Consider the following 460,328-nt stretch of genomic DNA (forward strand, 5'->3'; position numbering starts at 1 on the left):
TGCTGATTCAGAGAATCAGCGATTCAGCTACAGACAGTTTTAAATATTTTTCTATATACCTCGAGGTACCAGAGCGGCTTGTGAACGCTGCGATGCTGGGGCAGAAGGAGCACCCCACAGGAGTGGGGGGGGGGGCCTCCACCATGAACCCGGAAGTGGACTGGAAGTGCTTCTGGTCCACTTGCGGGTCCACCCCACCCCAAATTCCCGTGGGATGCTCCATCCACCCCACCATCTCAGCGTTTATGAGCCACCGGGTACCTTGTGGTATGTAGAAAAAAAAAAACATATGAAGCTATGTCTATGGCCGAATCATCAAATCTCTCCAAATCGATTCGGAGGCTTCCAATTCAATTTGGAGAGTTTAATGGGTCTCCTGATTCAATTCAGATTTAGAGATTTGGCCACCAAATCGGGCCAAATCTCCTCCAAATTGAATCAGCAACCAAAGCTTCGTACAGCCCTGGTATTTCTATTGTGAATAGCAATCATATTGATTTGGAAGGACTTCTTTGAGGTGACTTTGCTGGATTTTCACATGGTTCCTTGTTGGAGTCTTCTCAGGAGTCTTGTCTGCTTTCTTAAAGAAAGTGTCCAAGGAAGTTCGGACAGATGTACTCCAGGGAGATGGGTGACGCAGTGAACTCGTTCACTGGCGTGGCGTCGGATCAAGTGTTGTAAAGTCAAAGCCAACGTCAGAAAGTTGAAACGGTGTTAGTTTATAAACCTTGAAACGTTGTAAATTGAGGACTGCCTGTATATGAAATAGGGTTACTATAACCCTGAAAAAGCTAGTACACAGGCAAGTTTTAATGAAACCATAATTGCAAGCTTTTGGGCACAAACACCCTTCTCCAGGCATCGGAGAAAAGATTGTAAAAGTCTTCCTGGATAGAAATGAAAGTTCATATTTCACAGGAGGGGTGAAGGTGTAGTAAATCTCCTGTTTGAAACAATTTGTTTTAGATGCAGATTAGGCTCAGAGAAAAGTTGGAGTAGTTTAGTTACCTCAAAGTGGTTTGGTGATAAGCAGGATGTAGTCATATTCCCTTAAAACAACCTGGATACCTGACCCCAAGGCAGAAAGCAACTGGGGAATGGCTGCTTGCTGGAGAGAAGGAGCCCCCTTTCCTCTCAGGGGACCCAAACCACTGCCCCCTGCACAGTGATTCTTGCTCCCGGTGGCATCTGCACTCGCTTCCCAAGATAAAGAACAAGGGCTGCAGGGGAGGAGCACTGGGGCTGGGAAGCTCTGCCCTGCACTGTCTTTAGGTTCGTGGCAGCAGCAGAATTGCTTTGTTACTTTTCCAGGGTCAAAAGAAAAAGGGGGGAGACTGGCATTTCCTGTCTGCTTCCATGAGCTGAAGAAAAAAAAAAAAAAAAAAAGCTGAGAACCACCGTCCTGCATTTTTGCCTTGCGGCAATAACAGACTGCGACGGGCAAAACAAGTGCTCTGCTCCCAGCTTAAGATCTCACGGAGGCCTGAGGACACCAGGCAAGGACAGGTCAAAGGCGGACATTAAGAAAAGGGAGCTGGCTGATGACCAGCTGCAGTGGCTCCTCAGCCTCAACCAAGTAACAGCCCAGTTCAAGGAAAAGCATTTTGTGCTCCAAGCACAGAAGGGAAAATTGGAGGAAGGAAAAGGAGAGAAATCCTAGCTGACAGCCTACATTCTCCTGCAAAAAGACCTGCAGCTTCTGCAGCTGGGTTTATGGCTCAAGGATTGGACTCTTAAATCACCTTAAGACCCGTCACTGAGTTGTGGTAGAGATCATCCTCAAATCAGGAGGATTACCCATGAACAGACTTCGGGAGAATGGGGAAGGGGAGCAAGTTTCCACCCAAGGAAAAGCAGGCTTCTCACAGTACTTGTCAGCATCACACCAAACACTAGGCTTTTGCAAGTGCATTTTGTAAGGAGGCAGAAAAAGCCCCACCCCACAGCTGAAAAGCTCAGCATAGATGTACTTCTGAAGGTCTAGACATCCTACTTCCCTCTTAGATGGGGATTTTTACCTGCCTAAATAAAGCACAAGTGTTACAATTCAGGGTTGTTGGCAGGGTTTTGATACTGGCAGGAAAGTAATAATGAGAATTACAGGAGACTGTCACCATTCGCAGGGGGATATGTTCTAGAGATCCCATCCATGAATACTGCACGGCATTCATGAACATTGTGTTCATGAACGGAGCGTGCCCCCAGCAGCTGGGGGGGCAGGGCTGCGCTGGCGGGAGCCCAGCAGTGGCAAGCGCAGAGCTCCCACAGATGCCGCCAGCGTTGTAATGAAGTGTCATCGCACTGCACCGCGAATACTCGAAACCACGAATGCCAAATCTGTAAATAGCAAGGGTTTCCTATAAAAGTTACCTTTAATCACACAAGCTTGCTGAGGTAGGTGTGATACTAATTTTTGACTTTGCACAGCATGACATCCTATTTAAAACTAGCAGTGTGATGGACATAAGTAAATGGATTTTACCTGATCTCTCAAAAAAATGAATAGGTAATCACCACCAAGTGGGGTACTGTAGTGCACCTTACTTGTCAGGATCTGTATTGAGCCAATACAGTTCAACATTTTAATGAAGGACCTGAAAGTAAATATAACATTTGCTGATAACACAAAGATTGGTAGAATGGCAAGCACTCAAGAGGATGGGCAGTCAGGAAGCTCATTCATTTGAATGCATATGCAGGTAACACTAAGGAACAAAGAATGAAGGTCATGCCTACAGAAGAGAGATCCTTGTCAGGATAGTTTGCTATTCTACAGGTATGGCCTGCACTCTTTAGGAGTCAGACTAAAGAAACAATTGAAGGTGAACCCTCAAGCCCTTTGCTGTGACAAAAAAGGCCAATATGTTTCTTGGATGAGTAAGCAGGAAGATAGGGAGGTAATTTCTCACTCTTCTACAGCTCTGATGGGAACGATAGAATAGTGTGCATCTGCCAGGTAGTAACATTGTAGGAGGTGCAGAAAAAAGTCACAGAACTAATTTGAGGTGGAGAAAATGCCTTCAAGTGAAAGACAGCTCAATTCATTTAGCATCTGAAAAGATGGAAGAAGAGGTGTTTTTTTTCACACAATACAGATGCCTTGGGGGAGGGAAGGGGGAAGAACAGGTTCTGAAGGTCTCTAAACTAGCAAAGGGGCTTACCAAGAAAATGGCCAGAAGATATGCATCAAATTAGAAATAAGACACAAATTTCTAACAATGGAGTGATTAATCATCCAATCAAGATTGGATGCAGTTCTGGAAGATAAACTTCAGTCAAATTAAGTTATTGAGGGATAATGGTAAAATGTAAAGGCATGTAATTACCAAATGAGCCAACAATCCCTTTCAGCCATATGATCTAAGAATTTGTACAATAAGATATTGAGTATGGTTTCTCCCAAAAAATTAGGTTCAAATCTGGATAATTTCCATAACAGCTTAGTCCCTATAGACAGAGGGATAGCTAGAAACTTTTAAAAAGATCAACATGCATGACGAATAGGTCCAAGGAGGTGATACTTCCCCTCTATCGGGCGCTGGTCAGACCGCAGTTGGAGTACTGCATGCAATTCTGGGCGCCACACTTCAAGAAGGATGCAGATAACCTGGAGAGGGTCCAGAGAAGGGCAACTCGTATGGTCAAGGGCCTGCAGACCAAGCCCTATGAGGAGAGACTAGAGAAACTGGACCTTTTCAGCCTCCGCAAGAGAAGGTTGAGAGGCGACCTTGTGGCTGCCTATAAGTTCATCACGGGGGCACAGAAGGGTATTGGTGAGTATTTATTCACCAAGGCACCCCCGGGGGTTACAAGAAACAATGGCCACAAGCTAGCAGAGAGCAGATTTAGATTGGACATTAGGAAGAACTTCTTCACAGTTCGAGTGGCCAAGGTCTGGAACGGGCTCCCAAGGGAGGTGGTGCTCTCCCCTACCCTGGGGGTCTTCAAGAGGAGGTTAGATGAGTATCTAGCTGGGGTCATCTAGACCCAGCACTCTTTCCTGCTTATGCAGGCAGTCGGACTCGATGATCTATTGAGGTCCCTTCCGACCCTAACATCTATGAATCTATAAACATAACACAAAAAGATCAACTTAGCCGGGAAGAGAGATGTAATGCATTTTCAGTTATTTAATATGTTACAACCATGGATCCCTATGTATTTCATGAACCTTTGGAAGGACAATATCACCGATATTCAGTTAATGTGAAATAAATTATCATCTCAATCAGGTAGTCCACAGCACAGATACAGAGAAGGGAAACTGAGGCCAGGGATACCAGGTCAAACTCTAATGAAGAGCTATATCACCATGGAGAAAATTTACCTGAGAAGAAATATTTTTTGCTGTTGGAATCTGAACCTCTGGTTCCAGGGAACATAAACTTTATGAACGCAAGATCAGCAGGCCCCTCTTAAAGGCTCAAACTGGAGTAGGAGCAAGTCCACAACAAAGCTTGTAGAGTCCAGTGAAACCTTAAAGATAATCATTTCGTCATAGAAAAGTAGGGCGTCCAGAGGTCATCTAGCTCAGCCCTCTACCCAAAGCAGAACCACCACTATCCCAGCCACCACAGAAAAGTTTCTGTCTAGCCTATTTCTAAAATTACACAATCAACCCAGCTTCATAACTACAGCTACTTCTTGCTTAACGTCGTAGTTATGTTCTTGAAAAATGCGACAAAGTGAAACGATGTTAAGCAAATCCAATTACGTCACAGTAGTTACCTACTAGCAGGCGGCAGCCAAATGTTATAACTGAACATTGCATGACTTTAAACAAGCACGTTCTCTAATAGATCAGCGATGTAAGAACGAAACAACATTAACCAGGACGACATTAAGTGAGGAGTACTTGTTCATGGCACGTTGCCCAGAGACACTAAAAGCACCCTGATTTGCCAAAGGTAAAGCAGGGAAGTGAGCGCTATCAGCATGCACTTGAGATCCAGCGGAAAGAGCCATGCCCCCTGCTATGGAGGAACACAAAATCCCCGCCATCCTTACCAATTTGACTAGGAGGTAAAATTACTTCCTGATCCCAAATGCGATGATCAGTCTGATCTTGAACAGAGGAGCAAACCCTCTAAGCCAGGAATTTCTGGGTTGTAGTCCCAACAGAGCACTGGCACACCCCAGGCAAAATCCCCAGCCTTGGCAGCAGTCAATACCCAATACTTGTGAGGAAGACAACCCTTCCTCCTCCCCTTCACCCCCACCCACCACCACCACCTGTACTAACATGAAGCGGGGTGGGCAATTCCTTCCCACCCAATGTGGCAACCAGCAAAGACCAGAAGCATAGGGGAAAAAAGAGACACCCTCCTTTCTATTCTGCAACCTGGAGACAGCAAACGTAACTCCACACACATTACATCCTTTAGTGCTCCCTTCAGAACTCCCCTCCACAAACTTATCCTAGATGCTTTAATCCTCTTACATAGCTTAACCAGTTGCGGAGCTCTGCTTCATTCTCCTGGTGCTGAGCACGGTCATCTCTGACATCCACCTGCTCTGGACAAAGCAGAACCTTTTAAACTTACAATAAAAAGCACAGTCTTAAAATTATAGTTTCCAATTTACAGGTGAAAAGGGGCTTTTCAAGATAATTTGATTTCAGGATATAAGCGGTGAATCTTCACATGCACAGAAATAATGACTGTGGAAGTATTTCATTCACAGCAGATAAACCTAAAAATAGTTTGACTTGTGACATTGAAGTTCTTAGAACAAGTGATTTGAAATAGCACATTTTGTTACACTTTGACCACTCTATGGTGTAATATGTGCCGGCTAAACACTCTTGGCCTCTCTGCCCTGAGTTTTACTTGGTCATCTGATATACGATTGCCTAATTCTGATGAATGTTATTTTTTCTTTACTTTTGGAATAAAGGCAAATCCTCAAGGAATGCTGGGTTTATAGCTTTTTGAGTACATCACAGAGGAATTTTTCAGTTCAAAAAGCTGCTGGAAGCACTGAATTTTTGTGGCTGATATCTTTTATTGGACCAACTGTATTGTTGGGTCAAATGCAATGCGTTCTTCTTCAGGTCTGTGGAAAAAGGTGGCACAGAAAGATTAAAAACACTGCTTGCAGGGCTCTTACAATTGGAGAAGTCAGAAATTCCCAGGGAGAGCAGACAGGAAAAACCCCAGAATAAAGGATAGTTTGATTAGTGGAAGATGAAGTTTCAAAAGGAAAGGGTCATTATCACTTGCAGAGCTAGATTAACACAGGCAAATTAGGCACATGCCTAGGGCCCAAAGTGAAGAAAGGGAACAATGGGACTTATTTTACATATTATAGAGTGAAAAAAAAGTAATATAAATATACAGTAGGGGCCCAAGAATTTGTTGCCTAGGGCCCACTAAAGGGTTAATCCAGCCCTGATCACCTGCAGTGTGAAAAAAGATGATTTGGACTCAGGTAGATTATAATATGCCTGAAAATCAATATCCGGTTTCAGACAGACAACAGTGTTACCGTATTTCCAGTTTCAAGAGAACATCTTTCTGGGGCGGGGGGAAGGAAGGGGGCGAAGGGTGGGTAATATGATTGGGGGGGGCAGTGATATGCCCATGCCCTGCACCTGCCCCTCAGTCCCAAGCCAGCCTCCCCAGACGATGCTGTTGCCTCATTCCTGACCCACAGCACTCCCCTTCCCAGACCATGCTGGTACACCTCACTCCCGACCTGCAGCCCCCTGGCCCTGCCTCTGCCCCTGCGCTCCTGACCCAGTCCCCTGCACCCCCTCACTCCCAAACCACAGCCCCGAGCCCTGCCAGTGTCCTTCACTCCTGACCCGCAGCACCTGCCCACCCCCCACCCTGACTCTACTCCTCACTCTTGGCCTGCAGCCCCCGCCAGCCCTGCTGGCACCCCTCACTCCCGACCCACAACTCCCTGCCCCCCAAGCCCTGCTATCCACGCAGCTCCCTGCTACCCCGAATAACCCCTCCACCCCCTTCCCCCGCTAGAGGGCAGGAACCTCCTCCACCCCGCTGCAGCCAGTGCCAGCAGGCACCCACCCCCTCACATGCCCACCCCCTCCCCCACACCCCTCTGGACAATCCCCAAGCCCTGGCCCTCCAACCCCCGACGGACTTACCTGCCTACAGCTGCTGGGACACGTGTGCAGATGGACCGGATGCCCCTGCCTCCAATCGCCCTTCCATGCCCCCCCTACCCCCCACACCAACCCCAAGCAGCTCCTTGCTGGGGCATGGCAGAAAGTGCCAGGAAAACCTTCAATGCTGAGGGAAGGCAGAGCAAAATCCTGGACATTTGTTGATATTTTAAAAAAATTCACGTGGACGGAGCTAGGAGGACCAAGGAAGAAGAGGACATGTCCGGGAAAACCCAGATGTATGGTGAAACCCTACATAACACTTGAACCCTTCCAAGAATGTCACTGATTGGGAACCAGTTCACAAATTGTCCCAGTTTAGAGGTGTCTACATGTATATTGCCAAGTATACTAAGAATATTTACCTTTTAGGCATTATAGGGCACATCTACACAATCACCATACGGCAACCTTGCTATGGTGCCGTGCTTTAGTACTTCCTTTTGTTGTCAAGCTGTCACCAGGGGGCCAGTACTGAATACCCAACCCACTGCATTTCAAGAGATCACTTAGTCCAACCTTAAATCAAATGTGTAAGCTTAGTGTTATTAGCACCATGATCTAGCCAACTGAGCTAAAAAAGGCAGCTGTGCTTCCCAGTGGCAAGTGTCTGTTTCCTCAATATTCCCTGAGCAGAGAAGGAAGACCCTCAATTGGCAAATGCCAAGGAAGAGGATGATGAAGACGTGAATTGCTCCAGTGACATCAATTGCCTGAAACTGCAATTTTCTGATCCCCTTTTCATGAACATTGAAGTCAATAAAGACTATTACCAGTTTTCTGAAATGTGTGATGATACCTTGACTGAAGGCATCTGTGTGGGAGGAGCTGCTTAGACCCCTGCTTCTGGGTTCCTGAGAACTGGGTGGTTGGGGGAGGAGGGGTACAGTCTTTTACTTTAAATATACCATATATTTCATGTTTTCAAGAACACTGAGTTTTCTGTGCAATTATCCTTGTCTTTTAATAAGCCATGTGTTAGTGTAAAATTAAATAAAATAAGGGGTCCTTCAGTTAACAAGGTTGTTTTTTTTTTCCCTAATCAAAATGCATTTTATTCTTTCAATATCAAAATAGTTTGCTTCAAGAGTAAAGTTTACAAATGTTAAAAGTAAATATTTTACTACACATAAGCTTTATTTTTTAAATGTAGTACTAAACTACTGCCTGTTTGGAAATGAATACTTAAAAAGCTAGGGTCAGCATAAACATTTGAAACAGCTATTACATAAGACCATGTTTTCCATTCTTTTGATTTATTCACAATTGTATAATTGTCCATGTTAAAAAATGATTCAAGTTCTAGAATGGGCTAGTTAAGAAAAAAACATGTATAAATGCTTTCTAGCATTTTGTCTACCCTTATATTAACTATGCAGAGATGGAAAAGTGTGCCTGTAGGCTGCATATTTAATAGAGGCCAAACATGCAGGTAATCAGAATAGTAATAAAAGGACAAGGAGGTAGTATTTGATCTGCACCTTAAACAGAATAGAGCACAAAGTTTTATCTAAACTCAAACTAGGGGCCCAGTCCTAAATAAGACATTTGCAATATAACACTTTCCATCTGTTGTTTTATAAAGATTTTCTTTCCCAAAAAATGATTTCATCGATACTTTGAGTAGTTTAAAGCTTTTGTTTACTTGAATTCCAGTTGTTTTTAAAAATATTCATACTAACTGGATAGAACAACAAAAAATTTTTATGAATGCTTGGCTTTCCAAATATTTGGCAAAAACTCCTCATATTCATTTTTAAGGATTAAAATCCTAAAATTTCAAATAGGTTTGCATTTCAATGTGCATATATTTATACTCAATTCACAGTTGGTCTTTAATGAAACAGTTCTCTCTAAAAACCTATGTATTCACTAAGGACTATATCCCGCTTGAGTGAGAAAAGGAACTTGAGTCTAACAAGGCTTTTCAGTCACAGCAAACTATTTACCCAAACACAATATATTTATGCTCATGCCCATTCAAAAATATATTTCCATACAATACTGCTATGCCCTAGTATGTGCATCCTCACATCACTACCCATTTCTACTTTGCTGGAATGTAAAGAGTTTATTTTCACTAACAAAATAAAGTATATGAAAAGTATATGTTTAGTTCAAATAGATCCCCATAAACATGTACCAGATTCAGGGTCACACCTAGGAAACTTACATTAGCTACAAAAAGAGTTCTGCTGAATAGAGCATTTACCAAAGTGAATGTTTTTACTTAAACTCTAGAAAAGCATGCTATGATGTTGCTGCTACGTATGAAAAATTAAGTGCAAACCATAACTGTAGAGATTTGCCTACTGCCTACAGAAAAACAGATAAATTATGCTGGTGCCATACAATTACACAATGATTTCAGCAATCAATAAAAGTTTCCATCAATACAGAAACGCAGTCTAAAGCAAGAAGCTGAGGTAAGCATTTAGGGCCCTGATCTGACAAAACGGTGGAACGTATGTTTGACTTAAAAGCAGTTAATTAGCTTTTAAATTTGATAAGATTATTAAGATATTGAAAGCAACCCATGTTTCAGTGCTTCCTTCTTTGGCTTAATGGCTTAGATGTTTGTACATAGATAGCATTCTAATATACAGATAAGTGTTAAAGCATGAAAGCCTGAGGTTCATACCACAAGGGAGACCAGGTATTTTACCACAACTTCTAAGTCTCATTTTTCGATTTGAGATACTTAACAAATATCTTCCTAAAGAGTTCTTCTAAAAAAAACCCTACACCCCAAACTTACAACATTTAGTGATATTTAGCTAAATACCACCTGTACACCCTATCCCACATCCCTTAAGGTTCACAGGAGCAAATCTCCCTGGCAGTAGGCATTCTCTAATACCTCCTTTCACTATATTTAGAAGAGATCTTTCAGAAAAGATTAAAAAAAAAAATCAACATTTTCATGAGATTTTGAACATTAACATTTTCTCTTGACTTACAAAAATTTCCAGCTGCCTTCAGAGCAGCAGACTTTCAACTCACTTCTATAAAATGGCAGGTTAAATATTGAACATACTTTACTTCATATTTTACAACTATGAAAGAGTTAAACATATCTAAAGAGTCATACCAGTATTGCTGCTGAAAAGACAGCTTGCCTTTCACTTAAGAAGTTAAGGGGAAGTTCAAAACTAATGATTTCTCTTTCATATCCCTACCCTGTTTGCCTCTGCACAAACCACCTCTTAAGGCTGCTGCTATCTCTATCTCCCATTATTTTCCCTGCTGTAATAGTCAGAGATTTTTGTTTTTGAGGTCAGTAATTTGGTTGTTGGAGCTTAGATGCCTCATTGCAATAAACCTGTTGACCACTTCTATTGCTTTGAATAATCAACATCCCCAGCAATATTCTAAGTATATCTAGACTAGCATTTTTAACTTTACTTAGAGAGAAAATTAGCTCCAATAAAAAATAATAAAAGCCCCTCTAAGTCTAGACAAACCTGAACAGAACCAGAACTAGCTCCAATAGCATTACTTATTAGATTTAAAACTAGTAATATTTTCTGATTTAACAGCAAAAAGCAATCTGCTTCCCTCTGCATAAAGTGTGAAATAAAAGTTATGTTAAATCAAGAGACATACATAAATCTTTACTCGATATGAAAAATAATGCACACACAAAGCTTTAATATAGCTGTATCTTTTCACTAATGCACAGTATTTGAATGTAGTTATAAAACATGGAAATTGAAAGAATCTTATCTGAAATAGAAAAATATTTGAACCACAGAGGAAAGCTTATACTACTTCAGCCAAGCTAGATTACTACATTGCTATGCTAACAACAGTGGAAAAAAATAGAACTGTATTAAATATTTGTTTTACTCTATAATTTTTTTCTCCCCGCACATGCATGCAGCATATTCTTCTGGTCATATAACATCACACACATTGTAGCTTGGTCTTCGGCACAGATATAACTATGTCTTTGCATAGGTTGAATTACTTTTCAAGTATTTGAAATATCTTGCTCTTGCAACAGTTTACAATAGAGAAAAAACAGCTGTTTGATTGCTGTTTTTGGCTGCAGTAACATGATTTTTTGAGAGAGAGAGAAAATAACATTACTTTGGAGAGAAAGTTTTTTAAAGACTGGAAAGGGTCAGTTCTCCAGTAGAAATGCTGACAGTTAAAAGAGGTTTTTTGTTTGTTTTAAACATACCCTCTATTCTGATTGCTGCCTTTTTGCAACTGTCTTCCACAACCAGTAATCTTTTCAGGCAAAATTCATACTTTAATATTTTTTCCTTCAATAATACTGTAACTGCAGAGATACCAAATTGCTTGCATAGGTAGAGCTGAGGCTTTTTTTTTTTTTTTTTAATAAGTTGACTATTGGTACTCAAGTTTGATGCACAGTGATTTCACACTAGTGGAAGGTGCTAAAAAACATTTCTTATAGAAAATGTTTACCAAGTTAGAAGTAAATGTTTTAAGTTCACACCAAGTGTATGTGACCTCCAGGTGGTGGTCACATACACTTAACATCTCACTGTTCCACATAATCAGCTAAGGTTTTTTCTCTACCCAAAAGGTAGATCTGAAAAATCAGGATATGCCAGTTTTTAAATTAATATATATGCACACTACTGCGCACTCAGTTATGTACAAGTATTTGGTCCGAGTGTTTGGTACTTGAATTTAAAAACATGCAATATTTCAATAAGGAAGTTTTGAGCATTTCTATACCAGTGTCACCAACAGAATAATTGGTGTCTTTATTTGTTATAATTAGTGTTATCAACGTGCACCAATTTACAAACATTTAGCTTCACAAACAGTGGTAGTAAGACAAAATATCTGAATTGTTTGCATAACAGGTGAGGGTTAGGAAAAGGACAAGACCATTTTTAAAGGCATTAGAATGGAAAAAAAAAAGAATTGAGAGTTAAGAGCACACATGGGGGGAAGGTAATTAGGTAAAAAGTGTGAACTAGGATAAAAATTTTCAGGTTTGGTTTGGGTAACAGATGCTTGGTCTGTTTGGCATTTACTAGTTGGAAACATGAATTGGGTCCTCCAAACCTAAGAACCTCATCTAAACTTTTCATAAATTGGCAACAAGAATTTTGATTTATAGCCATAAAAAGAAATCATTAATCATTTCCATAGTACAGCACTTAGGTTTCCCTTGGAATATAGCCAGGTACTGAGCTGGATTGTATCTGCTCAGTTTAGATGAGACCATAAATGGAGGTAGTATAGCTGAACATTGAGCTTGGCAACCTATTTCAAACTAACCAGGGCCAGGCTATAATGGTCATAATGAGGACGGCAGACCTTTGGGGAAAAGGTTGATAAATCAGTAAGTCAGTAGTAACAAGCCGGTGCAATACTTGGGTGGCACACCTGCCAAAAAGTTTTGACCCCCAACATTGTAGCTATTGTTGGTATTTACAGGGGTTTTAATCTAGGTGCCAGACAAGTACTTTGACTGCTGATTTTTAGCATTAACAATCCTATACGACCTTTATAAAATTTGGCCATCTGAGAGTTAGGATCCTGAACTCAATTTCCTACTCTGTCAGACTTGTACTGTGACCATGGTTAGACAATTTCTCTGCTCCTACATGGGGAAAGTAGCTTCTCACTTCCTTAGATCACTATTGTGAAGATTAATACTTCTAAGACCAAGATGCTTAGATACTACCGTCTTCCCCAGGCAAGAAGATAACACAACCAGGGAAGGAGGGTCATGTTATCTCTAAATCTAGGAATGGCCAACCTGCAGCACAGGCAGCCTTTGTGTGTGTGACACATGGCAAATTGAGCCAGGAGCAGAAAGCAGATCAGTTAGGGGGAAGGGAATCAGACTGGCACTTGGGGAGGGTGTGGGGTGGATTGGTGACATGCCTGCTAAAAAACTGTTGATCCCCACTGCCATAGCCATTGTCAATACTTACAGGGGTTTTAATCCATGTCCTAGGCAAGTCTGAATTTGGATAATTACCACTACATATAACATTCCTTTATATATAAAGTTTCTTTTATAGTTTCAGTTGAATATTCCTTTATCTGACTCTCATGTGGTATTGCCACTTTTAACAAGAGAAATGGCTGTATTTTAGCAATAGGAATCACATTTTCATCTACAGTTTGTAAAGCACTTGCATATAATTTAGTCAAACACACACATACAAACGCACTCTTTCAAACCAATCATTTCAGAGACAGTGTGCTTATTGTGCTATGGTTGAAGTACAGGCTGTTTCAAACTTTTTTAAAGCTAGCAGAACTGACTGACCTAGAAAAGCTAGATAAATGAAAAGATTTTTGCTCTCTTCCTGCAAAAGGCATTCATGTTCCATAACGGAAGTTGGCAGTGAAGACCCAAATTGCTAAAATAAAGAAGAATATTATTGTGCAGTTATTATTGTGTTCAACATGGAAGAATTAAGCAAACGATGCAATCAATATACCATTCCAAAGAAATCATTTTTACTCATTACACTGAAATTTATGCTGCTCTGAAAGAGAACGTGATACAAAACAAAAAGGCAGCAACATTAAGATATCCAATTTATTGACAATTAAACCGATTTATTGACAAATTAAATGTGACATATTTACAGGAAACAGCACTGGTTCTAAAATAATTTAACAATTCCATAGATTTATAAAAGCACTGATAAATAGGAGACCCTGACAATTACCAACAACAAATATTTTCCTATGCTACTGAACTACAAAGGTAGCTCTATGTTTTCTATAGTTCCATCATGGAGCTGTTTTACCTCCACCCCATATGTAAGATTTCCAATACTAAAATATAGTAAAATGAACATGCAGTGTGAAAGCTGTACCAGAGCAAATGATTTTAGATGTTAGAATTACAGTAAAAATATTGCAATGCAAAGTGTCTTCCACACAGTTCAACTTGTCAAAAATAAGCTTTTAAAGAGCCATTGTCTTATATTGATACAAGATAAAATCTATAATACGAGTCGAGACTTGTACAATAAATTTCAATTCTGTGCTAGTTTTCACATATACTTAGAGAGACAAATGAAGAGTGTAATTTACAAATACCATCGTCTCAAAACAGCATTTAGCTTATGGATAAAAAACTGAAGGTGCATATTTAATTAATGGTTTTCAAACTCACTCATAGCTGATTCTTGCATTAAATCAACTTCTCTACTCTCAAATCAGTAGGTTCATAAAATAAAGCCATCTGAGTCTTTCAGTTAAGAAGTCAGTTTGGAAGCTGGAGAGATGGTTGCGACTTTGTGATATGTAACTTAAGTTCCAGAAGACAAACAGTATGGAAAAACTAGAAAATCTGAATCACAATAAGCAGCATCATGAGAAATACGTAGGGTTTTTGGTCGAAGCAAACATTTTCAAAACTTAACTATGGAATAATACATGTTTAATCTACTCAAATATTTGAAATGTAAAGCTTCTGAGATTTTTCACTTGTATCACTGAAGCCCCATAACACAGTCATGTATAACAAATATTCAGTTTTTAAAAAAAACACATATTGCACAGCTAGTAGATGCAACACCAATATGCTGGTATCCCTAGCATGAGAATTTTTATTTTAAATAGTTGTTTTGAACTATGCTACTCAAAAGAATTTCAACCCAAGGTTCAAAATCATTAGAGTAAGGTCTGTGTATACACCTAACCTCAAACATTTAACAATGAAGAGAAAACAAACAAAAAAACCACAGGCACTTTAGATTATTAGTGCACCAAAAGTTACAGGCCACAATTGCATGACTATGAACAGTTCAGTACCAATTATGACAAACTAAATAAGGTCTTCCACCAATTGAAATACAGAAGCAAGAACTGTTCACAGATCGCTGATAAGAAAACCAAATCTCAAATAAGTAAATCTTAAACAATAACTTTAGACATTTAATAAAACAACTGCTGCAAAGTCTAATGTAATACAATATAAAACCTGTTTAATTCAAAGGTCTAAGATGCAATAGTCTGATTTCCCTTCTCCCCCTCCAAAATACCATTTCAGGTGGTCCATTAAAATCCAAATGTGCAAAAAATAGCAACCCACCTTTAGGAGTGCATCAAAAATAGGCTTACTATTCAAAATAGTATTCTAATGCAAATTTTACAGCACCATATATTTGGAATTCTAAGGGAGTTCAGAATTCTTAGTTTGATAATATTTCTATAGATACTGCTGATCTTGTAAGAACAAAAACTTTTTTGAACTTACCCCAAAATCTGAAAAAGTCAGACCAACCTTTTCTAAACAGCAGGGCAACAATTCTCACATATGTCTAAAATCTTAATCTAGTTTATAACAAAGTTAAATAATCATATTTGTTGGCAATACATTTTCCACAGCATAGCATTAAAATATTTAATGCAGTTTTGGGTTTGCCAATTTGAGGAGGAAGAGTGCTGGTACCTGGTTTACTGGCAGCAGTACATTTTTGAATCACATATTTTTGGCCCCTCCCTAGTAAGTGATAAACCATCAGGCTTTGAGAAGAAGCATAAAGGTCCATTTCTAACCCTCATTTAAAAGGCAGTATATAATCATTTAAACATATATATAATTATACGTGTGAGTGTCCACACACACACACATATGCAAAACAATCAGTGTTCCATTCTCTTTGTTCGTTCTTCTTATAATCTTCTTTGGCTAAAAGTCTGAGCAAGGGAATTATAAGGACCAAGCAAATGGATCATTCTCCAAACACTTCCATTATTACACATCACTGACTGGAAGGTTTGCATCATCCAGATCCACTGGGCCAGGATCCTGTTCCTGAGTGCCATTTTTACTTTGAGGTTCTAATAGGCCCTGCACAGTCACTCTGGAAGCTGGTTCTCTTGTAGGGACAGTCTGGACCTTGTAGTTCCCTGGCTTGGTCTTGGTAAAAGATTCGTGAAATCCTCGCTTCTCCAAGACAGAGTGTTTGGAGTTAAGGTTGGAGACCAGACTGTTGTTGCGAGAGGCTGTGGAATGTGAGGCGGCTGCTGTGGTGTTGGCAGAACAGACAGCGCAGCCGTATTCTGAAGAAGAGTCGGGATGCTCCTGTAAAGGAGGAGTGTTTGTCAGAGTCATTAATGCGTTAGTAACAACTTCAGACTTTGCTCTCTGAAAACAAAGGGAAAAAGAACCCCATGAAGCAAAGCATCAGCCACAGCAGCAGGAGGCAGGTGCTTTCCAAAGGCAATGCACTTTTAAATGTGAGCTTACAGCCGTATGTGATAGCAAACCTCCATTTTAAGAGAAGAAACCAAATTTAATTTCTGAAGTCAAGTTTGGTACCTCTTTACATTTTGTAACAAGAATATGGAAAAGCAATCAGATTGGTTTTGCTAACATGTTTAAATGACAAACTGGCTGAAGATGTGAGCTTCAATATTTATTGGGAATGGTGTCTTAAGATGGAAAAATTAATTGCAAGAGGAAAATGTATTCAAACATGTTTTCATGAAAATGTGTGTTTCCATTCAAAATGCTAAAACAGAATGGAACACTCATCCACTGCTCGTACTGAGAATACCCTGCTGAATCAAGTTAAAGCAGGTTACAGTTCTGCTCACTAGCTACTGATCTTTTTCCTCTTTTTGCTCCATTGTACGCTCTTAACCATAAAGCAAAATATTCTGAATAACCCACTACTGTTAAAAGCTAATGAAGCCTCTTTTGGCAAGTTACTTGCTGAAATCTGGAAAAAAATTCTTAAAAAAAATAAATGTTTTAGAATCTAGATATACAGCCTAAATTATTCTTTTTAGAAAAATGTAATAGCAATATTTAAAGAAATTAAGTATGCAATTCCCTCTAAAAACTGACAGGCAAGGCATTTTCAAATAAGGGTTTATTATTTGTACTTCCATTCTGCTGACTCTTTCCAAAATTGTCGTTCGAAGGTAATGAGATAATATATCATCTTTAATAACTTGTAGCCAAAAGGTAACCAAACTATGCTTGTAAATACTTTGACTATGATGCATCATGCCATTTTAAGATATTTACTTCCAGACACCACTATACGATGTCTGTCAAAGAGGCAAACATCCTATATGAGGCATAAAAATATTTTCATATCAACTGTACAATTTAAACTGAGGTATTGACATTTTAAATTTCTAGGTACACTTTTGCAAGTTCATGTTTCCAAATCATCAATATTGCCAATACATTAGAGCAGTAGTAAATACTTGTACTTTAAAAGCTATTGTGCTTTTGTGCATACAACAGTTATTACCATCTGTATTAATAATTTCATCTTGCTCAGCCTTCCATTTTGTTTTTGGCAGCAATTCGAGGAATAATTTTGTAGGCTTTTTATGTTTAATAGTTGGCTTGCCACACCACTTTTCCTTCTTTAAATGAGAAAGCAGCTTTGCTGTGTGGCTCAGTGGTTTATTTAGTATTACTATCTATTTTCATTAATAATTTTATTGAAAGAAACTAAAAACCTGAATTTAAAATAAACCTCTGTGGTCAAAACAATGAATAAGTGCATCAAAATTTTTAATAAGATATTTACTAAATCACATCTAAAAATGATCAGATTCTGCTACCCGAAACTGGCTATAAGTTCATAGTTAACACATTATGCTCTTTTACTATTTATAGTGTATATAGTTTTGAATAGGATACTGATTGCAAGTTAACCCTTCTACATTTTCACTAATCATTTCATGCATTTGATCTTAAAAGCCATGCAAATCAGGCTACAATATTATCCTTCCCAATATTATTGTAGTTATAGTGTGCATGTGTGCACGCACGTATCTGAGCAATATTTCAGGGTAGCTGTTACTTTTAATGTTGCTTTTGCAAGGTTTGGAAGGATGTACAGTAAAATGGAAATATGAACTCTCATGCAAATTCAAATAACATTTTAATATTTTCCTTTTTACACAGTGTTTTATTTAAATTTCATCTATGTAAAATTTATATTTTAAAACTGAGGAAGCAACAGTCTTGAGTGCAAGCACAAGTCTGACATTTCCAAGTCAATTTGATTTTTTAAGTAAAGAGGAAGTAAGTGCAAATCTAATAAGTGGCGTGAAGTAGTGAGTTAGTTTTTAATAATGGTAATGATGGAACTGCAAAAGGCAGTGAGATTAACTCTTAGTTTTACATAGTGCAAATTAGTGCTTTAAATTCTAGCCCTCTCTTAAGAAGGCAAGTTTACATGAGAGCCCACATACGTGCTGCATTCACCAGTTCTTGATGTATACCTCTGTATACAAGGATTCGACAGCCTTCTGGCCTGCCGCATCTGGAACACAGTGCAAAGCTAAGATTAGAGTAACCTACACTTGGGGAAAGAGGGGAAAAAAGAGAATGTGTTGCCAAAAGTCATTGCAAGATCGCTCAGTTAGCCCCACCACAAAGCATACACAGACAAGATAAGATGACTCTTTTCTATACATTCATCTCCCCCAGAAAACATTTTTATAACTGAGTATATTTTAAAAGGTGGCAGGGTTTTTTTATATATGTAAAAAGGAAAGAGCTATTAAATTACTAGCCAGGGTAAAAAATGTATAAGTCAATCAACAGCAAATTGTATTAGCACATCATCTATATAACAGCATTTTTAATAGCCAGATTTCAGTTCCTTGATTTCCAGTGTATTATGTATGGGAGCAATATATTCATCTTATTACAAAATTTTCCAGAGCCAAAAGATGAAAGCCATATCTTACAGCATCTGAAATGTAAAGCATCCCATGATAAATCTGGACTTAAGTGACACTATCTAATTGTCAGCATAAATTACAATAAATATGTGAAAATACTGAATAGTGTTGAATTTAGAATTAGATTTATGAACACTGTCAAGCATAGGCTCCACAAACACCAAGATTTACATCGGTTGCAGAGACTCAGTTCAGTAATGCTAGATGGTGTTCACATTAGGCCTCCCGCAGCCAAACTTCTCATTTGCATGAGTTCGCAATTCCAGAATCATCTACATTAAAATTGAGATGCCTACCTACTAACATGACAAATGGCCATGGCTGATCCTGAAGATGTGGAAGCTTAGGTCAAAATATTTGAAAATCAATATATTGGCATCGGATTGCAAAAATTAATAATTAAAAGTATCACATGAATTAGAAAGATTCTACTTAAATCCTAAAACTAGTAAGTTTAGTGAAAAGAGCTCATACTGAATTGACAGGAGAGTCCTCATATATGGCACTTGTACCATCTACCTGTTTAAGACAATACAGTGCACACAAAGCTACATACAAACTACAATAAGGTACGTAATTCAATTAGAAATGAAAATGTTTATGTAAATCCAATTTCTAGCAAAGTTCATGCAGATATGTTACTATAAAACTGGGGGAGGTAGATGAAAAGAAAACAATAGAACTTCAGGTACAAGATTGACCACCACCTAAAAGGAGCGTTAGCTAAGGCTCATAAAAACATACAGAAGCTGCTGATCTTCCAGGTCCCCGCTGTGCTACTATGGCACCAGATATTGCTTTTATCCAGCTGTGCATATCCTCTGGACTGTCTGCCTAAATTCAAAGACAAATCAAAATTGTTAGCCCTTCATATCATAGAGCTGTTTAAACTTGGTGAAAATGCTTGCAATTGAGAATAAAACAAATTAGCTATAGATGAAGCACTTCAAACGCCTTGGCAAGATAGACACATACATTCTTTGAAGTCCTCCAAAAACAGCTGGCACACACTGAAAATAACCCCAAAAGAAACAAACTTTATAAGTGCTTCAACAATGAAGTGCTTCCTATATATGCACAAGATTTACAAAGTACAACAGGGGACCCCAGGGTCCTCCAGTATCCCACAGTGCTTTGGTCCCTTCCCCATCTTTCTTCAGCTTCCACTTTGTCACCGAACTGAATTCCCATGGAAAGAGTATTGGGATTTGATACTTCCCACCTATTACCCTGATACAAATCACCTCTCCTCAGCCAAACTAGCAGCAAGAGAAATATTCCTCTGCAGGCCCAAAAGACAACTAGCCCAATCCCAAAGGGGCAGAGGGAGTTGCTACTACAAATGAGAGGATTCAGGCTAGAAGGGAGGGAGCTTCTGAATCCTCTCCTGGGGCTACCTGAACTGCACTGGCCAGACCACCAGATCAATTCAGATGATGCCCCTTTCCAAGTATCCTCCCCCAAAAATGCTGAGAAGGAAGGATATTGCTAAAGACAACACTATCCTTTTTCCTCGCTAATGCAAATTATACCTCCTCCCAATGCTTCTGGGGTTGCAAAGTGGTCAGTGAAATGGATATCAACAAAGGTCAGGGAAACAAGCATTCTTCCCTTCTCTCTCAGTAAACTCTTCTAAACTCATGCTGATATCAGACTAATTTCATAACCATCAGAGATGATCAGACAAATGGTACTCCATTCCTCCATGAGACAATGTTGATTATGATGGAAGTACCCACAAACATCACATATAAGACTCCCCTGCCCCAGTGAGTTTTAAATAAGCTCAGACTTTCAGCCCAAGGGAAGTAGGAATGAATAGAAGGGTATGCAGGAATCTTACACTAACCGGTTACTACCGGTAACGATAGTACATAATATTCATGTAAAAGATCCAGAAACAGGTTTTCAGTGCATACACAGATTGTTTCAGAGAAGAACAGTGGAAGAACCCTGGTCATAACCTAATGCATATTAATCAAAGATAGAGTCAACTTGAAAATTATTAGTATTTTCCACCTAACTGGTATACAAAAAATAAGAGGAAATGTATTCTTCATCATCATAAAATAACTGAGCCACTTTTTCTGTTGTGAAACTGCAAAGAAAATGTAGACATTTGATATTTTTGGTAGTTTATCTAAAATACATTTTTAACACCAAAACCCAACTACAGTAGTCTCATTAGCTCAACGTCAGATAGTTCAAAGTATCAGATTCTTCTAAACTATTGTCACTCGCCAGCTGAAAAAAACAGATTTTTGCAGGCTTTACAATTTGGATAATTCAAAATGCAGCTACTTTGAAATCTGAAACTGTTTTCTGGTCCCTTGGACCAGGAAAATATGTTATCTATCATTAAACGGCTGCAGCATGTGGTCAGCCACAGAAACCAGCTATGAAGTTGACTGAATGCAGGCTGCACTGAAGATGCCCACAAAACACTTGGTACAAAGCTAACACCCACATAGGGCAAAGATGCTGGTGGAACCTACAACAAGTCTGGGTTAGTACAGTCCACTTGAATCAGAGAGAGTAGCCATTGCATTCAGTCCTCCTCAGCACCAATTTGTTTATTCAAGTCATAGTGAACCACTATGTCAAATACATTTAATCTTCCTCTTCATTCCCACAGCTGAGCAGTGCCTTTCTTTCTCATTTCCAATGTTTCCTCACCAGCCTTAAATGTCTGGCAAACATCGCCAAATGTCTATGAAAATGAGAATCTCTGTTGCATCTGCACTTGGCCCATCACGTGTGATCCATGTAGCCCTGCCCTCCTTGTGGTGGAGATGGACCAGCCAGCCCCATGACTCATCTGCATATACATTTATGGAGGGTCCCAGGACTCGTGACAAGAACACCCCATTCCAGTCATCAGTGGAGAGCTAATTACCATGCAAGTCTTTTGGGAGGGGGAGAGGGGATATTTGAAGTACACACAAACTGAGTAGCGCTGGGCTGAGGGATCATCATGGATTGAAACGTTGTTGACCCGGATGTATAATGATAATAATAATTAACAATGTACCTGTGCTGAAACTGCCAGCATTTTGCAAAAAAATAAAAAGCATCGATTGTGGGTGAACTAAGTTTGTGGACACCAATGTGCAAATCAGCGCATACACATTTATTTCTAACCCGTTTATTTTGAAGTCAGTGGCATTTTGGTCCTCTGCATTTTGAATTAATGAAGCTGAACTGTACTGTTTTCTTTCCTTTAGAATTATGTAATTTTTTCTGCATGCATATTGCCTGAATCTAATTCAACAACCACAAATTAAAATATGGGACACAAGAAGAATTGTTTATAATAAGAACTATATTGTTAACCAGTTGTTCACAATAGGACAAATCATTGTTTTTCAAACTCCACTGCTTCACATTATTGGGGTAATACAAATACAATACTTTTTCTTGTTTCTGTGCTTCTGCTTTCTATCACTTGCTTTTAGGCACAAAAATTAGTTGGTGTTTCTGATAGAACAGAAATGAACAGTTTTATCAATCTGTACCAACAGGTTCTCAAAGCAGTTATCTGCTGCCAGCAGCAGTTTATATAGAAGGGTGCAGCTCATCCAGAAGAGACCATTCCTTTTAGCAGATCCTCTGTTAGACTCCCAATTAGGAGGGTTTGGGGGGTTGGGGTAGAGGGGGAGAGTTTAATAAAAACTGTATGTACATTTCCACTCTTAAATGCTTTGAGTATGATCTTTATATTTGATTTGTTATGCATTAATGGCCGAAAGTTTGTTTACTTGTTTTTTGGGGGGCTTTTTCCAAATCTTAACACTTCCACTCCTCAACTGACCTCCATCAAATGGCATATATCTGGCATGTATCACATCACCATTTATCAAAACTTCCTTTCAAATGAGTATTTTCTACATTAGGATGATAATTTGGTATACCTTCTTTATAAGTGTGCTAATGAACTCATGATGTGCTTTAAAAAGCTCCAGTATGTTATCATCCCATGAAATGATTATTTAAACCTACTATCTTAAAAAAACAAATCAGCTGTACAATGATTTTCGTTAGTAATTAACATTAATAAAACATTAATTAGGTACGATACCAAATTAAGTGGGCAGGCAACCCAGAATGACTCTCAATTAGATGACTTTAGTTAAGGAAATCATATTTGTCAAAAAGAATCAGAGCAGCCACCAAAATGCTTTATTTGGGCTTTTTTTTACACTAAGAAATTGCCAGGGATCATCCCAATAGTGTAAACTCTCAATAATTTTGACATAATAATGAGTCTGGGGGAAAATGTGTAACTCTGATTTCACCTCCCCCTCCCACTCCATTCCCCCTTCTATCTCAAATTTAAATTCCTCATCTGGATAGATCCATAGACCAGAATATTCTAGCCAATATCTCTTCATTCAAGCTACCTGGCAGATTTTAACTCTCACACTTACACAGAAAAAGAATTTTGGTACATTTTGTTAGGTTAAAAAATAAGTAAAATATCCATAATTTTCAAAATCATCATGGTAAGAATGTGAGAGTATTTTCAGCATGTACTTGTATATGTATATACAGTGGAGTCGCATCTTACGTGGGGGTTAGGTTCTGAAGTCAGCGCATAAGGCAAAAATCGGTGACTATACGCGGGGTGGGAGGGGGGTGGGGCTTGAGTTTGCATGTGGCACTGTGCTTAGAGCTGTGCAGCCAGTGGCAGCGGCGCAGTGTGGGGTGGTGGTGGGGATGGCTGCGTGCCGCCCGGCTACCACCACACTGCCGCTGCCACTGCCCGGCGGCCGGCTATACAGCTCCGGGCACAGCTCCATGGCGACAGCGGGAGGTTTTGGAAGCAGTGGCTGTCACCGTCATAATGGGCCTCCAGGTAAGTGGCAGCGCCACATGCAAACTCAAGCCCCGCCCCCTCCCACGCCGCGTATAGTTGAATTTGAGTAAGTTAAATTCGCGTATGATGCGACTGACCTGTACTATTAATTTGCAAGGACACAGAAAGAATCACTAACACATTTTGTTACCAAAGCATCAAGTAAACTAACAGAGTACACAAAGACATATTTAAAAAAGAAATAGGTCCTAACCCTAAGAATTACTATAGCTAGACTGTAACAGCTATTGTGAATGAACAAAGGCTACCAATTTAAATTGTTGACCATTCAGCTCAAAGTCTTCATACTTTAAATTCACAAGTGACTAAATAGAAATATAATTTATGAAAAGTCAAATATATTGAACTAATAAAGAATTCAGATCATTTATGTCAACTGATAAGTCACAATTTTATAAACATCAAGGTTATTCAATTTTTGCTATCATTCTGAAATTTCTTACATGTATTTTAGAAGAAAACTGAAAAGAAAGGCTAAATTAAAACATGACAAAAACAACTATTGTAGGCTCTGATACACTATCATATTTCACAAGGAATGTATGCTAAAAAGGGAAGACTGGAGTTTTTTCAAGAAAACTGTGGGGTATTTAAACAAGTTTTTAATCAGCAAAAATGTTCTTACTTAAATTTTCTTGCAGAAAGGTTTGGTTTTATCCAGAGAAAAAGATTACCTGCACATAAAACGTTCGAGAAGCTGTTACAATTTCAAAGAGATTGTCTCTCATCATTATATCACTGCAAAAGAAAACAAAACAACACAACACATCTAAAGATATCTAAAGCAAGTTATTTTTCCCTCTGCTCTATAAAAATAGAACAAAAAGTATGCATGGGAAAATATTTAAGATTTCTATGTAAAAGATGATCATCTGAAAATGCTTAAAAGAGGTTTCAGTGAACATGGTATTATGAACCCAAACTGCACAAACAAATACTTTTTCTCACTTAGATGGTAATTCACTACTCGAAAACTTCACGTTTACATTTTTAAACTTTCAGCGAGTTGCAATCTTTAGCAGCCAGCTGCACACCAGCTATCATAGCTTGTGCAATGCAAATGAAGTTATTTTTTTCTCAAATTTTTATTTGAATTCAACCTCAAGATGTACAGAACAGTAAATTTCCCTGTAATAACTGTAGTTCAAAATGTGGTCGGCATGGAATCCACTGTTTAGTGTGCATGGACTACATGAAGACAAAAGCAGTCTTTTGAACAGCAGAAATATCAGTAATCTACATGCACCCTGTCTTCCCCATGCTTTCATGCAAGGGCATAAAGGACAGACCAGTATCAACTTAATTTTATTGCTATTTAAAGCACATCCTGATAATGATTTCAAGAGTAGGGAAAAGGAATGTTGCCCAAATCTATAGTTAGACATCTGTGGTCCTAAAGACACAGAGCACTGATCAAGTCTCACTGACTTCAGCAGAAGCTACCTGTACCCAACATTGTGTATCCTGATATAAAAAAAAATGCACTCTAAAATCTTGGTTTCAAATTGTTAATACAGTACTTTCTCTCGTCAATTTGTACCACACAATTCTTTCTAGTCTAGCGTACTAGAAATCTGAGAATTAACCCCACAAAATGAGCTTTTAGATAAAATTCAATGCATCAGTTCACATGCTTGGTTTAGTGATGTTTAGAGAGGATGTCTTAAGGACAAAATATTTGTGATACTGTATTAAAAAAATAGCACAATATTATAAACCCACTTAACTGAACTATATAATATGTTTATACCAATAAAGAATTCACCGATTTAATACATCACAGGAAATTTCCTACCAGTACTTTAAAAGTCACCTCAGTTAGCAAGATTTCACATGATGGGCATGGGAAGGAACTTCTCTCTTATTAAACTGGACAGCATTAACCTACATTAAGGAATTGCAGCATAATTACACAGAAGTAGTGGGATTGCTGTAGATGTGATGATCCAAGAAATGTTCTGATAAATCTTTATCAGTTCCTTGATAAATCTGCTGTTTGAATGCACATTAAAAGAAAACATAAGCCATGTCTGCCTCTCCTCCAGACCTAAAGAAGGGCAGCGTGTGCTCCAAAGCTTGTCAAAATTCTCTCCCAGCTATACAGCTGGCCCACTAAAAGGTATCACAAAAAAAAAAGTTGCCTAGTCACAGAGAGTGCACTTAAATTTACTTTCTTACTTAAGTCATTTCACATCATCATTTTCAGACTCTTAGGGCACCTCTATGTGCTCTGGGATGGGGAAGGGGGGTAATTAGAGCAGCTCTCAGGAGCCACTCTAATTAAAACACCTGCAACCTCTCGTGTATTCCGTGTCCTGTGTTTCAAAATGGCAGTGGGGCAAGCTTTAGTTCGACAAGCTTTAGTTAAAAAATGCCCCTGCCTGCAGCCATTTTCAAACATGGGGACACTGAATACACGAGGCACTGCAGCATACTGGAGTGTTGATTAAAATGCTAGAGCAGACTTGATTAATTGAGGCTGCTCTGGTACACTCTAAATCAGAATGCATTGGAGCACGTGTAAAAGTGCCTTTAATTTTACTCTGAAAACTCTTAGTAAGCTTATTTCTAAGTAGGCATCCAAAAAAGGTCATCAATACTTGACATAAACATGAGTAAAAAAAATAAATGACCAAGAAAGCATCTCTGCTTAAGCAGATCATTCTTCTAAAGTACCAAGTAGCGTACTACTTAACACCTTTTCTCTAATAGACTAAGCATGCTTTACAAAAAAGGTGTTATTTTCATTTTTGCATTTAGGAACTATTAAGAATCCAGACCTCCTGACTGGTTCAAATCACCACAAAAATACTGTTCATCTCTAGACAGACTAATAGTCACATATATCTCAAACCTGACTATTGGCTTTTCCTACACCATCGCCATAATAAGGCACCATGAATTACATTTTAAAATATTTTGCGCAAAGGTTTACTTTTCCTGACCTTTGTTTACATTCCTGGACTTTATGGACCTCTTTAAGTGGTATAAGCCGGAGAGGTTCTTTTTCCTGCAACAAAGGAAAAGGACTTGAGTAAATCATTATTTTAATGACTAGAAAAAAAGAATATTCTGCAGCACTGCTCTTGTATATCAATTCTGACATCAAAATGCTATTATTTATGTAACAGGATTTTGATGTCAGGACTGATATGCAATAGCAAGGCTGCAAAAGTGATACTTTCAAGGCAGCCAGTTATGTTACAGATGACACAGTCAAGAGCACCAAGCTCACCACAAACTTCTAAGGACATGAACTTGTTTTGTTAATGAAGCGAATGACCTAAAACTTATGTACCTAGGCATGACACTGTGAACAGGATAAGGCTCAGAGGAACCCAATGCTTCAAATCTTTTATCAATTCACTCTTCAAAAAGAGACAAAGTGACTATAAACAAATTAGAATGCTCCAAATTAGGTTCTCCTGTGAAACATTAAACCAAAGTAAGGAAGACCTCATCTCTTAAACAACAAAACAAACAAATACACACACCAAACTCATCAAAAAGACCAAAAGGTAGCAAGTGTCCAATGGTCAAAAATTATTGCTGGCATAAATGGGAACAAAAACAAAGCTATATGCATAAACCATGAATAAATCTGGCCCTCCAAATACAACTTCTCTGGATATATAGTAACCAGAATTGTCACTAGACAAACATTTAAAATGCAATGCCATAATAGAAACATACACTTGTTAATACCCTTGTTAATTGAATGGCAAGACACTAATATAATTAACAATACATTCATGTTAATTGCATGCTACATTCTGTAACAAGGAGATACTTAAAAGACATTGGTGGAACTCTAGACTTTGACAAAGCATAAAAGTATTCTTTAGTATCTAAGAAAAGTTGATCACTGCATCCTTTTACAGTGGCAGAACCAAGACAAAAGATGCTAAAGTTTTAAATCATGTTTAAACATGAAAATATTAAAATAAAAAAATAAACTGAAGAATTAAGTAATGTAAATTCAGCTCAGTTTGTTACACTTTTGGCAAAGAAGGAAAAGTAATGTCATATATCTCCCTATTTCCTGAACAATATGAAAACAAAACACTGGTCTTTCAATTACCAGTTTGATGTGCCACCCTGTGGCTGCTGTAGGGAACAGTAATAATGTATCCATGTTTACCCCCAAATTTCTCTTTTCCCTTACCAGAAAATAGAGTATTTTAATCTGCTTGCAACCTGGCGGTAGAAACAGATTCATTATTTACTGGGAACTGGAAAATGCCTTGGCCTTAAGATCCTTCCAGCTGAGGTAATTTCCACAACCAGAATTATCCAACTCTACTTTCTCCAAAATACAGGTAATACAATGTATAATGTAAGAGAACGGTTTCCTCCTCCAACATAGCACAGTTAAAGCTACTTAACTACAACAAACTCAATTTCTATCCCTATTCTAGATGACCCATTTGTCTCCATGAAGGGTCAAAGCTGCCTAACAACGTGAAGTAAGAACATTTTAAGGTAGCATGGATACATTTCCTATTCTTCTTTTTGCTAATTTCAATAGACACTTCACATTTGAAACTTCATAACAGTGAGAAGTACAATCATTCTCCAACTGGAGGATGCTGTATTCTCTGACTGCCATTCAGAAAATATGCAACTGAACCTTGACGTTTCCCAACAGACAAGAGAAGATGAGAGGAAAACAAAAGATATATGAAATACTGGACACAACTGTTATGAATTTTAGATCATGAAAGTATGCCTGTGTATTAAATAAGAATTCTCTGTTTGGCTTCAATTTGGGAAAAAAACAAAACCAATGGAGCAATAGTCTCCATCAACTGTGAGCCTTTTTGAAATGAGGCCTTGTAGTGTTTGGTCTTAGCTAAGGCCTGTATGTAACTCCCCATCACAAATGTCTATTTATTCTGAATCCAATATACTCCAGCAATCATGTCACTGTGTTTGCTTTAGCTTTTCCCTCATTCCTAAACCGATCAGAAAAGTGGCTCAAGAAGAAATAAGCAAATTTTCTTCTCTTAAAGCCAATATTGTTGCTATCACAAGACTGCAAGACCCTGTAACAAGACCCGGAAATACATGCAGTATCAAATGGTAATAATTTGGGAGTTGTGAAAATGAAAAAGGCTGCAAGACATCTGCAGAACATAACATTTTTCTGAGGATGGTAAGGGCATGCTTTCAAAACATCCCTCTTTTGAAAACTCAGATGTTTTAAGAGAGGGCCCTGCTGTTTATACCCAATTCTGCAGCTACCAACAAGGATGAGGAATGAGCAAGCCATAATACTCTGCTCTGAAGTGGATGATGAATGATTTAATTCATGCCATGGCCTTTTCATGAGCTGCTGTAACTGAAAATAGGACAAAAAAGTCATAATTCTTGCAGAACTCCACATGGCACCTCCTCTGGAAAGTGTCCAGTGACCTCATTTGACCAAAGCTATATTCCCATTTGTTCTAAAATTGAAATAGCTTGATGCCAATCTGAATCCAGCTCCAGACAGGACTGGCCGATGTTCTGACAGAACTGATGTAACAAGGGAGGGTAGCTACTGACCCTGCACTTGTCCCAGTTACCACTTGAAAAGTATTTTCGCCTGCTGTACTTCACAGATTGCTTCAACTTGCTACACGACCTGTATTGCTTTCATTAGTGTCTGGCAGGGATTAAGATTTTAATTTCAACTTGTCTTGCTCTGAATACCCTCACCTTTCCATAGAGCTTTCTACTGTATCAGTAAAACAGCTAGAAACTGATCCAAGTGTCTGCTCCAAAGAACCAGAGCTTCATACACCTGCATGAAAGATTTGAATCTCAATTGCCCTTCTTCTTCTTTCCTAAAGAAGAAAAGATTCAGTTCTTTTCCAGGGAGAAGCAAGGAAAGAAGAATGTCAGATACTAAATGAGAAGGGCCACACCTGCAATATGGGCCATCCCTGTTAACATTGTTTGTGTAAACTAACAGAGGGTGTTTAGAATGCAAGACTGCTCAAATATAAATGTGAAAGTTAACTGAGGAAAAACTAATGAGGCTAGGCCTATTCAGTTTAGAAGAAATGCTTGAGGGGGTACATGGTAGGGGTTTACAAAATACTAAATGGTGAAGAGAAAGTAAATAGGGATTTGTTATTTACTAATGTCTCAATACAAGAACTAAGGGTCACAAAAATGAAACGAGTAGGTAGTAAGTTTAAAACTAACAAAAGGAAGTTCTTTTTCACATGGTGCAAAATTAAAATGTGGAACTCACTGAAACCAGATGTTGTGGAAGTTGACAGTTTAGCCACACTCATAAAAAGGGACTGGAAAAATCCTTGGAAGACATGGATATCGGTAGCTATTGAATATGGGAGTTAAAGATCCAGATTCTGAACCAGAACTTCCTAGACCTTAAATGCTGGAGGCTACAAGGGGAAGAGGAACAGTGGAAAACACCCTGGTCTCGCACAGTTCATTCTCCCTTTCAGCATCCACTCTGCCACTGTGCGACACGAGATACAAGATGGACCTATGTTCTAACCCACTAAATGGCAGTTCTTATGTTCTATATTTTCAAATGATGCCACCTAACAGCTGCCATGAGAAAAAGAAGAGGACTGAGGCTTGGCTGCCTTGGAAGGTCTGTACAAGTGAAAACACATCTCTTTCAAGAAAAGAAAAAAAAAGGTTCCTCAAAATTATCAAACATCTAATCCAGTGGTTTTCAACCTTTTGAGACTCAAGGTACCAGTTCATCACTTCTATAAATTGAGCAGCACCCAATTCCAGAAACTAATTTATTACCTCCTTGAGCCGGACTCTACCCTTCTAGGAAACATTTGGTCAATGAATCAATTACACTAACAATGACCAAAAAGTTGTTTAGCTTAAGAAACTAATTCGCTATTAGCATGACAAAAAAAACTGACACTCTTGCAATCCCCTCACCCCCCTCCAATACTAACTGATTTCATTGTTTGAATGGGAACAGGATAGCTTTATTTACCAAAAGTATGTTGCTACACAGGGAAGCTTAAAAATGAGATACTTCAATATCAACTCTCCTTAAGACAATTTTCATGAAATTCACACATAAGCCTGAAAAGCACAAATGACTGACTAAAATGAATGACAATGGTGGGGTATGTTTATAAATTCATTCTTTTTCACTGAAAATCAAATTTTCACAATGACACACTAGTCTCCAAGGCAGCAGATTCCTTGGTCAGAGGATCACAAAAGCAGCAAAGGGCATTTACATCCTCAAAGAGAGAGTTCAACCCCAAATAGGCTTTTGAAATTTACTTCTATACATTTTGAAAGCAATGTAACATTTTGAAACATACCAATTCAGATTTGAAATAACGAATTGCATTTTCATCTAATTGAAAGTACCTCCTCTTCCAGTTCTTCATCTATTAAAGAAAGAAAAAGAAATATTAAGACTTAGACCAACTGCTTGATCTTCCTTCAGGAATTAGAGAAGTTGAAACATTTGCATTTGGTAATTTTTATTTTTATTTTTTTTGCAATTTCTACTAGTGTTCCTGGGTTCTTTAGTTAGCCTGATATACCCCATCTCTCCCTATAGAAAAGCATCTTACACTTCCTTAAACTTGCTTTTAAACTACATATGCTCCACTCCACTCTGAAAGATACCCAACTCTGCTTTCTTCCCACCTTCTTATGCAAAAGAACTAATCCAATTCTTTTGGGGCCAGTTAGTCAATTTTTGGGGGTCTAGCTCCTGAAAACTTGGTTCTACAATCTATTCAGATTAAGATTTTTGAAGCTCCTGGACAGATGTAATCAATTTTAGATTTCAGCTGGTGAAGTGTGAATATGTTTTGTACTGAATGTTTTACTCCTTTGACTCTTTTAGGTAAAACTCTACTTCCTGGGTACAGAGGAATGACACTGGGGCTATATTCCGTTAGAAAGAAACCTGGGGCTGACAGCTCTGAAAATGATGAGTACCAACTAAATAAAATATGCCGCCTGAGAGGAACTATTCTTAAACTGGATCAGACTTCAGAAAGAAAGGATCCTGAGAGATCTCCTCCTCAAGCAGAAGGTCTTTCCAAAGATTGCAACTAAGAGGAGAAACAGCTGAAAGAATTAGATTTGCAAGAGCAGAGTAGAACTCAGAGAAAAACTGAATTACTGTATCAAGCTAAGAAGCCAGAGTAGTAATTTAATAAGTTTTGGGAAGGGAGAAGAAGCAGGAGGAAAAAAAAAACCAGAGGGAGGTGGTAGGAACATAGAACCTAGCATTAAAGTTCTCCTTTTTTCCATCCCTTCTCTTACTGCCCGCCCAACTTAGCTCTTTCTGCCTAGCTTTACTACTTCTCCTCCAAATGCATATCTTTCCTTGTTGGCACCATCTGTTTAAAGGAACGCACTGTTGTTTGCTTTCAGAGAAATCCCATGGACCTTTTATTTTCACCCTTTGCCTCTGCCGAATCTAGGACAGTAGGTGAAAAATGTCATTAGCTACTAAGATTATCCCCTTCAAAGCTGTCAATCCTCCCTCACCCCCTCCACCATTTTTTTTGCAAAAAAAGATTGAGTACCAAATGTTTAAATGTTTTCTACTCAGTCTCAAATAGTACATATACATTACTGCATGGGAACTTCATATTTTATTTTAAAAAGGATAGTTGGTGTTAAAAATCATGGTAAATGTATTTAAGATGGAAGTTAGTGGTGACTGAGAGAAAACATGTTTTCTGTAACTGCATCAGTATTAAAGCAGGATGGAAGCTAATTTAGAAACCAACACGGGGACAATTACACAAGCCTCTTCAGAGACACAACTGTATGGAAACAGGACTAAAATGCTTACTATTTGTGCTATACACACCATAGAAAACTTTGGCCACTGTACTCCTCAATCCAAGGAGGTCATACTGTAGCCTTCACTTTCCAGAAGATTGAATTTAGATGTCACCACCACCATTCATGATTCACTTTTGATCATCTCTGTCCCAGGCAAGTGAAGGCTAAGATTTCTCTTAAATCCCTTTATGAAGAATCATAAATTCTTATGCCAGCCTTTAAATGCATTTTAAATATATAATTAAATCTAGAATTAATTCCATAAGTAAATAACCATGGAATCTTAATATTGTCTCTTGTTCATATACATCTTATTATACAATCTTAAAAAATGTCACGATTCATATTTTCCAGATGTTGCACACTTTTTTTAATGCTTTAAGTATACTGTGTCCAGTATTTTATTAATAATTTAACTCTTCCACTTTGTCAGACTTATTAAGTAGCATATTCTCATAACGTACTTCAATAATTTTGCCAGTAATATTGCACAATAAGAATATTTGAAGCTTAAATTCATGTAGCCCATATACCAGATACATACAATTACTTTACGCTATATACTACCGAATGTGTGCACTTTACTACCTTTAAAATGCATAGGCATGCAACTAAATCAAGACTATACCCTTATCCAGGGTACGCACTTATCTAACCTTAATGTAAAAATTGAACTATAGCACTATTGACAATACAACATTAGCAGCCCTAAAACTGACCAGTTTTATTTTAATATATTTTAATAGTCATTACTATTAAAAGCCATGAAAAGAAAGGGAGATTTGAGCTTGGTAGTTTCACAGCTGCTATTAATTTCAAGATTTCCAATAGCTGCTCTTTGACAACTTCTAGTTCAGGGGTGTGCAAAATACAGCCCACAGGCTGGATCTGGCCCACCAAGGGATTTTATCCAGCCTGTAGCAGGTACCTCAGCCCCGCCTGGCCCAGGCACAGGGCGCAGCCCAGGCCACACACATGTAGCTGGTCCTGCTGCCCCAGGGTGCTCAGCAGGGCTGGGGCAGAGCAGCAGCTAGACCTGCTTCACCAGCAGCCCCCACAGCAGCAGGTCCTTCCAGCTGTGGCTGCCAATCTCTACCACTGCCACTGGACCCAGACCCACTGCCCAGGCACTCCAGCCTACCTGTCCCACACCCATCGCCAGGGGTGCTGGATGCAGCAGGCAGGCATGGTCTCCAAGAAGAGAGGCCGGGGACTCGCACGGGCATGACATGCTCAAGCAGGCAGATGGGATGGGTATGCAGGTGAGCGGGGAGCAATATCTGCAAGCAGGACACGTGGGGCTGGGGCCAGGACCAGCATCAGGATCATGGGGCGCTGACAGCACAGGGCTGGAGCCCGGAGCAGAGCCATAATCTGCTACCTATGTGTCCCTGCGACAAGCGCCAGTTCTGCAGGCAGAGAGGCGTGCTGACTGGCTCTGCCATGGGCCCTGTGTTGTCACCACCCTGCAACTGTGATCCCAGTTCCAATCCCAGCCTCAGCCCCACCCACCAGTCCCTCTCCTGGATGCTGCTCCCCACCCAAAGCCCCATCCCATCCCATCCACTCGGCAGAATGCACCCTGCCCATGCAGGTCCTGGCCCCATCTTCATGGAGACCCCCGAATCGCCAGTTGGTGACAGCACAGGGCTGTGCTCCAAGTCAGAGCCACTTAAAGAGTTTTGGTGAGCTGCTGCAGGCCACCAGGGGGTGCTGGCCCTAAGTGGCCCTCCTGTACAAATATTTGCTGACCCTTGTAGCTACTCTTTCACTCTCACACTGTGCAGTTAGAGCAGAATTAATTACAAAGTAGAGTGTGGGTTAAAGTACAATTAGTTACAAAGTGGAGTGTAGAGCAGAAAGATGCAATGCAGTCAAGCAGTGTTTAACAGGAATTTGTTAGAATGTAAGCAGTGGGCAACAAGTTGGAATTGGCAACTTTTCATGCAGTTAATTATATGTATCCTGGATAAATGCATAAGTAGAGTACAAAGTGTACAAGTACAGCTTAGGGCATACTACTCATCTTATGTAGTAGATACACAGTATACATTAAATCATATCAACCTCCAAGGTGCACTGAAGCTGACTGAACATTATGCCATTTTCTTCCTGCTTACAAAACAGTATAATGGAAAGACTACTCTAAAGCATGCACAAGAGTAAATTTTGCAGATGCACCTATAACTGACATGTCCCACTGTTTAAAAGGACATGACTGTTTAGCATTTTTCTATGGCATTTCATAGGTATCTTTTTAAAATAAAAATCTGGACTACAACAAGAAGGAGTTTCACACTTCCCAAAAAAATATCTGCAGATTTCCAAGGCCAAAAACAGCACGTGTAAATTATTTAAGCTTGAATAATTTGGCCAGATAATGGTGGAACACCTAACATTTTAGATATTTCACAGAAGACAAATCTAACAAGTACCTTAAATGTTGCACAATTTTTCTTCAGCTCCTTAAAATGAATTAAAACTCCCTCACTACCTCAATGCCTTGTAAAACATGCAGGTGTTGAGCAATTGGTTCAGCACAGATATTTTTAGCACACCCTTCTCTAAGAAGTTATCCATACATGCTTCCTAAAAAATGTATTAAGGGGTATTCTGTTGAAGCTTCATCTAAAAACCATCTGCAGCAATGTTTTCATCTCCAAAATGTCGCCAATTTTATTAGTGTTAAAAACCCTGCAGAAATACCAAAGTAAAATGCAGAAGACTGGCGATACAGAGATCAGACATATACTACAGGAGGATAATCTATGAAATAACATTCTAGTTTTACTTATGCTCAATATTTTAATACAGTACCATTTAGTAAAACTGTTGCTTGGTTAGCATCTATTTGGTAATTGAATTTACAATTTCAGGATGTGTTCTGGACAAAGGAAATTAATAGTTCTACAATTAATTACCACTGCTCCTTGTTTAACACAGTAGCCAGCTTTGATAACAGCATTATCTGAGGGATGCTTAGCAGTAAAGTAAGGAAGGTGGCTTTGAGATCGTTTCAAGTAGTTCCTGTCACCTCCTTCACCACAGTCATTTAGTTCTTCTTTCTGAAAGGAAGCGGAAAAAAGTTCAGGATATTCACGTTTCTCTAAAGCCTGAAAGATGATGATTTAGTAATACAAGAACACAAAATAAAAGTATATGCACTTTCCTAAATGTCATCTCCTACCCACAAATCCTATCTTTGGCTTGGTTAGAAGGATCAAATACTTGACACTGAAAATAACACTGGTATGACAACCATATACAAAACTTCCTGCCAAGTCATAAGCACTGCTCAAAAGCACGCAGTCGAAACAGACTGTGAACCCATTAAGGTAGAACTACTAAAACAAAAAAATAGACAAGTAAAACTGCAACACACTGAAGGCTTCAGAAACAAAATCATTGCTGCTTTTTTAAAAAAGTGCATATATGCTATGACCTTTAGAGATGGTACACTATGCAGCCAAAGTTAAAATACTACAAACTATTATCTGCTCCTTCTAAGCGCTTGGGGTTGGTGGAGGGGGTGGGAGAAAACACACTGGGGAAGTAGTTGGAAGTAGGTAAACACAGAAGACAGTGTTTCAAGATCAGGAGAATTACTGTAAACATATGCCAAGATAACCTAATCAGTACAGATTTCCCTCGATTTAAGCAGGTTCTTCATAAGCGAATTCACTCTTACGTGATGAGCATATTTAGACCCATAATTCATTATATGCAAGGTAAATTCACACTAATGAGATCAGTATAGATGCCCCCCCCCCCCCCCCCCCCCCCGCCCAAGCAGCTACGGCTGTGGGGGGAGGAGAAAGAGCCATGGCCCCACTTAGCCCAGCCCCGGCTGCAGTGACCCCGGGAGTGGCTGGCGCCAGATGCCTGCACCTGCTGGGCGGCACTGTGCTTCCCTGTCCCCCCCTCGCGCCTGGGCTCTGCTTGTCCATACTCACCTCTGCTCCTAGACTACACCATGTCCTGGGGCAGGCAGCTGGTGTCAACTGCTCCCAGGGCAGCTCCAGCATAGGCTGAGGTGAGTATGGACAAGTGGAGACCCAAGCGCGGCACTCACTCCAGCCCCGGAAGCAGCCAACACCAGCTGCCTGTAGCAGCTGGGCTGCACTGTATCCCGAACCCCCCAGGACTCTGCCGGTCCCCGCTCACCCCAGCCTATGCTAGAGAGACCCCGGGAGTGGCCGACTCCAGCTGCCTGTATCAGCAGGGTGCACTGTGCCCTGGTGCAGGCAGCAGGTGTCAGCTGCTCCCAGAACCGCTCCAGCATGGGCCGGGGTGAGTGTGGACAAGCAAAGCCCCAGGTGGCGCAGGGTGCGGCACTCACCCTGGTCTTTGGAGCAGCTGACACCAGCTACCTGTAGCACCTCACGCCACCCGGGGGTTCCGCTTGTCTGCACTCACCGCACCCCATGCTGGAGCGGCCGCAGGAACAGCTGACACCAGCTTCCTGCACCACGGCACAGTGCAGCCCAGCTGCTACAGGCAGCTGGAGTCAGCCACTCCCGGGGCCACTGCATGTGGGGCTGGGGTGAGTGCCGCTCTGTTCCCTCTGCTTTGCTGCCTTGTGCAGCCCTGGGAGCAGCACTCTTCCCCCCACCCCTTCCCTAGTCCCAGTCTCACTCCCTCACCATGGGAACCTATCCCTATTTGTTACATTGTAAAGTGGGTTCGCTTTATGCAAATTCAATTTATGTGCCGTTCTCTGGAAATGCGTGTACTGCATAAAATTGAGGGAAACCTGTACTGAGTTATTTTTAATACCAGTTCTAGCACATCTTATATAAAATCTCAGACAGGTAAGGAAGATAGTGGGTGTTTTTCCTTATTATATTTTGTAGTAAAAACAAAACAAAACAAAAAAATCTTTTGAACTTCAATCATCAACTACCTCAGAAAAGCTTAAGCAGGCAGAAATCAACATTTAACTTGTATAACATAGCTGCAATGTATTATAACAACTGAATGTCCTTTTACTAAGTATACAATATTAAAAAACAGCAATATTAAAAACCCAGCTTATGAAATTAAATACAATGAGTCCTCTGAATAAGTATGGGGATGGACAAGTTGGCATTCTGACAGCTAAAACATGCCACAAATCACTTCTAATTACTTTTTAAATGGTATTTATTCAATAATTAGTACCTGTGTAGGGGTAATAATAGGAACACCACCAACAATTTCTGTTCTATAAGACACTTGCTTCTTTCCAGCTGGACTTTCAATTTGGCGATTTGGGTTATCAGACTGACACAGTGAATCAGACTGCTTTGGTACCTGAAAAGTTAGATGTGATGAATAGATTGGAAAGTTCTATGCAAGTCTGTCAGTTCTTAATAAAAAAGGTGAAGTTTCTAAGAATCCTCAATAATTACTCAAATATTCACAATTTATATCCCCCTAGGACCTCAAAAACTGGCTTCTAATGTAAAGAATTAATAATAATTTAACAAACCACTGGTTATATATTAGCTTTTTTCAAAAACTAAAAATATCTGGTTAAAGTACTCGACTCTGACTTGAGAACTGGTTTCCATTCACATCTGCCGCAAGCTTCCCGCCTCATCTTTGGCACACCAGTTTCTCTGTGACCCTTTTTCCCATGTAAAATAGTTTTCTTTTTCTTTCTTTCTTTTTTCACATATTTTAGTCACAAAGCTCTTTGGTAGCAAGGAATCTACAGGTCTCTAGAGTAAATGGGGTCACAAACTCAAGGGTATGATATAGACACCTGACAAAATAGTCAACACCTGACACCTGCTGCTTGGTAAAAATGTTGTCACTTTTGACAAGAAATGAAGTTTGGAGTATGTACTATAGGATAATCACAATTAAAACCACCTATATCCAAATAAACACAAATAGCTGTTCAAAATTTCTCTACAGAATGATAGCACACAGGGTTGCAATCTTTTTTTGGACCAGCTGCATCGTTGGGATGGGATTAAAGTTAGGCAAGTTTTTGAATGCAAGGCTTTCTTCATCAGGTCTGAGGTCTCTTCCCTTAGACTTGATGAAGAATGTTTTGCATTCAAAAACTTGCCTAACTTTAATCCCAACCATGCAGCTGGTCTGATAAAAGCTATCACCCACAAAAATCCTCGCTTCTTGGATCATTCCTGGACTGTCATGTCTATATAACCACTGCAAAGCTACCAAAACATAGAGGGTTTTAAATCAGTGCAAACTCTCCTCTGCTAAAAAGTGCAATGGTAAATGTTCATTAAATTGGGGTATTTTAGGTAATACAAAGTCATCTCACATTCTGTTACTTAATATAATACCCGAGCTACTATTCTGCTGCAGTTTCAGGGGTTTGAGGAACTGTAAGCAACTTATGCTAGTTACTGGATATTGTATTACACTGAGTAAAGAAATTAATGGACAATGGTTAACCCTATAGGAAAAACCAGCATGATTTTTCCTTTTCCCCCTCCTTCAGTAAAATGTCGTGTGTGAGCTACACGGAAAGAACACAAGATTCTACTGAATAACCGTACTTACCGTTTCATATGCTCAGAGTGCTGCTGAAGCAGATCACTTTACCATAACACCACCAAAGAAAAAAAATGGGAGTTCTAATATTTTTCAAATTAATCTGTAAGTGCTGAGTGGAATAACTAAGGAATAACTTTTAAGTGTGTAAAACAAACTCAACATTGTAGAAATAGGTAGCAACATTCTTGTGAGAATATAGTAAATCTTATTACTATAACATAAATAGTAAGCATTTTAGTCCTGCTTCTATACAATTGTCTCTCTGAAGAGACTTGTGAAACTGTGTTTAATACAGATGCAGTACAGAAAACATGTTTTCTGTCAGTCACTACTAACCTCCATTAAGGGTACTCAAATACTACTTCTCATATAGGACAGGTATTTAAAAGCAGTTAATGTTGTAAATGAAGCTACGTCTGGAAATGGTCATGTCTATATTAACTTAATGTGAGTTTAATTAATTTAAAAAAATCTTTATATAAAAGGGACTGGGTGCCCCAGTAGACACTGATGCTCAGAATCAGGATCTTCAGAACCTACGCTCAAACTAGAGAAAAGTCCTGAGTTCCAGGCCTGTTCCAAGAAATTATTTTAAAAAGCTTTATCTAAGCAGAGATTGAAACCAATCGTGTTCCTTAACTACTGCATTACAAGTCCCACTCACTCTTGAACCTATGGTGTTCCCTAACCAATAGTCATGCTCACCATTTCTCTCTCAGGTCCATTTAATATTTAACTGTTCCAAGGAGCATGCTAGCATTTACTACGAAAATATCTGAATCATCCCAAAAGACCTTCCCACCTCTATTCCAATTCAACGTATCTAGGATAAAACTTCATGATTTACTTCAATTAAAGGCAAATACAAATAGGACACCATTATAAGGCCTGCTTGTCCTTAAGTAGCAAATCTGAAAATTGAATAAAGGCAGTCCTTCCAAAAGTAGGAAGCCAATAACTCCAGATCATAATGGTAAGATGTTTAGGAACTGTACTAACTATTCTCCTAAATAAACCAGAACACAGAACAAGGGTCAGAACACTTATTTTTTTGGAAAGGCAGAAAGTCTAAAAAATCAATCAATCAATCAATCAATCAATCAATCAATCAATCAATCAAAGGATTGATCTAAAAATGTGGCCAGTGTGGGAGCAGCTTCCTTCATGTTCTTTTGTGCAGAAAGTATCTTCCTTAATCTAAGGGCAGACTCAATTATGACAACTTCTGCTTATAAGCACAATGGGAAAAGCAACTCCTCCTTCCAAGCAACTCCTCCTTCCAAGTGGCTTTGATGTTTGGGTACCAAAAATAGTCTATCAAAATAGAATTTAAATTACTAAGAACTATATGGCAAAATATTGGCCCAGCTGTTTGAATGCAGAAAGTACAGTTGAGCTAATCACTGGATCAGTATTAATTCTTCCGATAGCTGTACTTCTAAATCATACTATACGACACAAACAACAAGAAAGCAATCCAGTTTGCCATTGAAGATTACTACTTGAAATCAGAAGGACTCATCTGAGGTTTAACAGTGCTATAAAATGAGGATTAAATACGAAGTAATTATGCCATATAATGCAAAGATTATAATCTAATCTTTGTATTAAAGACTGGCTGTGAAGATTAGTCAAAGCTTTTACAGTGCTAGATAAACTGGATTCTATACCATTAACAACATTCAAACTCACATATTTTGGAGTTTAGTATCATTAAAAGAAAACAGCATATTTAGTTGTCTTTAATTTAATAACAACATTGAGCCTGTTTAATCTTAGCTTTTTCCCTTTGGCTCTTCTAGTGCTGCTATTTTGTTTGTATTTGGGAAATCAACACATGAAAATGCCATGGAGCAAGTCAAACATTTCCCTAGAGACTTCAATGGAAAATATTTTGGGATATATGGCATTACATATGTACCATACCTGCTCATATAATCCAGGCCCTTTGTTTCAGACATATGCTCTGCTGTTGTGAAATATTAATGGATCTTTTCAGCTACGGACAGTGAGATGCCAGCTCTTATCAAACTCCTCTCTCCAGCTCCCAACAAAAAGGGGTACTTTATGTAAAACAGCAGGTAATAAATACATCCTCAGTGCTCCTAGTCTAGGTTTCATGAACAAAAGAGTTTAAAGCAGTCTGCAGAACTAATGAGCTCAGACTCAAAATACTGCAGATGGTTCACACTGCCTCCAATGGAAAGTGTGCAACTAAAATTTTGTCATTTGGCAAATAATAAAAAGTTATTTAAGTCACATGAAAAGAACTAAGGACAGAAAAAGTGAATGTATATAAAAGCACTATGCCATGTTTTTCTTTAAAGAGGTCAATTCTGCTCATTGCTCCCCTCTACAACCTCTCAATAGTCAGAATAATGTCTTTGCTTGTACCGTCACAGCATTTTCTACAGCAGGGGTGCTCAGCCCACAGAGTCATATGATGTAGCTTAGAGGACTTCCCAGAGGCCTGGAAATTTGGTAGTGAGGGAGTTGCGGCATTTTACGCTGCCACTTTTCCCCTGCCACAAAACTTCCAAGCCCCACAGCCTGATCTGGTGTGCAAGGCTGGAGCTGGGGGTCCAATCTGGTGTGCATGCTGTCAGACCCAGTGTCACAGGCCCAATCCTGCTCACACGTGGCTAGGGCCTGAGCTGGCACATGAGGCTGGGACCAAGCTCCAGCTCTGGGGTGCACCAGATTTGGCCTATGGGCTAAATCCAGCCTGTGGACAGATCTTGCGCCATTTCTAACCATCTGGGTGGAAAGGCTGGGAGGTAATGTTCTACATAATCCAACCTTGCCAGTTTATTCTTTATTTATTCTATAACTCTTTTGATTTGTTGACATTTCTCTCCATATAAATTTATTTGCAGAGTCTAAACAATGAGGTAGTCCAACTACACCTGGAAATCTCACATCAAGGTAAAATATAGAGATGTAAATTACAAAACTGTAGCAGGAGTACAAACATATGCAGTCTTCACGTTCCTAATCAACCCATTATGTTTCTTCCCTAAACTGCCAGAAATAAAAAAACAAAATTCATGAAGCAATCAGACGTAACACGTGGGGGTTTTCTGTTGTGCAGTCACACCTTGTTCTGATACAATATAGAAATGTAATTTACCTTACAAGAGAACAACTTATTTGTTGAAGTAACTTTTCATTGCATGTTTTTATGAAATGGCACAGAATGCCTTAAAAATATATCTGAAGATAAACACCTTTAAAATATATCACTATTTAGTCCCTCAAAATAGTAATGAAGTAATGAACAAATTCAGAACTGTTAAAGTTATATGTAAAAAATGTTTATACGAACAAGTCATGCAAGACACCAAATTCTTTCAAATTATCAAAATAAAGCAATAATACATATACTGTTACACGACACAACTTCTGCACCTGGAAGATTAACCTGGCTTGGTCAGCTTTTTCTGTTTGTGTGGGTCCTATCAATTAGGCAAGAGAAACAAGTAAAAAAAAAAAAAGAAAACGTGACTGTAAAAACAAAAGTGGGGCACAAAAGCAAATGTAAATACTGAGGCTGAGTAACTTTCAATTTGAATTGAATTCATTTTCAATGTCTAAATTTTTTTCCCCTCAAAATGTGGAAAACACAAAACTACTTACTGTGATTTTGGTAGCTTTGTTCAGAATATTTACCCATTCTACCAGGTCTTGTTGATCATTGGCTTGTAGAAAATATTTTCTCATCCCTGCATTCATTACTGTTAAGATATTAAAAAGCAATTACATTTTACTGAATTAACAACTGAAATCAGGACAGTTACATTTTCACCTTCACCAGAGGACTTCACCACCCTATTCATCTTTGTTATAAAACACATCCCATAAGGAATGCAGGTTAATCTTATTTCAACTATAACTTCTGCCAATTAATACAATTTAACTAGATTTTTTGTTAAGTTACTTAATAAGAATTGCTGCAAGAAGTGTAGATTGACAAAATGTTTATTACTTCTTCATCTTCTTAAGCAGTCTCTTCTACGATTCCTTAGTCTAAATTTTACTTGATAGCAAACTTTGATGTTTCCTGCAATTTGGCTGTATCCCTTTCTCTTCTAACCAAACCCTGCTACCATTAATTATGCTATCGACCTTGACCAAGTTGTTTAGCATTGGTAAAGCATTTTTTTTTTTAAAACCTTCCTAAGTGTATGGTCAGACAAAGTCAGTTACCCACCAGGGATTTACTGCGGATCAGGCCATGATGGAGTAAGTAGCGCGTGCTCTTGCTCCCACAATAAATGAAAACTGCTCCACAGCAGTTTCTCTCTCATCTATCACTAAAGGTGCACCAATATATGGGTGCCATATTGGATCGGCACCTATAAGAGGAAAATTAAGATTATCGGCTTTTTTTGGCCGGTGTAGCCAATGATGTCACCGATAAATATAATGCGCCTTCTGGCCAGGGCCCCTGGACACCGCGTGCATGCGCGCAACCACACGCATGCATATGGATAGGAATACAAGCAGGCAGCATGGACAACAGAGCCCTGCAGATAAGTTTGTAGAGGGAAAGGGGGTTGGGGGGGGCCAGATCAGGGCCCCCATGGTGAGAGGTGGAGTGGGGCAAGGGCTGGCAGCGCTACTCAGCCAGGATAGTGGATAGGATCAGGGGCTGGGGCAGGGAGCAGGACAGAGCCACAGGTGACTCGTCCAGAGGGCATTTGGGGGAGGGAGACAGCTCCCCGCCATTGCGCACAGCACGTGGGGGAAACATGGGGGGAAACATATGCCCCCCCAGATTTGTGCGCAGGGCAGATGCAGGCTGCCTGCTGTGGGCTTGAGACTCTCTACTCTGCTGCCTGTCAGCTACATACCCCCTGCCCACCCTGCAGCAGTGGGGGTGGCGAGTTGCGCCTCCTGCTGCTGGGCGGGCAGGAGGCATATGGCCGACACAGAGCCCCCATGGCAAAAGCAGCAGGGCAGAGAGCCCCAAGTCCACAGTGGGCAGGCTGCACTCACCCGTGCTGCACTCTGGTTAAAAGCATCCCAGCACTTGAAAATGGTGGCGACAACATTTGAACTAAAGCTCATTCAACGAACTTTACTCCAAGCACCCCCACTGCCATTTTTAGGCACCAGGACGCTGATCCCCTGGATGAGCCACCCACAGCTCTGTCTCACCCCCTGCCCCAGATCCCATTCACTGCTCTGGCTGGGCAGCGACCCCAGCCCCACTCCCTCCCTCACCGTGGGGACCTTGATCTCCCTTCCCCATGCCGCTTCTCCTCCACAGACTTCCCTGCAGGGAGCTGCTCTCCACACTGTCCAGCCGCATTCCTGTAAATTGGTTATCAGATTGGCATCGGCCAATCTGGCTGATTAATAATCAGCTATTGGTGTCAGCCCAGAAAATCTTTATTGGCACACCTCTATGTACCACAAAATAAGAGTGCACACAAGAGTGATGCACCTTTTACCTCATGGTAACTATTTCATCTGCCTATACCATAAATAAAGGCCATAGTAGAAGAGCTCACAGCATGGCCCGTCAGTTTCTAACAAATCTGCAAATTCTGCTAAATACCTTGTCACAAAGACATGAAAAAGGAAGGCAAGGAAGGGACTATACATAACAATTCCAGCTACCCACTGGGGCCACAGTATGCAGACAGAAATTACAGTAGCCCTGAATGGCACTTAGGAGTAAGGCTGCTCTAATTTGCACAGCTGATTCAAAAGGGCTCTCCTGCAGCCTCAAGGATTCCAGGAGCCATCTTTTCCCTCCCATCTCTTCAGGTGCTGCACTGTGCACAGCTCATTCAGACATTTAGATTAAAGACCAACGCTATTATAATCCTTAGAAAAGAAAAGCAATATTTGTCAGTTTTCAATTTTTGATTTCTTGCAGTAATTTTATAGGATTCTGACATAGCAGTTCTAGCAATAAAGAGCTAGTGAGAACAAACACAACAGGCGTTTTCAGTAAGAGGATGTTTACTATATTACGTTGCTTTTGTCCAGAATTATCATAATCTAAAATCATATGATAACAGGAGATGCCTCTATCCTCATACACAGGACAGGTCCAAGTGAATTGCATCAGCTGCAAACTGTACCCAGCATATAGCATGCTGAGGAAAAAAACCCAGCAACAGAGAACCTATTCTGGCAAAAAGCAAAACGGGTAGCTGTTTACAGACAGCAAAATCATTAATCCCAGTCTTTGCCAAGGATTTTTAGAATCCAAATTGCTCATCATGATTCTAGATTATGATAAAATGTCAGGCAAATGAGAAAAGAAAAAGGAAAACAAACATGTGCTCTTGGGAAAAAAAAAGAAATCAGAGCATTATTTTCTTATGTTAAAGAAATAAAAACGCCAGTAAACAAAGTCAGATTAACAAAACTTTTTCCTGAGCATAGGACACAAATTAAAAAAAAAAATCAAACTATTTTCACCTCATTTTTAATAATCATATGATCACCATAAAATATCCACATACTCTTGTCTAAAATAAAGAATGCAATAGTTAAATTACTTGTGTTCATAGCCGACATGTAACAGGCATCTTGAAAACAAGCATCACTAATTTGATTACTTACTGATTCAAAAAAGCCCACCAGAAACAGCTGTTGCCTGGTCACTATCTCTCTAGATTGCAATTTTAAAAAGCTATTCAAAACCATTAGGACGAATCAACATTTTCCCCTTGTATAAGGAAGGAAGCAGACTATAAATAAACTCTTTAAAAAAACCTCACACTACCGGTGTTATCTAATAATAGAACTGCAGAAAATATCCTGGCTTCAAATTGTAAAAAGAGCAATTTGACAGGTGTGCAATACACTAGAACTTACCAAAACAGAATTCTGCCTTTGGCCTTAGCTTAGTTGCATCGCTAACCTAATGAGAAAATTAAAATTTATAATGAATAGTATATGTGGCATTACATTATATAAGGTATATGACAGATACTGTTATATACACATTCAGTTTAAAATGTATATTTCGTCATTACAAATTAACATAAAACGTTTGTTTCCGTTCCTAAAGTTTAAGGATCCATCACCTTTGTAAGTGACAGTTGCTCCTCATAAGTAGCTGAGGACCTGTAAATCACTATTCAAATAAAGTTGAGGAAACTATTTTCATCTCTGTATCCCACAGCCCTCAATATGCAATAACAGAGCAGTTAAAGAATCTTGCTATGGCTCCAGAGTATGAACCTCATGCTGGACTTGTGCCAATGACCACCCCAAGTCAACCCAGCTACAAAATGCATACCTGGTCATTCAAGCTGGAGAGTCAAAGGCAGCTATATCATATACTTGCCACATCACTCTTATGTGCCACTGACTATGGTAAAAGGCATGCCTTAGCCCATCAGGCTAGTGTGGTTATCTGGGTTCAGCAGGCCTTTGACCTTTTGGTTTTAGGGTTTTATACTAGCATTCATCCATAGAACTTAAGCAAATTAAATTTATGTTCAAATGAAATAATGAAGTTATCAGTCCATAACAGGGTGCCCAAGTGACTGAAGGGTGCAGGCTATAGAGAGATGGCTATAAAGCTGTAAGGTCACTAACTGGTTCCCCATTAGGGAAGGGGAGCAAGTGACTGGAAGAAATGAAGCCAGGCAGGATATAAACAAGAGTTCCTAGGTTGAAGAGTAAACTTGCCCATGCTAAGCTCGGGGAAGGAGTTCTGCAGGGCTAGAGAGACATCAGCAAGAAGATAAATTGTTTAGATTTTGGTTTTCTGGGTGTGTTTGCAACACGACATGGGAGTGGCTACTGGACAGAAGGGAGACCACTGTAGCCATGTGGGGTAAGTGCTAAGAATCTGTTTAACTGGCTGAGAGTAAGAGACAACAGGCCGGCGAGCGAGAGACCCAGGTGCAAGGGTGGCGATTGAAAGTCTTAATTGTTATTTGGGGGGACCAACGACTTACTGAGCCCTTACTGAGGACTACCTGACTTATGGAGAAATGTGCAGAGGCCCTCTGAGGAGAGATGCCCTGCTCAGCTCAGATTAAAAGATGAGCCAGAGCATGGTGGCCTGATAAGTAGCTCTGAATGAGGCACCTCAAGGCTCACTCTGGTATTGAGGACTGCCCCCCTAATTCATAGTAGTTTACCATTGAGGTGTGGCAGGTGAGGACAGGGCAGTACCCTGGTGGGAGCTGGAGTGAAAGACTGGCTCAGTGTGGCCATCAGGGGGTACCACAGCCACCTTCAGAGGAATGCTTGAAAGAGTCTTAAACATTTCCCTTTTTAGTCAGAAAATACTGTTGAATTGTGTTACATTTTTAAATAATTTTATTAAACCTTCCACCTTTTTCACTACAGTCTTTACTTAACCAGAAATCAGATTTGTAGATGTTTACAGATTTTAGGCTTCAACTTTCTAGAGAGAGGGCTGCATGATCTAGGGCAAGTTAAACAAGTCGGAGAATTGAACAAAGATAGCTGTCCATATCACACCGCTGAAAATGATCCACTAACAATGCCACGCAGAATTTATCAGAATAAAATGACTTGAGAATGGGAGGCAGGTGGCAGTTCACAAAGGCTAGGGACAGAAGTCTCACAAACTGGTTTAAGTGATCGGAAACTGGTTTAAACCTGTTACAGAAGAGAAATTCAATGTGCATAAACTGCTTTCAAAATGACCAGAACCAATTTAAGATGAACCTGGTTGGATATAGTATCAGATTTAACTGATTTAGGTCACAACCAGCTTACGGAAATTCTGTCCCAGATCCCTTCCTGGTTCAAGTTAACTCACAGTCCTCCAGCATCCCAGAATGCTTTGCAGCCCTGGGCTACACTGCTTGCTCCAGTGAAGCAGGGACTGCCTTGTCCCTCTGTTTCTTAGCCTGTGTCCATCAGCCCATAGGGATTTGGGGGGGGGGGGGGGGGCCAAGGGAAGAGACCCCCCCCTAGGAGCCGTAGCTAGGGTCTACACAGCACATGGAAGGAGGAAAGGCCCCTGGGGTGAGGGCTTTTCAGATCCCCTCCCAGTTGCTGATTGCTTCAGTGGCTGCCACAGAAGGGAAGGAGTCGTCCTCCCGGGCAGGTGCCTGCCCATGCAGCCCAGCATGGGATCACTGAGGAGCCCCTGCCTTGGAGGGCTTCCCCCCAGCCCAGAGTCCCCCAGCCTGGGGCAGCCCCAGGGAGCTGAGGGGAATTTTTCCCCTCCCAAACTCCACAGTTGCTTACATCAGCCCCTGAGAGTCTCAGGCAGCTTGAGTGAGTGCAGGGGAAGTCTGCTCCTCCCAGATGGTTTTGCCTTAGTTTCTGAGTCTGAGGCAAAACTAATACAGGGAAGCAAAGGAATTTCCCTCCACTCCCTGGGCTATCCCTGAGACTCCAGCAGTAAAGCAAATGGGTGGGGTTGGGAAGTATTCCCCACAGCTCCTAGGGCTGCCTGGGACTGGGTGGGGGGAAGCAGCCCCAAGGTGCAGGCTCCCCGGTGCCCCCATGCTGGGCTGCAGGGGCAGGCACCTGGCCAGGACTCCTCCCTGGCTCCTGCGGCAGTGGCTGAAGCAGTCAGCAGCTGGGAAGGGAAAAGCAGGAAGAATTCCCCTTGGTTCCTCAGGGCTGCCTGGGCTGGGAAACCTCCCCAAGGTGGGCCAGCACCTGGACAGAGGGCTCCTTAACCCCCTGTGGGGGGACAGCAGGGGTTTGGGGACACTGGGCTGGGCTAACAACGGCCAGCAGGCTGGGAGATGTGCTGTAGCACTCCACCCCCTCCCCCCCCCCACCTACTAGCCTGAGTCAGCGCAGGCCTCCCCCTGCCTTTACCACCTGAAAACTGAATGTCAGTTCAGTTGATGAATTGGTTCAACCTACACAGCTTACAGGAAGCTGCCTAGCTGAACTCATTCAGCCTTAGACTTTTTGACTGTCTGTACTTAGCCAAAGAAAATAAGTATAGTATTTATGGTGTACGAGAATGATGTATGATGATACGGTTATTTCATTTTCCATTTCCTCCTTCCATCTTCTCTTTTAATATCCAGTAATAAACTTCAATCTTGATTCCCTCCCTTCTGCTTCATTTATTATTAGAGTTCTTTGTTTTCAAATAGTTCCTAAAAAGCTTCTTGCTTCAACCTTCTCAAGATCATATGACTGAAACTACCACATCCAATGAGCATGCCTTCCTTTGTAAATGTTTTCAGTTTTCCCCAATGATACGTAGGCTATAAATTAAAGTCTGCACCTCTACAATATTAATACCATACCAAGCACATGCAGAGTTGGAATCTCATTTTCTGAAGCTAACTCAGTGTAAAAATAAAAGGAAAACCTAAATAGATTTCTAATGTTCACACCGCTTTGGGTGGCTCTAAAATGTTCAGTGTTTCTGAGAAGAAAATATAGGATTTTTCAAAAAATGTTATTAGAGATAGAAAGTTAAAAGTTAAAGCAATCTGATAAGTCATCATTGCTAGGAAGCTCAACTATCAAGAATTTTAAACTTAAAATATTTCCCCATACTACTTGCACCATTTCTATTCCCACTGACATACCTTTGAAATGTAGGTAAGTTTAAGGGCTCCAACAGGCGGAGATCCAGCAGGAAGGTTCTAAAAACAAGGCATATTACATAGGTCACCCTCCAATTTGTATACTTTACAAGCATCAAAAGCAGAGCAGCTAATACATTTATTATTATTATTATTATTTTTACAAACAAAAGAATTCTACATGCTTTCATCTACAATAAAGCAGTCAACATAATGGACAGTATAACAGGATCGAAGCTACTTGGTCTCATTTACTTAGCAAACATCTGGTAGTCAACTAAAAACTAACTCTTGGCAACAATGCTGGTATTAATTGTTTTGCAGGTTCATATATTGCACTGTAGGAAAAAAAAATTATTGCAGGTTTGCATTCAGGAAATCCTCCTAGAAGAACATGTTTTCCTTTGCAGATGTTGAGTCAAGGTGATGGCTTCTTATATAGACATTCATTCATTAACAGTTCCTCTGGTACTTCCAAGACTGCCTCTTATGCACTATAATTTTTTAATTTTTTAAAAATATACTATTTAAGTACAGTAAAAGCCCCGATATCCGGCATAAGTGGGAAATGGGGGGGGGGGGTGCCAGTAATGTAAAAATGCCAGTTCCCTGAGGGCACAGGGTTTCCGACCGGACACGGAGCAGGATGGGGGGGATGGTGGCAGCTGCACACGGAGCAGCAACAGCACAGCATGGTGGGTGATGGTGGCCATGTGTGAGCTTTCCCCCCTCTGCTCCCCCCGCATCCGGCCAGCCAAAAATTCACATTACTAGTGTGTCGGTTAGTAAAATCCCAGATAACAGAGATTTTACTGTATATTGAAAGAAAGTCACTTATAACAATCTTAGATGTAGTCAGGAGGCAAAGTGGATTGCTTTCCAAGTTATGAAAGTTCTTCACCAGCAGTGTTAAGCCTACAAGCCTGTTACAATCCAAACTAAAGTTACCTGGATCTAGAAAGAGCAACAAGTGCAGCAAACTGATCTACTAACTGGCCCACAATATTTACATGTATTTGTGCTACTCTTCATATCAAGTTAAATTTAAGAGCAACTGTAATGTAAGAGAATTAAACGGTTGTGCACTGTTCATTGCAGCGGTTAGTAAAATTTGCCCCCTTTCTATTGAATTAAGGTGTTACATGTAAAAAGGTCTTTCTTGGTTTTGTCACAGCTTTACACCATTTCCTTAATCTATAACAGAACATAGAAATAGTACATGAACCAGAAAAGTGTGGAGTAACGGGAGAGCCCCCACAAGAGAGGTCATGACCCAGGGAAAAAGTGGCATGAAGTCACATGTATTACATTTTTAGCTATATTATGCTCTCCGCCCTCATTTGTATTTATTCTCTCCTTCCTCAACAATTTATGTTCTTTTCTAAATTATATCCCCGCTCTTCCATATCCTCAAGGTCAATTTCAATCACAGCAATCAATTAGTCCGATTCTGACATAAGCTATATACAGGTTGCTGAACCAGGATAGGTTCACCTGCACTGCCTCTACCTCCCTCCCTGGATATAGACTGGGATGACTCCCATGTTGTGCGGGGCAAGGGATCCTGCACAGTGCTAAGGCTTCCTTGTGGCTCCATCTGTTCCCTGTGCCCCAGGCACAAGTGCAGCTATGCTAGCTCTGGTCCTTGCCCTCCACTCGCCAAGCAGGCTGCAGCATCTGCCACTTCTCAGCAGCTGCCAACTGCTCATCGACAGCCTCCTCCCTTCCCAACAAGCTGACAGTAATTAAGTTCCCCTTAGGGTGGGCCGACTCAAGAAGCAGCCTTCTCTTGCCCTCTGGTTGGAGAGCTTGCCTGGGTAGCTCTCCAGCTGGGGAGATGGCATGCCTGTATGCCCCAAGTCCTGATCTGTTTTTCCAGTGCTGAGAATTTCATAGAAGTTAGCAGAACTGGAAACGAATGCCTGTCTATACCCAGAGATCAGGAATGCCCACATAAGAAACACCACGCCCTCCAGCAACTGCTGGGACTCCTATTACATGCTGTTTCTGGAACTTCTTCCTTTCATCACTAGATAAATAAAAAGAGTTTCTTTTCCATTTCATTGTGCGAGCCAAGAGGCAGCAACAGCCTCTTCCCCTTTCTCATTGCAGAGCCTCCTCTTGCCTGTTCAGGAGTTGGTGACGCATGTTATCTTACCCTCTTCCCTGCAACTACAAGAAGTTGTTTCTGCTGGGCTAGTCTCTTTTCTAACTTGCAAATCCTTTCCCCTGGTAGAGATCCTGTCTTTTCTGTCTGTTGAACCAGCAACATAAAAATCAACCTTATTTGTGTGATAAGACTAATCAGTTTTTTACTAATTTCCAGCTCAAAAAAACCCCAAACACAGTAGCAAAGACATTAAAGATGTCTTCAGGCAATGGAAGTTGACGACACACCTGTTCATACTCTGGTCATATTTGGAAGGTTGTCTCTAACTGTAAAAGACTAGAAGGTGTACTTTTGTTTTCATGTTAAAAAAAATAAAAAATAAAAAAAATTAATTGTGTAGCATGTAAGCTATTGAATGATATCCTAACGTGCACTACTATTATTTATATTTTGGAATAACAAACATTAGGTGAAGCTAAATACATACTTGGGAACATCAATTTCTGCTTTATTTCAAGCAGCAAATGCAGTCTTGGCAAAGCAGCTCCATAGCCACACTGCAACCAAAGAGGCAGAAGAAAAACCAGAATAATTTGGTTTTACTGAAAACGCCTTCATTTTGGTGTGAACACTTTTATTAAAATATACGAATGTCTGAGGTAAAACTGCAAAATATGCAAACAGTATGCGGTCTTAAGAACTCAAACTGTATAAAGAATTCCACTTTTGACAATATTTCTTTAGGTTTCTCGTTCATGTGGCTGGGATATATATACACACAATAAAGAAGCTGCTCTGCTCCCCTTAACATAGACATCTGAAATAGCTCCGCTTATTTCCAAAAATTATTTCCCATTTCCTCCCCTACACATTTAAAGCTGGGGTAGACAGGCATCTTGACTGGCCTATGCTGCATTTCTTTTTCATCCCTGTTCTTCGAGATCATGAATTCCACAGTATTTCAAATGTGGTCTTACTAATGCTTGGCAGGGTAGCCAAAGAACTTTTAAGGCATAAATTAGTTCAGCTGATTTACATTCCAAGCCTTCACTTTCTAAATAGCCTATACTTTTAAAAATGCTTCTTCCTCCATATCCTAGAAATAATGTTGATACAACATAATGAGTGAACAGCTTTAAAACAGTAACTCTCCTCAGCATTACAAATTTATAAGTATTCCAGGTTCACGTGATGGATGAAGCATGTACCTTAAACACAACCACAGTCTAGTTTGGGCATTCAGTGGCTGATGCTGCTGTAAAGCAGCTACTGTTGAATGAACAAAATAGGTGGAGACAGGAAAACAATACAGTTTCACAAACGATTAAACATGAAATAGCAGGCCTGCACAGTGAAGCCAGACTCAAGGATATCACTAACTTAAATTCAAAGAAAGCAAAGGCTGCAGCTTGGTTTCTAGAGACAACTGTTAGTATGTTAGCTAAGACCCTTCCAGAAGCAGGAGGAAAAAAAATCAAATATCGACTTCAATATTACTATGTCAGCTTCCTTTAATACCATTAACATCAGGTACCATCACTTTTGCATGGGTAACCACCAGCATAGTCTTCTATGTCTACTTATGTCATAGTTCTACGTCTACTTCTCCTTGATGCTCTCAGAAAGTTGTGTTGGCTAACTGCTTCCTTTTATTGAACAGTCTTTTACAGGGCTCTGCAGCAGTCAATCTTGCCATTATACTTATTTAACATGCTGGTGAGATTAGCAGAAAAGAGAATGGGTATCATGAACTGGAGCAATTTCAGTAAAGTTGATGATTCAGCTAGAATAGTTAATTGGGTTTCTCAGAAACTGGGGAAAACTAAAACATGTCTGGATTGTTGTGGTTAATAAACTCATGTTTCTGGCTGGGTAGCAAAAGCAATGCAAAATTATGGCAGGTGGGCAATTATTTGGGCCAGCCATCTACATAAAGAGTTTTGGTGAGCTGCTGCAGGCCGGGTTAGCACCCCCCGCACCCCAACACAACAGCTCACCAAAACTCCCTAAGCAGCCCCATCCCATCTGCCTAACCATGCACCCTGCCAGCATGGTCCTGGCTAATCTCCATGGAGACCCCAGGATCGCAGGGTGGTGACAGTGCAAAGCCACAATCCACTCTCTGCAAGCCCCTGTCTGCAGAACTCGCACTCATCGCAGGGGCATGCGGGCAGTGGATCACGACTCTGCTCCACACTTGGCCAGGATAGGGCCAGGGCTGGGATCCAGGGGAGTGGCATCCAGGAGCAGGACAAGTGGGGCCAGGGATCACAGGGTCCCCCCACCCCCATGCTGTCACCACTGTATGACCCCATAAACTAGATAAAATCCCTTGGAGGGCCACATCCAGCCCATGGCTGTATTTTGCCCAACCTTGAATTATGGCATAGCAGCCCCTTTGGCTAAGTATGTGCACACAATCTATAGGATGGCTGAACTCCCAGGAATTAGAAATGCTGAGAATGAAGAACTTGTTGCAGCCTTCTCCATAGGGCCATACCACTTCTCACTCTGACACTGCCAATAACTCTTGTCAGTGAAAGCGCCTGATAAAAAAGGCAGCTGAGTGAAGAGCCAATTATTTTTCCCTGTATTTGAATTGTTGCCAGGCAGCACACACAGTGAATTTTTTTTTAAAGTGTTGTCAGAGATTGCTTCTGGAGAGTTTGTCAAATATGACCTTAATTTGGAAAGGTTGCTCTTACATAGTCATTCCTCCAGTTATAAAGTATATGTAATTATGAGAATTGGTTCTGAAAGCTATATACCACTACAAAAAAAAACCAAGTCATTTATTTCTGACTAACTGATTTGCAGAACAGACCTTAAAACATCATTCAGTTAGATCAGATTAATAATTTTCCATTCCTCACATATGCCAAGTTGCTTTTAAGCACAGTCATTTCAAACCTCAAGACTTGGAGCCAGGAACCGCACTTACCTATAGCAGCTTCAGATGAACCAATTTTAAAATATAACAGAATTTCAGCAGAGACAAGCAAGAGAGTATTTACAGTACGTAAGGTTTTGAACCATCGAAAATTATTTTTGTTCATGTTTTGGAAAGTTAATGTCTAATAATAGTTCCCTCCAGCTACAATTTTAACATCTAACCTTAAGTTCTGGTGTGAGAACGAATGAACGAACTTTACTCCGCACAAGAAAAGCCACCACACTTAAGAACTGACAATAGCATGTGGCTAGAATTACCTTTAGGTGGAAACAAGCTAAAAAACCACAAGCAGAGAGTAACTCCATGTGGATCGATGTCAAAATGGCAGGAGATTTGAAGTAGATTCTCTAGGGTCTGTCCAATGCCATATAACATTTTTCTTCATGATTAGGATAACAGGATAGAGAGCTTCCTGGACCATGTACGCAGAGACAAAAGGGAGGTGTCAAATTTACAAAAATCTTGCAAAGCCCACAGGAATGGTAGAGGAGCAAGGAATTCAGGGGCACAGCCTGCTGCCAAAATATGGGTCATGAAGCCTCACTCACAACTGGTGTGAGCAGCACAGGGCAAGCAGCCACTCTGGTTATCCCAGCAACTACACTCACCTTGCCACCACTATTGCATCTAGATCTGACCCAATGGGTATGGCAAGTTTGATACCCCTTCTTCAGAGGATAGGAGTAGAATTCTAAAAGATCGTAATAGACTTTCAAATGAGGCGAGAGACAACAAAATGAAATTCAACAAGGACAGTTAAGGTGCTACACCGGGAGGGGGGCAGCAAGAGAAAGAGAAAGGGAGATGATCTGCTAAGCAACAGCATTGCAGAGCAGGATCTGGGGGTTCTGGTGGGTCACAGATTCATAGGCTGCGTCCAGACGAGTGCGGACATTTGGTTCCTCAGGGACAAGCAGCTGCATCATGAGATCTCCGTGAATTTTCAAAGTTCGACTGTCAACTTTAAATGCTAACAAAACTATTTAAGCTGTGAAATATGAGTTATGATTTTCCCTTCACACAAATGGTTTTACATGGTAGCATAATCAAGAAAACAGGATCCAAATGATTTAACTACATATTAATAGTTTACTCAAAAGCTTTTCCTTCAAGCTTCTGATTCTATAACATTCCTATTGTATCTGTAGAAGTGTTTTAGCATATCTCCTATAGGACAAAGTATATTTCACTTCTTTAAACAACAATTTTATCCCAGCTGTCTTACCTGTGGATTATCCATGTACCATACCAGACTGTCCTCTGTTGTGTCCAGTATGAAGTACCTCCGTAGAAACTTCCCACTATTTTCATTTTCTTCGATGTCTAGGAAACCACAAATGCGATTCTGACGATCCACATAAGGCATTTCTGACCCTGAACATTACACTGCGGAACAAAAATAACGATCAATCAAGAAGTTTGCTTTTACGGATTTGAAGACTGTTCTGTGTCTACACATCTTGAATGCAGCCTCTACTAGCCGAATTTTCAGTTAAAAAAATTTTTTTTTTAAATTCCATGCAGCAACAAGTCAAAGTGAGCGCAAGTATTTTTCCCCACCATAGGAGTAAACTTTTACATTCGTCTTTGAAACAAGAGTTATTTTGTCCCTTAAGTTTTTGTGTGCCACGAGAAAACAATGGCATACATGTTATATACATGCAGAACTGTAAGGCTGCTAAGCTTTCAGAAAAATCAGCAAAAAATAATCAGACTCTCTTTCACATAAGCATAACCAGGTTCAGATGTTAGATTTACATTTCTTCCTTTTAATGATTGATTTTTTGTGGTTAAGAACAGATCTGTCAGCAGTCCTGCTGTCTGACACTGCTTTTCATGCTCTGCCTTAGCAGAGGAAACTCAGCCGAGAGGCTCTTGCACAACCTTTTATATGACTTCTGTTGCAAAGTGAACATCAAGCTCGACCACAACAAAATCTGAACTCTCTTTTGCCCATGCTGGTTGCTAAGTAGGTGGATAAGAGCAAAACTCCATATATAGCAGCAAGCAGTTGCACACCCCACTCTACAGAACCAACTAAAATCTTTGCATTGATCTGTGATGCCACCGTTCACGTCTTAGACATCAGCTCTGAACCTCTGTACTGCTGATCACTTATTTCCATTATGCCTTCTCCATCTTTGACTGTTCCAGCTTGTACAGGCCACTACACGATCTGCTTGCTTTTACCTTCATAAGCTAGGAAAATCACAGGCTCTTGAGTACCAGGTTCAAGTCTCCATCCTGAGGGACTAGTAGGCTACAATCCAACAAAACCCAATATTTAAAGCACGTGTATTGAAGCTGCTCTGATGTCAATCTTTACTAAAGCAGGTCAGAAACCATTTGTGTGATGCTTCTGTACTCTGTTAGAATACATCTGAAAGTGCCTGTTCCAATTAACTTCTCAAGTGCACAATTCAGTTCAGGCACGTGATGCTACTTTGCACCATGAGAGTTTTCAACATCCTCTACTAAGTAGAACAGTGACATTTTCTTTTAAAGTTTATTCAAATACGACTGTCTCCCTTCCCCAACTGCTTCTTTCCTTGCCCAAAATAAATAATTTTCCATAATTTTATCATCTTTTAGGATACTCTATATGCTTATGTTTCATGGCGTGATATGAAATATTTACATGTCACGTTTCTGAATTGTTTACTACTACTAGTCCCTGTATGTCTGGGGTGGGCAATAATTTCAGGCGGAGGGCAACTTACTGAGTTTTGACAAGCTGCCAAGGGCCACATGGGTAGCCCCGCCCTTGACAAGTGCCCTGCCCCCGGTCACCATCTTGGGACCAGGAATCCCGCCCCCTAACCCCTGACCTCGGCCACCACAAGCCCCTCCCCTTGCCCCCAGAAATACTCCTTTCAGCAAGGGGTTTTGCCATCTCAGAACCAGAAAAATACTAAATTATATTAAAAAAAGTGAACATCTAAAACATTCATTAATTTGATTTCAAAAAATATTTTGCCCTGGTTTACCTGTGTTAGTGTAGTGTACACTGAGGTGATTGCACAATAGCTTAAAATGAATCTTACACTTGTATATTGTGGGGGGATGGATATAGGTTTGTTCAGGGCTGTGGGTGTGTGGGAGGAAAGAGCATGTGGGTGTGTGGGGTTTGTGGGAGGCTGTGTGGGGGGAGGGTAGCAGGGATCCATGTATATGGTGGGGTGTGCACATGGGACACCCTACAAACACACACGTAGCCCCTGCCCATGGGCGCGCACACGCACGCAGCCCCTGCCCCCACACACACACGCACCCCATGCCCCCCCACACACACACGCACACACACACACGCAGCCCCTGGCCCCCCCCACACACGCACACGCAGCCCCTGCCCCCCCCCACACACAAACACACGCAGCCCCTGCCCCCACACACACACGCAGCCCCTGCCCCCACACACACACGCACGCACACACAGCCCCTGCCCCCACACACGCACGCAGCCCCTGCCCCCCCACACACGCACGCAGCCCCTGCCCCCCCACACACGCACGCAGCCGCACACACGCAGCCCCTGCCCACACACGCACACACGCAGCCCCTGCCCACACACACAGCCCCTGCCCACACACACGCACGCAGCCCCTGCCCACGCACACGCACGCAGCCCCTGCCCACGCACACGCACGCAGCCCCTGCCCCTGCCCACGCACGCAGCCCCTGCCCACGCACGCAGCCCCTGCCCACGCACGCACCCCCTGCCCACGCACACACACCCCCTGCCCACGCACACACACCCCCTGCCCACGCACACACACCCCCTGCCCACGCACACACACCCCCTGCCCACACACACACACATGCACGCAGCCCCTGCCCCCCCACACCCACACGCAGCCCCTGCCCCCCCACACCCACACGCAGCCCCTGCCCCCCCACACCCACGCAAGCCCACGCAGCCCCTGCCCCACCACACCGCCCCAGCCCCTGCCCCCCCCACACCCATGCACATACCTCCTGCCCCTGCCTGCGCGCACACCCCCATAATGGCACTGACCCGTGCTTCATTGTTGGACCATGCAGCCAAGAGCCATGTGGTGCTGGAGCAGGGCAGGAACAGGAAGCAGGGAAATAGCTGGGAGAGAGCAGGGCTGGGTTCCTGCCTCCTTCTGCTGACCCCCCCCCCCTCCGGGTCCTACTGCCCCTGGCTCCTGTCGTCTTTTATCTGCTCCTGGCTGCCTGTCAATATTTCCTACATTTTTTAGGGGTCCCACAGGCCAAATAGAATGGCCTGGCAGGCCCTATTTTGCCTGCCCCTGCTTTATGTCTCAAAGTCCTGGGGATCACCAGGTTAGTTTAATGTTTGCCCAACATTTTTATTCACTTTGAGAAAACAATAATTAAATCATTTTGATAATCACAATCCCAATAGGGAGGGGAGGGGCAAGGCAAAAATTATGTACCAGCAATACTTAACCTTCATTAATTGTCTCTATCTTCCTTATGTTTCTCATAAGTCTTTAGCTGACAAAAACTTGGAACAATCTGAGACATAATGGTAATTGGCTGCTTTATAAAGGACAACATTGCTGGCAGTGAAACATTTCTTAATAAGTTAAATTGCAAAGTTGCGGCATGGTAGGTGCTTCTTTCTTGGTGAGAGCTTGGAATATTTCCAATGTAGCCCCAGGAACACTCCAAGGAGTTTAAACTCAATCTAGTAAGCAGGCTGCCTTTCCCCCAAAAAGTAAATTATTTTCTGCCTTTTAAAAAAGTAACTGGCAATGTTGCAAAAATTTTGAAAACCTCAAGTTACATCTTCAAGCAAACACTAGAATTTCCCAAGAAAACGTAATTGTTTGAAATGTATACACTCATGTACATGTGATGGAGAGAAAGAGTGATATATTACAGGCAATATGACTAGTAGTAGACCAGATGTATAATTCTTTAGACACTATTACTTAATAACTACTATTAACAGTATATATAAATTCTTACCCAATAGAAACATCTTCCCATTCCAAAGATATCTGTAATTAATGCCAGAATCAAGGGTTAATTATGCCTCTAATTTGGCAACACTCAGTACCAGAGCTATTCTCATTCAAATAAAGCAGCAGCAAGGTTTATGGGTACTCTCCTAAATTGTACCATTGATGCCCTCTAAGAAGTCACAGGCCACCTGTGGATACAATTACAGCTTAACTGTTTGACACAACTAGAGAGAGAGCAAGCAAATGTAATGACTATAAAAAAAGTCAAATATTGCTGGCTGGTTTCCTGTTTAAGCAGGTTGAAGCTGCATTCTCTGCACACTGAAGAAAGTGAAACAAGGAAAACTAGTCATTTTTGTTCTCAGCAAGATATAAAATGACATTTAAGAGCTACTGTATAAAGCAGCTGAGTATTCAGAAGGTGTTCTTTTTAAAAGAACAAATTCAAAATGAAATGGAAAAGTGCTTTTTCAAGATTTTAAATGGATTTTTCCCCAGAAGTTCCTTAACCTTAAAGCAACATAAAGAAAACCAAACATGTAAACATACGATCACAATCAAGAAACTAGAAAGGATTTCATTTAAAAACAACAAACAAACAAACAACACAACTACACAGAAGTCAAGTTTTTAAACAGTAACGGGATGTTTTACCTAAAAATCTGTCTCTAAAGCAAGCCAAGTATAGGAACAGTTCAAATCTGTGCAGAAGTTTTATATAAATTTGGCAGTGAATGTATTAAATAAGACAAAGATATTTAATAATGAGTAGATTTCTAGCTTTGAAATGTCACCATCTAGTTACTGGCTTGCAAAACTGAATTACAACTGTTCTTCAGCTTTTTCAATCACAGACAGAGGAATTAGCTTAAAACATTTTTCTTCAGTTTTATTTCAAAGTTAAGAACTGTGTTAATAATCTACACCACAACTGACACTTTCTAAAGAAATCCAAAGAACATAGAAGTGCTCTTAAGCTTAGGTTAATAAACTGAAAAGTACACAAGCTTAAATTTGATTTGAATCCGGGGCGGGGGGAGGGACCATGATGGGAGACCTATTCAATTTAAAAACACCTCTACAATATCATGCTAGAGAAACAACCAATTGTAGGTTTTGCTGAAATAAATTTCGATTAATTCTGTTCTATATGCTCTATTCTACTTGTTCAAGTAAATTCTACTATTAATTCAAGGTGGCATTAAACAGAGGTTGTTACCATCAGTGTAAGTTTAGTTAACTAACGTGAAATGATTTAGTGGCTTCATTTCAGTTGCTAGAGCCAAATGACAACACCACAAAACCCTCACTCTTGCAGTCCTACAAAGAGATGCAACAGATACTCAGCTACCATATTACCGCAATGGGGATTCTTTCAAGACTGCTGGACATGAAAGTGCAGCAACTCCTATATGACTTCCACAGCCTTGGAACCAAGCTTCCAACACAACAATCCTTCAGCTGCTGTGCTAAGGAAATGTAAAAATGCTGTTACAGAAAATGCCTATTATTTTTCACTGGTATAACAATATATAATAAATTTGCTAATGTGCAACAGATTTAACACAAGGCCTTATATATATCTATAAGCCTGTACTGCAGTCACTTAAGTAATTCTGAATCTCAGCCTTTGTGATTAAAGACCCCAATCCAGCAAAATGCTTTAATTTTGGGCTTAATTAAGAATAAATATTCCAAATTTAATTTTTTTACTGGAGCATACCAAATCCCTAGAGTAGAATATTAACTTCTTCACATACCTTTAAATCCCATGCAATTAATCTAAGAAGTAAAAATAAGTCTGAGAAGTCATATTCCCTTCCAGTATCTCCCATTACAACAAACAACATCTATTAAGTCTAGCATTACTAACATGAACCCAAAGTTTGACAGAAAACGTAGGAGATGGGAAAAGATGCCTTAAGCCTTATAACAGACTGGTCGGGTAACATTCTTCATATCTGTTTATATGGCAGAGGGCTGTCCCAGAGCACGCCCCTTTGCGGCAAAGCATTCCCTCAGTCCTTGTAACTGTGTCAGATCAAAGTGTTTAGAACAAAATCCTTTTTTATGAGGTTTTATTTACTAAATATTTTCCAAAATGCAAGCCCTTACACCCAATGCATCCCCTCACACCCAACCCTTCTCCTTTATTAAGGAGACCCATAGCTACACCGTCCTAGGACCCTGCTATAATCCAAACTGGCTTCCCCTCCTTACTTCAGGAGTCTCAACAACCTCTTGGCGGTGCCTACCTGCCAGCTAATCCTGGCAAGCTGCAGACCTTAACGAGCTCTTCCCATTTGATCCTTTTCATCTAGGTCCTTCCCCTTTGGGCTTGGCAAAGCACAGACAGATGGTGAACCGTCTTCCTTCTAGTGAGTCTCATTAGGAAAAAAAGAGAGAGACTGCATCCTGCTTGCTCCCTTTCCAAAAATTCAACATTAGGCAGGGAGTTGGGAGCTCTGGTCTAACCTAGACTACCAGGCTGCAGGTACTGAGCCCATAAAGAAAAAAAATAAAATGTCTTCTCCACAAACACAATTAGCCCCAAGATACACTGGCTATCTTTCCAGTATGTTTCTCCTATTCCCATACCAGGAGTGACCAAACTGGCACATATGCCACAAGTGGCCCAGGCAGCCTGCAAGGCATGAAGCAGACCAAGGAGGAGGCGGGCAGTACAGTGGAAGATGGAGCAGGAACCAAAGCAAAGCAGCACATTGAGCAGGGAGTACAAGGAAGGGAGCAGAAAGAAAAGCAACCAACTCAGCAGAGCAAGTGACAGGGAGAAGGTACAGAGCTAATTTGTGGCACACCAGCCTAAAAACACTGGTCCCCTTGCAGCCCTATGCCCTCTTGCACACCAGAATTCCTGAATGCTTTAGGAGCCAAGCTATGAAACAGGGGTTGGTTGGCCCTCTAGGCCGTGCATAGACAAAACAAGGGGCGGGTGTGCATGACACTTTAGAGTGGGCTAAGTGCTTTTGCACTGCTTTAATGGTGTCGGTGTTTGCACGCCTCGGCAGCGTATTGTGCATTAATTCCAGCTGCTGTAGGAAATTCAGCGGGGTAATGCCCCTTAAAATGACTTGGGGTGCAACAAACTAAAATTCCTTTGAGGAGTTCTAGTTTACTGCCCCTACAGCCGTGGAGCGAAGCACTGGGCTCCGTGCAGCTCTGTGGCTCTGCAGGAAGCCCTGCAGCCGCCTGGGAAGGCAGGCTCCGCCCAAGAAAAGTGGTGAGCCTGATTTCCCCGCCCGGAGCCTGCCTGCCTGAGCTGCATAGGAGCCCAGTGCTTCCCTCCACGGCTGTGGTGCCCCCCGGGACTGCCGGAGTCAGGTGCAGCCGGGGGGGGCCTGCCGCTCCTGTAGGGGGAAGCACCAGCCCCCCGCAGCACAGGAACCGCTTCGCCTGCCAGCAGCTTGCCCTCCTTTCCCTGCTGCCAGAGAGGCAGGTAAGTCAGCAGCATGTGTGCACGACACAGGGGTTTAATCAGCTCTAAATAGAACAAGTGTTTTTAAAAACCCACCACTTCAATTTAGGACCCTCCTTTTGTCTACATACACCCCCTGGTTTCCATATCCCCCTTGATGGTTTACCATATTTACTTGATTAGAGGATGAGGTATTTCCCCCCTCATTTAAACATTGGGGGGAAGCCCCATACCTTACAATCAAACATGAGGCAGCGGGCAGGGTGGGGGGAAAAGCAATACAGGTTTGCAGCTCGAGTTAGAGCCCGAATTGGAAACACAGCTGCCACTTACCCCACCCTGCCTCCAAACCCTACTACTAGGGTGGAATAGGGGAAGGGGAAATTGAGGCAACCTGAGGCTTCGGTGGGGCAGGAACAGGCACAATGAGGGGTGGGAGAGGACAGGCAGAAGGGGAAAAGCTTCCTGTTTCACTGCTTGCCCAATTACTACCCCCCCACCTTCCCTACTACATGACCCCTATACTACCTCCCTGACTCTCTGTCCCCTACCACCTACCTTATTACTACCCCCCTTATCACCTCTCCCCACCACCACCTGCAGTTGCGGGGGGATGAATTTTATATGATCCTCCAATACAGGTTTCCCTCGCTTTATGCTGTACGTGCTTTCCTGGAAAACAGCACATAACCTGAATTTGCATAAAAGGAACCTACTTTACAATGTCACAAATAGGGATACGTCCCAAGACCTCAACTGTACTGACCCCCAGACCCATTTCTACCACTTTTACAAGATAATTTTGGTACTCGCCAACAGCAGACAGTACACACAAGAACAGGGCACTATCATAGTGGGGATGGCAACTACAGAAACACATGTTGCAAACAACGAGCGAGGAACACAGATCCACACAGGAGACTATATTTTGGTGCACGTCACTCCCACACTGCACTGCACAAAGCAGCTGACTGCAGGCTTCCACCACACCAATGACATAAAAGTGAATTTACCTTGTATATAGCAATTTTTGTTATAAAAAGGGTCATCGCATACTAGTGAATACGCACATACAGAACCCGCATAAAGTGAGGGAAACCTGTAATTAGATCCCATACATGAAAAATTATAATAAATGTATAACTCTTTTGTGTGTAATTATTGGGGGGTCATCTTACACTCAGGGTTGTCTTGTAGTCGAGTAAATACAGTATATCAGGGGCGAAGATAAGGTCAAAACCGCAACAAGTTGTGACCTTTGGTTTACAAAGGGGTTTGTTATTTATGTATTCATGTGCACAAAAGAACCTACACCTTTCCTGACCCATTACAGAATACAAACTACCATATTAATTCCTGTATTAAGTCTCAACTCCTGTTCTTTTGTTTTTTTGTTTCAAATCGGGCTGTTTCTGTCCAATCTCCAACACTTCCCATAAAAGACTGCTAAAAAACACAGGCATGAGATACCGTCTCATAACAATTTCATAAAATGGCTTGTCATTTGCCAGCTAAGACTGCAATCCTGCACCTAAAACAATGGGGCACAGACTTCTAAACTTACACGAGGTCCATTAAAAGTCAATGGAACTCTATATGGGAGCAAGGATCAGTTCATGCAGTTCTCAGTACAAGATCAGAACATAAATTATTGCTAAACTACCACTGTTAATGTAAGTGCGCTCAAGTAGCTCTCCAACATGCTAAGGTTACCATTCTTTGCCATCGCCAGCAAACTTTTGGTTTTATTTTACCTTCTCTATATTTGTTCCCTCAAATCTTTCTTTATTCATGTGTAATTTAATGTACTATTTTCTATTCTTGTTATTTGTGTCAGGCTATTATTACTTCCACTTCCTGCAGTACTTTAATATGCCAGCATTTAAACCCTAGATGTAACATAACTCTCCAAAAGACCTTTTCTTAAGAAATAGCCAAGAGTACAAGAAGAGAAATGGCTAGTAGGTAAGTACTGTATAAGACAGGGGCAAGCAAAATATGGCCCACGGGCCAGATCCAGCCTGCCAGACATCATTTGACCTGTGGGTGCCCCCCAACTAACTGTACCCTGCCTAGCCCATATGCCTCGCTCCCATCTTTGTGGGCGGAAGGGCCCGGCCAAATCAGCATGCAGCTTCCGGGTGAGGCTGCTGCTGCAGATGCCAGAGGACCTGCTCAGCTTCTCCAGTGTCCCAGTCACTCCAGGCACCAGGTAGGGAAGTGGCGGGGCAAAAGCATGGAGCTAGGGTTGGCGGCAGTGCAGAGCTTGGATGGGGGAATGTGGGTACCCCTACACACTCCCCCACAACGGCACACAACCCCTGCCACCAGTGGCGGCAGCAGCAGGTCACAGGTGCTTGGGTGCTCGTACCCAACGCAGGCACTGCCGCCCAGAGGTGCACAGCTCCAGCCAGCGCTGCACATGGTGACAAGGAGAGCAGCCCAGCTGGACAACCTCTATCGGGCATGGCTCCACGCGGCATATGTGCAGCTCCTGGCACTTGTGCACCACTGGGGAAAGCCCTGCGCAATGGAGCCGGCTGCTGTGTAGGTCATGGGACACCACCAGGAAGCAACAGGCAGGGGTCCCCTCCACTTCTGGCGGAGTCCAGGACCTGCACAGCAGGGAGTGGCAAAAGCAGCTGGCTCCATTACGCAGGATTTCCCTGGTGGCTTGCAAATGCCAGGAACCTCACATGTTCCGCATGGAGCCCCACGCAATAGAGGTAGGCCAGCAAGGTTGCACTCCTTGCTGCCACATGCAGCACCAGCTGCAACTGCATGCCGCCAGGCAGCAGCACCTGCATGGGACATGAGCACCCCAAACGCCCACTGCTGCCAATGGTGGGGGCTGTGCACCATGGGGGGCACCCACACCCCTCCTAACTCTCTACACCAACAACCTGCCCCAACAATCCCCCACAACATAGCCTACTGCCCTCTCTACACAGCCACACTCGCTCACAACTGCCCCCCACATACACACACCCCACCCCCAACCACACTCCACACACACAATATACAAGAGGAAAACTTTATTTTTGAGTTGTTATGCAATTACTTCTATATACAGTACACAAACAAATCATGACAAAAATACTTTTTGTAATAAAATTAAAACGTGTTGTAGTAGGTGTTTGACTTTTAGGATACGATTTGGACTTTTTCTGGTTCCAAGATGGCAACCCTCCCCTCTGAACAGAATTATTTGCAGGGGCAAGGGGAGGGGCTTCCAGTGGCAAAGTTCAGGGGTTGGGGTGGGACTTCTGGTCCCAAGATGGCAACCAGGGGGCAGGGCACTTGTCGGCTACAAGGATAGCCCGGCCCCTTGACAACAGCTCAGCAAAACTCATTAAGCAGCCCTCCAGCAGAAATAAATGCCTGCCCTTGGTATAAGATGTCCTGGAATATTAAAAGGATCGTATTTTAAAACCTCAACTTCATGCATCCAATACTCCATATCAACCATATTCAGTAAGAGGTGTTGAATTGAATATCCTCATTAAAAAAGTGTCCATAAATCCAGTTATCCTTGAGAAACTGGATGTTACTTACTGCAGAAATAAAGAAGTCTCATGAATTTCTGCCTTTAAAAGCCATGATTAGGAACTTGAAAATGTAATACATCAAAGCACACAAGTCCTCTACTAGACACTGAAGGATCAGAGAGAAGAAAGGAAGATATTCTGCTTCTTAACTTCTGACTATATGCACTGACAGTTTTGAATACAACGTGCTAAGCCCTCCAACTAGAAGAGCTGAGAGCACTGGATATATGCAACTATTCCAGCTCATACGCTGCACCAAATACCTCCCTAGCTACTGTTAGAGTTTCTCCCACTTCTACTCATACAGGCCACTTGGACTCCAAGGCCACATCCACATGTGCATGGACATTTGGTTCCCTGGGGACAGCTAGCAGCAGCTCACCTTGTGCCACTGCAAGTTGTCCCTGGGGAATGCCTGTGCCACGTGCCCCCTGGTGTTACTCCGGTTGGGGTAAGGGAGGCTGGGGCCGGCACTGGGCTGGCCCTACCAGCCTTACCTAGCGGCCTCCTGGGACTGCAGTAGCAGCGATCCTGCTACACACAGTGTGGCCAGCAGCTGGAACATGGCTCCCAGCCAGCCAGGCTCCAGTTTTGAGTGGTACACGCTACCCCCACATGTGCCACTCCACTTTCTTTTCCTGTAGGGTTTTGTTTTTTGACCCCTGGATATGCAGGGGCCAAAAAAACAAACAACCCCCACACTGCTCCCTTGCAGCACAGAGAACAACTGAACATGCAGTAAGTGGCACCACAGACATGTCTCCAGCACCACATACAGCACAGCTGCATTTGTCTGGACGTAGCCCAAATGGTCAGTACCAAGAGAATTTTTTCCAGTACAAACAATAAAAAGTCAACACATTTCTATGAGAGAAGAGGCTCCCCGCTTCCTCCTCCATTCTGGCTGCTGCCACAATCACTGCTGCCTGCCTGGGTGGGCATCTGGACCCACCATGTGCTCTGGGTCAGAACCTGCACAGCAGGTACAGGCACAACAGCAGGTAGAGGGGTCAGGCCACTTGACTCTACCTCCTGTTCCCCTACCACTATTTCCCAACTGCAGCAGCGTTGGGGAGGGACAAAGGACAAATTTAAGACAATCCTCCAATAATTTGATTCTATGCATGGAAAATTCTAATAAATGTATCATTTTTTCCAGGTAAAGAATCTAATTATGAGGCAGAGAGAAGGTCATCTTTAATTCAGAGTTGTCTCAGGTATGAATAAATATGATATATAAATATAAGAACCCAGGCCTCCAAGAACAGAAAAAGTTCAGTGCCACTAGCATTACTTGCTCGAATCGTACTTTAACCCTAATTCTTTGACAAGAATGCTGAGAGGGTGAAGCACCTCCAGTAATAATGTTAAGCACCTGTTTTTGCTTCAAATCAGCTCACAGTACAGAAACAGTACTTCCTGTACTGATGAATTAAATCCTTATGGGGAGAGGGAAAGAGGGCTCTAAACTGAAATTATTCTATCCCTCCTATGCTTCCCAAATATATCTGACCTGCCTATACTTCCTGGCAGAAGTTTTCTGAAGGATACTAAAGAGAGCATTTTCTTTCCTTTTCAATAAGCTCCAAAGAGTCAAACAGTTCCTACTTCTCCTATACAACACTGATTTTCCAAGCCTTGCAGAATTCAATGTTATCTTTAGGATTCATGTATAATTAGTCTATTGCAATACAAGATAAGGTATACCACCACCAATAATGTGAACTGCACCAATTTATGTGCATCTTCATTCAGCATAAACTGTGCAAGGACTTTGCTTTGTGATCTCAGTTTGTGACAAACAGAAGGTAGATTAAAATTTCTTAGGAGTGATACTAGCTGGGAAAAAGGGTGCATTCAGAGGACTAGCACACGTTTGATTAAACACTACTATTAGACTCTCTAAGTTCCTGAAGCCTTTATGATCTTACCAATGACTCTGGATATTCAGTTTGCAAGAATATTCCATGTATTCCTTACAGGTGCCAATTTTGTCACTGCACATGCATTTAATCAGTTTCAGATTAGATTATTATAATTTTATCTAGACCTAGATAGGAATTCCAGAAAGAAACTACAGCTGGCACATAAAGGAATAGTTCCCATCATAAGTGAGATGCTTCTTAAGCTATTTTGGTTTTTCATGTAATATTTTGTGTTTTTACTGCTAATGTACAATTCCCTTATTGAAACAGGCAGGTGCTAGCTCAAAATTTACCTCTCATTCAGTAACTAACCAACAGCATTTATGAATATCTGGTTCACTTAAGAAAATTCAGTCCTATTCATCTGTATTTAGAGAAAAATTCTTTACAATAGGAAGCCAAACCCATCAGATTTTCCCTTCATATTAATTTAGAATACCTGGTCTACTCACCTCTTTATCATTGCCTTGACTCTTTGAAAAACACAAACAACAATGCCTCATCCACGAAGGCAGAGGCCAACAGCTAACCTAAGCAGAAGAATAATTTGGCTAGCCCATATAAGAAACACTAAATGTAAATTAAGTCACAGACACAAATGCAGCTCCCCAGACTAACTCATGGCGCTTTACAGAAAGTGTCACGAGCTAGACCGAACCTCCTGACCCAACAGATGTTTGTTGTCACATTGGGAATTGACCTCCACTTTGGAGCCAATTCTGGGAGACAGGCTGCATCTCATTTCCCCTAGCTCCACCTCTACCCTCTCCCAGTCCCGTTGTCTCTAAGGATGGGAGGGGGAGAAGGCAGGGGAGGGAGGTCTGGTCTAGAATTTCTCCAGCCTATGCGGGAGTGTGGAGAGTGGATTGGAGCCCCCCTACTTTGGGGGGCTCCAATCCACCCACCCCACCCTCCAGTGCTGGCTGGGCAACTCCCAAAACAAGCTCCCTCTGCTCCCTTCCTCCCCTCCCATTCTGAAAACATCACTGGGAACAGTGCTGAGGTGCATCAGCTGAGCCCTACACCTGGTGCACACAGACAAGTTAATGAAGGCGCTCTGCTTTGGAGAACATTCATCTGAACCCTCATGTAATGAGGATTCAGAATATCACAGGATCAGGCCCTTTTAAAGTGCAAAGAGGGATATTTGGAAGATAAAATAAGGGAGAACAGAAAAGAAGAGTAGAAATATGTGCCAGGGTATTTTGAAAGCTTCTAAAGTTCTATAGTTAGAACAGAGTTTGGAAGTTGTATTATTAATCAGTGTTGGAGAGAAGCTAACAAGAACATAAACTAATGTCTCAGAAGTCAAGAGTTTATAACAGGGAACAAATGAAATTAGTGACAATAAAGAGGAAGAAATAAAATGGAAGGAAGGATAAGGAACAAACGGGATGAAGCAAGCAAGCACAGATTTAAAATTAATGGGGAAAAAATGAAATATATTAATTTTAAAATTAAAGTTTTGTAAATTAAAAAGATTATACTAAAATTCATGCTTCCTAACAGTTGTAATGCCTCTAGCGGTAACATTCTAATTTTTAAATTTTAGAGAAGTGCTAGATGCAAAATCCAAGATACTGAAGAACTAAGGCACTGATATTATAAATACTTAAACAACTATATCACTTAATTCATTGATGTCAATGGGACTATTAACATGCTTAACGTTAAGTACACGCATATGCATATTTAAGTGCATGCCTCTATGACTGAAAAAGGCTATGCATTTATCCAAACTTGACGTAAGCTATGCCTGTTAAGCACATGGCATTGACCATACTGGTGTATTAGTAGCTTCTGAAAATAAAACTTCATGTCATAAGCACCCAACCCAGCCAAGCTAAGCTCCAATGGTCTAGTCTGACACCAACACCAGGGATAACCAATTTGCAGCACATGAGCCACAAGCTGTGCTGAGAAGCTGCCTGTGCCACCTGTCAGACAGGGAGGGTACAGGCAGCGCAGTCGCAGACAGGGCAGGGAGCAGAAAGCAGAGCAGCAGATGACACAGGGAAAGAAGACTGAAGTGGAATTCAAGAGCCGGGGGGGAAGAAAGTGGGGTAGGGCTAATGTGTGGTATGCCTGCCAAAAAGGTTGGTCAAGCCAAGTTAGCCTTTTCCTAGGACATATCTTAACCCACCTCTAGTTTCAAATATGAGCTTTAATTTCTACCCAGGAGAACTTTTACAGTCTTTTCTCCACTGCCTGATGAAGGGTGTTTGTGCCTGAAGGCTTGCAATTAAAGAATTTTTTTTTGCCAAAATCTTGTTGGCCTAATAAAAGATCTCATCTCTACTATGAGTCCTGCCTTTAATACAGATGAGACACAAATTAATTTAAGAACGCTCCAGCTGGGACAGAACCTCAGCTGTTCCAACAGAACATGGGTCTCCTCCAAGCTCTGGCTGCCTTGTCAAATCATGTTGCTATCACCTCAGATACCCTCAAATACCAAAGCACTGAGAAACAAACAGAACCTGCATTAATACAGCTTTAAGTCTTGGGTGAGTAATAAACAGGACTGGCTCCCTCATGTTATTTGGATCAGTCCACACTTAATTAGCATATGCCAGTCCCTTTTTAACATGCTGGAGAAAAGGTATCCCACTTCCCTTAAATCAAAACCATATTTTCAAACTACACTCTTGTGAACATGTTTTCAGCTTCACTCTTGTTTTCACCTCCCATAAATTCACAAGTCAATTTCCTTCTCTTAGGTGTCAATGAGAAAAGCAACATTTTGTGTAAAGTAAAAAGACAGAAACACTCAGAAGATAATACATATATTTTGTTTAGTCCAGTGGTGCTCAACCGACAGCCCACAGGCCAGACCTGGCCCCAGCACGGGGGCTCAGCAGCAAACAGCTCCATCTGGCATGTGCCCTTCCCTGGCCTAATCCATGCCACTCTTCCTCTCTCCCAACAATCCCTCCTTCTGACATTGGCAGCCACCCCTCCCATCTTTCTCTCTCCTACCAGATGGGAGTGGTGGCCCGCAGTGCAGACAGTCACCCAGCCCACCACTCTAAAACGCTGAGCTCCCCTAGACTAGTCTGATACCGCACTGATTAGATAAATACATAGTCTATTACAAGGTGTAAACAGACTATGACGGCAAAGTGATCCGTGTTTAAATTGAATTAGCTTGAAAAAGTCCTAAAAGAACAAGTAGGGTAAATTTTTTTGGTCCTATTCAAAGGAGACCTCACAGGCCAATAAGTAGAAGCATTGTTTAACAAACATAACAGCTCATACATGTCCCTATTACAATCTGGGATGGTGCTACAAAATGCAGTATTGAAAGGCAAAGGTTAGATTTACACTGGATAAAAAAAAAAAAAAAAAATTAATGTATCAATTGGAAGCAGAGAGAAAATTCAGTTTACTGTAAATCTCATAGAACTGCTAAGCAATGCACCCAACTATCCTTAAAACTATACTTTAAATCATCATTGTTCATTCCTAGAACAAATATGACAAGTAACAGTTTAGCATATAATGCTGGAACATTTTGTCACTTATCTGAAATCTTAAGACAAGTTACTATCACATTTTCTTGAAGACTTAAGCATACAGTGTGGGTATTTGAAACCTATCCTACATAGGCATGGCCAGCCCAGGCCAATGATTCTCAAACTTTTTAGACTCAAGCCACCTCACAAAAAAAATGCCAGCTTTCAAATCTTCATTTGTTTTTTGACTACATAAGAATTGCTGTATTATTTTAGCTGGCGTACTGCATCCAGTTTTGGGCTGCACAATTCAAAAAGGATGTGGAGAAGCTTGAGAGAGTCCAGAGAACAGCCATGCGCATGATCAGAGGTCAGGAAAACAGACCTTACAATGACAGGCTGAGAGCTATGGGGCTCTTTAGCCTAGAAAAGCGCAGGCCCAGGGGTGATCTGATGGCCACCTACAAGTTTACCAGGGGTGACCCACCAGTATCTGGGGGAATATTTGTTCACCAGAGCGCCCCAAGGGATGACGAGGTTGAACCGTTATAAACTACAGCAAGACCGTTTCAGGCTGGACATAAGGAAGAACTTCTTTACTGTCCGTCTGAGACCCCAAGGTCTGGAATAGCCTGCCACTGGAGGTGGTTCAAGCACCTACACTGAACTTCTTCAAGAAAAAAATTGGGTGCTTATCTTGCTGGGATCCTATGACCCCAACTGACTTCCTGCCCTTTGGGCAGGGGGCTGGACTCGATGATCTTCCGAGGTCCCTTCCAGCCCTAACGTCTATGAAATCTGTTAAATCTATTTTCCTGATGCAAAGAGTTGAGAAAGACCACAGCAGGAGATGCAGAAGTTCATTACTACTGTGCAGTAGTTTTGTGTAGCACAAAGCCTGATGCGATGCTACTGCTCAGTAGTAACGAGCTACTGCACAGTCAGCATCACCTAAAAGCTGTTCAGCAAACCGTTAACTTCTGTTTCTGCACAGTCAGCGTCTCATGTAGACATGGCCACATGTTCCTATTTGAAATCTCTGGGTTAATCTTGTGAATCAGGTTTGCATACTGAACAGTACTAACATTGTGTGGCACCCTACAGCACCCTTGAAAGGATCTCAAGGCACCCCAGGCCACCTCTGGTTGAGAATCAGTGGCTTGGCAGCAAAGTATGTGTATATTTGGTAATCAAATGCAACTTAAATTTCAGTTCAGTCAAAAGAATGAATTATTGATTCTCAAAGTGATTTGTAAAGTCCCTAGACCATGCTTTTAGTGCATGTTAAAAGCAATACTTCTTTACATTCACATAGCACTATTTTTGAACGAGTCCAAAATATTTTAGATGCTTTATTACTTCAGCTACCTGAAAAATTTAGACTATTCCCCACGTACTCAGAAGTGGATGTGAACATTTCTAAAAGATTACATATACACCCCATCACTTTTTTTTAGAAGAGAATGGCAATTCTACTACAGAGGATCAAAAAGTTGACATTTGGTGCTTTCTTTTTCCCTATCGTTTGAATCTTCATTCAACTCTTTCCCGATCACCACCACCCTCCCTCCAGCTCTTGTGCTTTTCCCCGCTCCGCTGTCCCACCAACTGTAACGGCACCTGTGCAGTGTCCCTTACCTCTCAGTCTGTATGGCCTGCAGCTCCCTCTCACAATTCAGTGTGCTTATATTGCTCCCATCACCATTTGATCATCTCAAAATTGATGAATTAATCATCAGTGCTCTGCCATATTCTCCCAGTTCCAGACTAGCAAATGAAATCACTGAATCACCTTTGTTCTCCATGTAAACTCTCAAACTATTCCAGTTTTTTTTTCAATCAAGTTTACTTCCACCCTGAAAACTGCTTAAATCGTTAAACACCATAAATGAACACCTGGCTGGGAATTCCCATGTCAAATAACATCTTTTAAAAAGGGCCGCATTATACAGCTTAAATCCATACTCTCTCCATGACTAGAGAACACCTACATGTTCAAGGTGCTTCTGCAACTCCCTTGAGGAAGAAAACAGTGCTTAGTGTTAAGACAATGAACCAAATTTCCTTACTTTAAAAGTAATAAAGGTCCTGTTGCTTTACCTTGCACTAACAGGAAGGTCTAACTTGTAAAATAGAGCAGTATATCAGTTACTATTTAAACATTTACAGAAACAGGTAGTTTTCACCATATATCAAGAGTTTCTTAAGTCTATAAAATATTTTTTTTAAGTTCTTCAAGGCCCTAATTTTAGAGATCTGTCTAAAACTCAGAAAAATTGTTTGAAGTATCCCCTTTCCTATTCCTCTTGTAGCAGTTCTTTCCAAAACAAACAAAAAAAGGGCATCACTTATAAAAACTAATTTGATGAAGAAACATACAGAAATGTTTACTCAGCACTTCAGTTTACATATGAAATAAACTTTTAAAGTTTACAATTATAACATGAACATTTTAGAATTCTACAGCTGTCACTAGGAATCTGATATATTTTAAAACTAAATTCTGCCAATTTTGAAAGGAATGATACCCACATCTATTTCCAGAGATGCTATGTCAGAAATTAATGCAACAAAAAAGCCCACATATGCACATTAAAGTACAGAATACTGTTAGCATCCTTGGAACCAAATAACTACATTTTAACTATTTACTCCATTTTGTACAATAATCATATCTTAACTGGGACACATCTGAACTACTATATCCATGGCACTAAAGAGCCTGAATTATGCTGTGTATTCTCATGCATCTGTAAAATATCTAAGTACAAGTAATTATTTGGCTCCAAATCTGCTGAAACCTTTTTTTTTTTTAATATTATGCTAATTATTCATCATACAAACAGTTTTACAGAAAAGACACACTGTCTTGTATCACAAGCCACTATTAAAGTCAAACACTGACAATCAGAGCATTATTTTGACAGACTGTTGGAATCAGAAAGAGTACACACTTCCACAGGCTCAGAAGTCTCCCTGTTTGAAAAGTTTCCTTGTTTTAAGATTTACTGACCTTTCGAAAAGCTCCTACTTTGTTTTATTTTGAAGAAATTGTGTTTACTATTTCATACATTATAAGTTTTGCAAACCAAGGCTCCAACAACATGCAATAATGCTTTAGAGATATCCATGGAATGTTTAGAATATATACATTTAGGTGTCAAATTTCAATATGCCTCTACTACTGGTTATTGCCAAACTTCACATATGTAATAACCTTCTGCATGTTTAGGCAATGTCCTAAATTTGCATGAATCTTTGTTATATGAGCAATCTATAAAAACCTGCCCTGTCCCCGTCCCCCCCCCCCCCCCCTTTATTATTCTGGTTGATATAGGCTTTCCTTTTGAACTAAGGGAAACCATAGCCTTTACCCTTTACTTGAGCATTTCCCACATAATTTTCCATCTTCTTTTCAATCTCTATTTCTCCAATTAATTGTTAAGCCTGGCAGTTAAAAAGAAAAACAAACAAACAAAAACACTCCCTATCAAACTTTCCCCCCCCATGGCTTGATAGGGACATCAAAACTTTCCTTTTATTACACAAAGAAAAACCTACAATAAAGCTTATTTGTCATCCAAAATGCCTTTATTTGATAAAGCAGCAATTTTTTCCCCATGTTAAACATTTTTATCTATGGCATCAGATATACTTGTTAATCCACTGCTACATACCCACCTACATACCATTAGGTCTTATTAATTTGTAACTTCCCCTTCTTCACAGAATTTATGCTGATAATTGTGAACTGGAGATAACACCACAACTGCAACAGAATAAAATCCTAATTTATAACAGGAAACAACGTTTTAATAGTACAATTATTCTTCACAAATGATGTCACCGAGTAAAAAATTTCCTTATTCAAACATCCCTATGCTTGCAAAACAATACAGCAATCTTCAACAACTGCAAGTGAATTACAAGTGGTCCATAAACAGTTTTGCTTAATCCCACACAACCTCCTAATGCCAGGTCAACCGTTAGTTCAATACTGATAGACATGGTATAGTAACTGCACAAAGTGAAGACTCAGTGCATGATCTCAATCTGTTTCTCAGAGGACTCTTCCCCCAAGCAAATTGCTCACACACCTAGATGCTGCTAAGAAGTATATACCTTTTTTTGGTTGTTAGTCACTGTCCATTTTTAAACTAGTATTGGTACAGTGATATAACACTGGAGGAGTTTAAGAAAAAGTTTATATTTTCCAATTTTAGGACTCTGACAAGCATTTCACATACTTGTATATTCCAAGTCAGTTTTTTCATGGTACATGAATCTCTCTCAACAGGGGAGCAAGATGTTTCCAAAAACTGGAAATGGTTTGGTTGCAGAGCCATAAGAATTGGCACACATACACAGAAGCAGGTGGAATGAGCACCTACAGCTATTTTGAAGTCCGTTCTTTTAAAATAACTAGATTTTAGGAATATTTCCTTAGAATTTGCCCTGTGTGACAGACTCATAAGAACAGTGGTAGAGTTGAAAGAAAAATCCCTAAACCTTGTTTAACATTTTCTCTAGAGACAGTTAAAAACATTTCAAAACAATGGAGCAGGGGTAGGGGATGTTATGAAGTAGGGAAAATCAACTGAGAAACACAGTAATAAGCTTTCAACTCGTAACTGCTGTAGAATATCTTAGGTGTTGTGTGGTAGTTTAAGAAAAGCACCTAAGACCAATTTTATCTTTAGTCCTACAATGATTTGAAGCTTTGTGCTTCATCACGGTAAAGCACAGCTTAAGCCTATAAAAGGGAAGGAGATAAATCCAGCAGTTTCATGTTTTGTGACTTAATGGTACAAACATATTCCTGTCACCTGTGTGGCCAAATCTGTATGTACAAATCTGACTGTTTTCTAACATAACATACTTCATTATGAGGAGAACGAGAGAAAGAACAGAAATGTCTCTCTCCAATTAAAAAGACGTTTAAGGTGAGCTCTGTCAATCTATAGAAAAATATAACAACTGGACACATAAATTGTTACCATTACACATGTATGGTCCTGTAGGTCTTCATATGCAACAGAACTATTGCAACTTTGACACCATTTTATTTAAAATGAAAGATACAGCATCTGAGTTGTAACTTTTATTGCTACAGACCATGGGGACTAACAGATGAGGTGGGTTCTGGAGCAGCACATTCCCCTCCCATTTTAAATCGGTTAAAAAAAGTTATATCTATCTACCGTCTGATAAATTAAAAATTATTCTAAGGCAAGCAAAGGCTATTGGAAATGGCTACATTTTCATAAAGGACTCACACCTGTAAAGCTCTAAACCAGAGGTTCCCAACCCCCCGGGCTACGGCCCGGTACTGGGGTGCAAAGGGTTGGCTGCCGGACCGAAAGTCCAGAAGTCTTAGGACTGGCACACTTAGGGCCGGCAGCCAACCCTTTTTTATACGAAGTCCGAGATATACCAAGTATAAAAGAGGATTGGCTGCCAGTCCGCAGTATGCCGGTCACTTTTGGTCTGCAGTATGCTGGTCCGCAGTTGGCCAGTTCCAGTCTGCTGGTCCACTGTCTAAAAAGGTTGGGAACCACTTCTCTAAATAATCAAAAGTTGCCAACATGAGTAGTTCTCCTCTCAAGTGTAGGTTTGGATAAGCAACAGAGTCATCCTCACAATACTGTTGTCAAAACCTAATAAAGCCAGTAACTCCTGAAGCCCCCAGCTCACTTGGAACTGAAAAGCATCTGTTAAATAAATGGCTTTATACTAACCACAACGATTAAGAACAACTTCATGTATAAAACAAGTGACAACCACAGCTTTTCTCTACCACTACCTCGACCTCAGCAGAACCACCCCTTTCAATTCAATCGTAAAACCAGAGACGCCGGGCTGGGAGGGAGCTCCAGACATCTTCTAGCCCAGTGGCTCTCAACCTTTTTTGTACCAGGACCCATTGCTAAACATCGTTAGAAACGTGCCTCCCACCCCCAGGCCTCCAGCGCGTGTGGTGAGGGAGAGGAGTAAGGGCGCGGGGAGCCCCAAGCACCCCTCGCCAGCCTGCAAAGGAAAACCCAGTTCCCCACCTTTTTCACCTTAAAAGTTTTGAGGTTTCAAAGTTTTTTAAAGTTTGTCCACAACCCTTTCATATATTCTTGTAAAGTTTGACTTCTTAAAGTTCACATATATTCTTGTGAAGTTTGACTTCTTAAAGTTTATCCACAACCCTTTCGCATCTTCTTGTAAAGTTTGACTTGCAAAATGTGTCCGCAACCCTTTCATATATTCTTGCGACCCACTTTCGGGTCCCAGCTCACAGGTGGAGAAACACCGTTACGCCCAACCCCCCGCTCCCTCCCTATCCAAACCCTCCCCAACCAACGGGGACCGAGCCCGCCAACCCCGACCTAGCACCCCGGCACAGCTCACGCGGGGGCACCCCTCAGCGCCCCGCTTTTGGGAAGGACCAAGAGATGCGTATGTGCCACTGCCAAGGGCTCGGCGCCTGCGACGTCGAAATGCGATGCACGCCCCAGAGGGGGGACAGTCGGTCTCATAGAAGCGATGGGATTTCCCCCAAGAGCCTGGCCCGCCCACGCCCCAGACCCACATGGCTACAACCTGCCCCCCTCCATTTGGGGAATCTGCCCCCCCGGAGGGCGGTGGGGCCCGCCCGAGGCACGTGCCCGGGAGCAGAGGGGCAGGTGACCCAGGCCAGCCCCGGAGGCCCCCGCGCCGCGGCCCGGTACTCACTGCAGCGCAGCCCGCGCCGGCCCCACCGCCGCCCCCGCGCGCTCGCGGCTCCGGCTCCGGCTCCGGCTCGCTCCTCTGTCGCTTTTTAAAAACAAACTTTATTCGTCTCCCCGGCAGCGACACAAACACTGCAAGCCGTGCGCATGCGCCGCCAGCCCGCAGGCGCCGCGCGCTGAAAGGCTGAGTAGGCCTCGAGTCGCAAGGCACGCTGGGAGCTGTAGTCCGGAGGGAGGGGGGGGGCTGGCGCGGGGCATGCTGGGACTGGTAGTGCTTGGGTGGGGATGAGGCTGTGCAGGGAGCAGTGTGTGCCTTGCCTGCCTTGCCGGGGTTGCAAAGCGCATGGTCCGTAAGAGGTGTGACAGACCAGCATATGGGGGTACATGCGATCTCTTATTAGGCAGCTCAAATAGTTGGGGGGGGGGGGAGAAATATTTACAACTATTTGAGTTGTCTAATAAAAGAGCGGATATACAAAAAATAAACTTGTCAGCCTACGTCCTTCAACTAACGACTTATAGCGGTGGGGCTTTTTGTTTAATTCAGCGCCGTACCTCGACTGCTGGCAGCCCTGGGCGAACTTTTAGTACTTGGAGTTAATGATAATCGTCATTAAAAACTGACCATTTTCAGGCCCCCCTTGGTTTGCCCGTGTGGGTGTCCGGCCCTGATTTAACTGGGAATATTTGAGAGTCTGAAGTCAAGCAGAAGGCAGAGGTAGATCTGCCCCTTACAGACTAACTCAAGCAGGTGGATAGGTATAGAGATAGATACATATGCATATATATAGTACCTGGAGATCCTGTCTCGTGCTCGGAGCGGGCTCCGGCTCCTGAAAGCTGTAGATATCTCTAATTCAGTTAGTCTAAAAGATGCAGATCCACTAGGGTGGCCATTCGTCTGTTTTTATGGAGGACAGTGCAGTTTTCTGGTCCTCTGTCCTCTAGTGATATGAAACTGGATGCCACGATGCCCTCTGTTTTTCAGTGCTCAGCACCCCCACCCCACTGCTGACACTGCTGCGGCCACCTACGACAGCTCCCTGCTCAGCCTGCCACTGACACCACTGCGGCTGCCAGCGGGAGCTCCCCGCTCCCCGCTGTCATGCCACCACCACCACTGCCTGTGGGAGCTTGCCGTGACCCCCAGTCTTGGGGGGCACACAACGTTCATGGTGGTGGGGACAGCTGCAAAACTGCAAATGTCCTCTATTCTTGAAGTACCTTGATGGCCGCCCTAAGATCCACCCTGGCTTCTGAAAATATCGGAGCCCTTATTGTTCCCATTGTCAAGTAGTTTCCTAAAATTTTAAGATTCACATGACTGGATTTTCAAATCCTGCCTCTGCACACGTGAGGTCTAGACACTGACACTTGTGAAAATTAAACCTGAACTGAATGGCAGAAGCCAGGGCTTTAAAATCAATTGAGTTGATAACAGAGGGTGGCATTTAGCCTTCCTCATTCCTGTTATTTTAATGAACATATACATTAAACAGATATATAGTAAATGACAGTACCTAATCCAAAGACTTTACAATTTAAAAAACAGCAATAGTGCTAATTTGCTAGATTTCTTCTTGCCTCACAACATCAATTCATGTGGAGAGAGAAAATTAATACTTCCCTGGGATGTGATCTTACCACCAGCAAAATATACTTCTCATAGTATAGCCGGCACCAATCATAGCTTACCTGATGACACTAAGAAAACTTTCTATTTTTAACTTTCATGTTCTTTACTTGAAGCATAACCACCCTTGCAACACCTAGGTGAAGCACAAAAAGTGCAAAAAAGTGGTAGCACACAAATGATAAGCATCTGCTTTTTATTTTGTAGCCACAGATGCATGATGCTGATTAGAGTAAACAAAAGGTTATGTGCCCACCCCTTGAAAGGATGTGGTAACAACTTGCTCTCATGCTTATAATGCCAGACTATATTATTGGCCCCATTTTCCAGATGTAGAACTGGACCAAGAACTGAGAGAGAAAATTTTCAGGGAGTTGGTGTTACAAGGAAAAGTCAGAGTCATTTCAAGAATCAAAATTAGAATCCAGGCTTTCAGGACTTTAGCCAGGGTACCATACTTATGTCCTCATTTCTGGCAGTCCTTTAGTAAATGGTCCATTGTCTTGGATTCACAAAATAAAATAATTGAAACTTGTTACTTTTTCTTCAGAATACATTATATTTCAGCAGGATTTAGTGATCCCATTTTACAAAACCATAATATACCATTTTCTGCAAAATGAAACAAATTCAACAAAAATATGGAGTGCATTGTATGAAAGTTTTGGTTCTAATCTGGTAAATAGACTCCATGTCTGCCAACCCAGATGCCTTTATGGGCCACACTGGCTTTTGTTGCTTCAAAACTGGTTCCAAATGGGCAGCTGTAAAGTAGGACATAGTATAAACATCCATACAAATATATTTTATTTTAATAATGGCAGTGCTATTTTTTTGCATTGACAACAAACATGAAGTTTTTTTAATGTCACTGATTGAGGAGCTCTCATTTCTCAGATGTATAGGGAGGGGTCAGTAATTAAGGAATGATCAGCTCAAACAAGTGAAAATACAGAGACACTCTTTTTATGTTTCCCTCTGGGATGCTTAAGTCTCATCTGACATTACCTCAAAGCCTTTGGAAGCCATTTGACATCAGTGGTCTGAATGGCCAACAGTAATGATTTTTAACTAGTTTTAATGATCAACTCATCTTCTAAGGACATACATTTCTGCTGAAATATTGCATGTTTTTCCAAGTAGTAAAAATGAAAAGCTTTTTCAAAGCTTAAAGCAGTGACATCTCTAAAAATATAATTAATTTTAACTCAGTCCCATCATGTAAATACATCTTTGTTCTAGGCCAGCATTTAATAATCGTACTTCATAGTGAAACAAAAGCCACAATCAGAGTACAACAATGAAAGCTGAAGTCAGCTATGAACAATGCTTTACAATTCCCATGGAAACTTTTTCCTATTAAATCCTTGATAGTCACATAAGCAGCAGCTGTGTAAGCCAGAAGCTTTTCAAACTGTACTCTATTCACAACCATTCATACATTTTTTAATTCTTTTTAGTTAATAGTTTCTCTACTAAAATTAATATAAGACAATTAACAGTGGAGAAGCAGGAAAAAACAGAGACCATGATTTACCATTATTTGTGGGTAGAGAATTGCAGTGGGAGGATTGGTCATGAAGGAATGCAGGACATAGCCCTCAGATGTACTTTGCACAGCATGTGGTGGGGGGGCTAGGGGGCTGGAAAAAAAGTGCGTGAGTACCAGAAGATTCTCCCTATGCCTGAAGAAGGGTGTTTGTGCCCGAAAGCTTGCAAAGAACAATTCCCCTATTTCATTGGTCTAATAAAAGATATCACATCTACCCAAAGAACCTTGTCTGCCTACGACCATCTCCCCATTTTTTTTTCATAATGCACATATATCAGGGGGCAGCCCTACCATTATGGCAGTCCCTATATTTAAGGTGCTTGCCTTAGTAACCTAAATAACATCATTTTACAATATGGTACAGGCAAGGATTTTTGTGGCTGCTATCTTTTAACATCCTTTTACAATAACTGTTTTGTATATAGGGTTTTTAAAAGGAAAAAGTTAAAAACATGCTCTGAAATACAAAACTCTAAACCCCTCATATTGCGCATCCTCAGTACAGCCTCAATTCCAAGCCATCCACACTACAGCACGGCAGGAGGTCTAGGGCTCAGTACATTTGCTGGGACAGGGGACTGAGTGGAAGGAGCTGCTGGGGTCTATGCTTGCATCTAGGAATAGGATAGAGAAGGGTCCAGGCGAGCTAACTGAACAAAACTTTGAGAAACTTGGATCCAGTATTATGAGATCATAAATGGCTTAAGAAAAATTAAATTTTATGGAGAGGTGGTAACAAGGCCCATATTTAGGATGCCCAATTTTCCACTATATAAGATTTCATTTTTCCCCCCCAAAAGTTGATACCTCTGAATTTGGATTTTTGCATATCTAAAACTCAAGTCCATAGTATCGAAAGAAGGGCATATGAAACAATGAACATTTTTTGAAATTGAGGGCCTGGCTGTCTTATGCTCAAACTGAAAACCAGGGAAGTAGAAACCACTCAATTCCCTTTAAACCTGGGTCCAATATATGATTACTACTTACTTTTATTTGGGATTTGGCCTACTCCATGTATCCACATGGTGCCTGCTCCTCTGTGGTGCAGAGCTCCAAAACTCCCACAGATTTTAATTGGAGTGTGTAGTACTGAGCCCAGGCTCACAGTATTTAATGAGTCCTTTTAACATTGTTCTCTTTTCTTCCCCATTGTTTGTAAGAGATAAGAAGAGATCAAGAAGAACAAAAGTAAAGGTTTTCTTCCCCCACAAATTACACACAGAGCAGGTGGGCGCAATAGGATTTCTCTGCAGTGAACCATTAAAATATCAATCCTGGCTTTCAAAGACCACCCTCTGTGTACAGAAACTTAAATATAGTAATCTCTCACCCCTCTATTTAATGCAAAAATTCTTTTCAATAACAGACTGTTGACTGTTCCAGTGCTATGGCATTATACTATATGCTTCAGGTACACAGACTATTAAGTTTGATCTCACTGAAATCTTTTGACCTAGAGGCCATTCATCATTTTAATCATTCTTCCCTATATAACATGTTAATCAGCAAGCAAAAGAAAAAGAAAAAGAAAATCTTAGTTTCAAGGTAAACAGGTAACAACTTTTTTTTTTTTTTTTTGTATATTGAAAAGTATCTCTCATCTGTGCATATTTTCCCATCCTTGTCCCCACCCATATCATGTATACATGCCAAAACTATATATATAGGAAGCACACAACCTATTTTTCTAGCTAAATCTCTATCATTTTCCATCTTTGTGTCTCCCCAAAATTTTCTGCAGGCAAATTCTTCTCTGTCTTGTGCCCCATGCAATGCCATTTATTTCAGCAGAGAATCTGGCTAAACGCCCAGAGTGTTCCAGTGGAATTAAGAGAAGCATTTATTTTCTCTCCAACTGTCCCTATTTATAGTTTTCAAAAGCTGGCAGGTATACCTCATATTCATGAAAAAATGTCAAGAGACCCCTCTTTTTATCATCCTTTATTTAGAAAATTCCTCATGAGTCTCATCAATGGAACAGGGAAGGAAGTTTGGGCACATATTTCTTAAACTAAAACCAATACTTATTAATAATCATTCATAACAATCATTGTACAACGACTGTCAAGCCAATTTACATTGACTGATACATAGTTGACTAACGAATGAATGTTAACAGCACTTCCTCAATCTTTTGTTACTTCTTTCCTTTTTTAGGTTTTTATTTTGTACTTTGTACTTCTTCAGTGTTGATTTCCCATTGTTGAGGATCATCTATTATTTTTAAAACTGTAACAGAAAGAATAGGAAGAAACTATGACTACAGTTTTTGCTTAGCAGAGTGTTTGTTTGACTTGGGAGGAGAACTGCCCTGTAAAAGCAAGTAAAGTTTTGCCCATCCTATTATTTTAAACAATTACACATCCTTGAATCATTCCCTCATAGTTATGTCAGCACTTACTACATCAGCAATTACTTGTGGAGGAATACTTTCTTTATCACAATCCTGTGGGCAGGGAAGGACAAAGTGCTTTAAGCAAAGGGCCGTATTCTGACTTTTGAAGTTTAATTCAGATACTAGACTTAGATGAGGATATATTGCTCATGTCCAGGCCCATGCCATTTTCTTGCTATTGTAAACATAAAGATCTGCTTAGTTGTTATCTTTGTGCTTTCTACTTTTTCACAAGGATATTGCAAAGGCGAGCAAAGAACTGTAACTATTGCTTAAAAAGTTTTATTCTAATTCATGTCAGTGTAATTTACTTGACTTCAATAACATGCAGCTGTTTTAGAAATGAGATCAAAATGAGACTCTACAAGTGAGACCTTCACAGCTCCTCCAACCCTGTTATACCACATAAAAGGACAGTTTGAAAGTATTCTAAAAGTACCAAAAGAAATGCTCTGGTGCCACAACTGCAGAAGACATCCTTCCAACCCCAGCAAGGTTGTTTTATTCATGCTAGAAACGATTTCAAGCCCAGGATCAAGCATACAAAGGGGGATTCACAGAGACCAGGGGTGGGCAAAATGCGGCCCAGGGGCTGGATGTGGCCCGCCAGGCCATTCTATCCGGCCCATGGGGCCCCTAAAAAATTTAGAAAATTAATATTAACCTGCCCTGGGCTGCCTGTCATGCGGCCCTTGATGGCTTGCCAAAACTCAGTAAACGGACCTCTGCCCAAAATAATTGCCCACCCCTGACATAGACCTTGGTCTAACTGTGAGTTCTGTGCCGCACTTCTGAAATTCTGTGCTTTGCCTCTATGTCTAACAAGTTAATTTACCACCCTATTACTGTAATTTCATGTTGGTTTTATTTCAGTTATCCATAAAGCCACAAACACGTCACTTTTGTGGTAAATCCCATTCTGTATTACAGCATGCTTCTTAAGTAAATTTAAGAATTATACCAAAAAAGTATAAAAACATCTTTTAAAACAAAGGCACCCACCACTAATTTCACTAGGAGTAACCCATTTTAATACACATCCTGTATTTGGGAAATGAAGTATGATGAAAAGAAATCCACAAATATCATGATTTTTTTAACTATTCTTACTTTATTTTCATGAGAGATGGGCAATTTTCTCCAGCTGAGGAAGTTCAGCAACTTTGCATATTCACTGAGATAAAGAACTATGAACAAAATATCACTTCATTGCTATAAAGAAATTATTCTGTGCCAGACAAAACGTTATTGTTAAAACTAACTTTTAGATTATAGTAGAAAAAAGGGAAGAGGCAGGCTAGTGAATTACTTAGCGTGCAAAATTCATACATTACAATCCTTTGATTGTCCAATCCTGCAAACCCTGGGCCTATACAACAAGGTGTTTAAGTATATGTGTTGCTGTAAGCACAAGTCACTGAAGTCAATAGGATTACTTTCATAGTGATTAAGATTAGAAGGGATCAGTACATTTTGTGACATCCTGTATATCACAGGCAGCTGCATTTCAGCACAAAGACTTTAGACTAAAGCTTCTCTGTTTTTAGGTTGCACCACCAGAGACCAACGTGCTACTGATACCCAAGGCCTCTATGATGGCAGAGACATTTCCAAATGATCCCAGAAGTTGAGTTGTACCCCACACTGAAGTGATAGGTGAAAACTATTCCCAGGCTCCAGGCCAATTTGACCTAAAGGAAAATCCCTTCCAAACCTCAAATCCATTGATCAGTATGACCTTGAGCACATGAGCGAGATATACCAGCCAGTCAAGCATCTAAGAAGGAGGGTTGTCTCTATCATCACAGAGCACCAGGCCAAGTTATTCAGTGTTATGTTTCTAATGCAAAAGAGGAAGTAAAAATAAGTAATCCCAGTATGAAAAAAATGTCTCCCTGACCTTTCAGGAAACTGCCTGAAACCTGAAGGACAAAAAGAATCATAATTACGTTAAGGCAGAGCAGTGAGCGTTATGAACATGTTGAGAGTAATAAGAATACAAATGAAAATAAGATACTCCCTATTGTCTTTTACATGTGTAAGGGCAAACACATAGTGATCAATCTACCTTTCAACCTTCTCTTTGATCAGCTAAATAAGTTTAAGTTTCTCAAGTCTCACCACCCCAAGTACCTGTTATGACCTTCCTTTGAACTCTATTTGGTATTTTCATACCTGTATTGTAATGTAGACACCTAAAATAGTCATAATATTCTGGTAGAGGTCTTATCAATACTGTGAAGAACCAAGATTACTTCACTGTTACTATGTTATTTAGCCAAAATTACATTAGTTGTTTTGGCCACACCATTGGATTGAGAGCTCAGATTCAGCTGATTTTCTACAACAACCCTTTAGACCGTCTGTCTCTCTGCATTCTTTGTTTCCAAGTGTATTACGTTGCATTTGGCTATATTAAAACTATACTTTGTTGGACTGCAGTAATTTAACTGAGCAATTCAGATCACTCTTTAACAGTAACTTTCCCTACTCATTATTTTCTGCCCACCAATCTCTGTCTCTTCTGCAGATTGTATCAGGAGATCTTATTCATTGTCTACATTCTTTGTGGAAATATCATATAGTTTTTTTACTAAGACAACCCCTGGAGAAACCTTACTAGACACAAGTGCATTCACTAATGTTTTCTTATTAAACATTATATTTTAATCCATCTAATATGTGCCCTGTTTATTTGATATAATATTGGGATTTTTAATCAAGGAGTTGTATGATACTTGGTCAAATGCTTTAGAGCAGGGGTTCTTAACTCCAAGCCTGCAGGCCAGATCTAGCTAACTTGCAATGCTGTGATATCGGGCCTGCTGGGCTCCCCACAAGTCTGGAAATTTGGTGGCAGGGGAACAATACCACCACTCCCCTGCTGCCAAATTTTCAGACCAACGGGAAGCCCAATTCCAGCACGCAGGGCTAGGCAAAGGCAATACCGGGCCCAGGACACAATCTTGGTGTTGGGGGTTGGGAAGGGCTGACGCTGGGATCATGAGACTCACTCTCAATGCAAGGGGGGCTAGAGGGAGCAATGTGAGGACCACAGGATCCAATCCCAGTATATGTGGGGGTGGGAGGGACACCACTGGGCCCCCAGGGCCTAATCCTGGTTTGTGGGACGGAAAGGGGACAGTGTTGGACCCCAGAGCTCAGTCTAGCCCACAGACCAACCCCATACCACTCATCTGGCCCGCAGGGCCAAATAGTTGAACACTACTGCTGTAGAGAAACCCAAGTGTTCTGCATTAACTCAATAACTTCTCTGAACTAGACATGATATCCTATCAAAATTGACAATGGTAGGAAGGTAGTAAGACCTACCTTCCACCACACCATGATGACTGGGGTTAATAATATTTTTAACATCTACTTTTCCATTGTTAGAGTAATGAACTAAACATTCAGTTATCTGTTACCGACATCAAGCTAACCAGTCCATAGTCCCCAAGTTACCTGTTTTACTCTTTTTTAAATACAGGAGCTCCATTGGCTGCCTTCCAATCCTTTGGCATTTCCTTTGTTTTCAAAGATCTGATAAATATTACCATTAGTGGTTTAGAGAGAGTTCCTGAGCAGGTTCCATTCTTTGCTGCAAGATATTCAGCCCGTTGATATGCAAATGTTTAATTTTAGATGCTGCCTCCCACCCTGTGTTGTTACAGATGGTAAACTTCTAAGCCATAACATTATCAGATGGATACATCCTTCTGCTTTGTTCCAGATAAACATGCTTGCTTTATCTACATTTCTATTTCCTTTATTTTTCCTAAAATATTTGCATCTAGCAGTGAATCTAGATCCAACTGCTCTGTTCTGTTCTGATGGCATATTCAACATGAACAAAATCAATGTAGCTGGATCATTATCACTAATGCATTGTCAACTGCTGTTTCTTACATCAGTGATTAATTAATCTTCCATTATGCATCCAAATGCATAAATGGCAGAGGACTGTCTATGTTAAATTACCATTCATTATTTTTTTAAACTCTAAGAAAAGTTTGTTATTGGCCAAATAAGATGCTCGAGTAAGCAACAGTAAGAGAGGGGTTTTTTTTCTTACACATTACAAACTTTGTTCTATTCAAGTCTCTCTCCTCCACTTTCCCAGACACAACTTTCTCCCTAGAAGACGTTTTGAGTGTCTGTTCTTTGAATCTGTTTCCGTTTACGTCTAGTCCTAAAGAACCATTTTTTCAGTTGTTTTCTTCAGGCCTTAATTTTAAAAGTCAGATGACTGAGTTAGTGACTGTCCTTTTTCTAAGAATTTAAATAGTTGTTTATTAAGGTTATTTTCCAAATTCTTATGTCCACTTAAATTAAGCCAAGTAATATCTGGGGTTTTCTTCAGTAGCTACTAAACTCTACATTTCTAGTTCTCTTCCAGTATTATTTAAATACAGTGGTTATCAGTATAAAAGAAAAAAGAAGTTCCTTATTTTTCTAAGAATCATTAAATTAACAGATACAAAAATTATTTTAAAGGACTTTGGATATGTGAAATAATATCTGCTCAGTTGTGAACTTCCACCCTATTTCTACTGTTTCAAAGATGACGATTTATTTTCTTTCACTGAAACATCTATTTTTCTGAAATATTACAGCTTGCCCCAAGGGCTTTCAGGTGGTTGTTAATTATTGTTGCAGCCACAACGAGGGTTTTTTCTCATTTTTTTTTTTTCTTAAAGGGCTGGAGCTGGGGTGGGCAGGGCTGCCACGGGGGGGCTGGGACAGTGGGGGAGGGTCAGGGGGCTTGTGCAGAGACCCCCACGCAGTGTGGGGCAGTACGGGGGCAGCAGGGATTGCCCCCCGCATGGCAGCACCCAGTGAGCCGGGGCTTTTTTTCCCCAAGTGCCAGGAGCTGGGGCGGGTAGGGCAGCCATTGCCAGGCTGGGAGAGCAGGCAGGGGATGGGCCTGGGTGATTCAGAGATTTAGAGATTCGGCACCAGCCAATTCTCTGAATCAGATTCGGCCAAATCAATTCGGAACAGTGGTTTGAATCACCAAATCGAATCACTGCCCCCCAAATCAGCCGAATCCGAACCCAAAGCGAATAGTATCCACTTCACACAGGCCTATTATCCTGTTCTTGTTTAGGGGAGAATGTTTTTAACAGAGCATGGTGCACTTACATTTTGAGCATGTAAACTGTAGTGTGGCCTAGCATTTAGTATGACAGGGGGTGGAAGTTCAGGAAAGATTCTGCACAAAATTAAGAGACTTTCATCCTGATTAGTCCTTGCTTCAACTCCCCTGAAAGTCAGAGTCAGTCTTTCATGGGAGTTGGATCAGGTACACAGGCTTTATTTACACTGGCATCCTTTAGTAAAGGACATATTTAAATACAGTTCACAAAAGAGCTGCTAGATTGATTTCCCTCAATGGTACGGATATGGATTTTGTAGGCATAGTCATTTTTCTGGAGTAACTTGGGTGTAAAGTTCTTTTTCTGAATTAAAATTTTTGAACCCTGAGAAATTTGTTAACTTTTATAGCCATGGATTAACATATGTTTATTTTGTACAACAACTTGCTAGGGTACATTATGTAAATGAGCTTTCTTATTTCCTGTTAAGAGGCAGCAAGCAGGAAGGAACAGCCAATGTTAATGTACATTGTAAAACAGAAAAAAGCATAGCGTGGTGTTAGCTGAAGAGTAATATTTTAACATACTTGTTAAATATATTTTTACATTAGCAAATTACACAGCTGCACACTGATTAAAAATAGCAGTTCTTGGACCCATATTTCAGAAGTAAAAATATCAAATCTGGTGTCCTTTGTAATACATTTTAAAGCCTCTTGAGAGAACGTAAAGTCCTTGAATATTTAGCTTTGTCAAGTAGAGTTGAAAACCTTTCTGTAAATAGTGACAAACCCAAACCACACATATAAATTGGTCCCATTAATACTCATGTAATGTGTGGAGGAAGTTAGCTGCTGGAAAGAAAATTGTGTTGTTTGTGGGTTTGGTAGAGGTGCTGTAGTCAACATTCAGCAACAGATTAGACTTTATTAATAAGCAAACTAAAGGCAAGGGTTGTAACTGGGAGACTATTATACAACTGCTGGGAGCTTCCTCTCCTGACCAACTGCCCCCAACCAACCAACACGATTACATGCTAAAAGCTTCTTAACGATGCAGCTTCCTAGCTAAACTTACACATTCTAAAAGTTTTTGGGGACAGTGTAAGCATATGTTCTGCTGTAACTAGCACCATGACTGAAAAAGACTTGGGGGGGTCACGATTGACCACAAGATGAATATGAGCCACCAATGTGATGCCACAGCTGGCAAAGCAAATAAAACTGTGGCTTGCATATACCAATGCATTTCAAGCAAGACCCAAGATGCCATCTTCCTGCTTTACTGGGCCTTGGTGAGACTGCAGCTGGAGTACTGCATCCAATTCTGGGCTCCACACTTTAGAAAGGATGAGGATAAGCTTGAGAGAGTCCAGAGGAAAGCCACATACATGATCAGAGGTCAGGAGAGCAGGCCTTATGAGGAGAGGCTGAGGTATGGGACTCTTCAGTCTGGAGAAGTGTAGGCTCAGGGGGGACTTAGTGACAGTCTATAAGTACATAAGGGGTGTGCATCAAGATCTGGGAGAACGTCTGTTCACCAGGGCACCCCAAGGGAAGACAAGGTTTAATGGTCACAAACTGCTGGAAGACTGTTTTAGATTGAACATGGGAAAAAACTTCTTTACTTTCTGCGTCTCCAGAGTCTGGAATAGATTCCCCCCACAAGTGGTGCAAGCACCTACTCTGGACACGTTCAAGAAGCATTTGGATGATTACTTTGCTGGAGTTATCTGACCCCAGCTGACTTCCTGCCCTTTGGGCAGGGGGCTGGACTAGATGATCTTGCGAGGTCCTTTCCAGCCCTAATGTCTACAAAATCTATGAAATACTCCCTTATGCTTTTATCTGTCTTTTCAGTGATGTGGAAGTAATGTCTAATGAAATTTGAATGTATTTCTATATTTACTTTGCTCACATATACAGTATATATGTGAATTACTTCTATAAGGCTTTTCCCCCACTTATTCCTAATTTTTTTATCTTTGTGATATCCTTCTCATAGTGCAGATAGTATTAATTAATTTCTCAGTGTCTTCTCCAAAACCCCACAACTTTACTTTTTAAGTTTGTAAAACTCAGCAAAAACTCTTTGGTTATGAGGCCTCAGAACCCTAATTCTGGTTTTTTGTTGTTTTTTTTTTTCCTTAGACAGTTAAGGGCTCCCCTTTGAATCCTACTTACAGATCCTTTTTTCTTAAGATTCCAGATTATTTTCTGTCTAGGAGAGCTGGCTCCCCTCAGACCCCATTGATGCTGTACCGTATGCTAGAGCAGTTGCTCTCCATACAAGACAATCACAGCTGGGCCTGTCTCAGTGTCTCTGGGCGCACCTACATGTGCAAATTCTGCTGGATGGCTTTACTCCACAGTAAATTACTGTGGAGTAGATCCACCTTGGGCAGGTGTCTACATGTGCAGGCATTTGGGAGCAGATTTGCTGGAGACAGCTGCACCTACCCTGCTCTGCCCCCCCTGCCTCACCCCCCTCCCCTCTGCAGGAGCCAAGGGGAGCTCCAGGCTCCCACTTCATGCTAGCCCAGGATCTGGCAGGGAGCACGGGGCCAGCAGACAGTTGTCTCCTGGCAGGAGCTGGGAAATTTCTCCCTGCCCCTGGAAGCTGCCTGTTGCTGGGGTGGGCTCCAATGGCAGAAGCTGGGCTGGGACAATGTGCCTCTGCCATGGCAGCAAGGAGCGTTCAGCCTTGGGTCCCTGATTGGGGGCAAGAGGTTTGGAAAGAGCTTCAGGGTAGAGGCACGTCCTAGCCCGTGCCCCGATCTGCTGATGGGGCAGCTAGCAGTAAGCAGGACTGGGACACTTCCCAGCCAGCCCTGGGTTGCACAGGGCAGTCTGCACATGCAGCCCAGAGCTGGTTGGAAACCGTCCCATTTTGACCAGTTCCAAGCCAGCTCCAGGCAGCACATGCAGACTGGACAGTTTCCAGCCAGCCCTGGGCTGTACAGGGAAGTCCGCACGTGTAGCCTAGAGCTGTCTGGGAACCGTCTCATTTCAGACAGTTTGCAGCCAGCTCCTGGCTACATGTGCAGACTTCCCCGTGCAGCCTGGGGCTAGCCAGGAACTGTCCCAGTCTGGGGCAGGCCCCAGACCTGCAGCTCTTTCCCAACCCCATGCTCCACTCAGGGGATCGAGGCACAGTGCTGGGAAAGAGCTGTGGCGGGAGGTGCAGGTCCCAGCCTCCTGCCCCGATCCACTGGTGGGCACCTAGCAGGTAGCAAATTAACTGTGGAGTTAGAGCAAATTACTACACATGTAGATGGTGATGCTTACTGTGCAGTAATTTACTGTACTGCACAGTAAAGCCTCTCATGGAGACGTGCCCTCTGAGGAATGTCCTGCCTGAGTCTCATATTATACTCACTACTTGTTAAAACCCCACTGCCTTCAATAAGGATACTCATGATTTATACTGGATTAAGTGAAATTAGAATTAGCCCTAAATAATAAAAAGTGAGCATGGGAATACATACAGAGCTCCAGTACCAGACCATATATCCAGTTCAGTACTTACTGCTTTTTCCACTGGAAATTTTTAATGACTGGTTTGGTCCAAGGCTTCACACTGGGAGACAGTTAATAATACCGTCTAAAATAAAGAACATTCTACGGCTGAAGATACTTTTTTGGGCCAGAGCTCTGCTGGAGTTATTTCTGATTCACACCATTGTATTTGAGATTAGGATCAGCCCTCAAATGAAAATAACATCTCCCATTTGAAATATTATACCATCTAAGCCAGCAGGTTTTATTGACATGATATTTTAAACATCATCATTCTGTCCTTGCTGGGAGTCTATCTGTCACTAAGTTGGTGTAATTAAACTAGCTGTAGCTACAGTAAGAAAGAAGACAAAGTCTTTAGAGCCTCACCTGTATTAGGGAAGTCACCTATTCCTGAAAATATTCGTTTAGAGGTACCCCAAACTTATAACTGTTGATGCAGGCAATAATAAATAGTTACTCTCACAAGCCTTATCACAATCAAGGAATTTACCCTTTAATGGCAATGGGTGCAGCTGAACTTATGATGAAAACTGTTTAGCTGTAAATGTTTCCAGGACCAAATTGTGTTCATCATTATTTCAGAAAATGTGCTTGGGTGTTTCTGGTTTTATCAGCACTATTTTTGCCCACATCATTTTCCATTCTTGCTTAAAACCCCTGCTGGTTACAGTAGTACTGACAGCAGTTGCATAGGCAATGGGCTGCTTGTAAGAACTACTAAATATCAAAATCTACTCTAGCCAATGGCAGTATTAGCTTCTGTTTTAAGTGCAGTCTCTCACAAAGTCACCCCAGCTCAAAACCTATTTTAGTAATTTATCTTGTGCTAAACACTACTTGTCTCCTCAAAGCAGTCCCACTAAATTCTCTTCTTTGCTAACCTGCTTAGGACCAGATTTTGCAACTTCCCCAGAGCAGCTTTTATTTGAACAAGGGGTAAAAAATATTATTAACCAGTCTATGTTTCCCCTTATACTTTACCACCATTGCTTACTTTTTGTAGACCCATTCTAAGTTAGGAATGCACAACCCAAACTTATTGAGGGCCACTTGCAAGGGATACTTCCTAACAGAGGGCTGCCACTTGTGGGATCCGCTCTGATGAAAGCCCTCACTGTGTTTGCAAGTAGGAAAGTAGACCACACATACAGATTAACAGCTTGTATCACTGGAGAGCATGGGATTTATTGTTTTGCTTTTCAATTTTTTTTCTTTTAATAAAGTGGTTTAATAAAGAATTATGGCAAGTCATTGATACCGCCCTGGCAGCCCACATATGAATCATGAATACTCCACAGGTTGTGGAGTATTTCCCTTGATATGATTAAACCTCTTGAGGATTAACTCACTTGCTTTAGTGATTTTTTTTCTTTGCTACCTTTTCTTTCTGCTAGCACTGTGGCCAATATAGCCATGGGCAAGGGAGGTCAATTCCACTCTAACTTGTGTGTCATCAACACTGATATCTAAGCTCTGAAGGTAGAAATTTTGTTTTACTTCCAAGTAATGAATCATGACTACAAAAGGCCACAGATTAATTTTCATATCCCAGATTAAATGGATAGATGGCACATAGGGAAATAAAAATCTTTTACTGTAAAAAGACATGAGCTGATCTGGAATTAAATAGAGCATTAATCTGTAATCTCTCTGTGTCATTTTTTTAGTCATTTTCCAGACTGTAGCTGTACTTTCAGAAGTTCACTGCACTATGGTCTTCAATAATCTGACAAAAATAAAGCACCAGAAAACTGATTATGGCCCTGATTTGCAGCTGAAGATACAGTTCACAATTAGTTTCCTCGTGTTGATGCAGGAAGTCTGTGTACTTCTTAAGTAAATTAGGAGCCACCAAACCAAAACTCAGTTACAAAGAGCTACATTCTACTGGCTGCAACGCTACCGAAAAGAAATGTATTCCGTGAACATGCCACAACATATCGTTGCAATTGTTCTTAGAAAAAATAGTGGTGTTGAAATTTGGGGTCCTAACTGCCAATAGCAAACACAGAATATAACTTGATAAGACACTTACACCAGGAAAATTATTTTCTTGCTCTACATGTCTTGATAACACTAGCTGTTATCAGGAATGTCTTTTGTGGGAACTAAATCTTACCAATGCCACACATGATTTAGAGCTGGTGTCGGCAATATTTTAGGAGTGGTGGGCCCAATAAGTGCAGCTTATTCTGAAGGTGGGCTGCTGCTCTGACCCAACCACTGCTTAAAAGGCTTTTTTTCAAACACATTACTTAGATTTTTCATAGATTTTCCAGGGCAAAAGGGCAACTTCATTATTTCCATACGGGTCCAGTTTTGTAAGAGACACACCTGGCTCTGAGTTCAATATAAAGTTTATTTAAGTTTTTTTCCCTTCCCTTCAGTGGCCATTGATTCAGATTCTAATTTCACTGCTTAGCAGGTCATACTACTTCCAAAAGTTATAATGAATTTAACTGTACAGTTTTGTAATTGAGAGTAGTTCTGATATGGATAGCGAAGGAATGACTAATTTTACTGATCCTATTTTTGTCTTGACTGTGAGAAAATAGACGTGAGTCATGCTTTCAGTCATGGTTTGGCTGTCTCACCACACTGCCCCACAAAATTTAATAGTATTAGGTAGTGGCATGGTCCAGCTCTCTGACCAAGAATGACCTCAATGCTTTGAAAAACCCCAAACCTCCCTAAACATTAAACAGCATAAGCATGAAGAAACAGCAGGAGTGAATTAAGCTTAGCATGTGATGAGGCAGACAGGCTTACTGCAGTAAGGCAGACAGACAAGAGTATAAAATATATAGGTGGAGGGTGGGGGAGAAGTCGTATTTCCTATTTATGAGGATTGTTCTTGCTAAGAAGTGCTGACATTTTTGGATGTTAGCCTAAGTCTTTTAATTACTTGTATTTTATAAATGAATTATTAACCACTAAAAATAACTGAGGGACATTTGACTCATAAATGTATAAATAATAAAAGTGTAAATAATATCACTACTCTGCTGTATACCTGTCTTCTCCTTTGAAATGGGGTCTTTATTGTTGCTTTATAGCTCTAGGCTACTAGACAAATGGAAAGATTTTGTTTGGTTTTACTATACATGTGCTATTGGTTTTATCGATACCTCACTTACAAATGGAAGAGAAGGAAAAGGAATAAAAGTAGAAAATAGTACTGAATGAGAAGGATTGAACATTTTCTAAATTTGAATTATTTCCTTCACATTATAATCTAAGGCCCTTTAACCAGGGTTAGCTGGTAGATAATTAACTCTGATTGTCAATGTGTGTTGATATGTCTGCACATATCCTGCCATCTGAGGTATCTCTGTACTTAAATGTTATCAAACTCCTTATTCCTCCTTCTTCTGAGGCCTAGGAGCCCAGTTTGGGGCCAAGAGTACTTGGTTCTTGGCATTTACTAATCAAGAACCCTATGATTTCTAAGCAATTAAATATTAGAATTAAAGGACAAACAGATTACAATCATGATATTTTACTCCATAATAAGGGATCAATTACATAAGGCTTTATTAGGAGAGGCTGAGAGCCATGGGACTTTTCAGCCTGGAGAAATGAAGGCTCAGGGGTGACTTGGTGGCAGCCTGTAAGGACACAAGGGGTGTGCATCAGGAACTGGGAGTATGTATATTCACCTGGGCACCTCAGGGGAAGACAATGCCTAATGGTCACAAACTGCTGGAAGACCATTTTAAACTGGACATAAGGAAAAACTTCTTTACTGTCCAAGTCCGCAAAGTCTGGAATAGACTTCCCCCAGAAGTGGTGCAAGCACCTACTCTAGATACCTTTAAGAAAAGCCTGGATGCTTATCTTGATGTGCAGGGGGCAGGACCCGATGATCTCACGAGGTCCCTTCCAGCCCTTATATTCTATGAAATCTATAAGGGAAAAGCCACAAACAAAGGACCAAATGGAAAAGGTGGAAACCGTGGGTAACCATGGGTAACAAGTGAGTAACCAACCAGTCCCAATACAATAATTAAACACTCAATACCCACAAAATAAAACTTCTTAAAAATTACGTCCAGAGACTGCCCGTTGGCTTTAGCTTGGTGATGAAGTTGGAGCTCATAGAAAAGGCATGATGATACTGGGAATTTGTTAGCTCTCCTGTAGCGGTGGAGTAGCCTCCAGTCTTGGGTGTCCCCTGGGTCTCTGTGAAGAGGAGGCCCTAGCAAGTATAGCAAAATGCTGAGGGCTTGGACATTGTGGAGCCAAGAGCACTGGGTTGGTCTCTGATCCTCTGGCCAAGAAAGCCAGATCAGTGTGTCCTTTTACTACAAGGAGCAAATCTGGGGTTGGGTCTACTTTGGCTCCTGTCACTCAATCCCTGGTTACCTCTCATGTATCAGGGAGGTCAATTTAGCTTTTGCCTGTTAGTATCGCTGGAAGACAAAGACATGGGTTTAGCTATCGAGAGTCAGTTCACATGTGATCCCAGCCATGTGCATGCTACCCATGCTATGTAGTTGGTTTCCCAGCTTGCCAGTTAGGTTGCCGTTTCTATTTCTCATAGACAGAAAAGAGCAGGTAGTCCCTTCAGTTTCAATTGCATAGGCTGGGTCTCTATACTGTTGCTATCTGTATGAGCTCTCTGTTCCTATAGGAAATGTACCGACTTCCCTGTCTTTTCTAAACAAAAGAATATTACTTTTGCCTATTTCCTAGTTCATTAAAAGCAACCTTTTTAAACATTTGAGACTACGTTCATAAATGCATTATTCTGGCTTCACAAATGCAGAATAAGATACTAAATAATAAATGGAGCCTGCTGTCATTTGGCTCACAGAAGGTTTGCCGCCATAAGAATTGCAAGATTGATTCTGTTAGAGCATATGGACTCAGGCACCATCTTAAGCAGGAAGGGTTTATTGGATAAAACAGGTACAGCTGCAAACTCAACAATCAGGCTTCCCACACAGCTTGAGTCCTAGGTTTGTCTGCACTGCCTGCACAGAACCACTCCCTCATATAGCATATGGGGATGCGCAGTAGCTGAACAATGTGCCAGAGATAAACATTATTACAAGGACTCTGAGATGTTGTGTGTCAACTGAGAGAGATTTTGCAAAACTTCAGAGCAGTGATTGTCACCCAGGTTGCTGTGGTACCACAGGGTGCTGTGTGATACTTTGAGGGGTGCCAGCTCCAAGAGCACGGGAAGAGCAGGGAATGAGCTGTGCTGAAAAGTGAGCCTTTGTGCCAACCACCTCATGCTCTGAGCAGTGCTCCTTGCCATGGGCAAGCAGATGGGCAGCCGTGGGGCTGCACTTTTTCAGCCCAACTCCTTCCCCAGCTTGTCCCATGCTCCCAGAGCTGGGGAACGGTCAAGCATTCATGTCCCCAAAGGAGAAGCTGCAGCAGCCGGGGTGGCACTCACCCCCTCAGGTACAGACTGGGGGCAGGGAGGAGGCAGAACATAGGAAGAGCAGGGCATTGAAAGGTCCTGGCCCTGCCACCCTCATTTAGCACCAGCCTCTGCACCAGTGGCCATGGTCACTCCCTCCTAACTCCTGCTGGGACACCTGCCTTCTTCAGCTCTCCAGTCTGTCACATCATCAGCCCATGCTGTGCTCTCAGGGGTGCCCTGCCTGCCACTGCCTACCCTGCCACTTCCTGACATCCTTTCAAAGGTGCCAAGAGGTGCAAAGTAAGCACTGTAAGAAATAAACTAGTCTTTAAATGGGGTGGCACTATATTCTGAAAAGTTATCAAGAGCTGACTTGAGTCTCAGAAGAACCAAATAAGGTTATACTGCAAATAAGGTCATGCTGGCAGTGACAGGTCAGCAGAAGGCAGTTTAGTGAACTGGCTGCTGTCCTTTGCTCCCTCCTATAAAGGAAGTTGAATCACCATCAGGGGAGGCTCTGTGGCATTTGGAGACAGTCGATGACCAGTAAGCTGTAGTGGGCTGTTTGGGAAAGCGACCCACCAAGTATAAGAGCCCGAAGGTCTTTAACAGTCAAAGCCTCATCTCAGCCATAGCGCCCCTACCGCTCTACCAAGAGACTGGAACACACTGCACATAGCAGATGGTAGCTGGGACAGGTCAATTTAGCTTTTACCATGGAAAAGATATGCTAATCATCTCCTTTGGGTATCGAGATACAGTAAATGCATAGGCACTGTGGTGGTTAGATCATTTGTGCATAAAGCACACCAAGTCATGAAGCAATCACAGTAGATGCAGATGTACAAGTGCTTAGGCCTTTGCATATGCTTTGTTGTATGCAGTTTTTGAAAATACGCAGTTTCTGAAGCTTACCTTATTGTATATCATGGCTTAAAATGAAAAAGAAAAGCATTTAAAGGAAACCTGACAGGGCTATAAGGTTATCACTATTAATCATAAATATTTTCATGTGCCATGAGATAAAAAAGTGTGGCTTTCCAAAAAAGAGCTAACAAGTTATAAGCGACTGAAGTTATACATGGACTGGAAGCTATTTGGCATACCTAAGGGTGATAAAACAAGAGTGCCAATTAAGCAGTCATTATATTGAGTGAACTATGTAGTAGGGCTGTGCGACTCTTCGGGTGGTGATTTGATTCAGAGGAGATTCGGCCCGATTCAGGGGCTGAATCTCTGAATCCGAATGGAATCAGGGGACCAATTTAAAGGTCAAATCAATCCAAAGCTCTCTGAATCTTCGGAAAAAGATTTGGAGAGCTTTGGTGATTTGAGCAGTCCCCAGTGGGTGCAGCAAGGAGCTGCAGCCACTCCGAGCTGGTAAGTACTAGGGACAGGGTGGGGGAGGGGACCATGGGGGGGCCCCTGCCAGCCCACCTGACCCCCACCTGCTCCCCCAGTGCTCCCCCAGTGCCCTACCCACCCCAGCTCTGTACTTAAAAAAAAAAAAAGCCCCAGTGCTCACTGGGTGCTACTGGGCCCGGGGGGGGGGGTCGATCCTGCTGCCCCCCCACTGCCCCATGCTGCATGGGGGACTCTGCCCAATCCTCCCAACACCCCTTGCTCCCCTAGCCCCCTCCCTGGGCCAGCTCTGGCCCTTTAAAAAAAAAACAAGAAAAGCCCCAGGACTCTCTGCTCCTGATGCGGCCTCGAGGCTTCAGGCAGCTCGTGCGGAGCCCCCCAAGTGACAGGCGACAATGGGGGGCAAGGGGGATTTCCCCCTGCTGGCAGAAGTGGTGAGTTTGGGTTTTTTTTTGTTTTTTAGGTTTTTTTCTTAAAGATCTGCAGCTGGCCTGGGCAGGGCAACTGTGGTGGGGGGTGGGGGAGCAGGGGGAGATCGGGGGACTCATGCAGAGCCCCCCATGCAACATGGGGTAGTGGGGAGCAGCAGGGATCGCCCTGCTCCTGGCAGCACCCACTGAGTCGGGGCTTTTTTTTAACAAGTGCTGGGAGCTGTGGCAGGTGGGGCACCAATTGCCAGGCTGGGAGAGGGACAGGGGATGGGCCTGGCTGATTTGGAAATTCAGAGATTCAGCAGCAGCCGAATCTCCAAATCAAATTCAGTCAAATTGATTTAGGACAGTGATTTGAATCACTGAATCGAATCATTGTCTCTCGTATCAGCCGAATCCAAAGCGAAAACTAGCCGCTTTGCACACGCCTACTATGTAGGTTGGTTAGGAACAACAGGTAAGAGGCCAAGATAGTCTTGGCTGTCAAAAGCATCAGAAATGCACAGAAAACCTGTTGAGGGTTAGGAAAGTTGGGGAGGGAAGAAGAAAGAACTAAGACTGGAGTAGTGAGAAGAAAAGGGGGCAAAACGGAGTCAGGTAAGCCAATGGATGTGGAAAAGGTCAAAAAAGAAGGGAGATTAGTAGAAAAGTAGCCAGAGATACACAGGATCAAAAGGGAAAAGGTAAGGTATCATTTTGGAAATATGATGCTAAAATTGCCCCTTTTAAATAAATGGTAGATTAAAGCACAACCATTTCAATCCAAAAATGATGTCCCTCTCACACAAATATTTCCAACAAGGGTGGGCAAGGATAAAAAAACAACCGTGGCTGGTATTTCTGCTGCATGATTCAACTTTATTTTCCTTCATTTGACAGAGTTTATGACCTTGATATTTTTCCACTAGCCTTTGAAAAGGCCCGGCTTGGGTGTCCGACTGTTTGTTTGTTTACCACTGCAGAAATATCTCCAACATCTGTCTGCATTCTCCCACTTATTACATCATATTTCTTGCCATTTCCCATACTCCCCTACTAACTCTTACCACAAGTTTAGTTGTTTTTGCTGGAACACACTGAATCTTAACTCAGTCTTTTAAACATTACAACAAATATAAATAGTTTTCATTAACCTTTACATACAAATTTGCAAATTTTATGGGACAAAATTGAGATTGGCATGATAGTAAATCATCTGGGGAGATAATTAATGATGAAGGAATTCTATCGCAATGGGAGATGATCACTTCCATTTCTAAAAATTATCCTTACAAAATCATCAACTACACTGATGTAGCCAAGAGCATGAAACCATCCTTTTACCGCCCCTTAAACACAGACAAACTTTGCCCCCAACACAAGCTAAAGCAGTGGGAAGACTGCTCTAACTTACAGAGCTAAAAGGGACTGTACAGGGTGGAGCACTTTGCATATTAGCCCTTGAAGTGCTTCCCTAATGCTGCTAGCATGTCTCCTGCATCAAGGAAAGCAGAACTCCCAGCTGACCAAACAGGGCAGAACTAAGGTTCCTTCACATCATTTTTGCAAACGGAGTAAATTTGGAGAGTTTCAGCCTTGTAATCTTTCAAGCGTAGAGTTTTTGTAAAGACAGCATTGTCTAGAGCTGGACTCCTCTGAAATGTGCTTTCCATTTTAATGCTACTTTAATGACAATTTTTAATTAGGAATATGGGACAAAAAATACATGTGAACTCAGTGATATAAAGAGATGTGGATCTTCTTTCCTTAAATGCTTCTTCATTTTTAGTTTAGCTTATTAGGCAACAGTGCTCTTTAGGAAGAAGAAAATAAAGAATGAACTGTGGATAAAATAATGCTTATAATGGAGGAAAGCGACTGAAAAGCAAAATGCTTGGCTGAAATTTTATTTCACAATAAAATTTGATAACTCAGCAAGGGTTCATTGCATGGTTCTTAGGAAAAGTTTAGACTTAAACACTCAGCCATCTGTTAAGTAGAAACAGTTTATGAAAATTATTGCAAAATATTTTGCCTGTATTAAAAGTTGTTACAGAATTCTTGATTTTGTGTTGGAACAAAATATGCACAGGACTCTCTGCGTTTTGTGTCGAGAAGTAGAAAATAAACTTCATGCTGCAGGACTGTGCAAATCCTCCTAATGAGAATGTTTTTCTGACCCTGTAATTACAAGAAAATTGCATTTGATGTGCTGAAAACTTTGAGGGCAAATGTAGTTACAAGAATGCAAGTCTGATTGGAATTACAAATGAAGGGACTCACTCAGAAATAAAACACAGTGACCTATTCATAGCTGTTATGAGAAGCCAAGAACTTTGCAGATGCCAGTGGGTCATACTTTATAAAGAGAAAGAATGGGGAGAATGTGTGAGAGAATCAATGAAACGCCTCACAGAAATATATTTTGTCACAATTTAGCAATATTTTCCTCCAGTGGGATGGTTGCAATTTAATTAGTATACAGTTTGAAGTGTTGAAATAAACATTTCTAGTGGTCCTATCTGACAACCTGGACACACGGGAACTTGGGGTGATGTTTCTTGATGTCCCAGACAAAACTTTCTTGACTAAATATTAGGGCTGTGCGAAATTTTGGCTGCTGTTTTGTTTCATTTCAGATTCAGCCGTGTCAATGGTTGAAACACTGAATCTGAAATGAAACATGGGGCTCTGAAACATCTCCGAAACAAAATGGGCCATTCAAAACGTTTTGGAAATTTTCTGGAATGATTTGGATGTTTCTGAAACGTTTTGGAGGGGGCTTGCAGGGAAACAAAAATGGGGGGTGGGGTGGGGTGGGGGAGGACTGCTCTAATACTGACATCTGTAGCTGGCCAGTGACAATGAACTGTTCCTGAGGTCCCTTCCAATCCCAGTGCTCTGGGGGAGGGACAGAGAAGCACCATAAAAAAGGCTGTGAACTGCTCTCTGTCATTTTCAGCTATATCTGTGAGTGTCTGGAGCAGTGGCAAACAGCAGTATCTGTAAGCTTGGCTTGCAGCTTGGTAATGCCTTGCTACCAAATTGTAGCCATTACCATTAATCCGTTCCTATTTACCATTGCCTGCCCTTTCCCCAAAATCCTGTTATTTGTTGTTCTAATTTTCCCCCCTCCCCCCACCAAAACAAAAAGAAAGCAGTGCTTTGCTTGGAAAGCACTCAATAGACATATACATTTATTACACACGCACTCACACAGATGCACATTTTTTTCCAGCACAAGAAATATGAAGCGTGCTGGAAAGGCAGGTGCCAGGTCTCCTGGCCAGGGAGGGAGAAGGGGCAGTTCCTCCCCCAAAACTTAGTCGCAGCCTCTTCCCTAGCATTAGCAGGCATGAGGCTTCTTCTGGTGCTAGTGGCAGCAAGGAGATGGGACTAGTGCCTGCATCTTCACCCCCTCTAATAATACCAGCCGTAATAATAATCCCCAGCACCACCAGCATGATGACAGTCTCCTCCACCCCCATTTCAGTTCCCAGCCGGAGCCTTCTGGTGCCAGAGGAGGAGCTGGATCTGGAGGTAGGGGACCTGAGCGCTCTAGCAAAAGAAATTCTGAGGACTGAGGAGGAATCTGTGTTTGTGCTCCATGTCACAACCCAGTGATTTTGGTGCCTCGGCATGGTGGAATTTTCCCGCCACATGAGAGTCTTTTGCAAAGTAAAGGTTTTCTGTTGCAGCAGAAAACCCCCGGTGCAAGAGGGTTCCCGCCATTCGAATGCAAATTTGTGTCCCGCTATTGGCCAGCTCTAAATTATTCCTACGTGGTGGCTAGTAATTGGCTTGCTAGCCATTTAAAAATTCGCGCGACTTCCGCCCAAGTCGGAGAACTTTGAGCACGCTGCAGAGTGCTTCTAAAAGAGATCTGAATTGCGGCTGAGCTGATCGATAGACTGATCACCTACCGATTCTTCTCCCCATCACCGAGCGCAATCCCAGACGTACCCTATTACCGCCGGCTTGATTTGTAGACAGATGAGCTAGCCTGAGCCTTATTAGGTGGAACAACTGACATAGTTGTTCAGACGACTGGACCGTCTTCGTCGCAACCACCAGCGACATAAGTAAAGTTTTACAACCATAAAGCTTTCTTGGCCTCTCTATTCACCAGCCTGCCCGACGAACGAGCAATTATTAGATCACCTCGAGTCGGCTCTGGCCGTCCGAGACATGGTGACGAGGATGGGATCTAAGGGCACGGTGATAGAGAAGAACCTAATCGGGTGCTGCCCCTGGTGCACCGGGACCTGCCACGTAGAGAATGCCAATGATCTATGGGCACATATCGCTTACCACCAGGCGGTAGAAGGGGATGAAAGAAATATTGATAGTTACTTCTCCGTAAAGAGAGAAGAAGCCGTAGTGAAGGAATGGAGAACTAAGCTATCCCTTGGGGAGTTTGGATGTATAATGGAGAGTGACCGGGTCTATTATCGACCCCTGGAGGAAACCTCAACCATATCCTTAGCTGGGGTGAAAGCGCCGAAGGCAGAGAAGCTGACCCACGCTCAAGAGTTCGCTCAATGCATTTGATACTTAAGGGAAGGGGAGGAACCCACCCCCATGGACTGGTTCAACTGTCCGGATTTGGTGCCTGAGTCGCGGGGCCATGAGCTCCTCGTTCAGCTCCGGGAGGATTTGGAAACTAAGGGCCGTCATGTGCCGAGATGGGGTCTAACTAAATGGAAGAAGGGAAAAATGATGAATGTGCTGTTCCGACCAGTAGCGGGTCTACTAAGGGAATACGCAAATTTAGAGGCACAGATGCATACGGCGGGTAAGGAGTCGCTGGAGCGGACAGCAAAAGGCTCCGGAGCGGCGCTTCTCAGAAGCACCGGCTGCATGATGCCACTGGCAGAAAATGGAGCTGAAAGAAGCGCGAGCCATCCGGGAAACCTGGAAAGGAGGGGCGGAGTTTCAGAAGACCTGGCGGGGATCCGCCTAGCGCCTCCGCTCCCTGAGGTGACGTCATTCCCAACGGCCCTGCCTCCTTGCCACGGGGAGGGGGAAATGGGAGGAGGGATGTACCCAACACTCCCAGATGAAGAATTTAACTCTTCCTCTACCGCAGCTCACCCGATAGCTGTGATGAAGCATATTGCAGATGGAGATGGTGCTACGCGTACCACTGTTATCTCACACACACGCACCCGACCAGAAATTCAAGAACTTTGCAAGGAATCTAAAATAAAACCAGAAGAAACCTTGGCCATGTGTTTAGGACAATTAATAGTGGAATTTGGATCTGAAACCTTAGACAAAGAAGAAGCGAGTGCCTTGACCCGACAAGTGGCATGGAACGGAGGACGTGCTACTGACTTGAATGTGGTCACAGATAGTGCCCACTGGCCCATCCCGCTCCCAGCGCTCGTAGTGGGACAGGTAACCCACAAATTTCACACCTGGCACGAAGGTCGTCCACAGAAGGCCACTGTGGAGCAACTCCTCCTAGCTATAGTTGGGGTGTCATATCTCTCATGGAGCCTGAGAACAAATCCAATGGGACTAACAGCCGTGCAACACAAAGAGAGATGGGCTCATCGCCACCTATCGGACCCCGGGGCAATTCCAACGCCCTTGGAAGCTATAGATGCCTGTGTGGAAGTATACGGAGGAACAAATGCTGTCACACTCTGACTCTTTTTGAACCCAATGGCAGGTCAACCAGTGGGAAATCTCCTAGGCCATCTCCCACGTCTACAAGCACTTATGAAGCAAGGTGAAGAAGCTCCTGATAATATAAGGGACCGACCTTCAGCATACCCAGCTGAAACACTGAGACCCAGATGCCAAGAGCCATGGTGGTCACCTCCAAGAACCCCGAAGGAAAGAACTACAAAAGAAAGGAACATGTTTGGTTTTCTTCTCTCCCGCTCCAGACTTACAAAGACTCAGTTACGAATTTTGGGAGAAAGAGGCCAGTCTCGTCTGGCCGAAGCATTGGGATTCAGATTCGAGGACCCATCAAAAAACGAGTAATGGCTGTCGGCTCCGCCGGCGGCCTTCTCCAGTTCAAACCTGACCCTACTGATTCTCAGCCATACGCCGAACTCACTGTTTACAACCCTACCAATCTGGATGACCAACAACAAGCATTCTTCCTTCTCGATACTGGAGCTCAAACCAATGTGATTACCTGAATGATACCTCATCAAAAGACCACCAAAACGATCAAGGTACAAGGGCTTAACGCTATCGCCATCGCAACGAAGGTCAAATTTTGGGTCCAAGGCCACCGATACCCCCTAGAGGCTGTTCTAGGGGGCATCAACATTTTAGGGATCCCGGGGATAAGGGCACTTGACCTTAAAGAACAAGTGCTACAGGCATCACCCATTATTATCCCAGAACAGGACTGGCATCGACCAATGCTTTGTAACACCTCCACCTGGCGATATCGACCGATCCCAACTAAGGGTCCTCTAAAACAGTCCCTCACTGACCTCCTGCAGCGGCTCGAGTGATGAGGCTGTATTAAGACTGTAACAGCCAGCACCTACCTATCGTCAGGATGGGGGGGTAGCGAAACCTGGAAAACCTAATGAAGCCCAGTTGGTTGTAGACTATAGAGAAGTCAGCAAAAGGTGTCAGGTACTTCAGCAACCTAATCCTTCTACTTTGCCATAATGTATGTTTGAGATGGCCCAATTTCAACAAAGTAAGTGGGTCGAAGTCACATTGGATCTAAAAAATATGTTCTTTTCCATCCCGATAACTGACCCGGAGAGAATACTAAATATGTGTATTGATGGCATTATGTACAGGTGGACAGTCTGTCCACAAGGATATCGTAACACTCCATCACTAGCCACTGGTGCCATGAATAACACCCTAAAGAATTTTAAAGCTTCATACTCTCTACCCCCAGAGAAGGAATTAAAAATTTGGAGTTACGTCGATGATATCGCCATCATGGGTTGCGATAGTTCCGTAGTTACTAGTACAGTCAATCAACTAGTCGCTCACCTTCAGAGTGAGGGATGGACGATCAACGAGGAAAAGTCGTGTTTACATCCTGTAGATGACATTACTTTCCTTGGTACTCGATACATCGGTTCCATTCGCCACGGAATTTCGCATGAGGGTCCTAACATCGATCCATTAAAAACATTCTTCCCTACTACTAAGAGGTACTTTCAACAGCTTTTGGGTCATTTGAATTGGTATCGGCATTATATTGGACCTAGTGATTTGGCACTCCTCACCAAATTGCAGCAACAGATCTGTAATAAATCCCGAAAGTCCACACCTTGGACAAAAGGAGATCAGAGGAACCTGCTTCGCCTGCTAGCCACGGTTAAAGATACACAACTCCATGCCATCGATTTGGGTGAGTCACTAACCGTAACCCTCGGGTTCACCACCAACCACGTGTGGGCTGTCGCACATAACCCTCATGATGAGCTAGTATATACAGCCCATAAAACGCTTCAAGTGGCACAACATTGGTATGGAGCTGTAGGAAAGATCCTCCTAGCTGAACAACTGGTGGAACCTTTAGCAAGGGGGCATGGGACGTTACACACTCCCGGTGCCACATTGTTACCCTTGCTGGTTGTGGAGTTGACCCACATTTTCAGGGGGAGTCTAAGACCTGGAATACGCTAGTGCTTACCCATCATTACAACTGGCATTGTTGGAGGTTGGAAGACACGGTACCTGATCCAAGCCCAGAAGATGAGGAGAAGGTCCCTACATTGTATGGAACTTCTGCCCCGGCGTGGATGGCCTCAGATGGAACCTCCCGACATGGCGGAGGCGATGGGTATTATTGCAAAGCTTGTAATGATAGGGAAATATTTCAAGCTGACCCAGATGATAATTCGGCCCAAAAATGTGAATTGTTAGGATTCCTCAAGGTACTAGAACATTGTTTGACACATCATAACGATACACTCCCCGTTCCAATTATCGCAATCGATTCACAATACATTTATAAAATTCTTACGGGCACAGCTTTTCCCTCGGAAAATTTGAATGATTGGCAAGACATCTGGAAAACGTTAACTAAATTTGTGCGCCTCCCGTTGATTAGGCACACTAAGTCCCATCATCCGGATACTGATCCAGTACATGAAGTAATTGATAAGATCTTAGAAGATCCAATCCGGACCGACATAGTCTTGCCTGTCACATCTACCTCTGGTCCTGAAGTAAATCCATTCCTCGCGTGGCTTCATGAAAATTGGGGTCACCCGGGACCACAAGCTTGCCATCAACGTTGGTGCCGAACCCTTACGGAGCCGGCTTCATACGGAGCTCGGTGTGATTGGGAAAAGGTAGCTCAGGCTTGTGAGATATGTGCTAAAGAAAAGTGCCATAGAACTAAGCACCAACTCGGAGCTTTCGATTCTTCACAGTTTCAGGCAGGAAAAGTTTGGCAGGTAGATCTGCTAGGACCCCTCCCAGGGTCTAAGCCACCAAATAAAGGATTAGTTGTTGTTGACTTGGGAACAAGACAGTTACAGGTTATCCCCCTACGGAAAAGCAATGCCACTGCTGTCATTTCTGCTTTGACTGCTGTATTTGCTACCTGGCAATCCCCTCATGAGATTCAGTCTGATGGGGGACCGCCGTTTAACTCAAACGCTCTGGACAAATTTGCTCGTCTTCATAATGTAGTCTGACATCTTCATTTGCCGTACCACCCGCAGTCCAATGGTGTTGTGGAAAGACACATAGGCCTGTACAAAGAACAACTTCGCTTCAGGGGAGGAGGGACGTTTAAAAACTGGACTAAATTTAATCATGATGTCCTTATTTCACTAAACACTGCTAAACCGTTATGGGACGAAGCTAATGTCCAGAAACCTCCACCTTGGGAACCCAAGTTCCAGCCAGATGAGTTAGTGTGGATCTCAATACCGCACCCTCATCAATCTCATCCACAAGATCATAAAGGAACAGTTCAATGATCGGGACAATATCCTAATACCTATTCTGTCCAATTAGAAGAGAAGCCCGATCGTCCTCCTATTATCGTTCATCACAACTGGATGACACGCCGTTCCAACGTTCCCCCAGTATCCTTACAGTAAATCCAATTATGAGTCTTTTGTCTTGTGTTGTTGTTTTCTTTCTTCACAGGACTAACCCCAGAAAAGCAATAATCCACAACTACCCGATTGTGAGATTCATCGAGCACCAGACTGCAGTTCGTTCGAATCAATAGAGTGATGGTTGTGAAGGAGACGCTGAGACGGCGAACGTCTATCCGCTCAGGACTTGCTATAACACTATTTTCTCATTTTATTAAGCATTTTATTGACATTGTCTGTTAATAGGAGAGGACGGACTGACTACCAGATGAAGGAAGTCCCAAGCAGATGTTCTCCAATCAGACGATGATCAACAGTTGTTATATGTTCAAAGTTGTTGTAATTTGTAACTTGTTGAAAAGACCGGTCTATCGAGTTGTTTGTTTATATATATATATATATATATATATATATATATATATATATATTATTGGTTGTTAAAGCTTTGCCAGGTCAGTGAGTCCCAAAACAAAGATGCCGTATGATGTGCTCATGTGTCTAAAATTCCAGTTGTGCTGTTGGCAAAGGGGCATGTCACAACCCAGTGATTTTGGTGCCTCGGCACGGTGGAATTTTCCCGCCACATGAGAGCCTCTTGCAAAGTAAAGGTTTTCTGTTGCAGCAGAAAACCCCTGGTGCAAGAGAGTTCCCGCCATTCAAATGCAAATTTGTGTCCCGCTATTGGCCAGCTCTAAATTATTCCTACGTGGCAGCTAGTATTTGGCTTGCTAGCCGTTTAAAAATTCGCGTGACTTCCGCCCAAGTCGGAGAACTTTGAGCACGCTGCAGAGTGCTTCTAAAAGAGATCTGACTTGCGGCTGAGCTGATCTATAGACTGATCACCTATCGATTCTTCTCCCCATCACCGAGCGCAATCCCAGACGTACCCTATTCCCGCCGGCTTGATTTGTAGACGGATGAGCTAGCCTGAGCCTTATCAGGTGGAACAACTGACATAGTTGTTCAGACGACCGGACCGTCTTCGTCGCAACCACCAGCGACATAAGTAAAGTTTTACAACCATAAAGCTTTCTCGGCCTCTCTATTCACCAGCCCACCCGACAAACGAGCAATTATTAGATCACCTTGAGTCGGCTCTGGCCGTCCGAGACACTCCACTCCTCTCCAAGTTCCCCTAAAGCCAGGTCTCCTTCCCTGGAAGGCAGTTCAGAGGAGGTTGAGGTAGAGGTTGTGAGGCAAGTGGCTCAGCTAAGTCTGCTCTTCCTGTTGCTGTGCCTCTGCCTGCTGAGGAGGGGTATCAGGCAGGATCTGTACCTGTACCCCAGAAGCAAGGGGGTAGTGTAGTGTGAGATCATTTTGAGGTGGCAGATAATCCCAGGTATGCTATCTGCCTGCACTGCAGATGTAAGACCAGCCACGGCAAGGAGGAGAAACACTACAGTGCCACAAGGATGTTGATGCATCTCCGCAGGCACCACCCCCTTGGCCCTTGCTCCTCCTCAGCCTGGCACCAGTGAGAGTATGCCCAAAAAGAAGTCCCCCTCTTGCTCCAAAGCCCCCATCCCCCCAAAGCAGAGGCAGGCCACCCTGGATCAGTGGGGGAAAGGCAAAGACAAAGGGGGGTGCATTCCCCAGGTGAGTGAGATCACTCAGAGCATCAGGGAGATGCTTGCTCTGGATGGCAAGCCCTTCTCCTTAGTTGAGTGGCCAGGATTCAGGCAGCAAATGGCGCTTGTGGCCCCATCCCACCAAGTGCCCGCATGCACCACCTTCAGCAGGACATCCACTGTGTGGCACACAAGTTCCACCTCATAATCAGGGATGCCTTGGAGGGGGACAGGGCTTCTGGTGATGGTGCTGTCACAACTGGCCAACTCATTTCGAAGTGCAGGAAGGTGGTGAGCTTCCTCTGCCACAGCATGAAGTGGGTCAAGTTGCTGCAGGAAAAACAGGCAGAGCTGAGTGTCCCACAGCACAAAATCATGCAGGATGTGGAGACTCAGTGGACCTCCGCATGCCTGATGCTGGAAAGGCTGGTGAAGCAACAGAAGGCCATCCATGAAATGGCCTTGCTCAGGGAGAATGGGATCAGCAACCTGCTTACCAAAACAGAGTGGGATACCATCTCCCAGATCTTAGTGGTCCTCAAGCCTTCCTTGAGGCCACTGAGAGTCAGCGCTGGCAATGCCTTCCTTAGCCAGGTGATCCCCCCAAGCACTCACTTGAGAACCAAATGGAGAAGTTCCAGGGGATTGATATTCCTGGCTGGGGCACACCGCTTTCACCAGAGGTGCAGGCACTGGTGAAACAGCTGAGGGAAGGCATCAAGAAATGGTTGGAGCCATTGCAGTCCAGTATGGTCCACATGCTAGCAGCCATGTGTGACCTGAGCGTGAAGAGGCGTGTGTGCACCAGCAAAACCCTGAATCATTGGGCAGAGGTGCTGGTAACCATAGTAAAGCAAAACCCAACTCATAGGGGATGGGGGCTTTGGAGCAAGAGGCTTGAGTTGGGTTTTGCTCCAAAGGCTGACCCAAATCAGGGATCCAAATAACAGTTTTATTAAATGAACACTGTACTGTACAGCTTGGTTCCTACACACACTCACACAATAGCAGCAGGAGAAAAAGACTCAGCGGAAGAGTTGGAATCCAAATAGGGAAGAGAAACAGAGTCCAAATCCTTGGTTGAAGAGAGGGTGGGGGGTGATAGCTACTTATCCAGACTGGAAGGGGGTCTTTGTCCAGCAGATGTTGTCCAGAGGGGTCGCCGGTAGGGCCTCTGGGTGGATAGGTGGTGTGACATGGTGCTGGTCCAGATGGAAAGGGCGTCCCAAGGAGTCAGTCTTCACTACCCCTTTTTATGGGGCAGACTAACTCTGATCTCCTATGGGGAGGGCCTGTCCAGGCAATGTCAGCCCTGTTCCAGATGTTCATACTGAGCATGTGCAGCCTTGGCACAATGGTGGGTTGCCTCATCTTTTGTTTCTTGAATGAGGAGGACGGTTCCAAGGGCTGGGTCATTGGTCCAGGTATTGGTTTTGATGGTGGGGTGATTTAGTAGGGGGTCCTGCTATCATTGTGTTTCACTTATCCATTCACTCGTTTGTTTCAGGCATTCAAAGAAAACCAATTTACATGGGAGAGGTTACAGAATTGCAAGATACTTACACAACAGGACATGGGGACAAGATGGGAATGGATACTTGACATCACTTTACAGACACAGGCCTAAACTATACAATATTTATATGAAACAAAAAAACACCAATGCACAAATGATAAGAATACAATATAAAAACAGTAAAAATCAATACCAGAACACTATTCACAATATATAAAAAAGGGGCTTATTACAATAATAGTATACAAGAACTTAGCTTACCTAGTACTACTTGTAATTACTTATAAGGGATAGAAAGGGCAGAGAGATAGTCAGAAATGGTTGGGGAAGGGGAGGGAATGTATTGAAAAAAAAAAGAAACAAAGCCAAAACCAAAAACGGGGTTTTGCTACACCAGGGCCAGGAAGCCTGATGGGACTGACACAAGGATATGCGCAGGAAACTGGTTTGTAAATTCCCTTTGAGGATCAGACCTGAGAGACTGAAGACAGAATGGTTCTCTTGTGAGAAATGTGCCCCCACAGGTAGTGGGTACTCTTGTCTTGTCTTGGATGGATTCTGGTGTGCAGTTTGTGGGGGTACTGGAGAAAATGTTGGCAGGTTTTGCATTTCTTGTCATAGCATCATCTGGATCCCTTCGGTGCGTTTTGGGCTGTAGGGAGTTGGCTTCTGGTGATGAAGTTAGCGAGGTTCAGTGCTTCTTTGAATTTACAAACGACAAACCACTTTTCACAGACAGGCCTATGAGTTTAATTCATCAACCTCCCAGGGCGCCAGACTACCATGCGTATGTGGAATCAGAAAAAAATAAATGCCTTAAACTTTGATCATTTGAGTTATAAGATGACATAACCACTTTGTGGAGAATTGCTGGCTCTGTACAGTAGAACAGATAAGAGAAAGTGTTTGTCCTTTGTAACTCCTCTGCAACTGCTTCGCTCACCTCAGCCTTGAAGATAGCAAAAAGTATATACAACTCTGATTTCCAGGTGCAGGCAGGGAGTGTTATTTCTCCCTTGTCTCCTCCATAATTCTCATCCTGATAACAGTAAAGAAGTAACAAAGTAATGTTTATAGCTGCTTTTCTAGCTAATTTCACTATATGATCACGTGAGTTGTAAGCGACTGTTAAAAAGTATATAAGCCTCCTGATTTTGCTCTTGGGGGGGAACCCCTTCCAAGTGCTTGGGAAATCCATGTCACTTTGGAATCCCCCCTACAGCTGTAGTTTCTTTTGAATAAAAGCTTCTGCTGACCTGACCCAAAAGTATGCTGCGTGTGTTTCCATGACACGTAGACCCTGAGATGGTGCAGAGTCACTTGGAGGAACTGGATGCGTTTCACTCGGCAGGCCTGGATGAGCTCCATCCAAGGGTACTGAAGGCACTGGCTGATGTCATTGCGCAGCCACTGGTGGGAATATTGGAACACTCATGGTGCACGGGCCAGGTCCTGGAGGACTGGAAAAGGGCCAATGTGGGCCCCGTTTTCAAGAAGGGAAGGAAGGAGGACCCCGGTCAGCCTCACCTCCATCCTTGGCAAAGTCTTTGAAAAAATGATCAAGGCTCACATTTGCGAGAGCCCGGCAGGAAAAATTATGCTGAGGGGAAACCAGCACGGGTTCGTAGCAGGTAGATCATGCCTGACTAATCTAGTCTCTTTTTATGACTGGGTTACAAAACGCCTGGACACAGGAGTAGGGGTTGATGTCATATACTTAGACTTCAGGAAGGCTTTCGATACAGTATCCCACACCATACTGGTGAACAAGTTAAGAGGCTGTGACTTGGACGACTACACAGTCTGGTGGGTGGCGAATTGGCTAGAGGGTCACACCCAGAGAGTCGTAGCGGATGGGTCGGTTTCGACCTGGAAGGGTGTGGGCAGTGGGGTCCCGCAGGGCTCAGTCCTAGGACCGAAACTCTTCAATGTCTTCATCAGCGACTTGGACGAGGGAATGAAGTGTACTCTGTCCAAGTTTGCAGATGACACAAAACTGTGGGGAGAAGTGGACACGCCGGAGGGCAGAGAACAACTACAAGCAGACCTGGACAGGTTGGACAAATGGGCAGAAAACAACAGAATGCAATTCAACAAGGGGAAATTCAAAGTGCTGCACCTAGAGAGGAAAAATGTCCAGCATACCTACTGCCTAGGAAATGACCTGCTTGGTGGCACGGAAGTGGAAAGGGATCTTGGAGTCCTAGTAGACTCCAAGATGAACATGAGTCGTCAGTGTGACGAAGCCATCAGAAAAGCCAATGGCACTTTATCATGCATTAGCAGATGCATGACAAACAGATCCAAGGAGGTGATACTTCCCCTCTATCGGGCGCTGGTCAGACCGCAGTTGGAATACTGTGTGCAGTTTTGGGTGCCGCACTTCAAGAGGGATGTAGATTACCTGGAGAGGGTCCAGAGAAGGGCCACTCGTATGGTTAAGGGCTTGCAGGCCAAGCCCTATGAGGAGAGACTGGGGCACCTGGACCTCTTCAGCCTCCACAAGAGAAGGTTGAGAGGCGACCTTGTGGCTGCCTATAAATTCATCACGGGGGCACAGAAGGGAATGGGTGAGTTTTTGTTCACCAAGGCGCCCCCGGGGGTTACAAGAAATAATGGCCACAAGCTAGCAGAGAGCAGATTTAGATTGGACATTAGGAAGAACTTCTTCATAGTTAGAGTGGCCAAGGTCTGGAACGGGCTCCCAAGGGAGGTGGTGCTCTCCCCTACCCTGGGGGTCTTCAAGAGGAGGTTAGATGAGCATCTAGCTGGGGTCATCTAGACCCAGCACTCTTTCCTGCCTATGCAGGGGGTCGGACTGGATGATCTATTGAGGTCCCTTCCAACCCTAACATCTGTGAATCTAGATACAGAGACTCATGAACTCAATATAGAGATTGGATTTAGGACACACTACAACCTACTGGACATCTGACTCCCTAGGTAGCAGCAGGTACCTCTCCACTTTTACCTGCTACATTCCTTCCCCCCCCCAAGCCTGTCTTTCACCCCTTGACACCTCCATTTACATTTTCAAAGGCTGGGTTCCTTGTCTGCATTGCATGCCAGCCTCTGGCTTCTTTACTATTCCTTCCATCCAGGAGGAGCACACACACACATGAACTAGATGCTTCCTCATCCTGACAAAGGGTTTTTAAATCCGAAAGTTTGCAAAGAAGAATTTCTCCAACTATTCAGTTGGTCTAATAAAAGATATCAACTTGACCCAAAGAACCTTGTCTGGGCTACGTTCTTAGACTAACACAGCTACAACACACAAGACACAAGTTTTGCTTTTAGCAGTTTGAGGTGCAGTTGCACAGAAACCCCTACACCACTCTGCCCAAAACCTGAGTGGTGTAGGGGCCGTGTGCCGGCCTCTCTCATGCCCACCCAAGGGGCTATGCATGTGGCAGGACAGGTGCTAATGAGGGCAGCCATTTAATGCCCCGGTCTCAGGAGCTGAAGGCAGCAAATTAGTTTCTCACCAACCAGCAGGGAAAGAACATCTCTCTGTTGAGCTCCTGTGCCAGGAAGAACTTGGAGGTATAAAAGCTGGGGCTATATGGGGAGGAAGAGACCCCACATCATCCTAGGCTCGACCTAAAACTGCACCCTGCCATGGTCAGGAGGCCTGGTGGGACTGCCGGTGGCACATCAGCCCCATGAAATGCCAGGATGGTGAACCTTCCTGGTGAAAGGTGGGTAGGAGCAGGAGGCACCTGATAACCTCCAGCCACTGCACAGTCCTGGCTGGGGAAAGCCCAGACCTGTAAGATCTTTGAGAGGCCTGAGGATTATTGGTTGCAGTGGAGTTGGAAGGGTGAGGGCTACCATCCCTGCAATTTTCACCCTGCTGCGCCTTCACACACACAAAGTCACATGTCACAAGTTTTGCTTGCCAGCAGTTTGAGGTGCAGTTTCCCAGAAACCCCTGCACCTATCTCCTTGAATCTTGGCAAACTTCAGGGCCTCAGAAGGGGATAGAATCACTGCAAGTTTCATCCAAATCAGGTAAGAAATGACAAGGTTATAGGCAGTTTTGTAATTCCCCATTATGGCCTATGACCGAAACACGGCCGAATTTCCGCAACAGCTCTGAAACAGTTTCAGCTGAAACGAAATAGGACAGCAATTCAGAACACCAAAATGAATCACTGTCCCTCTGAAACACTGAATCCGAAACAAAACAAAAACACAGCCATTTTGGACAGCCTTACAAAACAACGAAATGAAACGCTGTCCCTCCGAAATGCTGAACCTGAAACCAAAACAAACTGCAGGCGTTTTGCACAGCCCTGCTAAATATGGGGTTCTATGCAGATCTGCATGTGGTGGGGCTTTCACACCAAGGGCAAAATCCTGATATTACAGTAGTCGGTAGAAAAATCCCAGTGACTTCAGTAGGACTAGGTTTTCAACCCAGGTGCTTCTTATTTTGTCCATTCTGAATGGAGCTAAAGACATCTTATTTGCAGACAGCAAATGCTGCTGTAAACTATGTAATAGTGTGCAAAGTACAAAACTTTTTTTTTTTTTTTTTTTTTTTTTTTTTTTACCAAGGATAAAAAGGCATTGGAGGGTAGAAATAAGTAAGTTCCACTACTGACTTAGCTCAGCCCCATTTATGGCTTTGGGGGCAGGGAGGGGGGTCTTTTTTTTATTCTTTTGGGGAGGTTGCAGCCCACTTGGAAAATATTATTCAATTACCTTAAACTAGAAAACATTCCATGGAGTTATGGGAAATGCCAGGTCTGAACTCCCTCAAACTTTCTGTGAGATCTAGATCTGGGTTTGTAATCTGAGTCCATATCTAATAAAAAGGAAATTGACAATTTGCAGCAATATGGGTAATGGAAACAGGCTGTTGGTTGAATTAATTTCTGAAGTGAGCATGACTCGAGGAAAGGTTGCAGTTGTTTATTTTCATGCTATGACAAATGTGGTTAGTTGGCTAAGCAGAATGCACCTTTTACATATGACATTCTACTAGATGATCATATCAGGTACTGGAATCAGGTCTTCAAGCAACAAAACCCTAGTATACTTTTAGTGAATTAAGACGATGGAAAAAGAAGAGCATATGTCACGTAGATGGGAATTGATGGTATCCATACTTTGAGGACCTACACACAAAACAAGAGTTAGCATCAGGATATTTATCAAATTGATCATTAGCGAGTTAAATACAAAACAAATCATTATTTAATGTTTGGTTTAGCTATAACATTGCAAAAGCAGTTTCTTGAAATAAATGGAGGGCCAGTTTCCCTTTAAATGAAAAGAAGTGGTAACTCTGGGCATTGATGCCTTTTGAGGAGGGAGTGAGAGCTATACCTGGTCTTGGGTGACTACTGAATAGAATGAAAAAAAACTTTTGGATTCTGAATAAGCCAGAAGTCATGATAGGGACACCTGCAGATGAACCACAGAATTCTGAAGTGGCTTTTTTCCTGAAGAGAGGTCTTGATATTTAACGGCCGTGTGTTTTCCCAGGAATTTGTAATTTGCTCCTTTTATCCAGATAAATTAGAGTTTAGAGGATTAGAGTACAAGACTAGGAATCAGGGGAACCGCATAATGCTGAGCACTTCTGTGAAATGCTAGATGTGCTCCATGGTCATCTTCATTAACTTTAGATAAAGACTGTTCAGCTGGCCAAGGGGATTGTTAGAAATAGTGGTACTGATAAACAAAATATATGCTTTCAGGAAGATTACATTTATATCATTACACTGTGATTTTGTTCCTACTACAGAACCACTTTGAAGCTTCAAGTCAGTTAATTGTAATACACAGATTGCTTAGGATAAAAGTAAGTGATGCAACAAAATACATATACCATAAAAGAAAATTGCTAGCAGTCTGAATGAGATAGCTGTTTATACTAACTGCTACTTACTGGTAGTGACTTTTAAGACATTCATATTCATACTACGTTGCAAATGTCTATCCATGCAAGGTATGTGCTACCTAAAACACAATGTTTGTTGTCCCTGTTTACTAATACATAAACAGAATATTTTCTAAATACTTACCTGGCTTTTGCAGGATGGTTTTGTAACTCCAAATTTTTGGGTAAGTTTATCAGTACTGAATTCCCTCCATTTCCCATTGATCAGGTAGTGTGCTTTTATTTCATATATAACTTCACGATCTTGTCTCAGGCTTACACAGTTACATTCAGCAGCAAGAAAAGATAAAACTGGGTCTGTGTGTTTTACTCTCTGGAAAGACATTGCAGATATTTCAGTAACGGGCAGTGTATAATGTGGCAGTGATATTTGCTTATAAAAGAAAAAAAAACCAAAGTATACAACCATGCTAGCTGACCTAAATAACAGCTGACCGAGGATTGCTTGAATTAGAGCCCTCCAAGAACATCTGTCTCTAGGAATACTATGGAATTTCATCACTGACTCAACAGGTTGTATGCTGTTGCCCAGTTCTGTACTGCACTGGTGACTGTGTCCATACTTATAGTAAACAAGATGAAATGCTTCGGGTGCTATACTCTAGGGCTGTGTGAAGCTTCGGGTGGCAATTCAAATCGGAGGAGATTCAGCTCGATTCGGTGGCCGAATCTCTGAATCTAAATTGGTTCCCTGCTTCAATTCAAAGGTCCAAAACTATTCAAATCTCTCTGACTCTTCAGCAAAGATTTGGAGAGCTTTGATGATTCGGGCAATCCCTGGTGGCTGCGGCAGGGAGCAGCAGCTGACTCCAGATGGTAAGTACTAGGGGTGGGGGGACCCCTGCTAGGCCCCCAGCCCTCCCACTCTCCCAGCCTCCCCCCCCCCCCCCACCATGGCTCCCACCTGCCCCAGTTCCCAGTACTTTAAAAAAAAAAGCTCCAGCTCACTGGGTGCTGGCAGGTCAGGTGGCAATCCCTACTGCCCCCCACTGTCCCATGCATGGCGGTGGTCTCTGCATGAGCCCCCCTGGCCCCCTCACTCCCCTGGACCCCCCACAGGTGTCCTGCCTGGGCCAACTCTGGCCCTTTATGAAAACAAACAAAAAAATTGAGAAAAGCCCTGGGACTCACCACTCTGAGTCTGGGCTTTGTTTAAAAACAACCCCCCCACCAACCAACCAAACAAAAAAAAACGAGCCAAGAGCTGGGCTGGGAGAGCAGGCAGGGGATGAGCCTGGCTGATTCAGAGATTCAGCAGCAGCTCAATCTCCGAATCAGATTTCAGCCAAATCGAATCAGGACATTGATTTGAATCACCAAATCAAATCACTGTCCCCTGAATTGGCCGAATCTGAACACTAGCCACTTTGCACAGGCCTACTATACTGTTGTCCAGTTGTAAGATCAAGGCAAGTGCCCTGAATAGTCATTAACATTCTTATAGCACTTGGCAAAAGTGGCACTCTCATGCCAAATATTGGGTAATTGCATTTTTCCTGCCTAAAAATTATCTTGTAATTTCAAATGGAAGCAGTTCAAGAGATCTTATCCTGAGTTTTGGCATCCTTTAGGACTGTTGTGAGCTATTAAACAGTTAAACATGTTTCAATGATAAGTGTATATAGAGGCCCTATACATTTGCAGGCCCTCTGTTTAAACTAGGATTCAGACATTTTATATCACTGGGAGGTTGATCTGAGTAAGGGGATGCAGGATTAGTTAAACATTTCTAAAGTACTTGGTAAGTCTTCTGAATGAAAGACACTGGATTCAAGATTCAGAGTTACACAAGTGTGTGGGACTTCATTGATGTTGGTTTTTATATGAGGGATAAATCTGGTTGTAGAAATGTAAGTAATTAAATGTCCATGTAAAAAAAGAAAATACATTTGGTCTAGATTCTGTACAGTAACTTTGACCTTTTGTGTTACTTTGGTGGCACACAAACATTTTTCAGCATACCTCCTTAATTACTAATCTTGGGCTAGACTCTGAAAGCATGAAACTCCCAGGCTAAGTACAGGCAGTCAAAAAGCCCAAAGCTGAATCAATTCAATCTTTGCAGCTTAATCTAAACTGTTTAAATTGAACTAAGAAGCAAGTGAACAGACATTCACTTTTAATTTTGGAAATGCAGCCACATGCCTGCAGTGGCTCAGGCCAGAAGCTGGAGGGTGCTAGAGCATGCCTCCCAGCCTGCTGGCTACTGCTGAAGGGAGGGAAGCAGGGAGAGAAGCCCTCTGAGGCTTTTCCTCCTCACCCCACTCAAGCAGAGGAGGGGTGCGGCCAGGCCCCGGCTGGCCCTCTGAGTATGATATGGGGGTGTTTAAATCCCCACCCTGACCCACCCCCAGTCAGGGTCTGCCTGGCAGGGGCAAAGCAGCCCCTGTCAGGCTTTTCCCCACTGAAGCAGAGAGCAGGGGGCTGGCATGCCAAGGCAGATGGGGAAGGGAATGGGTTTATCCCCCTCCCTGGCCCACACAGGACCCCAGTTGGGGTCTGCAGGGGGTGGGGGGAGTTTAAACACCCCTCCACCTCATCATGCCATGCCCCTCTCCCCCCCACTGTCCATGTGAGTGGGGAGCAGGGGTTGTTTCACCTGATAAGCCTGGCAGGGGTTGTTTCACCTCCACCAGGCAGACCCCAACTGGGGCACCATGCAGGCCAGGGAGGGGGTTTAAACCCCCCTCCCCCTTCTCAGCGTGCTGGCTTGGGCCAGGACCTGGCCATTCCCCCTCACTCTGTTCTAGTGGAGAAAAAGCCTGTGAGGGGCTGCTTCCCCCTCACCAGGCAGACCCTAGCTGGGGTCTGGACCTGGGTTTCTCCCCCACCCCCTTCTCAGCCAGCTAGAGCAGTGGTAGCACTCCAGCTAGGGAGCAGAGGGGTGGGGCTACTCCTGTTCCGCTGGAGCAGACAGCACAGCCCAAGGCTGCAAAGCATCCTGGGATGCTGGAGGACTAAGTTAACTTGGACCAAGAAGGGTTCTAGGACAGAAGTTCCATAAACTGATTTGACATAAATCAGTCCAGTCTGATACCACATCCAAACAGGTTTATCTTAAACCAGTTTCAGCCATTTTGAAAGTGGTTTCAGTGCACTGAACTTTTGCCGTGTTACAGATTTGAACTGGTTTCTGATCACTTAAACTAATTTATGTGTAACTTCTGTCCCTAGCCCTGATGACTGCTGGGAATTTTGACTGCAGGATTACTGTCTGTAAGTATTAGAAGCAATGGAAAGCTCATCATGCAGTAAACTTGCAAGATTAGGCCACATGTACTGTGACCACTGTATTTACAGCCATCACCAAACTTAGTAACAACTTGAACAGGAACATTGTTGTTGACCACTGTAAGTTAGCTAAACAAATGAAGCCATTTAAAGCAAATGGAAGCTAATAACAAAGTCACAGGATTCAGAAACAGAAATGAGTACTATGCAATAGCTCACAAAGAAAAGTTACTATCAAAAAAGTATTAGAGACTCTTTACAGGAAGAAGAACAATTGAAGAAGTGATAACAATATCTACCACAATATCATTTTATTACTGATGCTAGGGAGCTTTTAAAGAACGCTTACCTACTTGTAACAAGAAAAAGAAGTAGAAGCCATATCAAGTACTGGATCATGCCAATTCTTCTTTGCCCTATTGCTGATCCAGTACAAAGAATATGTAAGAAGATATATTTTCACAAAAAGGAGTCACCAGTGCATATCTACTGATATTTAGACACTCAGGAACCTATTATTCTCAAAACTGGCAAAGCAAATCATAAACAGATAGTCTGTTTATAGATTTTCCAGTATTTCCTGATTACCAGCTGTTTAAATTACCAAGAAAACACCCTTCCTCCTGGTATTTTAGTACTGCCAGTTCTGTAACTAAAATCATGGTATGTTTTGTACATGTGAAGAATCATTTTGCAGCCAGAAGGAAGGGAACACATGAAGACATTTGTACTGCATCATACCCTTGCATAACCCCACAGTACAACTGTCTACCTTTATTCTCAACCTCAAATTATAAAGGCAAGGTCATTTCATAAACAGAATTTACATAATGCAAATGATGTTTCTGTCTTACTTTAATGTAAAAACTGTACATTGAAGCTTCATGTTTGACTGCTTTTATCTCAAAGAAGAATCCATAAATGGAAATTATTTCCTCATGATATCTTGGCTCCTAAAGGGCAATTAAAATAGAAAAACACTTTATCCAGACTAATCTCAAAAATATGTAGACAAATATCACAAAGAAGCCAATAATAGGAAAGCTATGATTCATTACATTAGTCACATAGAAGAAAAAAAATAGACCCCCCCCCCCCAAATTATCTTTAAACTGATAGAAAAGTATAAGGAATTTATTAAACATTTACATTATAACTATATTACATGTCCTTATTTGTTAAGTTGAAACCATACTGTGCAAGGTCCCCAGGTATTGTAAGAGCAAGTTTCCTAAAGTCTGGGGGAAATTTTAAGTATGTGGGATCCTCTCTTGAAGCTCGTGGTTTGTAACCAATTGTTCTCTGCTTCTACAATCTTACTAAATTCAAAAGTGTTTCAGCTATATTTAGCAATTAGGATGGAGAAGTATCAGAGATTAGCATGGGGTGGTCAGAAGGCCTTGAATTGTGACAGACTAAAAGCAATTAATCCAGTGTTAGAAGTACCCATCCATCAGCAAAAGGCCAGCACAAGGCCTTTTAAATCTTAAACCTTCAGGATTTGATTTAAGTTAATTCGTAGTCAATTGAGACAGTGAATTCAGTCTTGTAGACATCTGGACTACTTGGAACTGGACTCAAAGTGTCATACATTAGAGAGAGGGTCATCATCATATTATGTAGATACTGTCAATTCATATAAAGCTTTATTCAGTGTCTATTGAAGTCAACTGGGAAGTTCAGCTCATGTTGGTTGCAATGGGCAAGGTCACACCCATACGCTTCTGAACATTCATTTTTGGTCACTGCCAATCCAGACTGGATTTGGGCTAATGACTTGTAAATAAAACAGTTCCCATTACTACTCTGATATAACCCTGTCTATACTTTGCCACTACCACATTACCCTCTACTCTTCAGGATCCAGCAATGTACTGAAAAAATTGAGATTTTGAATTCTAGCAGGTCTACTCTATCTCATACTTAGAAAATGCTTTTAATTGTCCTAATGAATGTAGCTAGTCATACTTCACTTGTTTTGCTATTAGGAGCTACAGGTCTGAGATCCTAGCAAGCAGCTGTCATTTTGTACAGTAAAAAGTATGTAATTCACAATTTTCCAGGAATGTGCACATTACACACAACATACTGGTATCCACAGAGAAACAGAATAAAATCTAGATATTTAATTATTTATTTATTTGTTTACATACCTGTTTAAGTACCAGACCAAATCTCACAGCTTGTGTGGAAAAATCTTTCTGGAATGGCATGTCACCACCACTTTCCAGCTGAAAGGAAAATAAAGTATGCCAATATTTATGAAGTCTATGGATTAGAAAATTCTTTAAAATAAATATAAAGCTAGGTACATCTTTTCTGCTGTTTTCACAGTGAGGCAATCTACTTAGCAACAGATTTAGCACTTGGCGAACATGTCTACATGGAGACACTAACTGCTCAGTAGCCTAATAATTGTGCAATAAGAGTCACTAAAAACCCATGCACCGGCGCTACTGCCAGTAGCATGAGTTAGTACTTAACGTAATGAGTAGTAACTATGGTGCATTAATGAATATGTAGACGCACTGGGTTAGAATCTTTCCCCATACTATGAATCAGTGAAGCAATTAATGACAAGGCCCATTTCTCTTAAGCTTTGCACCTTGTGTGGTATTTTACACCTCTGCAAAGCAACTGTGAGTGGGTTGGAAAATGACATCAAATCATAATGGCAGCATTAAACACTTTCTATTGGTTGATCATGCCACAGAAGGTATAAGGCAATGGAGAATAAGGACTTTTGCAGGTAGAAGGATAGTTTTTCCAAACCATAGAGCATTTATGCTGTAGAAAGTTAGGGTGAGAGAGTCTTGATTCACTTTTCTATTTCATGATAATTTCATTGTTTGTTTTTTTTCCACAGCAGCACTGAGTTCCATACACGATATATCCTCATCAGAAACTCTCTGAGATCCACAGTGCTACGTGACTGCAACTGCAACAAAGCTCTTGAGGGAGATGCAGCAGGGGATCAACATGCAATGGAAGTGCATCCTTTGTAATGGTTCAAGTTATATGCTGTTCCTCTTTTTCCTTCCCCATTTTGGAAGGTTTCTTGATTTTAATGGGAGCTGTATCTACTTACACAAAATCTGAATTTCACTCCACCTGTGAAAAGCATACTAATAGCAAAACAATAGAAGTATCCATTAAATTGTTAAAGGTAATAGCATCTCTCCAAAAGAGTAGTTGGGGGTGTGTGTGTGTGTATATATATATATATGGAAGGTCAAATCACAGTTCTTCATAAAACTTACAGAAGAATGAAGAAATCATGGCTAGACAGTCAATGACATGTAGCACTCATCTATATAATCCAGATTATTTTTCTCATTCCTCATTTCTCTTTCCCTTTACATCAACATACCATACTCTCCTCTATCATACCTTCAGCTCAAAGGCAAAGTTTGACAAAGCAATTTCAAGTAGGAGAAATTCAAGGAAATGAGACTACAAGCTTTTTCAAGGCAGAGGTATTCACCTACTCCCTGTTGTACAAGTTTCTGTACACAGTGCATGCATCTACATGAGATGACTACACAGTAGCTGAAAAATACTGTGCAGTAGCACATCATAGCATGGATAGTGCTAATATGCTACTGCACAGTATTATTAGGCTACTGTGCAGTAGCATCACCTAAAAGACATTTGCCGGCATTACTGCACAGTAATTCCAGTTACTGAACACTTTAGAACAAGTACTAAATAACTGAGCAGTAACAACTGCGCAGTAGCATCTTGTATAGACATGCCCAGTGAGGACCAAATCCTGATTGGACCCATGAAAAGCTACCTCAAAACAAAATACAAGTAAAAATAAAATAATCTGAACTACAACAGCTAAGTATATACTACATATTTCCCATTTTTCAAGTGTATAAAAGTATACCAACTCACTGCATGGTAATGGTTGGACAGGATCTGTGTCAGCCATGGCAGTGGGAAGAAGTTAATCTTCTGTAAATCCTTTAGATGCTTACCTTAGTGGACGGAGATGCAAGGAGAGAAGATGTTCAATTAATAAAGTTGTAATAGTAAAAGGAAGTAAAACAGGTCTATTACTGACAACACGCATGCGTAGACCAAAAAAGACATTGCAGTGCATCAGTACCTCAGACATTCGGCCATCTGTGAAACCCAAGCCTGGAATTTCTCACACCAAAAATCACAAGCCCCTGTCACTTCAGAAGCAGATGACACCAAGCTGGGGGGAGTAGTAGATGCACTGGAGGGTAGGCCTAGGATTGGGCCAAAATGAATCTCATGAGATTCAACAAGGACTAGTGCAAAGTCCCTCACTTAGGACGGAAGAATCCCATGCACCAGTGCAGGCTGGGGGCTGACTGGCTAAGCAGCAGCTCTGCAGAAGAGGACCTGGGGGGTTACAGTAAACAATAAGCTACATATGAATCAACATTGTGCCCTTGTTGCCAAGAAAGCCAGCAGCATACTGGGCTGCATTGGTAGGTGTGTTGCCAGCAGGTTAAGGGAAGCTATTATTCCCCCCTATTCAGCATTGGTGAGGCTACATTTGGAGTACTGTGTTCAGTTTTGGGTCCCCCACTATGGAAAGGGTGTGGACAAACTGGAGAGGGTCCAGCAGACAGCAACACAAATGGTGAAGGGGATGGGGGACATGACTTATGAGAAGAGGCTGAGGGAACTGAGCTTATTTAGTCCAGAGAAGGGAAGACTGAGAGGAGATTTGATAGCAGCCTTCATTCAGCTACCTGAAGTGGAGTTTGAAAGAGGATGGAGGTAGATTGTTCTCAGTGCATAATAAGAAGCAACAGTCTCAGGTTGCAGCAAGGAAAGTTTAGGTTAGATATTAGGAATCATTTTCTCACTAGGTGGGTAGTAAAACACTGGAGCAGGTTACTCAGAGAAGTTGTGGACTCTTTGTCCTTGGAGGGTTTCAAAACCCGGTCAGCCAAAGCTTTGTCTAGATTGATCTAGTTGGGGATGGTCCTGTTTTGAGCAGGGGGTTGGACTAGATGACCTCCTGAGGTCCCTTCCAACCCTAATTTTCTATGATTCTATAATTCAGCTGAAGGAATAACTTAGCTATAATTAGAAGGCTTTCATGTTTTATGAGGTAGCCCCCAGAAGGTGTGCTGATTCAGCATCAGCACTGACTCAGGTGATCATTCACGAACGAGTAAGATCGTCTTCAAAGGATCTTAATAGTGAGTCCACAGGTGGCTCCATAGCCCAATTCTAGATCCACGTGTCTTGTCACAGTGAGGACAGGTGTTTCCAGGAGGGATGGGCACTGTGTTGCTGCATTGGATGTTCTTTTTGTCTGTTCCTCTTTTCCTCTTCTGCCTGTCAATGAGCTGTTTCAAAGTATTAAGGTCCCTTCCAAAGAGCCTTCCTCCATTTTGGTTGGTCCTGAGCAAGGGTCTCCCAAATGTTGATGTCAATGTTACGCCTCTTAACATTTGCTTTCAGGGTGTCTTTGAAGTGCTTTCTTTGCCCTCTGCTAACCTTCTTTCAGCAGTGAGAAAAAGATTCTCTTTGGAAGGCGGGAGTCAGGCATGTGAACGACATGACCTGTCCAGTGAAGTTGGTTTTAGATGATCATGGCCTCAATGCTGTTGGAATTTGCTCTGGCTAAGACGCTGATGTTTGTGCATCTATCCTCCCAGCTAATCCAAAGGATCTTGCAAAGGCACTGTTGGTGGTACTTTTCCAAGCTCTTTAAATGCCTTCTGTATGTGGTTCAAGTTTCAAAGCCATACAGCAGAGTTGGAATGACAATGGCTCGATAAACCAAGAGCTTCATTTCAGCAAAGATGTCATGATTTAAGAAGACACTTACTCAGGCATCCAAAGGCTGCGCTCGCACGTTTCAGGCAGTGTTGTATTTCCACGTCACTGTCTGCCTTTGATGAAAGATGGCTTCCAAGAGTAAGAGAGCCTTCTTAAATCATATATCTTGGATTCAGCATTACACTTCATTCAAGTATGGAAGTTATGACATTGTCATGGGTTTTGCTCCGGATTCTGAAAATATCCATGGAAGGATGCTTTGTAAGGAGTATCTATGGCAGGGTATCTAGGAATAGTCATAGGGGCCAGGGGCAAGATTGACACATCATTTTGCATTCTGTCTCTGGCATTCATTGTCATCCAAATGTGCAGTTATTGTTCCTATTTCTATTTCTGTACATTTATTCCTCCTAGGGCGCTATGTGCACATGCATGTGAAAGCTCTGAAATAAGGACATATTATTACTGGTTTTAATAGCAGGGCATAGCTACACCTGTTTTGGAAATATTCATGAACTGAAGTAGAATGTGGGTCTATTTTGCATTGTTGGATCTATAACTGGTTTTACAGGAAGAATACTGATGGGAATGCACATTTCAAGGATATCAAAAATTAACTAGGGATAGATATTGATTCTAACTCTGACAAGTGAGCCAGACTGTCAAAAATACACTTTAAGGTATTCCTATATATTTTGTGTGTAAACAAAAGAAATATATGCCTCTGTAAACCAGGTAGATGAAGAGTTGACCAATATAGGACTTTTATACATACAGAATTGTTAGTGTGATTTCAAATGCATGTTTGAAAAATGTTAGACAGGGTTTCTTCAGACACAAACACACCTTTAACTTACTTGAAGTGATTCCGTGTAAACGAAGGGATTGAAAAATAGCTATGTATCGCTGTCCTATATCCCTTTCCAAGAAGGAACATCTCTTGGGTAAACTAAAAACAAAACAAAATAGCAGAAAACTTTACTTAACCTCAAGCTGATTCCCTATCTATGCTCTAAATATAGCTGTTTAAATTTTTTGTTTTTGTGAATGCACCTCTTTACATATTAATTTTCAAATAGAATATTGGACACATTAATAAAGCCACTTTTACTGCCTGAAGATTTAAAAGTTCCAACTTTTTCCCCAGTCCTCTCATTAACTTTTAATGTAAAATTCCTAGTGACCTTTTTTCCAAAGTTGCACTTGTGCACTGGTGGCTGGATTTGAATACTGCCACCAAATTCTACATGTTCAAACAAAGTCTAAACTGGCCATGTACTAAACTAGTTTCATAACAGCTCGCTTCAGATGACTATTGCCTTTCAAAAAGAGGTGAAAACATCATGCAGTGTCTCAGCATTTGGAAAGTGTAACTTACTCAAGGAAGATCAAAGCAAGGGCTAGCTCAAGACACCAATATTATTTTTTTCATGAGTCAAGAGCTGTAATCCAAACAAGATTACTCAACCCATATCAAACTCCTGTTGACACATTAAGCATTTTCAGGTCAAGCCACTGTTGCCAGCCTCCCTGTCAAACAAACCTAACAAACAGTTTGGACAGTTTTAAAAACTTCCTTTTCTCTTTCCTTGTTTTCTTATCCCTTAATTCTATAGCTCTTTTTAACATAATGAGGTCAGATGTGCAGAGCTTAGCAAGCGAGGAATATTATATTTAAAATCTCTCAAAATGACCCAAAATATCTTTCAAGGCTGAAGACTATTAGGCCACATCCAGACAAGTGTGGCTGTGGGGTATGTGGTGCCGCAAACACATCTGCGGTGCCACATGCCACACATTCAGGTGTTCTCTGTGCTGCAGTGGAGCAGAGGGAAAAAAAGTGGAGCAGCGCATGCACGGTCAGCGCGCACTGCTCAAAAGTGGAGCCTGCCCAGTCAGAGCACAAAGTTTGCTGCTGCTAGTTGTCCTATGGGAGCCAAACGTCCACACCATTTGTGAACATGGACTTATAGTTTAAAGGTTGATGCAGGTCTCCTGGTTCAGATACCATTCCAAAACTTCCCTTTATTTCTCTTCCCTTAATCTTTTTCTTGCTAAGCTAAATTCATTTAATCTTCTTTCATAAAGCAAGATCTAGGGGTGCACCGATAGAGATTTTTTGGGCTGATACTGATCGCCAGTTTTTAGCAAGGCATATCAGTCGATACCAATCCAATTCCAATATGCAGCTGAGCAGCGTGGAGAGCCGTGTCCAAGGGAAGGGGCAAGGGGGGAGGGTAGATCCGGTGAGGGAGGAAGTGGGGCTGGGGCTGGGGCTGGGGCAGGGGTAGGGGCAGGTGCTGCACAGCTGGGGTGGAGTGTGGGATGGAGCTGGGGAGGCATGGGGAGGAGAGTGCAGCTCCCGCTGCTGTCTGCACCCCAGGAGGGCATGGCGGGGTGCGTGTCCTAGATGTGAATGCAGGGTGAGGGGGGGCTCCTGCTGCAGGCTGGGGCCAGGAGTGGTGCCAAGCTCTTCCCAGTGGGGAGGGGTTGGGCTGGGGCTATGATTGGGGCAGGTAGTGGTAGCACTGGGAGGGGATTACAGGGGGGCTGCAGCCACCCCAAAAGGCACCATTGCCTCCCCAATGCCCCACTCCCAGCACCACCATTGCTCGCCTCGAACATAGGCTGGCCCAGCCCCCAACCAGGAAGAGTCCAGTGCACCCCCCCAGCAGCAGCCCACCCTCACCCCACACAGATACAGAGGCACACACCACTCATGCCCTCCTGAGGTGCATGCAGCAGTAGGAGCTGGCCTCCCTGTGCCCCTTGGATGAGCCGTTCATGGCTCCATCCCATGCCCCACCCCAGCTATGCAGCGCCTGCCTCTGTCCCAGCCCCAGCTCCACTCCCTCCCTCACTGCTGGGGCCTCATCTGCCCCATGCCCCTTTCCTCACAACAGATTTACCAGCCAGACCCGGCTGCCTGCATGCTGCACTGTGGCTGCGCGCATGCACGGGGCATTTATCGGCCACATTAATCACCCACATTAGCCAACTCCCCCCCCCCCCCCACACCAAAAACCAAAAAAAGCCGATTGCCAATTGCTGATATGGGACCAATGCATTGGTGCATCTCTAGCAAGATCTCCATTCCTTCAGCCATTTTAGTGGTCCTTCATTGTATCTGTTCCAGTTTAAGTTCATGTTTTTTGAACATCGGTGACCAGAAATACAGTGCTCTAAACACAATTTTCTCAATTACTTGTACAATGGTATCAGTACTTCCTTGTCTCTATATCTGCTTTGAACACTCTAAACATGCATTAACCTTTCCCTTAGCAACTCACTGTTAACATCTGATTCAACTTTCTTCCTCAACATCTAGAATCTATGTCTTCATTAATGCCTTCCCAGAAGGAAACTCTTGTTATTCCCAAAGCTTAATAATAATTTATGAGGGGGACTTTTGCATTAAATAAAATTTTATTGGAAACCCTACAATAAATGTAAAGAAAGTGTCAAATGTTCTGGGTCCATTGTAACTACTATAATAATGGACAGTTTTACTATCCTCTTTCATACTTTTTTAGTTAGTTCTAGGACATGGTGTCACGGGATGGGGTCCTGAAGGATAGCTATGATCTCCCCAAGGCCCCTTTACCATGCCAAGTTGGCCAAATGGACACCCTCTATTCTCACCCGCCACATCTTTGATATAATGATTAATAGGGAAGATGCCTTTAAGTCCTCTTGGACATGGTCTTGATTGATTCTCTGGATCCCCCTGGGTTTGCGGACCTCTGGTGTATCCCGCTTCAAAACAGATGTCACAATGGGTGCTTTGGGGCACCCTAGCCTTATGGGCTATGCATGGCTCCAACCACCCCTTTACCATGCCCCAAGCCTCACAGATGGTACCAACGTTGTCCGGTCTAGGCCTTGTTGTAATTTGGCCCCCTTGTTCTCCCTGGGCTCTCCGCAGCCCTTTCTCGCTCTGCGCCTCACAGGCGCTGGGGTCTGTGCACCCCAAATGCCATGCCTCTCTGTCACCGGGGTCCCCATGCTACCGTGGGCCCCCAGTGAGGCCTCCTCCTCCCCCAAATAGCCTCACCCAAACCACCAGTCTTATACAACAGCAAACAAAACACAAGCCCCTGGGCTATAACATAAATTCAAGTCACGTGGCTATAACATCATTCAAGCCACATCGGGGGAGCTCTGTCCCTCAACAGTATCAGAAGCTGTACCTGCAGTCAGGCCTCTCCCCTTTGCTTGCACCAGGAGAACTCCTTCCCCCTTGGCTGCTGGCAGGGAACTGTCTTCCTAGCCTCAGCCCTAGGGTTTATATATGAGCCAGGCCCTGCCCCTTCCGGTCAGGTGACTGCTGGCAGGTGTGGGCCACCAGCTTGCTCTGGCTGTCCTGGTAAACAGCAGCTGGGGCTCCCAACTCACTGTTAGGGCTCTTCCCCTAGCAGTTTCAGCTCTTTAAAGGAGCAGGGCACCGTAGTGTCCTGCGACACATGGGACCAAATCTTGCCCTTCTTTTAAGGAAGGCCATTGTAGAGTTTTTCATTAAGTGAGGCCTTGTGGGGTTGAAGCCATGGAAGAATTTGGGTTAAGATGATTGCTGCTCTCGTATCCACTTGTTTTTCTCTTTATCTATGGCATTACAAAGCAGGAATTATTACAAGCATGGATAGAATGCACAGCTGGTCACTAATGGTAAGTTGCATGGTAAATAATTTTAAAAAGTAATTTTGGGAAGAAAAAAAAAGTAATTTTTGTGTTACTTTTTGAGATTTCTTAGCCAGCAACACAGATTGAGACCTGAAAGTTGATTTGTAACACTTTTGCCTATTTTTAGTCGGTGCAGGCTGCTTCAAAGGTATCCAGTAACTCCTAACTAGCTATAATGCTTAATTAGTGACTTGGTTTATTTAACAAGTAATAGGAAATGAATACTCCAGGACAAATACTGTGCCAAGGAGGAAAAGTAGTCATAGTGACAGTAGACTAAACAGAACTGTCAAAGAACTGGCTACCTATCCAGAGGACTTAGATGGTACTTTAAAACTGAAATTGCATTTCTCTCTATATTTTACAACTAGTCGTTAAGGGAAAGCAAATCAAGGGTGGGGCAGCGGATGTGGACTTGTGTTTGATTTCTGATGTACCTGGCCATTTGTTTTCAAGCAAAGCTTCCCATACATTGCTCTCAGATTATGTATTTTTCAAGCAGCCCCAGTGTCAACACTGCCATGAAAACACGTGCAGATCTGCAGGTCAATGTTTGCAACCGCAACTCATAAAGGAAGCTATGAAGTGAAATATTAGTGGCTTGTCGCTCAGAGTTACTGTGCACTCAAAACTGCCATTTACTTCAACCCAGTCAGTATGACTCCATAAAGAGGTCTTTACAAATTAGAAATGTATTTCTTGCCACTCAGGCCTGAAGATGGTAAGAACACATAATCATCCCTTCCCCCACGCCCACACTTAGCAAACAGCCACCCAGTACTAATGACTGGGCCTCCCACATTAGTGTATCACAGCTCAAAGAATGTTAAAGGAACTTAGAAGTTGTTTTGTCCATAGGCAACAGTTATGGACCACTTCATTTTTAAAAGAGGAAACAGCTATGAGTTTCAGTTACAGGATAGCATGTGAGCAGTATCTACCTTGGTAAGAAAAGGATTTTGCAAACAGACAATTCACATATGCATTAGAAGCAACTGCCTGGGCTGCAATTGCTCCCTTCTAGGCTAAGCAAGAGATGGTGTTTGATAACCGTTCTTCCTCTTTTTGCTATGGCATATTTTCAGACTTGCCTGTTTTCTCTGTACTTTCTCATGCATCACATTTAATAAGGATATAAGCCAGACTGAAAAATGCAGCCTTTTCAAAATTCTTAGCAAGTCTCAAGTTAATAAACGTAAAATGACCTAACCAAAATAAAATAAAATAAAATAATAAATGGGTTAAATCTTGAATTTAGTCTAAACACTTCTTGAAATCTGTTCATCTAACAGAGGAAGAAACTGAGGCACAGAGCAATTAGCTAATATATCCAAGGGTACACAATGAGTCAGAGTTAAAACTGACTAGTACCCAAGGTTCCCCTTGCAATATGACCTCCTTCAATTGCTGTAGCAACAGAAATGGCCTGGCAAACTCTGTATTCAAATTGTGCAGAATAGCTGCAGGCTGTCTTACAAGGTCATTGGGCCTGTCAAAGCAGGGTTCATAGCTGATTTGTATTTCCCTGTGTCAAAATAACTTCCTTGGTCAAAATACTTTCTGGGTTTGTGCCTGGTTTCACCCCCATTACCTTGGTCAAAAGACTTTTCTCTTTGATTTGTATTTCCCTGTGTTTGCAAAGTGCTTTGCAATGCTGGCGAAAGGTGTTACATACTTTCAGATATAATTTGTATTATTTATAAAATTAGGTCTGAATGAATCATGAGAAGAATGAACATTGTGGTGACTTGTAAAATTAATTCATTTTTCAGTGTTCCAGCACTCCTATTCATTAGCTTTCTAGGAACATTCATGAAAGCCAAGATATTTTCTAAAAATACTAAATTTGTTCTATGATTAAGTTAAATTAGTTTCAGGCAGAAGTAGCACATTAAATTTTAACATAGTGATGAGGAGCCCTTACTGAGATCGTGGCCCATTGGCTTTAAGCATTGTAATAAAACCAGGTTCTTCCACAAATAATTTGTAATTTAGATAGATAAGACAGACACTGAGTAACTGAGGGCATTTATACATGTGCTCCAGGAGTGGGAGGGGGGGTAAGCTTTAATTAGAGCAGGTCTGAGAGCCGCTCTAATTAAAGCACCCAGAGCATCATGTGTATCAGTGTCCCTGCACTAAAAAAATGGTGATGGGGGCACTTGAACTAAAGCGCATTCAACAAGCTTTAATTCAAGCACCCCCACTGCCATTTTTTAGTGCAGGGATGCTGATACATGTAATGCTGGAGTTGGCTGGAGGACAGCAGTTACCACGCTCCAGCAGACTTGGTTGAGTCTGTTCCAATGTGCTGTAATGTGCACATTACATGTGTATGGGCACCCAGAAAGATTATCTGTACTCTTGCCATGTTACTGAGGCAGGAGACCGCACCCAAGATCACGCAGGGATTGAACACACCCTCATGCCTTAACTATAGGATGAAGCTTCCTCAAACAACTCTTTAGTGATCAGACACAAAGGAAATTATACACAAAAAGCTGCATTCAAAGAACATTATTTACAGTTGCAGCATCAGCTACACATATATCAGGAAATGCCACAATTAAGATTGGCTGTCCAGCCTGAAATCAGTCCCCTTGTGTATATACATTACAACACAGCATTTCTACGATCACAGACTATCGTTTCCTCCAAGAGATTCAACGAACAGGTTCAGGGTCATGTGATAGTGAATCAGGGTTGTGTAGTAAAGGATAACAGGTTGTCTGTCAGACCTCTCCTCACATGTCGCATGACTTGAGAAGGATATAGTAGCAAGACAGGAAGAGTGGCTAGTTTTGAGAAGAAGGTAGCGGAGTGCTAGAGAACTAAACTCTAACTCTGCTCCTGCTTTAGAGTTCCGGAGCTTAATACACATGACAGTGAGTCATTTTAATTAAAGTGGCTGTCCAGGGACAGCTGTAACTAAGACACCCCCACCCCCTCCACCTTCAAGCATGTGTATAGGCAGCCAAAGACTATATCATAATGCATATGCACAAGCAAGACAGACAAGTTTTATGCTGTCATTTCCTAATGTTTGAGTGGTTGACTTTGCAATCTTAATAATTCTCTTTTATTGTAGCCTTGTTTAGGTTGTAATATAGTACATAGTGGCTGTATCTACATGTGCGCTTTACTGCAGAGTAGACTAATTAGCTTCAGAGTAAAGCATCATTGTCTACACGTGCAACAGTATTGGTCTGCAGTAAAGTAATTAATACCACTGTAAGATAGCACTGTCAGGGACAGTACTATCTAATGGTGGAGCAATTAACTGTGATTAAATGTACGTGTAGACACTGACTACAGAGGTAAGTTGTGCCCAGTCAGCCAGAGGCCAGACTCCTGCCTGTTGCCTAGCCACATGGCTTTGCATTTTCAGCACCCTTGTGCCACAGTCAACTCTTCTGCCACCAGATGCTGCCACCCGTAGCCTGGGCCAGAGTAGGGCAGGGGCAGCTTGGTTTAAACTGCTCTACCCCGGCTGCTGTCCCAGGTGCATGTGTAGATGCTGCACCTGGGAGTAGTTTACTCCTGCTCAAACTGCTCTGGAGTTTATTGCTTCAAATTAATTGCACATGTAGATGCAACCACTGCCCCATATGGCATTTATAGCACATTCAATTATTAGCAACATCTGGCCTGAACCTTAAATATAAAAATTCTGCATTTTTCTCAGCATTGCTTAGAGTGGCAATATGCTTTTCTACATATTGCTAATGCTCAGAAAAGGAAGACAAAAGTAATTGGCTTGTTCAGAAATGAGACGGAGAAGCCATAAATATTTAATTTCCTGTAAATAGTTTGCACAAGCTATATACATTGTTACTCCTACACCATGGCTTTAATTAGTTTCTAATTTTGTAACAAATTCTTAGCCCATCTGAAATATCTGCTGCAAAAATCAAGAGACTGAAAACAGGCTTGTTTTTCAATTAGTGAAGTTATCTTAGAGTTGATCATCAGACTGACTGAGCTCATAGCAGTTTCTTGGACTAGTGAGCAAAGGTGACCTAAAACCTTCTCTGAATAGTAGTAATACAACCTAGTCTAACGGCCCTGGTAATAGTCTCTGTGTATCTTGTGCTCTAATGACCAACCCTGAAATATGAGGTTTGTGTGTGTCACTGGTTGTTCCCTGCAAAGGGAACACAAAGTAAGGGAGTAGCAACTGGGATCTGAGGGGTCAGGGAGAAGACTGCTCAACTACTGGAACACGTAACAATTAGTAACTGCTTCCTTTCTAATGGGGAATCTGTGTATGTGTGAATGACCACTGGATCAGCCTTGGAAAGGAAACAGAGACATGGCAGTCTGTAACACTGTACAAAATTTCCCCCTCTTGACTCCCTTCTCCCCACCCCCAACCGCCACGGGCAATACCCTCCAAAAAAAATTTAAAGATGACATTGGTACAAGTTATCTCAGTAGTACAAGTCAGATTTTGCATATCTCCATATTACAGAAGGAAAAATAAAACTGCCCCAAAGCCTCACAAGAAAACATGACTGAATAGTGCAAATTTTCAACACAAAGTACTCAACTTCAACATATTGTACTGAACCCTACAACCCCAGGAACTGGCACAGGGAGCCAGCAAGGGAAGTTCCCACTTTTATATGGGTGATGCTAGGGATTAGGATCACAAGCAAATGGGTTAAGGAGAGGGGGGCAGACACAAGTAAATAAACATTAACCTTAAGGTACATATGCTTAGGATCTCGGTAACAGAGAGTAAACAGTGACATAAATCAGCGCATGTAGGCACACCCAAAGGTGCATTAGCCATTTTTAAGGTGCATTAAGGTTGCAGGTCTACATGTGCGCACTCTTAATGCACCTTAAAAATGGCAATTTGAGGCTATTCGCCCCTAAATTGGATAGCTGCAATAGCAATAGTAGGTATCCAATTTAGGCACGAATAGCTAAACCGCCTTAATGCATGTGTAGACGAACCTTAGACTAACACACGTGTAGACTACCTTTAGTCCCAAATCGGTTGGCACACCGTGTTAATGAAGCATGTGACCTTGAAGATGTGTGCCTAAATCAACTTAATGTGCATTAGGCAAATGCACATTAAGTTTAGATGCACAAAAAAGCATGTATAGACATGTCCACTGTGTTGAAATCACTCAAGAACAAGTAACTAGTAGAAAACACTAAAACTGCAATATATACATTTGACAACCGTAAACCTTCCCACAACTTCAGAGGGCTCCAAACCAGTCCCTGGTCCCATAAAATGCTTAACTGCCATTTATCTGGGCTCCACAACTGAGTGCCACTGCTGCTGCTACTCTGTCCTAGCTCTGCTGCTTCTTCTGAGTCTCAGCCATGCATCTCCCTCATTGCTGCAGTGACCCATGCTCTGATGCTGCTCCTTCCACTTCCTCCTGCCCCCTGCCATCTTTTGGGAGCTGTAGTGTACATTACGGTTCATCCCTCCACTCCCATGGAAGCTTCTGGGAGTTCCAGTTCACACTACAGTCCTTTTCTCCATTCCTCTTGAAGCCACTGGGCATCGTGGTTCACATTACAACATTACAGGACATGACATTCAATATCACAGTACATTATTATATTCCAATTTAGTCTTAACATCTGCTCACGGAAATAGGGTCTGTTTTTGACCACTGCTCGCATTGTGAAATGATGGAGATCTGAGAATATTTTGGAGTTGGGAGATTTGTCATTGCCTAAAATGAAAGCCAGGCTGGATCCACAGCACTTGATTTCCCACAGCACTACCCTCCATTTTACTAGTGATGTACATGTCCAGTTAGTGGAAGATGGACATTAAAACCTTCCTTGCACTGCGCACCTCTGAAGTGATTTTCTCCTTGTTCAAAGCACTTGCAGCCAAGACACAAATTCCCAAAGAAGCATGGCTGAACTAAAACAGGGCATTATTAGATACTGTTCTTTTATTAATTGCACATAGTATATTGCCAACCCTGAACTTTCAAAAATCAAGAGTCGTGCTCCAAAAAGCCATGGGACTGACTTAAAAATGAGGAGATTCAACACAAATAGTTCTCAAGTTCTTTTTATATGTCCTCCAATCTTTGAGCCTCAGGGAATTACTTGCGTCAGGTTTTAGCCTTTTCTCTGCAAACGTCAGGGCTAGAAACCTAGCCCCCCCACCCCGCCTTTTTTTTAAAGGGAGATTCTCAGGGAATCCTGTGCCTCCAGGAGGTGGAGCTTTGACTAAATCAATCAATAAATAAAATAACACAACACCAAATCCTGTGAGAATTGGTAGAGTTGGTGACATTGCTTGCATGCTATTAAGCTCCATTCTGCAGTGTCTGGGTGTCAAGTGGGAAAAGGACACAGATAGCTTCTTCCTTCCCTTTGTCGACTTGTGCAGCAACGCAGCAAGATAGGCTTTCTGGCACCTTCTCGGACATCATAACATGGCCATAAGATTGTTTGTACCAGAAATGCCAACTCTAATTTTAAAATATATATTGAAACCCACTTCAAGGTGAGAAGATGTTCTGGATGGAGAACATGGTTAGAAATTTTGCTTTACTTAAGAGGAAGACTTTTTAATAAGACCTTTTTTTTACTAAGGGTTTTTTTTTCCTTTTAATATATTGTTTCATTGAATTTAATTCTAGGAAATTAAATAGGATGATTACCTGTCTGAGGTCTTGTGAACCCAGCATTCATTCCTGCCTGTGGCAGGGGGTCAGGCTAGATGATCTGTTCAGGTCCCTCCTGACCCTAGCTACTATGAAACTATGAAACTCTTTTTCATGAGGTGACTGCAGCCATGAAAGAGACTTCCTGGTCTCAGATGTGCTGTGCTTCCTATAGTAAAATATATATATATATTTTTTCCCTGAAGCATCTGGCAGGGAGGCATCACAGAGCTCAAGAGCTGTCTGCAGTTAGTCTGGGTCTAAATGAATAAATCACAAAAAATGGGAAAAACTATCCATCATTTTCTACTTCATTTTTATTGGCAACAATACAAGAATAAGTTCTATCCTAACAAATTCGCTGGCAGCATATGTTTCAAAATGACCTAAAAATGTCTAAATCTGATTTTTGAAAGTGACTTTCAAATCGTGGAGGCAATAATCAGGGATTTAGTCTGATCTCATTTCTGCTGCTGTAAATCAAGAACTGATCCATTGATTTTATTGATTTAGACCAGAGCTATATGAGATTGTTATTTCTGTTCCCCACTCCCCTCCACTGAACCTGCTCCACGCACATCAGCACATTGGGCTACAATGTCAGATGGTTTAAATCTGCACTGAATTGAACAAAGTTTTGCTGATTTACCTCAGACATGGTTCTAGCTAGAGTCAAAGATGCTATATGGTAGCAAGTTTTTCAGTGTGATTTTTAAATTCCCTCTTTGCAATAACTATCAAATGGAGGCCTGAATTTCAAGTCAGCCTTTCATTTTGCCTCTGTCTCCAATTAAAGCCCATGTTCGTGGACTAAATTATCTGCCTAAATGATGATCTTTGGATATCAATCTTCTCAGCCAAATGTGTGACCAAGAGATAGCAAAGGGTCATCCTTTTCTCTAAACTGATTGCACTCGTGATCCGGCAGTTACCAGAATGGGAAGCCAGAGATACATATTGGGTCCTGTATTTTACTATACTAATTTGGTCTGCTTGGAGCACAGTATTTAAAAGAGCTGTAAATATGATAGCCCTGATTCTGCAAAGAGATGCTTGGGGTCAGAACTTGGTGGCCTCGTGGAGTCTCCACTAACTTCACTGACATCCTATTTACTGGACTGGGGTATATATAAAAATATGAAGGTAACAGTGCATGGAAGATCTATATCCACTAGTATTACTGGAGGGGAAGCAACCAGGGTGGAGCTACCCGGTTATGCTTCTGTCCATACCTGTCACCAACAAAGGAAAAGTATAATAAGCCACCTTCCAATTATTACTATAATTACTCTTTTGAAAACCTAGTCATTGAATCCTGTTCTGCCCCCAGTTATTCCTATTCTTGGTTGTGGGCTTCTACTTGTTTTTCCTTGTTGAACCTGAGGCTTTGGCTCCTCTTGTTGTAATAGCATGTTAGTTGCCAGGCTCTTGACTCATGTGATCTCCCTGATATCTGGAACTCTCTTTAAATTAGTATTTGGGTTCCTTATCCTAATGCCCAGTCCAACTGTGCACATTTTTTGCTTTTACAGCCCAAATAAACAGTCAAAAATGCTTTGGATCTCACTATGTTTATGCCACATCATATTAGCATAAAAGAATGTAAAGGCTTAAACAGTGCTATAAGACTGGGTGATTTAAAGCAGTATCTGCTCTTCCGAGGAGACTTTAAATCAACCCTGATGTATTTTTGGAATGAAAGTAGTCATACATATAAGGCTGCTAAAATGTAAACTCTATGTCAGAAGTAAAAGATGCATCTCTCTATATATTCATGTACATGATCTAATAAAGGAAACTGTTTATGAAAAGCGATGTATTTAGCATTCTGAGTCATGTTTAATATGCTTTTCTTACACAAAACACATCTCAGGTCAAACTAGTAAATAATGAATCGCCCACAAAATTCAGCTCATTTCCTATCTCTTGGTGCAAAAAAATGTTGATTCCAGGCATGGGAGTGTAACTTTGAGCCAAACAGTAATTTCTTTATAGTGTGCATGACTCATAGGAAAGAATGTCTCATGAGGATAGAAATACGAAAAAAAATCCCTAAGAACATTGGCTTTAAAGAGACATACAAGTAGATTCTGCCCTTTACCAATCACCTTTGCACCAGGCCCTCCAGCCTAGAAATGGGATAATGCCTCTTTAACTGCTTCCCATGTAATTTCTGATGCAAGAGGCATCATAAAACTGGGCCTGGGCACAGAAGAGGCAGAGTGTATGGACAGAGTGCACTGTGCTCAAGGACCAGGACAAGCCGTGCAGCTGGAGAATCACAGAGAAATCTGGCTGGAAGGGACCTTGAGGACGTCAACCCCCTGCCCAATGTAGCATCATCCCTATCCAACCCTTTCCATACAAATCCATTGTCTAACTTCTTACCAAAACTACACAGTCAACCCTGACACGATACAAGACATAACACCCTAACTTGCCACAGGTAAAGTAGGAGGACTGGTGGCCAATGTCCTGTGGCTGCAAATGTTGATGATATATGCTCAAGAAATCCCAGGAAGAGGACCACGCTCCCCACCACAAAGGAAAACAAAAACCGCCACAGTCCGTACCAATCTGGCCATGTGGTATAATTCCATCCTAACTCTAAATATAGCAAGTGGGTCTGACCCTGAGCAGGGGGGCAAGTCCCTTTAGCCAGGTGTTTAAGTCCCAGCGGGCACACTGGCACACCCTAGTCAAACTCCCCAACTTTGCCTACAGGAAGGCTAACAAAAACCTGACACACATAATAGTGGGGAGGGGGAAAAATTCCCTTCTCAGTCCCACACGGCAACCAGAAACTCAGGAAAACCCCATACTTATGCCTAGATCACTTCTGGCCAGTGGCTGTCCAACCTCTTCTTGAACCCCTCCAGTGATAGAAAGTCCACAATTTCCCTAGGCAGTTTACTTCACTGCTTCACTGGTCTAACAGTGAATTTTTTTTTTTTTTTCTGATATCCAAACTAAACCGACTTTGCTGCAACTTGAAGTCACCGGTCTCTGTCCTGCTTTCTGCAGCAAGAGAGAAAAAGTGCCAGCCTCTTATTTATGGCAGCTCTTCAAGTATTTGAAGACTAGTATCATGTCTCCTCTGAAGCACCTTTTCTGCAAGCTGAACATGCTTATTTTCTTCAAGTCAGAATTTGGGAGGCACAAAGGTGGCTCAAAGCTAGTTTTTCACCCAACACAGGAAAGTAGTGGCCTAGGTGCTTCATTTTGTCTGCCAGGGAAGCATATTTACTCCAGCTGCCTTTCCTATAAATTAATCCTTCCCTCCCAGGAAGGACTCCTACAGAAAAGTATGGCAATACCTATATTGGTATACTGGATAGGCACAGATCAAGGAAGCAGGAGATTCAGTCTATTTCTGGTTTTGCCCATGACTTGAGGAGATTCTTCCTCTTTTTTACTGTTTTCCAATTTGTGAAATGGGAATAATGCTACTTAACCTCATGCCTTAAGTGTTTTGAGATCTATAGATGAAAAATGCTAGCAATTCATATTAATCAATCATTCTCATTACTGTTGCCTGCCCCTGCTTGAGAATGAATCCTCTCTGGGAAAAAGCTGCTCCTGCCAGTATACTAATGCCAGCAGGGGTGAACTGAACATAGATCCATCAAATATGTATCATCAAAATGCCAAATCTCAAACTGTAGAAATAAACAGGGTTTCAATTTAGCTTCCAATTTACCACCTCCCTCATTTTTCAAGTCACCATTAGAAGATTTTTTTCAACCAATTTAGTATGTTTGTAGTCTGTAATACTGGTAATTGTACCATTAGAGCTTATAAGCTACAATTGCAGGTGGATGCCAAAATTACATTATAAAGAACATACAAACCTGGACATTAGAAATACAACATAAATAAAAGGGGTAGTTTCTTTCTACATGGCAACTGTAGACAATTGCATTTTATAATGAATATGATGTAGAGAAAGGACATCTGAAGTGCCAGTTAATTACCGTTAACATACACAATCACAGTATTACTATTTTCTGAATATGATAACACGTTGTTACTGTTGCTAGTATTTAATACTTTACTCCCACTCCACATGTGGCTTAAATTGGATTGTGATTAATTCTGGACCGTGAGCTAACTTGTTTGTTAACATGCATCGCACAGGTACATCAGAAATGCAATGCTAAATGAACTACATGCATGTATTACACTTCCCGTATGAAGAAAACCAAGTTCCATGATTCATTCCCCCAAATTCGAAAATATGCATTTTGCAATGGATTCTTATTTAAGGACTAATTCAAAAGGTATAGGAAATGATACAATGATACTTTACAAAGTCAAGTTTGTGCTTAATAATAAAGTTGATTGAGTTATATATCCACTGTATTACCTGCTAAAGTACATCAAGACTTTTTCATGTGATGGAATTATCTGAACCTTTGGGTTTAGCTGTAGGAAGACCCAAAAGAGGGTAGTTTTCAGTAGGCTGAATTCACTGAATGTAAATAACCTGCCAGGGAGAAAGAATTGATGAACAAGATTGGCATCATCTATTGTATTATTATGTAATGAAAAGAGCAAATACAAAAGATCACTTGGGACCATTAATTCAGGGGCATCAGGAGTGAAATTTTAGATTAGGCATGTGAAGGTATTTGGAAAATGGTAACACTGTGCATCTAAATTCAACTTTACAATATAAATTAGACAAACATCGATATGCTGCAGTGCCTGGTAATAATCCATTATAATAATTGTCGAAGGTAAAGGGAAAACTTTTGTAATTCAGTTATATTGGATGAAATTCAACTAAGTGCAGTGAGCGCATTATGCTATAGCTTTCAGTGGTCTTTCACATCGTGTCTGCTGCTGCTGTTGTAGTCATCAGCAGTCCCTTCATATAAGAATGACAGTCATCCAGCACCAGTGGGGAATACATCCCAGGTCATGGTGAAGGATGGTGATAGTGCTAGGCTGAATGAGTAGCAATAATGCTCTCAAGCAAGTGAGTCCCAGGACTACCCTGGCTATTTCAACCTGTCAAACTTGCTTATTTTTCCTAAACTAAAGACTAAATCCTATTTCCCCTTCATATGCCTATTTGGCACTGACATAACCACGTAATTGTAGGTTTTGGCAGTACACACAGCCTGGGATTCTATTTCCATCTGTGGCAGAACAGGCCTGCCATGAGCCCATGCCTGGGGAAAGCAACACAGAAACCTCTATCCTGCACCCTGCTCCCCATGGGGCAGAAAATATCCCTGTGCTGTTCATTTGTTTTACCCAATGAATATTGCAGTGGGTCAAGCTTCAAGGGGAAGGCTAGGGAGAGTCCTTTGGACAATGCCTAGCACATGGCCTGCTGGTTAGAGCACTAAGAAGCAGGAGATGCAGGTTCAAACGCTCTGGAAACCCTGGTCTCCTGCTCCCTTGATAACTGCCCTGGGTAAAAGGTTAAAAGTCTCACAACCTGCTCCTCTTCCTCCAGTGTCTAACAGTAGAAGGACAGCATGGGCCAAGCATAGCTACAATGAATCCTAAACTGCGTAAGAGCCCCAAACTGCAGTGTCACAGCTACATAAATGACACTTAGGCTCATTAACCTAAGAACAGATTTTGCCCCAAGCCTCACAGCACAATCACCCTTCTGAAGTTGAGTTAGTCAGACTCAGTGCAACAGAATTAGATCACAGTCTGTGCACAATGATACTAAACCATGGAGTAAGGTATTTTTGAAGGGAGAGTGAAATTCTTTGCTGATCTTGGTACTTCCAGTTGCTCTCTCTTTATTGTAATTCTAGAAATAAATCACCCAAGAGCATATATAAGCACAAAATCCCTGAGTCTATGTACAAGGCTCTCCCCACTCTATTCTGCACTGGTGAGACAACATCTGCAGTACAGTGTCCAGTTTTGGGTCCCCTACTACAGAAAGGACATGGACACATTGAAGAGTCCAGCGAAGGAAAACAAAAATGGGTAGAGGGCTGGGACACATGGCTTATGAGTAGGGATCTACCTAAACCCCGACAGAAGTACACCGCAGAGTGGCTTCTTTAATCTTGTTCTTTTCACCACGTGCCGCCCCCCCCCCCCCCCCCGGCACTGATTGATGGAAGGACCCCAGTGGCCCCACTGCTTGCTGCTCACTCCTGATCAGCCAGGAGGCAAAAACCACAGTTTTAAATATGCCACTTGCCACTGATTGGCAGAGGGGCCCAGTGGTCCTGCCACTTGCCACTGATCAGCCAGGAGGCAGCAGGGGAGGGGCAGGAGGCTAAAAGTACATGTTTAAAGGAGCCACTGCACAGCACTTGTCTAGCACAATTTTGGTAGATCCCTACTTAGGAGGAGAGGCTGAGGGAACTGGGCTTACATAGACTGGAGAAAGAAGATTGATGGGGGATTTAATAATAACCTGAAGGGTGGTTACATAAAGGATGGAGCTAGACTGTTTTCATCCGAGCGGTAGCAGGTGACAGGACAAGGAGCAATGGTCTCAAGTTGCAGCAAAGGATGTTTAGGTTAGCTATTAGGAGCATTTGTCTCACTAGGAGGGTAGTAAAACACTGGATCTGGCTACCCAGAGAGGCTTTGGATTCTGTATCCTTAGAGACTTTTAAGACCCGGATAGACAAAATCTTGGCTGGGATGATCTCGTTGGGGATGGTCCTGCTTTGAGCAGGGGGTTGGACTAGATGACCTCCTGAGGCATGGGCAACCAGTGCCTCCTGAGTTAGGGGGGGCACTTGCTCCCCCAGCAGCCAGTCAGTGACCGGGGGGGGGGCAGTCCATTCTGCGGCCAATCACACTGACCCAGAAGTGCCAGTGCTGTGCCCAGAAGTGCCAGGGGTGCTTGTCCTGGTGCCCCCACTCCCTGGCCAGTGCTCTCAGGGGGGGCACCAGCACTCCCGCCTCCCTCCTGCCTGTCACCTAAGTGGGGAATGCTGACTGTCAGGGGGTTTACCAGCACTGTCAGGGGGTGCACCGGAACCCCCTACACATCGCCACTGCCCTGAGGTCCCTTCCAACCCTAATTTTATTTGCTTCTATGATCTCATTGACATCACCCCATTAAAATCATAAATACAACTACATTTTATTAACGATATCCTTACACCTCCTGGAATAGCATTACCTTCCTTCATGTATTACATCATATTTTCCTCCATGTTAAGCAATACAGTTTTATGTTATACATGCATTGCCTTAGCATTAGGGAGAGGCAGGGCGCGGTGGCATGGAATTTAGGCGTTGGAAGGGTAAAAGAAATAGGTTGGATTTGTGAGGAGTCATAGCATGGGAACCACACACCAACTTGCCTGTTGGGCAGGAGTATATCAGATAAGGGTGAGGAAAATTGGCAGCTTAGAAGGAGGTGCAGAGAATAAGCTGTGGTTGTGGTATAAAGTGGCACTAGATATGTGTGGAAATAGAGGAGAGGCCCCTGCAACTTAAATAAAGACCTGCATATTGTAGGAAGAAAGGCCCAGGTCTCTGTATTCAATACACTGCACAAACAGATAGCCAGAATCTACAGTGTTCAAATACATGGTTGAGAAGATAAAGTAAAAAGGAAAGTTTTAAGTTAGGGTGAAATGGCAATCTGTGGCCTTCTTCTGGACCATAAGGGAGCTAAATGTATGCCAGTGTAAAAGAATGGGTTATTCAATAACGTGAGCGAAGAAACTCCATGATGACAGGTAGGTGCAGATGGCATGTGGAACTAAGAGAAAGGAAGGTCCTAGGCAGTCCTGAACTTCTAGCGGAAGATACTTTAATACAGGATCAATCAGTTTAAGGAAAAGTATAGCTTTAAAATGTGGGAACTGAAATGGCGACACTATTAGTAAAAAAAAAAAGTTCAAATGTCTTTGTGCTACTGCTAAAACCCAGATGGGGTTGATGCAAATTCCTGTCTTCAGTAGGAAGAAGATTGATATGACTGGTATCTAAGATCATCTAGGACCTTACAGGTCAAAATATTTCTTGGTTAAAATATGCAGGAAGAACAGGTTAGACTGTGGTGAGAACTATTTTGAATGTAACAGTGCTTGACACTATCAAAAGATCATGAATACAGAGACTAGAGTACAACACAAAATCTATTGGCTAAAAGTCCCAGTAACAATATAAGAATAGTTCTAGGACCCTGATCAGAAAAATTATCAGGATACTATTAGATTATAAAGAATTAAAGAAAATGAAAATATAGTGGCAGCACAACAGTGATGTTCTTCACTAGTCTAATACTAGGCACTTGAATTAGCATGCACATAAAGGAGACAATTTATTAATTAGTACCATAATACATTGCCTTTAAAAGCAGCTAGTTTCAGAGCTTAGAAAGGAAAATAAAAATTTCAACCTTAGGTCATAAGAGTTGCATGGAGTTGAGTACAGTTAAGTTTGCAGAAATGCAATTAGGTTTAACATATTAATAGATGGCTGCTACTCAAAGAATAGTATGGGGCAAACCATTTTAAAAGGCCACATTTCAAAACCAAGGAGCACTTAGTTGCATATTGAAGGGCCTTGAATCATTTTTAAAACTAGGAGCAGAGAAATGTCGCACAGCTTCAAACAGAATCAGGGGCATACAAATCAGCTGTCATTGGAAAAGACATATTTTCAAAAGTGGGTCTCTCTCGCAAACAATGCAAATAGACTTGAATACAGACCAGATAAAGCACATATTTGAAACAAAAAGGGCATTTCTAATAGCCAAATTATAAAAACCAAGCTACTTTAAAATTAATTTAAATGTCCTAGAAGTACTGAATGCAATGGGTGTTAGTCCTGTGCTTTCATTAGCTACGTAAGCAATAATCTCATTAGTCTCATTATCTAGTATGCATATTATTGTAAATCTAGAGGCTCCAAGCAATATCAGGGTGCCTCTGGGCTAAGCATTGTACACACAGTTAAGAAGAGATAAATATATATTGAAGAGCTTATTCTCTAAATAGAGAAGACATACAGGCAGATAGTGGGAGGGAAAGAGGAACACAAAGAAGCAAAATTAATTTGATGAAATCATGCAAAAAGGTGAATGGTAGAACTAGAAATACAGCCCACCTCTGATCTTTGGTTCAGAATCCTATCCATTAAGCCAAGCTCCCTCTGGTTTTACAGCATGACTCAGTACATAATGAAGACGCAAGCTATAACTATTAGCAAAGGCTAACAAAGTTTAACCTATCTCAGGCTGAAACGATGGAGTATTCACAGCTTGAGAAACTCCAGTGCTGTAACCCCCTAGGGCTCCAGTAAGGAAGCAAAAGGGAATAAATTGTGAGGGAGTCACTTTTCGGAGCTGGTAGACCTGTGTTACAAGGCACACCATCTGTTGGATTAACTGGGGTATTCTGAAAAATATATGTTACAGAGAAAAAACAGTTCAGTTGTAATGGGTAGAAAGAAAAAAAGACAACTTTTTCCATCGATCTGTGCTGTTGAAGGAGTCCGACTGCCAGGGTGCTATGAAACGCCAGTTCTGAGACAGCATAGACATATACTGGTTCCTTCTTTCCATTGGTTCCTTTCAATCCTAAAATTCTAGGAAATGCCAATTGTATTGTAATGAAAATGTATTATAGTGTGGATAATGTGCATTTACACTGCCACTGCTGAGCCCAGAGCTGTCATCAAGAAGCATGCACCTTCACTCACTCCCCAAAGGCATGGTCCCAAGTACTTGCCTCAGCTCTAGTCACAGGCAAATGTACTGGCATGCGTGCAAGGCTCTTCTAAGATGGCTACGTTGCTTCAGTTCCAGGGTTTGGCAGAAACACCGACTGGATGCAAGGCATGACTCTCAGTGGCGCTCTGGGGTTTAGCATGCAGGACAAGCAAGTAGAGGATATTAGGCCTGTGTGAAGTGGCTAGTATTTACTTTGGATTTGGTCGATTCAGGGGATAGTGATTCGATTCGGTGATTTGAATCACTGTCCTGAATTGATTCGGCTGAATCTGATTCGGAGATTTGGCTGCTGCTAAACTGGCCGAATCCCTGAATCAGACAGGACCCATCCCCTGCCTGCTCTCCTAGCCCTGTCAATGGCTGCCCCGTCCGCCCCAGGTCTCGGGTCTTTAAACAAGCAAACAAAAAAGCCCCCACTCATCCACTGCTGCCAGGCGGAGGGAGGAGGGGGCCGATCTCCGCTGCCCCCCACCGCTACCCCATGCGGTGTGGGGGGCTCTGTCATGAGTTCCCCTCCCCCCCCTCCCCCTTGGCTGCCCTGCCCGGCCCAGCTCCCAGTTCTTTGTGGGGGAAAAAAAAAAGCCCTGAACTCACCAGCTTCTGCCAGGTGTGGGGGGGGTGATCCCCACTGCCCCGCACTGTGTGGGGGGCTCTGCCATGAGCCCTCAGAAGCCCCAACAGCAGCTGCAGCAGACCCACATTCACTGGCTTTTTTTCCCTTTCTTTTTAAAGAGCCGGGATGCTGGGGCCAGGAGGTTCAGCCATGGGGGGTGGAGGGCTGGGAGAGCAGGTGGAGGTTGGGGGGCACTCAGGGGGGCTCGGAGAGCAGGTAGGGGATGGGGCCTGGCAAGGTCCCCCCATGGTCCTCTCCTCCCTTCTCTACTCCCCCCCGCACTCTATTTACTGTCCTGGAGTCCTGGTCCAGCTCCCTGCAGTAACGACCAGGGACTGCCCGTATCTCCGAAGCTCTCCAAATCTTTTCCAAATCGATTCAGAGAGCTTTGAATTGATCTGGACCTTTTTATTTATCTCCTGATTTGATTCAGATTTGGAGATTCGGCTGCCAAATTGAACCGAATCTCCTCCGAATTGAATCAGCACCCAAAGCTTCGCACACCCTACAGGATATGCCTTACTGCAATGGTTCTGGGTTTGTTGTAGACAAGCCCTATGCACCAAGAACTTGGCTCTTATCCTCTGCCTTCACATAGGTTTCCCAAACATCATGGAACCACATTTTCAGATTCAAACCAGGGACTTGGTGGTAGAAAGCCCTCCATCATATTTACCCTCAGCTGGGTAGTCTATTGCAATGAAAAGAAAATGGTACTATTTGCTCATTTTTAACTGTCAGCCTATTGAATGCAAGTCCTCACTTCTATTAACAACAGCACTTACCAGATGGGATTTTGCTTAAGAAACAGAGCATTTACCACAGGGAAAATGTGCCCATTTATGTCAGACAGAGTTCTTAGGAGCAAAGTGTTTAGCAGGCCAGGCTATTAATTTATTTTAACCTACTTACCAGTCTACAAGTTGTTTTTAAAATGAAACTAATAGCAATTTGACCACAGGTTTTCAGTTTTATAGCTGTCATAATTTTTTTTAGACAAACACCCTGTTCTTGGGGTTCTGCTATGTGACGACACAGTATTTCCAGCCATGTCAGAATGTTTTTAAATCTTTGGGGAAAGTCTTAGTTATCTCTTAAAAATAGATTCTTTTTATGTCTCTGCCTCAGGAAGCTGAAGAGTGACATGTGAATCACAGCTGTATTCAAACAGCCGCTCCTGTCTTCTGGGTTTCTGGAACTACATAAATAGGGGAGAATTCTTAGTCACTTCCCTTTGAGTTACGGTGCTCAGTTCCGGAAGATAGGACCATAATATGCAACTCTCACCTCCTTCACCTATATGCCCTGAACCACTACCACAATCCTGTCTGCGAGCCCCAAAGTATGGGCAAAGTGGGGCTGGTTAGGAGAGAGTGAAGGAGAGAGATTTTTCTGGCATTCACTTGAATAAGCCTGTTGGATTCTCAGAAGCCACTGTGAATGCAATACAAGATCGAAAAATAGGAGAACAGCTCCCTTGTGATATCATGCATATTGTATGACAGAGAGAGGTGGTTAGCCCTGCTAGTCTGTATGACTCATGATGTAGGACATGATAAGTTAAACATCAGGTCCTTCTCTTCATTACACTAGTGTAAATCACTAGTAAACTTGTTGAAATCAAGATTCAGCTTCAACTGCTCTATGCACTCATATAGAGGAAGAGGGCAAAACCTGATAGAAGTGGACTATTCAAAGGACTTATTCCTATGCAGCAAACAGATTTCCTAGAGAGGAGTACAGACAAGGTTAAAAACCAATGCTCTGTCCTTATCCTCCTTGTCCTGCACTGGTGCATAGTGCACTCTATGAAACCCCACCCAGTTAAAGCTGAGCTGCTGCAGGAAATTACAACTATGGAAGCACAATCTTCTCCCTTGCTCTGGTCTGGCACAGCAGTGTACAGATAACCCAGTCTAACTTATCAAAATCACTGCAAGAGGAATCTGAATTAGGATCCAGGAAAATGCTTTATACAACCATCCTATAGCTTGTAGGGAGAGGAATTCCAGAGGGATGTTTTAGATAAGGATGGTGCTGGCTTGAGCAACTGGTTGCACTAGATTACCTCCTGAGGTCCTTCCATTTGTCACATGATTATATGATTGTATAAAATAGGCACCTTTTCTACTTTAACTTTGGGGAATAAACTATAAAATAGACACCAGGTCCACAAAATGCAATTAACTTCAGAACTAATGATTTATCTACTACTGATGTAATACTTTCAACCTTTTTTTCTAAAACCTGAAAACCTGTAAGAACAACATGACAAGGTAGCTATAGAAGTCAGGACTTCTGTGCAGCTGGTGAACTAGCTCCAGACTCTGCATTTTATATATGAGTAGGGACCTACTGGCGGAAGTAGGGTGTGTGGCGGCTCCTTTAATCTTGCATGTTCCCCCGCGCGCACCTCGTCCCTCCCTCACTGCTGATTAGCAGAGGACCCCGCTGCTCCCTCCTGATCAGCAGGAAAGCTAAAACCATGGTTTTAAACATGACGCCTGTTTTGCCACCCCATCAGTCATCAGCAAACAGCAGAGCCATCCAGGGACCCCCAACCAGCAGTGAGAGGCAAAAATGGTGCTATATTTAAAGCCACAGTTTTTGCCTCCCCACTGATCAGGAGCGAGACACAAGCCGAACTCCTCCGACAATCAGCAGGGGGGGGTGCCCAGCAGAACCTACAAGATGAAAAGAGCCACAGTGCACCCCACTTCTGCCATGAATTTGGTAGGTCCCTGTGGATAGAGAGATCAGGCAAGTGTGTAGGTTAGCTACGGCACAACTGGATGGCTCCAAGTCAAGTGAAGTTGTGTAGATGGTTCTCAATCATGTGGGTGCAACCCCATAACTGTACATGATATGAAGCAATTTAGCAATATTAAGTTTTATGATCTCATTTTTATTATACGGTTGGCCTTCTTCCTTTTGTTCATTGTGCTCACTTGAGGGGGCCTCAACTGTGATTAAACTGTACACTTATCAGACCCACATGTCTCCTGTATATATATGTGGCACACTACACAATGAAAACTCAGGCACAGTCCAAAAGGGTCCATAGTACACTTAAAGGTGGTGTCATGGGGTGGTTGTGAGGAAAACAGAAAAGTCATGTACCCAGCAGGCACAGCATTCTGACCTGGGAGATTTCAGCACTTTATGCAGTAGCTCTTGTGGCAGATTCTTTAGATGGATCTCAAAACCAAGGTGAGAAACCAGGTTCAACTCTAGCCATCTTTCACAGTCTGTTTTCAGGAGTTCCTGCTTGTACTAATTAAAGAAATAGCAGAAGAGTTAAGCACATGCAAAGAAATGTATAAACCCTGGGTACCACCTAGTGGTAGAAGCTGACAGTATTCAAGCTTGTGTATAGAGCTCCAGCCAAAGGAATAAAATAAAATAAAATACTTCCTGTTTCACTAGAAGGTGAAATTCGAAATGAAAAATGCTTCCTATTTCACTAGAAGGTGCAAATATAAAGAATAGAAGCTATAAGCATACAACTGATTAATGTTGTTGTATTTTACTTCACCAGATTATTCCAATCAGGAAGAACTGGAGTTTCAAAACAAGAGGGAAAGTGCTTTATAAAGCTGAACACTGAAGTAAAAAACATCATTATAGTTCCACTTTGCTGTTCAATAGAATTCAAAAAATAATCTACCCAATCTTTTAATTTGCATTAGGCAACACAGACGCATGCTGACTGTAGCAAAATAATTAGCATAAATGAAAGAAATACCCATTACAATATAACAAACCAGTTGCTGCCCATGAAATAATTTTCTAAGAGCTATCTAAAAACTTTAGGCCAGTCTAAACCTTCTTTAAACAGGTCTTGGCTCTCAGTCCTCTGAACTAAAATTCAGCTTGAAACAATACTGTTAAAGCCTCAATAGGATTTGTACCTTACCTTGCAAGCGGCACAGTAATAACTACAGACGTTGGCTGATGAAATACCATTCTTCATTATGGATACACACCTACCACAGAAAGAAATACCTTGTTTTAAAAGAAAAATGTAGACTATTAAAGTGATCTAGAGGAAAAGTTTCCCGTTATTACTGACTGCACCACTGTCATTCTGTGATAATAGGAAACTAATTTCATTTACATGATAAACATATAGACATAATTTAAAATAGGCAAGACATTACACAAGATGTAGGCATACAGAAGGTTTCAGTATTGGGGATAACGAGAAAGGAGAAGATTTTGCTGATCCTGAAAGGAAGAAATAACAACACTCAAGAAGTAACTAGATAGGGAAGGGTTGTATTACAGGAAGGATTTTGAGTCATCAGTGGTTACATAGAAGGACACAAAAAGAAAAGAGTTCATAAGAAAAGGGAAAGAAATGTGGAAGAAACAAGCAGGAGATTTAATACAGGGAGTACATGTAAAATATTGTAAAATCCCATGGTGAAAGATATCATAATTACTGACATTTTTATGTCCAAAAGGTAGTTTTACTTTCATACTACTAAGTCTAGATACCACTGAAGTCACTTTAAAACATGAATAAATGAATTTCAGTGTCACCCTGGTTTACTCTGTGGAAAAACTGCTGCATGTATTTGCTTTATTCTGATAACCCAAATCACTTGATTCGGTTGGATCAGTGAGCCTATGTCTTTGTGCGCATGCACTGTTTTCTTTGGAGAAATAACATAATCTTATTTTTACTTGTGACTATTAACCACAGCATGAAAGTTTCCAGTATCACCTTTAATGAGCTTTCCCTTTTTCTTTGGAGAACTTCTGGCATCTCCCTGTAAAGTGTTGCCTTTAGCCCAGATGGCTCAGCTATTTTAAGGCAAATACAAAGATGTAGAAGAAAGCTGTTAATTATTTTAAGAATTACATTTTACTAGTGAGAATTAGGTTTACCTGTTCATAGCTCCTGAAGTCAACTACTCTTTGGCAAAAATGTCTCACACTCTGACAACTCATAAAAAAATATTTAATTTTAAAATATAAGTAATATTTTCCAGTAAAATAACAAACCAAGATGATTCATGGCATAGCTGTTGACAGATCAATGTGTGTCTCCTTGTGTTTCCGTAAGGTGACAGAGCCACATATTTTTGCCATTTTCTCACCCTAAGAGCACTCGAGGCAAGGCTTTTGTGCCAAAAGACACAGAAACACAGCCCTGGAGAAGTAAAATAAACCATGTGCAGCATCTGGGCTACAGACAGTTCAAAACACTATTTTGCCATCAGGCTTCTGGCAACTGCCAGTAGTAAACCTCAGTTTTATAGCCTGCAGGGACAGAAGTGCTAGTGCAAAGCAGTGAGCATTTAAATGTATGCCTTCAGGCAAATAAATAAGCAAATGAATAACAAACATGTGTGTGTGGCAGGAACTAATTTTGGGTCTATCTGTATCATGAGCAGAAAAACCAGGTTAGCTTGCCATTGTGCTCCTATTGCTAACTTGGAGCCGGCATGATTACCAAGTAGTGGGCGGACAGAAGAACAATGACTGCATGACCTGTGACACAGACTAATCTCCAGAGGCAGTACAATTTTTTTAATGGTTCTAACGCTACTTCAGCCACACAGAAGAAACCTTTCCTGCATCAGATGACCTGACAATCTAATACGTTTATATTCTTGAATATGATCACATTACTTGCAAATAACAGAATGACGACACTTTGAAAATCCAAAGTTTTATCAGAATTGTGGAACTGGGTGAAAGCCATGAGCCGCACCCAGAGGCTGCATCCAGATGTGCGCAGATGTTTGCTTCCCTGAGGACAAGTAGCAGCAGCACAAGGTGCGTAGGCATTCCCAGGGGAAGGTGTGCTGCTGCTACTTGTCCCCAGGGAACGCCCATGCCATGCACGCTCTGGCATACAGCAGGTTAGGTTACCCTGTGGGCAGGTAGGGGAGGTGGGACCCAGCAACTGTGCTGGCCCCAGCAGCTATACCTGGGGTCCTGGGAGTCTTGGGGAGTTGCAACTGTGGCACTCCTGTAGCAGGGTCCCTGGCCAGCAGCCGGAGTGTGGCTCTAGCTGGCCAGGCTCTGGTTTTGGGTGGCATGCACTGCCACCACTTAGGCCACCCTGCTTTTTTCAGCATGGGTTTTTTTGACCCCAGTATCCTGGGGTAGCAATGCAGGGGACACCTGCATGTGCAGGGTGTGGGGCTGCAGACGGGTCTGCAGTGCCACATACTGCATGTCCACGCTCGTCTGGACATCGCCAGGGTGTGCTGTGTCTTTTCAATGAAACTTTCCACAGTCTTTGCATTGTTAAATCTTTCTCTGTGCCAATTGATACAGCTCCTATACTTGCTATATCTACTGGATACAAAAACTCATGAATTCAATATAGACATTGGATTTATGACACATTACAACCTGCCTGACATCTGATCCACCAGGTACCTGCCAGACCTGACCTCTTATACTTTTCTTTCCCCCCCCCCCCTTCCTCCCCTCCTTTTCTGCCCTTTGTTTTCCTAATTTCCAGCTATTTACTTTTTCACAGACAGCTTCTTTTCTACCTTGCAAATCTACTACTGTAGAGTCCCTCTTACTCACCTTTGGCTTTTCTTCCCCCTCTTTTTCTCCCCCTCCCTTCCCTGCTCTACCTTTTCCTAATTTCCACCTATTTACGTCTCACTGGCATCCTGTCACACTTTTAGCTTCTTTCATTCCTTAGAGCAGAGCTTTCCAAACTGTGTGCCGCGACACATTAGTGTGTCGGCGGCAGTGTGTAGGTGTGTCGCGCAAAATGCAGAAAATTTTGCGGAAGGGCACCGCGGAGCTCCCTTACTCGCGTCTGCTTCCCTTGGCCCCTCCCCCGGAACTGAATTACTGTGTCGCGAAATGATGCATGTCTAAAAAGCATGTCACCAACATGAAAAGTTTGGAAAGCTCTGCCTTAGAGTCTCAGAACAGCAGAAACTTCTCATGCCGGAAGAAGGGTGATTGTGCCTGAAAGCTTGCAAAAAACGTTTTTCCAACTACTCAGCTGGTCTAATAAAAGATATCGCATCTACCCAAAGAACCTTTCCTGTCACAGCTCCTATAAAAACATTTAAAAAAGATGCCAGGGATAGTCTTTGTTAATAAATTTTCATACTGGTCAAAAATCTGTAACTTTCTATAAAAAGGCTATTATCTTTATGTTAGTCCTATGTAAAGTTCTGAGAAGGAGACACTGATAGGTTATTTTTCATGCTTGCTATTCATTTTGTATAGCATTCTTATTACTATGCTAAGTTTGGATGATTTAATGATGCAGAGTCCACACCGTTACCCTGATATCAACAACTGAACTGTTTAATTGGAACTAAGCAGCATTTGAAGGATCCTGAGCAATGAAAGAATGGCACAACAGTTGTTGCCTGTCACAGCGGTCGATAGGTGTAAATTGGTCTTTGCTGGTATAATTGCCTGCTGTGTTATTCTTTGTATGCTGCTTCCCAACTATAAATGAAATTATTGTACCTGTCTGCAGGAAGATGAGGGTTAATTGATTGCTTTGTGCACTATGCAATTTCAAAAGCTAGCACAAAGTAATTGCATGGTATATTCCCATGAGTCTTTGCTAATCGATGGGGTTACCTTAAGATAACTAGCACATATCTGATCCACTGATATGTGCCAATTGCAGTTACAGTAGGAGGATTTTTGTTGCGTTCTACTGTTAAGCACGACACAATTGTAACTCTCACAGGTTATTCCAATATAACTGTGCAACTGAAATCACTTTTCAGGCAGTGCTTCCCTCTAGCACCGATTATGATCTGTTAAGTTTACCTTAACATCAAGAACCAACATAAATTGCATTTGCAGTGCGGTACAGCATCAGCAGCTGGCAAATAAAACACTGTATTTCTTCTTGATGCTCTGACATACTGCTGCTCTAATTCTAAAAAGGACTAGATTTTACTCACTTGCACCTTTGAAACGATTACATGTTGCATAAGGTGCTAGGAAGTACCACAGCAATAGCTAATGTAATCAGCAAGCATTATACTTAAATACCTGCTTGGAGGTATAGGAGTTTAGTACACAATCCTCTAATGGAAAGCATTTTACATTAGTAGCTATACTCCCTTGTTTTAATACAAAAGCTATAGGTATAGGTGAATGAATGATCATGGAAAAACAAACAAAAAAAATAGAAGGAAGCCTAACGTTATTTGATATTTGAGGGAGTTTTACTTCTTTATATAAGTGCAAAAGAGAAGAGATGCAAGGCAAGGGCAATGAATTTCTGTGAGAGTTGGGCGTTGTTAGGTTTGGGGAGAAGTATTTAGGACACAACAGGTATATCTGCACCTCAGTGGCACAGCACAGTCTCATTGCTGTCTCCAACCACCCACTCCTGCTCTACACACATTGACCTGGAAACAAGGCAATGGGGTTGCGTGGGGGCACTCAAGATCAAGCATGTAGCATGCTCAGGAGCACTGCCTCACTGCCAGGGGTCACGCAGACCAAGTGGGAGTGGGTAGGTGGGCATGATATGCAGTAGAGTCAACTCTTATAAAAAACCATGAGACTCCTGATTTCCAAGTCAAATTAACTTTGACTCGTGATCTGATAGAGAGATCAAATCTTGGGATATTTTTTCTTCTGGTGCACGTAGAAAGCTGTGAACTACCTGTACTGATATTACTGAGAAAAATCCAGTCACCCTATCTAATAGGGCTGTGCAAAGCTTCATTCCGTGATTCAATTCGGCAGAGATTCGACTCGATTCGGTGGCCAAATCTCTGAATCTGAATCGAATTGGAGGACCCTTGAATGTCTCCAAATCGAATTGGAACCCTCCAAATCAATTCGCAGAGATTTGTAAAGATTCAGCGATTTGGACATAGACACAGTTTTAAATGTTTTTTCTACATACCTTTAGATACCATTGTGAGTGCTGCAATGCTGGGGTGCATGGAGTGTCCCTCAGAAGTGTGTGTGTGTGTGTGGGGGGGGGGGGTTCCCCAGCATGCTCGACAGCAGACCCAGAGGTAGACCAGAAGCACTTCTGGTCCACTTCCAGTATTTCTGGTCCACTTCTGGGTTCACTGCCAAGCATTTGGAGCCCCCCGGCACTCCTGCTGGACGCTCCATCCACCCCAGCATCGCAGCATTCACAAGCTGTGCTGGTACCTCAAGGTATGTAGAAAAAATATTTAAAGTGTGTCTATGTCCAAATCGCTGATTCTCTGAATCTGCAGATTCGGATTTGGCCAAATCAATCAGGGACAGTGATTGGAATCAATGAATCAAATCACTGTCCCTGATTCAGGTCAAATCTAATTCTGAATCAAATAGGGCCCACTTTGCACACCCCTACTATCCATGCACAAGGCTTCTCAACAGAATTAGCATCCCTGTTCCACACCAAATCTATCACAAATATCCTATCATGTCTGAAAGAAGTGGACACTTATTTTCTCTTTATATCCTTCCTATATAAAATATATATATTTAACCTGGGGTCCCTCTTCTGCTCCTAAGATTCAGCTAGCTGCTGATGCAGATTTTGTATACCTTAATACTCTGATAGCAAGGCTCCTTAAAATATACACCTTCTAGGTGTAGTTTTATAAGGAATCCACATGTGGAGACAACAGACACAATACTCATACACTATGTTACCTGCAAAACCAGGAACAGGATCCTGGTCTTTCATATTCAAAAACACATGTCTCTCCCACTTCACATAGAGGGAAAAAAAGCCCTGCAGTGACAGGAGAAGCAGACCCAGCACCATCAGGAAGGAAAAGTCCACTTACTTCTGGAAAAGGCTAGGGAACTGCAGCACTGACGCAGCTGCCAGGACTGCCAAAACATCAGCTTCTTCGACTTCTGGTTCTGTATTGTATAAATTCTTGAGTGCTATAGCAAAGCCTTCCCAATGCATACAAAAGAAAAAATAAAGAGCTTCAGCATTAGGTTTCCCCCCCTTCAACTGGGGATAGACTTTGCATAGAGCAAATTAAGCTTCCCCTTTTCTGTTTGGTAAATTATTCACTGGTTAAAAAAAGTGCTGGTGCAGCAGGGCCTTGCTATTAGCATCATGCTTGCCTAAGTTATGAGAGAGTAACCCAAGCCTTATATACAGGGCCCCAGAATTGTTAGTAGCAAAATGATACCATCTGAATGATACATCCTCCCAGAAATCCCTGTCTCAAGAAAAATAAAGATGTTGAAAAAAAGCCTTCTGAATTTTTCAGTTAATAGCTATCAGAAGCCACCCCCACCCCCTTTCCGAGGTAGTCTATGTTCTTGCTCCACAATGGTATGCAACACGCGTATGAAATCTAGGCCACAAACTAAGCACAGAACTGCACCTGGTGATAAAATTCACTCCTGCGCAGTGGATCAGCACAAGGCCTCTGCTCTCCTTTAATAAGATTAAATGATATTTTGTCTATCACACTAGCATGAGACTTGGGAACTACTTTGTGGAGCCTACTGGACTGAAAGAAGAAAGTGAAATCTTAAATGTACCCCTTTCACAGGTGGCTTCATTTCTGATGGAGAGGGAAGCAAGAAGATTCCAAAATAAGCTGAATCTCCTGGATTAGGCCAAAGGGGAACAGTCTTGGAATACCGAATATATGAAGCCATAAAACGGCACTACATAAGTATTTGGAGGACTGGGAGAGAGGTAGACTACTGCCCTGCATACCCCTGGGCCCTTTAAGAACATTTTGGTCTGCCAGTTGAAACCCCATTCTGATTTCTGCTTCACTTGCATTTGGGACCTAATCAAAGCACCAAACTTCAGTATCACTTGTAAGCCATACTATTGAGAAACCCCACTAAAAATAAGCAAATATAACAAGAATGCCAAGCGCTTATTTTATTCTGGCATTTCGGAACTGTCAGAAGAGAAAACAAGTGTATTTTCCCCCTAGAGCTGTGACAGTTAAATTACTGCAAGGATGTTGCTGACCTAATGACATGCCCACTATGTCTTTGGGTGATAGTCATGATTTAATAGATAGTTTGATATATCTACATTACCGATTCTAGTGATTTCTGGGTCTTGGATGTCCATTGAAATAGTGACTGCTCTCAATTTTGTGTTTTCTTTAGCATAATCTTTACTTTTCTGGGCAGCCAGACTAGACTGATTATTGTATTTGTTTCCTGCCAAGAAACAAGTTTGATATATATGAACATTTGCATGGTATTTATATGGCATCATAATCACCATAAATATTTTAAAATACTTTGCTCCACAACTCACTTTGGCATGCAATAATTCAGGCTTAAAGAAACATGCAGTGCACAAAAAACAGACATTTTTTCCAGCAACAGAATTGCCAACCTTTTCTGGCACACATAACAAACAGAGAAGCTAATAGACCACGGAAACCTAGCCACTTTCTCACTGAGCATTAGTCCCTCCAAAATTAGGTTGTGGGCATTGGTCAGGGTTTCCATTGACTTCCTTGAGCATGGAGTTAGGCTCTATAGTCTTATTGCAATAAAAAATAGACAAAGGAAAAGTCCTCGGTAGTCTATATCCATTTCTTTTTCTCCTGCTGAAATAGTAACCCAGAATTCAGGAGCTTCCAGAAGTCACAAGAACTCCATGTGATGCATAGTGTTGATCAATGAGAAGTAGACACTGTGATCAAGAGAGCCCAACCTTAATTCTAAGGAATGCAATCTTGATTTCTATTTATCTTCTCCTTTCCCAGAAAACAAGAAAAGGCGTCCCTATATTTCCATTAGATACTGCTTAGAATACCTTGTATGCTTTCCAAATCACTTGGGTTACTTGACTTGACTGCTGTAATTAAAAGCTGTGACAGTGTCTTGGATTTAAATAGATAGATACGATGAAGATCCCACAAGAAGCCCAAGCATTTTAAGGACACATCTAAAAAGACAGAATTCCTTGTTAATCAAAACATACGTACTAAAATGCAGCGAATAAAACTGAAGATAGTTACCACATTCAGAATGCAGAGAAATCCCAGGGAGAATTTTCTCTTCAGCTCATTATTTCCGTGGCAGTATCTGAGATGACTCACCTGGATCCATGTCTTCACTCAGCTTCTGTGTGTGGGAAAAGATGACTTCTTTTGTATCAGGTAGGTGGGTTTGTAACCTTCAAGAAGAGAAAAGGAGGCAAAACTTTAACCAAAAGTTAAGTCCACTTCTACTGGTTCTAACATGTGTTCCTTTTTAAACTAGGATAAAAAATGCAAGCATTTTTTCTATTACCTATCCAGCTTGCTGCCCTTTTGAACCTGTTGTGATAAGTGTGTCTTACAGAGTTGTGTCTGAACTTTCAGATTTGCTGCCAGGTCCTCTGATTCATCAAACAGAGATACAGGTGTATCAGCTGAAGAATTAGAGAGAGCATATATTAGTGACTAAGTGGAGATATAAATGTAAGCTAAATTTCAGGCTGGAAAACTTGAAACAGTGGGTTGTGGATTCTGTTTAGAAAAAAGAAGGTATTTTTTCCATAAAGAATAAAAACTGGATTGATTACATTTACTTAACACAATACCCAAGTGTTGAGTTCTTGACTGAGAATTAGATGGCTTACAATTTTTGCTTCATTTGCAGAAAAAAAGACACTTTAAAATCTTAGGAAGAATTAAAACACAGCAAAAATAATTAACACCTATCCCAAATTAAGCATCTGATGAACACCTATCCCAAATTAAGCAAGGCAAGGCATTGTTAAGACACAAAAAAGCACTAGAAGTTGAGATTCACGGATTCAGCTCCTCACCACAGACTTTGAGGATGACTGTAGACAATTACTAGGGTCAGGCAAAGCGTTCATGTCCTTTCTTTATATTAGCTACATACATAAATCCTTTTGGCTTTCCCACATAGGTGCCTAAATCCATCCTTGCCTCTAATGGAAAAATAAACCCAATGCTATACTTGACTAATGTATAACTGTACAATACAGTTGGAGGAAAAAAGTTGAAAAGTCTGTAAAGGTAATATACGTCTACTTTGGACAAGTTAAAAGCTCATTCTCAATTACCCTCAGCCACATGAGCTGCCTCTCTCTGTCCTTTCTACATTATTGTACTGCAGCAGTATTTGGGAACCTCAAAAGAGGAGACAAGCAGCGTGCAGACTGATTGCCAGAAGAATAAAAGAGAATGGAGTCATGTAGGACTCTAACGTGCTGCTTTTCTCTTCCTATTGTACTTGGCTTTTACTATGGCCATACAGAAAGCAGGGAGAGGAAGGCCTGCTGGTGGGTTTCCTGCACTTGGAGGAGTTGAGAAAACACTGCAAGGAAAATAGGCCAGGAAAGTTCAGGAGAGAGCCAGAGTAGGACTGAAGTCTGAGAGCAAAAAGATAAATGAACAGGTTGGATGAAGGGCCAGCCCAAATAGCACCACAGACATCCACGTGCCTCAAGGTTGTTCCCATGTCCTAGCTCCTATATGCTTACAGGAGCAGTATCTGAATTTTTGTGTCTCATTGCCAGTATAATCATATTAAAACATTCAAACATTATGAGTCAATCCCAAAATATTGGCTCCAAAACATGAGATTAAAAGAAAAATAATAATCACTTTTTCTTTGCCATCTGTTTTTTTGAGCCTGTATGGGACTCTCAGGACACATTTTCAAACTTGTCTCAGCAACCTCGAGGGCTAGACACTTACTGTAGTTTTTGAACTGGATAAACCGTCCAGGACGTTAAGTTAAACATCACGTACCACAGGACTCAAAATAACATCATGAGACTTGGCAACACCATTGTAAATTGGGGAAATAAGCAAGTCATCTGCCTTTAGCAGAAGAGCCCTTGCAGAGGTTGCAAGGAAAAGGCCAATCACCTGATACCACATAGAGATCATGCCTTGCAGATCCACTCCAGATCAGCAAAGAAGGAAAATGGAGATTGTGCAGGCTCCATGAATCTAGCCCAGGAATATAGTGTCTTCTATTTGTCCCTTGAATAGCAAAACCAAAACTAGAGGAGGGATTTGGTTACTGCAGTTTTCCACAAGAAGTAAGAAGGGCTGTGATACCCTGGGATGAGATGTGATCTCGAGAGAGAGATTTCAAATTGATTTTCCATAAACATCAAGTTTTGGGAGCTCTTATCCAAATTAACTCTAAAGTCAGATAATGCCTTGATATTTTTGTGCAATGAGGATAATTTCTGGAAAAAAGCATAATGTTCTGTTTTACAGCTGAATACTGAATCCACACCCATCCAATGTTCAGAGGCATTCAGTACTGCTTTAAGACCTATGTCTACTTAAAATGCGGACATTACATTTCCCCCCCATTTTCCTACCTGTCATCATCCTTCTGAGGGTCTCATTGAGGCCGGCTCTATAAGCCTTATTGGCCTGTGCAGTTCCTAAGAGATCACAACTTAAGTCACAAGGAAACTGCCAGCGATTGTTCAAACCAGCCTGTATACGGAAGCAGCGTTGTCTCAAGGGCCAGGCAGCCTTAAACAAATATATGGACAGATCCTTGTCAGACATGTGCATAAGCAGGGGGCTTCCACCCCTCAAGATCGACTTGTAAGAATTATTAAGCTAAATCTACAAAATATACAACAGTTATAACTTCTCAGAGATAGGGTAAAACCAGGATACAGCAAAAACCCTTCCCTGACCTGGATTCTGGGAAGACATGCTAGAACTCACTAACACACCAGACTTCATTCAACCATCCTGCCTTCTCTGTGGCCATTCTGCACCTGTACACTGAAGAGACATCTATACTACCTCCAACCATTTGTAAGGAGTGGTGCCATTAAACATGCCCTGTCCACAAACTGCCAGCCATCTCCACCAAATAGCAAAACAAGGTAGCTGCCATTAAAGTGGGGCTGGGCGCATGCCTCCAGCAAGCACACCCAAGCCTGAGAAGCTGAGGATAGAGCTGAGCATGTCCTAGGCACATTAAAACGTAACTACATTTTATTGGCATTTGTCCTGTGTGGAGTGAAAGCAAATTGACCTTGCATATTTTCAGGGTGGTGCTCCTCAGCACAGCTGAGGGCAACGTAGACATACTCTAAAAAGACGCTGATATTAGAAAGAAGATGCATTGATTGGGTTTGAAAGGAGAATTAAATCCTTTGTATGATCACACACATTAGAGGTCTCAAACTCATCTGGCTCTGTGGGTTGGATGACTGTTGCAGAACTAGTCCACAGGCCATATCAGGCCCACAAATCTCCCTCCACACCCGTGTGCTGGATCCAGTGCATGTGGCACCCACCCGAGTGATTGCGCTGTGCAGTGCAGCTCAGGACCTGGCCCAAGTGAACACCATGGGTGGCGCAGCCCAGGACCCAGCCTCAGTGAGAGCCTCATGGAGAGCAGGGCCGGTCAGGTACAATGTGCGAGTCAATGGGGCCAGACGAGGGATCAGATTATGGGGATCCAGCCCGTGGGCCATGTGTATAAACGTTTATACAGGAATTCTTCCAAGATAATTTTCAGTGTTTCATCTATTTCTTATATACATATGGAAGTAACATTGTCTCTATTTTATTTACTTACTATATTTTACTTCTATTGTCATCATTCAGTAGGCTGATAAAGTATTTTGTATATCAGTGGTTGGGGTGAAAGTCTGTACTTTTGGGCATGTTTATCCAGTACCTGGGCAAATATGTAGTTAAGTGAAATAAGGGACCGGAGTAAAAGGGGAGAGATGCCAGATGGTGAAGTAGACAGTGCAATGAACTTAATCACTAGTATCTCCAAAGGCTGATGTCCAGTGAAGATGGCCAACAGGTCCAAAGGATTCATGTTTACCTTTGGAAACTGGCTAAGAAACCCTAAAAATGTCTGGTGGGCCATATTAGTCTAGAGCAGGGGCAGGCAATTATTTTGAGCAGAGGGCCACTTACTGAGTTTTGGCAAGCCATCGAGGGCCGCTTGATAAGCAGTCAGGGGAAGATAAATATTTTCTAAATTTTTTTAGGGGCCCTGCGGGCCAGATAGAATGGGCTGGCGGGCCACGTCCAACCCCCGGGCTGCATTTTGCCCACCCCTGGTCTAGAAAAAGAGAGGGTGGAGTTCCCTAGAGCTTTACAGATTGAGCTTTCAGAGTAAAAGGTGAGAGGATTCAAAGGTAGGCTGGATTTATGCGTGGGCCAAAATGAGCCAACACTGAATATTGGTTACTTTGCTTGAAGTCACTAAATGCTGCACTGAACACAAGTAATTGGATTGTATTTGGGGAAAATAGGGTGCTTATTCCTTCCTACAGAACAAAAAGGCTAAATAAGGGTGTAGCCTTCGGCCTTTAAACTCAACCCTGTCTCTTTCATTTTCCTTTGTATCCTGAACCTTGTGAACCTTATGATAACTTTGTAGCACCCCAAAACTGGACCCTACTGCCGCCAACTGTCATGATTTGCAATGGATGCGGCTTGAAGCACAACTGCTGTATTTCTTGGATGATTTGTACTCTATGGAACCTGAGACTTCTCAAGAGCCTGCCTGCATAAACATTAGATAAAATATACATATGGGGAATGATTTTTATCATTAGTACTTAACTACCAGCATGCAATGGGAGGATAAACTGTAATCTCCAGTTCAAAGAATCAATAATTTGGGAATAATGGTTTAGAGATTCTAATGTTAATAAGTCATTAACTCCATGGGCAGTAAGACATAAGGGTCTATCTGAAGCTGCTGTACCTACCGTGGATATTTTCTTCTCACTTGGTGAAAGTGCTCCAAGAGCTGCAAAAGGAGCTGTGAGTAAATAGCTGAGGGGTAAAGGAACAGAGTCAAATTGTCAAGAAAATACACTCTTTACCAAGGTTATGTGCATGTAGGTAGAGCAAAACAAGACAATTTTAGCACATATAGTGTTACTCAGATCTGTCTAATGAACAGGGATCAGATTCTAACGATTCTAACTCTAGTTAAATCAATAGGAATGGTAATTGCACGGACAATTCTGAAAACAATCTGACACAATTTTTCAGTTAAAACTAGGGATGGTGGGGGCTTGGTATCTTTGTAAGCTGGGTCCTACCCGTCTCTCACCGAAGCACCATGCATTTGCAAGCACCTCTGAAAATTAAGTCTTTGCTTTGTACCTAGTTCTCCATATCTCTACAAGGATAATACTTGCTACCTCGCAGGAGTGTTCTCAAGGAGACTCCAAAATGGAACAAAGACGAAGCAGTATGTAAAAGGGCAAAAGGATATTTTTCTAAGTTATGACTGGAGCGGTTTTATAGTGCTGTAGAACTCAATTAAAGGGAAAAAACAAAGAATACTCCTGCATGGTAGGAAGCAGTGTCTATCACTAGACATTCAGTAGGAAATCTCCCTGTTCCTTTCAAATACAACTGAAAACCTTAACTTGTACTTACAAGTTTTTTGATTTACCATCAGAAGTAGGCATTTGGGGAACAAAAGTTGTCAGCTGTGCTAAATCTAGTGATTTCTGATCATCCGTAAAATTAGCAGTGCTCCGTAGATTTGCCATGATGAGTAACACTAATAATAGTACACTTCCTTAAGCAGTGCAGTGCCAGCTGGGGCGTCGCTAACTGACTGCAGAAAGCTCCCAGTCGCTTTTTCTCCTCATTCCTCTGCCTTGCTTTAATTGTAGAAAACCTGCTGCCTCACGTTTCCATGGGCGACAGGAAGCAGTCTCTATGGCAACACAAGAGACCATTCTGATGTTCATCAGTGGTCCATCTAGAAGCAGAATCTACAAATTCTACCCATTGTGGCATCATGACGTTCTTGAAGAAATTATATATAAAACATTCTGCACTGACAGTACTAGAAATGCTGTATTTTGATGATAATTCTTGATTAACAATCAATTTTGGGGATGTCAGTTATCTAGTTCTTAAATAATTCAGCATACATTTTATTTCTATTGGATAGTGCTAAATTATTAATCTGAATGTTTTATCATACTAATCTAGTTGTATGACTGCAAAAGTCTAAGTACATTCCATCTACACACTTACCTTTATTGGCCAAACCGTCTATCCTCAGAGAAGAACATCAGGTTGGTTTAACAAAACCTGTTCTCTGTAAAATCATATTGACTGGTATTAATTGTGGTCAGATCCAATCATGCCATATGGATTAAAACTCCTATCCACTTCTTTGTTTTTCATGGGATTGATACCAAACTGACTGACCTAGTTCCTTATACTGGCCTTTCAGCAGAACTGTTCTAGCTATACTGTATGTAAACACTGTTGTTGCTAACATATTTAACACGGTTACTCTAAGTAGAATGCATAGTAATACAATACTTCCCAAGTGTACTATAGATTTTTTTCCTCTAGCTGACCTAAAATACTGATATTTTTACAAAATGATTCATACACCAGTGTTCTGGATCATCGCTGGGCAAGTGCATGTGTTTGCAATGTGGTTAAAATTCATTTGTGCCCAAAAGCTTGCAATTAAAGATTTATTTATTTTTTGCAAAAATCTAGTTGGTTTAATAAAAGATATCACTTCTACCATGAGTTCTGATTCCTTTGTAATGCGGTATCTTTAGATAGGCTGGAGGGTCCTGGAGACTGAGCCCAGGACTGCTAATTCAAAAAATAAAACTTGACTATGTAAGCTAAAAGATTCACCATTAGTTCATACCAACTATCACAATTTTATCTAGCCCAACCACGCACAGAAAGTTTGAGCTACGCTAGCAAAGAAACAGCCCTACAACTGAATTTTTATGTTAATTATGGCACTACAAACAAGGTACACTAGGTACAAGTTTTTATTTCATTTGCTTCTGTACAGTGGTGTGAAACTAAAGCACCACGCACAATTTTTTATATAGAAGTTTGACTGTCCAAAAGAAACAATTTCCAAATCTTTGACTTAAAATGCACAACCCTTTTTTAAAGTAACCCCTTTATTCTAGATTGTAAAAATTCCAAGCTGCTGCAGTCTCTGTCAGCTCCCTATCAAGAACTAGAGATTAATCATGCTTTGGGTCACAGCAAAATTTACAAATGGAGTAAAGCTATGGACAAAGTCAAATACATATTTAAAAGGGGCACTTGTCCCATAAATTAGGGGACATTTTAAAGCTTTAACTAAACCAATAAATATTTTTAGAAACTTGTAATCATTTCATTTATATGGCAAATAAACAGTCTTTCTGCTTTGAATGGAGATTTATTTTACATAGCTTTTATACGTATTTTTTTTTATGTTTTCTGCCTGTTCCTTAACACTCCCAACCTTCAATTATTGTTTATATCTAACCCCTTTTAAATACCTCTTAAAAGTTCTCTCATTTATCTATCAATGATCAATGTGTTGATAATCTGTCAATTATGATAATTACACACAATTTTTAATATTTCTAATTAAGAAGTATGAACTGTTGTGTGTAGATAGAGGAAAGTATCAGGGACGACGCATAGGGGGTGCGCACAGGTGCACACGCACCCCCTGTGTGTGTTGGTGCACCCCCTGCAAAAAGACACTGCTGACACTGTAGGTGCCACCTGCAGGTGGTCACTGCTCGCCACCCCGCCGCCAACACAGCCGACCCAGTGCCTGCAGTGACTGCGGGTGGTCGCTGACCCGTGGTTGGAGCTCACCATCCCCTCCCCTGCTCCCCCACTGCCAACAGTGCCGGCGGCATCTGTGGGAGCTCCCTGCTCACCACCGCACTGCCACTGTGCCCCCCAGCCACTGGGGGCATGTGCCATTCATGGAAAGTTTGATGCTTTAATACTGATTGGTAGTAGTGGATGAAGTTTTAGGTTGATCTACAGGCCATCTCCAATGGCTAGATTCTAGAGCCAGGTGTTGGATAAATAGTTTTACCTTCATCCTATACTGGGCAACATTTAAACAATAAACACCACCATATATATATGTATACACACACATATATATACACACATATATACATATATATACACATACACACACACGCGCGCGCGCATGTGTGTGTGTGTCTAGCTTTTTACTTAATATAGTAAAATAAAACCTTGCCCATTAAGCAGTGTTGTTAGTAAAAAGTCCCTCAAGAAGACAGTGCAAGATGTGACTGGGAATCCCAATTCAGATGCAGTTTTGGTAACAGATACATTATCAGATTCTTCACGTTTTATTTTCTCATTAAGAAAACATACAGAATGTATCATATATTACATCACTACGTATGTGTCTCCAAAGGTACAATTATTCCATAGTTTAGCACAATGTAACAATTAGTCTGTGGAATCCAATGAATTACTGTGTTGCAATGACTTCCACAGAATTCCTGAAAAACCCATATTGAAGTGCCAGTGAAAAATGAATTTGAAGACAGTTGCATTTGCCAAATGAATTCCATAAACATGATGACTATACTTTTTTCTCAGCTGAATACACAAAGTTACACATCTTGAATCAAAAGTGAAAAGTATCCCTGGGCATGTTCCCACGAGTGGTAATATGCATTCCTCGAGGACAACTAGCAGGGAATGCCCCTGCATGCACACTCTGGCACACAGCAAGTTACCCCACGTGGGGTAGGGGAGGCTGGGTGATTTGGGGGCACAGAGCCTGGCCAGCAGCCGAAGTGTGGCTCTGGTTTCAGGCAGTGCATGCTGCAGCTATCTGCACCACACCACTTTTTTCTGACACAGGTTTTTTTGACGCTGTGATTTCCCATTGCCAAAAAAACCCACTTCACTGTAAATCAGCTGTGTAGCTAACACCTGCATGTGAGGTGGGTATGGTTTGAGATGCCACCAATGGGTCTGCGGCACCACAAGTTATATGTGTGCGCTTGTCTGGACACGTCCCTTGAGTTCAAGTATGCCTATTGGACTCCAAGCCAAAATTAAGCCCTGTGACCTGCATTATACAGAAGGATCAGATTAGATAATCAAAGTCTCTTTTGGTCATTAGCATCTATGAAAATTAAGCCCCTACCTAAGTAGACTAATAATAAGATATGATGCTTATATGCTACTTCCGTATAAATAATCAACAGGAGTTGTGGACAGTCAGTCGCACATCTAAAATTAGTCTTAGGACCCCACATTTGAAAGTATTGGTGTGATGGGTGATAATTAATATAATCAGAAATATTTTTGGAACCTAATCATGTTTCCAGTTGAATCAGTGGCAAAACTCCCATTAGCTTCAATGGAAGCAAGATTGAAAAGCTATTAATCTCTTCCTGGGCTCTACGAAAGGTAACACTTGGGTTAACTGTACTATGAAAATATTAGTACTAATTGTGGACCATATTGTAGAAATATTATATTGCAGAAATACATGACTGATGGATATAATTTATGAGATGCTGGGCTAGTACTGCTTCTGAGAGGAACTAGCCAGAGATGCCAACTGCTAGAAGTAGCTGCAACAACAGCCACATCAACCATTTAGGCACCTTTTGTTGTTTTGCAAGCACTTCATCTTCCTGGTGTTGATTAGCTGTTTGCTCCAAACCCCCCTTCTCTTTTTTTCCTAGTTAGCATATCACTTTCTAATTAAACTTACCCTTCCACCAACAATAGTGAAAGTAACACGCCAGTGTTCCCTCTCCTTTCTCTCACCCTGTGTTAATTTGTCTATTCAGGCCATCAAATCTTTAGGGTACAGATTGCCTAATACTCCGTGTTTATTGAGCGCCCAGAACAATGAGACTCCCCACCTCCCAACCCCTTTCTTTGTTGCTTGTAATGAACAATAATACTACCCAATATGTATATAGTGCCTTTCATCTTGAAAGATACCAAAGTGCTTTTTCTTTTACTGTACAACTTTAAACTAACATGTACATTATTAAAGACCAGTTCCTGCTCCTATTGAAGACCAATGCAAAAAACAACCACATATACGTACAGGTTTACTTGACCCACTACCAAAACACATAATTTAGGACAGAAAAGAAAGAATATTATATCTGGTTGAGACAGCAGAGGGAATATAGCTAGGCCAAATGTCAACACTCAACTGGAAATTATGTCTACAACACAGGGATTAACTCTCTTATTCTTCAAATGTGTTGTAGAGAGAGAAAGCAAGCTGATCTTTTGGACGGAAGCCTACTGGTTGAAAACTATTTTGCAGATGAATCTTTTTTTTGCAAAGTTCTCACATTATTGGTCAACAGCAGAATGGAAAAGATCTGCAAAAATATCTATCACAGTATTTTTCCATATATTTTTCCCCCAAGACCTTGTCTTGAACAATTAATATTAATTATAATCTCTCCTCACTTCACATTTTCCATTTCTGGCAGGATTGTGAGTACTCTTTGAAGGCCTGTTAGACTAAATCATGGTTTATTGGAATTTTCTACAATTTCTGTTTGAATATTTTAGCTTGTTTCTGAGTCCACTTATACCATCACTAAGAAAAAAATCTGGAAATTTTTTATCCTTTACCATATTATAAGGCTGCTACTTGCAGCCAAGTTTTCTTTTTTTTCAGTGATAAATATTCTGCAATAATATGGAAGTTCCATTGGAATATTAAATAAGATCACTACTGGGTTTTTAGTGTGTGTAGGGGCCAAGTGACAATAATCCACGTATAAGTCACAATGACTTGGTCTATACTAGGTACCCTGGCCAGCAAAATGATGCATTTGCTACATTCAAAACTGCTCTTTGGCAGCAGAACCTCTTCTTTCTATAGGCAAAGTAACATTGCCTCTCCCATTGAAAGAAGGTTTCTGCCAATCCCCTCCATCCCAGAGTAGGTGTGGGCCACTGGAAAAGGTGATTATCAGAGCTCTGTGGATCCAGAAGAAGCCACGTGGAACCACCAGAAGTTGCATGAGGATGCAAGAAGTCTGGCAGCTTCTCTCAGGTGGCACAAAACCATTCCACCCCAATAAAGCCACTGCATTTTATCTAAGACTGTAATTTCCCTTTCAACCTTCAGCTTTTTGTGCCAGACATACCCACTTTTCTCAGCTCTCTTCAACTTCTGCTGATTGATGCGTAATATGCAAGTAACATTTTTAGAATTTCTTTATCATTTTATTCTAAAAAGGCAGTCTTGTAGCTTTGGGGTACTAATTTTTCATTTCACTTCAAGTTAAACAGCAGGTGCCACAGCATCGCGGAGACCAAGAGAGGTAAGTAGCTTGCAGAGATGGTGCTTCTTGAACCCAGGCTTTTTGCATTGCAGTTGTCTGAATAACAGCAATGAACACTCATCCCTGGTACTTTGGATCCTTCCCTCCTTGCCTGGTCACAGAATGATTTGAACGAACAGGACTTCATAACACCATCTGGAACAGATCCACATTTAATGCAAAAGAAACCAAAATGTTCAAGGTTTACGTAATTGTTTCAAGATCTTATTAATGTGAAATCTCAGCATCCAGGGATCAGATATAACACGAGAAACCTTTACAACATCTATAATCATAATAAGGTGTTGCTTATCTGCATACATACCCCAAACACAATGATTTGTTAATGCTTTTCCTCCGTAAACCACAGTTAGAGTAACTTGGCTTTAAAAATACAATATTAAGTAATGTTTGACTAATATTTAAAATCAGCCATTTATCAAGTCCACTATAGTGTAGAGAGTGAACCTGACCAGCTGCATTAATAATACGAACTAAAGAGCTTACTTGTAGGACTATTTATGTCAGATTTCTACTAATCCAAAAATAGAGTTAAGGTGTCTTAAGAGTACTTTAAAAAATGACAGAATATATTTAACTACAGATTTGCTTCCTCATCTAACCAATCTCTTCTCCTAAAAACACTGATTCTTTTAAGAATATTTAATTCTGCTGGCAGAAGTTAACAAATATGACATGTTTTGTTACAGTTTTGTAGCTACTTACTTCCTTGCCCTCTGATGAGGGAACACGCATCTGATTGTCCTGGACATCGCTGAGTTCCTTGTCTGTTACACTCTTCTTCACTTGACCCTACACAAGTATAACATTGCAGTGCTTCACCTGTCATTAAGAAAAATCATTTTATGCAGATGTTGCTGAGAGCTTATAAAAATATGTTAGAAGCAACTACACATTTATCACTGTTTTCTTTCTGTTTGAAGTAAGTAAAAAGAGGCTAGTGACTTACAAAATGCCTAAGAAATCTACAGGTTTTGCAAAATTCAATCAAAAATTTTTTTTTCTCCTTTGAGATTGCCATTGAAAGCAAAAAGTTAGCTGTTCCTTGGACTTCAGGTTTTTTCACATAATAAATATTTAAGATTGCTAAATGCATTGCAATTGGAACCACACCTTCTTGGAACATTTAAGAAATAGATTCTACTAAAAAATTAAAAATATCACGTGCCTTTTACCCCTCATCATGTCTTTCAGTTTGCAATGCTAGGAATATAATACATACAGCAGACTTGTGAGGACTTATATTTTACCAGGATACTGAGATTAATTTCTCCCTGAAAGCCTCCATTCAGGTAGAGTGTTGTGACAGTGTTGTTGGGCCAAACTTTAGGTATTGGCTTTAATTCCTGAACTCCCTTCGCTTAAACTTTAGTTACAGTCTCATCCTCCTTTTGCCAGTGCTGAGCAATAGTAAAAAACTGCACGGTAGTTTTAAATGTAAGTGTGAATTTGCTAAAAAATTAAACAATGCAACTGAAACTTGCAAAGCCCAAAAGGTACAGCTGATAGCCACAGGGGAAAGTGCATTAAAATCTTAGTATTGTATGATACATGTCTTAGACAAGATATTTCTCTATTATCTACATTAACAAACTGATCCTATAACACAAAAACGGGGCAAAAGGTAACACTGGAAAAAGAGGCTGTGTTTTTGCATGGCATCTAAACTAGGAATCCATTAAAAAAGAGTCAATTGAAATCACTTACTTTTGATTACAAAAAGCGAGCTGAGAAAAACCAGACTGAAGACTGTCCTCATCATGGAGATTCGAGTGATGTACCATTAGACGGAGAAGCAGTTTGTTTATCATTAAAGCCCTAATGCTTATCTTATGTATGTAATCCTGCACAGAGGATGACTTAGAGGATGAAGAGGTGTACAAGAATGCTACTTATCTAGCTTATTCTGATTATACTCCTAACCAGATGTTCTTCATCCACGTGTGGGCAAATTCTTAAAGTAATAGCAATGTGTCTGTCTACCATGAATATACCTATATACCTTCTTCAGTGCTTCGCTGAAAGACAAGAATGGTAATGGAAGAATGCACCTGGCTGAACAGCAAGAATGCACCTGGAAAGATGAAGTCCATGCTTAAGCACCCAGTGGATCCACCCCTACAGATATTGAAGTGCATAAGACATTTTAATCTTTTGAGCAGTTCCAGGAAATACCATGACACTGCTCATGTGTATAAAGTTACTTGGGTGAATAAGTTACTTAAGTAGAATTTGTGCCTCCACTTACAGTGTGTCTGGCATTGCATGCGGAAAAAGCAAGTAAAATAAAGCCATGCTTCTTTCCAATTTTCAACGAAAAATTTTATTTACAATAGAGAATTTTATTTAAGAGACATGCAGTTTTCATTTTTTTATTTTTTCATTTTATTTTACAAATCAGCAAATGCAGATCAAGTTTACACTCCTTAAGGCAAGAGTCCCCATGCAAGTAATACATGTTTATATTAACTCCAAAAGACATCCAACATGGGAACTCATGTACAAAGGGAAGGCTAGGTTCAGCAATTTGTCATTTATTAGAGAACTTGACAATCTCCCTGATACAGGAACTTTGAGATCAACTTGCTATGAATTATACTATGAAAATGCAAACAATAGCAAGAAATTTTGATAGTCATCTTAGTACTGCATACAATTAAATCAACTTTATTTAGAAAGAAAATACAGTAGTGCATACGAAAAAGTGAAAATATAACCTGTCCCCATAAATGTAGGACATCAGTGTGCCAATGGTCATATTGCACTCAAAATTGAAGTCCAGAAATTTGGTTAAAAGTTAGCTTTTCCCCATTTTGGCAATCAGTTCATCACAAATCTTTGTTAATTCTTCTATCTCTTTATTCTAAAAAACAAACAGACAAACAAAATTAACAGCAAAAAACACTATCTTTTAAAACTAAACATTAATCCTTCTCTTTCTTTTACTTGATCTTACAGGGAGGAAAGTAGTATTTTTACTACTGAGAACAAAAAACCTGATCTCAAATACTGAACTCTAGCATGTACGAAATACAGTATATTCCAACAATGTCCTTTATCTCCATACAGAACCTTTGCCTACTTTAATATGGCTAAATATGGCAATCCCCACTAGTAGTTTAAAATAATGATTTGGAAAATATTTAATATTGTATTGGTCTTTATTACATGACTTTTGTCTCCTTTTCTAAAGGTTTAAATCTTATGGGATTTCAGGTCTGTTTTGGACAAATGGCAAATTACAGCGAGTATAAGGGGGGCAGGGACTTACCATAGAGCAGACAAATACCTGCGTGCCTGGTCTTACTTCGCAATCTTCTTCTCATGTCTCTACACCACAACCAGTAAATACTAAAGCAGGGCAGCTTGCCACTGAATGAAATAGGGTTACAAGCCAGTTTAGCCTTTGCTTACTGAGGGATGAGTGGGGAGATGGAAATTTATTATGGACCAGCTGCTCTGTGCTATGTCCCAGCCCCTTTTAATCACTGTAAATTGCTTGTTTGTCCATACCTCAAGTACAAAACACTGGAAGTGAGCAGTTATAGTCAAGAGACCATGAGATATACATGGGTTCTAAGATCCACTGCTGTCTTACACTGCCCATATTTGTAGTTGATCATTGTAGGTCTATAAATTTAAGCTGATTACACCAATTAAGAGGTTAAAATTATAGCTAAAATTAAGAACCAACATGACCTGCTCAGAGTAAAGTAACGGTCTTAATCCTTTCACAACTAGCAGGAAGCTTTGACTGAATTAGGACTTCTACACAGGTCCCTACATTTGTGGAAAATGTGCTTATAAGAAACTCTAACAGATACAAATTGGTGCAAGTCCATAATACGAAACCAACATGTTAAAAAAAATCTGCAGAATCTCTTGCACTAAAAAGTAGGAATGGCTTAAGCACAGACTAAAGAAGTATGTGCAATTTGTAACTTACTGTACAACACAATGCTTTGCATAATGAAACGTGTTTACTACAATGTTCTCTCTCCAATTCAGTCTGAATCTTAACATTATCATCAGACAGGCAGTCAGCGGTTCTAGATTTGTTCGTACAATTAACTGCATAACCCCTAGAGGTGTCCGAAGCTTTGTTCGCCGATTCAATTCAGAGAAAATTCAGCCTGATTCAGAGGCCGAATCATCAAATCTGAATTGAATTGGGAGACCCATAAAAACCTCCGAATTGATTCGAAGCATCTGAATCAATATGGAAAAGATTCGGAAAAAGATTGGAAGATTCGGCAGTTTCAGAAGACAGTTTTGCAGGGAAAGAGAAACTGAGAAGGGGGTGTGGGGGGAAGACTGACATCTGTAGCTGGCCAGTGACTGTCATCTTTCCCTCAGTTCCCTTCCAATCACAGCGCTCTGGGGGAGGGATGTAGAAACAACATACTTTACTTCATCCACCTCCAACATACAAAACCTCATGGACTCAATATAGACATTGGATTTATGACGCACTATAACCTGCCTGACATGGGATGCCCCAGGTACCTCTCCACTTTTACCTGCTACATCCCCCTCCTCCCCAGCCTGTCTCTCACCCCACGATGCCTCAATTTACATTTTCACTGACTGGCTTTCTTGCCTGCACTGCATGCCAGCCTCTGGTTTCTTTACTATTTCTTCCATCCAGGAACAGCACACACACCAACTGCAGGTGCTTCCTCAGCCTGACAAAGGGTTTTTCAACCCAAAAGCCTGCTAAGATATAGCTCTCCAACTATTCAATTAGTTTAATAAAAGATATCAGATTGATCCGAAGCACCTTGTCTACCTATGTCCTTAGACCAACACGGCTACAACCTACAGCCCTTAACACACACACAACATGAGTTTTCCTACCAGAAACTTGAGGTGCACTTTCCCAGAAACCCCTGCACCTATCTCCTTGAAACTTGGCAGGCCTCATGCCATCAGAAGGGGCTACCATCTCTGCTGTTTTATCCCACTTTGCCTTAACACTCACACATGACATGAGTTTTGCTTTCAGCAGTTTGAGGTGCAGTTTCCCAGAAACCCCTGCACCTATCTCCTTGAATCTTGGTAGACCTCATGTCCTCAGAAGGGGCTACCATCTCTGCTGTTTTCATCCAAATCCACCAGAAAATGACAAAGTTATAGGTATTTCAGTGATTCTCCATTATAGTCTATGGCCGAATCACCGAATCTCTCCGAATCAGCGTCGAATCTTTCGAAGCTGATTCAGCCGAATTGATTCAGGACAGCAACCCAAATCTCTGAATCGAATCACTGTTCTCCAAATTGGCCGAATCCAAATTGAATTGTATACATCCCTATTTGCACAGGCCTAATAACCACCACCCGTCATTACTGGCGATGGCACACCACATCACTGTAATAATTAGCTTTAAGGCAGAGACATTAAATTACCTTTTGTTCCAGTGTTCTTTCCAATGCATCCACTTTCAGCTGTTCTTTGCGGAGACTGGCCTGATATGCTGCTTGTTCTTGCTGAGCTTTGCCCCTGACTTGTGCGATTTCAGCATTGGCTCTACAAAAATATAAATTCCTCTGGTTTATTTTAAAACATGTAAAAGTGAGGATGGAGGCTACCTACAGATCGGATATGACAGATGAGCATGGACAGAAAGGCTGCTCAGCATGGGTTTGAATGTGCCTATGCAACCTTAACTTGAGAGCTGCTACCCACTAAGAAGAAAAAACCTTTCGCTACTTCAACCCTCGCTTGAACACGGTTGTTACAAATATTTTCATAAACTATGTTACACACCAGCAACTGTGCTAGTACCACAGAACTTATTGAACATTTCCTAAGCCTTTAACCATGATGAATTCTGGTGTCTGGATTAGACTGACCCTGGGAGAGGAGTTGAGAAATGAACTGAAAAATGTGTTTCATTACAAACACTGGTCAGTGTTGACATTACGGAGATATTAATTACCTGAGGCAATTATTATAAGAGATTTACAGTGGGCTCTAGAAATGCTAACTTGAGCTTCAGAGCCTAGTGAAGAAAACCAGATCCAGTGCCTGGCTTACTGAGTGAAGTTTATAAAACTAAAAGACTTTCTGCAGCTGCCTTGAAAAGCACATTAATTCAAAAAGTCTCTTGGTATGGTCCATTCCAGAAAGGACCATTTATCAAGCGGTATTCTCACATTCTCTGTGCTCTCTTAGTACAAGTTTGGTGATTAGCATTCAACTGTGGTCATTGGTTTCATCCTTTCTTCCCCCACAGAAAAAGCCTAGTATCAGGTCATTTATTTAACCTCCCACTCTTCCTCACGACAGATTAGCATGTACTTGATATGATATGATATAATATACCCACCAAAAAGTGCCAAAAATCATAAGTTGCTAGCCCTACCTATAGTAAAAAGCACACACACAGCAATTACCTGTCCAGTTTTTCCTCAGCATGGACTTTGAGTGCTTGGTACCTCTGCTCCTCTTTCTTTACTCTTGATAAATACTCCTGCGCACATTTCTTCAACACTTCTTCATTCTTAAATGGGAAGATTAAAGGGTGTCAACAGCAAGTCTGTTGCTTGCGCTGCTCAAGTGATTTTAGCTGCTGTAAGAATATTTTAGCGCGCATGCGCGTACACACACACACACTTGTATGAGCCCAAAGCTTACAATACACTTATTATGTTGTATTTGAGTGTGTATCTATATTACAGGAGGGGACTCCACTGTGCTAGCTATACCATGGAGAAAATTAACAAAAAAATAAAATAACGGTCCTTAACCAGAAAAAACAAAGTCTAAATCCTGGTGAGGCAACCAGCATATAAGTCAGTGGTTGTCAACTGGGGGTACACATACCCCTAGGGGTACTTAAAAGGGTTGCAGGGGGTACACTGGGGGTCACTGTGGGCTGGGGCGAGCTGCTCTGGATGAGCTGCTCACAGCTCCATCCCACGCCCCACTCCACCCTGCCTCAGCAGTGCCTGCCCCTGCCCCACTCCCCGCGAGGCCTCAATACGCCCCCCTCCCCCTTAAAAACAAGAAAAAAATATAAAGGGGTACATGAACTGAAACTCTGAGACAGAAGGGGAACACTTGTTAAAAAAAAGGTTGAAAACCCCTGATATAAGCTATTGCTTGGAAGGTGCTAGAGAATTCAAATAATCTTTCACAATATTTTCTGCAACTTCAGCATGGCATATATGCCAGCAAATTTGTTTTCTACAACATTTTGGTACTTCTGAAGCTATTTTCAGATAATCAAGAACAAATGAGTGTGTGAACAAGTACAAATACACTATGTGCACCCTGTGCAATTACAACTGAACCTTGACAAGTGGACTCATGATTGAAAGCAACAAGAGAGTCAAAAATGGAACAACACTGTTATATGGCTACCTAAGGATTTGTTTTGTTTGTTGTTTTCAGAAAAACAGAGTTTAATATCCTACATTTTTTTACTTTGAAGACACACCCTGACTTACTTTCCGAAATCCTTCCAGAACTTCTTTCATTTTTTCATATCTCCTAAAAAGGTCTGCAAGTGATTTCTCCACAGAGTTCAGGTCTGCCAAAGCTTGTTCCTTCTCCACTATTAGCTGCTGGACAGTATGATGGGAGACAGATTTCTCTCTCTGTTCATCCTCTGTATAAAAAAAAAGCAATTGACAGAAGGGGTTATACGTGTTTTTACAATGCTATGCTGTTTATACAAGTAGCTAAATGGTTCTTTAGACCTAGAAAAGATATGATACAGAGGCATAATCCTTTGTTTGATAACATGTGTCTAGTTGTCTTGCCTCTTATTTTCTAACACATGGAAACCAAATTTAAAAACATCTTCATATCGATGATTTATAGCACTCTGAACTCAGTTGTTTATTCTGAAGAAACAGAGGTTGGATTTTTCTCTTTCTTCAAAGAAGAACTAAGTGAAAAGCTACTAGGTATCTGTGCTGCTGATGCCAGCCATTATCATTTGTGATGCTCACCACCTGATTCTGGATAACACTGGTTCATCCAGTGCAAATTGGGGGCCTCATTTAATTCAATCCAAGTATTGCTCATGCAGAATTAGGACCTTAGATTGTACAAAGCTGGCTCACAAGTTTCATTGTTGGGCAATATCAGTCAGGAAACTTGGCACCAGATTTAAATTCAGGTGTATTATAAATATATGAGCAAAGTAAAACTAAACTTTTTGAGCTTTTCATCTCTCAAATTAAAAGAGGAAACCAGGCAAAAGTAGACATGTGTTGGCATTAGTATTCCTATACTCAAGGTGATCACTGGCCAAGACACAAATTGGCATCTCTTTGCAGCTACAGAAAGGAAGTGCTAATATTCTGCTTAATAAAATGCTTTATTTTTCATACCAATGAAATATGATTCTCATGATCCATGTTTTATAGACCATTTTGAATGAAGTTGAAATGAAAACATAACAGTAAGGTGAGACAGTTTTATTACATCCATGATGAGGTAAAAGGTTCTCCTGAACAAAGAACAGGCAACATTTTAAAGCCTGAGCCTGTCCATTTAGGTCTACTACATTCTGACATATGGCAGAGGTCAGTTTTCCATCTCAAAAGAAGCCTTAGCTTGAAATAAACATTTAAAATTCAGCTCAGCTCAGACATGGAACTTTCTAATATGGCACCGTCAAATATAAAAGATTTGCTTCTTTGGGGTATTCAGAGGTTTGTACTGCCTTTTCTGTTAGCCAACATAGCAGAGTGTCAACTGCACTTCTATGTTGCACCTCAACTTGGATGTACTGAGTAACATGTTGCAAACCCATGGAGGTCAACAGAGTTACCCAGGTATTGCCTGATCTGCAGATACTTTATGAGTAATAATGTATGACATGGAAAGAACCCAGGGTAGATTTAACTTTGCAAATTTAAGTTAATTGCAACATTTCTTTATTTGTGAACTGAACACATTTGATAAAGAAAAACAGGTGAATGCCATGCCAGTTTTCAGAGTAGAATTTCCTTTTAATAATGTTTTGGAAATCAATATTAGGATGATTCGCTGTGGTCTTTTCAACTGTGATCTCAAAAACATATGCTGTGTACCCACTGTGACTAGTAAATACAGGAGGAGAATGTGCTATCCTTCATTTGTTTTCCTCTCAGAAGACTTCTTCAGTCTCACCACAAGGTTAGTTTTTATGCATCTTGAGGACAACCTGGTTCTCAAAACACATCAAAACTAAGTTGATCTAATAAAAGATATCAGATTCACCCAAAGATCCTTGTCTGCCTATGTCTTTAGACCAACACAGCTGCAACCTACACCCTTGAGGACAATCTATAATTTAAGGGCTGGATGCACAAGCTCATACTCCCCAAAATGATCCCACTTCATTGTGAGGGTCCATGTGCGTGGAACCACATATGATCAGGTGCTAGTGACAGATCAAGGAAATGAAATGTTGCCTCCTTTAAGACAATTAAACTAAGTCCTGTTATATTTGAGTGATTTCCTTCTCATCTGTTTCTACGGCAGTTGAGCCTGTGAATAATTCACCACAGCCCCTTCAAATCCCTATAGAAAACTCCTTTCCCGTCTCTTCCTTGTTCCCTGACAGCTTTCCCTCTGTCAGGAAAGGCTCAACCAGCTCCTGCCAATTATAAGTAACATTGTTTCTTCAGGTGACCAGATGGGATTAGAAAAGTGCACATCAGGTGTTCAATTCTTCTGACCCATGTGTTAAATGCTATCCCTGCCAAGTCTTTGACCTGTCATCTGGCCAGAGAGTGAGCTTCAAACCCAACCTTAGTCCCCAAGGAGAAAGGAAATATTTAGGTGAAACGAGGTAAAAGGAATAAAATGAAAGGAATGGAAATCTAGCATGCATAGGAAAAACATATTGTAAAGAGTTATATCTATCGAACTAAAGAATAGCATCACAAGAAATGGCAGACACTTCACTGCCTGGAGCATTTAGATCTAGCCCGAACAAAGAGTGGATGAACACAATGGAAAACCTGCCATCATTGTGAGTGGGACTGGCAGATTTGAGAGATGTATTCTTCAATTTAGCTGCAAAGATATCACTGCTCAACAGAACAATATTGTCAACAAGACTGCTGGTCAAATCCTATTTAAGGAATTAGAAATGCATACATTTTATATAAGCTTATATGATTCTTTAATTGCCTTAATGAAGAGGCTTCTATGTCTCTTGAGAACACTTCTCACAATTTAAAAATAATAATTCAAACAAAAGTAAAATTCCTAGATATATTTTTAACGAACAAAGAATTAGAGATATTTGTTCAAGAGTAGCAATAAAAGGATGTTATTCAATAGCTTTTAAACCTGTTTTCAGTATCTGTTAGGAAGATTTATATCATTTAATAATGGGGATGCAGCAAATACAAAGTATAAAAGCAACAAAAATGCAAAATGCAGGTGTCAAAGATGGTGAAAAGCATTACTTACCAGGCTTGCCTGTTTGTTTGTTTTGCAAGCAAATAGCAAGAAGCAACAAAAATGGAAGCAAAATAGAAAATCAGGGAATTTGTTAGGAAAGCAGAAAAAAAGTAATGCAACAACCTTAAATGCAGAAAGCACACACTTCTTTTGTTTTCATAGTGAGAGTTTAACAATATCCTCAAACTTAGAAATATATGGAGACATTTTTGAAGGAAAAAAATAAAAAAAAGACACTTCAAAATCAATGATAAAAATTAAACACAAAATGGATACATACAGAAAAAATACGGACAATTATGCCACTTTGGAAAGAGAAAGATGACAGGCAAAATGCATCCCTATGCAAAAGAGAGCATGATGTTTTAGGCCTCATGTTCCTGTTTCAGTCCTAAATGGAACTCATTTGGTGCAGAGCGGTAAATGCCGACATGAGCCCAGCACAGTGAAAACAACAGCCGGGTGAGCTTTCTCACCTCGTTCTGTTGATGCACCCCATTTTGGAGTTAAACACTCATTCCTACGTGGAAAAATTGTGCAACAGGACTTTCTTTTTTAGGGTAAAACATGCAATAGAGAGGTGAAAGCAAACACGAAAGGACAGAATGAGAAAGGAAACACATGAGGACAACAGTCAGAAAGTACTTGAAAAGGCACCAGTTAGCAGCTACTTAGTGACTACTGTTATCCAGATAGTACAGATCTACAGACCTCTACATGGAACTGTGTATGAGTTATGTAAGTAGAACAAAATTTAGCTTTCTAGGTATGGACTATCAGTACTGACTTGCTCCTGCTCCCATCAAAAGCAATGGCACTCTCTGGGTTTTATGTAAATATACATATGCATGACAATCTAGAAAACCTGTTTGAGGACTTACGGACCTAAATGAATATACCTTTGAAAGGGATTAGTGAAAGAGGGTCAAGACTAATGAAATCCTTTCTAGTACATGGCTTTATAAAGAGCAAAGAATGTAGTCATACATACAACAATTCAAGTATGTATTTTCCTGTTGAAGTACATTATTTTCCTCATTTTATTTTATTAGCAAGGAGCATTGTGTGCAAAAATATATATATATAATAATTGTTTTTTCATGTATTTGTGCAGAGGGTATAGCCAATCACCTTCTTCTACATGCCAGATAATCCTGTTCTCTATTTAGTTACATGAAATCTCTTTTCTCCATAGGAAAGTGTGTGGCAACAGAGAGAGCAACCTTCAAATCGGGCTTCTACATTAATGATGAAACCCTGTGTTAAAAGCATAATCAGATATCTCGCTGCAGAATTTAATGCCATGCTAGTCAATAACATTTGATGAAAAATAGAAAATTACATTATGTAGAACTCTCTCTAAAACCTGCTATAATTTCTTTTAAAAATATAATTTAAACCGATTCAGGAAGAGTCATTTACTACTGTGAAAGCAAAGCATAAGGATCTTCCTTTTTGTTCTGTGAACAGGAATATTAATTATTCTTGATTTGTCTGAAAAGATGTTAAGGAGAACAGCTGCATAACTTGAGAATTTACTCCATAGGGACATTCTTTCACATGATGGCATCAGTTTCAATTCATCCAACGCCTCATCAGATAAAACTGTGATACTGTATATTGCTGAATGAAGATCAGACACCATGATTACGGGGCTCGCAACATCCAGGATATACAATAAGCAGGGGCCAGTTCTGAGAAGCCTTTTGGACAACTTTTTATTGAAGTTACAGTCATGAAATTAGCTTTATAAATTAGTTAATAAATAAATGCATGCCTTCAAACTGAGACTAATAGCATGGTCAGATAACCTGAAATATTGGCTGCAATTTAAAATAAGCCACCTGTACAATAACTCATTTGCTGTTACCTCAAGAGCTCCTTTTCTTTGTGTTGCATTACAACAATGTGGCATTGCTACACTGAAACCAAAGGAGAAATAAATAGGTTCCTCAACCAGCAGAAAATAAAAGCATCCTAGGCAGATGAATGACTGAATTTGAAATAACAGCAGTTGAAAAAAATAACTTTAGGTGGAGGTTGAAAGCAGGTTCAGTCACTGGGACACAACACAAGAAATGAGTACATGCTCTCTGTCTCTGACTATGCACCGCAAAACCCCAAGATGCCATTTTGTCTGTGTTACTGAAAACACTGGGGACAGAAAAAGCAAACTCATTTTTGGCATGTACCAATCCCAGACATGAAACAGAGAAAAGAGACCAGCCAAGTAACATTTGGAGGACTCGAGGCTTGAACCTCCACTGCACTGAACCAGCTTTCTGTTGGGTGGCAGAGACACCCTAGTGTGGATCTAATGTAAAAAACTGGAGCGCTCAGCAGACAGGGTGTTCTGGTCATGCTCTTATGAAGCGTGAATTATAAATGCGACACAGATCCTGCCAAAGGCAATCAAATGCAATAGGTATCCAAAACCCTCAAATTCCAAGGGGAATAGCAATTAGCGTACTCATATTTGAAACAGTTTAAGGCCTTATTTTGGGGTTGATTTCTGTTCTTCATTCATAATTCAGTTCAGTTAATCTGCAGGGTTGGGAACATTGTTTCTAGGGTTCTCTTGATTTGTATGAAAGCACACTGGGATCTGACAGATTATTGTGGGAAAAGCAGAACGGCAGAACCTGTCCAAAAAACAGTCAGTCTACTTGTTTTTGCCTTTGGCACACACCTACTTATTTGAACATGACTCTAGTCTTATTGAAATCAGGTTCTAAGTCACTAGCTTGTTCTTTCTGCAGCATCTGCCTATAAATCCATGAATCTAGGCAATTCATGCTGGCAGTATCAACACTATAAAATAACACTCTAAGAATATAGATATTCATGTAGAAAAAACTAAAAGTAATCAAAACATTTGTCATCATGCACTTACAATATAGAAATGATGGATGCCAATTTAAACAGGAAACACAATACATTCACACATGTCGTCAATGATCACATACTAACAGATGCAGTGAAAACTTTCCTAATTATAAATTTACGTTAAGACAGATTCACATACACACCAGATACCTTGTATTTTCTATGACCACTCTCTGCTAGAAATGATGCTACATTGTAAAGAACAGTTGCAAACACCCCGAAAACATCGCAATGCGACCATCCTCCCCACTGTCTGATGAAGTCATTCGTTTGAACTGGCCTCCCTTCTGAATCTTGTATTCCAAAAGAAATAGACATAAATTCATCTCCTATCAGCCTTATATTTTTTTAATGTCTTTTTTATGGGCATCTCAGAGCAGTTGGTAGGGAGATAAACACATACAACCATCTTTTTAATAAAATAATTACACCCTGGAAAGTGGTTACCATGACATGCTTGCACTTGGTGCTCAACTTGCCTTGAATTGAATTATGTCCTACACTTCTCATCAGCCCCTGGCTCTAATTAGTTCATTGCCCTGAATGTCATAATTTAGTTTCTGGTCCCTGAGAGAGAGTCCCAAGTGAATAATGCTAGGGAACATACCACTAGTGTGCTATGATAAGAAAGCAAGAATCCCAAGACAAGAAAGATGATGAGATTCTCCAAGGATGGCTTTTAAAAATAGTAAGCATTTGAAGTTTGACATTTTTCTGTTTCTGCAAAAATTTTGCAAATAACGTTTTATTTTCTAGATGATATGCACACCAAGATATTTTTCTGGCAATTCTAGGGCCAGATCCTGTGATTATCTAAGAACCAAGGAATCCACTGATTTTAATCAGCTATTGAAGGGGGTTGGCTTTTTCCAGCCACTGAATTGGGTTGGAGTTAATCTGGAATTCTGTTGGAATAAAAATAATTCAGAAAGAGGGCCTCTGTTTCTGGGAAGAAACATGAGTGGGCAGGGGTGGACCTAGAGCCGGTGAAGTGGCACAGACCCACCCTCCTTCAATTGATACTGCTGCAAAAGTAACAGCTGGAGACTTCTTTTTTTTAAGTCCATAAATCAGGTAAGAATTCCACCCCCTCCCTCTACTCTGTGCTCAGCAGCCTGAGGGGGAAGGAGGGCTCCAGATGGGCTCTGAAGCTGGGCTCAGCCAGGACCAGCAGTGGCAGGCAGATTCCTCCTCTCTGTCTGGTCACCCCAGCTGTGTCCTAGCAGCCTGGGAGCAGGCTCAGGGGATGAGAATCTGCCTGCTGCTGCCATCACTGTCAATGCCACTGCCACTTCTGTCTCTGGCAAAGCCTGGATCCATGTGCGGCCCAGGTGGAGCAGCTCTGGAGTCTCCCTCCCCACAGATCATCCAGGAACAGTGGCTGTAGTGAGCAGAGGAAAGTGAGAATGGGAGGGGAGGGGACATGCCGCTGTGCATGAACAGGAAGGGAGGGAAGAGAGTAAGTAGTCTTACCTTATTGAGGGACTTAAAAAAAGACCCCAGCTGCAACTGTCATGGGGCAGTCTGCTGGGGTGGGAGGGCAGGCTGGTAGCAGGGGTGAAGCCACCCCTGCAACTAGTTGCTGTTAGCACACACTCCCCTTTACAAAATCCTGGATCTACCCACGTGTGTGGATACTGGACGTCAGGATGGCAGCTGTGTATGTGAAAATAACTGAAATGACCCAAATTCCTTTCTGCAGAATATATTCATGGATCTTGGCCAACATATTTTTACATCCTAGAGATGTATAAGCAACAGAAGAAAGACGTGCCTCAAGTGCTTCAGAACGGAGGACTTGTTTTTCAGCATAAACTGGCAGCACATAATTCCAACCTCAGATTATGTCCGGTTCTCATGAAATTCAAAAACATTCAACAGATATGCCTAAGGTCAGAATTATGGCCATGGAAATAACCACATTTCTATGCTCTCTTCACAAAATCAGAGCACAGAATAGCATCTTCCAAAGCAGTAACACCTACCTATCATCTGAGCAATCGTCTTCTCATATTCTGAAACTATTTTCCTATAAAAGAAATGAAAAGAAAATCTGTATATACCAATGATGGCAAATCTTACAGTTGCTAATGGCCTACTTGGAAAATAGGCTATTAAATAACTGCACTGTATTATGCAAAATTCAATACAAGTCTATTCCCCACTTTTATACAGTCTGTATAATCTCTTGGCTTTTTTGTTTGATGCTATTGCAAAATGGACAATATGAAGAAAAATAAAGCAACCAATTCAGTAAAACTGAAAAAGTCAAGGTGTTTATCTTTCCCTCCCCCTAAATTCCCCATTTGAATGTAATAGGAAGCCAGGACAAATTCACTTTATCAACACCAGCTTTTATTCAAAATTTCCCCCCAAATACTTCAACCATTAATTAGATTCAGGGTCATATATATATTTTAGATCTGAAACCATGAAGAGTTAATTTGCAACATATTTGTTTCTCCCCCTCCCTCTCCCCCCGATCTTCCATGGCCTGGACCCTCTTTATTTCTTGTGTTTGTTTTAAAATTTGTACTCCAGGAAATTTAGGTTTATTAGGGAAAAATGAGAGGACCTTGGGTGACTGTCATTTGAAAAAATACCTGGCTAATCCTATGCACTTCAAATATGCAGTAAGGATCGATCAGCAATTAAGAGAATGAGATAAAAACAGTTAATTATACAGCACAGAATCCACTCATTCCCTATTTTAGTGAAACTGCTATGGAACTAAGGCAGCTAAATGATAATTTTATTAAAATGCCCCTATTTTATTTCATATATTTACATCATGCTTTATATTTTCCTCCTGGAAAGAGGTTAGCTAAAATAAGCAGATTAAGAGTGATTTAGGAAGCTGAGCTGCTCCTCTGCAGAGCCAAATCAAGCTAATGAAATGAGACTAGCTTTATCTGTGCTTTTAATGAGCCACACATGACTGTCTACAAAAATAAAATCACCACAACCTTCGTTCCCTTTTGGTCCACATTCAAAATATTCCTTCGACATTTTTTTACTTATATTCTTTAGTCTTTGTTTAATGTGATTGCTACATTTATGCTGCAAATGGGTTAGGTGACTTGCAGAAAGAGAGATCCAGTGTCAAAATCTGATAGTAAATGAAACCTAAATTAAAGCTGACTCCAGAAATGCATTAGAAGTCCAGCCTTCAGAAAGAAAAAGTCTTTTCTGCCCATTACTGAATGCATTTGTCCTAGTCCTGCAAGGGCCAAGCTCTGAGAAGCACAAATCTTATATGCACATGTAATCCTGCTGACCTCAGGGAGACTCCTGGGAGAAGTAACAATCTGCGCTTTTGTGGAGGTCTTTGTAGCACTGGACCACAGAATGCAAGGTCACATGCTGTGCTATTTGTCAAAAAGTAGGGCAGAGCTGCAGCAGGACGAACAGGACTTAGCAGCATGTAGAAGCACTTTGGAGACTTGCTCAGAGTTCCTGAGACTTCTCTTGACACTCTCAGTACTTGAGTTTCAGTTTTAAAAAAGCAATTTAAATTCAAACCCAAAAGTAGCTGTAAGGATTTTCCCTTGAAAGGAAGAACTCAATGGATATTCAAAGAGCCCCATGATTTCTACAATAGGAAAATTAAAAAAAAAAATGTAGGCCTTGTCTCCACAGGGAAGATACAACATGTTAGACAGCAGTCTGAGGACGTTAAACTTAATGTTAAACTCTGTATTGTAACAGTGTAAATTCTCAGTCCACATTAGCCCATAGAAGTTTAATGTGGAAAGACATACCACCACCCAGTTCACTTTCTTGACAATGGAGAAGTGCTTACTACAAAAAAAAAAATGTTCTACTATTTCGCTCAGTCATAAAGTGGTTGGCTCAGTTTAGATTAAAAAGTTCAGGTGAACTTTGAGAGAGACACTCAGGTTTCACTGTCAAAAAGATTTCCTTTACATTCAGCCTAATTTTTTTTCCTTCCATTTGACTTTTACACTTATAATAATACCTGCATGTAAGCATACTCAGGCATTTCCCTTCCTTCTTGGTGTGTACACCCTTCAAAACATCATCAAAAACTCTTTTTATTAAATCAGATTTAGCCAAACTTTGTTGGCCTTTATATTTTTTCTTAACAGGCCAGTTTCTCCATTCTCTGCTCATTTTGCATCGCTCACTTCTGAATTCCTCCCATCCCGCTCTGCATGTGAGTGAATGCTGTAGTCGATGTGTAGTTGCCAAGGTCCATAGAACAGACTATAGCAAGGCCTGACAACATTTTTGGGCAGAGCACCAAAAATACCCACAACCTCAACTTGGAAGATGTTGGCATGCCAGGGGTGAACAGAGGGGAGCCTCAATGGGGTTGATCCTTTCTATGGCAGTGCAGCCCCACCCCGAGGTGCGCATGCCAAACAAAATGCCTTTGCTTGCCATGCTCTGGCACCCATGTACTACACCTGTGTACCCTACCCCTGTACTACAGCTTCCCCCGGTGACAATTCATCTTTATGTACACAGCCTAAAGTTACGTTGCTTTTTTGTGTACTACAAAGTAATGTTTGCTTGCTAGAATTCTCATCTACTGTCCCAAGACTGTTCCAGCATTTAATTTCACAAGAGTGTATTTCTCCCACTGAATAGATGCCTTTTGGACAATTTATTTCAGGATGTATTCACTAAGACTTTTCAAACTAACAACTGGGATATATTCTATTCAGTTTTCTAATCTTCCCCTGTTCCTTAGCTTATTTCTGACCTGTTTAAGGCAGCTCCCCCCAATTTTGTGTCATTCTTCTTTTCCCCACATTAAAGTGTTAAAGAAAATTACTCTCAAAACTTAATTAATGCAAAACTCCCTTAGACCTCCCTATCTGAACTCTCTCTCATCACTCTCAATTGAGGGCCACAATTCTCCTTCATATCAACAAGAGTTACACACATCAACATTTGACAGAACCCTAGATTTGGCTTTACCGTGCGTGGTTAAACAATGCATTTGCAAGAAAAGATATTGAAAAAAGTAGCCAAAGCTTTAAAACCTCAGAACTGATGCTAAGAATTTGCTCCTTAGGGAAGCCACGGATTAACAATGGCCCAAAATACTTTTCTTTCATTTACCGGATAAAAATTAAAATATACTGGGAAAAAAGTAAAACCTTGAAGCCCTTACAGAAAGTCTGCTACTGGTCTCTTTTCTGGGTAGTCTTGTTCTCAAATTTAGTTTGGTGCAGAGACCATCTTATGCAGTGATACCAATAATGGGAAAAACAAAGTCATTATTTATACAGAATAGCATAAAGATAAAAATTTCAGTAAACTACCAAGGAAATCTTTTGACTAGTACATCTAATGTAACAGCATGGTGAAGCTACAGTTTACTATTACCCTTTGAAATTATAGCAATAATCCTAGAAAATAACACCAAGGCAGAATTTGGCCTCTTACACAGCTATTTCAAATCATTTCAGCTTTAACAACCTGTGCTGGGTGAATATTACCAACAACTTTGCTACTAAGACACCTGAATACTTAAAATGAATCTCTTTTGCCAGTACTACTCATGCTCTCTCTTTGAATATTCACGTGACTGAGGTTTACCAGACCAAATACGTAGGAAAACTGAATTTTAAATTGACACATGTGATTTACCTAGTTAACAACAGGTAACCAGCACAGTTTGTTGGGAAACTTGTCACCCATAGAGGGTCTACACGAAATACTGTATTATTAAGCCCCACTATTCTGCCTACTTAAAGGACTTAACTCAGGGGTGGGCAATTATTTCAGCTGAAGGGCTGCTTAATGAGTTTTGGTGAGGCAACGAGGGCCACAAGGGTAGCCACACCCCTTAAAAGGTGTCCCGCCCCTTGGTCACCTCGTGTGACCAGAAGCCCTACCCCCTAGCCCCTGACCTTTGCCACTGGAAGTCTCTCCCCTGGCCCAGGAAGCACTCCTTTTGGGGGACTGCTTGTATATTGTCTGGAGGGGTAGGGGGTGTGGGTATGCTACGGGTGTATGCAGGTGTGGTTGAGGCCTGGAGTGTGTGGAACTGCTGGGTGCATGTGTGGGTATGCTGGGGGTGGGGTGTGTGTGGGGTGTGGGTGCAGTGCAGGTGGGGTGTGTCAGTGTGTGTGTGGAGGGGTGTATGCATGGAATGTATGTGTGGATATGTGTGGTGGGGTTGTGGGGTGTATGGGACTGTTGGATGTGTGTGTAGATATGGTTGGGGGTGGGGTATGTGGGGCCGTGTGGGGGTGTGGATGAGACTGTGGTGTGTGGGTATGGTGAGAGGGTGGGGTGTGTGAGGGGATGTGGGTGCATGTGTGGGGAGGTGTGTGTGGAACATGGGTATGTGTGTTAGTATGAGATGTGTGTGGGGAGTGTGGCTATGGTTAAGGTGTGAGGTGTGTGGCTATGGTGGGGGATGGTGTGTGTGTGCGCGTGTGTATGGAGTGCGGGTGGGTTGGGTGTGCGCATGGGGGGCTTCCCAGCTGCCTGCTCTTTCAATGTGGCTCAGCCTAGCCAAGCCCCTCTGCAGGCGGGCTGAGGGGAGGGAAAGGGGGATCAGCACTGCCTGCCTGGCTTGCAGCACACTGCAAAGGCAGGGAAAGCAGCTGCTGTTGGCGGGCAGCAAGAGAAGCCGCTAGGAGAGAGAAGTGGGGGACAGGGCGCTGAGCCTGGCATCGCTGGCTCTCTTGGTCTCTGTCCCATACCTGCCTGGTGGGACTGCAACGGCGCCTGCGCTGGCTCCTGCTGCTTCCACCCCACATGCCTGCCCCAAGCTCACACTGGCTCCTGCTGCTGCTCCCACCCTACCTGCCTGATGGGGTTAAACCAAGCCTATGCTCGCTCCTGCTGCTGCTGCTGCTCCCACCTCACCTGCCTGCCCCATGCCTGCCCAGCAGGGCTTTGTAAGCAGCCAAGCTCCTTCATCCCCTCCATCCACATGCTTCCCTGCCCAGCCATGCAAGCTGCAGGCAGAGCTCACCCCGCTCCCCTCAATGCTGTAACTTCCCCTCCTTACCTGCTGCCCAGAGCACTGCAGCAGGGACAGAAGGAGGAGTTGCTGGAGGCTGGGGGAGCTCAGCAGTTCCCTGGCCAGCGGCAGCAGCAGTCCTACCTAGAAGCTGTACCTGCTAGCCAGGGCTGGTGCCCTCCAGCACAGGGAGGCTGAGAGTGCAGCGCGTACTGCCCCAAGCAGGAGCAGGCAGAACTTGGCCCCATGCAGAGTGCAGGAGGGGCACCCACTGGCTGGGCACGATACAATTAATTGGTGGGTGCCTGCCTGCAGGCCAGATTCAATCAGATGATGGGCTGCATCTGGCCCATGGGCCATATTTTGCCCACCCTTGACCAAACTAGTGCAGGTGTCTCCTCAGGACTACCTCAAGAGAGAGAAATTGCCAATTGTGTATGGAAAAGAGTAAGTGAAAATGGGAGAGGAGCAATCTAAAGAGTAGTTACAAAAAGTACTAACATAATAAGTATGGGCAAATTTATCTCAATATGCTTGTGTGAAAAGAGATCTGATTAATTTAATCAGTGACTCAGCTGTGTTAGCAACTCACCTCATTTCCATCACTTCCCTTCTGCTTTCTTCATATTTCTCTTTCCACTCAGACACTTCTCTTTCTTTGGCCACAATCTGATACAAAGGAGGAAACAACTGATAAGGGAAGTTATTTATTAAAACAGATACTTGGCTTGACAGATTAACTGAATTCTGCTTTTTAATGAACATACAGAGCAGAGCCTAGAGAAAGGCCCGGGCTTCTGATTTCAGATCTAGATCTGGATACAATGTGAACATCCCCAGAAAACTGTTCTGTTTCAGCTAACTATAAGGTCTCAGTTAGGAAGTTGAAGTGAGGAACCAGATCAAGCTTCCCCAATCTCTTTTGAGGGCAGTAGGGTTATGTTTAACTGATTACAGATAATCTAGTCCATGATAAATGCAGTACTACTGTTCTTGATTCAACTAGATGTCAAATCATGAAACCTGAGGAAGGCTTTCAGGATTTCTCCTCTAAGAGGCCCTTGTCATGCTTTGCAAACCTGTCAAACCCAAGTGATCAAAGAATAGGATAAACCTTAACTTTTGTTCCTCCTTCCCCATGCATTTAATGATATATAGGATGCCCAGGCAGTTTCTAAATGACTAACGCTAGATTGTACAAACTCTTTAGGAAGGGATGTGTTTTTCAAGTACTCGGGAAAGCAACTTGTAGACACCATAAATTAAATAAAAACAGACTCCTTATGTAAAATGATAAACTAGTATTCCATAGCTTAAGATACATAAACTGCTGATACATAACCTATACTCCATACAAAGAATTAATATTATTAGTGATGCTATTGCCTGCTTGGCAGTAGCATCACTAATAATCACTGCACGTGGCTAGCATAAAAAATAAAAATTTCCACATATGGGGATTGGCTCTCATTTCCATTAAGTAAGATTGGCTCTCATTTCTGTTAAGTAAACAGAATCTATCCCCTCTTTTTATCCTTTTCATACTCCCAAAGCCCTGAATGGTATGGCCATAGTGTAAAGGATATTTAGACCCACAAAGTACATCTCTATCAGGGAAATGCCTTTTGAGAAAACAAGAAAGAAACAAACCAACAGAAGACATGTTTCTTCTTCCCACACCCCATAAGGAAGTTACCTCCTCTCTGGCAAGTCGTAGTGCAGAATCTACATCTTGTTGTGGGTAGCGCAGGTTTGTGGTGTTTTCTGCATCTGAGGTGCTAATCCGGGAGTACAACGCACTTTTAGAGATGGGAATGTCTGCTGGGATACTAGGCTCTCTCTGTTTGGTTTATAAATACACAGAAATTAACCATTAAATATGCGCTTTGCTAATAGGTCAAGTGAACTTAAAACTTAGGAAGGTGAGGGGGGCAATGGGTCCTGATTCATCGCTAGGGTTCCTTAGCACTATGTTAATACAAGTAATAATTGTTTTAAAGGAGAAAAGGAGTAATGAGAAAATGTGAACTTAGAGTAAATGGAATATATCAGTGTCAATCTACAGGGAGCAGTAAAGATAATGCAATGAAACCTAAAATATTTAGACTAAGTGTGAGAGTTGTTTTGAGAAAGGTTAATGCCAGAAAAGGTAAAATAGCTAGGACAAGAGCCCTTGTGCAGAGAATACAGGAACAAAATGGATGTGGGGAACCATTACGTGAGAAAATAATTCTTTTCTCATGTATTCTATGACTGTCATAGCAATGTAATGTTGGTGTTAAAGGATTGCAGATTAAAAGCAATCTGGTAGAACCCACTAAGGCACAGGTGGTCCTGAAGAGGGAGACCAAGTGACTCATTCAAGATAATACAGACTGCCAGTAGCAGAGCCGGGAACTGAACTTGCATCTCCCCAGTTCCTGCTTAGTATCTTTCCCCCTGAGCCATCCAACCTCCCTAAAGGATCCTGTTTCATTAAAAAAAAATAAGAAATATGATATGACACTGCAGCTGCCTTAGCTTGGCTGGTCAGTATCCTGTCTCCAACATAAATTATATTCCACAGAAAGAGTAAAGAAGTCATATTGTTAGTGATACTACTGCCTGCCTGTATACAAATTGTGATTAGAAGCTAAGTGCAATTTATGTGTAAAAGTCCAATTTTAATCATGTTTCTCGTATAAATAGTCTAGATCAAATGAATGGCCCAAAAGCATAGATGAAACAAGAAATGAGGAAAATGGAAATACATTCAAGAACAAACTGTGAAAATCATGCTTTATCTTGTAAATAATATGTAATAGGCATAATCAATTCAAGTTCAATGTCTGACATGTAGAAGGAGTACAGGAGGATGCTAAATAATGAATGACCTTTTAAAAGAAAAATAGGTGAGGACTGAAAATTGTACAAGAGACAAATAACAGCAATTCTTTCATGCAGGTAAGAAGAAGACTGTGAAACGGACAGTATGATGCATCTTTAATAGCTCTGTTGTATTTTCAGGTCTTTTATGGAGCCGGGGGAGAAAAGGGAAATTGGGTTCAATTGGCCTGGGGACCCATCCCTCTAGCATCTGAGCACCGTGCAAACATTGATGGTTTTATCCTTACAACAGCTCAGTGAGGTAGGCAAGTAGTATCCTTCAGTTTATGGATAGGAAACTGAGAAACTTGGATGTTAAGGGCTTGGTTGTTCACTGCCTTGTATTTGTGCAATTATTTACAGCAGTACAAAACAAGTGCAAAAGTAGTATAAACTACCATTTTTATCCAGTAGCATTTCATGCAGTTGATGTTAGTGTAAATGACTGTGCAAGGTGTAGAGCAACAAAGAACAAGACCCTACATGACTTGCCTAATGTAATATAGGCAGTCTCTGAATATATGGGGGGGCTGAACCTGGGTCTTCTGAATCCTAGTTCAGAGCTTTAACCAAAACGTAAAACGCACGTTGATGAGAGGCTTCTAGAAAGTCCAGAAAACTAAAAATCTGCAAGTTCCAACAGATCTCCAATACAGAGTTGAAAATGATTTCATTTTGTTCAGCTCTAGTCCAGTGACTATATGGATTTAAATGCCATTTAGGCACTATTAAAAATAATCTTTATTGGAATGGATGGGATCTGGAGTGAAGGAGACGTCAGCAAAATATACAGAATTCTCGAGAAAAAATGACTGATATTAGTAAGGGTTCCTGTCCACTGTTGTATACAATACCGGGGAATGTAAACTGTTAAAAAAGGTCTCAAGTATCAAGGGACTTCAGGCAAATATTTTACTCATGGTAAATAAAGGACGAATCGTGACAACAGAAGCCGTGTATTTTACAAGTATGCAGCCAAACAGATCAGAAAGATTTCCTTGGACAGAACTTAAAATGATTGTGATGTAATTTGTGATTGCCAATTAATAGTACATATAGGAGTGCCTAACCAGCTTTTGGATTTTTTTACTTGAATTTATCTGCTTTCTGTGTCATCAGTCCATATTCAGAAGTGAGTGTCTTGTTAATTCACTCCAAAAAAGCAGCATTCCTCATGCTCTTTGGTTTACTAGCATCACTTTTACATCAAGAATGAGTTTAGATTGCTGTGTTCAAAGCAATTTACAAAGAAATGGTCATTCTACTAAGGTGAGTTGTCCCAATTAAATGGCTTACTGAAATAAAATAAGTAGGTGTTGGCCTATTAACTAATCCCTCAAAAACAGCTATTTGAGGTACCAAGTGTTATCCTCATTTTAACCAACAGGGAATCAGAGTGGTGAAATGACTTGCCCAAAAATGAAATAGTGATTCCATAGCAAAGATAAAGGTAGAAATCATGACCTTCTGACTCACTGCCTTATTCTCATGCCCTCTAATTTGCTGACCTGGCAGTGCACCTTAATTAGCTTCGAAATTTATAGAACTATCTCCATATATATTTATATTGAAAAAAATAAAAGCAAAATTTGTTCCTAAATATACTAAAAACTTTTAAACATTTTTCATGTATTTTAATATCATGACATGCTGCTTATTTTCCTTTATTTATATAAATTTAGGCACATCTGTGGCATTTATTGGTTGTTTTCTGTTTAGTACACCCAAGAGAATAGTTCATAGCTAACAATGAGCTCCATTTTTCCCTACCTTTTTGTTCACAAATTATTCTGAAGCAGAACGCAATTTTCTTGTAGTCATTATTCTAAATGTTTACTGTGCCAATCAGCAGTTCTTGTGTGGTACCTCATCGGATGCCAGGAGTTGAAATTTAAACTGTGAAGCAAGGTTTGTTTGCATACAAGTCACACATTTCTCTTTCTTGTTCTGGCTGGATGAATGTAACTCCTTATTTTCACATTTTTGCTGTGCATGCTAGGGGTGTGTGAAACAGGCTGTATTCAATTTGGATTCAGCCCAAATCGGGGACAGTGATTTGATTTGTTGATTTGGATCACTGTCCATGATTTGATTTGGCCTAATCCAAATCTGAAGATTCGATGCTGATTTGGAGAATCAATGATTCGTACATAGACACAGCTTTAAATGTTTTTTCTACATACCTCAAGGTACCAGGCCTGGCTTGTGAATGGTGCGTTGCTGGGGCGGGTAGAGCATCCCGCAGGAGCATGGGGGAAGCCCTCCGCATGCTCAGCAGTGAACCTGGAAGTGGACCAGAAATACTTCTGGTTCACTTCTGGGTCCGCTGCTGAGCGCACTGGGGACACCCTCCCCCGAACACTCCTGTGGGACGCTCCATTCGCCCCAGCATCTCAGCATTTATGAGCCGCGTGGTACCTTAAGGTATGTAGAAAAAACATTTAAAGCTGTGTCTATGTTCAAATCGTTGAATCGATTCAGAGGGTTCCAATTCAATTCAGAGAGATTGGAGGGGCTCCAGATTTGATTCAGATTTGGAGATTCGCCCAGTGAATCGGGCCGAATCTCCGCTGACCAAAGCTTCGCACAGCCCTAGTGCAAACCCCTACCAATGAACTTCAAGTATTCACTCTCCCAGCAAACATTCCTACCAGTTGTTTGCTAGAACATTTATTGAAAGCAAAAGCAAAAATGGATACAAACAGAAACAAAGATTTTAATTATCTGAACAAGCATCTGAATAATTTTCTGTACAGCTCTTCTGAGCACAGTGTATTCAGGTATTTCAGACATACACCAACACTAACCAATTGTGCAGGAAAGCTAGTGGATGCACTTTAAGGTAGAGAGAGCATACAGCAAACTGGTTAGCTAAGTGATCATGGCAGGCATAGGGATGCCTTGGAAAGGGAAAAAAAATCACTAAAACTAAAAACTACGATAGGAAAAGAATGAGAAACTACAGCACCAACAATTCCAGCAACTGAACACTGTTTTTCTTTGCTGAAAAGCAGTATTTCATATGGTTATGTCCACCTTGGTATTTTAAGCTCTTGATGCACTTGATGGCTATGTCAAAAAGAGAAAACAACATCAAATTACTCAGACTTCTGATGATCATTTCCTGCTACAGTCTCGGACATCTAACATGTCATTGCCTTGTGTGAAGGGATTATCATTTCTTTTTCTCTCCCCATGGCCACTCAGTATTAGTCAAAAGAAATCAACCGGCAAGGCAGGAAGTTTCCTGAAGAGTAGGTGGAAAGTTAAGGACTTGGGCTATACCTGAACTACAGCAAAGCAATGCATCTCAAACCACCACAGTAACATCACAATTAAAGGACAGCAATGATGAGGAATACAAGATATTTTACAAATAGCTCACTTGTGCTTCAAAACAAGCATGCTGGAAGAAATACAGAATATTTTTCAAGGTTTTCTGATACTAGAGCAGTTCAGATCAAGCAGAATGCTGGCCCTAAGCTGTGTTTGTTCCAACTACCATAATTATTAAGTTATTCGTGCAACAGAATATACTTACAGAGCATTTCTTTTAGGCCAAGAAATTCCCTGTCAGCCTCATCTGTTGTATGCAGCATTTCAAATTCTGATTAATTTTCACATGTCACTATTTAATCCCTATTGATAAACCACTTAAAACCAGCCTCTCTATATAAATAAAAACAGCCTCTCTATATAAATAGGGTAATGAGATACCGGTATATATCCATTAATGGCTGCTCTATATGACAAATCATAGAAATTCTGTCCTCAGATCCCTACTGCATACCTGTTTGCTATCTTTGCACGCAAAGCTCTCATCAAAACACATTTTAGATGTTAAAACATTTTCTGACACACACTTGAACTCTATCTCACCCCACATATGTCACTGCCTGGTGCAATTCATAATCCCCAAACTGCATTCTGGAATAGAAATTTTAATCTATGCTCTGTGCTGCATTTTTATCCATATTGGACTATACAGTGAAATAGTCTATGAGGCAACCAGCAGAAAATTCAAATACCTTCTTTATGTTCAATAATTTAGTCTCTCTGACTCTCATTTTGAAGTGTAATGATTAGAATAAAGGTAGCAGCAGCAGCAGAGGGCTTTGTAACTATAAAGCACAGCATTACATCACTTACAACTGCAAAGTGCAGCTGAGTATGTAATGTTCACATTCAAGGACCTGCTCTTTTCTTCATCATGCATACACATGCAGATTTCACTAGCATCAACAGCACACACCAAAGGAAGAACATCTTCGCAAGCACTGATGGTAGGGGTGAGATCCTCACCTGCTCTTGTACGAGCATCATCATTTTCCTCTAAGATGATTATTAACAAAGTGGAATCTTTTCATCCATTGTTCTCAATCAGTATTTCATGGGAAGAAAGTGGTGGAGGAAGGCATTTATCATTCTTACTCTGTCCTAATGTCAGATTTTGTGCTGAAGAAGCTATCACAACACACTAAGTATGGCAGTATGTATAGTGTCACTTAGGACCAAATATTTTGTATTCAGCGTTTATCTGTATAGGTCTTAACAACAACGGTGTGTGAACCCAGCCATATGAGAACGTCACTGAGCAATATGCCTTGCCCACCTGCACCCACCTCATATATGAACAGGTTCGGAAGTCTGCTGAGTAAACAGGTCAGTGTTGCTTAGGCACAGTGTTGCATAGACACTGACTTTGGTTTTTGCCAGTGGGCACTTGCCGATGTAAAAAAATAAAATAAATTAATGCCTCCTCCCCAGCCCATGGCGATTTAAACTCGGTGCATTCCCGGGTTGAGCCCAGGAATCAGCTTGAGCTAAAAGCTTCAAAAAGCCCTGCTAAAGCTCCTCTTCTTTACAGACACTGCAAAGCCAGGTTAAAATAACGTGCTGCTGCTTCCAGTAAAGCGCAGTGGGGTTTTTTGTTTTGTTTTGATTTTAAAATCTGCGAGCAGCCTGTGGCCATGGCTTGTGGGTACTGAGCACCTGCTAATTTGTTTTGGTGGGTGCTAGAGCCCCAGAGCACCCATGGAGTCAGCACCTATGGCATATGCCGTGGTCCTGTGCTTGTGGTCTCTGCTTGGGAGAGCCTGAGACAGGTCTCAGGGCACGCAGTCTTTGTGTAGCCACACTGACCTGGCTACTCAGCAAATATGCAAACCTGGGCCACTACAGAGTAGGCATGTGTGGACAGAGCTTTTGTCTCAGTGGTGTGCCCAAGCTCACTCAGAAGATCATATAGATACATCCTAAAAGGTCAGGTAAGGCGAATTTAATAGCCCAACAATTTAGTAAGGGATTTGCAAAGCATCACACTTCATGCATTAAGTCTCTCCAGTAAAAGCGTATTGATTTGTTTAGGTAAATTTTTAACTTCAATAGTTGGGAACCAAACACAATCCTTCAAGGCACCTTTTCTGCAATGGGATTTTGAGCACACAAAACAATGGAAAATGAGATGACATGTAACCAATTCCAATTTAATAATCAAGTGTTACATCAAATCCACTGGATTTAACAATGATAACACCAGTGGATCCCTGCACTATCTTTTAGTACATATTTGAAAGTATATGATGTGCTTCAGTACATAATGTGCGATCAAGTAAAATACATTTCAGACACAAGTCCAGCTCACCTATTCAGAGTATATTAATTTATTTCAGATGGCCCAAAACTTCATAAATGTAAGGGTGAAGAGAGACAAAAAACAAAACAAAACAAAAATTCCTACTGTTTCTAGTTCAGTTCAGTATTATTGGAGAGGGAAAAATCATTTTATTTCTTCATCCAATTCAAAGACAAAAGAGAAATTAAGAGATAGAAAAAAGCAGTCATCAAAGCTGCCATCTCTTCTCCAGGCAGAAAGCATATTGGATACCAAACTCTATGCATCCTATTTCAAAAGCCCTCTGCAACTCAGATTTGCTGCGTCTCCCCAGAGCAACAGCTGGAAAATCCTCACTGTGGAAAAAACCCTTACGCTCAGAGTAACAGAGGAATCAAAGCAACTGCCCAGATAATGAAAAATATCTGAGAAAGGAGGAGGGGGAGGAAGGGGAGTAGGAACTTCTAAAGTGCTTTATGTTACATGGTATTGTTGTTTTTTTACCTGCTGTCTTATTTCTCATGGTCTTTTTATATAATTATGCTTTGTCAGTATTTGCCTTGGAATTTGAATAATTCTGTAAACAGAGAAACACTCACAAATATAAAACCTACTATGTTCAGAAATCTGTACCATAAATGCTCTTGGGAGTCAGCCAGTTAGGTGAGAGCTTTTCAAAAACAGTCTGATACACTCAATTAGTCAGGGTCCAATCCTGTGAACTCTGACATCCATTCGCAGTCCAGCAAGGCCCTTACGCTGCCTGCCTACCAGAAATATCATACTACATCTGTTCTGGAATGATTGTTTCCGATCCTCTGGGCCCTTATCTTGTAAGCCACTTTCATATAGTGTCCAAAAGGATGCAAAACACAGTAAGTGGTAGGGCTGTGCAAAGCTTTGTTAGTCAACTCGATTCAGAGGAGATTGGGCCCGATTTGGCAGCTGAATCTTCAAAATTGAATCAAATCAGGAGACCCATTAGAAGTTCTGAATCAAATCAACTTGGAGAGATTTGCGCAGATTTCGAGATTCAGCCATAGACTAAACAGGCAGCAGTCCTTGAGGATGCTGGACACAGCTGCCTCCAGCTGGTAAGTCTGTTGTGGTGGACGTGGGGGAAGGCAGATCAATGCCCCCACAGTGAGGGAGGGATTGGGGCTAGGACTGGGACAAGCTGCCCAATGGGGGCAGGGAGGCATAGGACTCGGGGAGAAGGGCTCCCGCCACTGCGTGCTGCCAGTCTGGGAGGGTATGGGAGTGGGTGCGTGCCCCCGGAAGTGTGCAGGGCAGGCTGGGCCGGGCTGCACTCCAGATGAGCAGCAGAAGGCGCTGGGAGCAGGGGCTCTGCCCTGCCACCACTGCTTTTCTAGCTGGGGTGGGGGGGCAGAGCGGGGTGTGCAATGCAAGTGCAGCTCGCTCCAGGCAGAAGGTGCTGGGAGCGGGGACTATGCCGTGGTCCTGTGCTGGGCAAGCAGCAGCAGGGCATGGCAGTGGGTGTGTGCACCGAAATTGGGGAGAGGCCGGTGGCAGGGGCTATGGGGAGTTTTAGGGTGGCTGCAGCCCCCCCCCCCCCCCATAGCCCCCGCTCCACTGTGCTCTGTGGAGCTGGCGGAGCCAGGGCTGTGCTCCAGGCTGTGGCTGGGGCTAGCCTCCCAGAGCGCAGCCCTGGCTCCACCCACCCTGAATGATCAGGGGGAACATGCCCACTCCCATGCCCCCCAAGACTGGCAGCACGCAGTGGTGGGAGCCCACCTCCCCAAGTCCAGTCCCCTTTTCTCCCCCAGCTTGGCAGCTTGTCCCAGCCTCAGCCCGAATCCCTCCCTCGTTGTGGGGGCATTGATCTGCCCCCCCACACCCCTTCCCTCTCCCCTCCACCCCCAACAGACTTACCAGCTGGAGGCAGCTGTGTCCAGAGTCCTCAAGGACTGCTGCCTGTATAGTCTATGGCTGTATCTCCAAATCGGTGCCGAATCGGCCAAATCAAATTGGGACAGTGATTCAAATCACCAAATCGAATTACTGCTCCTCTGAGTCTGCCAGATCCGAATCCAAATTGAATACTTGCCACTTCACACAGGCCTAGTAAGTGGCACTTTTCCAGTTTTAAATTTTCCTGGTTTTAATGCCTTAGAAAATAAATAAAACAATCTGACCAGTAAAACTATGGTATTCACTCAAAATGATTCTGTCCATGCTATGAATTCAGTATAAGACCTCAGCAAGGTAAAAAGTTAATTAGGGCAATAACAAGCCTGCGGATTTATAAATCACTGAACCTCACAGAAAGATTAGCACGTGCAGGGATTATTCTTAAATGTGGGTCACCACAACCTTATTGTAAGTATCTGCAAGTTACACACTTCCTTCTCTCTGTCTAGCCTCCCTTAGAGAAATCAGCTATTTTATTAGAATGTGGCCTGATGCATCTGATTTGCCAAGTGCAATATTTTTACTGCTCAAACTAGAAGCCAAAGTGAATAAAGATAGGCGTGGACGTTACAATGGGATCAGAAAAGTTATTATTGCTACCATACTCACAGGAACATGTGCTCTACTTATCTCAGGTCTGGCTTTCCCTCACCAGCAACATTTTTGCACTCAGAAGTGCACCTTGGGCACAAACTCACAGGAAGAGTCATACCTTTTAACTACTTGATTTGTACTTGCACACCGGTCAGCAGGAACGCAACTAAACAGTTCTGCACCTGCACATGTTCTGCTGACTCCAGAAGAAAGCACTGGTTTTGCATATATCTGGCCAAGAAGGGGTGCACCTCTTTGAAAGAGATGGGCCTGTTTCACTATGTCCCACCCTTTCCCCCAACACCACTTCAAACTGTTGCCCACATCTTTCATCCCTGTTTCTTTCCTTTACTCAGTAAAGGTGCTGGTTTCAACATCATACCTCTGCATTACCTCAACACCACAAAAGAATGGCTATTGCAGGCTCTATCAGCTTTCTGTGACCCGTTCAATCGCCACAACACAGCGGTCTGCTAGCAATTTGATCATTAAGTAAGCAGTGTTTATCCACTGGAAAGCTAACGCCACATTTCCTGTTAAATGCTCTTTTCTTCTAATGTTTTCACTTTAATTTTTTGTGTGTACCCAAGTAAGCTCTACCTGCATTGCCTACATATTTGGTAAAGGAAGACCAAGGGACCACTGTTGCTGCTGTTAAAGTCAGCAGTGATTACAGGTCAGACGTAGACCAAACATTGCCTCTCACAGAAGCCTCTGTCTCAGATGGACTAAATTCATGTTGTTCGTTAATGTTGCAGCTCAATTATTATAATCCCTTGATTAGCAGTAAATTCTGATTTTCATATAAAATCCAGCTGCCAGCAAAACAGGAGCTGATTTTGGTTATATTACTGGTATTACAGAGTCCTCCTTCTGTATGCACAGTTAAACACCATCATACCATATTAAAAAACAACCAATGCCCACCAACCAGGAAGGGTTCCAGCCAGCCACCATCTTCTGTATCTGGATTAAAGTCACTGCACTCCTCTGATGAATCCTATTATACTAATCCACTCTGATTCCATCAGTCATCGTAAGATACTCGGCATTAGTCACAAGGGTTCTCATCATGGGCTAATTAAACATTATCCATGTCCATTCAAACACTGAAGTTAACCAAGGACAAAAGTCCTTCACAATTTAACTGATGTCCATATCATTCAGCTGAAACATTGCATACGTCTATTATATACAGGGTCTTTCTAGCTACCAGGATTCCTGTGATTACCAGTAAGAACTGGAAATGTCACTTATTTCTTCTCTCCTCATGCCTATCTATCCCCTCCTGCTTTTTGCTATTTTTATATTATGGTATAGGCACCCCCTATGGAAATCTATTGGTGAATTTCTTAGTAAGGAGAAATTCTGGAGGTACTGCATCTTGTACTTTAATGGCAACTGTGCCTTGCTATTTTCTCATTTTTTCCCTGTCTACATCTGCCCTGGAAAAAACGCCTGTACTGATTAAAAAAAAAAACACAAAACTTTGAAAACACAAGTATTCATATACATGCAAATATACATCCCTTCAACCTAAGTTAGCATAGGATGTTTTCAACTTAATGCATCTCTTGTTTATCCCACCCCGGCATTTTGAGAGAGACATTTGGATAATAATAGTTATTTAACAAGACTCTAAGTAGTATCTACGTCTTCTACATTTCAGCTCCACTTGTCCTAGCCCATTGGTGAGTCTTATCTGCTACAAATTCTATAGTTCGGTGCTAGAAAAAAGGGGGCTGAAACATGATAAGTGGAAGCACTTCCATTTTCTGTGATCTTTTTCTCAGAACTACAGAATAGTAAGACTAAGACTGCAGATGCACAGCACAATTATTGAGTAACATACCCCTTTTATCTTGAAGTAAATTTATTCCATAATAAGAAGCAGACACAAGACCAGCTTTCCAAGGCCAGCTGCCCACAGTAGCTGTTATTATGGCACTTGGATGACAGTATAGCCAATTTGTAGTGAGCAAATGACCAACCTGGGATGAAATCAGAGCTGACCTTAGGGAAAATGGTGCCCTGGGTGAACTTGTATTTTGGCACCTCTTCCCTCCCTCCCAAGTTAGTGCTGCTGTTGCTGCAAGCAGAAGCAGTGAGGCAGGGGTATGGGATGCAGTCCAGCATGGAAGCAGAGTGCATGGTGTGTTTGAGTGCATGGCACGGTGTGCCGGGAAGGTGGGCAAGCAGAAGTCGGAGCCACCTCACACACACATGCCCAGCTTGGCTTCTCCTGAGCAGCGGCTGGAGGCAGGAGGTGGGCTGGGCTGGGCACCTCTCCCCCTGCCTGGGGTGGAGATTGGCCAGGGTAGGGCAAGGGGAGGGCAATGCTGTGAGCATGAACTGCTTACATGTGTTTGTGCATTTGGCACCCCCTGACCATGATGCCCTGGGCAGTTGCCCACTCTGCCCACCCCTCAGGCTGCCTCTGGATGAAACTGAATACACACATTATGCTCCAAGTAGTAACTTGTTTGTAAGATAAGGGCCAAAGTTATTACATATTTTTCAAGGGCTACCTTTACCCTGGATTTGACTGATAAACTCTGTAGTATGGCTATGTCACGTGTCCATTCTATGTTTGGTACATAGTGAAGTGATTAGGTAGCAAATGTATGCATGCTGCACATATTCACATTCTAACTCCCATCAGGAAAATGCCCGTACATCACTTAGAAACAAAAAACTGGAAGGGACCTCTGCCACCCTACCTTCCCGTCTGTTCATTCTGTTTCTAATAAAAAACACTGGGCCTGAACCCGATTCCACTGAAGTCAATCACGCCATTTCTGAATTGCTTCATTAAGAGCATGCCTGGATTCCTACAGTTAGAAACAATTCTATTTCCTCAAACAATGAAATATTTTATGCCATTTATTACACCTCAGGAAACAGCAATTTAATCATTCAAACAGCTGGAACATGGGCCATACTTTACCGAGATAAAATAAACTAATCAAACTTATTCTAATCAGCCATCAAATCATACAGAAGTTAAATTTTTAAAGTTTAACTTTTATGAACTAACTAGTTAACCATTAGCCAGAGCACGTCTAATCTCTAAGCCAGACACATGCAGTTAAGGTGCGATGAACAGCTGCCGCTTAAATATTCAAGTGACATGGGATTAGGAGTGGGGCTTTCCCACTGATTTATTAATCATTAGTATAATAAAAGAAAGGTCACTGGAGAATGACATGTCAGAATAATATTCTCCTGATTTGGAACTAAATGTCTCATTGCAGTAGGACATTGTTGTCCTGTCAGCTTTCTATTCACTTGACATCGCCTTCCAAGTATACCACTGAGTTAAAACTCCCTGGGGATATTGTGACCTTTTGGTTAAAAGCACCATAAGGGTCCTTCAAAACTGGCTACACACGTCTGACTAAACATCACATATTATAATCAGGGTTGATTTAAGTCTAGTTGCAAATACAGAGGCCACATGCATCACTGAAGCAGCCTCACTCTGATGATGCATCACACTGACAAGGCACTAGCTAACATGCTGTAGAAATATCAATAAAGAAAAGCTTCAGATCCTGATGAATAAAGAGGATTTATACTGGGGAAGCTTTTTCCCTCTGGAACCCTTGGGGTCTTTTTTCAGCTCATTTGAATCCCATTGTTCAGAAGCCTGAAGCCTGGACTGACTGAACTTTTAACTTTTGAACTTTAAGGGTCAAGTCATCAGATCTCATGCTTAAGGCAAAATGCACCACCAGCCAGGGTCTGTTATATGCAAAAACCACCCATACTTGTTATGCTAGCCAGCACATAGATCAAATTCTGCTATCAAAAACAAAGCACGTGGTCCTCTACGGGCAGAACCCTGTGTTACGGGGCTGTCTCTTATCTGCCCTCACCTAATTTTGGAAGCACAGGTGTCCTGCAAGGAGAAGGTGACGGCATACTTTGTGTAGAGACCAGCTATCAGCATGCTTTTTGGTTTCAGATACTCTGAGGTGCACACAACTTCAAACTTCGGTCTGAGCAGTTTAGTCCCCTTATTGTTAAAAAAAAAAAAAAATAGCAGCACTCTGGTTCTTAATCTGTGCACACTCACACACATATTACAGGCATAAAACAGATACCTCGGTATCTGAGGAGGAGAAAGAAGACAAGGTAATCTGCCTGGCTAGCTTCAGTGCTTCTATCCTCATTGCAGCAAACTCTAACTCCTCCTGTCAGTAGTTTGGTTGTGAACAATTCACAGAAAAATGGGTTAAAAACATGATGTAACCATTTTACACATTCAAAAAATGAATGTCATATTTCAACATAGCATGAGGACAAGTCTTGGATGACACACACATGCAGTGTCCCTTTCAGAATTCAAACATCAGCAAAACACAAAACCAGGTTTACAGTTAGCTTTGATATGCTTCTATCTAGAAACACCTCCACCAGGGGCCAAACATTACACGCTTTCGGGTACAAGGATATTTTCCAAAATGAAATTAGCTATAGGACTTTTTTTTTTAATGGATTTACTTCTTCCTTTCATTAGTCACTATATGTTCATTTACAGCAGCAATTGCAACATTAATCAGCAGTTTTGAATGTAAATTTTGGAATTATTTTGGAAAATCTGCCATGATGCACACAGATTTGCTCTCAAAAGCTATTTCCTTTCTTTGGAAGAAAGCAGGCAAATTACATACTAAGCACAATTAATAGGAAAAAATGCCTGACTGCAATCTCCACTATGCAGAATTAGGTCCTAAAACAACTGTCTCTGTGCTTTTTGATATATTGACTAAAGTAAGGTATATGACATCTTAAACTCTCCATCATGAGTCCTGTGTTCAAATTTCTGAGCTTTTTCTTTTTTTAAATAAAATGTTTTATGGAAATGCATATAATTAGTAAGATCATGTTGCTGAGATAAAGATACTAACATTCCTGAACTAACATTTGTATTCTATTTTATTCACCGACAGGTTTATATTAATATCTCACTCCCTCTTAAACCTTTTTGCAAGGCAAAAGGAACTTTGGAAATTGCTTGAAACTTAGTAAGTTTTTGTAAGATTAGGAAATGTGTTCTCTACTGATGTTAGACAAACTTAAAGGAACACTAACATTTACACTTTTGCTACAAACCTGAAGTTTCTGAGCAAATACTGGGGGATTCTTTTCTGCTAAATCAGGGTCTAGATATTCAGGCTGATTGCTTAATGAAGTTTGCTGGGATATCCTATTGAGAAGAGCATCAGCAGAGACAAAGGAGTCCTCAGGAGAAGTCTAAAGGGTAAGGAGGATATAGAACAAATCAGAGGTTGTCAACATGTTTTCAGGCTGAAAACCATACACCTGCCTTGGTTATGTTTTCTTTTGGGCGCAGATAACTGATGAGCAAATACAGACAAAATTGAACAAGGGTCCAGTCATATTCCCGCAAAATTGAGGAGTGAAATAAGTGATGTCAAAACCTCTAAAGCAGTGATTCTCAACCAGGGTAACGGCAGATTCTTTGAGGGGTCTGCCACAAAGTGCAAGGAGATAAGCAGATAAGGGCAGGCTTACACGTGTTCCTGCCTTGCTGATATGACACCCCCCACCTCCTGGCCGCCCTGCAAGGAGGTAAGCAATGTAATACAGAGATTTGTTTTTAAAATTGGGTTCCAATCAATTCACAGATGTTATGGAGAGTGCCTCGGATGCAAAAAAGGTTGAGAACCACTGCTCTAAAGCAATAGGTCTCAGACTGTGGTTTACTGACCAGATCTTGGTACCAGGCAGTCATCACAGTCCATCTGTCTTCAAGCAGTGAAACTTTCTGAAAGCTGTAGTTCAATCAGGGACTCTTCAAAGAGTTCCAGAGGCTTGTTTGATTAACTGAACTGAAAAAACTACCACCATTAAACTTTTTGAACATACTACAGTGTTTTTGCATGTTTCTTTAAAATAAATTTAGCAAGAGCCAAAATTGCAGGTGACTCCAAACCTGAAAGCTATCAACAGGGGACAGAATCATGCTGTTACTGTTAACAGTAACTTTTTAGACCACAGCAGGGTATCCCATCAAATGCTGCTATAACCAGTGAAAATTAAGCATCTTTATCAAGGGGAGACCAAAGCCACTGAACCGAATTTTTGCCTGGCACCAAAATGTGGATACACTTTCTGCACTGGAACCTTATGTGTAATTAACAGTAATTATATGCACGTTCTAGCTGAAGAATCTGCAGGTTTTCCCTTTCAAAATTGAGGACTGGTGTCATAGGAAAATGTTTCCATCACTCTTCTTGCAATTACTTACTATTTCAATGGTCTCTGAAGCTGTTCCTAGGGTCATGGGCTCCAAGTCTTTCTGTTTAGATCTGTCAGGTGCTTGTAAGTGTGTCTCTTGGCTAGCAGTCAGGGCACGAGAAGCTGGATGTTGGATTTTCATTCCAGAGGAAAGCTGGGCTTCAGTTTCCTCAAAACTTGACCTGAAATAAGATAGCACAGTGGTTCTCAAACTTTTTTTTTTTGCAGACCACTTGAAAATTGCTGAAGGTCTCAGCGGACCACTTAAACTTCTTTTTTGTTCTACAAATCAAAGTGCATGACTCATATTTTACTACCAGTAGTCTTACCTTACAAGTACAGGTATTCTCAACTGTTCCGCAGCCTTTCTACGGACCACGTGAATGGAGCTCGTGGACCAGTGGTGGTCTGCAGACCACAGTTTAAGACCCTCTGAGATAACATATATATTTTCAGACTGAGTTAGGAGCCCTATGCAGATCAATCAAATGCTGCTACAAATGTAGCAAAACCTTTTTAGTTAAACAGCCACGCTCTCAGACTCATAAAAGCTAGTGTAACAGGATACTACTACAATAATTCAATCTTATATCAGTTCTATCTTGCAAGATTTTGAAATATACTTTTCAAAGCCCACTGATTTGAATTTCTGGTTGGCAACTTTGAAATATGTTTCTCAAAGTTTGAAATATGTTTCTCAAATTATCACAAAAATAATCTGGATAAAATCAGTTCTGGTGGAAGAGGCATGACTATCTCATGCATCACCTAGTATCTGCTGGGGTTTTGGTTGTAGCTGTGTTGGTCTAAGGACATCGGCAGGCAAGGTTCTTTGAGTCAATGTGATTATCTTTTATTAGACCAACTGAGCAGCTGGAAAAAAATTCTTGGCAAGCTTTCGTACGCAGTCACCCCCCTTCAGGCATAGGGAGTCTCTGCTGTTCTGAGATTTCATTTTCACTGACAACCTGCCACACGTTTAGCTTCTTTCATTTCTTGGAGTCTCAGAACAGCAGAGGCTCCCCATGCCCGAAGAAGGGTGATTGCATCCAAAAGCTTGCCAAGAAATTTTTTTCCATCTACTCAGTTGGTCTAATAAAAGATATCACATCTACTCACTAAATATTTAGGACTTGTCCCTTGTTTCTCATTTCTACATGTATTTATTTATTTATTTATTTACCAAATAATTTTAACCAGAGCCAATGTCATTTGTAAAGGTCAACACAACCCATAACTCTTATCATCATTAGAAAATGGATGAATTGGCCAGAAAACACAGTTAGTTTAGAAGTGTCAAAACAAGAGTTACAGTCTGGAGATTTTACTTAAACTGAAATGAAACTAACTTTAAACTATAAGAAAAAGCTATAAGCATTGAATCACAATATACATTGACAAGAGCGCTTAGCCTGAGTACAGATTTAGAAGTAATCAGCAAAGCTATGCCACAGAGATACAAAGTTTGAGTCTCCACTCACTGTGCTGCTGACTAGTTTTCCTTATACTACAGACCTTTCACTGAAATGGGCTGTTTCAAAATAAAGTAGGCAAAAATAAAATACAGGTTTCCCTTGATTTATGCTGTACATGTGTTCCCGGAGAATGGCACATAAATTGAATTTGCATAAAGTGAACGCACTTTACAATGCAATAAATAGGGATAGGTTCCCATGGCAGTGAGGGAGGGAGGGAGGGAGGCTGGGACTAGGGAAGGGGTGGGAGAAAGGGTGCCACTCCCAGGGCTGCAAAGGCAGTAAACCAGAGGGAACAGTGACACTCACCCCAGCCCCAACTGCAGTGGCCCTGGGAGCCAGCTGCCTGCAGCCACTGGGCTGCACCATGCTCCATCTGTCCCCACTCACCTTGATCCTGGGCTGCGCTGTGCCCTGGTGCAGGCAGCTGGTGTTGATTGCTCCCGGGGTCACTGCAGCCAGGGCTGGGGTGAGTGGGGCCATGGTCCTTTCCCCACTCCAACAGACTTACCTGCTTGGGCAGGGGAGGCATCTAAGCTGATTGCACGAGAGTGAATTTACCTTGCATATAATGAATTATGGGTCTAAATATGGTCATTGCATAAGAGCGAATTTGCATATAAAGAACATGCATAAATCAAGGGAAACCTGTACAGAAAGAAAGCACTGCCCAAAGCAGAAATTATTTAACTGTAATCCTTACCCCAACACTCTTTTATAATGAACTATATTTTACTTAAGTGACATACCCTGAACATGGAGTTGTCGAATCAGAAAGCCTGACTGGAGGGGATTTAACTGGACTCTCCTGCTGGGCATCAAACATAAGATACAAAGACTGTTTCTTCTGGGTACTATCATCCTTCAAAAGAAAAAAAAGGACATATTAAACAAATTCCCACATTATACCAATTCACTGACTCTAATGACTGACAAACAGCATTTCCATCTGAAGCTCACAATCTAGGGTCTTCAGACTAGTATTTTCTATTTGGTGCTAAAACACAATGTATAATAATACATCATTAAAAGAACATCCTATTTTATAAAAAAAAGAAGTCACCAGTGAACACACAATTCACTTTCCAAATTGTTTTTCACTACCATTTGGGATTAATTAGAATTGAGGTACTGCCTAAATTCTGTAACCTGTTCTTTTGGGATAGATCACATGGCACCCACTGACTGAAAGCATCATCAAAAAGTTAATTGGAACTGACTTTCCTTCATCAAATCGAATACCCAAGGGTTTCCCATTGATGGAATGCTTCATTTTTATGAGCACTATAAAGAACTTAGAAATTAATAACATCCTAAATGTCTATCTAATTACTCAAATAAATATAAGACAAAACAATCTGATGTTTTAAAATCCTGTATTCCCACTTTTTACACCAAGTCTGTGCTTTGAAGAAAAGCACTCATTTCCCATTTCCTTCCACAAAAACATTTAGTCACGGTTTGTGGATTTCCATGCACTGTTTAGTAACCCAGTGGAGATTGCTCTGGGAATTTTTAACTGGTTTTAATTTGCAAAAAGGGCAACTGAAAATTTATCTCAGATTAAACAGCCTCTACAAGCGTAGGGGCAAACAAAGTGCATATGATTTACCTGACTAAGAGAAACTGTACATACAATCTGCTTCAGGCAGATGTACAGTTAATTCAGTGTGTAGCTGGGAATTGTCCAGATGGCATTACCACATCAGTTCATAATGACTACAGCTTGGAAATAAATGGAAGTGGAAATTCACACGTGAAAACTTACAGGCACGGAGGAGCCGATTTTCTCCATATATTCTATTTCATATGAGTTGCCATAATCCAGCTCTGCAACAGAAAGAAAAATGTTCCCAGTATATGGGGGGAAATACAGTTTTTGCATATGTGAATGAAATATTAACTACACATTTTTAAGTGTTATTCCTGCTTTATTAGTGATGCTTTTCTAACAAGCATGAGAAACAAAATACAAGCCCTATAGCAAAAAAAGGCAAAATTTGATCCATGCTATTATGAATTTGCCTGCAAAACTCCTAGTCAACCTGTTTTCTTTGTCCAAGACACACTTTCACATCCAATGACAATTACTAAAGTAGCAAACCCACTGTGTAATTTTCCACTCTTATGGTACCTTAACCATAGCTTATTACAAACCATCAAAAATATTTTTCTTGATAATTATTTCCTGCAGTGAAAGAAGAAAGATTTTGCAAGTTCATGAAAGATCAAATTTGTTCATATGTGAAATTATGCAGATCTTAATGACAAATTATAATTTTGTCACTTGAGATAAAAGATGGATTACAAATCCAGAAATTCACTTGGCGAAAGATAATTAAATAGCATTGCTATTTCAAATTGTTGTTATATAGGGACAGTCTGAGGAATGAGTATTTACAGAGAAGCTCTGTTCTCCCAACCTCTAATAAACGCCTTTACTGCTCTATTATTTCATATCTCTTAATTATTCATAGGAATTAGCCAGCACTGCTTTCAAGTCCTAGTCACACAGGGGAGAACTGATATAGACACATACACAGACAAAGAAACTGCTGACACAGACAGGAGATAAGTGAAACAAATCTGAGATTAGGGTTTGATCCTGCCAGTGCATGAAAATACCTTACATGAGTAGTCCCACTAAAATCAACAGGTTTATAACATTAAGAAAGGAATTTGGGACCAGACTCTAAGATGCGAAAGATATCTCTCAGGTTTTGCACCTAAAACCAGTTTACAGTGAAGTTCAGAGAAACAGCACAATGGAAAAGACAGTCTGTTTCCCGGGAATAAAAAATTAAGGACTCCCGTTACATAGTTTCCCTATTTAAAAAGGCTTATTTACTCTATTTCAGATTTCTTTTTAATATGCTTCAGGAAAGTACTCAACAACACACGTTTAACTTCATTTCTATACAGTTAACCGTGAGTTAATGGAACTTATACATGTGCAAAAAGCTTAAAATATGTTGAAAACTCCTTCCTGAACTGGGATACCTTATGTCAGGAAAACAATCAAAAAGTCAACGGCCTCTTTTCAGCATATCAGTCCAGTGCAAAAACATGGGTAAAGCATTTTAGTTTCTGCAGCCACCCGCACACAGGGCAGCGATATGGCTAACAGCATGTCCAGCCAGCTTTGACTACCCATCCCAAATGACCAGGTACCTTTACATAAAGAGGCCTTCAGCAGAAGTCTAATGCAGGGCTTGGCAATCCCCATCACGTGTGCCAAAGCATGGCACACAAGGTCATTTTGCTCAGCATGCCACAACTGGCCTGTGCTCTGGGCCGGCTGCAGCCGGGAGGCTGTAAACAGCTGCACTGGGCTCTGAGGCATTGGCACTGGATCTGTAGTGGTGGCAGCTACATGCATGCCTATGGGCAGATAACATGAGAGGGGCCTGGGGCAGCACAACCCTGGCCCCTTCCCTGCCATCTGCCCGGGAGCACATGTGCAGCTGTCATCACCACAGAGCCAGTGCTCCAGAGCCCGGTGCAGCTGTTTGCAGCCTGCTGACCATCTATTACACCTTCCCAGAGCCCAGGCCAGCTGTGGCAGGCAGCTAGGAGGCTGCAAACAGCTGCACTAGGCGCCAGAGCCCTTAGCCTGGTTCTGTGGTGACGTGGCTGCATGCATGCCTGTGGGAGGATGGCAGCGGAGGGGACGAGGTTGCACTGCCCCAGTCACCTCCCCTTTTGTCCACCTAGAGCCCTGCATGCACCCACCACCACCACTGAACCAGTGCTGGTGCTCCAGAGCCCAGCACAGCTGTTTGCAGACTCCCAGCTGTCTGCCACAGCTGGCCCAGACACTGGGAAGCTGCAGATGGTGGCTGCAGGGGCTGCAAACAGCTGCATTGGGCTCTGGAGCCTCTGAACCAGCTCTGTGCTGATGGTGACTGCATGCATGCTTCAAGGCGCAGGGCAATCTCTCCCCTGCTGTCTGCCTGGAGGCACATGTGCAGCTGCTGTCAGCAATGAGGATCAAGCCCCTTGCAGTTTCCACGTGGTCTGCCCCTTCCATGCCACACTGATACACAAGTCAGGGTTGGGGTGTTTTTGCCACTTCAGCCATGCTATCACTGTGCGCCATACCAAGTAGACTAGCTGTCAAAACCAATGAGGCTCATTTAAAAAAATAGCAAGTAAGTGTAAATATCTTAACTGTCTAAAGGAAACAGAAGGAAACTACTAGGTCTGTGCAAAGCGGCTAGTATTTGCTTCAGATTCGGCCAGTTCGGGGGACAGAGATTCGATTCGGTGATTCAAATCACCGTACCAATTCGATTTGGCCAAATCTGATTCAGAGATTCGGCTACTGCCAAATCTCTGAATCTCTCAACCATCCAGGCCCCTCCTCCGCCCACTCTCCCAGCCTGGCAATGGCTGCCCTGCACCCCCCCTCTCCCCCCCCCCAGCTCTCGGCACTTTGGAAAAAAAAAGCCCTGACTCAACGGGTGCTGCTGGGCAGGGTGGGGTGATCCCCGCTGCCCGCCACCATGTGGGGGGCTCTGCCACAAGCCCCCTGACTCTCCACCCACTGTCCCATGGCTGCCCTGCCCACCCCAACTCCAGCCCTTTAAGAAAAAAAAAAAGCCCTGAACTCACCATTCCTGCTGGGCAGAGGTGATCCCTGCTGCCCCCCCACTACACGGGGGGCTTTTCCATGAGCCCCCCCCCAAAGCCCCAAGGCCACTGCAGGAGCTGGTGAGTCCAGGAGGGTTTTTTTTGGGGGGGGGTTCTTAAAGGGCCAGAGCTTGGGCAGGCAAGGCAGCCATAGAAGGGCTGGGGGAGCAGGGGGAGGATTCGCTCATGCAGAGCTCTCCATGCAGCATGGGGCAGTGGGGATCGCCCTCCTGCCCAGCAGTACCCAGCGAGTCAGGGCTTTTTTTTAAAACACTGGGAGCTGGGGTGGGTGGGGTAGCCATGGCGGGGCTGGGGGAGCGGGTGGGGGTCAGGGGGGGCTGGGGGAGTGGGCAGGGCAGCCATGGGGGGGCTGGGGGAGCAGCCAGGGGATGGGGCCTAGCAGGGCCCCCCTCCATGGTCCCCTCCCTCTTCCTCCAGCCCCCCCCCCCACCCCTACTTGGAGTTTGGCTCCAGCTCCCTGCTGCAGCAGGCGGGGACTGTCCGATCATCAAAGCTTTCCAAATCTTTTCCAAAGATTCGGAGAGCTTCGAATCAATTTGGACCTTTTAATCAGTCCCCTGATTTGATTAAGATGTGGAGATTTGGCCACTGAATCGGGCCGAATCTCCTCCGAATTGAATCAGTACCTGAAGTTTCGCACCGCCCTAGAAACTACATGTATTAAATATGTACTCTTTTCTACTTAGAGCAAAAAAAAGAAATACAAATACTGACATTAAGTGAGAAATAAGATCATGTAACACCTGTGTGGAAGAAATCAGGAAGTAAATTACTAAAAAACTTCACTGGTTTGGAAATACCTCTATTTGTTCTAACTCCCCATCTTGCAGTCAGTTGTACAAACTAGCTCCTAACTCCTAGTGAATAACCTATTTGAAAGTGTACACCAAGGGACAGGCTGTCAGTGTCCTCTGCTGGCAGACAGGATAACAACTGTGTGTCGATTTAATCCACACTTTAAGGGCCATGCATATATAATCCATGTGATTTGATTTTTGGGTTGATCTTCATTTAACCTCATTGGTTCCAAGTGCAGTTTGTGGATAGAGATGCATGAACTAGAAATGAAAGAAATTATTTGGCTCATTAAAGAGGATTCTTTTCTGATATCTGTGGTTTTTCACACACAATTAAAGTAGATGGCAAGATGAGGGCCATTCCAATGAATTAACGAAGTGGTGTGAATGAGTCTGAGTGAACAGTATGTACTGGTGGAGATGTCACTGTACAAAGACAGCTTTTGGTGACAGAAGAATAGCCACAACACCTAAAAGAACTTAAACAGATGCATCAGTAGGCATCCCTGGAATCAATCAAAGATTTCCCAAAACAGCATGAGCAGAACTGTCAAGGGAAGGAATGATTATTTTTAAATGATCTCAAAGAGGAAGTACTGTTGATTATAATTAATGTGCAATCTGAAACTCTGCACATACTACCCACACATGTGAGGCAAGAGGATTAGCATTTAATTAGGAGGTCTGTTCACTTTCTGCTACAAGCTGAAATGATGGGTTTTAGTGCCTCCGTAAAGTGGGTTGTTTGTTCAAAAAATAATTTTTGCTGCACCTTTTCTTTAAAGAGGCAGCATGAATGTTATATGATGTAGTCACTTAAAATGCCTTTGATTCGTATATTTATGCATGAATCCATTTAATAATGGTAGGGAATAAATTATTCAGAGTGATCCATCCAAAAAGGAACTTCAACAGACCTCGGAAAGGTCCTAGACATAAAAACAGTTAAGTGTACACATGAATATTCATATGCGCTGTACAATTAAACCCAGTACAGTTACTCCCATGCATAGTTAGGCACATGTTTGCTAGGTTATGGTGTACAAGCCTACCTAATCTGGCTGTCTTTAACGAGACAAAATTTCAATATTATTTTAACATCCCATTGGGCCTTTGGGCAGAAAAGATTAATGATGGAGAAAATGAAACCAGCAAGGTCTGAAAAAGATGCCTTGGAAATAGATTAGCCTTTTCATATTTATAGCTTCCTTCATTTATAAGTTGCATCCTTAGGGCAGATCTGCAAAGCCCTGCTCTATGCGACTGTGACTCCCTGCGAGAGTGAGAATTGCTCATTCACAATAAATAGTTTCCGTCCCTTTCTTGTTTCACAGACTATGAACAATATAAAGAATTAATGATAATATAGAAAATTCTAACAGGATCTTACAATTGTTTGCCTCAAAAAATTGATGAACAACTCTTGGAGCAACAGAACAGAATAGCATGGCATAGAATATGTATTAGTGAAAGCTAATCTAGACATTGCTGGATATCCTGGGCTTTTATATATTTATAATGTATGATAAAAGCTGAGAGACATGCTTTGTTAAAGAAGGAAGTTTATACATAGCAGACAGATTTATGGCAGAATGTGAATCTGGATCCTTCAGTACTGAAGCCCAAATCTCTACCACTTGAAGTCAAAGACTACAGGCCCAGAAAAAAACCAAAGCCATTTCTTTCAGTGGTCTCTGGACTGGGTGTAAGCACATTAGCTGAGGGCAGTATCAGCCCACAATCCCTTCTGTTTAAGACACAAGAGATCAAAGGAAATTTTTCCTTCAGTTTCCTCCCCCTATTCTTTCTTGCCTTTGCCTTGAGAAATAAAATGTTGACTAGAGTAGACTGGTGGTATACAAGCTTACCCTCTGTGGGAGAGTTGAATTTGGTCTCGTTTACAAATGTAGATAGGTCAGATGGCTCTGGGTAATCCTGTTTATCCGAATTCAGATCCACAGTCATGCACGTCCATTTCTGACTGGTCACTGACGATGCCAGTTTTTCCTCATCTGTCGCATGAACCACAGTAGATATAACTGGGGGTGTTTCTGGAGTAGGCAATGGAGTAGAGTCCTGCAGAGAAACAAGGCAACTTGGCTTTATCGTTCTTTGTGATCATGCCAAACAACTAGAAAGAAACACTTCTCTGAATTCATTCATCAGGTTTAATTTCCTTCATAAACACTTTAATTTCATGCAACCTACTGCAGGTATATAACATACCTGAATAGTTAGAGTTGGAGAACTATTTTTTCTTGCTAATTAAAATCTCTTTACCCCAGGGGTGGGCCAAATGCGGCCCGCGGGCTAGATGTGACCCGCCAAGCCATTCTATCCAGCCTGCAGGGCCCCTAAAAATGTTAGAAAATTAATATTAATCTGCTCTGGGCTGCCTGTCATGTGGCCCACAATGGCTTGCCAAAACTCAGTAAGCGGCCCTCCACCCAAAATAGTTGCCCACCTCTGCTTTACCCTATACACTGCAATTCTTTTAGAACAATGATATAGTAAATTGTGTTGATTATGAGGTAAACTGAAAATGTACCAACTGCATTTTACTTTTTCTGTGAAAAAATGACTTCACCATACGAGAGGAACCATTGTAGATTTTCTTTGTTGCCTTTACTGCACACTTTTTTTCATGTTACTCATGATCCAGGGTGTAGGTGGGAAGTTTATAAATTCTGCTAATGCAGAATACTGCTTGTCGCAGAGCACTTAGGTGCCCTGCTCCTAAGAAGGAAAAAACTGCTAGGGAAAGAGCCCTAGCAGTGAGTGATGAGCCCAGCTGCTGGTTGCCAGGACAACCAGAGGAGGTCAGCTGACCAGAAGGGGCAGGGTCTGGCTCCCATATAAAACCCAGGGGCTGAGCCAGGTTGACAGTTCCCTGCCAGCAGCCAGGGAGGAAGGGAGCTCTCCCTGAGCAAAACTGCGAGGAGAGGCCTGACCGCAGGTACAGCCTGAGCTGGGTAAAGGATGGAACATCCCTGGGGTGTTTGAGTAATGTGGTTTTAGCCGGGCAGCTTTAATTTCTGTTACAGCCCAGGGGCTTGTGTTTTGTTGCTGTTTAAAGACCGGTGGTTTGGGTGAGGCTATAAGGGGTTGGAGGAGGCCTCATAGGGGACCCACAGCAGTGTGGGGGCCCCAGCACCAGCGAGGGTGCAGCATTCAGGGTGCCCTGACCCCAGCCCTAGAGAAAAGGGGCAGCACCGGAGAAGCCCTAGAGAAAGGGGCCGCATTTTGGAGAAGCCCCAGAGAAGGGGGCAGGGTGAGACCAGGGCCGCACAGGGCCCAGAGAGGACAAGAGGGCCACATTATAACAAGGCTGTGACTGAACAACGTCAATTCCATCTGTGAGGCTTGGGGCGTAGTAAAGGGATGGTTGGAGCCACGGATAGCCCATAAGGCTAGGGTGCCCCTGAAGCACCCCTTTGCAGAGCGGGACCCACAAGGGGTCCGGGAGTCCACGGGGTCAGGTATTTACATCAAACCATGTCCAAGAGGACGTAAGGCAGCCTCCCATATATTTATTCTCCATCAAAGACGTGGCGGGTGAGAAGTGAGAGTGCTCTTTGGGCCAACTTGGCATGGGAAGGGGGCCTTGGGGAGATCACGGCCATCCCACAAGACCCCGCACCGTGACACTGCTAATACATGGAGCTGGTGGCCAGGCATGTAAGTTCTGAGAAATTTTCAAGAGTAGAAACACTTTTTTGTTGGTAAAGCTCAGGCACGTGATGTAAATAAATGGCACGTAACATATGTCGTTTCTCAGAACAGCTAACTTGAGTATTTCCCTTATGGTGGCAAATACTGTATAAACATGGACCTCAGAGGTCTTAAGTCCTCCCCCTCTTCTACAGTGTCAGCCAGCTTAAATGAAAGGTTAGGAGAGATAATATGGGAGGTGAACAATAGCATAAAAAGAAATACCCCAGATTAAAGCAGTTAGAAAAGCCCATTATCTCATACATGGCACAACCATTGTTAACTCCGAGCTCAAGAAAGGCCACCCGCTTGTGTTTTACAATGACAAATAAAATTGCTGTTTCAGTGCAGACACATTCCCTGCAGACTAACACACTTGCTTTATTTCTACTTCCCTTTCAGCACATCATTTTTATTTTGTTTACTACATTTACGATTTACTGGCCTAAAAATATCTGGGTTAATAGTTACTTCAGTACTTTTCCTGAGCCACAACAGACTTTTATTTATAAATGTTTATCATTCATGTATTAATATCACAGCACAGGGCTTCTAGAAGAGAACTCTGCAACAATCCAACTGGAATTTTTTGGACAAATGTTCGGTCTAATTAGCACTGCACTAATGAATCCTGAGACTATAGATTTAATAAAGTATTATGACTGGAGGCCAAAATGTTAATAATCCTCACTAATTCACAGACCTGTTCAATTATACCAATGTTGTGTCAATGTTTTTTTCCTGCAACAAGCAATAGTTTTATGTATTAAAATAAGAAAGTACTTTACCTGTGAGGGAGGATCAGAAAGTGGAGATCTTTTTGGTGACTTTTTCACCCTAAATGTATCACTAAAAACAAAGTTAACACTGTAAATATACCATACTTAAGAGAATCATCAGCATATTACACTTAATAATAGAGAGCTAAAGAAAAAAACCCCCCACCTCTGCATAACTTCCTCATTTAGGCATCTTTCCAACTGACAGCAACCCCACAACCCCATGCTTTTAGCATGCATTTTGGATAGGACTTAGTTCCCAAAAGCAGCACAATAAACTAAGTATAGTAATAGAATTAAACAGGCTTGCCAGAGGTCTAAATCTAAAGGGAAAGCTTGTTCAAATTAAATATTGATGACTGTTGACAGAGAGAATTGTCCAGTGGTCGGGGAACTGGCACAGGACTTGGATTCAGGTTCCTACTTCGCCACCGCCACAGCAACTGTGAGAAACTTAGGGAACTTATGTTTGTTCCACGATTGGCCCCTTGAAAGCACCCTACAGCCATGCTGTGACAGCAGTGTGAGGCTGCAAAGCACTTTAAAAGTGCCCGATCGCATGACAAAAAAACCCTTCTGTAATGAGGATTCAGATGAAGGTGCTCCAAGGCTTGCAAAGAAAAACATTTTTTTGCAACTATTTAGTAGGTCTAGTAAAAGAAATAATCTCTACCCAAAGAGTTTTGTCTCTAAGGCAGTGCACCTTCAGTAACTTCTGTCTAGCCCAGCCCAGCCCCACCCCTAGTGCTGTCTGCAGGAAGGGGGGGAATCCATTTATCCCTACTCCAGCTCAGGCTGGGCAAACCCAAGTTTAGAGCTCCATCCCGTCCGTTCCTGCAGACAGCACCGGAGCTGGGGGAGGGGTTGGAGGGGACAGCAACAGAGGGAGGCCTTAGGGAGTGAGGCTGCAGACATGCAGCTCCTCCTAGATCAGCTCCTAAGTGGAGCTCAATCCCTCCCCCCCCCCCCCCCAAACACAATAGCAAATGTCTGTTGAGTCAGGGGGAGAGGGGGTCGCTCTAACACACGGTGCTTTCTGTGAAGTGCCATGAGTTAGAGTGAGAAGCTGCACGTCTGTCAGCACTCTTAACTAGTTCCTTTGTGCTTGAGTTCCCCATTTATAAAACGAGCATAATGGCACAAGGGTGATGTGGGAAATCAATATGTTCTTGATGAACTGCCCAGAAAGTTTGGTGGTAGGATATGCATAACATGAGGGCCAAACTATATCCTCAAACAATTGTGATAGGAAAATGAAGAATCCAGGACAGAACTTGAATCTACATGGTATTTTAAAAGGAATATATGGACTAATGTGGCAACTGTGCTTCTGGTTTTAATGCATCCCACACCATTAACTTAAAATGAAACAATCTTAAACCCTTCAAGAGTTCACATTTTCCAGTCAAGCACATGGAAAAAGGAATTTGCATGTGTATTATTATGTACACTTACAGAATAGTGGAGGCTGGTTTCCTCCAAAACATCCAACATATTCCCTAAAGAAAATGGGTCCGGATAAACTGGGGGTCTATCAGTTCTACAGAAGCAAGTTGCCCAACTTGCCCAAACTCAAAAGAAAGGAGCAGGAAAATGGGCTACATAATCTGAGGTGGAATTATTCAAAAAAAGAATTCTCCTATTTTATTTTATTGTTCACTGCTTCATTTTATCTTTTCTCTTATATCAAAAGACTCTATATTCTGTTTGAATTTTGTGTAAACTGGGAGAATGGATCACCTTACTGTATGCTTTCAGTAAAAATTATGATTCATAGAAATGTCTTATTTATTTTTATATATAATTTTTGTTGCTCATTTTATTGTACTGGTTTGGCAAAAGCTATAAATAACCTACTACTACTAGTACAATAAAGCCTTTTTAGATAAGTTTAGGTGCAGTTGTGGGCATAGCTGACCAGCTCTGCCCTAATTGATGACTGCTGTTTCATCAAAAAAAGTCACAATAAAGGGTTTCAGTTGCTAGAGGATAAATCAATACTGCACCTAGAGGCATACATGATGGAAAAATTGACCAGCTGTTTGGGTGTTCTATGCCAACCATAAATTACTAGATTATGAAAATGTAGATAATGAAAACAATTTATACCTTTATAAAGAAATTATAAACTTTGTCAAATGTTTAAGAAATACTTCATTACTGTGTCGTATATCATCATAGCATACTAAGCAAGCTGATTAGGAAAAGGAAATGTTAACGCTTTTACCTAAGACATCAAATATATATAGTTTGAATTAGCTAATCTTCCTTGACAGGCAACCAGACACTGATATAATAGTTTCCTCAAGCTCATTCACAGCCAGGCAGTGTCACTTAAAATAATTTCTACATTAGCCAGAAAAAGAACACTGGTAATATAAAGCTCCATGCCCAATAATAATTGATCATGCTGAAAATAAATGCATAAGTAAAAATTAAAAGGAAAAAGCCCAACATTCAAATAAGGCACTTTCACCATAACAGCCACAGTAGGTTAAAATTACTTACAACAGAGAACATACAGACATCACATCTTCTACCATCCTAAGACAAATAAGATAAAGAAAAGAGAGACAGACAGAAGGAACTGACAAAAAGGATAAACCTGTAGACACTATTAATGTGTTAGAGAAAAATCATCATGCGCTTTTGATATCAGCACAATCTTAAGCATTTATCTGGTGGAAAGAGGAGAATAAGGAGAGGGATCATTCTTAAGCCAGTTTATGTTTTAAATCCGGGGTTATGATTTATGCCATTTCACCTCATAAAAGCCACTTTCAAAGGTAAGTCAGTTAATCTGCTTTCAATGTTTTACCCATGCTTGCCTTTTTTGAGGCTGACCAACTGTTTTCTTGTCAAAATAAAATATTTGTTACTATCAGGTATGTAAAAAACATTCCCAAGGAAACCAGTAGCCGTTAAAGTTTAAGTAAAGAACACGAATACATTGGGCTCTTCCATGTCCATTGATCTACAATTAAAGTAACAGAAAAATCTCCTTGTCTGGGTAATAAAGGCCAAGAAAAAAATTACATTTCTTGATGTTTTCATAATTTTAGCTCTTAAAGGAACTCGAGTTTGAGTTTTGAGAGTTCAGTTGATTGCTCTGAAAAATGACAGAAAGCAGAGTAGATTTGTACTTTATAGACTAAGAGAGGAATAGCATAAGCTTCAGAAGCAGCAGGCTTACTTTGGATGAAACCCACTGATTTAGTTGGTCTATAAGGTGCAAATCTACCCTGCCTTCTGCTTGACTTCAGACCAGCACAGCTGTCTACCACCCTCTGAAACCTGAGACAGCTCTATTTGAATATCCTACACTAGCCAGTCTTCAGCCACGTCCGTACCTGTCAAATTTCATACCACACTTTTCAGGCAGGACGGGATCTTGAGACTGAGCACTCTCCCTGTCGAAACAGTCTTTTGAAACGCTGGATGCTTCCCAATCATCAACTACTTGGGAGAGCCGAGTTAGATCTAAAGGGGCCACCCATTCTTTATTCATAGCTAAGCAGGCACTGAGGGAACAGCAGCTGCTCTTTGTTCAGTAACATGTGAGCCAGATGATCCATCTGAGAAGTGCAGTTAAATATGTATACATGATTGGAAAGCAATCTGAGTCAAGCTGAAGCCTCTTTTGGTACAGTGGTGGATGTGGGTTTACAATGGTTATACTTGCATTCAAGAGAGCAACTGGTTCTTTGTGGGGATGCTGGTATGCATGACAGTGCATGGCGCTGTGACATCAAAGTCCTAGAGAAATACTAAGCCAGCGACTGGCTCCTTCACATCCCATGGGGATAAGTTGGAAATCACTGTGCACACATTAGAAAACACACTGAAGGATACAGTTTCAAAGTGGTCAGCAGGGATTTGTTTCTATGGCTCTTACTAATGTTAATAGCTCCTGGCTCCTCAAAACTACCCCTTGGATCAGTTTAAGAAAATAAATAAAATCTTTAAATATTGATGTAGCAAATTAAACTAAGCATGGCAATTTCTGAAATGAAGACCAGGAGGTTAGTTCACGCTTAGAGCTTCCTTTCTGCCTCTAAACAACTCCTCTGGAGCGATGTCCCCTTTCCTTGCACTTCTTGCTCAGGTGAATCTCCTTCCACGGCGGGAACCCTGCGTTCTTGTCTCATCCTTCCTAAATCATAGTTCTTCTGAAATGTATCTTGTAGAAAACGTCGGTGCTTTTGGCATGCTAGAGACAATGGCAGAGATCCCATCTCAATCCCAACATGCTCTGTAGCAAATCTCCCCAAACAGTATTGTCATCCTAGGCTAATCCACTGCTAGGATATAACCATCAGCACGCAGAGCCTTGTTGAAAAAGGAGACTCCAGAGGCTTCTGGGGACAGGTGAACCCATGGAAGCACAACTAATGAAACAGAGTTACCTTAGGGAAAACAAGGAGTGCAGAGGAGCTCTGTGCCTCCTGCAGAGCCCTGACAATAGGCACGGATTAACACGTGTCCCTGCCAATCTAGGCAGGCACCCTGGCCATGGGCACCCAGGGCAGACAGTGTGTGCCTCCTCCTCTCTTGCCGAGCCAAGGCCAGAGACTAGGGGGCAGACATAGGGCTCTACCCAAGTGGCAGCATCTTCCTGGAGCCATCTGTTGCCAGGAGGCCCCATGCGTGGCTCCGCTCCCACTCTCCGCTGTCTGCAGACAGCCGCTGGCACCTGCACTGCTGGGACAGGATGGGATGGGATAGCTCCACCCCACCAGGGCTGGCAGAGGAGTGGGCAGCCCTAGCCCTAGCCCTAGCCCCAGTCCATCCTGCAGCACTGGGGGACCATAGCCCCGGCTGCACAACATCCGGGCAGAGGGGTGAGCCGGAGCTGCCCTCACCTCAGCAGTGCTGGCACCCCTGGCTCACCCTGGATATGCCGAGGAGGCTGCAGCCTCCTGGTTGGCATAGAGGCAACCTGCCCTTGCCTGGCGGGGGGCCTCCGATTTTTTGTTTGCCCAGGGCCCCAATAACCCTTAATCTGCCACTGCCTAACAAAGCCATTTCCCTGCTTTTTTTTTCCCTACAGGGAAGAAAAATTAACTCCAGAGGGGAAAAGGAGGAGGCAATTCTCTAGTAGAAACTGCATGCAGTGTTTTCTACCCAGACTCCAACTTCTGGAAGTACTAAGGCATTTAAGGACCAGCCTGTCCCTTACTATACATCTGGTTTTGATGAGTACTGAAGTAGGCTACTGCTCCAGCGATTCACAACATGTGCACAAACCTCATGGCTTCATTTCCTACATCCCAACACAGGGAACTTCCTGCTAGTTGTAAATTGCTAGTGTAAGGCCCTGGCTGCTGAATTGAGAATTGGGAATTTGAATTCCCTTCCCTCAATTACCATCCAGAATGACATTTTTAGACTTGGTCTTTTTTGGGCCAAAATGGAATGCTATATTTTGGGGCATCCTTTGCATTGCAGGAGGATGAAAGAAATGTCCTGGCTCTACATTCCTCTTTCTTTATTTTCTAAATTGCTCTGAACTTTGGGCATTTCACAAAATGTCAAGCTCAATATTAGAAAAAAAATTGCACCTGTAGAGTAAGACTGGAGAAAAAGCACCATCCATAAGTTAATCAAATAAGCTAAGCACTGAATCGTTAACTAACTGAACAAATGTGACAGATAGAAGATTCTCCTCACAAACTTAGCAAATGGATATAGAAAGAGAAGATTTGCCTAATATGTAGCAGTCAAAGGGTATTTTGATCCTCCTGTAGACCCATAAAGTATTTTTAAGGAAACAAAACTCAAGCCTAAGGACCATGTACAGGAGTAAGGAGTCACAAGATCAGCCTCTAATTAATGGGCCAGGGAACTGTTCTTTCTGCATTGATGAATTCACTGCATACACTGGTTTCAAACATGACAATGATAATGAACCTGAAAAATTTGGCGCTACATTTTTAAAGTGCAATTACAGACGCATTGAAATCAAAAGGCACATAGCTACTGTTAGACCTGGTCCTGCTTAAAATAATCCAACCATTCTTCCACTGATCTAGTCAGGTTTGACATATTTCCATATTTACATCAAGTCATTTTGCGCTGAGTGCCTCGCTACATCAGGACTAACACTGTAAGCCATAGACATGAATTCAATTGTCTGGTAATCTATTCCGTATCACATTGTTCCTAACCTGAATGAAGCTTCTTTGAATATAAAACCAAAGTAATTATGACAGGATGTGGCAGGCTCTTTCTATCCAAGAAACATCTTTACCCTTTAACTTACGTCTTTAGTGGTGTCTTCTTCTTCTTTGCAGGTTTATTTAAGTTGTCTCCTTCAGTTCCATTTGTTTCACTGGCATTGGCTGGTATCTCAAAGGAGGCTGGAGACTTGGAAGGTGAGCTGGCTATCTTACAAGATGACTTGAAAGGGTCAACAGAGTCCTCACACATATCTGGATCAAAACTGTATGTTTGTTGAGGCAATTTGGGAGATTCTTGCATTTTTGTACTGGAAGAGAATGGGTTAAAATTGGGATCATCCCACTTGTCGATATCAAAAGTATAAGAGCCTTTTGTGATAGGGATATCATTTGGATCAGTGGGTGACTTGGTTGGTGTGGTAGGAGCATTGTCAAGCTTTTCCACTGTCTTTTTAGTCTTTGGCCTCCTTAGTGGCATTTTGGCACCAGGCTTTTTGCCTACTTTTTTGGGTGGAGGAGTGCTTTCTGGCTGGTCTTCACTGCTGCCCTTTTCCTCAGAATAATCGAACTCCAGCCTCACAGCAAGGCCTTTGACCGGAGGATCCTCTTGTCCTCCAGTGTCAGAGGGAGTCACCTCCACAGCCTCCGGTGCCGTTGTAAGAGGTAGAGTTTTCTTACTGGCAGAGGGAGAGTTTTGTACTTTGCTGCCAGTACTAAATGCACTAATCCCTTCAAAATTATCTGGATCAAAAGGATAGGAGGCTTCAGGCACAGCAGGGATCTCCTGCTTTTCAGCAGAGATTTGGGAAGGCTCAGGACATTCAGGTTTAACTGAATCAACCTTTGTCTCAGATACTGGCTTTTCCTCACATGGGGGAGACACTGCTATACTAGTGTCTGATGGCTCTTGTTGGACTTCTTTCACAGGTGGAGCATCTGCAGGTTTTTTTGCTGACTGCTTCTTCTTTATGGAAGCGGGTCTGGGTTTTTTTGTTCGCTTAAGGGTACTACAAGCACTACTTGAACCTGTATTGTACACATCTGCTGCTGGAGTTAGTGTCTCATTATTGCCAAGATAAGATGCTCCATCAAAATCACTAGCTTGCAAACTAAGAGATCGAGATAACGTAGATCGGGCAACTGGAACAGAATCTGTTGATTTTCTTCGAACATTCGCTTTGGGGTCACGATTCTTTGCGTCTGAAGAGCTTGGTCCTAAGGTATGGAAAGAATCTACCAACTCAATGTTGTCAAAGTCTAAATTGTACGTCCCACTGCTAGCTATGGGCTTATCCTCATCAAAGACAGCAGAAAATGAATGGGAGGGAGGACGAAAAGGGCTTTCTTCAACTGATTCACTATGTGATACATCAGTTATGGACACAGTATCAGAACAGAATCCTACGGGAAAAAAAGAAGAAAACTCAATGAATTAAACAGATCAGTCATTGCAATAAATTATTAAGTCCCTGTATAAAGTTTTATTACATTTCACCTTATGCACATACATAAAAAAAATTAAAGAAAAATAAATAAATTATACAAAATGGACCAAGTCTAATTGAAAAGACGTTTCTTTATCATTTTGAGTGTTTCAAGGCTAGCGTATTGTGTATAAACTATATATGCAGACTTGATAAAATGTTTCTGTTTTTTAGTTATTCCAGATGTAGTTTTCAGGAGATCATATGCTGTGAATGGAAGAATATGCTAAATACCCTAAATTATTAACTGATCTACCCTGCCTAAATGATTACTTAACCACATTTTCCACTACAATAATGGTTTGAAAGCTTTCACTTAAAAACGTATCAGCACTCTTTTTAACAGTTTAGAGGCACAGATCTCTTAAATTTCAGTAATCTGGACATTACTCTCTCAGTTTAATGTCCTACATTCCTCTCTTGATCATCACTTCACTAGGAATGTGGCTCTTTCCTGGACACAAACACTACTTCAGTACTGCCCAAAGTGGGGATAATTCAAACACCACATCTGTCCATGGCCTGAGTTTGAGAACTCCACATTCTCTTTCCACTGTTTTCAATATAAAAGCTAACTGTTCAGACATTTCCAAATTTTCTGTTAGAAATAACACTGGAAACCATGCTGAGGTTATTTCAAACTCACTTCACGATATATTCGCAGATTCATAGACATTAGGGCTGGAAGGGACCTCAGAAGATCATCAAGTCCAGCCCCCCACCCCAGAGGCATGAATTCAGCATGGGTCATAGGATCCCAACAAGATAAACATTTTTAATCGAGAGTAGAAATAATGTTAGAGCTCTAAAACCAAAAGCATGCATCTATTATGATTAAAATGTTTACATTTGGGTTCCCAAAATGATCAAATGAAACCCTACTGAGACACTTAAAACAAAAGAAAGAAGCAAAAAGATGTTGTAAGGTACACGCACAGAAGGGATTATGGAGTTAGTGATCTTTTAGTCCTTCTCCATCTTTAATATCCTGCATGTGACTTAATAAAATATCTTGAAGATCCTCAACATGACGTACTGAAGTCAAAGGGCAAATTTCATGGGCTAGATTTAATCTTGTAGCAAGATGTGGACCAAAGACGACTATCAAGGAGCAGGATAAGGTCTTCCAGTGTAAGTCTGAACAGCTGAAATGCTGCTCTAAGCTTAACTGACTGCACGTAGTCCTTAAGATACCATGCACAAGTTGAGAACTGAAGTTGAAGCCCTCTACGTCAAGGCAAGTAGTAGTTGGCATAAGAGTTGTGTGTGTTGGCTTCAAGCCCACAAGAACTCCTCCACTCCCAAACTTGAGATATTCTCAGCTGATCAATTAGGGCCAGACCTTAGGGGATGGTGCAAAGCCCACCTAACAAGTTATTTTCTTCCTGGATCCTAGGGAAATACTGCCAGATCATGGCCTTCTTCACTGCTCTCTTCTTTGAATTTAGAGACCCCATTTTATCACAGGACTTCCAGGATCAGGCTTGAGGGCATTTGCTCAAATGGAATTGGAAACTGGAGTACACAACTGGCAGACAGACCATCATACTCTGTTGTGATGTTGTGAATCTGTCAAATTCCTACTTCCCATTTAGGATGAACTCAGACAAGGATCATTCAACTAGGTTTATATTCCACACCCCCAAACCTATTGTCCCAGGTGTATTTAGCAGGCAGATGCCCATCTGACAACTTGCCACTAATCAGAAGTCTAATTTCAAAAATTCTCTATCAGTATGGTCTCACCAAACAAAACCAGTTTAACAAAATTGTGACCGGGGCATTTATAAAGAAGATAAGATATAATGGCGCTCTTATTTTCTCTTGCTTTATATGTTGGCTAAGGTTTTGAGGTTGATGTTTCAATAGGACTGTGCCATTAATGACATCCATAAACAATGTAGCTTCAGAATATACATTTGAGATAAACGTACCATGTGATGAGTAACATTTAAGTAATGGTGTTTAACACGGCCAAAGCTAAGTGCTATGGAATTCACACTGTGTTCTCAGAATATTTTCATACCATCTGTATTACTCCACATCAGTGTGTCAAACTGGTTTGGTCCTCCAGGCTGGATCTGGACCAGAAGGCTCCTTGAGGACCAGATCTGAATTGTGCGGCTTTAACGGGCCAGGTCTGAACAAAGCATTGGCAGGGGAAACTGCAGAGGTTAATGCAACTGTTGCTCACTTTGCAGACTAAAGGTGCAAACTGCAAAGACTTTGCAGGCAAAACATATGATTACAAGTTACCAACCTCTACATTTCGGATGGTTGCCTTAGTTTGCCTTTATTGCCTGGCAATTACTTTGCTCTGCAGGTGGTTCAGTGAAGTGCCAACTACTTGCAAGAATGAAAATGCATTCACTGCTGGTTTAAGTATTTGTGGCCATCTTACTATTATCCTGTGAGTTGATCACTACTTTTTGTAAGACATTTTAAGACTTTTTCACCAATGTGTTTTAAATAGCAGTGAATCCAAATATGTTTAGTAAAGCAGAGGGCTACAAAATATGCATTCAATAGTAAACAAAAAGGAATTGTCTGTCTGCGGGCTCTTCATTTGTATCCAAATCAAAGGTATTTATTATCCATAAATAATAGCTAAAAGAAAATCAGATTGTTCTTTGATTTTGTTCAAGGAAAACACCAAACTCTTTCAGGCAGAAAAGCACTATGGGGTCAGATTTGGATTATGTTTATCTTGGGACTTACATATCTTCTTTTATAGTACAGTGCACCTGTTTAACTCATCAGAGATGAATGTATTTGACTGTCTTTTGTTCAGATTTTACTAAGGACAGAATTTTAAACAACAGTTTGTTACCACTTTTCTTGTCTGGACCTGACTGTCATTAATTCCTGTTAGTACAGCTCATTTCAGAAGTGTGGCTGGCATATCCATTAGAAGCATCACAGTCACATCAGCATGATTATGATTTGTTAACAACTGGAAGCATTTAAACAAAACATGTTTCCTTTCACTTTGACATTTTGTATCATGTTGCATGCTTTAGCACATAGGTTGCATGCTCTAACACTCTAGCACACATGGGCTGGATGAGTGGCTTGGGGAAAGTCTGCAGCCTAGGTGGGGCCAAGGCTTTCCTCCCTCCAGCATACTGGGTCTGGTGCCTGCTGCAGCCATTTGGGACCTGTGCTGCAAGCGGTATGGATCCTAGACTGGCTGGAGCAGGCATCATGCTGGACGCAGTTCCTGCCCCAGCGGGACTGCACCATGCACAGTGTCCATTCTGGGAACTGTGCCACACAAGCGCCCACTACAGCCAGGCCGGGACCGGTGCTGCCCATGGTGCTCACAGGCATCACATGCAGTATGGGTCCCAGACTGGCTGGAGCAGCTGCTGTCTGAGGCACCATCCCAGAGCTGCCGCTGCATGTGGCACAGTCTGGCTGGGGTGCACACATGTAGCACAGTGCCCACTCTGGCTGGTCTGGTGTCCACACTATGTGCCCCAGGCCAGAGTGCTCCATGTGCGGCACCACGTTTCAGCCACTCCAAGATCTGCATTGCACATGTCTGCCCATGGGGATGTGGGTCTGCTCAGACCCAGAGGTAGCACTGGGGCTAGATGGCAGGGCTCCGTGGGCCAGATCCAGCCTGCAGGGAGTATGTTCATCCCTGCTCTAATATAATATAAAATAAAAAAGCTGAAATCAAAATGAAAATTCTGATGAACCCAAAATATGTGTTTTAATTTTTTTGAATGTAAGATTTCAAAATGTTGGGCTTTCATTCCAATTTCAAAATTGCCATGAACTGAATTTGCATTTTCTGTATAGCTCTGCCAATTAACACTTCTTCTCATTCAACTGTGCTATCTTTGTACAAAGAAGAAATATTTACTACTTCAATTTCAGCCCTGCATTTTACTTGTGAATGGGATGAGATCACAGAAAGCAGTTCCTCTTTGTTTCAGAGGCAATTGTGTGTCTACACAGGGACCTAGCCATAAATATTATTGACAACTATAAAGAGCTGGAAGGTTTGAAGACGCTGGATATTTCCTAAATCAGCATTTTCAGACTGAAACCTACATTTTCATTTTTGTAGGAATGGTAACTACACAATTCCTGTTTGCACTTGGAAATTTCATTGAGTCATGTGAACCAAAAATTATATTTTTGGTTTTTGGGATTTTCTTTAACACAAATACCAGTAAAGTGGCACTGCTTCCTGAAAGTGTTTATTTCCTTATTCAAAGGATCATGTTTGGATTTAGTCTTGCTGGATGTTTTTTAATTAGACTTGCCCTCGCCAGCTGAGCTGGTATTCACTTTTCACACAGAGAGATCATTTTTTGATGCCAGGCAGGTTCCTGCTAAAGACACACCAAGCAGAGTTATAAGCCTCCAGTATTATTCTAAACTACACATTTTCCATAGGGACAGAGTGGAAAACAGCTAAATGGAAATCAGAACAATAAACCATTGCATAGCTCTAATATGTTGACAGGGCATACAATCTAGGAAATAGATTACAAGGAATTGTCACAAGTAAGAATTGTTTTTATGATAATTAGCCAATGCTTTTGTTAATGCAGACACCAACAAGCACAAACAGGATTGAGGCCACATTGTACGAATATGTATTAAAAAGTGTCCGTGCCTTGGAGTGCTAAAAATCTAATGGAGCTGGGTTTGAGAAACCATACAGAAAAGGGATAGGGTGGTGAAATGGCTTTGGTAAGAATATGCTTTACTTTTGTTGCCTTTAAAAAAAAAAAAGGATTTAAGTTCTCTTGAAGGCAGCTCTAAGTAACAGATTAGCTGCCTGATAAAGCTGCAATCATTTCCTACACTTTGAAGTCAGCGTTGAAATCCTATAAACACAGTTCTGCAGAGAGTGCAGAGGTCTTACTGCCTTTTTTCTTTCACAACATGCTCCTGACCCAGCCCTCAGCTTCTTCCTATAGTATCGATTTCTGCTTAATACATCAAGGGGAAGCACTGTTGATATTTTTATTGCTGCTGTCTGCAAACAGGCAGCCCATCAGGAAAATATGGGCTTTTGGTAGAAATTAATTGTTATGCAGCTATAGAACCCCTGCCTTGTTACAGCAATGTCTGCTCAGCCCTTCTAATGAGAGACATGATGGAGAAGATATGAGTTGTATTCACTGTTGCAAGACAACGCAGCTTTATTATTACAAAGAGCTTTTTAGAACCTGCTCTTTTGACATTAAAGTGCTTCAGCAGCGTGGGGAATTCTGGCCTCTCAGTTCAAAGTGATCTAAACAAAGATTACTACGATGACGTTTTGTTACAAAGCTGGCAGTTTGATAATAAAGGAACACATTATGCAAAATACATATTATGCAGTTGTTGGAGGCAAAATGCACCCCTCAGTAAAGAGCTGTCACAAAGCCTTATAAGCCAGTTATGTTTTATTTTTAGCCCTCTGTTGTACACTTAAACAGGCCTTAGTGTGGATGGATATTAGTTACTAGAATGTATTCAGTGGGTACCTGTGATTCCATAAGCCACAATGGAGTAATTCAAATTTTTTGTGGAACCCTTCACTTTCTAGTCAGACCTAATTCCTTACTCAGACAGCAATCTCCAAATGAATGGTGGTGCCTAAGTCAGTCCCTACAGCTGTTGTCTATTTTATACCAATATAAGACCTATTATACAACATTAGTCATGACTCAGGATGTTGCCCAAGCACATCAAGCTCACACTGATATAAGATAATCAAAAGCTGGAAGGAATGATATAGGCACTACCATTCATTTGGAAGTCAAACAGTATGCAACTGGAATTCATGAGGCACTAGGTGTCTTCTTGAGGTCCCTCAGGCACCATCTGGGTTGGCTTCACCTCTCTGTACTTCTGCCTGTCTTGTGTATTTAGCTATTTAAGTTCTCTGACGCCTGGATTTTCTCTTACTCTGTATTTAAACAGAACCAAGTTCAGTGAGATCTGATTCTCAGCAGAGCTTCCAGGTACACCCGCAATATAAATAATAAGAAGGGAATGGTAGCAAAGATGAACACCACTTTTACAAATTCTTCACTGATGCTTGCAAGTTAAAAAATGATGAGGGTGTCTAAGGCCTGTAGCCTGTCTATAGCCTGAAATAGAAGAGAAAGGTAGTGCAAAGAATTAAACTGTCTACAGTAATGTTAGGGAACCGTTAGGGTCCCTTGCCCCCTGCCCCCATGCCCCCACCAGTCCCTCTTTTCAGTAAAATGAATTCCTGCTTGATTTTTTATAGTCAGTCACAGAGAAAAAAATGAACCACTGAAGGATATCATCAATCTGTTAGGTCCAGATGACAGATGAGACTATGACAATAAAACTCCAGTAGTCTGCAAGTAACAATAGCATGGATTCAAATCCATTTCCCTTGGTTCATCCTTTTAAATAATACACAGAAAAGTCTGATTTGTAACCAAAGTTACTTAAAACAACTCTACTGTAAGTGATAGGAATTATCCAAGCTATATAAAATTGGAAGTTTTACTGGCATTATAATTATTATTATTGTTATCTTTTGTTACAGATGGATGAAAGAGGCAGCATTCAGGTCCAGACTGAATCTACTGTAGTGCTGAATGTACAGTTCATATTTGCCAGGCCCCCTATAGTGACAGAAAATGTAATTTGGAGATGCTCCCTTACTTGGAAGACCACAGAGGTCAGGAGTTGGAAGATGGTCCCTCACACCAGTTAGAGACTGAAGGGCAGTAGAAGTTTGCTTGTTGCTCCACAAAAAAACCCAAACTTTCTTTTTATTCACCTCTGCCTGTGTTTATTAAACCTGGTAATCACTACATCCTCTCCCCCATGCCATTTGTCCTTGTGAAAAAAGTGGAGGCAGCAATCATCCAGAGACTCCAGCTGATAGAAGCAGCTGCAGAAGCAGTCAAAGAAGGGAACTTTGGATGTTCAGAGAACTTTATACAGTTTGAACAAGGCTTTTTTGTGTCCTGTGCTGACTGGTTATTGTCTTCAACACACTCCCTCCCATTCCATTGCCACCAGACTACGCAGTCGTGCTCTCTCTCTAGCTCAGCCAATGTTGAATTATTCCATGCAAACTGAAAAAGGAACAAAGGAAAAGATTTGAGGCCAGCCCCTTCCCCTTTCCTAACTGGTGAAAGATTTAGGTTCAGATTCCCCAAGGCAGAGGAAGGAACTAAACCTGGGTGTCCCATAACCTGGGTTAATGCCCTAACTTTTGGCTACTAGCTCAAAGGAGTGGCCCTCCCTCATCATCAACACCTCTGCCTATTAGACCTGTATTTGTAAATAGTTACAATGGTTTGTAAATAGTTATAATAGACATTGGTGACACGTGGGGGGTGCACGTGCACCCCCTGAGCGTGGCAGTGCGCTCCCTGCGAACAGGCGCCACCGACACTGTCAACGGCGCCTGCGGGCAGGTGGCACTTGCCCCCTGCCCCCCTGACAGTGCTGCGGCCGCCTGCAGGAGCTCGCTGTGCCCCCAACCCCCAGCCTCCGGGGGCATGCAGTGTTCGTGACAATAGAAATCTCATTTTTTCAGGCTATAAAGTATTAGTTTAAAACAAAATTGCTCATACCTAGTCAAGAGGTTTTGGGCTACAACAATGGTTCTCAACTGGGCTGCAACAGCACCCCGTGGTGCTACAAGACCCTTTCAAGGGTGCCACAGCATGGACATGGCAGCTATAACCACTTCCAGGTAAAAATACCTCACACATCTCTGGAGCCAGAGAGGGGAATAGCTGAGGCACGAGCAAGCAAGGAGGCACAGCTAAGGCACAAAGTGACCCTGCATGCTGGCCCCATACGGTATGCAAGACTATGTCACCTGGCACGCAGGTTTTCCTGCAGAGCTTCCCACAGGTCCAGAAATTTGGCATCAGGGGAGCAGCAATGAATGCTGCCACTGAACTTCTGGACCCGTGGGGAGCCCCTTAGGCCTGATGAAATGACTTCTGCAGGCCGGATCTGGACTGTACGCAGAGGCTGAGCACCATTTCTGAGAACTAACCAGGCACCTATTCAAAATAAGGCTCTACTTCCAGCTTTTAGTCTTCCCAGGAAACTTCATGCGACTGCCCCCTGCCGGCATTCAGCCCCTTCCGTGACCACGAAGGAAGTTTCTGTCTCGCTGTCTTCTCTTTAGTAATGGATGGGATCCACGTGGCAGGGTTTACACTACCAGATGCTGGCACAATCCCAGGCTCAATCTAGCCATCAGGTTCAGCTATATTGTTCTTTCATAACATTTATTAAACTTACACCGGAGTTAAGCTCATTAAAAACTCACATCATGTCTCCTCAGCAGTAGGGTCCAGCTGTTGTGCTAATGATATCATGGGCATAATTACAACTGTCTGCATTAATAAGTGTTGTTAGCCCTATGTAGTATAATCAATTCAAAACTTCCTAGATCTCCCCCCACCCAGCCGTACCTGAACGCACCCACCCCACCAACCTCATTTCGAAGAGAAAGGCACCCAGTCTTTAAACTGGAAAGCACAGATTTACCTTGTTTTCTCCCTTCCTGCATGCCAGGCTCTGCAGGTGCCCCTATTCCTCTTTTAATGAAATGGCACCAGTGCAAGCTTTGTTTGCTAGGTTTATATTGCCAATTAGGAGCTGTGCTTCAGCTGCACAGAAACCCCATGTACAGGACTGACTTCCTTTGTGCGCACGTATGCAGATTTCTCAAAGTGGCTTTTACAGTACAAAACGTTTCACGGCTCACGCTGCCCAACAAGTATGCAATTTAGCTAGATAGCCATTTCAGGGGCACGGATATCTTCTAATAGAGTCTAAAAACAAACAAATATTGCTGTGTTGCCCTCCTTTGCTAAAATTGTTAGTGTTTTAAAACATCTTCTTTTCCTTACCCAAGTCACCCTGTTAAATAACTGCATTTTACGTAATTATGGAATACTACACGTTCCTTCATTGGTTTGTTGTAACCTGCCTCCTGCAGACAACTTATGCATGCAAATGATATTCATACACCTCCGAACAGCTAAACAGACTAAACGGCCTTTAACCCAGTAGAGTGCATGTTGGTTACATATTCAGTCTCCCGTCTTTTCTTAAGACGTCCGGGAGAAACGTGGAGAGGAAGGGGAGAAGAAAGAGAAGCACATGTGACAGGAAAGTACATGTGTAATCAAGGGTGTGAAGTGAATGTGAATCTACTGCAGTAATTAAAGACCACACTCCAAGCCTGCTTAGCATATCTGTTCCTTTCTTCTCTCTGCATTTAAATTATATTTGCAATCAGGGAAATTAAGGTTTTTCTTTTTTACAGAAATGATAAAGCAGGAGGAAGTCTGTTTAGATCTTCCTCTTCACTATAGCAATGTGGACAAGAATTCCTTAGTATTTTATCTTGATTTTATGGCATCTGATTTTATCTTAGTTTTTTTATCTCGACTTTGTGGTATCTTAGACAATATTCTGGACATTTTCTAAGCTAAATTTAAATATAAACAAAACTCAACATTTTGAGGGTTTATAAATCCCAGAGATGTCCAAAAGAAGACTGACTATCTGGAGATATTTCAGGTCAGGTACTTATACTACCTTACAAGTTAAGTTCCATCAGAGCTTAGATTTTACAGAGTGCCCACAGTTTACTGATATCATTTCATTTATCAATGAAATGCAACCACTCCTGTAGCCGAAGTTGGCAGCTTTGGAGCAGCGCGCAGCAATGCTACTCATCTGTTCAGGATTCAACATGAGAAAACTATCCAAATGAAATACAAAGAGAACTTTGAACAGACAAAACAAACCTATCTTTATGGAACGAAGCCAGGTTATTGAGCAAACTGACTTTCTTTTACAAACAGTCTGATGGGGAATTTCACGGGCATCAGTTGTCAGGTTTTCTCTCTTAATGCACAGATAAAAGCTACATTTAACTTGTTGCTAAAAGAGTTTCTACTCTCATACCTTCTATTAGTCAATTTGTCAAACAAAAGGAAATGAAGCTTCTTTGGCGAGAGTATGCTAACTCTAAAATGTGATATGTATATTTTAAAGAAAATAAATTGCAGTATTGCTACAGACATGTTTTGTACACACAGCTATGCTCCCAATGAGTAGTCTTAACATTCCTAGTAACCCAGTATGATTTTCTTCAGATGATATCAGCATATCATTACCTTCCACCTCTGCTGAAATAAGGCCCGTAATCAAGTTCCTATTACTGATCCATGAGGATATCATTATATTTATAATGATCTATAGATACGGACTAGTTTTGTACAATTCCCACAACACTGGAAATAAGGACGCTGATTTAATATGAAAAACCCACAGGCAATTTCTCTAAACTCCTTTGTATTTCTTTGTCCCATAAACAGTGTTATAAACCTGACACTCCACTAGCTTACTGCAATGTAATTCCACAAGAGAGAAGAGCACAGGAAGTTGCTTGTTTTCATAACAGAAGTCTTATGACCCCAAAATAGAAATATTAACAGTTAAGTTCTAACTAGAAAACTGGACAGCCTGCAATGTTTAAAACATACAAACTATAATATTAAAACAAAAAAAGCCACAGCAAAATGATTCTGGCAACTGCAAAATATTTCTCCTTGTAACATCTCATTTCCAGAAGACACTCTAATACGCAATAAACTGACCGCTGAATAAAATACAACTTTGCAATCCATTCTCATATCACCTAGCCTTTGGAAACACAGTGAACACCGTATTTTCATAAGTGATATACTCATTAGAAATCCTGCAGAGTAAAAACCATTCTGTGAAGGCACAACGTTTCAAATATGTAGGTGTGTGACATAGTCCATCTTCAAAAAAACGGTGAGTGCACTTATATTTGCATGCAAAGTGGGATATTTTACAATATAGCTATGCTTGGTTCTTTCAGATTGTTGTACAAAGACTGCCAACACTAAAAAAAGGTCATTTTAAACTGCTGTTAGTAATAAGTAACACCTACAATTACTAAAAGATCAAGGGAAATCTTTATTTTTTTGCAGCTGACTGTCTCATTTTACCCTCCTGCATAGCCATATTTTCCTACGGACAATATGCAAACCCACAAAACCTAAGAGGGGGATGTCATATTCTGTAATGACATTTCTGTCTTTTGTCTGAATTTGAGTTAATTTTCATCTGATAGTTTCCCTTTCAAAGTACTGTAGAGAAGTGAGAGGACTTGGCTGGTGTTTCACTGGGAGTAACCTCTGGACAGTTATGGACTGCCATGAGCCCTGAGGACAAGAAATATAGTGGCAGCTTATGCAGAAGACCTCTTTTGGACCTCTCCTTTCTCAGGACTGCTGAACCCTTGGCTCCACTGGTGTATGTGTTATAGCTGAGGGAGCAATAGTGAGCAGATAACCTGCAGTCTGGGTGTCCCAAAATGGTAGAATAAAAGTGCATGAAAGGTTCATCTGATACAAATGTCTTTCAAGAGACTGTTTCTTCACACCCTTACATAAGGTAAAAAAGGGATGTAGAGTGAACCCCTGCTTTTTATACACTGCCTTGCATTCTACAGAGGGGACATGACCTCCCACAGGCCAATGCAGCTCAGAATTGGGCCTGGAGAGAGTGATTTTTTTTTCAGTGTGAAGGCCTGACACATGCTAACTAATCTTCCAGCAATCATTTTATTAGCATCCTTTCTTTGCTGCTATTACCAGAGATGTGTCCCTGCAGTCCCATCCTCCAGAGTGATCCAGCCCATTCGTTATATGCTCATTACCTGTGTCTTCTGAAGGCAACGGTTGCCTGATTTCCTGTTCTGCGGCGTCAGCTGCCGGGGCTGCTTCCGGTGGTGGCTGCGGGGGGGCAGGTGGAGCCTTTACTGGAGTTGTAGATTCTGGTGTCTCAAATGCTTCTTCAGAGTCGGAGCTCCTAAAACAGAAAATAAGAGCCTCATTAACAGCCTGGGCTTATGGCATCGAGCGAGCGTTCAAATTTGGAAGGGACAGGTCAGACTATTAAATGCAAGGCTTTCTGAGTCGAGGGAAGCAAAGCTCAGTCGTCAGTCTGCCTCTGCATTTCCCAAAGGCAGACTACACCCAGGTGACTCTGCAGTATGATGTCCCGGGCAGAACATCATGATTGCAGGTTCTCTTTGAAGAAATCTTTTGCGCCGCTGAAGATTTCTGCGTGTCACAAAAGTGAACATGCACTTAAAAAGTAAACACTTCCTGAAAAGCCTGCTTTGCAGTGTAAAGGAGGCTCGAAAAGGAAAGACAACAATGGAACCTTTCGAAGAGTTTCTGAAACTTTTCTTGGCGTGATCATATGCAAACCAACTCAGGGAAAAAACAAAGGGAGCTTCTCAGGAGAGTTTCAGGGCCCTATTAAAGACGCACTCAAAAATGATCTAGTATTAGGTTTCTATATGTGTGCTTACAGGCTAGCTAGCACATACACTATAACTGGATAAGTGACTGAGCAGCAAACTTCTGCACCGCCCAACCCCTCAGAAATATCACATTTCATCATAGTGGTATTTTTACGCAGCATTTTAGGCAGTAGTAAGCGTACTGGTTTGTTATACGAGATAAGACGAGGCTGGTAAATGACCAGAGTTTTATATGCTATCAACAATACATTTCTACCCCTCCTTCATCACAAACACATAGAAAACAGAAGGTGCACAAGAGGTGAAAGCACATAGAGGAAGCTATGAAAAATGGTGCCAACCAAATGAAATGCAAGCTTAAAAGACTACAGCTGTACAAAGAGATGGTTAACCTAAAAATGTAATGGGGTGAGAGGGGCTATACACAAGGACATAACAAATTGCATTAAAGGGAAGACCACTTTAGGAAACTGTTCTAGCTATTTGCTTTTATAGACGAAATGAAACTACAGCATAACATTTTGATTTCTCTTCATATAACTTTGTTGAGCAAAAAATGCTGTTACAATACTGTCTTGGTAATTACTTAGCAAGCATTTCTGCTGGTCAGATGCAGTTTTTCCCACTGGTCTATAATACAATGAATTGAATGGGGTGACGGTTTCCTGAAAAACAGGACTGACTTGCCTATTTCCAGTGAGTCTCTGCATGGCTAGGAGACTGTAGTCTCCGGTACTTCTCACAGCTGTCCACATCCATCGCGCCCACTGCATTGGGGACAAAATTTGCCATGAAGTGAAAGCCATTTCATCCCAAAGAAGCGCTCTACAAGTCGTCCTCATACAGTACGTGGAATCAAGGACTTCTTTGACTTAATTAAAATTAAAAGAAAACTCCATACTGCCAAGCCATAAATTCTGTCTGCATTCTTGAAGCTTTTGGATTATCTTAAGCAGCTCCCTGTCAGACGAAGTGCAAGTGCTCGACTTGCTTTCTGTTACATTTGCTTAGATCTCTCAGCATGACGCCTGCGTGTGCTACAGGAGAAAAGAGCCCAACGTTGTTCCTGACAGCTCAAGGGGTTGGATGGACCGGACTCTCTCCGACTAGCTCTGCAGAATCCCAATGAGAGCTCCGTCTCGCTAGCTATGTTGTCTCAGCACACACAGCTGCTTGGACTCTGCCATTAACTCCGCAACTATTTGATTACCACTACACCTGCGCAAAGCAAAAGGATTTTAGCTAAGTATTATCCTCTTTTGTTTGGTTGATGGGGTTTCCTTTTTCTTTTTTGTTTTATTTTTGTTCACTGGCCAGGCCTCCTGTAAATAAAGTTACCTCCTGCCAGGAGAAGTGCACAAAGATTGAAGTATTGCATCTGTTTATCCATTATTTTTATGTCAGCTTCTCAACATACATTCTTTGTTTCAAAAGCTCAGATCATATTTGTTCAAGACGCTATGAGACGGAGTGAGTTAATGGGAAGCAGCGGGATGTAACTTTTTAAATTACCTCCCTTCAAATATGCAATCCCCTTTAAGTTTACAATAATGTAAAGACCAAAAAGGACTGTAAACAAAGAGCTTCTGTAAATTGAAATAGAGCCACATTATGAGTGTCCTTAAAACCAAAGCAATGTTTTTCCTTTCCCTAACAAATTTAGGAAACTTTAACCGCAATCAAAACATTTCAAGGGAAAACAGCTATTGTTTGATTATTTTTAACAGAGAAAAAGTAAATGTTTCCTAGCCTAAAACCTAAAATTAGAAAGTTACAGTCTAAGAAAAGGACTGAAAATTGCACAATTAAGAGTACAGTATATCAATTCCTTGATGTTTTTTACACCACAGAATGGATTTTTTTTTCCTTCCCCTCAGACATATGAATATAATTTTATTACATCAGGATAAATATACAGTAGTCCTAAAACGGTAATAGCATACTATTTTGAACATTTAGTTTCTAGATATATAATATACAGCACAAGTTATATGTATTGTTTATGTACATATACAATTCTATATTATATACAGTGTGCTGAAAAAGTTTCCACACCTTAGTCACACTTATTATTAATGTATAATTGTGCTTGATGACACATCTTCTATTTTTATGTTGGCACTGCTGAGAGGTTACTTCTGTTTGTTTCTCTTTATAACAGAAGTACCATAATTGAGCTCATGTTTTCTATGGGTAATGGGGCCACCACCCACACTCCAACTGTTGGATGAATCTGGAGGAAACACCAAGAATTCAAATGAACTTTTCTACATAAGACAAAGGAATGCCCTATACTTATGTCAATGAAGAATAAAATAACCATAAAATTGTGAAATCAAATTCTGTTGCCTTCATGAATCTGCAGGCAGTTCTAATGCCATTGCTGAAGTTCATAGTTTTCTTCATTATCATCATCATCAGGAGCAGCAACAGAATGACAGTGAAAAGATCCCTGCCTCTATCACTGCTGCTAAGCCAGTGAGCAACATTGAAGCCAATAAATAACATATCAAATTCATTCTGATGCTGCTTGTGATATTATGACTAGCAACACAGTCGAGAAATTAAGCTATTCAGAGGGAAATGGAAAGAATGATCTAATACCAAAGAGGTCCTCCCCATCGCAGCCAGCAGGTTGTGGAAGGAGCAGAGCTATGGATGCCTGTGCATGCACAGACACACAGACGCAGACACACACACACACACACACACACACACACACACACACAGAGCTGGACTTCCAACAACTGCTAGGAAGTTTGGGAAGCGGCAAAAGATAGAGTAAGAAAACACCAATTCCTCCCAGTAGCCAAGATGATGCAGGATTCCTTGAACTTTGGGATGAATGATGGAGTCCAGACACAGGTCCAGACATGATCCATGACAAGGGTTCAGGTCCTATCTTTCAGTTCCAGCTTTGGATGGAGCTCTCCCCAAATGAACTCCCTGGTTTAGTTATTTTTCCAAGTGATAAAGGTAATCTAATCTTCCGGTCAGTAGGTGTCCGGTAAATTTTCAAGTGTTTGTTTAAAATGCAAACCCTAAGTGGAGCATTTACTCTTAAATTAGTATTTTGTATTGATAACAATAATGTTGCTGTAACCTTCACAGATATGGGTGGTTAAGGAGCAGATGACTCCAAGCTACCCCTGCCATGCAGATTACATTAAGGCCAGTGACCTCAGTGCATCCAAGCTCCCTGCTGTGATATGTCAGTCTGAAACTTTGCCTCCAGGTTCAGATCCCAGCTTCGCATCAGGAATCCTGAAAGCCCTGAGAACTGCAGTTCAAACCAGGGTTTCCAGAGTCTCTGCCACAGGACTGGGAGGAGTGGGAAGGGGATTTTCTCAGGGCTTCCAGGCTCCATTTCACACCGTTGGGAATCTGGAAGCTCTTATACTTTGCTTGAGCGCAACTCCCAGACTCTCTCCTTAATGTGGGGGGACTCCTGAGTCTATCCCTGACTTTAGGGGCAGTCAGCTCCATTTTTAATGCATAAAAAAGTGGGTATTTCCCTTTCCTTTCTGAAGTTTTACTTCACTTAACTCATTCAGAATTGTTAAAAAAAAGCGAGAGGATGACCCCTGTGATTTGCTCAATGCCTTGCATCAGCATTAGTGGATCTTACTCCTCTTTTCTAACTGCATTTCTTTTGGAAATATTAATCCAGACAAGGCATGTCTACATGTGCATTGATGTGCTTTCCTAATGCACATCAAATTTGGGACTTCCAATATGATGCACTAAAATGTGCATTAGGCTGCACTAATGTGCAGTAGCACGAGCACATTCTTTTTCAGTGACGCTTAAAGCACAGTAGCCTATTCTACTGCGCCTTAGTGTATTAGCCCAGTTTTTTACGCACCGCCTTAATGTGCAGTAGAATAGGCTACTGCGCGTTCAAGCGGATGTGTAGACGTGCCCACAATCCAGATAATTACTTCTCCCTGATACAGCAACAACTAAAATACCAAAACCATTCCAGAGCTGTGATCCAAAGGAAGTTCCTTCTTGAAACAAAGGCAGCTTGTTCTATTCTGCCAGTGCACAAAATTAAGTGATGTGTTCTCCATGGACTTAGGCTGTCAGGAATGTGAGAATATCATCACACTGTAAACCAATATGAGATGTGAAACATAAGTCTCACATTTAACTGTCAAATCCACCTTAAACGTTTACTGTTTAAGATAGAATCAGGTTCCAGAATTGTAACATAACCATATTCTCCTTCTTAGAGAGAGAGAGAGAGAGAGAGAGAGATTAATACATGCACATATATAAAAGAAGGTTAAAGATTAAAGTATTATTGCTTCTCTGTGCAATCACTGTGTTTAGAAAGTGAACAAGAAAAAATGAGTCAAGTTTATGTAAAGTTTATGTAAGCAGGAGCACAGTCTCAGTACCTCAATGGTTTCCTCTAGGATTTGCTTGTAAAATATACAAAGGGAAAAAGGAATAAGAAGGTATAATTGTTTTTTTACCACTTCTAAAATTAATAATATGAAATACAAGTAATGATTATAAGCAATAATGCATTGGGTTGACTATACTCTACTTTTTAGAGGTGGCAAGTTATGAGAGATTTTTGGAAGTCTTCTAACTTATCTGCAGCATCATTTTTATACTGATCACTTACAGAAGTGATTTAAAAAGCATAGGAAGTGGTTCTTACCATTTAACAAACATATAAGCTAGTCAGCAAGTACATCTGGTTGCCCTGTTTGGTCAAGGCATTTTGCATTGATGGGATCTTTTACAAGTATTCAAAAAAATAAAAACAAAATTGAGTAAATGATATACAAGTGTATTGATAGAAAGGAATATATTTAAATCTACCTGGAATTATTTTAATCTAGGTTATCAAGAACAGTATGTAGGGTACAATTCTTAACTGACATGATAATGGTCTAAGTAGGTCTTTTTCATCTCTCCCTACCAGGAGTCTGTGTATCTGTAAATAGCACACATAAAAACCAATGAAAGATGGAACATGAGAGTTGAGTGAAAAAGGAAAGAAAAGAAAATAGTAAAGATAGGATGGATGGTAGAAGCTTATCTTGCTCTACAAAGTGATTAGAATATGACCAGAAAAATTATTTTATCTCCCACAGGTTTAAGATACTAAATAAACAGAAGAAGAAGTGCACATGCAGAATTTTTTGGACCAGAGAGCATGACAGGAAATGCAAAAATAACACTGGATCAAACACATCCTGGCATGCACTATAACAAATAGGGAAAATTCACTGTTCCCACTTTCATCTGGAAACCTTGGGATTTTGTCCAGCTATTACACAAATCTCAAGAGGAAATAATGAAGGAAATGACTTGGGCTCGCTTCTCTGCCTCACCTTTGGCCTCATGGAAACCCCTCCCTCCCCATGAGATACTTCACCCTCCCTTTTAATAATGAAACTGAAGTTTGCACTGGAAAAGCAAGTCATCAGTTACTGCAGTCTCAGAAATAAAGTTCATTGTCATTATAGCTGCAAAATATTCAAAACGTGAGAATTTCTCCTTTTATTGTCTCTCCTCCCTGTTCACTCCATTAAACTGCTACAATCACTAGAATGAAGTGAATCCAGGTGTCACTTGGAGACAAGGTTCAGTAAAAAATCTGCTACATTGCTGATAGGATTTTCTCAGCCTTATCAAGAATGTTGTATTTTTTCAGGCTTTTCTTGAAATTTATAGCCCAGCAATAGATACCATGCAACTGTGCATGTAGGACACATCCAGCAAAGCAAAGATAAATGGTTATCTTCAAAAGTGAATCCTGACTGGGCAAAGGACCAAGAGATTTAGCACAGGTTTTGTTGCATGAGTGGTTTAAATAAGGTTCATCATTCTTAATGTTGAATACAGTGGCCCAGTTTTCAGAACTGTTGTATGCACACGTGTGGCATTATTTGCCTCAATGGAGTTGCTTCCCTTGAAGCAAACTCTATGTTTGTATCATTTTTTTTCTTAGTATGCCAAGAAAATGCCCTTCCCATCTGTCCAGAAGCTTTATGCAGCTCTCATCCGCTGGCTACTCTAGCCCACAGTTCAGTGATGCATAATTGAATGGGATTTTAGAGACGGAGAGTTCAAACCCCTTCTAGCAAACCGGCAGCACTGGAATGAAGAGATACCATGCACCTCTTCCCCTGCACAGACAGATGGGGGAAGGTAAAATGATGCCACAATACAAGCTGAATGCCATTTAAAGATTGGAGACAGCCAAAACATCAGCAAAGCCTACTTTTAGGCTTCTTTGTGCCACTAGAATTACTAAAAAAGCTGGACCACTGAGTAGCACATAATTCTCTGTATTTAAACTGTGTATATCTTCTCCCTAAACCTCACAATTTACCATTAAGGAAAGAACAGACAAATCTGCCAAAAGTTGAAGCATGGCCCAGAACTGGAGTCTCTCTCACATGCTGGGTACATAGACATTATCGCTTTAACTGGCAGATTTACTGTATCCACCATATGCTCCACCAAACTTGTCCTTAACTTGTAAGTATTCAAGTAAACCATATACAATATTCATTTTTCTTTATGCAGATATCTTGTTTTAGTGATACCAGGCCACACAGATTTGAATAAACATTGTGCAGTAGATTCATAAACTGGAAAATGATCTGCTTCACACATGTACTGACTTCAGTATTCTCCAACAGAAAATACAGCCTATACATCCCACCTCTGTGCAAAAATGTTTTAAGGGTAATAAAATTAATACAACACTCTGTAGGTCTACTGGAGTCTTCTACATTCTTATCCAACCTTGATCCGGCAGGACTAACTGGACCTATGCAGGAAAAGAGAAAGAAGAAAGTCCCAAAAAGATGGTGGAGATGGAGTGCTGGGGAGCTGAACTCCCAGCTCTGTCATTTCTGCCCACCTATATTCCCCTGAAGCTTCACTTTAGTCATCCCAACAGAGCCAACCAGCTCTAACATCTACTTCTGTAGATGTTTCCTGCAACCTGTCTGCAGTCCTGGGTGCTTAAGAGGAAGCACGCCACTCTGCAGCTTTTCCATCTCATATCTCCACATACAATTTTAGGTGACCCATAAGTTGTTGTGTTGGAAAAAAAATAGCTACTGAAGAACATCCCACCAGGGCATTTGCAGCTACAAATTATGATGAGGATATGTGGTTTGATCTACAGATGTGGTGTAGATGTGTAGAAAATCCCATGCAGTTACTTTTTGTATTGAAGTTTCTGTGAAAAAAGCACAGTGGTTCTCAACATTTTAAAACCAAGGCATCCTTTGGAAAATACCACTGTAGGTTTTCTTTGCTTTTTTACTACAGAAAAACAATAGAGCATTTTTTCTGCTGCAAAGAATTGAGAACTATCACAACAGGTCAGAATGTTTTTGACACTATGCATTCTTATTTGAAATCTCGGGGTTTATCATCTTGTGAATCATGTCTGCACACCTAATAACGCTAACACTGAGTAGTACCCCACACCACTCTTGAAAGGATCTCAGGGAACCCCAGGGTGATGCAGCACCCTGGTTAAGAATCAGTGCACTAAATGCTCTAGTCCAGAGATTGGCAACATCTTAGCAATGGTGGGCTGAAACAACCCACAAGAGCTAGGGACAGACATTCAAAATGCCTGAGCCTGAATTGATTCAATCTTTGCAGGTTAATCTAACCTGGCTACGCTGAACAGGTTTGTAACAACAAAGACATCCCCTCTGGGCTGAAGAAATGCAGGCATATGCCTGCAGTGGCTCAGGGTGGAAGCTGGGAAGTGATAGAGCAGCCCTCTCTTCCCTTCCTCAGGGCTGAGCTGAGGGCAGGGTGGGGGTGTAGACAGGACCCAGCAGGATGTCTGATCAGGGAGGGGTCCCCACCCACTGCTCCTGACCAGCCCAGCAGGGAATTGATAACAGTGTTTATCATCCCTAACTCAGTGTTTATCAGCCCATCAAGAAAACAAAAGCCTATCTCCATTAGTTCCAGCTCTTCTTAAACAACTTTTTCCAAGGAAGGAATGGAGGGTTACCAGCTACCTCTTGATTAGCTCCAATTAGCCCTAAGCCAACACTGTCCTATCTGCCTTTGTCACCTCTCCCACAGCACAGACTGCAGCCAGCATGTGGTCTGCTAGCTAATGCTGAGAGGTGCCTGTGTAAGGCAGAGGGGAGAGGGGACTCTCTGCTTGAGGAGGGAGTGGTGAGGGGGATGGGGGAAGCAGGGGGAAGTCAGGTAGACCCCACTGTACCTGCAGTCTTTGCCAGAGCTGCAACCAGGGAGCAAAGGGGAGGAGCCAGCCCTCCTGGGCTGAAGCAGACAGCAGAGCCCTGCCCAGCAAGGCATCTGGGATGCTGGGGACTCTGATTTAACTTAAACCAGGAAGGGGTCTGGGACAGACATTGCATAAACTGGTTTGATCCAAATGAGTTAAGTCTGACGCTACATTCAACCAGATTTATCTCAAACCAGTTTCAGCCATTTTCAAACTGGTTTATGTGCACTGAACATCTGTTCAGTTATAGATTTAAACCAGTTTCTGATCACTTAAATTGGTTTATGTATAATGTCTGTCTCTAACCCTAGGGTCCAAGGTGAGGTGGCACTTCTGATCCAGTCGCTGCTGTAACCACTGCATCTCTCCACTGCCTAGTTACAATGTGTGAACAGCCCCCTGCTGCTGAAATACAATTAAAGCTACCCATCCCCAGAGAACAGATCCAGTCCATGGACAGTAGATTGCTGACCCCTACTCTAAATCACGTAGAGGAGATAGAACGAGAAAGCCTTGGAACTGAAGGCCCACTGCAAACGAACAGCCTAACACTGATTTGTCAACCACCCATGGAAGAAGTTAAATCAGCAAGAGAAGGAGGAATGTTTACAGTGTTCAATTCAGTATTCCTGAAGACAGATTTAGTTTTTCTTATCCTTGAAACCCCACTGAGAGATGAAGTGGGAATATAAAAGCAAAATGAATTTCTCAGTTTTGCTGCCATCCATCATTTTCAGAAACATTAATTGTAAGATCACCATGCATAATTCTGAACAGGCCCTGTTACTGAAAGTGGAACCGGAACACAGCTAGTAGAGATACCAGTTCTGTGTTTGCTCTAATATGAAGAGATATGGAGGGTAATAATAATAGACAAATAGTAGAGTATATGACCAGAAGCCATTCACTTTTCAGTAAGCTTTGGATACTCTAAAACCTAAAGGCACTGCAAAACTTTAGAGAGGCACTAAAGAAATGTAAAATAATTTATATCAAGCCACAATATGCTTTACCTCACCTGTGCTTTTCAATTCTTCCATGTTATATTATTCTTAGACTGATAGATTTCACCGTTTAATTTTTTGTAAAAAAATATTGAGAAGCAGAGTGGTTAGGTCCCTACCCTGGAATCTGGGCTCCTAGCTCCACCACCGGGCTATGCCATGACCATGGTCAATTCACTTCAGCTCTGTCTGCGTCTCCTGTTCCCTTCCCATCTTTGTTTGGCTCCTCTTATTAGACTATAAAATCTCATAGGAAAGGACTTTCCCTTACTGTACATTTTTGTACAGAATCTAGAAAAAAAATTGGCATAAGGCTGCAAAGACTTGTAATTTTCTGTTGTGTTTAGGAATATGATATGAACGGTGGGTCTGTTATTAAAAGTTGATACCAAAAAAGTTTATTAAAATGAAAGTACAGAAGTCTAACCCAAATAGGTAAATTCTATTTGTTTATTTTCAGACTGTTCTGGATACAGCCTCAGTTTCAAAACTGCCACTGAGGACCCCACAGCAATTTATTGAGCATTTTATAGGGATGTAATTAAAGCCAAAGTTGATTTATTGTTTCTAACACAAGATATGGGTAATATAATACTATACCAAACTAACGGCTATTTTCTTGCATAATATTTACTTACTTGGTGAATTCTAGTTAAATATACTAATGTAGTATTCAACATCAAAAAAGCCAGTTGAATAGTGTGATTGCTTGCTTTACGAGTATCTTGTTTGCAACAAGAGTATGTCATGTTTAAAAGCTTTGTATTATATTTGTATAGGGACACAGGAAATACTGCAAACGCTGAGGTAATCTAATTGCTGAAGACATATTACAAATCCTTAGATGCTACAGTAATGAATAGTGTAGAGAATTTGAAGATGGAGAAATAAAGAAAAAGGTTTGACGAATATATGCAGACACATAATGCTAGAACGAGTCTGTATCCCCTCCCCCACTTTATTTTGATTTAATCAAAATGGCAGAGACCCTCAGATATACTGAAACAATAAGGCAACAGAGAATCTTTATCATACACAGTGAATGCACTGACTTTAGTCTGGCTTGCAGAAGCTGAGGGGACAATAATTTATTACGTACCACATAAAGTCTTCTGCCCTGCTCCCGCTTCCTCCCCGCCTCTTCTCCTTTGGGGACCATTTTCAGTACCAGACTTCACAGTTATCCTTGGTCAAGAGATGGGAAGGGATGCATACTAGCTACATGCTACTGGAATCCATTTACAAGATAGTTCCTTTAGGGACACGCTTTTTGACTATTAACTATTAATGAGCTGTTATACCATTGTAGGGATTTTCAGTGATGAGCCCATCTACCTTACAATTAAATAAGCCCACCAATGATTCCGTACTGTGAAGAAATAAACTGCAAAGCCAGTCATAATGTCTAGACAACAGTGGTAACAAAAGAGCAGGAAGAGGAAATAGCTGAGCAGAAGGCAAAATTAGGGACCTGATCCTAACTTCACTTACACTCCTGTAACTCCACTGTCTCATATGGACTGCAGTGACTGATTTGCACATGTGTAAGACCAGAATCAGGTTGTAGAGTATGGGTTTTATTAAAAAAAAAAAAAATATGGATTTAATGCTCGCTAGTTAGCAAAAAGGGAAAATTATCAGTGAATTATTCTATAATGGATTCTGACAAAGGAGGATCCAGTGGAGGGGATATAGTGCAGTCACCCCCCCCCCCACACACACACACCCTTTCCATGGTGTAGATCACGTGCCAGCAGCTCCAGCTCCCCCCATCTATAGTCAGTTGAGTCCCTTGTTTGTCTGAGGCATAGCTGGAGCCCTGGGCTTGCCGGGGATACCTGGGGGGACCAAGCAGGGAGCAGGTGAGGAAGGGAGAACTGCTCTGCCACCACAGCTGTCCATCACTGACTGCGGCTGGAGGAAGTCCCAGGCCACTTATGCCCTTCTCCCGCTGGGAGCTGCCAGGCTCAGCAGCAGTGGCAGCAGGCAGGTACCAGCTCCCTGTCCCCTCCCCTGGGTTTTCTCCACGAGCCCAGGGGCTCTAGCTGCAGGAAGTAGCTACACAGGTTGCCAGGCTGGACCAGGGACAGCAGTATCAATGGGCGGTCCCCTCCTTTCAGAACCTGCTCTGGGCCAGACAAGCAACAAGCACTGGAAGGGGGGACCTACCTACTGCTGCCCGTCACCCCATGCAGCCACCAGCTAGAATGGGGCAGGAGCAGCTCTTGGGCTTCCCCTTAACCCAGGTCAGCCAGAGACAGTGGCAGCAACAGCGGCAGGTTGGACACCTCTTCCTATGCCCAGAGGCAACCCCTGTTGGAGAGGGGGAAAGAAGAATGGGAGAGGAGGGGAGAAACATGGGAGAGGAGGGGAGAAACACTGGAGAGGAGAGGGGCCCAGAGTGGGGTGGAGTGGGGCTGGGTAAGGAAGTCATACCTACATAAAAGTTCCCAGCAGCTACTGCCATGGTGCAACTGGCCCATGGGGAGGAGGAGGCCAAGTGGCTGCAGCCGTCCCTGCGACACCAGTCCCATTTATCATATGCCTCTCTCCAAAATCCTATGTCCACTTATGAATTTGGAGGACCAGATCCTGTGAAACACAGAATGCCCTTGGTCCACTGAAGACATGAGAGCTGAGTCTGCTCAGTCTTGCCCTTAATAAGCAATTTTATCATGCGGTTTGCTTAGTGATGCCAAGCAGTAGCACGTTTGAAAATAATCAGTGAATGGCCTCTCTTATAGACATGCTTCCCAACGAAAGGGTATGTCTGGGTGTCTTTTGTTTTTTTTAAACAAACCTTGATTACCAAAGAACAGTGTTGTTTCATGGAACAATTTCATTATCGCCAGCTTGCCTAGAGTCCTCACTACACAGTGTTCATTTAATATCCCCTGGACGTCACCTCTTCTTGGATCCACTTAAAAATGGGACAGCGTTCTGCCAAAACCAGCCACATCTGTTGCTTCCCACATCTCCAGCTTCCCGAATTGAGGCAAATTAAAACATCTCCATAAATGATGTGTCAGACTAGAATGGACTCCTCTGATTATATTAAATTCTCCAAATATTTTAATTTTTTTATCCTGCTTCCAGAAACTTCCTGTTGCAGTAAATCCCATTGAAAATAAAAAGTATTAGGAGGTGAAACCATGGCTAAACAATTAAATCATTTTTTCTTCTTTTCTCCAAAATATATTCTTGTCCAAACACTCAGTGCTTGTGCTGCTTAAGCTGAATCTGCATTTTTGTCATCTCTGGATTTTAAGGAGGAAAATACTCAAAGAAAATACATGCATTTCCCTCTCCAACTGACTGATTTGCCAAACATAAGTTGTTGAGATGTATCATGCAACTATTTTATGGCATGAACTAGAAAACAAACAAAAAAAAATGAATAAATTGCAGTTTTCTTTTTTTTTTTTTTTTTGCAAAGGCTGCTTGCAGAAAATAAAACCCTGTTCAGCCAAAAACCTATTTTAGTGTAATGCAATTATACAAGAAGTAGTATTGGCATTGATGTGTGCAGCAAGCAGGGCTAGCATTGGTCTCTAGAGAAGCATGTTAAGATTATTTCAGCATAAATATACCTTCAAGACTCAGGAAAACATGGCTTCCCAGAAAAATAATCAATAGTATATTGAAGCTGAAGCTTCCCAGCCCATAAATGATAGTTCATGACAAGCACAAGGTTTAACTCAAGGACATAAGGGGGGGGAGATAATTCTGCATCACACTTACAGGCAGTGGGCACTACCTTCCTATTTTATGCATATCCCATTCTCCTTACTGAAAAATCGAGTGAGCCTCATCCTGACCTCCAATATACCAATGTAAATCAGGAATAATTCCACTGAGTTATGCCACTGTAAATCCAACGTGATTGAACAAATATGGCCCAATTATATACCACTGCTAATGTAACTCTGCTAATTGAGTGGTTTCACTGCTCTTCTGATAGCGTGCAATTTTCAGCCTGTAATCTTGGGACAATTTAGCAGCTAAACTAACATACGAGACTGTACATTTTCTCCTTTAGTGAAAATAGAAATGCAGATGCTATTGACTACATTTTCAAAGTACTGTTTGGTATATTAGCTCTGGAGAATACTGGGAGTTGTACATCAAAACCATCATACAAAGCATTTTGAAAACACAGGAGTCTTTTAAAACAGAACACAAAAGAAAACATCTGAACCTCTTGAACAACCACCTCATGCTGTGAGAAAAGGATGGCTTTCACATGGGCTCCTTATATTTTGGAAACAGGGTCATTAATTTAATACAGCAGCTGAAGAGATTTAAAGGGACATGATCAACTTAAAAAAACAGACAATTTTTTTCTTCTGTTTTCCTATTATTTTCACAAGCAGCCTCTTCTCTATAACAAAATGAGACAAGAGAAAAAATTCTATTTCTTTCCTCCCCCCCTGCTTGCTTACTTTGTGCGTCTGAAAGCATTTTGTGTACAAGCCCTTTGCATTCTTTCTCCCAGAAAGGTCAGGTCCCAGTTGTGCGTGCTTTTCACACAGCAGAGGGGAAGAGAAAATATTGAAAAGAGGAAGCCATCATGGTAGAATCAATAAGTGGTCAGGATATGCAAACACAGGAGTACCCAAAACTATTTTTAACTCATTTTTCTTTTAATTGACTAGACTTCAAGTTTGCTTTCGGTCAAGAGACCCCAGCCCACATATTAAAAACCTCCTTTTGTATATGCCATCATTTTTCCTGTGTGTTACCAGCTTACCACGGCAGCCCCTCTAACAGCATTTGCTTTTCAGCACAAGCAAGAATAAATGAATGATGAAATGAAATGCATCTCCATGCTCTCTCATGTACCATTTTTTTCCTTTTCTTTACCCTGGTTTTATTTTGAATGAACACATCATTGATATCACAGAGGCAAGACTGATGAATCTGTACAATTTTCCAGTCTCAAGTAACTTCTTAGCCCACGTTTCTTTTTCAGTGGAACAAAAGACAAAAGAGCATTTAAGCATCAGAGACTCTTCTCAGCAGCATCACAAAAACATTATCAGTACATTCAAATAGCCATACTGCTGTGATATACATAATATAACTGTACTTAAGAGGTGGAAGGAAATCCAAGACCTATTTAGGATGCCTCAATATCAATGGAAAATACTCACCAGGAAGGTAGTTAAAGTTTTAATCCAAGTTCCCGGGGCATCTCGTTCACGGTTCTCTGGCTCAAAGTGCCATGACCTCAAATGGCACTTTGCAGAAGTACTTCCTACTCATGACAGACACCTTGCCTTCTCTGCTTAGGACCAAGCACCAAGGTTTTAATCCAGGAAACAAAAGCCTGTTAAGTATACCTTTGAGAAGCATACCAGGTCACTGTTCTACAGTATCATTCAAAGACCTCAGAAGAAAATAGTCAAGAATGCATTTGGAGCCACCGCCGTAAGTTTTTGCTTCTTTGCTTACTCAAACTTCCTCTTAAATCCTGCCAGGGACAAGCCTCCTATAGCCCACATCTTAGCTCAACCACAGAGTTCAGGAGGCAGCACCAGAAAATACATCACTGCAACTGCAAGCTGTAGAGATGAGAGAATGAGATCTCTTCTCTGAGGAAACCCGTGGGCTCTGGTAAGGATGAAGAGCAGTAGAGTCTGTGATGCAAAATGAGACATTTCCTTACCAATCTGGCCAAAAGTTTATACTGATGCGTGGCGCCTTCCAGGAAGGAGGATCACCCAAAAATAGAAAGAAAAGGAAGAGAGACTCCCAATGGCACGCTCAGAAAGCCAAACTCCCTCCAACATATCCCTGTGCGACCCCTTTGAAGTCAGTGAATGCACGGGACGCAGAGCAGGGCAGCGTTTGAACAGATTGTTTGTAAACTTCAGTCCTTCATGGCCAACGTGGAAGCAACAGCAAAACAACAAAACTGACAGCAAGCACATTAGAAGCCAAGGTAAGACACAGCATCATGATTGAAGCGATATCCCCTAGGTATGTTGGCCGAAAAAAACAATGGCTGCTCCTTTAGTAATTTTGTGTCTTGGCAAAAAAGGCAGTGCTGCACACTGCAGGCAAAATCACAGCCGTATTGAAGTCTGTGGGAAATCTGCCACTGCTCCAAATGGAGCCAGGATGCAACTCTCAGATTTACACACCAGAAACTGCTCCAGTTCTCTCAATAGGAGCTGAGAGGAAGCCCTGCTATGAAAAGTACTCACTCAATGTAACAGTGGTAGATGATTTGACTGGCAACACATTGGCTTGGACCCTAAATAAATCTCCCAAGAACAGAGAGAAATGGGATATATTTTTGTTTCTTCCCACCATTTTCTGAGGAGCCTGCACTATGGTAAATACGGTACACGTGTTTCTCCAGATTCTTCACCCCTTTCCATTGCCCCTCAAAACAGAGCGCCCTTCCCCAGCACCTCACTGATGTTACACCAGACCAATAAGCAGCAGGCAAGCTTAATGTGATTTCTGGGCAGATGAACTCATAAGCAGAGGTTTTCTTTGATCCCAATTTCTTCTGAATTTCAATTAATACCTGGGCTACATTTAACACTAGAAATAGCATCATGCTGTGCAGGGAGAAAAGAAAGAGATTCCTACAGTCAAAGAAGCTGGCAAATTTGAATGTAATTTTAATGTTAGAATTCTCCTTAATGTGAATCGTGGGAATACGAAATGGAAAGAGCCAGGACTATTTTTTTTTATATCTCATTTCAAGACAACCAATTGCCCTGATCTGGGGCTCTTGCTGAACTCCCACTGACATTCAGTTGGGTCCTATTGGCCAGATAGATGGTAAGCTGTAATATAGAACTACGATATGGAAAAGCAACGCTCTAAATGCAGCTCCTTTCTGAAAAGTCTTTGTCAAATGGTGACCTTAATCTCCACATTCACAATACCTCCAAATCTAACATATCTAGTGTTCAGATTAAAGCTTATGATCTCTGATTTTTTCCAACTCTGTAAGGAGCTGGAGGGTTGGGTTGGGATCTTTCCATCTTGCACGTTATCCGCATTAATAAGGATTCCATAGTCCAAGTTAGGCCCCTGTCGATATACATGTAACTCTCCTCAAAGGCTTTGTGCCGTCTTGTCCAAATAGAATTTGCTACACCGTTCTTTTGATTGCACACAAGACAAACAGAATCTGCTCACTGCTTCTGCGGTGTTGGTTTTACAGGGCTAATGGGACTACATACTTATACTGCCCCTAAACTCAGAGGATGCGCTTCTAAGTAAACAGACCTTTTTGAGGAGAAATGTGCCATTTTTTCTCGCCACTTTTTGTGGTAAAAGTGCACTTCAGCACTTCTTTAGGTAGTCAGAGCACCCTAAGGATTCACCCTGAGTCTCCAAAATAAAAATAGAAATGAATCACCTGTTTTCTAGGATTGGTAAGAGTTTGCATTAAATTTATTTTCATCATTTTAATACACACATTAAACACATTCTGGCTTCTGTTAAACTTTATGCAACACTTACTGAAGAACTCACCCCACTGATTTTAAAAAGAGGCATGTTATGAAGCTAAAACCTTCAAATGGTTTTGAATATAAAAACATACAGGAATATTCTAATATAATAAAGGGCTTAGTCCATCTGTCTGTCTGTCTCTAACACTTTTGGAGCATGCTGATTGGCTACTGAAACAACCAATCAGTGTGCTCTAAGAGCATTATGGACAGGAGGCAGCAGTGAGGTGAAGTGCTGCCATGACAGCAGGGATGGAGCAGGGGGGGCGCAAGGCCAGCACTGCTGGCCTCCCCTCCGATTCCTCAGAGGTGGTAAATGTATATTTACACATGCTTAATTTATTTAATATAAAAAGTAAAATCTGTCTGATTTTTTTTTTGTTAATTCAAAATTCATCTGTCATTCTTGATGGGGCAATTCACTAGTGTTTAATAAATACCAAAACTCCGCTGTGATGTCAGGGTAACAAAACCAGGGGAATTATGTCATTTTAAATTTTAAGCAGATACAGTAATTTTTCCATGTGCTATCAAGAGTTACACATTTTTTTAAAAAGCTCTCAGGCTTTCCTCTTTCAAGATGCACTGCAAAAAAATGACTTGGATGTAAATCTAAAAAACAATGACCCCATCTGCAAATTGGTTTACATACATTTAAAAAATAAAACTTTTAAATGGCTGAGCTATTTAGCTGAAAGTAGTGGCTATAATTCACATAAATAAATGCCTCTTGCAACAAAACGTTACTACTGTACCTATATGAACTGCCAATATGAATAGTTATATAACAGACCATTATCATTCCAAGGGACCCATTATGGTCTACATGGGAAAAAGAAACATATGATGTATACAGTTATAAGACTATGTAAGTTTGCTGAAGAGGTGTATTGTGCTCCTTGATAATAAAGACATTTTGTTCATTTGCCTGAATGCCCACTAAAAGTTTCGGCCAACCGTCTCCCCACTCTTGTCCCACCCCCGGCAACCCTGATCTTGATGCAGCTACATATATAAAATGATGCGATACCCTCTGAAGTCAGTAAAAATGTTTCCTCTGACTTCACTGGGCACTGGATGAGGCCCTCATATTTCAAATCAAGGATGCTGGAATAGAAGGAAACCTTCCTGGAAGGAAGCATGTGGCATTTCTCTTTTGTCCATCACTAGATGAAATTCTCCTGTGATTTCAAACAGGCCACTAACTAGGATGGGGTGGGCAAAATATGGCTTGTGGAGGGATTTTGTCTGGCCTACGAGTCCCTTCGCCATGCCTGTTCCAGGTGCAGGGGGCAGGCCAAATTGTGGTATGTACAGCTGGCCCTGCTGCCCCTCAGCACGCAGTGGGGCTGGGGCAGCGCAGCAGCTGGACTAATTCCTGGCAGCCCTCGTGGTGGCTCCTTGTGGCTGCTGCTGCCACCGGACCCAACCCCACTGCCTGGGTACCCCGGCCCAACCACCCTGCATTTGCCACCAGGGATGAGACCTGCGGCCAGGCAGATGGGATGAGGCACCAGGTGGGTGGGGAGCAACATCTGTGAGTGGGGCGGGCAGGTGAGGCAGGAATCTTTGGGCAGTGATATTGCAGGGCCCAGGGCAGAGCTGCAATCTGCTGCCTGCACATCCCTGCAATGGGTGCTGGTTCAAACGGCAGGGGCATATGGGCAGTAGACTGTGCCTCTGCCCTGGGCCGTGGCCCTGCACTGTTACTGCCCCATGCCCCATCCCACTCCTCGAGGCAGCTCCCTACCTGCCTACAGCCCCATCCTCTCTGCCCAGCTGTACGTCCTGCCCACACGGGTCCCAACCACTCTCCATGGAGACCCCAGGATTGCTGGGCTTTGAGATGTGGGACCGGAGCCCAAGGCAGAGATGCAATCCACTCGCTGCACACTCCTGGCTGTGAACTGGTGCCCATCACATGGACATGCAGGTAGCAGACTGCAGCTTTGTCCCAGACCCTGATACCACACTATCACCGCCCTATGAGCCACCCTGTGATCCTGGCCCTGCCTGCGCATCCCAGTCCCAGACATCACTCCCCGCTGGTCCATGGCTCCATCCCATCTGCCAGGCCCAGTGCCCAGCAGAGCCACTTGGGGAGTTTTGGCAAGCCACTGGTTGCAGAGGGTAAGGGGAGGGTACTGACCCAGCCTGCGACAGCTCACCAAAACTGTGCCTCCAGCCCAAATAATTGCCCACACCTGAACTAGAAGAAGCCCCTACTAGACTAAATTCATTCCCATTCAGGGCAGGCTTAACAATTAAGCACAGAGCAGAAATTAAGTTGGGGCTACCCCAGATCTTACTACAATTATGAACACAGTCCCTCAAGTCAGGATCAGTGGCACACTTTTGATTTCTTAATAGAAAAAAAATATCAGTATCACTAGTATATGTTAGCATTTTTGATTGAATCGGTCCATGAAAACTATTTTCCTACAAAAGATACATTAACTAGAATAATTTATTTCCTTGAATCCTTTAAGAAGCAAGAGCTACATTCAAAAGGATTTTCCCTCATTAAAGAGAAAAAAACCCAGGAAAATTAAATGGTAAATAAAAGTTATGATTTTGTACATCATAAACCTATGCATGATTGCATGCAGAATCCAACACCCAATAAACTAGTCATGTTCAAGCTTTGTGTGCTTTCTAGGCAAAAGACAGAAAAAGACTGCAGACCATGGAGAAAAAATACTGAAAAACAACTTGCAGGGTGCCAACATTTTGGCCTGATATCAATGGTCTGTAGCATTTATTTTCTTTCTTGGAGTCTGATCCAACTCCCAGTGAAGTCAATGGGCATTTCACCATTGACTTCAGTAGGAGTTGGCTCAGGCCTTAGTTGTTTCCCCTTGGATTGGCAAAGGGTGAAAATATTAGAGGCAGCATATAGAGCTCCTGTTGAGAGGAAATAACACATCCTCAACCCTTTGGCTTATCAAGGAGCAGGATCTGAATGGAGGCTGAGGCTGTCCCCACTGACTACCAGGATGGTGGTTATGATTTATCTCAAAAGCAAGGTGTGGTCAGTGCAAAAGAAAAATGAAAAATCTTTTGAATTTCAAACATAGCTCAGGGTTAATGGGATGAGAAATAAATAATTATCTACTAAGACTTCTCTTCCAATATTTATGAAAAAATAAAACAAAGATTTAGAAATATGGTGTTATTAAAAAGAAAAAAAAAACAAGTGCATATATAATATGTTAGCAACAGGATCTTCAGCAAAACAAAAATGGCACTGAAGAGCAACACACTGTGTGCACACATATATGAGAGAGAGTGTACACATATACCCAGCATTCAGATATTTATACATAGTCTTCTACTCTTATTTTAATCAAGACTATCATTATTATTCTGACTGAAACAAGGACAGGATTTTGCTATCCAGGTGACCACCAGGGTGCATATTACAGCTTGTAGAGCATGTGACAGAGCTTAAAATGCCAACAACAAGATCTGGATTACACAACTTTTAATTGTAGCTACCTTCTATTGTCATGGGATTCCCTTGGGCTTTTCCCTTTGATCTCATTCAGAATTTTGACCTTCCCTACTACAGGACACCTGTCTAATGCCAGTGACTGAATTACTAATAATCCAAGGCTGAAGAAACAAACTTTAATCAAAATGAAGATTGAAGCTGTATTTTTTTTTAATTGAATTAATTTGGATTCTGAAGTTTTAGTCAAATGAAGAGAGAGGTATAAATTAATAATGCAAAATACGTGCAAGACATGCACAGATATACACAGATGGAGGACATATACACTTCACACTAAATTTTCAACCCATCTTTAGTTATGCTTTCAGTTGATTATGAATGTACAGTATTTACTATGTGTATGTGGAAGCTTGTACAAAAGAATCACAAGATCACAGAAATGTAGGGCTAGAAGGGAATTCGAGAGAACATGTAATCCTGCACTGAAAAAGGCTCAAATACACCCTAAACCATCCCTGATGGAAGTTCTGTCCAACCTATTGCTAAAAACCACCAATTTGTAGTTTCTACAATCGTCTTAAAGATAGCCTTTCTATTATTTCACTACAGCAGTTAAAAAGTATGCCCTCACATCCAACTTCAATCTCTACTGCTGTAATTTAAACTGATTACTTCTGGTACTTCCTAAGTAGGCCTGGAGAATAATTGACCATTGTCATCTTTAAAACAATGAATTTTTATGTATTGAGTACCTGCCTCTCCTCCTCTCCCAGTCTTCTCCGTTCTAGACTAAACTACCCAGTTATGTCAACCTTCTTTCATAGGCCATGTTGTCTAATCATTCTGGTTGCGCCTCTCTCTTTCCTTTTTCTACATTTTTCGCCAAGCATGATGCGCAAAACTTGGTATAGTACTCCAGATAATCCCACACTAGTACCAAGGAGAGCAGAATCCTTGTTAAAAAACCTATCATATTTAGAGGTTGCTACAAAATATCTCAAAGCCTGGCTCTCCTCTCACACTTGCTTGGCATTAGTGAAATTCCATCAGTTTCAGTAACGACTCCTGAATTATTGTGATATAATTGGGTAAAGAAAGGCATGCAGCAAATACGGTTCTTTACCACCGTTATTAAGAGGCTAATTTGATTAAGCAGTCTATCATTAGTGGTCACTCAAATGCTATGACTGCCTGGGTCAGTCAGATATTCAGCTATAAGCACTGTCTGCAGGTGTACGGTACTGTGGGTGCAATTTTCGAGGAGCAAAATGCACTTGCAAAAAGGGGGGACAATCCAAATTGCAGTGAAAAGTACAGTTTAATTAATCTGTAGAGTTTATTTTCTATCCCAGTTGGTATTCACAGAATAAAGCACCAAGATGGTTATTATGTGAACAAGGACCACATACAACCAGGGAGACGGAGACATCTCCACGCTTTAATATCTTAACTTTGTAGTATGTAAATCAGGTTCTTTGTAGCATCCTGTATTTTCTTAAACCAATAGTCTTTATTATTGATTTAATTCAAGATTACCAGCCTCATTCACTCCTTTCCAGTATCTCAATAGCTTTCTAATAGCTTATTATCTGAAGGTTATATCTGTTGCTAAAAGTAGGCCCTAAAGGATGTTGTTCCAAGTCCATAAAGGCCCTTTTAAGTACAAAGAATTTAATATACATCTTTTCTATACACAAACATTATTAAAGGATACAACAGTCCATAGTACAAACTAGCCTTTGATTAATATGTTATCTTGTTGCAATACAGTGACTTATAAAGGCTATGAAAAAAATAGATAAAACAGTGCTCTACTCTGATATCTCTTACTGTCTGATACTTGGGTCAGTGTTAAAAATACACAAACGTGTGTGTGTGCGGATGAAAACGTAATTTAAAAAGGTTGTAAAGCTATTAAGACATCACTTCATTCCTACATACCTTACTATTAAAAGGGAGATTTATTAGTGAAATGTTAGCATTACATTAAATAAAACTAAATGGAAAATATTTCTCTGGTGTATCTGTACCAAGAACAAAGGCTGTGTAAATCCACTTATGCCTGTACTTTATGAACACAATAATACAGTATCAAAGAAAGGTATCTACAGGGTGCACTGGAATTTTATAATAAATGGGGTAGCTGTAGGGCCTTATGAAAGGGGCTAAAAATAACCCTGATCTACTGTTCTATCATTCCCCATTGATTCTGAAAAGATTCCTTTCTGAAACGCACACAAAACGTTTTAAAAGAGTGGAAAGATGCAAGATTTGCATTAAGAGAAGGAGGGCACATTTAAAAAATAATAAAATAAATGAATGTGGTTGGTTTTAGATATAAGCTTTTGTATACTAGTTTTTTATGAAACTTGCCTAACCATAAGCGTGTCCATGTCAAGTAAATGTCTAAACACATTATTTAAATAGAATCTGTATGATAGAAAACAAGAATAAAAGAATGGTAATTCAAATAAAATCCATCGGGGGGTTAAGGCCACTTCCTGGTATGTTAGCTTAGTGATTTATAGGAAAAAAAAGGATTGTTGGCTAAAAAAGAAATAATACACAATGAATAAATGGTAAAAATTAGTTTACAAATGGTAAATGGCTTCTTGTTACTGTGTAGCATCTGTGCACTCACACTGTATATGTATGCATTCATACATGCAATATAATCTTGATAGTGAGCATTAATTGGTCACCTTTTTCCTTTTGCAAACAAATCTATCCTTCATAGTTTGAATTCAGTGCAAAAAGATCTAATGACACCTTGTTCTTATGATTCATCACAGGAAATAATACCAAGACAACAGAGGCTGATGCTGACAAGGGTGATATGACCTGAAAAACAATGTCTGTATGGAGAAGGCTGGAAAGGAGCTTTAGAAAACAGTGAAATGCAGATACATGCTGTGCATTTTAAACAGAAACACAGAGGTATTTTTCTTTTTGCGGGAAATTGGCATTGAATTTGATTGATTAGGCATCCAGAACGTATAAGGGACAAACATGCTGAACAGCTACTGCCTGATATAAATGACTTGAGATGGTCAGTCAAATCAAGATGCCTACATGCTAGGAAGCATTACAAAATTAACTTGATTGTCTCCGGCTGAATACAATTACTACTGACAAAGGCCCCCTCATATAAAAGTCATCTTCTCTTAACATGCCGGGTAGGTAAAGTGCAGGAAGGTGGCAGGCCTGGCAGTCCAAAAAGAGAAAGGATCAAAGGGATTCTACACTTACATTGCCTCTGAAGGTTCCCGGTTCAGGCTACTTGTCTGTGCCTGCTGCAGAGACTGCGACCCTCCCATCCTCAGGATGCCCTTGAGTTGGAGCTAGCTGCGAGCAGGGCCAGCTTCCTTGTTAGTTCCACCAGCAAGAAGCCCTGAGAGGTCTGACTGTGTAGGGGCTGCAATACTGCAGTGCAGATGGAAACAGCTGCTTGCATCAGTGGCAGCAACAGCAGAGACACTTTAGCAGCAGCTTCTCTTCTCTGAACTGTTGCCAGCTTTTTCCTTTCCCTGGTCAGATGAATACGGTTTAAAAAAAGAATAAAATAAAATCCCAGCCACTGTGGCAGGCACCGATGTGTTACCGACCGCTGATCATCAATGGCTCAATCAGCTACAGTACAAGCACCAATACAAACAGGACTAGTGGCTATTGAAACTGGCTTAAAAAAAATGAAGACCCTCCCTTCGAAGCACATATTGTCAGCTACTGTGGTTCCCTAAGGACCTAGAGGCAGGACCATTATGTTGTGTTGACTCAGCTGATTTAAAATGCAAATTCACTTGTGTGCTAGATCTCGCGTGTACATTTCCCTTTAATAGTAAGCAGGTTGCATATTTCAGAATGATTCAAGCAGAGAGGATTCGTATGGATGATTTGGGGGGGGTTATTCCAACAAAAGGAACTCATCCCTCTTGCACAAATGGAATCTTCCATCAGGGAAGTATGGGGAAATGTCATGAGCAGCCAAGGTAAACAAGGCAATGTGTGCGCTTTGGGGAGCAGTTTGATCCAAAGAGATGGCCACGATTAACCGTTTTGCTTCTTGCGGTGGGGGAAGGCTGTCTGGGGGCTGCATCCCTCTGCCAAATGATAAGCTGGAGAAACTTTGGCAATGGTGCTGCTCAGAGGAATTATGCTATGCAATTCATAAAAAGGCTCTGAACTGAGAGGGCTTTAAAGAGCGATTCAAAAATCAACGGAGACGTTTACCCTTTTGTTACAGCAAAGGGTCCAGGGATACCGTGGGAAAATTTCAGCACACAAGCTGGGAGGACTGGGTGCCTCCACATGACCATGTTTGGCAAACGAATGGATGCTTCATAAACAAATTACATTTCACATATCTCCAGCAGCAAAGTGTCCCTGGCAGTGCCATAGGACCATCTATGTTCAGAACAGGACTGCTAAGTCCAGGTCACAAATGCCTTGAAACTACAGACTAACTGCAGATCAAGGGGGGGCACGGATCGGGAGGGGAGAAAAATCAAAAGATCAGGCACACATAATAGACACATTAAATCATCCCAACTTAAAAGTAGTTACCACTGTATTTCTTTTACATTTCAATAAAAACCTATGCACACAAGACTTAACTTGTGGATAATTTCCATATGTTTCTTAAAAAAGCAGAGACTCCTTTAGAGCCTGTCAAGCCTACAAAAATAACCGACCGTTAAATGTGGCTTAGTTCTGTGCTAAAGGATAAAAGCATGCTGTACACCACTTCAGAAACTGGGGTTAAAACAGACCAACAAGGCTTTAGTTGCTACAACTTTAAGAATAATTAACCGCAACACTTAGCATTTGTGTGGAGTTACTCATCTTCAAACCACTTTCTAAAGTTTAACTAATTCATCTTCATAATGCTGCAAGTGAAACTTGTGTGGCTAATTTTATTTTAGATAAAGGAAAAGGAAATGAGACACAGAAGGTTAACCCCAAATGTTCAAAATGGTATCTAAGTTGATATCCTTTAATTGTGAGGTGGAAGTTAAATATCAGAAATTAGGAGACAACTTTTCAAAATTTGGTCCTGCTTGTTTTCCCCGCAAAAGAAAGAGCGTATCAATATCAAACACGGTACTAACATTTAAGAATCTGACTTCCGGCCTAGTTTCCAGACCAGTGGACCATTTGGGACACAATAAGTAGTTACAAGTTTTGGAGAATATATGCTGTGGATGAGAAACTATTTATATTGCTTAATATTCCTTTATATTTTTACATGCTTGATACTCTAGAGACATACTGCTGCAAACTACATGCATCTCTTACATAACTGTGCTAGTTTGGGGTACACTAGGATAAATGTAGCCTCTTGTATTTATATAATCTGAAAGTTTGTATGTAAAAGCCTCCAAAGGATTAGCATCACCTAATAAAAACATAGTGTAGTTGTGCTAATATTTAACAGTAATATCAAATGTGCAGCTATCAAATCAGGAGTGTTCCCAATGATGTGCAGCATGGAATTTCAAGATGGCAGGGAAAAGGATTTACTGCAGCATTAAATGTGAAATTAAGTTAATGACTCTGGCATGTCAGTCTAACACAGGAAGTAATAGAAAGCCAGCAGGCTAAAACCGTGTTGCTGTTTTTGGAATACTCTGTTATGTCGAGGCTGTCACTCAGTGTCAATTCTGCATGCTATTTTTATACCCAAGTTACTGGTTAGCACTCATTTGGATGCCATAAGACCTTCCCACTGTTTCTTTTCCTTTCTTCTTTCTATAACGGGTGATAGGAAGCCAGTAGATGAGCTTATCTAAACAAAAACCGAGGGGGAGGGAGGGGACAGCGGGGTTATCAGCTCACCAGTTATGCTTCAGCAGTTCTTTGCAAAGCAAAAGGCACAATGGGAAGTATGTCTTCTGCTAACGGTGGAGAAGTGGATGATTCCATGCCTTGGTAAACAGAAAATTAGTAAAACACACCTTGAAAATGTGTTTCCTAGCTACATCAAGTTTCAAGTGTATTGCCACGTAAATGTATTAGAGGTAGTTAGCTGTGGGAGTCTGAAATTTGGCAAACGGCAGGGCAGTGTGTCACCTTATAGCATAGGGGTAGGTAAAATATGGCCCACCGATTGATTCTATCCAGCCTGCCAGCTGCTGCTGGGTGCCTGAGGAGCAAGGGCTATGTCCTACACTTGCCCACGCCCCCCATTCAGCTTTCTGTTGGTGCCCAATGCAGCGTGCCAAGTAGCCGTCCCACCCACCCACATGCTGCAATGAACTACTGCCACCGCGGCACCACTAGGAGGTGGGTCTACGCTGGCTGCGGGAGAGGGGCTCAGCCTGGGCAGCTGCCCCTGACTTTTCTGGTGTAATATGGTGGCAGCAGCTCATCACAGTGGGAAGATGGGCAGGATGGCTACTCAGCACGCTGCATCACACCCCGCCCTGTACGATGCCTGGATGCTGGCAGCCATAGTGCCGGTTGCGTGCAGAGCCAACAGAAAGCCGTATGTGGGGGATGGATGCAGGGGGTAGAGGCGTTTGCATGCCACACAATCCAGCCTGGTCCCAGCTGCGGCAGAGCAGAGTGGTGTGCAGCACAGCCCTCCCTCCTTAGGCTTTTAGTGGTGGCCAACATGCCAGACAGGGTGAATTGCCCTCTTCTCCCCTCCCCCCACTCTCAACAGCTCACCAAAGCTGGTAAGTGGTCCTCCAGCCCAAATAATTGCCCACCCCTGTTATAGCCTAACCTGTTCAGAGAGGCATGAGCTTTCAAGGGCTACAGCCTACTACATCAGATTCATAGCAACTGATGAAGTAGGCCGTAGCCTATGAAAGCTCATGCCTCTCTGAACAAGTTAGATTATAAGTGCCACACTGCCTTGCCTTCTATATAAATGTATCGTCATGCTTAATTTGGACTGATCATGGCAAAAGCATGACATAAACATTAACTTATGCTACAGATTTAAATCACATACTGAGTGATGGTGTGGATGAGAGAGAACAGAATATTTTTCCCACCCCCAGCATACCAGTACGTCAGGACTTTTTTACCAGCACTCACGAGTCTGGCCAACACATTTGCTGAAATTCAGCAAGTTCAGGGGCTGCAGGCTTTGGGGTGTGGTCATGCTTCTGGCCTACCTGTACATCTAGGGGTTGCACCCTGCTCCATCTGAAGCAGCAATAAGGTGCATTATGGAACATACCCCTCAAATCGGTCTGCCTCTGTACCAACAGCATGACTCAGACACCAACTGTGAGGACAGCTCCCCGTCATCCACCCTTCTACTTCCAGAAAATACAGGATTTTGCCCTGAACTCTGAGAAAGAACTTTCTAAGCAATTTAGGTGCACCTTAAAAACAGAGGAAAAAACCTGTAATGGTCATGCAATCACTGAGTGACAACAGCTGGAAACCTGGGGTCCAATCTGCGGCTCTGCTTTTCAAAGCATGATGAAAAACTAGAAAAGGGCTCAAAAGAGAACTGTTTTGAAGCCTGGAAAGCAAGCTTATAATCAAAGATAATGAGCACAATCTATTTTGCTTATCAAAGAGATGTTTAAAAATGGATCTGATCATGATCTTTAGGTAACTGTGTAAGAAACAGTTATTTGACCAGCAATGCAGGGGACTTTAATCAAGCCCATGAAATCAAAACATCATCTATCTATGGAAATTTAAATTAGGAAAAATAAATTGGCAAGTTATTTGCAAACTTATAACAGTAATTAACCACCAGAACTGTTTACCAAGGGAAATATTAAATCATTTGAAGTCTTTAGACTGAGACTGGATCTCTTTTGAAACAATACAGCGCATCTCAGCCACAAATTACTGGGCTTGAAAGGGACTGGTTATGTAGTAGGACAGCACATTTCTCTTCCGTGCAAGAAACACTAGATTAAATTCTTTGGCCTGTATAGCACAGGAAATCAGACTATATAGTCCCTGTGAAACTGTTAGTCATCCAACACTGGGAGGAAGTTTGGGGAGATAATCTCATTTCATTGCTGCTGCACTCAACTAAAATGTGGAGTCCTGAATCTATTCCAGAAGTGTTCAACTCCCAGCCCATGGGCCAAATCCAGCACAATGAATTTTCCACAGGTCAGGAAATCTGGCAGTGTGGGAGTGGTGGCAATTAATACTGCTCCCCCTCCCCCCTCTGCTAGCCCTGCGTGGCTAAATCTGGGCCAGACCTTTGCCAAGCAGCTGGATCAGGCCCCGACCACACCAGCCCCATTTGCCAGATCACAGCATAAGGGACTGGCCCATGGATGGACCTGGCACAGGCCATCTGACCTGCAAGGGAAGAAGGCTGAGCACCACTGATCTGTTCTAATCACTCTAAGCATCCTGCCTCTCCTATTCTCTTTCAGTTCTCCGCCACTTAGCATAGCCCTATCAGAAGCTAAAAGAGCAATGCAGGCCTTACTTATCTTCTATTTTTCTGTGGGAGGTGAACATCATGGTCATAAAAGACTGATAGCCTTGGAAACCAAAGTCCAGTGTACAAGCAGCAATGCAAGACTTTTTTACATCCTCCCCATGGATGTGCAAGGAGCAGCTCCTCTGTGACAGGGAAGCTTAGTCTCCCTCTCTGGCCTAAAGCCATCCAAAGGGACTGTCAACAGAAATATCAATTGATACTAAATATAGTGTTAGCTTTTGTCTGGATGGAGACTATGTGCACATGCTGCAAGGACTTAGCTGTAACCCATGTTATATAGTAGGGGTGTGCGAAGTGAGCCCTATTCGATTTGGATTCAGCCTGAATAAGAGACAGTGATTTAATTAGTTGATTTGGATCACTGTCCCCGATTCAATTCGGCCAAATCTGAATCTGAAAATTCGATGCTGATTCGGAGAATCAGCAATTCGGACATAGACACAGCTTTAAATGTTTTTTCAACATACCTCAAAGTACCAGCACGGCTTGTGAACACTGCAATGCTGGGACGGGTGGAGCATCCCACAGGAGCACGGGGGACCCTCCATGTGCTCAGTGGCAAACCCGGAAGTGGGCTGGAAGTACTTCTGGTCCACTTCTGGGTCCACAGTGGAGTGCACCGGGGGGACCCCCTGCATCCTCCCTAGATCAGCAATTGGCCGCAGGGGGCCCCCAAGTACCCCCCTGGACCCAGGAAGCACCAGTCATTGAGCTGGGGGGCATGGGGGGGAGGAGGGGGCCCCAGCACACTCCCTGGCAGACCCAGGAGTGGACCTGAAGTGCTTCTGGTCCACTTCTGGGTCTGCTGCTGAGCGCGCTGGGAAGCCTCCCGCACTTCTGTGGGACACTCGATGCGCCTCAGCATCGCAGCATTCATAAGTCCCTGCTACCTAGAGGTATGTAGAAAAAACATTTAAAGCTGTGTCTATGTCCGAATCTCTGAATCTTTCCAAATTGATTTGGAGGGTTCTGATTCTATTCATAGAAGATTCTGATTCTATTCATAGAGAGATTAAAGGGTCCTCTGATTCGATTCGGGTTTGGAGATTCGGCCGCCGAATCGAATCAGGAATCAAAGCTTTATACAGCCCTAGTATACAGGTACACTTCAAAATCATCCTCACTGGGGTTTTAGGTGACATGACTGGTATCCCATACTGGACCCATCCCCTTCAGCCTAGAAGTCATTCAGACCAACATACTGTGATTCCAACTTTAGAAAGCCTTTTTTTAAATCAGAGCCTTTACTTTTCCCCACCCATTAAAAGGGCACTTTTTGATCTCAAGCCAATATACTTCTGTAATGTAACTCTTCGCAATAGAGAGGCAAAGTGCATGACAGCTTTCTTGGAGGCTGGTTTCAGTCTGTGAGTCTTAATGCCCCAGGAACTAAGGACTGTCTCAAACTTCAGCACTTTCTACTTGCAAGTGCAAGATGCACTTCTTTGACCAGGCCCTACTTACCATAAATGAAAAACATCATTACAAACAAACCAACGAAACAATCTACAGCCCAAAACCATGCACATAATTCTCCCTCTGGATAAGGAGTGAGAGAATGTATGTGGCAAATGTTCACTCGACTGGTCAGTGTGCTCCTGGAACGTGCTCCAATACGACTACAATGGTGAGCATGGTACAAAAACCAGAAGAGAAGAGATTAAAACAGAACATCCAAATGACAAAAAACATATAGTTCTTCTAGGAGACCTTCGTGTCTAGTGCTGAGGTTTTTAGGGATGCTGTGACTTACCTTAGAAAAATGTGCCAAGGAAGTCAATAAATAGAAGTCAGACCCTGAGAGTGAATTCAAGGGGGTATGTGCATGGCATTGGCTCAGACTCCTAAGAGGTAGAGTGCATCGTAGGAAGGAAATTGGGTGTCATGGGGACTGCCTTCCTAGTCTGTGAATGGGTCCCGGTTCACTTAGCTCCTAGACACTACAGTATAGAGATCATTATGGAGGGTCTACCAGGATCAGAGTGCCTACAATCCAAATCGTGCACTATATGAACTACGTTACAGAGCCCAGAAAAGGCTAACCATGCTTTGGGAAATGGTCAGCACATAGCAATATTTCCAACTTTTAAAACACAGATCCCAGGTAGTGCTTATCTCACTGGATACTCATCAGGCTATTCAGATTGGGTCCAAACACACTCTACCCTACTCCTTTGATTGGAGTAGGCTGCAGATCTTGGTATTTCTTTGGCTTTTCTGGCACACTTGCTTAGCACAGTCTTTTTTCTATCGCTCTTTTGGGGAACCATGACCTTGTATGTTAGCTGCTACAGGCTTCTGTGCTAAGGGCATAGCTATGGGGGCAGGAAGGGCAACTGCCAAGACAGCCATTTGCTTGAGAGACGTTAAGCAGCTCAAGGGTTCAACAGGGCATCTAAACCCTTGACCAGTGCCAATTTCCAAGACTTCCCACTAATTTAGGTACAGTACACCCTTTCCAAGCCTTTGGGTTTACAGTTCAACTTTCTGGGGACCAGGGATAGCTGAAGCAGGCACAAAACCTTTATGATGCAAAAACCAGTCACTATTCATTTTACTTAGTACAAGAAATACACAGCTCTAGACAGAACAATAAAAAATACCCAAGTTTTCTCCCCAGTTTTTGGTGCTCTTTGGATTTCTCCCAGACTTTTCGGATAGCTAGAAGTCCATCTCCCCCAGCTCAGGGCCTGGTTTCTCTCTCTCGAAACCAGTGCTTCTCAGCCTGTGGCCCAGTGGCTGCTGCCCGTGTGACATCCGGTTAAAACATTTTTAAATGGATACACAGGAAGTAAATTGGGTGGGTGCAGCCCACATAACATTGAGAACTGCAAGTGTGGCCCACTATGGCAAACAGGTTGAGAACCGCTGCTCTAAACGGAGCAGCAAGAGACCGTCTTTATATATATATAATCCCCAGGCTTCTTTCTTTTGATCACCCCACATGGTTCTCTGCAGGTGATCCAATTCTCCCACCAGATGATCAGTTGCTTGGTTACCTCCCTCCTGGAGATCAAATGAAACTGGTTAGTTCTAGGCAGTAGCCAAGTCCTTGTCTAAGAGTGCTGCATTTGAATGGCTAATCAGTAAAGATTAACAATCCTCACCGTCAGACCCTTGCCAAATACAAAACTTACTCTTACCGTTGCTATGAGTCTTAACTCAACGTAGAGACAAAAGACGACAGAGCAGGCCAAGACAGCCCACATCCAAAATGGAGTTTGATACAGATGGCATCTTAAATACCAAACAGGAGAGAACATGAAATATTCCTCCAGTTACTACAACAGCATTTTCAGAGCTATGCAAAGAATCAGTGGTAGCCGATGCCCCCAAAATGCAGTCAGTTGCCCTTGGCTCCTTCCCTCCCTGCCCCCTACAGAAACCCCCTCTGCTAGCTGCTTCCCCCTTTCCTTAGTGACTCACCTTGCCAGCTTCTCTCCAATCTCGACAAAGAACCACATCTTAATCTCTTCTTTTCCATGAGCTTTTAGAGCATCTCTCCCCACCCACTCTCTCTCTGTCTCACACACAAACACGTGCCCTGTCTTGTTTCCTCTTGCATTTAGTTCCCATTAACACATGTCTAATGCAGTGCAGACTTTTATTCTGTCCGAAATGTGATTTGACAGCTGCCAACCACACCTAACAGGTACATTATAACTACCTTAACAGTCAATGAAATTACCCTAGATTTACTTTGGCTTTAAAATTACCAGGAACAGAAGCTCTGATGCAGAGACCATCTTTTTGCTGTTTGTACAGTGCCTAGCACAGCAAAGTCCTGGTCCAAAACTGGCATTTCTAGCTGCTCCCACAATACAAATAATAGAAGTATTACACACAGTGATCAGCGAATCTAGGGGATGCTTTGTATTCTGAGCACCTGATAGAGGAACTCTTTTCATATGTGTGTATAGCACCCAGAACAACGGGGCCCTAATTCTGTCTAGGACTTCTATGCACTACCGTCATTCAAATAACAACACCACACACTGATTTAGGGCAGTCCTTAATTCAAGAAATTACTAGTTGACTTAAAGATTGTGGATGCCACGAGCAAACTATTACATTGTAAAGTTACTGCCATATCACTCCTCTAGTTTAATATGTGATAGGCACTGAATACTTTGTAAGCTGATAAAAAATATAGAACATCAGGATTTACCATGTTACCATATTCAATCTATTTTCCCCTATCAATTCAAAGAAAAAAACCTGAATATATGATACATACACTGCAACTCGCAAGCACAGACAGTTTGACTGATTAAAACACATTTCTAAAAATGCACCTATTGATCAATGGTTGGTTGCTAAGGCCCCTGCTGAATCTAAATTGAATGTGAGATCAATAGCATTAAAAGTTATGAAATATCCATAGCACCAGCTTAGCCTTTGAACACTTCTGTGTTTGGACCTTACTGCAAAGCTAACAAAGGTGCATGCAAATAAAGTTCTTTGGGGACTCTGCTGTCAATTAAATGTTGACATCTAAAACGATAGCTGCACATGTTAAAGGGTTTCATGGAAAAGGATATTTTAGGAAGGGAAAAAAATTCATGTACAGGGTGGTTAAACATCTTATCCCCTGCTATACAAAATGCCTCAAAAGCCATAGCTGAACACGGTAACTACAATTCTGTGGCAGGGGAGGGGGGCTGGAGGGGAGATTCGTAGAAAGCAATTTCTCATGTAGCACAAGGGGTACGGCCTTCTAGTCATATGGCTGAGAGGGGAAGCTTAATCTACATCTAACAGGTGTCCTCACAACCCTAAGAAGCTTCCTTCTATATGTTATTCCTGTTTTCAGGTTTCTTTATAAGCATGGACGACGCATGCCCCCTGCGGCTGGGGGGGCACAGCGGTGGCGGAAGCGCAGTGGTGGTAAGCACGGAGATCCTGCAGACACCTCTGGCGCTGTCGGTGCGGGGTGGCGAGTGCCGACCAGGGGTTCAGCAACCGCCCGCAGACGCCACCAGCGGTGTCAGCGGTGGGATGGCGAGTGGCGACTGCCCGTGGCAGTGCACACTTTTTGCAGGGGGTGCACTGCCATGCTCAGGGGGTGCACATGCACTTGTGTGCACCCCTACGTGTCACCCCTGTTTGCAAGTATTTTCTATGGCTTTATGCCTAAGGTCTGTGGACAAGATTGAACTGAGACCACTGTGAAAATAGCACCCAACTCCTGAAGGAAATGAATGCCTTCTGGGGCTTTCAAGAGGATGCCCTTCGGTTGCTGCTCCAAGTAGCAGTTGCGTTCTCCAGAGGGAACCCTCTCCCACCGAGCCGCGTCAGAAGTGAAAACAAGATTTCCGAAGGCCCCTTCCTCTGAGTGCTCTGCATGAAAAATTAGGCAGTGAAGCAGGGTGAGAGGAGCAGATTAAAATAATACTCTCACTGGTGTAGGTCACTGTCACGACTCGGAGAAGGAATAATTATGCAGGCCAGGAACGCTAGCAAGGTTACAACTCAGTCTGGTCAACTTTTGACAGAACATCTAGCTTTTGAAACATTTTTGGTTTACACCTGAAAAAAAAAATTAGTTTCAGCTTTTTCATGAAAAGTCAAGATGTTCTAGTGAAAAGTTTGATGAATATGAGAAAGCTGTTTGTTTTCCCCCTCAACAGAAAATGTTGGCAATTCTGACTCGTTCACTTTTTCCTCTTTCAAAAAATACTGTAAATTCATTCCTTACATTGAAATCCAAAAGAAACATATAAACTCTTGTAAAAGTCTGGAGATTATCTCATATCCAAAGGTGAGCATGTAGAGGAGCTCTGCTGAAATCACCGAGTTCCTTTAGCTGGTGCTAGGAATAAAAGGATGAAACCAGCCTTCTCCGTAAGAGCGAACTGAGAACTTTTTCTGGGTTCACCAACATCATTTGTCTGGGCTAATTGCAGCAACAGAGATTGTTTTAAAATATCTTTAGTCGGTCTGTTCTTGTTGATTTGTTCACGCAGTATTTTAGCTGATGGGTAAATAGCAGGTAGCCACCCTTTCTCTGAATTGTCATAAATGAAATAGTCAAATAAGGACAATGAATCTGTTTTTATCAACCTCTGCAAATTCTAATCCCTTCAGAAGGGCTGAGAGAAATTAGAGAGGATCCAGAGGTGAGCAAAGATGATAAAGGAATTGGATAGTAAGTAGCATGAGGAAAGGCTGAGGAAAGGTTGAGTTTAGAGATAAGGAGATTAAGCAGGGGACATGATAACATTTTTCAAATATTTGAAAAGCTGCTGTACAAAGATAGAAAAACACTGTCCTTCCTAGCAACAAGAGGCGAGTCATATGGCAATGGGTTTAAACTGCAGCAAAGGAGATGTTGATCAAATCTCAGGAAAAAAACCAACTTTAATTGTACAAATAGCAGGACAATGGGAAAATCTGCCTAGGGAAGTCGTGCAATCTCTTTCCCAAGAAGAGGCTGAACAAGCATCTTTCTTGAATAATTTAGGATCAAAGAACCCTGGATCTGTGAAGCAGGTTGAACCAGATTATTCTTTGAATCCTTTCCAGCTCTATAACTCTAAGTTTGCTTCCTGCGTGCACATAAGTGCACTCTGACAAACTGCTTATATCATGCCTCATACACAACTTCAAACTGTAATGGAAATAGCAAATCATTTAGATTTTTTTTTAAATGTATCATTTTTTTGATTAGCTTGATTATTCGCAAGCATAGGATGCTCATACACATAACTAACTACATTAACATTAGCCTGGCTCCATAATGTGAATTGATAACACTGACTCAAGAAGAGTAGAGGTTGGCAACAGCTTGGAGCTTGCAACCTCACACCGCTGATGTGGGCCCAAATCTCCACCCCCTGGCCAGCTCAAGCCACCAGTGCTTACCCTTGCTGTACATACATGGCCTCTCTGCAGCAAGTAAGTTCAGGCACAAGAAAGAAACAAGGAGGGCTGTGGAGGAGGGTACTGCAGGGGGAACAGGCAGTTCTTCACATCTGTGTGTTCCCTGATCCCCTGTGCTAATCCAGGCCAGGCCAGGCCAGACCTTCCCCAGGGCCTCTTTGCAGGATCTGGCCCATAGGGAGGTAGGTGGACAACCTCTGCTCTAGAGTAGCGGTTTTCAAACTGGGGTAACGCACGGGGCACACGATGCTTTGCCAAAGAGTATGTGACTGTCTTAATAAAGGTGGTAGACTGCTGTGCATGGACATCTGTGGCAACCCTTCTCGACTGACGTGTCAGGAGTGTGGGGTATGAGCAGCGATACTTTGCGAGTAAAGGGGTAGACAGCCAGAAAAGTCTGAAAACCACTGCTCTAGAAGAGTAAAATTATGTGCATATGTCAATAATTTGCCTAAAACAAAAACATTGGTAAAAGACAATTAAAATTATTTTCTTTTTAAGCTCACTTACCCATACCAATAGGCTAAAAAAAATAGACAAATGTCATTTTTTAACTTGAATCTCCAACAAAATACGACAAAGTTAAAATGAATAAATAGCTTTAATATGAATGTCAAATGAATAAATAGCTTTATGAACATGTAAAAAAGACCACAAAAAATTAAGCACGTTTAGTACAAGCAGCCATTAAGACTCCCAGACTGAATTTACACAAGCAAAACTGATCCCCATAATTTTCTAGTAATGGAAGCTGAAGTCAGGAAAGGACACCGATATTAGTAACATAATTTCATTTGACCCTGTGAGGAGCAGCACTAAATACTTGAGTTGTGACTTACACTGGGATTCCAGTTTTCCTATGGCTGGCACTAAATTGGTAGTCCACTAAGTATCTGCATTCTCATAGTGCAGATCAGCCCTCATAGTCTACTCCTCTTACTCATAGGGTTATTGACTTTTGTACCAGATCAGAACATGCAGGGATGGCAACAGGCCAGGCTACAATCTATTATACAAATTTAGAAGAAAAATGCTGCCCGAGAGGTTGTGACCCCGTCCAACACTCCTGGTATAGCATAATGAGTTTGTCTCTCTAGTGCTTTTTGAACCAAATCCATACTAAAGCAAATGCCTTCCATTCATCATTAGAATGGTGCTTGCCTGAACACGGAGTAAAACACTGCATAAAACCTGAACAACTATGTGTACATACTTGGGACTATGGCCCCCGTACTCTCACTATGCTCTAGGCATGCTACTTAAATGCTCACAGCCCTAATGGGGCCAGAACTTCCAACCACTTGTCCTAGCAGCAGAAGTCCTTACCAAAGTGCATGAAAGAGAAATATTTATTAGTTGTTAGTTCAGATTGCACCTGGCAGAGAACAGTAGCTCATATGTTGCATTACTGTACAACTGTACTGTACTCTTCTGGATCTGAAACAGTTGGGTGATCCTACCTAGGCCCCATTTCTCTATCTAGACCTTCTTCTGCTTAGCAGAATACTTCCCAATGCACAACTGAAGCCTGTAATACATGCTGTATGTGGTGCATATGAATGTGCTACACCACCTTGAAACAATAGAGTAAACCAAGTGTAGAGAGCCTTCCCAAAACAGTGCTTCTCAGCCAGGGTGGCGTGGCACCCTAGGGTATCTTGCAATCCTTTCAAAAGTGCCACACTATGTTAGCATTGTTAGGTGCATGGGCAACTAGTGCCACCTTAGTCAGGCGGGGCAAGTGCCCCCCCAGCGACCAGTCAGTCACCAGGGGGTCCCCCTGCAGCCAGTCTTGCTGACTGGGGAGAGGAGGGAGGTCTCCTGCGGCCGATCGCACCAGTGCTCCTTCCTGCCCCCACTACCCATCACCTAAGTGGGGAGTGCAGCCTGTCAGGGGGTGAACTGACACTCTGAGGGGGTGCACGTGCACCCCCTATGCACTGCCACTGGTTAGGTCTGCAAACTTGATTCACGTGATTCATGATAAAGGCAGAGATTTTAAATAGGAATCCACAGTGCTGAAAACAGCCTGACCTGTTGTGATCTTTCTGAGTTCCTTGCAACAGAAAAATTGCTCTAACATTTTTCTGTAGCTAGATAACCCTAGTGAAAGCTGAGAACTGGCATTTTCCAAGGGATACCTCGAGTCTATCAAAGAGTTCCTTAAATCTAAAAAGTCTGAGAACCAGTGGCCTAGAGTCTGCATTGCCATCCGTTTGTGGGATTAGGGCAGGTGATTAGTGTCATTTGAATATTCCTTGTGGATGGATTAATTAGTGTAATGACAGATTCATTTTCATGCTGCTGAACTCGTTTTAGAAGCAAAGAAATTACCATATACTGCCTGAGGGGACCTGTAAAATACACAGTAATAACGAGGAAACAGAGGGCTACTGAACACCATTTTGTCCCTTGCAGCATATAGATAAGAGGTTTTACCACTGAGGTCTGATTTACACTCACATGCACAAAAAACTGCTTTTCTCCAACCATTGTGCACAGAATACATCTACAATATACCTGAAGTGGTACACTTTGAGGGGGGGGGGGGGAAAGAAATGAAAAACTGCATTACATTTCAAATAAGAACCATGTCATATTCCAAAATTTTCATGTGAAATACAGCAGCCACAAAAATCCTGCTTGTTGAAACCATTTACCATATTGTTCCAAATGCATACAGTACATCCCTGTACATATTACACGCCTTAATTTTGAAGGGTAGCCTGAAAAAAACAACTTCAATTGATGTAGTAAGTGGCAGCACCTAGGAAATCAAGCGTGCTCTGGAGGCTGCTGCCAGCCCTGCACATTGGTTGGGCCCACGGATTGCCTGGTTGCATTGGATCTAGGGTCAAACACCGAGTCTGACCCTGCACACTGGCTCTGGAACCACTTGCTGGGTCAGACCCAGCAGACCAAGTCCAATACCATGCTGGGTCTTGAGCCACATACCAAGTCCGACTCCATGCATTATTCTCTGGAGCGGTGTGTGCCAAGCCTAGGACCGTGCACAGGCTCTGGAGCCACATGTTAGGACTGACCCTATGCACTGCCTCTGGGGCGGTGTGCCAAGACTGGGTCAGTGTTGAGTCCAGGCCGGACTCAACACATGGCTCCAGAGCCAGCGCACGGTCCCAGGCTCAGTGCACAGCCCCAGAGGTAGCACATGGGGATGGACCCAGCACGTAGCTCTGAGGCTCAACACATTCTCTATTGGGGATCGGTTCTGCAGGTCCATTGCACACCACCACTTATGTGCCTGGTTTCAGTGGCAGTTCCACACCTGCAGAATCTGGCCCCTAACCCTGAGGACCCTGCTAATTCCTAATCCAGAGACAAGACACCATACCGTGTCTATAATGCTTTTGGCTGAAAGCCAGACAGGCCACACACAAAGATTTGTCAGTCTTACCTAAAGAGTTGTATTGAGCAAAACAAGGCACTCTGTTCCCTGGGGATAACTTCTGTGCATGTCTCTCAGTTTTCCTTGGCCCAATGAAAACTTGACCAGACCCAGGAGTAAAAGGTTACTTAAAAAAAAAAAAAAAGCAACTAGAAACTAGAGGCAAACTGCAATTCATTATTATCCACTTCTGTAATCACTGATGAATCATATGGAAAGTCCAAATGATCTCAGCAATGATTTCTACTGCATGGGAAATGGTGGGAAGCCATTGAGGGTCTGGATCACTGTGCCCTCAGGAAAATAGTATTACTTCTCTTACGCAAAACAGCCACCATTTACATGTACTGTACACAATTATGCTGTTGGCATTATAGACATTTGCTTCACTTATGCCCTGAGCAGGCTAGATGCCCATTATTACAGACCAATTCACATAATTCTCCTTTTTAACAAAAAGCCACTTTATAACACAATAAGGCCTTGATGATGCATTTTATTTCCCTTTTGAAATTTCCAACTCATATTTGCTTTGTGCAGTTACAAATTAAACAGAATGAATCATTCCCCTTAAAAAGGGTCAAAACTCACTCCAGAAAAATCAAAATGTGGTTTTCCAACTGCTGTAGGCATTATAATAAAAACCAGGAGGCATGAAAAGCACTGGTTCTTGAATTATTTGTGCTGATTATAAATGATGGCGATGTGATGATGACATGGGGCTGATTTTTTTTAAGATGAGTCATCCTCCAAGATCTGAAGAAAGCAGGAAAAGTTGCTTCTACTATGACAATAAGCAAAAGTGTCATGAAAATCAAAGAAGCAGGCTAAGCCCTGAATGCAATAGCAATGAAACATCTTGAACTCCTAGGAAGCAGTATGGAAACAGAATTTTAAAGCCAAGAAAGAAAAGGAGGAACACATTGTAAAAGTAAAGGTCTTCCAAGTATTTCTTCATTTCACACAGATGGATTAGATACAGTAAACCTTCAAATTCATTCCAAATTCATCTAATAAAAATCCAGCAGGATTAGGTTAACTGGAGTATTTAACTGCTGAGATGCTGATAACAAGCATCAGAGTAAGCAGGATGGGGGACCCTACTCATCAAGCTCAAGATCATTGTGATTCATGAGTCTTAAGGAAGGAAATTGTCATCTGTTTCATTTATCAACTTAATCCTTTGCTCACTGTGGACTCAGATCCAATGCTCACCGAAATCAATGATGCCCTTCCATTGTGTTTATCTGCTTGGGTGTGGCTGCCCACAGAGAAGCAGCAGTGTTCAGCACCTGTGCTCAACAGCAGGCACCTCTCTTGGTAGCTCCTCAGTGCTGATCCTTGCTCCAGTCTGAATCCCTGTTCAGTTCAACCCCTACCTGAACCCCTGCTTCCTGCTGAACCCATCTAGTCCTGACCACGTGACTCATATCTCCAGTTCAGACCCATGGCTTCTGACCTGGATTTAGTTCCTGGATCCTGACCTTGACTCCCAGATATCAAGTCCAAACCATCCACATCATGGTCCTTTATACACAGTCTTTGATGGATATAGGACTGAGTCCATGGTGAGAATGTCTAACTTTTTTCATCAAGTCCCTTCATTGGTCCCTATGGATATATCTACACTGGGTTCTCTGCGTATCCTGAGCAGACATGACCCTACCTACCTGCTTCTGCTTTCACACCCCAAATCCAGAAATGTAACAGTGAAACCTTTACCATTGCTCTGAAGACCTCAGCCTACACAGCCCTTGGAGCAACTGCTGGGGACACTACTGAAACAGTTTAACTAACATATTTCTGAGTTTGGTACAAACTAGTGGGAGTGGGTGTGCAAAGTATGCTCAGTATTATCCCTGCTGGACACACTGGGAGTGTTTACATCTGCAATTAATGCAGACCAGTTTTTTGCTCCCAGGCACATGGTTTGAATGTGAAAATTAGTCTGCTGCACAGTAAAACATCTTGTGCACACGTGCCCACTGAGGACTGGTATCTCTAAGAGTCATTCCAATTAAGACACTAATAGCCAGATAAGTAACACAGGTAGTTTGAGTTGGTTGTATTCTATACAGAAACTTATAGGCCTCAAAATCAGTTTTTTCTCAGTCTAAATGCAATTTATTTTTACTGTGGGAACAACTCTCCCCCTAGTCCTGACTTCACTTAAAGAACAGGATCAGATTATCACTAGGGCAACACTTGGGCTTTCTAGCAAGTAATATATTCAGTTACATGGCTAGGGACAAGTTTAGTTTAAAAGCTCTCCTGTAATGTATCTTTAACTTATCTCCCAGTCTGTTTCGTGCTTTCACATTTGCAGTGTCATCAAAACTCATTAAATGTAATGCATCTGTAATGTAATAGTCAACACCTGCATAATGCCCTGACTGTGTATGACACAAAACATTGTTATCCAAATGAAATGGCTGTTGATTTTTTATTCTTACATGTAACTTTAGGATAATCAGCACAGCCTTTGAACTGATGCTGGAAATAGTGCTTAACTTTATCAATGTGATGGTGCTGTGGGTACTTAACAGGATTAAAGGGAAGCCCATGCCTGTTAGCTTTACTCACAATGAAACAGTGGGAAAGATAGATTCCCCTTGTTCTACTCTAGTAATGTGACAGGGACAGAGGGTAGCTTAAATACTGTGGAAGGCACTCTTAAAGCAAGTTTGAAGCTGCTTGAACTTGAACCACAGACCAAATGGATTCTAATTATCCAGGACCACAGAGTTAGCGAAGGAATGGAAACAAAAGAAATCCAGATTTGCTCCTAGTCTTTTAGGTGCACTGACCAAATCTTTGGCCCATCAGCAGACCTGCCACTGAAGTTATTTAAAATATCTTAGAACTGAAGAACCGTGAATTTGATGGTTTGTTTTCGGCAACGACAAAATATGAAAGTGCTATTGTAGAGGTCATTGTTAATGGTCATACCACCCATAGGAATAATTTGGATCTTGCCATAGTAGCTAGAGAACTTTCAAGATATAACATCTATATTGTTGCCTTAAGCAAGACCCACTGGGCAAATGAAAGCCAGCTGAAAGGAGGAGGAGGTGGCTACACCTTTTTTCAGAAAGGAAAGCCACCAAAAAGAGATGCATTCATGGGACTGGTTTTGCCATCAAGAATAAGATTGTCAGCTACCTTTCAGAGCTGCAAGGAGAAATGCCAAGTGCTGCACCTAGGGAGGAAAAATGTCCAGCACACCTACAGCCTAGGAAATGACCTGCTCGGCAGCACAGAAGCAGAAAGGGATCTTGGAGTCCTAGTGGACTCCAAGATGAACATGAGCCGGCAGTGTGACGAAGTCATCAGAAAAACTAACTGCGCTTTATCATGCATCAGCAGGTGCATGACAAATAGAACCAAGGAGGTGATACTGCCCCTCTATTGGCCACTGGTCAGACCGCAGTTGGAGTACTGCATGCAGTTTTGGGCGCCGCACTTCAAGAGGAATGTGGGTAACCTGGAGAGGGTCCAGAGAAGGGCCACTCGAATAGTTGAGGGCTTGCAGACCAAGCCCTATGAGGGGAGACTGGGGCACCTGGACCTCTTCAGCCTCCGCAAGAGAAGGTTGAGAGGCGACTTTGTGGCTGCCTATAAGTTCATCGTGGGGGTGCAGAAGGGAATTGGTGAGGCTCTACTCACCAAGGCGCCCCCGGGGGTCACAAGAAATAATGGCCATAAGCTAGCAGAGAGCAGATTTAGACTGGACATTAGGAAGAACTTCTTCACAGTTAGAGTGACCAAAATCTGGCATGGGCTCCCAAGGGAGGTGGTGCTCTCCCCTACCCTGGGGGTCTTCAAGAGGAGGTTGGATGGCATCTGGCTGGGGTCATCTGAACCCTGCACTCTTTCCTGCCCATGCAGGGGGTCGGACTCGATGATCTATTGAGGTCCCTTCTGACCCTAACATCTATGAATCTGTAACTCCCTGTGCGCGTTAACAAATGCCTTATGACTCTCCACCTTAAGCTCACTAACAACCAGTATGTTACAGTAATCAGTGCATACGCCTCCACACTTGATGATGAAGATGTCAACAAGAAACAGTTCTACTGTGCTCTTGACACAGCCCTGACTACCACTGCCAAGGAAGACAAGCTCATCCTTATGGGTGACTTCAATGCAAGAGTTGGGAGATACTCTGAACTCTGGAGTAGCACCATTGGGAAAGAGGGGGTGGGGAAAGTCAACTCCAACGATATCCTCTTCCGCAGCTGATGAGCAAGTCATGCTCTGCACATTGTGAATTCCATCTTCAGACAGTGACAAATACAAGACCACTTGGAAACATCCAAGCTCCAATCACTGGCTCCTTCTTGATTATATTACTGTCAGAGCCTGTGATTATACTGATATCCATGAACACCCAAGTCCTGAGAGGTGCAGATGACTGCTGGATAGATCACTGTTTAGTCAGATCAACCAAGGGCATGCAGCTTGCACCCCAACACCATAAAAAACTGAAAACAATGTGGAAGAGATTTAACATCAAGGCACTCCAAAACCAAGATAGATGTGAAGCTCTTCAGCAACACCTTACTGAGAAACTCTCTGACCTACCTGATGACATCAAGGACATTCAGGCATGTTGGGAGAAGCTTAAAAACATTGTTCACAAGACATGCATTGAATCAATTGGATACTCCACTGACTGTCACCAAGATTAGTTTGATGAGAGCAGTGAGGAAATCCTAGCACTTATCCAGCAAAAGAGAGCCACACTCTGCAGTTGTAAATATGAACCCTCCAACCAGCAAAAATGAGAGGCTTACCACTGGCTCAGAGCTGTAGATCAAAGGAGGCTACAGGACATCAAGAACCAGTGGTGACAAGTGAAGACCATGGAAATCCAGAGTTTCGCTTACCAACATGACATGAGAAGCTTCTTTCAAGAAATAAAAGCCATTCACGGGCCATGTTCCAATGGCCCCCAACCCCTTTGTGATCTTCTCATGGACAATGTATCCATCAAGCAATGCTGAAAGGAGCACTTCAAGACTCTACTCAACCATGGATCTGAGGTCTCAGCTGCCACAATGGAGTCCATCCCTCAACACCCAGTAACAGAACCTCTTGCTGATCCCCCGTCCTTCAAGGAAGTCTGATGTGCCATCACTCGGACCAAGAACAATAAGACACCAGGACCAGATGGCTTCCCTGCAGAGGTCTTCAAAGCTGGTGGAACAGCACTAGCGCAAAAATTTCACCAACTTCTCATCAAAATGTGGGTTAATGAGAAAGTGCCACCTGACTTAAAGAATGCCAACATTGTGGCCATCTTTAATAAGAGGGACAAGTCAGCATGTGGGAACTATGGAGGCATTGCCCTTCTCTCCGTTGCTGGGAAGATTCTTACTCGTATCCTCCTGAATCGCCTCCTCCCCCTGGTCAGAGATGCCCTTCCAGAATCTCAGTGTGGCTTTAGACCATCTTGGGGTACCACTGACATGATTTTGTTGCAAGACAGATCCAAGATAAGTGTGGAGAGCAATACCAGCAGCTGTTTATGGTATCCATTGTCCTAACCAAGGCCTTCGACTCCATCAATCGTGAAGACTTATGGAAGGTCCTGGCTAGGTTCGATTGTCTACTGAAGTTCATCAGCCTCCTCAAGCTACTCCATGATGGCATGACTGCCACAGTCCTTTGCAATGGATCAGAGACAGACCCATACACTACCCGTACTGGTGTTAAGCAGGGCTGTGTCATCACTCCAACCCTTTTTTCCATCCATCTTGCTGTGATTTTGATTCTCATCCGTGACCACCTTCCTCCCAGAATTGAGGTTCAGTGTCAAATGGACGGTCAGCTTTTCAACCTGTGGTGCCTTCACAGCAAAACAAAAGTTACCAAGACTGGCATCACCAACCTTCAGTATGTTGACGACTGTGTTATCCCTGTAGACACTGAAACCGATCTGCAGTCCACCCTTGACCTTTTCTCAGGTGCCTATCACAGTCTGGGACTTTCCCTTAACACTGGGAAGACCAAGGTCCCTTAACATTGGGAAGACTATCAACCTACCCCAGCACAAGTTGCCCCCCTTCCCCCACAAATTATCATCTTTTGCATTAGATGGGAAGACCACTGCACCAATGCCAGCATCCTCTCTGCAGCTAACATTACCAGCATTGAGGCAAAGATCATGAAACAACAACTTTGCTGGGCTGGCCAGTGTGTGTGGATGGCTGATGCTTGTCTCCCAAACCAAGTCCTCTTCTCTAAACTTAGTCATAAGAAGAGGACCCATGTAGGACAGAGGAAGCACTATGAGGACATCCTGAAAGCTTATCTTAAAAAGGGTGGCAAACCTAGGAATTGGGAAGTGCTGGCTGGTAACAGGTCTCAATGGTGCTGCACCGTAATCAAGCTACAGCCTGCTTTGAAGAGAACCATCTTGCTCACGAAGCCGACAAATAGCAGAGGAGAAAGGAAAGGGCACAACACCCTGGCCAACAGTTGTGCCCCCACCCTCCCCACCAAGGCACCGCTTGTCATGTCTGTGGAAAAACTTGCAGACCATGGATTGGATTCCTCAGGCACCTTAAAACTCACCAGTAATCCCTCTCCCCCGCCTCCTGGAAGACATCATCCTCTTATTGAGGGATAGCTGATATACACACAAGCTCTTGTATAAGATGATTTAGATAGAGGGCACTATCTAGATCCAGATAGGGACTAGATAACCTCCTGAGATCCCTTCTAGCCCTACTTTTCTATGATTCTATGGTGTTTCTATGAAAGAGAAATTATTTATTCTCATTAGCAGTATTTCAGATCCTAAATCAAATTGTGACATTTGTGATGCATCTAACATCATAATCATCATAACTGAAAGCAAGCCTGAAAGGCATTGAGGATCTGTCTTCCAATTTAGTGGAATGGCAAAAGCTTTGTAGAAGGGTAACACTTTCCTATTTGAGTTACCAGCCTTAAATGTGTCAAGAATTGAAACATGGCTTAATTCTTATTCAGTTGTTTTGTATGGGTGATTTAACAGGACTTGCCTGTGACTATACAGAATACACATTCATTGGCTGTATTTTTCAGTGTAATTTTTTCAACAGTTCAAAATGGGCTTGGTTATAGTGGCAAATAGAAATACATTTGCTGTGCATCAAGTTGCAGGAATTTCATTTTTTTCACTCTATACAACCATCCCATAGAAAACACTACAATTCTCATCTCAGTACACATACCCATTTCCCATTCCCATTAGTGTGGACCCCATATTCAGTGAAAGCATACATTTGTATTTATCTTTACTCAGAAGATATTATGGATACCAAGACTGCTATCTACAAAGTGCAAATACAATTCTTGTCAGCATATACGTCTGAGATTGTCTTGTTTACTGGATTTGGTAACTGTATTAATAAAATACAGCAGATTTATTATTGTAATGTGTTAGGGCTTTCTATTTGTGTGAATATACATTATTGCCATCAACTATGTATAGTTCTTTGAGTCATTATTAGGGCTAAATGAAACTACAGGTTACAGGGATTCATCTCTCTCTTTCTGGGGTTAGTTCTGACGACCACAAATTTAAAGCCCCCATACAACACTTTTTCTGGATTTGAGACGGTAAGCAAACCTCTGTTTTTCACATGGTATCTAATGTAAAACTAGAGTTGACTTTCAGCTGAAACTCATCCAAGGCTTTCCATAATGACAAAATATCTGTGACCTTTGCAGAATGGCCCATATTTCTGGTTTATATTTAAAATTGAGCAGGGTGAACAGCAGGAATTCTCTCCGTGCAGAGGATTCCTTCGGGTCCTGGGAGACCAGATATGTCAGTAACTGAGGAACAAATGCAATAAGAAATGTTTCCACCTAGCACAGAAATAGTTGCATTTTTACAAAATGAGTGCAACATCCTCCACTCAGGGGATTCTCCTCAGAGCCTACAGATCTGTTATCCAGGCAAATCTCACTTTTTCCTTTTCCTTAGAAAACACCCATTTGGATCTTATGGATCATAAAAAGAATCAGAAAAATGGCCAAATACAGTATTATGGCAGGCCCACTCTGTCTTTATGCTATTATAAGCATGTATACAAGCACTAGAGAATATATCAACAGAGAATAAACCAATGAGCTAACAGTTGAGGGTAAACAACAGAAATCACCACACACACAAAAAGCAATGCAATAAATCCATTGATAAAACCTAAAGTGAGCATCACACCAGGAGGAACAAGAATTGCCCATTACGTATGTAAAATGACACCACATATACTCAGCCATGTCAAGCACAGCACAAGTAGCAAACTCCTGACTCCTTGACTAATGCATCTCTGAGGACACTTCACTGATGCACAATCCACATACCTCAGAGTATTAATACTGTGGATGAAGTTTCTATATGGTGGCAAACAGCTTTTTTGCACTAGTTTACAGACTCGTTTTCCCCCACTTCATTTGCCAGTGAAGTGCAAATATTGCAGCAATTACACACTGTCATTTTTATCAGCTGAGGGATTTTCCAGAAAAAAAATCCCTACACCGTCTGTCAAATATTGTAGCAGAGCTGACGTGAATTAATTTGGTCAGGTTGGGAACAATTTTCACATGGAAATGGTAATAAATGGTATTTTTTTCTATCAAACTGACATCAGGTTTTTACCTGCACGTCAAGCTAAACCTCCTTCACAAACAGCAGCTAGAGTGCATCAGGAGAAACGATACTGAGGAAAACAATCATCCTGTCCTGAGCCTGAAGTTACACAGTTTTATAAGAAATGCAGATCCAAGAGAGAAAAATCTGGCCTGACAATTGACTTTACTAATAAAAATAAAAGCATAAGGAACACCCGAATGGTAACAAGCAGTGCAGTCCAAGCTCCCTCTTCTGGCCCTTGTGAATAATACATATCTGAGCAAAAGAAGTTCCTAGTCCGGCACCTTTGACCAAAATCAACCAACAAGACACTCTCCCATCAAAATTATTTATATGTCAACATGTTAATAGTAATTATATATTCTAAGGCAAGGGTGGATCCAGAGACAGATGTTTCATGTTCAAGTTGTATAAAATGCAACATTACACAATACCTCTTTATTTCCCTTGTCAATCCCTCGCTGTCTTGAGCAGGTGGTTCTACAACAGTAACAGGAGCAGGAGCCAAAGATACATCCTCAGGGATAGGTGCAAGTCCACTTTCAGCTTCTTTGCAGCTACCTGGCTCCAAAGTGCTGCAAAAAAACACGATTATCATAAATAATAAACCCTGTAAAACTTAACTTGGTGCCACAATGTTTTCAATGCATTTGTAAACTGCTATAACTCTCATTAGCTGGCAGACTCATTGTTAAGAGTTTACTATTTTGTTTTCACACACAGATACTATAGTAATAAATAAATGACTGCAAACAGTCACTAATGGCTTTGTCAATTCCCTGGATAAAGTCTCCAACCCCAAACTCCAAAAGCACATTATAAACATTGAATTAAACTTTCTAATAAAGCAACAGCCGGACATGACAGCTAATGCAATGTCCCTTTTAGTAATAAAAACACATTCAAAAAGTTCCCTTATGTTAACTATTCACTACAGTGCAGAACTAGAAATCTTGCAGCATCTTGCTATATAAAAATTAAGGGAAACTGTGGTGTTGCTATTGTTTTAATACTAACAACAGCCTCTGTACTGCTGTGTCCTAAGAGAGATGAGTAGAGAATAGGTTACAGATTTAAAATCATGAGTTTTGAAGTAGGTAAATATAATAAGGAAAGGTGTTTTTCATTATCCAAAGTCAGGGTGGTGCAAAGAAAGGGAGTTTAGTAGAAGAGTGCCCTCTCTTGGCCACATACGGAACAGCATGGGAGGTGGTTAAAGTTCCAGCTGCAATTTTGTCACAGCCTTTATTTTTTATGAAAAAAACAGAGGGAAGTATATAGTGAAAGGACAAAGGAGATGAGAAACCAGCAGTCAGTCACGAATCACAGGCACTAACATGGAAGGAATGCAGAAAATCATTAGTTTATTTACAGAGCGGCCAGCACACAATGTGCTCTTTTAACAGAGAGTCTCACTGAACATAAAATTTGAGAGAGTGGCATTAGTCCTGTCCAGCTGTCTATATTTCTCAAGTTGGTATTTTACTAATGTAGAAGGGGGAGGAAGGGTGCTTTCTATTTCATCCCTTAAAAGAATGAAACACTCCGTGAGGACAATAATATGTCTCATATATATTTACACCCCCAACAAATATTCACCACATCTGCACCCACAGGAGTTGTTAGACAGAGGTACCCACGTGCATTTGGCAGGCCTCACAGCATATTTTGATCTCAGGGAAGGTAACTCAACTGTTCACCACCACAACCTCATTAACTCATGTGGAAGCGGATGTTTTAAACAAATTATACAATGGCTTCCATGACAATTCATAGAAAGGTAGGGCTGGAAGGGACCTCAGGAGGTCATCTAGTCCAATCCCCAATTGCAACAATAAAGAAGAATCTCTCAGACAGACCTTGGAGGGCTGCCTAGCAGGCTCACAACTGGGCCCATTTTCAAAGTAGCAGCAGCAAAATACACATTAAAGCTGCTGAATGGAGAAGCAGAAAGGACAAGACAAGTGTGCTTCCAATTGAGTAGGTAGAAAGATAAGTTGTGGAATTAAAGGGAAAGAGGCAGAGAGGTAAAGAGGGTGTGTGGTTGGGACTAAGGTAACAAGGCAGGAAAAGGAAAAGAAAACCAGCTGAAATAGTGATAGGTGAGAAAAGGAATAGACAGCCTTCCTCCTCGGTTACAGCAGCCCCACCACACAGCTCCATCCATTCTCTACTAATGGGGGTCCTCATTTTACAACTTACAAAACTCAAGGAGGAACAAAAAGCACACCGAGGAACTCACACTGCAGGTTGCACTAACAAGAGGCAAAAGGGTTTTATAACCAAACACTTCTGTAGCGTCATAAAAATAAAAGCATCAACCAACCACAACAGCAAAGAAAGCACCATCCATCTTCAAAAAAGCAACAGCAACTTAATCAGCCGGTACAGGGAGCTATAGCACAAATAAAATCTGCTCGCCCTGCAATTTCAATCTTCCTTTCTGCCAGATGCTCTAATGTCCTTAAGGACCCAGTGCCTCCAAAACAAGGTCCTTCCAACCACTTGAGTCCATCTGTTACTGATTTTAACCCTTTAGTAACTACTATGCTTCCTATAATTGTCTACACGGAAAGCAACTCCCAAAGATACTTTGTTCCAGTCAGAAATTTCCATGCAAGAAAACACCAGGTGTAACCAAAGCTTATCCAGATCAAACCAGATCACCTTATAGTTAACTTAGAGACAAAAGGTAAAAAGGCACCGACTACAACATAGAGATTTTTCTCTCCCCACCCCCTATGTGGTTGTATTTAGAAAAGCAAAGTTTGCTTTTGTGGCTCATAGGACACGGCAGTCACTGAATGCACATTAGAGATGTGCAAATAAGAGTTCAACTTCCAAAGTGAAAAATGAAATCATTTTAGATCAAAAGATTTTTCAGTTTTGAAAGACTAGAATGAGGCATGATTCACAAAAGAGAGAGGGAGGAAGATTGTGGTGCTACCCCTTTTATTCAGTAGCATGATGGAGAGTTTCAACCAATGAACAAGTTTTGAAGGTTGATTGCCAAAATGGTTGGACCTGCATGGTGCTAGCTGGGATGACTAGCTCTGTGGGGAGGCATTCACCTAATATGTGAGAGAGCCAAGAGCAACTCCCTCCTCTAACCAACAAGGTTTGGACCAAATGTCTGAGATCTTCTGGGAAAGGCCCCTGAACACCATGTTTTCTGGAAGCGGAGTTGCTCCAAATTTTTCCCTAAATATTCGCTGGAGAAGGGACTGGGACCTAGGTACTTCACTCCCTGCTAAGTGCCCTAACAGCACTGTAAGAGTCATCTTCACAGCAAGTCTCTGTCTCTCTCTTCAAGAGTATATACAAAATTGATACAAAGTGGAACAGATCCACAAGGAAAGGCTGAGGGAGCACTCTCCTCCGAGTCCCCTGCAGCCAGTGGTCACTAGAATACCTTCCTCAGAGATAGGAGGACCCTGATTCACATCCCTCTGCTAACTTACAAAGGCTAGGGACAGACATGACACATAAACCAGTTTAAGTCATCAGAAACTAGTTTGACTCTTTAACAGAACAGAAATTCAGTGCACTTATGTGTAAAATGACTGAAACTAGTTTAAAACAAGCCTGGTTCAATGTAGCATCAGACTTAACCAATTTGGGTCAAACCGGTTTATGCAATGTCTGTACCAGAGCCTTTCCTGGTTTAAGTTAAACCAGAGTCCCCCAGCATCCCAGATGCTTTGCAGCCCTGGGCTGGGCTGTCTGCTCCAGAGAACAGGGTTGACCCCGCTCCTCTGCTCCCTAGCCAGAGCAATGGCAGAGACTGCAGGCACAGCAGGGTCTGCCGGCTTCCCTCTGCCCCATTCCCTCCTCGCTGCTTAAGCAGGGATCCCCCCGTTCCTCCCATCTCCCACAGCACAGACCCTAGGCATGTGGTATGCTAGCTAATGCTGAGAGGTGTTTGTGTGCACGTGTCTCCAATTTCACTTGGACAGGGAGACTGAACAGTGTCTATATAGGGCTTTTTGGAGCTAATCAGCAGGTCAGCTGATACTGTTCCTCCATTCCTTCCTTGGAAAAAGCTGTTTAAGAAGAGCTTGAACTAATGAGAGGCTTTTATTTTGTTGATAGGCTGATAAATACAATGTTATCACTTCCCTGCTGGCTCCCTCACCTGTCAGGTTTTCAGACAGTATGGAGAAGCAGGGAGAGGGAAATTGAAAAGCTTAGTATCATCAGCAGATTCATGCACTGCCCGCCCCCTCCCCCCCTTTGCCTCAGAGTGCTAGCTGAGGCTGCCATCTGGCAACACTCTCGCCCCTTGAGCAGCGAGTGGGGAAAAGCCTGGAACTGTGCAGGCTAGGGTGAGGGTTTACACCCCACCCTAATCAGAGTGTCGTGCTGAGCCTGGCCATGCCTCCCTCTCAGCTCAGCACTGTACAAGAGAAGGGAGGGCTGCTCTAGCACCCCCCAGCTTTTAGCCTGAGCCACTGCAGGCATGTGCTTGCATTTCTTCAGTCCAGAGGGAATGTCTGTACAGTTGCAAACTGGTTCAATCTAGGCAGGTTAGACTAACCTGCAAAGATTGAATCAATTCAGGCTCATGCTTTTTGAATGTCTGTCCCTAGCCAAAGACAACATATTTCAAAGGGGTTTTCCACTAGTGCACTGAGCTCTGACTGCCAACACCAGCAATCTGGATCTAGCTCAATCTTTATTTCAAATGAGATGTTCAGCAAGTATGAACTAATGACTAATTGTTCCATGTTTATGGAAACTACATTTTTGTTTAATTAACTATTTTCTTGACAAAAGTACCCTCCTGGCCTAAGTGTGAGCTTCCCCACATGTCTGAAAGCAGGCATTACATTTTGTCTCAAGAATGTTGAGGTTTGTGACAATTTTTTCTCTCTTCTGGTGAGGCTAGGGGAAAGGGGAATTTGTGATCCTGATCCAGTCAATGGGAAAGCTCCATCTCCAGCACTCCTAAGTCCCTAGAGGAACAGATCCAGTGTCCCACTAGCATACAGATACGGTAGGTGTCTCAGACATACAGGAAGGAGAGGATCTATTTAATGATTTGGCAAGAAAGGCAGACAAGATTATTTGGATAAATCTGATATCTTTTATTAGACCAGCTAACTAGTTGGGAAAATTGTTCTTTGCAAGCGTTCATGCATGGGAGCCCTTCTTCAGGCATAGGGAGAGTCTGCTGGTATACGTCTTGGCTCAACAAATGGCTTTGAGGATTAAAATCCAAACGTGGTTTTAATTTTAAGGAAACATTTTGGAAGTCTATCAGTTCCACTGGTCCATTAGGTGAAAACTGAAGTTTCTTCTAGGTTCTCAACAGTTCACAAGACAGTCATTTTAGCTATTCCCATTAAAATCTCTATTGTCTATTTGTCTAATACTAGAATTACTCTGACCGCATGTGGGAACAAGTCTTTCTTTGGGATCATATGCAAAGTCAGAACAGCAAAAACTGCCGTCGCATCCCTAACTTCAGTTATACTGCAGTACAATACGTGAGCATGAGAACTTGTAGTTCCTGAAGTATACACCCATTTCCTTGCTAAGACCCTCAAAAGGTAGTCCTGGTAAATTCTTCAGTAATTAAAGCCCATTCAGTTTTCTGACCATCTGGAAGCCTCAAATGTTATAATTGTCTTTTATTAAACTAATTTTCTGTTTTGTGCCCTTCTTTCCCCCCTTCCATCCTGAAACAACTTAATACAGAAACTGGCCTCCCAATACTTTCAGTCATATTTTCACAGAAATTAGCCACTTTCATTATCATGTGATAGATTTTCCTTTTGCTAAAAATTGCCCTTATATAGTAATAATATCAAAATACATGCAGCAGGCAGCATGACTACATAGAGTTACTGCAAGATTAGAGGAAAACAAGATTTTAAAGCACAAAAGTAAACTATTGAAAATAAGCAACTCTTGAACATCTGTTGGGAGAGTAAACAGAATATCACAAAAGCAAAGTCATGACAGAGCTAGACAAGGCTGAACTACCACAGGAAGATAAAATTTTGGACTTTTTTGAAGGGGTTAAGGGAGGGTTCCATATACAACTTCCAAAAAACTCTGAAAGTATTCTGTAGCTATACCAGTAAGTTACTTACAATAACACCTGTCCTCTCACTGTCTCAAACACAACCCACAACATTCACAAACATATATGTGCATTCCTTCGGATTCAGCATTGCCGGCATTTTCCCTCAAGTCTGCACATAAAGGCTAGGGAAAGACATTACACATAAACTGGTTTAAGCGATCAGAAACTGGTTTAAATCTGTAACAGAACAGATGCTCAGTGCACATAAACTAGTTTGAAAATGGCTGAAACCAGTTTGAGATAAACCTGGTTGAATGTAGTATCAGACTTAACTGATTTGGCTCAAACCGGTTTATGCAATGTCTGTCCCAGACCCTGGTTTAACTTAAACCAGAGTCCCCCATCATCCCAATTGCTTTACAGCCCTGGGCAGGGCTCTCTGCTCCAGAGCAGGGCTGGCCCCGCCCCTCTGCTCCCTATATGGAGCTCCAGTAGAGAGGGCAGGTACAGCAGTGTCTGCCTGGCTCCCCCCGCCCCCCTCCCCTACTCCCTGCTCAAGCAGGGACTCCCCACTCCTATCTCCCACAGCATGGACAGTAGCCAGCATGTGGTATGCTAGCTAATGTTGAGCGGTGTCAGTGTAAGGTAGACAAGACAAAGGCAGACAGGACAGTGTGCACTTAGGGCTTTTGGGAGCTAATCAACAGGTCAGCTGGTAATGTCCCTCTGTACCTTCCTTGGGAAAAGGTGTTTAAGAAGAGCATGAACTAATAAGAGAGGCTTTTTTTTTCCTTAGTGGGGTGTTAAATGCTGTGTTATCAACTCCCTGCTGGGCTGGTCAGGAGCAGCAAGAGGGGGGAGGGAACCTCTCCCTGATCAGAGAATCATACTGGAGCCTGCCCACACCCCCTCCCTCCTCATCTGAGCTCTTTTGAAGGAAAGGGAGGGCTGCTCTAACACCCCCCCCCCCTCCCGCCTTCTAGCCTGAGCCATTGCAGGCATGTGCCTGCATCTTCTCAGTCCAGAGGAGATATTAGTGTGGTTACAAACCAATTCAGCCTAGCCAGGTTAGACTAACCTGCAAAGATTGAATCAATTCAGGCTCAGGCTTTTTTGAATGTCTGTCCCTAGCCAGAAGGGAAACATTTTTTATGGAAACATCCTTTAGCTACTGTCATTTCCAAAATGCATGCAAAGTGGAACTAACTACCAAAACTGATTTTATAAATACACTTTGCCTTTGCCTTTACAAAAGGAAAGCTTTGCTTTTACAAGCTATAAGATTTATGATGATCAAAAAAGAACAATCAATAGCAAGCACTTTATATGTGGATTGGGTTCATTGGTAAATGATGCTGGAATGTTTTCAAGAAAGGCCGAATAATTACTTCGGACATGTAAGTGAGCTGAAATACAACTTGCATGATTTGTTGTTGGTATAACTAGTCCAACCACCCTTGTGTCTAGTTTGGACCAGCAGGAGTGCAGAAAGGAAAAGGGATGTGATCAGTGCAAACTGGAGTATATCTGCCATGACTAGTTATGCAGTGATGTACAGGTAACAAACCTCATAGTCTAAAGTGAAGTACATTCCCTGGACTCTCCAGTTTAATCCTGGTATAACTGTGATTTTTTAGGTGGCATGAATCACCTGCACTAGGTCAGACACGCTAATTAAAGTGCCTACGTAAGACCCCTAGCCTCTCAACAGCCATTACTAATACACAATTTAGTATTCTCAAAGCAAAAGGGCAATATACACAAATGGTACAGTTCTGCCACTGCCAATCCTCTGGGATACCCAAGGGAGCCAGCAATCTCTCAGACCTTTATAAACCCCCAGCTGCCCAGTAATTAGCCCACTGAGTCAAATGAATAGAAAATCAGGAATGTTTCTCTAGATTTGCTTCTTGTTTTTTTATTTAAAACATTCACTCTGAACTAATTTTTTCACTCCCCTCCCCCACTCCTGTTAGAAGCCCCCATTGCTGCCAGGGGGTATTGCTCACACAGGGGGATATACAGACAAACAAATGATACTGTGTTGAAAGGTAGCAAGAGACTTCTCACACATCTGTTGTTCCCTGTGTCTGCCCCTATCCTTCTGTAAGTGGAAGTTAAACTGGAGCGAGCTGCCTCAGGTTACCTTCTGCTTGTTATAGAATAAGAGTGGACATACAAAGCAATTGCCGAGGAACAGCTGACATAGCAAGTCCCTTCCCTCTCTCCTTTTAACTCTGTATATTTTGTTCATCTAACCATATCCTCAAGAATACACCCCAAAAAGCTGTGAGCACCACTGATTCTCAATTAGGGTGCCAGGGCACCCTGGAGAACTGTGAGATCTTTTGAAGGATGCTGCAAGGTATGAGGAGATAAGTACAGGCTCAGGTTCATCCCAGCCTGGCTGCTGCCCTGCTGTACTGCCTGGTCCCTCTGCAACAAGGTAAGCACTGTAATAAATGAATTACTTTTTGAAATGGGGTGCTACTCACTTCGCAATGAAGGGATGTCTTGCGTCAAACGAGGAGAGCCACAAGTTGAAAAAGGTTCAAAACACTGCCCTATTCAGTCCGGCTATACCCACCTCCCAAGACAACAGCAGATTTTATATCACCAACATCAATACTAAAACCTCTGCTTGATTCATAAGCAGAGTTATAGTTTGCACAAATATTCGCACTTCGCAGATGAGAAATGAGAAAGAAAAATGAAGCTATTTTTTCCCAAGGTCTCACAGTGCATCAATTGAGTAGTCAGGCTTACAGCAATGGATTTCCTAGCTCCTAAGACTGAGCTTTACTAGCATGCCTTGCTTCTTAACATTTATTCTTCATCTCATACCTTCTTACCTCTCCAGCACTCAGCTGCAGTACCTAATCTGGGTGCTGGGAAAGAAGAGACACAAGGGACTCTCCTCTCAGGCTGTTGAATGATGGCTGCTCTACATGGCAGCTGCTACTCCAGTTTAATGGCTACAGCAGAAGCTCTCTTCAGTATGCAGAAAAGACTAGAGGATTTCCACAGTAACAGACTCTTGGGTCTACATCCCCAATAGCTTTTCCACAAGCATTGCTTAGCTCCATGGAGGCTCTACAGGGAGCCTCCACGGAGCTAAGCTCTGTACTATGGAGGGGCCACCTAAACCCTTCCTGGCTTTCTTGGCTTAGGGAAGCCTGCACTTTTCTATAGATAGTAGGACTGCTGTTACAAAGCTCTCTGCACCTGCAGCAGAGAGGGAAAGACTTGCATTCAGCTTTATATGCATAGACAAAATATAGTCTAATGTAGCAGATGTATAAAGTATGGATGGACCTAAATTTTTCATTTGTTTTGAAATAGAAATGAAATTGCGTGGCCTTATAATAGGTGAACTCATTGCCTATTTCATGTCAAGGAACAGAGCTAAGGATTTGGTAAATAAAACCCACCTTCAGGAACCAGACCATGTACTGCTCCTGTTGATCGATATGTTATCACCAGGGAGAGGCAAGTGCCCTCAAGAAACAAAGCAAAGATAAAATTTCTTGAGTGGACAGATGGAGGGACAGAAACTGATCCCTTATTACACACTGCCATCTGGAAGACATTTAACACAAACTGACCCCTGCTTTACATGCATCATTATTTCTTCTGTCAAAGTGCAGACCATCTGTATTATAAGAGAGCCTTTATAAGCAAATATTCACATGAAAGCAAAAGGAGCTAAATATAAGTAACTAAATATGTTGCAAAAAAGTACTTTGTAATTACATTTTATTGCAGCTGAACTGGAATATCATCAAGCCATCTGTCTTGAAATGCACTAAGCTTTTAAAAGATCAACGCACAAGCAAAACCAATGAGAAGGTGTACTGATGCAGAGAGATTATATGTACGTGCCATAAAGAAACTTTTCAAATTAATATTAGCAGCAAATCTGGACCAATTCTATATAAAATGCTACAAAAGCAGTAGCAATATCACACCTTGGTTACCTGAATAAGCAAGCACCAGGAGAAAGTTAGGGGAGAAGGTAGTGAGACATCAGCAAAAGATTAACTTAATATAGGCATTTCTGTGGGTCTTGGCATCTGCTAGAGGAAGAATCTGATCATTGGTGTGAGTTCATGTGGTTTCCAGGAAACTACTAATGAAAATCTCATAGAAGGTGCTCAGAAGAGAGCTAACTGGTACTGTATGGACCTTCTTGTTTCTGTTCCAGGAGGAGCAGAAAACTAAATATAAGACAGCAGAGTATCACTTATAATTTAAATAGTGCTCAAGAACATTGTGGATGCTGCTGGCACTGCTGGTATGACCCTGTCTCATGTCTACATTGAGAAAGAGGCCCCTAGCTAAACTCATTAAGTGTTCATTCTTTTTCTAACCTGCTCATCATTATGACTCAATCAATAATGGTGAGGGAGCCCTGTATCAGTGTTAGCCATAATCAAGTATATTCATAAAGACTCAAAATAAATGAATTAGTTAGTTAAAATCTTACAACAACTGAGGGGGAAAAAATCATTATCTGCTTCCCTAGCTTATCTCCTAATTTCTCCCAGGCTTGTTGGGAATGGGTTTTTTTGGCCTCAGTTCTCTTTCCAGCCTCAATGTTCCTTCCTGCGATTAAAGGAATGTAAGATCTGAAATGCAGTAGAAGGAAAGCCCACAACACTAAGGGTTAGCATATTTAAAAGTTTCAATCAATATAGAAGCCTGAGTCCCATTTTCAAATGGAATTTGGATACTTTTGAAACCAAACCTAAGAGGACTCAGGTTCCTTGGGCTCAAATCATTTTGGGATGAGGCTAGGCTTCAAAATTGTTTAAAATCTGAAAATGTAACCCTAAACAGTAACTGAAAAGTAACTAGTTGGGGTACCCACATAACCTAACTGTAGTAGCATGTAGTTCAACTTCAGCGAAGCTCCCATGTCCGTAAGGTTTTGCAACTCATGTAGTCACACTACTGGTACCCCAGCTAGCTAGCTGACCCTAACTTGGGTATGTGTCCACTCCAGTACAGTCACAGTAGAGATACAATAGAGACATATCGCTAGACTACCTCTGCAGCTGGAAGTTAAAACATGAACTTGGGTACCACAGGCCTTTCCTCTCTGGACAACCCAACTACAGACAACGTAACCAAAGGCAACAGTAATCATCATTCAACACAATAATAACGGGACTTTCCAAACCATTCTAGGTGACTAACTTTGATAACATTAGTATGGTTCCTGCGGAGACCTCATCACAATTAAAGAATCAATAGAAAAAGGCTTAAGCAAAAATAGCCAAGGTACCTTGCACTGACAAAAAGATAAAGTATGTTAGTCAAGGTATAAATTTCACTTGCCTGTCCCATCCAGCCCTATTGTGCCCCACAACTAAGCTATTTTCTCCCCACCTCCCCATCCCCAAGTAAATGCATCTTGCTAACTTCCTTTCTGCCTAAAAGGGCAGAGTGAAATTCTAATACACATTCCACAGACGCTTGAGGGATGGAGACTGCCAAGTGCAGGCACAGATTCTGCATAGCATTTGACTATCCTGGGCACACCCTTATCCCACAGGCATTTCTTGGCACATGATAACCCCCGTATTCCTCCCCCACCCATAGCAGAAGGAAGTTTGCCCCTGCTATCCACCACCACAACAGCACTGAATTGCCTACTGTACCTTGCTGCAGTCAGCTCAGTGGCAGCCAGAGTAGCAGCATGTTCACAAGACGGAGAAACAGCTAAAGGTTGTTTGGAGAAATCAGAGGAAGAAGCCAATTGTATGTCATCACCTGGCACAGGAGAACTGCAGAGGAAAGATATGGAAAAATGGCAGACTTAGAGGCCTCTGTAGAATTAGTCATCTGTAATCTCTACATCTGGAGCTCTTGTTTAGAAGGGCGGATGTATAGCTATATTACACGTACAATATGCATATATGAATATTAACCACAAAAGGAAAGCACTTTTTTAACAAATCACACATACACACGTGTGTGTATGTGTATGTGTGTGTGTGTATCGCAGAGCTTCAGCCTTTACATGCATTTCCCTCTCCCTGAAGTCAACAGGACTTAGGCCTGAATTAAGACTCTAGGGAAAGGGAGATATTATAAAACAGGGAGACTTAACGCTGGCTGTGTTTGCAAGGTGAAAAATGAAAGACAAATAAAATAGTGTTTGAATGATAGAAATGAGAAGATTCCTCATGTTAAAGCATAGTGGGCAGGGCTATGTTTGGAGGGCTCAGCCAAGAAGAAAGGACTGCATGGTGGTGAGTGGATTATAAGATGCTGAGACAGCCAGAATCCCTGTTAGGACTCCTGTGAAATGCATGTCCAAATCTAAGAGGACTCAGGCAGCAGCAACAGCAACACCGCAGGCCACATTTTCAATGCTTCCCCCTCTCGCCGTCCACCAGTTGTATTAGCTGAAGGAAGGAGCACTCTGGTCCCTTCGCTGCTCTTTTAGGCAGCACTATGGTCCCTTTCTTTAATGGTCACCTTCATTTACGATGCCACGCTCTGCACCCTCTCTTGCTCATCTATGCATGGAATAATGCAACCTGGCTCTTGGTGACATTGTCTAGTGCGACTGCTACACAAGTAGACGAAAGTGAGCTTATCATCAAATGCACTACAGAACATACAAGAACAGAAGCTTTGCTGCAGAAGTTCTGTCTATGGAGGCACTATGGACATGTCTGAATTGTCTCTGCATCACACCCACAAGCACCACCATGACATGCCATCCCAATTCGCACATGCTACCTTGCAAAAAATGAAGCACCATAGCTATCTTAGAAAGGTGCCCTTAGAGGCTGCCTAGGCGAGCCCTGCATCATCCCACATGAGAAAAGAACATTACTCAGCTTTATATTGTGCCTTCATCCAGCTTTCAGACCTTGTCCACTTAAAACCAAACCCTTGGCCATGCCAAGAAGCTGCAACTCTGAGAAGCTCCTCAGCCATGAACATTTCGGCAATTAGCCTGGGGCCCTAATTATAGTACCAAAAATTGGAACATCCCTTTTCTGCACTTTCAGAAGCATTTTTTGCAGGTTTCAAGCCTTTCTAATTGAATGGGCATAAAAGGAATCTCTACTGCTGATGGATCTGTCTCTATATTATTAGCTTGCTTTTGTTTCTGCAAGCTATCTTAAAAATATAGTTTAAAAACATGAGGCCTGACCTCTCCATCCCCCACCTCCCTTTAAGAGACGGCAATCACTTCACCACCTTCTGAAACTCTGCAATGTGCTGTTGAAGGGCAAAGCACTCCATTGATCTCTTCTGCAACTCTTTGGTCCCACACCTTCCATGCTGATGTCCTATCTTAAGTAATGAGGAGCAAATCAAGCATCTGTTCTCAGTCTCTGACATCTCCTGAGTCTAACAACAAGAGTTTTCAGGGGTGTACAGCTCAAACTTCGATGTCCACTTCTGCAAGGTGAACTTTTCACCAAAGGACTGCTACTAGCAGGATCTACACTGATCCTATATAAGCCCTCATTACATTGAGAAGCAAGAAAGCAAGCCATGCGTGCAGGCACATGCACAGATTAACACACTGCTGTACTTTGAGGACATAGGGCTCATTGCTCTGCCTTTCAGATCTATTTTTGTTTCCTAACGATTTAACGAAGAATTATGGCAGGCCACTGGAACTCCTTAGTGGACTGCATGCAGGCCACAGCCTGTATGTTGTACACCACTAACACAGATTGAAATCCATTTTGAAACAGAGAAAAAGGGTGGTGAGGCAGTTCATTAAAAAGCCACACTGCTAAGTATAGGCCTAAGAATCAACAGCACAAATGCAAAAGGTCATTCAGTCTATGGCCGCGGGTGAAATTCTTTTACATCAGAGTCTAATATACTCTGCACAATGTCACCACTATGGGGATATCTAAAAAGACTGTGCAGTGGTATGTAAGGATACTCAAGTTAATTTAAAACATGACACCTTGGCTACTGGAGACAGTATAGCTGCATTAACATGGCATTATTTGTGAGCTAATTATTTTGGAGAAGAATGGGGGCACAGTACTGAACACAGCCACGATGTTCCTGGAACTGGGATCACTTGGTCAAAGCTAGCTTGGGTACCTCCACCTGGCACCCAATACTGCTGTTGACATAAGCTGTAACCCTTCCAAGGAACTAATCAGTCTTTCAAACTAGTTCGGTCTCAAGCTCACAAACTCTAAATAAAATAACACTTTCTATTCCATTGCCTGAGTTCCAGGTCAAGACTGGAAGAACAACTAAAAATTCCAAATTCTGCTTGTGACTAGCATGTCTGAAATATTTTTCAAAGAAAAAAATACTTCACATTTTACCAACCAGTTGCTTAACAACAGCTGCAGCTAGCCCAGTATAAACTGAGTCAAAAGACCAAACAGTTCAGTTTGCTATCAATACATCACTGGAGCAAGACTTCTACCAACATGTGTCCTTGGTCTCTAGAGTTTCATACTTTTAATCTTAAGATATTCTCTTGACCTTGCAGAGACGCATTTTCAGATCATTGCTAGGGAGACGCATATATAAAGTCACTAACGAGTCTTAGCAAGTTTCACCTGTATTCCTGCTCCGCATTAAACATCACTGAATAAACAGGAAATAACTACATGTCTCCACTGGATTTTAAGAAGAAATGCTATGGCCCTACTGCAATGGTAAAAAAATAAAATAAAATTGCTAACTTTAACTCAAGTAGAAATTGTGCTTTGAAATAGGTAAAAGCAAGTCTTAAGTGAGGATAACTGAGGAACAGCAGGCGTGAGATAGCTCCTCGAGTGCATCTTCACTTACAAAACTCGGGTTAGGTTCTGTTGTGGAGTTGTCATTGCTAGCACCAAGATCTGAACTTAACATTTTAAAACTTTACAAAAATCTTAGACTCAGGAGTTGGTATCAATCAATCTTCCAGAATGGTCTGTTTTTTCCCTTTCATTCTCTCTCCTAGATGGGCAGGCTATATATGGCTACTTTTGAAGACTGCCAGTAAGAGATTCAGATATGCTCTATGGCAGTGATTTTCAACCAGGGTGTCACAAGGTAGTAAGCAGGTAAGCGCAGGCTCAAGCTTGAGTGGCTGAGCCCCCACTCAATATATAAATTATTTCTTGAAATCGGGTGCCTCTCAATTCACAAAAGTTATAGAGACAAGTCTCAAGTCCAGAAAGGTTAAGAAACACTATTCTAGGAAATCCAGCAAACTTTCTGTCTTCCAGTCCCCTATGTAAATAACTCCTGAACATTTTGCTGCTCTTAATATGATACAGCTCATATTAATATGACACAGCTCAGCGTGACTACCGATTTTCCCTGTTTTAGGTATAGTCCATCTTGGGGTAATTAAGAAAATACTGGAAAATACCACTGAATGCTCGAAGGGAGAACCCATCGGTGACGCTTCCGTTGGCCCAGCATCGTATTTTCCAAGACACGTGAAAACAAAGTGAATGTTGTTCTGTGTTTACAGCAAAGACCAGGCAGCAAATCTTCTGAGTGCAACATTAATATTAATTGAGGAAAAGACATTTTACCAATCAGTTCTCTTTGCCGAGCCTCAATTCACCCATCCACAAAATGGGTACAAAGCAAAGTTCCCAACTTCAGACAGCTGTTGGAAGAGTTTGCTACATCTGTAAAATGTAACATTAATTTTCATCTTAATAACTAGACCTCATGGAAAAAGATCTAGTAGCTGGTCTTAGTCCAACAACATGTCTAGCTTCCATTTCAGTAAGTGCTTGTGTCACTTATTTTAGACTATGCTTGTCTTTGGTAGTTTATTCCATTTATTAGTCACCCTCACAGATACCGAGTTTGTAGAAAAACAGGGAGAAAAGATGATATTGTTAATCTGAATACCCTAAATAATGTTATTCTCTAAAGAAAAAAAAAAACCCACACGTTAAGATCCTTGTGACACCTGTTAATATTATTCAATAGCTTTTGGAGGAAAGAAGCAATTTCTGAGAGAAAAGTTAACTGTGCCGATACCAGTAACAGAGCCAGTATCTCAATCAGATAGACGTATCACAAGAGTTGACTCAGCAGCCAAGGATGCCAAAAAACATTCTGCCTTTTCTATAATACCTCCTTCAAGGTCATTTAAGAGAGGTATCCTAAATGTCACAGCACTCTGGGGAGGAATATCAGCTACTTAGGTTATTTCCCCCTATTATATCCATTCAACTGTACCCACGATTCTTAAAAAATAGGAATAAAAACCATTTACCATTTTTATTGAGGTATCCCCTGAACACTTCGGCCAAGCTGGGTTTCATTGTGTTCAATATTGTATAAACGATAATGGATCAGTTTGAGAGAGACGAGATGTAACAGGTGGCTTGGATAAATAATGTGCTTGGGAGCGCGACAGCATTACAAATGATGCGTGGTGCACAACATTCCTTCTATAACAATCGTCCCCCCGCTGTCCACAGAAAACTACATTCGTGTTAGGATATCAATATCTGCTCCTGTAAAAATCATTCCAGTTTCGCTGATTTACAAGCCCTTAATGTGGGGATCACAACCAGGCAGAAGGGTTCTTAGGAAACAAGGTTTCTCTACCAGAATGGGTCTGGACCTAGGATTAGTGCACAAAAAGTACCTAGATAGGGAGAAACTCCAGCCACAATATATCACTGTGGATAGTAGATGAGTTGGGCTCCGGTGCAGTCTGGGTAGGAGCAGAAGAAATGTTTCTGATTAGTGCCTCTTGCAATGCTACCTCTCCCCCGGGAAAAAAAAGCTGGAGTTGACCTAGCTCAGTACAGAGCACAAAACCTCACCTTCCCAACGGTCTGTGCAATGGCTGGACCACCTGGAAGCACGAGGAGGCATGATATCTGCTTGAAACACTGGATTGCCAGATACTGCTTCTGGGATGCAGCTCCACATCTCTCAGGCTTGTGGCTTGAAGGGACAAGGGGGTCTTCTCTTGCGAGAAGTCTTTGTGATAAAGACTCAATGGAGCAGACACACAAAATGTATCACTCAAACACTAACCTCTTCCGAAACAGAATCTTTTCAATCATTTCTTCAAGTGTAAACCCCTCTTACTAAAGACCTCTCTAAATTAAAAACTTTGCTACATTTTGCAGTTCCTACAGGTAGTCCCAAAATACCACAAATGGCATCCTGATGTCAGCCAATCAGAGCACTCAGTGGTAAAAAGTAATTCTCAGAAATGTTTCTTTTCTGGCAAGGTGATGGAAATCCTGACAAGGTAGGGAAGTTTCCCTGACAGGTGGTAACATTAAGTCATAAATTACCTGGATGACTCCTCCATACCGTAACTTGAATACACACCCTATTTTAAGAGTCCTTTAATTTTTCTGAGCATCCAGTTTGTATTAGAAACAGGAAAAACCACGACCACTCAAATAGAAACAAAAATCAAGCTGCGTGCAACTCTACACCAAGATGATCAAATCAAAAATCTCAAACTTAAGGTGGCTTAGTATAATCAGTATAAAGCTATTATTAAAAAAGCCAGTTGAATACATATACTGAAATAGCATCCTACACTAAAATAGCTTTTCTGCTCAAGCCATAACTGGAACAGCAAAAAGCTTCACAGAATACTACCAATATAAATTGTGAATGTACAAGATAAATGAGCATAATGCATTTGCGGTATTACTACCACACAGGAACTGTCAAACACCATAAAAACTGCTTGGCAGTGGATATTCAGGCTTTAGAAGTTCAAAAGTACTCGGTCACATTGTGACGTAATTGTTTTAGAATTTAAAAGTCTCTAAATCCTGGGTAAGAAGCCTGAAGCAGAAGTTTCATTGTGCAATATAAGTAACCGGTAAATCTCCATGGACGTGCTAAACACGCATTGATAACTCTAACAGGAATCAAACCACGCTCAACAGTAATATTCACAAAACCAAAATCTTTTTCAGCTACTTTGGGATAATGATAGTTAATCCCCAGCTAAGTCAAGATTTTTCAAAAGCTCAGTCCAGAGTTATAAGAAAAGACATCTACAGTATGAAACTACTGTGGAGAAGTTTCTCGTCAAAAAGCGAATGCATGACAACATGAAGACAGCGAATATAACGAAATGCGATATCATTTAAAAGATGTAGAGGGTTTGTACAGCAGGACACAAAGCAAACACCTTTTCCTTCCTTGTAATCCCCACGGGCTCTTTTTGATACACTTCCTTTCAAACCGAAACCATACCTTTTTAACTCATTACTTTTCTCTTCCAAAAATGCACTTACCACTGTCAAGACACAATCCCCAGCTCTGCCATTCTCAATTATCCTCAGCTCCAAAAAACCAAACAAAAACCCGCCCACCACGTTAGCATGGATTCCTTCATGGGAGTCATTTCTAAGCTTCCCCCATTTCAGCCCAGACTTCAAAGTTAGGCATTAATAGGACAAATTCCTTGAGTGTGTTCGCAGCCGAATTCACTGAAAGCAGAAACTGCTCCCGGCCTGCCAAAGAAATAGTCCAGAAATCTGTGTTTGGTGCTGCATTTCCCAAGTGCTCCCCTCCTGAATGGAAGGCTGTTTGAAAGTTGAAACACACAAAAGGCCAATGACTATAAAACTGGAGCCGCCTGTCAGAGGCTCCTCCCACGAGGCTCTCCAAGGAAAGGCCAGTATCTAACAAACATGCAATTGCTCCGAAGGCATCCGATCCGGCTTGGGGTCAGAGGAATGCGGGGCTGCCTTACTGTGGCACGCCCCTGCATTTCTGAACATTTACAGCACGCTTCCAAGGGAAGGGCCTAATCGATCATTAGACAAAAGTGCCCTGAATTTGTAGCAATTTGAAGCTTGTACTGTACTTCTGGTTTTCTCCCTCCCTCTCCCTTCCCTTGCACACGCAGTATGCCAGAAACTACTGACACGTGGTTTTCATTCTTTTCCCTTCAGCATGTTTCTTCCAGGGCTCTTGAGTCATGACAACCTGAGAGCTGTTTTGAGTTTTTGCAAGGCTCTCCACTATATATGGCCATAAAGACTTGTACAGATTCAATGATCACAAAATAAACAACAATTCCTGGGGCCAAACTGCATAGAGCCTTGCCTTGATGTTTCATTTTTTAAAAGCACGTCCTGGAACCCTGATCATTTGCCGGTCGACTGCTGGGCCCAGCTCCCTAAAGGTCATCTTTTAAAAGTTACAGAGTGAAAGCACAGCCCTGCTTTGTTTTAATAACTATCGCCAAAATCTCATTTGTTTCGAGCTGTAAATCCAGGTCCCTTTCCTCCTACTTTAACTATGGTGTTAAGTGCCGAGGGGGTGGATGCATTTTACACCGGTGTAATTTAGGCTTGTACACTGATGTAAATGATGTTCAGTTCGGGATTCGACAGACGTACAGCTATCCTGGCAGAGCTGAAAGCATTAGAAAGCTATCACAGAGCTATTCCAGTTGGAATGGGAACAGGTAACAATGTGTTTGCAAAGAGCTACCCTGAGATAAACTGCAGACAGACGACACAACCACTGGAATAATTTACACTGGTGTAGTTTTATCACCGATTCTTTTGGAGTTTATTCAACACCATAATGGGAGAAACTACTTCAGTGTATGGATTTATGTCAACTCTCTGCTTCTCTCCTTCATTAATGTAACTGGCAATTATACGGTGTAAATGCATTATCTGCCTGGACTCCTAGAAGCATATGCTACAGTAACTAAGAGGAGTTAGACAGGATTTTAGTTAATAGGGAGCTGAAGAGATTAGTGTCAGTGCTATGCCCATCTGACACAAAATACTGGTATGGATATGCGAATATAGCCTTGTTTTGCATGCAAGCTTATTGTTTCTACTACAGTAAGTAGCTAGGCTGCCAGCATCCAAGACTATCTTACGCACAAGTTGTAGTTTATATGTCCATTCATATAATAGAAAGTTTAGCAGGCTGAAGCCAGGGATTTGATATAAATGCTGAACAACAGAGGTTCAATTCAGCAAAAATCAGGAGTTCCAGAACTGCGACTCCAGAAGTCGGCAGGCTCCCAGAGCTCTCTTGCGCTGCTTAAGCCTTCTCAATTGCAGATCTATATCTTTTAGGACTCAGTCTGGGCCTTGGTCTTGCCCAGAACTTGCAGAGTATGGTAAATGTCCTGCTTATGCAGAATTATTTTATATCAAGACTAATACCAGTAATTAAATTGTTTGGACCCTTCCAAGCATGAAATGAGGTTAGCTGCACATTTCTTGGGAAGTTTTGAAAAATATGTTCATGAATCCTGAATCCCTTTTCTATGCACATTTTCAACCACATTCATAACCCTTCTCCATAAATTTCCTACAAGCAAAAGGGAGAAAAGATTTTACATTCAGACAAATTTTGAGTGACAGGATGATCTGCCTGTGAATGTTCCCATAAGAAATAACAGCATTTGAGGGTGAACATACATGCTGTCTCCATGCTCCTGGGCTCACCCGCTCCTCCTAGTATTTCAATCACCCATTCATAAATTAAGAAAAAATATCTTGTGCCTTCAGTGACCGCTACATGAATAGTGGAAAATGATCAAAGTGAATAGCTCCTAAACAGAAGTTTCATAAAAGTAATTGTTAAACAATTAAGTAAAACACAAAACTCTGAACAATGACAACAAAGAAAGGGCTAAACTTAAATAAAGCTGTTTGCTGAGGGTAGGTCACTCCATTCCAGTACTGAGAATGAGCATCCATTGAGGTGGAGCAGAATTCAAAGAGCTGCCACTGAGGAACATCACTATTTTTTCATATCCCACCTGCACTTAAGGAGCATGAATTTAGGAATGTCACAAGAAAAAGGTAATGGACCTTTTTTCTGATGCATTTATGTTCACGCTCTGGCATACAGGCAATTAAATCTACTTTTATGCAGAATCCAATAACTTGCAGGTACAAAAAAGTACTACCAAAGTACAACTAATTCAAGTCCCTACTTCCCAAATACTCCACAAGCAACAGAGAACTGACTCCTGATTATCATTTTCACTCCTCTCTCTGCACTGATTTAAAGGAAAAGCAGCAACTCAGACTATATAAATCAGTGGTTCCCAACCTTTTTTTTCCAGACCTGCTGCTGGGAGCATAGTGTGGCAGCAGCCCAGGGGTGGGGGAGCTTCCAGCATGGGGCACAGCTTGTCTTTTGTGTGCAGTGCCACTGGCATTGCCCCTGCGACCCTCATTTGGGTTACAACCCAAGGTTGGGGACCACGGATATGCCCTTAGGAGTAGCACTGTAGGTGTCGAACCTTAGTCCAGCACGCTGTAGTAAACATGGTCAGTATGGACCTGCAGTCGAATATGTTGCCTGAGAGTTGTAGAATTGCCTGATTTCATGCTGAAGGAAGAGACCTAAGGGGCAGCGTATTCCAAGAGACCTGGACCATCAGAGGCAGGTTATACTTGAAGTATCGTATCAGAACTGCTTCATAAAGCCACTCCCATCTCCTCCTTACAGAGCTCTCCAATAATGGTTTTTGGGACACCTGCAAGAAATTAGCCAACCTGAAGATAGTTAATGTCTATTTCATCACTGCTCCCACTCAGCACTTATTACTCCTTCTAGACTGTATCCTCTTCAGGCGAGAGACTTTATGTGTGGGCTATGCACACATTTTGTGGGCAATACCATTGCACAGCCACTTCAATGACAAGAGTTTACAGAAGACATGAATGTTGGGAGTGCGGGCACCTCTGTCTAGTTCTGATCTCCTAATTTCTAACTGTAGTAGACCCCAGGGCTCCATGCAAGGTCTGTATGCATTGCAGATTGCAAGACTGGGGCCTAACAAAGCCAGTGATATTTATTACCATACTTTCTCACATACATGAACCTTTTCCCCAAAACCAGCTGCTGAACATTGAAGTGTGTATTATATGTGAGAAACACAAAAAGAGCAAGGTCTGCCTTACCAAGTAAAACCAAAAGTAAAAGCTGAAGCAATCCACAGGGAGAAGAACAATTAGCAGGCTCAGCTCCCTAGCTCCTGCTACTCAGTTACTTACTACAAGGAAAGATCTTTTTTCTTCATTCTTCCTTACAAAAACAAGGTATGTATTACACATTGGGGCATGTTGTATGTGAGAAAATACAGTGTCATCTAAGACCTAAGTAAGTAGCAGCATTAGCCCCATTTCACAAATGTGGAAACTAAGGCATGGTCTTCTTCATCACGTCTCCAATCCAACTTTTCTATGGTCTGTTCCCAATATTCTGCATAGGCCACTGCTTGTGGTGTTGGTATTGCCAGATCTTGTGGGGTTCACTGTGGTGCTACAGGGCATCTCAGGAGATGATCCATGGTTTGCTTCTCCTGACTAACACATTGGTTGGTTGCATAGAGGCCCCACGATTTCATGAGAAAGTTGCATCTTCCAAGACCCACTCTCAATCTCTTCAAGCTCTGCCACATATGCCATCTGTAGTTGGAGGTGGATGGTAACTCCTCACTGGCGGTAATTCCTTACTGGCTCCATTTAACAGCTTTGTCACCTAGTTTCTCCCATTCGTTTTGCCAGAGCGTAGTTCTGGCTGATTCTGGTGATGTGGTCAGTGGTATGTAGAGGAAAAAAAGTTATTTCTCAATAAGGGACAACAGTACACTGGTTGATGTCCATATAGCGGGTGGCGGTTGTCTGACTCTTGTACCTGCCGGCCAATGTCACCTGCTACTTTCCTCCCAATGTAAGGGGGCGCTATGCCGGACAGTGTGTATAGGCAGGGAACAGGGGTGGGTTTTAGGCAGCCTGTTATAATTCTACATGTATCATTTAGGGCAGTGTCAATATGTTTACTGTGACTTGTGTGTCCCAGGCGGTGCAGGCGTATTCAGCCACAGAGAAACAAAGTGCTAAGGCAGTAATACATAGGGTGGATGGACGTGGTCCCCACTTGGAATTTGCAAGCTTACACAGAACACTGTTTCATGTGTTGACCTTGGCTTTGGTATTTAATATGTGCTTTTGTAACAAAGTATATGATTCAGTGTTACCCCTAAGTAGACTGGGTGTTTCTGATGTTCAAGACTCTGGTCACCCCAGGTGACACATTCAGGTGTCATTATGCATCTCAGTTTCTCAGATGGAAAGTGCAGATTTGGGTTTTGCTAGAGTTAGGTTAGAGATAATTAATTATTTAGGTAATAATCTGACATCTCAATCAGTGCACTCTCCAAGATCTTCTCTGTGTCCTCAAAATTATTCTGCTGTGTGGTGATACAGAGATCATCAGGATGGATGAAATGCTGACATTCGGCAGGAAGTAGGTGATCATTAATGTAGATGTTCAATAAAAGTGGGGCGAGAATACTGCCTTGTGGTAAGCCTTTCTTCTGGGAGCGCCATCTACTTTTCTGGCCATTTAGTTTCATGCAGAAGTGCCTGTTCTCCAAGAGGCTATGGATGGTCTGGCTTAGATCTAAGTTGTCAGTCCAGTCATAAGATACAGTTTGTGGATCATGATGCAGTGTTGGACAGTATCATACATAGCAGATAGGTCAACAAACGCTTCACCAGTGGTGAACTTCCGTTGGAAACCATCTTCAATATGCTGTGTGAGGTTTAGTAGCTTGGCTGCACAGGATCCACCTGGTCTAAAACCTGCTTGGTCTTACGAAGGTTTGGAATCTACCAAGGGTGAAACTAATTGCAAGATAAGACATTCATAGGGTGTGTAGGTGGGAGATCAGTCTATAACTTGTTGGTGATGAAATGTCTTGCCCTGGTTTGGGCAGAGCTATAACTCTTGACTTCCTCCATACTGATGGTACTTGTTTACTCATCATGCATGTGTTGAATAGATGAAGAATCTATTGCCTTGCAAGGGGTCTTAGGTGTTGTATCATCTCAGTAAATACATCGTCTACTGCCGCTGCAGTCCCGTGTTTCAGTAGCCCTATACCAACTGTCAGCCTGTGTTTATGATGCTGTCCATGCGTCTCTTGGGTAGACTTGGTTGTTGAAATTTGGTTTGTTTTTGGAGTGATTGATAGATTTCGCCTTCTACAAGATAATCCTTCAGGAGTTGCCCAGGATGCACTGTGGGGAGGTATCTATCGTGAGGCACACTTTCAACCTGCATGTATGGAGTTAAGCACCTACTCTATAGTTACAGAATAAAATTGATAATTTTAAGCATCCGACATTATCAATTATGAACTATATCAGTGGTTCTCAACCTTTTTCACGCTGGGTTCCATTAGCATAACCATCCCAACCCACAGTCTCTCTCTCTCTCCTCCCTTTTTTCCCCTCCAGCTGCTGCAACCAGCCCCCTCCCTCCCTCTCCTGCTCCTTTATGCTGCCCTGCTGCATGCTCGCCATGCCCCCTGCTGTGCACCTGGCTCCATGCAACCTTGCAGCATTTCCCTCAGACCTTCCCCCTGACCCTTTAAAATATTCTTGTGACCCACTTCTGGGTCACGATCCACAGGTTGAGAAATGCTGGACTATATGACTTAAAAGCCATGGAGGGAGTCACCTTCAGAGCAAGAATTCCTTCTCTTAGTCCATGGAGACCGTATTCCTAAAGAGCCATAAGATCTAGCTGAGTGCAGACAGATGAGCAATTAGGGGCTTACCATAGCCCTAGTATTGTCAGTGGCAGCCCAGCCAGGACTACCGGTTTCAGCTGTAAAACTGATCTGAACTTTTTCCATGCACTTTTGCAAAAATGTCAACACCAAGCATATAAAAAAAAAAAAAAAAATCAAGAGTCAAACCTAAAAAAATTATCAGGTTTGTTTAAAAGCCATTTTTTAAAATAAGTTTTTTTCTATTTTCTGAACGTTTTCTCTGTACATAGGATGCACATTTTCCATGCCTTTTTGCAACAAGGATAACTAGAGTCTGAGGCTTTCATGCAATCACCTGATTCCAGGACCTGACGCATTAAGTCACTAAATATCACAGATAATTCATGATAAAACTTTAAGAGCTGGCAATTCTATGGTAGCCATATTCTTGCTGTAACCCCAGACTCAGAATACGCAACCCTGAGGAGACTCATTTTGTTTTTGCTTCATTTATAAGGCTCTTTACAGAAGAGAAGGTCATAAACTTGCCTTTTGTTTCACATCAAAGCTGGGATTCTCCTTTACACAGGGTGCCATATTCACATGCTTTGCATTACCATGGAAAAGCTGCTTGCTATGTAGTTTCTCTGGGTACACAACTCACTTTTACAGCACAAACACTTAAGAGACCTCTGCTGCAGAATGAAGCCTTACTACTTCATGAATATGAATATAAACCCTGAGACTGACTGCACCAGCTAAAACTTTAGCTGTGTAAATCTCAGACATTTTGGTTCTCCAACGTTTTTTCAAGCTTCTTTGTGCATTAGCAAAATTGCATTTGAACCCCCACAATCACACTCCTGTGTTTATAGTTTGAACAAATGTTAGAAACTCAAAGCAAAATTCAGCTGAAACCACTAAATTTTATCTGGTTTAGGGTCAAAATCATGGGAAACCACAGAGTTTTGCATAGTTTCCAGCTGAAAACAAAAACTGGCCCAGGTTCTCTTGAAAATCAGCCCGAGTTTGCTGAACTTCTGTGATCAATTCTTTTGGCAAACCTACCTCTTATTTTGGACAGATGACAAAACCCCAAATGAGTGGGACCCTGTGGAAAGAAACTCTTATTACACAAGTTTCACACCCCACTGCAGCATGTTCACAAAACCAATCCAACTGCCATGCAAACCTGATACATTATTGTCACCAAAACCAAAAGGAATGAGCTCAACATTTTCCACATTTTCCTTGAATTGATGACAAGATATAAAAAGTGAGCTAGTCTGTTTTAGAAAAAAGACTAATTGTAAAACTATCCCAACTGTCAAAAAGTACCCAATGCACATGCACACGCACGTGCATACCCACACGCACATGACCCTCACTTTGGAAAAAAAAATCAAATCCAGTCTTCTTGTATGCTGTGGGTTATTCTTAGCTGGCTCTGATATTTCTATCATCAAGAAGTGTATAACAATGTTATCATACTAACAAATTCCAAAGACTTCACGTAAGCTGGTGAGTGCCATAAAAATCAAAAGGGTCTTACTGATTACATTGTTTTAGTTTCTATTAGCCAAACTAAAGCTGTGAAAACAATGGGACTGGAAGGAGAAAAGGCAGTTTGATGAATTGCAGGTGGCTACAGATAGGAAGGCAAAAAGCAGGCAAGTGCTCTGAATTTTTCTGACCTTCTGCACATAGCAAAAGCATATAGCACAGCATATAGCACAGCATTTACAGACTGTGTGCCTGTACTCTCTAGGTGATTTCCCTGAATTATTATAGTAAATGACATGAAGGTATAGATGGGTAGCAAATATTAGAAGGCAGGGTAGATTTGCATCTTATAAACTACCCCTTCCCAGGTGGCACTAGGCATCCTGCTGGCTGCAGGAGCCTGCTGAAGGCAGAAGCAGAGAGGGGCCTGATCCTGCTTTTGGCAGAGCCTCCCTGCCTGCCCTGTGGCTGCGGGGCAAGCTGCCAGTGGGCCGGGCAGCCCCTGAGCTGAAGGAGGACCCAGTCCTTCTCTCCGCAGTGGCTGCACCCCAGCGCTGGCCAGGCAGGATGCCATCAGGCCATGTGCTGCCCGAGCTCCCAGGGCACCAATGCAACTTCCTGGGAGCCTGCCAGCACGCTGCCTCTCTCACAAGCCCGCCTGGGCTTCCAGCACCTCACACACCAAGGCAAGGTGGACTTCTACAATAGATCTACAAAACGCGTACTTTTTTGTACAGAAATATGGGGTCGATTAATATGCTGTATTGACCTATGCACCATAAAATATGGTAACTAAATCAAAGCTGCATGTGCTTTTATAACCTAGAGCTTATTTCTTCAGATGCTGAGAAGGGACTGTAGGAAGCAGAGTTTCTAAATAGAAAGCAGTGATTAGAATACAAAGGGTAGGGAAGGGGAGGAAAAAGGAGGGAGCACTGCTGAGAGAGGCAAGGTGGGTAGAAAAGAGAAAAAAAATCTAAAGCAGTACCTGTCTCTGGAAAACACTAGCTAGTTTCACCAGGCTAGACAACTACATAAGGTCCTGCCTACCTTACAGACTGCCTAGGCTCAGGGGTGGATCTAGAGGGGGTGCACTCAAACCTCACTTTGGCTGTGCTGCATGTGAGCTCTTGGTGTGGGGTCTAGCTACAGCCCCTGCTTTCCTGAGGCTCTGGAGCCCAGAGGATGAGCACTGTCACTGCCACTTAGCCCCCTCTTTCTCCTGCAGCTGGGAGAGGGAAGTGGGGAGGGAAAGGGAAGGACAAACACCAGCAACATTCACCCCCTGCTGCAGAGACACATGAAAGCAGTGGCTCCGACCAGACCCTACCTCGATCAGCTGGGGAGCTCAGAGGTCAGCATGTGCTGAGCTGCAGCAGGAGCCCACACTGATCACACAGTGAGCTCAGAGAGATCGCGGGACATGCACAGCACAGACAAAGTTGGGGGAAGGGTCACCCCTTTTGCCCCATTCCTGTATCTGCATCTGCCTATGTCTCTCTGAATCATTTAGGTGCCACCCTGCCTTGCCTATTTTCTCATGTGATACTGGGGCAATTGAGATAAACTGAAGGGTTTAAACTTAGAGAGCTCTGGCTTAAACGTGAAAGGAGTGCTGGTAGGAAGTTCTTGCTGAAGTAGATTTGACTCTACAGTGCATTTTCTCTCCAAGCCAGGGCCCAGATTCCCTGTTGGTATCACCCCTGGGGATACAAATTGTGGAATCTCCATCCCGGGAAGTTTTCAAAGCAGGCTGGACAGACAGTTGTGTAGAGTGGTTTAGTCAGGGACAATCCTGCCTTAAGGAAGGGGTTGGATTAGAGAAGCTTGCAAGGTCCCTTCCAGGCTTTCTTTCCTCTTATTCTATAGCAGAAGAGTGGAGTGTAAAATCCCAACTGTAAGGTGTGCGGCAGCCCTATCTATTCTTCCAGGCTCTCTCTAAGGGAAAGTGTCAGGATAAAAGAAATGAAGTAGAAACTAACACCCCAGAGACTAGAGTCTTGCTCATCTCTGTGATTTTATATTGAAGATTTTATATGGGGCAAGGAGGTAATGGTTGATCTTGACAGAAAGGAAGGAGACAAGATTAGGCTAAAAGCAGTGTGGTGGGAAGGTAGGAAACCACACCAATATGTTTAAAATAACCAGACTTTGAGGTTAGCAAGATCACCAATTTGGTCCTGAACCTGAATACAGGATGAAGTTAGGGCTCTCAGAATCTAACAGGGCTAAGCCCATGGGCTAGGGACAGAAGTTACACATAAACCACTTTAAGTCATCAGAAACCAGTTTAAACCTGTAACAGAACAGAAGTTTAGTGCACATAAACTGCTTTCATAATGGCTGAAACCAGTTTAAGATAAACCTAGGTGGATGTAGTATCAGAATTAACTGATCTAGATCAAACTGGTTTATGGAACTTCTGTCCCAGATCCCCTCTCGATACAAATCAACTCGCAGACCCCCAGCATCCCAGGATGCATGGCAGCTGTGCTGTCTGCTCCAGCAGAGCAGTTTCTGCTCCACCCCTCTGTTCTCTAGCCAGAGCAATATCACTGGTCCAGCTGACAGCGAAGGAGGTCAGGGGGAAAACTCTGGCACTGGACACCAGCCGGGCTCTGCCTGGCAGGAGGAAGGGGAGGAGGGAAGCCCTTGGAGGCTTTTCCTAACATTCCTACTTGAGTGGAGGGGGGAAGGGGTGTAGCCAGGCCCCAGCCCAGCCTGGTCAACTAAGTATGATGGGGGGAGTTTAAACCCCCCCTCCCACTGCCCGCCCAGCCCACACTGACCCCAGCTGGGATCTGCCTGGCCAAGGCTGGGGGGTGAGGGAAAAGTCCTCAAGGGCTCCCCCCCACCACTCTAGCGGAGACAGAGTGAGTGCCCAGGCCCTTCCTGGCCTGGCTGAGTATGATGGGGGTTGTGGGGGGGACGACTCAGCTGGCCATGCCATAGCCTGGACATACCCCCCATCTCCACTTGAGCCTGGGGCAGGGGGACTTCAGAGGGCTTCCCTCCCAGCTTCTCTCCCCTTGGCCAGCAGGCTAGGATGCAGGCTCTAGTACTCCCAGCTTCTGGCCTGGGCCACTGCAGGCATGTGGCTGCATTTCCAGAATCAAAAGTGAATGTCTGTTCACTTGCTTATCAGTGCAATCTATTCAGCTTAGACTAACCCGCAAAGATTGAATCGATTCAGCCTCACGCTTTTTGACCGTCTATGCTTAGCTTAGACAGCATAAAGCAAAAGGCCCTTTGTAGTGGGGGAATTCTCCAACACACTTGACTTCCTGGGTACAGTGATTTTTCCAAACAACAGTTAAGCAAAAAGAAGTAAGAATTAAAAACACACTGACTGAAAACAAATGCATGCAAAACTTCCTGCACAGACATGAAGTACCAGCAGCAAGCACTGTCTGAATGTTAATGCTTAACAAATTTTGCATCAGTACCAGTTATTAACTACACACGCCTCAGCTTCCATGCATCTAAGACAATAAGATTATTTGTAAACAAAGTCTGTCATCACATTGACATGTGGGTCACATGGCATGCTAATTGAAGACTTGTTGATGTCACATTCAAATTTCCCATGATTATGGAGTGTAATGCAATGCGACAGGCTGAAATAATTACATGCTGCCTGCCTGCACCGGATTTGCTTCTCAAAGTGCTGTGCTGCCTCACGAACACGTCTGCACACATGTTGAGGGCTACCCCATAAAAGCAAATACAAACGTGAGTCAACTCCAAACATTTATGACTCTGGAAATTTCAGATGTCCTGACAGTTGTAGTCACTTTGTACAAAGGACACTGATCCATTTACCTCTGCAAATCTATCTGACCAGCTCATTCCAAATATTACCTACATATGCTTGAGCTTTTCCATATGATCCAGCTTTCCACCTCCAGAAATGCTCAACCATTCGTTCAGAATCAGAAAGGCAAAAGAGGGAACAGTGACAGAATGGAGTCCGAGCAAAATTAGAACATAAGAGTTAAATATTGGGAGTTCTGTCACTCTGGACCTCTCTCCGAGCAGTCTTCGCTGGGAGATGCTAGCAAAATACAAGTGTGCTGAAAACCTGGAAAGGAGCCACAACTCAAAGCCACAGAGAAAGTGCCTGTCTCTCTAATTGCTGTGCTCAGAGTTATCCAGCACAAGGCTCAGAACTCAGACTAATCCTACTTTCCATATTCCAGAGAAAAGCAAACTAGTTCATGTCCAGAAAGTATAAAGGGAGGAGTGGTAGCTGGCATACAGGAGACAGGGTTTGCAAGAGGACTTGGATAGGTTTGGGACAATGGGTGCTTACTGGAAGGCACTTTGCAAAACTGAAAAATGCATGTGAGGAAAACTAACGAGAAAATAAAAGAAAAAGAAAATGTCTTGGTTAAGTGGGAAAGAAAAAGAAAGAACATTAAAAAGTCCTGGCAAAGAGACTGTCCAAATATTGGAAGATATTGCAAAGCACTCACTTCTAACAAAATGCTTACACATTATTGATCCTCCTCTAGAGGCCCAGAAGATACCTTTCCACTGGAAAAAGAGACAGACAAATCAGTGGCAGTACCTGTGTTAAAAGTGCGAGTAGTTTAATATACTTGCAAAATAGCAAGAGGTACTTGCAACTGGGCAAGGGAATGGATTATTCAAATACTTTGTTTTTATCTTCATGTACGGCAGCCCTTTACATTTACTTCTCATGTCACGATCAGCCTAACTGATGCCAAAAGTTCAAATAGGCTGATTCTGAGCCTGGCTCTCTACTCCTTTGTGACTAGTGTAGTTTCTGTCAGCTAAGCCACGGATGGTAAAATGCTGTAAAATCCACTCACTTTGCTCCCTCAGCCTCGGTGTAGGGTTGCAGTGATTCAGACCCAGTGGGTATCATCCCAGTTCCAATACAGATAATATGAAAACTCCTATTAAACTCTCAGGGGCATGCTAATTCTTTGAGCACAGTGAACCTCTTACTTTAATTTAGTTTACTCATAAGTGGGAACTTCCTGAATGTGTCGATTGTGGGCTCAATCCTGCAGTCCTTATGCAGGCAACATTCTCATAGAATTCTCTTTTTTGATTTCAGTTGAGACTCAAAAATATGTTTCCTTATAACTAGAAAAATATCACCTTAACAATACTTATTCTTGAGGGAGAGCAAGGTGGATGGGCTGAAGAATAGCATGAAAAAGAATGCAGATTCTGGAGTGCAGGGATGGGGAGAGGAAGGTGGGGAGGGAGGCAAATCCATACTCAGATACAGTAGAGGTATGCCTGTGATGGCTGAGGGGGAAAAAGCAAGGAAAATATGTTTGGTCACATCTTTTCTTGGCAATTTAAAGTTGATCCAGTTAAAGATATGACCAGACAAACCTTCCTTCTTCATAGACTCAGCACACTTTAATTACATGTAAATCAACTTCGGCTATTTTTTTTCCCTTTGGGTTGTAATCCGTTGTGCAATATCCGAATGAGGCACAAAAGACAAATTAGCTCATTTTCAGATGAGGAAGCTGCAAAATCATAAATTTTGACCCAAAATTCATTTTGACCCCCCAAATCCCATTTTCAAACAGCAAAGGACTGTAACAGCATGGGGCCTCAGCTCTCAAAATCTCCTCAAGCAGATTATCTGGGAAGGAGGTGCACATGCCATATTTCACTCAACAAGACTGTTAAAATATTTAGTCCAGTATTTACTGGGCAGGCAAAAATAAGATCAAGTCAACTATTTTCTAAGGAGACAACATTCTTTTCAGGCTTCTTACTAATCTTGCCAATTTCCAGCTGCAAGAATAGTACACTGAGAAAATTAAAAAAACATGTCTAGGTCAATTTTAACTTTTTGGATTATTGTCTGGCCTACATCTATGGAAAACAAAAAAGATTTATTTTTCCAAGTAGCACTGCCCTGATGCTAATGATGATTTTTGTGATTTATTTTACATGGAATAACACTGCTTAATTGCATAAATGATCTGGCTTAATACAGGTATGAAAAAGAACCCAAACCAAGGACCTGACCAAGGAGGAATTTCATCATTGTAGCACAAGCTCCAAGAGTGCCTGGACAGCAAACCAGCTCTTGGCCCATCTTTTGGGAACTGTTCTCAGGAGACATTGCACAAAGGGGGAGAAGAGCACAATCTGGCCCCAGGTCCATAAACTGTGAGTATCACTAAGCCCATGGAAGGTTGGAGATCTATAATAATGGTGATATTTCACCAAACTAATATGAACTAATATGGAATATGGTACAATCTACTCTAAGCACCTAAAAGCAGCACATCTGGGAATGACATCGTGACATTTAGTCATGAAAGCTCCCATGGTACTTTTTGAAGAACGAGTATTAGTTCTTATGTCCCAGCCAGATTCCAGTAGTTACAGAAATTCATCCAAAATTCCCAAACCAATTATAAGTGGATAAAGAATTGTCTTCGTGTCCTGTCCTAAAACAGTTCTGGTGAACTATCCAATAAGTGCTTTTTCCTTTGAAATGGAGGCCTTTCAGTGGTGGATACAGTGATTCCTATATATAACCAAGACCTGTGTTTTTCAGCTACCTCTGCTGGGGAGAAGAGGACTGACTGGGAAAGCTTTTCTCTCAGCACATCTATGCAGCAGCAAGACTGCAGGACAGTACAGCATTATGTTGAGCACAAGAAGATGCCAGCTAATGAACTATGCATCATTCCTGCATTCCAAGGACTTATGTTCTGCCAGGTTTTATTGCTCTCCTTGTTCTCAAGCTTTTCTTTGCAACGACAAGCACTAGAAAATATATTTATTTCATTAAACAAATGACTCCAAGAGCTAAGTCTTTAGAGAAAGACTCACCATACAACTGCAAGAGTTGGCAATGCTGTATGAACCAATAAGAGAAGTCTGCTATATCTGAAGAAGAGGACAGAAAGGAAAAATGCCCTCTCTCCCCTGTATCTGTTGACAGCTTAGCCTTTATCAGAAACTCATTGATGCAATTCCCACCTCTCGATCCCTCACCTTCTGGTCCAATTCTGGGTCCACTGCTGTGTGCACAGAGGGGTCCCAGCACGGCCCCCCAGCTCAGCGATCAGCTGTGGGGGGATGCCGGGTGCCCCCAGACCCAAGAGGCACCAATTGCCAAGCTGGAGGAATACAAGGGGGGCCCCCAGGGTGTTCCCTGGCAGACCCAGAAGCGGACCAAAAGTGCTTCTGGTCCAATTCCAGGTGTGCTGCCGAGCGTGCTGGGGAGCCCCCCATGCTCCTGTGGGACACTCCATCTACCCCAGCATCTCAGCATTTATGAGCCGCCTGGTACCTTGAAGTGCGTAGAAATAACATTTAAAGCTGTGTCTGTGGCCAAATCAAATCTTTCTGAATCTCTCCAAATCTATGTGGAGGGTTCCAATTCAATTCAGAGAGATTAAAGGGTCTTCTGATTTGATTCGGATTCAGAGATTCGGCCACTGAATCGGGCTGAATCTCTGCCAAATCGAATCAGCAACCAAAGCTTCGCACAGCCGTACTGTCTAAGGCAGGATCATCCCTATCCAAATACATTGTCTAATCTATTAGCAAAACTACCACCAACACTGACCCAACCACAACACACAACACCTTAACCTGCCACAGGTAAAGCAAGGGGACATTGGCAACCAATGTTCTGCTGCTGCAAAGGTTGTTAAAATATACCTCCATTACAGAGGAGTAATACCACAGTCCATACCTATCTGGCCACAGAATTCCTTCGAAACCCCAAAGGCATAAAAACCATGAAACCCCTTAAACACAGGACACAATATTTTCTTTTTCCAAAATCCAAGCATCCAAAGCCATTCAAAACGTCATCTCAGAATGTTTCATTAATTGAATCTCTGACGCTAATTTAGCCCTTAGAAATGGATGGTTTTCTTTATGCCTGCAATAGTTAGCATTGGACTACACACAAATAAAAACTGCTCTGAGCAGAGGATTCTGGGACCAGTACACATGGCCCCTGCTGTGATATTAAACTTTAGGGTATATGCTTGCTAACAGTGAGATCCAGTAGGTTCTCAAACTATCAGAAAGAAGTTTCTATTTACTACAAATGGACAGGTCATAGCACTGAAACAGCAAAGGACACATTAACTGACTCAACAAACATTTTCTAGCTGTCTTTATCATTGTAATTGCATATTCCTATCAGAAATTATCCTGAACAACGTATCTTTTCTTTACATTCAGAAGTCTTTGGTGTCTTATTTTATACATTCAGCAACTCCACATTGCTTTGTACAGAGCATACCATACTTGCAAATGCACACTCGCATAGCTACAAAAGTTGCAGTTGTGGCACTGAAATGACAGCTGCTTGATGGTACACATATCCATACTGGAAAAACAGGTGATAATAAAATCTTAAAGCATATGCAAGTACTAAGCAACCCATTTATGGTTTGCCAGCAGCTGTTCTAATGACCCCACCCTGCTTGCCACAGGTATTAATGTAAAGTACGCTACCCACCCTAAACTTCCACATACAGGCATGTACCCACAAGTGTGCTGGCTTTTACCCACCCACCTTCCCACACATACATTATCCCAACTTCTTTCAAAGTGTTTGAGCTACTCTAGACCAGGCTGAAAATGAATACAGAAAAGTTCAACAAAATCAGACCATGAAACCTCCATTCTGTATAGAAAAAAAAAGGGAAAGGAAAGGAAGAGACTCTGGGAGAGAAGTGGGGGGGGGGGGGGAAAGAATTATGAAAGATGGGTTCTAGTTTCATGTTATCATTTTACAGAATGAGATTTCTAAGAGTGACTAAGAGAAAAACCATGCTATTAATTAAATCTTTTTACAGTCTTGTGACTTTTATCGTGCACTTTTTGTTCCGAAAATGCTAACGTAACTGTGCAGAATTACATAAAAGCAAAGTAAAGCCCCTCCTTTCCCACCATAATGCATAATATTAAAGGGTGGGGAACAGAGATCTATCTATTCATGCGGAGTATATTCTCTATCTATTCATGTAAGGTGGTCTTTTTTCCCCGTTTTTTTTTATAACACCAAAAAAGAATACAACTAAGTAGAGCATTATTGCCCTCTAAAATACATAAGCTTTTCACTGTACCTTTCTACTCTGATGTCATTTCTTGCTTCCTCTGAGATGGCCTTGGCTGTTACAGCTATGGCATCCTTCTCAGGTACAGGAAGGAGTGAGTGACAGGGCTCAGGAAAGTTGCTGAGGTTATGGAAAAAGCAGTGACATGATTAGTTAGTAGGAAAGTGGTCATTCTAAATTCGTATAATTTCGAATTAGCATGTATATCATAGCAGCAATTCAAAAGTGATGCAGAAATCTACAAAAGAAAATAAAGTTCGTTAACTGGTTTAAGTGGCTACTGCTTTACTTTGAAAATAAAAGCATTCTTAAGCTCCCAGAGATGTTCTGTACTTATGCAAACTCAGATTAAGAAAGTTATGCATCCAAAATCCTGCCTTAGTATAGAGGTAAGTGAGACAAATGCAATAAAGCTAGCTACCTGTCATGGGGGACACTGAATAATATCTAAAATCAAAAACAGTGACAATCTGGCTAGCATATATCAAGAGATAGCACATTTTGGACAGTATACGTTTGGTAACTTATATTAGACTAATCGAGATTGTGCAGTAGTTGATTTTTTTCCCCTCTTTCGTATTGCAGCCCACAAAGAGAGCACTGCAGGCCTGATTTCATTTGATCACCTAAAGGTGGGCAAAACATATTTTAAGGCTCCTAAGGTGCTTTTGCTTGCCTAACTTCAAGAAACCAAGTGTGAAAACTGGGATCCATGAATACTATCATTACAGAGGAGTTAAAGAATCAACAAAAAAAAAAGTAAATCGGGCTGTTTAAAGTCAAGCTCTTCACATGCCTTCAAAAGTCTCTTGCTATGTTCAGGCTTTAAAAACAATTTCAGACATTACATTTGGATCAAAAATAGAAGTGGAATGTATTCAAGAGCAGCTAAATGAGGGCCATACTTTATAATTACCAGCCCTAGAAACAATGGATTTATCTATGTAAAGTTTCTATCAACCAGGCTACTGGCAACTCTGTTTTATACAATTAATTTCAAGTAAGTACCTTTCAGCTGGTATCCTGGCTTCAGCAGTCTGAGATGAGCTTTCGTGATCCAAATGCATTTCGCTCTGCTGATTTTCAACATTAAAATTTGTACTGGCAAAATGCTCCTCTTGCTCCATCCCTGTAATAGTCTCCCAGGGATGTGTTTTTCTATATGTCCCTTGATCTTGAATGCTGGCTTGAAAATCTGTGTCGTCTTCGCCAGTGAATAATGCCCCTGCAATACCTGTTTTCAGGATGTCTCCTTGTTGCTTATCACTGTACATAGAAGCTTCTATCTCTGCTGCGCTTAACGTGGTGTCACTTTGTTCTTTTACATCTCTCTCATTCACAGCGCCAAGTGCTTTTTTAGAGTCATCTCGGGAATGATCAACATGGCTTACTTCATTTATTAAGTAATCTATTAACCCATGGACTGTTGATTCTTTTTTCTGCTCTGGATCTTGAATGTTGTCTAACATTTCCAGGCATTTTTTATTTTCCAAAGCATCCAGCATTATTTGTGTGTTGTCTTCAGACTTAATGTCATGCATAAGATTGCTGGGGAGCGGTATTTCCTGATTTTCACGGGGTGACATAGGAAAATCATTCTTTTCTACTTCACACTTGCAGAAGTCTCCAGATGCTTCTGTTGATGCTGACATGTCCCAAGTGCCCTGAGCAGTGCTTGGTGGTTCACTTTCCTTGCTTTTCTTCTGCTCATTTGGCATAATTTTCTGGCATTGATTTCCATAGAGTATTAGATCTTCTTTAACTAAGACTGGTTCTGCATTAGCTTGCCTAATTAAATTACAATTCTCTGCCTCTAGTACTGCAACACTTTCCAAATCCCTCCCCTGAGCAGTGCCTGTACGTTCTGAAGAGGTACCCGTTTTAGTGGGCTGCTGGTTATTGTCATGAGACACGATGACGTTCATAGGTGTTGCTTCATCAAATGAGGCAGATTCCAGCATTTGTACCTCTAAGCTCACCTGAGCTCCATCATCAACACTGCTAATACGTGAGTTTTCTTCTCTTTCCATCTTTTCACTGTTCGGGCTGTCATTTAGCTCGAGCAATTCAATTGGAGACTGCTCGACAGCTTTAAAACCATCCAATTGGGAATCCTTCTTTTCTGAAAAGGAACAGGGCTGCTTCTGTTCCTCAATGTCCTGGACCTTTGTGTGCAACAACATATCTTCTTGCTGTACAGATTTCTGTTCAGGAACTTTGCTGGAGATCTCTGAATCTACAGGCAGTTCTTGCCCTTCTGTTTTGAAGTCACTGTCTTGTCCTGTATTATAGATGTTTCCATCAACCGTTTCATCGATGGGTTGTGAAAAGCTCGCAGCACTTTGGCGTTCTGGTGCATCTTTAAGCCCAGAACTCTGCCTGCTGCCTGCATCGTTTTCAGATCTGAGCTGGGGCAATTCGGGATTCAGAGCACCATGTACCGTTTTCTTAAATATGTTGCTGATGTGCTCCCTGAAGTCTGGCAAGCTGGCACCAAAACCAAAGGTCTTAGAAATGGGAACCTCATGATCCCTTTCAGAGTTTTCTGCAGACTGTTTGGAAATATCTGTGTCTGGCTTGGCTCCGCCGTTAGCCTCTTTCAGAACATTTTCCTTTTTTTCTGAACTCCCAGGCTTTTCTAAGATCTTAATGCACTTGTCATCTGTGCAGATATTTGTTGCAATTTCCTCATTACATTCTTCTTGTTTACCAACAGATGAAAGGCTCAAAGCCCTCTTTCCTAGGGTAGGCAGACTGAAGAGAGACTCTGCTGAACTGTCACTCTGCTGTGCTTTGAAGTTTACATCACTTTTTGTTCCTTTAGATTTAATTGCAGATATCTCTTTCTTCAGCTTCTCAAAATTAAACTCTGATAAATTTCCTGAAAACTGTCCTGCATCAGCAGTCTCAGGTGATGTTAAAATGTTCTCCCCTTCAGGCTGGCAGCTTAGGGTATGAATAGTTGTTTCTTTCACAGAAGTATTCTCCACCCAAGTGTTTTCTAAATGTACCACTTCAATGCTGTTTTGAGCAGCTTGGCTTGTATGCGGTGACGAGTCCTCTAAGTGTCCAGGGAGAATATCCTTGCTAGCATCTTGCAAATCAGAATTGGCTTCCAAGCCACTTTGGCGTGTTGTAACTTCCAGCCCATTATTTAGCGATTCGCCTGCAGTACTATCGTCCTTAATGTTTAAAGGCTCCTGGTTTGCTGTGCTCTGATGATCAAGTGCAAAGACTGATGTGGAAAGAAAGGGGATTTCTGTTAGGCAGCTAGCTGGCTGAGGCTCATTCGGTGTTTTTTTAACGCAGTCTAATTTACACAAAGCATTGTTGGCAGCTACTTCCAAGTGCTCCTGTAACGTAGGGTATTCCTGTGCCCCTGAAACTGTATCAGCATTCGGATGGCTTATTTCTGTGACAGCAACATCCCGCTCAAAATTTGTTTTTGTGCCGTCATCTTTTTGCATGATCTCTCTATCAGAAGTCAGCTCCTTTGCTGTTTCCAGATCTGAGCCTTTTGTTTCTACTTGTATTTTTTCTTGAGTTTCTGTACTGGGTATTTGAGTATCATTTTTATCTTGCTCAGGACCATTACCAGCATGTGATACTATAAAATCAGTTGGCACGGTCTGTGGTATATCAGTGGCATTTACTGAATCCTGTGCCTCTGCAATAGAGTCTAGAGCGTCAACCCCACTTTCACCACTTCTGTCTGTTGTCCTGACTACTTGTAGATTTATGTCGGATGCTTGGGAAAATGGATCATTCTGACATGCTTCGTCGCGGTTACTGACTGAGATCAAAGAGTCATTCTCCTGTTCAGGCTTGCCTAAGGCTTGCCCACTGACGCAAATTTCTTCTGCCTTTAGATCTGTTTTAGTTTGATCATTGTATTCTTGCAAAGTAGTCACCTTTAGATCTAAATTTTTCTGCAAATGCTCACTTTGGCCCATATTCCTCTGCACTCCAGCCGTACTCATATCCAAGTCATTTCCTTTTGTAGCATCAGAATGACATTTGAATGGTTTTGCCCCTAACACAGGAGGTTCTGTTTGAATGCTGCCTGTGATGTCTAGTGATGTTTCTGATACGTCCTGGAGGTCACTCTGATAACTTTTCTCCAATACATGCTCATGTTTTGGAGCTGTTGCCTTACACTTGTCTCCATCCTTAGCTATCACGGCTGTCAGATTGCTTTGGTGCTCCTTCTTTTCAAGTCCCAAATAGGAAGCATGCTGCTGAATACTGTTGGCAGCAAAGTCCGTACTCTCTCTTTGCTCTGCACGTAGTAGGGTTACTGAAACTTCTGTCATTTCTTGCATTTCTACAGTATCACTTTCTAATGGCTCTGGGCAGCCACTTTTGTCACACTCAGAGGGTCCTATTTTGCCACTGATTTTGCTGTCATGCAGTTCTTCTATATTCCCTTGTGTTTGCTGCGAACTGAGCTCCATGGTGTTTGCTGCTGCTTTGGGGGTTTCTGGCTCAAACAGTGGCACACTTTTGTTCCTTTCTGCAGCCCCTTGTTCCTGCCAAACTTGCAGTAGTGTATCAGATTTGCATGCACCTGTCAATGCCAAAACTTGGTCATCCCCAAAACTTTTCACGTCCACTCCGCAGTGCTCCTGTGCAATTCCATGATTGTCTTTAATCTCTACAGTACTGCTTTGTTCAATAACATTTACATGTATCTGCTCAGGATCACTCTCGGGGACTTTAGTTACTTGGTTGTTCTGTTCTTTGTTTTCACATACATAAAAGGCCTGTCTAATTTTTACAGCAACACAGTCTGCAGTTCCTGCCAATTCACATAAGCCCTCAAATTCAGGTTCTATTTTGGGTGTTTCTACATTTTCTTCAGACCCTCCATTGCTTTGGAATAGTTTGTGATGCTTAGCCTTGTACGCTGACTTCAGTATAGTTTCTTTAGCACCAGCCTGTTCCCAGGATTCATCCTGCTTAGTCTGCATAATGTTATTGTTCTCAGGGTGCAGGGGCAGTGAACTGTGTGTATTAACTAAGCAAACCTTTTCAGTCATCTTACTGCCTGGCACGTCTAAACTTTTGTCTTCTTTCTCACTGTTAACATGATCGCAACTCGGCAGGCTCTCTTCCCTGGGTAACTGTGGTGCTTCCAAAAGGGGAAAGCTGCACTTATCCTCCAAGTTATGCGTGGCAATTGCTTTATCTTTGCTCACTTGTTGAAGTTTGCAGTGGAAATGGAGTATGTTGTCTTCAGATACCTCCAAGCTGCTCTCTGAATTCATAGGCTTTTGCTCAGCTTTTTCACCGACATTGCTTTTTAAACTCTGTTCTGAAAAGTTGATTTCTTTGGAAACCTCACCCAAGCTGGCATCCTTCATGTCCTCCTTGTCGCTGTTAATAAAGTTTAACAACAGCCCTTCTGCCTCCTTAGACCCTTCAGGTAATCCCCTGGTTTGGGCCACTTGCACTTCCTCTGCTTGGTCTTCCTCCATAAAGACTTCATTTTTTTCTCCAGGCACTGTGGTGTCCGTTTCTTTGAGATGCAGTTCTGGGGTTATATTCCCAGAAGTAAAACTTAATGAATCATTTTCCGGTGACCGTCTTTCATCCACCAAGGTGGGACTCATAATATTTTCTGTGTTAGAAAGTGTGATGCTTTCTCCAGACACACTCTCAGGTTTTATGATTCTGTTGCTGTTGCCTTGATCTTCTCTGCTACCAGATGCAACATTTAGTTTTTGCTCTTCATCCACAAGAGGCAATGGAGGCACACTGAAAGGCTCAGTGTGAACAAACAAATCTACCTTGGGAACCTCTCTTTCAAACATGGGTTCGGGTGTTTTGGAAGTTGGTTTTTGTCCATTGTGCCTGGAAGGGTCTTGACACTCATTTACCAGCATGCATTCCCTTAAAGGATCTTCTACCGTTGGTACCAGGAACAGCTCTGGAAGGTTAAGAGCCAGGCCTGGCATTAAAGTGCATGCTTCCAATTGCTTCCCATTGTTTTCAGAAGGAGGTTGGTTTGATTCAACCCCTTTACCTGCCGTTATATCTCCACTACCTAAGCTGATGATATTTCCAAGCTCAGTATTATCAACCAAATTCTGAGCATTCACAACTGCTCCATATTTTTCACTGTCTGGGCCTTCTGTTGTTGGGTGATTTAGGATTAAGGTTTCCTCTTTCATTAACAAACCCTCTCTACCATCTGCGTGCTGTCCACCTAGCTGTATTACATTCTGCTCCTGATGACCTACTTCCAAAAATCCCGGCTCCTCTTGAGTGGTAAAATAATCTTCTGCGGCTTTACCCTGGGGTAATGAGATGACATGTGGCTCCCGCTTGTCACCCAGCTGCTCACACTGCCATAATGGTTGCAATTCACTTGAATTTGCTGGGATAATGTCTTGTATCCAAGTAGCTTCTGTAGAAGGGCTGGATTCCAAGCTTGCAATTTTTGGATCATTGTCACTCTTTTTGAGAGGATAGGCAGTGGTATTGTCACGTTTTGGGCCACTGTCCACAAATAGGGCATGTGCTACTCCTAGGTCTTTGTCATTCACAGGGGAAAACACTATTGCACTGCTATTTGGGGCTGGTAAATCATCACTGCTGCCTGTCAAATCAGCTGCAACATATTCATTGGCACATTCTGCAAAAGGCATTGAGATAGGCAGGCTTCTCTCCTTAGCATCTGCTCCTGCAGCCTGGATTAAGAAGCTGGAGCCAACTTGTTCTCCATGTTCTTTCAGGATATTGCTCTGGCCTGTCACCGCTGAAGACACTGCACATGAATGCGGATTGAGTAAATCTTCGGCAGTGTAGCTACAGATGCCTTCATTACCGATGCTGCCAATAATGGAAATGTTTATTCATTTCATGTCAGAATAGGAAACGGAGCAAAACATAAAAACAGCTCATGCCACTGAAGTTTCAAAGCCATGCAGCACATGCATTGAAAAGCTAACAACCTGCTCTCAAGAGGGAAGGTGTCAGAGAGACACACTGCGGTTGCTCAGGCATTACAGTGAAGTTTACTTTCTCAGCTTTGTCTTGTTGCCATCACGCTTATTGTTACCTCTCCAGAAATGCATTTAATAAAGGGGTTCCCTTTCATAGTGCTACAGAGAAACAAGAAAGTCCTAAAATATTAAAAGCTAAGGGGGAGGGGTGAACCACACCACAGAAATGTTTTAATTTTTTCTAGAAAAATCCTATCAGCGAAGTTTAAAAAAAAAAGGTTGTGTAGCATTAAAGGGGTGTGATGTCCATTATCATCACCATTATCTCACAGTGCTTTGCTTAATCTTCAATTAAGCAATAAAGGTCCCATCTGTCAGACACTCACTTCCTGGTATAGGGCTTATTTTGTGAGTTTGGCAGTTCCACTGATTTTATTTGAACTATTCATAGAAAAAAGCACTACACCTGCTGTAAAGAACAGGCACGTTTTATGACGAGGTCAAAAGTCACAGTACATAGAGCTGCACTGTCATGAAATACTATACAATTTGCCAGGTCCTTCAATGCGTATAATTGATTATGGTATAAATTTTTCCTCAAGGAAAGGAAGGTCATGGCAGAAGAAATAAAGCAGAGAGAGAGAGAGAGAGAGAGAGAGAGAGAGAGTGTGTGTGTAAGGGATGGGGTGAAGAGTGTGTCTATGATTCTTCATCTATTTCTTTCCCAATTGACTAACTATGCTCATTAAACAGTAATCATCACCAATATTATCACAAAATGGTATCAGTAATGATTCAAAAGAAATGTCATGCTGCTGAAAGCAATTGGAAATGTGTGTTTGGATTGGGAAAAAAACAAACCTTTTTTCTGCTCAGAGTGTGTTAATGGTGAACTCAGGCATAGTAAAAAAAAAAAATAGCTTGTACTAATATTTAAAAGTGATATGCTGTGCTCCACAAGTTCAAAGCCCTGCACAGACTTTAAAGTCTGATTTCCTGCAAAGTGCTCAGCATCTTCTGCAAACTGGAATTTGAACTGGACTCTAAATAGTTCATCTTCAGAAGACCTGTGAGGCACATAAATTATCCCCACTTTGCATGTAGACCACCTGAGATAAAGCATGGAAGTGAGTCATTGGCAGAAGCCAAAGGTAGTACTCATCAATTCCTGGCTTTTAGACCTGCACTTAGATCAGATCAACAACGCTGGGGCTCAGATGACTATTGAAGCAGACAGACAGAAAACTTGAGGTTGTTGTAACATACACGTTGCCCAATGTAGTTCCAGTTACATTATACTGTGAATAGTCCTGTTAGTAAAATAGGTTTCCTTTAAGCCAGGATGCCATTCTTCCAAATGACATAATTTCCTCAGATCCCTAAAACCAATCTGACTTTTGCAGACTATTTTGTTTTGTTTTTTAATTGGGCTTTGAAATGGTTATCCACCTGAATGGTATTTGCTCAAACAAGACCAGATGTGTTTAATGTATAATATAAAATCAGTTTCAACTTAACTTTTAAAAAGTATTTCTCTACTGTGAAGTCTCCCTGACACTTTTCAGGTTGCTGAAGATCCCTCTAAATACTTTGGTTGCTGACCTTAATGTTGATATAGATAGCAATGGTACCTGGGATATTTCACAAATTTACAGTTTAGGGCTGGAAGGGACCTTGTGAGATCATCAGGTCCAGCCCCCCTGCTCCAGGCAGGAAAGACTGCTGGGGTCAAATAACTGGGGTCTTCATCAAGCCAGGAAGTATCAGCAGGATCTTATTGAGGTAGAAAATTATTTTAATTGATACAAATTTATTTTATACTAAATACAGCCTGGGTGGGGAGAAGTGGAGCAACATCCACATAAATCTGGGCCCAAATCAATTTTAATTTTAGCTTTCTGTTCTGTTAGCAGCACAAAACCTCCTTAAAGATGCTAGAAATAGAAAATAGAAAGCATGGTGGGACGGCACCTTAGGGCATTTGTACACATGCTTTTACCACAGTGCTGGGTGCTTTTAAAAGCACCAGGTGCTGTGGCACATACATTTGTATAAATGGTGACATGCGCATCAGTGCTAAGAAACTGGCAGCAGTGCACTTTTGAACTAAAACACATCAAAAGTGCACTACTACCATTTTCTGCGTGCTGACGTGCATTTCTCCACTTGTGCAACTGCATGCGATTAATCGAGTCTGCTCCGATGTGTTGGATCTCAGGTGCATCGCAGCATGAAAAGGTATGTGTATAAATGGCCTTAGTGACTAATTAGTTCAGAGAGTCATTAGCTTTTGTAGGCCAAAGCCTACTTCATGAAGGCTCCAGAATAACTTGGCTAACTAGAGAGAAAGTAAAGAGAGTCCTCAAGTTGACCTGGCTGTATTCTCTGCCTCAGCTTCTGCATCTCCCTTCCGGTGTCAGCAGCTGCCAGAATGGGTCATCAGGACAAGCACAGCATCTGACAAAGTAGGTTGCCATCTATGAAAGCTCATGCCTCCTGAACCTGTTTCTCTAAAGTGCTTTCCTGCCTTGCCTTCTGCCTCACTGCAGAACAACAGTGCTAACAACCTCTGTATTTAATAGGAGGTGTTATGTGCCTATGGTTCTGAAAGTTTGTTCCTAGAGAAGTTACTTGTATCATATAAAAACAAACAGGAAAAGAGGTTTCTAAATCCGTCTCCAGAAGACTGTGCGTGCCTACAGCTTTAGATAAAGCGCCACGAGTTAGAGCCCCTCCTCCCTGACCTGACAGATGTTCACATGCTGGGTCACAGGAGGGCTGGAGCCTGCCTGCATGGGGAGTGGCAGCACAGAGCTACTGGCTGCTTTGAATGGCCAGAGCAGAGGGGGGAGCAAAGTATAATGGAGCCCCCTCACCTCACAGCACTCCCCCCCACCCCAGGTGGGGTATGAGGAGGAGCCAAGCTCTACACTTCAACTCTGGTCATTCAAAAGTGACTGGAAGCTCTGTGCTGCTGCTGTCAATAGCCCCACATGGGAAGGTGGGAGAAGGCAGCCCCCCCCCTTGCCTCATGGGCCCAGCTTGGCTCCCCCTAATATCTCAGCTGAAGTAGCTGAGGGAGGCCCATGAGGCGAGGGGGCTCCATTTCACCCTGCCCCTCCACTCAGCTCTGGTTATTCAAAAGCAGCCCGCATTTCTGTACTGCCCCTCTCCTTCCTGGAGGGAACACAAGTTCCCTAAGGAGCTCTGCTTTAGAGTGCCTTAACCTAATACTTCATTTGGCCAGGGTTATTTTTTCATGCAGTCACCATTTTAAAAGCACTCTGTAGTCATGCACGTGTATTAAGTCACAGCTGCAGAGCACTTTCAGGGGGCTAACTGTGCAAAAAATTAACCTTGTGTGTAAACGCCCTGTATGAGAGTTAGATATAGAACACAGTAGGCGCAATGGTTTGTATAACGAATGTTGCCAACATATTAACCCAGCTTTATTAGCTGACTTGCAACAAAGCAAAGTACTTAAAAAGGTTAATGGTGTGGAATCGAAAATAAAGAGTCTGATAAAGATAAAGATAAACAACAAGGGTGCAAACTGTAACAGATTCTTGCCATTGACTGGAGACCCTACTGGTGCATGTGGCATCAGAATGATACCTACAGATGTTCACACTGTACAAGCCCTAGCAAGTTCAGAGTGGGTACATCTCCTTGAATAGGGGTTATGAGTTTGCGATCTGTCTAGCTGCATGCTCATAATAACTTTTAAGAGTTACGTTAGCAGACTCATTCCCCAAAGAAGATTTGCAGCAAGGCAGGGAGTGGGGAGGGAAAGGGGCAGCAATTCTGCAAGCAAAGATACTTAATACTGTGCACTCATTACAGTACACAATATCCCTTTGTGATCCTGGTTTGGACTACATGCCGGATCTTGCTCATTTCTTCCAGGTGACGCACATGATTTGAACGCACATTTTAACCTTTAATGTACACTAAGCAGAAACAGATAGGCAATGCTCGTACGTGCTATACCAGTAGGGGGATAACCTATTTGGCAACTGTGCCACAAATTAGCCACACACCCTCCGAGTGCCACTCTTATCCCCATCCTCTATCCAATCAACTTCTCTGCTTTCTGCTCCCTGTCCTGTGCTTCCTGCCTGATCTGCTGCTCTGCTTTCTGCTCCCTGTCCTATCTGCACTGTGCTGCTTGTCTCCTCCACAGTCTGCTGCATGCCACATAGAGAGGCTGACCTCACCACGTGTGAAACACATGCCACAGGTTGGCCACGTCCATGCTATGGACATTGACAGCTTAAGTGTCTGAGTTTTATATGGCGTAAATGTCATCTTCTACCCTATGTCAATTTGTTAATTTTATTCTTGGCTTTAATAAAGTCTTTAGTCTAAAGCAATTTTAAATAAGGAGCAAGAGGCAAATTTGAGACATTTTTTAGACATTATTTGGAATACAGAACATAATTCCTTGAATTTATTCACAGGCAACTTATAGCAATCTTTTCTATTTTACATTATCCTGTTCTTCTTCCAACAAGTTTATCAGATCATCAAGGAAGGACTGCAAATAACTCAGTCTTCTGCTACATATGAGCCTATCTCTTTGAAAACGTATTAGGAATCAATAATTACCCGGAGGCAGGATGCATTTCTAGCCAATCTTTTCACCATATTTTGATATGATCAAAATATGCTCTCTCCCTGAAAGTCTTCTCAAATATGGAACAAGTGCACATTGTCTGCTGGGATTACTTGGTCTATCTTTGTACAGAATTTGTACTTGCTTGAAATCCTTAAGGAAAACTTAATACCAAAGGGTAGCATTGAAAATGAGCATGTACAAATGAGAAAATGTAAAAGAGCAGAGGAGTTCTTGTAGTTTTAATAAAGCTCAAGGCCTATTAAGTCATTTTGCTGAGGTTAGTTGTTGCATGTACTGAAAGATATATAAGGCTGTAATCCTGGAGATGTAGGTTCATGTTGAAATTTATGTCTAGGAGTGTCCCTTTGCACTTTGTGTGTTTGATGGGAATTACTCAAACGCTTCAAGTTAAGCACATGTTTAAGCATGTGCAGTACTCAAGTCTAAACTATAAAAAGATTTGAAGTTGTTTTGCATAAGAAATAACTTTTTAAAAACATAACTTGCCTGCAGTCAAACATTTGAAGTCACCGACTACAAAAGTTAAAAATCATGTAGTCTGCTCCAAATTTTAGAAGTAGGATTGGCATGTTCTTGTAGTCACGATGGTCCAGGAAAGATGCAAGAAGCAAGGGGTTTTTGTTTGGATCTGGTGATACTATTTGCTGAACCGAAGGCAGGGCAGCGTGGCACCTCAGGACTAATTGGTTCAGAGGCATAAGCTTTTGTAGGCAGCAGCCTACTTTATCAGATGCTATGCATGGGCTTTCTGCACATCCATTCTGCGAGTACTTCTGATTAAGTAGGCTTTTGCCTATGAAAGTTCATGCCTTTCTAAACCAGTTAGTCTCTAAGTTGCCACCCTGCTTTGCCTTCTGCCTGACTTGAGGCTAACACAGCTAACCATCTCTCTTTTGTTGGAGCAATAACACTAACAGACATGGAGATGCTTTGTATAAATGCATTAATGCTGTATGTTGACTTGGAAGTAGGGATGTTTATTGAATGATTATACTGGGGTATTTATTATGGCAGTAAGGTTGCTTACAGACATTTAAAAAAATCCCCCCAAACCCCCATGCTTTACCAGAAGTAGTAGCACGTTAGTTCGATCTGGCTGTACAACATCTGTATAGATCAAGCGCCTCAGTGGGGCTTTTTGGCACTTTTATTTAAAGCTGATTCAGTCAGCTATTAGACAAAAGTGCCAAAAAGCCCCACAAAAGCACCCAGTCTATACAGATGTTGGGAAAGCCAGGTCCAACTAACATGATGCTTCTTCTGGGTATGGCTGGGCTTGGTGCAGGAACTGCCCAGTTTAATGTAAAGCTCAGTTTTTTTGTTTGCTATTTAACGTCTATAAGCAGCCTGAATGGGCCTAAACAACAGGACTGTGGGGGAAAACAAGCTGAAAAGGAAACAGTGACTCAAGATAAGCCTTCCCACAGTAAACATGTCAGGTTGTTAGAGACAACGCCCAAACTATTAGGCTTCCTGATACAACATGACTTCAGCTAAATTACAAAACTACTTTTAGCGCAAAGTATCAGGGCTGGGAGCTAGAAGCTCAAAAGGTTTATGGCTGAATAAAGAGAAACTCTGGTGTCCTTGTGTGTTCTCAAATGTGTTAAGAAACAATCATGAGCAGAGAGAGGTAGTTAGTCATATTAGTCTATAGTCAGGCAGAAGACAGGGTAGAGATGCGCTTAGCTAGGTACAGACATTCAAAAAGCCTGAGGTGGAATTGATCTAAGTTAGGCGGCTTTGTGTAAGCGGCGTAGTTTAGATGGGTAAGAAACAGAACGCATATTTGCCCTTGGGTGGGGGGAGCAAATCTTAGACCAGATTCTGCCATTTTTAAACCAGTCTGTGCACTGAATTTCTGTTCTGTATAGACTGATTTCCGATCACTTATTCCAGTAAAAATATATTATCTGTACCTGCCATAGTTATATATGTAGTTAATATACAAGGTATATTGCTACCATGACTTCTAAAAACAATCAAATACATGACACTATTATAATTCTAAATTACAGGAATTTGTTTCTAAACTTTTGCTTTGCCAAAATTATACTGTTTTGTAATTCCACATGCAAGAAATGTTGATATTAATCTAAAACACTACACATACATGACATGGTCAGCTACAGCCGTTCTGCTATAGCCACATTTAGCAATTCTATACCTGCTTACAGCTGGGCTCTGTGAACTTGCATCTTCCTTAATATCCAGACCAGCAAAAAGAAGATTATGGCACCTAACTCCTTGCTGGGGATCATCTTCTTTCAAATCAGACACTACTGACCAGCTCTCTCTGCCTGGGCTGGAGCAGGAAAAAAAGAAATACTTACTATATGGGATTTTAAATGTAGGTATTTGTTCTTGTTAATCTCAAGGTATCAAGAGCCTATCACATTTTTATAGGATGTTTTTGGAAAGAAAAAATAAATCAACTCCTTCCTGCTAAACTCAGTTTGTACAGGTCAAATTCTGCTTGAATAAATAGTGGAGTAACTCTACTGGAGTAACACAGACAGCACAGAATATGGCCAACTGTATTGTAACATGCTCAGAATAGACCCAACATCAAAAGCCACAAGGAGGTCAAGTTAGCTCTATACCACAAACTTTCAATTTTAGGTAGCTGTGATCTTAAACACACTGCTCCATATGGGCTACCTCTGGAACCAGTAGCAATGTAGGTCTCTCCATTCATGTGATGATGCAAGCAAGCTAATTAATACTGCCATTCAAGAGGGGTAATTAGCCCATACACAGTGCCATATGAACACAGCTACATTGCTTCTGGGTCAAATGGTAGCCTGCACAAAGAGCTGTATGTGTTCAAGGGTACCACTCCCTGGTACGACTGAGTTACCTAGTACAGACATGCCCATGTTAAATCAGATTGCTTAGCAACAGTTTGCTCCTCTGATTGGCAATAATTGTCATGCACCAAGTCATGCACCAAAGAGCAAAAGGACAAAAGTTAAAGTTTAGTTGTAAAAAATTCTGATATAGTGGAAAAATTCTACACATTTCTGACTAACACAGAGGCCAGATGTCATCAGAAAAAAATCTAAGGGCGTTTCTAGATGACACTTTTTAGCTGGTTTAAAGCAGGTTAAATGCCTTTTGCACCACTTTAATGGTATTGCTGTATGCACATTCAGCAGCGTACTGCATATGAATTCTAGCCGCTGTAACACATTCGGCGGCATAATGCACCTTAAATGACTTTGGGATGCAGCAAATGACTTTGGGGTGCTGCAAAGTAAAACACCTCTGAGGAATTTTAGTTTCTTAACCTAAAGCTGCAGAGGGAAGCACTGGGCTCTGTGAGGCTCAGGGGCTGTGAAGACAGACCATGCAGGCAGCCCAGCAGCAGCCTGGGAAGGCAGGCTTCACAAAAAGATTTCCCCCCCTGGACCCGACCTGAGCTGCGAGGGGGCCTGGTGCTTCCATCCATGGCTGCAGCGCTCCCCAGGACTGCCCAAGCCGGGTGCCTGCAGGGGGGGAGGGCACCGCTGCCATGGAGGGAAGCACCAGCCCCTCCCTCCCCGCTCAGCACAGGGACTGCTCTGCCCTGCAGAAGCTCACTCTCCACTCCCTGCTGCTGGAGAGGCAGGTAAGGATTGGGCTCCGACACAGGTGTCCACAACACGGGGGTTTACTTTGCCTTAAATTGAAGCGGTGTTTTTAAAAAAACACTGCTTCCATTTAGGGAGAATTAAACCCCCATGTCGTGTACAAATGCCCGAAGTCCCCCTATTCCTTCACAATAGTACAGACAAGCCTAAAGCCTGGCTGCAATGGGTTTCACACCTGAACGGCTGGAACAACTTGTAAGAATTTGGATTTATTGAGAAATAAGAACATTTCCCTATTTCCCTACCTAGCTGTAGTCCCACATCTGAGGAAAGCCTCATCCTGCGATCTTTTTGTGGAAAACTTCCCCAGATTTTGAGGACTACAGTGAAGTATGCTATTTTGGTAAACTCAAGTCTCTTCCCTCTAACAGATTCATAGCCATTCGTGTCACTTCTCTTATTAATTCTATCCTCTCAATGACAAAAATAGATAGAGATGATGTGGCCCTAAATGAAAGCAGTTTAAAGCACAAATGGAAACCATTTTGACAAGGGTCAGTAAAAATTCTCTAATCTTAATGTTCCCCCCCCCTCTTTTTTAACCCATTTTGGGGTTGGTTATATGTTTTAAATTTCAAAATTCTGCTGAAGTTCTGTTCTAAAATGTGGTGGTGAGTGGGGAGTATATAATGGAAAATATTAAGAAAATCCTTTTATTTCCTCAGAGCTCCTAAACAAGGTCCTAATGATTTAGTTCTCCTGAGTTTCTCACACTGTAAAGGCTACATTCCACTGTTGATTTATGGAGAGATTTAAAACTTTTCAATACATCAACAGCTGCTATGTGAAACACTTCCCACTTCAAGGAAACACCTGGGGATCTCAAGCTTTTGCAAATATTTAATGCATTAAGTCCTTCAACATCCAAATATTACTACTTCCATTTTACAAATATCTAAAACGAGGTGCAAAGAGTTTAAGAGCCTCTCCCAGGGTCAGCCACATGAGTCAGTATTAGATTCATAATAAAAGCCTGATCGCCCAGGTTTTTTCCCCATGTTTCTATCACAGATCCACCCCCTTCCAATATTTTAATGTTCCTGTGATGAATTAAAATGGCTCTTACATATGGATCTCTCAGGAATTTTTCCACATGTGATTCTTAAAGCAAAATGCTAAAATTTCTGACAACCCAAGTGCTTTCTGATAAAGGAATAGAGGAAATATATTTCAGAAATATTCTTTTGAGCTAGGAAAAAAGCAGCAGGATATCAAGGATGACCTACATGAGAAGGTCTCAGAAGGTCGTAGGAATTAACTGTGTTACAGATATTGGAAGCAAGTTTATCTCAGTAAAAAGATGTGCGAGAACAGCGGAGTTGTAGTTTCAAATACATGCTTCTCATTTTACACAGTAGCCTTACAAAAGGGGGGTGACTGGGGTACCATCCCTGGTTACCCACTTAGAGGCAATGCAAGAACAGCAGCCACCGCTACTGCCAGCCCATCTCTTGCTGTTGCCACACAGGGTGCAGACTGTGGTAGTCCCACCTAATTTTACAGGAGTATAGCAATAGATAACTGTAGAAATGTTGCTATTTTAAAATCAGGGCTATCTATCTAGTGCCAGCCCTGCTAGTTTATATCTATTTCTTCTTGCATTTTCTCCTTTCTGCTAATGTATATCCCTCTGTGTATTAGAGATTAAAGTGACAGGTCAGAAAGTATCATCGTCACAAACAGTAATTTACAACATGTTTCAAGTAATTTACAAGCAATTTAAATTTTCATTAGTTAAGATAGCCTGGTTACACATCCTCCAATAAACATACAGTATAATGACTGCACAAGCATACACTGTCTAGGGAAACTAAATCTATGTAGCTGCATATGGCAGTTGTAATAGAAAAGAGAACATGTGCCTCTGAAATTCTCTTCCTCCTCTTCAAGTTTACATCACCGATCCAAATTTAATTCTTTTAAACTAGCATCAGTGATATCTGGGGCTTAACTGATTTGAAGAGGCAAACAAGGTCACACACTGAAAGATGAGAGGAACTTAATCCGAGCAAGTACATGTTTTCAAGTACAAACCTGGTCTAAGATATTAAAGTGATTCCCTATGAAAAACAATCATTCCTGCATCTTTATAAATAAAATGCATCATCAATTTAACGTTGTTTTCAATATAACCACCTCCCTCCCCCTGAGAATTGGTCCCACGGGAACTATATCTGCTTATTTATTCAATTGAACTTTTCTGAAGGAAGCCTTCTTATGAAAATCATTTTTGACTGAAGATGGTCTACTTGGTCTGTTTGCCAATTCTGTATTTGCCTGATACCCTGAGGCAGATACTGAATAAATGAGGAACGTGGGACTGAAAGAACTCCCCTTAACTCATCATGTCCAGTTTCCTGCAGGTGCAGGAAGCCATACAGTACAATTCTGCTAATGAACCTTATCAGCTGTGACATGGAACTACTTTGGATGGTTTCCCCTCTACACCCATTACACAGTTGCTCAGGAACTGCACATATTTGACGGTTCAATACATTTTCCCATTTCCAGCCTAAATTTATTCATAGATGTGGTAGAAGCCTCAGACTCTTTTAGACTTAGTTCTCTCCAGCGTTGACACTAAAAACCCTGTATAAATGTGCTTATCAAAAGAACAAACTACAATTCAAAAAACTGTATATCAAAGTATGACAAATCAGTGGAAACATAATGCTTTCAGTGCAACAAATGCAACAGCAGCAATAAAACAGGAGCCAAAAAAATATAAAAAAACTTCTCTCTCAGGGAGCAGGCAGTGATGGCCCTACCATAAGTCTATGCACAGGGCCATAAAAAAACATTTCTGGTCAGGCAGAGGCACCCAGACCATCAGTGGTGGTGGTTACTAATTTTGTGCCCCCTCTAAGTGAGAACCAGGGGTCATGCCCCACTCACCCACCCCTATTTACACTACTGTCTGCGCTTGTGGGAATTTCAATCCAACCTGCAGGTAGACATAAGCAGTTGGGCTTTTCACTCAATTTTCATTGTTATTTTTAAATTGCTATGGGTATTATTTAAAAAAAAGAGGAATTAAATGTCCTGGATAATTTGAGATAGTGCCATATTTCAAACGCTGGAATTCTGTACTTAGCTTTTGCTGAGTGTTAGTCAGGAACCAGCTGGGAAATTTGTAACAGAGTTTGAATTTCTAAAGGGGGGGGGCTCTGTTAAATTATGTTTGCCACCACCCGATTTTTGTAAATTGATTGCAATTCATTAGTGCCTTATTAAGCTAAATGCAAGTTCAGACAGAATGTATTATCGAACACGTTAGAAGTATTTTTTGACAATTTTGTTTGACCAGATTCTATACCAAATAAACAAACAAACAAAATCCAAAAAACCAAGAAAAAGTAAGTTCCAATTTTACATCTGGAAATACCTCCCCAAATGAAGTTACTATTATACGGTGAAAGTACTGTATCTTGAGTGAGACCAAATTATTCATAAAACTCTCACGTGTTGCACTGGGCTAATAATAGGAACCATATGCAAGAAGACTGAGAATGATTCCACTGGTGGTACTGGGCTACAGAGAGCAGGGCAGGTTGCCACTAATAGACTGGCTATGCTCGCTGACTAAACTACACCACATCCATCCATACCATAAGCTGCCAAGAGCCTGCAGAGCATTTTCTCTCTAAGCTTTCCGCAGTACAAGAACCTGAGTGCTGTCCAGTGCTATCATTGCTAACTATGTTCTTGCACATTTATACTTTACCATCCAGAAGCTGACCCAAAGATTTGGTCTGAACTATATAACCTTGGAAATAAGCAAGAACATTACAATAAATAAATAAGCCTCAACAGGTAAGACTTATCATCACCTACTAAAATCCACTCCATAAAGAAGAAAGTCTCAGAATAGCATTTTAGAAAGAGCACCAAGGACTGTATTTCAAATATAGTTCTCGGGATAAAATAGCAGTGATTAAAAGGAGATATCCTAACATGATACCTGTATAAGAACATAAAACGAATTACAATAAAATGTAATACATCTAGTATGAAAATAATGACCCTATCTTTCTGTTTTGTATACATAAGTTTAAAAAAAAAATCAGTATTTCCTCCTTTTAAAGAGGTTTTTAGTTAAAAAGTTAAAAAACAAAACATTGTTGAGACAGAGAAAATGAACTATAGATGCAAACTAGGTACAAACAGGGGAAGGTCTGTGCATATTCTATAGTGTTTCATTACCGTTCAGAACATGCAGTCAAAAGGTGGGTGAGGTTACTGAAGGTGCCGTGTAAATACAACTGCAAAAATCCTAGCTACTTATCAGTAAATCACTGTCACTGCTTATGAATTATATGTACTATTCGTATCCTGACTCATGCTTGTGATTTGGAAAAGAATGAAACCCTGTTGAAATCAAGCTGTTATTAAACAGGCAGTCCAGTGTAGCAGCTGAAGACTGTGCTGACATCAGAAAGTAAAATCTGAATTCTCTTTACATGGCATTACTGCTTCAGAGAAAGCAGCCCCCCCTGTGTCATTCAATGAATTTCAGATCATGTTACCTTCTGTCACCCTGAATAGCACTGAATAGTAATCTCAGTTCCTCAAGTAGTCCCATTGATTTCATTGGGACTATGAAATACAATGGTATTGGCCCTAAATTGTTTAAAATATTTTGAAATACCATGTTTCCCAAACTCTTAGTCCTTGCTCAGAGCCATATTTTAACACCTTATATGTATTTCTCAATCTTCTTGCATCTCAGACAAGGATTTAACAATATGAACAAAGAGTAAAGAAAATTTAGGTCAATAGTTATTATAAACAGCTAGAGAGGACTTATTTACAATTATGTAGTTAAAGAGAAAGACAGCTTGGTGAATAAAAGCCACTTTTTGACATGTGTTATTGTGCAAACCACATCATCATCCACCAGTAAGAGTTAAAAAATTGATTACACATTAACATACTTTATTAAACACACACACACGCCAAATCTCACAAGTAGAAGAGCTTATGTTACATCCTGCATATAAACCCTAAGTAGGAAGTTTGTTCCCTACCTTGGACACCCTGTAATCAATGGGGAGACATCAGAAGCCAGCGGTGCAGCAGTATCAGGTAAGAAATTCAAGGCGTCTCGACCACCAGATTTTTCTGCGCTCTTCTTTTTCCGATGTTTCTTTTTTACGTCCTGACCATTACCAGGAGGTTGGCCTGATTCTGGAGTCGAAGTAGAAGAAATGCTCTGAAACAAAAAGGAACAATATAAACAGTTAATGACACGTTCAGATCACAGCAGATTTTGGAGAGGATTATATTGCTTATACTATTTCATCCACTGACAAAAACTTGAGTTAATAGCAGAATTCACTGACCAGTGGAATTCATAGATTCCAAACCTAAGCCATTTTCTTTTCCAAACTAGGTACTGAACAGAGAGAAATAGTAGAGCCAAAAATAAATATAAGAAAAAGAACACAGAAGAATGTAGCAACTGTTCTAAAGTGCTGCTCAGGGCCTTATCTGGCCCAAAGAGGGTATCATCTTCCCTTTTTTCCAAGTCCAGCAAATGCTTCCTTATGCTAAATAAATTTGCAAGGACCAGGGAGAAAAGCTCTAAACTCTTTAGCCACTATGGTGGCAATATTTTTGGAAGCAAAATCCAATTCTAAAACAACTCTGGAAGTACTGATTTCTCATAGAAAGCCTTTCAAGTCAGTCTCTACAAAGCACCAGGCATTTCCCCCTAAAGGAGGTCTGCTTCTTTTTGTTTCCTTTTTTGACAGAGAAGTATCCAACCTTTAATATTTGCAACCCTGCAGAGACAAAGAAAAAGCTGTTGGATACCTGGGTCAGTGTCTTTTCATACCCTGAGCGGAGAGCTGCTGTGTTATCATAAAGACGCTCTAGTGCTGTTCTCTGTATGTTTGCTGGCAAGACAATTCTGGACACACTGATAAAACACAGAGCATTACACCTGGCTGCATCTTCAGGGAGCAGTGAAAGGAATTTGAATGATGGGTCCTGCGTGAAATTTGCTGACCATTCTTATTACCAAAGTGAGGCCCAGTGTTGCCTTGCCTGTGAGCAATGGGGAAGCAGGAAGAGTAAACCACATTACTGATGATTCAGTGCCTAGAGACTTAGTCCATGAAGACCAACAGCGATGACTAGAACATTAATGCACAACTTTGCGTATCAGCCAGCATTCAACTAGCCTATAATCTTTCCCTATAAGATTATCTGTGCTTCCCTATGAGTTGATGATCAAGCAGTAAGGAGGAGCAAGGTTCTCCATATCTACAGATGGATGATAGGTCAATATTACACTGCCATAAGCACAGCATTCCACAGGGTGTAGTTACATGTGAGCCAGTAGATGCCAGGAAAAAAATTAAGATAGAGAAAAATGATATGACCAACTAGGAATGAGGCAAGATGTGGCTTTGTAAATGGAAAAAAACTGACAGGAAAAAATCCCAATGTACTTTTTTTTCTTTTACAAAACCCGAAACAGCATTTAAGAAACTGAACATCTTATCCTTGCTGATACACAGAGCCAAAGCTTGTCTCTTTGTCACACATTAACAACTGGTGCATAGGTTCACTGAAAGAAAAGGGGCTAAGACAAAAGAGGCCAATGCTAAGAGACTTAACAGCTATCCAACAGATGTAGAACAAAATTTGGAAACAAGCCAGCAGATTCCCACAGCCCATGGTGAGACACTGGTTGTCGGGGAGGAAAATATGCCTCCCAACCTCGGAACATTGCAGTTTTCAACAGATATCTGCCCACAAGAAATGGGCCTGGTTCGGATGATTTGAGCTCTGTACTTGCTGTTGGCCTGCATCTAACAAGTAATGTTCCAGTGACTAAATACAGGACTTAATCATGCAAATAAATCTGTGTGAATGGCAGACCACCTGGGTATTTAAGAAATACAACAACAATAAAATTCTTGTTTCTAAATTCTATAAAGCTCGAAGATAGAAAGTTATAGGTCCAGCATCTACACCAATAAGTGGCATTATCTTAGTGTTCAGTGGTCCTCTGTTTTAGCTGATGTTGGTGTCTGACCTGGGCCAGAAGAGAGCTAAGTCTTGCCTGTCATTCAGAATCGTCTTGCTGTGTTCCGATAAGCCCATATTACAGCTTCTCTTTTTCACAGGAAGTCCCATCAATACAGCATGGGTTTTATTTGCATTAACTTTCCATAAGCCTGACAGCATGCCCACGCAGCACATCTATTCCACGTTGTTACAGTGGTGAAGGTTTTTAGAAAATCCAGCATATTATCTCCCTGACCAGCGTGCACGCATGCACACACACACACACTCCTCAGTTATACCAAAGAGCTGCCCTAGCATTAACTCTGATGCGGAGCTTCCCATGAGTCAATCAGCAGCATTGCTGGGAAGGACAGCCCTGCTCCCAGAACCCTGGTGTAGGGAATGGGCAGAATAGAGACTGGTCTTATCCTCACCACTGAGCCCTAAAGAGTTGACAGGAAATATCACCCCTGCTTCTGGCTGCCTGTTCTGTTTTTAGAAGCCAAAGCTGTCACCTGGGGAAGGGATACTGAGCAGGTAACTCTGGTATCAGGGTATCACCAGCCTCACCAGGTGCAAGTCCAGAGCTGATAGACAGGCCCACAAAGCTGCCTGGGCATGGTCCCCAAGAGCCTATCATTGACATCAGGCTTCTATGCATCCTGGTAAAAAGTACTAAATAAATCTGCATTGGGAGATACTCCTGGATACATCCCTGTCACTCCAGGGCACAGGAGTTTGGGATAGTTCACTAAGAAGCAAGCTTCTATCTCAGTTAGCATGAAAAGGTTTAAAAAAAATTTTTTTAATGAGCTTGCATAAACCTTGTCATTTAGGTGCATTCCTAGGTGACCTAACTGCTATATGGCGAATTATCCATTTTGAGTCAATTTCTGCCTTGTTATTCAGCAAAAGGAATTACACAGAGTTTTCCTATACTTTATATCATTCAAATAAAGGATACCTAAAAGAACAGATGGGGAGGCTATGGGAACATGATTTAGCCCCTGCTAACCATGGGGTCAGTGGATCTGCCTAGCTGCATGAACTGGAGAGTAGGAAGATAAGTTGCATCCCACAATAGTGGCTCAGAAGCAGGTAGACAAGGTTCCTTGGGTGAATTTGATATCTTTTATTAGACCAACCCAAATGGTTGGAGAATAGTTATTAAGCAAGCTTTCGGGTTCAAAAACCCTTCGCCAGGCTAAGGACGCTGCAGCAGTTGGTGTGTGCTCTTCCTGGATGAAATGAAAAGTAAAGAAGCCAGGGGCTGGGCTGGGCTGGGGAGGCAGTTGCCAGGCAGATTGTAATGTATCAAAAATCCAATGTCTGTGTTTAGTCCCTGATCTCTAGTATCCAGCAGGTTGATGAAATGGAGCTCATAGGCTCGTCTCTGGGATGTGTTGTGTAAATTTCCCTTGAGGATCAGGACTGAGAGATTGGAGAGAGAGTGACCCTCCTGATTTCCAGTGTGCGTTCATTCTGGTGCGCAGTTGTTGTCTGGTCTCTCCTACATATCTTCCATCGGGGCATTTGGTGCATTGGATGAGGTATATTACATTCCTGGAGGTGCAGCTGTAAGATCCTGGGATGCTGATGGCTCTGTTGTGGGGTGTAGTAACTGTGGGGGTGGTGGAAATGTGGGGGCAGGTTTTGCATTTCTTGTCATGGCACGATCTGGATCCTTTTGGTGTGTTCTGGGGCTGAGGAAGTTTGCTTCTTGTGATGAGGTTGGCGAGGTTCGGTGCTTGTCTGAAGGCTAGGATGGGTGGCTCTGGGAAGATTTTTTTAAGAATAGGGTCTTTTTCTAATATGGGTTGCAATTTTTTGAGGATTTTCTGTACAGGTTCAAGGGATGGGTGATAGGTCATAACCAGCGGTGTGCGATTTGTGGGTGTTTTTCTTCTGTACTGCAGCAGTTCTTCACGTGGTATCCAGGTGGCTCTTTCAAATGTGCGATCTACCTCTCTGGACGAGTGTCCTTGCTGGGTGAAAGCCTTTTTAAGATTGGTGAGGTGGCAATCCTGGGTGTTCTCTTCAGTACAGATGCGGTGGTATCTGAGGACTTGGCTGTATATCACAGCTTTTTTGGTGTGTTTCGGGTGATTGCTGGTTCTGTGCAGATATGTGTGTTGGTCTGTGGGTTTCTTGTATACTGTGGTCTGTATTTTACCCTTCTGGATACTGATCATTGTGTCTAAAAAGGGGATGTTGGTGCTGGAGTATTCTAAAGAAAGTCAGATGGAGGGATGGTGACTGTTGAATTTCTGGTGGAACTCAATTAGAGATTCCTGGTTCTCACTCCAAATGATGAAGATGTCATCGATATATCGTAAGTACAGCAAGGGTTTGATGGTGCAGTTCTTGAGGAAGTCTTCTTCCAGGTGGCTCATAAAAAAGTTGGCATACTGTGGGGCCATTTTAGTGCCCATAGCTGTTCCCATCAGTTATGCACTCTGGGCACTATGATGCTTTGGCTGGAACTCTGCTTCCTAAAGGAAAAATGCTGCCTAGCTGTCCCCATGAAGCCCAAAGAACCTAGCCACAAAGAATCAGTAGCCACTAACCCAAATCCCTGTGAAGTCCCATGGATAAGATCACAGGAAGCTGCTTTGACCCATTTCCTGCCCATATTGTAGAATCATAGGAAGTTAGGGTTGGAAGGGACCTCAAGAGATCATCTAGTCCAACCCCCTCCTGAAGGCAGGACCATCCCCAACTAGATCATTCCAGCCAGGACATGTGCAACTCGTTATTTGCTAACTGTCGTATCACACTAACAGAATAAAAATATAAGAGAATAAGTAGTGTATTTGTATTTTTATTTCAGCCAGTTACGAGTGGAGTTAGCAAGCTGCAATTACAGAACATCTTTGTGATTCAATTGCATTTATTTTCGCAGTAAATATGCAGTGCTGTCATGCAGATACAAAATTTTCATGGCCAAAGCTGGGTGATGACCCCCAGTGGACAAAAGGAAAAAGTCCCTGTAAATGTAAACAGCAGCTGAAATTTGGTAAGCAATTCAGAAAGGACCAACAAGATGAAAGAAAGTGATCAGGAAACTTTAGGCTTAAGGCAAAAATTGATAAGCTGTCAGGTAGTCTCTCTTTCCTAGAAGGTGGGAACAACTTTATTGAAATGGGCTGGGCTTTTCAGTCATGAACTTTTAAAGCAGGGTAGGTTGAAAGCTCAAAGTCCATTTGCTGGGACTGTCTGCCTTGTATGCACATGTAGACTTCTGGGATCCTTATCTAGCAGACTACATTTATGGCTGCTTTCACTATAGGAGCTGAATAGTTGCCAAGATTAAGTTAATTTACTACAATTTAAATAACAAAACCAAAAAGGAAACTTTAAATAAAATAAAATATTTTTATAAAACACTGATTGTTGCTAATGGTAATCCAGTGGATTATAACCATCCTGGAGATTACGGTCATGGAAGACAAAGAAGGTAGGACTAAATCTCTTGAGAAACTGAATAGGGCATACAAAACCTTAAACTACACTCAGTTCACTGGGAAAGCAGTGCAGAGTATGAAGGTGATAAGTAGATAAATGACCATGTTTTTCCTACTTCACCTTTTTTTCCAAAATGTGAGGTTTTATTTCCAGATGCAATCAGTTACCATGACCAAGTCTGGGGTAAATAACAAAAACAGGTTCTGCATCCATCAAGATAGAGAGTGGGATACACAAAAATAAGACACACAAAAGCCCAAAGGCGATAGACAAATTTAAATGGTCTCATTGCTTATACTGGTGCTGTCCAACTTCTGGGAAGCTGGGGAATGCATGCAGTGTAGGCCACAGACCTTGAGCCCCACCCCTACTGTATGCATAGCCCAATCTTTCTGCCTGCCACGTGCACAGTATATCCCCATCCCACCCCAACATCCACACGGGGCAAGTGGCCTGCCTCACCCCCACCACATATGCCACAGCCCTAACCTCCTCATAGATTCATGGATGCTAGGGTCGGAAGGGACCTCACTAGATCATCAAGTCCGACCCCCTGCATAGGCAGGAAAGAGTGCCGGGTTCAGGTGACCCCAGCTAGATGCCTATCTAACCTCCTCTTGAAGACCCCCAGGGTAGGGGAGAGCACCACCTCCCTTGGGAGCCCGTTCCAGACCTTGGCCACTCTAACTGTGAAGAAGTTCTTCCTAATGTCCAGTCTAAATCTGCTCTCTGCTAGCTTGTGGCCATTATTTCTTGTAACTCCCGGGGGCGCCTTGGTGAGTAAAGCCTCACCAATTCCCTTCTGTGCCCCCATGATGAACTTATAGGCAGCCACAAGGTCGCCTCTCAACCTTCTCTTGCGGAGGCTTAAGAGGTCCAGGTGCCCTAGTCTCTCCTCATAGGGCTTGGCCTGCAATCCCTTAACCATACGTGTAGCCCTTCTCTGGACCCTCTCCAGGTTATCCGCATCCCTCTTGAAGTGCGGCGCCCAAAACTGCACGCAGTAGTCCAACTGCGGTCTGACCAGCGCCCGATAGAGGGAAAGTATCACCTCCTTGGATCTGTTCATCATGCATCTGCTGATGCACGATAAAGTGCCATTAGCTTTTCTGATGGCTTCGTCACACTGCCGGCTCATGTTCATCTCGGAGTCCACTAGGACTCCAAGATCCCTTTCCGCTTCCGTGCCACCCAGCAGGTCATTTCCTAGGCTGTAGGTGTGCTGGACATTTTTCCTCCCTAGGTGCAGCACTTTGCATTTCTGCTTGTTGAATTGCATTCTGTTGTTTTCTGCCCACTTGTCCAACTTGTCCAGGTCTGCTTGCAGCTGTTCCCTGCCCTCCGGCGTGTCCACTTCTCCCCACAGTTTTGTGTCATCCGCAAACTTGGACAGAGTACACTTCACTCCCTCGTCCAAGTCGCTGATGAAGACATTGAAGCGTATCGGTCCTAGGACTGAGCCCTGCGGGACCCCACTGCCCACACCCTTCCAGGTCGATACCGACCCATCCGCTACGACTCTCTGGGTGCGACCCTCTAGCCAATTTGCCACCCACCGGACTGTGTAGTCATCCAAGTCACAGCTTCTTAAATTGTTCATCAGTATGGTGTGGGATACCGTATCGAAGGCCTTCCTGAAGTCTAGGTATTCGACATCAACCCCTACTCCTGCATGCAGGCGTTTTGTAACCCGGTCATAAAAAGAGACTAGATTAGTCAGGCATGATCTACCTGCTACAAACCCATGCTGGTTTCCCCTCAGCATAATTTGTCCTGCCGGGCTTTCGCAAATGTGAGCCTTGATAATTTTTTCGAAGACGTTGCCTAGGATGGAGGTGAGACTGACTGGCCTATAGTTGCCTGGGTCCTCCTTCCTCCCCTTCTTGAAAATGGGGACCACGTTGGCCCTTTTCCAGTCCTCCGGGACCTGGCCCTGCGCCACGAGCGTTCAAATATTACCGCCAGTGGCTGTGCAATGACGTCAACCAGTGCCTTCAGTACCCTCAGATAGAGCTCATCCGGGCCTGCTGACTTAAAGGCATCCAGTTCCTCCAAATGACTCTGCACCATCTCAGGGTCTACGCATGGAAATCTGGCGCCTTGCTGCTGCCTGTCTACAATCCCAGTGAGAGCCTTGTCCTGCCCCTCACTTAGGAACACTGAGGCAAAGAACTCATTGAGGAGTTCAGCCTTGTCCCCCCTGTCTGTCACCAATTGTTTCTGCCCATTTAGTAGAGGTCCTATTCCACCCTGGGCCTTCCTTTTACTCCCTATATATCTAAAAAAAAAATTTTTGTTATCCTTTACTTTGGATGCCATCCTCAGCTCCATGGTACTCCTCTTTGGTAATCTCTCCCCGTTTCCACTTTTTATATGCTCCCCTTTTAGTCCGTAGGCTGCCCTGGATTTCTCTGGTCAGCCAAGGAAGCCTCCTGGCCCCTTTCCCTCTTTTTCCTCGCATCGGGATCATCTCCCTCTGTGCCTGAAGGATCATTTCCTTAAGACACAGCCACCCTTCTTGGGCTCCCACCTCTTCAAAACTCCTACTCTGCAGTGCGTCCTTGACTAATCACCTAAGTTCATTGAAATCAGCTTTCCTAAAGTCTAGCACTTTCACCCTACTAGTTACCTTACCCACTCGCCGTCTTATGATGAATTCTATTATTTGGTGATCACTGTCCCCCAGGTGTTACATCTCAGCTGTGTGTTCTTGGGCAACCCTGGACCAGGATGCAGTCTGTCTGACTCACAAAGGACTCACCCCACCCCCTCCCCTCCTCTACCTAAACAAAACTGATTAAGATGCAGTGAGAGACACACCTAAGACCCTCAAGATAAGGGGGACAGGAGTGAACCAACTGCCCTAGGTCTCATTTGCATCCGAGATGGAACCAGATGACCATTCATTTACATGAGAGATGGAGAACAGAAAGCCTGAAGCAGAGACTGCAGTGAATTCTGGGACCAGAGAAGCAGGGGAGCACTGTATCATGGGGAATCTGTGCTCCAAATGTTAATCAACCCATGTTCACACACACCCAGCTCAGCATTTATCAGACCAGTTCTAATGTGGATATACTAAGGACTTTCTCCTCCACACACACACACCTCTAAATTTAATAGGCATCTCGGGCCATACATTCCCCGGTCCCACTATGGGAGGCCTATTTAAACTTGATTGACTAAAACTCGGTTGCCGGATTAGGGAATGCTGAGGCAAGAGACCGAGTCAGAGGGGGTATGGGCAACATTTGAACAATGGTTAAGGATTCATCACAACGTCCAGCCCGTTGGAGCTCTAATCACAGGTGTTGTCATACTTTTCCCGAGATGACTGGTGGGAGTCCTCGCCACAAAAGGTTATGAACACCCCAATAATTGTCTGAAGTCTGTTAAAAGACTATAGTAAGATCTGGAAAAGTCATGCTAAGCTGAGGCTTGTGCACAACAAGTAAAAATCCAAAATTCTGATGCTGCAAGCTATCTATTGTTCCTGAAGAAACCATGAGATATCCAATCAGTATATCTGCCATCCATAGGAATTTCAAGCTGGCTCCCAAGTATTTGGTTACTCCCTAATCTTAAGTGTTTCCTGATTATCAATCAGTTTCATGAGATGTTCCAAACCAGATAACCCCTTATCAACAGAAAAGACAATGATTTACACAATTAAGGATGCTTCGAAGCAGCTGAACTGAGGGTATAAAAATCTGTAAAAAGTGTGCACGCTTCAAGAAGAAGAAGAAGGAAGAAAGGAAGGAAAGAAGAAGAAAGAAGAAGAAAACTCCTGTGCTGACACCATTCCCTGTCGTTCTTGGGACGCTGGAAGAATAGATTGTCTCTCTCTTCAAGAACTGTGCTACGGACTGTGCCTGTCAGCTCTGCAGCCTGAGTACCTTGGACTGGTGAGATCCCAGCGCTCTCTCTCTCTTTTCTCTCTAGGCATAAACTTCTGAACCTGAACTGTATTAGTTAAGCTTGAGCTAAGTTTCCCCAAATACTTAATGAAACCAGGGTAGTATTGTCATTGTTTGTGTTTGTTTTTCTTTTGCATGTCTATTACTACTAGTACCATTATATATTTCATATGCTTAGCAATAAATAACTTTTATAGTCAGACTGGTAGTAACTGGGTACATTTTTTCTTCTCTGCTTCTCTTTCCTCCTGTGCTCTGCAGCAACGCTTCTTTTACCTAAGCTAAAGATCCCTGTGAAGCCCAAAAATATTGTGGGGTCTGCTCATCAAGAGGCCAAAGATTGGGACGTGCTGAGTTTGAAACACATAAGGGGATCAGCTTGTACAGGCTGATTGACCCAATTTGACTCAGACGTGCCCTTATGAACTGAATGCTGGCCCATGAGGGTGTCAGCTGGACACCCAGCCGGATTCAGAGGGATTCTGTTCACCTGTGTGCTTGTGTCTGACTGCATTTTATTGTTGCTCTTATGAACTGATTCTTGGCATATGAGGGTGTCAGTCTGTCCATGCTGATCAGCCCAGCCAGGTCAGGCGTGTCACGTTAATTTGTGTGTGTTTGTGTGTATGACTGATTTGGTGACTGGAGGAACCCAGTCCCATTGAGATTGAGTCCTGCAAGATAGCTCCATTGGGGGTGAAGGCTTGCAGAAGGGAGAGATACAGCTCCTTATAGTAACACAAGCAGCACATTGACAGAATCACCAAGACCCTAGAAACTATCCCTAATAAATGAGCACGCCCCAAAGTAATGGGCAAATTTGGTAACACAGGTGACTACCAATCTGTAGGTCCCCTACCATATCATCCCCTGTTGCCAATACCAGGTCCAGTAAGGCATTCCCCCTAGTGGGACCGTGTACCTCCTGCGTCAGGTGGAGGTCCTGTATGCAGGTTAGGAACATGCGTGAATGGTGGGACTTTGCTGCCTGTGTCTCCCAGCAGATGTCTGGGTAGTTTAGGTCCCCCATGACTACCGCCTCCTTAGTTTTTATGGTCTCTGAGAGCTGCCTCAGGAGCTCCAAATCTAGTTCTTCCCCTTGGTGTGGGGGTCTGTAGCAGACCCCTACCACCAAATCCCTTTCTCCTTGCCCCCCATGTAACTTAACCCACAATCCTTCTACTTTCTCCTCTTTCAATTCCGTCTTGATGAGGGTCGAAGTATATTGCTCATTGACATAGAGCGCAACCCCTCCCCCTTTCTTCCCTGCCCTGTCCTTTCTGTACAGCCTATAACCCTCAATATGTACCGCCCAGTCGTGGGAAGAATCCCACCAGGTTTCAGATAGCCCTACTAAGTCATAGGTGTTTTCTGCAAGCAGGAGTGCTAGTTCATCCTGCTTGTTCCCCATGCTCCTAGCATTAGTATATAGGCACTTGAGCCCTGTGACTGGTGCCTTTTTTGCCCCCCAGCTCCAATTCCCAAAGGGCCCCTTATTGCTTATTGCAAAGGGCCCCTCCTGGCTGTGCTGGTCACAACACAGGCAGCCTGGGCCCTGCTCTCAGGAGCAGGGGCATGAACCAAAGGACCATGAACCAGAGGAGGGAGGGGGAGCCTGAAGACCCCAGTCACGTCCACCAGTAGGGCCCTGGCTTCTACCATGGGCATACTGCAGGGAAAGCTGGTTCTTCTGAGTATTTCACTCATCCTATAAGTATCACCTGCATTGTGTTTAGGTTACTTTTTAATCTACTACTTTCTTCATCTTGACAGTAAAAGAAACAGCTGGAAAACTACTGTGATATAAGCAGGATGTCTGAAGTAAGCCATTGCTAATGAAAGCTTATGCAACTCTGATTTAGTCCGTAAGGTGCATCTCTACCCTGCCTTCTCCTGGTTTTAATGTCTGTTTCGTCTCCCCAGAGTGAAACATGTAGTGAAGAATTAAGATCCTAACCCACTGCTCCTAGTATCCAGAAATGGTTTCTAATTAGCTCTTCTTTCACAAGGTCAGCTACTTAACTCAAAGGTGTCTTTCCAGTTGCAAGTCTGTGTCTGACTGACATGGAGCCATTTTACTTTAAATGCCACGGGGTAATGAGAAGGTTAACCTACACCCAAAGCAATTAAATCAAAGGTTTTTTTCCTGTAGAGACAACCAATACTCTCTACAATTACACCCAAAGCCAGTGAATCCTGACATCAGAATAATGAATCTGATAAATATGGTAGGATAGTGGTAGTAGATATCACAATATACTGGCATATACTCTGTTTATTTATAAGGTAGGAATCTAACTCTACACCTGCAAGAATTCTTATTTTTCTGTATCATGTTGTGAAGTAGATCCAGCTGTAAATTTACCATTTCCAAAAACATTTTGGGGCCATAATCATTTTGGTTTGCTTTATTTCTTTTTCCTGGGGGGGGGGGGGGGGGTGTTATTTTACTTCCACTACTCATCACCACCACTTATAAATTGTTTATATACAACTTTTATAAAAAATATATTGTATTTTCTATAGTAGACTATAGATGTTAACCATGTCCACACATTCACAATGCACATGTTTATATAACTGCAGCCCCAAGAACCCTAGTCAAGGTTAGGGTCTCTTACCTGAAGGCATATTGAGTCCCTGTCCTAGTCATTTTATAGACTATTTAAAATAAGAGGCAGTGCGTGTATGCAAAAAAACAACAAGAGGGACAAAGGCTGAGGAGATGAAAGCAATGGGTAAGAAGAATATGTAAATCTATAAATTAGCTCTGTGTGCACAAGTTCAAGTAACATATATTGTAAAATAAGTGTCAGTACTCCATTCTGTCATCAACCTAACATAGTTTAGAAAGCTTACTCTTCTTTTCTAAATAGCTTCCTATTTTCATTCATTTAGTATTTATGAGATTATGGATGATTATGGGCCTTTAACTATACCTGAACAACTTGAATTGGCTGGGGGTGGAATTTGGCCATATATTATTAATGTTCCAAATAAATATTACCCCAACTTCAAATGATCTCTCTCCAACTACAGATTACCTAACTGCAACTCTCACCAAGACACCAGACCTTGCTATAGACCAATGGTGCTCCACCTTTTGGTCTGCAGGTCAGAGGAGTGGTGTGGGGCTAATTCATGGGGAGCCCTGCATGCTGGATTACACAGAACCAGTGGCTGGATCTGGCCTGCAGGCTTGGGGTTGAGCATCCTGGCTACAGACTAGTGGTTCTCAACCTTTTTAGACTCAAGGCACCCCTTAGAAAATGCCAGGGCTTAGTTTTCTCTCATTTTTTGACTGTAGTAGGGTAATATTTCTGTTGCAAACTAATTAGCATGATCACAACAGGTCAAAATGTTTTTAACGCTATGGATTCCTATTTGAAATCTCTGGGTTTTTTTGTGAATCTTGTTTTCATAACTAACAGTGTTAATGTTGCATGCCACACTGCAGCCACTTGAAAGGCACCCCAGTTGAGAATCACTGCCATATACCCAGATAGGAAGTGCTCTATCTATGCATCTATCCTGCCTTCTATAGGCCCAGATGCCAGCTGTACTACCCCATTAACACAGACCACACCATCATTGGACCAAACAATAGGAATGATAATATTCATGGTTGAATCACCTGCTTCTCCAGCACCTTCATTTAGATCATCACCTACTAATAGTGGCCCTCTGCTGTTGGACAGACAAGGTGATCCCTACACAGAAAGAAATGAATGGACACTGATTGGACATCAAGTCCAGAGATGTACAAAAGCCCATGGCAGAGCACTTTAGCCTTCTAGGCACTCCACCTCTGACTTCAGAGCAGATGACCTTAAAAAACAGCATTTTAAAAACCAACTTGAAAGCCAAATCGTGGAACAATTAATTATCCACAGACAGGACTCTGTTAAGTATTGCCTTAACAGAGACTTAGGGTGTGTACAGAAGTGACATTTTTTTGTGTGATGAGGCCCCCAAAAGCACTCTGTAACTATAACATGACAAACATTCATGGCTGCAGAGCACTTTTAAAATGGCAAATCGCGTGAAAATTGAACCTGTGCACTGGTTCCCTGGAAAGGTTAATTTTGGGCATTTCCATTTGCATCCCATGCTGCTTTGTGGGGCAGTGCTTGTGTGCCCACAGGCAAGCACCAGCCCAGCCCCGGGACAGAAAATCTGCCTCCTCTCTGTGGAGCCAGGCAGGGGTGGAGGTGGGGAAGGGGAAAGGAGCCCTGCCACGCATGCCCCACTCAGCTACCCCTGCTCGGGTTTTGTGAGGAACTGGGCCAGGCCTGTGTGATCAGGGGTCTCCCTTCTACTGACCCCGAGCATGTGTCTTGACAGTGGCAGCTGTGGCTGCTGTGCCTGGAACTGGGGCGGGGGGAGGGGGAGAGGGAAAATGAGCCCCCCCTCCCCCAGCTACCCCTGCTGAGGTCTTGGGGGGGCCAGGCCAGGGTCACATGGGGAAGGGACCCCCCCTTCCCCCCGCAGCCCCTCCATGTGAGCATCTTGACAGCAGCAGCCTCATGCCTGCCACACCTGGAGCTAGGGTGGGGGGGACCCTGCCATATGGTCCCAACCTGGCTACCTCTGCTGGAGTCATGAGGGGAGCTGGGCTGGGCTTGCATGGCTGGGGGGGACTCTGTTCCTCCTACCCTCCGCTCCATCTGTGTGTGGCAGCCATGAGGCTGCCGCTGTCAAGATGCTCGCACAGGGGGTAGGAGGGAGTCCCCCACTGCCACACGGGCCCAGCCTAGCCCAGCTCCCCCAACAACCCCAGCAGGGTTAATGGGGGGGGGAGGCATGCGGCAGGGGGCTCTGTACCTCTCCCCCCAGCTGCTGCTCACAGTTGCAAACTTGCAGGGGGTTGGGGGGCAGGGATGGGGAGAAGGGCTGTCCAGCAGATTTTTGGGAGGCTGCTGGAACTCCCCTGCCTGCTGGCCTAGGCCAGTACAGGCAGGCTCGAATCCCCCCACCCCACATGCAACAGGCAAAAATGCCTTTTGGGTTCAATGGTGCTCTAACTCATGGTGCTTGGTGTAAAGCACTATAGTTAGAGCACCTCCCCGACAGGCTGCCTAAACTTCTGTACACAGCCTATGGGTTCTGTTACCTCAACAACTGTTAACTGCTTTGTTAATCACTATTGTTCCAGGCAACCCACTTTCTGCCCCTCTCAGCAGTCTTTCTTTCCTTTCTATTTAAAACCTTCCATTTCTGCAAGTCCGTTTGTAACATCTGACAAAGTAGGCTGCTATCCATGAAAGCTCATGCCTCTCTGAACCAGGTAATATCTAAGGTACCACCCTTTCCTACCTTTTGCCTATAACCCAAAATGGATCTGTTGTAGCAAGTGTAGGGCGCATGTGTTTACAGTAAATCAAGATCAGTGATCAGTTTGACTTCGATTTCATCCTTTTCCCTTCCCACTGCCCATTGCCAAATTGGTAGGAGTTTGGGACATCATGTGTATAAAGAAGCAGAAAGTACCTCCCACCTAGTAAATCATGAGCACATGTGTAGCCAGGTAATTACATTTTCAAGAGAAACAGATTGCAGTACCTTAAAAAACCTAGGCACAGATCTTGGTAAGCAAATAAGTTTTTCGCTTTTTGGTTTAAAGATATGGGTTTTAAAATTTATCATAATTTTTTTTAGTTCATTTACACTATTTTGTAAAGGAAAAATACTATGCAAGTTCATGCCAACCAACAGAGAAACAAGATACAGTTTCTTTGTTCTTTAATCCTGAACAACCTGACAAAGATATGCAAATAACCCAATCTCAGTTTTTCTACTGAGGACCTTAAAAATGAGTGGAAAGATTCTACTTTACACTTGGTGATATATTTAAGTTGAAAAATGACAGGGTCTGGCTCTATCACAGCTGTTTTTCTTATAGCTGAAACATGTATCAGTAGAGTTTGTTACTGCTAGAGTCAACATCAAAAGAAAGCATGCATATGAAATGAAAGATTATTGCTCATGTTTGAACTCTTGCAACCTCTGGAGTGATTCAACACTCAGTAGTACATAAAGATATATGTATATATATAAAGATATGTATATATCTTTATGTATCCCTATATATATATATTTTATCAGTAAAACATGGTATTTTCTTTACTTTTCTAAAGCAGTGACCACTGAAGAGACACATTTTCAACACAGTTGTTTTAAAACAAATCAGAAAAATGTTGCTGAGTTGAGAGTCCATTAAAGAACTCCCCCCCCCACAACTACTGCATATTTTTCTCTTAGAAATCAGAAGAAAATTCTGTAACTAGATGATGATTTTAAAAATCAGATTTGCATTAACTTAATACACGAGTGATTTTGACATTTTCATGATGTAGGACACACACAGCAAATAACCTGAATATTGTATTTTTCTTTAAGCCTATATTGGGTTTAAAGAAAAAAAAAATCTTCTGAAATAGGAAATATAATGGGGTTTGTATTTTTCCTTGCACAAGACAAATATACAAAGATCAGCTTTCATTTTCCCTAGTTGCTGCTTTCTTGTGGGGCAGACTGTTTGAGTAGTAACTAAAGGGACAAATGATTTACCATGACCTTCTGTGAATAATATCAAATGATCCTAGACCCTGGAAAATGCAACTGATCCAAGAAAATGCATCACTATGCAAGGGGCAAACTTAATTAAATTAAAATCCCAACGTTAACACAACATAGGGAATGGTGTTGTGAACTGAATCCTAAACTCTCACTCTGCCTCCCTTTCTGGCTTAAAGCCTTAGCAACAGCATTATCCACTGCCACAATCCCGTGTTACAGAACTCCAAGGAAGCTGCTCTTCCCACCAGATCATCAGGCTGTTGATTAGGCATCACTAAAAAGATTGTCTTAAAAATTAAAATTCATATTTCAAAAGCACAAAGGATACTGTTTGTCCTTTTTAAATGGAATAAAGTTACTTTTTAAGTCTTTCTCTATGGTACGCTCCTCGACTAAAAACACACACATCCTTTTATAGCATTTATTGGTGCATACCATAGTTCTGACAGTACTTGAAAGTAATCTTTGCAGGGTTACACTAAGTTTCCATTCCCAATAACCCTCTGCATTTATTGGAAGGGGGAAAAGAAAGTTGGAACAAATCTTTCTAAGCCTCAATCAATAAGGAAGGTCTTACCTTTTAGCTTCTCTGCATTGTCCACTGCTGTCTCCTAAAATGAACTACAAATTATTTCTTATATTGGGTTAGAAGTTTGCCTGTTACAGTCATCAGTCCATTCACTCCAAGTCAACCACTTCTCTGTAAGGAGCTTATAGTGAGCAATCTGACTGCAGGTGAATGCTGGGAAGCGGACCAAAGGTCATCCCCATGGCGTCGGGAATCAGATTTCAGAAACAACTGCCAAGCTGACCAAATAGGGAGGATGAACACATGTTAACTGTTAAAGACAGCAGGCCACGCATCTTTCCAGCCAAATGATTTGCACATGTGTGATTTAGCAGTGAAAAAAGTGTGTATATGATAGTCGGGGGGTGGGGGGGGGGAAAGTTTAACAACAATACTTTACAGCCAATACCCTGCTTCTTTCAATGCCCTGAACTGACTGCAGACAAGAGCGACGAAGACTATGTTCATCTGATGCTCAAAACAGTAGAGGTTCCTCGTTGTCTTTGTTTTACTTCCAAATTAAATCTGCTTCTTAAACGAGGAGTGAAAGTAGCTGGCTGCAATTCGCAGTGCACCCAAGTAAACGATGCGGGAGACTGAGGTGTGCCTGAAACCCCAGCCTAATACCCCGAGAGCTGTCAGAAGCAAATGCCAATCCACAGCACAAAATGCTCCATTGCACCCTAGCAAAGGGACCAGGAAATATCTTCCAAGTTGATTCTTAAGAAATCCTTGTAATATTAGTAACGTGATTGTGCCAATTACATAGATTTTTCAGCAGAGCTTATTGCAGATCAGACAATTGTTTATCCTGTCCCTGCAGCCCAAGACACTTTGTTTTGCAAAGGCCCCTTAATTAAATGTTACTTTTCAGTACTTGTTTCATTAGTGTCTCTAGCCTGTGGTTAAAATGGGACTTTATTGTTGCATATTATATTTGCATAACCACTGATGGTTGTGATAGCTTTTTGTAAGCACACAATTTTTTAAAGTCAGGTCCTTAACTAACAGTGCAAAAATGCTGACTAAAGATGCAACCAAAGAATGAGAGAGAGGGAAAATCAGGAAGCTGGTAGCTGGTCTGGCATGAGGGCAAAATGAGTGGAGGTTGCACAAAGATTGAATGTGGAGCTAAATCGTGCTTTTAACAAATGCCTTTGGCAACAACCAGCTTCATTTGACACCCGCCAATTGTTAGTGCCTGTGGTGGAGCAATTTAGAGGTTACGCATTAAAATTAAGTACAGACAGTCAAAAAGTCTGGGACTAGATCGATTCGATCTAAATGGTGTAGATTAAAATGATAAGCAAGTGAACAGACATTCACTTTTGATTTCAGAAATGCAGCCACATGCCTGCAGATGGTGCCTTTATAGTTTGATGGCATGATTTTTTTTGCCCTCAGACATTCTGGAAATAGAGTGACCACCTTTTTAAAATGTAAAGGTGGGACACATGCCTGCCTCCCCCTACCCCCTGCCCCTCGCCTCCACTGTCAGAGTAGAGGTGAGCAGGGCAGGGAGAGATGCGGGCTCCCCACCCTGCTCCCCTTCCCCCAGGATCCCTGCACCAGCCGTGGACCCCCTGCCACCTGGCAGCAGCACGGGGCACAATTGCATGCCAGTCCCCTGCTGTTGCCAGGTGGGCAGAAGGCACGTTGGTCCCAGGGAAAGGGCAGCAGGGCAGAGAGCCCTGAGCCTGCAACAAGCAGTATGCATTCACCCCCGCCTTGCACACAAATCTGGGGGAGCATGTGCCCCCCATGCCTCCCCTGAAAGGGTGTGTACTGTGGTGTGGAGCCACCCTGTTATGGCTCGCACCTCCTCAATGAGCCAGCCATGGCTCTGTCCTGCTCCACACCCTGGCCCACCCCCAGCCTCTGCCCCTCCCTCACTGTGGGGGCTTCAATCTGTCCCCCCTTCTCCCTCCTCTGCATAGACTTACCTGAAGGGAGCTGCTCTTATGCTGCCCAGCTGTATTCCTGGCCACATGCATGTGTGTGGGCACCCCCTGAATCCCGCATCCAGAAGCCTTACAGGCTAGAAAGCTGCTAGCTTACAAGGGGAAACCCACCATTTCCCACAGATCCATGCACCATGCTGCAAATCTGGGATAAATGCTGTCCCGGAGTAATGCATCCTGGGACTGGGACTTGAGGTTTCAATTCTGGGACTGTCCCACCCAATTAAGGATGAGTGGTCACCCTAGCTGGAAGATGAAAAATCATGATTGCTTAATGAGGCAAATAGCGCTATTTAGAATTATGAAGTGGTCAGCAGAAGAAAAAAAAAGATTTCATTTGAAATGTGCACCTAGTTATCTGCTGTTACAGGTTAAGTGGAGGTTTCATATGACAGTTTAACATGCCTTCGTCTCTAGCTTTGAAAGGCAGAATTTTAAATTAAGTGATTCACAGAGCTGCTTGGGTACCTAGCCATCTATGAAAATCTCAGTAAGTTTTAGTACCTAAATACCTTTGTGCATCTTGTCCCTAGTGAATACAAGAGTTGCTGCTTTGATGGAGCTCTCAGGTAAAGAGTTCTCTTCCAACGCTAGTAAAAACAATAGGAGCTTTTTGGGATGAGGACTGCCTTTTTGTTATGTATGGATCAGTACCTGACCAGAAAGAGTCCTGATCATTTTCTAGGAACCCTAGATATTATAGCAGTGGCAATGACAATAGCACAAGATTTTTCTCAGTGTGCCTTCCACATAATCTGGAGGAATGTTTTCATGGGTAAAAACGGTATTCAATCACACCTTCATGCAGAGTTTAGTCTTCCTATAGAGGCAGAGTTATCATAGAGGGTTTCCATATTGTAATGAACACTACTAGGACAAACTTTAGAGGATTAGGGTAACAAAAAAGCAAGAGCAATTTTAAAATTCTGATCAGTCTTCTATTTATGTTCCTATAATGCCAAACTGGTTTTCCTCTTGAGTAGTAAATACCAACCAACTGAAATATCTGTGAATTTAGATATACCAAGTCCATGCTGTGTACTCCAGTTCCATGCGTATGAGATGCATGCCCGGTTAATTCATTTAAGCACATAAACCAGTCCTAGTGACAATTTGTAGCCTAGAGCAACAAACCTTGGTTTTTGCATATTGGATAAACTGGATAAATTGCTTAAGTGCAACCAACTCTTCCGCCTCACTGCCTGCTATTGACTTAACTGTACTCTGGTTACCTCCATTATTAATACAATTGACTAGGAGCTCTCAAATTCAAGGCTTCTAATTCAAGCCTTGAAAAGTTCAGACACTGTCGATATCAAGGCTGCTATTAGAGGCATTGGGAGCTGTGAGAAAAAAAAAAATGATGAGGTGCAAAAAGCTTATCCCCCCAGCCCTTCCTATAGTGAAATGAACATTTTTTACACTGAGTTCAGGTCAATTCAGACTGTCCCAAAGCTACTCAGGTTGAATTATGTCAACCTCAGTATTGTATCCTTCTTTTTAATTCTTTCAGAAAGACTAGGAGCAGTTAGAATATAACTGCTGTTCGCCTTGCACTGTTCATGTTTATGACCTTTCTGCTCTGCACTACTTCTCTCCAGAACAGGTGCAGCACAGTGTTAGTGCAAGCTACTCCATGGCCACCCACCAGTACGTTTCAACCTTGATCTGAATGAATGCAAAAAGCAGGTGCTTAACTGCACTTTGAGATGCAGGCATTATGGGTAAGAGCTGCTTTCACATGCCTTGTAGGCTTTTGGTGTTTTTTTTCACCTTTTCAGATGATCTGTGCTACTTTGTTATTATGCAGCAGATGGAAAATACAAAGCTTTCCTTGTGTCTCCATTAGGCTTACAGCAGGTTTTTACCTCACTTTACTCCTTTGATGACAGTTGGATAAAGTGCTTTTTCAGTATCTAGCTTGGTTCCCTTAAGGACATAAGGGTAATAAAATATAGCTGGAAAGTTAAAAGGCTATATCCTCCCACACCCTCTCCCCCACTCCAGCAGGAGCAGAAGTAGGCCTTAGTGATTTAGATTGCAGTTTTCAAGGAAACTAAAGCATTGACTTGATACATTTCTGTAAACAAATGCAGATTTTGGTGTGCAAGATGATATCCCTGAAGTTGTTACAACTGCCAGGAAAATAATCCCCTCCAAAGTGATATGCAGAACAGCTAGGAAGGTTAGTAAGAGGAGTCTGTTTCGGATTTGAAGCTGAAAGCTGCTGGGCTTCTTGGATCCTCATACTGACAGCAGCCACAGCAAGCCTGGCTGCAGGCAGAAGCTGCAATGGCCAATTATATTTTCTAATAGAAAATACACTTATGGACACAGATGAGAAGAAAAATAATTAAATTAATTTGAAAAAATAGCCTCTACATTTGGAAAAGGGTGGAGAGGGAACAGCATAGTGATAGACGCAAGAGCAGCTTTTCACTTTAAGTGGAGAAAAGAGCACCTGTTGTAAGACTGTTTGAAGGGTATGCATGCACACAGGTATTTGTACCATACTTTATTAGTGCAAATTTGCTTGCCACTTCACCCATGAATATGGAAACTGAAGGCTGAAGATCTGCCCATTAAGGTGCACAGGCAGTACACACTATGCAAAAATGCACAATGGCAATATATAACAACAGCAAAAGCTTTCCAATAACTAGATGAGGACTCAACACTGAGCATTAACTGCTTGGACAGAAGACTGACTTGCAGTAAAGTAAGAATACAAAATATTAGAGCATTGAACATCCAGTTAGAGTTGCACTTGGGATAGGGATGAACATTACACATAAACCAGCTTAAGTGGTTTAAACTGGTTTAAACCTGTAACAGAACATAAGTTCAGGGCACATAAACCAGTTTCAAAATGTCCGAAACCAGTTGAGACAAACCTGTTTGAACGTAGTATCAAATTTAACTGACTGAGCTCAAATCAGTTTATGCAACTTCTGTCCCAGACCTCTTCCTGGTTTAAGTTAAACCAGAGTCCCCCAGCATCCCGGCATGCTTTCTGGGCTGTGCTCTCTGCTCCAGTGGAGCAGGGCTGGCCCCATCCCCTGCTCCCCAGCCAAAAAGGGAGCCAAAAGGGAGCAGATGAGTTTATCCCCTCCCAGAGAAGGGAGCAGACAGGCCCCAAAAGGGACCAGAGAAGTTTATCTCCTCCTCCCTCCCCTATCCCACAAGCACCAACCTGCATTTCTCACTGGTTGCTCCAGCAGTGGGGCTATGATCAGGCCCCAGCAGTAGCCTGGACTGAACTGCCCAGGGAAGGGTTTAATTCCCCCCTCCCTTTCCCACCCACACGGAACCGAGCTGTGGTCCGCTGGGTGCTCCCCCCTCACTGCCACAGTGGTGGGCACATGGCCAGATGCCAACCAGCAGGTCCCCTGAAACAGAGGGGGCAGGGAGGGGGGTTACTGCCCCGGGGGACTGCAATCAGGGTCTGCCCATCCTTACCACCGGTGCTGATCACTCTGTGTGTGGGGCAATTGGCCGAATAAGCCCCCTCCTGGTCCCTCTACTAGACATCAGAGGGAGGGGGGAATAATCCCGCTCCCTGCTCCCATGGCTAAGGGGCCCTGCTGGCGCCAGGCCCCACCTAGCTACTGGAGCCACAAGGGGGCAGGGTCCTGAAAGGGGCTGCAGCCCCCTATCCTGGTGTCCAGGGAGCGTGAGCCTCTTCCCAGCGGTGGCCACGAGCAGGGGTCTGAGCTACCATGGACTGTGCAGTGTGAATGGTGGCACCAGGGCTCGAAGGGGGCCATCACCCCCCAACCCCCCACCATCGTGCACCCCATGCAGTCTGTGGCAGCTTTCCCCACCCCATAGCACTGCCCCACAGCCCGGCAGTCAGGACCCTTTAGGCGAGGGGGGGAGTCAGGGAGGGGGATTATTCCCCGCTCTGGCCCCAGAGAACCGCAGCCCACCCCTGCCCCCTCCACTGGATGCCAGAGGGAGGGAAGAATAACTCCCCTCCCTGCCCCCTTGGCTAAGGGGTCCTGCTTGCTGGGCTTTGTCTGTGTCCCACCGTGCCACTGGAGCAGTGAGGGGGGAGTGACTGTGATGGGGGCCTATCATAGTGCCCCAGAGTGTAAGCCTCTTCCTGGTGGGGGGGCACACTGCCGGGTGGGGAAAGTTGCCAAGGACTATGTGGGGTGTGCGGTGGTAGTGGCACTGGGGGGAGCCATGGCCCCCTTCAAGCCCCAGTGCTGTCATTCGCACCACACAGTCCACAGCCACTCTGACCCCTACTCGTGGCCTCCACGGGGAAGAACCTCATACTGCCTGGACACCAGACAGGGGGCTGCAGCCCCCATCAGGGCCCTGCCCCCTTGCTGCTCCAGCAACGTGGTGGGGGCCCAGCCAGATGCTGGCTGGCACAGCCCCTTAGCTGACGGGACAGGGAGTGGGGTTATTGCCCCCTCCCTCTGGCATCTGGCAAAGGGGGCAGAAGGGAGCTTATTCCACCACTTGCCCTATGCAGAGATTGATTGGTGGCACCGGTCAAGGTGGACAGATCCCACCTGTGGTCCCCCAGGGGCAGAGTGGGGAATAACCCTCCTCCCTGCCCTCTCAGCCTGAGAGGCCCTGCCAGCCAGTGTCTGGCCATGCCCCCACTGCTGTGGCAGCAATGGGGGAGCGCCTAGTGGAGCCTGGCTTGGGTTCATGCCAGTGGGACAGGGAGGGGGAAATTTAACCCCTCCCTGGCCAGTTCAGTCCAGACTACTGCTGGGGTTGGCCATGCCTCCCCAGTACATCTGCCCTAAAGCCAAGGGTATGCTCTAGTGCCCTCCAGCTCCTGGCCTGAGCGACTGCCGGCACGTGCCTGCATTTCCTCAGTCCAGAGAGAATGTCTGAGCACTTGCAAATCGGTTCAACTTAGGCAGGTTAGACTAACCTGCAAAGACAGACTCCAGCTTTTTTAATGTCTGTCCCTAGCCATAAAGCTTAGATGGAAACATCCAACCATGAAGAAGCCAGTCTCAAAAACTCATAGTTGCTTTGGCAAGACTAACTAGCATATGTTGCACATCCTGTATGTGTTGTGGTACTGATAAAGCTCATTAAGGCTTATGTTTAAGAAGGAAAAGAGAAAAGGAAAATACCAAATGTGAAAACAGTAGCTGTGTGGATTTGTTTGTTTATTTAGTTATTTGGAAGCATAGGAGAAAAGGAAGTGAAGGAGCAAGGAAAATATTAAAAAGAGAACCTCTGGTGGTAATTGGCTTCAAGACTCCTTGATCGTGCCTGTTCGTTTTGGGGAAGTCCCTAAACAGTCACTACACTTTTATATGTAGCAATGCTTTTGACCTTCAAAAACAATCTACAAATACTTAGTCATCTCAGTATTTCTGGAACTGAGAGATGGAATGGCCAGGAAAATTCAAACTGTGTGTTGCAAATATATAAGAATTACCACTTTCAGAACTGCCAATTGCAAGAGTTCAAAAACTGGGAGTCTGGGCCTAAACATCAGGAGGTTGGATTAAAATTTCATGACATTTTTTAAAAATGAACAAATTCTGGTATTGAAATATTAAAGCTTCATATTTTCAAGTTTTTCTAACACCAAAGACTGCTAGAAATTTTCTTTTTTCAATCTTGCACTAAGTATAATTCTATCAACTGGAGCTCCAAGAAAAAAATGACAAATATTATGAGACTTGGGATAAATATCACAGAAATTGGCAGTGGCTCATTTGATAATTGGTGGTGGAGCTGGATACTGATGGTATGTCTGTACTGTATTTGTGTTACTCCTGAGAGCACTGCCAAAAAACATACTCCACCCACCTTCTCTGCATGCACCAAACCCAGGAATGAGGCCAGAGAGCCATCTTGAGGGCACCCCCTGCTATTGCTCAGGAGATGTCTAGTTACAATGTGCTTGATGACAGCTGTTCAAAGCAACTTCATTTCTGGGTTTGGACCATGTGGAGCAGAAGGAAGCGAATGGGGCCTTTCTTCCAAACTGTTGCACCCTTGGGAACACCACAGAAGCAGTAACCATGCAAAGTCACAAAGCAACAATGTCAGAGTTATGGCTAGAATTGTGGAGTGCTGGATTCTTGCTTCCATGCACAGACAATCTTATCTGATGATGCTGTCTTGTGACCACTTAATTTAGCAGGTTTTTTCCTTGGTTTCTACACATTTACTTTCTTCATTTTGGAAGCTGGTCATTCAATTCAGGCTAACACTGAGTCTAGAACTGAAAGAGCTCAGGAGTGTGATATGCTTTATGGAGCCATAAAATGTTTGCCTTTTTAGAAGGTCATGCTGTGTTAAGCCCTTGCATAAGTTATTAAGCAAGTGTTTTTAACTACTGAATAAGTTCTACATTTAGCATACAGGCTCTGAACTCTTAGCCCCTGTACATTTGTTTAGAACACAGGTCATTGATGTAATTGTGGGATGTTGCTGCCAGGTACATGCCTCAAAGGCTAGGGACAGACATTACACATAAACCAATTTAAGTGATCAGAAACTGGTTTAAACTTATAACAGAACAGCTTTCTCGCCTAGAATGGTGGACCTTCTCAGCTAGAATGGTGGACCTCCTGGATAGGGCTTTAAACTGAGATCGCCAGGGGATGGGCCATCCTACTACTAACACAAGCCCAAGAAATAGCAATCTTGAAACCAGCATCCCAGGGTACATTAAGAAGCTTTCTCCAACATCAGATAAAGGATAGGTCATTCCTCAGCTCACCATAAAGCCTAGGGTCTTCATTGGCAAGCGTAGTTGCCTCTATGCTAACACCAGAAGCATGGGAAACAAGCAGGAGGAACTGGCCCTCCTACTAACCAACAACCAATATGATCTTATAGGGATCACAGAGGTCTGGTGGGACTCCACCTATGACTGCACAACCGGCATAGGGGGATACACCCTGTATAGGAGGGATCGTGTTAACAAGAAGGGAGGAGGAGAGGCTCTCTATGTGAAGGAACATTACACCTCCCTAGAAGCAAAGACTGGAAACAAAGAACTTGAGACCCTCTGGGTCAAGATACAGGGAGAACGTGGGAAAGGGGATTTGACCATAGGAGTCTTTAACAGACCTCCAAACCAAGAGGAATATCTCATGGGTGACTTCAACTACCCAGACATCTCGTGTGATGATCACTCAGCTAGATCAGATCACTCACAAACCTTCTTCATTTGCATTTAGGAGCTCTATCTAACTCAAGAAGTCTATGGGCCAACCAGGGGTAAACTGCTCCTAGACTTGGTTTTGGCCAAAGGGGACAACCTAGTGAGCAACCTGAGGATCAAAGGGAAACTGAGCAACAGTGACCATGAAATGATCGCTTTCTCCATCCACCTTAAGGCAAGAAAATTGGCCAGTAGGGTAGAAATTCCTGATTTGGGGAAAGTTGATATCCACAAACTCAGGAGATTGGTTAGCAAGATCCTGTGGGACCACGGTTTGATGAGAAAGGGAATACAAGAAGTGTGGTTGTTCCTCAAGGAAGCCATCCTAAAAGCCCAAAGGAAATCCATCCCCTTTTACAAGAAGGGCATCAAAAGAGCTGGGAGACCTACCTTGGCTCAACAGGAAAGTCATGGACCTCCTGAAATTAAAATGAGAAGCCTACGAGAGGTGAAAGTCTGAAATACCAGCCAAAAAGAGGAGTATTCAGAAACAGCCCACACTTGTAGGGAGCAGATGAGGACAGCTAAAGCACTAACCGAACACAAACTGACAACTAGAATCAAGGACAACAAAAAGTCCTTCATTAGATACATAGGAAGTTGAAAAAAAGAACAAGGGAAGCATAGGGGCCCTAATGAATGAAATGGGATGGCTGATAACCAACACTCAGGACAAACCAAACTCCTAAATGAATACGTCATGTCAGTATTCCAGCAGTCCAAGGGTGTTAGCCTGCTTGACATGATACTGGATCATCATAGCGGTGGTGACCACCCTCCCACAATTGGCATAGATCTTGTGGGGGAAAACCTACAAAGGCTAAATATCTACAAGTCAGGAGGACCAGACAAACTATACCCAAGAGTGCTAAAAGAACTGGCTGATGTCATCGCACAACTGATGGCAGAGTTATTTGAAAACTCGATAACACCAAAGTATGGTCATGCTCGAAGACAGGCTAGCAATGCAGGCTAACTGGACAGGCTCATGAGGTGGACAGACCTCAACTGAATGTCATTTAACACAGAGAAATGTGAAGTTTTCCACCTGGGGAGAAATAATCCACAACACACTTGCAGGCGTGGCAGCGCTACGCTTGCTAGCGCCACAACTGAACGAGACCTGGGTGTCATGACTGACAACAAAATGAACACGAGCCACCAATGTGATGCCGTAGCTGGCAAATCTAATCAAACACTGGCATGCATCCACTGAGGCATCTCTAACAGGACAATGGATGGCATCCTCCCAGTCTACTTGGCCTTGGTGAGACCACAACTGGAGTACAGGTTTCTCTTACTTTATGCTGTACATGCGTGACTGGAAAACAGCACATAACTCAAATTTGCATAAAGGAAACCCACTTTACAATGTAACAAATAGAAATACGCTCCAAGACCTCGACTCTACTGACCCCCAGACCCATTTCTATCACTTTTACAGAACAACTTTGGTGCTTATCAACAGCAGACAGTATACATAAGCACGAGTCTATGATCTCTTCATTTGTGGTGGTGAATGTTTAGTTGATGTGAAGAGAAGGTGGTGAAGGCTTCATGGATGGACCCGGGAGAGGGGTAGGAGATAAGGCAGTGGGATGCTTAGAAGCCATAATGGGGATGTCAGTTATAGAAACATGTGTCGCAGACAATGAACAAGGGGCACAGATCCACACAGTAGACTATATTTTGGTGCGCATCACAGATTCAAAGATGCAAAGGTCAGAAGGGACCTCAAAGGATCATAGAGTCTGACCCCCTGCCAGTGGCAGGAAAAAGTGCTGGGGTCATGTGACCCCAGCCAGGTGCTTGTCCAGTCTCCTCTTGAAGACTCTCAAGGTAGGGGAAAGCACCACCTCCCTTGGAAGCCCATTCCAGATTCTGGCAACCCTTACCATGAAGAAGTTCTTCCTGATGTCCAACCCAAATTTACTCTCCATCAGCTTGTGGCTTTTGTTTCTAGTTATTCCAAGGGGTGCTCTGGTAAACCCTCCTGCCCGGTGTATTTATATACTGCCACAAGATCCCACCTTAACCTTCTCCTGCGGAGGCTAAAAAGGTCCAGGTCCCTCAGCCTTTCCTCATAATGCCTTCCCTGCAGGTCTCTAACCATATGAGTGGCCCTCCTCTGGACCGCTCAAGGTTGTCCACATCCTTCCTGTATTGTGGCACCCAGAATTGGACTCAGCACTCTAGCTGTGGCCTGACCAGTGCCGCATAGAGGGGGAGCATCACCTCCCTGGACCTGTTCATGATGCACCTACTAACACATGACAAAGTGCGATTAGCTCTGCTAATTGCTTCATCACATTAATTACTCATATTCATCTTGGAGTTGACAATGACTCTGAGATCTCTTTCTGTCACTGTGCTGCTTAAAAGGTCATCCCCTAGCCAATAGGTGTGCTGGTGATTCCCTCCCTTTGGGTGCAGCACCTTGCACTTGTCCTTTTTGAACTGCATCCTATTGTTCTCTGTCCACTTCTCTAACCTGTCTAGATCCGCCTGGATTCAGTTTCTTCCCATCAGTGTGATTGCTTTGCTGCATAGTTTGGTGTCATCTGCAAACTTGAACAGAGTGCTTTCCATGCTCTCATCTAGGTTGCTGATGCAGATGCTGAACAGTACCGGCCCAAGGACCAAGCCTTGGGGGACCCCATTGCCCACATCTTTCCAGGTCAATACCAACCCATCCACCACCACTCTCTGGGTATGACTCTTAAGCCAATTTGCCACCCATGTGATTGTGTAATCACCTATAGCACAGCTGTCCAATTTGCTTATAAGAATAGGATGGGATACTATGTCGAAAGCCTTCTTAAAGTCCAAGTAGATGACATCTACCTCAACACCTGCATCTAAGCTTTTAGTGACCTGGTCATAGAAAGAAACAAGGTTAGTCAGGCAGGATCTACCCGCTTTGATCCTGTGCTGGTTGCCCTTCAGCATTTTATTACCCGCTAGATTCCCACAAATGTGATCCTTGATAATTTTTACAAGGATTTTCCCAAAGATAGAGGTGAGACTAACTGGTCTATAGTTACTTGGATCTTCCTTCCTCCCCTTCATGAAAATAGGAACCACATTGGCCCTTTTCCAGTTCTCTGGGACCTTACCTGAGCATCACGAGTACTCAAACAGTTGTGCCAGTGGCTCTGCTATGACACTGGATAATTATTTCAGCACCCTTGGGTGGAGCTCATCTGGTCCCATTGATTCAAACACATCCAGCTCCTCCAAGTGTCTGTTTCCTAGGTCGGCGCTGACAGTTGGTGGGCTGGTGTTTCTCCTGCTTCTCTCAGTAATGCATTTGGGAGACTTGTCTAGATCCGAATTCAAGAATACAGAGGCAAAAAAGCTCATTGAAGAGCTCTGCTTTGTCCCTCCTATCTGTCACCAGCTGCCCTGGTCTATCCTGTAGGGGTCCTGTGCTGCCCTGCACCTTCTTTTTCCTCCCTATATATCTGAAGGACATTTTGTCCTTAATTTTTGTTGCCAGCCTAAATTCTAATGCTGCTTTGACCTTCCTAAATAATTCCCTACAAATGCGAGCCAAGGAGGTAGACTCCTCCTTGGTAGCTACCCCCTGTCTCCACAGCCCATATGCCCCTTTTTTTTTTTGCCCTTAGGCTTTCCTAGATTTCCCTGCTTAGCCAGGAGGTTTTCTTAGCCCCTTTGCCCCCTTTTCTATGCAGTGAGATTGCCTCCTTCTGTGTCCAAAGGATTGCTTCCTTGAGGAATGACCACCCTTTCTGGACCCCCATTTTAGCAATGCACTTGAGCTTTAATGCCCCACTAACTAATCTCCTAAGCACCCTGAAGTCAGCCTTTCTGAAGTCTAGCACTTCTGCCCTGCTGGTTACTTTTCCCACCCTTCACCGAATAGTGAATTCAGTCGTTTGATGGTCACTATCCCCTAGGTTACCTTGTACCTGCAGATCCCCCACCAGGTTGTCCCCCATAGCCAGCACCAAGTCCAGCAAGGCATTCCCCCTAGTGGGATGATATACCTCCTGCATTAGGTAGAGGTCCTGTATGCAGGATAAGAACCTACGTGAGCGATTAGCTCTGGCTGACTGATCCTCCCAGCAGATGTCAGGTTGTTTAGGTCATCCATGACAACTATATTTCTTGACTATACGGCCTCTGAGAGCTGCCCAGAGAATTCCAGGTCTAGGTCATCCTCCCGGTGTGGCAGTCTATAGTAGACCCCCACTACCAAGTCCCTTTTTCCCTGGTCCTCCTTGTATCCTAACCCACAGTACCTTAGTTTGGCCCTCCTCTGATCCCATCTTGATTATAGAAGATGTATATTGCTCCTTAACATAGAGAGCAACGCTCCCCCCAACACACTTTTTCCCCACTCTATCCCATCTGTGCAACCTATAACTTTCAAATGCCTACCACCCAGTCATGAGTAGGGTCCCACCAGATTTCAGTTAACTCAACCAGGTCAAAGTTGCTGTTTGTAAGCAGGAGTGCAAGTTCCTCCTGCTTGTTCCCCATGCTTCTAGCATTAGTGTAGAGACATTTAATCCCCCCAGTGGGTGCCCTTGGTACCCCTTCCCACAATGCACTGCACAAATCACTCCCACAATGCACCACACAAAGCATCTGACTGCAGACTTCTACCACACTGATCACATAACAGTGAATTTACCTCACATACAACAAATTTTTGCTATAAAAAGGGTCATCACATAAGAGCAAATTCAACATACAGAGCTCACATAAAGCAAGGGAAACCTGTACTGCATCCAATTTTAGGTTCTGCACTTCAAAAAGGATAGGGAGAAGCTTGAGAGAGAGTCCAGAGGAGGGTCACATACATGATTAGAGGCCTAGAGGCCAGGTCATATGAGGAGAGGTTCAGCCTGGAAAAGGGAAGACTCAGAGGGGACCTGGTGGCAGCCTACAAGTGTATCAGGGGCATACATCAGGGCTTGGGGGAGCATCTGTTCACCAAGACCCCCCCAGGGGAGGACAAGAAATAATGGGCACAAACTGATTGAAGATTGCTTCAGGCTTGACATAAGGAAAAACTTCTTTAACAGTGCCAAAGGCTTAGTTTCATAGATTGTTAGGGGCTGGAAGGGACCTTGAAGATCATCAGGTCCAGCCTCCCTGCTCCAGGCAGGAAGACAACTGGGTTTAGATGACCCCAACAAGGTGACTGTCCAGTCTCCTCTTGAAAACCTCCAGGGTAGGTGACTGTACCACCTCTAGAGGAAGTTTATTCCACAGTTTTATAATAAAACTTTATTCCACAGTTTTATTCCACAACTCTATGCCACCCAAGGCTTGGAATAGGTTCCCCCCAAAGGTGGCACAGTCACCTTCCCGGTGATATTCAAGAGGTGTCTTCATGCCCATCTTGCTGGGGTTGTGTGATCCCAACAGTCTGTCCTGCTGAAGTGCAGCAGGGCTCGACCCAATGATCTGTAAGGTCCCTTCTAGCCCCTAACATCTATGAAACTATTAACAGAAGTTCAGTGCACATAAACCTGTTTGAAAATGGCTGAAGCCAGTTTGCGATAAACCTGGTTGAATGTAGTATCAGACTTAACTGATTTGGGTCAAACCGGTTTATGCAATGTCTGTCCCAGACCTCTTCCTGGTTTAACTTAAACCAGAGTCCCCCAGCATCCCAGATGCTTTGCAGCCCTCGACAGGGCTCTCTGTTCCAGAGCAGGGCTGGCCCTGGTTTCTCCCTGTCTCACCCCCCCCCCCCACACACATACACACTCCCTGTTCAAGCAGGGAATCCCCCCTCTCCTCTCCCACAGACCATAGCCAGCATGTGGCAGCATGTGGTATGCTAGCTATTGCTGAGAGATATCTATGTAAGGCAGAGAGGACAAAAGCAGACAGGACAGTTTCCACTTAGGGCTTTTTGGAGCTAATCAGCAGGTCAGCTGGTAATGTCCCGCCATTTCTTCCTTGGAAAAAGTTGTTCAAGAAGAGCTTGAACTAATAAGAGAGGCTTTTTGGTGCTAAATGCTCTGTTATCAACTCCCTGCTGAGCTGGTCAGAAGCAGTGAGGGGGGGGAACCCCTCCCTAATCCAAGTGTCCTTCTGGGTCCTGGCCCCAGCTCAGCTCAGTACTGTGAAAGGGGAGGGAGGGCTGCTCTAGCGCCCCCCAGCTTCTAGTCTGAGCCCACTGCAGGCATGTGCCTTCATTTCGTCAGTCCAGAGGGAGTGTCTGTACAGTTGGAAACTGGTTCAGCCTAGCCAGGTTGGACTAACCTGCAAAGATCAAATCAGTTCAGGCTCAGGCTTTTTGAAAGTCTGTCCTCAGCCAAAAACAACAGCCATCATTACCACCCACTGGTCCATCTTAAGCAATTCAGAATGGGAAGGCATTCTGGCATGCAATAGTTTATTAGCATGGGATGCATCTACCCCGCCCCCCATAAAATGCTACACAAAAACTGAACAAGGTATTTAATGGAAACTGGATTTTTAATACATATTTTTTGCAACCCCCTAAAACTTGCAATCAAAACCTAGAAGCAGAAGCATGTCAAACGAAACAGTTAAGACTTATGGTAAAATATTGAAATTTAAACCATGCAAATCAAATGTCATTATCTACTACCTGCTGTGTTCCTTGATTTGGTGGCATTAGGATGACATTGTCTGTGCCAGCAACCTCTGACTGAAAACAAAGATGGTTAAACATTTATTATGCAAAGTACATTAGTTTTGTTCATTTCTTAAGTAAATTTAATAAACCTTTCTAACAAATCCTTTGCAGATTTAAGTACTTATTTCTAATTGTAATTATCATTTCTTAATGATATCATTGCTTAATGGAGTGTTTTGTATTAATAGTGACCTGGGAAATAATTTGGATTTGTGTTTTAGGCTTTTCCTTCCATCAAAAAGGGAAGATTTTTTTCAGATTTTAGTTAGAAATTCTGGTTTACCCTTTCCGGAAAGATGCTCTGGTGACTGGTAAACTAATGAATTTAGTTTAACTGTCAATTAATTATAGGCCCGTCAAGTAATTATAGGCCTGTAAGCCTCACCTCAGTGCTCAGGAAGCTCTTGGAGAGGATCATCAAGAAGCAAATCTGTGGGGGGCCTGCAGGGGAGATCATGCTCAGGGGCAATCAGCATGGGTTCACCAAAGACAGGTCCTGCCTGACCAACCTGATTGCCTTTTACAACCAAGTAACTAAGTCCTTGGATGATGGTGTCACTGTGGACATAGTCTTTCTAGACTTTAAGAAGGCCTTTGACACTGTCTCTCACCCCATCCTCATCAATAAATTAAGCGACTGCAGCATTGATGCCTGCACAGTTGGATGGGTAAAAAATTGGCTGATGGGGCGCACCCAGAGAGTAGTGGTGGACAGGTTGTACTCAGCCTGGCGAGCAGTGGCGTACCCCAGGGCTCAGTCCTTGGGACTGCACTGTTTAACATCTTCATCAGCGACTTGGACGAGGAGGTGGAAAGCACACTGTCTAAGTTTGCTGATGACACTAAGATGTGGGGTGAGGTGGACACACTTGAAGGGAGAGAGAGGCTGCAACTAGATTTAGACAGACTACAAAAGTGGGCAGACGAGAATAGGATGGGGTTCAACGTAGACAAATGCAGGGTGCTGCACCTTGGGAAAAGGCATCCACAGCATACATACAGGCTGGGGAGTTCCCTTCTTGAAAGCACAGAGGCGGAAAGGGATCTCAGAGTCATTATTGACTCCAAGATGAACATGAGCCGCCAATGCCAGACCGCAGCCAGCGAGGCCAGCCATACCTTGTCATGCATCCAAAGGTGCATCTCAAGCTGGTCCAGAGAGGTGATATTCCGCCTCTATGCGACTTTGGTCAGGCCCCAGTTGGAGTACTGCGTCCAGTACTGGGCGCCGCACTTCAAAAGGAATGTGGCCAGCCTGGAGAGGGTTCAGAGGAGGGCCACCCGCTTGGTGAGAGGGCAGCAGGACAGGCCCTACAAGGAGAGACTGAAGGACCTGAACCTGTTCAGCCTCAGCAAGAGGAGGCTGAGGGGGGACCTGGTGGCTGCCTACAAACTCATCAGGGGAGATCAACAGCAAATAGGCAGAGCTCTTTTCTCCCCAGCACCACCTGGGGTGATGAGGAACAATGGTCATAAGCTGATGGAGAATAGGTTTAGGTTGGAGATCAAAAGGCAATATTTTACAGTTAGGGTGGCCAAAATCTGGAACCAACTTCCCAGGGAAGTGGTCCTCGCTCGTACCTTGGGCAAATTCAAGAGGAGGTTGGATGATCACCTGTCTGGGGTCTTGTGAGCCCAGCATTCATTCCTGCCTATGGCAGGGGGTCAGGCTAGATGATCTGTTCAGGTCCCTCCTGACCCTAGCTACTATGAAACTATGAAACTATGAATTTAACTATATTGGTACCAGAGTCATGAGGAAAATGTGTACATTTTTTTAGTTATAATATTTAAAATTTTGGGGGCCAAATCTTAGCATGTTCCTGCTCATTTAGTATTACTCCAGCAACAAAGTGCAGATAGAAAGTTTAAACCTGTCATTGGGCAATTCCACAATTTCAAACTACTATGTAGGTGGCATAGACTCAACATAATCAACTCTATGCCACCCAAGGAAGAAATGCCACCCAAGGACCAGAGAATTAATGGGCTATAATGATATTCAGTTGCTGACACAGGACTCTTATTCAAATTTAAATCAATGGACCAAACCATAAGAAGTGTTGAGCACTGACAGAGTTAGAGTCAACATGACTAGCAAAGGGTCAAAAACTTAGCAAAGAGAATGGCTGCCAATTCTGTCTTGGTGTTGAATGATAAATTAAATCTTCAAAAGATGAACCTTTTTATAAATGCTTCAAATAATTTAGGTTCGCCATTAAAAAATTAACAACTTTTGGGCAAAGTCAGGTATAAATGCCTGGCTCCACACACACACACACACACACACACAGTACAGGGGAATCTTTGAAGAGGAGGAAACTGATGTGTAACATTTTACTGTAAAAATTCTGCCCTTGGTTCCATTGAGAGGTAAGGAATTTAATGAGTGGGAATTGCACGGGTATAACTGAAAGCAGAAAGCACAAAAACAAGCAAGCAGTCTTGTGAAAAGATTTGCAATCAGTAGAAGGGAGGGAAAATTTTGTCACACCCACCTGATTTTCTGCGCTGCTGTTTTCATTCCCCATTGTGATGCAAAAGTTCCAGTGTCAAACAACAACGAGGCTAAGAAAGGCAACTGAAAGAAATGAAACACTGTAAATCTTCTGGCTAGGGACAGAAGTTACACATTAACTGGTTTAAGTAATCAGAAACTGGTTTAAACCTGTAACAGGACAGAAGTTCAGTGCACATAAACCAGTTTCAAAATGGCTGAAACTGGTTTAAGATAAACCTGGTTGAATGTAGTAGCAGACTTAACTGATTTGGGTCAAACCAGTTTATGAAACTGGTCCCAGACCCCTTCCTGGTTCAAGTTAAATCACAGGCCCCCCGTGTCTCCGCAAGCTTTCCAGCCTTGGGCTGGGGTGTGCTGTCTGCTCCAGCAGAAAAGGGTTTGGGGGTGAAGCCAGGGACTGTCCCCCACAGGCAAACCTTGGCTGGGATCTGGGGCCAGGGACAGGGGGTTAAACCCATCTTCCCCAGTTAAACCACTCTTCCTTTGAGTGCAGAGCTGCCCTGCCCTGCTAAACTTACTGACACTTACTGCTGGCTGCGACTGTGGACTACAAATCCCAGAGGCACCTGTAAGCAGGAAGAGGAAGAGATAAGCAATCCTGAAGAGTCCTGCTGATGTGATTCTGGACTGCAAATCCTAAAGACCTCGGGGGCAGTAGGAAGTGGAAGCGAACACACAGCCCATGCTGGCTACATGCCACAGAGCCATGTTCTAGCACCCCCCAGCTTCTGGCCTGAGCCACTGTAGGTATGTGGCTGTATTTTCTGAAGCAAAAGTAAATATTGTGTGTCCAGTTTTTTCTCAGTTTAATCTCTGCAGTTTAGAAACCTGCAAAGACTGAATCGATTCAGCCTCAGGCTTTTTGCCTGTCTGTACTTAGCCCCAGTGACTTGAAACCTTACACTGTATCCTTAGCCCCCTTATCACCTTCTTTTAAACTTAGGACTGATAATGTTGGTCTCACTGATGCATTATGAAAAAAAATAGCTGTCTAAGGTTTCTAAGATGAGTCTTTCTGATCCAGAGGTATAACTGGCCAGTACTACAGCCTGAGCAGTGGCATCATACAGTGCAGAAACAGTGGCTGATGTCACTTCCATATTTTGCTGCCAACATATGTTGAGCAGCCATTTAAGCAACAATTCTCAGCAGCAAAAAAAGGTGGTGGGATCTGCCACTGCTACTTTGTCCTTCCTGCTGCCAGAGCTGGAACAGGGAAGGTGCAGGCTGCTGGGGCTGAGCGGGGAGGGGGGTAAATGGAAGATGGGAGAGTGAGGTGCCCCACCAGCTCCATTCCAGCACCCACCCCTTAGGTAGCCCACAGGCTCGTGCCTTGCTTGCCCACCCATCATTAGACTACTGCCACAACCTCCTCCCCAACAGTGTTTTAGCTAACGCTAGCAGACTGCCCTTTAAACATAGTCTTTCCACTGTGTTTCTCAGTTACAGCAGGCTTACTTACAACATCTGAGAGGGATTTTCTTTACTAGTTAGCTTTGATGGTCAGCTGCTCTGAAGCTTTTAAGTTTTAATGATTTTAAAATCCTTTTTAAAATTCTTGGACTAAGCAGAAGTCCTACATGAGCAGGATTTGTATCATTACACATATCCACTTAATACTAAAAGAAAATATATGTTCTGTTAATTTTAATAAGAGTGTTTGAGTTTTTCAACCTTAAGTACTGGAGGCCTCTTCTGCTTTCTTAACCAAGACAAAAAATCCACTTGCACTCAACAGGCCCATTTCTGAATTCGTATTGATTCTACATTTACAATATCTGAACTGCTTGAGTTTGCTTGTTTCATAAGCCAGCATAAGTAGTGTAGTGGCAGAGCAGGTAAGGTATCTCACTGCGACTCCAGAGGCATGACTTCAAGCCCTGCTCTGGACTCATGTCCAAGGATGTCCCAGGTGGAGCCAACTGTAACTGCGTACCTGGCCAGTAGGCTGAGAATCAAAGGCAGGTGATGTTAGCCACACCTTCTGTACCATTGGCAAAGAAACTGGATCACACTAGCAGCCCAATGGGACATTATAGCTTGGATAGACCAAAATTCCTTGTACAATATAACTCCACAGATCTTAATGCAGGGGTGGGCAAAATGCAGCCCGCGGCCTGCCAGGCCATTTTATCCAACCTGTGGGGCCCCTAAAAAATTTAGAAAATTAATATTTATCTGCCCCTGGCTGCCTGTCATGCAGCCCTCAATGGCTTGCTAAAACTCAGTAAATGGCCCTCCTCCTGAAATAATTATCCACACCTGTCTTAATGGAATTACTCCTCACTTTCAGCAGATGTTATATGTGCATTAGGCCTCATGGATTCCCCACCACCCCTTAAGAAACTTGGAACTAGACCCCTGTCAAGTGTCTTCCTGTCTTTTTAAATCAATCAGCTGAGAATGTTGCAAGAGGATTCTCTGAAACATTTCTGTGAGTCATTCCAAAATGGCAGGTAAATTTACTTTTGTATAAGATCAACATCCTCACGATCATATAAAACATAGAGACACAGATCTCCCCATGCATCATGCTGCCTTTAACAATCAGCAGATTTCCCAAAGGAAGGTTATGCTGGCATTTCCCTACTGCTGACCAAACAGTTTTTGTTCCCACAGAAGCTGCATGACAAAAGCCAGCAAGTTCAAAGCTCTTAAGTCTGTCCTCTGATGGCCACATGCCTCAACACCACCAGCTGAAGGGGAGAATTTATCCTATTGATCTTAAGTGAGTCCATCACTTCATTCAGTCCTAAGACATTGCAAATACTCATCAAAAACAGAGCTCTGGCCTCCCTCTCTCCCTAGTATCGATTGAGCTCTGTTGTATTAATGTTTTAAATCCATTTGACTCTTGCAAGTCTCTCTGCATCACTTCAGTATTGTTGACCTTTAAGAGTAGCGATGGTTCATGGAAACAAAAGTTGTCATATACTTTTACAACAGGAATATATAGCATCATTTACAGGATCTTGCTAAAATTTACAACCACTAAGGTACACAAAATGCAGCAAAAATGTCATAAGTCACCACTCCAGTTTCCCCCCCCCCCCTTTTGCCAGTGCCCTTTCCTTTCTTTTCCTTGCAATATGAAGCTTCTGGACTTTCCAACTCTCCCATCATCATTTGCCCAATTATTATAATTAAATGGGAAGTAAATGGGAAGTAAAATCAAAGCTCTACAACTTCTTTATTAGCAAGTGAAGTGTAGAGTGAAGAATAATTAATAAAAATCTATAGATTAAAATATAATCCCAATGGTTTTAATTTACATGGCTCCGTAGAATCAGCAGAATCAGCAGAATCCACATCCAGTTCTTAAATATTTCCTCACTGGAAATCAGAACTCAGTTCTTCAAATGTGTGTACTTTATAACCATTTTTCTATTAATTTGATGTCATATTAATGGTAAAAGCTTGCTAAAAATACCTTTAGTTAATTAAATAATAATAATAATAATAATGGCCAAAGTGTTTCTTCCCTAAATATCAGAACTGTTAAAAAAAATGTCTGTCACTACTAACATAATTTTAAAATGTTACTTTTCAAAGGGTCCCTCTGGCAAGGTCAGACTCCAGACACCTTTTCCCCTGCACAATAAAATCACTTTCCTAAAATAAAGAGAATAATTTATTTTGAACTTACATTCCAGGACCAGATCTGGTTGCTGTGGAGTAGCTGCCAGTTTAAACCATCCTTTTCAGCTGCACCTCACTAATCTCCACCTCTTTTTCCTCCTCCTCCTCTTCTCAGACACACATAAAATTTTGGCTTTGTTTCAGGGACCCACCTTAATTCAAACATAACCAGTTAAACAAACAACTCTGCCTCCACTCCAGGCATTGAAGAAAACAAGATACAGTTTTGCAGGGTCCCCCTGTATGGTTCAAGTGAGAGACCACTATAGATTTTTATTTCCTAAGTAAACACTACTGTCTTGCACAAAACTACCTTTACAGAAACTTCTTGTATTTCTCCATCTATAACATTAGCAATGTTTCTTACATTAAAGCTTTACTCAAGATGGAAAAGTATCACTAAGATACACAAGTGATGCATATATACGATGAGGTTTTACGGGGCTTTTTTAATTTAAAAAATAGTTTTCACTTCTTGTTTCTTTATACTTTAAGTTTGTCTTTCAATTTTTAATGTCAAAAAGGCCCAGAAGTGTTTGTTGCCAAGCGTAGATGTTTGCCCTTAACAACTATGAAACTACGTGCAGGCTGGTCATCAAAGTAATTTTCCAGTTAATCATCTTGAAAGGTGGAGGCTTCTGACAAAAGCTCTTTGAAATGCAATGGTGCAAGAAATACTGGTTTATGGTGTGAGATAATTGCTGTTATTAATGCCTGTTTTCTGTTCCAGCCAGTGTATGCATAAAGGAGTCTTCACAAAGCCAGAGTTTCTCTCTAGTTACAACGTCAGGTGATTAACAGGCTTCTACACACACAGTCTGATGATGCCACACAACAAAACAACAGTGTGCTGGCTTTTACTGCACCCTGAAGCAGTGCAAGCCAAAGCACTACTAACTTTTGTGCAAGTGCATTGCATTTGAACAAGCATCAAGACTACGCTGTTTTCCAATGGTAACAATCAATCAATCTGTGTAAAACCCTGGCTTTGCAAACATGCAACTGCATAATTTTATGCATGTGAGTAACCTGACCTAAGGATTTGCAGGATAAAGTCTAACTGAGGTATATGGCTTCTATGTCACACAGTTTTGTTACAGATGCACTGAAGCTGTGGAGACTCATAATGTTCAGCTGCTTTAAAAGGGGAGTGAGGCTTTGCTACTCAGAGCTCATCAGCTGTTATGATGTAAGCAGCAGGTCTATGCACTCCTCTCCAAACACAAGTCGGCTAGACCACTGTAACGCTAGCCTTGAATGAAACATGGTTAAAGTTCCAACCATTTTACCACACTAGTATCACTAGATAAACATGTTGCAGCTATATTACAGCACCTTAAACTGGTATCATTACATACCTGGGTACAGTTGGATCCTTCTATACTTGGGGAGATATTGTTTCCCTCACTAGCCCCAAATGCCACATTAATGTGCTGATATCAACCAGAGAATTTTCTTTGGTGGGGGCATAAATGACCTTTCACTCCCCAGTGCCCTTTGCAAGCCCTGCCAGATGGGATATGTCAAGGATGGTGTTTGTAGTGCATAATACTATGAGGTTCCTGTTCCACAGGTCAGAGGGAGCCTGGAATGGGCTATGATAAATTTAGAGAAGCCAAAAGCTGTTTTGGGTTACTTGAGTAGCCTACTAATGGAAGAACACAATGGGTGCATATACATGTGCAGTGAGGGTGCTCCAGCACACTGTAATTACAGCACGTTGGAGCAGACTCAGTTAATCAAGTCTGCACTCCAGCAGATTCCAGCATCTAGTATCAGCACCCCCCTGCTGAAAAAATGGTGGTGGGGGCTTGTCTAACAAGCTTTAGTTAAAGTGTCCCTGCTGCCATTGTTCGATGCGGGGATGCCGATACCCGTGACGCTCCGAGCACTTTCATTAGAGTGGCTACCGGAGCCGATCTAAAGTGCTCCCCCCACTCCTGGAACATGTCTATAAACACCAAATAGTGACCTAAGGTCATCGTTCACTGAGGTACCACATCATGGTTTAGCATTTATATGTTTCTTTTAGTAAGTCAAAATCTTGGTCCTCACTTAAGTGATTTCCATGTTTTTAATTAAATGGGCCATTGTAACAATGTTCTGCCTGGTAGATAACAAAATTATCTAATGTTCACATGCAAGTCCTCTTTCATGAGCTCAAAACTCAAGGTCTCCACAAGAGCTTCAGAAAAGCTAAACACTAATACATATTACATAGCTAGCATTTAGATACAGGTGTTTTTCTTAGGCTCCTGTAGAGACCTTGAGCTTTAAGCTCATGAAAGAGGACTTTCGTGTGAACATCAGACAATTCTGTTATGTACACAGTGTCACGACCCAAAGGTCTGATTTTGTGTGTGCTTCGGCACTAGAATTATCCCCGTGGGATTACAGCTTCATTGCACTGTGGAGTTTTGCTGCACAGAGAACCCGCGTGCAAAGGAGTGTTCCCACCTTCCACTTTGCAGCGGTCTTTGCAGGGTGCATTTTCTTTGCAACACAGAAATGCACGGTGCAAAGAGTTCCCGCTCTTCGAATGCAAATTCGTGTCCGGTTATTGGCTAGTGCTAAATTATTCCCACGTGGCGGCTAGCGATTGGCCTGCTAGCCGTATAAGAGGCTTGAGCGGTTTCCGCCCAAGCCAAAGAGGACTCCACATCCATCTTGTGGGGACTCTGGGTACGTGGCAGGGTAATAGAAACCCTGTGTGGAACTCAGAGAAGTTTGGCGGCCTGATCCACTGCCCACCTCTTCCCATCTTCGAGCGGTAACCTTTTATAAGACGTATCGACGAGTTTTGAGGCACGCTTGTCCTGGACATCCGGAGTTTGTCTGCGTGGAGCCTAGCAAACTCCACGTGATTGTTCGTGTTCTTTCTGTAACCGCAACTCAAGCAAGTTTTCAGCCTGCACCGCGACCATCTCGGTGTGAGTAAACAATCTTAAAATCAACCATTAAGCGTTTGTGCCTAATTCTAGCTCGGCGCCTGCCCTCTCCGACCCGGTGTGCCCAGGCTGCCGGCCACAGCCCGCGTGCAGTGCGACCAGGGCCGCGGGTTCGCACCCGGCCCGCACACGTAGCTAGTATAACCTCCCTCTCTGCCAACTGCTACTAGGCAGTGCCACTCATTCATGTACACGGAGCCAGTCTGCATTATTAAAAAAGGGAGAAGTACCTGACAGAACACAAATGTCTTTAGTATGAAATGAGGGAAAGATCTAACTTGTGTAATTGTTGACTCAGACCTTTATTACCATCAAAACCTGTGAAAAACAGCATTCCCTTTTCTTGCCTGTATGCAAAATGTTAAACAGACACTGCTCACCATTTTACTACTGTCAGAAGCATGAATTAAAGTAATGGCGGAGGGGAGTGCCATATGAAGTTAGGTGGCTATCTGCTAAAAACACGTTAACCACACTCCCTAACTTTGGACTTCCTCCAAAAGCTCTCTTAAATTGACCAAGTGTAAAAACATAGGTTTGTGGGAGAACTGCCTCTGAGACCCAGAAGCTACATCCCAGTTGGTTTGTTTTACATATTTGTAAAAGGTGACTTAGGTTCGATCCTAGAATAATAGGCTCTTGGTAGATATAGAGTTCTACAGGCTACAGAGATAGTGCAGCTTTTTAAAGATGTAGAACATGTAAAATCTAATGTCTTTAGGAGAAAAGTTTAGTTTTGCATTTACTTTATTTTACAATTTCACATTTATTTTATTTTACAATCTAAGTACCATCATGGGAAGGTTAGATCATATGGGGCAACCTTTCCTCAGCAGTCACAGTGCTCCAAATGGCATCACGTAGGCTGAAATACCATAGATAAGAGTTATGCACCTGCTACAGTCACAGATGGGATACGGCAGAAGGGGTGTGTTCAGAAGAGATGGGATTTCAGCATGACATAATCTGAAAGTAACTAATGCATGGCTCTAATTACTTTCTCTCTGTATCTTAAACAGCATCTTAAAAGTCTACAAAGGAGAAATGCCTCCCTATGGTAGAATTTCATCTCTAATTTCCTGTTGCATATTCCAAGACAACAAATAGAAGAGCCATATCATGGGGGAAAAGCACAATTCTTACAATAGGTATTAGGGGGTTACTCCTGCAATGATTTACAATGGCACAAATGGATGGGAATGCATGTTGCTTAGCAACACAAGCACCTGGATCCACTATAAAAACTGTAAAATTGCACTGTTGCTTAGCAACCACAACCAGACCTGAACTTTAAGAGTGAAGCCTGTGAAATTATAATTTGCTGCCCCTCCTCCAAATACCCGGCAGCCAGTACTTTTCTGCCATGGTTGTACCAGCGTACACAAGGCTGGACTCAGTTTAGAAAAGTATTAGCAAGATAGGCAGGTCTGGGATCCCAAAGGGCTGAGTCAGGGTAAAAACAGGGATCAGGGGGAATCTTAGGTTTCTGTGCACCATCCTCTTGCTATAGGAATAAATTTCCTTAAAAAGAAGAAACCTAAGATTATCTTTAAACATGTCTAGTTCTGTTGCCATCAGCTTCATGAGAACTGAAGGAAGACTTCGACCACAACAAGAAAAGACTTATTATATGGTCATACTGTATTTGGAAAGTAATGTATACTGTTACAACAAGTATTGTTATAACATTGTACTGTGGTGTACCAGCATGGTATCTTGTAATGAGGCTATTTCATTGCAAGTTTATTACTATAAGCTACTGTATTGTGTATAAAAGTATTAGTCTCCTTTAGATCTCCTTCAGTGATGGCTAACATAAATCATCTATGTTGTCACTGTCATTAATTAAATTAAACATCAGCTATTAAAGATCAAGTATTTTAGACCTGCAAGATCAATAATTTGTATGCAAGAGCTGAGCTGGTTAGAAAGTCTCTATCCAAAAAAAACCCAAAAAACATTTTCACCAGAAGTTCCCTTTTTAGAAAAACATTTAACTGATGTGTATCTGTTTGTGTATTTAAATGTGTACTTTTGCACTGTCTTCAGAAATGTGAAGCTTTTTCCATTGGATATCGTGATGCCTTCAGGTTTTTTTTTCCCAGCTTGATTACTGCATTTTCAAAATGAGTGTCAGAGTTTAAGGAACCATCTAATCATGATATTTCTTCTGGTGGTTTTGATTTCCGTGTGGCTGGGAATGTGTATTGAATTGAGATCACTGATTAAGTTGCAAAAGAAAGTAGGCTATATGATTAAAAATATATATATATTCCATGTCAGCATCTAAAGTACTTATATGACATATCTAAGTCCCTCCATTTAGGAAGTGGAGCGGGGTGTGGGGAGGAGATGGTGGGGGAGCAACCAGCAAAGCCAGAAGCATGGGTAATACCCATGGTAGAAAATAGTCATAGCTAGGGTTACCATATGTCTGGGTTTTCCTGGACACATCCTTTTTTTTGACCCCTTGTCCTCCGTCTGTGCGGATTTCTTAAAATGCGAGCAAATGTCCAGATTTTTGCTCTGCCTCTGGCTTTTCCTGGGCACGAGCAGCTTGGATGCTTGGGACTGGAAGTAGCCGGCAAGGTAATTGGCTGTCGGGGGTCACATGCTCTGCGCCCAAGCCCCTGCAAGCTGTATTCAGGTAATAGTGAGAGAGAGAGAGAGTGTGTGAGAGAGAGAGAGAGAGAGAGTGTGTGTGAGTGCGAGTGCATGCGGGAGTGAGTGGACAGCAGGGCTGGTGGGATGCAGGGGGCTATGGGTTGAGAGTAAGGGGCATCAGCTGAGGAGGAGGGGCAAGGGGGCTGCAGGTCAGGAGTGAGGGGCACCAGCAAGGCTGGGGGCAGGGGCCTAGGAGTGAGGGGCAGAGGCAAGGAACAGGCATATCATGCCGCCACAATCATATTTCCCCCTCCCCCTTTCTTCTGCTTGTCCCCACATAGGTGTCCTCTTTTTTGATCCTGGAAATATGGTAACCCTACAGCTAGCTACACCTAGATCATCCCCAACCAGTGGCTGTCGACATCTTGAACACCTCCAGTGATGGAGAATCCACTACTTCCCAAAGCAGTCTATTCTACTACCACACTATTCTCACAGTGAAGAAGAATTTCCGGATATCCAATCTAAACTTAAGTTTCTGTAACTTCAAGCCATTGGTCCATGTCCTCCTCTCTGCAGCAAGACAGAAAAGGTGCTTTCCCTCTTCTTTATGGCAGCCCTTCAAGTATTTGAAGCCTGCTATCACAAGCTGAACATTAGGGCTTTACAAAATTTTGCCAGCCGTTTCATTCTGACACTGTTTTGACCAATTTGAGGTCGAAACAGCAAAATCAGAATGAAACAAAGGCCGTTGAAAATCCTTGTTGCCCACCTCTGGATCCTCTCTAACTTCTCCATGTCCCTTATAAAATGTGGAGCCCAGAACTGCACACAGTACTCCAGATGAGGCCTAACCAGTACTGAGTAGAGAGGCACTATCCCCTTCCTTATCTTGCACCTATAACCACATTGCCTTTTGTGTGACTGCATCATATTGCAGACTCATATCAAGTCTGTGGTTTGCCAAGACCCCCCAAGTCCTTTGCCATATAGAGCTGCCATCTGGCTAGATGTTCCCCATTTTGTATTTATGTTTTTGATTATTCCTCCCGAGGTGGAGCACTTTGCATTTGATCGTATTGAACTTCATCCTGTTAGCTCTAGCCAAAATTTCCAGTCTGTTGAGATCCTTATGAATTGTGTGTGCATCCTCCAATGTATTGATAATCTTTTCCAGCTTCACATTGTCTACACACTTGGTCAAGTTGCAGCAGATGCCAGTATCCAAATATCAGCATAAACACACTGAACAGCACTGGGCCCAGGACAGACACCTGTGAGACTACTCGAAACCTCCTGCCATTCTGACATGGACCCTTTAATAATTACCCTTTGCTTAGGGCTACTGAGCCAGTTATTGGTCTACCTAGTAGTAGTTTTATCCATACCACTTTTCTCCAATTTGTTTATGAGAAGGTCATGTGGAACCTTGTCAAAAGTCTTGCTGAAGTCCATATACACTGTATCCACAGCACTCCCTTCATCAACCCAAGTAGTTGCTTTGTAAAAGAAGGAGATCAGGTTTTTTGACATGATTTGTTTTTCATAAAATTCATGGCTGTTTGCAATCAGCCTTTCCTCCTTCAGATGCTTGCAAATGGCCTTCCTTAGGATATTCTCCAGTAACTTCCCAGGTATTGAGGTTACTGCAGCATATCCTAAGGAAGGCTAACTGGTCTGTAGTTTCTTGGGTCCTTCTTGCCTTTTTAAAAGAGGAGCACTACATTGGCTCTTTTCCTGACCTCTGGTACCTGGCCCATCTCCCATGACTTAATGGGCTCCAAGATCTCCTCTGCCAGTTCCTTCAGGGCCCTGGGATGAAGCTTATCTGGCCCTGCTGACCTGAATGCATTCAGACCCAACAAAAGCTCTCTGACCATCTCTTTTGTTATCTTCTCCCTCAGCTTGTCCCCTTCCTTATCCATATAATCCTTGTTAGATGTCTGGAAGCTTATTTTTTGTGAAGACTGAGGCAATATAGATGTTGAGTAGCTCCACCCTCTTTGTATGTTCAGCTAGGAGTTCCCCCTACCTTGTTAACAGAGCACCCACAGCTTCCTTGGTCCTTCTTTTCTGGCCAACACACTTATGAAACCTCTTCTTGTTGTCTTTAAACTCCTTTGCCAGGTGCAGCTTGTTCTTCATTTTTGCCTTCCTGATTTTGTCCCTGCAGGTTCTTGCTATTTCCTGGTATAAGTCCTTTGTGATCTGCCCATTCTTCCATTGCCTGTATGCTTTCCTTTTGCATTTAAGACATTTTAGAAGCTCCTTGTGCAGTCATATTGGTCTTTTGCCATTCTTTTTGAGCTTCCACAATTTCTTGTTGGGCTTCCGATATGGTGCCCCTTAGAAACTCCCAGTCCTCCTGAACACCTTTATCCTTCATTCTGTCCTCCCACGACACTATGCCTATTAGCTCCTTGAGTCAAATGAAATCTACCTTTTTGAAATCTAGCACCATAATTTTGCTGAACATGGAATTTTAGCCTATCATGATCGCTTCCTTCCAAGTTACCCATCACCTTCACAACCTCCACTAGTTCTTCCCTGCCAGTCAGGACAAGATCCAAGATAGATAATGCTCTAGTTGTATACTCCACTTTCTGAAAGAGAAAGTTGTCCTCCACACAAGTTAGGAACTGGCTTGACATTTTATGTTTGGCTACTTTGTTCTTCCAGAAAATATGCAGAAAATTAAAGTCTCCCATTAGTACCATCCCACAGCTTTTGGATAGATATGTCACCTGCTTGAAGACTACCTCGTCTACCTCCTCTTCCTGATTAGGGGGCTTATAGTAAATCCCCATTATTAGATCAGCGTTGCGTCTTTCACCTTTCATCTTCACCCAAATGCATTTTGCTTTGCTGTCATCTTCCTTCTGAACCAGGGAACATGCATATGTATTTTTTACATATAAGGCAACACCACCTTTTCTCCCAACCCTGTCCTTCTGAAACAGAGTGTAACCCTCGATGTTCACATTCCAGTCATAAGAGCTGTCCCACCAGGTTTTGATGTTACCAGACAGATCATAGTTCTTTTCACAGGCTGAAGCTTCCAGCTCATCTCGTTTATTCCCCATACTTCTTGCATTTGTATACATTCATCAGATGTATTCTGGCCTTCCCTTCTTGCTTTGTTTTTGCACCACTTTTTGCAGTCCATTAGCTCTCTGGCCCCTTCCCAGAGTTGAGTTTCTTCTTCGAGTCCTTTCCCATTTGGACCGCATGCTTTGTTTCCTGGAAGGTTTTGATCACCAACCCCCCAAAGAAACCTAGTTTACAGCCCTCCTTACTAGGTTGGCCAGATGGTGCCCAAAGATGCTCTTCCTCATTCCTGTCAGATAGATACCACCTCTTGATAGTGGCGCTCCCTCCAAGAACATCCACCCATTGTCAAAGAAGCCAAAGCCTTCATGTTGACACTGCAATCTCAGCCACACGTTCACTTCCAGGATACAGCGGTCTCTGCCTGGACCCCTGCCTTCCACAGGAAGGATTGATGAGAACACCACTTGTGCTCCAACCTCCTTAATCCTCCTGCCTAGTCACCTCTGAGCTGGTCAGCATCATTCCTGGCAGTATTGTTTGTGCCTACATGGACAAGCAGGAAGGGGTAGTGGTCCAAAGGATGGATGGGCTTTGGCAGACTCTGTGAGGTCCTGAATGCAGGCTCCAGGCAGGCAACACACCTCCCAGGCCCCCAAATCTGGACCATTAATCTGCAGAAGAGAGTCACCAACCACCACCACCACTCTTTTCTTTCTTCAGTGGTCCTGGAGCCCCTCCCTGTCCTTGCAGCCCTGCACTTTCTGCTCTCTGAGCTGCTGCCTCTTCTGCCTCCTACCTGCAGATGTCCTCTCCTCTGCCTCTTCCTCAGCAGTTCCACTGCCGAGTGCTTGAAAGAGGTTGCTGACTTCAATCTGCTCCTTTTCAACTCTGGGGGGCCCTCCTTCTTTCAGTGGTCACATGTGGCCAATTCTCCTCATTGCCCTTTGGCCACCCCAGTACCAGCCTCTTGCAACTCTTATCTGATGATCTTCCTGGTCTCAGATGCAATACAGCATGAATACCTGTGCTTCCCATCTGTGAATCTTCTCCTCCAGGGCAGACACCAGCTTACACTTGGGCAGATGAAGTGATCCTGACCCTCTGGGAGGAACACAAACATAGCAACTTCCACGACCCAGACTCTATTTGTATCTCCTGTGGTACTTGGAGCACACCTATGCTACAAGGATAAAAACAAAGAGGGAGGGGAGCAGGGCGGAGGGAAACACACCATAAGAACCTGCCACCAAGCACCCACAGCCAGGTCCTCACCTATGCTCTTACGGACACACACATGCACTGAGTCTCCTGCTCCCTAGGTCCCCCCTGGGACAAACTCCTTCTGTTTGCTGCTCCCATGGTTCAGTAGGGGCTGCCTTTTTATAAGGCTGCCTATCCTAGCTCCACCCCTCAATTACCTAACCAGCCCCATGCAGAGCAAGCCCTATCACTCAGTCACTCCAGAAAAAGAAAAGAAAAGAAAAGAAAAGAAAAGAAAAGAAAAAATATCTCAAGAATCAATCACACATCACAGGAGGGGGGAGTCACACACCACTTAGTCTCCCAAGTTTTAAGCCAAGCTGCTAAACATATTTCCCTATTTTATACTGAAAGATAGCCACAGTAGTTCACACAAGAACTTTAGACAGGAATAATACTTTCTATATTGGGAAAATAATCCTCACAACTATGTGCACAATTTGAACCTTTATAAAGGCTTTAATGATACAAAATAATCCTGGGTCAATATGAAAGAGAAGTCTTGAAGCTTCCTGTGTACAGAGGGTATATAGTTCCCATTTTCTTCTCATCAGTGATTTTAGGTGTCACGTAACAGCAGAGGGCCTGGTCTTTTAAAATGAAACTCTATTTTGTCACATAATAAGTGAGTACATTAATGATATCCAATAATTCTTTTAAGGATTCTGTGGCTCCTGCAAAACTACCCCACATACTGGTATAGGCAATTTTTCACTTGACTAGGCACATAATTTTAGTTGTGAGAGACTGTGATTAGTGCACTTCACTATTATTTCTGCCCCGTTCAATATGAATTGCATATTATGATTTCATGAGGATTCCCCCCACACCCACCTATGTCTTTAGAAACATGACTATAACTAGATAATGGCAGTTAGCATGGGTATCACCGTGTATGATACACAGGACTTTAGAAAATGAAGGATCCTAAATCCTACATCTCTTAGTTTAAACCAGGTCTGAACATTGCATAAGCCTAGCAAGTAGGAGGTCAGAGGTGACCAGCAGGGTTCCAGCCTTTTCCAAGTCCTTGCCTGTGTTTTTCCTTCCTCAAACTACAGCATAAGGAACATTACTGGGGCAAAAACCTATGGGCAGCTGAAGAAAATCTCTTATTCTCAGGCAGAAAGAGAAAGATGACCTGTGTTTTCTGAAGTTACACACAGAAATGGGAAAACCTCATTTCCTTGAAGTCACCCATGGATGTAGAACAAGGAGTCTTTTTCCTGAACTCCAGCCTCTTTCTTCAAAACCACTATTTTTGAATTTATACGGTTCCCTGCCCACTCCTTCAGCCCAGAGACCCATCCAATGGAAGGACAACAGAGAAGCAGAAAACAGCTGGTACAATGTTTTGGTAGCTCTCAAGAAAGGTAGACAGGAAGAAGGGAACAAGGCTGCTAGGAAGATGAAACATTTCTCCCATTTCTTCCTCCTTCCATAAGAGCAGAGCTAGTTCTTAGCAGCTGCCTCTGACATGAACTGGCAGCTGTTTCTTCTTTCTTGACCTCTTTGAAGTCTATATTAGCGCAGCAGAGTTGCCAGGGTGCAGTACCCCTTTAACTGCTACCTTGAGGGCCTCCCCTTTCACTCCCATGCAGGGCCACAGGGATAGCTATTTCCTGGATTTTATCCTGAATCCACTTTTCTTTATCCACAAAGGAGTTGACAACTTCCTTCCAACAGGAGAATCTCAAATTTGCTAACAATGACAGGAAATTCATTTAGTGCTGAAAACTCGACTGCAAAGTCTAAGTTGTACGAGAATGTCAGTGGGTCTCTTTGACCTAGGGTCAAAAGGATGCATGCTGTTATAAATGAAAACCACTAAATATTCTCCCTCCTGAAAAAATGCCCTAGTTCTATTCATATTGAAGACAGGCCAGCAAAAGAGGTGTCTCAGAACAGATGCATCTCAAATCAGCCCATGATTTCAGTTTAGCATCTAGTCCAAGCACAAATAGTGATCAAAAGCATGCTCGGCTCTGAAAGATAACCCATGATGTATTTGGGATATTCCCCTCACTTCATCCTGGTGTCCAGAACATCCTGCGCCAATTGTGGCATCTTTATTCAAAACGACATGGAAGCTGACTGATGCCACTTTCACTTTCAGAACCTTTGCCATTGTCAAAAAGTTCACATTTTCATAATATTTATGCTCAGTGCTCAGCTAGCACCATTCATGCAGCGATATCCAACGATTTACAGAGGATAATGCCACTTACTAACATCTTCGAGAAGGAGAAACCACGGCTTGGAAAAGTTAAGCATCTTGTCCACGATTACACACCAAATTAGCGGTCAAGGCAGGAAACTAAGACTAATTCGTATCCCTCCCCCCCACCTCCCTGAGTGTCACTGCAGAAAGGAAATAACTACTACTTCTATCAAAGATAACCATCATGAGAGAAGACCATTTGCTGTGGGGAACAAAAAGATATATTCCCTAAAGTGCTTATATCAGATTCATTTTGCAAAGAAAGCAGTTAGGACTTTTCAAGCTTTATTTCATGGGGGGAAATAATTGGTTAATACTGGTAGTTAACCAAAAAGTATTTAGTGAATTCAAATTATCAAGAAAAAGAAAATCACTGAACACAGTCCTTGAAATGTCAGTCATGATCTAGTGAACAAGACTGGCCACTCATCTACGTTACTGCTTCCTAAGCCTAAGCACTGCAGCATGTTTGTTCATGTGATGGGAAAGCTTTTTTTAAAGATGACGGGACGTGACCCTTGCGAATCCCACTGTGACTGTAAAAGATAAAGTTAACTAAGCCAGTCAGTGTTGTCACAGATGGCACAAGTCTTCATCCTTTAGACTGACATGAGACCTAACCAGCTTCACCTAACGACGGATTTAAACTCCCATAACACATTGCCTTGCCCAGATGGGTCTGGAACTATTTATATTCCCATGACCATTTTCCAGTAACATAAACAAACTGCTGGGCAGTGAGAAAATATCCAATTTCAGAAGCTTACTTTTAGATGTACTTTTCCACTGGGACTCTTCACTATGGTTAGTAAATGCATTGGGCCTGGACCTAACAGTGCCTTAACCAAGTCTTACGGTTGTTTGAGGAGAAATGCACCAGAAATCAAAACTTATTGTCAAAAACTATCTTTTTTTTTAGTTTAGTTATGTACTAGACCTTAGATAATTTAGGCAGGCATTATCATCTTGAAGAAAAAGTTGGTATTTGATCTAAATCTGTGGTTAGAGTATTACAAATAGATAGCTAATATTTAAAAACTTGTATATTTGAAGACTGAATATAAAATCCACATTGTAGTTGTCCTAAATGTAGCATATATTTTTTACTAAGTGCTTTTGAATAGGGCAAAGAACTGAAAAAACTAAAAGCCAATTTATTACCACCAGAGCCATGTTTTACCTCCCCCTGGCATCAGCAGAATCACTGCTATGCTCTTAAGAGTATAGTCTTAAATACATAAGCCAGATCATAATGCGAAGAGAAATTCAGCTCTTCACCTCTGCTCTTAAGGAACAGCTGAGAGGATGTCACAGCAGTCTGTTTTCCTCCATACTAAAGAGAACTGGAGTTCAAAGGAGAACCACAGCCCATTTGAAGTGGGCAAATCTAAATGTCTTCTCCAGGTCTGTTGACCCTCCAAGATGAATGTGGACTAAGGAAGCATGTCAAGTTTATTTGTGACCGTGGTGCTCCCTGAAACAGAATGCTCCATGAATATTTAATAGGTACCTGCAGTCAGGCTACCGTATAACATTCTCATTTATCATTCTGGTATCTTTTTTTTACCCATCACGATACAATTATTCTATTTTGTAAGAAACAGCAAAGTCATGAACTGACACTGCAAAGAGACAACAGCCTTATTTTTCTTTGGGTGCAGAGGAAATAGTTGCACAGCCTGTCCAGTGCAAAGAGCTGGAACGGGTCATTACTGGGATGGGGAACCTCAAAACAGGGTCACAAAATGCTTAGACACAGAAGTAGAGGTGACTGTCATTTTCTTGGATTTTAGCAAGGCCTTAGATACGGTATCTCATCCCATTCTCATAAATAAATTAAGAGGCCGTGACATAGATATTTACACAGTCCAGTGGGTGGCAAACTGGCTTAGCGGTCACACCCAGAGTGGTGGTGGACGGGTTGGTATCAACCTGGAAGGATGTGGGTAATGGGGTCCTGCAGAGTTCGGTCCTTGGACCTGTACTTTTCAATATCTTCATCAGTAACTTGGATGTGGGTTTGAAGTGTACTCTGTCCAAGTTTGCGGATGATACTAAATTGTGGGGTGAAGTGCACACTCTGGAGGGTAGGGAATGACTGCAGGCAGACTTGGAAAGGTTAGAAAAGTGGGCAGTACACAATAGGATGCAGTACAACAAGGACAAGTGCAGAGTGCTGCACCTAGGGTGCAAAAATATCCAGCACATCTACTGGCTGGGAAGTGACCCTCTCAGTAGCACAGAAGCAGAAAGGGATCTCAGAGTCATAGTGGACTCCAAGATGAACATGAGTCGTCAGTGTGATGAAATCATCAGCAAAGCTAACCACACTTTATTGTGCATCAACAGATGCATGACAAATAGAACCAGGGGGTGATGCTTCCCCTCTATGTGGCATCGGTCAGACTGCAGTTGGAGTACTGTGTCCAGTTTTGGGTGCCATACTTCAAGAAGGATGTTGATAGACTCGAGAGAGTCCAGAGGAGGGCCACTGATATGGTTAGGGGCTTACAGGACAACCCCTGTGAGGAGAGACTGAGGGACCTGGACCTCTTCAGCCTCTGCAAGAGAAGGCTGAGAGGTGATCTTGTGGCCACCTACAAATTCATTAGGGGGATGCAGCAAGGGATCAGAGATGCTCTGTTCATCAGGGCGCCTCTTGGGGTAACAAGGAACAATGGTCACAAACTGACAGAGAGCAGATTTAGGCTAGATATTAGGAAAAACTTCATGGTAAGGGTGGCCAAAATTTGGAATGGGCTCCCAAGGGAGGTGGTGCTCTCCCCTACCTTGAGGGTCTTTAAGAGAAGGCTGGATAGGCATCTGGATAGGGTCATCTGACCCCAGTGCTCTTTCCTGCCTTGGCAGGGGGCTAGCCTCGATGATCTGTTGAGGTCCCTTCCAATCCTAGCATCTATGAATCTATGAAAAGTAGCAGCAATGATTCAGTAAGTGTTACCCTTCCCTAAGAATCTTTTAGTCCTAAAACAGCATCTTTGCACGGTGCTAATGGACCGCTGTGCTGCAGAAGAAGCCAGCTGGAATACCGAGAGTTGTAATGCTGCATGTTTGTTAGGCAGGTTATCCCTGAAATGAAAATACTAAATCTGAGGAGGCACACCTCTTGCCTGTTATGCTGGAAATTAAAGATGCAACTCTGAACCGCTTATTTTGGTTGTCTGTCAAATGCAGACTCTCTTGTTAAAGCAGATTCCAACCTCTACTGGCTACACATGGGCCACTGACATATGTAAACTGTTTGCCACTTTGGCCTACAACTAGCTCAGTTGCACTTACTTTGTTACAAGGTATTGTGTGCAAATATAAAAGAACATTTAAAACACACTATACTAATGTGAAAACATGCAAGAATATATAATAATATCAACTGAAGTCTGTGCAACACTAACAAGTTTCCAGTTCAGTTCATTAAGCACAAAATGAAAGCCTAAAACTGGTAGTCTAGTTTAAGGATTACATTTGACTTTGGCATAAACAAACGACTACTGCAGTTAAAGGGCTTGATTCTCCAGTTACTTAGGCTCATGTGATTCAGGAGTAATTTCACCAGAGTTAATTGAATTATAATGATGTAAAACTAATATGACAGAAGAACCAGGAGTTGCACCCACGGCTGAATTTTTTCCGAGATGAATAAACCTTCTAAAGAATTAATTAGTGAAATTCCAATAAATGTGGAAGGTATTGTGCCCTGAAAAAATTAAAACCTCTGTGGAAAGAATGAAATGGGTTTTAATCCAAGTTAGAAGTTCGCTATGGAAAACTAGAATGTGACTGGGGATTGAATGGATTAAATACTGTGCTCTCTTGAAAGGCTTAAAACCACTTTCTGAAACTCCTGGCATCATTTGTTAGTAGAAAAAGATTGTTTAACATTGCTGTGGTTACAACTTTTGGCTTTGGGCTGGTAATTCTACTTGTAAAGTGTACATGGTGCAGAGTAGATTTAACAAATTTTGAAACTATTTTGATTACTATGTTAAGTGTTGTCACTAGTGAAAAATATCCTGATGCCTACCTTCCCTAGCACATGGAAGAATCTTGCCATCATGCTCCAGCCAAAGAAACTGAAAAAAAGGAATTATGTTGACCATGAATTTCAAAACCCACGGCATGGAGAGTTTTTCCTTTTGGTTTCAGTAGAACTGTGTAATGCTCCAATCTTGTGGCTAACAGCAGCTCTTTCTCATAAAGCAAGTGGTTAAACGTGATGAGCAGTTTATGATTTGAAATGGCATGGAAACTGTGAGTAGTGGGCAGAGCTAGATGTTGAACAGACAACTTGTTCCAACAAAAAATAAATAAAGTTCTATAGTTTTGATTTTCTAATACACTAGGCATACAAATAACATGGGAACACAAACAATTTCACTCTATCAGCAGCCATTTGTTCAAATTAAGCATCAGAAAATATCCCAACTGCATTAGCCTGGGATAACACTGGATAAAAATAGGGCCACTGCTCTGTGTGCTATAGTCATACATTCCTAAAGCTATAGCAGAGCTCAACGTTACCTTGAAAAGAAAACAACAAAATACATTAAGTAGACATAGAAACCTTGCAACTATAAACTTACTGATCTTGCCAGAAATCTGGCTGATCCAAACTGTTTCATATCTTCTCTCACAGTAGCAATGACAGCGTTTCTACTGTTTACTGTTCTGATGGCTCACCCCCCCGTTCTTCAAGTTCAGTTAAGTGATGCTTAGTAAAAGACGTACAGAGACAAAGGGGACTTGAAGCTATCTTTGTGCTTCTTGGCAGCACTCATAAGTGGTTCAGTCCCTTAGTAGCTATTATATAGCTGAGGACTGTTGGGGAACAAGATGATCCAGATGGATTGCTTCTATAGTAGGAAGTAGTATAGGGATCTATCCTGCTCTGCAACCTCAAATATAACAACAAGAAGCATAAGGAAGTGGTACTACTCAGCTACGTGTGTTGGTGTATTGCTAGACGTTACCTATACTTCTAGAGAATGTTGTTTCTGTACTGATGGAGTAGCATAGTTTTCTGCTTGTAAACTTTGAAGTGAGAGGTGAGCAGAGGCAAAGTGGAATCCAGAATTATCCTTCCTCAGGCCATCTTTTGCCAATACAAGCCACTTGTTCTAATGCAATCCATTTCATGACACAACATCTTCATAGAAATGCTGTAGACATATTTCTACCATTCACAAGGATGGGTGAGTGGGAGCACTCTCAAACTTTTCCAGAGCCTGAACTGTCCCTTGAGGGGTATTGTTACCTACTCTCAAGGACATTAGCCACATCCTCTTTTACTGGGGTTCAGTAACTTTTCTGCAGCAACTGCAGACCTATCAAAAATGATTGGGAAAGTATCTAATGCACATCAGTGACCTTTTAATTCTGGTTCAGCAGCAAAATTTACAGAAGAGCACCAATACCACATAGCTAGCTCGGGTACCAGGCCCAACACTTAGACTCCTTCTCTGAATTAGCAGTATTAGAAAAAGCAACTTTCTTTAGGGACTCCCAAGTCATCCTAACTTTCCCTTGAGTTAGGTAGCAGATTTTTGTAAAGAGACCGTACAAACTTCCACAAAATCCCTGAAGCATAGTACTGCTTTATACAGGCCTAACTGTTATCCCCAGAGAAATGTGGAGCTACGTCTAGAGAACTAAAAGCCTCCTTTAATTAGGGAGGCCAGTAGGGTCACAAGAATTGAGTTCTTGGGACAACTGAAGTGACACCGGGACAGGAAGGGAACACGGGGAAGGTTAATAACAAGTGTCCAAAGGGGAACACCGAGCAGCCCTCCCATCCCTCGAATGAGTCTAAGGAACCAGTGGATACCACCCAGGGAAACTCTCTGCTGGAGATGTGCACAGATGAGCGACAGAAAGACAGCCCCACTCACCTGTGTTCCCCCCGGCCAGAGCTTCCTTTCTGCTTTGATACATGGCTAGCTTAGCTACTTCCTTATACAAAAGGACAAATACATCGCAATTCCTTCACTGTGTCTCAAAGGATTTGATATGCTTCTGATATTCGCTAGTGGTAAAAATCTGAGAACTGAGGGAGTTTGTCAAGTCCCAACTAGTACTTTATAATTAAGTTTAATTTGGCAAAGCATAGGTCTGCATAGTTTGAAAAACCTGCAGAGCAGCACGTTCCAAGAGCATATCGTAACCAGAAGAGACGATTTTTTTTTTAATATGTTTCATCAAGAGCTTCTAAGATTATACAGAATACAGTAGAGAAAACAATTTATGTTCTGCTCTGTAACACTTGAAGTAGTACTTAAAACCTAACTTGTAAAAAGTTACCATGAAAAAGTGCTAAAGAATTGCTTTTCTCACCCTTGCTTTATACTGAGATAACCACTTTGAATACAGTAATTACTTTTGACTTGCATAGATGCAAGCAAGGGAAGAGTCAGTCTCCCTGAATTTCTGAAGTCACAGCACTGGGTCAAAGTTGAAGGGAAGAAAGAAAAGAGTCACTGCACCATAATAAAACCGTTTTAACATTAGGCCCTTGTTTGAGACCCTTCTGGACAAGTCCCACAGCTTGCGTGAATACAAGCCCACAAGTAGTCTGTGTTGTGTAGTAGTTGCTATCAGAAACTGTATGCAGAACTTGTATTAGATCTAAAGGTCACAGAAGCAAAAACCTCCCTTTCTACAAAGCAGTCCAGGGAAGTTAGAAGACAAGGACTTCTCCTCACCATGAAAAGTGATACAATATTGAGTAAAAAGCCATTTCCCATCCCCTCTGTTTCTGAACACTGAAATTAACCAATTCAGATTCTATTAAAGAGCTAGCAGAAGGACAGGGGAGTACCTTAGAGACTAACTGGCTCAGAGAAGCATTAGCTTTCAGTAAGCTTATTATGAATTAGGTAACAGCCTAATTCATCAGGCTTTATAACTGGACCTAAAGAACCAAAAGCCAAAACTTCACACCCCCTTCCAGGTCAAAGGCCATAAAGCACTTTCTGCTCCCACAGTCATCAGGGACACCTGCATCTGTCCTTCCACCCAGAGGAATGGCATCTATTTGATTTCTTGTCACAAATTACAGTAGGTTTCACATGCTGTCATTTCAGAGAGTTTTGGGCTCCTCTCATTTCTGGAGGGCCTCTAAATGCCTGCTTCTTTATGCAGCCTCTCCCCTGTTCCCTCATTTCTAATAGGCCAACACTCAGTGATGGAAGTTATATACTGCATGATGGTGACTCATGTGCTGGGGAAGCAGCTGGACTGTCAACATTTATATTGTTTATCTGAACTGTAACAGAATGATTTAGCTGATCGAAAAGGTGTTTTTCCCAACCTGCTCCAGACAGTAGTATACACGCTACAGTTTAATCTCACCCACTTTCTCATTTGAATGATAAATAAATCAATGTTAAGACAACCAAGAACAGCTGAGGTCTTCTTCCCAGCCTTGGCTGCTCTTAAATTTCTTCCCACAGTTCTGCCTACCCTACCACCTACACTAGGAGTGTCATATACTCAAGCAACAATCAGCATGTGATTTGCTTGCTGTAGTCTGTCCCTCCTGACATACTCAGATTTGTGGAGTCTCAGCTTAGATTTAAAAAGAATGGCATAAATATTCCTACTTGTAAAAACGGCAGAGGTGAAACTAATGGAGACTGATTTGCAGCACTGCCTTGCTGTATATATTTAATGTTTCCAATGATAAAAAAAAACCCTGTTGATGTTGTTGAATGCTTTTTGTTCTTTTCTCAAAAGGCCTGTTGTCATTTTTATTAAGTGAAAAGTGGCTTTTAACTAAACAAAACTATTGATATCCATTTGATAAAGAATGAGGGTATGACAAGTTCATGAAAAGCCACTACACAACAAAAACAAGCTGTTATCCCTATGAAACGGAAACAACTTTGAACTGATTCCACTTTTGGACCACCTCTTCTATTAATATCATTGGAGTGTTAATACTGTAGCCGTATGATGATGATTCAGCTATCAACACTAACTCTTCAATTGCTGATCATTTTAGCAATGAAAAGGGAAAGGGACTGTCAGTACTGCAGCCCACTAGATGAGAGAGTGGAGCTGGGAGCCACTGCAAAGGAGACAAAAATGAGAAACCAAGAAAGAAAAAAGAAATAAATTGAAAAAGGAGGAGGAAGTAAATAAGAGTGGTCATTAAAGCGAGTATGTTTTCCTCAGTGAGTGATTAATACAACACAATTAATGCTGATATTAAACTCAGTGTTGCCAACTCTCATGATTTTGGGTGTTGTTCTTAAAGTCTGCGCTTCAAGAATGTGAAAAGCTTAGCTCTTTCTTTTATCAATATTTATATTTATATATATCAATAAAAGAAAGAGCTAAGTTTTACACATTTCCAAAGCGTTGAATTTAAAAACAACACCAAAAATCATGAGAGTTGGCAAAGCTGTAAACTACACTTTTAATTATTACATAAGGTCTATATTCTAGTCTTGATAGTTGTGCAGACCTCTCCGTGTCATACATTTTGAGCACTTGGGAAGGACAAAATTAAAAAAAAACAACCCCAAAATAAATAACTGCATGAGTGTCATCACACTGTTCTAAATACTCCTCCCGTACATCCCTCCTAGATGGGTTAATTAGTCATCTGGTCTCAGTGAGTCAGGAGAACCCACATCACCCATTCCCAGAAGGCTTGGCATGAGCTGTCCCAAACAAATACACCAGATTTTTTGCGTGGAATAATTTTTTGGTTTTAGTTTCTTTCTATGTTTTCATTTTAATAAAGCCATTTAGAGAGGACTGTTCTCCTGCTTTCCAATTATCCTTTAGTCTTGAACTGGATTCACCTTGATTCACCCTTTCAGTCATCAAACTTCTTTCCTCAAGCCAGAAGACTGCTGTTCTGAGCAAGTCCTTGTCTGTGTGTCAGCATAGAGAGTGTTTGTTGGGGAGGCACTGGGTAAGGGCAACGTGTCCCTACACAGGAGTGGCTATAGGCTATAATAGTGTAAGTCTAAAACAGTCATGGACTCTAAAAGGGCTATGGATGTCTTTTCATCAAGACCTTCGGTGGCTGGATTCTGGAATTGGTCCTGCTGGTTAGTTGAGCCCCCTCCCTAACAGCAAGTTAGATTGCTTTAGGGGTGGGAGCAAAGATGGGAGCCACCCTGAGTGAGAAGGAAGTAGGCAGCTCTCTGGCCATGGGAAGCTTTTGGAACTGAATATGAATAAAGAAAGGCCTGAGTTAGGGCAATTCAAAGAAAATAGAGCTGGTGGGAGGAAAATCTCAGCCACAAAAATCTTAAAAATCATTTTGATGGACTCATTTTGTTTGTTCTAGTGCTGCTTTCTCTTGCTGATTTCTTAATGTGTGTTTTCAGCTGTTGGCATTTTTTTTTATAGCTCTGGCTACTGCAGTCAGGTAATTATGTGATACTTAGCACCTGGTTTCAATCATGATTAATCATTTTTCATAAAAATCATGAAATTAAGTGATTTTAAAGAAAAATGTGACTTGCAACAAAATGCCATGATATGGCTGCTTGCTGGGGAGTTCTCCAGAAAGCAGCCATATCATACAGTTTCATTGCAAAAAGCTGGCTGCAGCGGATGGGGGAAAGCATTCCCCAACCAGCAGCAAAGGCCTGACATCCCAGGGGAGGAGGGAAGGAGTTGCAAAAGGGACAGGGGGAGGAAAGAGCTTGGGGACAGGTAAAGGAGGAGCTGTTAGCTCCTCCAGGCAGGAAAACTGGGGTGCAGAGAGTTGGGGCCACCTAGGGACTGCTTTGGCAGACAGTCCTGGCACTGGGTAGAGGAGAGGCTGTTTACTTCTCCAGGTGGGGAAACTGGGGTGGCAGGGGGGAGACAGGACCACACCGAAGAGCCAACAACCCACCCCTACCCAGTGCCAGCAAGCAAGGCCTCTGCTGGTGCAATTAAACTTGCCCCCTCAGCCTACCAGCGGGCACAATCTGGGCACAAAAATGGCAGCTTCTGCCACAATCAGGCCATGGGATTAGTGAGCTAGGCCTGCAATTTAAACCAGGCCCTAGTGATGATCTCCTCTTCGATTTTTAAAAGGAACAGCCCTTGTGGCAGGGCAGTATGGCAGGGAGAAGCTTGAAAACAGGAACTCAAAAGACAAATAACATCCTTTCCCATGTTATTTTAAACATGTCATGATTTGGGAGGAGCCTAAGTGCTGTTTTTTTCTACATGCTTGGCATTGGCCGTATTCAGTCTAACTTACAGAAAAAAGGTGTGCCAGTATAATGAACCTGCAAACCTTCCTAGTGTAGACTTAGCATAACGTTACGGGGGCTTTTGCTGGCATAGTTTGTACCAATTTTACGAACTATCTGAGCAAAAGCAGTTTTTTGTCATTATAATGGTTACTGATCTGAAAGTGTCATGCAAAACTCATGTTTTGGACTGAGTTTACTAAGGGTGGCCCGAGTTTATATTGAACAGGTCTGGAGTTGAATGCCAAGCCTGGGGACGCAGAATGATTCATAACAAAAGGATTTTGTGGCTAGTACGGACCTAGCACTGGATATGTTAATGAGATTCAGATCTTTGCTGTTGTTGTGACTAAATTTGCACAGAAAAGTCCAGATTTCTCACCATCTGCTGTTGTCAACAAGACAGCATCATTCTTGAATGAACCCACTAAGAGGTTTAGATGGCTCGAATCCTGGGACTTGCCACAGGGTTTGTGATATGCTTATCATTGAGCATTGGATATCAACCCAAATGAATGTCAGAGCATTGCTGTTCACCTGGTATATAAGCCAGGACAAAAGAGGATTGGTTATGGTATGTTAAAATTATGAGTTTGTGCTCGTCACTGACATTTGAAACTTAAAAGTGACCCATCTTAAGAGGCAACCAGTTGTAATTGGCTGCTGAGAAGGTAATGGAGTTTTAATTGGACTTTTACTTTATGATAATTTCATATTTATCATTACTCTGTTTCATGAAACAATCTCCTTCAGCCTCGCCCCACACTGTGCAGGGAGCAAACTGAAGATGTTGGAGGAGTAGCCAGATGATCATGTGGGATTTTCTGTCCTTCCACATGTATTTCCCAATGTTCCTGGTGCAAAATGGAGTATGCTTAGGTAGGCCCAGGACTTAAGCTTTTTGGGGCCACCCTCATCCCTTGACTCCATGCCATCAGTCTTAAGAGGGAACACGTGGGATTTTGACTATTTTGTTCCTTTCTGTGGATTTTGACAGGAGAGATAAATGTGAACTACAGTGATTGCTACCTTTATTTCTGTGGCAGGGTCTCTGCTGTACCTACTCTGTAATTTTCCAGCACTGTTATTATCAACATGTAAGACTGACCAAGGGGGAGAGAGGCTGTTGTCCCCACAGGGACCAAGCGGTTATGTATAATTTCCAACAATGTGCATTAAAACCTCTCTAGTGCAAAATTAAAAACAGCACGTCCATTTTTCTACCTTTCCAGCTCTAGCGCTGTTCTTTTTTTGACCGAGAATAAAGAGAGCTCATTTGAATGCAATGTTAGCATAAGGAATTTTAAACCTTATTCTGAAAGATTAAATTTAGAACCAAATTTGGCAAAACAAGTCCTTCTATATCTATGGTAGTGAATATTCCTGTTGCAATACACAATTGCAACCTATCTCCCAATCAATTTCTTTTTTACTTGATGACACGGATTTGTCTTGTGGAATTTGATTTTGAAAAAATATCAAAATCTATCAAATGCTCAAAATCAAATCCAAAAAGTAAAGTTACAAAGTGTTCAAAGAATGGCATTGAAAAAAAACTTTGCTTAGATGAACCTTTGCTCCAGACTCATTTTGGGGAGTGACAGGAGAATTACGGAGTATGTGCAAAGTGATTACAGATATCCCTCAACAAGTAACCAAGCTCACTATCATTGCAGCTCTTTGTTTTTAAGAAGGAGGCATGTGTGGATGTGGGTAATTTTGGTTAAAAAAGCTACTGGAAGGATTCATCAGAGATTTCCTCTGCTATGATAACAGCAGTGTAGAACTTCCTAGCGTCAAGGATCAGGTTTTACAGTCTGGCTAAAAGCTTGTGAGGAGTATTATGAGCACAACAAGAAATGCAGGGGATATGGGTAAGATGTAACACAACCTCAGAGCTACAGGGCTTTCGTGGCAAGGTGAATGAGGGTCAGTCATGAGGGTCCTATGTGGATTTGTTGGTCAGCTGCCTGCCCTTCTAGATTTCCTCTCCCCTGTGAGGTTACAACTTGGGCAGCCACTTCGGCTCTGCAGCTGCAATAATAGATTATGTAGTTGCACCATAGCTATAGAGATGGTGAAGATTTTTACCTTCATAGAGGTATATATCATCATACCTCAGATGCATCAGAACTCTAGCCCGTTCCAGTTGCACAAAGGGAACGAGAGTAGGGGCCTGCTCATGAAGAAATCAGGCACGTGGAGCAGGAGCAGGCGTTTAGACCATCCAGTTTTGTTGATGCATTCGGATAGCTTAGGTCCTATGACCTACACCAAGGGTTTTCAGCTTTTTAACCAAGTGTACTCCTTCTGTCTCAAAGTTTCAGCTCGTGTACCCCATTCTATTTTTTTCTTGCTTTTAAGGCAGGGGGGAGAAACAGACAGAGGCCTCGCAGTGGGGGATGGAGTGGGGCAGGGGCAGGTGCTGCCCAGCTGGGGTGGGGTGCAGGACAGCTCCTGCTGCAACGCACATCCCAGGAGGGCATGGGGAGCGTGTGTACCCCCAGATCTGCATGCAGGGGGTGGGTGGGCTGCTGCTGTGAGCTGCAGTGCTGGGCTCTTCCTGGTGGGGGCTGGGCCAGGCTGCACTCAGGGTGGGCGGCAGTGGTGCTAGCAGGGGGGTTGGGAGGCTACAGCGAATTCTGGAGTGGTTGCAGCCCCCCCCCCCAATAGCCCTGCCCCTGTAGCGCCCCATGGTGAGGGAGGGGCTGGGGCAGGTGCTGCCCAGCCAGGGTGGAGTGCAGCACAGAGCCACAAGCATCTCATTTGGGTGACATTGGGGGGGGCTCCTGCTGCTGTATGCAGCCCAGGAGGGCACAGGGCACATGTCTGCCCCCGGATCTGCACACCGGGTGGGGTGAACTGCAGGCACAGATCCAGGGGCACATGCCCCCCCCCTTCCTTCCTGGGATGTGCGCAGTGGTGGGAGCCACCCCCCCACATGGATCAGTCCCATGTCCCACCCTGGCTGGGCAGCCCTTGCCCCATCCCCAGCCCCACTCCTTCCTGCCACAACAAACTTACTAGCTGGACCTGGCTACTCTCCATGTGGCCGGGCTGTGCTCTTGGCAGCCTGTGTGCTGCGCTGTGGCTGTGTGCGTGCACGTAGAGTTCCTCCTGCGACCTTTTTAAGTATCCCTAGGGGTACTTGACAGTTTACTTCTATCAATTCTATACTTCATTTCTCAAAAGCAAATGGTGACATTTTTTCTTTGAGGCAAAGATTAAAATAGAGTAAATGATTAAAATACAGTAAAATAAAGTAAAAGATTAAAATAGCATTCCAAAATCCTACCTGATAGTGGTAGTTCAACATTTTTATGTATTGTAAAGTGCCAGAAATACTTGAAACAACTTAGTGGTCTTGCACATTAACATTATACATCAATTTTACTGTGGCAGTGTTCAACATAGCAGTATAATAATCCAGGTCTAATGTATCTCAGACTATTGGAGGAGTATATTAAACTGATTAGTGATCTCAAATGAAATGCTGGATGAAACATCAGCTGCCTGGCAACATAGAAAAAGGTTTTGGATCACCAAGGGTCACATTCTGCCCTTGCATGTTTTAGGGCCAGAGATAACCTTACTTGTGCAGGAAAGTGCAAAATTTTACGGGCCATTGTCACTTAAGAACATGGGTTAAAATATTATAACCTTTTGAGTGAGTAGTCAGCTAAAGAAATCAGTGAAATTCTGTGTGAGAAACACACATACTTGTCCTTACACCATGGCAACTTAAAGTCAACAAGCAGAACTTTCTGAAATAAATCCTAGAGCTATTCCTGGCATTGTAGGAAGAAAAGAACAACAGTGGAGTCCTGTCATGAATAATAATAATAAAAAAGTCCAGCATTTGCAGATAGCTTTTACAGTCTGTAATGTTTTAACATGTTTTAAAAAACCTGTTCTAGGACATACATGCATTCTTATTAGTCTCCTTCTGTTAGAAAGAACCTAACGTTGACTTCCTGCTGAAGCTTTACTTTTTAAGTTATGCAGATTATAAAACAAACGTTGCAAAAGTTTATGAATTCGTAAAGCCTGAAATGAGCCTTTAATTTTTCTGGTAAGCAGAAAAGCTTTGCCCTTTTGTAATGCTCAAATCCACATTAACAAGCTGTGCTCTATTAAAAGGATTAGTGAAAAGATGACTTACCCAATTTTTTCTCTAGAGTGAAATTCAAAAGAGTATTCCACTCTGTCCCTGAGGTTATAACCTTCTGCACTGCTTTGCTTGTTGGTGGATGGATCTTCTTCCCCCTGGATCACATGAAAGTGTTCTATTAATGTGAATTGGCTTATGTTCGAGAACACTATGCTGGATAGCAGTGAAGTGCAAGGAATCTGACCCCGGGAGCTCTATGGCTGTAACACGTCAGTTTGCTACAGGAATTCTCAGTTGGTGGAGGAGAATAACATGAGGGATGGGCAGCCCCCAGGTAATGCAAAGTGCAGCTTGCTTTTCTTTCTCTGCTATAAGAGTGTAGGCCATATTCTGCACTTCACAGGCGTGACTCCATAAGGAGTTTTACCCACTATCTTTTTATCTTATACCTTGGTCGCTATAACCTATTGGCCTTCACTAACATTTAAATTAAATTTAGGGAAGCTAGCTAGCAGGGGACATGCCAAATGAGTATACAACTGCGTTGCTGCTAAAAATTATATCCGTCTTAAAAAATATTAGTAGGGGTGGAATAATGTTGTGCTGTTTACTGGTTTCTGCCTGCTTCGTGAGCTGTTTAGGACTGGCATTAGGGTTTCAGGGGCTGAGTGAGGTTATTTTGGTGGGAAGCTCATAAAGCACTTCAACTTCCAAAATATTTCAGTCATCTCCCTCTTCTACCCACCCCTCTCCTACTCTACTTAGAGATTACTTGCTCACATCCTTGGCAGTAGGGACAGAGAAACTTATCACTTCCCTCCTATGGATAAGGCACAGCACTGCTTCCCATTTAAACTTGCCTCACTTGAATGTATTGGATGGAGGAAGGATAAGGTACATTAGTGGGGTTTATTTTTTCCCAGAAGCAGCTAGCAGTGATCATTACTTATTTATTTATATTTACTTATTAACAAATGCAACTTATAACAAATGTAACATTTAAATATACATCCAGTCCCCCAAAATATACGTACAGACAGCAACAGTCAATGTCCACAAAATAATTTTGTGTTCTTTTCTTCCCTTCTTTTCAGTTTCTGACAGTTTGTTTATGTTTCAGGCTAGGGACAAATATTCAAAAAGCCTGAGCCTGAATTGACTCAGTCTTTCCCTCTTAGTCTAACCTGGCTAGGCTAAACCAGTTTGTAACCATCCAGACATCCCCTCTGGACTGTAGAAATGCAGGCATATGCCTGAAGCAGCTCAGGCTAAAAGCTGGGGGGTGCTGGAGCATCCCTCCCTTCCCTTTCACAGGGCTGAGCTGAGTGGGGGCATGGCCAGGCCCAGGCAGGACGCTCTGATTAAGTAGGTGTTCCCCACCATCCTGACCAGCCCAGCAGGGAATTGATAACACCGTGTTTATCACCCCTAACTCAGTGTTTATCACCCCATTAGAAAACAACAGAGGGACATTACCAGCTACCTGTTGATTCTGCCTTTGTCCCATCTGCCACGGCACAGACCGTAGCCAGCATGTGGTCTGCTAGCTAATGCTGAGAGGTGTCTGTGTAAGGCAGAGGGGCGGTGGAGACCCTGCTTAGCAGGGAATGGTGGAGGGGAGCAGGGGGAAGCCAGGCAAATACCTGCAGTCTCTGCCAGAGCTCCAGCCAGGGAGCAGAGGAGAGGGGCCAGCTCTTCTGTGGAGCATGGAGCCCTGACCAGCCCAGAGAGCATGCTGGGATACTGGGGGAGTCTGGTTTATCTTAAACCAGCAGGGGGATCTGGGACAGACATTGCATAAACCGGTTTGACCCAAATCAGTTAAGTCTGATACTACATTCAACCAGATTTATCTCAAACTGGTTTCAGTCATTTTCAAACTGGTTTATGTGCACTGAACATGTGTTCTGTTACAGGTTTAAACCAGTTTCTGATCACTTAAACTGGTTTATGTGTAATGGCTGTCCCTCGCCTCAATGTTGAGCTTTTGTGTTTCTTCATTTCTAGATGTAATCTGTTCAATAATTCACCCCCTCTTTTTTCTTCAGAATTTTGAATAAAGCAAAGTTCACTATCTTCTATTCATCACTGATTTTAGATTTTGAGTGTACTCCAAAATTGTTCTTAACAGTTAACTGATAGAATGTGCACTTTCTTTCAATATTGAAAGATGTTTCTTTTTAACAGAAGTTCTTTTTCGGCAAATTCCAAGAATTTCCACCAAATTTCTAAACTTCTTTTTTTCCTTTTCATTGAAGAATACTGATGTGATAGGGCATTTTTTTCCATTACTAAAACTTCCCCAAAAATTTTAAACCAGTCAGTGATGCTAGGGGTGTCACTTCTCTCCCAGGCCTCTTTAACTAATTCTTGCAGCCCCTCAAAGATGAGTGATCAGTTCCTTATGATTCGTGTATGTTGTAGAGTTCTCAGGGAAGTTCAGAAAGAACACCAAGGGGTTAGTTGTTAGTGGGCATTTTATTATTTTCCTCACCATGTCTCCAACCTTTTTCCAGAACAGTTTAGTGACTATTGTTTATAATGGGTGATTGCTGTACTCTTATCCATGCACTCTTATCCCAGCAGAAACCACAAATGTACCAATGTTCAGGATTTTTCTCCCAGAGTAAAAATAGCTGCTCGGGGAGAAAAATAACCTGGGAACAACCAGGGTTAAATCACTCCCATGAGACTGTGTCACTTGCTGAGCTCTATTGCTCCAGCTGGGCAGGAAGCAGAACATACCCCCTTCGTAATCCCCACATTGGGCTATAGGGAGACAAAGGCTGACTCTAAGCAGTCTGGGACAGCCAGTTGTCCTGTGCAGTGCTACTATTCTGTCTCTGACCAGACTGAAGGAGCCTGAAGAGCACGCTGAAATATGTGCATATGGGCTCCCTGGCTGTGCACTGCAAGCCCTCTGCTTTTCAGGGGCTTAGCATTCAAATGACTGTTCAGGCATCTCCAGGTGAGATTTTCTACCAGGAAAAGAAACCCAGGAGAATTCTCCCAGATCATTTGAACATGTGCACACAGCCTTAAGAGAAAACTGTCATTGTGCCTATGGCATTATGTCCATGTTAGGACCACAGAATTGGGCCTAAATAAGCAGCAAAATTCATACAACCAGAGAGGCATAATAGCTAGGGGCTGTGGGAGCTGCTTTCAGTGTTGGTGATTGTGGGGTTACTCTCTAAGTGGGTGTCCAGGGTTGGTGCATTGGTTGCTCACTACTTAGTGCACAGCCATTAAAACTACTCTCATTCTATATTCACTTGCAGTACTGATATGTGAGTAATTTTTAGTTCGCCTTGACCCCCTTCCACATTAGGGTCCCCTTTGCATGAGAAAGAGCTGTTTTTGGGCAACATTTCCACTGTGCACTATTTAAACATAAGCAAGTTTCTTCAGTAGTGGTAAGCTTGTTTTGTCCTTTCTTCCTGAATATGCACATTTATTTTGGCATATACTACAACAAAAGGGTGAAAGTTCTGTACCTGAGGGAAGGAATATTGGGATACTCTTTGAATTTTCTTCTAGGTAAGAGTAGTTGGTTTGCGTACCATGTCTCTTCTAATAAAGCTGCAACAGTAGTTTAGGTATATATAGTGGGGGTATATGTAGACTTGTCATTTCAAGGAAAGTATACTGTTACAGAGAGGACCTAAAAAGTTTTATGGACAGAAGATAAAATATCTGTCCTAGTTACTTTTAAAAATTGAATGATCTTGTTTTTATTAATATCATGTCACATGAACTGTCTCTGCAAAAGCAATTTTGCATATGATGACTGGAAGTGTTTTAATTAAAACAGAATATTTGTTTTGAAAGTTGTAATGTGTTTTGCCAATCTGTGTATCACTGCCCTCTGCTGGAAAGAAAGTCAGATTTTCTTCTGTCTGTGCCAAAGATAGGATTTCTGGAAACTAGTATTTCATACTTCTGGAATCTCTTTTTTATGGAAAACAAGGCTTTATGTGGGAGATAAACATTGGACAGTGTTGTAAAAGAATTATGAAATGGAAAAAACCTGTTGCCCTGGGGAATGCCAGACCAAACTGGGATCTTCTGTAAACAGTTTTCAAAACTAAAAAAAATAGCTGAACTTTCATTTAAAAATGTATACAAATGTTTTCTTTGATGGCATTTTATCAGTCTTACCCTAAAATTCGAAACTGTAGTCAAAAGCTCTTCACTGACTTAGTTAATAAGGATTCTTGTTTGCTTGCCATCCTTTGTGTCTTAGGATGGCCTGATTATGTGGAGCTCTAATATGCAAAATAGAGATAATTGTGGAAATCTTGCTAACCATGGGCCCCTTTTGCTTAACAGTAAATTGTTGGTTTTGAATTCCTGTGAACTGCTTGGAGATTAGTTTTGCACAAATTCCTGATTCTAATTTATGTAGGTTCCCATATCAGATTTATCATAGCAGCGTCTGAACACATTCCAGTACTGCTTATAACACTATAACTCACATGCTTTTTCCATCATCTTCTCTTAGTGAGGGAGCATTATTTGCAGTGGAGTGCTTACTTTTGGTGGCGGTTTTTTCATGCTTGTTTTTAGACAAGCTTGTTGCTACAGACTGATCTTAGTAAGGCTCCCTCTACATGTGCAGAGAAAGGCAAGGCTGGATCTAGTGGGTGATCCACACAATCATGCCTCCTGCTATAAGCAAGTTGCAACACATGCATGGCAGAAGGCACAATTATGGGATCATGCATTAGATTGAATCATGCCTTATTGCCAGTGTAGAGGGAGCCCAATCCTGGGTTCCCCTCCATCAGCAAGATGCAGGCTCCCAGCCTTGGGGGTGCACAGCCGGACCGAGAGTCCCTGCATTTGACATTGCTGTCACTGAGAGCTCTGTCACATGTGGGACTCTTGGTCCCGGCTGCATGTATGGGCTTGGGGGTTTCATGCACCCCAAGCCTTGGGGGTCATGGCAGCTGCAATCCCCAAGGCTCAGGGGTTTCATGGACCCTTGAGCCTTGGAGATTGCTGCTGCTGCAATCCCTTGGGGGTTTCATGCTGGGCATGGTGTACCCTTGCAGCTGTGAGGCCTGTCAGCTGAGAGGGCTCCCAGGGTCAGGGCAGACCCTGCTGCACATGCAAATTAAACCTCAGTAGCAACTAACTATAAAGCTAGTGCACATTTTTTAGGTCTAACTTCATAGCTGGTTTAAGCTTTTTATCATGTGATGAGTACTTTGCACATGTAGCTGGTCTCCAGACATAGGCATCAACTTTTGGTTTTTTTGCCAGTGGGTGCTGGCAAAAAAACACCCGCTGGCAATGCTCCCCCCTCCCCCCGCCCCCAAACAAACCAAAAACAACCCAACACTTTACTTTTAACTCTGCGTGTTCCCATGGCGAGCCCTGCACATGCCCAGAAGAGGCAGTGTGCTAATTCTACCCAGCTCTGCATTGTCTGTATAGATCGGGTGCTTTAGTTGGGATTTTTTGACACTTTTATGTAATAGCTGACTGAATCAGCTTTAGCTCAAAATGCCAAAAAGCTCCACTGAAGCACCCAATCTTTATAGACACTGTAGAGCTGGGCAGAAGTCACACACTACTTCTGGTAAAGAATGTTTTTTTTTATATTGTTTAACATCTGCAAGTGGCTTTGTGGGTACTGAGCACCCGCTAATTTTTTTCAGTGGGTGCTTGAGCCCTGGAGCACCTTTGGAGTCAGTGCCTATGTTTCAAGGCAATTGAGGCAACATGTGTAATGGGTGGAAAGAGCAGATTCAAAATAAATACATTCAAAACTAAAACTGAGCTTCCTCAGACATGATGTAGAAGTCGTCTTCTAGGTTGGAGTGTGCCAGCTGCTGACTGCACACAGCGAGAGGCCAGTCTTTATGGAAAGACTGTCCTTAGACTGGGAGACGGCTGCTGCCAGCTGGACATACAGGACTAGAAGTGACTTGGGGCAAGAGACACAGCCCCCAGCAGCCTGTGACCGCTGTGAAGTCTTTGACCGCAGCTGTTCTGGCTGTCCTTGAAGGAGGTGGAAGCTTAGAGGACCAGGGCCCAGCACCACCACAGCTGTAGTGTTGCCAACTCTCTTTGAATCTATTCTGGGAGGTTTTATCACATGATGTCATGACATTAATGACTTTACATCAGGAAGGCAAATGAACATTACTATTACATTAAAAAAACTCACTGGACAACTGTAGGGTTACCATACATCCGGGTTTTCCCAAACATGTCCTCTTTTTTGGCCCCTTGTCCTCAGTCCCGGTGGATTTTTTAAAATGCGAGCAAATGTCTGGGTTTTTGTTTTCCCTCTGCTTTTGCTTGGGGCTAGGGGCAGCGGGGAAGCTGATTGGCTGTCGGAAGATCACTTGCTTGGCATAAGGGCCCCAGCAGCTGCTAGAAGGTGTGTGTGTGTGCATGCAAGCTGCATGGGCATTAGGGCTGGGAGGGAGCAGGGGCTGCAGGTCAGAAGTGCGGGGCACCAGCAGCACTGGGAGGCAGGGGGCTGCAGATTGGGAGTGCAGGGCACTTGCAGGGCTGGGGTGTGGGGGCAAGGACCTGTGGGTCAGGAATGAGGTGCACCGGCAGACCTGGGGAGTAGGGGGCATATCGCTGCCCCTGCCATCATATACCACTTTCCCCTCTCCCCCCACAGGTGTCCTCTTTTTTTAAATTGGAAATACAGGCAGTCCTTGGACTTACAACACAATTGGTTCCTGAAAACCATGTCTTAAGTCAAAACATTGTAACTCGGAACCAATTTTCTCATGAGAAACAATGTTTGGAACCAAGGGCCAATACCCTATTTTCACCAAAAAATACCCCAGAATTGTGTACTTGATCAATTATAGATGAGTAATATAGTACATTAATGTATTTATATTGTAAATAGCAATCATATTGATTTGGAAGGACTTCTTTGAGGTGACTGCTGGACTTTTTGAAAGGCTCTTGGTTGGACTTTTTGGAGGGTTCTTGGCTGGAGTCTTCTCAGGAGTCTTGGCTGCAGGTTTTTCTGGAGTATGGCTGCTTTCTTAAAGAAAGTGTCCAAGGAAGTTTAGACAGATGTTCTCCAGGAAGATGAGTGACACAATGAGCTTTTTCGCTGGCATGGCATTGCATTGGATCAAGCATTGTAAATCGAAACTGGCATTGTAAAGTTGAAACAAGGTCTCAATTTATGAAAGTTGTAAGTGTGAAATGTTGTAACTCAAAACGTTGTGAGTCGAGGACTGACTGTATAGTAACCCTATACCCAGAAGTAGCACCAAAACGCACCAAAACACAGACAAAGCTCCTCCAGAAAAAAGAGAGCACGCACTGGTTCTTCCTATGTATTGAGCATGTCTGTGTGCTTTAGCACTGCACCAGGGATCACCGCAATGAGAAACGGGCATGTTCTCTGCATAAGCTGTCCCTCCCCTGAGATGGAAGTCAGGTGGTGTGTGTGCATCAGTAGGCTCACCCAGGAGCTAGAGCTGCCTAGATCCAGCCAGCACCACACTAATGGGTGGTTATGTTGCATCAGTTTGGGAAAGCAGCATGCACAGAAGCAGGCACGATGTACTTCACTGCAGCACTCCCTGCTGCGGTACACTGCATTAGAGCAAAACTTGCAGGACACTACTTTGCAGTGATGCTAAAACAACAGCTGAAAGCATCAGTCATAGAAGTGGAAATGAGTCCCAGGTGAGCTGACTGGATGTGTTTTTGTTTACAGGGGTTTATGCTGCCACGTGCCAGGCCTGGGGTACAGCAGACTCTTTATACATGTCGGGGGTAAATAGCTTGTAAAACCTTTGCTAACACAACCCCAGGAAGTTGGCCCACAAAAGATACCTTGGCTACCCACAGCTGACCCCTTGCATTTTGCAGACTCTTCACTATTTCATCCAGTTGTTATATCTGCTCTGTAATCTCTACATGGAGGTGGCCTCTAGCCATGCAGTGGAGTCTGTTCCCCAGCCCAGTTGCTCTACCTCTTAAGATCTTTGGCTCCAATCTTGCTATCCCTGAAGTCAAGGGGTATTTTTCCAGTGGTCTCAATGGGAGTAGGACTAGTGCTTTTTCCTAACTATTGTTTCTTTTACTCCAGCCCATCATATGTATTATGCCCTTAAGAACTAGTTGTTGCCTGTGATGCATGTAGTCTTTATAAGCCCACATTTTGCAAACTTAAGCATGTGCATAAAATCATGGACTTCACATACATACGTTACCTTAGGAATCATCATTGAAGACGGGTATTGAAATCTTTGGATGCATTGGAACATAGATCACAAATACAAAAGCATTATTACTACTGTCTATGGCACTGTCTAGTGAGCTCATTACTGGATGCTGTATCCAGTTGTCATGTTCACACTAAATGAAAGGCTGATAAACTAAAAAAGGTTCATAAAGGAAATACGAGACTGAACTTAGGTCTAGAAACCATTCCTCAGTGTGGGAGACTAAAGTAGCTCTACTTATGCAACTTAAAAAGAGAGATGGATTAGCAGCAATTTGATCACGAGTTAAAAGCATCTCTACGTAGGCAAAGTTTAATTGGTAAAGCTCTTAAATCTTCCAGCCGGAGGGAGAAGAGAATGCAGTGGTTGGAAGATGTAACTGCACAGATTCATTCTAGGAATAAGGCGCACACTATTTTTTGTTACACAACAGGTTTTTAACTACAGAAACAACTTACAAAGGGGTCTGATGAATTGTCCCTTACCAGAAGTCCTGAATTGAAGGCTGGGGGTCAGTGTAAAAGACAGGCGGGCGCACGACCTGAAATTATTTGGGTTGATGCTGGTAGCACTTGCTGAAGTTCTGCAGGCAGGTTCAGTGGGGATCAGACTAGGTGATCATGCTGGTCTCTCTCTGCCCTTCAAATCTAGACAACTTTGTACATTTAAGGCCTTAGGGCATTTGTAGACAACATGGGGGTTTAATTCTCCCTAAATTGAAGCGGTGGTTTTTTAAAAACACCACTTCAATTTGGGACAAAGTAAACCCATATGTTGTGTACACCCGTGTTAGATCCCAATCCTTACCTGCCTCATATTACACCACCAAATGTGCTCCAGTGGCTGGAATTAACACGTAACATGTCACTGAATGTACAAACAGCAATGCCATTAAAGCGGTGCAAAAGGCATTTAACTCGCTAAAAAGTGTTGTCTACCAATGCCATTAGTGCCTCCTCCTTCCTTTCCATCCTTTGGATTGCCCTTCTCTGTACTTTTTCTAGCTCTTCTGTCATCTTACATGCTGGGGACTGTAACTGCTCTCCCTTCCCTCATCCTAGATGAGAAGTTTTCCCTGTATCCACTTTTCTTTGCAATAGTGTCCATGCTGTTAAGCCCTAGCTACTTTGCTCATTCCTAGAGATTCTTGGTCTCATTGCTTTCTGGATGCCCAGTAGTGCAGATGAAGGATACCCGTGCTGGGCTTTTCCTCTGCTCAGGTTGCCTGGTTCTGCAGGACTAGTATGGAATGTCTCCCCTTCCCCACAATCTGTTGCTCTCATCTTCCCAATACAATGGGAAGCTTGGGTCTGTTCCCTTAGTGCTGCTCAGAGCGATGCTATATGGCACGTTTCATTGCTCAGGTGCCATGTCCAAGAATTGTGCAGGTTGGACAATACTTCCTGACCCGGGTGCTGTAGCCCTGCCAACCTGGACATGCACAGAAAGGTGCAGAAAAGAGCTAGCAGAACTCTTTTGGTAGGGAATGGCAGGTGGACAGCAAAGGCAGCGGTAGAGCTACGAAGTGTTTTCAGGAGGGGCTAGCAAGTGCAGCAGGAGTAGCCAGGAAAGAGACCCACATTGCACAAGGGAGCGGGAAGCACAGAGAAACTGTGAAGATGTCATGAGGAGGAGGGACAGCAGTGGAGGCAGGGAAGGGGCTAGCTGAGGCTCCTGTATGGAGGATGGTTCCACACTTGACTTCAGCATGGAGGACAGAAGGGGCCCTCATTGCATCCACGGACTTGGGCTTCACCTGGTCATTCATGGCACCACCAGGAACTGTGGCTGGGAGGACAGCCCTACCACCACTGCCTGCCCCTCATTCTGTGGCTGTGGGTCACGGATCAAACAGGACCTTGCCTGACTCAATATTATTTTACTCTTTCCATGGAACAGTTGGAAACACTGTCTGAAGATGCTGGAAAGACAGATCCTCCCATACCAGAAGAAATGGGGGTTGATACAGGTATTATGGGAAAGTGACACTGGCTAAGTTAGGTGATGTACTCAAGGTGATGCAGGAAGTCTGTAGCTAAGCCAGGACATGACTCTTGGCCTTCTGAATCTGGACTGACTGACCTACCCAGAGACCATCATTGCTGCCCTACCTACCATCTCACATGCAGCACTGCAGGAAAGAGGTAGTTAGTTCCTGACCTTCAAACATGAAACTCTGCAGAGCTTAGCCACAGCAAAGGGTCTAGGCAAGCTGGTTATCACTGCCATAGCCTAACACACTTTCATAGCACGCATGGCTTATTCACTCTGCTTGTAGACTCCATTTTGGCCAAGTGCAATGGCTGAGTGATTACAAGGCTGGACTGAAAATCCAAAGGTGTTTCCTGGTGCAAAATCAAATCCTGTCCACAGGAGAGACTTGTTTCTTGAGGAAGGACATTGGATTAAATGATCTTTGGAGAGCCTTGCTTTATTCTTCTATATCAAGTGATTGCTCTTTTCTCCACAGCAGCTCCTGCTACGTTCCAAAAAAGCAGTTGTCCTTTTTTTAAGACAGATACTGAATGCTCTGTCCAGAGCGCACTCTCTTTTTTCATGTTGCCTACCGCACCACAGGGAATTTCGGAAAGTCGCATCAGAGGTTATATCTACGTGTTAAATTGTTTTAGGAAAAAAAGAAAAAATATAAATAGAGTTAGGAAATAATGTGGTGTGGTGGAGGCTGCTAATTTTACTTTGTGATCCAACTTTATTCTCAAAGAGGGCAGACAAAGAAAGCAGACAGGAGGCCTACACCACACGGAGGAGAGAGTCTTCTTTTAGGATGCATTGTTCAGGAGTTAAGGTGCACTCCCAAGCAGTTGGCTGTGCCACAGGAGGGGTCTTGGAGAGAGAAGTTAGGAGCCTGCTCAACCAGCAGGTAGTGCCACAAAGAGCCATAAAACTCCTGGAGATAACTTGGAGGTGCCACCTAGCAAGGGTGGAGAGTTAAAACCAGCAGATAATTGCCATTTGGAGACGGCATCGTTCTCCACCTGGAATCACAGGGTAATCGGAAGGCCCCTGGAATCACAGCTGCTGACCCGTCATTCTCAGCACCAGGAGAGGGAACAATTTTCTCAGTCTTTAGCTGCAGCAACCGGGGTTTAACCCAAGTTCTGTAAGGAGAAGAGCAGCATGAGGGGAGCAAACACCCAGGACTGAGGTCCAGTCTGTCTTGGCCTGGTAGCAGGGAGAGGTGAAGGGAATGGTGGTGTTCCTGACCTCTGCTCACTCCTGGGAGCTCAGGGCCACCAGGGGCTACTAACGAATTACTGCACAGTAGCATCACAGTTAGTGCCTACCCATGCTACATTGCCATAGCATCTCATGTAGATGTACCCAGGGAGTAGCTGCTGAAAGGGAGAGTGAACAGGGTATGACCAGGGTTTTGTCCACTGTTCCTATCTTACTTACAGCCTCCAGCATTTAAAGTCTAGGTAGTTTTAATTCAGAGGCTGTGCCCCTAACTCCCAGGTCTGCCACTTAGTTTTGTCACTTGGGGCACCTACAGACATGCAGCAAGGCTGCTCCGATGCACTGTAATCACAGTGTGGGAGCAGGCGTGAGTCTGCTGGAGCGTGGTAATTACCATGCTCCAGCAGACTCCAGCATCATGTGTATCAGCATCCCTGTGCTGAAAAATAGTGGTAGGGGCACTTTAACTAAAGCTCTTTCAACAAGCTGTAGTTAATGTGCCCCCACCACCATTTTGTAGTGTTGAGACACTAATGCACGTGTTGCTCCGGGAGCTTTAATTACAGTGGCTCTCGGAGCCACTCTAACTAAAGCACCTCCCTCCCCCACACTCCCGAAGCACGTGTATAAACACCCTTGGTTTTGTCACTCGCACTGCTGGGCAGCTCGCACTCACTACATGGACTTTGGCAGAACTGTCCCCTCTCTGGCCAGACTAGTCCCCCCATTGTCCAGGATGGGGTTCTCTTGTCCTGCTCTCTCCAGCCTCTGGCACTGGGCACTGTCAGAAATAGGATACAAGATATGATAGACTATACGGTGAAGGGGCTGTTATGGGTAGGGGATGAGCCCGGGTGGGGCAGACAGTGAGCTCATAGAGATGCGTTGCTAGGATACCAGGCATTGGGCCAGAGAGACAGTGACCTCATAGAGGGCTGACATCAGCCTGCTGGGCACGGTCCAGGACCCCAGGCCAGAGGCTCAGACCTGAACTGACCTTCATGGTGGCAGGACTCTCTGGCTGAAGCTGATACAGGTGAGGGAAAATCTGATCCCAGGGCCACCTCATTTACCTGTCTATCCCTCCTGCCCCACAGGTACCACCAGGTTTGGGCCAAGTGGTGCAGTTGGGTCCCTTTCTCTGCCTAGCCCCCAACTCTTCCTTGTGGTTAATGAGTTCAGGGATGTGGCCCTTCTCAGTCACAGTCTGTAATTAGGCCCAGGTCACAGGGCCCTACTATGCAGCAACATGGTAGTAACTTTGGTGTAAAAGCCAGTTGTGAGCTCTGCCAACTCTCAGCCACTTCAGGCCCCTGGGAATGTTTGGCCTCGGGACAAAATACCCAGCTGTGCCCTTTTGATGGGCAGGGAGCTTTGATCCCCTTATTCCCCTGCAGCTCTGTCCGTCTCTCCAGCTGTCTGTCACTCTGCTGCACTGAAAACAAAGGGGCTGCTCCAAGTTTCAGGCCCTGGGGATCGAGCACAGACTGCTGCAGACCCAACAAGAGCTCCCCCCACCACTCTGACTTCCACAGGGGCCTTTCCTCCCTGCTCTAGTTCTCCTTTCCCTTCTCCTCCTGCTATTTCCCTATTCCTATGCCTGCTTCTGCAGAGCAGCTGAGCTGTGCCTGAAGGGATCTGGGGGGAAGCAGTAAAGGACTGGGTTTCTCCTCAGGTTCCTACCAGGGAGGGCTCAGGTGGGTGGCAGAGACTCAGGGTCAGGAAGGGGAAGGGGGGCAGGAGGAGGAGGGGTTTGAGGAAGTCAACCATGTGAATAGGGACTCTGTATCTCTGGCTGATAAAGGTAGTGCAAGGGGGGGGACTTTTGGGGGTGTCTTTTATTGGACCAGGTGTAAAATTTGGGAGTGATGTTAGACAGAGGCACAGAAGAAAGGCACCTGCTGCCCAGAAACTTCTCGAACTAAGCAAAAAGACTGTGACTGGGAGAAAAACATGACAGAAAAAATGGAAATTTAAGTAGGGAATTCTTTCCCACCTATACAGTTCGTCCAAGAAAAGATGTCCCTGAAATCACTTTGATCCTTGCATATTGCCCAGACCATCATGGCTACAACAATACTCCAACGCTACTGGGAGGAAGGATATGGCTTCTATTCAAATGAGACAGACATAGCCAATCATAGGGCAGAGCGTTTGATGCTAGGAGACAATGGCCATGTGGTTGCTTAGCGCAAGGTGATTGTGATCCAATTGCATTCCATATTGCCAGACAGAGGCGAGATTAAACCTGTAATTATATGCCCATGACATCACCCCAAGGTAAAGCTAATGGGGAATACAACTGATAGGAGGAAAATATTACAAAAAAATACAAATGGAAGTGGAGAATCCTAGGGGAATAGTTTATCATCTGGCTAAAGAGCCATGACTCCACATTCAAGAAAGAGAAATCTTTGTCTCTAAGCCCCTCTGCATTCAGCAAGAAATGGAAGGCAGCAAATAAGGATCAAGCAGCAGTGCATGGCCAGGACAAAAGGAGGCAATAAGTGGCACTTGGTAGAAATTAGGAAGAGTTCTGCCATCTGAGTTGACTTGGGAACTGACCGCAACAATGGGTTGGCCCACCTCTCTGTCCACCAGTCTAGAGAGAGAGGGGAAGGGGAGGGGGGCACACTTTACAAGAGAGGCTCACAGAAATTTGCTGACAGCAGAAGAGTGGGGAGAGGCTCATGGATCTATCCCAGGATCTGGACAGGGCCCTGTGCCTATTCTCTCTCCCCAACAAGCCTGACCTTTGCTTTTGGGTCCTCTCCAACTTGGCCTTGTCCCAGTTTCATTTTTCCTCATTCTTGGCTCCTTGCCAAGCATTGAAGCTTGCAATTGGATATGTAACATCCCACTGCAAGGCATTACTATAAAATGCATAGAAAAGAGAGATATGGAGCATGGTTCCCTTTCCTGACTCATAAGGGAAAGGTGCATCCTTCCACCTCTCATTGTGCTTTCAAAAAGACAGGATGTGGCTTGTGATAATTCATCTGCAATACACTCCACTGAAACAGTTTGCAAGCTATAGCTCATAAATGGTATTAGCAACTTCTTGGAATCTGTTAAAAATGCTACAATCACTTATGCAAAAAGAAACACAAGTGAAGGAGGGGGTGGAGCAGAAATTGATTGCAGCAGAAGTGACGTTAACCAACCATTTACATGTTTCTCAGGAGATTTAGCCAGGGTTTACATGACCTATGAAAAACTCAAAAGCTTCTTAAAAGAAAAACATCAGATAGATGGACAGAGAAAGTGACAGAGCAAAAAGAAACACCATATGCTTCATAAAGTAATGAAGGTTAGAAACAAAGCCACAGTACAATATGTGTGTGTGTATTTATATACCTACACACACACACACACACACACACATATTGTATTGTGGCTTTGTTTCTATATAAAAAAAATAAATATATATATATGTGTGTGTGTGTATATATATATATATATATATATATATATATATATACACACACACACACACATATATATGTATATATGTATATGTGTGTATATATATATATATATATATATATATATCTTAATGAGGTAATTGGTAAATGGCTAGAGTTAATAACAGCCAATGGATTTGCTGGCAGTTCTATTTTGAATTTCATAAGGAAGTTGATGACTACAGCTCCAATCTAACAACATTCACATGCTTGATTTCAAGAATGTCTGTGATTCCAGGGAGCTCAACAGGACTTTTCCCATGATTGTTTCTTAGCAAGTTGCATCAATATTTGCAGGATCAGGGTACAGCACAGAAGGAAGCTGGACCCTGTCGGTTTTTACATTTGATGAGCAGAGTTCTATAATGCTTGAAGGTCCTGATCTCCAGGTATTGTTTCCACTGCTGTATTTGTCTTTTCACTGTCTTTCCATTAAAATGGTTATGTACCTCAGGGAAAACTCTGAAGTCAATGTCAAAATTCCTATTTAATTCAGTAGAGTCAAGCTTTTATCCTTACTCACCCCCAGAGTTGGGTTTTTATAGCAGAGTCTGGGACGCAGACTTCTAGACCTGCAAGGCGTTTACACTCAACATTTGGGACTATCCTAGAATGTATTGCTTTTCATGTCAGGTAATCAGCAGCCTAGAGCTGTGCCAATTCCTAATAAAGGCACAAACAAGAAAAGATCATCCTCTCAGGTACGAATGTCAGGGCACAGAGAGATATCAAAAGTGGAAGCTGATGATGTCAAAACTGAAAGATAAAGTGCACCCTGCCATGACGTGTATTGCTGTGCAGGAGTCACCAAACGGCATCGTTCCACACAATCTTACGCATTCTTTTCGGAAACAAGTGAGCAGGATATAATGTTAGAAGATGTGCTGTATGTGCTTGTGACAGATATTCTTTTCTTAACATCAAGGGAAACAACAGAGTGACAAACCTATAGAAGGCACTACAGCCTGGTGGCCACAGATTTGTAGATAGTAACTTTGATCCAGTTCTGCTATGTGTAAAATGGGGGGAAAACTTTTTAGCTCCTGCACTAGGAGCTAGGGTGTTAATTAGCAAAAGCCTGTGTAGTCTTTGAAAAACATAAAAGCTGCACAGCAGACTGAGTGTTTAGTTGCCTCATCCTGAGAAAGAGCAGGGAGCAGCACTGCCCAGGCAGAACACAGCTTTTGAGTTTTGGTACGAGATGGAGAAAATGTCTGCAAATTAATTGATTCTTTTCTGTAAGGATAGGTGAGCTAGTTGATAAGTGCTTTCTCAGGGGTGGGGGGAGTAGAGACAGTCCCAATGTCGGGCCTCGGCACCTGTTCAAATATGGAAGTGAGATTTGCTGTCATTCCCCACTCAGCACGTGGCAGAGTCCATTCCACAGAGCGTGTCCAGAGCTCAGAGCTGTCCCTATTGGTGTGCAGGACCCGGGGCAGAGGCGGGCAGCAAGTGGCTTGAGCCAGTAGAGCAGGGAGCAGCGAGTGGCGAGTGTCTGGAGCCAGCAGAACGGTGTGGGGTGGGGTGGTGAGCAGCCGGAGCCAGCTGAGAGCAGGGGCTGGCTAGTGGCAGGAGCCGGTGGAGCGGGCAGCGGGGTGGCGAGTGGCTGGAGCTGGTGGACCGGGAGGGGGATGCTGAGTGGCCGGAGCCAGCAGAGCAGGGGGATGGTGCAGAGTGCGGGGTGGCAAATGACCAGAGCTGGCAGAGCAGGGGGTGTGGCGGGCAGCCGGAGCACTGACCAGGGGCACCCCCCAAAGCGCAGGGCCCAAGGCGGTTGCCCCGATCCCCCCCCCCTCCCCCGGGACGGCCCTCCCAGAGGTGTATCCAACTCCTAGCCCCCCTGACACTTGTAATAGGGTAAACTGGCAAAATGAGATCATCTCTCAGCTCATGTGGGGAAATCTCAGCCCTGCTGAAATCAGTGACAAACCTCCCCTGGGCCTCAAGATGGTCAGAATTTTCTTCCATGGGCTTCAGACTGCATGTCGGCCCTTCAGAAACAAGCTCAAGGAGAAGCAATGCTTATCCTACTTTGTCCTTTACTGAACTTTCCTGAACTGGCTGTTTAATTCCTATATTTATCCTGTTAGGTTTATATCCCACCCTATCGAAAAGGCTCTGGTGAGATATATTACTTTTCATAGGGGGCTTTTATTGTTTATCCTAAACGTTTGAATCGCATCTGGTAGACAGCTGTTGCCATGTACAGAAGGGAGAATGAAGGAATTGATTAACACATTTATTGTCCTTTCTCATTTGTTCCTGCTACAGAAAAACAAGACCAAAGAAATGACTGATGCAATTACAAATGTAATGATGTGGTTGGTGGCTGAGGTAGTAGACATCATATATCCAGCAATAATACAATATGAAGAGAGAAAAATACCTGAGAGAGATGAGGAGGCCCATGCCACAAAGTTTGTCTTCACAGACAGAAAGAAGACAGCCACCAACTCACCAGGATGTGTGAAGACAGGGAGTCGAGGGAAACTAACTCCACTGGTTTCTCAAGTCACCTGGCCCGTCTCCGACACGAAGCAGGCCACTGCTTCTAGGCAGAAAGTTTTGGGACGAATATCTTCCAGAGGCTGAACCAGCAGTGGTACCTCCTCATCCAGCTGATGATATTTCTACTTTGTGCAGGGAGAGCATGTGCATGGGAGCTCTGCTTGAGCATCCCACGCAGACTATCAAAACCGAGAAGTTTCCCCATAGCCAAACTTTAAATATGAATCAACACAAGAAGATGGCAAATTACAAAAGCGTCTCATTAGGGAAGATATTTCTCCTGACTTCAAACAAGATTGCCCTAAAACAGGCATGGTTTGAAAATCCCTTTCACGGATCAATGTCCAGGGAAGAGCACTCAGTTCTGAGGAACGAGTACAAAGGGAAAGGCAGATGCCAAGGCAGCTTCAAATCCTTGAGCTTGTGCAACCCACATCAGGGGGCATCAAGAAACTGAGTTACTGCACAGGGGGTCTGGGGCTCAAGCCTTCTACATCCCCCCTGCACACACTAATCAAGCCAAGGGCAGTCTGCTCCAGAGTAACTCTACCCCACACTGGCAGGCAGCTTGCAAGAAAGCCCTTCTTTTCATCGTGCGGAAAGATATTTCCCAAAGAGGATGTACCACATGAGGCAGTGCAGGATGCTCGCAGCAAGCCCCTGCCAACATATGCAATTGAGCCTCAGCCCTTGCAGTTACTGACCAGTATTTATGCTGGTGCTTTTTTGAAAGAAATATGTGATGAACTAATGAGCAAATTGGCGCCTTCACAAAACCTACATGCTCACAACAGCACGATCCCTGGAAGTGATCCTTCACGATCAGCATGGATGTGGTTTATTCAGTATTAAATAAGCTTTCCATGTCAAGCCACAGACCTACAGCCTTCTGAAGATCAGGGTCTCTCCCCTGACATAGATGCATTGATGGCCAAAATTATTCACTCCAGTTTGTCTGACTTTCTGCAAAAAAGTGCTTCCAAAGTCTCAGTTCATGCAGACACGAAAAGCAACAAGAGTATGTCAGCAGAGAGTTTAGGTGTTTTAATAAGGAGAGAAATGACTGATTACCAACAGGAAGAGCCCTTAGCAAAAGCCCCCTCTTCAGCTCTGTATAAGCCTCTAGACCCTGGGGAAATTGATGAGAAGCTTTTAGAAGATGCTACCAAAAGCAACGCCCAATGCCAAAGTCCCACACCATCTACTCTGGGGGTATGCCACAGATTTTTGGAAGATATAATCAGCAGACTTTTATCTAACATTTTCCCTGCCACCACCAGCACATCTTCCTCCACAGAAAAGAAAATGCAGAATTTGACTTGGCTCACATGAAGGTAATCAGTAAAGTTGGGGCAAAAATCTCTGAAGATGAGAACTCTTCTAGCCAGCATATTGAACATCCACATTCCAGGGAGGATGATATGATTCAAACACTTGCTGATTCAGTCTATAACAAGCTTTTGACACAGTTTCAATCCAAATTCAACATGCAGAACTGTTTAAGAAGTGGGTGCATGATTATTTCTGAAGCTCTTTGTGACTTGGTCTTCCAAGAGATTTCTGGGAATCCATTGCAGAACTCTTTCTGGAGAATTACCACTCCACCGTTGTGCTGAAGCTGACAATATTGTTCAAAATACACTAAGAGATGTTACTGAGCCTTTGGATAACCCAAACAGCTTATCATCAGATCTTAGTAAAATAGTTCCTCTTATCATAGAAAAACCAGCAGCAAATCTTTTGTCAAAATTTTCTTCCCTCTTTCCCATTGTGGATATGGCTGCAGAAAGGACTTTGTTACTAAATGATGCAACTAGAAAAATACTACATGCTTTGCAAGTTCTCCTGTCAAAACATCAGATGAACATGAATGAACATATTGGTGAAAGAGAATTTTTACACACTGAAGACAGCCAAGCTATGGGAGACTTGTTCCCTTCAGCTTGCACAAGCATGGTAGATCATTCTGATTCTGACATTTTTGTTCGCAGAGACCTAACAAATAGGAAAGATATTTTAGCTCATAGGATAGCAACTTCAATAGCAAAAGAAGTTGCCAAACCTGAATTTCAAGCCAGTTCAGAGGAGGAGACATTGCCTACTTCATCTTCAACAACAAAAGGTGTTAGGATTGTTGAAAAACTCCCTATTGATCTTGGCATGATAAAGATCACAAAACCAGCTTTAAACCCACATATTCCTGTGGTGCCCATGACATTTGTGGAAGAAATATTAAGTAGATTCCTGTCAAAAGTCTTTAAGTTCAACTGATGACAGAAGCCCAAAGTACAGAAGATGTTCATCAAGAGCCGAAGTGAATGAAATTGCTGAAAAACCTTAAACAGGCCATGGAACAAGGCCTCTCCAAACAAAATCAGCCTTGTGGCAGCTACAGATGAAGAACAACATCTACCAACAAAATCTGGATCTGAGCAAGACCTTTATGATGATGTAACAGGTTTCAGTGCACTTTTTCCTCAAGAAGTGGCTGCTGTAATAATTGAGGAACTCTCCGATTGTCCCTTTTTACCGGCTGTTAGTGACAGTCCACCAGCACTGAGCCAAAGTGTGATGAACCCAGACAGAATTGCTGACAAAGTTCTTTCCCAAGGGTCTGCTAGTGACAGCCTAAGACAGGGAGCTCTGAAAAGGCAATCCCAGGTTCAAGTGCAAATGAGACCCCAACAGAGACAAAGGAGCTACCTGTGAAAATAATCCCTCATATTAGAATCAAACATGCACCCATTGCTCCAGGCTTGGTGCCTGATCATTTATGAGTTATTTCCATAAAAACAAGCCACTTGAGGAACTGCAAGAAGCATTCATTGCTCAAACTGAGGATGGCCTAAGAGACCTAAGTGCATCACTAGCTGAGAAGTGTCTTGAAGATGAAAGTTTGAGATCTGAGGCACAAAGAAGAGTCAGTCATTTCTCTCTAGGTAGCGCGGGACAACCAGTTGTAAGACCAGGGGAGGTAAGTGGAAACAATAAGGCAGGGGCAATCCTGTTTTGAATGCCATTTTGCTTCTAATTGGATCTTTTGTTAAGACATTCATGTAGCATTGAAAGCTCACCTACTATGAATGCTGAATGCTCTTATAAAGGTGGTGGACCATCTCCTAGAGAGCCTGCAGTGGGCCATCAGTGTGGAGGACCCTTGCTAGCTGGGATTCTGGGTTAGTGGTCAGTAAATTCACTAATCTTGAATCTACTCTCTTTCCAAGAAATCTGTCTGGGGATAAGAAGAGGGCTGGAATCCCTTGGGTTAAGCATATGGACAAGACAGCTACAGCTCTCTGCTTTGCTCACTGATGGCAGAGACTGTTTCAAAGGCAGCTGCTCTTCAAGCCAAAAGGGCCATTTGATCACTAGGAATAGAAGGCCACATATGGCAGTATGAGGGGCTTTGCCTCCCTTGAAAGGCTTGGGTCAAAGCTAGAGACTGATAAATATGGGGGCTGTGGTATGGGTGTCCAGTGTGATGAGGACGGTTTCAGGAGCTTATTGTCCATAGAACTGCAACTCTTATCCTCTTTCAAAGTAAAGCACAAAAGGTGTGTAAGAAATTATTTTGCTAAGCCCAATTTCTGAGCTTTGGATGGCTTGGAAAATGGTTCCAAGATCCTACTGCTGTGTCCTGCTGCCCAAAATAATGATATCAGACATGGAGTGTAAATCAGGAAATCAGTGCAGGTAACCCAGATGTGAAAACAGTGACCTGTACCCCAGACCCAGGTTATTTAGCAACCTATGGGATTGAGTAGTTGGGTCTCATCATAACACCAGAGTTTCTATTTAGAGAGTGGGAACTGACCAGTTTGTGACACGGGCATGTTCATGTGTGGATTGATTAAAAAAAAAACAAACCAAAAAAACTTCACTTGTGACCTTGCTAGAGCCCTGATCTAGGAAAACACTTAAGTACAGAAATCCGATGGGAATTAATAGAAGTGCTTGCAGGCTTCAATGATCTGCAATGTTTGGACCTAGGACAAAGAATAACTAGATGCCTGAGCTAGTGACCAACTGGAATTAATGTCACCTGCTTAGAAAAGTGCATTTAAATGCCTTCCTGAACTGGGGCCTAGAAGTATTTGGTCTTAATAACTGATGCTTATAGGGGTTCCTTAGTATTTGTTTCTGATTTGCCTTCAAACAGAAAGTTGAAATGCAACAGATGGACAAAGCAGTTTTCCTTTAACAGAACTTGTCATTGCACAGTTCCAATTTTTCTGAGTGCTCAGCTGAAGTTCATAGGATGGATCCGAATGCAAGTCTAAAAGAGGTTTGGTTTAGTTCATTCTCATTAGTGACCTACAGGAAAAGCTGGTTTAGAAAGGAGTCTGAGGAGATGCCCTCTTCAAAAGCTTTCTCTTTGATTTCAGGCCTTCAGCAGGACCTCATTTGGGAAGGTGCTGAAGCCTGCGTTGAGCATTCTGAAAGCTCTTCAACCCAAGGTAAACCCCTTTGCACAACTGGCAGCCCACTACACTGAAAATGAAGAGGGAGAGGAGAAGGTGGAGGAAAAGCTTGAAGCAGAGCAACAGTGGGAGGAAGAAAAAGAGCTGCAGCAGACAGAAGAGCCCATTCATAGTTTCATAGTTGGTCAGATCGGAAGGGACCTAATCAGATCATCAAGTCCGACCCCCTGTCCTGGGCAGGAAAGAATGCTGGGGCCAAACGACCCCGGCTAGGTAACTGTCTAGCTTCCTTTTGAAGACAATCTAAATAGGTATATTCTTTCTTTAGTCTAAATGATTTCAATGAGTAGAATTGGATTATTGAAAAAGAAAAACATGCATCTGTTCTGTTCTATCTATTAAAGAGAATGAAATATGACTGGGTTGAATTAAGTTATTAAAGTGTAACTTTCAAGATGTCTACCTGCTTACAATGTGCATCACAATAAATGCTTGTATGCATGATTACTTAACCTATTTCTGACACTACTGCAGGCATGCACTGCAGCACTGGGGCCAGAAGTCCCCACAGGGTTGCTGGTGTGGTGGGTTGGGGAACGCATGCAGGTGCCTGCTGCAGCACAGGGAGGGGGTGCAGATGTGTGGTGCAATGGGGGCCATCCACGTGGTGTAGTGTCTAGAGGCCTATGACCCTCAGTGGTCCAGCCTGCAGGGCTTGCAACCCATGAGGTATGTGGCCCCTGGCTGCTTAGAAGTTGAACAGCCTTGTCTGTGAGTCTGGCTAAGATATCTGTGGAGAAGACCCCAACTAAAATATACTTCTACAATGCAGGAATTTTTGGACATCCTCTCTGTATTTGGGGAGCCTGTTGGCTTCATCCCTGGGCAGTGAAAAATTAAGGTAATTTTTCTGGTGGTACAGCAAGAATGGCAGCTGTGGTAGTGTGGGATCATCTGGGATCTCTGGATGGAACTGTCCCTATGTTAGACTACATTCAGCAGGGCTCTGTCCAACTTTCTGCTTGCTGGTAACCAGACCTTTTCACTGCTGCAACACAGTGGGACCAGACTGTGCCACTGACTCTGAACTTCCATACAAGGCTAAATTACTTTGCTACCATGATACATGCTTCCTTCCTATCCCCAGATCAATCTACACAACCACAGTTGATGGGAGGACATGTTCAGCAGAGGGGCATTAGAGCAAGGGCATCTCTCTCAGCTACATCTGCTTGTACATCCAGAGTCCACTAGGATAACACTCTCAAGCTGGGTGCCACAGCACTGTGGGGTGTCTTGAGATCCTTTCAGGGGTACCGCAGGGTGCCATGCAGTGTTAGCACTTGTAGGATTGCAAACATAATTTACAAGATAAACCCAGAGATTTCCAACAGAAATCCAGAGCATTTAAAACCATGCTGGCCTATTGTGATCCTTCTAAGTTCTTTGCAACAGAAAAACTGCTCTAATATTTTTCTGTACTCAAGCAAATGAAGACTAAGCGCTTGCATTTTCCAAGGGGTGCCTTGAGCCTAACAAGGTTGAGAGCCACTGCACTAGGGAAACAGTCTATAGAGTCTTCCCCGAGCTGGAGAACCGGGCGCCACATATGCAATCCTGCCTTGCAGCTAGGCTGCAGACAGAGGATCTCGATGCTTTCTCCCTCCATAAGGCTGTGGAGGACCTGAGGGCAGGCTTTGCCCAAAAGTACGAGTTCTGTTATTCAGGGGGCCTGGTCATGGCCCCTCCAATATTTTCAACTGCTCCCAATTGTTTAGTTTGAAGTAGTGAATATTTCCAGCTGTCAGAAGGGCAGATTTCCCAGGTGCATCTTTCCCAACACACAAGGGCATCACTAGCAGCATTGTCATTGGAGCAGTACTGGGCCCGACATGCAGGCCACAGCAGGTCACACCTTTGATTTCTCAGCTTCTGATTGCGGTACAGCTCTGACAGAGAGCAAGCTTGAGAACCGTCTACCCCTGCTTACCAGAAGGACATTAACTGGTGTGCCTACTTGCCTAGGAAGCAACAGACCATGGGTCCTAGGTCCAGCTTACCCAGGAACAGTTTGAACCTACATCATCTTTTCCCAACACAGTGCTCTAATCACTAGGTCATAAGTTAGGCTTTGCCTAGAGCTTTCTCCATCTCTCCTCTCTAAGCTTTCCCCTTTAGCAGCCAAAACAGGGTGGTAAGTGAGGATATGAGGTGGTCCAAGGTTTTATCCTGCTTCCAAAAGTAAAGAAGCAACCCCTGTGTTATGTAGCCATTTCAGACACCAAATATTAAATTAAGGCTGCAGTGGCCAGTTCAAAGGGTGGTCCTATTCCACCATGGAGAATTAGAATCCCAAATGGCATAAGGTTGAAGCAATGTAGTCACACGACTGAACAGTACATAGGACTGGGCCTAGGAGTCCATTCCAGAGAGAGAACTGTGAGGTGAAGTGTGTTAGCCAAGGCTGTCTAACAGATCAGTGGTAGAGTCACAAGCAGATTTCCAGACTCTAGATTCCCAGCCATGTAGTATTTCAGCACGATAATGCTCTCACCTCAAAGCAGCTGGATGTGGGGAAAAATTTGTAAAGTACTATCAGTGATGATTTTTCATTGTTGTTAAAGCACTGACAATGTGCTCGGCGCAAAACAGGGTGCAGAACAAGAAACAAAGATGAAAAATACTATTGAAATGCTAATGCTATGACTCTGCACTCTTGTTTGTCTCTAAATCCAAATGACTGTTTCCTTTTGTTTTTAGTGAGAATGCTGAGGAACCAAACCCAGCACTGGAAGCACAGAGAGCAGGTTTCATAGATTTCATAGATTTCTTAGACATTAGGGCTGGAAGGGACCTCGGAAGATCATTGAGTCCAGCCCCCCAGCCCAAAGGGCAGGAAGTCAGCTGGGGTCATAGGATCCCAGCAATATAAGCATCCAATTTACTCTTGAAGGGGTTTAATGTAGGTGCTTGAACCACCTCTGATGGCAGGCTATTCCAGACCTTGGGGGTTCAAACAGTAAAGAAATTCTTCCTTATGTCCAGCCTGAAATGGTCTTGCAGTAGTTTATAACCGTTCAACCTCGTCATCCCTTGGGGCGCTTTGGTGAACAAACGTTCCCCCAGATACTGGTGGTCACCCCTGATAAACTTATAGGTGGCCACCAGATCACCCCTGAGCCTGCGCTTTTCCAAGCTAAAGAGCCTCATAGATCTCAGCCTGTCATTGTAAGGTCTGTTTTCCTGACCTCTGATCATGCACGTGGCTCTTCTCTGGACTCTCTCAAGCTTCTCCACATCCTTTTTGAATTGTGGGGCCCAAAACTGGACGCAGTACTCCAGCTGCGGCCTCACTAAGGCCGAGTACCAGGGGAGAACGAAGTCCCGGCATTTGCTTGAGAAGCATCTATGGATGCAAGCCAGTGTTTTGGTCGCTTTACTAGCCGCAGCATCGCATTGCAGGCTCATGTTCATCTTGTAGTCAATGATGACCCCCAAGTCTCTTTCTTTCATAGTACTAGCCAGCGTAGCACTGCCGAGCCTATAAGGATACTGCAGGTTTTTCCTCCCAAGGTGGAGAACCTTGCATTTTTCAGTGTTAAACACCATTAGGTTCTTGTCCACCCATTTGCTGAGCCTGTCCAGGTCAGCCTGGATTGCCCTCCTGTCTTCTGGTGTGGATGCTGTGCCCCAAAGTTTGGAGTCATCGGTGAACTTGGCCAGTCCGCTTCTGATTCCAATGTCCACATCATTAATGAAGATGTTGAACAGTATGGGTCCAAGGACAGAACCTTGGGGGACCCCACTGGTCACAGGGCACCATGATGATTGATTTACATCAATTACCATCCTCTGGGTCCGACCACGGAGCCAATTTCCCAGCCAGCAGATCGTGGTGGACCCAAGGCCACAATTGGCCAGTTTTACCAAGAGGTGATCATGGGATACCAGATCAAAGGCTTTTTTTGAAGTCAAGATATATGACATCAATCTCATCTCCCTTGTCCAGGTGATAGGTTACCTGGTCATAAAAGGAAATGAGATTGGTCAAACAAGACCTACCCGCTACAAACCCATGCTGGCTATCCCTTAGGATGTTGGCGTCAGCTGGTCCATTAAGGATGGCCTCTTTAATAAACTTTTTTAAGATCTTCCCCGGGATAGAAGTCAGGCTGATGGGCCTATAGTTAGCTGGATCCACTTTCCTCCCTTTCTTGAAGATAGGCACCACATTGGCCTTCTTCCAGTTTTCGGGCACTTCACCAGAGCGCCAGGAGTTCTCAAAGATCCGCGCTAGAGGCTGGGCTATGATGCTCGCCAGCTCCTTGAGTACCCTGGGGTGAAGATTGTCAGGGCCGCCTGACTTGAAGGTGTCCAGCCTCTCAAGGTGTTCCTTTACAAGGTCAGCATTGATGGAGGGCAGGGGATCTCCCTCACCCGGACCTCCCTGTCCCGTAGCAGGCATGGGCGTCCCATGGGACTGATGAAAGACCGATGCAAAGTACCCATTTAATAGGTTGGCTTTATCCTGGGCGTCAGCTGTCAGTTGCCCCATCTGGTTCAGCAGGGGTCCAATGTTGCCCTTGCTTTTCCTCCAGCTCCCCACATATCTGAAAAAGGACTTTTTATTGTTCTTGATGCTCGAAGCTAGTTGGAGTTCAGTTGCAGCCTTGGCTTTCCTGGTTTGCTTCCTGCAGGACCGGACCAGAGCAGAATATTCCTCCTTGGAGATGAATCCCATCCTCCATCCTTTGTAGGCCTTTCTTTTTAGCCTCAGGAGGTCTGCTAGATCCCTGGAGAGCCAGGGGGGCTGCTGTGCCCTCTTGCTGCCTTTCCTCCGAGATGGAATAGAATTAGCTTGTGCATTGAGGATTGCTCCCTTGAGGAGCAACCACTCTCCCTGGACTCCCCTCCCCCTGGGGTTGTGGTCCCTTAGGGCCTTACTGACAAGACTCCTGAGCTTGTCAAAGTCGGCTTTCCTGAAGGCAAGAACTTTAGTGATGCTGACTGACTTGCCAGCTTTACAGCGGATAGTAAAGGTGAACAGCTCGTGGTCGCTGTCACCCAGCTTCCTCTCGATCACGAGGTCACCGATTAGGTCATCCCCAGTAGTCAGTACCAGATGAATGCATGAGATTTGCACTTTTTTTGAGTTTCATATATTTCCCTTAATGTCTTTATAAGTGTCTATAATTCCTTTAATTCTTTCATTCCTTTCATCTCAGTGATCGTTTGGATGGTGAAAGACTGCCTCAAAACCCAGTGTTCTAGGGAATAGTTATGCTGCCAGGGTGGGGGATTTATCCAGAACAGACTTTTTCTGGCAAAGAAAGTCATGTTTTCAAGGGGAAGCTCTTAACACCTTCCACATGGTTTTCATTCTGTCTGGCAATTCCCTCCACAAACTCCATAAAGAGACACTCCACTAACAGCTCACAAAATGAATCCAAAGCTGTACCTAATCTGTGGGGTTTGAAGAACCAGATCTTTCATATGTGTGGATTGCTGTTAGGACAGCACAATGGGACCCTTGCTTCCATGCACTAGGCACCATAAAAACATACCCCAGAGGTAGCAACAAAACATAGACAAACCTCCTCCAGAAAAAAAAGAGAGCACGCACTGGTTCTTCCTATGCATTGGGCATGTCTGTGTGCTTTAGCACCGCACCAGGGATTACCGCAATGAGGAACGGGCATGTTCTCTGCATAAGCTGTCCCTCCCCTGAGATGGAAGTCAGGTGGTGTGTGTGCATCAGTAGGCTCAGCCAGGAGCTAGAGCTGCCTAGATCCAGCCAGCACCACACTAATGGGTGGTTATGTTGCATCCGTTTGGGAAAGCAGCATGCAGAGAAGCAGGCACGATGTACCTCACTGCAGCACTCCCTGCTGCGGTACACTGCCACCTAAACAGGCACATTAGAGTAAAAACATGCAGGACGCTACTTTGCAGTGATGCTAAAACAACAGCTGAAAGCATCAGACAAAGAAGTGGAAATGAGTCCCAGGTTAGCTGACGCTTGGATGTGTTTTTGTTTACAGTGGTTTATGCTGCCATGTGCCAGGCCTTGGGTACAGAAGACTCTTTATACATGTCGGAGGTAAATAGCTTGTAAAACCTTTGCTAACACAACCCCAGGAAGTTGGCCCACAAAAGGTCTCTTGGCTACCCCAGCTGACCCCTTGCATTTTGCAGGCTCTTCACTATTTCATCCAGTTGTTACATCTGCTCTGTAATCTCTACATGGAGGTGGCCTCTAGCCATGCAGTGGAGTCTGTTCCCCAGCCCAGTTGCTCTACCTCTTAAGATCTTTGGCTCCAGTCTTGCTATCCCTGAAGTCAAGGGGTATTTTTCCAGTGGTCTCAATGGAAGTAGGACTGAGTGTTTTTTCCTAATCTCTATCCTAACTACTGTTTCTTTTATTCCAGCCCATCATATGTATTATGCCCTTAAAAACTAGTTGTTGCCTGTGATGTATGTAGTCTTTGTAGGCCCTCATCTTGCAAACTTAAGCATGTGCATAAAATCATGAACTTCACATGAAGTAATACATTACCTTAGGAATCATCGTTTAAGAAGGGTATTGAAATCTTTGGATGCATTGGAACATAAATCACTGTCTATGAGTGCAGGCACTAAGGCCTTAAATGCACAAAGTCGTCATAGATTTGAATGGCAGAGAGAGACCAGCATGATCACCTAGTCTGATCCCCACTGAACCTGCCTGCAGAACTTCAGCAAGTGCTACCAGCATCAACCCAAATAATTTCACGTGATGCTCCCACCTGTCTTTTACAAAGACCCCCCAGCCTTCAATTCAGGACTTCTAGTGAGGGACAATTCATCAGACCCCTGGGTAAGTTGTTCCTGTAGTTAATCTGTTGTGTAACAAAAAATAGCATGCACCTTATTCCTAGAATGAATCTGTGCAGTTACTTCTTCCAACCACTGCATTCTCCTCCCTGTGGCTGGAAGATTTAAGAACTTTACCAATTAGAAACTTTCCCTACATAGAGATGCTTTTAGCCCATGATCAAATTGCTGCTAAACCTTTTCTATTTTTAAGTTCCATAGACAGAGCTTCTCTAGTCTCTCACAGTGAGGAAGGGTTTCTAGACCTAAGTTCACTCTCGTATTTCTTTTATGAACCTTCTTTTAGTTTATCAGCTTTCCATCTAGTGTGAACATGACAACTGGATACAGCATCCGATATTGAGCTCACTAATGCCATAGACAGTGATTTATGTTCCAACGCATCCAAAGATCTCAATACAATAGGAAACTTGAGTCTGTTACCTTAGTGCTGCTCAGAGCGATGCCATATGGCACATTTCATTGCTCAGGTGCCATGTCCAAGAATTGTGCAGGTTGGGCAATACTTCCTGACCCGGGCGCTGTAGCCCTGCCACCCTGGACATGCACAGAAAGGTGCAGAAAGGAGATAGCAGAACTCTTTTGGTAGGGAATGGCAGGTGGACAGCAAAGGCAGCGGTAGAGCTACGAAGTGTTTTCAGGAGGGGCTAGCAAGAGCAGCAGGAGTAGCCAGGAAAGAGACCCACATTGCACAAGGGAGCGGGAAGCACAGAGAAACTGTGAAGATGTCATGAGGAGGAGGGACAGCAGTGGAGGCAGGGAAGGGGCTAGCTGAGGCTTCTTTATGGAGGATGGTTCCACACTTGACTTCAGCATGGAGGACAGAAGGGGCCCTCATTGCATCCACGGACTTGGGCTTCACCTGGTCATTCATGGCACCACCAGGAACTGTGGCTGGGAGGACAGCCCCACCACCACTGCCTGCCCCTCATTCTGGCTGTGTAATCCTGAGGGTCACAGATCAAACAGGACCCTGCCTGACTCAATTTTTTTTTTACTCTTTCCATGGAACAGTTAGAAACACTGTCTGAAGATGCTGGAAAGACAGATCCTCCCATACCAGAAGAAATGGGGGTTGATACAGGTATTATGGGAAAGTGACACTGGCTAAGTTAGGTGATGTACTCAAGGTGATGCAGGAAGTCTGTAGCTAAGCCAGGACATGACTCTTGGCCTTCTGAATCTGCATTCATTGGCCTACCCAGAGACCATCATTGGTGCTCTACCTACCATCTCACATGCAGTACTGAAGGAAAGAGGTAGTTAGTTCCTGATCTTTAAGCATGAAACTCTGCAGAGCTTGGCCACAACAAAGGATCCGGTCAAACTGGTTATCAGTGCCCTCCCTTCACACATGCCTTCATAGCACACATGGCTTATGCACTCTGCTTGTAGACCCCATTTTGGCCAAGTGCAATGGCTGAGTGATTACAAGACTGGACTGGAAATCCAAAGGTGTATCCCTGTACAAAATCAAATCCAGTCTACAGGAGAGGCTTGTTTCTTAAGAAAAGACATTGGACTAAATGACCTTTCTGAGACCCTTGATTTATTCTTTTACATTAACTGACTGCTCTTTTCTCCACAGCAGCTCCTGCCAGTGTTCCGAAAACTGATCTTCCTTTTTTAAGAAGATACCGGATGCTCTGTCCAGAGTGCGCTCTCTTAAGTTGCTTGCTGCACCACAGGAAATTTCGGAAAGTTGCACCAGAGATTATATTTATATGTTAAATTGTTTTAGGAAAAATATAAACAGATTTAGAAACAAAATATGGTCTGGTGGAAACTGCTTATTGTACTTTGTGATCGTTTGCAACTTCATTCTCATGTAGTTAAACTCAACAAAGAGGGCAGACATAGAAGACAGACAGGAGGCCTGCACCACAGGGAGAAGGGAGGCTCCTTTTAGGATGCATTGTTCTGGAGTTAAGGTGCAATCCGAAGCAGTTGGCTGTGCCACCGGGGGAGGGGGGGGGGTTGGAGAGAGGGGGCAGGAGTGAGCCCAAACAGCAGGTAGTGCCACAAGGAGCCAGAGAACTCCTGGAGATAACTTGGAGGTGCCACCTAGCAAGGATGGGGAGTTAAAACCAGCAGATAACTGTCATTTGGAGATGGCAGCGTTCTCCACCTGGAATCACAGGGTAATCGGAAGGCCCCTGGAATCACAGGTGCTGACCCGTCATTCTCAGCATCAGGAGAGGGAACAATTTTCTCAGTCTTTAGCTGCAGCGACTGGGATTTAACCCAAGTCCTCTAAGCACAATTGCAGAATGGCACAGCTACCTGAGGGGAGCAAACACCCAGGACTGAGGCCCAATCTGTCTTGGCCTGGCAGCAGAGAGAAGTGAAGGAAATGGTAGTGTCCCTGACCCCTACCCAGGGGTGACGCGTAGTGGGTGCATCCCCTGAGAGCCATGCTCCTTGTATAGCCGGCAGGCATGCTCCTTGTACAGGCCATGCTCCTTGTATAGCCGGCGGGCAGGGGGGGCAGGCAGGAGCACCAGTGCCCCCCCACAAGCCCCGGCCGGGGAGGGGGGTGCCAGCAAAAGTGGCCGCGGAAGTTCTGGAAGCAGCACGGACAGTTTTATGGTGAGTGAGATCAGCCATGGGTGACCCCCCCCCTGGTGACCCCCCACCCCGGTGACCCCCCCAATCAGTGGGATTGGCTGCCAGGGGAGCCCCCCCCGCAAGTCACTACTTAAGAGGCACCTTTGTTGACTGGTGTCAGGGGGGGCATGTGCCCCCCCCCCCGACTCAAGAGGCAGCAGACACCCTTGCCCCTGTACCCCCTTGGAAGCTCAGGGCCACCAGGGGAGTCTTCAGACTCACTCCTATGAGGGCCTGAATCATGTCTGACCCTTCTCTAATTCCTGCTGCTTTTCCCTGAAGGGCTGGAATTACACTGGTGCTGGGGAAGGGGGTACTGCCAAGGTCACTGCTGCCCACCCCCAAAATTCAAAGCTTCGGGGGAAGAGTCCCCAAGTTAGAGGTGGTCCCCCAAAAATGAAGATTTCTTTAATATGGGCTGTCTATAGACATGTTCATTGGCATTCTAATTAGATTGCGTTGGAGCGGACACGATTAATTGAGTCTGTTCCATGTTCTAATTAGAATGCTGCAGCATTGCCACAGCATCACGTGTATTAAGTCCCTGCGCATTTTTAAACGGCCATAGGGCGCTTTAACTAAACCTCATAGCATGAAGTTTACCTAAACATCCCATAGCCATTTTTAAACATGCAGGGGCTTAATACACATGATGGTGAAGCATTTTAATTAGCGCAGCTGCCCAGGAACTGATTTAGTTAAAATGCTCCGCCTCCCCTACCTCCAAGCACTTGTATAGTCAGCCATGATTTCTTTAAGTTCTTGCTTTTTGAACTACCCCCTCCCCAATTAAGTGGGGACAGTTTCCAGGCTACTGACTGCCATATGGGCAGAACAGGAAACTGATGCCCGCTCTCACCAGGAGCTTGCACTGCTTGCCTGAGGGCAGAGCTTCTCCACAATGATGTTCTAGTGTAAGCCACAGCCTGGGGGCTGCTGAGGCCTGTTCCAGTGAGTCTAGTTCTGCTCTCCGCTGTTCATCCTGCACCTCTAGCTTCAGGAGTGTTTCCCATCCTTCCCCAGGCCAGGAAGGGGCTCCCCTGAAACCCCCCATATGCATTCTCAGGCCTCTAGCAAGAATGGGCCTGCCTGACCTAGGGCTCGCAGGATGGGAGAAGATGGGGGAGTGGTAATGTCTGCACTGGCATTCTCCATCATCCTTCCATGTGAGGCATGTTGGGCTACCAGAGCAAGGACCTGCTGCCTCCTGATGAGGGTTACTATACATCCCGGTTTTCCCAGACACATCCTCCTTTTTGGCCCCCTGTCCTAGTGTCTGGGCGGGTTTTTAAAATGCGAGCAAATGTCTGGGTTTTTGCTTTGCCTCTGCTTTTCCTGGGCAGAAGCAGCTTGGATGCTTGGGGCTGCGAGCAGCGGGCAAGGCGATTGGCTGTCGGAGGTCACGAGCTCTGCATGCGGGGCCGGCAAGCGTGCGTGTGCGCAGGAGCCGCATGGGCAGCAGGGCTGGTGGGACGGGGTCTCTGGGTAGGTAGTGAGGAGCACCACCAGTGCTGGGGGGGGCGGGGGGCAGGGGGCTGTGGGTTGGGAGTGAGGGGTGCCGAAAGGGGCTTAGGAGTGAGTGGCTGAGGCACGGACAGGCGTATATCACTTGGTGACACGTACGGGGTGCACGCAGGTGCACATGCACCCCCTGAGCCAGCCATGTATCCCACGTAAGCGCTAGCCACGAAACTGGAAGCGCACTCCCGCTTTTACCGCTGGCTCGGCCATCGGCTGCTGGAGGACCCCCCCCTCCACCCCCAATCTGGTGTCCCCCCAGACTTGGGAGGCACCAGTCGCCCATGTTAACCCCCCGCCCCCATTATATACCCCTCCCCCCACAAGTGTCTTCTTTTTTGATCCTGGACATATGGTTACCCTAATAAATCGGATTCACCATTTAATGAATGCTCTACCATGCATCTCCCGGGTGACTCAAGAGTCTCCTGGAGATTGATATCCAATTGCTGGAGCCTCCAGGGACATCCTGCAGGGCTGGCACCCCTCCAAGCGGCTCTTTCCTTAGAGGCAGGATGGAGACGGGGAGGAAATCCAGGCTCTCGCTGCCGCGCGGCTGCCCTGCTGGCTGGCGCGGCTACACGCACGGGGAAGGGGCACAGGGCTCCCCGTGGTGCTGCACCCAGCCTCCGGCCGCCAGGGGGCGCGCTGCGCTCCGAGCTTCGGCCCTTGTCGGGTGCCGTCGGGAGGCGCTTGACGGCGGGGACGAGACGGTTGCCCGGAAGACGCCCCGGCGGGGGAGGGGCAGGGGTAGGGCCATGGCGGAGGCGGCGGGAAGCGGTGAGGCCAGCATGGGCCGCGCCGGGGGCTCAGGCTCCGGTCGCGGCCGCCCCGCGCTGCCCTCTACGTCCCGCAATGGCGGCGTGGGCGAGCCCCGGCCCCGCGCGCGGCTGTCGGCGGGCACCGGCGGCGGCGAGGCCGAGCAGCAGCGGGCGGAGGACCCCGACGGCGATAACCGCAATCGCCGGCTCATCCGGCACCAGTACCGCGAGCTCATCAACACCGTGCAGCGTGAGCGGGGCCGGGGCCTCTTGGGAAGTGACCGCGTGGGCCGCGCCCGGGATGGCGGTTGCTAGGAAACGGTCGTGGCCGGGGAAAAAATGCAAATAAGTGTAAATTAGTCGTCTTTACATGACACGGTGTCGCTCGCTGTAGCAAGTCAGGCCTGAGCTGTCCAAATCGAAGGATTTCTCCATTTATAAAATTAAAAAATAGATGCGTGTGTCTGTGTGTACGCACGTGTGTGTGTGTGTGTGTGTGTGTAATGCGTGCGCACACGCGTGTGTGTTTAATGCGCGCGCGCGCACGCACGCGTGTGTATTCTCCATTTGAAGGCCAGCAGCCATATGAAAGGGCTCACAAGAAACCCCGAAGTGGGTCCAGGCTCCCCGAGAGCGCCTCGGGTTCTGCATCGATTCGCTGCCTCCACCATCATCGTGCGTTTTGAGCGCTTTGTATGTTATTGGCTGTGCATCACGCGAGGGTTGAGATTATTGTACGAGTGCGGTCGTTGTATTGTTTTGTATGATGGTACGTGATTATTGTATGTGATTATTGTACACCACCGCACCACACAGCACAGAGGGTTGAGATTATTGTATGTGATTATTGTACGAAAAGTGCTCTATCGTACAAAACAATACAACAACTGTGTTCGTATAATAATCTCAACCCCTGTGTGATGCGTGGCCAATAACATGCAAAGCGCTCAAAACGCACAGTGACGGTGGAGGCGGCGAATCGATGCAGAACCTGAGTCACTCTCGGGGAGCCTGGACCCACTTTGGGGTTTGCCATGAGCCCTTTCGTATGGCTGCTGGCCTTCAGACGGAGCATACACACACACACGTGTACACAAACAGACACATATATGTATATGCATGTGTATTTATCGTACATCCCTCTGGGATGGCTATCATACACCAGGCAGCACTGGCCCGGGAGGGGGCTGGTGTGATGTGACAGAAGGTGAGAGCTGCCGTTTGGTGCTAAGGAGGCCCGTGCGCTGTGTCCCTCACAACTCCAGCGGAAGCCAGAGCTGGAGTTGCTGGTTCCCAAGTGCAGCGTGCCCAGATGCAGCTTGCTGTGTGGTGCTGGGCAGGTGGGATTTGATTTACGTCCTCTGCGGTGCCAGCAGAAGCCAGAGCTGAAGCCACTGTCCACCTGTGGGCTGGATAGAATCAGCTGGTGGGCTGGATGTGGCCTGCGGGCTATATTTTGTCCATCCCTGCAGTGCCCAGTCCCCTGTGTCACGCATTCCCCGGTGTACGAGCCCACGCTCTATCCTGATCCCATGTGCCATCAGAGACCTCAGCTGGCAGCTCCTCCATGGAGCTGTTGCCACAGGCATATATCTGGTACACTTCACAAACGCTCACCACAGGCATATATCTGGTACACTTCACAAACGCTCGTGATGCCTGACCCTTGTGTGAGCAGAGAGACACCACGGTGCGCATCTGTCTGGAGTGCACCAGGCTGCAGCCCCTTTACCACCTCCTCCAGAGCTTGATGCTGAGGCTCTGGCTTTCCTACTTCCCTGCACCTTTTTTGTTTATGTACTCCCTATCTGACTTGGCTCTACCAAGTCCCAGGATATACCTGACCAGGAAGGTCCCTTGGGGAACTCTGTTCAGAGATTCACTGGGCAGTATCCACTGTCTTGTTGAACTCTTTTGAGGGCAAGTGGGCACTATCCGTTGTGCTCTGCTCTGTGTCCATCCTTTGAGCACTTGTTTTAAACTTATGATAACTCCCATCCCTGTTTTCCCTTTAGTTGTCCCCCAGACTCAGTTGATGTCCCCCCCAGTGGCAACTTCCCCATTTCTTTTAAAGGGCCTCATTGTGATTCTTGCTTTACTTAGCAATTTTGGAGAGGATCACAACATTTTTGGAGTAACTGAGCCAGTTGCCAAAAAGATGATGGTGTCTGGAACCATATCAAGAATTTAAAGTAGAGGTGCATCACTGATATATCAGTCATGTATCAGATTGGCATTAATAAAAGGAAAATTAATGTAATTGGCTTATTTTGGCCAGTGTAGCTGATAATGTCCCCCATAAATGCCACGTGCATGTGCGCAGCTGCATCATACATGTGGCCAGGAATGCAGCCCAGCAGCTTGGAGAGCAGCATCTGGCTGGTAAGTCTGTGGGGGGAAATGTGTGGGGGAAGGAAGGGGTGTGGTGGGGGGTGCAAATTGAGGCTTCCACAGTGAGGAAGGGAGTGGGACGGGCAGGCATGGGGGATGTGTGCTCCCTGTATGTGTGTGGGGCGAGGGTGGGCTGCTTGCTGCGGGCTCGAGGCTAAGGGCTGCTCCAGTCTCTTCCTGGTGGTGGGGATGGGCCAGGGCTGTGCTCAGGGTGGGCAGACGTGGCCCTGGGAGGGGTAGGCTACAGCCACCCCAAAGTTTGCTGTAGTTCCCCCTCCCAGCACCTGCCCCACCCTGCCCCCAGCCTAATCCCCCCACTGGGAAGAGGCTGGCATAGCCCCCCAAGCCCACAGCGGGCAGCCTGCCCTTGCCCCACACACAAATCTGGGGGGTCACATGCCCTCTGTGCCTCCCCCAGGGGTGTACACAGCAGCAGGGAGCCTCAGTCTGGTCCCCCCACGGTCCTTCTCCCCCACAGTACCAGCAGGGAGTTGCTCTCCATGGTGCCAGGCTGCATATCGGCTGTGGGATTGGGACAGCTGACACGGCTGGTTAATAATCAGCCATTGGTATTGGCCAAAAAGATCTTTAACAGTGCACCCCTGATTTAGTCATGACCTCAAATCATTTGACACTGAATCAGGCATGCAGGTACTCCTCGTGTGTGTTTGTTCATTTGACAAGCTGTGTTTATCTTAACATGGTGATCTTCAGAAATCAACAGCCATGCATGTTTTTATGGAAATGTTTAATAGATGAAATAGTATGCATCATTGGTCTTGCCTGAGATTCACAAAATCCAGTTAATCCCCTGATATAATCCTGGTTAAAAATTTTAGAGTCACCAGTAAATTGTGTGTAACTACTTGGTGTAGGTCTATTCAAAGATCTAGTAAATTGGGAGGTCTTTTTTTAGTGTTCCAGCTGCAGGAAATAGAGTGGTTATGTTGTCTTATTAGGGCTTGTGGGGAAAGATGTAGTTTTTTACTCACCCATGTGTCCCATTTTATCAATTGGAGCTTTTCAGGAAAGTTCATTTTACAGTAATAGTGTGCATAATATGAAATGTATTGGTTATAGGTGCTACAGTTTTGATCCACAAATACCCCTTTGCATACTTTGAGTCTGAGGAGTGCCCTATAAATCAGTGGGATGCACACTTAATTTTAAGCATGTGTACAAATGTTCATAAGAATGAGATCCACATAAATGATTACTTAAGTATCTTCTTTTTGGTGCCAATGTTCTATGTAGTAAGTAAAGATCTGACTAATTTCTCCCCCAGAAAATCGTGAAGATATGCTGAATTCAAAAAGCAATAAATTGACAGAAGCTCTGGAGGAAGCCAATATATTGTTCAGCGGAGGTGAGACTTTACCTATAGCTGTTTCTAGAAATTTTTTCTTGACCATCAAAACGATGGAGATGATATATGGAATGAAAATATGGTATGGGTATCAAATTGAGGCCCAATACTCTGCATCACAAAACCTACAACTCTTGAATAAATTGTACTGAAAATGGAACCATCTGAATGGGATAGATTGGAATTTTAATTTTATACTTGCAAAAGATGATTCAGTTTAATAAATGTCCCTTATTTCTTTATTTAGGTTCTGCAATGCAGCATGAGTGAGAATAGTGTAATGACAAAAGGCCATTGAATAAAGTTTCAAGATATTATATTTTTAGGGAGCAAAAACGTAGAGGAAGAAAATTCAACTTTGCATTACATATGACTTCCCAATTTTGCAAGCTTTCTGTTACTAGAGGATGTTACTTTTTGCTGAATTGTCAAATGAATTAAATCAGTGAATTATCCGAAATGTATGAGTTGTGCAACTGAATCTACTAAGCATTACATTCAAAGCATGCTTAAGTTGATTTTATGGGTAGTGTGCACTTTTACATCTATGTAATCACATACTGCTAACGCACATTTGTTGTCTTCTTCCATAACAGTTTCCCAGGCAAGGGAGGCTGCACTGGATGCTCAGTTTCTGGTTTTGGCATCAAACTTAGGAAAGGAGAGAGCAAGTGAGCTGCACTCTGATATGACAGCGTTTGATTCGCCAGCTTTTGCTGAAGACTTGGTAAGTTCAAAGCTGCTAACTTGTCAAAATGTAGCAGGGACTGTTCTATTTGTAATAGAGGTATAAAAGAAAAAAGCTTTACTGATTTCAGATCAAATTCTACTTTTCCAATGAAACTTAATGTTTATTAATTTCTTGACTCAACTTTCCTTCAAGCAGGATACATTTTTCTCATAAATTTCTGAAAAAGACATAGTAATTGTCTTTCACTTTACATTATGTATTTATAGGTTTAATGAGTGAACATGTAACTTTACAAATGTAGCCTCCAAATGGGGGGTTTAGTTGGACTTCATTACAGGGTCATGATTTTACTGTATCAAATACTAATTTATGAGAAAATCATTTTTTTTTCCCAATCCTGTTTTCCTAAATGAGATTTTTTTCAGGAGTGCTTAAATGACTGGCTTTTAGTGAAGTGTCCTCTTGCTACATAGAAAGGAATAGGTGCTACTTGGTGTGCGTCTCTTTTTTCCAATTTATCATATGCTCTTTGTCATTTGAACTGCCATTTAATGTATAGGCATGTGAAGATGTTAAAAAAAAAAATTCTATGCAAACAAAGTTGGCAACCATTGATCCTTTTGGATCATGGTGTATGGGTGACAGGTCACCGGGACCTTCGACAGAAGCCTATTCAGGCAGGCGTACAGAGAAATAGAGTGCCCAAGCATTCCATCCACCCCTTTAGACCAGTGAGACAGAATCCAGAGGCCAGACCGAGTCTTCATGTTTGGTGATTCAGTGGCTGTAGTTCTACGTGCATCTGGGAATTGGACCAGGTTTCTTGCGTGGCAGACAAAGATTCTACCACTGAACCACAACTGCAGCAAATAATTATATATAAAAGTGTTGGAATGATGAATGTAGGATTTTTTTCTGTTGCCACCTCTAAAAGGAGACTAGTTTAGTTTGTGTTTGATTTTTTCGTTAGGTTAATTTAGATAGAAGTATCTAAATGCTTTTTGTTTTAGTAATGTTTTACATGGTATGATTCTGTAGTTCAGTGACTCATGAATCTACCTATCCATTTTCACTTGTTACTCTAATTATAAGAAAACAAAGAGATTTCTTTTGTGCGCTATTCTAAAACTCAGCATTGATCAAGCAGGATTCATAGATGTTAGGATCGGAAGGGACCTCAATAGATCATCGAGTCTGACCCCCTGCATAAGCAGGAAAGAATGCTGGGTCTAGATGACCCCAGCTAGATGCTCATCTAACCTCCTCTTGAAGACCCCCAGGGTAGGGGAGAGCACCACCTCCTTTGGGAGCCCGTTCCAGACCCTGGCCACTCGAACTGTGAAGAAGTTCTTCCTAATGTCCAGTCTAAATCTGCTCTCTGCTAGCTTGTGGCCATTATTTCTTGTAACCCCCAGGGGTGCCTTGGTGAATAAATACTCACCAATTCCCTTCTGTGCCCCTGTAATAATATAATACCTGCACCAAAGCCATCAGTGTTCCCACATGACCTGCATTTGATATGTGGGCCCAGACATTAAACACCTTGCTGCTTTGAGAATGCATCAGGAAGCAAGATGGCAGAAATGGCAGGGTCAGGTGTGATAGCCCAGAGAGGGGTGGCTGCCAAGCAGCTGAACAGTGTACTGCACACATCGACACTCTATGAATGGCTGGATTCTTGCAGCAGAAGGGTTCCCTGCACCTCAGGTTACAGCAAATACTGTGCAAAGTACATTGAGGGCACACTGAAGGGAGGTCGCTTGAAATAGGATGGTCATGACAGATGCTCAAGAATAAATGTCCATTGATATTGCTGTAAGTGAAACTTAAAAGATTCAGTAGCTTTTGTTGTCTTTTTTAGCTAACATTTATGGGCCTGAATCGTATAGAAGATAATGACAGTGATGATGAAGGTAGTGCTGGTGGATATTTACCTAATGATGCCTGGCATAAACTGGGAGCAGAAGCAGAAACATACTTCAGAAGAGCTCCTTCTTTTCATTACATGTAAGCCTACTCAAGGGAAATCTTCATGTATATTTTGATGCAACACATGGTCTCATATTAAGGATAAATTCCTTTGAGAGCTAGTTCATCAGCCTTATGTAGTGCATTGTATTGGAGTATAGGGATGAATGCAGGAGTCTCGTTTGAAGATTGAAGTTCAGAGCAGGCTTTTTTTCTAGCATGGCAGTGCAGCTTTCTCTCCTCACACACATCCCATGCACTGAAGTATTATATGATGCTCACCCCCATTCATTTGTATCTGGTTTATTAAGCATTTGACATAAAATAAACAGTGTTTATATTCCTCTGCTGGAATGCCAGGTGACAGTTTCTTCATTTGGGCAGATGCAGCCAAACATGTAGTACAGGAGCCAGCGTTTCTTCCTAAGGCCTTGCCTGGCCACTTAAGGTTGTGAATTTTATGAGCTCCACTCATTGGCCTCTTTACCTCTTTCTGTTGGTCTGCCTTAATATGTCTTCCTGAGTCCAGTGTAGTCCATTCTAGCATTCTGTAGCTGGATTGCTTCTGAAGACCTTCTCCTTTTCCCAGCTCCTTCAGAGGAAACAACCTGAATATTGGCAAGCTTCCCTATGCTGCCAATTTCCTAGCTCTATTGTGGATGAGCCTTCCTGATGTTTTCTGTCTGTGAACAGTCATCCCATCTTCTGGAGGTGCTGTCTTCTGGCATTTGTCAAATGACCTATGGTTACCTGTTTCAGGTGCAGACCCCAAACTTTAACTTCATGTAGGAACTGCCATAGGGTAAGCTGGGCCTAATTTAATCAAATCTTAAAAAGAGAAGATCTGTGTAGTCATCCTGTCCCTGCTAATGCATCTTTTTTCCTAACCAGTATCATTTCAGGTCTGATGACATGTTTAATTTAACCATTTTTACTATATGGCCTGACAATTACATTGGATAATAATAAATTATTAGTAGTATGTTATGAAAGATAACATACTTTGTGTGCCCCCATTATCTCAGATTAATGTTTATATTTTTAAAATGTAAGGCCCTAAATATTGGACATAGTGTTGTTCAAATATGTAAAAAATGCTCAAGGATAGTTGAGTGAGTAAAAGTCTGATTTGGATTCCTCTCTAGTTTTGAGAGTTTAAGTAACTTGAAGTGTTTATGATGTGAATGTTGACAGCACGTATGTATGCACACACACTAAAATGTATGTATAAAGACAGCTGTACTTGTGTTAGTCCTCATTTTAAGAAAAGAACTACATATTCCTGGCTCCAGCTGTGGTTCCTTAATGCTGTTATTTTGTAAATATCCAAATCCGGAAGGATGGAGCAAAAATTTTGCATGCTTTGTTACCTACTGAGCTGGCCCAAATTTAACCTTGTGAAAGGAAAAGTTCTACATCCTCCGTCCACTGGATATATTGTGTCCTATTTTGAATGTTTTTTGTTTCAAAATATGGAGTTATAAAAATGTATTATTGTAATTAAATAGGAGATCGAAAAGGAAGAATATTCAAAATAGGTGGCAATATTTCTAGAAAAAGAAGGGTGAAATAAAAAAAAGGGAGAGAAGAGAAAGGAAAGGTAACAACAAAAAGAGGAGCCAGAAGATATCGGCTTTAATTTGTAAAATTCTTTTATATTTCTGAGCAGTCTTTTGACTTTGATTTAATAGGAACAACATGGAATTACATAATTTAACATCCTTTTGAGAAATGTTTTTGCATTTTGAATCTCTGCTTACAGAGTATTTACTGAGTAGCAGTTTGTAAGAAACTTGGTATATAACTCGGAAACCTGCTGCTGAGTTCCTTGTAATTAAATCCACTTTTACTCAGAAAAACCATTGAACAACTTTTCTAGCACATACTGTAAAAGCTATCTTTCTGTTCGGAGTAGGTTAGGATCTTTCAGTACTGATCCGCCTGTACCCAGGCAACGGATTGAGAGGCAGAGAAAGAAACCGGGGGAAGAAGAAAGAAGGGCGATGCCTGCCCAGGTTTGTAAATTAATATTTTAATCATGGTTTTTGGTAGCATGGTGCATTATTTTTATTTGCCCATGTTACCTCTTATTCTGTTTTGGTTAACTGTATTAAAGAAGGATTATGATTTAAGGATTGGTCTCTTGATTCATCTTGATGGTAATTTTATATTTGAATGAGGTGAAAATATCAACAGACTCATTTTCTACCAAATGATCTATTTCTCTGTTCACTGTGATTCACTGTAGATTCCAGGTGGAAGTGTATAAGCAAACATTATTCATAAGAAAAATAAATTACCAAGGTGGGGGTTTTTTTTATTAATTCGGAAGGGCCAGATCCAAATAGACTTAGGTAGTAGCTAACAGCTTTCTCAAATAGCATTCTGCGTACCTTTTATCACTCTTTCCCCATAGTGCAAAAGCTTGAATAACCTGAGACTGGATTGCATTTAAAAGCAAAAAAAAAAAAAAAATATATATATATATTCTATAGCCCACACAGCTCAGCTTCTTAATCAATTGGCAATGTTAGGTTGGCAAAATGTTAAGTGTTTTTAAATATAGCTGCATACAGAGCTCTTTGCAGTAGTCCAATAAAATAGCACAAAAATGGTTGTGAAAAGGTTTGTACTAGAAGGAGATAATTATGTTCTTTTCAGAAACATCAATCATATAAATTAATTTTATGTTTGTATTTAGTTAGGAGTCTCCAACTTCAAAGTGGCCAGGGGCCACAAGTTCAATGGCCTGAGCCAACAAGGGCTGCACAAAGTACCATGTGCGGGCACTCTCCCACCTCACCTTCAGCTCCCTGTGGGCTCCTCTGCGGCAATGTGCTGCATGAATGCTTTAGGATGCTGGCTTCCCTGGCACAGTGGGCTGTGCTGTGCTGTGCCAGGCTGCCCCATCTCCTGGGGTGGGAACATGCACCAGAAGCCAGTGGAAGGAAGGGGAGCTCTGAGACTGCTGTTCAGCCAGGGCTTCTGTTCAGGCAGGTGGGAGCCTGGGGGACACACATGGCCTGTGGGCTGCCTGTTGGACAAGCCTGCTTTAGACTAATGTTAATGATCATTATAATTTTTAATATGTACTACCTAGAAAGTAATGTGACAGCCTAGTTTGTGCAAGTAATAAACTATCCAAAAGAGTAACAGTCACTTCTTGAAAAAAAACTTGTCTATGATGAAACATTCTTACTCCTAGTCTTCTGTAACAATGTTTTATATACTATTGGTATACTCTTTTTGGGATTTTTTTCAGTTGAAAAGGATGGAGGAGTCTCATCAGGAAGCAACAGAAAAAGAAGTAGAGAGGATATTGGGATTGTTGCAGACCCATTTTAACAATGATCGTAAGTATGTCTGCAGTTTAGTTAAATGTTACATTAAGCAGGAAGGTGTTATGCTCCAGGAAATGCTTAATTATCCTTTTGTTTTAGAATTAGGAGAAGATGCTACAGTAGAAGCAGAAAAACTAATGGGGTCTAATAGCCAAAGTCCTTTTGTGGAGGTGGTGTGAAATTTTTTTTCTGTGACTTGTGCTTAAGATTCTTTCTCATGTGCGAGGGCCAATAGAAGAAAAGCACAGTTCTGATAAAGACTGACAAATCCTTCTCTTTAAGAAGAACTGTTACTTTGCCTTGAAGAGGTTTTAGTGGTGTGTATTTAAGAAACCAGCTTTGTGTAGGTAGTCTGTTAATTTATCAAACTGCGTTGTACTCTGTTTAAGTGCATGGCCTTGGAACTGGAATATACCCTATGGCTGTTTACAGGTGTCAAAAACCCAGAAAACCGTGCTTTACTTTAAGCTTGGTACGCCCCCACACCACGCAAAGTGCATGCCCAGGAGAGGCATTGTGTTAGTTTGACCCAAGTTTCCCAACATCTGTATAGATCGGGCACTTCAGCGGGGCTTTTTGGCAATTTTATGTAATAGTTGACTGAATCAGTTTTAGATAACAGTGCCAGAAAGACCCACTTAAGTGCCTAATCTGTACAGATGTGTGGGAGCCGGGTTGAATTAACACTCTTCCTCTTCCGGTAAAGTGCTGTTCTTATTTTATTTTTTTAATTTTTGTCCATGTTCATCAGCACCTTTATATGCCTTTGCCTGGAATATACCCTTATCTAAACTTAATGCTTCCAGTATGAGCAGTCTAGAAACTGACTAGCTCACCTTTCGATATTCAGGTTCTCTAATAGTCCAATTAGGCTGGTAGCATTGTGTACTTAATGAAGATTGTTTTATAGTGTTGTCAGTGCTGTGACAACCTTGGAACTGACTGGCTTCCTTTATGGCTTCGAATCCTCAGTTTGGGGTCTGCAATTAGAAACTTTGAAATTTAATGGAAACTGGTCAGTTGCATGGCTACTACCTCCTTTCTTTTTAAGATTTCTAATAGTCCTTTGACAGCTGCTTTTTCTTCATTGTTTCTGGTGCAGTTAACTATAGTACAGATAAGTTAAAAACTAGACAGTGGAGTTGGATTTAAGTCAATTTTGCACTTAACTGATATCTGGTATCGTTACCATATAAACAGTGGGATGAATTAGGTCTAGCTATATGCTGTGCAATTATGCACTTAAGCGGCATGCAATTTAAGTGGAGTACTGTATATTTAATTTTTTACTTTTGGTTAAAATCATGGACAGTTGTAGCATGACAGTTTTCACAATGTGTAAATATCTTTGATTTCCATTCTTTCTTGCAATGGATTTGTACACTGAACGATGGCACTGGACAATGATCCCCTGTTGCTTAGTTCCATAGAAGAGATCCTTTCTCCTATTTAAGCTTTGCCAACTTTCTTTTTCCAGTTGATTTTGAGGCAGTATTGCCGCTTGTTCAGACTTCAATAAGAGTAGATTGGGGGATTGTTTGACAGCTTTAATTTTTTTTTGATCTCTGAAGGCAGATTTGTGTGATTGCTTTTCAGCCCTGAGCATACTTTTTCTACAGTCCCGTTTGATCACTTGTCTCTTTAGATTTATGCGTGTAACTGTTAGCAAGAAAATAGATGTAATTTGAATATACTAGTGATGCTCAGTTTTAGATCTCTGTTTTGTGTGACCCAGACATTGTACATAAATGTCTCTGTGCTGGGTAGAAAACAGGGTATAGGTGACTGCTGGTTTAAACTAGGCAGGTTGGATAGGCTAGAAATGGAGGTGGTAGTCAGGATGTGGCACAGATTATAGTTGTCTCTGAAAGTTTTGATCCATCAGTTTACATTCAGATGTATACGTTAGGTTGTATTGGATTTGTCAAATAAAATTGGATTTTATTTTTAGAAACTTATATAGTATCAGTAACAAGGGTTGGTTTTTACAGCTTTTATAGACTGCTGCAACATTTTCTTTTGTGCACTTATCTAAATCCAGTCTTTAGTCACTTCAGGTTTAGAGTTACTTGGTTTACCAAAGCTTCAGTCTACTCCGAAATTGAGGCCAATGCAGGTCTCAGTTCCTTACTTGTTAAGGAAAGTGTCTTGCCATGTAACAAAAGTGCTTTGTAATTTGTATTGTCTGCCTGTTCTGTGGTGACAGTTTAGGGAGGCAATTCAGATCTATAAAGCCATAAGTAACTTGGGTCTTGTTTTTCCACACCTAAGACCATGCCATAGGTCCAGCCAGCAGGAGTGCTGAAGTTGGAGTTAAATGGGGGCCCTTCAGTTTCTGAATTCACTTTTCTTACTTTACTCTGGAATGGCATGAATTTTTTGTCCATTAGAATACACTAAAAGTCCTCCTAAATGAAGTAGCATTCATGAGGTGTTGGATTTAGCAGGGTTTGGAGCCTGGGGTTTGTCAAAACAGAGAGGAACATTTATTTTTTTTCCTGCCAGATTTTGATGTTCCTGGACAGTTTGCTTAGTAGCCTGTCACTGTGGTTGGTCTTTTTCCTTGTTCCTGTTTTTGTTTTTTGCTTGTTTGTATTTTTGTCTTATATTCAGTTTGTTGGGTTATCTTAAAACAGGAAAAGGTGTCTGTTTTAGTTGGGTTGAGCAATTTTGTTTTTATTTTATTCTAAATGTGTGTTTTTCATATTGAGTAATATGCTGTTTGTGAATGCTGGCTGCTCATGATGTATTACTGTATTTGTAGAAAAGGATGCCATTTTAGCATTTCTGATCTATAATAACGATGATAATGGTAATTGTTGTTGTTAATCATCTGCCTGACTTCCCTGGCCACATGGCCCCCATGTTTTTAGAAGGTAGAAATCCACCCCCCCCCCCCGGGGTCATGGCCAAGAGTTGCCTTTTTCATGAACACACCAAGCTGCAAAATGGCTACCAGCTTCTCTGCCCCTTCCAGAAAGTCCCAGAACAGCAGAGTTCTCTATATGAAAGCAGGAAAAAGTCCACGCTGGATCACCGATTCTTCAATAAATTGACTATTGCAGATTGTTAATGAGAGAAACAAAGCATTCTTATCCTAGAAGATACCTCTGATCCCTGTGGAGTGAGAACACTGTTGTTTGAACTATAATGTTTGACAACAACTAAAATGAAACCATAATAATTTGAACTTTACTTCCATTCATGTGTGCGAAAGTAGTAGAAAGAGGGGAAAAATCTCTCTCATAAAATCATCAGATTGCACATTTATTTGTATTTTCAAATTAACAAAACTTTTTTCCTAGAATTCATATCTTTTAGGGATTTAAGCCCTGCATGGATTATGTACTTTTGAAAAAAATTGTGTTCAAATCTGTTAGTTTATATATATATCAACAGTTTTTTGATAACTACTGTTTTCTTTTGTCTCTAGCTGAAATACCTATTTCCTTCTTTGATTTTGTGATTGATCCAAACTCTTTTGCACGTACTGTGGAAAACATCTTTCACGTGTCCTTCATTATAAGGGTAAGGAGCAATATCTTGAAATTTTATCTTGTATGCAAGAATGATATCGCTAAGTCAGGTTCTTATATATTTTTTTAGTTGCATCATTCTTTTGCTGCAAACTAACTTGATATCTTTCTAAGATAAGTTAATTCACTTCGTAATAAAAAAAACGGGAATATAGTTGACCTCAGCCACTGAGACTCCAGCAAAACATTTGATGTCACCTGGGAAATGTATTAGTTAAATTTGGAAAGGTAGGGGTTAGTATAGAAAATAAGATAGATAGAAATGGCTAAAGTATATAATTGGTGGTGAGGACAAAGAAAGTGTTTGGTTTAAGTGAGGTTATTAATTGCGTTCCTGGAAGAGTGGCCTTGGGACCAATCTGATGTAATATTTCCTTTGCTGACCTTGCCACACAATGTGGGAGCCTGCTGATGAAATTGTCAGTAAGGTTCTGGATACAAGGATATATAGTTGAATCCAGACTTCATATTCTCTTTCATTCTTAGCAGGTTTCTGTATTATGCACAATCCACTCAGCTGTTTTTCCTGCAGCTGTTATTTCACAGGGCACTACTTCTCCAGTCAGCTGGAGCTCATTAGGAATCCTTCACATCTGCTCAGAGAAGCAGAGCTCTTTGAAGTAAAAGCTGTAGCAAACAGCTGGAGCACCTTAGTGGTCCTGCACAGCTTTTTGCTGTGGTAATAAACCCCTAATTAGTCTGCAAACTGTCCCCTGTATAGGGGGCTAAGGAAACTAACCTTGCAAAAAAATCAGTGTTCTAGTGCATGTACCACTCCACTGGGACTGTATTGTATAAGTCTATATGAAGAAATCTGATTTGTAATGGTCATTTTCTATTTCAGTGTGTTAAATCAACTGAATAAATCCAGTTTCTGTAATTGTCAAAAAAAAATGTATTGTATTCTAGGATGGCTTTGCAAGAATAAAGCTGGATCAAGACAAACTCCCAATAATAGGTAAAATAACATTAACATTTTAAAAGAGACGGCCTACTGTTATCATCAAAAGAATTGTATTTCTAAAGGATTGATGATATTTTGAATAATAGACATGGAACTTAAGATGAACCAGTACTCACTCAATTTTCTAGTGAAATTCCAGTTGCCCTCAGTGGACATTATATCAGTCCCTAAGTGATGTGACTACAAAAGAGACCTTTTGTACGTTACGTTGGTGTAATAATACTTCTAGGGTGGCTGTCTTTTTATAATTTACTTTCCTTCTCTTCCCCCCCCCCCCCCTGCCAAAATAGTTAAATAGCAATGTATATAAGTTTATGGAACATGTCTCACAAGCCATTGAAGTGGTCTTAAGATGAGAATTACCTTTAATAGTCTCTGATTTCAAACTGTATTTGAGCCAAAAAGTTATCTGTATATACACAAAACAAGTGAATGTGACCAAAAAGGATATATTATGATGGATAACAAGAAAGATGGGAATTGAGCAGGTGAAGAAAATGTTGAGAGGAGTACATTTTATAAAGATTTAAACAAATTATTTAAATCATAGTGTGTAATGCAGGAACCCTAAAAAAAAAAATGATGGTTGTTATAGACTTTTAAGGGAAGAGGATGGAGTGGGTTGAGTTTGATATCCTTGATTTAGGATGTAAATCAACCACCATCTGATGGGTTCAGGTGTCCATGTAAATTTCTAATGAAGTGTCTGGTACAGACCTCTGTCACAGACAAGATACTTGCTTAACAGAATGGTTAATTTAATCTGATTTGGTACTTCTCTATGTTCTTGAGGTGTACTGTAACATTTTAGAAGCTCTCTAACAGCGTAAGTTCTGAAAACATTTTAAACAGAGCCCTCCAATGACAACGAAGGAAGAGGAAATGACCAGAATGCTCAAGTACGGAACCAGGCAATCATCTCTCTCAGCCACCAGGAGTGGAAGGTAAACTAGCTAAAATGCTTTTGGCTTCTTTCTTTTATTTATAATGAGCCTCAGAAGAGCCATACACTTCTGTTATGTGAAACCACAGAGTAGTACACCTTGTAACAAGTTCTATATTAAGATAGCAATTCAGATTGTTTGTGGGCCGTGTAACATGAGTAGTTACAATCAGCATGTCTCTCTTTCTAGAGGCAAGAAAGATCCCAGTGAGAGATGGGATGGGGACTTCATTCCAGTCTACTGGCATCCTGTCACATTTATATGACAGGGTGCCAGTAATTTTCAGGTTGTTTAGCTGTAAATTATTTGCAATTACTGAACTAAATGAATGCCAAGTAGATATAGGCACTTAGACCAGACTGTTACCTAGCTTCCTGGCATTCAATTATGGGGGAAGAGAATGTTTCTGATACTAGAATGCATAGTCCCTTTGATTTGATTCTATAAAAATCCTTAAAGCTAACAGGGTCTTGAACAGCATGAAGCAACAATATTTACTACATAAAGTGATGAGATGAACTGCCTGCTGGAGCTGGTACCCAGGCAGCTATGCTGTATATTCCCTAGCTTAGTGGTCCATGGACCACTCAATCTCTGGTCCATGGACCCCTGGGAATCTGCAGACTGTCTGAGGTCATCAAAAGATGACTGTGATCAATCAAAAGTATGTGACTATCCACACTTACAATTCAAAGGGGTCTGCACCTCCATTTGAAATCTTTTATGGGTATGCAAATGTAAAAAAACTGAAAACCACTGCCTTCAATCATTCCTTTAACTGGTATCTGTTATACATTTGCTTTGCAGAGGATGGAGGGGACAGAACACAGTGGCCTGAATTATGATGAGGGTCAGCAGTGTTCTGTTAAACTAAAGGATCTTGCTATCTTTTACTTTTAAGTACACCTCAAACAAAAAGGGTTTTTTTCCCTTTGTTTTAGGGGGTGGGGGAGAGAGGAAGGAATACCTCCTGGATCTTTCTGTATCCTTTGCTGCTTACATAGTGTACATATAGTAGACTTAATACTGCAGAATGGGAACCCTTCTATTTCTGCTGAAAATATTACTGTTATGTTAAAATAGCTATTTGACAATAATGTTAAAAATGATGTTTTTAATCTTTTTCTCTCTTCTCAGGATATTGTTGAAACATTTGAAATTACAGAATCTATGATTGATCCTTCCAGTCACAACTAAGACAGTGAAATGGATCCTGCCTAATTCTTATGGTAAGCTTTCACTTAATTTAGGAGAGGCCACAACCTTCTCAGTGCATGTTTGTTTATTTGGAGGATTTGCGGAGGAACTAGCTATGGCTTATATAGCACTTAGCACAATTGATGTTTGTTTAGGGCAATTGGATTTTTTTGTTTTCTTTTTTGTTGTTGTTTTTTTTGCTTCAAGTATATCCAGGAAGTGGTACTAAAGTGAGCCAGTCTAGATGCTCCGCAGTACCTGCAATGGTGGGTTCTGTACAAAAACTTGTGAATTTATCTCTATGCTTTGGTGATCTTGTTCTTATGGATCAGAGTTTTCTGCATCTAATTTTCAACTAATTTAAGAGTTAAAGTCTTTTCACATTTGCTGGTGAACTAAGTAGATGCACTTTTATTACTTTCAAAGCATTACAAAACGTAGTGCTGTGAAGGATCGTGGGTTGGCAGCTTTGTATATTTATGGTTTTTAAAAAGCAGTAACAGCTTAAAGTATGTGCGGGGATATTCAGGTCAATAAATTGATATACTTTTAAGAGCCTCAAAATAAAGAAGTTATAACAGCGTGGCTATTCATAGGGGTGTAGGTTGTTGGTGTAGCCATGTTAGTCTAAGGACATAGGCAGACAATTTGATATCTTTTATTAGACCAACTTAAATAGTTGGAAAACATTTTCTTAGCAAGCTTTTGGGTTTAAAAACCCTTAGTGGGGCTGAGGAAGCATCTGCAGTTGGTGTGTGCTCCTCCTGGATGGAATGCAGGATGAAGGGTTTTTAAACCTGAAGATGCTGATGAAGGGTTTTTAAACCCAAAAGCATGCTAAGAAAAATGTTTCCAACTACTTAACTTGGTTTAATAAAAGATATCAGATTCACCCAAAGAACCTTGTCTGGCTATTCATAGAATTCTTTTAAACTCTGATTTTGAATACATTTATCCAATGCTGTAATGAGATATAGAAAATATTGAACTGTCTTACTCTTCTGTTTCTCTTCCAGGTGCCTTAAAGAAAAATGAATTTTAAAGTATTTACTTCAAATACGTTTTTTATGTGTATATATTGAATGATTAAATTAATTTTGATGAAAACAATTTAAATGACAATTTTTATATAAAAAATATATCTTTTTTTTTTAATGTGTGTGTGTCACTTACCGTGATAGGAGCAGTCATAAAACATAGTGTGCTTTCATCCTATTGTGATATTCTGTAATAAAGTCCTTTTGTATTGTCTACTAATTCTTTTTCAACTTTTCATTACAAAGTAAATATATTGGATACTGTAATGGTCCAGAATACAGAAGGTGTATAATGATTACAAATTAGGTCCTGTTTGTAGTTATCAGTGATTCTTACTAATGTTCTCTACTTGATCTAGTAGTAATCATGGTGAAAATGAGGAATAAGGGGAGTGGAGCTCCTTAAGGATGGGGAGAGGGACTTTAGATATATTTGTGATTCCAGAGCATCTGAATCGGAGAAGACTGGAGATGTCATACACCATGGGAAAGTACAAATTTATGAGGGAATCATAGAAGAAAAGGGCTGGAGGAATCTTAGGAGGTCACCCAGCTCAAAATGGGATCTTTCCAGATTAAGCTGTCCCTGTCAAGTTACTTGTCTAACCTGCTCTTAACTTCTAGTGATGGAGAATCTACAGCAAGGATATGCAACCCCTGGCATGTGTGCCAATTAGTGGTACGTGTAGACATTTTCTCCAGTATGCCAGGAGGTGTGCGAGGGAGTTGTTTAAAACAACAACAAAAAATGTTTAAGTTGCTGCTCTAGGCTCTCCGGAACAGCCACAGGTTGCGGTGCCATGACTGGTGCCAGGGGCGAAGTCGGGAGAACAGAGGCAGAGATGCTGTCTGTGTTCTTCTGACCCTG

General features: G+C 42.6%; 4 protein-coding genes and 1 long non-coding RNA gene across 20 annotated transcripts; 2 read left to right on the plus strand and 3 right to left on the minus strand.

Annotated features, from left to right (window-relative positions):
* Positions 1-13,659: 13,659 nt before the first annotated feature.
* PLEKHA1 (pleckstrin homology domain containing A1) lies at positions 13,660-78,730 on the minus strand. Of its 6 annotated transcripts, none has more exons than XM_059730060.1 (13): positions 78,622-78,730; positions 55,808-55,968; positions 49,523-49,579; positions 45,843-45,888; positions 42,642-42,739; positions 37,653-37,784; positions 35,414-35,557; positions 31,001-31,069; positions 26,630-26,694; positions 24,359-24,422; positions 19,553-19,642; positions 18,344-18,384; positions 15,861-16,175 (listed from the first exon to the last, which is right to left on the minus strand). In XM_059730060.1, the coding sequence occupies exons 2-13, from the start codon at positions 55,946-55,948 to the stop codon at positions 15,950-15,952; spliced, it is 1,173 nt and encodes a 390-aa protein (XP_059586043.1). In that variant the 5' UTR covers positions 55,949-55,968; positions 78,622-78,730; the 3' UTR covers positions 15,861-15,949. The 6 variants fall into 6 exon arrangements, with proteins under 6 accessions (XP_014450098.1, XP_059586046.1, XP_059586043.1 ...); XM_059730059.1 differs by having other exon boundaries at positions 18,314-18,384; XM_059730062.1 differs by having other exon boundaries at positions 16,082-16,238.
* Positions 78,731-117,008: 38,278 nt separating this feature from the next.
* BTBD16 (BTB domain containing 16) lies at positions 117,009-161,444 on the minus strand. The gene is made up of 15 exons (XM_059730345.1): positions 161,423-161,444; positions 160,871-160,991; positions 160,678-160,754; positions 160,392-160,523; positions 159,659-159,784; positions 158,422-158,536; positions 152,577-152,646; positions 151,803-151,933; positions 142,732-142,851; positions 127,887-127,978; positions 125,155-125,237; positions 123,408-123,485; positions 122,109-122,207; positions 118,148-118,336; positions 117,009-117,235 (listed from the first exon to the last, which is right to left on the minus strand). The coding sequence occupies exons 1-15, from the start codon at positions 161,442-161,444 to the stop codon at positions 117,167-117,169; spliced, it is 1,524 nt and encodes a 507-aa protein (XP_059586328.1). The 3' UTR covers positions 117,009-117,166.
* A 12,578-nt stretch (positions 161,445-174,022) lies between these two features.
* TACC2 (transforming acidic coiled-coil containing protein 2) lies at positions 174,023-408,657 on the minus strand. 11 transcript variants are annotated; one of them, XM_014594616.3, is made up of 25 exons: positions 408,505-408,648; positions 382,049-382,193; positions 378,380-378,462; positions 375,834-375,893; positions 343,594-343,778; positions 337,102-337,239; positions 324,357-330,182; positions 323,358-323,468; positions 299,918-300,043; positions 288,658-288,798; positions 240,047-240,198; positions 226,921-228,238; positions 220,668-220,728; positions 218,037-218,244; positions 212,487-212,548; positions 211,468-211,580; positions 209,254-209,425; positions 208,095-208,235; positions 193,668-193,811; positions 192,564-192,640; positions 187,008-187,051; positions 179,178-179,338; positions 178,122-178,228; positions 177,132-177,252; positions 174,023-174,588 (listed from the first exon to the last, which is right to left on the minus strand). In XM_014594616.3, the coding sequence occupies exons 3-25, from the start codon at positions 378,410-378,412 to the stop codon at positions 174,523-174,525; spliced, it is 9,567 nt and encodes a 3,188-aa protein (XP_014450102.3). In that variant the 5' UTR covers positions 378,413-378,462; positions 382,049-382,193; positions 408,505-408,648; the 3' UTR covers positions 174,023-174,522. The 11 variants fall into 11 exon arrangements, with proteins under 11 accessions (XP_014450102.3, XP_059586047.1, XP_059586049.1 ...); XM_059730064.1 differs by lacking the exon at positions 375,834-375,893; XM_059730066.1 differs by lacking the exon at positions 337,102-337,239.
* Positions 241,332-247,395, plus strand: LOC109282805 (uncharacterized). Its single transcript, XR_002089816.2, has 2 exons — positions 241,332-243,634; positions 245,770-247,395. It is a non-coding gene; the product is annotated as an uncharacterized LOC109282805 (long non-coding RNA).
* A 33,350-nt stretch (positions 408,658-442,007) lies between the features above and the next one.
* On the plus strand, positions 442,008-459,680 carry NSMCE4A (NSE4 homolog A, SMC5-SMC6 complex component). Its single transcript, XM_006266130.4, has 11 exons — positions 442,008-442,275; positions 445,702-445,782; positions 446,379-446,509; positions 448,335-448,480; positions 450,357-450,456; positions 451,704-451,794; positions 455,216-455,310; positions 456,228-456,276; positions 457,135-457,226; positions 458,364-458,455; positions 459,440-459,680. Exons 1-10 carry the CDS (start codon positions 442,023-442,025, stop codon positions 458,421-458,423), a joined length of 1,098 nt encoding a protein of 365 aa, XP_006266192.3. The 5' UTR covers positions 442,008-442,022; the 3' UTR covers positions 458,424-458,455; positions 459,440-459,680.
* Positions 459,681-460,328: the final 648 nt, after the last annotated feature.

The sequence above is a fragment of the Alligator mississippiensis genome, chromosome 6 (assembly GCF_030867095.1).
Source record: "Alligator mississippiensis isolate rAllMis1 chromosome 6, rAllMis1, whole genome shotgun sequence".
Lineage (NCBI taxonomy): Eukaryota > Metazoa > Chordata > Crocodylia > Alligatoridae > Alligator > Alligator mississippiensis.

What these genes read in the sequence shown, in the direction of transcription:
- NSMCE4A (XM_006266130.4), top strand. Translation starts at nt 442,023, where the DNA reads ATGGCGGAGGCGGCGGGAAGCGGTGAGGCCAGCATGGGCCGCGCCGGG. An exon ending in GCTCCTTCTTTTCATTACAT is followed by an intron (nt 448,481 to 450,356) that starts GTAAGCCTACTC and finishes TGTTCGGAGTAG; the next exon opens with GTTAGGATCTTTCAGTACTG. An exon ending in GACCCATTTTAACAATGATC is followed by an intron (nt 451,795 to 455,215) that starts GTAAGTATGTCT and finishes TTTTGTCTCTAG; the next exon opens with CTGAAATACCTATTTCCTTC.
- BTBD16 (XM_059730345.1), bottom strand. Translation starts at nt 161,444, where the DNA reads ATGAACGCTTTGCCTGACCCTA. An exon ending in GAACGCTTTGCCTGACCCTA is followed by an intron (nt 160,992 to 161,422) that starts GTAATTGTCTAC and finishes CTAATTCTTCAG; the next exon opens with CTGATACACCTGTATCTCTG. An exon ending in TGTACAGTTTTTACATTAAA is followed by an intron (nt 118,337 to 122,108) that starts GTAAGACAGAAA and finishes ATGTCTTTCCAG; the next exon opens with AGAGTAAAACACACAGACCC.
- PLEKHA1 (XM_014594612.3), bottom strand. Translation starts at nt 55,948, where the DNA reads ATGCCTTATGTGGATCGTCAGAATCGCATTTGTGGTTTCCTAGACATC. An exon ending in GGTACATGGATAATCCACAG is followed by an intron (nt 49,580 to 55,807) that starts GTAAGACAGCTG and finishes CCTTGTTTTTAG; the next exon opens with AACCTTCCTGCTGGATCTCC. An exon ending in CTCGAACGTTTTATGTGCAG is followed by an intron (nt 19,643 to 24,358) that starts GTAATCTTTTTC and finishes CTTTGAATTTAG; the next exon opens with GCAGACAGTCCAGAGGATAT.
- TACC2 (XM_014594616.3), bottom strand. Translation starts at nt 378,412, where the DNA reads ATGGGGAATGAAAACAGCAGCGCAGAAAATCAG. An exon ending in TTGATTACAGGGTGTCCAAG is followed by an intron (nt 337,240 to 343,593) that starts GTAGGGAACAAA and finishes TTCCTGCTCCAG; the next exon opens with CCCAGGCAGAGAGAGCTGGT. An exon ending in ACTGAGCTGACTGCAGCAAG is followed by an intron (nt 288,799 to 299,917) that starts GTACAGTAGGCA and finishes GTTTTTTTGCAG; the next exon opens with CACTTTGGAGCCAGGTAGCT.